This window comes from Pituophis catenifer, unplaced genomic scaffold (assembly GCF_029215685.1).
Source record: "Pituophis catenifer annectens isolate HBS135680 unplaced genomic scaffold, rPitCat1.0.hap2 SCAF_2, whole genome shotgun sequence".
NCBI classification, from domain to species: Eukaryota; Metazoa; Chordata; class Lepidosauria; order Squamata; family Colubridae; genus Pituophis; species Pituophis catenifer.
In genome coordinates, this window is record NW_027256882.1 from 208,707,839 (window position 1) to 209,250,264 (window position 542,426).

Genomic DNA, 542,426 nt, shown 5'->3' on the forward strand with positions numbered 1-542,426 from the left:
TAGAGTCAAGCTAGATTTTTGTAGTAATTTATGAGCCTTTGTGTCATGCGCTTACAAGATCCCCAGAGAATGAGAAAAAGCAAAATATGTACGTCAAGATGGGGGAAAAAATAGCAAAGTTTTAGTGGCTAGGGCAAACAGAGGATTTTTTCCTATATCCAAGAAAAGTTAGGATTCTTTGACATTAAAAGTTACAGCAGATGAATATAAATATTTGTACTGGCAGACTATGATAGGTCTAGAAAAATTAGTCACGTTCCTGTTACAGACATGATAAAAATAAAATAGATGAATTCTGGCTCTTTCAATTAATAATGCTTCTGTAAAGTAACTGGCAAGTCAGTTGGGGATATCATTTTACTTTACAGCAGGCAATTAAACTGTTTGCTGTGACTGGCTTTCTCTAGCACAAACTTGATTATAAGGACCCCATGGGATTATACACTGCTATTGAATAGGATGTTGGAAAGTACTTAATCAAAAGACTGAGCCAGGACCTTTAATTCTGGGTGTGAGAGATCAACAAAGTTTGGAGAGGCTGCTGATTGTGAACAGTTCCTACATCCTATGAACTACAAATTGCAGTATGCTGGCTTGATAATTTCTTGTGCGATATGGCAGAGAAGTACTCCCTCTAAGTGGGAAATTCCACATCACTTGTCAGGGCTGATAAAAAGAGCCATGTAAATTATAAAGGGCAATTTTTATGGGAAGCATTATATGATTTATAAGCTCTCGTGGTGGTGGTGGGGAATGTTGAGCCTATTAAGGTCGCTAGAGGTTACAGAGGCAATAAAGTCACTTACACACACACATGCTTGCACACTTCAAATGAACTCTTTCACAGTTTCCTTCTACTACAATGTTTCTAATATAATTTCCATCAGGTTTTGCCAACAGAACTGAGTGTCGGCGCATGGGAGCTGTAATTCAAACCACGTGGAAATCTCAAGCACAGTGTCTTTCAATATGATTCTATCCAAATACTTTGGACTTCAATCCCATTGTCCACTGAAAGCTAGTATGACACAAAGCACCCAGACGGCTTGGTTGAGTACATATGTTCCGCACATGTCCTTCTCCAGAATTTTAATTACACATGATGTGAGATCTGATATAGTGGGTAATAGTCCAGAGATCACTAAACAAGCTGCTACTTTTGGTCAAAGATGCAGAAAAATATATTCAAAAGGAAGATCATAATTGTGAGTGATATTCATGCTGATATAATGACACCAAAACAATTCAGATACATGTCTGATGTTAGTTAATGTTGGGATTTGCAATATGATGTACAATGTTTTAAAATCGGAAATACTAAAGGAGACTTTTAAAAAGTGGAGCCAGAAGTTAGTAACTACAGTAGCAACATACAGGTAGTCCTTGACTTACAGCAGTTCATTTAGTGACCATTCAAAGTTACAACAGCACTGAAAAAAAGAACTTATGACCAATTTTCACACTTATGACCATTGCAGCATCGCCATGGTCATGTGACCAAAACTCAGAGGCTTGGCAACTGACTCATATTTAGGACAGTTGCTGTGTCCCAAGGTCATGTGATCACCTTTTGCAACTTTTTGATAAGCAAAGTCAATGGGGAAGCCAGATTCACTGAACAACCATGTTACTAACTTAATAACTGCATGAATCATTTAACAACTATGGCAAGAAAGGTCAAATGGGGCAAACCTAACAAACATCTCATTTAACAACAGAAATTTTGGGCTCAGTTGTGGTTGTAAATTGAGGACTATCTGTAGTTAGCAATAATGTCTGTTTCTGTGGATAATCTATGTCTAAAAGATGTTAATGAAGGAATGATGGATGCGGGTCAGATTTTATCTGACAAGACAGAGAAAGTACTGAAAGTGGAAATGACAGCCCAAGAGAATTATTTGGAAAAGGCATTTTACTGGATATACAAAAGAAACTGGCCGAAGTTTTCAAAATTTAAAAAGAAATTCAAAAATGATCTGGAAAATGTTTTCTTAATGGATGTATAAAAGAGGCTTGTTAAAGCCTTGAAGAAATCCATGCAATGGGTTGAACAACAATTGAAGAGAAATACAATCCAAGTTCAAATGAAAATAATTCCACCATTTTGCAGCTTTGAAGTTGATTATAAGGCGGGATGAATGAATCTCTCTTTTGCAGTCTTTTGGATTAATTTTAGTAAAGTTTAGCCACTATAGCTGTTTCACTACACATTACACCTGACTTTTCTGCAGATTTAATATGAGAAAGAAAGAAAGAAAAACAAAAAAAGTATCAATTCACCACCAAAATTTCAATTGAATACAAGTGGAATCAAATCTACACTTTGAAGAACCAAATTTATTTGCCTGAATAAAACTTGTTTGGTTTTCCCCCAAAAATCTTTATATCTCAATGTCAGCGTTCTGAGTAATGCATCCAAAGAAATCAGAACCCCAAGGCAGGATCATTCCTCAGAGAACATGTTTATTGGACACATCATATCAGTACAGCCAGTGGAAACCAACTCTAAATGTTTCCCGTAGTTACCATGTAATTAAAAGAACAAAAGTTTCCCTCCCCACGGGTCACAGGTCACATTGTCCAATCAAAGCAGTTGGTGGTCTCTCTCGATCACTTCAACCTCCTCCTATTGGGATGACCTTGATTCCCACGGGAGAGCTCTTTATTTTGTCTACAAGATGGTCTAACTATTTCTCACTCATCCTCCCCACCCCCCACAGTGCATGGCAACTATGAAGCAGCACAAGATGGCCTCAGCCAGCTTCGATTCAGAGTTGCCACTCAAATTCTGTCTGCCTTATCTATGACAACATTCATAAACATTCATAAAAGAGATGGACCATTCAAAAATGTGAAAAATAAATAAATCTTGATCTGTTTCTTTCAAATCCATGCAAAATGATCCCCATCTGAATAGCAGTTTTCAGCCTGTACTGTTCCAAGCATTTTATCATAACTAATACCAGAGAAGAACCTAGTTCTGTCAGGACAGCATATAATTAAAAAATCTCACAGCAGGCTTCAAAACTGTCAAGGCAGCAGCCACAGCAGTGCCTGTGAAACAAGAGCATGAACAAGCCATCTGCAAATTGTGAAGCTTGCCATGTGTCACACATTTTGAGATACGTTCTTATTTTGGTTAGAAGACACAATTTTGACTAGACTCCAGAGTAAGTCTATCTACATTTTTCCTTCGTATTGTAGAATTACTTCTCTGTGATACTTGCAGCGAATGGCACATCTCTTCTTCTTCTTCTTCCTTAAACAAAAGAAATATTCTTTAATATTGTCACTGCTGGGATTGATAGCTATTTCAGGAACACTGAAAATAGGGAGGGACTAGACAATGAGTTAAATTAATCCTTTTTTGAGCCCAGTCTTTTGCCCTTTCTATAAAGTAGCTATTTATAAAAATTGGAAAATAAATTCATTAATTAGTGATTAACAGAAACCAGTTTAATATAGCGGTCAAGGTACTGGCCTAGAGACCAGGAGACTGTGACTTCTAGTCCCACTTTAGGCATGAAAGCCTGCTGGGTAACCTTGGGGCAGTCATTCACCTCAGTCCAACACATCTCACAGGGTTGTTGTGTGAGAAAAGTAGGAGGAGGAAGAAGTATTATGTATGCCTTGAGTTATTTATAAAAATAATAAAGGCAGGATAAAAATCAAATAAATAAAAAAAAACTATTGAACCCAGGTGGAAATGTATAGATACATTGCAATCTGTATTTCTGTGTCCAGATTAATTTCTGGGTCCTGGATAATTTATTTTAAATTGTAATGTGTAATAATATGAATATTATGTAATGTGTAATAATATGAATAATATGAAAATACAGGCAATCTTTATAACCAGGGTTGTTTCCCCAATCTGGGAGCCAGATTGTTTGCGGGTGTTTAGGGTAGGCTCCAGAGGTGGGTTTCAGCAGGTTCTGGCCAGTTCTGGAGAACCGGTAGTGGAAATTTTGAGTAGTTCAGAGAACTGGTAGTAAAAATTCTGACTGGCCCTGCCCCCATCTATTCTCTGCCTCCCAATTCTCAGCTGATCAGGAGGAAATGGGGATTTTGCAGTAACCGTCCCCTGGATTGGGGTGGGAATGGAGATTTTACAGTATCCTTCCCCTGGATTTGGGTGGGAATGGAGGTTTTACAGTATCCTTCCCCTCGAGTGGGGTGGGAATGGAAATTTTACAGTATCTTTTCCCTACCATGCCCACCAAGCCATGCCATGCCTACCAATCGATACCCACAGAACCGGTAGTAAAAAAATTTGAAACCCACCACTGGTAGGCTCCTGTTTACGGTGAAACAAAGGTTTTCTGTGACTTTCCTCCACATGTCAGTTTTGTTTTACCTTATTCTGTGTACTGTTCCTTTTATATTTTATTGTGTTTTTAGATTTTTGCAGCCACTTAAACTGAAGACAAATTAAATTCTTATTTATGCCAACTTTTTAAGAATTGTGTTAGTGCATTTAAAGCTTTGCCATTTTACCCTTCTTTCTTTTTTTGCTGTGCTTTATTAAGCTTCTCTTGTGTTAAAGCCTTGCTAATGATTTTGCCATGCCATTTTTGTTTGCACTATTGATTATTTATACGTCATGTCTTTTAATTTGTCAGACTAGTTCCCGGTACTACAACATTAGTTATACAGCACACAGAATTATAGAGTTAAAAGAATGACAATCATTATGTGATTTTAGAAAATGTACCGTGCAGGTATAATTAACGTTACAGTTGATATGACCAGTGGTGATAAAGCAACTTGGTTGAATAGTTTTTCATTTAACAAGTAGCAGACTCCTGATGATTCTAGCGGCTACATCTCTCCACATCTTCCAATCTTGCACTACTTTGAATTTTTCTATGTTCTGGCTGATGTCAACTTTGATGGTGTCCCTCCACTATGTTATTTGATGGCTTGGTTTCCCTTTACTTCTGGACTTTGAACATTGCAACAAATGTGATGAAAAGATTATCTAGAGCAGTGGTGGAATTCAAATTTTTTTACTACCAATTCTGTAGGCGTGGTGTGACTTGGTGGGTGTGGTGTGGCTTGCTGGCCATGGCTTGCTGGCCATGGCAGGTGAAGGATACTGCAAAACCTCCATTCCCACCCCACTCCAGGGGAAGGATACTGCAAAATCTCCATTCCCACCCCACTCTGGGACCAGTCAGAGGTGGTATTTGCCGGTTCTCCGAACTACTCAAAATTTCCACTACTGGTTCTCCAGAACCTGTCAGAACCTGCTGAATAGCACCCCTGACCTAGAACACTATTTCTCAACCTTGGCCCCTTTGACATGTATGTGTCAGATGTAAATGCCTCATTCTCTAATGTGTAAATAGTATATGAATGGGGTATCAGGGGTTAACTTATTCTTCACTTCTTAATGTATTCATAATTCACCACTCCCACTTATAGCTCCACCCATTGTATATATAAGGAGCCACCTACACCCTTTTCCTCGCTTCTATCTGTGAATATTCAGTGAATATAGAATGCCTATTGTAAATAAAAGGAAGTATATTTAAACCTTTAACTCTCACTAATCTTATTGAGTCTGATCCTGAAAATATTGCAACAAGCTGGTAGCAGAGGATGGTTAATTGACTCAATAAAAACTTAAAAATGTCTAAGAAAGATAGGCCCAACACCAGAGCCTACAGCAAAGAAATGGAAACAGAACAAGAAATAATCAACGAATCCACAAACGGAATTTCGAGAGAATCCGAAGAATACACCACTGAAGACGAAGAAATAATAGACGAAAATGATGACCAGGAGGAAATCGAAATAGAGAATAACGAACTCAGGTCAGAGATATTAAAACTATTAAAAAGCCAGAAGAATGATGAAAGCCTCATCGCGAACCTCCAAGAAATGCTGAAGAACAGCGGAGCAGCGAGAGAGAAAAACATCACTAATGAGAAGTCTAAAGACCCAAAAATAGTGAGTGATATGACTGCAGAGAAAGTCACTACGAAGAAGAAAAACAGTGATCCCGCGCGAAATTTTGAATGGCAGCCATCTTGGTTTCAACAGGCCTCCAAGGTGAGCGAAGCAGAGCCAATCAAAATGACCAATTCAAAATTTCTGGCGCGAAAAACGTTATCAGACAACGAAAATGAAAAAGAAGATTCGAACTCCTCAGAAGAATCAGAATCAGAAAGTGAAGATGACTCAACAAAATCCCAAATAAAATCAGCAATGAAAACACTTCTTGCTGCATTTGGGCCAAAACTAAAAATTACCAAAGAGCCACCGAAGAAGCAAGCGAGCAAGCCGATACCTCAAGACCTGCCCGCTCCCATCCTGACTTCGAAAGCGACGACGCCCGAACCCAGAGAGCCTTGTCGATTCCGCCCTACACCACAGACCGAAGCAAGTGCCAACGCTCCCAAAAGAAAAAGGAGAGCAGCCGCCGTTGTCAGAACTCCCAAGGTCGAACCAGAGACCGACTCGTCTGAAGCAGAGCAGAGCGAGCGAGCCGCAATAGAGAGAACCTTCCACGACGACTCCAAAGAAGAAATGGACAACACGCATGCGCGAAACTACGCAGACGGTCCGGGAAGACATGAACTGGCGAGAGAACCACGCAGACTCGTTGCGAGCATCCCCATGCCGTTTTGCAATTTTCTACACTTGCGAGACCACGGACTGCCCCAGGTCGTAAGTAATGGACAAAATAATGTCGGAAATTTACCCAGTGACTTCCCAAAACTAAGGGTTGATGGCATTAATTTGCAAGAATGGTATCAACAACTCCAGGTTGTCTTTATGAAAGAAAATTTACTATTTTTTATCACTAGTCCCCCAAAAAGACCTTGGACTTTAAAAATAGATTGTTTACACCATAGAGCATTTTTCTTAATAATATCTAGTGTGTCTCCTGCAATGTATCATAGCATCAAACCTAATCTGACTGTTTCAGAAATTATTCAATGCATGTTTAATTTGTTTCACAGCGATAGTGTGGCTACCACCACAAGAATGTCTAAGGATTTCTTTTCATCTAGAGTGAAACCAGGGGTTTCCATAAGTGAGCATTTAATATCTTTAAACAAAATAAGAGCTGAGCTGCATTTGAGGGGGGAGGTGATTTCAGACCAAACAATGAAAAGTGTTATTATCAACTCACTTGATTCATCATGGGACAGTTTTATGTCACATTTAGACACTATCAATCTAGGATATTTATCCATAGAAAGTCTATCCAATAAATTGATAGCAGAAGACAATTCAAGAAGAAATCGTTCTAGCAATCACACAGAACACAAACCTTATAGGAAAGTAGCTTTCCAAGAAAAATATAATGAAACATTTAAATGTCACAATTGTGGATCCAGGGAACACAATAGAAGAGATTGTCCCAAAATTTCAAAGGAAAGACATAGGTCAGAATATAGGAACAAATACAATTATAGACAGTCTTCCATAGATAGACATAGATATAGAAGCCCACCAAATTACAAAGAGAATAGAGGGGGCAGAGATAATTCAAAGGATAGAAAATCTGGTTCACTGAATGGATTAAATAAACAAGACAACACTAAATTACAGCAAAATGAGAACAATAATTGGCTTATTGATTCTGGAGCAACTAATCACACCACTAATAACAAAAATATATTATCTTCATTTACAGAAGATAAATTTGTAATAAAGGTAGCTAACCAAGAAAAGGTTCAAGTATTAGGCAGAGGAAATGTAACCTTGCCTGGTCTAGGAAAAATAGAGGGGGTATTGTTAATACCTGAAATACCTCATAATATACTAAGTGCCATAAAACTAAGTAGAGATTCTGACATTAATATAGTTTTCTCAAAGGGAAAAGCGACTTTGGAGAAGAATAAAATAAACATAGGCACTGTGATGATTAAAGGAGGCCTACCTTATCTGATAACAAAGGAAAAATGGTTGCATAACATTGATTCAAATATGGAAGATTGTATTGAAGTAGATGATGAAAATATTAGCAACAGTGACAATGATGAATGTAAAATATCTCATGATCACGCAGATGCACACAATGAAAAAAAACCAAAAATAGGTAAACCAATTCATGATGAGTGTGCTCACATCTTACATAGGAAGTTAGGACATGCCAGTTTTCCTGTAGTACAAAAAATGACTGAACACGCAGAAGGTGTCAAAATAAAAAATTGTGAAAACTATTTGGAATGCTCAGTATGTAAATCTACAAAACTAAAAACTAGTCCCAGGCCAAGAAAATCTACTAGATCAACTAACAAAATTTTTGACTTAGTACACATGGACTTAGTTGGCCCATTAACTCCATCAATCACCTATAGAAAACGTTACTTCCTGACAATAGTAGACGATTATAGCCGTTATGGGTTTGTTTATACATTAAAACACAAAGATGAAACCTTTCAAAAATTTAAGGAATTTTACAAACGCATAGAAACACAACACAATATCAGAATAAAACAAATTATGACAGATAGAGGATGTGAATTCATGTCTAAAGAATTCTCCCAATGGTTAAAGGATAGAGGAATGCTACATTACACGTCTAGTCCATTTTCTGCGTTTCAGAACGGGATTGTAGAGAGAAAGAATTCCACATTACAAACCATGATTAGATGCACATTGGAGGATGCTGGCTTAAGCAAACAATTTTGGTCAGAAGCCTTACATTATTCAAATTACACACAAAATAGAACCTGGTCCAGTATTGTAAATAAGACACCATATGAAGTAATGTATAATAGGAAACCAAAATTAGCACACATGCACATATTTGGAGTCACTGCAGACGTACACATACCTAAACAGTTGAGAAGAAAGGGAGAAAACGTATCCAGAAGACTCAGATTTATGGGATATGAAACTGGCACCAAAGGGTACAGATTCATTGATAATAATAACAAATTTATAGTTTCCAGAACAGCTGTGTTCCATGAACAGGCCAACTGGTCTAAATTACATCTTAATGAAATATTTCCAAATAAATGTAAAGATACAAAATCTCATGAGAAAGGGACCATAGAAAAACAGAATATCAACAAATATAAGAGCAAAACCAAAACTTGGACAAATAGCCAACACAAAATAAAGACAGACACACTAACAAAAAAAGAAGCAAGATATTTGCATGATAACAATAGCAAACCTGAAAGAGTCATTAGGAACAATAGAAATCAAATGCCAAATAAATACAGAGACTACATAATGCATATGAATGGTGAGCCAATAACGCCTAATACTTATGAGGAAGTGTTAAAACTCCCTCGTGAAGAAAAAGAAAAATGGGAATTAGCTATGAAAAAAGAGATGGAAAGTTTACAAGGATTAAATGTATTTACACCTGCAATTGCGCCTAAAGATAAAACAATTATTGGTACCAGGTGGATATATAAAATTAAGAACTTAGAAGGAGGCAATACTCTATATAAAGCTAGATTAGTTGCACAAGGTTATGCACAGAAATATCCGGAGGACTATACTGACACGTATTCCCCCACTGTAAGAACAGAGAGTGTCAAAACAGCTCTAGTGGTAGCATCAGCACTCAATCTTGATGTATTTCAATATGACATACAGACTGCGTATCTACACGCAAAACTAGATAAGGAAATATACGTAAGAGCACCTCACAGTCAATACACCAACAAAAATGAAATTTGGCTGTTGAACAAAAGTTTATACGGATTAAAACAATCTGGTAAAAGATGGTATGATTGTTTAGTAAAAGTACTTAAGACCATGGATTTCAACGCTACCACTGCTGATAACTGTTTCTTTGTCAAAAAGGGTGATGATTACATTGAATTTGTGTTGATTTATGTAGATGACATTTTATATATAGGAAAACACAAAGAGAGAAGAGAAACTTTTGTAAATAAGTTAAATGAACATTTCTCGTTGAAATCTCTAGGTAAAGTGAACAAATATCTTGGTGTTCAAATTAATAAGACTAGGAGGGGATTCAAACTTACTCAGAGAGATAAGATTATAGAACTTTTAAATAAATGCAATTTAAACAATGCCAAACCCTGTGATACTCCTATGCAAACTGATTTTCTTAGAAATACTGATGAGTCTTCACCTGAATTCAAGGATAACACGTTTTATAGATCAATCATAGGTTCACTTCTTTATATATCTAATTGGACTAGACCAGATATCGCCTTACCACTCAATTTATTATCCAGACACGTCAGCAAACCAACAATGTATCACTGGGAAGCTGTTAAAAGAATTTTAAGATATCTGAAAAGTACACTAGATTTTTGCTTAGTATTAGAACCTAGTGATAATAAAGAACCAAAGCTTGCATGTTATGCAGATGCGGACTGGGCTGGAGACACATCATGCAGAAAAAGTACATCTGGTTATATTTTTCTCTTAAATGACTGTCCAGTTTACTGGTATACTGGTAAACAAGAACTAGTAGCCACTTCAACGACAGAAGCGGAATAAGTTTGTTTATCCAAAGCTGCAAATAATCTTGTATGGTTTAATGATTTAATTTCAGATGTTTGGAAAAAACCTGCTTTGCCTTTTGTTATGCATGAAGACAATAAAGCAGCCATTGAAATATCTAGATCTGATGCCATTGGACAAAGGTCCAGGCATATAGATATAAAATTTAAACATGTGAGACAATTATCTCAGGATGGATTTATTAAAGCAGTGCATTGTGATACTTCAGAACAATTAGCTGACATATTGACAAAGCCTTTACCTTCTAAGCAACACAAATATTTAACATCTAAATTGTATGTCTTGTATTGTCCTGAATCTGAATGTAATTGGTGTTGTATAACGAATCGGCATTTAGAGGGGGATTTGTCAGATGTAAATGCCTCATTCTCTAATGTGTAAATAGTATATGAATGGGGTATCAGGGGTTAACTTATTCTTCACTTCTTAATGTATTCATAATTCACCACTCCCACTTATAGCTCCACCCATTGTATATATAAGGAGCCACCTACACCCTTTTCCTCGCTTCTATCTGTGAATATTCAGTGAATATAGAATGCCTATTGTAAATAAAAGGAAGTATATTTAAACCTTTAACTCTCACTAATCTTATTGAGTCTGATCCTGAAAATATTGCAACAGTATGCACTTCTACTGGGAGTCAAGTCCACATGTCTTCAGGCAACCAAGTTGAGAAACACTGGTGCTGAGCACCAGTTTGCTGATTGTGATCTAATCTACTTGCTTCTCAATGGTATCCAATGTGTAGATTATTTACTTCTTCTCAGTGTTGCAATGGAAATATTCTGTTTGCTTCTTCCCCTTTGTTGCTTCAAAGAGAATGTCATTTTCCTCAGTAATTCCTGCACAGAAGAAAAAAGAACATTCAAACATATACATACTTGGGAAAGCAATAAAAATGTCAGGTGGTTTAAAACAAGAGTTCAAAACAGCATTATATTATTTATGAAGGTTATTAGGCTAAACCACTTTAGAAGAAATACACAGGGCAGGATTTACGTATAAAAACAACCTCAAAATGGATAAGTATAATAAAAGGAAAAGGAAAAGAAAATAAGTGAAAATTAAATTATACATAGAATAAAACGACCATATTATTCAAACATCTTTTTTATTACTCTTTTATTGAAAAGATTAATTCAAATGTTGACAAGCAACATATGTCAAAGGCTCAATATTGCAAATCCACTTTAGCTTTCTACTTTTACTGTTGGATCGTCTTTTAGTCAATCCCATGCTTTGAAAATCCAGTTCTTAATGCCTTGATCCATTTTAGATACTGGGGATTTAGCCATGAAAAGCATACCCATTGCTAACATAAAGCAATTTATCCATAATCCTCGAAGCATTTTCTATTTAGGGAAAATAGTTGTAACAAAGTTATATTAGCAGATTTTTTTATTAAGAATATGTTGCAAAAATGTCGGCATGCTAGATTATATTGCACAGTAATATCATGCAAATATTGGAAAAATGTACATGAAAATATTTATGGAATTTGATGCAGAACTTCTAAAATGTCAACTGGCGACACCCAGGGGGAGACCCTTCTCTGTGGGGGCACCAGCTCTCTGGAATGAGCTCCCCTTCGTCTTAGCCCCAACCTGCGTACCTTTCGCCGTGCCCTGAAGACCCTTCTGTTCCAGCAAGCTGGACTGGCCTAATAGGAATTTTATAAGGAGTGTAGGTGTGTTTTAATTTTTGAGCCAAATTCTATATATTTGATTTTAATTAGTTTTAAATTTTGTAAATCTATGTGTTTTAATATGGCTGTACACCACCCTGAGTTCTTCGGGAGAAGGGCAGTATAGAAGTCTAATTATAAATAAATAAATAAATAAATAAATAAATAAATAAATAAATAAATAAATAAATAAATAAATAAATAAATAAATAAATATGTTTATGTTGCGATGGACTATAATTAATGGATTTTATTTTTTCAAAATGAGACAGAGAAACTAAAATACAAATATCCATCCTAGTCACAACTTTAGGCTTGCCACCAAGTATTTTTATTGCACTTATTTGTTGCATTTTATCTTGCCATTTTAAAACGCCGTTTCCTCATTTTATCCTCAAGATACCGCTATAATATTGACAGAGTAAAAGTGACTGACCCAAAATCACCCCATGAGCTTCATGATTTGAATTTTACATATGAAAACACCTTGTGATTGGCACTGACAGCTGGGCCTTAGTATTCAAAGCAACAAAATGAATTTTCAAGATCACTCAACACACACTCCCTGCTGTCATCATACCAAGCATAAACTTCATTCAAAATCCCTTCCTTACTCATTTTGCTTTTTTTTATTCAGAGCTTCTTCCCTCAAATTTTGCCCACACATGTCTGAGACTCCCTTTGACCTCCACAAGTATATTTGCAGCCAAGTACTAGCATTGTGTGAGCATTATTGAAACACAGTAATAATAATAGGTGAACCCTTCTGGCATTCTCTGTTTTGCTTATCATATTATCAAAACATGGCTTCGCTGTAGGGTGCAGCTGTGGAATGGTCAGATCTCTGAAAGCAAGCCAACAAAAATACACAGTGCTGAAATGGAGATGGAGCAAGGACTATAAATTGCAAAGGACATGAGATATTAAAATATTGACATATTCCAAGGCAATCATTCCCACAATGAACAGGCCAGGGAAGAAGGTCTTCTTGTGTAGTTGGTTTCATAAGCTCAATTTACAGACACCATGGCTCAGGCCCCAGGAGGTAGAGATGAACCTAGAGTTTCAAAGATTTAGAAATTCATTTTTTTTTCTCCCTATGTGTTATAATTCTGTGCTTTCAAGGGCTTTATTTCTAACCTCAGCTGGCTGAGAAGGGTCACTGAAGGAACTCTCACAGCCCATTACATGTAAAGGCTTAATCAGGCTGCATTTGATCCTTGTCTCTCACTGAGAAATTGACACTCATCCAGAGAAGAAAAAGCAGTTAGACCCCTAGAAACCATGTGCTTTTTGGAATATTAAAAAGATATTTAAGGCAGGGGTGGGATTCAGCTGGTTCAGACCAGTTCGGGCGAACCGATAGTTACGGCCAGTGGCATAAGGCACACACGCGCAAGTGAAGCTATCCCATCCTATACAATGGCCGTGTTTTTGACGCAGCACACATGTGTGCATGCACGCTCACATATTTGATTCTGAGCAAACCGGTTGTTAAATTATATGAAGCCCACCTCTGATTTAAGGGAAAGCAAAATGGAAGATAAGAAAGGCCTTTTTGAAGAAGATGGAATGTGACTGGACTGAACATTAAGATATTCTCCAGATATGTGATCTTCAATTCCCAATTAACATGGTCTTGTTGAGAATTCTAAAACTACATCTGAAGATAGCCTAGGAGGAGAAAATTTGCTCAGTGGGTATGACTTGAATCAATGCATAGAAATTCAGGGCAGCAGCTTTTAGATGAGCAAAAGGGAAAGATTCCTAATCCTGGGACTTGTGCAACAATGGAAAAGATTGCCTGAGCTTTTCTCCACTTGAGGTATTTAAGCAAAATGTGGATAATGCTTCTACTGCATTGAGCAATCAAGAACTCTGTATAACTCCATTGTTTTCATCTCTAACTCCTATAAACTTTTTCAGTGTGACCAATGTTAAAGTATGTGAAAATAATAGTCCAAGATACGTAGGAGACACCAAGTAATTTATTTCTGATGTAGATGATTTCTAAAATCTTTCCAGATCAATTATTTCTCATTTCCAAGACTTTTCTTGATAAAATGCACTAATAGCACAAAACCAGTATGGAGAAAGGGGTTTCAAAACCATTTACTTTTCCTCTAGAAAAGAATTTCTTCCTCAGGTGTTTTCTTTCTCATACAACTGACATCTCTTAAAGAGTCCAGATGTACAAAGAGCTTTGTTTTTGTGGAGGAAAATGAATTATTCTTCCCTGTCAATTTCCCACTTGAAAATCATTCTGAAAATGCATTATTCAGACTTAGGACCTCTGCAGATTGATTAAAGGTAATGATTGATCTATATGCAGATATCTCCGCAAGGCTCAATACTATGTATTGATCTCTTGATGAGTTTCCAATCTTTGATTAAAGCAGTTTCCTAGCATTTCATTTAATTCTGAGTTTCACACTGTTTTTCCTCCTCCTAGTTTTTGGCAGATTGAAATAAGTTTTGACTGTATACAGTGGTGGGATTCAAGTAATTTAACAACCGGTTCTCTGCCCTAATAATTTCTCCCAACAACCAGTTTGCCAAACTGCTCAGAAAGTTAACAACCAGTTCTCCTGAAGTGGTGCAAACTGGCTGAATCCCACCACTGACTGTATATGATTTTACATGATGCTTTTGTAGACATATTTGGTAGCTTCTAAGTTTGGACAAATAACTTAAAGGCTGGTGCCTCTACATCAGTTTGAATGACCAATAGGAAGAATAAAATCCATTTCAAAATCTTGATTAAAAGAGAATTTCCTTTAAAAGATACAATTATAAAATTTAAAGTATGAAAAGCAGTGTTTTTCTAACTAAAGCCTAGCATGAAGAATATTGCATTTTAAAATAGAATGACTCTAGCGAGGTAAATAAATTAAATGATTGACAAGAATGAAAAGGTCTCCATGAAAATTCCACTAGATAATAGAATCCTGTCTTTGTGTCTTGGTAGTTGTGCTTATTGTTGTATGTGTATTTTTTACATTGACCCATTTCTGGCATTTCTCCTGATACAGCAATATCCATGTATAAAATAAACCAGGAAGATGCATAACTCTGTGCCCCAAGGAAATGAGATGCAATATGAGATAGAACATGGAGAACAGAAGAGGCTGTGACCAAAAAAAGAGTGTACATAAAAAACATTACTTGCATATAACAGCAGTAGATGCAATCTACTCTGCATCTTAGTGATGCAGAGATTTCTTAGTGACTTTCGTTAAAGTATTGGGCTAGAGGTCAGATAAAGACAGGAGAAGACAGGAGAGATACAGATTGAGGGGTCTACAAACATTCTCCTTTACCAAAATACAGATTCTCAATCAAGAAATTTTATCTGTTAACCTCCCTCACTGGATTGTGAAAAGATTCAGATGGGAAGTACTACCTGTGATGTATTGAATTCCTTCATGAAAATACAAATATAGATTGAATCAATGATTTTATTCTTCCTCCTCCTCCCCTCCCTCACTGTAACAACTACTACCACTACTACTACTTCTTCTTCTTCTTCTTCTTCTTCTTCTTCTTCTTCTTCTTCTTCTTCTTCTTCTTCTTCTTCTTCTTCTTCTTCTTCTTCTTCTTCTTCTTCTTCATAAAGTCGTGTCTGACCCATCGCGACCCCATGGACAACATTCCTCGAGGCCTTGCTGTCCTTTACCATCCCCCGGAGACCATTTAAGATCACGCCTACTACTTTGGTGACTCCATCCAGCCACCTTATGTTGTCCCCTTCTTCTTTTGCCTCAATCATTCCCAGCATTAGGCTCTTCTCCAGTGAGTCCTTCCTTCTCAATAGGTGGCCAAAGTACTTGAGTTTCATCTTTAGGATCTGGCCTTCTAAAGAGCAGTCAGGGTTGATCTCCTCTAGGACTGACTGGTTTGATCGCCTTGCAGTCCAAGGGACTCGCAGGAGTCTTCTCCAGCACCATAGTTCAAAGCCTCAATTCTTTGGCGCTCAGCTTCATTATGGTCCAACTTTCACAGCCATACATTGCAACTGGGAAAATCATAGCTTTGACTATACACGCTTTTCAGAGGTGGTATTCAGCAGGTTCTGACCAGTTCTGGAGAACCTGTAGCGGAAATTTTGAGTAGTCCAGAGAACCAGTAAATACCACCACTGGCCCCGCCCCATCTATTCTCTGCCTCCCGAGTCCCAGATGATCGGGAGGAAATGGAGATTTTGCAGTAACCTTCCCCTGCCACGCCCATCAAGCCACGGCCACCAAGCCATGCCATGCCCACAGAACCGGTAGTAAAAAAATTGAATCCCACCACTGGCACTTTTGTTGGCAGGGTGATGTCTCTGCTTTTTAATATGCTATCTAGATTTGCCATAGCTTTCCTCCCCATGAGCAAACGTCTTTTAATTTCTTGGCTATCGTTCCCATCTACGGCGATCTTGGAGCCCAGGAAAATAAACTCTGTCACTACTTCCGTTTCTTCCCCATCTATTTGCCAGGAATTGAGAGGGCCAGATGCCATGATCTTAGTTTTCTTAATGTTGCGTTTCAAGCCAACTTTTGCACTCTCCTTCTTCACCTGCGTCAAGAGGCTCTTTAGTTCCTCTTCACTTTCTGCCATTAGAGTGGTATCATCTGCATATCTGAGATTATTGATATTTCTCCTGGCAATCTTAATTCCAATTTTTGATTCATTTAGCCCTGCCTTTCTCATGATGTACTCTGCATATAAGTTAAATAGGCAGGGCAATAGTATACAACCTTGCCAAACTCCTTTCTCAATTTTGAACCAATTAGTGGTTCCATGTCCAGTTCTCACTGCTGCTTCTTGACCCGCATATAGGTTTCTCATGAGGCAAATAAGATGGTCTGGTACTCCCATCTCTTTAAGAACTTGCCACAATTTGTTGTGATCCACACAATCAAAGGCTTTAGCATAATCAATGAAGCAGAAGTAGATGTTTTTCTGGAAGTCCCTAGCTTTCTCCATGATCCAGCGTATGTTGGCAATTTGATCTCTAGTTCCTCTGCCTCTTCGAACTCTTGCCTGTACTTCTGGTAGTTCTCAGTCCACATATTGCTGGAGCAGTGGTGAAATCCAAATTTTTTACTATCAGTTCTGTGGGTGTGGCTTGGTTGGTGTGGTGTGGCTTGGTGGGTGTGGCTTGATCGGCATGCCAGGGGAAGGATAAGGCAAAATCTCCATTCCCACCCCACTCTGGGGAAGGATACTGCAAAATCTCCATTCTCACTCCACTCTGGGGCCAGCTAGAGGTGGTATTTGCCGGTTCTCTGAACTACTCAAAATTTCCGCTACCGGTTCTCCGAATTGCTCAAAATTTCCACTACCAGTTCTCCAGAACCTGTCAGAACCTGCTGAATTTCACCCCTGTGCTGGAGCCTAGCTTGTAGGATTTTGAGCATAACTTTGCTAGCATGTGAAATGAGTGCAATGGTGCAGTAGTTTGAACATTCTTTAGCATTGCCCTTCTTTGGAATTGGAATGTAAACTGACCTTTTCCAATCCTGTGGCCACTGTTGAGTTTTTCAAATTTGCTGGCAAATTGAGTGTAGCACTTTTACTGCATCGTCTTTTAAGATTTTGAATAGATCAGTTGGAAAACTGCTACCTCCACTAGCTTCATTGTTGCTCAGACTTCCTAAGGCCCATTTGATTTCACATTCCAGGATGACTGGCTCGAGGTCAGTGACCACCCCATCGTGGGTATCAGGGATGTTAAGATCGTTCTTGTATAGTTCTTCTGTGTAGTTTTGCCACCTCTTCTTAATCTCTTCTGTCTCTGTTAGGTCCCTGCCATTTTGGTCCTTTATCATGCCCATCTTTGCATGAAACATTCCCTTCATATCTCCAATTTTCTTGAAGAGATCTCTGGTCTTTCCTATTCTATTGTTTTCTTCTATTTCTTTGCACTGTTCATTTAAGAAGGCATTCTTATCTCTTCTAGCTATACTCTGGAATTCTGCATTCAATTGGGTGTATCTTTCTCTTTCTCCCTTGCCTTTCACTTACCTTCTTTCCTCAGCTATTTGGTACTGTCCATGGGGTTTTCATGGCAAAGATACTGGAGTGGGTTGCCATTTCCTTCTCCAGTGGATCATCTTTTGTCAGAGCTCTCTGCTATGACCTGTCCGTCTTGGGTGGCCTTGCACGGCATAGCTCATAGCTTCATTGAGCTACGGAAGTGATCCATGAAAGGGTCACTGTAACTAGTAGCTATGAATAAAATTAGCATGTTACCAGAATTCTAAAAAATATATAGGAAAAGTAAGGAGCCAGGGAACATTAAGTAAAAAAAAACAAAACAATTTCTGTCTCATTTGGAACTAGCAGTCTAATGAATTGGAATGGTAGAGGATCCTAGATTAAAACACACATACACACACTTCCCACAGCATATAATTAAGACATTTGCTGCCACAAGATGATGGTGAAGGGTATGGTTTTAAGAGGGGATTGTCAAATAAATTAACAGAAGATAGCACTGTTCATTGTTCTTATCTGTGATAGCAGAAGTTCCAGGTTTAAACACAGTTAACTACTGAATGTTAACTACTGAGGTATATAGCATGGAATTGGACTCTTCATTATGTTCCTGGACTTAAATATAGATCCTTAAATTAGATAGCCATTGAAGGAGAGAAATAAAGCACTGAAATAGTGTTATTATTAGGTCGGTTAGAAAGTAAATTATGCATTAGTACAAGATTGCAAAAAAAAAAAATCCCTCTCATACTGGCTTGCTTTTTTTATAATCTATATCTTTGTGTATTTTAGTAAAGTATGTTAGAATATTATAGAAGCCTAAATATAATAGTAATGTATTCCAAAGAATACAGTAACTGCTCTAGGTTACATTGCTTTCCCAAAGAAACTCAATTAATTTTGTAAAAGAAATCTGGCATGGTTTTCCTTTTAGGAACAATTCTCTGCCAAAACAGAATATGTTGGCGCACAGATGGGCATACAGCTCATGGAGTCTCCTAACGTCTGGCTAGAAATATTTATTGATTCAAATTGCATATAAAAATGTATATATTTAGGAAACTCACATATAACCCACTCTCCTTGTTTCTTAAGGGAAACTATATGCAAAAATACATATACATATACAGTACATATACATATAGTTTCTTGTACAGAATGCATATATTAGGGAAATTTGTGATGATTGGGTTTTTTTTAAATGCTAATTTGAAAATAATAACTATGCAATAGAGAAATCCCTGAATGCATGCCAGACAAACATATTGATTTCCTCGTCTCCCAAGTTCAACACAAGCTGTTGACCCTTTACAGTATTTGAAATTTAAATCCACTGTAAGTATTGCTTATTTATAGATGAGTTACAGTATAGGAAAATTTGCATTCATTCTCCTGCTTCACTAGTATATGCTACATTTTTCCTTCCAATGCATTAAATCAAGGGTGGGCGATATACATTGAGACTCTAAAAGCAGCCTCAGATTGCTTTTCCAAAGTTCTTCTTCAAAATTTTTGAGGAAGAAAATTATGGCATAAAATGAAGTTGGGAAAAAAAAAAAACAAGAGGGAGGGAGGGAGAGAGAAATCTTTTGGATTCTTATGATTCAAAGTTTGAAGAGGAGAACCTGGTTCAAGAGGCTGCTAAATGCCAGGGGTAATAAGTGTGACTCATTGCAGCAGTGCAAACTAAAGAGGGCTGAGCATAGAGCATGTCACAGCTCCTTGAAAAGAGGGGAAGTTAATTTCTCTAGTTAAGCAAAGTCAGGGACTCTGGCTATACATGCACATGCTCCAAATCAGGGGTGAAATGCTACCAGTTCGCACCGGTTCAGGTGAACCGGTAGTTTATTTATTTATTTATTTGTTTGTTTGTTTGTTTGTTCAACTTGTATGCTGCCTTCCTCCGAAGACTCAAGGTGGCTTACAATGCATTTAAAAGCCATATATAAAAACATTAAAAATTAAAACATTAAAAACAATTAAAACCCATTCACACCATTCATGGCCGGTTAAAAAGCTACCTGTTCGGGCAAACCGTTATTTCTGACGATCAGCTGTGCCACGTGGTTTATATTAGCTAGAAAACAGGAAATCCTGCTTTCTAGTGAATCTAAATCGCGCGGCACAACTGTTCCCACCCCCGCTATTCTACTTACCTTGTCAAGCCTTCTTTTTCAACGCGAAGCATGCGTTTGGTGCACTCTGCACATTGACATGCACTGCGCATGCATGGCAGCGTGCTTTTGGTATGCACTGTGCATGCACACTCGCACAGCGTGCTTTTGGTGCACACCATACATGGCAGGCAGCTAACCAGTGGCAATCCGTGGAGGATTTCACCACTGTTCCAAACCCTCTTTGTGTTAGAGCCAACTCTCCTGTCTCTGGACCTTTACTCCCATGATGGGCTCTCTATACATACTGTGTGTTGCTACTGTTTTTAAAAGAGTGCATGTGTATGTCTGTGTGCTTCGTCATTTATTCATGTCAGAAGCATCACAATTAAAATAAGGCATATGACATAAAATTTAAAATATAAAATTCAAGATTAAAATATGTACAAGTTAAACAGATCTTGCCCAGAAACTAGCAACATTAATTGCATTCTGTCATGCTGCCATGCGGTCCTCAAATATACACTGATCAGGTATATACATACCCTGTTTCCCCCAAAATAAGACATCCCCTGATAATAAGACCAATCGGGCTTTTGAGCGCATGGCAATAAGGCCACACACTTATTTCAGGGTTCAAAAAAATATAAGTCAGAATCTTATTGTCGGGGAAAGATGGTATGTGTTGTTATCTGCAGGTCACCACAATCGCAAAGGGCAGAAGCCACCAGGTTCTGTCTTATGTGTTTGTATCTGTATATAGAAATACATACTTTCTCTGTCACATAGATACTCTAGCTCTCTGTGTCTTAAAAAACCAACTTCACTACAAAGATGGCATGCTAGAGAGCAAAGCACCAACCTCTCACATTTATTTACGGGAATGTCTGCAGGCCTCAGAAAGGTCTGAATGGGATAGCAGAGATCCTAACCTTTGATTTAATGCAAATTCTGCAAGTGGCCATGAAATCATTTTAGGATGCTCTAAAAATTTCCCAGCAGTCTGACTCCAAAATGTTGCCCATATCTCACCTGAATTTGGAGGGGGGGGGAGGCAGCCATGTTTTCTGGTCCATAAGAGTACTGGATTCTTATTATGTGGAAAAATTAGCTGCTAAATGCTCAGCTCTACACCCATATAGCAGCCTTACATAATTTCGTTTGATTTTAGCAAATTGGGACCATAGATTGGATGAAAAAAGTTAGGTTTTTAAGCTTGTCTGGAGCATTGATAGCCCCAAATAACATAGCAAACTATGCCTAATTTCACTGCAATCTTTTTATGTTGTTGGATGTGGTTAGGACAGGAAAGCCTAACAAACTGGTTGTATGATAGACAACTACCCAGCCATACAGGGGAAGGGAGAGAGAGAAAGAGGGAGATGCACATATATATCCCGTTTTGCCACATGCCATTATTACGTTGAAAAGAAACCCTGGTCTAATTCTTTACTCGTTTGCTTGCTCTGCATTGCCTCGTCAGACACTTGGGCCAGTGAAAACAGAATGGAGGAGGGAATTTTATACTGTCATTACTCTAACAACTTGCTATGCCAATAAACAACAGAACGGCAGCCAAAACCCATAGTTGCATGCCCTTGAAATTTATTGTTCATTGTCATAAGCGCCTTCCCTTCCTTAGCTTGTTTCCATGGTGATGCATCCAACCAAGGCTGATTTAGCAAGGCTGATAACTGACCTGTTCCCTTTTTGTTTAGGCATTCAGGTGAGCATCGTGCATATCTAATGAGAACTCACAAATGAAGCACCATTTGGTTTCTGTTATACAATTCAAGAAAGAGATGGGTTGATGTTGTTTGTTTTCTTTTTTTTTCCTCCATACCAATTTGGGGTCTCCTGCATATAAATAGTTTGCACTTTTCTGAAGCTCTATCATTAATTTTTATATTTATATTTATATTTATATTTATATTTATATTTATATTTATATTTATATTTATATTTATATTTTATTCAATTTGTATACCGCCCTTCTCCTAGTGGACTCAGGGTGGTGCACAGCCAGAACTAAAACACATACCAATACAAAATTTAAAAATTATTAAAAGAATTACATACTTTGGCCCAAATTTAAAACAATTCAAATTAAAACCCATTGACAAATTAAAAGCTAAAAAACTAAAAAACTAAAAAAAGGGGGAGGTCACGCCAGCCCTGCTTGATGGAAAAGAAAAGTTTTCAGGGCACGGCGAAAGACCCGGAGATCCGATATCCTTCATATCTCCGGGGGCAAATCGTTCCAGAGGGCAGGAGCTGCCACAGAGAAGGCCCTCCCCCTGGGGGTCGCCAGCCGACATTGTCTGGCTGACGGCACCCTGAGGAGTCCCTCTCTGTGGGAGCATACTGGTCGGTGGGAGGCTATCGGCAGCAGAAGGCGGTCCCGCAAATACCCAGGTTCTATGCCATGGAGCGCTTTAAAGGTGGTAACCAACACCTTGAAGCACACCCGGAAGACCACTGGAAGCCAATGCAGCTCACGCAGGAGAGGTGTCACATGGGAGCACCCCCTCGCTCCCATAATCCCCCGCACAGCCGCATTCTGCACCAGTTGGAGCCTCCGGGTGCTCCTCAAGGGGAGCCCCATGTAGCCCCATGTAATTAATTTGATACTGTATTTTTTTGCTGCTGTAACAGCCATTATCTCTGCCAACACCATTTTTTAACAGCAGTGACAGCTCAGTCTTTGGAGTACTATAACCCCAGCCCTGCTACAGGGCTGGGTCATAGGTACTGCAGATTCTTCAGAAGCAATGACCACAACAATATGAGTATTTAAGGCTTTATTGCAAAGGAAATATAATAAAATAATATAATCCCATCACATGAAACAGCAATCCAAGAACATATAGGAACGTAAAGAATATAACAACAGAAGCAGAGGTGGGTTGCTGGGGGTTCGCAGGGGTTCGGGAGAACCTGTAGCTAAGATTCTGTGCAGTTTGGAGAACCCCCAAATCCCACGCTTGGCTGGTCCCGCCCACTCCACCCCACCCCTCCCAGGAGTCCCCACGCGGCCTGTTTTGGATGCAGGTAAGTGCAGGGCATGCGCGGAGGCTCAGGGAGGGAGAAAAATGGGAAGTTCAGGAAGGCTGGAAACGAGCCCATTTCCAGCCTCTAGAGGGACTCTGGAACCTGGGAGACTGTTTTCACTCTCCCGGAGGCTTGAGGAAAGCCTCCGGAGCCCGGGGAGGGCAAAAATGCCCCCCCCGACATGGTGCAGGAGGCCAACTAGCCACGCCCACCCTGGCCACGCCCACCCAGCAACTGGGCAGAGAACTCATTGCTAACATTTTTGAAGCCCACCCCTGAACACAAGGCAGCAATCAAAGAAGTTGAATACAAGCCAGAAATTAAAAATACTCAAGGATACGTCAAGACAAAGAAAGAAAGTTCTTATTGTCCTTCTACCGCTCAGAAAACCCCAGAGAGATTAAGGTGGATGGACCCCTTGAAAGCCAGCAAAGATGCACCACCTTCCAGTTAGGTCTGCATCAAAAGTTCATCCTGTGTGGGGGATTGTCCAGTTTATAAACCCTAATTAAGCACACCTGCTTTTCAATCGTCTCATCTCACTGAATTTTCCAAGGACAAAGAGGACAAGCCTATCATATCTTGGAATGCTTTGTCATTCTGCCAAGAGTGAAACCCTCAAGGATAAAGGCTGAGGATTCCTGCCAAGATCCCTGAGGTCAACATCAATGCTAAGGAGGAAACCATTTCATTTTCCCCCCAAATTTAATTGGATTGAAGATGAGAAAGATCATCCTACTCTACACAAGTGTCTCACCAATTTAACCCTTTAATGAGTAAATTAAATGCCTGCGTAATTCTGCTTCACATATGGAATCGTTATATGAAAATATAGAATCAAAAAGAATTCTATGTATCATCCACCCATGAGAAAGAGGTACTCACCACTATACGATTCCTCCTTGCTAACTTTCTAGTGTCACCAGCAACACTACAATACTCAAATTCAAGTTATTTAGGGGTTGTGTTATAAGGTGGGAAAAATAACTTGGAAGAGATTACATAAATTGGGATATGTTAGGTGTCCGCAATAAAGAAAAGCAACTATTGTGTGATGAGGAATAAAAATTACCCTCATCACAAAAATTCACTATTATTTTTGTTCCAACTATTGAAATGTTTTTATTTTTCTAGAGCAACACATAAAATCTTAAATCAAAAGACAGTGTATAGAATCTTACATTAAAAAAAATTAAAAATCTTATAATGCTGGTCTGACCGACATAAATGCGTACACCAATAGCTGTTGCACAGCTATGCTTTTCTGTGACTGAATAATAGGCTGGCATCATCAAGGTGAAATGGAATAATGTCAAATTTAGGTACCGTCCAGTTCTCTCAGAGCTAAAAATTCATCCTAATAAGGTACTGAAAGTTTTGATTTCATTGTGCTGAATATAAGCCAGCACAATGAATTATGCACAATGATTAAGGCACCCAGACTAGAATCTGGGAGACCATCAGTGGTGGGTTTCTACCAGTTTGCCCAGGTTTGGGTGAGCCGGTAGCGGCGATGGTGAGCTAAGAGTGAACCGGTTCGCTCTGACTGTCAGCTGGGCCCTCCTGCCTGCCCCTGCGTTATACCTACCTATATTCGGGCATTTTTTAGCCCACCTGAAAGGCTGTTCCAAAACACAAGTTTGAGTGTGTGTGCGAGCAAAGCGAGCACGTGTGTGTGAAGCGTGTGTGTGAAGCGAACCGGTGGTAATACCGGTTGAAACACACCACTGGAGACCATGAGTTCTCTAATCTAGGAAATCTTACTATCTCCAACTGGAATTTTATTATGGCCTTTTTTACCATTAAACTGGAGGAAGAGAAGGAAGGGAAGGGAAAAGCATAAGAACTACTACCACTCTGGGGTTACAAGGTCAACTTGAAGGCTGATAGTATGTGATGTTCCTGGTTTTTTGCCATAATCCTAATTTCTAATCTTGGCTTCTAATTTGTCCTTGATTGCTTTATTCTTTGATGCTCAGCATGTTCTCTCCTCTTTCCTCCTTTGTCTTGATTCTTAGTTTCATATTGCTGGCTGGTAACCTCCCAGCCTTGAAAATCCATAGAGTTAAATAGATACACTACATTGAAGGCAAAAGGTGAAGACGACAGCAGGGGATAAGATGGTTAAATAGTGTCATTGACACAGTGGGCATAAATTTGGGCAGACTCTGGGAGACAGTGGAGGACAGGGGGGACTGGTGTGCTATGATCCATGAGGTCAACAAATAGTCGGGCAGCAACCAAACAACAAGTACTATAAAGGAATGTGTGTGTGTGAAGTTTCCGAAAGATGCCCTAATTAATTCATGAGCCACGAGCCAAACTGTTTTGCAAAATCTGTTGCAAAATATCTGTTTCATAGGCTTCCCTCCCTGGGATTCTCTAATAAAAGAAAAGTAGTACTGTTGCATTCACTATTTCCCGAACTCAAGCACTCTTGACTTCTCTTTGGTGACAAGATGGCTTGGCTGTTATGCACTTATCCCCTTCACATTATTGAGAAAGACAAGAACAAAGGCCAGCAGAAAGGATAGTTATTGAGAGTTCTGGTGAAGTGATGATGAAATAACGTGACAACCAAGGAGGGGTTAAGATAACAGCTTGTAACCTTTTAGAGCCAAGTAGGTCTCTTCTGAATTTTAAAAGCATGATTTCTCATTTCCTTGATAAGTTCCTCTTTTCAACAGTTTGCTCTAATATGGCTTTCACAAGTCATACACCATTTAGTAGGATGAGTGATTCTTTCAGATTGTTACTCAACAGTCAACACTTTATTTAAAAAGATATAATACTTTGTGCAGTTGTGCTAAGAAAGAAAACACGCTAAGAAAAAGATCCCTTCATCACATTCATCTAATGAAATGACTTGAGTTGGTTATTCTAAGGACACTCAAGGGAATTTTTTTCAGTATATTTTATATAAATAAAATGTTATCTTAAAAAAAATAATAACTTAGCATAGCTGGAAAGTTAGAGTGACATAAATGTGGCCAGCTCAAAATGTATGAGAACATGTCCACAAACATTACTTACATAAAGAAAAATTACAAAGTAGACACAAAGATTGGTTGATAGAGAGCTTAACCTATTCAACGTATTGTTTTAAGGGGGGGGGTGTATGAGAGAGAGGGGGGGAGAGCAAGAGCGAATAATTTATGCTAAAGAGAAAATTTACTCCAAAGTTATGTTGACAGAGTTGAGCAGAATTGGGGATTTTTCTTTTGAGGTCTGGCTGAAACTTGGCATAGGAACATACTTTTCCCTATTTTGTGCAGTTTTATCTATCAGATTTGAACCTAAGAAGCAGTATTTATGTGTGCACATATGCCCTTGAGTCATTCTTGCCTGCTGGCAATTATATAAGCAAACCCATGTAGTTTTCTTGGTATTTTCCAGAAGTGGTTTGCCCTTGCCTTCTTTTCTGAGGCTGATAGAGAATGACTGGCTTCAAGCTGATAAGGCTGGACTAGAACTCAGGGTTTCCTGGCTTCTAGTCTCATGCCTTTAATCACTACAGTGGATGTCTGAGAGCAGTATAGGATGGAGTAAACTTTATATGAGAAATCCTGAAGAATGAATGAAATATCAAATAATTTGTGGAGGGCAATTACTCCTATTTTCCAAAAGGGATGTTAAGATTTTAACCTTCCTAAAATCAAGCAGAGGGTGCAAACTGACAATGTTTTAATCTGGATTCTTTTGCTAAACCATAGGTTGGACTTTGAGGAATTTCTGCTTCGGTGATTCTCTAATTGAATACCATGAATAATCTAGAATTGATCCATGAAGTGATGTGGTCTGGAGAGAGTTGAGCATTTGTTTGTTTCTGTATTTAAAGGATTTGTATAACCACCCATCTTATATAACATCACCCAGGATAACTCACAAGAGTAATAAAAGAAAACAAAATAATAAAAAGCATAAAAGCCAACAAACAGGACATATTTGGAGTATCCTGGATCCCAGCCTCATAGCAACCAGAGCCTTAGGGAAAAGCCAAGTCTCTACAGCTTTTTAGAAGGTCATGAGGGTAGGGGCCTGCCAGATCTCAGGGGAAATCAGGGACCAAAAAGATTGAGGAGAAAATGAAGCAAACTGTTACTTCCAAGGAAAGAACCTCATTTGCTCTCTCCAGAAGTAATTACAAGAGGAAATAACTGTAAGGCTAGTTAAAGAAAAGGAGCAGGAAGACTAAGCCTTAAGGCAGAGGTCTTCAAACTTGGCAGCTTTGAGACTTGTGGACTTCAGCTCCCAGAATTCTCCAGCCAGCATAGCTGGGTGGTTGAAGTCCACAAGTCTCAAAGCTGCCAAGTTTAAAGACCTCTGCGTTAAGGCTTTAAAGCAGAGGTGAGGAAAGATGGCCACTTCCTTATGACTTTATGGACTTCAACTCCCAGAACTCCCCTGGCTGGTTCAGGAATTCTGGGATTTGAAGTCCACAGGTCAAAATAAAAGGGCCATCGTTCCCCACCCTTGCTTTAAAGGAAAGGAAAGGAGAACTTGGGGAAGAGGTCTGGGTGGGGGGGGGAGGAAGAGAGGCAGGATCTTGCAGAAAGAAGGCCAAATAAAATGGATCTTAGTAACCATTTTCTATTTTTTTTAAAAAAAAAATGAGTATTTCTATCAAATACTCAGATTGATTCATTATCTGTCATCAAGTATTTAGAAAAATCAAACTTCCAGAAGCCAGAGGGGATCCTGATTCTCAGGAACAGCAGAATTAGCTAAAATGTCAGCATAAATGAAACCTGTTTCAGGCTCTGGAAACAGTGGAGAAAAAAAGGCAGCCAGTGTTAAAAGAGGCCTCTGTAAACACAAGAAAGAGTTACTGTAGCTGGTTTAATTTTCTTCAGGAGGCCCCGTTGAGGAGGGACTACTTTGATTTACTTCAGACAGGAGACCTTATTATCGCAATGGTGAGCAGGACTGCAGCTTTGGGATGTGTCAGAAAGCTGTAAATTATCAAATGGCAGAGATCTAACGATAGGATTGTAAAATATCTTTCTGAAAGGTGGTTTGAACTTTGGATGGATCACAGAGGTTGGCTTGATGCGTTATTACAAGTCCAGAGCTGAAGTGTTGAAATATCCCAAATGTGAGTAGGGTAGAAAGTTAATTCAACTTTCAAAATCCAGTGGCACATCACCTCTTGAAATAAGGGCATCTGTTGATTACTATTTATAATTCTAAATTCCTCTTTGAGAATGATTTATCTAAAGAGATTTCTTCTACAATTTCTGGAAATACTTGCTTAAATAGGCAAATAATTAGGCAATTATTATTTAATGATATTTAGCTTGTGTCAATTGGAGATCACTTCATTCGGAATTCTCAGCGAAAATAAGAGCATTTTGTTTTGATTCTTCAAATACTGTAAAGTATTTATTTCTTTGATTGTAACAGGATAACAGAATAACAGAGTTGGAAGAGATCTTGGCGGTCTTCTAATTCAACCCCCTACTTAAGCAGGAGATACTATACCATTTCAGTCCAAACTCTTCTTTAAAACCTCTAGTGTTGGAGCATTCACAACTTCTGGAGGCAAGTTGTTCCACTGGTTAATTGTTTAACTGTCAGGAAATTTCTCCTTAGTTCTAAGTTGCTTCTCTCCTTGATTAGTTTCCACCCATTGCTTCTTGTCCTGCCTTCAGGTGCTTTGGAGAATAGGTTGATCCCCTCTTCTTTGTGTCAGCCCCTGAGATATTGGAACATTGCTATCATATCATCCCTAGTTCTTCTTTTCATTAAGCTAAATATACCCAATTCCTGCCCCCCCCCCAATTATAACTCAGGAAAATAAAGCACCCTCTAGTGACATTGTGATGAAAATTGGAGAGGGTTCACATGATAGATCAAAGCAATTAAAATCCAGACTCAATTGCTTACCACACCAAGTAAATAAATATGGTCTTGTGTGACCAATAGTCTACAAACATTTGGAACACACAAAGAATGGTTTCTGCCCAAGAATATTATTTGTTGCACCATACTTATTCTTCAGCCTCTTTTCCTTGATACTTTTCTATTATGTAATCCTGAATAGCTGCTCAGTGCATCAGTAAGACAGAGGAGCTCTGATTTTGGTATAATTTTAAAACAAAGTCAAAAAATAGATTGTTACTTGGCAATAGCAATAGCAGTAGCATTTAGGTTTGTGTATCTCCCTATACTGCTTTACAATACTCTCTGGGCGGTTTACAATTTAGAGCATTATTTGCATATTGTCCCCAGCAATCTGGCTCTTCATTTTACCGACCTCGGAAGGATGGAAGGCTGAATGAGGATCGAACTCCAGGCTGTGGGCAGAGTTTGCCTGCAATACTGCATTTTAACTATTATATATATTTATTAAATTTATATGCCGCCCCTCTCCGTGGAGACTATTGCGCCACCAGGGCTCCAAACCAGCAAAGCAATTACACTCTTTACAGCATTATTTTATGGGCATTAGAATAGGATGCCCTGGAATCCCAAAATATTGTATTTTTCTGCTTCCACAGATGTAGAGAAAGTTTCAATTTTGAATCAAGAAATTACATTCTTCTACTTGATGTAGAAAAGGCATGAAGGGGGGAGGGGGCTTGGTGAAGTTGGCAATCCCCCAGACACTCAGCTCCTTCATACTTCTTCAGCTATGGGGTACATTTATATCAGATCTTACTGTTTAGTGTAGGAATTTACATGTACACATATGCCAACACATCAGTGATGGGTTCTTCCCAGTTCGGTGACGATATGACGTCACCGAACTGGTTCTGCCCCCCCCGCCCCCTGCGTTATTCTTACCTTTTATTTGACCCCACCCCCAATCTATTGCTGCCTCCTGAGTCCCAGTTGATCAGCTAGAAGGAAAAAAACTGTTTAAACTCTTGCCGCGGGGCTTCAAAGGGCCGCCCTACAGCTGATCAGTGTTAAAAGGCAGTATGGTGGTAGACCGGTGCCTCCAAAAACAAGTGAGTAGACTGGTGCCTGAAAAAATAAATGGGTAGACCGGTACAGCTCTGCAAGCAGTTAAAAGCCTGGTAGACCAGTACCTCTGCTAAATCCTAAAGAATTGTCACATGACCATCAAGCCATGCCCACAAAATAAGCCACACCCACAGAACCGGTAGTAAAAAATTTTTAGAACCCATCCCTGCAACACATGCACATAAAACAAACACGTTTCTTCTGCTTTGCCAATACGTTGTTGTCCAGGACAACATAGCTATGTGACAGCATCCTACCATTGAGATGTTCCAACTAATGCTTAGGTATGCTCTAGTATTTTCCTTTGTATCTTTTATGTTGACACTATTTTTATTCTTGATGGTAACTACATAAAAAAAACCATACCTCAGGCTACTCTGATTCTTGTACTGTTTGGTATACATTTCTCCCCTTCACTGGTACCTCAAGATAGTTAATAAATCAAAACTATACAAAGACACTGCTGTTCACAAAGCCAAACAGAGCAGGCCTGTTAAAACAAGGTGCAAAATCCACCAGGGACTGCTAATTTATGTAGTCCTTTCCTGAATAAACATTGGTGCCACCAGAGTACATTTTGGATGGTGAAATAAATGCAGTGGTTGATCGCATCTTGAAGTAGGTGAAAAAAATGAGGCAGATTTGAGGTGATCATGTTCTAGTTTGAAGGAGATACTCATGGTATGATGCAAGAGGTAAAAAGTTTTAACCTGAACAAGAAGACAAATCACTTAGAAGCCCATTGGACTTTTAAAACACTGCATCGAGTTTTACCTCATGAGGTTTAAAAGCATATATCTATCTCAGCAATGAAAGTTGCCACAATATACATTGATCCGTTCTTTTCAGAGCTGCTATATTATGACATAGTCACACAGTCCATTTGCACTCATTCAGAAATTTGCATCAGTTGTCACACACCCTTGTGTTCTTTGGACAGACATCTCTCTTTGACAGCGCAGCTAATTAAATCCCGATAATTTAATTCTTTCAACTATGATGTAGAAGAAATAATCTGGTGGTTCCTCCTTGAAAAAACATTTGCATGGTCCTCTTCCCTCAACCATGGAGCTCTCTGATTGACACCAGATAATTTATATTTAAAAGCATCAGTTCTAACATAGCTATTCAGTGTCTCATCTCTTCCATTTTCCATGAAGAAAACTTCATATTTACTTTCATATCCCTTTTCATTGTTGTTTGTTGTTAGTTGCGAAGTCGTGTCCGACCCATCGCGACCCCATGGACAACGTTCCTCCAGGACTTCCTGTCCTCTACCATCCTCTGGAGTCCATTTAAGCTCACGCCAACTGCTTCAGTGACTCCATCCAGCCATTTCATTCTCTGCCGTCCCTTTCTTCTTTTGCCCTCAATCTTTCCCAGCATTAGGCTCTTCTCCAGTGAGTCCTTCCTTCTGATTAGTTGGCCAAAGTATTTCAGTTTCATCTTCAGGATCTGGCCTTCTAAAGAGCAGTCGGGGTTGATCTCCTCTAGGACTGACTGGTTTGATCGCCTTGCAGTCCAAGGGACTTGCAGGAGTCTTCTCCAGCACCATAGTTCAAAGGCCTCAATTCTTTGGCGCTCGGTCTTTCTTATGGTCCAACTTTCACAGCCTTCCATTGCAACTGGGAAAACCACCTTTTCATTAACCAATTGCAAATCCACAAGAGGCAGACTTGCTCAACCCAATAACTGCTTAGTTTGCCTAGAGTTTTTAATGGAAATATCCACTTGACCACTGCAGGGATTTTTTTCTAAATCAGAAACTAGTTTTAGGATTTCAGTTCTTTATAATAAGCAATATGGAAAAAACTAGAAATGAATGAAGGCAAATATACATGTCTCAGGACAATGTTGTAGAACTATAAATCATTGCTTTTCTCTCTCAACTCCAGGATGAGCTGCACAGCATCCAACCAGAGTTGAAAGATGGGAGACAATGTATGGAGGAATTAATGTGTCCCTTCCAAAATGCGTCCACGATGATTATTATCACACCAACATCGGCAGCCAACAATTGTGCAAAATAAGTTTACTTTCTTTAATGCACTTGTATCCACTCGCATTTCATTGTGAAGCTGAGGATGGCATAGATTCCCAAGTAGTCACCAGTAATACCATACAGCCTCAGTTATTTTAAATAACTAATGTGCAAGCCTTCAAGTAAACACAGGCTACAAGTCAAGAGTCCTGTGGTTTGGCATGCTCTTGACAAGGCAAGTGTTTTTGCAGTCCCCAGCAGACAACTGAGACAGGAATTTAGCCTCCAGGTGGTAGGCTAATTGTTTGTGGGGATGTACCATGGTGGGACATAAAATGTTGGCTTACAGCAACTTCAAGCAGGTTAAAATCACTAAGAAAAAAGCAGACTTTTCTGGAACAGAAAACGAAGGGTGAGCCAACTGAAGGATGAAAAATGATGGCATGAAAGTTAAGAATTGATAGCTGTAAGGCATTTGAGAGGCCCTGGGTTACTCAGGCTTGTACTTTGCAGAGTTTCAAAGTACCACTACTATCATTCTTTTCTCTCACTCACGGGAATTTCTCCACTTCTTTTTTGATGCCCAGGAGTGTGTGAACAGCTCAAGAGTAACTTATTGCTACTGTAGTTTCCTGCAAGTCCTCCGAGGTATTTATCAGTGAGTGGAGGAGAGGGGAGGGAGTGAAAACAGGGAAATCCTAATTTATGGGTTTAATCTATCCTACTGTGTTTTCCATGCTCACAGAGGGATTTGGAGCAGATATAAGTCATTCTATCAATTTTTCCACTGCTACAGACATGGTATACATCAGCTTGCCAGACCCTGATCTTTCTTTCTCTCTCTCTCTCTCTCTCTCTCTCTCTCACTCTCTCTTTCTCTCTCTCTCTTTCTTTCTCCTCTTGACCAGCATCACATTTTCCTTAGTTCCATCCACATGATAGGCAATATGGAAAACTGTCATTGATTCAACATCTCTGTGAACTTACACCTACACACAGCAACTTCTTCTTTTCTGCTATGTCTTCATGATGTTGTCTTACAGTGTCCCCAGCTCAGATCTGAGACAGTGTTAAATTATCCTTAGCTGTTTTAATGAAGTGTCTTCCCATTTAAGCAAGCAGGAAGCTGTGTGGACAATTTGACAGGCTTCAGCAGCCCTTATATGGCGACCCAAATGAGTGGGTCACATTGCCTATATTGGGCCTCTAAGGACCTACACCACTCACCTGTGGAACCTGGGACTCCCTTCTCTTACTGCTTAAGGTCCCACGTGTTTTGGGTTACCACAGCACCCAGGACTGCCTGGATTGCCAACATTAAGTGGTGCAGTCATAGGACATTACACTATAAGAGTGCATCACTTAGTGATGGCAATCTCAGTCGCAGCTGCAGTTGTAACTCAAGGACTACCTCTATGCCTTATCTCATCACTAAATCACTAACATTTCTCTAATATTTCAAGTCACTTAGATTAAAGCAATTTAGAAGTCACCGTAATTAATTAAAAACAAATAAATATACCACCCAAAACAGAAACACAGTAAAATAGCTAATGCAGCCTAAGAGAAATGATACAACTCTATATAATTTATATAGAACTGAGCTTTTCTTAGAGTAGCCTCTATCTATCCTATTAAGCTTTCCATTTGCATCGTGACAATTAGAAAAAAATACTTCTCTAGGGCATGTGATAACTACCAAGTGTTTATAAAAGATTGCGCTTTCCCCCTTGCTTATGCGAAAAACCATTCTGCTCTGTGAGAATGGCTAAAAGCACTTTGAATCAATTAACAAATATATAGACATCCTTTGGTTTCAACTGTTCAGAATAGTGCTGGATTTTTTTTATCGGCATGTTTCTAGATTGTGATTGGTAACAAATGTTGGGCATAGAAATTCACCTGACAAAGGCTGAACAAAATCTACTTTTAAAGCTAGAGTTGTAACCTCAGGCTACAGTTAAACTTACAGTAAGAGTTCATAAGAGAATGCAATGTGATGTGACCATAAGTGGATTGTGCATTGAATTTCTTATACAAAGAACTGTCAGGGCAACACATTAACTGTCAGGAATAAATGCCTTGCCTCTGACCCAGAGCTAGAGGCAGGGGGGCTGGGCAAGCCAACCCCCAAGGTCCACCCTAACCCAATAACCCCTCCTTACCTTAGCCACACCCAGGGGTTACTTAAGGGTCAGCCATACGGTCCTGCTGCAGTTCCAGCCTTGTACCTGTAATGATAAGATGCCTTGTTAATAAACTGTATCTGATCTGATGAATACTTGCTTGTGGAGTTATTGGGCACGATCCTTGAACACATTCAACAATATGGTAGCAGAGGATGGTTTAACAGCCCAATACTAATACTCTATAACATGCAAAGGACCACGACAGACAGGGTGAATACCAGGGCATTCACCAAGAAGATGGCAGAACGGCCTGCCCAACCCGAAGCCACGCAAGGAGAGGCACCCGAGACGAGCAGCCTACTCCACCACCCATGCACCCTGGCCAGATGCGACGAGGGGTGGAAGGAACACGAGAGCCCGAAAGGGGAAATGCACGACCTGAAAGGAAGACTTCTGAAACTGATAGATTCGTCTCAGAGCAACACCGACCTCATCGCGGAACTCCGGAGCCTGATCAAGGGCTGCGAAGCAGCGAGTGAGGAAGATGAAGACGAATCCGACTACAGCAACGAAGACACGGTAAGAGAGGACTGCCCCCATCAAAAACCCACCGAAAAGGCCGAAGGAAACTTCGTGCCCTTTTTGCGGTGGCCATCATGGGAGGTGACGTCACCAAAGATGGCCGACCAACCACCAATGGATTCCCGAGATTTAAATCTCATGGCGGGAATCAGGGCCTACTCCAAAGTAGCCACCCAAAACTACCGCGACAAACAAGAAAGCCCAAAGCCAAAACCTACAGGCCCGCCTACCGAGCCCGAGGTCAACAAAGCCATCGAACTAATCACCGCGGCCCTAGGGGACAAAATGAAGTTACCGGACATGCACCCCGGTGCCAGGGCAAAGCGCAAAGGGGACCCTAATGCGAGGAGGGCCAGCGCCGATACCCACCCAGGGGAGCAGATCACCACCGCGCAGGGCCAGGGCTACCCAGGACTCCCAAGGAGCCCTCCCATAGGAACGGGGCACCGAAGGCAATGGGACTACTCACCAGACCGACGACCGGGACCAGATCCATAGCCCACGGGGCCATCCGCAGGGAGGGGATGTCCATCGGCGGGCAGGGGACTCGGCCCGACACCAGGAGGCGACACCCACGCAAGGCCAGGCCATCCGGGACCGTTCGCGGCCCCAGCGGGACTTCCGACCTTCCCCGACAATCCTAACCGCTTCCCGAGGCTCCAAACGGCGACCCGCGATGATTTCGAGCAAGTGAGGCCGACCAAGGAAGAACCGAAGGCCCATCTGGAAGATTGGGGCCTTCACCCGGGAGCTGCAGAGACGAGCTCCTCACTCCACGGCGGCTGGGCAGGAATGAACCTCACGCATGCGCACTGCTTCCCGGCAAGAGAAACAGAGCGAGACATAGAGCTACACCGACGCAAGCACATAGAAGCAAGTCAGTTCAGACTTGCCACAGTCGTTCCTCTGCCTTATTGTGAGTATCCTTACGTGAGGAACCATGGACAGCGACACAATGTAAGTAATTTAACTTACAATTCAGAGACTTTGCCAGGTGACTTTCCCAAACTAAGGCTAGATGGGGAGAATTTCCTGGACTGAAATCAACAGCTCCAAGTCACCCTGCTGAAGAAAGACCTATTATCACTAGTCACTGACCCACCAGAAAAACCCTGGACTTTTGAATTAGATTGCACACACCATAAAGCTTACTGTATTGTTATTGCTAGCATTACCCCCAGCATTTACCCTAGCATTAGCCACCACTTGACTGCTCTAGAGGTAATACAGAGGATGCACAAACTATTCTACTGCCAAAGCGTAGCAAGCACCACTAGATTATCCAGAGAGTTCTATGCCACCAAACTTAAAGCAGGGACCCCAATGAGCGAGCATCTATTGTCCCTAAATGCCACCAGGGCCCAGCTGACACAAAGAGGGGAGGTCATAAGTGAGAGAACCATGATAAGCATTATTGTAAATTCCCTGGACTCCAGCTGGGACACCTTCATCACGCAGATAGACAACCTAGGGTCAGGGAAACTCTCACTGGAATTACTAACAAGCAAACTCATAGCTGAAGACAGCATCAGGAAAGACCGCTCATTAAGCCGCAGGGAACAAAGACCCAGCAGAAAGACTGAGCCACAGGGTAGGAGCCACAGTAACACAGGGTGCTACATATGTGGGTCAAAAAACCACTACAAAAGGGACTGCCCTAGAAACACAGGGGACAGGGACAGGTCACACCGAAGGGACAGACCAGAACAAAGGGCAAAATACACTAGCAGACACTCGCCAGAGGACAGACACAGGCGCAGGGACTCCCCTAGCCCCAGGGACAGGAGAAACCACAGGGACAGCTCCAGGGAAAGCCAGACTGGGTCACTGTATGGACTAGGAGACAAAGAACAACACAAAGGCCACGACAGGAAGGAAGGCACATAGCTACTGGACTCAGGAGCCACAAACCACACCACATATGACCGTAACTTACTAACCTCATTTACAGAAGAAAGTTTTATAATAAAAGTGGCTAACCAGAACAATGTGCAAGTGACAGGGAAAGGTAACGCATACGTGCCAGGGGTAGGAGTCATACAAGGGGTGCTATTAGTACCAAATATACCGTATAACATCCTTGCCACACTAAAACTAAGCAAGGACAACAATGTCGAGGTGACATTCAAAGAAGGAAAGGCACAGGTAACTAGAGGGGGCAAAGGCATAGGGAAAATAGTGATCAGTGGGGACCTGCCATTCCTCCACCCAGTCAGGGACATGAAGCCCAAGGTAAACAATCACCGGAAGGTAAAAACTGACAACACAGACAACACAAGTGAAGAAGTAGAGGGGGTTAGCAACACAAGTGGGGAAGTAGAGGGGGTTAGTCACACACACACCGCTGGTGACTCAAGTGAGCAGGGGACACCCAGGAAAGAAAAACCAGCGATAGGAAAGTTAATGCATGACAACTGTGCACACCTGTTACACAGAAGACTGGGACACATTAGCTTCCCTGTGGTGCAGAAAATGTTGGAATGCTCTGAAGGTGCAAAAATAAAGAATTGTGAGAACTATCTCGAGTGTTCTGTTTGTAAAAGCTCCAAATTAAAAACCAAACCCAGACCCAAAAAGTCAGTACGCACAACCAATTCGATCTTCCAACTCATACATATGGACCTAGTGGGGCCACTAAGGCCTTCCATCAAATACAGGAAGAGGTACTTCCTAACCATAGTGGATGATTTCAGCCGCTATGGCTTCGTGTACACCCTAAAACACAAGAACGAGGTATTCCAAAAATTTAAGGAGTTCTATGCAAGGATGGAGACACAACACAACACCAAGATCAGACAAATAATGACAGACAGGGGGTCTGAATTCTTGTCAAGCGACTTCTCGCAATGGCTGAAGACACACGGGATAGTCCACTACACGACTTCTCCGTTCTCCGCCTTTCAAAATGGCGTTGTAGAACGAAAAAACGGAACACTGCAGACTATGATGAGGTGCGCACTAGAGGATGCCGGTTTAGGGCAGCATTTCTGGTCAGAAGCACTCATTTATTCGAACTACGCTTTGAACAGGCTATGGTCCAGCGTACTGAATAAGACTCCATACGAGTTGATGTACCAAAGGAAACCACAGGTGTCACACTTACACATATTCGGGGTCACAGCAGATGTGCACATCCCCAAGCAATTGAGACATAAAGGAGACAGGGTATCCAGAAGGTTGAGGTTCATGGGGTATGAACCAGGGATGAAGGGATATAGATTCATAGTCAGCAACAACAGGTTCGTGATATCACGAACAGCTGTCTTCCACGAAAATACCAACTGGTCCAAGATACACCTCAACGAAGTATCCCTTAGCAAGGACGGACCAGGGGATGGCCAAAGGGAGATAAAGCACAACGCAGGAAAGGACACAGAGCAGGAAAGGGGCAAACCTAAGAGACAGAGAATACTAGTGAAGGAGTGGAAGGAGAACCACCCATGTATCAAAGTGGACTCACTCACAGAGAGAAGCTAGGTACATGCATGACACTGAGACACCCCCTGCCAGGCCAATCAGGGCAAACAGGGGCAAAGCGCCAGAAAGGTTAGGGGACTACGTGTTATCCCTCCACACTAACCAATTAACCCCCAACACATATGAGGATGTACTGAAATTACCAGATGGGGAAAGAGCAAAATGGGAACAAGCCATGGAAAGGGAGATGAACAGCCTGAGGGAACTAAACGTATACACTTCCTCTGAAGTCCCAGCAGGCAAAACGCCCATAGGCACCAGGTGGGTCTACAAAGTCAAAACACTAGAGGGAAACAAAGTCCTCTACAAGGCTAGACTGGTGGCTCAGGGGTTCGCCCAAAAATACCCTGATGACTACACTGAAACTTACTCCCCCACAGTCAGGGCCGAGAGCGTAAAATGTGCGTTGGTAATTGCATCACTACTTGGGCTAGAAGTGCACCAATTCGATGTGCAAACCGCTTATCTGCACACTGAGCTCGATAAGGAAATATACGTGAGAGCGCCACATAGCCAAAGCACCAGGAAGGGAGAAACCTGGGTCCTGAACAGAAGCTTGTATGGACTCAAACAATCAGGGAAACGCTGGTACGAATGCTTATCCAAGACACTGAAGTCCATGGGGTTCTCAGCCACCTCGGCCAACAACTGCTTCTTCACCAAGAAGTCAGGCAACTCTCTCGAATATGTCCTGATATACGTGGACGACATACTGTATATCGGTGACCAGGCTAGCAAATGCAATGACTTCGCCAATGAGCTGGGAAAACACTTTTCACTGAAAATATTGGGTAGGGTAGATAAATACTTGGGGGTGCAAATCACAAAAACGGACAAAGGTTTCCAACTATCACAGAAAGACAAAATTTTGGAACTGATACATAAATGCAATATGACAAACGCCAAAGGGTGTGAAACGCCAATGCAACCAGACTTCATAAAGGACATGTACAATGAGTCTGAGGCATTCGAAGACAACACATTATACAGATCAACCATAGGCTCTCTATTATACATTGCGAACTGGACAAGGCCCGACATCGCCCTACCAGTTAATTTGCTATCTCGACATGCAGGTAAACCCACTGTATACCACTGGGAAGCCATCAAAAGGGTATTGAGATATCTAAAACATAGCACTGATGCCTGCCTAGCACTAGAGCCCAAGAATACCACAACACCCACACTCACATGCTACGCAGATGCTGACTGGGCTGGGGACGTGAAAAGCAGGAAGAGCACGTCAGTTTATGTATTCTTCCTCAACAACAGCCCAGTACATTGGTACATGGGCAAACAGGACCTGGTAGCTACATCCACAACAGAGGCCGAATACATATGTTTGTCCAAAGCTGCCAACAACCTGGTCTGGTTTGATGACCTGCTCGCGGACATATGGGCCGAACCCAACTATCCAATTACCATACACAAAGACAATAAGGCCGCTGTGGAAATATCAAAGGCTGAAGCAGTTGGTCAAAGGTCGAGGCATATCGACATAAAGTACAAACACGTTAGGCAGTTCGCAAGCATAGGATTCATAAGAGTTATACATTGCAACACCGAAGAACAAACAGCGGACATTCTAACAAAACCATTGCAAAACAAACAGCACACATATCTAACATCAAAATTGGGTGTTCTCTTAAAAATGACACCTCAGGTATGCACCGCCCAAGAACACCTCGGCCAGGCATTTAGAGGGGGTTTTGTCAGGAATAAATGCCTTGCCTCTGACCCAGAGCTAGAGGCAGGGGGGCTGGGCAAGCCAACCCCCAAGGTCCACCCTAACCCAATAACCCCTCCTTACCTTAGCCACGCCTAGGGGGTACTTAAGGGTCAGCCATGCGGTCCTGCTGCAGTTCCAGCCTTGTACCTGTAATGATAAGATGCCTTGTTAATAAACTGTATCTGATCTGATGAATACTTGCTTGTGGAGTTATTGGGTGCGATCCTTGAACACATTCAACATTAACATTGCCTGTTACAGTTAAGTTCCCATGATTTTCCCCTAAGCCAAACATAGCTTTCCAAATGTTGCTGAACAATAATGTCTATCATCTCTCAGTATTTGCTAATTCATTCTACTTTTTAATGAAGATTTTTTCTCCCTTGGCAAAGATAAAACAAAACAAAACAAACAAACAAACAAACACCAGGGAATCCAAACATTAAATGAATTTGTTAGAAATCTCTATTTGGAGGGATGTTTTGCAAACTTAGATGTCATTCAAATGGCATCTAAATGGTGTTTTGTATTAAAACAAAAATTGCAGTAAAAACAAAAGTATATAGTATCAAACAATTAATGAGTATTATCTCTCTATCATCTTCCGCCAGCAGACGTGATTATGAAACAAGTGTTCTCTTTTCTGCTTGCACCCTGCTAGAAATGTGGCTTTACTCAAGCTTTATAATGTGGACAAACTGTTTGGATTGGAATTGTTTCTCTGCCCTGCTTCTTTCATATCTCCCTATGTTAAAATGTAGACATTTGTACTAGGTATGGGAATTTGATGTATAATTGTATAAACCATAAGATTAAGATTATATTAATAACAACCCAGCATTCTATGGTACATCTTTTGGCTTGATATTAGCATTTTAAAGTATTTGCAGTTAGTAAAAACTTTGGCACTAAATACCATGGGAAGTACAGCATTGCTGTTGAAAATGGAAGATCTTAATCATAGCTCTCCCCATACAATCTAATGAGATTAACTCCATCACATGATGAATGTCTCCATTGCATACTTTTTGCATTGAGACATGCAATCACGTAGATGAAAATAATAATAGAATATTGAAAATTACTCAGTATAAAGGTGCAATGGTTTAATGTTAGCAAAACCTTCTAATTTTGACCTCAAAAACAACAAGCCTTTCACTGGATTAGACTTCCATAATTATATTGGCATTGGAACTTCCAGACTTCAACCAGCACATTGGGAGCTTGTCCAGTTGGGAAGGCTGGACAAGACATAATCAGCTGTAACAATTCAATTCAATTCCAAAGAATAGAACAGAACAGAACAGAACAGAACAGAACAGAACAGAATAGAATTTTTTATTAGCCAAGTGTGATTGGATACACAAGGAATTTGTCTTTGGTGCATTCGCTCTCAGTGTACATACTGTAAAAGAAAAGATACGTTCATCAAGAATCATAAGGTACAACACTTAATGATAGTCATAGGATACAAATAAGCAATCAAATCATATTAGTAAACAGTCAATATAAATCGTAAGGATACAAGAAACAAAGTTACAGTCATACAGTCATAAGTGGAAGGAGATGGGTGATGGGAATGATGAGAACTGATAACTGAAGTCAATGATGTAGAATATGTCCAATGTTAATAATATAAATAGTATTAATCAAAATATAATTTTTTACATGATGCTTTATTGAAAATCTTACCAAGCTAGAAGCCAGGAGACTGTGAGTTGTAGTCTCCCACCTTAGGCATGAAACCTGACTGGGTGATTTGGAGACAGTAAATTCCAATCCACCTCACAGGATTGGTGCAGGGAAAATAGGAGGAGAAAGGAATATTGTATGTGTTCTTCACCTTGAGTTATTTATAAAAATAATAAAGGCAGGAAATGGTTGGCCAGCTGGCTGGCTGGCTGGCTGGCTGGTTGGCATCCATGGAGAGATGGATGGATGGATGCATAGATGATAGATAGATAGATAGATGGATGGATAGATAGATAGACAGACAGACAGACAGACAGACAGACAGACAGACAAACAGATAGATAAATTTCCTTGGTAAGGATCATAATTTTGGATTTAAATTGGCATATACTAATGTTAAAATATGCAATTATTCATATATATGAATAGGTTATGTTAGTTTAAATTACTGGATCTTGGTGTATTTATCAAGGAAATCATGTTACCAATCAGATTTTATTTACTGCTTTCAACAAAGATGAAGATATTATTTCGCTGATCAGATTAGATTGATTGCAGAGTGTATGGACTTAACATTTCCAGGATAAAGGCCTGTTTGATTCTTCCCAGTTCAAAGAGAAGAATCTAAGGGAGGAACACAGCTGCTCTTATTTCTGTTGGAAATCAAAAGACTGTCTCATGACTATCAAATAATTTGGGAAATTGCACAAAACTTAATAACTGCTGCTCCTGATCAGCTGATAGAGGAAATTAAATGTTGAAAAGAAATTATTGTTAAAGTTCAAGAAAATGAGCTGTTAATTTATTTATCAAATTTAGACAATGCCTATCTCGCTAGCCTAGTGACTCTGGACAGTTTACAAATACTACAAGAAATAAAACAATACAAGAGATAAAACCATATAAAACTGTTTGCTGTGTCATCCCTTGATTAAAGAATACGCAAGGCAACAAATATTTATCAAGCACACAAAATTCACGATGCTAGTATACTATTAGCAATGTAAGGTTCTGCATGCATTGTTAAACTTACTCTTGATGGAGTTTGAGAGACTAGACATGGGCTAAAACCTTGCAAAGGATGCTGACCACAAAAGCATTACTACACCATCCTTCTAACATGATGTGACAAAAATTGATCCTAAGAGCAGAGGTGCAGAGACCTGAGCACACAGAAGCTAAAAGTGATCATATCAAGAGTTTCATTCAGTGATGCGATACATTAGAAAGGCCCAGCATTGACACCTGGTCTGACTCAGTCACCAAAGGCTTAACACTACTTATTGCAGAACCTTCCCCCCCCCCGATTATTTTAAGAATTTATGGCAAGAACATGCAAACTTTTTAGGGTAAGGGCAATTGATGATCTTCGGGTGTCTGGGATTACACTTCAAAAGGTGGACAATTTTTTTAAAAAATGCTAAAAGTTGTCTCCACTAAAATGTAAATATAATTAAAATAGCTTTAAATAACAGTAACATGATTATTCTCTGAATATTAAATAAATTAGTCTTTCTAAAAGTTAGCCCAAAATGTCTCTTCTAACATGTAGAAGTTCTGTGTGTGTACATATATATTTCTATACCAAACCAAAGCACTGATGCCAAATGGAGAACGTATATTTCTGGCCCTCTCTCACATTTTTGAATAGCTGAAAATCTCTTGTAATCTCTATATTATGAGCAATAAAACCAACTCTGTTGAATTCCAAATACTTTCAGATACAAGTGGTTTTCCCCTTCGCTGATTCACTGTATTTGACTTTTTGCATAATTCACTTTTTCAATATTCACTGCATTGAATACTATGACTGAATGGTCTAATCACTTTTATAGGGCAGTGATGATTGCAAATTATAAGTGGAAAGCTGACCCAGAAAAGTACAAGAATCAGAAATCTCAAAAATTATCTCATTTAAACCTTTTCCTATGCAGAAAATCATTGGTTTCTTGCCAGCAATGTATACACTGGATAATGTAGTAGTTAAGAGTGCCATCTTTGATGTAAGAGATCAGGATTCAAATCCCATCTGGTAACCTACCTTACCAGTAAAGCTCCTTGGGCTAAGACACCTTAAACACTTCACCTGCCTACCTCAAATATGACAGTGATACAGTTAATCACATGTATTGGATACGGATATAAGTTCAGGAGTATAACTATTATCAGCCACCATGCAGCTGGATGACATCAAGCTGTATGCTAAGAGTGAATGAGACATTGTCTGACATGAATCCACAGTAAGGAAATTGAGATGTCATTTAATGAGCCTGGTGGCGCAGCAGACTAATCTACTGTTAACAGTAGTATTTAGCTTCCAGCTGCCTGCAATTACTGCGAGTTCAATTCTCACCAGCCTCAAGGTTGACTCAGCCTTCCATCCTTTCAAGGTAGGTAAAATGAGGACCCGGTTTGTGGGGGCAAAAAGCTGACTTTGTATAAAAAAGAACACCGCTGGGGGGGGGCAAAAAAGCCCTACTAAGCAGGTATATACAAAAGTATGAAGGCTATTGCTTAATGCATTGTAAGCCGCCCTGAGTCTCCAGAGAAGGGCGGCATATAAATCAAACTAATAATAATAAATAAATAAATAAATTTGGACTGGAGAAGTATGGTCAGATTGTCATCAAGACAGGGAAGGCAATTAAGATTGATAGGATGGAATTACCAGTGAGCCACATAACAGATATACAGACCAATTACAATAACTTTGTATCCCACAGTTACCTGGGGACCATGACGAGAAGGCAACGAAGTCAGCAAAACATAACTACTACCAAAGGTAAGACAGATCCTGAACAGCCAACTCATTGGGAAGAATAATATCCATGACATCAACATGTATTCCCTGCAAGTATTCAAATATCTTGCCAGTATAGAGAGCTGACAAAGGAAGCACATGGAAGCTGCCAGTGTGAAGACCCAGAATTCCTCACAATGCATGGAAGTTTCCACCCCAAGTCCAAACCTGGAGACTTACATGAACTGGAAAGAGAATGGGTGGGATCAATAGAATAAAACCCAGAGCATCCAGGAGTATATCAGCAAGATCAGGGGTAGGTTTCACTTACCTTTGCTACCGGTTCACACACAAGCATGAGCAAAGCAAGGCCTTGCACCACTTCTGCGCATGCGCAGATCATATTTGATGATGAGTGAGTGGGTGGAGCCTCCCGCCGCTGCTGCTACTGGTTTGCCTGAACCGGGGCAAACCGGTAGCAATCCACTACTGAGCAAGATGGCACCCAAAGATGAGCTGCTGAGAGAATGCCTGAGACAGTACAAACATGGGAGGAAGATCAAGTAGAGGACTTGCCATGGCAAGACAAGATCTTGCATGAAATGGACCATCAACAGATACTAAGGTGACAGACATTGGGAAATCCTACCAGTGACTGGAAATGGTGAGACTAAAAGACTGCACTGAGACATTGAACATGGCAGCACATGACAGGCACTAAACGCCAGATCCAGAGAAGTAGGAGTCTACCATACTAAACAGACCCAAGGTGCAGGCTAAGCTGAATGGTCTCAGAGACAGTCCAACACATTGTGGTAGGGTGTAAGATGCAGGGAGGAACAGCATATATTGAATGACACAACCAAGTAACTGGGATTTTTTACAGGAACATCTGCATAATATATGGGCTAGATCCAAGTCCAGATAGGAATTCCACCAAAGGTTGTGAAGAATAACAGGGTCTAAGATCCTGTGGGACTTTCAGATCCAGACAGACAAACAGGTATTGGCCAATCAACCAATACCAGAAGACAGCAGTGGTGACAGATGCAATGGTGCTAAATGACAGGAACATAAGGAAGAAGGAATATGAGAAATTGGAAAAGTACCAAGCCTAAAGGAAGAACTAGAAAGGATATGGAAAGTAAAGCCAAAGTGGTCCCGATGATAGTAGGAGCACTCCAGGCTCTGCCTTCTAAGTTGGAAGAGTGTCTCCAATGGATCCCAGGAATGACATTAGACCTCTCAGAAGAGTGCAGTGTTAGGAATAGATCATCTATTGTGCAGAACCCTCAAACTTCCAGGCCTCTAGTAGAGGACCTGAAATCGAAGAAGATAAATATCACTTATAGGAGTAAGAAGGGGATTTATATTTTTTTAAAAAATCCAAAGTGGTGCTGCAACAAATGATATTAATGCTAAAAAGACTAACTCCTTAACACTTTTTCTTACCACTGGTCCCTTACTTCTTTTTGTTTGTTTGCTTTTTCATCTGAAACTTAGCTAGGAGCTAGGAATGAATTAAAACAGAATATGTCATGGCCCAGATAATGACTTGGGCTTAAACTGTATGACTGAACTGGTTTTCACCCACAAAGAAAAATGCTGATGTTTTCATTGTTACAGAATAAGCAATAAACAGAATAAACAAGACGGAATTAAATATCCCACAAAATATGAATTTTTAAGACAAACTCAGTAGAATAAGAAAGAAAACCTTGATTGGTCCAATGAGTTTGTTACCACTACTTTAAATGTGTAGATTTAACACTTTGAATCCAATTATTTTTGGATATAATGTTATTTGCATAATAACCCTGTTGCCTACATTGAAACAAAACGGTGACTGAATTTCAAAGTGGTAATTGTCTCAAACTGATTTTTCTTTAAATGGTTTTAACTTTGGGAATTTAATTATATTTTCATGTGCCATCATGCTTAATCTCACTAAAATTAAATTAACATGACATCATATCAAATGCAATGTTTTTTCCCATGACTTTAGACTGGGAATCTACATTAATAAAGTCAGTAAACAAATACATTTTAAAGAAGTAATTCTGAATTATCTTTAACTACAGTTTACAGAAAGCATTAATGTGAGTTTGGCTGAATAAGCAGAGTCAACAGACGCCAGGGAAACATTTAGGTGATTTATAAAGTGGATTCCTACTTAACTTTCCCAGTGTTTAGAGAGCAGTTAGGAGTCCATATTGTTTATTACAGTCTGAATGGACTGCAAGGTCATCAGTGAAGGATGGATAATTTACCATCTAAAGAAGGGGTTTCAGGGCTCCGAAATTTGCTCCGAATTTTGTAAAAGCAAAAGCATTAAAATGGAAAACTTTTCCATCCCTGATATAAAAATAAGACAATAAAATTACACAAAGACACCCCAAGACCTATGTTAGACATCATCCCCCAAATGACTTTATCCTTAAGACCACTCAAATTAAAGTTACTCAACCGATTTCAGAATCCAACATGAAACAACTCAACTCATTATTCCAATTCCAATGTTACGAGGGTGTGAGAACTGTCTGAACTATCTATAACAGGGGTGTCAAACTCAAGGCCCGCGGGCTGAATCCGGACCTCAGTGTGCTTAGATCTGATCCGTGGGCCACCCTGGAAACAATGAAGGACCAGCCCATAGTGCCTCTGCCAGCAAAAATGGAGCATGGTAGGACCTCGCGCAGCCCTCCCAGGCTCTGTTTTCAGCCACGATGGCCTCCTGCAGCCCTCTGCCAGTAAAAACGGAGCCTCAACAAGTGACATTGAGCTGGCCACTCACCCCGGCCTCCCGAGGTCAAACACAACCCTGATGCAGCCCTCAATGACATCAGGTTTGACACTGTGATCTATAACTTCCATGGCTATCCATACTTTACAGTAGAAAAATCCCACGGGAGTAGTTTCCTCATAACACTTTTCCTTGAGATTTCATTAATCCATGGGAACCCAAAAAAGCTACAGGCTTCTAGAAAGATGCTTATGCAAGAAAAGACTGGACACACATTAGTCATTGCAACTTCAATGTAAGTACAGGTAGTCCTCAACTTACAACAGTTCACTTAGCAACCATTTAAAGTTACAACGGCACTGAAAAAAGTGAGTTATGACCATTTTTCACACTTATGACCGTTGCAACATCCCTATGGTCACATGATTTACATTCAGATGCTTGGCACCTGACTCACATTTATGATGGTTGCAATGTCCTGGGGTCATGTGATCACCTTTTGCAAACTTCTGACAAGCAAAGTCAATAGGGAAGCCAGATTCACTTATCAACCATGCTACTAATTTAACAACTGCAATATTTCACTTAACAAATGCAGCACAAAAAAGGCGTAAAAAGGGGCAAAACTCACTTAACACATTTCTCATTTAGCAACAAAATTTGGGGCTCAGTTGCAGCCGTAAATAGAGGGCTACTTGTAAATGTCTTATACCCCATCAATGAGAACTTTGGTAATATTTTTGATCTCCTTTGGAAAAGTAACAAAAGGAAATTTGTTTTCTACAAATGGAATGAGAACACAGCATAGAGAGCAGTTTGGCAATACAGGAGAAGACCTACGTCCTAGGTCCTAGGGAACTCTAGATGTAAGAACTCAGAATGTAGCTATTGTTGCATGTAGGGATAAAATACCGAACATAAACTCTACATGCAGTCTTGCACATTTGAACACAAATACAGTAAGGAAAAGTCCTTGAAGTATATATATAATATTTCTACATGCTCAACTGCCTTTTGTTGTTGTTAATTCAACTGAATGGAGACATGTAGCAAACCAGCATCCCAATCATAGGAGATTGCAAAATGCATTCAGTCAAGTCTGCTTTTCAGATCTTCATGGTGAACATATGAAGAAAGAGAAGACAGACACAAAATAAGGAATCTCAATTCAGTATTCATAGTAAAAGCCAGTCTAAGCAGCTGTTAGAGGTTCTCCTTGGATAAGAAAGGGAACAAGGTTGACAGCACAAAAAGAACTGTCAGGTTCCGGATTTCCATGGTGAGATAAGACTCCAAACCAGAAGTTACCTGTGTTTTAGCAATCTTTATCCTCAGCTCCGGCACGAACCAACAAACACCCGTGGTGAATGGTTTATTGTCATTGCTACCGCGCAGTGCTTCCCATCACCTTTTAAAGCTATCCGCCAATCCCATGACTCCACCCCATACTCCCCCCCAATGTTATTACATTCCGTCATCGTGGGTAAACAAAGCTCCGCCCCTCCCGATTGTCGAAACACTAAGGCATAGTCTTTAATATTAGAAGCCGCGTAGTTCTGGGTCCGCCTCTCAGCTGTGCAGCGGCAATAGCGTTGGAGCTGCTATAATGGAGGCGCCCTCAGCGGCAGCTATCTTATCCAAGGCTTCCACATCCCAGCAGCTACTGTGGCAATGGCAAGCAGGGTGGAATCAGCAACGATACACACCAGTGGTGGGTTCCAACCGGCTTTACTACTGGTTCTCTTCGTGCACGCGCTTTGCGCGTGATCGCAAACTTGCACTCTGCGCAAGCGTGTTAGATATTTGCCCAGCTGAGGTGCGGCAATCCACTCTGCTGCACCTATCAGCTGGGCTAAAAAAGAAGAAATATAGGTAGGAATAACGCGGGGACGGGGGGGAGGGCCCAGCTCCCGGACAAAGAGAACCGGTTCGGTTACGTCATATCGTCACTGCTACCGGCTCGCCCGAACCAGGAGGAACCCACCACTGGTACACACTCTGGACATGACAACTGGTAAGCGGGGTTTTCCCTCCCCCCACCCACCTGAATGACAACCACGACACTTTGAGGTTGACAAGAATTATACTTAGCATAACGTTTAAATTTGTGTACAAGCAAACCATTTTAATTTCATACTTCCCATTCATCCTCAAATAGGCAATGTGAATTCTTTTTTACTGGTATCATTATTACTATAGATTTATATAATACACAATACATTATGGAGTAGCAAGTCATAATATTCTCTTTTTGGCGTTTGCTTCCATTTAGCAAATGGAAAGCAGCCAAAAATAATTGAGGCAACCAGACAGCTAGAGTCTTACTCTACTTCTGTAAAAACAAAAAAAACCTTTCCTTTTTTTTTTGTACAGGGAGTGCCAAGAGCTGAAATTCCCATTTATAGCAAGCCAGGAACATTCACTTGCCCGAGTTCTTTTCAGCAATAATTGGCTTGAAAGCTTTCCTAAAGCACACATGCAGAACATTTCCTTTTAGACTCCATTTAAGGCTGGAAGTTTCCATTGCAGATAGGGGAGAGAGGAGATGTCTGTGGCAAAATAAGCACCACTTCATAAAATCTGCCTTATCACTTTTTGCAGAAAAAAACCCTGTCTTTTCTCCTTTTCGATGCCAATTCGGGGTGGGGGGGATAGCACACTCATCTGGATCCATGTATTCCTCACCTGACATTTATTAAATCCTGATCATTTCCCAGAGCTCTTCTTTCCTGCAAAAGTGGGGTCTATTTTCTATCTTATTTAATGGTGTCTAAGAATTTCTTTATAATATTGCTTTTGATCTTTTTAACTACTGAGATAAATTCTCCTTCTCCTCTTCCTCCAGAAGCACTACACACACACACACACACACACACACACACACACACACACACACACACAAATACACAGACACACCCCGTTGCTGAAACCTTCTGAACTGAAGAAACCTTGTAAGTTTCCAATGGATTTAATTTTTGCATGGGGAGCAATGAAATCCAAGATATTTACACAAATGCTTTACCTCACCTATGATAAACACCGATATGCCATACTATAGTCATGACTATTCAACCTCCTCCTCTGAAAAAGTAGAGTAAACCTCCTCCCTCCAACTTTTTTTTTAAAACGTTTTTTTATTAAAAGATTTTACATATATAGTAAGTACATTAAAAAAAAGATACAGTAAAACTGGAGGAGAGGAGAGACAAAGAAAAAGGAAAAAGGAAGAGAAAATAAAAGAACAGAAAACGTGAAAATAAATATAAAGAGATGGCTTCTGATCTTCCTCTTGGCAGTTATACATACAATTATAATCAAACCTCATTACATGATATAATTACATCATTTTTCTTTTCTTTTTCTTTTACATCATAATTCTCCTCTTTGTATAACCTAGTCTTTCTATTCATCAAGATCCTAAGTCACAAAATCATTTTCTTTTTTACACGAAAAGTCTATAAGGAGTCTTTGTCTCACCCCTATCAAATTGAACAGGAGTGATTGGGGCACAGCAATAGCTCCAGTAAGAGGAAAATCACAGCAGGCTCAGGCCTAGACGGTTTTTGCCTCATGTGGAGAGATGATTTAAGAGTTCAAATATCTGATAGACTTAAAACTTGCATATCTTCACACAGATCCAACTATTTTACCGTTATTAAGACATAAATGCTAACATAACAAATGAGTTTTTCACCAATGACAGTGGCCAATAATAGTGGTCATTGGAGCGCTCTTTCCAGTATAACCATTCTTCACTATTTTATTAGAAATAAAATTTCAGGCAACTCTGAAATTTAAAAGATTGCAGTCTAGAATGTTGGATAGAAATAATAGTCAAACTTCTTCTTTTTTATTGGCTAACTATATTGGCTGCTTTAAACCAAGGCTTTAATCAGAGAGAAATCCCAGCAGTTGTCAGAGAAATTGAAGATAGAGAATTTTTTTAAGTTTCTTTTTTAAAAACATTAAAATGGCAGGTAAACAATAGCAGTTCCTACCGTGTAGAAGCAATTATCTCACAGAAACTGGCTGGCTTGTTGAGTGTCTCTTAGCTCATTTCAGTAGCTGTCAGGAATATGGCATTAAATATAAGATCTTGCAACCCAATTGCCAACTTTCACATGTGTTCTCAGTTATTCCTATAGCAACTCACCTGTTTGTTTGGTTTGGGCTTAACATGAGGTAGGAACTTCACCAACTGTGGCTTACTCAACCAACCGCTAAGCCAAATTATAACTCAGTAGGATCTGGGAACCCATTCAACATGTAAACTAGCCCCTAGTAAATTAAGTTCCTGGAATGAGGAATTGCGACTGGAGATTTACTTCCTTTCTCCAGGAAGCGTCTGGAGAAAGGGTCAAGAAAGGGGAAATAGTAGTTGTAGCGCTGCAGTGCAATCAACGGCTCACTTCTTATATATGTGCATCAGTGGGAGACAGATGGACAAAGGGTCAGGACTTCCATTGGGTAGTTATCAGGGGTGGGCTCCTGGGGGTTCGGCAGGGTTCGGGTGATCCTCTAGCCAAGGATCTCTGGGGTTCGGCGAACCCCCAAATGCCACCCCTGGCTGGCCACACCCACCCACCCACCCCTCCCCTCCCAGGAGTCTGCACGTGGCCCATTCATCCTTCTAGGTAAGTGCAGGGGCCGCACGGAGGGTCTGGGAGGGCAAAAAACGGGCCTACCAGAGGTTCCAGAAGTCTGGACATGGGCCTGTTTCTGGCCTCTGGAAGGCCTCCAGACCCCAGGGGAAGCAGTTTTCACCCTCCCGGGGGCTCGAGGAAAGGCTCCGGAGCCTGGGGAGGGCAAAAAATGGCCCCCACCATGGCCGTGGCCGCCATGGCCACGCCCACCCAGCAACGGGACAGCGAACCCATTGCTAAAGGATCTGACGCTCTCCCCTGGTAGTTATGTAATGGAATGACCTGGGAAGACAGGACAGAGAGCTGCAGACCAAACAGCCATCATGTAAAAGATATCTCAGCCCACAGAGGGAGGAAGGGAAAGTGTGGGAAATATTTCAGGAGGTACCCTCCCTAGTTTTTTGGAGATTCAAAGGAAATGAGAGAAATACAGGTAATCCTCGACTTACGACCACAATTAAGCCCAAAGTTTCGGTTGCTAAGCGTGGCATTTGTTAAGTAAATTTTGCCCCATTTTCTTGCCACAGTGTTAAATGAATCTGGCTTCCCTACTGACTTTGCTTCTCAGGTGGTTGCAAAAGGGGTTCACATAGAATAGAATAGAATAGAATAGAATAGAATAGAATAGAATAGAATAGAATAGAATAGAATAGAATAGAATAGAATAGAATTCTTTATTGGCCAAGGGAGATTGGACACACAAGGAATGTGTCTTTGGTGCATATGCTCTCAGTGTACATAAAATAAAAGATACGTTCATCAAGAATCATAAGGTATAACACTTAATGATAGTCATAGAGTACAAATAAGCAATCAGGAAACAATATCAATATAAATTGTAAAGATACAAGCAACAAAATTACAATCATACAGTCATGACCCTGGAACATTGCAACGGTCATAAATACGAGTTAGTTGCCAAGCATCTGAATTTTGATCACATGACCGCATGACCACGGGGATGCTGCAACAGTTGTAAATATGAAAAACAGTCATAAGTCAGGTTTTTTTCAGTGCCATTGTAACTTTGAACGGTCACTAAATGAACTGCTGTAAATCGAGGACTACCTGTACTTTCAGACTTACAACATTCTGTTAATGTAACGTTACAATAGAGTTAGTACTCTTGGTTCTGCTTCTTGTCTGGACTACCTTGCAGGGCTAACAAGTTATGACTGCTATTTTGACTTTTTAAACACCCCATCTACCTAAAGATGTGACTACTAAGGTCATTTTTTTTTTCTGGGAAACAATGACTTTCAGTTATTAGTTAGAAAGAGTAAGAAACACATCCTTTTAAAGTAAAGACTTAAAATTGACATAAAATATTATGAGCTTAATATCACAAGGTATATTGTCTCGGGTATGTGGTAACATATGGAAAATATTCGGAGCCATAAACTATTCAGCTTACTAATCTCTCTCAAACATATAACTTTTTATGTAGCATCAGATACAAACTATAGCTTCTTAAAGGATTGATTAATCGACTGGCTAAAGGCATCAAGTCGATACTAACTCTTTAAAAGGCACAATTATATCAATTAGGCATCTCTCTGAGGTGCTGTAGCTCAAATGGAACGCCATGATTATGAAGGCTCCAAGGCTGACAGAACTGAAATCTGACTGTGCTACTTGAATAAACGCCCAGGCAAGAACCATGCACATCAAAACAACAACTCAAAACCGTGTGAATATACACCTAGTTTTCTGTTAGCAACAGTAATCAGGACTGGATTTTCTGTCTCTAAGTGAAGCAATCATAAAGTGCAATATCATGTGACCACATTGCTTAGAAATGGCAAAACCACTCCTCCCCACTGCCATTATTAAGCACGGATTGTGGGTGGTTAAAGTGAGTTACTGGTGGCTTGCAAGCAGGCTGGCAGGCAGGTTAAGGGGCTTCAGCTAGGTGGGTGAGGGAGCCTGAGTAGCTTGCGAGGTGTAGTACACATTCAGTTGGGCTGGATGGTGGCTGCTGGGCGGAAGAGAGTGTGAACGACTTACTGGAGTGACTTCCTTGCTGATTCCCCCCTTCCAGAGGTGGGTTTCAGCAGGTTCTGATCAGTTCTGGAGAACAAGTAGCAAAAATTTTGAGTAGTTTGGAGAACTGGTAAATACCACCTCTGACTGGCCCCGCCCCCATCTATACTCTGCCTCCCGAGTCCTAGCTGATCAGGAGGAAATGGGGATTTTGCAGTAACCTTCTCCTGGATTGGGGAGGGAATGGAGATTTTACAGTATCCTTCCCCTGCCATGCCCACGAAGCCACATCCACCAAGCCACATCACACCAACCAAGCTATGCCCACAGAACCGGTAGTAAAAAAATTGAAACCCACCACTGTCCCCTTGACTGTGCTTATTCAAGTTAATAGTGTCTTTATATAAATCAGGTGAGTATCAGTCACCAGGGAATAGGAATACATGTGGATACTAGCACGTTCATGCCTCGTTTATGGATTTTGGTTTGATTTAGCAAGATTCTTTAATTATGTCCCCAATATCAATGTATATATAACTATCACCGACTGAATACCTGCTGAAAGACACTTAGATCAGGTGACATTGCTGGAAGGAGGTTTTTTGTTTTTTTTAAAGAAAAAGAAGCAACCGAAGTTTGACTCATAGAGTGGTGATGAGATTCCATTCATGGAGCAGCTGCTTAATTTCTCAGATCGAGCAAGACAATTGATACTCAACTGGAAAGGGCAAATCACCTTTGTAGTAGCTCACAATTTAATCATCTCTATTACAGCATCGTGTACATTCAGTAAATGGCATTGTCTGTTACAAAGAAAGAAATGTTTATCTCTCCTAGATAAGGAGAGATAATGAATTATCTCTCATAATGAATTATGAGGAAGAGAGAATTCTACTGGATCACGCTGAATAATTAAAGCAACAAAACAAGTTCCCTTCTTATTTAATTTGTGCAGTACTGATTCACGAGTATGGGGGAGAGTGGAATTTAGTGTGCTCTTAGTACCATCTTTTAAAAAAACTCTTATCATCAACTTTAAGTTTACTCTGTAATTTCTGTCCTTGTTTTCAATATATCTGCTGCATGCCTTAAATTCTATTTCCAAGTCAGAAATTGCATTACAAGTAGTCTTTGGATTATGACGGCAGTTGGGACAGGAATTTCTCATGCTAAGCAACGTGGTCATAAAGTTCAATGTCATGTGACTGCATTGCCACATGACTGCATTGTCATGTGACTGCAATTTCAGCAGTTCTCGTTACTATAATCCAGGGAGGAATTCACATGACACGACATGGGAGGAGGTACTGAAGTCACGTCCTATGCAAGCAGGCTGGTCAGCAAGAGGTACAGTATATGTGCTACAGAGTGGTTGTGGGTGGCAACCGCAGATGGGCATCATGAAATACAGTCTGATGGGCAGATGCCACAGGTGGCACTTTTGAATACAGAATGTGGGCCAGTGGGCACTACTGAGTTATATCACCATCCTGCTAAGGGTCTCTCAGGAGAAAAGGCGGAGTCAGCAGAAATGACAAGTGGGAGCTAATTGCGGGAGCTACTTGTGACCTCCTGCTGGCTTCCCCATTGACTTTAGTTGTGGGAAGCCAGAGGGAAGGTTGCAAATGGCATTCATGTGATTGCAGGATACACCATTGTAATTGTGAACCAACTTCCCAGTGCCCAAATTGCAATTTCGATCGACAAGCTCAGTGTCTTAGCCACTGAGCAAAACATTCTAATTATTTACTAGCATGAAGGGTTTACAGTTCAGATCCTCCAGAAGCTTAAGGCTGCAGTCTTATAACTCTCTCTTCCAATTTTTCCATATAACAATAATCTTATAAAGTGAGTTGGGCTAGAGTTAATGGTCCAAAGTCACTCACTGAACACCTATGACCAGGGATGTGCTTGAATCTGGTTTCATCCTAGTTCAACACCTGAACTACAGTGGCAACTCTAGGGCCTGTGGTTGTCCCATCCAAAGCTACAGAAGTTCATTCAACAAAAGTGTTCTTTTTTCTTTAATTGGCCCTTAGACAGATAGTATTCAAAAAAATTAAGATTGTTGCTGACTTTTGTCATTTGATCCTATTTATTCTAGATGCATTGTCTAAAAGTTTGATAATCTTACCCAAAGTATCTGAATGCAGATGGTACCAAAAAGTGAAAGCCAACCATGTTTGAAAGATATTTCCAAAATTAGTTTATGCTGAATAGGAGGATTTCTCTATTGGATGATAGTTCTCAAGGCAAACACCAAAAAGTACATTTACTGAATAACTGAAGTCAAATTCATACCTCTTCATTGCAATAAATGCTGTTTCACTTTGAAATTTTTGCTGCTTTGAATTGAATTGCCTCCATATTTCCTTTCATAATTAAGTCTCCTTCAATGCCTGCTCTGTGCTACTCTGACTACAAAGAGCCTAATTGGTGGGGAATTAATGTATCTCATTTCATTGTTTACGTGTCAATTTTCGCTTTTTGTATTAAACTACATGGAATCGAGCATTGGAAACTAAAGCTAGAACCACCCTAAGCTTTGTTGAGTTGTTGCCAGTTACCATACTAGGTAAACTGTGATCTGATTTAAAAATAGTTAAATATATAAGATGCTTTACAAAATTGGATTAGATATTCATTGCCTTTGTGTTTCATAAAGTCCCCTGAGAAATATAGAGAATGACATATAGACTTGAATGTGCACTCTGATGATAGAAGAAATATTTTTGTAAATATTTTCACAAAACAAGAAAGAGAGAGACAGAGAGAGAAAGAAAGAAAGAAAGAAAGAAAGAAAGAAAGAAAGAAAGAAAGAAAGAAAGAAAGAAAGAAAGAAAGATTTTAGTGCTGATAGGAATGTACACTGGGCATGGGTCCAAAATTACTGAACCTGGATGGTCCCCAAATTCAGCACTACACATGTCTTTAAAAGGAAATAAATAGTTATTTTAAAAAATGTCCTGCATTTCATGCCTGGTTCGGAGCTGTCTCTTCCTGTCTGTTAGAGGAATATTAGAGACAAAGATCTTGGATGTAACTGCAATCTCTCTTATTTTTGCTTAAAGAAAAAAAAGATGCAATTGCTACTATCTTGAGATGTGTGCACGTGTGTTAGAAAGACTGTGTAGACTTAGCCAGTGTGAGAAAATGTATCCTCTGCCAAAATTAGAAATGTGGTTTTTACTCTGATTTATTCTGCACTAAGTATAACGTTTGAGCCTAGTTAGGGAGAGTCATTTAGAATCATGGCTTTGTGTCAGTTTATTGGAACAAACAGATTCTGCTTCCTGGTGGTACTGGACATAAGTGATAAAGAAATTGATAAAATTATTTGGAAGGTAAAATTATGGGGGGTAAAAACCCCATAACAGCCTATTTCTTCTGAAAAAACATGGCCAAGAATTATTGATGGTTTGAAAAGAGGTAGAAATGATGTGGATGAGGTACACATACCTTATGTCGTCCATGGTCTTTTCCTTCCAAATTGTAGGAAGAAATATCCTTCTGGGTTCTGCTCCAAGTGGGGAAAAAGACACTGGAAACATGGAGACTGCTTGGAAAGATGGTTTAATGGCACACAGGATCACATGGCTTGAGTTCCTGAACAGAAAAAAGGACAGATACACCGAGTCTCCAGGTTTTATGCTCTCTCTGGCTTTGAACTTCCTGGGGCCCAGAAAGAGTATCCTGATTGGTTGTCAGACTCCCAGGGGGTGGGGGTCTTAGCTAGCCCTGCTGGCTGATGTAATCTTCCCAGGTGCCATGTGGTGAGTTTCTGTCCTAGATGGGTCCCATTGTCTTGCAGATGAGGTCCATTGACAAAGATTGAGTTTCTGCCTCTGGCCCATTAACAAAAGGGTGGGGGCAAGAAGGTGGGAGCTGCTTTGTCTTTAAAACATGCTTCTCCATTTCTCATCCAGGGAAACATAATATTCTGCCTTTTTAATATTTCCCAAAATATTTCATTCTTCTAAGAAAGGGGTGGGTGCTAACTTCCTATAATAGGAAGGAAACTATTTTGTCAAAAGAGCACAATATGGGAGCCATGTAACAGAGTCACATGCAAGGGCTTTTCTTCATCACAATTATCCAATACAAAGCTCTGGATTACAGTCTATGCAGTCTTTGCAAAAAGTGCTGGCAGATTTTTTACATACATGATGAGCTGCTTAAAACTGGCTGTGGCTGCCTTGATTTTTGTTTCCTTCCCACCCTGCTGGCAAGAGAGGTGGAAGGAAAGAAAGAATCACTTCCTGCTTCACTCTTCCTGCTTCTATTAGTGGTTGGGTCTTTTTTCTGATCTCATGGATCAGATCACTCTGTAGGTCCAGAGAAAGTGGCACCAAGGGAGCCATTTTCCTCTTTCTTCTCCATGCTTCCTTCCCCATCCACCCCCACAACACACACATCTTTCCTGTCATTGTGGGTTGGCAAAAGAAGTGGGAAGTATGGGGTTTTTTTGTAGTCTCTTGTTTTGTCCAAGAGGCAATAGCCTTCATATCAATGGTTAAGAACCAGAGAAGAAGTGGACTTGCAGCTCCTCAGTTGCAAATCAGAGCACACAGACATCTATCCCTAAACTTTCCTTGTTAGGATTTGCCTCAGGCAATTGCTTAGCAGGTTTGCTCTAATGGAAGTTGGAATACAGGATGCTGGAAGTAAAACAAGAAAACCCAAGCACAAGCTGCATTTGCAGTGGGAGAGGTTTCCTGAGGAAACATCCTCCAGTTGTATTTCCCAGACTCATTTCTTAAAGCCCTGCCAGTCTGGAGTCAGTAGTTTTGCAAGCCCTAGGCATTATTCCTGTCAGAAGTTGTTGTGCCAGGTTTATAGAAGACAAAGGCTAATGGAACTGCTCTAGGCCAACGGGCCCTATTGCCTTGTTCTTCAGCCAAAATTTATGCAAGTGACTTTTTACATTGGGGGTGAGAGTAATTAGGTAACCGTTCACTCTTAACCAACCTCTTTGGCTGATGCACATTATGTAATGGGGGGGGGGGGACAGGCATTAAACAATTCACTATAACTGTGACCTCTTTTTCCCCCCTGGTGCCTCTGAGGTACTGTGGTAAAATTTGTGGCTTTGCACAATTACTTAAAGGATTTTTTAAAATGTTTGCAACTTTAGAGGAAATCAGATCTGCAGGATGGACATTAGCATATTGAGGCTGGTTTTTTAATCAGTATATACCAGAACACTTTTTAAATATAACACAACTGTGTATTCATATTCATTTGATATTTAAAAGCATATAGTTGAACAAGAATTTTAGTATAAGTTAAAAAAATTATTTAAATAATTAACATGTTGACAGGTACTTAGATCTAGCAAAATAGGTGGATTTTAGAGTATCATGAAGGGATAGCAAATCATTAGTTGTTTATGTGTGAAAATCTATCTATCTATCTATCTATCTATCTATCTATCTATCTATCTATCTATCTATCATCTATCATCTATCATTTGCCAAGGGAAAGAGGAAATGCTTCAGGATATTTTTTTTCTGCTCAGGTATCAAAATAATTTCATTGGTCTATATACATGAATCTCAAAATCAAATTGATGAGGACTAGTCTTTTACACATTTATATAAGATGTTCTAATGAGTTGAAAATGAAGAGTATCATAGCATGCCATTAAACTTAGAACAAATGATTCATAATCCTTTCCTAAAATAGCCATTCATCCTCTGTATTAAATCCTGGTCTGAACTAGGTAGGGATTGACTGCCCTTCTCACCCTTTAAATGTCGTTTCTTTATAAATGCTCAGATTCAGGAACAGTGCTGATGTTTTATTAGTGAGGGACCATTGATAAATGGGAAACCAGTTATATGCATGTAAATGTCTTATGTGTGGTTTTACATATATGTGTATATGCGCAGGAGAGAGAGATATCTAATTTTCAGTCATTCCCTGCTTTTCTGAACAGAATTTAACAAGCATTTCATAAGAATCAAACCGAACCAGCCAAGTATGACATTGTGAAGTACATTGCAGAATGGGTAATTTGGGAACATGGTATTTGAACCTGTGTCCTGTCTTCACAAAGTTTATTTCAGGCGAACATATCCTCCAAAAAGTTACATATGTGGCCATACTAGGTAAATCTTAGCAGATGGTAGCCTCTCTTAGAGAAGCAGAGTCAGGCCTTATCATGACTGTGATAGCTTCCTGAAGACATTTGATTTCCTTTCCTTTCCTTTGCTATGATGTAATGTGTAATGTAGTGAGGATTATCCTTCCATGAGTTTACGACAAAGCTTGCAGCCTGTCAATTCTGATCTTCAGAAGATGTGCAGAACTTTCTATCTATTTCTGAATCCTATTTCACACCTTGGTCCCACAAAGGCAGGACACAAACTAAGTAGTCCTTTTGCCCTGATGCAGCCCAGCTAATCACTCTTGATAGGCAGCTTAATCCTCTCTTAAAACCGTATAAGCTATACTGAAAAGGTGTAAAGTCCCCAGGATGGGGGTTACTGCATTCGTAGGTTATGAATCCTCCTTAGCCTTGGTAACAATTTCTGGCCTTTGAAGAAGGAAGTATCATTTGGCTGCCAGATTCAAATGAAAAGAAGTTTGGAGCTGTATAGAGAATACCTAGAACTGTGAGGAAATTGTGAAGGGAGATTTCAAGTATCAACAGAGGAAAACGTACATTCCAAAACAACATTCTGGCTCGCATGTTTTCTCAATTTTCAGCAAAAAGTCCATAAGGGGTTTCCACTCTTTTAAAAATGTTACTTATTGTTTTATTCCTTGATTCTCAAGCTTATTAAGGATTTTTTAAAGCAATAAAAGACAAATCTAAAAGAAAAAAGAGAAGGAAGAATAAGAAAAAGAAAAAGAAAGAAAGTGCAGAAAACAAGAAAGAAAAGTTTAAAAAGAACTAAGAGAACAAAAGTCAGAAAAATAAATGACTTCCGACTTTTATTTCAATAGAAATTAACAAATTTATTATCCAACCTCCTAAATGTTTGAAAATCCCTTCAGCCCTTGTTTAGTCCTTTTTAAATCATCAAATTCATAAAATATAACTTTTCTCTATTTTTAGTAAAAAATCCGCAAGAGGTTTCCACTCTTTTTAAAATGTTAGTTATTGTTTTATCCCTGACCAAACAGGTCAATGTCACCATTTCTGACAATTCTGATATCTTTCTAATCCATACCTCCACTCTTGCTATAATAACCTTGCTGCAGTTACCATATATAAATCATTTTTTCCTTTAATTGGCCATCAAGTTTATGTCTATAATGCTGGTATTTACTCTGCAAAAGATTTACTTAGCTGAATACCTGATCCATTTCCCCACTAAACATAGTGATGGAAATATGAAACCATTAAAATGAAATATACTTAAGTTAAATCATGCTAAAACAATCTGTTTCCGACAGCTTTGTCTATTGTGAGTCTTTTAAATGGCAAATTTGAAAATAATGCTATCATACACTATTGTATTTCAGAAGGCTGGTATTATATTGAAAAACATCCATCTTCTAGCTTGTATGTGCGCACACACATATTCACAACTACACACTCATTTGCTTCCCATTTCTATGCATTGATTTCTTCACCATACTTTGTTGAACAGGCCACAACTGGGTGAGTTTTTACATTGTACTAATTTATAAATCTTTAATAACTGTAATGGCTTAGTTCAGACATTTTAACCCAGAGTAAACAGGTCACATTATAGCTTAACATGACATACAGATCTAGTTACAGATACACCAATTTGTTAACTTTGCAATGGCTATGAAAGAGGGAGAATTTTCTCTAGATGAAGGAATCCATTTTCAACAGCGATTTTTATTTATTCATTCATTCATTCATTCATTCATTCATTCATTCATTCATTCATTCATTCATTCATTTATTTATTTTAACCACCAACTCAAAAAGGTGCTGAGTGGCTTGCAAGAGTTCAAAATATGCAATTAAAACAGCTATAAATGTAACAATAAAACATAACAGTTGGGACAAAAAACAGCTGTGAGTCAAAAATGCAAAAGAATTTCACTGATGTTTTAACACAATTTTTTCAAACAAGAGACTTAAGAATTCTCATCATGGTAAGACCGCACTTGAAATATTGCATCCAGTTTTGGTCACCACGATGTAAAAAAAGATGTTGAGACTAGAAAAAGTGCAGACTGGAGGCTAAACCATATAAAGAACGGTTGCTGGAATTGGGTATGTCTAGTTTGGACCTTTTGGACCTCAGGGACCACCAAATTCATAATTTTAAATCCCGTGGACCACTAATACGAATCCAGTGTGCTGGCTTGCTGAAGCACCTGGACTCCCAGTGACGGGATGGGGTCCTTCAGGCACTCTCTCTACTGTCTCTCTTTCTCTCTCTCTCTCTCCCCCCCCTCTCTCTCCCCCTCTTTCTCTCTCGTTCTCTCTTTCTCCCTCTCCCACTCATTCTCTCTCATTTTCTTTTTCTATCTCTCCCACTCACACTCTCTCATTCTCTGATTCCCTCTCTGTTTCTTTCTTTCTCTCTCTCATTCTTTCTTTCATTCTGTCTCTTTCTCTCTCTCATTCTCTCTCTCCCTCTCTCTCTCCCCCTTTCTCATTTTCTCCCTCTCTCTCATTCTCTCTTTCATTCTCTCTCTCTTTCTCATTCTCTCTCTCTCTCATTCTCTCTTTCATTCTCTCTCTCATTCTCTCTCTCTTTCGCTCTCCCACGCTCTCTCCCACTCTTTCTCATTCTCTCTCTCTCTCTCATTTTTTTTTAAAAATTTGATTTATATGCCGCCCTTCTCCAGAGACTCAGGGCAGCTTACAATGCGCTAAGCAATAGCCTTCATTCTTTTGTATATTTATACAAAGTCAGCTTATTGCCCCCACAACTGGGTCCTCAATTTACCTACCTTAGAAAGGATGGAAGGCTGAGTCAACCTTGAGCCTTGGCGAGATTCGAACCTGCAGTAATTGCAGGCATCTGGTCTTAATAACCAGCTTAATAACAGGGTGCCTTAGACCACTGTACTACCAAGGCTCTTTCTCTCTTTCATTCTCTCTCTCTCTCTCTCTCTCTCTCTCTCTCTCTCTCTCTCTCTCATTCTCTTTCTCTCTCTCATCTAATGGGCCAGCCAGTGTCTTGGGGATGAGAGGAAGTCAAGCATCTCTCTCGGGGAGATGCATGGAGCACCAACAAGGGCCGGCGAGATCCAGCAAGAGACGAAGCTTCGTTCCCGCTCTGGAATAGGGAGCGAATCTCCATCCCCCTGCACTCCCCTTGTTAGGCGAGGAGTGACTGGGGAGGGAGGGCGAGGGGCAGGGACACTGGTGGGTTCAGTTGACAGGAAGCTACAGCAGGATGAAGAAACAGCCCAGGATTCCTGCCACCAGTTGCTTTGGCCCACCTGCACCGCCACCCCCCTTGCACCATTACCTCATTCCGACCGGCGAGGGCTGCGCTGCAAAGTTGCAACCTTTGTTGCAACGAACCTCCCTCTACAGCAGAGATTTACAGCTCCACCATGAGCTGCCTGATCAGTCCCATATTCCAGAGCTCTAGTCACAGGACTAGCCATTGCTCATCCCAGAGCAGCTCCTCCATCCGGGTGTGCTGCGGACCACCAAAATTTTCTTACGGACCACCAGTGGTCCACAGATCACCAGTTGGTGACCACTGGTCTAGTTTAATGAAAAGAAGGACATGATAGCAGTGTTCCAATATCTCAGGGGTTGCCACAAAGAAGAGGGAGTCAAGCTATCCTCCAAAGCACCTGAAGGCAGGACAAGAAGCAATGGATTACAAGAAGTAATCAAGGAGAGGAGCAACCTAGAACTAAGGAGAAATTTCCTGATAGTTAGAACAATTAATCAGTGGAACAACTTGCCTCTAAAAGTTGTGAATGCTCCAACACTGGAAGTTTTTAAGAAGAGATTGGACAACCATTTGTCTGAAATGGTATAGGGTTTCTTGAGCAGTGGGATAGCAGGTTTCCTGAGGGGGAGGTTTCCTGAGCAGGGAGTTGGACTAGAAGACCTCCAAGGTCCCTTCCAACTCTGTTATTCTATTATCTGTATCATAATCACACTAAACACACTTGTTGATAATAGCCATTACCTGTAGAAATTTTCACTCTCTGTACCAACTACATTTCATTTCCTCTTAACTTTGCTTTTACCATATCATCCTTTTCACTCTCTTAATAAAATAAACCCCATTTTATTATATTTAATAATGAAAAATTATTTTTTATAAATGAAAAATGTAAGAAATTTTATAAATAAAGCAAAAAAGAAAAAAGAAGATGTGAAGAAAACATACAATGCTAAAGCAAATGTTGAAAAAAGGAGATTACATAGAAATATGTTTATAATGATGTCTTGTGTTGCTGCAGTTCGCAAGTCCTTTGAGATATAATTTAGGCACTTAGCAATCTTGCCTGAACTTGAAAAAGGCTAAACAACATTGAACCTGGTTGATACCTAAATAGGAAACTAAGAAATCCCAAGTGAGGAGTGAGGCAAAATGAGAAGTTGAACATAAAACCATACAGGAAGAAATCCTGGCAAATCACTGTGCCTATGTGCTAACCCTAACTAGGAGTCAAGTTTAAGGGAGTGTGTTGTTTTTTGCTTTATTTAAAAAACTATCCAGTTTTATTGATTCAGTTCAGATCTGAATTGTCTTCCCTAACTTTGATTTTCAAAAAAGCTTATTATACTTATTTATTATTTATAATGTATATTATTTATATATCTATTTTTCACATTTTTGAACCACCCATCTCGCCAAAAAGGGACTATAGGCTGTATACAATAAAACGTTAAAATATAAGCTTATTATATTTATTATAAGCAACCTGGAATTAAGGAGAAACATCCTAACAGTGAGGACAATTAAGCAGTGGAACAACTTGTCTTCAGAAGTTGTGGGTGCTTCATCACTGGAGGTTTTTAAGGAGACTGAACAGTCAACTTGTCTGAAATGGTATAGGGCCGTGATGGCGAACCTATGGCACGCGTGCCACAGGTGGCACACAGAGCCATATCTGTGGGCACGCGAGTGTTGCCCTAGCTCAGCTCCAGCACGCATACACACTCCAGCCAACTGATTTTCGGGCCTTCCAGGCCCACTGGAAGTCAGGAAACGGGCTGTTTCTGGCATCCGGAGGGCCTCCAGGAGAGTGGGGAAGGTCGTTTTTGCCCTCCCCAGGCTCCTAGAAAGCCTCTGGAGCCTGGGGAGGGCAAAAAAAACAGGCCTACTGGCCCACTGTGCCATCGCGTGCCAAAAGTGGAGGGAGCACGGGGGGGGGGGTTGCACGTACATGCATGGGGGTCAGGGCACATTGAATTATGGGTGTGGGCATGCACGCACATGATCCCCCCTCATCCTACCCCCACTTTTGACACACAATGGCAAAAAGGTTAGCCATCACTGGTATAGGGTCCCCTGTTTGAGCAGGGGGTTGGACTAGAAGACCTCCAAGATCCCTTCCAGTTCTATTCTGATTGATAAGAACAGCATTCAATTTCTTTAAAAAAAATAGAGTTTAGAAGGAGCAAGGATGATTAAACTCTGATAAAAAATCAGTTTAAAAGCCCAAGGGAGGGGTCTCAAGGTGCATACCAGCCTCACAGCTACATGCTCCTCTGGGTTCCCCACCTGAGGGCACAAAGCCATGTTTTAACTCCTTTTCGGAAGGTCAGGAGAGCTGGGGTGCCCATCTCACCTCTCAGGACAGAATATTTCCCAGGGCAGGAGTAATGGCAAAGAAGACTCTTTTCCTAGACCCTGCCAGTTGGAATTTTTTAACTTAAAGGAGATGCAACATTCCTACTTTTCCTGATCAGGTGGGACAGGCTGATGTAATGGAGCAATGATGATTCCATAGACAGCCTGACCCCATGCCATGTAGGGCTTTATGGGTCACAATCAACATCTTCAATTGGACCCAATAGCAAACTAGTACCTAATGCAGTTTGTGGAGCAAAGGTGTTACATGCACCTTTCCTTGAGCACCTGGAATTGCTTACGTGGCCACATTCTGCACCAGTTAAAGCTTCTGGATACTAGCCCCATGAAGAACATATAGCAATAATCCACACAGGAGATAATCAGGGCATGAATAATCAAACAGAGAGCTTCCCTATCTAGAAAAGAGTGTAACTGGTGCATAACATGAAGTTGAGGAAAGGCCCTTTTAGCTAGCCCTTCTAGCTCTTTTGAGAAGGAGCCATGAGTCCAGAAGGACCTCTAGGTTGCATTCCAGGTCTGCCTGGAATAATGCAACCCCATCCAAGACCAAAGATGATTAACTCCAGGATATAGAAGGGTCCACTCACAGCCACTCCGTCTTACCAAGGTTCAGTTGAAGTCTGTTGTTCCCTATCCAGGCTCCCACAGCCCCAAACACTGCAAAAGAATGTCCACATCATCACTCACTTCACTTACGACAGAGATATATAATTGGATATCATCAGCTATCTGGTGATACCTCACCCTGTGGCATCCCATAAAGGATCAAAGCTGGACCTCTCACTCCCTATTAACCAGGGATGAAATCCAGCAGGTTCTAACAGGTTCTGGAGAATCGGTAGCGGAAATTTTGAGTAGTTTGAAAAACCGGCAAATACCACCTCTGGCTGGCCCCAGAGTGGGGTGGGAATGGAGATTTTGCAATATCCTTCCCCCAGGAGGAGAGGGAATGGAGACTTTGCAATATCCTTCCCCTGCCACACCCACCAAGCCCATCCCACAGAAGCAGTAGGGAAAAATTTTGGATTTTACCCCTGCTATTAACACCAGTTGGAACTGGCCTCGGAGGACGGAAGTGAACCAGTACAAAAAGACACCCTCACCCCCAACTCCCTACCTCAGCAAAAAAAGGATATTATGGTGGATACCATTCAGCCTAATAAAAAAGTTTTATAATATAGAAGAGAGTTATTTAAAATTTAATAATTAAAACTAATAAAACTGATCAAAAAGGAAACAAAAACAAAAAACTCAAAGGGCAGACTTCATAGACAATTGAATCCTTTTCTGCTGTCAGTTTTGTATGTATTTATGTTCTATATGTATTTGAACATTTTTTTTCCAGTATTGTCAATGATTATTAAGATTTAGCAGGTTGAAAAACAAATTATTAAACATGTCTTGTTTGAAACTATTTTGGTACTGGATCATCAACATATATTCCTCAGGGATTGATTTGCCAGTAATCATGTTATAATCCTATAAAATATGTGTAACTTTCTATTATATTTTCCTGTGCATTTAAAGCATACTGATAGACTTAATTGATATCCATTGAATATTATTTGAGTTTCTAATAATATACTTGCCTTAACTGAGAAGCATTATACTGTTTCAACTCACTATACCAATGATTTTGCTTGTAATGTTAGATTTTATATATAAAGAGATAACTCTCTGGCAGGTTTGGCGCTCAGGAATAGACAAAAGAATTTGGAGCATTTAAAACAAAATCGAGTTTTAGAAAATTAATCATTTTAATCCATTTATTCTATCAAGCAATAATAAATGAATACTACCATGACTTAAGTTCTGCTTTGCGCTTAAATAGAAGTGAATCATTGATAATAGCCCATTTGAATAATTATTCCTAATTAATTAAATCCCCATGGATCAATGTGAAGTCAAGTAGCTTATTTTCAAAACATTTTTGTAACTATCAGCAATTATGAACAAAGCAGATGATCTATAAAAATGGATTTGTAATTCCTTTATTGCATAAAATATATTACATTCTTACTCTAATTGAACTATATTTCTGTTAGGATTGAACAGCAAACTTTTGTCATGATGGTTTATTTATTTATCACATAATTACTTCTTTTCATATTAAAACCTTTAATATTTCTTCTTCTTCTCGCAGCTATGAGAACATAGGGAAAGGTGCACATATATGCTGCTTTATTAATTTGAAAAAAAAAATCCATATGTGATCTACTGATGCTAATTATTCATTGTGCTGGTGATTATACCTGATCAATCATTTTAAGTGTCTTAATTTGGTTTGGAGATAATAAAAAGCTTACTTTTTTTTTTCCTAAGGAAAAAAATGATAAAAATGCTCAATTGATGTCCCACATACACAAGCTTCTTATAAAAGTCCTTGGTTTATAATTTGCCGGCTGCTGTGTCTTTGGATTGATAGAGTCAAATCTCTTTCTTTTACACAAATTTTAGGTGGCTGATCGGTGTCAGGTTTTGTTTTTGTTTTGTTTTGTTTTGTTTTGTTCTGTTCTGTTCTGTTCTGTTCTGTTCTGTTTTGCAGTTTAAGAAGCAGTACTGAGCTAAATTCTCTGTTCCTCGTCTCACCCCCTTCGGTGCCAAATACTTTCAATTTTTCTAATTCAAATATTTGTTTCTTATAGATGGACTAAATTTGTAGTTGCTTCTTTCATGACTATATCCTAGAAATGTCTTCTCTGATAAGGCTTGTTCTGGATTGTGCGTTTTAAGGATGGTGTCCAATATACCACTTCACTGTTAAGATTGTAACTATTCAGGTTGGGGTCCATAGCTCTTAAGAATAATTATAATTATTCAAAGGCTTAGAAATAATTAACAGATTATAAATACCTTTTGATACATAACTGACAGCCTTGGCTTCTGAAATAGGCCACCAAACTGAAGAAAGATTTGACAAGATATAAAATTTTATATAAATCTGAAATAGGAACTGGAACATCACCAGTTTTGAGGGATGAATTAGGTAAGCTCTCATTATTTGTTTCAATCAGAGTGGGGACTCTCTTTCAACATTAGAGCAAAGAGGCCTGAAGAAGTACATGATGGAGGAAGTAGACACACATCTACAGAATACTTCTCCATTATTTCACCCATGTTTATATTACTCAGTCTACACATAACATTCTTTGTCACCTAAACAAATGCATATGTGTTCATATATTTATTTTATTATCTGTCTGTCTGTCTGTCTGTCTGTCTGTTTGTCTGTCTGTCTGTCTGTCTCTAAATGATGTGCCTCATCTGATAAAAGAGTGTATTTCCTGGAGCCTATTCTGAAATTCTGAACTTTTCTGTAGTTTTAACTACTCTAGTAAGCCATTTTTTGTCTTAAGGAAGCCATTTGACCATTGCTGACGTTTTAATGAAGGGTATTTTGAGATGCATCCAAGGAAAATTAGGCTCATGGAGAGCGTTTGAAAACGAGGGTAAAATATTGTTCTGCCTCAGGTATTGATTCCCTGCCTTCTCCAAGAACAGAAGCAGATTGGTATGATTTGTATTTTACCAAAATCTGAGCAATGGGGCTATTCTGTCTACGTTACCGAAGGGCACCAAATTAATTAAGTGGGCCCACTGTAGATTGCATAGTACATACAGCGCTCTTTCTAACACAGGAGAATATATCAGGGCTTAGGGAAAGGAGTATGGAGACCTGAATAATATAGTCAAACGTGGGTGAGGTCCATAATAAGAGTTACTAATGCTTTGGCAATGGCAGAAGATGGCATGCCTCATGGCACATTGTCAGTACATTGTTGTCTATCAAAGATGACACTATAGTAGTGGCCCAGAACATGGGTTGGAATCTTCCTTTTGTTGCATTGTAGCACTGGGATGGGTGGCTGCGGCTATGGCTGTGTCTGCCCTTTGTCTTGCCTAAAGCAAACTGATTTTCTAGATTCCCTGTAGTCCTTTCAGAGATTGCACCATTCTCTACGTAATAGGCAAACAAACACCATGGCTATTTTTAATTTTTAAAACATGCCTAAATAGTGTTCATTTATGAAATGTAATTGAATTCCTGGTGGGGAGAGTAGGGTTTTTTTTTTTTAAAAAAAAACAGATGTTGACACTTAACAGCATCAATGAAGACTAAGTTACAGCCAGCCTGGAGTCTTGTGGAGGGCCCTCCTTTACCTCCAAATACAAACTTCTGATGCCAGATGAATCCCAGATGCACATTCCCGCCACTCAAACATATACAAAGAATTCTGTGTTTATTGTCACTGCAGGGCGATCTCAGCAGCAAGCCTCCAATGAACCTAGAAGGCTTCTTTTCAAGCCACCCCCACTCCTCAAAGTTGTAACTTATCTGGAAGAACTGATAGACAAATGGGACATTTAATTCAGAATATATTAAAAATCCTGGGGATAGTAGGACCCACGGTCATTAATCCAGGCCTTGAATTACTGCTTTGCTTGCAATCTTGTCAGTTTCCTTGCTACTTTATTGAAATAGGTTAACGTTACTTAGTCTTCCTTTCTACAAATGGCACAATTATTTTCTCCTTCCAGAAGGGCCGATCAGATAGAAAGGTTGATAAAACAGTAGCACTTTCTCTCTTTCTCCAAATAATGTATGCTTACAGATGATATCCTCCTCTATAAATTCTACCTTTTCATGGTAGAACTTTTTTGCGGGAGGAAAGCATGAAGGAATAAGACAAGACAACCATTCTTCTCGTTGCATTGTATGGCACTGAATGCTGGGCAGCAACAACAGGGACTGAAAGTTATCTCCTATGCCATGGAAATGTGAATGCCCCATTGGGTATCAGGCATCTCCCTTCTTGACCACATCACAAATGACACCATTCGGCAACATTTTGGTGTGGCACCAATTATACAGAAGATGGCTGGCTCTGCTGGTATGGACATGTCCTGAGAGCAGCACCTTCCACCGTTGCCAAAACTGCCTACCAACTAGAAGTCAATGGCTGGTGACCTCATGGGCACCCAAAATAGAGATGGCAAAACACGATCAACAAAGATATGCAAGCCGCAGGCACCCTGAAGATGCAGCTTACCATGCAAAGTGGTGCTCAATGATCCGAAAAGCAGACCCTGTACTTGCGGGAATATGCTAGGAAGAAGAAGAAAGCATGAAGGAATAAGAGCTTACCTGAAAATTTCCCACAGATAATATTCTAACAGGTTTATATTGGCCATTTCAAAAGCTCCAACAAAATGAAAGCTCTGGAGAGCCTTTTTTTGTTTCTAAAGCTCTTTTTTCTTCTTGTCTTTCCAGAGGAAAAAACAAACAAAAACTCAACTTTGAAGAATATACTTTGTTCTTTGTAGGATGGGGGGGCTGGGGGGGAATAGCATTTTTTCAGCCTGATGGACGAGAATGATCCATTACATTGTAGGGACAGAAATGTTATTCTGCTTCCAAGAGAAGAGGAAAGTAAAAGGAAGAAGCTGTTCTGCTGCCAAATTTAGAGTGAGAGACAGGTTTAGTAATCTTTGGATAATTTCTTTGCTCCATGAAGAAGTTCCTTGAAATGATTTCCCAACATCTCTACTAAAAAATAAACTACTGTATGTACACAACCTAAACCACATTATGGGTGCTTCCCTATGGCCATGGTAATGTACACTGATCCCATCTTTGAGTTAACACCAAAGTGTTTGATATTTGTGACAGATCTCATGGCTGAGCTTTAAAAATTTTGGACAGCAGTTGGTGGATTCCTCACTTCCTTTCTCTCTCTAACTAGCAATGCCTACCAAAGGGAAAAACAACCACCAATAATATGTGATAGATGAAAGGTTGGGAACTCCCACAGCTCCCTTTAGCTTCATCCAAGTCCTCTCCTACACCATGTTGGCCAGTCACCCAGATTTCATTTCATTCTCTTTTGCCATAGGACTGCCAATCTCCCAGGTCACACAGCATTTGAAACATGAGCAATTTTCCCTGAATTCCATGTCCCTTTCTAGTTTATTTGATGTATCTTCTAACAACAGTCTGTCATTGCTGAAAATGCATCACTTACTATATTATACTTGTTATCCAAGGGCTTTACTTAGAAAGTGAATTCAGTAGTCGGATCTCAGGATCATGACCAGAACTTGCTGGGTCTAGATTAGAGTTTACCACTAATCAGGAAACAGAGTCTGTTCAACATGTGGCTTGTGTTAATGACTAGCCATGTGTCTGACTTTAGAACCACTGTATGGGGGAAGCTGTAAAATTTTCTGCTGCTCAGCCATTTAGGTTTACACAGGGCACTTGGGATGAATAAGGTCACCATTAATATCAGATGATCTTGGTCAAAAGAACTCCCATCTTAATTGTTTCCAGCTTCAAATTGCTGTGTTGTGACAATGACAATTTTTGTTTCAGGTCTTGAGGTGCTCTACACTTTTTCATTTTCCCCTAGCCTCTCACTACATACTATACTATATATTGAATGCCAGATTTTAGAAATTCAAAGAACAAATGTTGGGGTGAGCTATCACACAGAGTGGGGGGGGAGGGAGATTGGAAGAGAGAGAGAGAGAGAGAGAGAGAGAGAGAGAGAGAGAGAGAGATAGATAGATAGATAGATAGATAGATAGATAGATAGATAGATAGATAGATAGATAGATAGATAAGAAAGAGGGAGGGAGGAAGAGGGAGATTGGTGTGTGTGTGCCCATTGTATATTTTCTATATTAGGCTTTGTTGTTCTTGAATTTAATAATTCAAGATAATACTTTTCTCTTTTCACAGTTTGGTAGGCTAGCTATCTAGTTAAAAACCCAGATTAAGGATTTTAAAAAAATTATTAGAAAAAAGGAAGAAGAGAGGATCTTGAAATTAACCTCTATCTAGTAATCTGAATACTGGTTTTCCTGCTGTGATGAGTGATACAGGTTATGTTTGCACAAACAGAAGCCCAAATTACAGTAGCTTTTAATCTAGCATACTGTGTGATACTGGCATACATATTTCATGATTTATTGTGACATGGAAATTGATCAAATTATGTTAATTTAATAAACCGTAGGTAAGCATGTGGCATGGACACAGATATTCTGGCTCTGGATTTTTTTGTTTTGTTTTTGGTTATGCACAACAGACCCTTTTAAAAAGAATACAGTACTCTCTGTGCTGTTAAAAATCGTAAAGAGCCAAATCAGAAAAACATTTCAAACATAAGCAATTTAATTTTTCTTTGTCATGGCTTCTTTTTGAAAACTGTACCCAAGTAGATTGACTTAGACTCAAAAGACAACAAAAACACTGGACCCAGGACAGGTAGCTTTTTATATCTCCCTATAAAGATTGAGAGATGTTTTATTTATCGCCGGCTGGCGACCCCCAGGGGGAGAGCCTTCTCTGTGGCAGCGCCTGCCCTCTGGAATGACCTGCCCCCTGAGATACGCACGATATCAGACCTCCGGACTTTTCGTCGGGCCCTGAAGACACACTTGTTCCATCTAGCTGGGCTGGCTTAATCCCACCCTCTTAGTTTTTAATCGAGTTTCGGTTTTAATTGGGTTGTTTTAAATTCGGGCCAAAATTATTTGTTTTTTTAAAATGTTTTTAAATTTTATATGCTATGTTTTATCCTGGCTGTACACCGCCCTGAGTCCCGCAGGAGAAGGGCGGTATAGAAATAAAATAAAATAAAATAAAATAAATAAAATAAAATAAAATAAAATAAAATAAAATAAAATAAAATAAAATAAAATAAAATAAAATAAAATAAAATAAAATAAAATAAAATAAAATAAAATAAAATAAAAAACATTTTGAAAAAAATAAGATATAAAAATGAAATGTGAAGTAAATCTATATGTGGGTCCTTTCTATTGTCTCTATCCCTCATTCTATTCAACTATTATTTCTTTGCTAGTTACTATTACTATAATAATTACTTATATGCTGTTAAGTTATACTGAAAATATTGCTATTATTATAGCAATATTTCCTCTATATCAGGGCTGTCAAACTCCTGGCCTACAAGCCAGATGCGTCACACACTGGCCATGCCAATGCCCGGTTTAGCAAAGGGGGGGGGGGTCATGATACATCATGTGACGACACCGTGATGATGTGCTTTAACACCGCTATACTATGCTTTATAAGTAACAATTCTAGTATTATTACAACATTTCCTGTTTATCATTGTTATACTACGAAGTATAGTATTACTAACAATGTTTTCCTCTTGCAAATCCTGTTCTCCCTACCTTAATTCCTCTTTCTCTTCTATTTTTCTTCTTTGTTAATGGACAGCATGTAGAGTAATTTGCTTAATGTGCCTCTATAGATCTTTTTCATTTGGACTATTTCCTTTGAAGGAAAAAGACCTTCTTTTATTCAGCTGCTTTTCTCTTTTTGCTGATGGCTGCAGAGCTTTTAAAATGGGTACCTCCCCCTCCTATCTCCTTCCACGTCTGTTTCAGGTGGCAGCTTTATTGGCTGAGGCTGGGTAAAATGCTCAGATGGGAAGACAGAAAGGCAGCACAGGAGCCTATTATTTTTCTAAACAGCCTGTTCTTCCACATATTTGAACACTGTAATTTGGTTATTAATATTTTTATGATTGGCAGAGTCATATAGTAATGTGGAGTCCTTGGTGCTCTCTGAGGCTGAATGTTTGCTTACAGACATTTCATTATCTGAGTAGGTAACATCATCAGTGCTAGTGAGTGTGGGGTTTGCTCCCTATTGTAACTAACCCTGCAGAGTAGACAACGAAGCATATTTCACAGCACCAATTCATAAGATTTAAACTCTTGATATTGTAAGAAACAAACACTTCTTTTTCTATATTAAAATCACTTCTGCTGACTACCAAGGACTCACAGTCATTTACTAAATTAAAATATTTGCACTGGGCCTGCTCTGTTTCATTGGTAGAAAAGTCCCTACCCAATTCTGTTACAGAAGACATTTTGTAAAACTGAACTGGAAATGATTGTATAGCTTAGTGATAGCAAGTGAACTCTTTCAAGATTGCAGATTCAGTTCAGATAAAGTAATGGTTTGATGCTGTACATGAACTTTTTATGTATAATGAAATACACTATTACAGATTTGGCTTGTTGGAAAGGTAGTTTCTTACTTTCCAGCATGCCTAGCTCTGACCTAAAAGCTGTAGATTTCACTGATAGCTGGCTAAGGTGATAATTTTCTTCTTGTATTTTGCAGCCAGTTGTTGTTTTAACCATTCAGTTTTGTCGAACTCTTGATAACTTTATAGGCAGGTGCTCTCTGTGCTACTCTGGCAGTCACAGCTTCTTTCAGTTGTTACAGCCAATGTGTCCCTATAATTCCTTCTGGGTTTTCGTTTTGCAACTGGCCTTACAGCTGAGGTTAGGATAAAAATGACATTGGTTAGTTAGTATACATATGATGATGAATTCTTGTTTGCCATCTGGAATTGATTTAAAACATTACAGGTAATCCTCAACTTACAACAGTTCGTTTAGTGACCATTCAAAGTTACAACGGCACTGACAAAAGTGACTTATGACTGTTTTTCACAGTTACGACCATTGAACCAGCTCATCATGATGACATGATCAAAATTCTGATGCTTGACAACTGATTCATATTTATGACGATTGCTGTGTCTCGGGGTTGCCTTTTGCAACCTTCTGACAAACAAAGTCAGTGAGGAAGCTAGATTCATTTGAACAACTTTATCACTAACATAACAATTGCAGGGATTCACTTAACTGTGGCAAAAGTTCATAAAATGAGATGAAACTCACTTAACAAATGTCTCACTTATCAATAGAAATGTTGGGCTCAATTGTTGTTGTAAGTGGAGGACTACCTGTATTATCTTCATTGAGAAAAAGAAAACCTGAATACATTTGTGTGTGTGTGTGTGTGTGTGTGTGTGTGTGTGTGTAAATTCATTCTGATAAAAATCACCAACTGAAATACTGCTGTTTGGCTTCTGTTCTTCGATTTGTGCTTTCAGTGCAATAGTTTATAGCAGACTGCCTTTGCACCATTTGTTGACTTGATTTATAAAACAGGCTGCTCCCAGGTCTCCAAATGTTTTTGCTAGAAATACCATATATGGTGAATGATGACTTCTGCCTCATGATAACTTCGAACAGGCCAATCTTTTTGCCTGTGTGTGTTGTAGCAGGGCAGCTTCCCGATAGCTATAAATAGAGCATCTTGGAAAAGGCAGCACTTGATACAGCTGGATGTTATCAGCAGATGTATGTCCTGTATCTTTGAGAGGAAATGTGACAAGCCTACCACTGCCTCATCGTTCTTCTTCCAGCACCATACAGTGCTTATTGGCAGACTAAACAAAATGGTACATAAAAAGGAATCAGCGCAAAGCAAAAGGAATAATTTATTTTTAATGTGTTTCTATAACTGAGAAAAAGGCTTTTTCTTTCCCACTGTATGAAATAAAAGTTTTGCACTTTGACTGTAGCCATTTGTGTAGATCACCTGAATAAAAATATTATAGTTAGAACCAAAGGTGCTTTTTCAAGAGGCAACTGGACTTTCTGGTTTTTCTTTGAAGATGTTTCGCTTCTCATCCAAGAAGCTTCTTCAACTCTTACTAGATGGTGGGGCATGAGCTGAAGAAGCTTCTTGGATGAGAAGCGAAACATCTTCAAAGAAAAACCAGAAAGTCCAGTTGCCTCTTGAAAAAGCACCTTTGTGACAACCATGACCTGGATTACAGACAATCTCAGTAAACATTATGGTTAGAAGTTTGATTGTTTTTGTAAAGGGGTATCAGTCTGCATTTGTTCATAGTTTTGGTAACTGCTGGTCTTTTTACCAGTGTGAGAAACAATATACAGTATTATTATGATTGTCATTGTTGTTGCTGTTGTTGTTGTATGGCATTGTTACATTATCCAGATCACAATGGTATTACAGAGTAGTAATTTGGCTGCCAATTTACCAGCTCTGCTGTAGGACAAGTCCGCACACTTCCCAAGGTGTACCACAGGAGGGCGAACCAGCTTCTCACCAACAAGAAATACAAGTGGCTTTTCCTGCACCATCATCCTAGGCCCCCTCCCTTCTCCAGAGCCTCCTTGTAAATGGGCACCGCCACCAGGAAGGTTCAGAGCCAACAGTAACCTGCCTGCCTGAACAGAACACCAGCTCGTCTCCCCGACAAAGTGGTACCTTTTTATCTACTCACATAGAACATGCTTTCGAACTGCTAGGTGGACAGAAGCTGAGGCGAGTGACAGGAGCTCATCCCAACATGCAGTGCTAGGGCTCAAATCATTGGAGCAGAGACCACCCCCAGTGTCATTAAGTCACTGAGCTACCACGCCTCTTAACACATGGTCAATTCATACGGATAGATTTCTCTGAATGAAGAATGATTTAAAATGCTTTCTAGAGTTTATTAAATTTTTACCCCTTTCTTCCTGCTTTTGCCTTGAAAAGAGTAAACATGGGCCAGGTAAATTACTCAGTTTTTATTGGCTTCGAGGAAGAAATTTCCAAAAATCTGCTTGGCGGATCTAATAATTCTAACATTTTACACAATGTAGAACAAGAATGAGAACAATGTAGAAAGAACACAAAAAGTTCCAAACTCCTTTCTTGAATAGAGCTTTTAAATTAGTCATTCATAATTTGGTGTCCTTTACATGCTTTGGATTACAACGTTCATCATTCTTAGAAAACAAGGCTGATGGCTAAAAAAAAATTGTAGGACCTGGAAGGCCCAATTTGGAACCGTCTGTGGTGAAGCTTGTGCCAATCTAATTTTGGCAGGAATGGTGTCCTAAAGAAGGAGATGTTGTCCCAAAGAAGGAGGTTGGGGTTGTTGGGGTTTAGGAAACTTATTATGCCATTAAGACCTGGCTGTTCCAGAAGATTTGGGGAATGATATGATAGCCCCCTTCTAAGATTTATGGATTTTTGATCCTTGGAATGTTATGATGAGAAAATATTTCAAACATACCACTACTCCTTTTTCCTACCCTTTTCCCCACAACAACTTTATGAGGTGAGTTGGACTGATTTCTAGGCCAGCACCTTAACCACTACACTAAACAGGTTCTCTCTTTTTTCCACTGTAAATCCAATATATAAGACATTTAGAACTGGTTGAAATAGCTTATGAGCTAAAGTAAATAAATAAATAAATCTACTTTAAATAATAAATAAATTAAGAAAATAATTTTAAAAAATGCATTGTTTTATTGCAGTTAATTTTACTACTATTGACTGAGGCTATTGGAGATCTTTTTGTATTATTTTTATATTGCTGTATAATACCAATATTTTAATACCAAAATATTCAGATTGGTATTATAGAAAAGTTTGCAATAAACAAATTGAATCTAGCCCCCCACAGATGGCTTTCCATGCTGCCATATACATGCACTGTATATGATAGTGTATCCCACTCTGAGGCCAGTATTAAAGTAGCTATTCACTCTGGGCATATTTATTTTGTTTTCTGGCAACATAATGGAACATGTATGTTTGTTTAATTACTCCATTACATAAACTGTGGTAAAGAATAATAGAATTTTTTTTAGCAGACTTGCCTGCAACTTCATGTATTATGGAAAAAGCAACAGCCATTGTGTAGTTTCTTTGTTTGGCTGTTTTCACATTCCTTGATACCCACTTGATGTGTGCTGCTAATGGTACACATGCTTCTTGGCCTACGAGTGTCTTTTCTGGCTTTAAATTTATGCTGCAGAATTTATTCCTGAGCCCAATCCAAAAACCAGCGATTTCTCAAATGCTGCCAAACATTTTTGGTGTAGATGCCCTATTTCCATGATGTATTCCAAAAATATCCAATTCCTTTCTGAGTAGACTTGTGAGACTATGCTATTGTTGGTCAACTCTTATGCCAAGTATGAGGTGGTTGAGAATTTTTTTTCTGTCATCAGCTCTTGCAACACTAAAGATCCTAAGAATCCTGGCCTCCTTCCCCTGGTCTGTTTCACTTGGTCCTTGAGCCTCAGAACTGCCCACATCTTGGCTAAGAACCATGTAACTGTTTGCTCTCTAGAAGGAAAGAAAAGCTCAAATCCTCTTGGGGAATGACCACAGAAACTCCAATTCATGAAGGCCGATACATGCAGTTGGTACAAAGCTGAAGCTCCCTTTTAATTGTGTGTTTCATTTAACATTCCCTACTTAAATCTTTGTTTCATCTCAACTAAAATGCTAGTTATTTTGGGCCTTCAAATATCTGTGATCTCAGCCTGCCAGAAACCCTAGCGTGGGCACTTCACATGGCAAAGGACTTTGCTAACATTGAGCCTCTGTCTGGTCATTGTGGGAAATCTTTTATTTTTCCTTCTTCTGCTCCAGTCTCAATTTCTTGGAACTGTTTTTAAGGATTGCTTGTTCCTATTTATTCTCTGTGGTGGGGTAGAGTTTGTCTCCTTTTAGTGGTTTTTCCATACAACAATGCCTCCCACCACTAAAGTTTTCAGTTCTGTGGTAGAGCATATTTTTGCCTCAGTTAATTTATTTCTGACAGTTTGCTCTTATTTAGTTCCTCTTTTTTTTTAACATTCACTTGTAGATGAAAACAATTGTTCCCATATCTATTGATGCAATAACCAAAGAGCTGAATTACGTGTACGACAGATTCTAGGCAATCAATCAATAAATCAATCAATCAATTAACTCACTCAGGAATATTTTATGGGGGGGGGAAATACCCACTGAAATTCTAGACTGCTTTACATTAAATTTCACTGCAGGCCTTTCTCTTTACTTACTGAGGAAAGGTCATCTAAATTGTATAATATGCCATAAATATTTTTTTGGACAGCGCTAATGAAAGTCATATGAAATGAATGAGAAATAAGCACAAGATGAAGAGAAAGATGAAAATCACTTTGCTTTTTACTAATCAGTTGCCATACTTGTGAATCAGTTTGTGATCAATGAAGCGCTTATTTTGATTTAATCCCAATTTTAATGTACAATATTAAAAGTTCAATCTAGAAATATGTGGAAACCCAGAAGTTTGGTCTAAAATTCTTTCTAGGTTGTTTTCTTTCTCTCCCAACATAACTAGAAGGATTTAATTTTGGTGGCTTGAAGTGCAGCAACAAATTATACAACCAGAGGATAGAAGTCCCATATCCCCCTGTGTGTTCTCCTTATAATATACAGGAGTGAAAATATTTTGTATTTTGTATGTATTTTTGGTACATAACCAAAACATGGCTGCCTTTTCAAAATAACTACCTTAAGTGATCACCTTACACAGTCTGAAGATAGGACTGGTCATGATGTTTAATGATAATGAGTCTTCAACTATTTCAAAGCATATAGCAATAGCACTTAAACTTATATACTGCTTCATAGTGCTTTACAGCCCTCTCTAAATCTGGCTGTAGCTGAAGCTGGCTCAGGAATTCTGGGAGTTGAAGTCCATAGGTTGTAAAAGGGCCATAGTTGCCCATCCCTGCTCTAAGCAGTTTAAAGAGTCAGCATATTGCCCCCAACAATCTGGGTCCTCATTTTACCGACCGTGGAAGGATGGAAGGCTGAGTCAACCTTGAGCCTGGTGAGATTCGATCTACCAAACTACTAGCAGCCGGTGATCAGCAGAAGTAGCCTGCAGCACTCTAACAACTGCACCTATGCTGCTCAGTATATAAAAACAATATTGGGGTGCTATTATTTGTTTGATAATTTATATTTTCTTTTGTAAAATATTTGTTTTACTTCTATTCCACTTTCTCTTAAAAGGAATACTAAAGCAAGGTACAATAAAATAAAATATGCCTTAACAGGATAGTATTTATTAATACATAGACCCTGGATTTTCCCTTTCTCACCATTTATTGGCTACTTTGTGGACCAGTTGGGCCCTTCTAATTGGCATTATCCAGTAAATTTCATATATTCCTATGTACTTTAATTTCCAAAATCTCCTTGTACAGCTAATCCTTGATTTATAACCATTTGTTTAACAACTGTTCGACATTACAATTGTATTGAAAAAAGTTATTTACAACCAGTCCTCATACATGAGCTCTGCAGCACAGTCCCCCACAGTCCGTCCCCCCCACAGTCACAACCTGAACTTGAAGCTTAAAGCAGGTAGAACAGTTCTAAGGCCAGTAATCAAGACACAAATGACTTATTAGCTCATAGGTGGGCAGAAATCTGATCAGATGCTACAAATCAGGCCCTTGCAGATATGAGTGATCTGCAGTTCTAATATTCTGATTTCATCTAGCAACAAATAAAAAGTTTTTCCTTGCCGCATGCTGAAGCAAAAGCTCCATGTAGTTCTTCCTTCCATTTTACGATAATCCCATGAGCAATTAGCAAAGGGTAAAATGGCACAACAGCAAACCATAAACAGACCTTCCCCATTTGTTAGTCAGCTATGGATCACTGGAATATTGTTTTGTGTGTCTGTAGTCTTTGAGACATTTTTATAAAAACTTCCTTTTGTAAAAGCTTTGCGTTACTTAGATTCCCAGCTAAAACATATGGAAGTCATCAAAATTTTATAAATATCTTTGTAAGGAATGCAGAGCTCCAGAATTATGTGGAATAAATCTCTAATATGGACTTTTTTTTATAAAATGGGCAAATCATAAGATAAATGAAAAATCACAAAGCTATTGTGATTTCTATGGCTCAATAATATGTATATATTTTTATATACATATTATATAAAATATGTATATGTGTGTGTGTGTGTGTGTGTGTGTATATATATATATATATATATATATATATATATATATATATATATATATATATATATATACATACATACATACATACATACATTTTCTTATCTGTTTTTTTCTAATTTTATATTATTAGAAACCTTTCTTAGCCTTCTTGACCAAATTGTCCATATAGGAATTAAGTTCTAAAAAGTGATCAGAATTACTAAGTTATTTGTTATATTGTCATTAGAAAAAAGAAGAAATGATTTCCAGGGAAAACTTTTTGAAAATGTGTTAACTTCTGCATATAAAATCAGAAGGCACCTATTCAGTTAAGAACCTTCTATTAAAAGTTGATTATGAGCAGCATTTTTCCCCTAGTGGCTTTTCATTTGATAACAAAAATTGATTTCCCTGAGCAGTCAAATAATCCTAATGCGCTTTCTAAGCACACTGATAAGCTCTGCCAGGAATAGACTGACAGAATAGAAATGAAAAATGCAATGGCATTTCTTACTTTTATTATGATTTTTCTTTGTCCAACTGCAAAATATCCTTGCTATGGAGTTGAATGAGAGGAGAATATGTCCAGGCCAAAAATTCCTTGCAGTTCACTTGCCCTTCATTGTTGACTTGCAATTTTTATACAGTATTTTTATTATATATTACATTTCTGTAAAAAATGCTAAATTCTAAAATATATTTTCATTTTAGTGTGAAAAGACATTATTTTTTCAAAAGTAAAAATTTTCAAATAAAACATTTCAAATTACGCTCACATAGAGAGTACGCTCACATAGACAGGGGCTCCTCAGGGTGCCGTTGGCCAAACAGTGTCAACTGGCGGCCCCCAGGGGGAGAGCCTTCTCTGTGGGGGCACCTGCTATGGAATGAGCTCCCCCCAGAGATACGGAGGATCCTGGATTTACGCACTTTCCGCTGTGCCCTCAAGACTTATTTGTTTCAACAGGCTGGCCTGGCCTAACCTCCCTTTTTAATTGTAATTTTTAAAATTGGTTTTAAAACAGTAGGGGTGTTTTAAATTGTTTTGGGCCAAATTATTTAATGGGTTTTTATATTGTCTTTTAAATTTTGTAATTTGTGTGTTTTATCTCTCTGGCTGTTCACCGCCCTGAGTCCTTCAGGAGTAGGGTGGTATATAAATCTAATAAAATGAAATGAAATTTTAAATTCAATATTATTGCTTTGAATCTTCTTGTCATATTATTAGTTTAGGAAAAACAACCTTAAGCCATAGAATAGTATTTTATATATGATTCTGTTTTCTCCTTGCAAACCAGGCAAGGGACAGATAGTCATGGAGAAAATCTTATCTATGTGGTTGCTAAGAGTCAACACTGACTTCATGGCACATAAACAGATTGTGAACATTTATTTGCAATTCCATTGCATTTTTATTTGAAAATATTTTGTAAAATGAGAAATACAATTTAAAATTATAAAGCGATGCCCAAAAAATTGTTTCGAGTTGTGTTAATGAGTGTTTTTGTGAAGTTTACCTCAGACTTCTAACTTGGGAATCATCCTGGACTCACAACTACATCTGGAACAGCAGAGAAAGTCATAGCCAGAGGACCTTAATCCCGGTTAATTTGATACTCTGTGAACCATAGAAACTCTGGTGACAAATCATGCACCCATCTCCTCATAATTAGACTATTTTTAGATGCTGTAGAGTAGAATGCCTCCAAATACACATTGTTATGATTCTTTGACATTTTCACTGGATTTATATCTGATATATTGTAGTCCTCACTTAACCACCATAATTGGGACCAACAATTCCATCACTAAGTGGTGTGGACAACAAACAAGACATCATATGACCATAACTTGTGATTTTACTGCTACTCTTTCCATTGACTTAGCCTGTTGGAAGCCACTATGAAATACACAAATGGTAATCATGTAACTGTCAGACACTGTGATGGTGGTAAATGTTGCAAGTCCTCAAATGTTGATTACACGACTGTAGGGACTATCATCACAGAGAGGACTCAACATATATGTTTTCAATGTAACTTTGAACAGTCGCTAAACAAGACAGTTGTAAAGTGGAGTATATCTATAGGTATTTGTGTGTGTGTGTGTGTGTGTGTGTGTATCTGTGTTTTAATCCTGTTGTTAACTATCCACTTGGATACATTCCTATAAAAAATATACATTTTTCTCTGATTATACAAGGCTGAATAGAATATGGGACATTTTATTAGCTGAAAAATTAGATTGGCATAAGAAATTAAAGTATATTTGGAGAAATATGACATCCCTTTATTTTACTTAAATAAGTAAATAAGCAGCAGAATCTGAAGAGTCCTTAATTTATGTTAAGATATATTTTATATTTTGTTCCTATTTGGTAGCAGAAAATCGGTAGCTTTTCACAAAGTAAAATGGTTGAACTTGTAAGCGTATGCAGACCAGATTGGTGTTGACTGTCGGTGTAATATTAGAGTGGCTTTTTAAGTTACATAAAAATGTTACCAGCTGGATGCACAAATGGCTTGTAAATCCTTCAGGCAGTGCTTTCTGTAGAGGCTGAATCCATTCTTAGAATTATCCTCAACATCGGGATGTCTTTTGAAGCAGATGCCTTTCAAAGCATACCTTCTGTGACTGAGCAAAATTGTAAACTGTGTAAGAATGTTTTTACTGCCTTTCAAACTTCGTCAGGGATTTGTCGTTTTTAAAAAAGTGATGAAAGTGAAATACTTAGCATTCAAGATTATTTAAAATTTATCTGTGGTCATTTATAACACTTCTCAGTGGCTAGATTAGATCAACAATGACAAACAAAAAAAGAGGTTCTAATAAATTTGCAGACATTTTAAGGAATATAATGAATTATAACATTTTAAGGAATATAATGAAGATTTTAGCATAAATCCACCCCACTCCAGGGGAAGGATATTGCAAAATCTCCATTCCCACTCCACTCTGGGGCCGCCAGAGATGGTATTTGCCGGTTCTCTGAACTACTCAAAATTTCCACTATCGATTCTCCAGAACCTGCTGAATAGCACCCCTGATTTTAAGGCGGGGGGGGGGATGAAAATAGCATTCAAAAACAGAGTCTTCTTGAAAGCACATAAAATGAGAATCATTTCAGTGATTTTTTTCTAATCCCATTTTATCACTTGGAAATCTCCACAAATGAAACTGAATTTGTAACTTCTTAAAACAAACGATAGGGTAATAGCTATAGCTGGATCCTGCTTTTTTGAGAACTTCCTTGAAAGTAATAATAGAATACTGGAACTCAAGATCAAGATTACAGCTCATATTTTTGGTGAATGAATTATCCAATCCATCTCAGCCCAGCAGGCAAATAAACAGGAATGAAACCCTGTTCTATTTCTGACAAGGTAGCCCGCAGAGTTTGAAATTTAAAGATACAGTATCTGTGCTGTTTCTATGAGGGGTTGCCATAAAATATGCTGTAATCTTTACCAGGGGTATGCTATGCATTCCCCAAAGGATTTCTAACACCAAGGAACACTTGAGAGCGCTTAAGTCTGCTCAGGCGTTACCATATAAGGCTTTTTAGTTCCAGCATGGAAGAATGGCAACCACTCCAAGTATCAGTCATCTGGGAATAGATGACAGCAGTGACTGGCTTGCTTTCTGAGGGCCAGATGCATTATATCTGCCTGCAACAACTATACTTTTAGCTCCCATCTAAGAATGTGTTTGTATGGTATCCTGGATTTCCTTTTCATAATATGATCACATAATATTCTGACTATAGATAAGTTCTTGGGGCTTTGTTGTTGCTGTTGTTGTTTACATTTATGTAAATTTTGAGTATTCCTGGCCTCTATGCACACAATCTGAACATATGGACCATCCCACATACACACACCACATGATAAAACATGAAACGTGGGTTTATAAATCACACAAGTGAATGCAGAATCACCATACTACATTATTCCAATGTGTAAATTCGGCAATATACAGTACTGGGGGGAAAAGGTATATTTACGAGTTGAAATCCAAGGGGAAATTAAGTGGAAACTAAATATCAGGCTGTATTGCCCAGAAGTCTCATTCTAGGAGTTGTCCAATGCATCTGGAGAAACTTATTATAGACATTTTGGAAGAAGATTGTGTCATCTCAAGACTCATGTGGACACCTGCACTTGTATCTAACACCAACATTTAAAAGTTATATTTTCTTTGCAGAGTTGTGAATACTTCAGTTGCAATAAGATAGCCAAATTTGTTTATTCTATCGTGTTTGTTGACTTCTTCCTGTAATATATAGTGCATTTTTGTCCAAAAAGCACAGAAAGTCCTTTTTGTTTGTTGTGTCTTTTGAGCAAAGCATTCAAGAGTTCCAATTCCGTAGGTAGTTGTTTTCTATAATAGATGTAAAGGTTATATATCTTCTTATTGTATGCATTATTTCCATTTCTCAAGTAATAGCTGATAATAATGTGTGTGTATAGATATAGTATATGTTTATAGTACTATGGTATGTTGCCAGGCTTTAAAGCATATTGAATAAAATGTTGGTTCTACAAACCATGACTATATTACACTTTTTACAAATGAGATTTCATAGTGTGGTTCCACATTAATGTAACATCTCATTAGATAGCCCAACTCAATTATTTAAAGATTCCAGCCAGAAAAATGGGGATAGGACCAGCACCTTGGACATTAACGAAAGTCCTGATTCTCTGAAGAGCTAACTCTGATCCTATAACTTCAAGTTATGATGGTCCCCCTCAAAGGGTACTTACGAACTGGTTTCAAATTTCTGAGCTCCCTCTCTGCAGTCACGTGACCAGGGGTGAAATGCTCCAGGTTTGGACCGGATCACCCGATCGGGTAGCGAGGGCGGCGGGTGGTTCGGAGAACCGGTAGCAAAAATCCCTGCCCCCCCCATGCCCAGGTGAGCCATGCGATCTTCAGAGGCTTTCTTTTAATTTTTAAAAGCACTTTTTCTACAAACTCTTCAGCCAAAAAAATGCTTTTAAAAGTAAAAAAAAAAAAGCCTCTGATGATCGTGCGGCTCAGCTGGGATCGTCAGAGGCTTTTAAAAGCATTTTTTTTACAATCTCTTCGGCCGAAGAGATTGTAGAAAAAATGGTTTTAAAAGTTTTTTTAAAAAAAGTTGGCCACGCCCACTCATTACCACCACCACCAAGCTACGCCCACAGAATCAGTAGTAACAAATTTTACATTTCATCATTGAACGTGACCATAATTTTAGAATGTTTTTGGTAAAAACTAGCATTTATTTGTGTTTTGGCAAAACTGCTTCATAGTGAACAATGAATTCATTATGGAACTTACTGTGGATTCGCTTAACAACCAAGTTGATTGCCTTAATGACCGCTGCCAAAAAGGTCACAAAATTGTTGCAGCCCTTTCTGGATCGCGACACCTTGCGCACAGTTACTCACGCCCTTGTCACCTCCCGACTGGACTACTGCAATGCTCTCTACATGGGGCTCCCCTTGAAAAGCACCCGGAGGCTCCAACTGGTCCAGAATGCGGCTGCGCGGGTGGTTATGGGCGCAACTCATTGTGCCCACGTGACACCCCTCCTGCGCAAGCTGGACTGGCTCCCAGTGGTCTTCCGGGTGCGATTCAAGGTGTTGGTTACCACCTTTAAAGCGCTCCGTGGCATTGGACCTGGATACCTTCGAGACCGTCTTCTGCCACCAGTAGCCTCCCACCGGCCAGTTCGCTCCCACAGAGAGGGTCTCCTCAGGGTGCCATCGGCCAAATTATATCGGCTGGCGACACCCAGGGGGAGGGCCTTCTCTGTCGGAGCCCCTGCCCTTTGGAATGAACTGCCCCCAGAAATTCGTAAAATCTCTGATCTCCGTGTATTTCGCTGTGCCCTCAAAACCTTGTTGTTTTGCCAGGCTGGGCTATCAATGTAAAGACTTTAATTGGTTTTAAATATGGGATTTTAAATTTGAGGTTTTATAATTGGGCCTATCATTTAATAATTTTAATTATTTTTAAATTTTGTCTGTGTTTGTGCTTTTAATCAGGCTGTACACCCCAAGAAGGGTGGTATAGAAATAAAATAAAATAAAATAAAATAAAATAAAATAAAATAAAATAAAATAAAATAAAATAAATAAATAAAATCAAGTCAATCAAGTGCTTTACAACTGTCACAACTTATGACCATAATAGGCAGGCTCTATTATGGTTGTAAATTGAAGACTACTATATTGGGAATTGTTTAGTTTCTCAATCAGACTCAAAGCATTGGACTTCTCAATTTTTGTTTTGTTTTAATGTTTTTTTAAATGTCTTGTTGATTAATTCTTTTCTAATATTAGCTTAAAACTATTGCATTCACTCTTTTCCTCTGTTTTTTACAACATATGTATACTAAAAACAATTTAAAACTGTTTAAACATATTCTGAAAACAGTTTTAGAATTACTTTAAAATTACTAAAATTAGCACAGATTTAGCCTCTTGGGTTCCACCTTAGTCTCATTTTTCTGCCAGATATTTCCTATATCAATATTTGATCTTTGTGAATTCCAATAGATCCTGCCATGATCTGCATCTGTAAGAGACTATAGGATCAGAATGTTTGGATTTTGTGTATTTCTGAATTTCACAATTTGGTTCATTGCATCAAAATGCATTAATCTGTATATTTCACCATAAAAATGTTTAGTGCGGTTATATTTAGACCAACTATGAAAATAAGTACATTTCTAAGAAAGTTATTTTAAAAAATATATACAGTATGTACAGTCACATTTTTGTGGATAAGGGACATTCATGAAGCAATAAACAAGGCTATTAATAACAAATACATGCAAATATATGGTTTTGAAATACTGGTAGATTATATTATCCAGGCTTAATGTATACATACGTTTGGGTTGAAGACTAAGATAGCCTTATTTAGATTATGCAGTCTTTTAAAAATATAGACAAGGCATTTGCTTCCAAATGAGGCATTCATCCATATACAGGTAATCCTCAACTTACGACCACAATTGAGCCCCAAAATTCTGTTGTTAAGTAAGTGAATTTTGTCCCATTTTGCAACCTTTCTTGCCTCAGTTGTTAAATGAATCACTGCAGTTGTGAAGTTATTGGCACAGTTGTTAAGTGAATCTGACTACCCCGTTGACTTTGCTTGTCCAAAGGTTGCAAAAGGTGATCACAAGACCCCAGGACACTGCAACCGTCATAAATATGAGCCAGTTGCCAGGTGCCCAAAGTTTGATCACATTACCTCAGGGACAATACAACGGTCGCAAGTGTGAAAAATGGTCATAAGTCACTTTTTTCAATGCCGTTGTAACTTTGAATGGTCACTAAATGAACTATTGTAAGTCGAGTACTACTTGTATTAACTCATCTACATTGACAGTCTAGGAAGACTGCCTTGAAATAATATATAGAAAGCAATGCTAGTGTGTTACAAATGCTTTTCATTCAGTCAACCTTCACATTTTCTTTCAGTAGGTTTTTTTCTTACCAAACTAGATACAATAAAGATGAAGAACATATGTCCTTCTAGATGTTGCTAATTATCTTTCCCAGCAGTTGCTGCTGTCATGAATCAGGCTGAAGAGTTGGACACTATTTTCTAACTCTTCTCCCTTCCATTGTTACATTTTTTCCTACTGGCAGTTAGGTCTTTTTTTTGGAGTTTCTAATAGTTGGAACATAGTAGCTTCAAGGAAAGTAGGGTCAAAGATAGGATTCAACTTTTTTTATTCTAGTAAAACTGTGGTTTAAACTGCTTTTAAATGATGATGATTAATACAATTTGGTACCAAGCCAAGACTTGCATTCAGATGATTCTAGTTAAACAATCTTTAACAGTGAAAGGGACTGGATCATCATTAAGCAGCTTGGAGCTTGTTTAGTAGCTTGGAGGCACATGCAGTATTCTTCCTTACACATTCCTCCCTCACTAGCCTCCCAAATTAGGTTGCCCATTTGGTATATAAAATTGTAGGTACTCAAACATTTCTAATTTTATCTCTGGTCTAAACAAGCTGTTACTTGTTCTCTGGCATGAAAACAGAATATTTTCTGCATTGTTGTTTGAAGTATCAGTTGTGTAATGGATCGCCCAATGTCTTGTTTGTTTAGTTAAAAGATAAAATTCCCTAAACTGTTAAAATGTCATATTGTATGCTTATTAGTAAAATCTTGTTTTCTCAACTGGATGTTGAAGATCTCAAGCAGGTCTCATTTTAGGTTGTATCAAATTATTATTCAGCAGGTTGTTCATTTTTTTTTTTTTTGTTATAGTATGTAACATTTAGAAGGAGTATATCAGTATATCAGATACATTATTTGAAGGTGACCCTACTCCAGTCTGTCATATATAAATCTGATGGCCAAGGATTTGGAACAACAGCCCAGCATTTGCATCAATCATGTCAAATGATGTGTGTGGAAAGTGCATTATTTCTCAATTCTGCAGCATGTCCCAAAGGTGCTTTTTCAAGAGGCAACTGGACCTTCCTGCTTTTTTCTCTGAAGACGTTTCACTTCTCATCTGAGAAGCTTCTTCAGCTCCGACTGACTCCCCAAACAAAACAACCACTTCATAAATACATGGCACAACATAAGAGAACAAACTCACCAGGACAAGATTCAGCAGTCCATCTGTATTTAAAGGACAAAGGTCACTCTTTTGAAGACAGCAAAGTCCACATTTTGGACAGAGAGGACCTCTGGTTTGAAAGAGGGGTCAAAGAGGCCATCTATGTCAAAATTGAACAGCTCTTTCTTCAGAGAGGAGGGATGCAACATCATCTACCTCCAGTCTACAACACAGTCCTTTCAGCAGTTCCAAGAAGGCTCCACACCCATTTCACTACTCAGGTGACCCTGAGGACACTGATAAATTTCAAAGTAGCCTATCAACTCTCTAAAAGAATGCAAATGACCAGCAAGGAATACAAATCCTTCCATTCCCCACCATCCAGTCAGAGCTGAAGAAGCTTCTTGGATGAGAAGTGAAACGTCTTCAAAGAAAAATAAGAAAGTCCAGCTGCCTCTTTAAAAAAGTACCTTTGGGACAACCATGACCTGGATGACTGAGAATCTCCATAGACAACTCTGCAGCACGTTATAGAAATGGGAGCGTATTTTCATCAGAAAAATCCATCTCAAACAGAAACATCTGCAGATCTTTTTAGCTGGAATGGGGCATCTGCCTTGGTTCATGAGGCAGTTTCAATCCATCCTGACTACATGTCAGCAGGCTGATATGTGACTGTATGGATCCAATTTAACTTGCCCCACATTGGAATGTACTTCTTCCAGTTAAGAAATAATTCAAAGGAAATACAGCAAAACATTCCATGTTTGCAGAACACCTTTATGTAGTTAAAGGACATGCACTTAATATTTAAATTACATTTTATCACTATCTGAGATTAGAATAAGAGAATTCAAGAAAATAATTGGGAATTGTATTATGTTATATGAATTTAAATATAGGGGTATTGAAGTAAGATTGATATTTAATTGACTTTTTTTCTTTATTGAATATGTTTAACTGTTGAAATGTATTATTTGGAATAGTTGATAAAAGAATTATTGGTGAGTAGAATAAGAGAATTTAAGGAAATAATTGGGGATTGTATTATGTTCTGTGAATTTAAATTTAGGGGTTCAAATTTTAAGGAGGGAAAAGAAAAAAGGAATTATACTAGCATGAGGCATTAAGATGAAGGGTAATATTGGTTTTTTAAATTTAGAGAAAATAAAAGATATGAGAAAAATTGAATATATAAAATTGTTGTGAACAAAAATCTGTACAAATTTAAAACCGGGCCAATATTCTGTTCAGAAAAGATGCATTGTGTGTTTGTTTGTGTGATTTAAAAAATAAAAAAAACTTTACAAAGAAAAAATAAATAAATTACATTTTATTGGAAACAATTTAACATAATGTTTAATGTCTATCTCGTTGTCTGGTGCTATTCACATATGCAAGTTAGGGGTACTGGGTAGTTTAAAGTGTTTAGGATTCAGTCTTAGAAAATAAAACAATAGGATGTTCCCATCAATTATCACTTTGAGTATCACATATCTGCTTTATTTTCCAAAATGGAAGTCTATCTGAAACTTCTGGTTTTGATTTATTTATACATCAACTGGTTATAGAATCAGTTTAGCCTAGCAGTTAAGACACCAGGCTACAGGAGTTTGAGCTCTGCCTTTGGCCTGAAGCCAGCTGAGTGATTTGGGGTTGGTCCCTCTCTTTCAACCCCAGGAAGAAGGCAATGACAAACCACTTCTGAAATTTTACAGGGACTAGTCCAGGCAGTCTGCATGAGTCAGCACTGATTTGAAGGCATTAAACAAATGGTTATACTGTTCCTGCATAAACACGTGTATATGTGATATTTACTAAATTCATCCTTTTTCTAGAGTTAAGCTGGCCCATGTAATACACCAGGTCAAGCATAAAGCTAACCAAGCTTGTCATGTAAGTTCAAATGCAGCCAATGTGTTGTCACTGGTCCTGGTTAAGCCCATTGTGCAAAACTAGCCACAGCATGGCAGTCCAACGAAACTGATTTCCAATGGCACAGATTGCCTGAACATTCCCGCTAATGCGGGATCTCACTCTGATTAGCTGAATTACAGAAATTCATCCGAGTTGCTGTAGAAGGTTTTCCGTGCGAGTATATTCTCTTATTAGAAGCCTTTATGGAGATCTAGTTCAGAAGTCGTGAGGTTCAATAGGTACTCGGAGCATCAAACCAATTTCTCCGCACTCAGAAGCTGCATCTTTTCCTCACTACCACCACCACCCCCCATGCCTCTTCTCTTTTAGGACATCTTGACTGATGAAGAGATCTGGAGGCCTTGAAAGCCTACTGATTCTTCTATTTTTCTTTTTCTCTGAGAGTTGCATTAAGACAAGAGCCTGCCTTAAGAGAGGGAAATGTTGGGAAGGCTCCTTCACAGTTCTCCTCTATGTCTTTCCTGTGCAAGAATGCCTTGCCCAATGAACATTTTGTAGACCAAGCAAAATATTACAGGGGAAGACTACGGCTTCCCTGTCATCCTTTCTCTACAGGTTAAAAGTTGTGCGGAACAAATCTCTGGACGTACTAAAGCAGGATGGGAAGGTAAACTTCCCTTATTCAAGTATTCAGGTAATTGACTTACAATAGTTCATTTAGTGACCATTCAGTTAGAACTGCACTGAAAAAAGGTGATTTATGACTATTTTTCAGAGTTATGACCTTTGCAGCATCCCCATTATCATTTGATTAAAATTCAGATGCTTGGCAACCGGTTCCCATTTATGACCCGCTGCTGTGTCCCGAGGTCATGTCCCTTTTGCGACTTTCTGACAAGCAAGGTCAACAGGGAAGCGAGATTCACTTAAGAAGCGGGTTCCTCACTTAACCACTGCAGCCACTCACTTTAACAACCGTGGCACGAAAGGTGGTAAAATGGGGGCCAAACTCACTTAAGAAATGTCTCAGTGAACAACAGAAATGTTGGACTCGACTGTGGTCGTAAGTCGAGGACTACCTGTACTTTACCGCAGGTTCGCCTCCTTTACCGTAAACACAAAGCAAAGGGCAGAGAGCCGCAGAGGAGCATGACGGGCCGGGCTCCTGACGCTTAGTGAAAGGAAACACCCGGGAAGCTCCGGGGCAGCGCTTCGTTCTTCTTTTTTTTCTCCTCAGGGAGAGCCCCACGCAGATAGCGGCGGCACAGCCGCCAGGCGGAGGGAAATACCCTCTTCTCTGCTCCCCGCGTCGGACTGCGCCGTCGCCGCGCCTCTCCGCCGCGCCCTCCCGCCCGCGTCTTTTCGGGCAGGTTTTCATTACTACAGACGCCGCCGACGTCCAGCCTCCTTGGTGTAAGCTAGAGCGCTCCAGAGGAGGAGCGAGCTCTGTGAAACGTCAAGGCGGAGAGGAGAGAAAAGGGGGTGGGAAAATATATATATATATATATATATATAATTTTTTTTAAAAAAGATTGCAGTCCTGGACCGCGCTGCGTTGGGATGGCAGTGCTGTAGTGTGACAGCAGCGGCGGCGCCCAGACGCAGCGATGAAATGTAGCTAACAGCAGCCCTGCAGCTGGGAAGCAGGCGGGCACCAGGCCGGTTTGAAATGCGCTGACTTCCCGAGCTGTGGCGGTGTTTTTGTTTTTTTCCCCCCGACCAGAATCCATCCGGCTTGACTTTTTCCACTCGGCGGCATTCAATAACTCGAAAGCGCGATTCCCTCGTTGCTTGCCGGGTCTCTCTGCGGTTTGCTGCATCCTCCGCGCGCCCAGGATGGCGGAGGCTGAACTGCACAAGGAAAGGCTGCAAGCGATTGCAGTAAGTCTGCTTCGGCTTGTTTGGTTTTTATTGTTATTATTTTTTTCTCTCGGTTCTTATGTCTGAACGTGGGGAAATCCAGAGCCTTGAAGGGTTGCTCCGCATTCCCTCACAAGAGGTGGACGGATGGCTTTTTTTTTCTTTTTTTACTCACCTCGCCCCCCCCTTCCCCTCCTACCCATCGTAAAATGCGCCCTGGTGAAGTTGTGCTGAGTTTGCCCTTTCATTTTTTTGCATTGGCTTCATTGCTTTGTAAAGAGCAAATGGGCTGCCTTTGGCCGTGCAGCGACCGAGTTGTAGTGGGTTTGCATGTGACTGAAGTGAATAGGAGATAGATAGAATAGATAGGATAGATAGATAGATAGATAGATAGATAGATAGATAGATAGATAGATAGATAGATAGATAGATAGATAGATAGATAGATAGATAGATAGATAGATCTATCTATGTACAAATTACTAGTTTACAAAATCTAGATCGGTAATTGCATCAACTAAATAGAAGCATAAAGAATGCATTCTCTTTTAAGGGCAGATGCACTAACAATCTGCAGTGGTTTGCTACAGATAGTAACAGTTGGCTGCTGCTTTGTGAATTGAGACAAAGTCAAGTACATAGTGTTGGTGATCCGTTTGCAATGCCAAAGCTAAAAACTCAGCAGCTTACATACAATTTGTAAGGCTTTAGTAATCGATTTGCAGTGCTGTTTATTCAGAGGTGAGTTCCCTTAATTCCCTCAGGTAAGCATGTGCTATTGCTGCCTTGACTGATTTCCTCTGACTTTGAATGGTAACTTCAGCAGCACCTGAAGTCCTTATCTGGGTTTTGGAAATTAAGTAGGGTTGGACCAGGATACTATTTTGATGTGAAACTATTGGGAAATACTGAGGTTGTGGATTGGACTGGGAAGTCAAAAATAATCCTGGAAGTAGGCAGTGGTAAACTACTTGTATATTGTTGCCAAGAAGCCTGTATGGACAAGCCATAAAATTGTCTTGTGTTGAACTTGACTCAAGGGAGATTTTCCCTTCCCTGTTTATTTTAATAGTTTCTATTTAAAAAATAGGTAAAACGAATATCTGCCTATGTAGGAGTTCCAAGGACAGACCCGGAACCCCTACATCAGCTTACACAACTGTTAAACAGAGAGAGAAAGAGAGGGAGAGGGAGAGGGAGAGGGAGATTGAAGAATACCATAAATAGGAATTCAGTAGACCAGCTAGCATTGTAATCTTTGTTATGATCACCAAGAAGGACTTGGAGGATGATAATATTGAGAGAGACATACTATATTCTTGATTTTAAAAGGGCTTATAAATCCATTCACCATCTTAAAAGTTTATCTGAACACTTTTAATCATATAAACTCCATTATAAGCCACACCCTTTATTCAAACGTCTTGGGCATAAAAATTGGCAGTTGAATAATGCCAGTTTTGTTTGATATTTAATGTGAGCCAGATATTTGATTTTCTATCAAATATGTAATTAATGGGAGGAGGAGAGGAGGAGGAGGAATAGAAACACTAAAAAGAATTTTTGGACTAGTCTTTGTTCTTCTGCATGCATTTTTCACTCGCCCTGGGAAACTTCAGATAAATATAAATTAATTAAAATATACAGGAAGTTTTATTTGACATTTAAAATCTGCGGAACCGATTTGAATATTATATATTATTAGAACTGATAGTGAATGTATTAGGCATATTGATACTGTTCTCTGATTTGAATTTAGAGTTCTTCTATATTCTGATTTCTCCATCCCCCACCCTGTTTGATCTCTTTGTCTAAAAATATTTTTGGAGAAAGTTTTACGTTTGTTAAGTTGACTGCAATAAGCCCAAGAGGTGGTTGTGTGTTTCTGCTCTTCTCCTCTGACCTTGTTCTTGAGGTAGCTCATGCTGTCCATCAGTAGCATGGATGCTTTGCTCTCCACTTTGTAAGGCCGATGTGCTTGAGCTGGATTTTATACAAGCAGATGTCTGTACATTACAAGTTTTTTCCCCCCACATGGTTTGCCGTTATCTCCTTCTTAGGACTGAAAGGGAGGGACTGGCTCATCCAGCCAGTCCCTGGATGGATGAGCCAGTCCCTCCATCCAGCTGTGGTCATCCAGCTGTGCCTAAGGTAGAACTGGAACTCAAAGACTCCCAGTTTCTAACCTGATCACCACCACACCAGACTGACTCTCTACAACCAAATGGGTCTTGCTTTTTCATCTACTCATTACATATCTTCACTGTTTTATTCCAGGCTCTTTCATACTTGGCACACCATAATGCTCTTTATCGTCTGCTAAAGTGAAGTGGAGTGGAATGGAATGGAATAGAAAATACAATACAATACAATACAAACTTTATTGTCACTTTAAATGTACACTAATCGGCATACATGAAAATGAAATTTTGTTGCATTCAGCTCTCCACTTCACACTTCGTTTTGCTCAATGTGATTTCTTTTACTGCTTCTATAATTTCACTGACTATTTTACTCTTACTGGTTTTTGACTAATAAATAAATAAACAAAGCATAATCCATGCTAACATATCTTTTTAACGACTCAAGAATGAGTGGGTAGCATTGACTCAAAAATAAAGTTAGCCCTCAATTTACAACCATTCATTTAATGACCATTCAAAGTTACAATGGCACTGAAAAAAGTGACATTCGGGTCTCGCACTTAGAACCATCATAGCATCCCCACAGTAATGTAATCAAAATCTGGGCTCTTGGCAGCCAGCATATATTTACAATTATTGCAATGTCCTGGGGTCATGTGATCACCATTTGTGACCTTCCTAGCTGGCTTCTGACCAGGAAAGTCAGTGGGGGAAGCCGAATTTGCTTAACAACCACATGTCTCAACAACTTGCATGATTTGCTTACAATTGTGGCAAAAAAGGTTGCAAAATTGGGCATGACTCATTTAATAACTGCCTTGCTTAACAACTGAAATTCTGGTCTCAATTATGATCGTAAGTTGAGGACTACCTGTAGAGAGATGTTTTTCCCCACATTTCTTTAGAAATTACATTTTAATTATTAAAGGCCAGATTGATGTTGAATAGAAATGAGTGTGAGGTGAGCTGTTATTAATTTGGATGTGCAGTTAATATTAGAATATGAAGCTTCAAGATTAGGTTGCCTTGTTGCAATCACCTGCCATGTTTCAGTGGTCATTTGTTCATTTGAGATAGATGTTGCACGTATGACTTGCCCCTCTATAATTCCTGCTTCAGTAAGGACCTAAAATCCCTACAGAATTGTGCACTATTCAGTTGAGTAGGTTTATAATCAATCTGAACATTGTGACAAGGTTCAAGGAATCAAGGTAAGTAGAACATTTTTAAACTATTTAAAATTAAATTTCTAAATCTTAAAATTCTAACATCAGTTCTCTTCCTATTGTATTTCTGGAGTAGATAAGAACTTTTAAATTTTCATATACATTATGCCTAAGAAATGCAGAACTAGAATAGAATTCTTAAACTTTCTTCCCTTCATCAAATAAAATACATAGAATGCCGTAACATCATATCTTTCACTTAGACTTAGACAGACAATTTGGTGTAGTGGTTAAGACAACCAGGAGACTCTGAATTCTAGTCCCACTAAGTGTAAAATCAGCTGAGTGACTTCGGGCTAACCCCATTCTCAATCCTAGGAAGAAGATAATGGCAAGTCACTTCGGAAATCTTGCAGGGACTTGTCCAGGAAGTTGCCAAGAATCAACATTGACTCAAAGTGCCCTCCCCCAAACAAACAAAAAATGAACTTATTTTTTATTGAGTGTTGCAGCCATACTGTTGGTTGGGACTAATAACCAATAACCTGCTATGTCCTTGTTGACTCCACTCAAAGGGTAGCATATGATCTGCAAAGCCATATCTGATTCTGATTGGATATTTGGAAAGTTGGGCCATAATTACTTAGACTTAGGCTGTAGTTATTTGACTAAAAGCAGTTCGTGTGATGTCACTTTTCTTCATTAAGGAAAACAAGGATACGATTACAGATAATCCTTGATTTATGACCACAGTTGTGACCAGAATTTCCATTGTTAAGTAAGGTGGTTGTTTAGTGAGCCCTGTTTCATTTCACTAGTTTTCTTGCTGTGGTTGTTAAGCGAATCGTTCAAGTTAAGAGAATCGTGTAGTTGTTAGGTGAATCAGATTTCCCCCGTTGACTTTGCTTTTTGGAAGTTGGCTGGGAAAGTTGCAAATGGATGCAACCTGTTGCATCCTGGAATCACATCAATTGATCCCAGGATATGACAACTGTCGTAAATATGTACCAGTTGCCAAGCTTTCAAATTTTGATCATGTGACCATGGGGATGGTGCAGTGGTCATAAGCGCAAGTACTGGTCATAAGTCACTTCAGTGCTGTTGTAACTTTGAATGCTTGTAAGTTGAGGACTACCTGTATAGAACATTCTTCCTGAGCTTAACTTTCCTTATTCAAGGAAGTTATCTGGTAAATTAAAAGGAACTGTTCTAGACTAGTGTTTTTCAAAGTTGCAGCTTTAAAGTGAGTGGACTATGGCTGGGGAATTCTGGGAACTGAAATCCAAGCATCTTAAAATTGCCAAGCTCTTGGTCTAGAGCAGTGTTTCCCATCTTTAAGATGTGTGTACTTGAATTTCCAGAATTCTCTAGCCTTCTGGAGAACAGAATTCTGTTGGCTGATAATTCTGGGAGTTGAAGTTCACACATGTTGAAGTTGCCAAGATTGAGAAATGCTGCTCTAGAGTTTTCCTTTGGGGATAAATAGCAAAGCACCTTCTGGAGCAGGGGTCTCCAATCTTGGCAACTTGAAGTCTTGTGGACTTCAACTCCCAGAGTTCCTCAGCCAGCTTTGTTTTGCTGGCTGAGGAACTCTGGGAGTTGAAGTCCACAAGTTTTCAAGTTGCCAAGGTTGGAAACCCCTGTACTGGACTGATTCATTTTGTGTATGTGTCTTTACTGACAGTCCTATATTATTTGATATTTTACGCTTGGTGTCTGTCTGTCTCTCTCTCTGATTTGTTTGCAACTCATCATGCCTCATGAACTGCATGAATTATCTCAGTAACTGTAATGCAAAATACATCAGCAAAGCTAAAAAGCACATTTCATTTGGAGTAAAAATTAAACATTAATGATTTCCCACAGGTAAAACATATGATTAGTGTTTCCTAGTTATAAATGAAGACATTTATTTCATTTTCAATAAAGTTTTGTTTTTCCAGGACAAGTTTCTTTGTACTTTTGCATCTGTTTATTATTTTTAAAAAATCTCATAAAACACATTTCCCTAATAAACACATTTTTCCAAGGTATTGCTTACTATTCTATGCTTGGTTTGCAAGCCTTGCCCATTGTGTGTGTGAGTAAAGAAACTGAAAAATAGTTCATCCTAATTTGTCTATTAATCAGGTTAAGGTGATTTGTGTTAATTAAAAACTTTTTGTCTCCATCCATATTTCTGATCATTTATAAAAGCATTCATATTCTACTTTTCATTTGTAAAGGCTCCCAGATAAGCTTATTGATAAATAAAAAAATAATATCCTTTTCTTTAAATTATAATCTAAAAGAGATGATCTAAAAGGACAAAAATAGTGTGTGGGAAAAATAAAAATGCAGGTGCCAGTATTAGATGTTCTGCTATTAATTTGATCACATATAAAGTTGTAGTATGAGAGATAATTTGATGTAGTGGTTATCCAGCTATCTGCTGGATAGCTCAGCAGACTAATGCATTGTAATTTAACTCCAGCTGTCTGCAATTAGTAAATTCGAATCTTGCCAGGCTCAAGGTTGACTCAGCCTTCCATCCTTTCTAAGGTAGGTAAATTGAGGACCCAGTTTGTGGGGGCAATAAGCTGACTTTGTAAAAATATACAAAAGTATGAAGGCTATTGCTTAACGCATTGTAAGCCGTCCTGAGTCTCCGGAGAAGGGTGGCATATAAATCAAATTAAAAAAAAAAAAAAAAAGCATGCTGGCCTAGAAACCAGGAGACTGTGAATTCTAGTTCTGCTTTATGCATGAAAACCATGCATGGTATGTTTGTCACCTTGAATTGACCAGTATAGTCAAAAAGGCAGAATAAAATCATGATGATGTTGATATGGAAATGGCTATAGTAGAATCTGGTAATTTTTGATCATCTTACCAGTATTAACTGGAATGATAAAAAATAAAAATAGAAACCCAACATTACCCATTTCTTTCTTGGTTAATTCTATGCAAGTCTTTCTAGATTCTTTCTGATTTCATGAACACAGATTTTATATAAGCATACCTTGTTTTATTGCATGGTGCTTTATTGTGCTTCACAGATGTTGCATTTTATTTCTTTTTACAAATAGAAAGTTTGTGGCAACCCTCATCAAGCAAGTCTATTGGCGCCATTTTTCCAACAGCACTTGCTCATTTTGTGTCTCTGTTCCACAATTTAGTAATTGTTGCAATATTTCAAACTCTTTCAGTACTATTAATCAGATGATTATTAGCATTTTTATCAATAAAGTCTTTTTAATTAAGATATGTACATTGTTGTATACATAACTTTTATATGCGCTAGGAAACAAAAGAAAAATTATGTGACATGCTTTATTGCAGTACGGGTAGTCCTTGACTTACAATTGTAATTAACCTGCAATTTTGGTTGTAGGTTGTGGTGACTGTAAAGTCGGTGACCACTTTACAATCACGTGACCACGCCTGATTTTATAACCTTTCTTGCAACGATCATTAAGTGAATACAATGGTGATTGCTGTGGTCATTAAGCAAACCCCTTGTTTCCTATGGGGCATTTTTTTGCTGGAAAAAAGAACTAAATGCCCATTTCTGGAAAAACAGTGTAAATTGCAATCCCTTGACTGCAGGACACTCCAAACAGCCATAAATGTGTGCCAATTGCCCAAAAAATGATCACATGACCTCAGGGGAGTGGAAATTGAACTTCAAATCTCTTTCATAAGTTCCTTTTGGGGGGTGGTCACTCATAACTTTGAATGATCGCTAAGCAACCAGTCATAAATCAAGGACTACCTCTATTTACTTTATTGTGGTGGCTTGGAACTGAAGTTAAAATATCTCTGAAATACATCTGTATTGTAACACTTACCTATTATGGTTCTTTCTCTAGAACTTCCATCTGGTTCCTGTGATCATTTTGGCCTAGTTACAGGGTGGGCTCTTCAATCGCTGTTCCTTCTCCGTGAAAGCAGAGGCCAGGACATTTCAAAAATGAAAAAGAGTGCCTTTTTAACTAGTTCACAGATGATGTTTCTAGATCTTTGGAAATCTAGAAGTGTGTGATCCATTACTTTGAACAATTTCCTGCTTCTCATGTTTAATTTCTGACCCCCATGTCACAGACAAGTTTATTTTTGCCTCGTGACAATTTAGAATTTCCTTGTCTAAAATAAATAAAAGGCCTTTTGTGTTTGAGCTTTGAAGGAGCAGCTAATGTAGTCTGTCAAAGCTTTCCTTTGAGGTTGGCTAAGAAGGGAATGTGAATATCCTTTGCCTTTTTGGCAAGTGTCTTTGCATGCTTTTAAATATATTTGTTTGATAGAGCTGATCAGATTATTTAATACAAATATGGCTACAGATGGGACACTGTTACTGTTATGAGAGGCCTCATATCGATTTCTTGCCTGAGAAGGCCAAAATGCTAAGAAAAAAATACACTCTCAATTTCTGATTGGCTCCTGTCTCTATTTGAGACTGTCATCTCTGTTACGATTGTCAATTAAACTGAGACAATCTTTTAAGAGATGCATATTCATAAGAGGGAAAGTCACTTTAGCCAGTTCTAACTGCCCTTCTGAATGGTTAAATTTAGCTTGGGAAGGAAAGTACAAAGTAGGAATAATCAGTTTCATGGCACTTTTTCCAACATTTTACTTCTATGTGCCTGTCAGAATAAAAATCATTCTGATTAGAACATGTATGTGATGTGTCGCTTCTTATTCAAACTTTATTTTTGTACAAATAATCCTTTTCCTCGAAATCTCATAGTACAGTCCTAATTCAAATGACCAATCCAATGTTCTGTAATCAAAATCAAGTTAGAAACCAGGTAAAAAAACTGATAAAAACATACATTATAACCTCACGGGTGAGTGTCAGTTTAGTTTACCTTTTGTTCTTTGAGTGATCTACTTCTGAAATCAAACCACAGGTACTTAAATAGAGTGGCTGGTTGTTTTGAATTGTAGCCTGAGCTCTTCTGTGATTAAAACTGTTGAAGAATGTATGTCAGGGGATAGACCAAGTAAATTATACATTTTTGTATATACCTTTATTCAGGATCACTCCAGCTACATATTACAGGGCTTATTTATATTACCTGGATGGAATACTACATTTTCAAGACAAGGGCATCTACAGGGTTTTTTTTACTGTGTAAGTTGCATGATTTTCTGGTTTTAGGGAAGAAACAATTTAGGCTTTGCAACTAAAATGTGGTTTGACCACCATGAATTGGCATCCCAATTTGGCCGTTCTTCATCTTATATATTGGAGTTAATAACCTTTACTGCCAGTTATAGGAACTAGACTTTCTAAGGCAGGGGTGTCAAACTCGATTTCATTTAGGGCCTCATCAGGGTTTGTTTCACCTGGGGGGGCATGGCCAGGTCAACATCACTCATGTCAGGGGTGCCTGTGGTGGCCTGAGCATTATGCCAGCAAAAACGGGCTCCCAAGCTCTGTTTTCGGCTGTGACGGCCTCCTGTAACCCTCTGCCAGCAAAAATGTAGCTTAGGAGAGCCACTCGCAGTCCTCCCAAGCTCCATTTTTGCTGGCAGAGGCACCACGGGTTGGTCCTTTGCTGTTTCCTGGGCATCCCCACGGACCAGATCTAAGCACCCCGCAGGCTGGATCCAGCTGCCGGGCCTTAAGTTTGACACCCCTGAGATAGATAGAAGATGGATGGATGGATGGATGGATGGATGGATGGATGGATGGATGGATGGATGGATGGATGGATTGGTGGATGGATGGATGGATGGATGGATGGATGGATGGATGGATGGGAGGACAATTAACTAGTGGAAAGGCTTGCCACTAGAAGTTGTGGCTGTCCCATCACTGTAGGTTTTTAAGAAGAGACTGGACAGCCACTTGACTGAAATGGTATAGGGTCTTCTGCTTGGGCAGGGGGCCTGGATTAAAAGACCTCCAAGGTCCCTTCCGTTATTCTGTAATTCTGTAAGAGTCTCCCACTCAAGCAGGGAGATGGACTAAAAGACCTCCGAGATCCCTTCCAACTCTGTTATCCTATGATTCTGGAAGGCTGTCCTGTTCGAGCAGGGGGTTGGACTAGATGACCTCCAAGGTCCCTTCCAACTCTATGCTATGCTTCGACACACACACCAAGCCAAAACGTTCCCCTGTGGCAGCATTGGCAAGCCAAAAAGCAGAATTATTGGGGGACCCTCAACTTCTTTCCTTGCTTCAGATCGTGGTCCTCTGTGGCCCCCTGAAAGAGAACCAGGAAGCAGGTCAGACAGGAAGTGGTGGCTTCCCAGGGCAGAGTAAGAAGAGACAGGATAGTCAGTTCTCCAAAATGGTCTAGGCCGGGTCTCCTGCTTGAGCAGAGGGTTGGACTAGAGCAGGATTTCATTGAGGGCCACATCAGGGTTGTGTTTGACTTCGGGGGGGGGGGCAGGGTGGCTTTGGCTATTTCAATGTCACTCATGTCAGGGGCGCCTGTGGTGGCCTGAGCACTCTGCCAACGAAAACGGGCTCCCGAGTTCCATTTTCGGCTGTGACGGCCTCCTGCAGCCCTCTGGCAACAAAAATGGAGCTTGGGAGAGCTGCACGCGGCCCTCCCTAGATCCGTTTTTGCTGGCAGAGGCACTGCGGGCCAATCCTTTACTGTTTCCAGGGTGGCCCCCCAGTCCAGATCTAAGTACCCAGCAGGCTGAAGCTTGACACCCCTGTTCTAGGGCATCCAATTCATTATGCTTTAATTTCCATGATCAGAAAATAAGGAAGGAAATTCAGAACAAAGTCACTGCCAGTTGCAAAAAACATGGCAGTCATTACTTTGTTCCTGACACCTGTATAAAATCACCATATTCTAATCTCCCTTTTACCATAGACCAGTCTTTCTCAATCTTGGCAATATGAAGATGTGTAGACTTAAACTTTCAAAATTGCCTAACCAGCTAGCTGGCGAATTCTGGGAGTTGAAGTCCACATATCTTCGTCTGCATATGCCAAGGTTAAGAAACGTGAATAGATCAAAGGAGACAGACTCCATGGACACTTGTAAGCAGATTCTCCTGGTTTAAGACTTTGCAGGAGAGGCAACCTTAGGGGGGAAATGAGTACTACATTTGCTTTTTTAGTGATTTATTAGTGCCATACTTCAACCTAGTAGAAAAGGCCAGGAGACAAAATAAATTTTATTTTAAATTAATCTGCAACCTAAATTAACTATTAAATATGAGATTTATCAAGCATCTAATAATGTTCCAATGTTCTAACAATTTTAAAATTACAATGTGGGGACAGCTTTTAGAGAGCGTCCAGGAGCATCCTCAAGATTTGCAATGCTACCCAAGAACTTAGATTGTACTGTCTTGTATATTCAGGCTATCACCCTGGCTCTCTGCCATTTATTTTTGAGCAGTGTTGAGAAATATGATCACCAAATGTTCTTGGTTTTTAATTCCCATTAGAATGAGCCAACAAGTAAGCAAGAGCTGTTAGATTTTGTAGTCTAGTGACAGATGGAGAACTCCACCACAGCATTAGACAATTCGCGTGATTCACCCAATCACCATGAAAATAATTCTTTTATTGACGTTTTTTAGTTATTCCACTTCTCCTAATTAATATTTATTAATGTCTAAAGAAGACAGTTCAAACAACTGAAATTTCTTAGAGAAATAGTTTTGTCAGAAATGACACACAGTTAAAGATTTCACAAACTATTCAAAGATATTAGAAATATCTGTGAATAATTTTAGAATAAAGTCAGTTCAGTTTTGTTTTTGTCTTTTGATGTTTATCCTGTATCATAGTAGCCTGCTTCTGAAAGAAAATCAACTATTCTTGCTGGGTAAGCTTTATTTGTTTTCTGGACAATAAAAGGCATTCACTGTGGCTATTGCAGATTTAGTAAAAGCTTTCTAATTTTATTACAGTTATTTTTAATAACTGTATATGCTATGTACATATAGTCATTCAATAAGATCACTGGATTCCTTATCTACTAGCAATCTGAACAGAAGGACAGATTAGATGAATTTTAATTTATTTGGTATAATAATGACTTTTATTATGGTGTGCTTGTTACTCTGCTAAAGATTTGGAAAAGAAATATTTTGTGAGATGTGAGAGTTCTTGTAAATAAAATACTTTATAAAAGTATTGGCCCATAAGTAAGCTTGCCCTTGCTTCTAATCTAGAGCCAAGATTATTATATTTTCTTAATCGGTCACCATTTCATATACATGCAGTAGATAAAAACTGAAATAACAGTTTAAGTATGGGCTGCATTCAGACACAATCTAAACTATGGTTTAATGTTATATACACAAATTTTGGCTAGTGTGTTTCCCCTACCATGACTATGTTCAGTGACTCATGAGAAGGCTGATCTGATCTGAGTTCACCGTTATTTGAAATCTAAAACAAAATATTTAATATTGTTAATCATGGATATAGTTTGGAGCACGGGTGTCAAACTTGATCGCATCACAGGCTGGATTGTGATGTATCACGATGTTTTTTGCCTTTCTGGAGCCAGGGTGGGCGTTGCCTGAGCATGACGTATCCGGCCCATGGGCTGCCAGTTTGACAGGCCAGATTTAGAGCAAGGGTGGGCAACTGTGGCCCCTTAATGGACTTCAACCCCCAGAATTCCTGAGCCAGCCATCTGGACACCTGAGGAAATTGCAGCACTAGCATGTAATTATACTTATTTATTAAATCCAAATGCAGCCAGAACACATCTTATAGCTTTGACAAAATATTTTATTAAAGGATACTGAATAGATTAATTTACGAATCTGAAAATTTTGGGAGAAAATGGATGAAAAATTTCTAACATTTCTTTTTTTAAAATATGTATTTATTCATTTCTTATTAATATATTGGACACAGTGTGACCATCCTGGCGTCATCTCCGCCATACACACTAAAATATAAAACAAATATCATATATATTCATCAAACATTACTAATTATATATAATTATTCTACCCAATGTACTCAGTTATATTTACATATATTACATCACATTTCGGGTTTACAAATCCTGGTTATTTCCTGTTCCAACTCCCACCTCTTAGTTCCATGCATTGGTAAAATCTATTCCGTATATCATGATATTCTGTCTCTCCTTTATTTTTTAATTCTAACGTTAATTTATCCATTTCTGCGCAAACCAATATTTTCTTTATTATCTCCCTTTTCTAAAGGTATACTTTCATTTTTCTATTGTTGGGCGTATACCATTCTCGCTGCCATTATGATGTGTAATATTAAATATGTTGACACTTTACTATGTAAAAATTTCTAACATTTCTCTTTTCTCTTCATTTTTAAATTTCATTTGTCTGCATCCATTTAATTTTTTTTTAAGTTCGTGAGAAAATATATTCACTGAATGTATTTTTGACTAATGTATCCATGATTCTAATACAAATTTATTTTCTCTAAATGTCACTACTTTTCCTTTAATAATGCCACTGTTGTGGACATTTGTTATGGCCAGGTAAAGTTAGAAGAATTGTGTGAATAATAACAGTTGCTATTTTCCCATGAGTTCAAAGGTGTGAAATTAAACAAGTTTGTATTAAAATGTGAATAGAGCAAATGTTTTCCCATCTCGAGCAAAGGAAAACTTCTGCATGGTGGAGCTAAAGGGAAAAAAATAAACATAACTTCATTTTTGAGATCAGGTGTACTGTATCTTAATAAGTAACATTCTCTTTTCCACTCCTCTTCATGTATGCTGATTTCTTCCATCATGTGTTTTTTATTTGATGATTTACTGTTATTTGTAATAAACATTTAGCATGTAAAAATTGCTTATAAAATTTCGTTTCACTAGGAAGCATGTGGGCCAAATTCTTTTGTCCTGCAGGCATTCTGGATGTCTGTGTTTGGAACTGAAATTCTTGATATCTGAGTGACCAAATAGTTGGTCCATTGGCCACGATTCCATTGGGCTACTTGAAATTGCATTGGCTTCAAATGGATGACAATCACTTGCATTTTGCCTGATATTTTGGCTTGTGTCACAGAAGGGCACAGCTGTAAAGCAGCTGGATTTCATTTATATTTGAGAACAAGACTCCATTGTCTGTCTCTAATATGATTTGCCCTTCCTTTCTCCTCCATTCCTCACTTATTCCATCCCCCCCCCACACACACACACACACTTTACATGTTGGCTGCTTACAAGAAAAGTAGCTATGGAAAAAGAAGCTCACACTTTGAAGCCTAAAATCTACATGGCATTAACATCTGTCAGGAAGAGTGCTGGATTCAAGGCTGTTTTCTTTGGCTGATATAAAACTGGAGCAGAAATTTTAGTTCTTTTGGTTATGTGTCCAAGAACTCCTGGCTTACAAACTAGTATAATTGAGACTTGAGCCTTTTCCATATGTTCTATATATTAAGGAGATAGGGGGGTGATAGATTTTACTCTTCTGGCAAATATCATAAACATGTTTACATGTTGCGCAGAGGGAGAAAATACCATGGCCTTCCAGATATTGCTTGACTAAATTTCTTACCAATGATTGTTGGGCCTAAGGTTCCTCACTTGACACACTGAAGAGATTTGTATATGTGCTTATCCATATTGCTCCTCCTCAATATAATGACCATAATCATTACATAATCATGTTACACTCTTCCTGCGGGACCTCCATTGGCTACCAGTGGCCCTCCGGGTGAGATTCAAGGTGCTGGTAATCACCTATAAAGCCCTACATGGCTTAGGCCCGGGGTATTTGGCGGATCATCTGCGGCCAGTGACAGCTCCCCATCGCCCAGTGCGTTCCCACAGGGAGGGCCTCCTTGGGGTACCGTCGGCCAGACAATGTCGGCTGGCGACCCCTAGGGAGTGGGCCTTCTCTGTGGGCACACCTACCCTGTGGAATCAGCTCCCCCTGGGGCTCCGGGTGGCCCCTGACCTTCGCTCTTTCCGCCATGGCCTTAAAACATGGCTATTTCGCCTGGCTGGCTTGGACTGAAGGGGTTTTAGAGGAGATTTTAATGGTCTTTATAGTTTTATTGGGTATTTTTTTTAAAAAATTGAACTTTGTGTGTTTTATTGTTGTGAGCCGCCCTGAGTCCTTTCGGAGATAGGGCGGCATATAAGTCCAAATAATAAATAAATAATAAATAAATAATAGAGCCCAATTTTTTGTTGCTAAGCAAGACATTTGTTAAGTGAATTTTATGATTGTTAAATGTATCACTGCAGTTGTTAAATTAGTGATACAGTTGTTAAGTACATCTGGCTTCCCTATTGATTTTGTTTGTCAGAAGGTTGCAAAAGGTGATCATATATAACTCTGGGACACTGCAACCATCATAAATATGAGCCAGTTGCCAAGTGTCTGAATTTTGACCATGGGGATGTTGAAACAGTCATAAGTGTGAAAAATTGTCATAAGTCACTTTTTCAATGCCGTAACTTTATTTATTTATTATTCGTATTTCTATGCCTCCCACTCTCCGAGGACTCTGGGCGGCTTACAAGAAAGACAGTATACTAAATAGCATATTGCCTCCAACAATCTGGGTCTTCATTTTACCCACCTTGGAAGGATGGAAGGCTGAGTCAACCTTGAGCTGGTGAGATTTGATCTGCTGATCTGCTGAACTAGCAGTCAGCTGAAGTAGCTACAGTAAGCACTCTAACCACTGCGCCACCTCGGCTCTTTGAACAGTCACTAAACAAACTCTTGTAAGCCGAGGACTATCTAAAAAGACAAGCAAGAGCATGAGCAAGATACGCCTGAGGACTGGGAAGTAAAAAAACACATCACAGAAGAAGAGAATGGCAAGCTATAAAAACAACATGTCCTTGAAGTTACTTGCAGTCAGTTTGAAGGAGATGTTACCTTATTTATTATATAAAATAAAATATAAAATAAAATATTTGCAAAGCCTCTGTGTAGGCCCTGCCCCATGAAGTTGTCCATTTCTGGCTCTCAGATTTCTGTCCTGAAGCACTTCAGGCAAATCAGTAGCCTTAATTTGTAAGAGAAGGAGGCGAAGAGGATCTTCTAGTTTTTATACAAAGGACTCCCAAAATACTTAATGCAAAATAAAATTGACATAATATAAATTCTAGTATTTCCCATATATTCAACAGACTTTTCCTCAGATTAAGCTTGGTTAGGATACTGTAAATAAGAACATTACAAGAACAGGCCCCACAGAACTCAATAGAGGTGAACTGTGATACATGTCATCCCATTACACAATATTCTACTTCAAGTCATTTAAAAAGAAATAAGGTCTACCCATGAGGAGGGGTAAAAGCAGCTCTAAGTACTCTATGTTGGTTTCCGCTTCCTACATAAACTTATGTCATCTCTGTAATCTTGAATGTACCTTGTCTGAAATTATAAAAAAAGGCTGCATTGTTTGCCTCCTAAATTGGGAAGGTGTCATTTGGGGACAAAGTAAATGGGCAGAGCTATTGTGTTAATTCCATTTCCATTTCTAGAATGTAGAATTCAGAAACATGGGGAAAATGTCAGTGTGTGAGAGTTCATGAATTGGGATAGACATGGTAACAGGTCAGCCAATGGGGACTGTTTGGTGACCCAGATGGCTCAGAGACTGGGCGTGGCTTAGGTTCACTGATCTGTATATATATGAGTGCCTCTATTATATTGCTTCTGTGATTATTGCTTCTGGATTCTGAGTTCTGGTTCTGGCTTCTGCTGTATGGTATTGTATATAAAGAAGTTTCTTAACGCATTGTAAGCCGCCCTGAGTCTCCGGAAAAGGGCGTCATATAAATCGAACCAATAAATAAATAAATAAATAAATTCTTATATAAATGAATCCTGCCGAATTGTTTACTTGTGTGCTGGTTGGATTGCTGCAAACTCTGACAGAAAATTTATTGATTGCAATGGATAAAACATTGAACGAATAAATGTCTGGGATATTAAGTTTTCATTTTATGAGGAGACTGCATGGATTTAGAAAAGATTCTGATCCTGACCCTACAAAATTTGGGTAACTGGAGAGAGGAATTGGTTAACAGCAGGGTGGATTTGATTTAAATCGAGTTGATTTAAATCACAATTTAAATCATGATTTAAATCACTAGTAAAAAGGCTTGATTTAAATCAACTCAATTTAAATCGTAATTTTTAAAGAGCAGCTGTCATCTCTGCTACTCCTTTGACCCACTGTTGACTCACCGATAGTCCCAGTGTTGCAGAATATACAGTCTCATGCTACATAACTAAGCTCCATTTCATGCTGAATAAACTAAATAATTTATGTATCTTAAATAGAAAACTATCTTACGATAGATTTTTTTTTATTGAAAAAGTTTTCAAATACAATTTTTTTCCCACATTTTTCTCCCCCCCTCCTCCCTAACCCCCCCTCACCACCCATCCCCCCGTGACTTCTTCACAACAAAAACCTAGTTCATAACAGATTATATAATATTTTACCATCCCCTTACTCCCTCCTCTAAATACTGACCCTTACTTACTAATAATATTATTAATATTATTACTTCCCCCTTTTACCATACATTTCAAAATATCATTCTACTATAACATTGCATAATAACTTCTAATTTAACATAATAATATTATTATAATTCCCAATTTAACAATAATCTGCCCTTTTTCTCCTCCCCCATACTTATATCTGTATATTAATACAACCTTCCACTTTAAAACTATATAATAAATCCTGCTTTAACATTTAATCTTTTGTGTATATTAATATAACATTTCAAAGCAGCCTTCCCCATAAATCCTAATTTAGCATTTATTCAGCTCCATCCATTTGCTCCACTCCCATAAATATATCATTTAAGCATCCCTTTTCTTAAACTAAACAATCAGTAAACTAACCTATCTCCACCCACTTTCCTACAAAATTGCCATACACAACAATTCTTAATATCTTTAATCTACTGCCCACCCTACTAAAAAAAATATTCCGTTATATAGAAAAAATCAATAACTTTAAGTTTATAATCCATATAATATCTTCTTTGATGTCTTTCCACTAGATTGTTGAGTACATCATCCATATTAGGGTAACATAGCATCCTAGTTGCAACAGATTGTTCAAAATCCTCAGTTAGATAGATTTTTACTCCAAAAGTTTTTTATTAAAATAAATTCGATAAAAATCAAAAAAATCCAATTTAAATCAAGAAACTCCGATTTAAATAAAAAAAAAATCTGATTTTTTTTTAAAAAAAATCATTGATTTTTATCCACCCTGGTTAACAGAATGAGGGCCAATGCAATTCCTAGAGTTTTAGCCTTTATAGTTCAGTGGCGAAAGATTCTGGGAATGGTGATGAAAAGCATAACTTTAAAATTAAAGAGAAGAATATTTTAGTTGCCCCTTGGTGGGTGGTATGACAGGCAAAATAATTCCTTCAAATAATTGCAGTGGGTTAGGGAACGAGAGCAGTCAGTATAAAGGACCAGCTTGTACCGCAGTGTAAAAAAAACCCAAAACCTTGTCTTGTAATTGAGTCAGCAGTAATAATAAAATAATCCCTACCTGTGGCCAAACCTTATATGGAGCCAACTGCTTTGATGTTTTGCTCCTGGACAATGATTACAAGTATTCATGCCTGCCAAAATCATAAATCTTTTTGCTAAATAAAGCAAAAGCTGACTTCTCTGTGAATAATTTTACTCTAGTTGTTAAAAATGTTATAACAATCTATCATTAATTACTGGGTGTGCTGCAGAAGTAATGGAGTGGCCCAAGGAAATAGCTTTGAGAAACGGAACAAAAAGCCACTTCCAACATGATAGATAAAAGAAACCTGAGTCTAGGGTAGAACTGTAAAGTGAGAAAACATTCAGACAAGATTCCCCCTAGATCTCATGAGCACAATATGAACTACATCAAGGGTGAGTTCTACTTACCTTTACTACTGGTTCACAACGGGGCCGCACGCATATATATGTGTGCATATATGTGTGTGTGTGTGTGTGTGTGTGTGTGTACACTTTTGAGAACAGGCAACAGCATTTCATTTTTAATGTGTGCTAGAGTGCCCACAGGAAAAAAATGACAATAAAGGTTATCTATCTATCTATCTATCTATCTCTCTATCTATCTATCTATCTATCCATCCATCCATCCATCCATCCATCCGCCTCTGTGACTTTGATTTCCTAGTCTATCTTGAAGGGCTGCCCTAAATGGTTAAAATGTAATCCACGCTTCTAACTTCAGAAAGATGTGGAATTGACTTCACAAGGAGTGATCTATTTGGTGCAATTAGATGTCAGTTATCATGTGATCTTTCTCCACTACTGACTAGATGTGCTACCAACAATCCTTGAGTCAGCAGGAGATACACTGGCATGAAGTTTGCACGGCTTTCTGCAAAGAGCATAGTTTATCTATTTTAAAGTAAGATTGGTCAGTTCTCAATGTTATATTACCCCGAAATCCTCAGTTCAGTGACTTGGTTCACCAATTATGGTAAACCATAATGTATTTTATTCTTTTAACTTATCACGATATGTGAACTCAGCCAAGGGAAGAGTTGATTTAATCAGAGATTTATTTTCAATGACAAAGTATGGCAAGATTTAGTTGTCCAAAGTAAGAGGGACCACTAAGTTTTACCTTTATTCATTAAGCAAAACCTGGGTTCACTTTAAGGCAACCCATTGTGTTGTGGGGAGTGGAGTTTAGATAATGATAATAATAGTGATAGTGGTGATGATGATTGATTTAAATTGTATAAATCTGTGACTGATTTAAATTGTATAGGTCTTTAGAGAAAGAACTACTTTTTGTAGTGTAAGTAACAATGACTTCCTTCTTCATTGTTTCATATTCATTGTTTTCAGAAACTGCATTAGACGAGAATTATATGTATATTCCTCTGGACAAAGGCTATGCTTTTTTGTTTAATTCAATCATTAACTCTCATAGAAGTTGCCAAAACAGCTTCTCCCAACCTCCAGAAATCCCAAAATTCCCAGCCAGTATATACAATAGCCATTCATATACTGGTATTCTCAGCGTAGGACCACAAGTGAATCCAACATTTAGATTACTAAGCAAGGCAGTTGTTAAATGAGTCACACCTGATCTTATCACCTTTTTTGCCAAGTAAATGTGACTTAACTTTGGTTATCCGAAGCTGGATGGGAAGGTTGCAGATGGCAATCACGTGACCCTAGGACATTGTAAACATTGTAAACACATGCTGGTTGCCAAGCACTTGAATTTTGATCACGTGATTGAGATGCTGCAACCTTTGTGTGAGGACTGGTTGTAAGTCACTTATTTCAATGCCGTTGTAACTTTGAACAGTCACTAAACAAATGATTGTAACTCAAGGACTGCTTGTATGGAACTCTGGATTTTAATTTTAAAAGATACAGCTTTAATCTGAAGATCATAATGCTGGGGAAGATTGGTCTAAGATGGGTTTAGTTGAATAATATATACTAGGGACTTAGCTTTTTGACTTTCTTTGATTCACAGAGTCCCTTCCACTTGTTGAGCAAGGCTCTGCTAATACGTTGTCATTTCAAATTGAGAACATTCATTATCTTGGCCACACTATGACAGGGCATTTGATATGGCTTTAAATTCATTCAGGAATTGACGAGAGACTTTTAAAAATTAATCACTAGTAGTGCTTCCTACCTGATATGCAGCCAGGGACTTCACTGACTGGTGGATGAGGAGTTCACTTCACTTCTGTTCTGGTAATAGTTAGAGACTAAGCCTTTCTGGCAGGGCTGAGATAGACGTGCCTAAGACACTGAAAAGGGGCAGCTTTTTCCTTTGTGCCCTTCAGAAGTTTTGGATTCCTAGAATCCCCAATGAGGTTTTGGAGGCACCAGGTTGGAGGAAGACATGGGGAGGACTATATCAGATAGATATGCTCTCTCTTGGACCAATAATGCTTCTGATGGTTCCAGTGAGAGACATTAATGCTGTAATATTATGCACATTTATATTTGAGATTGTATTGCTGCTGACATAATTCCTTGACCTCTTCCTGAAGCCAGTGTATATTTGGAACCTTAGCAACAGATAAGAAATAGCAAATTTTGGACTAGTATTACCACCCTATTGGAAGTACCCTGTTTCCCCGAAAATAAGACCCAACTGGAAAATAAGTCCTAGAATAAGTCCTAGCATGATTTTTCAGGATGCTCGTAATATAAGACCTACCCCCAAAATAAGTCCCAGTTAAGATTATCAGCCAGATGGGTGTATTTAGTAACGTATTTCCCAAAAAATAAGACCTAACCAGAAAATAAACCCTAATGCTTCTTTTGGAGCAAAAATTAATATAAGATCCGGTCTTCTTTTGGGGAAATATGGTAGACCTTTTTTCCTAGCTTGTTATATCATTGTTCTTCCATCTATTTCGTTTGAGACATTTTGCTAGTAAGATCTGGGTATTGTAATTCCCAGCCATTCAGGCTGTGCTGTAGAGAAGCTGGACTTTGGTGACCATAGTGTAAAAAACAAAAGCCTCTGTATCCTCCTTAAATCTAATAGATCTGCCTTTTCGGTTGATGCAGACACTGGTTTGAAGAAGAAAAGGATATGATAAAACTTAGTTTGATCTGGTAGGAAAGTCATTCATAGCCAAGTCTTAAAAGTATTTGGGTTGGACATCAAAGCTTTCTTGGTCTTCACCCAACTTCTAGTGGGGAGAATTACATGAAAAGGAACATTGCCTTCCAAAAGGCTCTAGCAATAAAGTACATAAAATGGGATTAAAGAGTAGGCATGCTCCAAACATTTTCCATGCCTCTTCTGTTACCTCATACATGTTGAATTAATTTGCCAGAGGGGGAGGGATACATTGTGAGATATTTCTTGGACTGGAAACTATGGTGTTTACAGCATTTAAGGAGTTTCATTAGTCTGTGAGATAGAGATCGTTTAAAGTGTCACATTATTCATTCATAGGTCTACCAAGTCCTATTTTTGCATAAACCTGTACATTGAAAAAAGTACATACATGTACATGCCTCTTTAAATGTTTCATTGATAATATTATGAGCAAGGAATTGTACTGCCAGATTCAGAGTGCTGAACTGAAGTGCTATCAACCCCTCCTTGAGTTAACAGAAAACTATATTTGGCATGAAAACTGTTGTGCCCATGGACAATATCTGCCTATTTTGCATAGATTCTCTATTAAAAAAAATAATGTTGAACACTAAAATTAATCATTATTATTGATGGACTAGGGCAGGGGTGGGCAAATATGGCCCCTTTATGACCTGTGGACTTCAACTCCCAGAATTCCTGAGCCAGCTTGGCTGTCTCAGGAATTCTGGGAGTTGAAGTCCACAGGTTGTAAAAGGGCCACAGTTGCCCACCCCTGGACTAGGGTATTTGCTATGGCTACAATGTTCTATGATTTTTGACTCTCCAGAAAAAATGAGAAGCTGAAGCAGAACACTGTAAAATAGGAGTCATCAACATAACAGGTTGGAACAACAACTACCACCAAGTGGTACTAGCAGTTACCCAACCAAAATGAAATTTCATAAAAAATTTAAGTGGTTGAAATCTCATAAGATCACCACATCCTCAGTGTTTTAGTGAGATCCGACCCCTTTAGAAAAGCAAACTTAAGAGGAGCACCCAGGACCTATGCAGTTGGACAAGCCCAGGTCTAAAAAAAAAATCTGCTTCCTATGTCTTGAGGTCCCTACAGAGACTGCGCCCTTCACATGCTGAAGTCCTCAGAGCAGGCAAGGTGAGATCTGCTCTAGGGGATAGATAAAATTATCTTATTTTGTTATCATCCTTATTTTTGTCTTCTTTTCTAATGGCTTTGAGATTTTAAAAGAAAATTACAAAGATTCATATGAATGTGTTCATGCAGCTTTCTCCTAGTGCTCAGTTTTGGAGCAATTTCCTTTAGCATAATTCTGCTATATTATTTTCATCAGTTCATACATTCGTTTCATGCATATTTTTTCGTAAACATGTCACAAAAATTGTGCAAGCATTCAAAGGCTCACTAAAATGGCTGTATTCATGCAACAGGCTGCGGTTGCACCTTCACAACATGCAAATTATTTAGTTTGAGCATAGCTTTTTGTGAGTTTCCATGTTGTATGAAGGACGACGTGATGGCTCAGCAATTAAAATGCTGGGCTTGTCAGCTGAAAAGTCAGCAGCCCAGGTTCAAGACCCAAGCACCACATGACAGAGTGAAATCCTGTCCTTGTCCCAATTCCTGCCAATTTAGCAGTTTGAAAGCATGCAAATGTGAATAGATAAATAGGTACCACTTCAGTGGGAAGGTAACAGCGCTCCATGACATCATGCTGGCCACATGACCATAGAAATATCTTTGGACAGTACTGACTCAATGGCCTTGAAATGGAAATGAGCACTGCCCACTATAGGTGGCAATAACTAGCGGAGTAAAATCCACAAGGACTCCTTTACGTTGTATGAATCCAATTCTGTCAGAGTATGAATTTTCATAAACTGGAATAGATCAGCCAATGAATAGGCATAGCAACTAAGGCAGCCAATGAGGGCTGTTTGGGAGCTGAGACAGACTAGAGCCAGGGCGTGTCTTAATCTGCAGCTTCTGAGTCTGTGCAGAAGCTCTGAAACAGAAACTAAACAAGTCTGGACTTGCTTGCCTGCTCTGTGCTCAGATTTAAAATGAAACTGAACTAGTCTGCCACTGGAACTGAAAGCAATCTCTCCTCTGCCTGTGAATCTACTGTTGGCATTGTAAACCTACTTCATGTATTATTGTGTATATAAAGAAGTTAATGAATCCTCTGCATCAGTCTGCCTGTGTATGCTTTCTGGATTTGATTTTTGCAACGAACTGACAAATTCTTAGGAGTTAAGAAACAAATGAATTATGTGAATCCACGAAATGGGTTCATTCAGTAACAAGGTTAAATGCAGCAATTGTGGTTTCCTCTCATCTAATCTAAGGTGGTTAGGAGAGTTACAGTACTGAGGTATTTTTTCCTAGATTTTTTTCTTGCATCCTATGTGGAATTCAATGCACGACACCACCCCTTGATTGGTGCATAGGCTATGTATCAAGGTGGAATGTACACCATTTGATTGGGGCTCTACCAACCTTCCAGAGGCCTGGATTACATGAAATGAGATCTGGAACGACCAGGAGGTTGGTCATCTCTTTGCCTTGCCAACTATGCTAATATTATCTACTCATCTTGTCACTGCCCCACCAGAATGCCTGAAGCTTCAGAACATCAGCTGAGACATAGGCATGGTCGGCCTCTCAGAGTGAACTCTGAGAAATCCTTTCCATGTGCCACATTCCACCCTTCAATGTTGGCAGCAAGGAGTGAATTTACTCCCCACTGAGGCAAAGCATTTCAGATAGTAAAGGACTCAGCAGTTGCTTTCAGACTGTACAGTAAACAAGCCAAAGTTATCCTTTAGGTGTGACAGGCCAGGCAAGGATAAGGCATTGGTTTTGGCCAATTTCATATAAGTGCTTTAATCTGTATTATAAGATATTTGAGGCAGTGATCAACAGAAGTTTGTGTTTGCTAGTCTCTACTGACTACTGTCAAAACTGAACTGTGTACTAATATATCTAACAGGACTGTGAGGCATGTTGGAGTCGGATACAGAAAGGTACTTTTGGAACATCCAGGACTATGCATTATGATTTTTTAAAAATAAAGAATGAAAGCAGTACAGAAAGGGAAGGGGAAGGGGAAGGGGAAGGGGAAGGAAAGGAAAGGAAAGGAAAGGAAAGGAAAGGAAGGGAGGGAGGGAGGGAGGGAGGGAGGGAGGGAGGGAGGGAGAGAGAGAGAGAGAGAGAGAGAGACCATTCTAATATAGTACTTAATTGGAACAAATTTTAAAGATAATCATATCTGCTTGGTATTTTAATAAGTATTAATAACATTAAGGCAGAAATTATAGGAGCTGATAAGAATTACCAATCAAAATAACAACAAATTTGTTGCAATATTTTCAGGATCAGACTCAATAAAGATAATAGAAGTTAGAGATTTAAATATATCTCTTTTTATTCATAATAGGCATTCTATATTCGCTGAATATTCAAGATAGAAGCAAGGAAAATGGGGAGGATGGCTCCTTTTATATACAAGGGGTGGAGCCAGGAATGGGAGTGGTAAATTATGAATACATTAAAGTCCAAAGAATAAGTTAACCCCTGATGTTCCATATATACATTATTTACACATTAGAGAATAAGGCATTTACATCTGACAAATCCCCCTCTAAATGCCGGTTCGTTATACAACACCAGTTACATTCAGATTCAGGACAATATAATACATATAATTTAGAAGTTAAATATTTGTGTTGTTTAGAAGGTAAGGGTTTTGTTAATATGTCAGCTAATTGTTCAGAAGTATCACAATGTATTGCTTTGATGAATCCGTCTTGAGATAGTTGTCTCACGTGCTTAAATTTTATATCAATATGCCTGGACCTTTGTCCAATTGCATCGGATCTAGATATTTCAATGGCCGCTTTATTGTCTTCATGCATAATAAATGGTAAAGTAGGTTTCTTCCAAACATCTGTGATCAAATCATTGAACCATACAAGGTTATTTGCAGCTTTAGACAAGCAAACATATTCCGCTTCTGTGGTAGAAGTGGCTACCAGTTCTTGTTTACCAGTATACCAGTAAACTGGACAATCGTTCAATAGAAAAACATAACCAGAGGTACTCTTTCTGCATGATGTATCACCAGCCCAATCTGCATCAGCATAACAATTAATTTTTGGTTCTTTGTCATTATTGGGTTCCAATATTAAACAAAAATCTAATGTACTTTTTAGATATCTTAAAATTCTTTTGACAGCTTCCCAATGATACAAGGTTGGTTTGCTAACATATCTTGACAATAAATTGAGAGGTAATGCAATATCTGGCCTAGTCCAATTAGATATATAAAGGAGTGAACCTATAACTGATCTGTAAAATGTGTTGTCTTTAAACTCAGGGGAAGATTCATCATTGTTTCTAAGAAAATCAGTTTGCATAGGTGTGTCACATGTTTTGGCATTATTTAAGTTACATTTGTTTAGGAGTTCAATGATTTTATCTTTCTGAGTAAGTTTGAATCCCCTTTTTGTTTTGTTAATTTGTACACCAAGGTATTTATTCACTCTACCTAGTGATTTCAATGAGAAGTGTTCGTTTAACTTATTTACAAAGATTTCCCTGCTCTCTTTATGCTTTCCAATATATAAAATATCATCCACATAAATTAATACAAATTCAATATGATCATTACTCTTTTTTACAAAGAAACAGTTATCAGCAGTGGTGGCGTTGAAATCCATGGTCTTTAGTACTTTTACCAAACAATCGTACCATCTTTTGCCAGATTGCTTCAATCCGTACAGACTCTTATTTAATAACCAAATTTCGTTCTTATTAGTGTATTGACTGTGTGGTGCTCTTACATATATTTCCTTATCTAATTTCGCATGTAAGTATGCAGTCTGTATGTCGTATTGAAACACGTCTAGATTGAGTGCAGATGCTACTACAAGAGCTGTTTTGACACTCTCTGTTCTCACTGTGGGTGAATATGTGTCAGTATAGTCTTCTGGATATTTTTGTGCATAACCTTGTGCAACTAGTCTGGCCTTGTATAAGGTATTACCTCCTTCTAAATTCTTAATTTTATAAATCCACCTGGTACCTATAATTGTTTTATCCTTAGGTGCGATCGCAGGTGTGAATACATTTAATCCTTGTAAACTTTTCATTTCTTTTTCCATAGCTAGTTCCCATTTTTCTCTTTCTTCACGGGGAAGTTTCAATACTTCCTCATATGTATTAGGTGTTATTTGTTCTCCATCCATATGCATAATATAATCTTTGTATTTATTTGGTATTTGGTTTCTATTATTTCTAATATTTCTTTCAGGTTTGCTATGGTTGTCATGCAAATATCTGGCTTCCTTTTTTGTTAATGTGTCTGTCTTTATTTTATGCTGACTATTTGTCCAAGTTTTGGTTTTGTTCTTACTTTTGTTAATATTTTGATTTTCTGTTGTTCCTTCCTCGTAAGATATATTATCTTTGCTTTTATTAGGAAAAATTTCATTAAGGTGCAACTTAGACCAATTGGCCTGCTCATGAAACACAGCTGTTCTGGATACTATAAATTTGTTATTATTATCAATGAATCTGTACCCTTTGGTTCCAGTTTCGTATCCCATGAATCTTAGTCTCCTGGATACGTTTTCTCCCTTTCTCCTCAATTGTTTAGGTATGTGCACGTCTGCAGTAACTCCAAATATGTGCATGTGTGCTAATTTAGGTTTTCTATTGTACATCACCTCATATGGTGTCTTATTCACAATACTGGACCATGTTCTATTTTGAGTGTAATTTGAATAATGTAAGGCTTCTGACCAAAATTGTTTGCCTAAACCAGCATCCTCTAATGTGCATCTAATCATGGTTTGTAGTGTGGAGTTCTTTCTCTCTGCAATCCCATTTTGAAATGCAGAAAATGGATTGGACGTGAAATGTAGCATCCCTCTATCCTTTAACCATTGGGAGAATTCTTTAGACATGAATTCACATCCCCTATCTGTCATAATTTGTTTTATTCTGATATTATGTTGTGTTTCTATGCGTTTGTAGAATTCCTTAAATTTCTGAAAGGTTTCATCCTTGTGCTTTAATGTGTAAACAAAACCATAGCGACTGTAATCATCCACTATTGTTAGGAAGTAACGTTTTCTATAGGTAATTGATGGAGTTAATGGGCCAACTAAGTCCATATGTACCAAATCAAAAATATTGTTAGTTGATCTGTTAGATTTTTTTGGTCTGGGACTGGTTTTTAGTTTGGTGGATTTACATACTGAGCATTCTAAATAATTTTCACAATTTTTTATTTTTACACCTTCTGCGTGTTCAGTCATTTTTTGTACTACAGGAAAGCTTGCATGTCCTAACTTCCTATGTAAGATGTGAGCACACTCATCATGAATTGGTTTACCTATTTTTGGTTTCTTCTCATTGTGTGTATTTTTGTTATCATGAGTTATTTTACATTCATCATTGTCACTGTTACTGACATTTTCATCATCTGCTTCAATACAATCTTCCATATTTGAATCAATGTTATGTAACCATCTTTCTTTGGTTATCAGATAGGGTAGACCCCCTTTTATCATCACAGTGCCTACATTTGTTTTGTTCTTTTCTATTGTTGCTTTCCCCTTTGAGAAAACTATATTGATGTCAGATTCTCTGCTTAGTTTTATAGCACTTAGTATGTTGTGAGGTATTTCTGGGATTAATAATACCCCCTCTATTTTCCCTAAACCAGGCAAGGTCACATTTCCTCTGCCTAATACTTGAACCTTTTCTTGATTAGCTACCTTTATCACAAACTTATCTTCTGTAAATGAAGATAATATACTTTTGTTGTTAGTGGTGTGATTTGTTGCACCAGAATCAATAAGCCAATTATTGTTCTCATCTTGTTGTGTTTTGGTGCTGTCTTGTTTATTTAGCCCATTTAGTGACCCAGGTTTTCTCTCTTTTGAATTTTCTCTACCCCCTCTACTTTCTCTGTAATTTGGTGGACTTCTATATTTGTGTCTATCTGTGGAAGATTGTCTGTAATTGTATTTGCTCCTATATTCTGGCCTATGTCTCTCCCTTGGGACTTTGGGACAGTCTCTTCTACTGTGTTCCCTGGATCCACAATTGTGGCATCTAAAGGCCTCATTATATTTATCTTGAAAGACTACTTTCCTAAAAGATTTGTGTTCTGTTTGGTTACTGGAACGATTTTTTCTTGAATTGTCTTCTGCTATCAATTTGTTAGATAGACTTTCTATTGATAAATATCCCAAATTAATGGTATCTAAGTGTGACATAAAGCTATCCCATGATGGATCAAGTGAATTGATAATAACACTTTTCATAGTTTGATCTGAAATCACTTCCCCCCTCAATTGCAGCTCAGCTCTTATTTTGTTTAGATTTATCAAATGTTCACTTATAGAAACCCCTGGTTTCACTCTAGAAGAAAAGAAATCCTTAGACATTCTTGTGGTTGTGGCTACGCTATCGCTGTGAAATAGATTAAACATGCATTGAATTATTTCTGATACAGTTAGGTTTGGTTTGATGCTATGATACATTGCAGGAGACACGCTAGATATTGTCAGAAAAAATGCTCTATGGTGTAAGCAATCTATTTTTAAAGTCCAAGGTCTTCTTGGGGGACTGGTGATAAAAAACATTAGGTTTTCTTTCATAAAGGCAACCTGAAGTTGCTGATACCACTCTTGCAAATTAATGCCATCAATTCTAAGTTTTGGAAAATCGCTAGGTAAGTCCCCAGTATTATTATCCCCACTACTTACAACGGAGGGTAGTCCATGGTCTCGTAAGTGTTGAAAGTCACAGGATGGAGTGGGTATGCTGTGCATTAGTCTGAGTGGTTTTTCTTCATCATAATGTCTTCTGTAGTTCTCTGAATGCATCTGCGCATGTGCATAGTTTGTATTTCTGTTGAAGTTGTCATAGGGAGCCTCTGTCGCTGCAGTTTCTTCGTAAGGTTCTTCCTCCGACGATTCGGTCTCCATTTCTATCTTGATCTTCTTGCCGATGGCTGATGCTTGCTTCTTTTCGCCAAAGCCGCTCCGCTTGAAGCTCTCCACCTCCGGAACCGTCTGCGGTGTGGGAAAAAAACTGCAGGGTCCTCTGGGCTCAGGTGTCGTCATCCTTTCTGTACGAGTTGAATTGGATATGTTCTGGTTTTTCTTTTTGCTTGCTTGTCTTTTTACTTTTAGGTCATTGGCTTCCGTTGATTTTTTCGCCATTTTTAAATTTGGATCAGAAGTTCTAAATAGTTGTTTCTTTATCGCTTCAACTTTCAGTTCAATAGATGTTTCTTTTGTGTCCGTGTTTGATCCTTCTGAAGAATAAAGGTTTTCTTTACTATTTTTTGTACTGTTTGATTCTTTTCGCGCCAGAGATTTTGAATGGTGTATCGTGATTGGCTCTGCTTTGCTTGTCTCAGTGGCCGGTTGAAGACAAGATGGCTGCCATTCGAAATTTTGAGCGGGATCTCTGTTCTTTCTTCTCGTTATTTTCTCTTTTATAGATGGGTTGCTCACCGTCTTTGTTTCTTTGAATTCAGCTGTCTCGATGCTATTTTCTCTCGCTGCTTCGTTTTCTTTCAAGAAGTTTTGAAGGTTCGCGATGAGATCGTAGTCATCCTTTTGTATTTTTATTATTCTCAGTATCTCTGATCTGAGATCGTTGCTTTCTATTTCTTTCTTATACATGTTTATTTTATTGAGTCAATTAACCATCCTCTGCTACCAGCTTGTTGCAATATTTTCAGGATCAGACTCAATAAAGATAATAGAAGTTAGAGATTTAAATATATCTCTTTTTATTCATAATAGGCATTCTATATTCGCTGAATATTCAAGATAGAAGCAAGGAAAATGGGGAGGATGGCTCCTTTTATATACAAGGGGTGGAGCCAGGAATGGGAGTGGTAAATTATGAATACATTAAAGTCCAAAGAATAAGTTAACCCCTGATGTTCCATATATACATTATTTACACATTAGAGAATAAGGCATTTACATCTGACAAAATTAACATGAATTTTTAACTAATCCAAAGCAGTCCATTTTACCTTATTATGAAGCTATCACCAATCCACATCTTTCTTCTTTCTTTCTTTCTTTCTTTCTTTCTTTCTTATTTATTTATTTATTTATTTATTTATTTATTTATTTATTTATTTATTTATTTATTTATTTATTTGCAATTTTTTGCAATTTATAGAATCCTGGGTTCAATACTCAGTGTTTTACTCATTATCTCCAATTCTTTTTGGGAACATCTGAAATAAAAAAAATAATTCTTAGTAAAAACATCTCATTATTAATCCCATTTTATGACACAGCTTTAGCTTTCATCCTCTTTCTTTCCTCTATAAATCTTCTCGAAAAATGGTTCTGAATTGTAATGCATACTTAAGAAACTCTAAAATCTTTAATTTGAAAGTAAAATAGGAAATGGCCTTCAAACTAATCTTGAGACTCCTGCTTTTTTTCTAGAAAATGATGTTGTAAAAATCTAATGTTGGACATTGTCCAGGGAGGAAACTATTCCTCCATTTTGAAATAGCTTTTATGAATAATGAAACTATATGGGGCAATGGGAATTTTTAGTGTTACCAAGATGTGTTTTATTTATTTATTTTTATTTATTTATTAAATTTGTATGCTGCCCATCTCGCTATCAAATGACCCTGAGTGGCTTACAACACCATAAATAACAAAATCAAACAATTACAGGATTAAAGCATATGGCATTAAAAGTTAAAATAACAAAATTAGTATTAAAGTAGATAAAAAGAACCAATACATAGACATGTTGGAGGTTGGATCTTCTACTAATCTACAAGCCACGTAGCTAAGTGGTGAGTTCGGTTTCCAGTTTCCAACAGCCTGGAAGCAGAAGCTGTGGGTACTTATTGCCAACTTAAATCGTAAAAGATTTTTTTCAATAGAAGCTTTTGATGAAATCTTGAAGTTTAAGGGAAATTTTAAATTTTAATAGAAAGTTGGTACAGGATATTATTGTTAGATAGCAGCTTCTCTACTTTCCCCTGATGAATGTAATATATATATTGCATTCTATGAGACCAGCTCCAATATTTTATTTTTGGTTGATAAGAGTAGTAAAAGAAATGGAATGACAGTTTTTCAATGTATTGATGAGATTGAGAAATGCCTCACTATATAATAAATGATTTCAGTATTTAAAAAATAGCTAGGAGAAAATGTTTTGCAATTTTCACCCCCTCACCTTAGTGATTAATATCATCATATTTTGTGGAGGTAGAGGGAAGAAGCTACTAATACAATCTTCATCAAATGATAATTGCCTTATATTGCAAGGCAGAAAAATATTTCTCTTCCTCTGGATTTAGACCATTTGTAGCATTTTTCACAGACATTTATAGCATTATACACAATAATTCTTTCCTGCTCTGTTTATAGATACCTACGTGACTTTCTCCTTGCAAACAGTAAACAGCCATTACATTGTAAGCCTTTTCATTGCTAGAACATCCTTTTTCAGTCTGCCCTATTAGGAATTTGGGGCCTGTAACTACTGTTGGCCTTGCTATGTTTACGGTAAGAGTTCTTCAGAACAGGAATGTGGGAAAATGTAAACATGGCAATTGCCATTAATGACCAACTGTGAGAAACATAAGGCAGCTAGTCCATTTTTCAAAGCGGAATGAATAAAAAGAATTAGATTTGAATAAGAAGGATACATATATTTAGTATCCGGTGCCATTCATTGATTGCCACCTATAATGACTAGCATTCTTGAATTACAATAAAGATCTAGTGTTTGCCGTATTGTTTCAAGATTCCAAAAAGCTTCAGACAAGTTTGTGAAAGGATGGAGAGATGTTTAACCAGTGAAAGACGAAGCAAAAAGCAAATGAAAAAAAGAGGGAAACTGCCACCTCCACAATACCTTCCCATACTCCACAACTATAAATTTCCAAGTATTTCGTTCCTGAAGATTTTTATTTCTGGTGCCTAGGAATTATAAATAGTTTCTCAAGACTGAATAAAACTCCCAAAGCACTTTGCAATAGTGGATCTTTCAATTGTCTTTTTCTTTGGCCTCATGAGTGTTACTACTTGTCTTGCCTCCTTTGCTTCTGTAATTTGTTTTGCATAGCCACCCATCATTTGTCTTCAAATTCAAACTGCCATAATTTACACCACAAAAACAAAACAGGAATCAAGAGTATCTAATCCACCTGGTACAACTCTATAGCAAAGAATCTCCCCACCCCTATTGTCACTGTAAGGTTGCTCCTTGCTGTTGCTAATTGGCAAGATTTTAGATTACATCAGGGTATTAACCTTACTTCATCTCTTGCATTGACCTGTATAAAACATCTGTATTTCTTTATATCTTATGTCTCTAGCCAGAGATTCACAAATTGAGGCCTAGCTTGATTGCCAGGCAGCGGTGTTTCTTAGTAGTCAGTGACAATTAAGTTCTTCACTACTGTTTACTGAGATGCCAAAATAAGACACTTCTTCACTACCCCATCATGTCCACTTTTTGGTTCCTCAGTCCTCCATGGCACTTCAAAGAGGATGATGAGAACACAGAACAACTACAGGTGGCAAAACATTCTCTGACCTGCATTTTGAACAAAAGAGGAATGTAATAATTTCATTGTCCCTCCTCCATCCACATCTTTGCTTCACCCTGTGCCAGGAATCTCTCCAGAAGTTTCTTTGAGGGGGAGCTGAAAAGCTGTCAGGCGACTTTTCTTATTAAAAGAGAGGGAAGAAGGACTGAGGCAAGAAAAAAACAGATTTTTCAATAGCTTCAGTAAAGAGATTAAAGAAAAAAGCATTTTTAACTGTGGTTTCAGAAACAGTATTGTGGCATGCGTGCCATAGATTCACCATCACGGAGCTAGTGTTATAGGGTTGTAGAGCTCCAGAAATGCTTTCTAACTACATAGATTCCCCATATAGAAGTACATCAAGTTTGATCTTTTCTTTCCACTATTCAAGAGGGAACTGTACATTTGTTATGTGGAACAACTTTTCTCATCCAGCCTTTGATATTAAAGCTCAACAAGAAGTACAGCTTGGCATTATTTTCAAGTAATGCTTCCTTGCAGGTATACAGCCTTTAAAAATGTACGTCGGTGGCTTTGCCTCCTGGTCATTAGAATTTCCAGATATCACTGGCAATCTAGGATCTAAATCCTGGGCAATTAGCAATCAGTTTTCACAATTAATAGTTTTATACACAGTTCTTTCTGTCTTTCCCTGCAATTTTCAGTGTTTCAAGGAACAAGAGTTAAGATGGAGAAAGCATATAGTGCCATAGTGCTGATATCACACAGCTAGCATACTCCGGTAGTGAGGGAGACCAGCCAAAAATTTTATAAAGATGTTACATCATAACATAATAGTCTTCTTATAATACTGCACTAAATAGCAGTAAGAGACAATATAAGTAGTTCTAGACTTACTACCACAATTGAGTCCAAAATTTCTGTTGCTAAGCGAGACAGTTGTTTAGTGAGTTTTGCCCCATTTTTCAACATGTCTTGCTACAGTTAAGTGAACCACTGAAATTGTTAACTTAGTAAACTGATAGTTAAGTGAATCTGGCTTCCCCATTGACTTTGCTTGTCAGAAGTTTCAAAAGATGATCACATGATGCCGGGACACTGTAATCATCATAAATACAAACCAGTTGCCAAGCATCCAAATTTTGATCACATGACTATGGGGCTAGAGAGTGCAACGGGTCGTAAGTGTGAAAAATGGTCAGTGCTGTTGTCACTGTTGTTACAATGCTGTTGTAACTTTGAACAGTCACTAAACAAAAGGTAACTCGAGGACTACCTGTAAAAAATCTTTATAGCCCTAACTCTAATAAAGATAACTATAAATATATATTACAAACTTACTTTAAAAAGGACAAAAATTATACTTAGAAGATGGAGAGGTCTGTTCAGCTCAGCTCAGTGGTGGGTTGCCCCCAGTTCGGACCGGTTCACAAGAACCGGTAGTAAAGCCAATGGGAGGCCCCACTCACTGCCCCAGATGTCATCATCGGCGATCTGCGCGCGCGATCCCGTTGCGAACCGGTAGTAAAGATAAGTAGAACCCACCCTTGGCTCAGCTGTACTTCTGGTATAAAGAAGGAGGAGAATTCCTTTATGTCAAATAAAATGGTTAATTGGCCTTGTGCTTGTTAGCCCATGAAAGTTGTGCATCTGTCCAAAACCAATGAGTGTGCTTCCATTCCAGTTTTGCTGCTGGACAGGACTTAACCTTTTGCTCATTACACAAAAGTTGTAATTGTAAAAGCTATTCCAAGATATGAAACCTTTCAAGATTTAGAATTACTCTGTGCTCCAAAAATCCACAAAAGCTCCCATGTGGTTTTCATGGTACAACTTTTATTAATTTTGATCTCAAAAAGGGCCACACTTTGTAAATAACATGTTGTATTGCAGCTCATGAAGTTCATTAAGGTCCGGTTTGGGAAACTAAACCATATGGTGCTTTTTTTTCCTTTTAAGTAGGAGAGTGACTTTTCAATTAAGCAACATACATTTGGGCACATCAGGGGGAGTGAAATGTTTTACCAAGAATGTGCAATTAAGCATTTTAAAGCTAATGCTATTTTGCTTGTCTCAATGGTGTAAGTAATGCTAGTGATGCTTGGGAAAATGGGTACAGATTCTCAGCTTCTTAATAGCTGCTTAATTTTATACCTATGCATTGAAGTCCCATGTCTTTTGGAAACTTTTGTATACAATGTCCCATCATGTTAGGTTTAATGTCTTTGTGCACCCACAGAGGAATTATGGGTAAAGATGTACCTTTCTGCTCCATCTAATAGAGCAGTTCGTCCCGTAGAATCTCTTGAGCTGAAGATATGGCAAAACTCCTCACAGCTTAAATACTTAGTAGCCACACTGCTAAATACAGGAAGTCCTTGACTTATGACTACAATTGAGCCCAAAATTTATGTTGCTAAGTGAAGCATTTGTTAAATGAGTTTTTCCCCCATTTTATGACCTTTCTTGCCACAATTGTGGCAAAGTGAATCATTGCAGTATTAAGTTAGTAATACTGTTGTTAAGTGAATCTTGCTCCCCCATTGACTTTGCTTGTCAGAAGGTCACAAAAGCTGATCACATGACCCCGGGACACTGCAACCATCATAAATATGAATCAGTTGCCAAGCATCTGAGTTTTGATCACGTGACCATGGTTGTAAGTGTGAAAAATGATCATAAGTCACTTCTTTCAGTGCCATTGTAACTTTGAATGGTCACTAAATGAACGGTTGTAAGTCGAAGACTATCTGTACAAGTGGGTGGAGATTATAAACCAAAAGATCTGCTGTGCATTTAATTGATTGTTCTTGTTCTAGTCCCATGTTTTCTACTTCATAGAAACATATGCTAGTTTTCCTCTTTGCTCTTCACAAGGATTGAGTTTGAGGTCTTTTAATACAAAACATACATTGTTTTCTATTAAATTTTATGTTTCCTCTCCACTTCTTAATATTGGCAAACCAGGGTTAAATATGTGGTTGGAATAGGCTCCCTTGACAAATCACACATTGCATAATTTGGATTTCTTGGTTTTTGGCTTAGCACGGTGTATGGACTTTGTATTTTTTAAACTATAGTTCATAAACAATATTTTATGTGTAAACCAAGGCATTAGCAAACAATGCTAAAAAAGACCTCTATATTTTAGGTCCTCTATATTTTAATCAAGCCAGCCACTGACTGCCATATTGATTTTCTAGAACAAAAAAACCCAAAAATGTTAGCTAACTAGTCTGAACAGCAGACAAAGAAAAAAAGGAAAATATAGATACAGGAGGCAGCCTTTATCCCTAGAGAAGATAGTACATTGGAGTCTCTTAAACCCAATGGTGATTGAAAAATTAGAAGAATCTATTTTAAATATCTGTCTCAACAAATAGCAGTCCCGGCTTATCTTGCTTGCTTCACAAACAAATAGAATCAGATCTGGTTCATATTTGGATGGGACACCACAAGGAAATTCTGCATCTGTAAACTAGATTAGGAAAAATAATTTCAGCAAAAGGTAATTGCAAACCACTCCCGTACTGTCGCCATAAAAACATTGTGAATGTGTCCAAACACTCATCTGCAATTAAGCATGATCCGAAGGAGAATTTACTCACCAGTATTGGTTAGAACCGTGATGGCGAACCTATGGCACGGGTGCCACAGGTGGCACGCGGAGCCATATTGGTGGGCACTCAAGTGTTGCCCTAGCTCAGCTCCAGAGCGCATGCGCGCATTGGCCCAACTGATTTTCAGGCCTTCCGGTCCCACCGGAAGTTGGAAAACTAGCTCTTTTTGGCCTCCAGAAGGCTTCCGGGGGGACGGGGAAGGCTGTTTTTGCCCTCCCCAGGCTCCTAGAAAGCCTCTGGAGTCTGGGGAGGGGGAAAAACGGGCCTACTGGGCCTACCGTGCCATCGCGTGCCAAAAGCAGGGGAAAGTGTGGGGAGGTCACGTGCGCATGCGCGGGAGGGCGGGGCGCATTGAATTATGGATGTGGGCACCCATACCTGCGACCCCCCACGCTCCCCACGCTTTTGGCACGTGACGGCAAAAAGGTTAGCCATCACTGGGTTAGAATGTCTGGGCTCTTTGCAAGGCAGAGAGAAGCTGTTCAGAGAAAATACTTTTTCTATTAGCAAATGTAAAGATTTATGGAAAAAGAAAGATACGGAGTAACAATTCTTTCCCCCTTAACTGGATGATGAAGCTTGAGGTGTGTAGCCCTTTAGGTGGCTCTGTTAATCCATAAGGTTCTATGGAAGAAGGAAGTGAGAACACAAGTGTTCTTTATATTCAAAAAAGATCATTTTTGCGTACAAGAGCATAGATGAGTGGGAAGAAGAGAGGCAATTTGCAAGCAGCATAGCACCCAGGATTCTCCCTCCATGGCTGTGCCGCCTCCTCTGTTAATAATGGCTTGTCGTCACCTCCTTCGGATGCTCTCTGCCAAGATTGCAACATCTATTGTGTTCTGTTTACAAGTCACAGATGATGCTTGGAGGAGGCACAATCTGCAGTATAAGGAGCATCCCAGTGCCAGCCTTCATTGTGTAGTAAGGAGGATCGATCCTTCTTTCCCATTCCGCTGCTCTTCTCAATTACAAAAAGAATAGGAAAGCCTCAAATGATCAGGGGTGAAGTAGAAAAGCTGAGCGAGTGAAGACAGTCACTTAAGGAAAACAGGACAAAACAAAACACAATTTGGGGCTTAGAAAGAAGACGTCGCAGCTTTCAGCTTGTTCTATTCCTTGCGAGGGTTTTTAATTTCATTTTTTACAAACTAGATATCAGAACAAATTTTAAAAGAATAAAGGGAAATAGTAATATATTATGCCAGTATAAATTTATAAAAATATAAAATAGATAATGCAGATTTTCAAAAGCTAAATTTAAACAGTAAAGTATAGGTGGATAGTTAGCAAATCAAAACTATCGTGGTACTAATATATTCTTTTAATGCATCATTAAAAGTTTAAAATACTGCAAGGGATTTAATATGCATTTTCTAATCAAAACAAGATTGATTAGATGTATTAAACTTTAATATCTTGGTTTACACAGTTGGAGTCATTCAAAAGGAAAAAGAGAGAGAGAGATGATTAAGTTAATTAAGTTATTATTTTAAAAAATGAATTAAATAGTTAAGGCAATAAAACATAAACCCTGAATTTTCAGTATGGCACAATTCTGTGTATTAAAATGTAGGGTGGTCTAAAAATTGTTTCCAAATAGAATTGAATTCCAGATTTACTTGCAATTTACTTTTTAAATCTGAAGTTATTCTAGGCATTGAGACATACTCCCACAATTTCATTAGCCATTCTTCCATAGAGGGGATCAAATAACTTTTTCAATGAAAAGCATACAAAATCCTTGCAGCGGTTAACATATAATTAATCATAGAAGAGCACTATGTAGTAAGAAATGTGAAAAATCTTAATGTTACCCTGTTCCATTTATTGCTATCCTGTTAACAATAAAATATTGGAATCTATCCAACTGAGCAAGTTTCTTGGTGGTATCTTCATCAAAAAAGTAGGCATTCATATGGAAGCAAAAAAGAAGTCTGAGCTTATTCTTTTGCTATATTTATCGAGAACCTTCTATAAGTTGCTTTCTATTTCATAATCTCTTAACATTATTTATTTCTCAAACAGAGGTTGGATTCAAATAATTTAACAATCTGTTGTCTGCTCTAATGACTGGCTGGGTAGGCGTGCCCGGTGGGCATGTGACTGGGTGGGCATGGCCAACTCGATATCACTCATCACACCTGGCCCCACCTTCCGGCCACTCGCCTCTAAGACCTCAACAAGATACAATTTCCCTCTCTATTTATTTACTACTACTGAACATTCAAAATACACTATTTAATCCTATGTATATATGCCATATATGTACATACACATTACATAGTATAATGTGTATAGGCACACAAAAAGATACATTAGGTACTATATATATATATAAAAAAAATTTAAATTTTGGGCCAAATTTATATAGATTTTAATTGTTTTAATATTTGTATTTCATGTTTTTAATTCTGGCTGTGCACCGCCCTGAGTCCTCAGGGAGAAGGGCGGTATATAAATTGAAAATAAATAAATAAATAAAATAAATAAAATATACTGCATGTGTATGTACACACACACAGCTCTTCTAAAACTATACACATTCAACCCAGAGTCCACTTTCTGCCATACATTTTACTATAACTTCTGTACATTAGAACATTACACACGTTTTCAGATTTACTTCCCTAGCCTGCACATGACCATTAGAGCCAGGGGATGTCATGGGCATTGCCAGGGAACTCGGGCAATGAAGGGAGTGTCAGCCTGCGGCGGCAGTGAGCATCCAAAAGCGCATGGCTGGGGCCTACACAGCCGTCTTCCCCCTCACCTTAATAAGGATAAGGATAACGATAATTATTTTTCTATACCGCCTCTCTCCCGAAGGACTCGGGGCGGTGTACAGCCAGGTAAAAACACAATACAAATAACACAATTTAGATTTTAAAAATTATTAAAAATATTACATTTAAGGCCAATTAACTAAAAAACCCAAAAATTTAAGAATTCCAAATTTAAAACTCAATTTATGAAGCTAGCCCTGCCTGTCGGAAGAGCAGGGTCTTAAGAGCACAGCGGAAAACTCGGAGGTCAGAGATCTTATGTATGTCCAGGGGCAGTTCATTCCAAAGGGCAGGGGCTCCCACAGAGAAGGCTGTCCCCCTGAATGTCGCCAGCCGACATAATTTGGCCGACGGCACCCTGAGGAGTCCCTCTCTGTGGGAGCGAACTGGACAGTGGGAGGCTATCGGTGGCAGAAGACGGTCTCGTAGGTACCCAGGTCCTGAGCCATGGAGCGCTTTAAAGGTGGTAACCAACACCTTGAATCGCCCCCGGAAGACCACTGGGAGCCAGTGCAGCTCACGCAGGAAAGGTGTTACATGGGTGCAATGGGTTGCACCCATAATTACCCGCGCGGCTGCATTCTGGACCAGTTGGAGCCTCCGAATGCTCTTCAAGGGGAGCCCCATGTAGAGAACATTACAGTAGTCCAGCCGGGAGGTAACAAGGGCGTGAGTGACTGTGCGCAAGGCGTCCCGGTCCAGAAAGGGACGCAACTGGTGAACCAGGCAAACCTGCTAAAAAACCCCCCTGGCCACGGCCGTCATATGCTCTTCTAAAGATAACCGTGCATCCAGGAGGACGCCCAGATTGTGAGCCCTCTCTGTGGGGGGTAGAGATTCACCCCCTATAGACAGCAATGGCATCAGCTGACTATACCAGGACGCGGGTAGCCACAGCCACTCAGTCTTGGAAGGGTTGAGTCTGAGCCTATTTCTCCCCATCCAGACCCGTACGGCACCCAGGCAGTGGGACATCACGTCAAGGGCATCATTGGGGTGGCCTGGGGTGGAGATGTACAGCTGAGTGTCATCAGCGTACTGATGTACCCTCACCTCAGAACCACAGATGATCTCGCCCAGCGGCTTCACATAAATGTTGAACAGAAGAGGCGAGAGGACCGACCCTTGCGGCACCCCCCAAGCGAGGCGCCTCGAGGTCGACCTCTGCCCCCCTGCCAACACAAACTGCGAGTGATTGGAGAGGAAGGAGGAGAACCACCACAGCACGGTGCCTCCTATTCCTAACCCCCTCAACCGCTGCAGCGTGATACCATGGTCGATGGTATCAAAAGCCGCTGAGAGATCTAATAGGACCAGAACAGAGGAGCAACCTCTGTCCCGAGCCCTCCAGAGATCATCCACCAATGCGACCAATGCCGTTTCCGTGCTGTACCCCTGTCTGAAGCCCGACTGGTAAAGGTCCAGATAGACAGCTTCATCCAGGTACTGGGGAAGCTGTCGTGCCACCACGCTCTCAACAACCTTCGCCACAAAACGAAGGTTGGAAACCGGATGGTAGTTGGCTAATTCAGCCGGGTCCAGGGAGGGCTTCTTGAGGAGGGGCCTCACCATCGCCTCCTTCAAGGCGGCAGGAAAGATCCCCTCACTCAGAGAAGCATTTATAATCCCCTGGAGCCAGCCTCATGTTATCTCTTGGGAGACCAGTTTCAACCAGGAGGGACACGGATCCAATAAACATGTGGCAGCACTAAGCCTTCCCAGAATCCTGTCCACGTCCTCGGGAGCCACAGGATCAAACTCTTCCCAGATAATGTTCTCAAGACCTACCCCCATCTCCTCCCCTGGACTCACCCAGTCGGAGTCCAAGCCTTCCCGAATCTGAGCGACTTTATCATGCAGGAACTGCACAAACTCCTCAGCTCGACTCTGCAAGGGGTCTTCCCGCGCTCCCCCCCCCCAAAGAAGGGAACGGGTCACCCTAAACAGAGCAGCTGGGTGGTTCTCTGCAGATGCGATAAGAGCAGAAAAATAGTTAAATTTTGCCACTTTTATCGCCACTAGGTAGGTCTTGATATAAGACCTCACCAGTGTTTGGTTGGAATCAGATTGACTAGTCCTCCAGACACTCTCTAGGCGTCTTTAATGAAGCTGATGTCCTCATACTAGCAGAAGCACTGCCAACACATGTTGAGGCCATAGTTGCCAACCATGCCAGTTGGAGGACACACGGCTGTGAGAGGAAGAGAGGCCGAGTGAACCGGATCCAGACACTTCCCGGTTCCCCTCATCCCAGAAGCACCAACCTTGCCCTCTCTGCTAGCAGCTGCCCCTTCTTCCTCTCCCTCCCTGCTGCAGGTCAATCCTGTGTTCCCTGCTGCTGCCGTTCCAGAGGGCGGGGAGATGGCTGGGAGGCCAGGCATTCCCACAACCTGACTGGGGAGGTGGGTGGGAGACGGGCGATCCGGGTGGGGCAATCTCACAGCCCCTGGCCGCCCCCATCTGCTGGCAGCCACAGCAGGCAAGTCTGGGGGGGGGACAAGATGTGGGCTGGGGGAGGGGGCCAAGGAGCAGTGGCTCAATCTGGCTTGTCTTCCTCTCTGCCACCAGCTACAGCAGGAAGGAAAGGGCAGGGCAGGTGGAGATCAGGCACCCAGCCGCCAGGAAAGCCGAATTGCTGCCCAGCCCAGAGCTGCCAGTGGGAGTGGGCAAGGTGAGGTGGGGCCTGCGGAGCGCATCTGGCTTTACGTTTTCAGACCTTTCTTTCTAAAACTGCTCAAGAAGGGGGGGAGGAAGTCCCCCACCCAGCCCCTTTGTCCCTGTACATGACAGCAAATTACCAGGCGAGTGGCAAAGGCAGGCAGGCAAAGGCAGGCAAGCGGGGAAGGAGCCGGAAAGCAGCTGGGGCACAGGCATAGTGTTGTAGGCGGGGGGTGAAGGCAGGCAAGCAGGGAAGGAACCAGAGAGCAGTTGGGTCGCGGGCGTGAGTCTAGGCTACCTACCAGGTACCAGCAAAGGCTGGCGAGCAAGGCAAGCGGGCAGCCAAAGCAGACTAAGGCGAGAAAAGGAGTGGCTGTAAGAGGTGGGCGGGGTGGTGAGGGGTGAGCGGGGCAGGGCCAGCCAGTGATGGGATTTGCCGGTTCTCTGAACTGGCAGAATGTTAACAATTGGTTTGCCCAAACCGGCTGAATCCCACCTCTGGTATCAACCCAAATTCATCTTTGCCTTCCCCCTTCTATGAAAGTGATGAAACCATTAGGATGGGATGGGATGGGATGGGATGGAGCTGGAAGGGACCTTGGAGGACTTGTAGTCCAGCCCAAGCAGGAGAATCTATACCATTTCAGATAAGTGGCTGACTGTAATCTCTTTTTAAAACGCTCTAGTGATGGAATGCCCACCAATTCTGTAGGCAAGATGTTCCACTAGTCCTCACTATTGTCCTCACTATTAGGAAGTTTCTCCTTAATTCCTGGTTGCTTCTCTCTTTGATTAGTTTCCAACCTTTGTTTCTTGCCCTACCCTCTGCTGCTTTGGAGAATAATTTGATCCCCTCTTCTTTGTGTCAGCCCCTCAAATACTGGAATACTGCTATCATGTCACCCCTAATTCTTATTTTCTTTAGACTAGCCAAACCCAAATCCTGCAGCCATTTTTCATATGTTTTAGTCTCCAGGCCTTTGATCATTTTAGTTGCTCTTCTCTGAACTTTTTCCAAAGTCTCAACATCTTTTTTGTAGTATGGTGACCAAAATTGGTTGCAGTATTCTAGGTTTTGCTATGAATTTATAAAGCGGTATTAATACTTCATGTTATCTTGATTCTGTGCCTCTGTTTAGACAACCCAGGATTGTATTAACTTTTTTGGTGGTGGCAGCAGCTGCACACTAAGAAAATATAATCCCTTCTGAAATCCATGCTAGGCAACTAATATGACATTGAAATTTTGAAGCTGCTAGTCCATTTCGTTCTTTTCAATCTTGAAAGTTGTTGAATTTTATCCTTGGCTTTTTATTTGCCAGATATAATTCATTGTTTGTTTGTGCCAGTCATTTAATATCTTATTCCTAATAAAAACTAGAATTGTTTGAAATTTAAAAAAAAAGTCTAAGTAAAACATTCATTTTAACTGCTACAATTCTTCCTAAACAAGAGAGATTTAATTTGGGGAAGAAAGGCAATGTGAGTTGAAGCTGGATTTTTCATTCCCCCCCACCCCATGTTTCTGAGGTATCATATTTTTCCCATTTCTTTTATTCTATTAAGTCTGCTCCAGAACTGTCAGCAAGATTGTGTTGTGCATCTGCCCCAAATGAGCTCTCTGTCACCACAGTACTTAATATTTATTATCTTGATTAGGATAGTGTTTTATATGAGGAAAAAAATGTGAGGTAGTTTTTTTTTTTTCCATATAATGACAGATGAGGGAAGAGGAATATTTTATAGGGTGTGTGTGTTTGCCTGAATGTCTTTAAATGAGCCAGTGATAGAAAAGACTGTCAGTCTCTTGAATTAGCTGTTTTAAATTTGCGATCTGCAAATTTAATAGTAAAATGAAAGTAGTTATGAGGGGGAGGGACCAGTGCCTTATTTAAAGGTAGAAGGTTTCCTGAATTCACCATCTGTAATTATAATTTGTGCTTGTCAGCAGAATACCATATGTTGTAATTTTCTTTTCTGCTGTGTCCTTGGATTCATTTCACATTAGCATCCACAAGTCAATCCCTCCCTCGTCCCAAGTACAAACTGTAATATCATGAAGCTGCTTTCAAGGGTAAGGAGGACGTGGGATGGATGGTCCCCCACTGATAAAGGACAGGGTCAGTGCCCTTATCAGGTTCTGATTGGCAGGGAGCTTTGTAAGCAAAATTTGCTAACTTGCTTAAAAACACTTTCAAGTCTTTGGGTTAATAATGCAAAATATTGAAGAACAAGCAGAACTCAGAAGATATTGGTGTGAGTGACTTGTAGGTGTGCCCAGATCTCCTTTCTAATTGCGTTGCAAGCTAAGGCCTACAAATGGCTTCTGAACAGATTTTAGCAGTGTGATGGATGTTGTATTCCAGGGAATGAGGGATTTAGGCCGGTCTTGATTACAAGATATCTGTAGCATTCAGCCATGAGGTGAGGTCAGTTTGCCATATTCCTTTCAATTTCACAACTGATTGGCAAAGTAAATATAATGGAACTGACTCTGTTTATATAGCTAAACTGCTTTTAGAGCTAGATGTATGAAGCCAAGTGATTGCCTATTGATTTCTAGGCCAATTTCAGAATGGGAGAGATTATTATTATCTGGATCAGAACTTGACTAAGCATCTTCTTTGTTGCCAACCCTCCATCCGTACATGTTACCCTTGAAAGCTAATTCTTACTTATAACAAAGAGGCTTTTCTTGGCACTGGCATCTCTAATCAAGATATGCTGTAGTAATACACCATATAGTGTTATGAATTCTATGAATAGGATTTTTTTTTTATCTTTGTTGCTCAATCGATCAAAACGTTATTATAGTCATAGACCAGCATAAGAAGGGTAAAATATGAGCCATAATTTTACAAACTGAAAGTATAAAATGAACAAAGTTTTAAAAAATGTTTTAAAAAGGTATACTAACAAAAATCTAAAATAAACCCTGTACTATATGGCTAAATAAATCTTCGGTGCTCTTAAGAAACTATAGGTGCCACAGGATGTCACATAAGTGAAAAATGAGGGTGAACACTCTTCAGGCTTATAGTTTGTTTTGTTTTTATAAGAGATTTAGGTAAACATGCATTGCAAATTAAAGAAGAGGGGATCTCTGGGATTGTGTAATCCACTTTCTTTTTCAGCAATATTTTTAAGGAGGGGGTTGTTGCTAGTTTTAGAATACAGCAGATAATATCTGTCTTTTGCCCAGTTTTATGGTATTATGATGAACAAAATGGCTGACATCATAAACCACAGTCATTAATGTGAACTGTTGCTTTGGTAATATAACAATGCCACAGGCTGATGCAGCATCTGGAAGAGAAAAATAAAATAGAAATCAACTTTTCGTGCACTAATTTCTATATCTATAAACTGACCACTGGGGGGAAATAGATGTAGACTAGGGGTGAAATGCTCCCGGTAGTGATGGCGGCAGATAGTTCAGAAAAGTGGTAACAAAAATCCCTGCCCCCCCCCAATGCCCAGCTGAGCCGTGCAATCATCAGAGGCTTTTAAAAAAAAAATTAAAAGCATTTTTTCTACAACTTCTTCGGCTAAAAAAATGTTTTTAAAAGAAAAAAAGTCTCTGACGATCAGGCAACTCAGCTGGGATCGTCAGAGGCTTTTAAAAGACAAAAAAACCCCAGAGATTGTAGAAAAAAATGCTTTTAAAAGCCTCTGACCATCCCAGCTGAGTTGCCTGATCATCAGAGGCTTTTAAAAGCATTTTTTTTACAACCTCTTTGGCTGAAGAGGTTGTAGCAAAAAATGATTTTAAAAGTAAAAGTAAAAAAAAAAAAGTTGGCCACGCCCACCCAGTCACATTACCCCCCATCAAGCCACGCCCACAGAACAGGTAGTAATAAATTTTACATTTCACCACTGGTGTAGACATAATTGGCAAAGAGACTCGGTACTTATTAACACTTTTCTTATTTAACACAGTTTGCAAATTTTCTATGTGGTATATTTCCTATTGATTAGATTGGTATCCTGGATTTTCATCTCTTCTTAATTCTTCCAATTCAGTTCTCTTTTTCTGTTCTGACTTTTGATTTGTGTGAGTCAGGTACTTTATTGTGTTGCTCTGTCTGGAGAAGAGCACTCTTGGCTGTAAGTACTTTAGACTGAATTAACTCAGGCTTTTAAATTAGCATATTATTTTCTAAATAAGCCTTTCTCTTTTTTTACTTTCATACAAGCACCAGCCTGAAGAATACTTTCTTACAAATATTAAAGTACAGGTACTCCTCAAGTTACGATCACAATTGAGCCCATGATTTATGTTGCTAAGTGAAAGATTTGTGAAGTGAATTTGCCCCATTTTACAATTGTTTTTGCCACAGTTGTGAAGTGAATCATTGCATTTGTTAAGTTAATAACATGGTTGTTAAGTGAATCTGGCTTCTCCATTGACTTTGCTTGTTGGAAGGTTGCAAAAACTGATCACATGATCCCAGGACACTGCAACCGTCATAAATATGAGTCAGTTACCAAGAATCTGAATTTTGATCATGACCATGGGGATGCTGCAATAGTCGTAAGTGTGAAAAACGGTCATAAATCACTTGTTTCAGTGCCGTTCTAACTTTGAATGGTCACTAAATGAACTGTTGTAAGTAGAGGACTAACTGTACTCAGTAGTGTTTCTCTCCTCATGCATTCTTTCTACGTATACAAAATGCCATATACATGATATAGATTTATAGCTATATAATACTATCTGCTATCCAGGGGTGCTATTCAGCAGGTTCTGACAGGTTCTGGAGAACTGGTAGCGGAAATTTTGAGTAGTTCGGAGAACTGGCAAACACCACCTCTGGCTGGCCCCAGAGTGGGGAGGGAATAGGGATTTTGCAGTATCCTTTCCCTGCCACGCCCACTAAGCCACACCACGCCCACCAAGTCACACCACACCACACCCACCAAGCCACGCCCACAGAACCTGTAGTAAAAAAAATTGAATTCCACCACTGCTGCTATCCAATAAAAATACACCAGCAGTCACTATGGGCTTATGTGTGTCCATTGGAATAAGTATTAACACAATAATTCTCACCATGATACTGGGATTTTGGGAAATATGTATACCTGATCCAATGATGTAATGTTAGTCTTTTTTCCATATATCCATGAGACTACTAGCAATCTAGCCTGAATGTAAATGCGGTTTTAGTGACAGGAGATTGCTTAATCTTACTAACTATTATATGAGAAAAGGAATATAATATGTCTCAGAATGGCAGAAAACTGAAATCTGGCAATAGGAACAGATGGTTCCTTTCCTTTCACCAACAAGAGCAGGGAGTTTCTTGCAGCAGCTCTGAACCATGTAGGGAGCCAAGGAGTTGATTGGCATTTTGGAAGAAGATTAAGCTGCTGTTGTTGTTGTGGATGTCATGATAGCTATTTAATATCTTTGTATACCACTTCCCGTTATTACCAATCTTGAAGGAGTCTATAATCAGCAATTAAAATATGAAGTACTGTACAAATAATGCGTGTAAAAAAACCATACAAAACAACAATGAAAGTAAAGAGAAAAGCCTACTTACAGAAAGAGAAAGCCTGTAATGAAAAGGTTAAACTTCACACAAAAAATAATGTCAGAGAGAAGGTATTCCTACACAATAGTCTTTTTTCTATTTTTTGGCACACATAATATTGCATGAATTTCATGACCAACTCATTTTGTAGATGTGTTCACAAGACACAGAAATTGGAAGATAGTAACTATAGCAGAACTAAATAATAGTGCTCTGCAAAACAATTAAAGATTTTCTCCAAAACAGAGCTAAATACTATAACTAAGAATGTGCAACTGTTGATAAATACTTGTTCCTATTCCATTCAGTTTAATAGCTATAGCACTTAGCCTTATATAACAATTTACAGTGCTTTACAACCCTCTTTAAGTGGTTTACATATTGCCCCCAACAATCTGGTTTCTCATTTTACCAGCCTCAGAAGGATGGGAGGCTGAGTCAATCTTGAGCTGGTCAGGATCGAACTGCTGGCAGTGGGCAGAATTCGAAAACACATTTATACAATTTACTGCTGCCATGTCTATCCTCAATGAATCATATCTCATCAAGGTTAACCCTGAACACTTGTCCACGACTGTGAGCCCTTTAAGGTAGGCAAGATCAGAAAACAGGCACATTAAAGACTTGGAACGTACTTTAATATAATGTGGCTGAATCTTGAAAGCCAGTCAAAGCCTCTCCACTTCAACTTATTTTTTACAAAATCAAAGGTGAATTGTTTTGAGTTTCTTTCTCACATCTGCTTACCCAGAATTCAAGTATCTGTTCTCTAATGGCTCTCTGAGTCAAACCTACATTTCATCATAGATAGGTGTAAATAGATCTCCCCCTCCCAAACCTTTAGTGTTTTGAATCTGGCTTGCTTGCTGTGATTTGTGATCCGATTAGACTTGATTTGCCTATGGCTGCCAAGATCATAGCTACTTTTTAAGGTAGTGTTATGGAAATCCCATGATAAAATCCTATTTTCCCAGTAAATTGCTTCTACATAACTTACTATATTTTGGGAAACATGGTAAGAAGATTATGCAATCTCTCCTGCAATTTACTCCTTTTTTATTTTGTCCAATTAGTTGGGCTGAACAATAGTGACCAGCCCACGGACATCAAGTGAATTCTGTGGTGGTTTTGAGAGTTGACTTAGTTGATCTCCCTAATCACTTCCATATGACTGGCTAGTTAGTTGCCCAAGTTTTCTGTTTTTGGAATTAAATTGTTTTAATTACCGGTTAATTACCTGGATGTTACAGTGTGATGAATTTGCAACATCACTAAGAACTGACAGCTGATCAGAATTGACAATCACTAAGCAAGCAGAGATGTTTCAGCCAATCAGTATTCAATATTTATTTATTTATTTATTTATTTATTTATTTATTTATTTATTTATTTATTGTCATATTTATATGCCGCCCTTCTCCCGAGGGACTAGGGGCGGTTCACAGAATAAAACAACCCAACAATAAATAGAATTAAAATGTTAAAATCTGATTTAAAAACCCCAAATCCCCCAAATTAAAATGCATTATGCATTTTATTAAGAAAACACATTATTTATTAAGAAACTGTATATATCCCCCCAATTCACTTGCGGTGACTCCAGGCAGTTTACAGAAATATAACCCCAGATTCAAAACCCTATAAACCTCTATCCCTCTGGCAACAAGAATCACTTGATGGGTTGTATATCACCCTGGGCTCGCCAGACCCACTGGCAAAACCAGTGAAAGAACATTAAGGTGGAGGCCAATCTTATCTCTGCAGTGAATATGTTCCACAGGAAGGGAGCCACCACGGAGAAGGCCCTTCTTCTTGGTCCCAGTAGATGGACCTCCTTAAGAGAAGGGAACTATATTTTATCCTGCTTCTCTGCTTTGGTGGGTGGGGTAGATATAGCTGGAAAGATGACCCTTGAGTTCCTGTGCCCCTCATACCACCACATCAGTTTTAAGGCAAAAAAAGAAAGAAATCCTCCCTCCCACTAAGATAAACTAAAATTGAAAGTGATTCATTTGCTTATACTGGTATATCAGTTGGCACAACCATTCTGGATATTGTCCCCTTTATTCAGTCCTGCTAACCTATCATTATCCTTGCAGACCAAGAATAGGGGCAGTCAGCAGAAAACTATATCAGCATGAAATCTGTCCCCATTGCCAATCCCTTTCCTATCTCCCCCGTGCAAGTTCTGACTTATTGCCAATGAGGCTGTCCTGATTATGCATGATAAACAAAATGATTGGTTGATTCTTCTGGCTTGACAGTCCTCCCTCTTCTGCATGTCATTAGCCACTGGAAGAAATACCCATCAGTCACATTGCTGCAGCTGGAATGGGATGGATCGGACTGCAGGGCTCTGTCCATCACCTCCAAGTTTCTTTCTGTGCTGTTCTTTCTCTTCCTCCTCCACCCCCTTTCTTGTAATCCATGCTGAATGAAAATGTAAAATAACCTCCATGTAAATCAAAATCACAAAGGGAACTGAGTCACAGGCAGCACTTACCGTATTTAGGATTTCTCTCTTCTACTTTTCTCTATGTAGGCAACAGCTGCCAACTTCTAGACCTCTCCATGCTCTGGGGGTTGGGAGCACTGGCATTTCCATAATTTGCAGTTTCTGTCTTGCACTAAACTGGTATAGGTTGTAGATATAATACTACTGGCTGAGCAGGGTTTTTTGTGATTGCATATTTCTGAGAAACCAGTGGCTTGATGCTGTTGCATGGAGCTCTTTTGAGAGGCCATACAGGTAGTCCTTGACTTACAACAGTTCGCTTAGTAACAGTTCAAAGTAATAGCGCCACTGAAAAAAGTGACATGACCATTTTTCACACTTATGACTGTTGCAGCATCTCCATGGTCACACAATTTATATTTGGATGCTTAACAACTGACTCATATTTATGACAGTTGAAGTGTTCCAGAATCATGTTGATAATCTTTGCAACCTTCTTTCAAACAAAGTCAATGGGGAAACCAGATTTACTTAACAAACATGTTACTAATTTAACAACTGCAGTGATTCACTTAGCAAGTGGGGCAAGAAAAGTCGTAAAATAGGGCAAAACTCACTTAACAAATTTCTCACTTAGCAACATAAATTTTGGGTTCAATTCTGGTCGTAAAGTGAGGACTACCTGTAGTGGAATAGCAGGAGGATGGGTTGACCAGGGAGCAGCAGCTGTTAATATTGATTAGTTAATAAACCAATCAAGGAGAGAAGCAACGTAGAACTAAGGAGAAATTTCCTGACAGTTAGAACAATTAATCAGTGGAACAACTTCACTCCAGAAATTGTGAATGCTCCAACACTGGAAGTTTTAAAGAAGAGATTGGGCAACTGTTTGTCTGAAGTGGTATAGGGTTTCCTGCCTGAGCAGGGGTGGGGTTGGACTAGAAGACCTCCAAGGTCCCTTCCAACTCTGTTGTTCTGTTTAAATGCACCCATCGGCACAATAGGCACTGCTCTGATACCATCCTTGGCTTGGAACCCAATTTTGCCTTCAAAATAAAATACAACAGATGTTACCCACTTTGTTGTTGCTACCAGATACTGTTGACTAAAAGAGGAAAATGCTACCTTAAGACTGAATGTAAGGATATCTAAGAAAGACTGAAATATGTCTTGCATGTGGGCTGGGAGCCCAGACAACACTGTGGGATCATGGCAGGAAAAATAAGCTGTTGGGGAATGTTTGTGTTGCATTTAGGTATAGATTAAAGGAGAAGAAAAGAAGAAAATAGATGAATAAAGGCGATAGTGAAGATACTGGCTTTATGGAAAGCCAAACCTTATCCTTCCCAAATTATTCAAACTGAGATAATAATTGATCCAGGGATAGAATGCCCTGTAAGTTAATCTTACCCTTATACTGATTTTATCTTATATGTATCTCTACACTATTACTAGCCCTACTTTGCTCTGCATGCATGTTACATTTTGTAGGAGATGCAAGGCACAAGGGTTAGGATTTGTGCCTTTAACTAGGTTGTTAAGCTTTGTGCCTGCTGTGTCTCCCCCCCCTTCCCCCGGGACTCTGCTCTTCGTTGCCATTCCCATAGCTGAACTTGAGAAGACCCATCTTTCTCCTCCTGAGTGAACAAGACATTAGTCCTTAGCTGACATGCTATTTTTGTGAAGATGCTGTTTGTGTGAGGTAGGTGACAAGCTGGCACGGGTGGATCAGGTGGCTTCTCTAACCGAAGGGCTTGGCTTGCACATCCACTCGTATGAAAAAAAACACATTTGAAAACCTTTGCTTCTCCAGTGACAGACAATTTCTCTTCTGCTGCTTTTTGTCTTTGCTAAGGAAAAAAGGAAAAGGCAGACGGAAATAGAAGGGAAGAGACAACAGCTCGAGGACCAGATTCTTCAGCTGCAGCATTTCAAGGTAAGGGCTGATCCTGGATTGACCAGAGCTCTTATGTTTTTAGACATGCAAATCACACATTTGGGTAGCTGGGAAGAACCTGTTCCGACATGAAGCAGTCTGCATTGCTGGAGTCTGTGTCTGCTCTAGCTAATCAAATCCTTACCGGGTCTCTCTTCTGTGTGCGATTCTCTGTTAAAATACCATGTTATTGAAAAGGATGGAGCAAAACAGATGAGGGAAGGGGGAGGGCATATACAGCAGGCACCAGAATTTGGCTACCGGTTTAACAATTTACAACATATCCCTTGAATTGGAACGGATGTGGATTTGGGTGTGTTCACTGCATTGCTTAAATGGTTCTTTTCCCAGCTATGCAACCACAGAGGCTGCTTTTGTGTGCTTAATTATGGTAGTACTTGATCTCTATGGTTGTGTAATGGGGTGTGCGTATGTGTGCAGGTGTGCCTAAAACCGCAGAGCTATTCAAGGGGTATATGCAGTCCATACAGTGAAGATTGGACCTAATCTGCATTTATACATTAAGGGATTCCCAGTTGAAAACTTGAGATTGTATGCAAAGAACTGTATATTGATACTGTATATACTGTGAAATATTGTATATAGGTACATAGGACAGATTAATCCAGGACTACCATATCTGAACTACAGAATGTTGGGCAACCAACAGTTTTCTATATCTCTTTGCTTCCATCTAGTGATTATCTGGAATTTTGCATCCCTAATATGAATTGATGTATTTATCTATAGATGTAACTAGTTTGTATTTACTAACTTGGATACTGCTGAAAGTCAGATGCATGTTGAATAAGATCACGATCCATGGTAGTGCAACTGATTTTCAAGCAGGACATCCCGGGTTTATGCTCCAGTACCTTATGTGGAAAGGAATAGATGGCAGCTTAAAACAAAGATTCTTCTCAAAAAGCTGGCTGCTAGGCTAAACCTATTTTGGGGGAGTTTTAGATGTTTCTAATCATCTTTTATTCTACAAATCTTTCTCTTCTAAACAAATTGTTCCTAATATAACAGTTTAAAATTCTGGATATTTTAGCCTGGTCAGTGCCAGAAAATCCTTCACTAGCACTTCTGAGCTTTTCCGCTGAAGCAGAGGGAGATGACTAATAGATTAGATTACATGTATACTTAGGTATAGTGGAGGACTTGTACCATTGATGCCTTGTATTCTACAATCTGGTTATTGGGCATAAACCTACCCCCACAGTGTGAGGCTATGTAATACAGATAACTTTCCCCTGTGTATTTTTATGCAATCTGTGTCTGTAGGAGGGACAGGTGTCAAAATAAAGTAGTTGGAAATTGTTGGAAATAACGGCCACTTGTACTTCAGCCTAGAGCTGCTGAGACAACATTTGGAATTTCTGGGCATTTTCTAGTTTTTCTAGAAGAAACATACCTTCTTTGAATGGTATTTTCCCCCATGTAGTCTTATTTTGGGGGCAGCAACTAATTTTTACCCCTCCCCTCATGTCATTCTATCTGAGGGATTGTGAAGTGCAAAAAATGGTGTGGTGCTGGCCTCCCAGCACAGTTGCTGCTTCTGCCATTTGCACTGGTATTTCTCCAAGCAGCTGGGGTAATATTGCTTATGCAGGATCACAGTGGTTGAGACAAGCCATGTGTTTCGTCAATAAAATTTCCTGTCACCATGAGGGAATTATGTTCTTGTTCAGAGATTGCAGCCACCTGTGCTAGACTTTTTAAAAGATCAGATCACGTTTTAATAGGAAAAGCAGTGTTGAATGCTTGTTTAAAAACAGCCTTCCCTAATTGTTAACCTCCAGATATGTTGGACTTGATTTCTATAATCCCACAGCCAGGTTGGAGAATCAAAAGAGAATAGATTAAAATGCTTTTATTTATTTGTTTTCCAAGTCAGCCAGGTGGTGCCATTTGAAAGCTCTTATTCAAGGACAGGACAAATTTCAGGAAACTCTTTTAACTCTTAGCTAACACAGATCAGTGTTGGGCTATGCAGTGCTACAGATCAGGGTGGATAAAAATCAATGATTTTTTTAAAAAAATCAAAAAAATAAGATTTTTTTTATTTAAATCGGATTTTTTTTATTTAAATCGGATTTTTTTTATTTTTATCGAATTTATTTTAATAAAAAACTTTTGAGGTAAAAATCTATTGTAAGATAGTTTTCTATTTAAGATACATAAATAATTTAGTTTATTCAGCATGAAATGGAGCTTAGTTATGTAGCATGAGGCTGTATATTCTACAACACTGGAACTATCGGTGAGTCAGCAGTGGGTCAAAGAAGTAGCAGAGATGACAGTTGCTCTTTAAAAATTATGATTTAAATCGAATTGATTTAAATCAAGCCTTTTTACTAGTGATTTAAATCATGATTTAAATTGTGATTTAAATCAACTCGATTTAAATCAAATCCACCCTGCTACAGATTCAAAGTTTTTTTTTTTAAAAAAAGTGTTTTTGAGCATACAGATACTCGTCTCCATTTAAAGCACCTATATCCAGGATGGTGTGGCTGTCAGCATGATCCTGAGCAGGGGTGAAATGCTCCCAGTTCGGACTGGATCACCCGATTCAGTAGCGATGGAGGCGGATGGTTCGGAGAACCAGTAGCAAAAATCCCTGCCCCCCCCCCCCATTGCCCAGCTGAGCCACACAATCATCAGAGGCTTTTTTTATATTTTTAAAAGCGTTTTTTCTACAACCTCTTTGGCCAAAAAAATGCTTTTAAAAGTAAAAAAAAAAAAAAAAGCCTCTGCTGATCAGGCAAGTCAGCTGGGATCGTCAGAGGCTTTAAAAAAAAAGAAAGCCTCTGCCAATCAGGCAAGTCAGCTGGGATCGTCAGAAGCTTTAAAAGCATTTTTTTTACAACCTCTTCAGCCGAAGAGGTTGTAGAAAAAATGGTTTTAAAAGTAAAGAAAAAAAAAAAGTTGGCCATGCCCACTCAGTCATATTACCCCCACCACCACCAAGCCACGCCCACAGAACCGGTAGTAACAAATTTTACCACTGATCCTGAGTAAAGAAACATTGTGTTTAAAGAGTTTGCAGACTATGTGCCTACCCACATAGACACTCCAAAAACCCTTTCTGTTTTTAAGACCAAAATACTTCACAGTCACAATTGGTGATAAACTGCGCAGGGGCATGATGTGCTTGGCCTGTTAGTGATTGGACCAATACCCAATTCATGCACCATGATCCTGCCTCTGATGATTAGAAATCCTTGAAATGCTTGAAAGTGACTTGAGAAAGGTATAGAATTCCCTCACTGGTACCTTTCAGATGTATTGGACTTCAAGCCTTGTAATTTCTAATCCAGATGACCAAAGGCAATGCAATGCAAGGAATTACAGCACATAAAAATTGAGGGAAAATTAGTGTACATAATTCTCTGCCATATCTACTAAATTAGAGTGTACAGAGTTGTTTCTGAAACAGTGAAAAAGTTTACAAAACCAGTTTATCAAAGCTGGTAGTGAGCTACTTCACTACTCGTCTTTCAGTAATAATTCTTCCTTCAAATTCAATTTCTAAAAGTTTGGAAAGATTTATCCAATTTTCTCCTTTGAAAAAGGTGGGAGTAAACTAATACAAATTATTGTTTGGACATTATGATTTAAATGTTCATTTTTCAAAATAATAAAAAAATTCTAAAAGTTTGACAGTCACTGTGGGAATATTTGTACCTATATATTAACAGTCCTATGTATTAGCTATTTACTCCCTTTAAAAATTAAAACGGAGTCAGATATCTCAACTAGTTCTGGATCTCTGTGGATGCTGATATATATAACATTTATATGTTGCATACATAATCTCTATGTATCAAACTGTTTCTTTCATAGTGCAGAATAGAAGAAATATTACCTGGTATCCTACTTCCCATCTCTATTTTGCTGCTTTAACCAAAGGCCTCTGGGATTGTTCAGCATTGTTTCCAGGAACTCTGGAAATGTAGATATAGATAGCTATATAAATAATACAAAGTCTTTATTTTAGTCCATTTGTACCACCCAACTCCTAATTATTCTAGAAAAATTCTTATCTTTTTCTCCCTGCTTTTGCTTGCTATTTATCCCAGTTTGCCACCAAATAGTTTTCATATTTGCTGATGTTTATATAAGTCTCAGGCAATATTTCATACAGTAATAGGGTTGGAAATGGTGGTCTTCTAATTCAACCCCCATGCCCAGAACAGGATTCTTCCTATTATCCTAGATAAATGGTTATCATCAGGGGTGAAATCCAGCAGGTTCTGACAGGTTCTGGAGAACTGGTAGCGGAAATTTTGAGCAGTTTGGAGAACTGGCAAATACCACCTCTGGCTGGCCCCAGAGTGGGGTGGGAATGGAGATTTTGCAATATCCTTCCCCCAGGAGTGGGATGGAAATGGAGATTTTGCAGTATCCTTCTCCTGCCACACCCACCAAGCCACGCCCACAGAACCGATAGTAAAAAAAATTGGATTTCACCACTGGTTATCACCTTTGATATGATGTGGCAGGCTGTTCCACTCTTTAATTGTGCTCAGTCAGAAAATTCTTCCTTCCTTCAAGTTTGAATTTCCCTCTGTAAAGCTTTCTCAGGTTTCTACCAACTGGTTTTTATCTTACCCTTGGATGCTACAGAAAATAAATCTTCTGCCTTTTGACATCCCTTCATGTATTGGAAGTTTGCTGTCATATCTCCTTTCAGCCTTCTCTTCTTTAGCAATAGCACTTAGCACTTGGACTTATACCACTTCACAGTGCTTTACAGCCCTCTCTAAACAATTTACATGGTCAGCATATTGCCCCCAACAATCTGGGTCTTCATTTTAACGACCTCGGAAAGATGGAAGGCTGAGTCAACCTCTTGAGCTGGTGAGAATCGAACTGCTGGCAGTGGGCAGAATTAGCCTGTAATACTGCATTCTAGCCATTGCACCACCTTTAGACTAAATCTACCAAGGCTCTTTAGACTAAGCATACTAAATTCCTTTAACCATTCTTGGTATGATTTGACTTTCATGCCCCTTTCCTTCTTGATCATTCTTCTTTGCATGCTTTCTTGTTCCTCAGTGTCCTTTTTTGTATTATGTTTTGTATTGTACTGTAGGGTACAGTATTTTAGGTGTGGGACTGTCCAATGCAACGTAAGACTGGTACTTCCTCTTATCTTGTCACTTGGTTGATGTAGTCCCAAACTTATTGGATTTCTTCTGCCCATAGCAGCCTGACTTCTCTTCTTACTGGGATACTGGGTGAAAGACCTTCTCTAGAGGACTGTTAAGTTTTCCTCTAGGGAAAATGCATTAAACTGATCACACAGCTTCACTGACAGTGAACTTGGTCCTCCAAGTTACATGCTGCTAGCCTTTCTCTTCCAAAGCTGTTTTTTTCTGGAATAATGTCTTCTTTTCAATGTTGTTTTTTGAGACATTCTTCTGCCTTGTCCAAACTGATCTTTCCTAAATCTCTGTGTGGCCTGATTGGCCTTCAGCCCCTCCAATAACACAGTGAGTTAGGACTTGGTCCAGTGGAGTTGGAGTCCTCCTCAGGTAGAAACACAAATACAGCACAAATCTTGCTGGTCACCAAAGTAGATGGAGGGGGTTACCTGTGTGATGATGATTATGCAGATCCAAGCATCTTTTCCTCATCTGGAAGGACAAAATGTTAAAGTCTCCTATATACTGAGGCAAGGAGAAGGGGGAAAAGAAAAAGAGGCAGAAAATGGATTTAAATTTTCACACGCTGTTAGTCTTTTGGTTCTTTTGCTTAGGGCGTTGTGCACACTGGTCACACTTTGTGCACTTTTTTGCAAGCTAAATTAAATGGTGTATATTTGCTCTGGTGTGAATGTAGCAGTTGACTAATAGTGTGCTGGGTGCAAAACATACAAGAAATTATCTGTGTAGATTTTCCATCAAAAGAGTCATAGACCCAGCAAGGCACCAGGATAAAATTCTTAGCATCCAGAGCACCCCAGACCATCCCATGTAGATGTAGATGTAGATGTAGATGTAGATGTAGATGTAGATGTAGATGTATACACACACACATACACATACACATATATAGATATACATATACATATACATATACATATACATATACATATACATATACATATACATATACATATACATATACATACATACATACATACATACATACATACTAGGAATCACAGCCCGCTTATCATGGATACTCATTAGGAATAGCATCTTAAATGAAGAGCATTTGGGGGTTTTAGGTTACAACATAGGATAAGATTTTGGAAATAGCAATGATACTGAGATTAGAAAATCTCATGCTTGAAGATGGGAAAGAATAAAGTTTTTTAGCAGCTAAAGAATAAAGTTTTTTATTTGAAAGCTAGACCTTTAGGAGATTTTGGTTATGCCACATCCAGAGAAAATCTGGAAGTTGAAAAAGGATGTATTAAAGTCTGAAATACCGTAATTCTGAAGTTGAACTCTTCACCCTACGAATTGATTCAAAATTGTGCTTCAGGAAAGGAGACATGCAACAAGCTAAAGCAATGAAAACATGCTCAAGTATGAACAGTAACCAGAGAACTCATAAATCTGAAATTATAAGGGATTAGAAATCTAAAGCAACACGTGTAAGATTATCGCTTTGTTCATAAGATACTAAAACAACAAACAATCAGGGCCATCTTAACAGCATTATGGGCTCTGGACGAAGCAGTGTACTGGAGCCCCTACGACAACTACTCACAGGAATAAAAATGTAAATGGTCGATAAAATTAAACATATATTTATTTTATTGGCACTTCCAACAAAATTGGTGTTGAAACATTAAAAACATTAAAAACATATTGTTGTGCAGCAACAAATAATCAACATGATAAACATTTGAACAATACACGAGGCTTGAAAAACACAATAATACTCAGTAAGCCATACAGTTGCTGTATTTATATGATACGAGGTGCATTGAAGGGTTAACATACACAGATTATGATGGGGCTCCTATGCTCATGGGTCCCACGGGCAAATTTTTTTTTTTTTTTTAATTTAATTTAATTTGTATACTGCCCTTCTCCCAAAAGGGACTCAGGGTGGTGAACAGCCAAAATTAAAATACATACAATACAAAAGTTAAGATAATTAAAAGAGATTAAATCATGCCCATCAGGCCCATGTGCCCTGCAAACAATGTGACCCTTTCTGAAAATTTCGAGGAACTGCTTTAAGTTCCCTACCAGAAAAGTATAAATGGAGTTCATCAGAGTTCATTATAATGGAAGTATACCAACATGATTTGAACAATGCAACTAAGAGAATTCTCTAAAGCAGATAAAGGGAGAAACGTAACCTGTCATTAATGTATTAGAAAGAGACATATCAAAACAGAATGAAGACTTCACAGAGCTAAAGCCTGTACAACACACACACAGAGATAATAAGTCTAAATGTCTTAAAAGAGAAGGCCAATATGCATAGGGATTGCAAAACAATGAGGTACAGCAAGAAAAGTTAATTTAGCAAATGGAATGTTGATATATGGAAAGGGCAGTGTTGAATTGAAATGTCTGATAAATCATAATGAAAGCAAGAATAGAATGTTTCAAGAAACATATACCTGAATTGGACACAGATTACATATATTAAACAAAATGGTTGTAAAATTATGTTTAAAATAAACTTTGCATTGTTACAAAAGACCATCAAGTAATATTGAAAGCACAAATGAAGCTAATTTGCTGGAAATTATACAGCCTAAGGCAAGTAGAGTAATGGGATGGATGCATAAGGATAATTCTGCAGAATGACATTTGGACACAGAGATGAGTTTCTTATTAAGAAAATAAAAGCTAAGAGCTTAAAAAGTGAATCGAATATTTGTCCTTTGGAGAAACAAAGGAAAGCCACATATGATTTTTGTTTAAAAACAAAAGGAAAAAGGAAAGATTTTTCTAGCTTAAAATAAGCCAGCCAGATATTGGAATCTGTTTTTTAAAGATGTTTGTAGTCCAGTGTCAGTCAGAACCATTTTCCAACAGTTTTTTTTATCAGAAAAGATTCAAACAAAACTTCATATGAGTTATGAAACCTAACGGTATTTGAATTCAAGGTTTATGCTTCAGACCCTTTAAAAAAAGGAATAAACAACATTGGAGAACCTAAGTAGGAATAATGCTGGGCTGATGAATTGAACAAAAGTTTACAACATTTTGAACTTAAAATCTGGAAAAGTAACCATTGCTCTGTTGCTCATTTTAAAGAAGAAGGCATAACTCCCAATGAACTAAAATATTTAGATACTAGCAGGGGTGAAATGTAAAATTTGTTACTACCGGTTCTGTGGGTGTGGCTTGATGGGGGGGTAATGTGACTGGGTGGGTCTGGCCAACTTTTTTTTTTTTTTTAACTTTTCAAAGCATTTTTTCTAATGCTTTGAAAAGCCTCTGCCGATCAGGCAACTCGGCTGGGATCGTCAGAGACTTTTCAAAGCATTTTTTTACCACCTCTTCAGTCAAGAGGTTGCAGAAAAAAATGCTTTGAAAAGCCTCTGACGATCCCAGCTGAGCCACATGATCATCAGAGGCTTTTTTTTTTTACTTTTAAAAGTATTTTTTCGTCGGAAGAGGTTGTAGAAAAAATGCTTTTAAAAGTTAAAAAAAAAGCCTCTGATGATCGTGCGGCTCAGCTGGGCATGGTGGGGGGGCCGCAGGGATTTTTGCTACCGGTTCTCCGAACCACCCGCCACCATCGCTACCGGATCAGGCGATCCGGTCCGAACTGGGAGCATTTCACCCCTGGATACTAGTGCAATCAGCACAAGCTTGTCAATAGCACCTAGATCTACTCTGGATACTCAAAGAAGAAAGCAAAATACAACAACAATAACTCTACACAGTCACACATCACAGTCACTACTGAAAATGACTGAATGCAGAGAAGAATGAAAAAGATGGAAAGAGGCTTGGAAGCCAAATCATACCCAAGAGTGGTTAAAGGAACTTGGTATGTTTAGTGTAAAGAGCCGTGGTGGCGCAGTGGCTAGAATGCAGTATTACAGGCTAATTCTACCAACTGCCAACAGTTCAAATCTCACCAGGCTCAAGGTTGACTCGGCCTTCCATCCTTCAGAGGTTGGTAAAATGAGGACCCAGATTATTGGGGTCAATATGCTGACCCTCTAAACCAGGGATGTCAAACTCAATTTCATTGAGAGCCACATCAGGATTGTATTTGACCTCAGAGGGCCAGGGTGGGCGTGGCCAGCTTGACATCACTCGTGTAGGGGGCACCTGTGGTGGCCCGAGCACTCTGCCAGCCAAAATGGGCTCCCAAGCTCCATTTTCGGCTGCATCGGCCCCCTGCAACCCTCTGCCAGCAAAAACAGAGTTCAGGAGAGCTGCCCGCAGCCCTCCCGAGCTCCGTTTTCATTGGCAGAGGCACCGCGGGCCAGTCCTTCGCTGTTTCCAGAGCAGCCCCGCAGGCCAGATATAAGCACCCCACGAGCCGGATCCAGCCCCCAGGCCTTGAGTTTGACACCCCAGCTCTAAACCGTTTAGATAGGGCTGTAAAGCACTATGAAGCGGTATATAAGTCTACATGCTAAGTGCTATTGCTAAAGAAGAGAAGGCTGAAGGAAGATATGACAGCAATCTTCCAATACGTGAAGAGATGTCACACGGCAGAGGATTAATTTTCTGTACATGGCATACCAGCAACTGGGCCATGGAAACAAGTGAAATCCCATCCACAGGCTGCAGGCAGCATGCAAAACCAAGCCCCCTCCAGTCTGCAAAAAACTCTTTCTCCATGGAACCAGTCCAGTGGTGGGTTTCAAAATTTTTTACTACCGGTTCTGTGGGTGTGGTTTGGTGGGTGTGGCATGGCTTGGTGGGCATGGCAGGGGAAGAATACTGTAAAATCTCCATTCTCTCCCCACTCCAAGGGAAGGTTACTGCAAAATCCCCATTTTCTCCCAAAAACTGGGACTCGGGAGGCAGAGAATAGATGGGGCGGGACCAGTCAGAAGTGGTATTTACCGGTTCTCCTAACTACTCAAAATTTCCGCTACCAGTTCTCCAGAATTGGTCAGAACCTGCTGAAACCCACCTCTGAACCAGTCCCTGGTGCCCAAAAGGTTGGGGGCCACTGAGCTAAACCACAGAAATGTAGGGAACCTGAATTACCAAGCATAAGTAAATGGGTTTTCAGAATTAAGCATTATTCTTGTGAAATGTAGAATGCCATAAATCTAGTTTAGTAGCGAAGCACTACAGTACACACAAAGATATAGTGAGGATTACAATGAAGTTTTTCTGCTGGTGGTTTAACGTGCAAATATCAGAATTCTACTAAGCATAGCAGCATCTAAGAAAATACATGTGAAACACTTAGATATTAAGATAACTTTTCTGCATGGTGATTTGAAAAAGGAGATTTTTATACACCAGCCACCAGGTTTTGTAAAGTCAGCAGAAGAAACACTGTAAATTACAAAAATCTATATATGGACTAAAGCAAGCATTCAAAGCATGGTCTGATAAAGAAAATCAAGTTTACTAAAACAGAGACTTTAAGCAGGGAAATACCGATTGATATTTATATACAAGAATCAAAAATGGAAGATAAATGTACAGTACAATCTTTGTCATGCTGATGATTGAATTGTACAGTATATTTAGGGTACAAAAGCGATACTTAGTTTTGAGACAGTGACAATATAAATAAAGAAGTAAAACAACTTGGGGATATTAACCTCTATCTTGGAATGGAAATAAAAAGGACAAAGGTAGAGGGTTCTTGCTCAGTCAAACCAAACAATAATAGATCTAATAAAGTTTCTAGACTTTGGTGAGGCAAAACAGTCATGGTCAGTCCTATAAGGTAGGCCAGGTAGAAAAACAGACATCACATAGATTTTGAGAATTATATTTTATTATTGCAAGATATAATAATAAAATCTTAAAAGCCTGACAAAGTTTCTCTCTGCCCCGTTTTATGCTAAACAAAATCAAGGTGGGGATTATTTTGAATTTCTTTCTCATAGTTCCTTCTATTGCTGGGTTGTGTAATCTCTTCTTAAGTCCCTCCTTAGCAGATCATTCCTTTCTTTCCCCATAATGGCTCTTTCATATCTTCTCCAAGGTCAGCTCTGTGTATCTTTACTGTACAGCCATGCAAGTTCAGTACCCAAATGAAGAGAAAAACTAACGTTAAATTGGCAAATAATGAGCAATATAAGGGAGTTGGGGAAAAGCTGATATATTGCAATTGTCCTGACCTGGCCAGCTCTGACCTGGCCAGAGCAATTGGACTGCTAATTATAAAATAGAAAGAACAGTCTGACAACACAAGAGGACTAAGGTAAAGGTAAAGGTTCCCCTCGCACATATGTGCTAGTCGTTCCCGACTCTAGGGGGCGGTGCTCATCTCTGTTTCAAAGCCGAAGAGCCAGTGCCAGTGGTGGGTTGCCCCCGGTTCGCACCGGTTCTGTAGAACCGATAGTAAAACCAGCGGGAGGCTCCGCCCACCAACCCCGACGTCACAAAAATGCTTCTGCGCATGCGCAGAAGAGCGTCCGCTCTTTAGTATCATACTGCCGACCTTTTGGTCGACAAGCTCAGTGTCTTAGCCACTGAGCCACCACGCCCCTACAAGGACTAGATAGCAGTAAATGATGGAACTGGTTGCCGCAAATGAATTATGGATTTTAATTTAAAACTGCCTATGACTAATAATCCAAAATATATGGAATATATATAGGTTTCAACTGGATTGGAAATAAATCTGATAGGAAATCAATGTAGAACAGATATTCTTAATCCAGGGATGGGGAACCATGACCGTTTTATGATTTGTGGAATTCAAGTCCCAGAATTCCTGAGCCAGCATGGCTGGAGTTGAAGTCCACAAGTCATAAAGGGGCTATAGATCCCCATCTCTGCTGAGTTTAATTCTTTATGTGATGTGGTGAGAAGCCAAGCATTGTAGCTCTGTCATCTAGAGATGCTGAATGCTGCACTGTCAGACTCCAAAAACCTAAAAGGACACACTGAATTTATTTTGTGCAATTTCCTTTATTGTTCCTCACCTACAGACCGAAGTCTCGCCCAAACTAAACTACTTGCTTTATTAAAGACACAAAAACTCTTTAAGAATTCCTAAGGAGGAGCTGCCTTGACTCTCTTCCTCCCAACCAAAACTAATCTAATCTAAACTTTGCTGTCTCTGGGTCCTCTGGAGTGCAGCCCCTCCCTCCTGGGAATTCAGACTGCATTCCACCATAACTTTGGAAGAAGCATACAAAGTACTTGTATGGCTGCACAAACTATTGCTACATTTGCAAATAAAAAGAACCAAACGTTAGTGTGAAGTAATTCATGGCAGTTTAACTGCTATGCATATCAGTTATATTGCACAATTTGATCACAAAGCTAAAGAGAAGAAAAATGTTGGAATGCTTCATGTACACCATTTTTTCCCCTTTCATGGTGCAGAATAGAGAAAGTGTAATCTGGTGTCCTACTTTTCATCTCTGTCATTCAGGCATTGTGTATATACAAAAGCATAAAGCTGCAGTAACCAAAGGCTACTCCCTTTGGGATTAATTACCCATAATATTGTTTCTAGTGACTCTGGAAATCTTTAGATATAGCTAGATATACAGGTAATGTGAATTTTCCCCTGTTCTTGGGGTTTTTTTTTGTTGTTCTCTTTGCTTTCGACTAGGAATGTGCAGGATGCAAACTAAATTGAAAATTGGAGACAATAATTTTAAACCCTATAAGCCTTAGCTACTTTATGCAGATTGTATAGTAATAGTAATATAGGTAGTCCTCGACTTATGATCACAATTAAGCCCAAAATTTCTGTTGCTAACCAAGAGAGTTGTTAAGTGAGTTTTGCCCCATTTTATGATTTTTTTTGTCACAGTTGTTAAGTGAATCAATGCAGTTGTTAAGTTAGTATCACGGTTGTTAAGTGAACCTAGCTTCCCCATTGGCTTTGCTTGTTAGGAGGTTGCAAAAGTTGATCACATGATCTCTGGGACACTGCAGTCATCATAAATATGACTCAGTGGCCAAGCATCTGGATTTGAATCATTTGACATGGAGATGCTGCAACAATCGTAAGTGTGAAAAATAGTCATAAGTCATTTTTTAAAAAACTGTTGTAACTTTGAATAGTCACTAAATGAACTGTTGTAAATTAAGGACTGCCTGTAGTGTACAGAGAGCTAATTTTAAGGGTGGCTTAGCTGTTTAACCGATGAAGTCATCAAAGTAAATAAACAAAAACCATGTGATGCTGACATCATCAGGTCATGACCCTAAACAGATACATGGCCTTAAACCAATGTGCTCTTGGAGTCATAAATTCACGGCCTCAATCAGATATGTATTGAAGCTAATCCTATCAAGAAAACTGTGACAGTCAAGTCAATCCATGATTAGTTTAAGCCCAAACTGATCCCTAATCCCATATAGATTCAAATAGAAATAAAATAAAAAATGAACAGAACCCTAGGCTGGGCTGTATTTTGGAAGCAAACCCTATTTGTGCATTGTGAAATAAATAATAGACGAATGGCGCTTTAGAATAGAATAGAATAGAATTTTTAATGGCCAAGTGTGACTGGACACACAAGGAATTTGTCTTGGTGCATATGCTCTTAGTGTACAAAAAATAAAAGATACGTTCATCAAGAATCATAAAGTACAACACTTAATGAAAGTCATAAGTTACAAATAAACAATCAGGAAACAATATCAATATAAATCTAGAGGATACAAGCAACAAGGTTACAGTCATACAGTCATAAGTGGGAGGAGATGGGTGATAGGAACGATGAGAAGATTAATAGTAGTGCAGGCTTAGTAAATAGTTTGACAGTGTTGAGGGAATTATTTGTTTAGCAGAGTGATGGCGTTCGGGAAAAAACTGTCTTGTGTCTAGTTGTTCTGGTGTGCAGTGCTCCATAGTGGTGTTTTGAGGGTAGGAGTTGAAACAGTATATGTCTAGGATGTGAGGGGTCTGTAAATATTTTCACAGCCCTCTTTTTGACTCGTGCAGTATACAGGTCCTCAGTGGAAGGCAGGTTCATAGCAATTGTTAATTTTAATGTTAATTGTTAATTTTGGGGGAATTCTTAAAGTCAGCATCTTAAATACAGGTCAAGGAGCACTTTTTAAACCCACAGTCTGCATTGCCCCCTTTTCTAACATATTTTATTTCCATAAGAGTTTTTAAAATCTCTCCCTTGAATAAGGATTTTTTTAAAAAAAAACATACTAGCCCTAATGTGGCACTTAATTTAATTTCGCCCTAATCCTTTGAAAAAAGGTACAATTTGCAAATTTCATCCTGAAAAAGCATATGCACATGTACTCACACACATTTGCAAATTTAACTGGTAATACAAATATACAAATAAACAGGCCTTAATAAAGTTTTATTCCCTCAGCAAACTAGGAACATTTAACCAGTAAAGCAAAGTCTCACAGATATACCCACCCCAACCTAGCAACAAGCAGTGATACATCTTATCCAGACATATCAGAACTATGATTCTAGGCATGTGCAAAGTAGGTCATGTGACCAACTGGCAAGGGGCAGAGTAGGGTGGAACTGGTATGTTCAGACATGTCTGGGCAGGTGATGCATGGAAATTCATCAGTTAAAGTCCATTTTGCTTTTGAAAAACAAAGGTCCGCTGTCTGAAGGTATTTCTATTCTACAAAATACTGTGGGGGAGTGCAAACTCAATGGCTCAATAGCATATAGAAATCAAACCTTCATAATCCATAATCCTGAACGTGTTCATTTCTCTCAAGTATAGTCGGAACATGGCTCCATATTTCATAGAATATGTACACAAGCTTTAAATAACTGAGTTGTTGCAAAGGCTGGAGTTATTGCATACATCAGGACACACATGGAGACACTTATTATAAAATCTCAAGTTAGCTTATATGAAGTCCATCCTAATTTTATTCAGTCACAAGCCTTACGTTGAGACAGAATGATTCCCAGTAAGATCTAATATGAAATAAACTTTGAACCTCCCTTGTTCAGGCCTGACAATCATTATTATTGCTTAACCAATCCTAATAGCAAGTTGTTTTTGTGATTCTATAATATCCATCAATATTTTTACATTACTATGGATTTCAAGAGCTGTTTTGTTGAACAATGTACACAATACATTATGTATTATAAACTAAGTGAGCGCCTGTAACTGCCTCATCTCTTAGCACAATACAATGAGTTTCTGATGCTGGATAAAATAAAAATGTATTTCTGTAGTTCCAGAGGATTTCACCCAAGCAACTATGAAATCCAAATACATATTTTTTTTCTTGATCCCACATCATAAACGCGAAGAACATTCAAGATAATGTTCAACCCCATTTCCTATGTGCATTTTATATTGCAAGCTGTTGTGTCATCTGTTGATTTTGTTTTGTCATTCTTGCCAAGCAAGCTGAGTTAAAGCTGTCTAGGAGACTCTTTTGTGTAATGGTCTCACAAGATCAAATTCCCACCATTACTGTCAGCATGAAAGGATGCATTTGTGCATCTTGCTTATTATGTTCAGGAACATTGTGATCATTGAGGTATGGGGAGGACAAAGAACTAAATGCCATTAGGTCAGATGTATTGCAGATCTAATTTGGCATGGCTGCTCTAATTTTAATGGCCCTTTGCCCATTCACATCACGGGTAGAGAGACATTTCATACTGTATTTGGCAGCCAAGCTTTTTGGCATGATAAACATACAAAGCACGAGGAGGAAAATAATGCCTCCCCAACACAAAGCAGATGTATGCCAGAGATCTGTAGCAAATGGTGTCACCTTTTCTTCACCTTTATCTACTCACTTTGGGAGCATCTACATTGCCTCCTAAAAGTTACTCCAGAACTAAAGTCCTCCATAGATTTTGGCTAGAGATATACTGTATTAAATTATTGAAATCAGGTCAATGGCGAAAAGCAACCACTATCTGAAACCTAGTGATATTTTGCCGAAAACAGTGATTACCTGACACACAAAGATAGAAACATATCACCTTTTAAAAATTTATGGATTTTTATAGACCATGATCTTTAGGCTTTTTTAAAAGTGGTTCGATGCTAATGAATTCTTCTGTGCATATGTATGTGTACTCGATTATTCTTGTTCAGCTGGAAGAAGATAATGCTCTCATTTCCTTTTTTTCAAAGAAGAAAAACTCTGTTGTCATCAGTGAGGTGCAGTATGCTTATACGTAGCTTTGTCAGGAGATGGTTGAGGAATATCTGCGAGTGTCCTGCCTTTCATTCCACAAACATCTGTGCTCTGCCATCTGCCTGCCTTCCCACATGTCAGTGAAATTCCAATGTGAGGGAATTCCTCCTTAGTTTTTCCCTCTCCTGGCCAGGATATGTAGGCACTGAGAAAGAGTGTCAAGTGATGGGAAGCTGAAAAACAACAACAAAAATAATGTAAGTGCTAAGAATAACAAAGAGAAACATTAAAATGAAGTTGAAAGATATTAAGGAACAACTTAAGAATGAGATTAAGAAAGAGAGACCTCTTTCCCAGAGGAAGAAAAATTTGGGGAAACGGGAGGATGAAACAGGAGGACGGAATCCAGTACAATAAGCAAGAAACCTGCTGAACGCAGCTTGGTGCTCTGCATCTTTTACTTGCACTTTTAGAAGGTTTCTGAGTTGCTTATAACATGGAAAGAAGGTAGGAAGGGAAAAACTATGAACCTGATTGTTTCATAGAAGCCTTCAGGTAGGTCTTCCTTCTTTTTTATACAATCTCACATTACTGGGCTTTTGTGATTTTCTTTGATCTGTGCCTCATACTAGAGGCCTCAAGACACCCCCGCCTTGAAGAGGGGGGTGGGGGTGTCATATATTTTTAACATCATCACTCTGAAGAAACTTTTGGACATGCGTGTGATGTCTATAATTACTTCATTGAATTAATATGAGAGTGGTTAATATAACTTATATTTAATACGCTTGATGGCATCAATTTGTTAAGACTCTGAGAGCTTTAAAATGTGCCGCATTAGCCAAATGTTGGTCCTGTGGTGCTAGCAATTATCAAGTAGTTCCTATCTCTTTTTCTTGCAGTATGCATTATTTCAGGAAAGAATTTGTGTGCATGTGTGCTTATCCATTAAAAATAATATAGCAACGTAACTAAAAACTGAAAACCCCAAAAATCTGAAAGCATATAATTATTTATTTGATACCATTTTTTTTTTCACACCCATTGTCTTCAGAGCACCGTGGTAATTACTGATCACAAGTTAAACATAAAAAAAAAAACCTGCAATTTTAAACAAAGCCTTCATGACATTAAAATACAAAGGAGATTCAATGATTATATTTAAATGGCTACTGAAAATGTAAAGTACTTAAAATAGAGTGTTTGAAAAAAGGTTAAACTGAAATGCAGGAAAAAAATAAAATAAAAATGGCTTCCCCAGCTGTTGGAACACCACAAAGAAATTGGCACCAATTTCCTGTGCAAGTCAGCCAGATACCAACTGCAACCACTGAAAAGGTCTTTCATTAGTCCCACTAAATATAATCAGCATTTCTTTGGGGGTCGCTGGCACATACAGGAAGATTAGTACAGGAGAAGCCCAAAATAGTCCTGCAACAAAAATGACCCCAACTGCAAGATTAAAAAAAAAATCAATCTACAAGAGATGCACAGTTGTATTAAAACTGCATTATCTTCACATTTTTAAAATATTAAATTGTGCGTGGCTGTTTTACTTTTTTAAAATAATATCACTGAATTGTCATGATTGACGTTTTTGTCTCCAAGAGACTGGATATCATTAAATAACATATTCCACCATTGTTCCTCCTTTTTTTAAAAAAAAAGCTTTCAAGTCAATCTTGACCCTTGGGAGTGACTGGACAAGATTCCCTTGTAGGCTTCTTGGCAAGATTTTTGGAACTAGCTTGCCTTCTTCTCCTTCTCCTTCTCCTCCTTCCTCCCCTCTCCTCCTCTTCCTCCTTCCCAAGGAAAAGAAAAAGGAGAAGAAAAAGAGACTGACTTAGACTTTAAAACTCCCAGTCTCCTATTGGTGCCTTTAACCACTACGTCACACTGGTTTTCTATATCATTGTTTCCAGACCTTAGCAATTTTAAGATGTAGGGACATCTGGGGAATCCTGGAATTGAAGTCCATAGATCTTAACATTGCTGAAGTTCAGAAACACTGTTCTATACCATTGCCTAAAAGGGGCTGCTGATCTTAATTAAACCAGAGAAAAGCTGCAATAGGTCACACATATTAGCAATAGGGTCAAAATACTTTGGCCTATGCGGTGCTTTCATGCAGATTGGGGAAATAAAAAGATCCCAAATGGTTTCACTGACTTATTTTTCATCTTTTCGAGGCAAAAAAAATCTGTGCTTACTGTTGAATCGAGAGGTGGCTCTAGTTCTTTAATATGTGAGGAGAAGGCAATATATTTCAGAGCAGGTTTTATTTTGCATTGGTTCAGCTAAATTAAGAACAGTGAGCTGTGTGATGTGCTTCAAGTTTATGTTATGTTTATGTTTATTATATTTGTATACTGCCCTTCTCCCGAAGGACTCAGGGCGGTGAACAGCCAGCAGATAAAATACAGAAAAAATAAAAATTAAAACAATATTAAAAACCAATTAAATTAATTTGGCCCTCAGTTAAAACACCCCCATATTAAAACCCATAATTTAGCAATTTAAAATTAAAACAATTTAAAAAGTATGGTCAGGTCAGCCCGGCTTGATGAAACAAAAATGTCTTTAAGGCACGGCGGAAAGTGTGCAGATCCGGAATCCGCCGTATCGTTCCAAAGAGTAGGTGCCCCCACAGAGAAGGCTCTCCCCCTGGGGGCCGCCAGCCGACATTGTTTAGCCGACGGCACCCTGAGGAGCCCCTCTCTGTGGGAGCGTACTGGTCGGTGGGAGGCTACTGGTGGCAGAAGGCGGTCTCATAAATACCCGGGTCCTAAGCCATGGAGCGCTCTAAAGGTGATAACCAATACCTTGAAGCGCACCCGGAAGATCACTGGGAGCCAGTGCAGCTCCCAGTGAATATCTTTCCATATATGTTTGCCACTGTTACAGCAAAAATTGGTTGGGAGTGAGCAAAATGCCTCCTTCCAAGGAGCTAAATTGCTTCTGATCTGCGCCTTTTGATTTCACAATAGTATCATCAGAATATTCCCATTTCTCTTGGTGATTCATTTCCATCATTTCCTGTACTTTTTCAGGCTCTGGGAAAGAATTTACACTAACCCAGTGGGAACGGACATGCACATTCCCAAAATAGCTGAAGGAGATCTTCATCCTTCTACTCCTGACCTAGTTGAGTTTTTTTTAAAGAGGAAAAATGGTCCAAATCTGTGCTTATTAACAGAATAATGAACAGGAGAAGATTAACCAGTTGTCTTGAGTATATGCTAGAATTGGGGATGTTGCAGAATAGAGAAAGGAAAGAAGGATCCTCTTCCTTGCCCAAAGATGCGTCCTTCCTGGCCCATTTCTCAATTCATTGTGAGAGCCCACAGCGGTAATGTCTTGCTATGAGGGACAGGAGATATGAATTATAATAGCTTGCCTATGCCATAAAAATTGCTCAACAAGCATTTAATTAAAAAAAAAAACGAGCAGAAGAGGTGTTGAAAAATTCTTTTAAAAGGTTCCATTGCAACTTAATTTGCCTCTGGTTAACAAAATGTGAAGCGGTGGAGAGCTTAGTATTCAAATCCTACTATCTGCCTATGCCAGGTCAACCTCCAGATACATTATCTGTTGCTGCTTCCTCCTGGGAGTTAGGCCATGCAGTCATTTTCTGGTACCAGAGAGATTATAATAGCTAGGCCTGTTCCATGTGGCCTTGTTTTTGCCAGGGGAAGCCATAGCCAATTAGCTTTCTAGCACTGCTTCTGTTAGATATTCTGTAAACAACAGCAGCTGGTGGGTAGATCTGGATGGAAATCAATACCCAAAATGATCTCCAAAATGTAAACTCTTATCTATTGAGAGGGTATATGCATTCATTCCTGGACGGATTAGATTTTGTTTCATTACAGGAATCCTTAAGCAGCTACTACCTTCATGTCTATGCTGTTGGCTGATACAGTTTGTTAACACTTCTTTAGATAACAGTAGCATGAATCCAAAAATGCTCTTTCTATAGTAGAAAATGTCTTCCCATTATTATTCAACTAAGTGAAATTCACAAACTGTTTTCCATGTTTGAGGTCTTGCATACTTGTTTCCATAGAACTGTTTGTTTCTTTGTGGGATTTCACTTCCTAATGGACTTCGTCATGCTAGATAACATGGTGTTGTGGTTAGAGTATTAAGCTGGGCCTGAGAAATCCATGTTCAGATTCCTGCCTGCGCTGAACCTCATGAGTGACAGTTGTTCATGGAGTTCTTATAAGAATAAAATAGGATAGAAGTAGAGAGTATGTGGCCTTCAGAAAAGCTGGGTTATGAATGCAACAAATACTGTATACATTTTTAATATATTTGTTTTTAATACTCTAACAGTAGATCCTAGAATATGGATTATAAATGCCAGCAAATAAAACTTTCTTTTTAAAATGTTAAATGCAATGTGTGAAAAGCTGGCATTGTATAGAATGCCTAGGAATCTATAGAATGTGTGACTTTTTACACAAAGTATGAAATGCCTGTGTTATTTTAATATACTATATACTTTCCCTAGACGTTGTATATAATACCTAGGCATTATGCAGAATGGCAAGAACTCTTCAGGCAAAGTATAAAAAGAGTCATGACCTAACCCTAACCGTACCCTAACCCTTTATTGAAAAGATGTATATGAAAATGAAAGAAGAAATGCAAAATAAAATACAGGGCTTTCTTATTGAAAAGAAAGAGGTAAAGACCAGTATTGGAAATGTGTGAAATATTAAGCGTTTCATACCTTGCCGTCCCATATTTGGCATTCTATAGATTTCCTAGGCATTTTATAAAATGCCTAATTTCACACATTGACAATAACAAAATTATTTTAAATTAGCTATGCTTGGAGGTCTACTCCAGCAGGAAACCGTTTTGTGTCTTTGTTGTTAGCACCACTTTTCCAATAAGGAATGTTTTTCACATTCTGTCATTAAGATTTGCTTTCCAATACTGTAAGTAATTTGAACTGGTCTTTCTGGGGAAGAGATAAACTGAGATAAACAAACAAAAAAGTATACATAGAAAATGGAAAGAGGGTCAGATCAGAAAAGAAAGTAAGCAGCACAAACCTGAAAGTAAAATGCTAGCAGTTAATAAAATCTTTTTTTTTTTAATTCAATATTCTTCTTCCAACAAAAAAATGCACCAGGACTTTGTGAAATACAGGTTAAACAGCCAGGACCGAAGCTTGTGATTGAAAACTTTACTTTCTAGGACAAAATGAATTTCATCTTAAAGTGCTGAAGGATTAGCTGATTATCTGTCCCAAACATTGTGTGGAGAACCGATGAAATACCAGAGACTTGGGCAAATGTTTCTCTATCTTTAAAAAAAGAGAAAAGGAAGATTCAGCACACCAACCTCTCAATCTGATATTAATATGTGGGAAGATTCTAGAGCAAATAATAGTGAAATAGTGCTGTAAAAATCTTGGAAATAATTACCAAAGTCAGCATGGATTTGTTGACAACAAATCTCGCCAGATTTATAATAATTTTGTTTTTTATCTAGCAAGTTCTTTCATAGATTGTAGAAATGCCATAAACGTATGCATTTTTACCTCAGTAAAGCATTTATGGAAAATCTGCATCATGTGCTAATTAGCAAGCTAAGTAAATGTGGTTCTGACAATTAAGTTCATCCATAGCTTGAAAAATGTTTTCAGAGAGGGTTCATTAATAGTTCCTCATCAAACTGGAAAAAACTATCAAACAGGTCACCACAAGGATTAGTCTCAGTTCTTCTATTCTGATATTCCATTAATGATTTAAATGAAGAAGCTGAGGGGAAGCTTATAGAATTTTCAGATTATACAAAATTAAGTAGGATAATTGATTTCACAGAAGTTAGAAGTAATACTCAAAACCACCTTGATAGTTTGGGAGGAAAGGACTAAAATTACAATAATGAAGTTTAAACAAGAATAAGGTCAGATTTCCCCATTTAAAAAATAAAAATAAAATTTAGTGCAAGTATAGAATAGAGGATAGTTCATTTCATAATAATGCTTGTGAAAAAACAACCCTCAAATAATATAGTTCATTCTAAACGAATAAAACCAAACGGTAACCAACTAAACACAGGGCAACTAGCCAAGGGACAACTTGCCACAGGACAATTCAATATAGGATAACTCAATGCAAAAAAACTGTGCTCTAGACCCATTCTTCTCTTGATATTATTAGGATGACTATCTGCCTCTTCCTTCTTTCTTAGCTTTATTAAAATCATTAGCACATGATTCTGATCCCTAGGAGAACCTGCGCCGCTTGGGAAAACTGCCTAGGCAGAGGCTGGGAGAACTGGAGCTGGCTGTGCTGACATTATGGGCCATGGTTGTAGCAGTGTCTGTTTAATTAAACCAGGCTTGGGTCTTCTGTTCTCATTTCCAAAACTGGCCCAGCTTACGGGAGGCGAAAGTTCTGCCAGCCCGCACTCCTCCTCCAAAGGCTTCCTCACCTTATTCTAAAGAAACAATTATTTTTCCTCACAATTAATGTGCATTGTTAATCAGCCGTGACTCTGGCCTCCAATAAAGTTATGATAATTTTCATTGGCCTACTTGTGTTTATTATGCTGCTAGATATTTAATGACATAGCACCCACTAAGTATTTGTCATGTGGAAAATATAACAAATGCTTGAAGAGTTACCTGTAGGATATTATGAGAAATATCTCTATAAGAGAAATGTATATTTCTTGTACAGAAAAAAGCAAAGTTAGATAAGGAATGCAAATATGTTATTAAATAGAAAAGATGCAAATGAATAACAAGTTTGATTATCTTGTTCTTGCAAATTAGTGACAGGTTATTTCAAAAACTCTGAATTTAGATTTGTTCATTAAAACTTAATATGTAGGAGGTTTTTTGTTTGTTGGGTTCCTTTGAGCCAATATTGACTCCTGATGATAGCCTGGACTGATTCCTGCAGTTTTCTTGACATGATTTCAGAACAATTGCCTCTTTCCTAGGGCTGATAGAAAGTGTATGGCTCAGTCATGTTTGAGATGCAACTAGAACTCACATTTCCCCAGATAGTTGCCTGGTTCCTTAACAACTACATGAAACTGGCTCTATAATAAGTAGCTAGTGCGGCAGATTAGGTTATTTCTTGTGTGTTGGATACCTCACAGTATCAAAGAGGAGTCAGTTATGATTGCTTTGTTGCTGGAAATGTAAACCATTATCGTACACGATTAGGACTTGTCTCATAATTGTTGTAGCTTGGGTCAAAATCCATAGATATGTTAACAAGGCTGCAGACTAAGGTCACCCGTGTTCATTCTATTACTTCTCCAGTATTTGGACTCTAACCAAGCATAAATCTTTCATGTATGGAGAGTAGCCAGAAAGAATTTCATAAAACATTGGATAGATAAATTCATTTCATTTTAACATTGGCTTTACATTTTTTACATTTTTTTACAAATTTGAACATGTACAGTATATGTCTTTTTGTAAGCTAGAGCCAATGGAATGGATGGCATAAGTTTTATAAAGAAACATTTACAACTAATTTGGGCCAATAGATTGCCAGTATGTACCATTTGTCAGGAATTGTTCTTACTTCTTTGGAATGCTTTCCATTAATTGCATCATTTTCAGGCATAGTTGTTTTTACACAATTTCATGCATAGGTTTCATTTCATTCTTTATATCTAATCATGCCAGTTTGCTTGTTTAAAAATTACTTCATAGCTGGATGTGCTAGTTCTCTTTTGATGTAATTCTTTCCCTTTCCCTTTAAAAGTCTTCAGCTTAGTTCAGAATTTCTATCCTTGAGTTGTTGATTCATTTTATCTGTTTGTCTTCTGACTGTTGCAAATTAAAACTATTTCGGGACATAAAATCAACAGCCCTTTTGTTCATAAATTAGATGTGACACCTTGGCTGAGCAGGGATCTAGATTAGTCTCTTAAGGGAGTCATGAATTAGTCTAATGCTGAAAGCACTAACCGGTAGCTTTAAGAAGGGTTATTAAATATTTAGGAGCAGAATTCTTCTAATGTCACTTCTAATATCTTGTGTGCTTTTTTCCCCCTTTCTTTCTTTCTTCTGTTATCTCTCACTCAGTCAAAAGCTCTTCGGGAAAAATGGCTAATGCAGGGAATTCCTGCAAGTTCTCCGGCCGAGGAAGAAGCCAGGAAGAGACAGTCAGAAGAAGATGAGCTGAAAGTGAAAAAGCTTGAAGGCAACATCCATAGGTAGGTCCCACATCTTTTGTTTTTTTTACCTTGGATAAATGAATGAGGCCCATTTTTTGCCCTCTTGTAAACTATACTGTCAGTGTAATGCAAAACAAAACAGTGTGATGTAAAAACAAAAATGCTTGGAAATTAAAAACAACAAAGTCAAGGTTAGTGACTTACTGACATTATCTATGAATAAACTAATGATTTCATTGGGGGATGGTTAAAAAATAAGTATGATATAACTTTTATTAATTACATTTATAACCTGTGGTCTCCAGGAGTTGTTGAACTGCAACTCACATCAGCTCTTGAAATGCAGGATAGCTTGAAAAACAGTGCATGCTGCCGAACTTGTATGAATTGGCTAGTAATCTGTTTGTTGGAAAAAAGCACTCTCATTAGCTGAAGATCAAGAAGAAAATGCATAAATAACTCATACCTGATGTAAAATAGGAATTCTGGCTGGACTTTGAATAGGCCTAAAGGTACAAATATATATTGCTTGAAAGTAAAATCAGAGGGGTTTACATTTGAAGATATTTTTATAGGATTTCAGTGAAAATGAGAACTTATGACTTATGAGCATGCTCAGAAAGACTCTTACCTTGTTTTCATATTATTGTTCCATATTATGGTTACTCAGAAAATTGTATCTCCGTATCATTCATTATATGAATCCCTTTTTGAGAAAAATATCCAAGGTGTGGCAAAATCACAGCAATCTGAACAGAGCATTATTGTAAATGCTACGTGATCTAGATTCTAGAACCAAGTCATGTAAACTTTTATCTGTATGTTAAAGAAGATATAAACTGCAAAAGTGAACTAAGATGAAATCTCCCATGAGTTGAGATCAATCCCTGTTAATTATGTGGACATAATTTATCTTGATGACTAGATAAAAGTAATTTGCCACTGCTTTCTTCTAGAGTTATTTTTTAATCATATCGGTGTAGTTTGGAGCTTTGAGATTTTTTGATGGCCTCTGGTCCAAATATAAATTGATTGATGGTTTATGTGCCATGAGTTTGTTTTCTACTCTTAGTACATAGATTTTGTCCATAATAAGCTTTCTCCAACTAGGTCCTTCAGATCCTCAGTGGTACCCCATTAACTCCATCCTTCTTGCTGCTGCTTCTCTGTGTTACTTTTTTCTAGGCATTATAGACTTCAAATACCACTTTATTAATTCAGATATTAATCAAATTCAAACCTTCCTAGCCTTAGAGATCAGCCAAGGTTGCTACGTGCTGCCACTCTTTATGAACTAAATGCATATTGTTTTATTTCTAGTTAAAACAAACTCTTCACAAATAATAACTAAAGGAACCTGCAGAAGAAGAAAAAAGACAGATTTTAAAAAATTGAAAAATGGCTCTTTAAAGGCATATCAGGACCTCAAAATTCAACTGCCAACCCACTCGGCTAAATGAGGAAACTTGTCTTCTCTTACATTAGACCTGCAAAATATCTTTAAACTAGCCAAAAAAAGAGAGATTAGCATTGAAATCTAAGGAAGAAACACAAAAGAAGAAGAATCCAGAATAAAGAACTGCTTGCAGGAGTTAAAATAAAGCGTAAAATCTCCCATTTTTAGGCAGAAATTTGGTCCCTATAGAATAAAAAGATACTTGAGGAATGAATAAAAACAGAGAGCAATAGAACAGCAAGGCCACAGAAATACATCAAAGTACAAGAAACATAAAAGAGAAAAAAACTGCACAAAAAATGGCCTGAAAAATGAGCAGGAAACAACAAACCCATTGCAGTTCTTGGCACACAAAATAAAACATTAACAGTAGAATCAGAAAGGTAAAGTACTGTTCTTGCTATACCCTTCCTAACTAACAAAGCAAAATGCTTTTAGGATCAGGAAAGTCAACATCTGGCCATGTCTTTGATGCTTTAATTGAGTCCCTCTATCTTTCTTTTAAGCAATAATATATTCAATTTGATTTCTATATCTAGTCACGTCCATATATAGAGGCTTAATTTTGATTGTTTGAAGACTACATTAGTTATGAAGAAGTTCCTGGAGTAGCAGAAATGGATAAATTGGTCCCCTGCTGAATTTGGATTTTTAAAACCGTACAATCCAACTACATTTTCTCTCCTTTTTTTCCATACAATTTTTTATTTTTATTTCTCATAAACATATTTAAGTGTACAGTCTCTTATCCATCATTAATCATTGACCATTTTATCCTTTAACTTTCATTTTTATTTGTTCGGGGTTGCTCTTTTACCATTTCCTCTTCTTTGTTTTACCACAACCTTTCCTCTTCTTCTTCCCTCCTCTTTCTTCTTCTGTCCTTTTCTACTTTCATCATTCCTCCTCTCCTCCCCTTCTACTTCCCCTCCCCCACTCCTCTATTCTTCCTCCCTTTCTAACCCTCTCTCCTACTCTTCTTTCCCCTCCCTTTTCTTCCTCTCCTTTTCCCTCTCTTCTATCCCTTTCTCTCCTTTCCTCTCTTCTCCCCTCCTTCTCTCTCTCTGTTCCTCTCTCCTTTCCCATTCCTTTCTTGTATCCATTTTCAACTTAATCTAGAATGGTATTCGAGCAGCCCCGATTTTCTATTTATATATACTGTATCTTCATTTCAAATTCTTTTTTGTTTAATAATTACATCTGTTTTATCATTCATGTATACTTTTATAGTAAGACTTTTCCTCTTCCCCCCTCCCCCTTTTCCATTTACCTAGGCGTCATCTGAGTTTCTATTCTTTTTATTGTCTTTTCTCTTCCTTGTCTTTTCCCTATCCACTTCCTCTCTCTATCTTTATTTATGTTTCTTTTCTAACCAATCATAAAAACTTCCCCATGTCTTGAAATACATCGATTCCTCTTTATCTTTTATTCTCAGTGTTAATCTATTCATTTCTGCACATTCTAAAATTTTCTTTATTATCTCTCCTTCCAACGGGATTTTGTCTGCTTTCCAGTTTTTTGCAAAAAAAAAAAAAAATTGCAAAAAACTACATTTTCTCTTTTGTGTTTCCAACTTCAGCATTCCAGTCTCCAATCCCAAATAGCATGTTCTATCAATTTCAAATTGAATTTGATCGTAGATGCAGATGCTTGTTTTAACTGGGCATGTGGGATGACCCCCCCACGTCTTGGAAAAATACTGCTCAGAGTATGTTCTTTGCTCATCCCTCCCATAAATACCCTCCGCTCCACTACGATGAGGCAGTACAGCAGGACTTGGGGAGGGACATACTGGGGCTACCATCTTGTTTTTTCCTAGAATACCTTCTTAAGAATTGTGCTACAACACAACATGGGATTGTTCCAGAGACGCTGTAGGGGAGAAATGCCAGCTGCGATGCTGGCTATTCTTTCCACACATAATTCCCCTGGAATAATGCCATAGAGCGAATGGAAAATATTCCAGACTTGGCAAGAAAAGCAAATAGCAGTATTATTAGAAGAGTTAAGTTTTAAAATATGAGTGAAATTCCTCTGTGAAAGACTGTAGAACAAGAACAGGACAAGAAAAGTTTAGTTAATGAAGCTAGAGTTTTGGTTTTCTAATCAAGATATTATAGAAGACATACTAAAATTTACAAATAATGGCACTGAAAGAGCCTGATTTTGAAGCAAGCATCCAGGGTGATCCTCTGGAAATGGTATATTACCAAAATGTTTTCCCTGTGAATTTGTTAAGTCCAGAGGGAGAGCCCTTTAAAACACCAATCATTTACAATCCTATAATATTTAGAGCATATGAATAATAAAATAAAGTTGGTTCAGTACTGATATTTGACAAAGTCCTACCAGGACACAAAGAACTTACATAAACAAATAATGCACTATATTCCCAAAGCCTATGTGTTTTATAAATGCTGACATTTTTATTGTGTGGGACAAGAATTGAATAAGGAAAACTGAATTTGTCATTCAGAGAATTTTGGATTTTTTTTTTTTTAACCAAGTTGTTAACTCCCATGTCTGGAGAAAGATTGTTTGGATGACTAAATATAGTATGAAGGAAAACTAATAGTTTCACTCCTCTAGGATCAAGGTATATAGTACTTGATTCCAATAATTAGTTGTAAGATACATGATGACTGTATTTGCAAGCATAGCTCACTAAGTTTTGGCTGAAGAATTGAATTGTTTCTTCATTATCAATTTTTTGTTGGGGAAAAAAAAAAGAAATGAACTTGTGATTTTTGGATTCGATGATTAGGAAGGATAGATTATGGAAAGAAGAAAATTATGATGAACCTTAGAGACAGTAAAACATAAACCAGTGTTAATAACCAGTGTTATTAAGACAATCAGAAGAAACTTCTTTGTGACATTCTTTTTTCCCCTTTTAGTTTTTCACTTATTATTTTTCTTTATCCTTACTTTCAACTTAAAATATATACACTGCTTTTAAACTATTAAAAAGCTTAATAAAATTATTTTAAAAAAATAATTGAATTGTTTCTACTAAAACATTTTCTTCAATGCGATATGATAGACAACTAGAGTTTTATTTATAGTACAATTGTTTTGGTGGATCTGAAAGAAATTACTTAATGCAACAGTTATATGAATGAGTCTTGGTTTTGAATGAATGAGTGGGTTGACAGCTCTAAATTGCATTTTGATTTAAAAAAAAACAGGAGCTTTGTTATGTGATGATGCAAACACTAAATGACCTGGGACAAATGAATTCCAAAAACTCTAAGAAACCCAGCATGGTTGACCAGGCCTGAGCTAGGCAATTATCTGATATTCATAGAATGTATGAATCTCAATTTAAAATAGAAGTAGAGATCTGCCGCCAGTATGTTGAGTTGCAAATTCTAATGTACATGCTGGATTTAAACCTCTTACCTACTTCTACCTAGTATGATGGATGGATTTTTTTTTTTACACAATACAGAATAATACTAAATGGGAAAACTGTGGTTTATATTGAACTTTCCTTAAACACTTTTGTTTTCGATGGTGTATTTGCTGTAATGCCAGTTTATCTCCTGGGATTATCTTCCCCATAAAATGGTTTGTTATTTTGTGGAATAATGTAGAAAATTGGGAGTTTACCTCTTAAACTTCCTTCACAGTACTTTAAAATCATGTCCAATCTGCAGGTTTTTTACAATATGGAAATTCCTCAAATTCTATTTAATTTGAATGTACAGCATTGGAAAGCTTTATATTTTAAGTACATGTAAAGTACTTAAGTATGAATTACTATGTTTGAAGTGATGATGGGGATTTGTATGCAGCTATAAAACATTAAGTGTTACTGATACATAGGAATTTTAGAATACACACTTGGTACTATAACAAAATGTGGCAAATATGTTTACTTAGTAACTAAATTGGCAGTAACTCTCTGTACCTGGTGTAACACCAGATCTTATTTCTAGTTCATGGGTAAGAATTAGTCCTTACTCTATTCAAAAACTTAAGGTTCATTCAGCTTTTAAAGTGTTCATATAATGAAAAAGTTTAGTGAGTTTCATTAATATTTTTTTCATACTCCACATTTCTGTGTTCAGTTTTCCCCGATAAAAATATTTTGAAATATAATTCTTAATGTGAGAACTACATTACAGAATTGGGGAAAATATATAAATCAAAGAGGAGTTGTATTCCAATCCATTTATTTGTCCACAAAGTGCAAGTTAGCTAATATTATTTAAACACAATATAAAAAACCAAATTAAATATTTGTCCCGCTGAAATGACAGCTGCACAACCATTGTGTACCCATAGTTTGGATAAGATGTATCCAATAATAGATACAATATAGATACAATAAAATATCTATATGACAGCTTCATGCTTTCCTCCCAGTGACCAGTTGCAAGAAGCTATCTTATTCTGGCTTGCAATGCACCATGCAGTATATTCAGGGGTGAAATCCAGCAGGTTCTGACAGGTTCTGGAGAAGCGGTAGCAGAAATTTTGAGTAGTTTGGAGAACCGGTAGCAGAAATCTTTTTTTTTTTAATTGAAAAAGTTTTACAAATACATTTTCTCCCCAATTTCCCCCCCCCAACCCTCCCTAACCCCCTCTAGCCCTCCCCTCCCCCCAGGACTTCCACAAAATATAATCCAAATCAAAATCACATTTCATAAAACTTGAACCCCTCCACCCCCTGTATATTTTTCACATCTTCACAAAGTTCAATTATTCTATCCCTATATAATACTTTCAGTTAAAAGCTATCTGATATTTCCTAGTTTGATATTTATTCTGCAGATAGTCTATCCACTTTTTCCACTCCCATACATAAGTCTCTTGTGTCCGATCTTTTAAATATGCTGAAATCTTCGCCATCTCTGCAAAACTGGTCATCTTCAAAGTCCATTCTTCAATAGTGGGCATAGCTTCATTTTTCCAATATTGACCTATCAGTAATCTCGCTGCTGTTATCATATACAACCAGTAGCAGAAATCTTGAGAACGGCAAATACCACCTCTGGCTGGCCCCAGTTGGGTGGGAATGAAAATTTTGCAGTATCCTTCCCCTGGAGTGGGATGGGAATGGAGATTTTGCAGTATCCTTCCCCTGCCATGCCCACCAAGCCACACCATGCCCGCCAAGCCACACCCACAGAACCGGTTGTAAAAAAATTTGAATTTCATCACTGAGTATATTCCAGTGTTAAAAGTCAAGCTGCTTCTGTTGGAGAAAGTATAATGAAGTCAAGGAAGGTTAAAAATGGTGATCATGTGACCATGAGACTTGTTTGACTGTCATAAATTGGGTGCCAGTCGCCAAGTGCCTTGAATTGCAATCATGTGACTGCAGGTCCACTGCGACAGCCATAACATCAGGTACTTTCTGGACAAAGTCTCCTTGTTCAGTGCCATTATAACTTCAAACAATTGCTGAACAAGTAGTTGCAAAATGAGGACTACCTTTAATAGAATTGTTTGAATGTTGTGGGATTTAACACAGCCCAGATACTTCACATATGTTTATATCATTAATGTTACAAAAAAATTTGTATCAGAGGAGAATTACAACTGAATCTGTTCATATGTCCAGGCAGTACACAATTACTGATTTCAAGATATGCAACCTATGACCAAAACATTTTAGAATTAGTTAGACATGGAGAGTCATTCCATTGCAACTGTATGAGCTGCCAGAGTTAAGGGCTTTATTAAATATATAAGTATTAAAAGTCTAATTGATTTAACAGCATTTAAGCTTCTACTGATATCCATGAAGTTTATAAGTCATGACTGCTATTGTAATGCTTATCATGAATAATAGATATAAGGTGTTTGGGGTATTTTTAATTGATCAAAATTTACTTTGATTAAGTTGCAACAATTGGGTTAATTACTTCTGACTTCCAATAGAGTTGGAATTATTGCAAGCACAGTCTTACATTATTTAAATTTCCATTTAATTCATTTATCACAACAGTAGATTTGTGTTCTGCAGATACTAATTGAGTTTCTACTCATTTGAGGCAAACAGCGGGGAATAAATAAACCCTTCTCTTCCCTTCCCCCCCCATCTCTCTCTCCCTCTCCCCATTGCTCTTCTATAGATAATCCTACTTCTAAGTCATGCAGGTTAAGTCATTATTTGCTACTTAAATGCATGTTTTGCAATACTTAATTTTGTGTTTGTTAACATCTGATCTTTAAAAAGATGCTAACTCATTTGAAGAAGACAAATCCTATACTGAAATTTCTTTAAGGCCTGCTGAATTACAAGTAGAACTTGGAGGAATCTTCCATTTATTGGCTTTGAATGTTTCATACTGATTATCTGACAAAACCTGATCAGCCCTTTTAAACTCTTGTTCTTTGAAGTTCTTAAACTCGGTACTGAATAGGAATCGTCATAAATGCTGCTTAATAAACTGTTTCTCTGGCTGAAGCTGATTTTTGAAATGGGCAAAACAAATGCAACCCCTTTGTTCACCAAGACTATGCTTAAACTTTGGTCAGTTGTAAGACGTCAGCAGTTTACTTGGACTCAATGTTGATGCCAACCCTTGGGCTTATTTTAGAAAAGTGGCTCAACATGGAAACTACTATTCAATTTTTGCATCATTGGGGCCCAAGAAAAACTGCAGTTTTGAGAACCCCTCATATGTACAGTATAGCCAAGACTGAGCAAGCCACTTGTAGCCCAATGTTCATATGTTGCAACCTTCCAGATAGATAGCAAACCCTGGCAACTGGGAAAATTAGGAGGATGTTTAGTGCCTGTTTACCATCACATTTAGCTTAGTAAGCCACTAATTCTGTAGTCCCCCTTTTCAAAGTAATATGTTTTTATAGACCTTTAAACATGTGCCAAAAAGTGCAGTTATCTTATACATTTTAGTAACTAAGTACAAATAGTATTTACCACATGCATAGTTGTGGATGACGCCAGTGGAAAAAAGGATCAAGTGTCTCATTGACTAGAATATGGTTACACTGAACACAATGGAGCCCTACAGAGATGCATAACGCAGGGTGTCCATAGCTGTACAACAGGACCGGGGGGTTATTGCAGAACGCAGCCTCTTGCAGAACATGTAATGCATAAAGAAAACACAGAGTCTGCACAATACCCACTATTTGTGCCAATGAATGAAGAGTCCTTATGTAGTACTTTGCTCAGGCGAAGTAGAGAATCATTTCCCCAGAACGTGCATAGTGCAAAAATAACAACCGTGGGGAGGGAGGGAGTCTAGGGAGCACAAACAATCACCCTCATTCATGCCCAGGAAGGGGAAATCCACACATTCTCTGTGATATCATTGTTTCCATTTGTTTATTTATTGTTCTCATACATTAACAAATTCATATTGCTGCTGAATTTAGTAAGTCTAATAGAATTGGCTTGATTTGTGAAACGTTTGTGAGGGCAAATCTTTATAGATAGCTTGGGACGCTCTGAAATATTAGATTAACTTCAGCAAGAAAGAAAACACTGTGGAAAATTGGTTGCCCAGGGTTATACCAGTACTGCTGGGAAAGTCTTAGCAAGTAGAATTTCTAACGATACAGAAAATTCTGTGTATGTTTGAGCAAAGAGCCGTTAAATCCCAAGTCCGACTTTGCATGGAACAGATCAAATGCACATAGCAGTCTTGGTGGTAGAGCTGTGTGCAGTGCCTTGTTCCTTTTGAAAGCCATGCTCAGAACAAATCAGAGCAAATCATTCATTCATCCGACATATATCCCACCTTCCCTCCAAAATCTGATCACAGCATACATATTGCTCCCCCCTTTATTTTTCCTTGGATCAGCTAAGAGTGATCTAGTGAACTTCTGTAACCGTGGATTGGAATCTTGTCTTTCTGGTTCTAGCTCATCATGTTAACTACTCGACATAGATAGAATAGAATAGAAGTCTTTATCGGCCAAGTGTGATTGGACACACAAGGAATTTGTCTTGGTGCATACGCTCTCGGTGTACATAAAAGAAAAGATACATTTGTCAAGAATCATAAGATACAACACTTAATGATAGTCATAGGCAATAAGCAATCAAATCATATTAGGAAACAGTCAATATAAATCGTAAGGATACCAGCAACAAGATTACAGTCGTACAGTCATAAGTGGGAGGAGATGGGTGATAGGAACGATGAGAAGATTAATAGTAATGCAGATTTAATAAATATAAACATATTTATATAAATAATAAACATGTCGGAGAAGGATGCTGGACTGTATGTGCCATGGATTATCAACCCAACTATTATTCTTATACCTCCACAATATTCAGCATTCAGCTGGCATCTCAAATCATAACTAAGATGCAAATCTGATGACCTCTTTGTGTCATAAAAATGAGGTTCAGGATTACAAGAAAAGGATATAGCTTTAAAAATAGGGACATAACCTACCTTTTTAATTGCTTGTAGCTTTCATTCAAATTTCTTTCTTCTTAAAAAAACATCCTAACGGTTGTGAACCTGTATTCAAAACATGTCCTATGCTATAAAGAGCTAAAGTAAACAGAAATAAATGTGAATGCTGAAGAGATAAATAGGTGGATAATACAAAAAAAGAAAACAGTTTTTATTGCAACTTTTCTCTCTTTTTTTGCTGCAAATGCAAATAAGCGGCAGGATTTTCCAAAGCTGTTATGCAAAAAATGTTTCTAATAGGAAGACTGGCTGATAATGGTTTTCAGCTTAGGTTCTATTTTTTTCCCCTGATATTTTATTTTTGCATCATTTTTCAGCTGCTCAGAATCTGTGTGGAATTCAGTGGCATATAAATTACAGAAATATTTTTTTGAATGAGTAATATCTGTGCATTCTTCTGCAAATTAATCTGGAGATTAATTAAATAAAAAAATTAGTAAGCAAGGATGAAAGACTCGTGAATGCACATCTCAAAATAATAGCCTGGAGACAGGCTGATATATTTATTTCTACTTTTTCTTTTCTTTTCTTTTTTACCAAATCTAGTTCAATCAAGTATGAAGCTATCAGTCTGAGCCATGTCCAAGATTCAGATTAAAAAGAACAATAAGTAAAAGCTAGGCTGACTATGGTGTGGCAGTCCCATTCTTTTATCTTACATACATTATTTCTTCCTGTCTTAAGTAATTCTGTATTCTATGCCTACTTAATAAAATTAAACATTAAATTAAAAATTTAAAAATTTAAAAAAATAAAAAACATTTAAATTAATAAAAAAACAATTGCTACCAACTTGCCTTCCATTGAGGACCTGTATACTGCACGAGTCAAAAAGAGGGCTGTGAAAATATTTACAGACCTCTCACATCCTGGACATAAACTGTTTCAACTCCTACCCTCAAAATGACACTATAGAGCACTGCACACCAGAACAACTAGACACAAGAACAGTTTTTTCCCCGAATGCCATCACTCTGCTAAATAAATAATTCCCTCAACACTGTCAAACTATTTACTAAGTCTGCACTACTATTAATCTTCTCATCATTCCCATCACCCATCTCCTTCCACTTATGACTGTATGACTGTAACTTTGTTGCTTGTATCCTTACAATTTATATTGATATTGTTTCCTAATTGCTTATTTGTATCCTATGACTATCATTAAGTGTTGTACCTTATGATTCTTGATGAACGTATCTTTTCTTTTATGTACACTGAGTGCATATGCACCAAGACAAATTCCTTGTGTGTCCAATCACACTTGGCCAATAAAAATTTCTATTCTGTTCTATTCTAAATTAGAGATTCCCTTTGTAGTCATATGGCGTAATTGTACCATTGCTAACAGCAATATTCTAGCAAAAGCTAGTGGAAATACAAAGTTTCTTACTTTAAGCTTATACAGCGGTACCTCGGTACGCGTCCTTAATTGGTTCCCATGTTTCAAGAAAAGATATTCTTCATGGTCATGCATTTTGGCACACAATGTGATCTCTTTGAGTTGCAAAGATCACTGCCTTTTAAATACATTTACTGTTTTGTACTAATTCCTTGAATTCTTTTTAAAATTTGAATGTACCACATTTCTATCCTTACTTTTTAATTCTTTAATTTCTGCCGGTGTTCCAAACCAAAATTTCTGCTTCAAGTTAAAATTATTTTCAGAATGATATCTTCATATGAAGTTCTGTTAAAAGGGACCTTCAGCTGAACAATAGCAGTTCCGTGGTATAGATATAGGATGGATAAGAATGTGAAATATATACATATATATCTATTGAAGTTCATAGATATATATGTGAACAAGTTTTATCTATGCGTAGAGACATAGATACGGAAATTTGTCTAGTACACATATAAGTACTCTCTTCCAAAATTAGAAAACTATTTGGTTGGCTTGTGCTGATATTTCTTGGCTCAAAATTCACTGGCAGCAAAGCTGATATCTGAGTGTAATAGATATGAGTTGCCCACCTCTAGGGCTACAAAATGGTATCAAGTCTGAGATTAAAAATGCACTAAACAATCTTCTTCCTCCCTCGGATTAGATGAGGTAGAAATTCAAGTGTGTTAATAGATGGCTTAACTGTCCTCTTAAGTCAATGACTAACTGGCTTCCCAGGAATAATTTCAGAATGGCATGTAAATGTGTGAACTTGAATTCTCTGGCTTCTTACAGTGAAGCCTGAACAGAGTTCAGGGAGGCTCAGTGGACACCTTCTGCAGCTGCCTGTAAAAAATATTTTTCTAAATTTAGGAAGGCTGTTCCATTCCAGGTGTGGCAGCTTGTAAATAATTGCTTGTGAATTATCACAAACATCAAAAGGCCAGCTGCTTCAACAATGCTTCAAAGGACATTTGTAGGACTGAAAATTATACATTTCTCTTTTGCTAGTTTTTCATAACTTTCTTGATTATCACCTTGGCTATTAAAAGGACTGTATGTGTGAAATGGGCCTATGACAATTTGCCATGGCCAACTTGCCACAGTCAACTCATCGCAGGACAATTCGCTGTGAGACAAGAGTTACATTAATATCAGAGAAATGGTGGAATAGAATCATGTTTAAAAAGGATGCAAAAGGAGAGACAGAATGAAATGTGAATGACAAAAATTAAAATATTTTTTTGTTTATTTTAAATAATTGAATTGAATTGTTAAATTGTCCCATGGCGAGTTGTCCCGCAGCAAGTTGGCCGTGGTGAGTTGGCTGCAGCAAGTTGTCCCAGTCCAGTGTGAAACAATTCTATGAAGCATAGAAAAATGGACTGCACTTTCAGGTTCAATCTCCAAAAGGTGGTTCAGTGCAGAGGTGGGTTTCAGCAGGTTCTGACCAGTTCTGGAGAACCGGTAGTGAAAATTTTGAGTAGTTCGGAGAACCGGTAAATACCACCTCTGACTGGCCCCGCCCCCATCTATTCTCTGCCTCCCGAGTCCCAGCTGATGGGGAGGAAATTGCAGTAAACTTCCCCTGGATTGGAGAGGGAATGGAGATTTTACAGTATCCTTCCCCTGCCACACCCACCAAGCCATGCCCACAGAACCGGTAGTAAAAAAATATGAAACCCACCACTGGTTCAGTGCACACAAGAATGCAAACATAACTTACTCTGCAACATCTTAAAAGCAACCACATATGTTCCCAGAATTCTACAGCAGCTGTTATATGAATCTGGGGAAAGATGTGACTGCTTTAAAGTGTTAAAGATAGTTGCTACATATGCATGCCCACATTGAGACTGAATATAAATAGTCCTCAACTAATGATCATAACTGAGCCCAGCATTTCTGTTGCTAAACAATAAGTGAATTTTACAACCTTTTCTTTAACCACAGTTGTTAAGTGAATCAATTTAACCGTTGATTTTTCAACTTTTAAATTAGTAACAAGATTGTTAAATTAATCTGGCTTCCCCATTGACTTTGCTTGTCAGAGGGCTGCAAAAGGTGATCACATGACCCAGGGACACTGCTACTGTCATTAATATGAGTCAGTTGCCAAGAGTCTGGATTTTGATCATGTGAATACGGGGCTACTGCAACAGTCGTACGTGTGGAACACAGTCACAAGTCACTTTTTTCAGTGCCATTGTAACTTCAAATGGTCACTAAGCAAACTGTTATAAGTTGAAGACTATCTGTATGAGCTCTTCATGGCTGAGTTTACACTACATAGTATGCAGAACATACTTTTGCATTACTTTCTGTCTTCCTCATCTATGGAACTTTGCTTTGGGTGTATGTGTATGTAATGTATGTGCCTTTGAGTCAGGGTTAGTTCATGGCAATTATGTAGGCAGTCCCTGTGGTTTTCTTGGAAAGAAAAGTGGTTTGCCATTGCCTTCTTCCTGGAGCTGAGAGAGAGGGACTGGCCCATAGTCACCCAGCTGGCTTCATATCTAAAGTGGGACTAGAACTCACAGTCTGTCAGTTCTACTCTGATACTTTGACCACCGTACCAACTGCACTATACCTGGCTCTCTGATGGATCCTTATTAACTTGTCTTTCACATACTTGTTACACTGTGCTCATATATTCAGCTGTTATATGATCAAATGAATCCTCCAATGCATAGTTTTATAAGTGAAGGAGGAGAATGGTAGGTAGTATTCCAATTGGTCAATATGTTCAATATGTTATAGTTGCAGTACACACTACATCAGACACATTTCTTGGATTTAAGTGCAGCTTCAGTTCTACACACACACAGGGAAAGGAAAAATGACCAGAGGTAAAAGCACATATTGCTTGTCAAGTGCTATGAAAGCGAAACATTTTCCATATAGAATCAAGTGTGATTTTTAATCATATGTATCTGGATTTGCTCTGTTTTTATAATTACAAAAGCCAATTCACCTTACTTCTTTATTCATGTGATCTTATAGATAATTCACATATCTGAGTTTGTTTTTATATTAAAGATGGGACGAATATTGCTCTTAAGTTATATGTTACAATCAACACCAGTTATCTTTTCCTGGATGAATGTAAACAGTAAACAGATTGGAAATATATTAGTTAAGAAAGTTGTAGATATATATATATCTTACATGAACAAAAGTTGAACTAGACAGACTCCAAATTTTTTACAACTCTGATCTTAGGTAGCCTGAGGACTTCAGCCAGGCTACAATCATTTGTCTCATTGGCCCTGAGATTTCAGGTATGATAAGCATATGCTAAGTACCTTGGAGCAAATTTTGAATAGAATGGATGTACTCACTCATAGATACAGCTTTTTTATGGTCTCTCATATCATGGTGTATATAAATTGGAAAGCAGGTCTTTAGTCTAAAAACTGAAAGATGTAGCAGGAAGAACCGATGCTATCTCAGACAGTGGTGGATAGGACAAGGAGTATGGCTGTTTGATGCTATGGGTTAGAAATGCCTCCAGTGCAGTAATTCAGAAATGGCAGTTTTGATGTGGAGAGGAAGAGTATAGTTTGCAATCATGACATTTATAATTTTTCGAGTTTGTAATGAATGCCGTTGTTACTCAATACATGATAAGATGCAAAAAAAGCTCTAGCTTTTTTTCCCCCTCCTTTATCTCTCAACCTTTTTTCTGTACATTTCTCTACCCAACTTGAAGGTCACTCAGAAGCACTAATTAACAGTGCCTTCTGAGATGCATATTTGCTTTTGCATGTAATCACTAGAATATTCCCCGTTTCAATAAGCCCCCTCTGGAACTGAAGCAGATGCTCAAAGGAGCACAAATACCACGTATTTCTTTTCATATACAAATCCCATTTCATGTGTGCATTATCAAGTAAATCAAATTTATTCTCAGGTGTTAACAGCAAAGCTAGGAAAATGATGTGTTACAATCAGTATTGAAATACATAATCACTATAATTACATTTAAGCTTTGCAGAGCACAATCAAAGCTGTACTTGGTGAGTTCTGTGGTGTTTACCCTCCCTCCCCCAATGTGCAGTTGTACACTATATAGATGTTGCAAACTTTGAAATCAAAACATTTTGAAATCAGAAGGTATAATCTAGATTCTAGAGTGTCCTACATGCATACGTATGAGTGTGCATGATATAATCAACATTTTATGGGGGCTTCTGATTAAGTTTTGGAGAGGTGTTAATACTGTTATACAATTTGCTGAAACATGTAATTGAGACTGTGTAGAAGATTTTATTGAGCCAACATTTACAGTTTTCTGTTTCACCCCGTCCTCCTCCTGACCTCCCTGTGTTTAGCCAGGAGATCAAAAATTAAGGCTATGCTTGTATTCACTTGAATGAAACTCTCTCGGAGAAAGAAGATTGGGATAAAAATGTATGCATCCAATAAGCATAAGGAATATGGTCAGCATGTATTGTATAATCTGCCATCTATATGGTTTTAAAAGAGCTGAAACCACTTTGGATATATTGGTTTCTATAAATCAGAGGGGCTATTGTTGTAGTCATGGGGCTGATTCAGTGAATCTGAAGAATGTCAAAGAGTCAGAACCTCAAGCCAAGTGAGCTCAGAAGGTGTCAGAAATTGAAACAGTGAAACAAGTGAAACAGACTCACTGGTATCTTGTTCAAGATCAAGCTTTAGAATCATAACAATTCTAATTGTTGTGATTTAAGTTTAAGATACTGGAGGATGGATCTATGGATAAACAAGTGTCTTTAATTCAAAACATACATCATGTTAATGGTTTACATCCATCTGTACCTGTTAATTTAATTGGAGAAAGCAGATCTGGGGATCAGTAGAGAGCTTTTTCTTTCTTAAAAATTCATGTTTGGGGCAAAATTGAAGATAAATTTTAAGTCAATCCCAATGTGTAAATAATAGGAATCAGGATCTTACCTGCTTCCTCAAATCAATCGATTTTTTTTCAATATCAACTCCAAATTACATAGTTAATATAATATGTGTTTTTATTTTTTAAACTGTTAAAATGGATTTATATTTTTTAAGTGAAGATTAAGGGCTAGTACTTTAGTCTGCAATATACCAGCTTCCTATATTATTATTGATATTATTAAAGTTAGGTAGGCAGAGAACCTGATGGGCAGCAAGGCAGGAAATCCTGGTATAGTACGTTAACCACTAATAATAATAAATCAAACTCAACTATCAGTAAAGCCTTCTAGAAGCTAGGTTTTCATCTGACTTATTTTGAGCAAAAACTACTAGGAAAAGAAGTCAAGTCTTTATGAAGGTTTTTCCTTATCTTCACAGTATAACTTTCCTGATGACTTTCAGAATGACTGGGTAATATTGGAAACAGCATTCTGCAGCATCTTGCTAAACATTTGGTACAATCTGGGCTGTGGTGTCGGAAAATTCATCTGGAAGAAGTTCATTTTGATCCATTACTGCATGAGGAAATAAAAATGGGCTAGAGAACTCAGCCCAACTCAGAAGGGAGGGAAGAAAAAAAAAATCTGAACATCACTGAAGTCCTCTGACAGAATAGGCAATTGTGTATCTTCCTCTCCCTTGTACTTTTGCAAACCAAGGGAGCATTGTAGGTGTGTGCATCCAACTCCCTCTGCTGCTGCTTCCTTTGAATTGCTTCAAAATGACATTCTTTCAGTCTTCTTCCTGGTTTCACTGGGTTTATTTATTTGCTATATGTATATCTCTTCTTTCCTCTCAACGTACAGAGCACTCCATTCTCCAATAACGAAACATCAGAATCAATGTGTTCCAGGATTTCAAGCAATGCATTGCATTCAGTCAACTCCCCACAGGTTTCCAAGTTTTATTCTATTTCATTTTTAACCAATGATTCTTCAAGAAAAAAATATTTGCATTTGTTTTCCCCTACATTTCACTCATGCAGACTTTATATTTATAGTGTTTGTGTATATGTGTGGTGTGTGCTTGATTAATTTTTTTTTTCTATTAAACATTTCCAATAAAAAGATACGCTCAGTTTTCATGATTTCATGGAGAGGTTGGTGTTGTTTTCTTGGAACAGTACAGAAGGTGAATTGCTGTTGCTTTCTAAGAAGCTTTTTCATCTTCCCAGTGCAGTTTCTGCTATGACATTTTCTGAAATTCTCCATCGAAGAACTAATTAGTTTCAGTCCTGCTTAGCATTTTCAAAATCAGCCAAAGTCAATTGTAGGATAAACCTTATGGCTGCTTTGAAAATGTAATTATATCTAATACAAGTACAGGTAATCCTCAACTTATGACCACAGTTGAGCCCAAAATTTCTGTTGTTAAGTGAGACATTTGTTAAAGTGAATTTTGCCCCATCTTACAACCGTTCTTGCCATAGTTGTTAAGTGAATCACTGCAGTTGTTAAGTTACTAACCCGGTTGTTAAGTGAATTTTGCTACCCCATTGACTTTCCTTGTCAGAAGGTTGCAAAAAGTGATCACATGACCCTGGGACACTACAACTGTCATAAATATGAATCAGTTGCCAAGCACCTGAATTTTGATCACACGATCGTGGGGATGCTGCAAAGGTCATAACTCTGGAAAATGGTCATAAGTCACTTTTTTCAATGCCATTGTAAATTTGAACGGTCACTAAATGAACTGTTGTAAATCGAGGACTACCCACAGTCCTTGCTTAATAACCACAATTGGGACCAGAATCTTGGTAATTGAGCCAAGTAGTTGTTATGTGAGATGTTCAGATAACTGCGTCACTCAATGACTAGGTTGCAACATTCCCAGTTGCAGAAACTATTCTCCCAGTTGCAAAAACTATCTCATAGGTTGGTAAATGAACATGTCAGTCATTTACCTTGCCCACTTCTTCCTCAGCTTATACATTAAATCTCGCCACTATGCAGACTGTCTTTTATTGCCTTTAATTTTCATCTCACAAGATGCTGGAAGACCAGATAAAAACAGAATCCAAGCAACCACTAGGTGGCAGCAAATCAGTAAGGAAGAATTCAGCTGTTTTCTGGCCTCTGTTGGTTGTATGGATTTTTACAACACACCTAGCTGTGTTGATGAGAAGATCAGACAGAAGATCAAACAGAAAGTGAGTGTACCAAGGGATGGAAGTGAACTTTTTAAAAAGTCCAAATTGCCAGACATTACCTCAATGTCTAGCATTAGGCTATATGGCACTTTTTCAGTCTTTCACAGTTTGGCAGCTCTCTTGCTATGTTTGGACTACAACTCCCAGCCATCATGGAGGAATGGTGGCTATGAATTTTGTGATATATGATCCCAAACCATTTGAGGGGGGGCATCAGTTTGGGATATAGTGATATAACATTATATAGTAAGTATTTCCTTTCAGTAGTCCAAAATCTCTCTGCCTTTGGCTTAGTGGACAAACGATGTCTAACAATACTACGTATAGTGGCACGTATTTCTGTTAGCAGTTTTTGTTCCATGCTTGAATTTGTAAATGTCTAATGCCTGTATATTTCCAATTACCTGATTCCTCTTCCAAAATAAAAAAAAAATGCAAAATCCTAACCCTCCTTTACCTTTTTCTCTTCTGTACATGTTTCATCTTTATTTATCAAATTTCTACCCCACCTATCTCACCTAAGTAACTCTTGGCAATCAATTTACTGGAGTTTTTTTTGTTTTTGTTTTGTTTTGTTTTGTTTTTCTGAGAGGCAGCTAGCAGTACTATACAGTATTCCAAGTCAGTGCGCCAAAAATATATGCATTGTGAGAATGTAAAAGCCACTTTACTCAATAGTTAAGATACCAGGCTGGGAACTGGGAGATGGTGAGTTCTAGTCCTGCCTTAGGCATGAAGGCTGCTGGGTGATCTTGGGCCAGGCACTCTCTCTCAGCTCTAGGAAAGAGGCAAGGGCAGACCATTGCTGAAATCTTGCCAAGAAAACCGCAGGGACTTGTCCAGACAAACACCAGGAGTCAATACTGAGTTGAAAGTACACACATACCACACACTTGTTGGAACCTTGAAAGTTTTGTTTCTAATCACTTTCCTAAGGATCACTTAAAAGTGTAGTTACATAGTTTTACCTAGTTTTTTCAAGTCAGTATTTCATTTTTTACACTATAGAACAAACATTATGTAATAAACACAATAGAAACGTAAAGGAAAATGTTTAATAGCCCATTGGTGGTGTGTTACAACCACCATTTGATACAGACATAACATAAAGATGCTTGGATGTTACCCCATTATGTGGTCCCAAGATACACATTCAGAATGTGTCTGAGGAATTGCGCCACATGAAGTTAAGCAGGATAGTTTTTCTGCTCCTTCTCTCATGGTATAAAGTACTGTACGTGCATTTTAATCCCCACTTCATTGCTGTTAAAATAAAAAGAGCTGAACATTTTCAGTCCAGTTCATGATGATAGTTTTTTGTTTCTTCCTAGCTTTTTTTTTTTCCCCTGCAAGTACAGGGTCCATTTTTTCCAGATCCACTGAGTGCTGATTTATTAATTATGGCAGGAATTGACTGACAGGCTTGTTGCCCAGGCCTGATTTTAAGGGTTGAGAAAGAGTGACCGGCCCAAAGCTACCCAGCTGGCTTTAATGCCTTAGATGGGACTAGATCAGGGGTGAAATTCATCAGGTTCTAACAGGTTCTGGAGAACCAGTAGCGGAAATCTTGAGTAGTTCGGAGAACCGGCAAATACCACCTCTGGCTGGCCCTAGAGTGGGGTGGGAATGGAGACTTTGCAATATCCTTTCCCCAGGAGTGGGGAGGGAATGGAGATTTTGCAGTATCCTTTCCCTGCCACGCCCACCAAGCCATGCCTACAAAGCCACACCCACAGAACCAGTAGGGAAAAATTTTGAATTTCACCCCTGGACTAGATTCAGTGTCTCTTGATTTCTAGCCTGGTGCCTTACCTTACTAGACCAAACTGGCTATACGTTGGTGATAGGATTTTAATTTTTAAATAAGGTTGGTCTCTTACTGAAAAAGTTGTCCATGCTTGTTTTAGTGTAGCTTATTCTGTGAGACTGTTTCATGGTTGATATGAAATCTTTGTTATGGTAGTTAATTAGTTCCTATATGTGTGTTTTCTCTATCGGTGTTATACTACAGTTAACCATTTCCAGAGTACTTTTATAAATATAAATGCACATTAGGCTTTTTCTCAGTTACTGTACCTAACAGCCTTGGGTAATTGGATTGGGAAACGTATGCTGCATGCAGAGTATTGGTTTTCCATTTGTAAACCCGGCACCCTGCTTGTGGACTACCCAGAGGGAAACAGGATGCTTGGATTGCTTAATTCTTTGGTAACAGGACTCATTTTTTATGCTCTCAATACCTTTAGCTCAAAGGCAGAACTTGAATTGCTTATTGACTCGAAAAATGCAGGGGGCTTCTCTAAGGTAAAGCCTAAAAGGTAAGAAAGCAATCTACTGAAATATTGGGGAAAATTGTTAAAAGGATCTTAACTGAGGAGCAGTGGTGGTGGGGGCTTAGTAGTGAGTCTAAGCAGAGCGCTTGAAGTAACACACAGTTCCAGAGCTTTGAAGCAACACAAGACAGAGTCCTTTCCTGTGTACCCAGTAAACTGACCTCAGAAAGTGAGAATATCCATCTGTCTGTGCACCTTTGTGCATATGTACTTAATTCATTGGGGGAAATTCCCAGATACCACGTGTAAGATTTTTCCTTGAAGAGTTCAGTCCTGTGGCTCACTATTGGTAGATGAGTATTGAACATAGTTGTCTGAATCTGCTTTTCATGTGTAGGAGAAAGAAAGAAAGAAACTAACAATGCTTAGCTGGTAGTGGGGAATGTGAAGAATTAAATCTGTGTAGGCTGGCAAGCTGCAGATCATGGGCTAGCAAGCTGTTTGTCGCACAGAATTTTCCATTGGCAGACAGCTGTTGAAGTCTTGCTAGCTTAGCCACCTGTCAGACAGTTCAAGCACACTTTTTTTTTTTAATTAGATTCATAGTCTGTTGTGTAAGCCAGCTATTGTGGATTTTTTTTCCAATTATGTGTGTAGAATCAGTGAGACAACATTGGCTTTGATAATGTAATCACACTGGTTCTTCTGGTGGCCTTGTGCAGCAATTTAGCATCGTTCCTAATTTATAAAACTTTTCTACAGGAATACAGTAGCCGATAGTAGCCACTGCAAAAGCAAAAATCCAGGTGCAGAGAGGTTGATGTTGTCCAAAGTGGCAGACTTCTGCCCTGCTCCAGTGAAACTGTGGAACAAAGTGACTTCTTCGAATTGCGTATACTTTGTGTAAGCTTCCCTTTGAAAGGAAAAATACTAGTCAGAATTCTTGTGCTGTCATGTTAATCTTTTTCCTAATTATTCAGAGACATGTTGCTGTTTTATTATTGCAATTCCAGTCCTGATTGCTGCTAAGAAATTCTGACAAGTTGGCCCTCCCCAGCAGTCTTTCCCAATTGAAATCTATGTTCTACATAACACAGAATTAGCACTCTTAGAAGAGGCCTCTAAGGAACAGACATGACAAGCAATGTGGCAAGTACCAGACAAGCATTTATCAGGCAGAAACCCCTGTGGAAGCCAGATGTCCAGACTCTCTGCAGTTCAAGCCTATCCAGACTGGCAGTGCCCTGCAGTCAGAGTGGAGAGGAATGCCCACAGCAACCTGGAGTGGCCAATAGGAGCTGGGCCAATCCCAGTCCCTGCCCGTATCATCAACCACATGGTCAGAGAGAAAGAAGAATCCGATTATTATAATATATGGGATTTATTTTATCAATGGTTAGAGAATAAATATGAAAGTAATGGATAGTAAAGTTAAATAAATTAAGAAGAGAAATGTTATGATAATAGATATGTTAAGTATTAAGTTTTAATAGTAAACTAAGAGATATAAATAATGAATATGGTGGTAAGCTTTAACTGTTATGACACAAAAAAAATATACCCAGACGTCACACTGTTTAATAAATGATGGAATGTTTTGTATTAAAAGAAAATAAAAACAAAACAAAACCACATGGTTAGTGAATTATGCTGAATCATATCCAAGGGAAAAAATTTATGTTGTGAGAAGAGACCAAACACTACCTTAAAACTGGAGGTAAGGAGAATTTTAAGTTGCCTCAGTATGGGATGGGAGTAATCTACATTATGAAGAAATAGTAGAAAAAAGTAGTTGCTGGGGCATGTTTGTGCCATAGTTAGGGGCAAGCAAGGAAAAGCCCTAAATCTGTCTGGCAAAATTGAAAAAGATACAGGTAGTCCTCGATTTACAACAGTTCACTTAGTGACCGTTCAAACTTACGACAGCACTGAAAAAAGTGACATGATCATTTTTTACACTTACGACCATTGTAGCGTGGTCCCCATGGTCACGTGATTTACATTTGGCTGCTTGACAACTGGTTACTATTTATAACGGTTGCAATTTCCTGGGGTCACGTGATCCCTTTTTATTATCTTCTGACAAGCAAAGTCAATGGGGAAGACAGATTCACTTAACAACCGTGGTCCTAATTTAAGAACTGCAGTGATTCACTTAACAAACGTGGCAAGAAAAGTCATACAATGGGGAAAAACTCACTTAGCAAATGTCTCACTTTGCAACGTAAATGTTGGACTCAATTGTGGTCATAAGTCGAGGACTACCTGTACTCTATTCTTATTTCCTGCTCTGAATGCATCCCTTTTCACCGTTTCGTTTGTCATTAAGTTTCCTGGTTGAGCACTTGTACAACTTTTCCGTGCAACGTTCGATTTGGTCACTCTCAGCACACAAAGTACTAAAGGAGTTGAAGTGCCAGTCAAACCGTTTCCTGTGTTGTTCAGTCATTTGTGCCTAGTGATTTTTAATGTGGTTTCATGCAAAGCTCTGACTCTTGCCAAGCATACTGGAATTTCCTTTTCAATTCTGTATGCATGTGTCGGTGTGTATTTAGAAAGCCACCTTGGCATACTTTTTTATTTGGATATAATTTTGGTCCATTAATTCACAACTCCTTGATCTACATTCAAATTCGTAGTGTTTTAGCTATGTTTTGCTAAGAAATATATTTATGTAGATGCCTAAATAGGTGCTTTATAGTCCTAGGGTGCGAATTAAAATATTCATTTTCACCCAGGGGTGAAATCCATCAGGTTCTGACAGGTTCTGGAGAACTGGTAGCAGAGATTTTGAGCAGTTCAGAGAACCAGTAGCAGAAATTTCGAGTAGTTTGGAGAACCAGCCACCTCTGACTGGCCCCAAAGTGGGGTGGGAATGGAGATTTTGCAATATCCTTCCCCTGCCACGCCCACCAAGCCATGCCCACCAAGCCACACCACACCCACCAAACCACTCCCACAGAACCGGTAGTAAAAAAAAAATTGGATTTCACCATTGTTTTCACCTGGTTCTCATTCAGAGAAATAGAGCAGCCCCTTGAACAAAAGGAATACTTCCTCTGACTTTGAAGACAAACTGATCAGAATAAGCCACATTCAACTTCTGAAACAATTCTATATGTCTAGGAAAGGAATTCCCCATTTCATCTTTCTATGTAAAGTGTGCTCGTTTATTTTGTATGGCTTATTTTGATCCCTCACCCTTCTTAAAACAATGACTCCTTTCAGTGTATTTTCCAACAATTTAATTCATTATATTTTAGCTATGTCTGGAGCAAAACAAATAAGCAAAACAGTAGACAGAAAGCAGTAAAATAAAATGAACAACAGATTATTTTGTTTATGTCATGTTATTTATAAGTAACAATTATTGGTCAAATAATTATAGATTAAATATTCAGGTTCATTACTATTATGAATACAGCACATCTGACTTTTAATGATGCTTGCTATAATATAAGTGACCACTAGATGCCCTTCTGCATTATACTAAAAGAAATAGGGGAGGGGATGGTGTTAATTCAGTAATTAAAATTACCGTAAGATGGTGATAATTTCCTAACTTTTCTGACAATTTCTGTAAGCATTGTTTGGATTCACCAAATACTATATCTCCATGCCAAAGGGATCAGGTAGTATGCTTAGGAAAACCCCATCAATAATTTAGAATCCGGGTTATTACTTCTAGTTGCAGAACAGGGTAACAAAAACTACATGTAAAATCATAGAGATCTAATAAGCTATCTTCTATTTAACCTAGCTAAATATGCTTTTTCAATAATTTGGGATATAGTATTCAGTATTTAGGAGACAGCAGCTGATGCCTTTTAATGATTAATAGTTATTGGTCTGAGATATGTACCCTTCTGGAACATATATATTTTGTTTAAACATATATTAAGGAAAACGTTTTAATATAGCCATAAAAGAGGATATAACTGCATTTGCTTTGAAGAGGACTGCTGCTGCTTTGAAAAGCATTGCTTCACATTTATTCTGAATATTTCAAAATGAATAGATGCCACAAAAAATTAGTAAATATCCAGCATTCTTTCCTCAGGAGACCAACCAAAAATTTTCTTTTGCTCAGGAAAAAAACGAAAAATATTATAACCATGATATCTATTTTTTTAATCTGTGAGGCCTACTTCTCATATAAAGCCTCCCAGCCTTTAGGAAAGCCCTGAAGACACAGTTATATTGCTGTGCCTGGAAAAACTGAATGTGATGGGGAGCCCTTACAGTGGTTACGTTCAGGTGATGTAAGGATGGTTTCTGCTGCTATCATGATTTTTTGTTTTAAATAGAGTACGACTGGTTTTTATATGTTTATATTTTGGTTTTTAACTTGCTTTTATTGGATTTATTTCTTCACTTAGATGAGATAGGTAATCATACAAATTGAAATAACTTTATACCAAAAACACCCATTTGGAAGAATGGATTTGCTTAATGACTTCATGGCTTGCTTAACAACTACAGTGACTCGCTTTAGGACTGTCATAAAACAGTCATAAAATCAAATCAGGTCACATGATGACTTACTTAATGATCTCAGCAGCTTTCAACCAAACTTAAGGGCTCAATTGCCGTTAAATGAGGACCACCTGTAATAATAATAACCATGTTGCAGTATCTGGATACTACAGAGTAGAAGGGAATGAACGGCGGGGGGGGGGGATCACTAAATAAAAAGACCTACAAACAGAAGTAGAATAACTTGGCAAAGAATTTATTGTATCATTCTTTAAATTTCTGAGACAGCTTAAATATCCTACAGTCATCCATGGAGGCAATATGGAGGCAATATATAATACCATCTCATCAGTTAACAGTGGCTGCATAAACAGTGGCTGCATTTTTTTCTAATACTATAGCAGATATCAAGGAAAGGGGGAGAAGATAGCAATAGCAATAGCACTTAGACTTATATAATGCTCCATAGTGCTTTACAGTGTCAGCATATTGCCCCCAACAATCTGGGTCCTCATTTTACTGACCTTGGAAGGAGGAAAGGCTGAGTCAGCCTGAGTCAAGATCAAACTTGTAGCTGTGGGAAGAGTTAGCCTGCAATAGTGCATTTAACCACTGTGCCATCATGGCTCCTATTCTGTTCAGTTCTTTTTTTCATACATGGCCGCTCATTTATTTTTCCCAAACCAATATATATGCTACAAAACTCTTATTCACGGTATTCTTTAAAATGTTATCTTGCTATTCTCCAGTCAAACAATGTATATATTCAAAGAAAGATGGATGTATATCAATAAAAATAATTACAGTAGCATATTATTTAGTGGGCTTTTTTAAAAAACATGATCAGTGAAATATGTTCAGTTTGATGGGTCAGACTACACTGACTCATAGTGCACCATATAAATTGTGTTGGCTTCTTGATCCATTTCTGCTTCTTCTGCAAGAACAAAAACAATGGAAACTATTTACCTTTAGTGAATTTACAGTCAATCAAAATGCTTGTTTCAATGTTGTGTAGTGCTCTCATAAAAAAAGGGATAGGGAACTTTGACATTTATACAGTAGCCTTCCTGGAGTTTGCAAGGGAGTGATAAGTATTGTATGATTCATCCATTTGAGCTGTAATCCCTTTCAGTTGTTTGTCAAGGGTCTGAATTGCTATATTACTGTCTCCCTAACCTCTGCCCCTTAGTCTGAAGCAGACCAGAAGCTTGGTCATTAAAGAAAATTCCCTTTGTTGAAACTGTCCCACTGTTGGGAGGGCAAGAGTTTTACCCAAGTTGATCAAATTCTGGTTGTTTAGACAGAAAGTTGTCAGATGGCTTTTTGTGAAAACCCTGAACATGAAACCACCCCCAAAAATTCCTTTTTACTTCCCACTCCATTTTGTCCTCTGGTGAAATGCTCTTGACTTGTTAAGGTTTGTAAACCATCTGGGATGAAACATTTGTGACTCAATTTGTATTATGGCTTTTGTTGATGTGAGCAGCATATTATAAATTTCACTTTGGGGTCTGTTTCCTGTTTGAAATTACAGCTGTGTGTAGCTTCTGACTAAACTGGCTTTAAAATAGTACAGGTAATCCTTTTTTAGTGACTGCCTCATTTAACAACCATTCTCAGTTACAATGGTGATGAACAAGTAACCTTATAGCCAATCTTTCCATTTACAACCTTCAGGAGTCTGTAAAGCCTAGGAAAGCTGAAGTACAATCATAAACACAGTTACAGATTCACTTGGTTGCTTTGTTTAGCAACTGAGTTGCCAGTCCCAATTATGGTTACTAAACAAAGATTACCTATATAATCTTTATTTTTTTAGTTCATTTAACAACTTGGGTCAAATGCTGACAGTTCTCTTAATTGTGTTTAGGAAATCAGGCAAGATGTATGACAGTGACCCTTCCTCCTTGTCTTCCTCCTCTCCTATTTTCTTTTCAGAACTAATCACAGTGAACATCAGATACTGGTATGTGAATTGTTTTAAATACTAACTAGCACAAACTTGCAAGCTAGAATTTGAAAATTCAGATCATAAGTACTTATTGTTCATTTAGTTTTAGATGAAGTTGAATATAACTTAGGTCTAATTTTAGCCAATATTAGTTGAATTTAGATCCCTTCGAAGATAGTGCAATTTTGATTAATTATGATTAACTTTTCATGTTGATTCTACTGCAATGTACATACAATAGAAGTAAATTTGGAGGGATCCTACGTGTAATTTATTTTCTGCCATTCCTTTGCTTCCTTATCACATGGTGGCGGAACATCAGAATGTGGAATTTGAGGCACCCAAAGTATGAGTAAAATGTGCAAGTTGTTGCAAGTGGAAGAGATAGATATATGTTAGCATTTTCAGTGAATTTTTAGACTTCTCCTGCTTGGACATTCTCTTTATATGGGATCACAGGAAGTAAATGCTTACAATATTGTCTTTGTGTAACAAAGCTGAAGAAACTTTGGCCCTTAAGTTGTTATTGATATATAATTTCTAAGATTCTTTCCCTTAAAATATTGTATTCATTCATTAATATATGAAGGCCTACATGCCCCAAGACCTAAGGTGTAATTGTTTCAGAGTTTTAAACAATTAGGGTTAGTCTTTTTGTTTGCAATAACTTGATGCATCATTAATTTTGCATTTATCGGAAGTATCAGATCCCAAGATCCATTTTAAGTTAGCAAAAGATGGAGCAGAGAGGATATAAGGCAGAACAGCTTCTATCAGTTCAGAATTGAAGTCTTATGTCACAGCTCTATAAACAAAAATCAAAAGCAGTTCTACTGATAAGATTGTGAATTCATTCATCTTTTAACTACCACTTTCATTTCACCTTTGGGCTGCAGAAACCAATATCCGAGATCCTTCTGTGATTCATTTATGGTTGCTAATCTATTTTCTCAGAACTGCAGCATAAATTAGATCAAAGCAGAAGCTAAGATTTTTTTTCAGTTTCGCTTCACCCAAATTCTCCTTAGAAAAGGTAAGGGCGGCAACTCACCAGATCTGGTAAATCACTCTCACTTGAGAAAAATTCATGAAAACAATGGCAGGAAACGCTGAAGGGTGGAAACAATCCATGGAGCACAAAATCCACAAATCAAGAAGCTTCCTGATTGGCTTGATTTGCAAGGGACAAGAGCACTTGGAAAAAGCCTTGAAATATTGTTCCACATGGCTGAAATGTTTTTTTCATTACAGAGAATTTGTCACATGCTACCTTTGTAATTAAAAAAAAAAACTCTTGCTTGTACAAACAGAAATGCTTAAGGGGAAAAAATCAAGCTGGCGGAAAGGAGGCAGGATACTGCTGTTGATACTTCAGACTGTCATCTAAAACTGATGGTTTTAAACATCATATGATGGAGAGAAATCCATCCTTGTCTTGGCGTTTTTCCTCTCCCTGTTTACTTCTCTAGTTGCAGTTTGCCTCGTGTTTCTGAATGGGCATTATATTTTCTTGTTTGACCAGTAAAAACTTCATTCCAGCAGCTAGTATTTCTATTTTTCATTATACCTTTGCTCCTTTCATAGCTTATTAGAATGTACCATCTATTATATAGGCATCTATAAGAAGATACCTTCCAGTTCTATTGGAATGCTACTCTGAGAACTCCCTAGAATTTCTGTGTGTAATAATTTTAATTTTCTTCTAAGATATTTCTCATCACGTTCAATGTGTATTGTGTATTGCTTTGGATTCTTTCATATTATTTCCCCAAGTGTTGGTATTTTTTGGCTCAAAAGTTGATCAATATATTAAAAATTACATCAAAACACTTTATATTAGGGCTACCATACTACCATATGGACTTGGAAGTATATCCTATTGAATAGTGCAACTTACTTTAGAGTAAACATACATAGGATGGGCTGCATATTCTACAATTTTTGCCATTATTTGCATTCCATTGACTCTGACCTTTGTGAGCATATGCTTAAATGACTTAACAAACTCAGAGAAGCAAACATATATGGCTTTATGGTGATTGTAGAATCCAAGGGGAACTTGTAAAAGGGGATGTATTTGATTATTGATCTTATAATGAAATCTACCACAGCTTCTTAAATATGCATGATCTCAAAATTTATGGGTTATAGTCAGTGGTGGGTTTCAAAATTTTTACTACCGGTTCTGTGGGTGTGGCTTGGTAGGCGTGACATGGCTTGGTGGGCATGGCTTGGTAGGCATGACAGAGGAAGGATAATGTAAAATCTCCATTCCCACCCTACTCCAGGAGAAGGATACTCTAAAATCTCCATTCCCTCTCCAATCCAGGTGAAGGATACTGCAAAATCCCCATTTCCTACCGATCAGCTGTGATGTGGGAGGCAGAGAATAGATGGGGGCGTGGCCAGTCAGAATTTTCACTACCGGTTCTCCGAACTACTCAAAATTTCCGCTACTGGTTCTCCAGAACTGGTCAGAACCTGCTGAAACCCACCTCTGGTTATAGTTGAATATTTCCTATCAAATCCATTATCTTTGTCAGGCGTGACATGTGAAATTGGAGCAATCCAACCCATCAAAACTTACCTGCATATATACTATGTGAATCCCAGTTTAGAAGCAGATTTATTTCTGTGCTATTTCTGTTGTTGCAAACGCTAAGAAAGACTTTGGACCTTACAGATGATTTGTTTGAACTCTGATTTGTTTGGAACTATGGCTACTGCAGATGAAAAGGACCATAGAGACCTTCCGATGCAGTAGAAAAATTAATGGGCTGTCTTTTGATAAATTAGAGTTTTCTGAGTAGTTGTCCCCATCGTGATAGCCATTTTGTAAAAACTAGCTACATCCATGGGCGCGATCACGAGATGTCCTGAAAATGTTGATACCCATCAAAAATGATACTATTTCCTATACATGTATTAAATCTGTATCATAGAACCTGCTGTAGCTAAATCAACAGACAATACTGGGGCTCTGGGTACAGAACTGCATTATTTATAATGCTATTGTACACAATAGGTACTTTTCAGGAAGAATAATATTTATACCCAGACTGTTTATATTCGTAAACCTGTTCTTGAGGATAGGGTTGGGCCACAAGGACAGACAAAAAGTCGTCCACTGAAACTCCCATGTTATACTGGAGCATAAGTAAACAAACAAATTAGGAAAATCTTTCAAAGCAGGGAAGGATTGAATTTTGCAATTGACTTGAATAAATGCATTGCAATTGGGAATTATCTCTTTAAAATCAATATATCTCTATCTCCATCTATCTACAATATATATTAAGATACCTCACATACTGTTGGCTTCAGTATACTTTCTCCCATGTTGCAAAGTGTCTATAAATATCTGTCCTTAGTACCTAAGAGAATATTTTAAATTAGAGTTACTCAGGTTTGTGCTATAGGTAATCATTTCAGCTATCATTTCAGCTGAACCAGTAACCAGTTTATGGGCAGGAATGAAACAAAAGCCAAGATTAGGGTTAAGTTACTTGTCTGGATCACTAATTTTTTTAAACAGGTTTTATTAATTTATAATATAGCATACAAAGTAAATACAAAAGTAATCAATAGACAAAATAGGGAAGAGAAAAGTGAGGGCAAGAAAAGGGGGGAAAGAAGGAAAGGCATTGACTTCTGACTTCATTTGGTGCAGTAGAATAAGGCATTAACATCAAACCTCAACTTTTTACTTCTACGTAATAGTTTAAACTAGCCATTTCTATAACAACAAATTAGTAAAACCCAAAATCAAAGTTTGATTTTTTTTCCACCTCAAGCACAAAGTCCAGAAGCGATTTCCAAGTAGAAATAAAAGTATTTGTATTTTTTTTTCTTTGACCAAAGCAGTCAACTTAGCCATCTCTGCTAATTCTTATCAATTTTTGCAGCCATTCCTCCATTGTGGGGATTGAGGTGTTTGGATCATTAATTGATCATCTTAATTATGAGCTAGTTGCCATGCACCCAAATTGTGGTTACAGATCCAGGACAATGCAATGGCTATGACGTCAAGAACCAGACATAGGTGTTGTGGTCCACCAGCGGCCTGTGGAGCTGGCAGCAGAGTGGGACAGTGAGGAGGTTGCGGAGGAACATGGGCCAGTCCTGGAGTCTGGGGAAGGCTCGGACGAGGGCTCTGCATCAGAGGCAGAGAAAGGGCCATCTGGGAGGTACATGCTGCCTCCCGAGCCTCCAGAGTCGGACCTCAGCGAGGCAGAGGAACAGGGGAAGCCTGTTCCCAGTGCACGCATGCGCAGAGCTGCCAGAAGGCAAGAACAGTTACAACAAAAGGGACGACTCCGGTCTTGGAGATGATTGGCCCCTCCCATAAAACTTAAAAGAGGCGCAAAGGTAGGTGGGCCTTTGCAGGAAGCAACGTTGTTAATTATGTTCAGTTTAAAGTCTGAAACTCTGTTTGATTCTGGACTCCGTGTGGCTTTGCTAATTAGGTCTTTGGCAGCGTGTCAAGGGAAATAAAGATGGGTGATTATCGGCCTTATCCCAAAGGACTCTTTAAAACTATTTGGGACTTACCTATGAATGAACAGAATTCACAGCTGTTGCAATAAAAGAGGTTTTTGGGACTACTCGTGTGTTTTACTGACTCAGGAAGCCTAGGTCAGAACAATAGGTTCCCTGCCAACATAACTTATAATGGTCACTGAATGAGTGGTGATTAACTGAGGACTACCCGTACTGAAATAATTGGGTATTAGAACTGACAATCAAAGTGGCACAGGGTACCACTTTCCTGAATTTTGGAGGGACAGGACCTCAGATAGAAGGATCTCATGTGAGACAGGAGGTGGGTGAAATACAGATTTTAGGGAAGCTCTGAATCTTAGCCTTAGGAAAACATCAAGTGGTCAAAGTGGAAAATTTATTAATACCGTATTTCCCTGAAAATAAGACCCTGTCTTATATTCTTTTGAACCCCAAAATAAGCACTTGGCCTTATTTTTGGGGAGGTCTTATTATTTTGGGGCATGTGGCAGAAACCAGAGGAAATGGCAGGGACCGGCTGTGCATGCGTTTAAATATTTTTGGGAAGGGCTTATTTTCAGGGGGGCTTATTTTAGCGCATGTGCTCAAAAGCCCGATTGGGCTTATTATCAGGGGATGTCTTATTTTTGGGGAAACAGGGTATGCAGTAGTGTTTCTCAACCTGTGGTCCGCAGACCCCTGGGAGGCCATAATGGCATCTCGGGGTCCACAAAATCTTAAAGAAATGTTATGATTTAAATCTTGAGTTAAGTCTTGGTGGTCCATGACCATGGTCTGTGGCCACAAAAGGTATTTAGAAGGGGTTCATGGGGAAGAAAAGGTTGAGAATATATAGAATGTCCCAAAATCATGCCCCATACATTAATTTATTACATAAATTACATTGTGCTCAAGTTAATTGCCATTTTGCATTTGATGTATGATCTTTGAATATTTGTAAATATAATAATATTTTCCCTGAAAAAGTTAAACATATTGTATATTTAGAGCAAGAAAAGGCAGGGAATAATAAATTAGATATGTTGCAATATCTAAGGTCTCACAGAGAGAGAGAGATGAAAAAGAGATGAATTTCCAGAGATGAAGAATTTGGGAATGGCAAAAAAAAAAAAAAAGCAGTGGCCTCTTCAGAAATACCAGTAGTCCTCGACTTACGATTGCGGTTATTGAGCAAAGCATTTGTTAAATGAGACACACACATGACCACTTCGCTGAACTACCACATTCTCAGCTCTCCCAGTTGGGATCATTAAGCAGAGGACCAGGGAAAGGACCCTCTCTCTGTCCAACCATGCCTGGGTCCATTTACCTTTGCCTTTATTGGTAGCTGCAGGAACACCAGGCAATGTGAGGCACAGCCTTCCTACCAAGATCACCTCACAGCATCTTGCCAACAGGCTCCGTTCTCACAGTTATCAGAATGCTCCTTCTCCAAATCATGCATGAGAACGATGGTATTGACTAGCCTTTTTAGCCTAGGAAGATATAGTTAGAAAGGTTTCTAGCCTCAGAACAATGTCATTCAATAGTCTTCTAGCCCTAGGAAGCAAGTGAATCTTCAGGATTTGAGGTCTTTTTATGAATCCCACCAAGGAGTCTCCCTTCCCTGAATGTAGGGGAGGGAAAATCTTTCACCACACTGCAGGAACTTACCTCAAATCCTGTGTCCCTTCCATTTGCAACCTTCCTTGCTGGCTTCTCCATTGACTTTCTGGCAAAGCCAGCAGAGAAAATTGCAAATGGAGATCCCTTGGCAACTGGTCATAAATGTGAGTCAATTGCCAAACATCTGAAATGCAGTAATGTGATGGAGGTTAGAACTGCCTTTTAGGCCTGTTGGAAGTGCTTTATGGGTTGTAAAGTGCCTTTTCCAAGGCTGTTGTGACTTTGAATGCTTATTAAATTTATTTATTTTTATTTATTTATTTATTTATTTATTTATTTATTATATTTCTATACCGCCTTTCTCCCGTAGGACTCAAGGCAGTGTACAGTCAAGAAAAATATAGATACACAAACATCATAAAATTGCTAATTAAAATTATTACTTAGTTTGGTCAATCAAATAAAACCCAGAATTAGATAACATTTAAAAAATCATTCACATGTTCGTATGTTTAGCCCTGCCTGTTGGAACATCAGGGTCTTGAGGGCACGGCGGAAAGCATGGAGATCAGGGATATTCCGTATCTCCAGGGGCAGTTCATTCCAAAGGGTTGGAGCCCCCACAGAGAAGGCCCTCCCCCTGGGAGTCGCCAGTCAACATAATTTGACTGACGGAACCCTGAGTAGTCCCTCCCTGTGAGAACGAACTGGTCGGTGGGAGGCTATTGGTGGCAAAAGATGGTCTCGTAGGTACCCAGGTCCTAAGCCATGGAGCGCTTTAAAGGTGATAACTAACACCTTGAATCGCACCCGGAAGACCACCGGGAGCCAGTGCAGCTCGCGTAGGAGAGGTGTTACATGGGCGTAATGAGCTGCGCCCATAATCACCCGCGCGGCTACGTTCTGGACCAGTTGGAGCCTCCGGGTGCTTTTCAAGGGGAGCCCCATGTAGAGAGCATTACAGTAGTCCATACGGGAGGTAACTAGGGCATGAGTGACCGTGCGCAAGGCGTCCCGATCCAGAAAGGGACGCAACTGGCGGATCAGGAGAACCTGATAAAAGGCACCCCTGGCCACGGCTGTCAAATGATCTTCTAAAGATAACCGTGAATCCAGGAGGACACCCAAGTTGCGGGCCCTCTCTGTGGGGAGCAAGATCTCATCCCCTATTGTCAGTGATGGTACTAGCTGACTATACCGGGACGCCGGAAGCCACAGCCACTCAGTCTTGGAGGGATTGAGTCTGAGCTTGTTTCTCCCCATCCAGATCTGCACGGCCTCCAGGCAACGGGACATCACAGCAAGGGCATCATTGGGGTGGTCTGGGGTGGAGATGTATAGCTGTGTGTCATCAGCATACTGATGAACACTCACCCCAAAACCAAATAACTGGTCTTAAATCAAGGATTACCTGTATCCCTGGCGGTTAATAAAAATATACTTTAATTTTGAAGGAAAAACAAAATATATTAAAAAGGACCACCCAACAGAGAGGGTTCCCAACAATAACTTGAATAGATTTAGTCCTGTCCAGTCAAAGATTAACTGTAACAGAAAGTTATGTTATAGTCCATTGTCTACTTTGAACTATGTTGGAATAAGATTTTTCCCGGAGAAGCTGTCCCCTACAGTTCAGTGGTTGATTACTTGGAGCAGTCAGAAAAATTGATCCAGCAATTCCTGACACCAGTGATGCTTTATTTCTAGGCATATGCATATATTAATCCCTAGGGATCTCATTTGTTTGGCCATTGCTATGAAATAAATGTCAGATGGAGTTCTGAACACAAATAATGAAAAATAATTAACTGTGGGAAAGCTGAAAAGAACATCCTTCAATATGGACATGGAAAAATGCTGATGTTCTCAACAAGAAACTGTTGACTTATTTAGAATTTGGAATTCAAACATACAAGCTTCTGCTACACAACATCCCAAACCTAACAACTGTTAATGAGAAACCCAAATTCTGGATAGTGGACATTTGCAGAACTTGGAGACAGCAGAATAGAAGAGAAAGAACTAAAGAAAATCACAAAATGCAAAGACCTGCAAATAAAAGTAAAACAACTGTGGCAAAAGAAGGCAAAGGTTAATACCAATAATAACAGGCCCTTTGGATGCAGTCCCAAAACACCACTTGAACACCATTGGCATTGATAAAATCACCATCAGTCAATTGCAAAAGGCAGCTTTACTTGAAACAGTTTACATCTTGTGATGATACCTTTAACACTATCAAACATCTGCCTTTCCCCTATTTGATAGAAGGACAAAAATGCCAAATCCAGTCTAAACATCTGGCTGACTGTATGACGAACCATCATAATAATCATTGATTGCCCCCAGACTTCATATAGCAACTATGAATTGTTAAAAACATGTAAAACTAGAAAACAACTCAAAGCAAAAAGAAAAAGAAAAAAGAACAAGGCTGGCAGAGAGAACAAATCCAGATGGGAACAAAGAAAATGAAGAAAAGAATGCTTAAATCACAGTCAAATAAATAAATAACCTAATAATAAAAATAAACACTAAAAAGAATGGGTACACAAAATCCCTTATTGGCAGAAGCATGAAAATATGTAAGGCATATGGTTCTGGAGACAGAACCAGCAACACACAGCTGGAAGGCTTTGGCTTTTCTCCTATTTAAATTCACCTTTTTTGCAACACCAGTCTAGCACTCTGAAAAGTGTACTGATGCATTGCTTTATCTCTCTGTGTCTGCTTCTCCCCTTGGCAACAATTTGATTTCCTCTTCTGGTAGGGGAAAAAAGAGAATGCTTCAGCCTCAAGCGTTAAGCAGGCATGATGTAATAATTTGGGAGCTTCCTGGATTGTGCAAAATCAAATATATTTTTAAAAACTAAGAATCAGAATCATTCTGGGATAACTGCCTTCTGCAAGCTTATTTGAATGAAGAGAAAAGATGGCACATATAGCATTTTTCTAAAGCAAGAAAAAAGAAAAGTTAAGATGATGTCATCACAGTTCTACTTTACTTCAAGCAAATGCATTTTCTAGCCCTATTGGGAAGTCCCTATTGGGAAGTCCTTTAAAAGTCTGGGAAGTCCCTTCTTCTGCTTTCTGTCAGCTTCTGGGCCAAACTGGCCCAATATGAAGTAGTCCACATGCCTTAAAGTTGCCAAGGTTGAGATATCCTATTCTAAGCGCAGTTTATCATGTGCTTACTGAGTAGCAACTGCATTTTGGACAAGTCATCACACTGAGGTGTCCCTTAATGATAATAGCTCCCACAAAGATTCGGCTACAATCTTGCCTATATGGTGTCTACCAGTTCTTGCTCAACATTTCAGCACAGGTGGTTCAACTATTTCTTCCATGGGGGGAGGATTTAAAGTGTGAAAGTCATGATCGAGCTGTTCATACGTTTCCCTTGCAAAGGAATAAAAATGATCATGCTCTTTTTAATCTTAACAAGATTTTGCATCCAGCACAAAACTCACTCAGCGTCACTTCTGGATTACATTTTGAATGCCAGCTACAACCCACATCTTACATATTTTAATGATTTATCAAAAACTGCACTTTTCCAATTTGTTATTGGGTTCGTTAATGTAGGCATAACTTGGTAGCCAGTGCTCTGCAGTATTGTTTCTTTGTTTATAATTATTAGACATCCAACTCCACTGGACTCTGGACAATGTACAAACTAAAAAATAAAAGCAAAAGCAGCTAAAACATTAAATCAAATGGATACCCCAGACTAAAAATAATATTAGTAGTGGAAACAAATATAGTTAGGATTTGAGTCTCAGCCTATGAAAGTATTTTTAGGAGTAAATAACTGAAAACAATGAAATCTATATCCAAGAAAATTCTTAGAATTACGGCAAAATCAAAATGAAACCACTCCCTCATGGCTAAATGAGTACTTTCCACTAGTTCTTAAGATAGCCTCAAATTATAACAGCATAACATTTGCTGTCCTACTGGCCATTTCTATTCTGCTGTTGACATGATGCCAAATATATTTGTACTTATTTACAGTGTAGAGGGCACATTAAAGTCAGGATTCGTGTATTCTCCGGCTTCCCACCACCCTACCCCTTTCCCCCTAAATGACACCAGCCAGCCAGCCAGAAACCTTCAATCATTAGATTGTAGAACTGAGGTTGGAAGAAGAATTTCAGCAGGAGCTCAAGTGATATAAACTGGCTTTGGGCTCTGTTTGGACAGAAGTTTATTACTATTCCAGAATAGCATTACTGGAATACTATACTAATATTAGCTGATTATCAAGAACCCTTTGAACACGCTGGCATAAAACACTTGTGCCAAACCAGAGCTGATAGTTTGTTCCTTTTGCACTTGGGTTTATGTTGGAAGAACACTAAATCAACATTCAAAAGCAGCCTGAATTAGAGTGGACAGACTTTGTGAGTTGTGCCATGAAGCAGCAGAGAGTGAATTTATGTCTCTCTTCCACTCAGGCCTGAGGAGAGGGGGGTGCAGCCGGTACATCGTTCCAGGGCCCATGGAAATTGTCCCCCTCAGAACGGGTTCGCAATTTGGGTGTCCTCCTAGACTCACAGCTAAGATTAGAGCAACATCTAGCAGCTGTGGTTAGGGGGACCTTTGCACAGGTTCGCCTGGTGCACCAATTGCGACCCTACTTGGATCAGGAGGCTCTCCTCACAGTCACTCATGCCCTTGTCACTTCATGGTTAGATTATTGCAACACACTCTACATGGGGCTACCCTTGAAGAGTGTTCGGAGACTACAGTTGGTTCAGAATGCAGCTGCGCGATCTATCATGGGTGCACCTAGATTCACCCACATTACACCAATTCTCTGCGAGCTGCACTGGCTCCCTATTGGTCTCCGGACACAATTCAAGGTGTTGGTTATTACCTTTAAAGCCCTACATGGCTCAGGGCCAGGCTATCTTCGAGACCACCTTCTACCGCATAGCACCCAGCGACCGGTAAGATCCCACAAAGTTGGTCTCCTCCGGGTCCCGTCAGCTAAACAATGCCGGCTGCCGGGCCCACGGGGGAGGGACTTCTCTGTGGCTGTCCCAGCTCTCTGGAACCAGTTACCTCCTGAGGTCCGGACTATCCCCGCTCTATTGGCCTTCCGGAAAGCGGTGAAGACCTGACTTTTCCGGCAGGCCTGGGGCCGTTGATCTCGCTGTTCAATCTTGCGAGATCCGGTCATGGATGGTGTGCATGTGTTTTTAATGTTTTTAAAATGCTTTTATAATGTTTTTTTTAAAAAAAATATTATGTCACTGTTTGTATTATTTCTGTTGTGAGCCGCCCAGAGTCCCTTGGGAGTTGGGCGGCATAGAAATATGATTAATTAAATTAAATTCATACTCTATACTTTGTGTGTATATCAAAACCACCTTGCAGCCTTGTTTGACATAACCTTTATTAATCTGAAACTCAGTGAACAATTATTTATGTAATTTATTGAATTTTAATTTCATTACTTATTTATTTAAGTTTGCAAGTTTAGTTTCATTTCATTTATGAATATATTTTATATTTCATTTCACTTTATGAAATGAGGTGAGGGGGCCCAAATTAGTCTTGTTCCAGCACTTAATAATCCTCTCGGCGACCCTGCTTCCACTTCTCCTTGCAGTCCTCTCCAGCTGCCAGCAATGAGCAGCTGCTGTTGGGGCTGATCCCAGTCTCCACATTAGGAAACTGCTTGGAGACCGGACAGGTATAGGGAGAGAGCCTGATTTGAAGAAACAAATTCTTCCACTACTAAGAGTAAAATGCCCCTGGAAGACGGTGCCCATGAAACAGGGGGAGGGGGCGTAGGCACACCAACTTAATAGCAGCCAATACTTCAAATCCTTAGGCAAACAACTGAGTGTGGCACTCACCAAGTGGTTTCTAAAGGGGATCGTGTTTAATCCATGAGAAAACTGCCACATCTTGTCTGCTTAAGGGAAGAAATGTTACTTTAACATCAGAACCGCTAAGGCTGACTTTAAGATGTGTGAAATACCACTTGAGAGTGAGTTGAAAATAATGTCATGTGGACACAAGAGAAAAAAGATGCTGCTAGGCCATGTTCATGCTGGGTTAGGTACAAATACAGGTCATCCTGTCCTTGTACAGGATGAATTGAACCTGGAATTACAGCCATAAGTCATGCTGGTCATTAAGTGGGTCATCACATGACCAACCCGATTTTATGACATTTTCTGAGGCAGTTGTTAAGCGAATGCAGAAGTAAATGCCGCTTTCCAGGAAAAAGACATAAATTGACTGTGACTGTGGGATGCTGCAAATGGCCGTAAATGTGGGGCGGTTGCTGAGTGCCAAAAATGTGATGGGGGAGAGCCTGGCTATTGGGACTTCAAAACCAGGCCATAAGTATCTTTAGGTTGAGTTTGAATAGTCCCTAAGCCATTGGTTGTTAGTTGAGGACTTTCCTGCAAGGAAATGCCTTCAGTTACAGATAATGAGATTGGCACATGGACAAATACCAATTATTCTGACCCATCTCCTGCAACAGCTTTCAAGGGCTTTCCAATAATTCTTTGAGCTCATCCATTGGCCTTGTTTACCCTGCTACTTCTCTGGACATTGCAAAACATGCTATTTTTTCTACTCTGTTTTCAAGTCTAATCACATGCCCAAAGACCATGAATTTTTGCTTGTTGATCATTGCCTCAGAAGAACAGTCAGCCTTTGTTTAATCCAGAACTGATGGGTTCCTCTTGCAGTACCATCGTACTTTAATAACCATCTCCAAATACATCATTCTTTTTTTATTCTCTCTCAGTATCCAACTTTACCACTCATATATTATCACTGGAAAGATCATTGCTTTAATTTGCCTTTAATATGTCTATTTCCTTAAGAACATGTCTATGTTTCTCATTGTTCTTTTCCTAAGATTAATTACCGTATTTTTCTGTGTATAAGACACACTTCCCCCCCCAAAAAAAAACTGGGTGGAAATGTCCATGTGTCTTATACAGCGAATGTTGCCGAAGTCCCACCCAACCACCAGCCCCCACCCTTCAACCTCTGCCTCCCAGCAATTTACCTCCTTGCAGCAAACAGCAAACAGCCTGGCCAGCTTCAGCCCAGCCTCGTTTAGTACAAGCAGCTGATTGGCGGTTGGATCAGCCTCCCAGAATACCGCCTATCAGCTGCAGGGATCACCACCACCCATCGCTGCTTCGGCCTCCACGTGCCCCATTTTCGGCCTCTGTGTGTCCTGTTCTTGGCCCATTCCAGGCAGCAGGGATAGGTGGCAACAGCGATTCCCACCTCCTGGAACCGCTGATAGGCAGTATTAAAATAAATGAATGGGCAATTATAATCGTGGTTTGGTAAAGAACCTAGGCTTTATAGCTCTGTGAGAGAGGCTAACAGAAAATTTAGCTTTAATATAGCTAAAACTCCCTTGATTATATAACATCGCTTTAAGACATCATATTAAAATTCTGCACAACAGATTTAATATTTTTGGCAGGGGGGTCCAGAAATATTGCTAATGAAAATACAAATGATTGTTTGAATTTAGCACCTCAGAACACATGCATGACATTTTCACAATGGGAAATATATTTATATATATACATATTTCATTATTTTCCATGTCAGTTTTTAAACTGGAGTAGAAATGGTTGATTATGACAAGCACTCATCCTGTATTACATATGCTGAAGGGATAGTGCTTTGCAGTTCATCCATTTAAAGGGGGAATCCAGCTTTTTCCAATAATTGTTTGAAGGGCTTGGAATATACTGTTGATGTCTTCCCTTACTTCTCTTTTGCTGTTCCTCCAGGACAGTAGGAACAGATATGGATCTAATAGGCCAGAGGTCTTCAAACTTGGCAGCTTTATTCTGGGAGTTGAAGTCCACAAGTCTTAAAGCTGCCAAGTTTGGGGACCCCTGTAATAGGCAAAGAAAAGGATGCAGCAAAGAGTAGCATCAACAAAATCTTATTTCTGTTTTCATATACTTGTGTTATTTTTCTGTTAATGTTCAGTTTCAATTATATTTTTATGAGCCTAAGCACTGTACCTAAAATCTACATCTGTGGGCAAAACTTAACAGTACTAGCAGCTTTCGTTGTCCATTTGTAATCAAAATTTCTCTCCCGGCCCCTAAAATAGCAAGAATTGGAAATGACACTGAATTAAAAATGATCACTGAGGAAAGGATTACACATCCCACTTTCTCTACTTCCATCACTGCATTTTCGTGTGTCCTCAGACAACTGTGTTTCTGTTTTCAATGGAGTGTGTAAACACCAGGAAATTGAGCACAGCTGAGTAGCATCCCATGAAATGAAGCAAACGTATTCTTAAGTCTATTTTTTAAAAGAAGCATCTGTGTGAAATGCATGCATTATATTTCGAACTCATTGTGTACCCCTTTACCCTGCGGATTGAATCCTTATTGTTATGTCTGGTTTGAAGTACGATTGGTATATTGCGATTCTAGGCTGATATTGTGACCTCAGCAAGTGGCTGCTTAGACTATCAAGGAATTCCAGGGCTACAGTATATACACACAAGTCTGGAAAGTCAAAACCATCTTTCATTTGACTGCCAAGAAAACTGTTGCTGTGTCATTAGGAGTTGAGCACAACATTAAGGAGATTTTTTTTAAAAGCTAGACATGACAAAAGAATCATGAGCTGTGCCAGCACTCAACACATTTCATGACTGTGGTCTACCGAAGGTGCCTTCTGTCCTAATTTCAAACATTCACTCTAAACAGCCACCCACTTAATTGTGCCGAGAAGGGCTTCCCCACGGTTATGTACAAAAACAAGCTTCATAATTGCCACTCTGTTTCACTGCAGATGCAGAATTCCTCTACTCAAAGGGCTGCCTTCTGTTTTACATTCCTGGCGTATGCCAAAGGCACATGGTGCAGATTCCATGAAATTTATTTCTACATGCTGCTCCTCTTTACGCTAGTTATGGTACACATAACAAACAAAAACGCTCAGTGTTTAAAGCCCAACAGATCTTTTCCTCCCCCATCCCCATCATAGAGGTAAGAATCTATGAGTGATAGTAAATTATAGATAGTATACTGTATATTCCTGCCCACCTAGCAGTTAAAAGCATGCAAATGTGATAAATAAATAGGTACCACTTCAGTGGGAAGGTAACATTGTACTAGGCCACACAACCACGGAAGTGTCTTCAGACAATGCTGACTCCCTCGGCGAAGAAACAGAGATGAACAGCACCCCCTAGAGCAGTGTTGGTGAACGTTTTTGGCACTGAGTGCTGAAACAGGAGCATGCGGGGAGTGCCGGAAGCCAGAAGAGCAGCTCCCCGACGCGCGTGGGCGGAAGCACCAGAAACCAGAAGAGCGGCTCCCTGGTGCGCATGCGGTTTCCCCTGGTCTTCCAGTTTCTGGCGTGCATGCATGCACGAAGACCAGCTGGCCGGCGCGCATGCACATTCCAGAAACCGGAAGAGCAATGGGCAACAGCTGAGAGAGTTACAAATCATACTATGCATTATATTTGCAGAAAGTAAAATTCTGAATTAACCCACAAACTGGTAAGACTCAATCTTTATCCAAATCTTTACAAAACACAGGATGGGAAAAAAAAGGAGTAGGAGATGACCCTGAGGGAGGCTGAGCTCAAGGGAGGGGTCAAACACGTTATCAGTCATGAGTCCTTCATGCCCACAAGGGATCTAAGTCCAGTCTACCTTGAATTCCTTTCTATTCTTAACTCCCGCTAATTTCTCATGACCGTTAGTAGTTCAGATCCTTGTAGAGAGCTTAATCTTACAATAAACCTTAATACACATTTGAATTGCCTGGATCTCCTGATTTCCCTGGTACTTAACAGCCAATGCCAGAAAGGGCGAAAGGGAAAAAGCTCAAGACTTTGATACCCACTCACCCTTCAGGCCTCTAGGAAAGTATGAAGGATCCAAGGCTTGAAAAGAAAATATTGTAAACTAAACAGCTAGGTTGGAAGAAATTGGAAATCAAAATATAGTTATCACCCTTTTTTAATGAACCTTTCAATACAGAATTCCAGTGAAAAGAGTTTCCGTTAATTCCAAGTGATGGAATGTTCTAAGAAATTAGGAAACAAATTTATGTTATAAAGTCATTCCTTTTTAAAAAAAAATCTAGATTTTTAAATTTTATTAATTAAATTTATATACTGCCCATCTCGTTATTAAACAAACTTGAGATAGTTAATTCTTGGAATAAGTACCGGTTTCATAGATATATATCTTTCTTTTCATATAACAGTGCTCTACATCAGATGTCATTTCTAGAATCTGGTTGCCGTGAAAATTAATCCTTCTTACATGCTTTGTTAGTTTGCTCTATCAAAATGTATGTATGCTATAAATTTCATCAGATGTATAAATATTATCCGAAGAAACATCTAAACATCCTTAACGGCAGTGTTGGAGGAACAGTAAAACAAGAAAAAGAAAAAAAATGTAGAAAGGGCAGCTAACACTAATGAGCAAAATAGGTGATACTTGTTAAACTATGGCATGGACATTTTAGTTTTAATCAGTAGATTAACACACATGATATGATAAATATATTCAATATGTGTTTTATCCTTGCAAAAGTGTTACACAGTTCAGATTCTTCACAATAAAATTGGTCTGACTGGAATGAGGAAATTTCTTAGAGGGACCACATCCTGGCTCTGTTCCCTCCACATAATTAGCCTGGTTACCAGGTGATCTAGTAACCTAGTCAGATCTCTTGGTCAATGATTTTAGTAGCGTCTACAAGAGTGGATGGGACTTGTGACCTTAACCAGTATTATAAAGATTCAGGGGTTTCAGAACACTGGTAGGGAATTTTGTACTGGAGGTTGTAATAGCTTTTCCGGCAGTAGTGGGTTGCACTTACCTTCACTACCGGTTCGGAACCGGGACTGCATGTGTGCGCAGAACCTTCTGCTCATGCCCAGAGCATCTGTGATAATGTCTGGGCGAGTGGGCAGAGCCTCCTGCTGCTGCTACTATCAGTTCGCCCAAACCGGGGTAAACTGGTAGAAACCCACCACTGTTTTCCTGCTGCTCTATAACTCTATAACTCTTTTTCTTGGAGAACTGATTGGGGAAGGGCCTTGAATGTAAAAAACCCAGAACTGTTTAGGGTAAAACTGTCCCTTCTTAATCTCCCAGATAATTGGGAATAGCTATTTCCTTATTCACAGTGACCCTGTTGTGTTCTCTCAAATAAACCTACATAATTGTCGGGATAAAATGGTGATCAGAGAAAACTCTTTATTGAGTAAATGTGGGAGTGAAATATAATAAAAAGGTAACATATTGTAATTATCCAGAATATCTGCAAACCAGAATAGATTAATCCAAAGGAATTGCTGTATATCAGTTCAAAAGCAGGTTTTGTTTACATTTTGAGTTGAAATATAGATTACAGTGTACTTAGAATAAACTTATTTTACTGATTTTCTTGTTAATATTCTTATTTCCAAAGTAATAAGAACTGGTATCCATAACTGGTATCAATGATTCCTTTCCTTTCTCCCTTTTTTCTTTCCTTTCCTTCCCTTCCTATTTTGGGAGGAAAATCTGCAAAAGAAAAACTTGCTCTTCCTGGTACGAAATACTCCTGGTCCAGGTTAGGACACCTTTAGTTGAAAGTGAATTAAAATGAGAGAATTGCATCGTAACCTAATCAATAATCCTCACTTTATTTATTCAATTGCCAATAATTATATTGATAATTTGATATTAAAGAAAATAACGGGATGCATTTGCATATATAGATAACATCTTGCAACTAAGCCAAATGTATGCCTTCTTGACTGGACATATCTTTCCAGATGAATAAATTTTTCTGTAATATATTTTCCAGATTAGAACAAGAAATAGGAAAGCTTGAATGTGAAGAATCCCAAATATCTGCCAAAGAACAGATCATCTTAGAAAAACTAAAGGAGACAGAAAAATCTTTTGAGGACTTACAAAAGGTAAGCTGAAAAACAAAATCCAAACAACTTGCTCTTAAGAGAAAACTTTTCTTTCCAACTACATACAAATAGAGATAGGTATAATGGAGAAACTCCACATAAGAATGGGGTCAGACTAAGATCAGATAAGTCAATAGAAAAGTAAGCTTTATTTGTTTATTAAATTTGATTCCTGCCTTTAACACTAATTCATAGCTGTATAGAGTAGCCAGATATTTAAGTTAACCATGAGAAGGTTTTGCCTTCAATATATGGGATGCATTGAAATGATAACAATGTCATTACAACACAAAATGAGATTTAGTGGCTGGATACTTACTCAAAAGCAAGTCTTACAGTGGTCAGTGCAGTTAAATACCTTCCCACAGGCAAGTATCTACAGCAACCTCCCTAATTTCAAATCCATTCCTACTATTGCTACATTAACTGGGAAGATGGGCCCTGCATTTGAAATATATCTAGGGCAGGGATGTCAAACTCACATCGTCACGGCGGCATCATGTGATGTATCGGGACTTTTTCCCCCTTCGCTAAAACAGGAGTGGGCATGGCCAGTGCGTGACACATCCGGCCTGTGGCCCGGGAGTTTGACAGCCCTGATCTAGGGGGTGCCAGTGATGCTGGCTTATTGGTCCTGCAGGTTAAGAGTGATGAAAAAAATAAATCACTACATAAGTGGAAGTAGAATGGCTTATATATTTAAATATTACAGAATGCTATCTAGTTTAACTTGAAAAATTAAGATTAAATATTCTAAAGTTCTTGTTTGGTATTAAAATTGTTTACAGAGATTATTATTATAATCCAGAACCATCAAATGGAGATTTATTCTGCAAAAATCCTTATGTGTAACTACCAAGATACTTCAGAGATTCCAAGTGGCCCCATGTATAAAATTATTCATGATACCATCATTGATTTATGCATTCACTGAAGAGTTTGTTTTTTCCAAATAAGCTGTTGGAATGCTGAACATATTTAGGCAAAAGAAGAAATTGAAATTTGAACTTTTGCAGTTAGCAATAAAGAAATTCATCATATCCTAGAACATTGTTAAATCAAGTGTTCTCTTTCAATAATTCTTGCTGCTTTGTGAAACTTCTTCCTTTTTCCAAGTCAGATAAAGTCATGGGACATTACCTACATCAAATTCAAATTGATTCAATCAATTTTTATTTATTCTGGTCCTCAACCAGAATGTCTTCCAGAATGGCTCACTTTACAGTTAGAAACTACAAAAGTAAAATCTTATAATTTTAAAAGGCACCATTGAAGAAAGAAAATCAATAGAGAGAGGACAAAACAAAATTTATGCACCAGCTTCTTCTATCACTAAATTCTTACAATATCTGGTTAGATAGAAATTGTTCAGGAACAATGGAGTCAAAAGAAACTTTTCTCTCAGCAACGTCAGTGAAATGACCCTGCTTCCTATCCCTGCTCTGACAGAATGAAGCTACACTTCATTTAGTACTTAATTAAGATACTTAAAATGCAATTTACAGTGCGCTGTGTTGGGGGAGGTCATTTTAGGCAGATTTGAAAGCAATGAACTTGATCTGAATTCAGCACAGGTTCTGTAGTTCCCATAGTAATAATCCACAAATTACATTGATTTCACAGCAGGATCCACATGCATGGCTCTATTCTGAAAGAAAGTTGAAATATTCATCCTGCCCAACAGGAGCATAAATCGTTCTTTCTCTCAAAGAAACGTCCATTTTAAAATTAAGGCCATGTAAGACAATGCTGTTGGGTTGCTGACCATATTTAGGCAAAAGAAGAAAACAGAATTGGGCTAAATGGATAGCATAAAGGTTAATTAATTAATTAATTAATTATTACAAAGAACATTTATGAATTCTAAAGAAGCATTGGCACCTTTCATCGCCAGAATTAAAGAAGAGGAACATGTAAATTAAATTACAAAATGAATATAACATACATCTGGGTCTGATTACATACTCAGCTTGCAAATTCCTTCACACTGCACACAACACATGTTTCAAGCAGTAGAAGAGAATGTTTGTAGCTCAGGATTGAACTGTGGCGTCCTTAGTGCTCTCTGAGCTTGGTTGTTTTCTTGCAGACATTCCATTACCTGATTAAGTAACATCATCAGTGCACCGCCAGTCAGGTAATGAAATGTCTGCAAGAAAACAACCAAGCTCAGAGAGCACTAAGGACTCCATATGCTTCAACCTGGCATGTGCATGCTATTTATCAGGAGGTTGCCATTTCTATTTCTGAGAACTATGGACTCCTCAGCAGTCTTACAACAGCTTCTTTCTGATATGTCTGATAAACAGCAGTGGTGGGATTCAGCCAGTTCGCACCACTTCAGGTTGTTAACTTTCTGAGCAGTTTAGCAAACTGTTTGTTAGAAGAAATCATTAGGGCAGAGAACCAGTGGTGAAATCTAAAATTTGTTACTACCGGTTCTGTGGGCGTGGCTTGATGGGGGGGGAATGTGACTGGGTGGGTGTGGCCAATTTTTTTTTTTTAATTTTAAAACCATTTTTTCTACAACCTCTTTGGCAAAGAGGTTGTAAAAAAATGCTTTCAAAAGGCTCTGACGATCCCAGCTGAGTTGCCTGATCGGCAGAGACTTTTTCTTTTAAATTCCTCTGACGATCAGGCAACTCAGCCTGGATCGTCAGAGGCATTTAAAAGAAAAAAAGGGGTTTTTTTTCTTTTAAAAGCCTTTGACAATCCCAGCTGAGCCATGCGATCATCAGAGGCTTTTTTTTTTTTTTTACTTTTAAAAGCATTTTTTCGGCCGAAGAGGTTGTAGAAAAAATGCTTTTAAAAGTAAAAAAAAAGCCTCTGATGATTGTGCGGCTCAACTAGGCATGGGGGGGGGCAGGGATTTTTGCTACCGGTTCTCCGAACCACCCGCCTCCATTGCTACCGGATCAGACGATCCAGTCCAAACCGGGAGCATTTCACCCCTGCAGAGAACCGATTGTTAAATTACTTGAATCCCACCACTGATAAATAGTGATGCTTGGTTATTTGAAAGCATATTTGGTTCACCTTGCAGAGCTGTATTGCTATATTGCTGACTGTAGAGACAAGAAAGACGTTATAATTGGGGAACAGGTCCTCTTGTGTATATGTCCATCCATGCTGGATGAGGAAAAAAGAAGAGTCTGTTTCTCACAGCCAAGTCTGGAAAGAAACCGATCTACCAGTCATGATACAAGATTAGCCCAAGCCAACACGGACAATGGATAATGGAAAATATAATCCAAAATAATTGTAGAATGGATATTAGCCTTTTTAAATATGTGCTTTGCTTCCTAGTAGCACTGTTTCCTTCCATCCTAAATGGAGAGGGATAGAAGGCTTTATTTTCTTACTCAGTGGGAATGGAACATCTCACAGCATTGGGGAAATGAATGGGTCATGTACTTGCAAGTAAGAACAGGAACAAAGTATTGAATAAAAACATCAATGGAAGAATTGAGCATGAATATAGTTGAGCAAGAGAAAACGTATGCATGAATTATATTCAAATGTAAGACTAATCCCCACCTGTGATCAGTTCCAAATGCCCTCTCCTTAAGAGTGGCATTCTGCCTATTCCTAATTTTTAGGTCTACTGTAAATAATATTAATATGCTATGTGCCAAGCACTTTGAACACTAATATTATATAAAACTAATTGATTCCAATGCTTTTGTTATTTCAGAGTTTCTCACACCAAGATGGAGGTAAGTGGTTTGGTTTACTTTTTATACTTGATTTTTTTTCTTTTCTTTTATGGACATCTTTTTTTTATGTATATTTTTTCTTTTATGTACATCGAGAGCATATGCACCAAGACAACTTCCTTGTGAGTCCAATCACACTTGGCCAATAAAGAATTCTATTCTATTCTATTCTATTCTATTCTATTCTATTCTATTCTATTCTATTCTATTCTATTCTATTCTATTCTATTCTATTCTAATTCTAATTCTATTCCATTCCATTCCATTCCATTCCATTCCATTCCATTGATATCTGTAACTATATGAGCATTTTATTTACTACTATACTACTTTTTAACACATACAGTACATACTGTACATATATAAATACACACACACACACACACACACACACACACATATACATACATACATACATACATACACATATACATACATATTGGTCCCTTTCAGATGTATTGGGCTCCAGCCTTCAGAACTCCAGGCCAGCATGGAATTGATATTGTAACTTGTAAGACTCCAGAGTTCTGAATTTACAAAGACGCCATGGTGCTCTATAACACATTTCTGCTGAGGTGCAAGTTAGGCTGTTAGTCATTAAAAACAGCATGAGTTTCATCTCTTGAAAGGAGGATAAAAAGTTATCTGTACATCTCCAAATGGGTAAATCACAACCGAGTTCTAAAACTAGAGGAGGCTTGTTTAAAATAGCAAAGAACAAACTGCTTGCCAAAAAATGAGAGACATCATCACTCAACACATTGCTGTTATCAATTACTATTCAATAATGTGCTACGCCCAGACATGTACCCTGAATTATGTCAGCTTTTATGGGAACAGTTTATTGGTTATACCATAATATATAAACCCTTTTTAATTTGCATACTGAAACAGCAATAATAATGATATAACAACAATACAGCCTAGGTGCAATTGAATCTTACAAATCATAGAGTTGCTTGAATATCCTTTTAATGATACTAGCATAAATTGAATTGCCCAGAGGTCATCTTGCATATAGGTAGTTCTTGACCTATGACCACAATTGAGTCCAAAATTTCTGTTGCTAAGCAAGACAGTTGTTAATTTGCCCCATTTTACGACCTTGTCACAATTATTAAGTGAATCATTGCAGTTGTTAAGTTAGTAACACAGTTGTTAAGTAAATCTGGCTTTCCCAATGACTTTGCTTGTTAGAAGTTTGCAAAAGGTGATCACATGTCCCAGGGACACTGCAGCTGTCATAAATATGAACCAATTGCCAAGCATCCAAATTTTGATCACCTGACCATGGGGATCCTGCAAAATGTTCATAAGTCACTTTTTCAGCATCACTGTAAATTTGAACAATCACTGAACAAACTGTTGTAAATTGAGGACTACCTGTATATTGTTTTAAGAAAGAAAATTAATAACACAATAAATAGGCTCCTCTCCTAGAACTTCAGCACATTATCTATTCTGCCTGCCAGTTATTAATGAATTGTTTCTTCTATAACTAACTCCTTTAAGGCAATTTAAAAATAATATCCCAAATTTAAAGATTCGCAAAAGACTCTCATGCAGACACCCCAGCATTTTTACAAGGAGGTTTGTCTGCTACACCAGAGTAAAATCAGTAGTCTCTGTTATCATTATTTACATAGATTACATTCAGAGTTATGCCCTGCAGCAAACTTGCAAAGTGAAAGTATGAAAGAGCATCATTTGTATGGAAAGAGGAGCAATAAAATGAGAACTAGTCTAAACCGGAGATGTAGCAAAAGGCCATGGAGTCTTAGGATCAAGTTAATCATCTCCACCTGCGCTATCGGTGGCATGCCTGTTTGTTGTGGAGATTCTGGAAATTGTTGTTTTAACCATTCAGTCATGTCCAACTTTATATGCTTTTTTTATGCGTTTGCTTTTTTGGATACATCATCCTTTAATAAATTTGTCTGGAATGTATTTGTTATAATCAGTTTAAATTGCCCTCTTCTATTAATAGCTGGTGGCATAGCATTTAATTTTTTTCCTTTAAAACTCAATTAATTCCATCAGAAAAAAATGAAGACCTTTTAAAGTGGCCATACAGACATCTTATTTAGATATTGGGATGAACTGAATTGTACATGGTGTATAGAGTGTATATGGTGACAGTTCAGAATCTAAAAATCAGTGAAGAAAAAAGGGAATGCAACCATTTTGATATAGCCATGATTTAAAGGGAATTACTCAACTATGTGTGCTGCAGATAAAGAATCATGGATTCCTTGGTCAAATGGGAAGAGTCCCCTTTTAAAATCAGCATCCCCACTATCACATTCTTTAAAATAGCATGGAGCTGCTATCAAGCTTAGTGCCCGTTATGAGCAAAATTGTGAAGGACTAGCCCTCCTCCCCAATTGCCCCTTCCATCACCCCATATAGCTGAGGATTTATGTGAAAAACCAAGGCAGTTTTTCAGCAGCCCTATTTTTGCAGGGCCACTTGAGGGCTTATCTGTATCAGCAGCAGAAATAGAAGACTAATCTTGTGTTGATCTTTTCTTCTTCAAATGACATGGTTAACTAAAGCATTCAGTTTAAGGTTAAAATTGTTATTGACTAGGTTATATGATTTACTAGTCTTCCCCTCATGACCCAGTAATATGTGTTGGGCTGAGCTGATGGGGTCATTTAGATGATCTTTGCTGGCTACTGCCCCATCTCTACACCCAATTCAAAATGCTTAATCTCAAATGTAAACACCTTTAATCTTCCTACTGCCAAATGATGCCAGCTAACCATTAAGAGCAGCCTTAAAAATCCTGCTCTGCCTTAGCAATATATAAAGTTAGGAAAATGACAAGTTTCACCTTTTCTATAGTGCCATTCTATCTTTGAAACTGATTACCCATATAGCAGAAGCAAGAAAACTCTGACAAACAAGCTAGATTCAAACTGCACTTCTTATTCTGATGCAAACACAAAAAGATGTACCAAAAACTTTCTAGTTACAAACATCTGTTTGCTTCTAAACATAACATTCAACTATGGTTATCTTAACTTGCAAATGTACCAACAGTCTCTGTTCAGAAATGTTCAAATTATATTATTTACTGTATTGATTTATAATGTTGCTCAATAAACATTTAACCTGTATGATAGTTCACACCTTTATTAATCCACACCTTGAATATAATACCATGTTTCCCCAAAAATAAGACCTTGTCTTATATTTTTTTGAACCCTGAAATAAGTGCTTGGCCTTATTTTCGGGGAGGTCTTATTATTTTGGGGCGCATGGAGCAAGATGGGGCTCCTCTTGCCATCTTATCTGATTTCCAGCTCTGTGTTTAAATATTTTCGGGGAGGGGTTATTTTCGGGGGAAGGCTTATTTTAGCGCATGCGCTTAAAAGCCCGATTGGTCTTATTATCAGGGGATGTCTTATTTTCAGAGAAACAGGATAAATAAACATTAGCTTTTATGCCCTTGGAAAGAAAACACCCCATAAGAACCCCCTCCCATTGTAGCATTTACTTGAGCAAATATATTGTACAGAGCACCTTGCTGTTTTTCCATGTTTTACAAGGCAAATTACTGTTTGATCTATTTCATTTTCAGAGGTCATTGACTTGCTGACATGTGGAACCTCCTGACATGGTTTCACACCCATATCACTAAAAAAGTCTTAGTCATCAGGTCTTTCTCTCTCCCGCCTCAGCTAGACTATTGAATGGCAATCAAAGCACACTGATTCTGCATTTTGCTGCTTTAATTCAGTTATCTGGCACAAAGCTTCTGATGTCTATTGTTTGGGATAATAAGTAGGGACACTGCTGCCTAAGCAATGAAGCCTCTGGGGTCTTATTTAACTGTATTTCCCATTCTTTGATAACTAGATGCAGTAAATTACATTTACTCCCAGATCCCTGAACTCCCAACTCTCTATTCACAAGCAACAGAGGCTGTTCCTGGGAAAGACAGAACAAGCAGGGTAACTGGTAAGTCTCAATAGAATTTGGTTTATTCTTTCAACAAGTCTGATCTTTTAAAAAAGGAAAAGAAAAAACATGTTGAGTTATCTGGAACTAACAACCAGCTGTATTTTATAGAATAGGGAAATAACAGCTAGCTAATGATTTGGCAGACACCACACCTAAACTTAAAGAGGCTTGTTGCATTTGTTCATAGGTTGAATGAGCTATTACAGAATTGTTTTGATTTGTTTTTCACAGTTGTTAATAGGCAGACAATAGAAAACCTAATATTGTGGTTTATCTGTTTAAAGATAAAAGCAGTAAGAGTATTTATGTTCACAAAGTTTTTGTCAAAAATTAATTCTAACTTTAAAGCAAATTAACATACTTAATCATGTTAACTGTTGCCTAATTTACTAATGACTTCAATTTTATTTCTCACTCATTCGCTCAGAATTAAATTTAAATTCAGTGGCACTTATTCTCATATATCAGTCTACATTTCATTGGTTTCAATTATTTTTAATGATTTGTTTGTAAAAAGCAGCATTTGCATTAAATATTTCTCCCCTTATAAACACTTAGATGGGGGGGACATTCTTTAAATTTGATGAAGTCATTTGAAATTGTTATTTATACATTCTCCATTTAGTGACCCCAGAAGCTGTTCTTTCCTCATTGGAAATACATTTGAGATAGAGGACCCAAATATATTTGTCTTAAGAGTGATTGCATATTTGAAAGTGTTGAAAATTAAAAGCGAACCAACCTCTCTACTAACAAATAGAATTGAGGAAGGGTCCCATTCTCATGAAGCCTAAGTAGAATACTATTTAGTTACATAAGTTAATAAACACAACTGTGGGTTGACAACCATATAAGCAAATCCAAACGTTTTCTGAACCATACACCACTTGAATGAGCCCAGATTCACAAAGATTGGGGCTTTCAAATGCACCTGTCAGTTTAGCAAATCGGGTATGAATATATTATTAAATATGTTTTTCAATATGAGAAGCACAGTGTTTACAAATATGTAACTGTTCAAACCCCCCCCCCAAAAAAAATCCCATAAGGCCTTATTGGTATTCCATTATATATATTTATTTTTAGAGAGATTCTTATAATTAATCCTCATAGGATGAAATATGGACTAAGGGACTTCAATGCTATTGTTTTTATGGGGGCCACCTTCAAGGAACATCTCAATTGTGTGCTTGTGCAATGAACTGTTATTTTTCTTTTCCGCCTGTATATTGTGCCTGGATCCCATCTTATTTTTTGTTTGTTGTGGTTTGTCATATATTATGTTTGTTCTGCCCACTGTCAGTTGGAATCAGGCAGTGCCCCAATTTACATACATAAATATATGATATCCCATTAAGCCAAGATGCTAAGTACCAAAAGTACTATTTACTCTCTTCATTCCCAGTATTAAAAGTATAATAGTAACACAGAAAATAACATTTATCTTCTCTTTTATGCCACTCAAAAATTTGAGTGCTAAAGATGGCATAATTCTCCTTCACAGAACTCAAGAGGAGAGCCAAGTACTCAGATAAAAAGGCAATCCAAAATGGCTTCCTGCTTACTTTACCCCACAGGAATATTTCATGATGTACTACCATTCCAAAAATTATACAAAGGAAAATAAGTCATATTTTCCTCGCATTATCTCCAAAGCTTAGATATAAGTGTGCCCAGCAAGCTTCAGATAGACGAGATCTCTGTATAAAACTGCTACTGTTGAAGGATCCTTGGTTCTCTCTGAACTTGATTGTTTTCTTGAAGACATTTCATTACCCAAATTAGATAACATTATCAGTGCCATCTGCCAGAAAACCACCAAGCTCAGACAGCACCAAGGACCCTTCATGTCAACCCTGAGCTACAAATATTCTCCTTTATTGGTACTATTCTTTGTGTTCGCTTTAGCTTAAAAAGACCCTGCAAACGTATAGGCCAGTGATGGCGAACCTTTTTGGCACTGAGTGCCCAAACCAGGACATGTGCATGTGGGTGCACGCGCCAGAGTGCTGGAAACCTGAAGACGAGCTGGTCTTTGGGTTTCCGGCGCTCTGGCGCGTGCGAAGACCAACACATGTACCAGAAATCAGAAGAGCAGCTGGCGACGGTGTGCGTGCCCACAGAGAGGGCTCTGTGTGCCACCTCTGGCATGCGTACTATAGGTTTGCCATCACGGTTATAGGCCCTTATTAGAGTTTTTCCCTACGAGTATATGCTTGCTTGTTTGGCTATATAGTTCGTCTGTGAGTGAGTGAGTGAGTGAGTGAACAATACTCATATTAGTTATCTTTGTGATATATAGATGACAGGCCTAAAAATATGTAGCATGAATTAAGCCCTATTGAACTCAGTGGGTTTCCTGAGTTGAACATACAGTAATTACAGTATGTTCAATTACATGCATTACAGTAATAGGATAACAACATTAGTATTTGGAATATGATTGTTGTGTATAAAATATGTAAATATTTAAAATAAATAAAACATTCAAATGATCAAGTGACTCAGAGTACATTATATCAACAAAATCCACATAATGAAGCTCTGGTCTCCACAATGCAAAGTCTGTTTTTTTTATAATCAGCTGTTGAAAACAAGCAACAGTGGACATCTGCCTTTGTCATTAGATTTAGAGTTGTTTATGCTGATTGGCAGGTTGCAATCCACCAAGACATCTGGAAGTACAAAGTTATATACATCTGCATTAGAATTTTGGTGTGATATAGCAAAACAATTTACAGAGGCAGGCAGACCACTTTCTACACAGATCAGGAAAGCGACAAAACATCAGTAGATTATTTGGGAGCCGGGAGGGGAACATTTGGTTGATATCTGTAATATCTCTGTAAACCTCCTTCCAGTTGCTTCTGTTACCTTTATCAAGGTCTTCGTTTTTTTCCCCAATACATTACTTAAGCATTAATACTATTATATTATACTAATAATACTATTAATTAATGGTATTTTCTGATTAAGAGTTCAGTTGAAAATTTGAGACCAATTAATAGCTTTTAAAAGACAGCAGTTTGAGGGATTACCATCAACTGACTGTTGATATCCCTGTATTACATGGAAAATGTATTGACTAAAAACTTGCATGAAATGTTACATGCATGGGCCAAAATCTGAAAAATTACAAGATTTTGCCTATAACTGAGAAATTTATAGATAAGATTGATTGTGGTGTTAATTTTAAACTGTTCCCTTCCACATTCCTCCCAGTAAAGTTTCTATATACTTTGGGCTAAGTATTGCCATCATTTGATGCACATGGTAATAAGAAGTAACTTGCACGTGTGAATGACCCATCACAAATGGAGGTAGTCCTTTACTTACAACCACAATTGAGCCCAAAGTTTCTCTTGCTATGCGAGACAGTTGCTAAGTGAAATTTTTCCCATTTTACTACCTTTCTTGCCACATTTGTTAACTGAACCACTGCAGTTGTAAAATTAGTAACACGGTTGCTAAATGAATCTGGCTTCCCCATTGACTTTGCTTGTCAGAAGGTCGCAAAAGGTTATCACATGATCCTGGGACACTGCAACCGTCATAAATATGAGTCAGTTGCCATGAATTTTGATCATGTAATTCTGGATATGCTGCAATGTCTGTCAGCGTGAAAAATGGTCATGTCACTTTTTTCATTGATGGTCTAACTTCAAAAAGTCACTAAATGAACTGTTGTAAGTTGAGGACTATCTGTATATCATCACAGAGAAGGACAACAGAATAACAATACTTTCCAAGAGTTTTTGAAGGCTTTTTTCTAGTTACTACATGCGTTATGATCGCATCTACTGTATTGCAGAGCTTTATGTAGTCATTCAGTGAGAAATTAAATGGCATGTGCATCGATGAAGCAGACCACACTGAGATGAGAAAGTAGAAGATTATGGCCTATATAATAATAAATTTATTTACGGTCACAGATCAAAATGCAAGCATAGCTACAGAAAAACATAGGAAAAAGAACATCACGAACAGCCGGCCACCGGAAGCCCCGGCCGAGAGGCACCACAGCGCTCTCCTCTAATGGTTACGGCTCTTAGAAAAAAATTTGAGACCTGAGAGGTAGTGTATGAGGAGCCATCCCCTAAACAATACAAGGCCAAATCACTATCATTGGGCCCACAGAAATCTGTCTCTAAGAGAGACATCAAATTAGTCCTGGCTACGTTGTACATGGGGCAGTGTAAAAGGACATGCTCCACAGTCTCAACCTCCGCTCTACCACAGGGACATGGGATTATGGCCTATATATTGATCAATAGCACTAAAAGGCTTAATTAAAACTCTACTATTCCTGGATTTTCCATTTCTGCTTTTTCTGTTTCCTCTAAGCATTGATGTTGCTTTTAAAGCTAGGTGAATTGGAGTAAATGTGAAACCCAAGATGCTTAAAAAAAAAAAAAATAGATGATAAAGAAGTTCCCTCCCTTCTGGAGAGGCCTGGGGTGGGAAAAGTAACCGAAACTTAAGTGGAAGTATTTCTAAGGGGAACAATAGAAGCCCCAGGGAGTCAATATAGGTACTCTGCTCAGTTTTGTTAAATTGCACAAAAATAAACAATTCAGGAAGGTTTGCATTATTTTCTGTACTTGCATCTCTTGTTTGTTTGTTTGTTTGTTTGTTTGTTTGTTTGTTTGTTTGTTTCTACTGGTGATGGGATAAGAACCTATAAATAACACTGAAACTTTCACCACTGAAAAGTTCACTTGAACTGCTCTTCTTGCTTCTGAGAGTGTGCTAGGGTACAATAATCCCTCACTTTCAAGCATATCTTTGCTACCAAGAAGACTAAACAATTGCTTTGTTAATTACAGCCCTATTTCTTGGAAAACTGACTTCTTTAATTCCACATTCTGTGGCATTTCTATAGACTTGCAGAATCAATGCCTATGTTCAACTTTAATAATGATGCATTATTAATAATGATGCATTATCAGGGTATTTTTATTTCCTGTCCCTTCCTCTTGGTGATGCTGTATATTGTGGATGTAACATACAGCTTCTAAGTTGTGCAGAAACTCCCCCGAAGTAGAAATTCAAGTGATTTTTTTTTTTACTGTGCTTCACTAATTGGCCAGTATAAGAGGAATTCTCCAGGTTGTTAAATATCCCCATGTAACATTTAGTGTTATATGTCCTATTTCCCTGGTGTGGGCAATCAGAATTTGGACAATGACCATATTTACTATGTGAACTAATTCAATAACATAGGCATTATGGTAGACCTGCTTGTTTGTCACCCCCCTATTACAGAAAATATTAGAAAGTTATCCATTCACTAGAAAAGGTCTGTCTAGTACTAGTTGCATCAACCTTTGTTAAGATAACAACTGCTTGACTTCACAGTTTGCATCTCTAACATAGGCTGCTTGGCATTTTAGGTCACAGCTTCTTTGGGTATATAGTTGTCTGCTTGTCTGTTTGGCAATTAACCATTCACATGCTTCTTGCTGTTGTAACAAACACTTCCTCTCTTGTTTCCATTCAAGCTTTGTACAGCATGGAAATTAATGTGGAGAAAGACAAACAAACTGGAGAGACCAAGATTCTCTCTACGTCCCCCATTGGCCCCGAGGCTGCCCGTCAGAGAGGAATCAAAGTCTATGATGATGGTACCAAAGTAGTCTATGAGATGCATTCTGGAGGCACGGTGGTAGAAAACGGAGTACATAAATTAAGCTCAAAGGACGTAGATGAACTTATTCAGAAAGCAGGGCAATCAAGCATAAAAGGAGGGGCTATATCAATAGTGGATGGAAACCTCAGCCACATGAAGGAACAAATTCTTTTTAAGGAAGCAAAACTAGAGATGGTGCACAAATCCGGCAAAAGACTTTCCGGGAACCCTCCACACCAAGCAAAACTTTCTGGGGATGAAATCCCAGAAGCCAGTTCAGATCACCCAGTAACAATGATATTTATGGGTTATCAAAATATTGATGATGAAGATGAGACCAAAAAGGTATTGGGCTATGATGAGACAATCAAGGCCGAACTGGTCCTTATTGACGAAGATGATGAAAAATCATTACGTGAGAAGACAGTGACTGATGTGTCGACCATGGATGGAAATGCTGCTGAGTTAGTTTCTGGGAGGCCCTTGTCAGACACAACAGAGCCCTCGTCACCAGAGGGAAAAGAAGAAAGTTTACCAATGGAAAAAGTCCCAGGTACAGAAAAGAAAAAGCGCTGTCAGTGCTGTATTGTCATGTGACCATCTTCCTTCCTTCCTTCCTCCTCCTCCTTCTTCTTCCGAGCAGCTCGTGCTCCATCACTCCCTTAGACCTCACTGTATTTTTCTAACTGCAGTACTGTGAACTGGAAGTGACTGCCTCCATTGCCTTGCAGTTGGTTTGCTCTGATTTTTCTAACTTGTCAAGGGAGATGAGTACAGACTTCTCACCAAATGCACTCTTTTAGGATTATTTTTAGAGGGTGAGAACAAAAACAGTGAACAAAGTGCTGTTCTATTTGAAAAATATCTATATCAATATAAATATATAATATATGAATATGCATAGTTGAGTATGTGTAATATGCATATTTATGTATTGCATATATTTATTAGACTTATAAATGTATATGAAGAATTTTACTTTATATAACTAGCAGGTATGATCAACCTCCAAGGTTTTACAGGATTCCTAAGTTTCACATATATGTGAGCCTTAAACTGCATTTTAATGTTGTACGTTTTTTAAGAAACAGGTTTTATTTTTTACTGGGGTAAGGGAAAGACATTTGATCATGTTGTTTGAGATCCTAATATTTGAATTTTTCTTCCCCAAAGAAAGACTTTGTTCTAATTTGGGAAGCTGTTTAGTAAGACTTTTTCCCATATAAGCCCCAATAAAACTGGTCTTGTGGACAATGTACAATGGGATCAACCCAACTAGCATCATGTTGACTGGAACCTTCATTTGTTTTGCTCAAGTTTCTGATGGGCTCTTCTACAAGGGTCATTGAAAGGAATGCATTTTGCACAGTCTCCGTGCTTAGCGTTCCCATATAGTTGGCTTCAATGAGGCTTGTATGCATGCAAGTGTGGATCAGAATTCAGTTGTGACATATTTTGCAACACTGAAAGCACCACACTGATTTCACTACTGACTGGTATTGCTAAAAATAATTGAATAGTTGCCTAGGGAACTTGGAGTGATGATTTAGGATTTTGTTATCATTGTTTTATTTTGGCCTTATTTAAATCTTGTAGTTTTCAGTATTGTGCTTATGTCCCATCTCCCTACAGTCAAACTAAAATGAGTATGTCATGAAAATGGGTCCAGAATTGCCAGGATTAAATTATTGTCACTGATTTTACTTGTTTGCCTTTCAGTAACAGTGCCTACTTATGTATATGGTCTGCTTGTCGGAACTGTGATATGTAAAAGATGATTTTGTGGTTTATATAAAATATGTATCCATAATGATTGTCTTATGATCTAAATTTCCCAAAAAGAAAAAAGAAGAGAGCCACTTTTTCTCAAGAATAGAAGGCCCCAGTTCTCAAAGTCTCTTTAGAGGTTGTTATATTTGCCTCCCAGAGAATAAAAAAATCAAAGTAGAAAAGCTAGCATTTTTGTAATAGGTAAGCATCATATGAACTATCATCATCTTCCAGTGTCTCCTTCAGATAAAGTAAAAAAGCCCAGTGAGAATCTTAGCCTCATATTAGCATCACCAGAATCACTTTCTATGTCCTTCTGCTTGAGTGTTTGGTTACTAAGGGCTCATCCAATGTGCTATGTTCCCATTCTTGACAATACAAAAAGGACAGCACCCACAACATAGTTCATACCAAATGGCAATTAAGCCAGTAGTATTGCTGCCCTCTGAGAAAATAATGTGGATTACTTTTAGGTTAGTGATTGGCTCTTCAAAGGCTGGGAAAAAAACAGTTCTATAATACCTGTTCTGTAAATTCTAAGGAGGATAAAGAGAATTAATTACATTTTTCTCCAGGTAAAAGTTACTTCCACAAGCAGTAAGTTTGAAGTGACACCCGCCACCCCCATGCCTGCTTCTTATCCTCCTTGCCAGCTCTCACCCTCATTTGTTTGCATTGCTCACGGCACCTCATTCCCCCCATTAGAGAATTGCCTCTTTCAAGATGGCAAAATAGGCTTCAATAGTGTGTTGTTATTCAAAGCTTCTGCCACTAGGTTTGTCCTCTAACCTTTGCACAGGAGTCTGCCAAAACCAAGACTGTGACAACTCATGGGATAAATGACAGGTCTGCATCCCAAATTAGATTGCACTCGCAGGAGAAGGATGTGATTCTACTCTTTTCAGGAAACCTCAGCCCTACAAAATAAAAATGCATTGGGCAAGGCATTGCTGGTGCAACTGCGGGGGTGGGTGGGGGGAAGCAGAGTCTGCCCTCATGCACAACAAAATAACAATCCCTCTGTAGTGAATCTTTGATAAAAACAAAAACAAAATCCACTGCCTACAATTATTGCTGTCAAAAAGCCAGCACAGTAAATCATAGATGGACGTGTTTTCAAAACTTGATGGTATTTCCTAAACATCTTTATTTCTGTTTTGCAGTAGCAATATTTATTTCCTCAAAGACCTGCATTCAGTTTAACATGCAATCAATATTCCCATGTCCAAACCTACCCCCCAAAAGAAAAATATGTGCCATGACAGTGAGGTATGGTCTCTCTCTGTCAACCACAACAAAAAAGGCCAAACGGATGCCTAGCCAGCCAGCCAGATGGGAGAAAGGAGCCCTTCAGTCTCTAGCAGTTGCCAAACTCCAAAGGCTCCTCCTCCATGTTTAAGTGAATGTGTACGTGGGAGGCTTAAGACTAAGATAGCAGACAAAATACTTCCTTCAGGCACCTTAGATCAGCTTCAACCAGACTAAGTAATGGGCTCATAACAAGATGGAGGATTTACTGTGAGGACATGTCCTCAGCAAATGGTTAGTGGGGCATCCTTGCATCGAGATGTAGATGAGCTCTAAGTGTTAAGAGTAGGAAATTATGATTGACCACAAGAAATACAAATGTCTTGCAAAACAGTCTTTGCTTAAAGTTCATCAAATTAGTTTTCATGTTCATCTTGTAAAAAGGTTCTGCACATTATAAGTACCCATATAATTTAAACATTGCTTCTTTATTTGCTTTGTCTCATTACGCCTACTGAAACTTTGAGATATTTTTACCCAGGATTGTCCCCAAGAAGAAATGAAAAACACAGTTTCAGGGTAACAAGTGATTTCCTTTTGCCTTCTCAGTGTCAGCTGAGTATACAGCCATTATCTGACTATGAAATATATTCTAATCATGAGTAAAAGTATCTCAAAGCTATGATCAAAAAATCTGTAGTCCTTCAGGGATTGCTGGCCTCCAGTTTTCATCAGCCCCATCGGCATCTCCTATCACATCAAATTCGAGAATAAATGGATATAGCCACAGTTGTACTATTCCTGCTCTTAATGCTACAACCCGCATGCCAGGTTCTTTGGAAACGCAACCTTCCCATTTCATCAAGAGCACTATCTGGTCATTCACTTCTCTCCAGAGGGAAATGAGCAGGAGAGTGCTGAAGCCTCTCTTTTGGGGAAGATTTAAGTAGGCTCATTGTCTCAAGCAAGTATTTCAGTAAAGTTATGGTAAAACATGCTAATTTATTTTTTCCAGTCTGTGTGCTCTTCCACATCTCTCATTTGAAGCCTTCTGTGGTTGAGTTCTGAGATGCTTTTCCTAATTTTTAATACCTAGTTGGTATGACCCACCTCCAAATTTTTAGGGGTTCCATTAGCATCTGAAATAGAAATTTTGGATTATAAGGTTATAAGAGGCCTCACTGAGGGGTTTGTTTGTTTTTTTCTTAAAGTGTCAAACAGAAAGAGGCATAGGCCGATAGAAAATAATGATTCCTTGGTAACAGGAAGCCTTCCAATGATCTGGGTCCTATTGGTATCTTCTGACAATTAGCTGTATCCATAAAATTTACAATAGAAGTGAAGATTTCTAGTGGTATCAAAATAATTTCAACTAAGGAAGAATTTCATGAATCCTATAGAAACGTACTAAACCAGCATTAATCTTGCTGGAGAAAGAGGTTGTCTCCTAATGTGTATCTATTTTCTCTCAGGTGGTGCTTTATTGTATTAACTCTTAAGTTTTAAATGTCATGTTGAACAACAATTTTCCTCTGAGCTCTTTTCTTTCTGTGCCATTAAGAAAGATATCCCTGCCTGGTAACTTTTCAAGTGAGGAATACCAACAATCTCCAGTGAGTTTTGAAAAACCAAATCTCAATCTTAAATCCATTTATTTGGAATTAATGTTGAACTTGAGTTCAGTTGAACATACTTCTGTACAAGCATGTCAGAATCATAGACTTAAAAAGACAGATCAGTCCACCAAAAGATAAATTCTCTCATTAAAACATTTTCCATTAAAAAATTGTTTTAAAGCCACTTTAAGGTCCTTGTTTAGTGACTATAGTTGTGACCAGCAACTTAGTCATTCAGTGAAGCTGTCACTGTGTGAAACTGCAAATCCGCTTATGATCTTAATTCAGTTTTTTGTTTGCTTTACAGACCTGCAAACTAAACTAAATGAAGCAATTGCTAAATAAGGACCACCTGTACTACATCATAAAATAAAACAAATCAGACAAACTAATAAAAATAAACTTAAATTTGCACAATTAATGGTAATGTAATACTACACATTTCTATAAATAAATTAAGAAAATTAGAGGAATAACATTACTTTTCCACAAGGAAACAGTCACAGACCAATTAATATTTTCTTACAGAGCCCTATATTTGACAATACATTAATAATGGTTATTATTTCATTATTATTTATTTTTATATTCATTTGATTGGCAATCTCAATTTTTGCAATATTACTATATTTAATCTTCCTTTGTGCAATATCATTCACCTAATCTTTCAAGTTATTCAATAAACATTTGGTGAAAATTTGAAAAAAGTGATAATCATCTACAACTCCTGTTAACATTTTTGCTAGGTAATAGAGGGCAGAGGAAAGGTTTAAAGGTTAGAAGTAGAGCACAAATGTAGCACTTTTTCTGATTGAGCAAAATACTTTTGATTTTCGATTATCTTTAGTAAATTGTCAGCATTCCACACGCATTCATACATACCATGAAAGTTAAAGTAAAATTCACATATAATCTAAAATGGAGATTATCTTATTGTTGAATGCTTATTTCCTCTCAAGTACAACAAACTGCTGAATAAAACAGTACTGATTCTAATGCCTTTAAACAAATATATATTTCACTGATATCAACAAATGTCTTGAGCAACACGTCCCTGATTAATTTTTTTCCAAAGATTTTTAGGACAACCTCTTGACTTTTATTATTATTGACTGGCTTTTCCTCATGATCCCGAATTCAAGTCCAGCTAACCATCCATCAGGAAAAAAATACACCTGCCTTCAATCCTAATGATTTCAACAGGAATGAACATTATAATGTTCATTATGCCTAATGAAACCTACAATCCAGAACAATTAAAATATAAAACATTACACAGAGATGAACAGATAATTCAAACTTCTACAAGGATCCAGCCAGCTTTATACACCTGGGGCCTGCATATGGTCAGTACTGAAACCCTAACTGTAGTCCCAATAAATTTGGAAGATGTTAAGATAGGAAAGGCCAATCTGAGGAGCTGGCGTTAAAATTCAAAGTCAATAATGTTTTGAAAATATATTTGGAGGCCGTCTTCACCTAAATATGATTAAAGCAAACCAAATGGGAACTAGAAACAATCAGATTACACTATATATATATTTTCTAAGGATTGGCACATTCTAGATTACATGTGTATCATTTTAATAATGCTCCACAACTCTACCAATTTCCTCTAAATAAGTATGGGAATTGTAGGGTTGTGTCCACAGTTGCATTCAAAAATGCTAGGTTTCAATTGCAGGTCTCTGGACGACTCAATATATCCTTTCAGGGGGAAAAATGTTTTTTAAAAAATTTTCCAGGATTGTATCTTTGCAATTCCAGCACAGAGAAATATTTTAAACAATAAATACAAAAGGCAAGGTCTAGATTCTTGACAGTTTGGCACAATGACTATTTAGCCTTAATTTTTGTAATTAAATATTAAAAAATGCAAAGGGGAAAAAAATCTTTTCAGTGTGTTTTCCTAAAATACAAGTAATCTGTGCATTTTAAAAAATCTTTTCTATTTTCAATCTTTTTGCAAATTTACCTTAGTTTTCATGAAGACTCTTTTTCTTGGTAACATCAGGCCATCTTTTTCTGAATATAAAAAACATAAAATGCCACCAATATACTGGCCAAGTATCCGCTTTCAAGTAAAGAAAAAACAAAGCAGAAAGAAAAGAATCACAGGGCTGTTTCTCATTTAGTTGTCTGTGGCTGATGTACTGTATTGCATATGTTTACACAATTCTTCCATTTTTGCCTTTGTGACACTTGCTAACGAATCACAAAACTAGATACAATGTGCCATTGGACAGATTGCCTTAGATTTCCCCTCTTTATTTTAATGTTATTTCTTTCCCTAAATTTCCACCTTCTCTCTTACCAAAATCCAGGCAGCATTCCAAGCTGTGTAAGCACAACGTTCTCTTTCCGTCTCCCTCTCTCTCTCTCTCTCTCTCTCTCTCTCTCTCTCTCTCTCTCTCTCTCTCTCTCTCTCTCTTTTTTTTTGAGATCCATAAAGACAGCAGTTTTTCTCAGAAAGGAAATGGCATGATATACTGTAGCAACTGGGAATCTTGGTCCAGAATATGTAAGAAAGAGAAATGGTATACCACATACATAAGATGTTTATTGGGAATATTATTGCATGATCATGCAATGTGATAGCTGTTCTGTCTTACACTGAATAGAGGTATTCATGCTGTTGACGGCTGATATTCTGTATGAAATGACGAGATATTCATCACTCTTGATACTGGGTGTAAAAGTGTGATAATAGATCTCTTCCTGCTAGGATATATTGCTCGAGTTGAACACTGAGTATTTATCCTCATAGCAAGATTGACTGATTATTAGATAAGTGTATACTGTACTAAATAAAACAGCTGGGAGAAGTATAATTTAACAAACAGAAAGAGATTTTTAAAAAAAAAAAAAAAAACCCTCCAGCATGAAAGGGCATGAAAACTATTTTTCACAGTGTTGTAAGGTTACTTAAGGTTGAGATGTTACAAAACAGATTTAAAAAGTGGTTTTGTGGCTCTGGCTGTTCAGCCTGGTAACTTTGGGCTATGTACGCCTTCAACAATTATACATCATTAACATAAATCTTGAGAAATGGGTTTTTGTTTCTACATTATTGTAGAATCCTCTCAAAATCGATTCTATTCAATTCACACCTGAAATAATTCCTCATATTGTTCCCTTCCCAGTGAACTTTGTTTCTGGTCTTGAATCCTGGGTGGAGGAAAACAAACAGTTGTAAGGGAAAGATTCACAAGCCTCAGCAAACTGAAGGGAGTTATTCAGTGTTGTTGCCTAAGAATTTAGATGAAACGATTATACCAGTGAAAAACAAAACATGAACAGCCTTAAATTAGCCTCAAGCATTGTTTTCCACAAATATGATTTTTCTTAGAGATGTAGTGGGAAATAACATATCTTGCCCCCTTTCTAAAAAACTTGATTCATAACTTTGTTAAGACATTCTCTCCTCAGAGAATCCCCCCTATAGAGATTACGTAATAAATCACAGGGTAGCACAGTATCTTCTGGCCTTCTTTCTTCCATGCGTATTGCAAGTTTTATTGCAGGTAGACATCCCATATGATCAGCGGTTCCAGCCTACCCATTAACAGACCCTAGATGTTCACACGCATCATGTGGATATTAGATTGTACCACAGGGAGAGGGTTAGATAATGCTGCCCAACTCGGCCCTGTGCATTATACTTTTCTTTTTAGAGTACATGCTTGACAACAACTAGACTATTTGAATTTGAGACTGTAACTTAAATTGGGGGGTCCCCAACCCCGGCCCATGGCCTGTTCAAAACTGGCCCACAGAAAAGGTTTGCAAGTGCAGGTCCACTTGAGCGAGTTGCACGCACACGCTCACCCACTGCTTGTGTGGAACCATCCCCCGCCTCCCGGTCCGCAAAGCTGGATAGGTTGGGGACCGCTGACTTAAACGATTCAACAGCATCCATCAGTAGGGCACAAGAGAAAGGTCCCTCACCTTCGCTGTTAAACCTAATCACAATTCCTACTTAATCAGAATTTGGAATTAAGACTTAAAATGTGCACACTTAAGAGTGTAATGTATGAATTAGTCCCTAAGTGGTTTTTACACAGCTCCAGAGTCTCAAGAAATGTGTACATTCATATATCACTGTTTTAAGTGGCAAAGTTCAAAGTAGAAAGCTACAATGTCAGCAGTCAATACCAAACCTATTTAAATAGATGTAAGCCCCATGTGTTTAGGATTGAACCACTCGGTCCAATTCTGTTTATTCAGAAAAAGGTACTTACAGGTAGTTTTCGACTTACGACCACGATTGAGCCCAAAATTTCTATTGCTAAGCGAGACAGTCGTTAAGTGAGTTTTGCACCATTTTATGACCTTTCTTGCCACAAGTTGTTAAGTGAATCACTGCAGTTGTTAAGTTAGTAACAAGGTTGTTAAGTGAACCTGACTTCCCCATTGACTTTGTTTGTCAGAAGGCTGCAAAAGGTGATCACATGACTCCAGGACACTGCAACTGTCATAAATAAGAACCAGTTGCCAAGCATCCGAATTTTGATCATGTGACTGTGGGGATGCTACAACGATCATGTGAAAAATGGTCATACATCACTTTTTTTCAGTGCTGTTTTAACTGTGAATGGTCATTAAAGAAACTGTTATAAGTCGAGGACTACCTATGATTTTAATGGGTCTGTTTTCAAATCCGTATACATACTTACCTATTTAGTGTAAGTGTACATATTTAGATTTAGTGAGTCCCATTCCTGAGTGGATATGCATAAAATTTCAGCTGATTCTTTGTACTTTTACTCAGAAAGAGGTGCCATTAAATGTGAGTGTTGTGCAGAAAAAAAGCTGTATCTTTTAACCAAGGTGGTGGTAGATAGTATTGTTTATAGGCCCAAGCGAAAAAGAAGCCCCTATAAAAATGGCTACTGCTGAAACTTTTTCTGAACAATGAGCAAAATGCCATGTTAAACGCCAACCCTGAAAGATTTTTCCGTGTGCCGTATATAATTGAATGCTTCACAAAGAAAGGCTCAAGAAAATATTGTGTAAAATACAGCTTTCTGGCAAATGTAGATTGGGCTGAGATGGGGTTTTTTTGTTTTGTTTTATTTTGTTTCTTTTTCATGCTTACCTTCTTGGTGAACAAATGTATATAAGATTCCCATCTGGAGAAGAGAAAAAGAACAACTGTAAACTGTTGTGCTAAAGTACTGGATTAGAATTGCTGAAAATATCTGCTGTCGTCCATTGTAACCTGAAGTGTACTTTTGAGATTGTATATGCTTGGGGGGGTGGAGGGGGGGGAATTTTCAGATTAAAAATAAAAAAGACACAGACCAAAAAAATGAAAACAAAACACTGCCAGCAACAGCCAGCCGTAACTGTGGCTATTTTCTGGGGTTCCTCCCCCCCCTTTTCTCTGTGTATAGTATTAAAAGAAAATAAAGCTGCCTTTTCACTGCATTTTGCACCTGTGTCTTTGTCCTCTTTTTTTTTTCTCTCTGTAATTCTCACTCTTTCTGTAATCTCGGGGAAGTTTTGCATCCACATAATTTCACCCCTTTCACTAAAATATTAAAGTACTAATCCACACAGCCTCTCTCTTTTTCTGCTACTTTATATTTCTGTTCATCTGGAACGACTCTCCGTGCTCTCACTCTGCATGAAATGCCATTCAGTTGCTCTTGCCACAGCACCCGTTAGGGAACAAGTACCAAAAGATGACCATGCCTCCAAAACGGGAGAGCATTTCCTCACAGAATTTCTTTGAGATCGATACTCCTGATGTTGCTGAAGTCTTCTACCTAAAACATGAGAAAGTGGCCACAACCGTAAGATAGAAATAACTGATTTGGAAACAGGGTTTTTATTAAAGGATAAAATGGTGGCAGGCTATAGTAAGGCTCCCAGGTAAAAGGGGAGACTATTAAATCTGACAAACTGCATTGCTTTCAGGATTATTTTATTCTAGCACAACCTGCAGCAGGATTGACAGAGCAGAAGGCTTCTCCCTACCTTTGATTAAAGGAGAGGAATTCCAAAATCCAAGGGACTGGGACAGTGCTGAAATCCAATTTTTTTTACCGGTTCTGTGGGTGTGGCTTGATGGGCGTGGTGTGGCTTGGTGGGGGTGGCTTGGTAGGTGTGGCAGGGGACGAATACTGCAAAATCCCCATTCCCTCCCCACTCCTGGGGGAAGGATATTGCAAAATCCCCATTTCCTCCCCACTTCAGGGGACGGATGCTGCAGAATCTCCATTCCCACCCCACTCGGGGGCCAGCCAGAGGTGGTATTTGCCAGTTCTCCGAACTGCTCAAACTTTCCACTACCGGTTCTCCAGAACCTGTCAGACTTGCTGGATTTCATCCCTGGACTAGGAGGAAAAACTTCAACCCTCCCTAGCTACTATAGGTGTGATGGTCCTGATTTGAACTACGATCCTGCATACAGGTAGTCCTCAATTTACAACTACAATTGAGCCCAAAATGTCCATTGCTAAGCAAGACAGTTGTTAAAGAAAGAACTTTGACCCATTTAATAACCTTTCTTGTCACCGTTGTTAAATGAATCATTGCACGTGTTGAGTGAATTTGGTTTCCCCATTAACTTTGCTCATTAGAAGGTCACAAGAGGGGATCATACTACTCCAAGACACATCATAAATGTGAGTCAGTTGTCAAGCATCCAAATGAAAATCACGTAACCATGAGGATGCTGCAATGGTCATAAGTATGAAAAATGGTCATAAATTGGTTTTTTCAGTGCTGTTGTAACTTTGAATGGTCACTGAACTGTTGTAAATCGAGGATTACCTCAATTAGTCACATGCCAGTAGAAGCTACTTCTAATCACTGGTCCTATAAAATTGATAAGTATAGTGAATTTGTGCTGAACTGTCTTAAGAAGAAAACCCAAAGCAAGCAAATGCAGAAACAGAAAAGTTAGGATCACTAGGTATAGTTCTGTCTTCATTTTGAGAGCTATGAATTGCCTATGAAGAGACCTACAGACAAAGGAAACCAATTGACATTTAGTAACTCCCCAAAACGTTCAATGTTTACTTAAAGAAGTATTGGGGAGCTATGGGTCACATGGAGATGAAACCATTAAGAAGATCCAGTGGTTCAAAATACGCTTCTTCCTCTTCCACAATTTAAAATTAGATGTTGGTCCCTTAAGGCAAATAAACAGAATGGAACAGTGAACATAAAAGGAGAAAATAGGACTGCTAAGATTTACTTCCCATAGGCCTTTAATTGTTCTTAAAAAAACAAAACCCTTTGATAAGAACAGTAAACAAAGCAGAAGAATGGAGTCACAAATACCTTCTCTGATGTGGAGCCGATAAAACCAGGTACACATTTTCAGGTTAATTGTTCCTCAATTGCTGGATACAAGGGGCCTTAATTGTAGCATTTATAGCCATTGTAAAACTAAGAAATTCAAGGGAAAGGAACCTTTTAATGATGTGGATTTTTTTTAAAAAAAGCAAAGTAAGGCAAGGCAGGCTCAGGTGTGCCTTTGGGAGGCCCTTAGTTGCCTACTTAAAAACCTTCTGGGGTGCCTAAATTAGGAAAGAAAACAATGGGCAAAACGGGTCCATGATTTGAGCAGGAAACTCAGGTGGCATTTTATCTTTTGCATTATGGGCACATGAAAAATGATTTACTCCAAATACAGACCAAAGAAGGAATTCTAGAAAATAATTTCATAGTTTACATTTCTAAATACACAAAATTTGCAAGAAGATAAATTATAGGGAGGATGCTTAAAATTTCCATAACTTACTTACTTGCAGGACCACTTGCCAGATTGCCTTTCCCGATGTTATCTATGTTTTTCAAAACCAAAGCATGTAAAATAGAATTGCTGGGAGAGTGGAATAGGCAAATTTATATCCAATCAATAGTATTTTTCATGTAAAGTAATATGAGAACAGAACATTATAGGTTACTCATTATAGGGGCAGGTTTGACTGGATAGGTTACAAGCCATGAAGCTATTTTGCAAATGGTATTTTTCAAAAAGGGAAAAAGCACAGTTAATAGGAACCAACATTTATTTACAGTCCAAGACCAAACACAATAAAAGACCAGTATAATAACTATAAAAGGAATACCCTTTGCTACCTTTAGTTAATGACAGATGAAGAGTGATCTCTGGATAATATTCCCATTCACCTTCTGAAATTATGTATTGTCCATAATTGTGTAATTCCCTCAAGAATCCGTTTTAACAGTATACAAAGTTTGATTCTGGTTTTACAATCTACTTTATGCAAGGCTAGATCAAATATATTATCAGACTTTAAATGAGCCAGAGAAGATGTTCCACTCTAATTTTCTCATCCACACATGTCCTTAGCCAAATCTTAGATTGATGTTTAAGTAGTCTTCTCATTCCCACTTCCCATAATGCTGAGATGAACATATACACTGGGTTCTTGGAAAATATGGTTATTATATGGGCTGCCCGCCAAGAATGAAAAAAGGTAGGTTGGAGCTAAAATCTCCAGATGTAATCTATGCGTTGAAAATCCCATTCTTAATACTGATATAAAGTCAGTAAAGCCAGATCTGATTACTTCATTATTTCCATCATAGAAAATGCATATCCGTTACAGTATTTTGGTGTATCTAGCCACATAGGTAAACTAGAAAGATAAACTTCATAAATCATAGGAATTTGAATGTGATTTGAATTTGAGACAACTGAGTCACTGAAAAGGATTCAACCACCACTATAAATATGGAAGAATTTGAAATTTTACATATTTTTATTGACATAATATGTATCCTGCCCAATTTAACAAATTCTTAGCAAGTATTTATACAGATAGTCCTCAACTTACAACCAAAACTGAACCCAAAATTTCGGTTTCTAAGTGGAACATTTGTTAAATGAGTTTTGCCCCATTTTACAACTTGTCTTGTCACAATTGTTAAGTGAATAACTGCAGTTGTTAAATTAGTAACATGGTTGTTAAGTGAATCTGGCTTCCCCATTGACTTGGCTTGTCAGAAGATTGCAAAAAGTGATCACATGACCTGGAACACTGTAACCTTCATAAATATGAACCAGTTGCCAATCCAAATTCTGATCATGTGACCATGGGAATGCTGCAATGTCATAAGTGTGAAAACTGGTCATAAGTCATTTTTTTCAGTGCCACTCAATTTCATACTAAACACTAATCACTAGTCACTAAACAAACTATTGTAAGTTGAGAATTACTGTACCTGTATTAGCTAGGCTTTGGAAAAGTCAATTTTAGCTACTAATAAAAAAAAAACAATTCAATATATTTATTTTCTCTGGCAAGATTTTGTGACATGCTATGGTGTTAGAGAATTGTTCATTATTTTTATTTTTTCCTAAAATAGATTTAGCAATCTGCTAGATATTTTATTTAATTGTGACACAGACAATTTCTCCCTTTTTTACTTCTTTGTTTTAAATCTTCTTTCTGCTTTTAAATTTTTTTGTCTATAAAAATTAAAATATTTAAGTAAAAAATAAAATATTCAAATATATATACATACACATATACACGTATCCAGCTGATTGTGGCTTATTCAACAAACCACGGTTAAGCCATGCCACAGCCCAATCCAGGAACCTACTCATCCTCTTGATAATTCCCTTTTTAAACACTGAAGAAATATTTGAGGCTTTCTAGCATTGATCAGGAATTTGTGAAAATTGAAAGGCTCTCATTCCAGAAATGGAAAGCCTAACTTAAGAAGGAAATAAAAAAGAATCACCAACTGTCTCAGAAAAGATATTACCAAAAAAGGACCATTTGAGGTAAATCTGTAAATCAACATATTGAAACTTTATTCTAGGACATCCTGAGAACCTACACAACAGATCACCAAGATTTTGGTGGCATCTCCAGAGAGATACCCAAAAACTTGTGAATTTACAGCCTAGCAAAAATAAGTAAATTGCTCATTAAATCAGGTTCCACTCATTTTCAATTTCTCAATAATCAGTTGTTCACATAAAAATGGGAAAAACTGCTCATCCTTAACTTCTGTTGTTGCTTCATTTTTAATACAGCAACCCAAAATTTAGTTACCTTATGGATGACAGAAGGTCAGTACCTCATCAAAGGCTGATGAATGAACTTAGCAGTCATAGAATAGGAAAACCTAGCTATTTGTAAACATAAATACATATTGGGCCAAAAATTATTTTGGTGTCATAGTGATCGCTTAATGAGATGTCAAATCAGCATAGAAAAACCACATTCGGAACTAAAACTGCTAACATTATACTTATAACCATTATAAGTATAATGGTTATAAGTTATAACTTATAACTTATAACCATTCATTTAACAACCTTTCAAATTTACATTGGCATTGAAAAAAAACTTATAACTGATTCTTGCACTTATGACCATTGCAGTATCCCCATTATTATGTGATCTAAATTCTGGTGCTTGGCAATCAGCATGTATTTTCAATGGTTGCAGAATTGCAGGATGATGTGATTGACATTTGTGACCTTCCCAGCTGACTTCTGACAAGCAAAGTCAATAGGCCAGGCTTAATTTGCCTAATAACAAGCAAAGTCAATAGGCCAGGCTTAATTTGCCTAATAACCAGGCTTAATTTGCCTAATCCGGTTCGGACCGGATTGCCTCATCTGGTAGCGATGGCAGTGGGTGGTTTGGAGAACCGGTAGCAGAAATCCCTGCCCGCCCCCATGCCCAGCTGAGCCGTGCAATCATCAGAGGCTTTTTTTTTACTTTTAAAAGCATTTTTTTCTACTTCTTTTTCCCAGCTGAAAAAAAAACCACTTTTTTCCCAGCTGAGTTGCCTGATCGTCAGAGCCTTTTAAAAGAATTTTTCAACCAAAGAGGTTATAGAAAAAATGCTTTTAAAAGTAAAGAAAAAAAAAAGTTGGCCACGCCCACCTAGTCACATTACCCCGCCCCACAAAGCCACACCCACAGAACCAGTAGTAACAAATTTTACATTTCACCACTGCTAATAACCCCATGGTTCACTTAACAATCGTCTTGCTTAGCAACAGAAATTTGATCCCGTAATTCAAGGACAACCTGTAATGCCCTGACAAAAGTCTACAGTTCATTCACAGATGAAAAACCAAATAAAATTGATTGATTGATATAATACAGCTGTAAAAAGTGCAGACGAGGACAATCAAAACTATCAGAAACCTCTGGCACCATTTGTTGTGTAGAAAGATTTTTTGAAACTCTTAGGGAAACATGATGAAGATGAAGACTGTTATGCATGTCAGGGAGAAGTTTTTCTCTTGTTCTCAAAACAAGGTTATAAAGCTGATTGAATGGAAATTTACATTTATTTACAACAGATTCCCCCCCAAAAAGCACTTCTTCACAGGATGCTTAATTTATAGAATTCAGATGATGGCTACCAACTTGGATGACTTTAAAAAGGGATGGAATAGGTTTGTGAAGACCAAGCCTATCAACAGCTATTGGTGTTGAAAACTCATTGTTATTTGTAGGTTGCAGAAGAACAATGGTGACCTGGGAGAAGGGGGAGAATATTCCTTTCTTCTTATGGCAATGAGTGTCTTCTGACTATAAAGCCCTTAACTATGAGCCCTCCACAAGGAAATTAGCTAGAGAGGGTCTCATCTGAAGGTCAGTAGTTCAGTGTATAACAACATTTACACAAACTGACAAAAAATAACTCAAATGGCTTACTCAATCCTGAGGAAAGCCAGAACAACTACAGGTAGTCCTCGATTTACGACCACAATTGAGCTCAAAATTTCTGTTGCTAAGCGAAACATTTGTTAAGTGAGTTTTGTCCGATTTTATGATCTTTCTTGCTACAATTATTAAATGAATCACTGCAGTTGTTAAGTTAGTCACAGGGTTGTTAAGTGAATCTGGTTTCCCTGTTGATTTTGCTGGTCAGGTCACAAGAGGGCATCACATGACTTTGAAACACTGCAACCATCAGAAATATGAGTCAATTGCCCAGCATCCAAATGTTGATCTCGTGCTGCAATGCTGCAATGGTTGTAAGTGTGAAAATGGTCACAACTCACTTTTTTCCAATGCCGTTGTAACTTTGAACGGTCACTAAATGAAATGTAAGTCAAGGACTACCTGTATAGAGAATTCACTGTTTTCCTATTAAACCAGAAATATTGTTAAAATGTATTTACAGCATTACCAATAAAAATGAAAGCACTGAATCCATAATTATAATAATTACAATAGAGATATTGGCAAATGCCATTTTAAAAAATCTAGCCCATGAGAATATAATGCGGCCTTTCATGTAGTAGAAGAAAGACGAGTATCTGATGTATATAATCCATCAGTTACCAAAGAATGACTGGGCGGCATTGAAGTGCCTTCTAAGTGTTTAGACCCATATATTTGCTGTGTGATCTTGGAACGTTTTATCATTCTTGACATGATGCTTTCAAAGGAAGAGTCATTATGGGGACATGAGGTTATGTTTAAATATAGTTCTTTCATTCTAAGCTGATCTACAGTCAAAGCTGTTGCTCAGAGTATCCACGTGTGTGTGGACTCGGAAGCAACACCCATTGTGGTCATTATTTCCCAGGAAAAGATGTATAGAATTGTAGCCTTTAAAAACAGAGCATTTGTAGATGACTCTGGCATTAAAAAAAAAAAAAAAGGAAAATAGCATTTAATATGAGTAAGATGTTTTTGAACTGACTGTCAAAATAAATAGATGCCTTAAGGTTGAAAAGAAGAATTATTGGAATCATTCCAATAGATTTGTTTCCTTCCTGTGTCTTGAGGGAATGGTTTTAAATGAAAAAGTGTTTTGCACATGTTGCTAAGTGATTGACTGAAATAAAGCCTTCTGAATACAGCACACTAAGTACATGTGGCTGGTTTAAAATGAGAGACCATAGTATTGCTATTGTTCATTCTTCTGGAAATTTCCAATTTTGAAAAATTCATCTGACTGGACATTATAGGCTATAGCTATGGTGAACATATTTTCTTAAAAAAAAATAAAGGACAAACTGGCAAAAAGAAGGCAAATCTAACAGATGTTCATAAGAACAACATTATGTTTCTTTTTCAGTTTTTATTGCCCACACCCTAAACTGTAGGCATAACACTTAAACAGGAAAATGTGTAAAAATGAATGCCTCCTCACCGAGATGGACACCATTAAACCATAGTGGAATTGTTTCGTTTTCCTCTCTTTACAAAATACTATGTAGGAAAAGAAACAACCCCCCCAAAATCTTGTTTCAGAGTCAGGGATAATATAAAAGGTTTTTTTTCTTGATTCCTCACAAACAATGGAAATCCACCCACAACATCAACAACCCTCTTGTTACAGGTTCAAAATGGGATAAACCCTGGCAGAAGAGGCAACTCTTTACCTGCCAGAACAACTCGGACAATTGTTCTCAGTTGGCTTTATCAACCTATTATTGTTGTTGTCTGGGCCACAAAACAGAAGTGGCTTACTTTTTGAGATTGTTTTGGCTTTCCCTAACGTACGCCCCTGGTGGTTTTCTTATCTAAATACCTAAATATTTAGCCAATGTTTTCTGACAACTGCCCAAAATTCCTGTCAGCCAATGTTTTCTGACAACTGCCCAAAAGAATATTGCAAGCAATGTTGGCAAGATTGAAGAATTCCCTAAGCTGTTATCAGATTGGTAGGGAGTCAATTCTAGTACCATTCCCATGGTTTGGACTTTGTTTTCCATCCACTCCTCCTAGGAAAGAGACTGCGAGAGGGATGTTTGTTTTATTTTTTATTTATTTATCCATTTTTGAAGCTGCCCGACTTCTTAGTGACTCTGGGCAGCTTACAAATGAGAAAGAGTACATAAAAAAAAAATCATGGCTGACTGGAAGAACAATACAACCTGCTATAAAATCAAACATAATTAAACACCCTATGCCAAAGCCTGAAAGAACAGCCAGTTTTTTTAGTGATTGCCTAATCACTAAATCGTAGGGGTAGAAATCTCTCATGTTGTTCCAGAAGGCAAGCACTACAAGAAAGAAGGGACACTTCTTCCATCCCATAAGATGACACTGTTCAATCAAGGAGACCAGAGGGCACTACTCTGATTGATTGCACCATGGTAAGTGGTGCCTCAAGTAGCCCAGCCCTATGCCATAAAGTGCTTTTACGGAGATAACCAGCCCAGAAGTAAATAGTGCAGCTCACAAAGCAGTGAGCCATGTGAACCTAACTTGATGCTTCCACTCCTGTCCACAATGCCACATTCTAGATCAGCTGTAGCTTCCAGATGGTTTTTAGGAAGAACCCCATGTAGACAACTTACAAGTATCCATTTGTGAAGTGACTAGTGTACGAATGACTACCTGGTCTAGGAAATGGTGTAACTGGAGCACTGGATATACCTCTGCAAAGATCCTATGGTCAGTTCCCACCTGCTTTTCAAGCAAGAGCTGTGAGTCGAAGACGAACCCCAAATTGCATACAAATCTTGAATGCAGAAATGCAGTCCCACTGAGAACTGATGATGGAATATCTGAGGGATCTAAATAAACACAGCCACTCAGTCCTGTCATGATTGACCATCTAGTATGTCCCCATCCAGAACCACTCAGGTTCCAGATATTGGACCAGGATTTTGACAGCATGATTGCCGGGGGGCGGGGGGGGGAGTGGGGGGGGTGAAATGTGCACAATTGGGTTTGATAAATACATTGTTGATCACTAGCCCCAAAGCAAAGAATGATCTCGTCTAGTGGTTCCATGCAGGTGTAAGAACTATAGCCCATTAAACACAATGGGAAAGAGCATCAAGTATCTGCTGCATCTCATAACTGTAATCCAAAATCTTTGAAAATTACCTGTTTGTTTAACATTTGTGGGAGACAAAATAAATACAGTGCACCCTTAATAGTTGAAAGTGTTTGCGCAAAAGTTGTTCCCAGTTGCTTCAGATATGACTGTCAGGAGTCCTGGTAATAAATTGGGGTCTTCCTATATGCACATGCACACAGTCCAACCACTTTAGTATTCTGAACAACTGGCCTGTTATGTGACTGCTTAAAGAAAAGACATGGATCATCCACATGCATGCCCTGAATGTAAAAGCAAAATGATGTACAACGGTTCTGGGCTTCAGGGAAACAATCTTTCTAATGGCCCTTTCTAACCACTTGATGACTTGAAGCAGGTTTATGAGAGACACTCAAGGCTATGACAACAGACATTATTTCTTGGGTATGTTTGAAGTCACTACTAAATTGCAAAACGGTTTCCTTGGCAACCTCTTTTCTTTCACTCTGGTGACTCCTTCTTCAGGAAGAATGAGTAACTCTGTAGAGTACTATATGAGCTAACCTGCTATTGTTGATAGCTTTCATACAAGCAATAGCTGCAATCAATATCTTTGATCCATAAAGCAGGGATTATTGTTACATACTTATTCAGGAGGATACTAGTCAAATAACATTAAGATGTTTCGTTGTAATATAAGCGGTCGTGTAGGGCTTCCAACTGAATGTTCATAAATAGTTTCTCAGGGATCTCACCAGCAGCCCTCTGAGGTCAGAACTAAACACCCATACAACCAGTGATAGACATCAGGGGTGATTATATAAATAATAAGAGCCATTTTGGTGTGGTGGTTAAGGCGCTGGAATAGAATTCTAGGCCTTCATTAAGCACAGCCAGCTAGGTGATTTGACATGAATCTCTCTCTCTCTCTCTCTCTCAGCACAACCCATCTCACAGGATTGTTGTGGGGATCATAAGACAGGAGTATTGCATATGTTTGCAGACTTGAGAGATATAGATAGATAGATGATAGATAGATAGATAGATGATAGATAGATAGATAGATAGATAGGTAGATAGATAGGTAGGTAGATACGTACGTACGTACGTACGTACGTACGTACGTACGTACGTACGTACATACATACATACATACATAGATGATAGAATAAAAATCTAATAAGAATTGGTCTGCAGATTTCATAATCCAAAACTCATTCTCTATGCACCATAATAACTTGGTTGGTATTTATATTGCCCTTATTTAATTGCAGTTTTCTTTAACGTAATTCAGTGGATGGCTTACCAAACTGAACTCATCCCAGTGTCCAGTCATAGTATCTGTTTTTCAAAAATAGTATAGATAACCCAATTGTGAACAAAACTTCCCATGTTTGGAGAGATATAAAATACACATACATGTTTATCCATTTTTTTTAATTAAATTCAACAAACTGAATCTAGTAGATTCAGAAAAATAAGAAAGAAAGAGTAACTGAAATTAGGTTCATCCAGTTAAGCTGAATGATACAAGTTCAGGGTGAAACATTTGACCAATAGGAGGTGACTATGCTTGACTTTCCTAAGGCCCTTTAGCCAAACACCATCCATCTTGTTGAGGCACTGTGCTGACATGATCGGTCTTGCCGTGGCACTTGATGTCCTGCCATGAGCCTCCTTCAGCATCTCTAGGAGAAGCAGTGACAGAAGACTATTGAAGTGATGGGAAAGAATCTCAAAAAGGAACTCAGAGCCATGTTTAGTGGTGGGACAGTTTTGCTTTGCTCTTTAGAGGTATAGCAGCTTGACACAAAGTTTTGCATAATCCTGTAAAATACAGGTAGTCCTCGACTTGCAACAGTTCATTTAGTGACCAAAGTTATAACGGTACTGAAAAAAGTGACAACCTGTGCAGCATCCCCATGGTCAGGTAATCAAAATTCAGACGCTTGACTCATATTTATGACGGATTGCAGTGTCCTGTGATCGCCTTTTGCAACCTTCTGACAAGCAAAGTCAATGGAGAAGCCACATTCACTTAATAACGGTCTCATCAACTTAACAACCGCAGTGATACACTTAACAACAGTGGGGAAAAAAGGTTGTAAAATGGGACAAAATTCAGAAAACAAATGTCTCACTTAGCAACAGACATTTTGGGCTCAATTGTGGTCGTAAATTGAGGACTACCAGTATTTCTCCACTCCATTCTTGCACCAGTTTTGCTGTGAGGTATATTACAAGAGGTAGTCAATCAGTATGGATGGCTTTGAGAGAAGATTGGAGAAATAATGTGAAGATAAAGCTATCAATGGGCATAATAGCCACATATTTCCCTTAGTACCATATATTTCCTTTTGAAGTATTAAGCTTGTCAGGACCAGTTGCTAAGGTAACAGAAAGGTGCTATTTTGTTTGTATCTTGCCTATATAAGCATCTGATTGGTCACCCTGGCAGAAAGATGCTGAGTTAGAGAGACTGTCTTCATCCAGCTCAGCAAGTCTTAGGTTTCATTTGATTCAAGAAATATTCATATAACAAAATCCTGCAAAATCATTTAATTTTACTCTCACCAGGTTCCATTTTTTTAGTTTAAGCATTGAATTTCAAATTAAGGAGCCTACCTCAGCTGCTAGGCTGAAAAGCAGCATATAGTTGGCTTTACTTCCATTTCATTAAAGGCCTTCGACACTCAGGACATCTCCATCAACAGTCTCTAGCTATTGAGTTAGAAACTGCTTTGCCCATCTGCCAAAGTAATGCTTCTCCGGTTGGGGCTTCATTTTCCGAAACAGAAAATCAAATACTTTGAAAAGCATCAACCTTAAATATGGAACCCCTTTCTTTCATTCCTGTTGGGCAAGAAAGGAGGGATCTGTGACTGAATTTATACACATAGCTAAGCCAGATATAATGGCCTGATTTCCACACAGTATTCTGTCATTATTTATAAGAGACATAATCAGAGCTGTATGTGCAGGAATATCTAATGTTTGTTTGGAGATTTTTTTGGTGATAAAATCATCTCTCCATGGCCTACAATTTCTCTCACTTCCATTACATCTCAAAAGAAGCTGTTGTGAAGGAATTTCTTCAGCTGAACCTTCCCTCCCCCCCTCCGTCCTTCCTTCTTTCCTTTCTTTCTTCCTTCCTTCCTCTATGTGACCACTCTTTCTAAAGGGGAGCCCAAAGGTAATTTGTGCCTAACTGTAGACAGTACTGGGAAGATGAATCACTGGCCTGCCCCAGCAGAAAAGAGCTTATTATGTTCCTGAATCAGTACATTATTAAGATAACAGGATATTTGAATTCTTACCATGATGCACATTTTCAAATAATTGCCAAATAAAATAAAGTTTCTTTGGGGATAAGTTTGATGTCCAGTCAGTTCATGGAGTTGTCCATGTAGTTTTCTTGACAATAGCTATCTTTCTGGGATATATTTTCAAGTTCTCCTGTCTATTCTCAATACCTTAGAAGTCTCTTATCAAAGTACTAATTTAGTCAGAAGCACCTTAATTTCAAAATCTAGACACGGTCAACTGGCTGGAGTCCAACTGCTAGCACTGATAGCTGATAGTGAAGCTGAGAAAGTATTATCCATTCTTTCTTGTTTTTAACCATCTCTCCAAATCCTGGTTGGTTGGTTGGATGGTTGGTTGGTTGGTTGGTTGGTTGGTTGGTTGGTTGGTTGGTTGTTTCTGCTACGTTATTAATAAAATGCACACCTATGTCTCTTGATGTACATTGTTATTTATTTAAAGTATTTCTAGTTGCATTTCAAGGCAAAATAAAGCTTTGCCTGATGAAAGGGGTGATTAGAAGCATGTGGTTAAATCTAGTGAGCTTCCTGTCTTAACCAATAGCTAAACTTCCTTTGGCTGCTCTCAGTTTCTTGAAGTAAATTATTTCAGAAAACAGACCCTGCAAGGATTATTGGAATTCTACTCTATTGTTATAGGATATAATAACTTGGAAACCTATCAGAGTTTCCGTCTGTCCTCTCTTATCCCAAACAAAATCAAAGTGTCCTCTTGAGTTTCTTTTTTTTACCCCTTCCTCTTTCTCAGAACTGAATTTTTATTTACTTTGCAGTTCTTGTATTCCTCCTTCAAGGCTATATCCCTATAGGCATGCAGCCCTGGACAACTAGTAATGCAGCCCCACAAGATTGTAAACATTAATATTATTATGTGATTTATATAGATTAACTATATTATATATATTTATATGCGGTCCAAGACAATTCTTCATTCAATGTGATCAAAGCAAGCCAAAAAAAGTTGGACCACCCGTGCTATATCCGTTCTTTGCGATATCTCCATTCTCCTCTACGTCAAGACCTAGCCAGATGAAATCCACCCAGTTTCTCTGCCCTCCCTTTGCCTTTGAGCTGAGAGACTTCAGTGTTGTTTCTATTCTGTACCCTCTCCCTAATTGTTGCTGTCTATCAGCCGTCTAAAGTACTGCTCACAGCTGAAATCCTTAATGAGTCAAAGGAAACCAGTGGGTCAGCAATGCGCTCAATGTCAGGGAATCGAGGGAGGATCTAAAGATGTTCAGCTACAGACTGCTGATAGCAGCCTGAGGAGGCCTTATGCCTTGCTGAATAAACCATACAAAAGATAAATGAAATTAGCATGAGCAACATGGACCAGTGCTCATTTTGCCTGCAGTTTTGAATGTAGCGGGCTTGAAATTTTAATGGCACGTGCTGGAATACCCAGAGGTTTTAAAAAGTTGCTTAGCCTGACTTGGCATTCTTTACCCTTCTGGTACACACAGTTGGTGTTCAGATATTAACATGTCTTCTAGGCCCAAATTATTAGACATATAAAACATGTAAGAAATAATAACAATGTCCTACCTGTCAATAGCTACTTCAGCTTCAACCACCTAAGTCTGACCTAAGCGTAGTACACAAAATTATCTGCTACGTCCTACCTGTCAATGACTACTTCAGCTTCAACCACAATAATACACGAGTGCACAATAGATACAAATTTAAGGTAAACCCCTCCAAACTCGATTGCAGAAAATACGACCTCAGCAACAGAGTGGAATGTACTACCTGACTCTGTGGTTACATCCCCAAACCCCCACAACTTTAACCTTAGACTGTCTATTGTTGACCTCATCCCATTCCTAAGAAGTCTGTAAGGGGTGTGCATAAGCGCACCAACGTGCCTACCGTCCCTGTCCTACTGTCCCCATTTATTCGTATCCATTTCCTGTATTCATAATCATGTTTATACTTATATCTGTTATCCTCTACATGCTTGACAAAATCAATCAATCAATCAATAATGATGGCTTGGCCTATGACCCAGATGGCACATTGATTTGGTTTACAGAATTATAGGAGGAAAAGCACCACAATAATAGCAGTAACTGAGGCTTCTGCAAATCTAATATTGTAACACTAAAAATCTCTTATTTTTGTCACCTGATCAATAAATATGACCAACAGAATATGGAAATTGACCATCCCTCATGGGATGCTTATTCTTTATTTGGAACATTTAAGTTATTTCAGCGGCCTGTTTTTGCTCCCAGGAGGCTGCAGTGAGGCCAAGTGCTGCCTGTCACACCCCATGGCCACGCCCACCATGGCCACACCCACCCAGCTGGTTATTAAGGCAGAGAACCAGTTGTTAAATTATTTGAATCCCACCACTGGTACTGGGGCACAGTTTGAGACATCCCTTATATTTGGTCATGTTGGGGGGGGGCTTCTGGGAGGAGTTGTAGTGCAGCACCCTCCTGAAGATTATTCCCCACCCCCTTTTGTTTAGCTTTTTAAAATAGGTCTCAACTGCCACAGTGCAAATCTCTGGCAGATTTCAGATTTCCTTGGATGAAAGAAACAGACTTACTGCTCTTTTACAAGCCAAAATTCTTGTGGTTAAGCTAAACTAGTGTAGCATTTGAATCCAAGCTGTTGTTGTTGTTGTATTTGTTGTTGTTGTTATTCATACAATCAGCCACATGTTCAGACTGGGTTTGGCATTTTTGTCTACCTATTGAATCCTTACCAAGGACCTGGAATAGGCAAATCAGGATGTTTGACGGTGTTACAGATGTTGTTGTTGTTATCATTATTATTATTTCTGTTGTTGCTACTATTAAATTATTGTTATTATTCAAATTGGAACAGCTTTTCTTAAATCTCCACTACTGATTTTAGTCGTAATATATGGTAAGTAATATTATTAACTAGGGCTGTGCAATACTTCAGAGTCAGATGAAAAAAGATGCTGAAGAGCATGTGGAAGTTGGAAAATAACCTGTTGCAAGTTTTTAAGGTAGCTCTGTTTCCTGTAGTTATAGGGCCGCTGAGGAAAGAATTGTGTGATCATTGAAAAAGATGCAGTCGCTTTAAAGACTTGCAAAGAGTTATTATATATTCCCACTCCCCTGTGCTTCATTCAAAACATCTTTCTGGAATCAAATTCAAAGCACTACAGTACACAGTCATCATTTAGAAAGGATTTAATTAATTTATTTTAGTTTTGACTGAATTTACATAAAACTATTAAATCCATTACATTCAATTTATATTACACAATTTATTTTGCCATATCCTAACTCATTTATTTGTTCGCGCAAAACCCTAGAATGTCCTGTGACCTGTGGATAGAACTTTTTTTTAAAAAAAAATGCTATATTTTTTCACAGAGGCAGAGAGATTTGTCATGTGGTCTGAAAATACCAATGAAAGCCCTCAGGTGAAAGCAACAGCTTTGGTGAGTGATATGATTTTACGCATCAGCCTATGCATGTGTTTATCCAAATAATTGGTTGCTGTTGGTATTCTGTGAGATTATTTTTATTCTGTACTTTGGTCTAAAATAGAGTTATGATTGGGACTTTGAACAGGCAAAAATAAGAGACTGCTCGTGAATCATGTTTTATATCAAGGGTTCCCAACACTCGGGCTGTGGCCTACTACTCGGCCATGGCCTGTTCAAAACCAGGCTGAGAGGAAATGGCAAGTACGCATGCATAAAGCACTGCTCACACGAGCGAACACTTGCACTTACACGTGACGCTCCATTCGCTCGAGTGTGCCGCTCACACAAGTGGAGCTAAGCGTGCCCATATGCACCTGCCACTCACACACACATGCACACCCACGCCGGACCAGGTCACCAAGCTAGAAAGGTTGGGGACCGCTGTTTTATATGGTTGCTTTCCTCTTTAATCTATCCAATTTGTTCAAGAGATGAGTGAGTTTCAACTGAAACTTCTAAAATGTTATCCAATTTATCACCGAGGCTCAGCAATAAAATGCAGATCTTCAAACGCTTAACCCTCAATTAACTCTTGGTTTCACTTGGCAAAAGACTTGCATATACAACTTGACTAGTCAGTTGGGTTGAGATAGGCAGCTATAGAAATTGAATAAATATATAATAAATAAAATAGCTTTGAATTTTAATTCAAAGTCCAAAAGGAGAAGGGCGGTATAGAAATCTGATTAAATAAATAAATAAATAAATAAATAAATAAATAAATAAATAAATAAATAAATAATGAAGGCAGAAACAAAGACTTAAACACAACTGTTGGCTGGTCTTTTGATAATCTTGATAGTTTTTATATTTCAATTAATCTTCTTCTACGGTGTTCTACTTGTGACTAAGATCCTTCCATAGTTATGAATCTGCTTTGATATTTTTCTTGCTTAAATTTTTAAGTCTTTTTAGTGGTGATTTGATGACTTGATTCTATTTTTATTTATTTATTTTTCACATTTTTTCATTCTCCTATCCCCTTCAGAGAGGGATGCTTGGTGGTGTATAACAAAATGTCGAAATATATAAAACAGCATATATGAATTAATTTTTTTCAAAAAATTTAGAATTTAAAAAGAGGCAATGATGATTGAACCCTGTAAAAAAATTAGTTTAAAAAACAAAGGAGGGCTCTTAGGGCTCCAACCAGCCCCACAGCTGTGTGTTCCTCTGGGCTCCCCATTCAAGGCTGCAGAACCATGTTTTACTCCTTTTTGGAAGACCAGGAGCATGGGGTCCTGCCTCACCTGTGGGGGAAGAGCATTATATAGGGCAGGGACCAGGGGTGCTATTCAGCAAGGTCTGACAAGTTCTGAAGAACTGGTAGCAGAAATTTTGAGTAGTTCAGAGAACCAGCAAATACCATCTCTGGCTGGCCCCAGAGTGGGGTGGGAATGGAGATTTGCAATATCCTTCCCCCAGGAGTGGGGTGGGAATGGGGATTTTGCAGTATCCCTCCCCTGCCATGCCCACCAAGCCACGCTCACCAAGCCATGCCATGCCCATCAAGCCACGCCCACAGAACCAGTAGTAAAAAAAATTGAATTCCACCACTGGCAGGGACAATGGCAGAGACTGCTCTCTTCCTAGACCCCACCAGTTGGAATTCTTTAATTGACAGATCTGTAACATACCTTCCCTCCCTGACCAGGTGGGATAGCCCAAGGTAATGGAACAATTTTATTGTTAAAATTACTATTTTAACATAGGAACTGTGTCATACAATGTCTTACATTATTATCCTCATTGGGTCTTACTTTAATGCCCTCTGCGTCCTGTTTTCCCATCTTTCGTATATCTATATCAACAGCAAAAGAAGATGTTTAGGTTTTTCTGTAGATAGTGTAAGGACTTCTCAGCTGTCCAGATATTGCTGAACTCTGTCCAGAAGTTGCTGAACAGTGAATGACGGAGAAAATCAACTCTTCGTTTTCTCCATCATTCACAGTGCTGTCTGGATATACTGAGAATTGGAGATCAACCACATCTTTCCCCACCTTACCTGTATATTTATTCCTGAAAGAAGCTTCCACTGAACTTGGTGATAGCCAAATCTTTAAGTTCTTAAGGCAAAAAATGTCCATGAATAATCTTGGGATGATAGTCAGAAGATGACTGGTATCTTTACACTGCATTCCATTAATAAGCAGATTACAAGGTCCCTCTGCTCTTCTTAAAAGGTCATTGAGTTCTTTCATAAAGGCAGTTGACAAAAGGAAGGATTTCAGTTACTATTACTTAGCTGCTCAATCCCCTCATGTATATTTAGATTTGCGCCATTTCATTTTTAAGCTTCTAGCAATAGTCCAGCTTCCATTTCTGAAAGACTGCATGAGCTGAAGTACAAAGAAGAAAGGATTAAAATATTGTAATGGTTTAATAACTTCATCTGTTTTGACTTCTCAGATAGGATGTATATTAATTTATATTTTGGCATTGGTGCTTGCCAATCCTCCATTTGATTGCAAGAAACTAAACTAATTTTATTTGTGTGTTTACTGATCTTTCAGTTCCAGTAAAAAAATCAAATCTGTTTCTGAGAAAGATCAGAAGAAATGGGAAAGGTGCAGATAAAACATTCTTATATATAGATACCATATGATTATTTCCTGCATTCCAACATATTTCCTCCATTCCAAATACTTTATACATATGTAAGACACATTGCTTTAGTCTAGTCTTCCTCAATCTGGTATTCTGCAGTTGTTGGGATTGCAACTATTTAAAATCCCTGTCAGCAATGGGGGCCCATGATCTCAAAACATGTGGAAGATATTAAGTTGGTAAAACTGCTGCAATTCATCCATTTTACAGGGCTGGCAGTTTAGGTTTTTTGAATTAAGGGCAGTCACTCTCCCCAGTCACTGATCTTCAGGTTTTGTAAAATTCAGAGTCCTGTAAAAGTTAGTATAATCATTAGGCATAATTTTAGCAGTCATAAACTGTAATGGTGATAGTACCTGCACATTGAATGCTAGATTAGATAAATTCATATTAAAAGGATATGTATTTCCCATGAAGGTTTCAGCAGGCTCATTGCCAATGAAAGCAAAAGGAATATATTACTTTTGTTCTTATAAAAGATACTTCTCACTAAAAACATGGAAATTAATATTTCACACAGTATTATCAATCAATCCTACAGTCTGCTGCCTATTTATTTTGTCATTGCCTAAATAAATAAATAATCATGATGTAGAGCAGAGATTGAAACAACTGAATGCAATTCAGAGCTAAATGCAATTTTTTGAACAGCTGTGGTTTTGCCTGAAATAGTTCAACTGTCCTCAAACTATTGCACATCCCTAATATCAAATACATGACTGGGGAGTCATTGCGTTAACTACACCACATTTTAATTATGTTTAAATGTAAACAAAGCAACATCAAATCTGCATTGTTTATGTCTGCAAAGCAATGTTCATTAAGATCTCCAAAAAAATTGAAGTTGCATTACATTCTGCATAAGCAAACTGATGTTAAGATTTGATTTTTAAAAAATACAATAATGTAAATTTTCCTTATGAATATAAGAACAAATATATTAAAAATTATAATGTATAGAAATCTTTATTTTCACCAGTGAAGTGTGAGGGCTTGCTTGCTTTTTAAGAAACTGAGTACAAGCTCTTTAAAGAGCCCTGGTGGCACAGTGGTTAGAATGCAGTATTGCAGGCTAACTCTGCCTACAGCATAGAGTTCGATTCTGACTATGGGGTGGTATATAAACTAAGTGCTATTAGTAGAATAGAATAGAATAGAATAGAATAGAATAGAATAGAATAGCTTTATTTGGCCAAGTGTGATTACACACACAAGGAATTTGTCTCAATACATAAGCTTCAGTGTATCATAATAATGATACCAATAAGAGAAGGTAGTAGAAAAGATGAGAAGGATAATAATTATTGCTATTGCTAAAGCACTCTGAGGTGAGAACTGGAGATTTCTGGAGGAGAAGCTAGTTACTAAATTAAGGGGAAATGAGCCTAAGTGAAAACTGGGTCTTATTCCATAAGGCTGACTTTGTTTGCTCAGAACCTTATTTTACTATTTTCTTTGTGTAAAAGTGGGAGTGTACCTGGAGAGGTGAGATGTCTCTACTGGGGAAGGTAGGGGGAATGAAAATGCCTAAATCCAGATGATTAATGGTCAGGAATAGCAAGAGATTAAGAGAAGATATCTGAAAGGACATATATATTTGCAGGCTATTTTCCTATCTAGTCTCTCTTCCCTCAAATATATGACACCAATGTTTTGATCAAGAATGAAGAAGCCAACCTATCAGTTTGCCAGGTCAGGATGCCATCAGACCAATGCATAGGGAAGAAAATACCTTAATTTAGTTTTTCCTTGGGATATAAGAAGGAGGTTCAGATACTGAGATGAGGTACTATTATCTTGATGTCATGGTACTCAGCATCTGATGAAACATGCTCTCATAGCATCATCTAGCTTCTGCAGGTATGGAGGACCCATTATGATAATTTTTTTTCTGAAGACTTATGAATGCTTGATACTTTGGCAGAATTCAAAGAGTATTTGTTTATTTAATAAATAGGCCACCTGATGCCCAAAATACAACTGATTGAAAGAGTAAAATACCAAACCAAAAACAATCAGACCATAACAAAGCAAAACCAAAAGGAGCATCCACAATCACCGTGTCCCCACAGCCTGGAAGATCAACCAGGTCTTCAGTAATTTCGTGAGCAACATAAGAATGGCAGCCATATGAATATCTTGATGAATTTTTGGAATGGGGAAGCAGAACAGCCCATGTCACAATCACTCCAAGTGCCATACTAACACTGAAGAGCCTAAGCTTCTCTCTGGTTCCTGGGAGAGCTCCAGGCAATGAAACAAGTCAGGAGACATCAGGAACGCTAATAGTTCAAGTCTCACCAGGGAGTTGTCAGTCATATCTATTGTGTGATATTGAGGGCTGATAAGAAGGCTTATTGTGTGGCCTCCAGCATGGTTTTTTAAGATAGGCAAGGCCTTGCTGTCATCTGCCCTGAAATACCCAGTCCTGAAGTCCTTAAATTCAAATAGATTTATTTCAAAGATAAAATGTAATTTAAATAGATTTGTAACAGCACCACTCCCTCAATCAAAAAGACAGGTCTTCATAAAAAAAGTATTTAAATTCATGCTAGGGGCCAAGTCTTAAACACTGAAAAATGAGAAGGTTTTCTTTTCTTTTTTAAATTTTTATTGATGCTTTAAGGAAAGCATTGTGACAGAGGCATCCAGCTCCCTGTCTTTCTTCTGAATAGCCTTTGGTGAAAGGGGTTTCACTCAGTTCATGCACTCTAGTATGCCACAGGGAAAATGTTCAAATATGTATTTTTGATTGAAGTCTAAGACACTGATCATGTTATAGCTAAAGAGGACATGCTATAAACCATAACTGACTTAAGCTTTCACAGCTGTTGCTTGAAATTCTCTTAATGCCCAGTGGATTTTTCTCCTTCAAAAACTAGTAAGTGAAATATGATTGTATTTTATACTGTATGTTGGCTTTCCCTTAAGGGAATATATACAAAAGACTACTAAATATCGTAACTCCTTTTTTATTGAATGTAAGAATGTAGATTTCTTCCTTTCAAAAATAGGCTGCAGTCCTGTATGTAATTTTGTGAACGTAAGCTTCATTGACTCAGCAGGATTTCCTTTGCAGTCATGTAAAGTATAGAACCACTTCTGACAATGAAAATGTATGATTTATCTAAGCTGAACCATGCCATATCATATGTGCAATGTATATTATTTTGTATTCTACATTCACCATAGCCTATACTAGTATAGTGGTTAAAGTACTGAATTGAGCACCCAAAGTAATTATTGGTCAGTCTTTTTTTCTCAGTCCAAATAATTTCATGAAGGAGCTAAATTGGCGATAAAATTTGGAGATCCTAATTTGGAACTTTGAGGTCTTAAAAAGGCAGAATATAAATACAATCAACCAAGACCACATTACGCATTTCTTAGTATCACTGCCTTTAGGCAGATGTTCTTTTGGAAACAGCTGTATTCCCAGCACCAATTGATTTCATCAGATAATTTCATCATCACAGTTTTCATACATCTAGCTATGCCAAGATATAATTTACTCAGCCATAACTGATCAAACCATGGCAGAAAAATGATGGCTAGTGAAAACTGAAGCCTCAGTTTTATTCCGTCATATAGCTCTCTGAAGCTATCTGTAGAAATATCTGTACTGGTCTTTTAAGGTACATTATCAAATAACCATATAATGTTTGCTTCCAAACCCTTATAGTATCAATCCACCTTTCTGCCCAATTGCTTTTGGTTCATTCATTGTATGTGTTCATATTACTACTATTATGCATTGCAAAAGAAAACATGTTTCATCAATTGACATCTACAAATGAGCGACTGCCAAATAATTTTTTCCAGATAGGTACCAATAACATAACTGCAATTGCTTTGGTCCTTGCATGGAACAGATAGCAATAGTGTTTAGCATTTAGGCTTATATACTGCCCTATAGCACTTTACAGCACTCTGTGGGGGCTTTACAATGTAGAAGTATTTGCATATTGCCTCCAATTATCTGGGTCCTCATTTTACCAACCTCGGAAAGATGGAAGGCTGAATCAACCTTGAGCCAGTCAGAATTGAACTCCAAGGTGTAGGCAGAGTTTGCCTGCAATACTGCAATTTTAACCACAGCACCACCATGGCTCTTATACATTTCTCTATGAAATGAATATTTAAATATTTGAATTCTAGCGAACATAAAAATATAAGAAGAACCTTGTTGGGTCACTGAAAAGCTATACAATCAATAGCATCATGTTTCTCATGGTGGAAAATGGATGTTTATGATTCCCAAGTACTGCTAAAGACAACAGCTTTTTTCAGTTGTTCCTGCACAATAATTATAAAACATTTTCTCCAGGAGGATCTGTCCCAATCTGATCCTCGTCAGGGCTGTAATTAAGTCCGCTCACCTTGCTGCTAGTTGTTATCCTCTTTTTACTTTGAACTTTCCCAACATTCACTGAAAAATCATCTGCAGAAATCCAAAATAAATATTTTCCCATTATTTTGGGGAAAGAAAACAATGTTTATTCCCTGATGTTTTCTGTGTATGTATACATCTCAATCACAAACTTATTTAAATGTCTATTTCAATTTTTTTTTCTTCTCGGGACCATGGGATACCAATTTCTAGTATAATGGGGTCAAATTATTTTAGTTTTGTTGTTGTTGTTGTTGTTGTTGTTTGTTGTTGTACGGAAGATACGTCTACTTTCAGGTTCCTTTGGTTGACTTTTTCTTGAACCCTCAGTCTTATAACTTTTGTTTTTGAGACAGTTGTTATTATACCAGTTTGGCATACCAAAAGAATTCTAAAACATTTGAGGGTTTGCTCCAGTACGTATCATTCTGTTCTTGCTTATACTGAAGTTCATTTGCCATTTTTGTAAACCATCCATGTAATATGGATGGCAGATAGAATTCAATATAATTGAGTTCAAAACCATGTAGGAGGAAACCCACAGGATAGAGCTGCCTTTGACTTGATAACTTTAAAGAAGAAACATGAATGCTTTGGCTTAACAAAATATCAGCAACAGAGGAAAGGGGCCAGATCTTGGTCACTCCTATTATTATAAACACCAGCTGCTCTTTTGCCTCCAGTGGCTTCTAGAGGGACCAGCTGCCCAACGGAGGCACCTGGCAGAAAGGATACCACCTGTTCACCCATTTTGGAAAGGGCTGTTTCTTTTTCCTTATAGTTTGGGGACACATGGATTTGTAACAAGTGGAATTGTTATTATCCTTACTTATTCTTACAAGGCAGAGACAAGCAACATAAAGTGGAAATAAATAGGCAAGTTGTATGATTAAAAGCCCTTCATTGTGTTCTGTATCACTCGCTAGTTGTACTACTTTGGCCTACAGGTAGAAGATACTGTAGTATGTGTATATTCCCCTCTTTATATATGTTTTTTTAACCCATACACATGAAAATAAATCCACTAGAAGAAATACAAATCTAGAGTTTTTATTGATCTGCTAATTATGGATTAAAAAGAAAGGTATTTTTAAAAAAGGACAAGGGGTCACTGGAAAAATGTGAAGTCCTTTACCAATACTCTAGAACAGTTTAATTTTCTTTGTAAAATTGCTACTCTATGCATACTTCTTTTCAACTAAACCTAGCAGGATTACCTTTAGGACAGCACGATAAATATTATGGGTGGCAAGTAAACATTCCCTATAGAAAACCCAAAAGTTTCTACAGAACCTATTTAGCCTACTTATAGAATTAGTTTGTTCTTTCTTTATTACCATATCTATAGTCTGCCTCTAATATTGTATATTACTGCATTATAATGTAAATGTGAATTGTGAACTTCACATTTTCTTTAGCTCTACTGTGTGACAGATTCATTAGAATTTCATGGAGCACACAAAGAATGAATGACTAATATATTTCTGCAAATCCTAGTGTTCCTTTTTGCAAATTCCCAGCTGAGAACTATTTCAGAAGAAAAGACTAAAAGGAGGGAAAACTTCCATTTTCCATTGCAAGTTAATAAATGAAACCATCTAGATTAAAAAGCATCCATTCTCCTTGAGTAATAAAAGTTTAAAGAAGTAGTTTATTAATGTAGTTGTTTTCCTGGATCAGTCAGGTTCAGATATATGAAGAAGCTCACAGTATAATATAAATATAAAGGAACTGGCATGCTCCTTGGATTCAAAACAGCTGGCATTTCTGCATATGAAATTTCACTAACTGACATATAGCTGTATTATTCTATAACTTTCATTAATTGACTAATCATAAAGGAAGCATGTTAGCTATAGTAACCAGCACTGTGTTTGCATATGATCCCCTGAGGTTTAACACTGGGTGGGCTGTAATGAAGGTTTAATTATTTCATTTTTGGTTAGACACCTTTAAGTTATATGAAAGTTATATAGTTGTCAGGTTTCTAATATGACAGCTATTTTGAATTTGAAAGACCACAGAAAACTTAACATCTCATTAAACAGCCATGCAGGTAAAGGTTGGCTCCATGCACACTAATTAACGTTTGTACCAGGCATATCATGTGAACAGGGTCTGTATCACATTTCTATCAAACGTCTGGTAATAAATCTGGATTGGAAGCAGTTAATCCAAAGAGCAAGCCTGTCAAAGCTCTGGCTAGTAAAATTTATTAAGAAGAGGGTTAAATCAGGAAAAGCAATAGGAAGCTCTAATCTAAATCTCGATTATAAAAGCAATTTTCTGGTTTGTGCCACTAGTTAGCTCAATGTAGCTTCATGTATCAGCAAGAGAACCTAAGCCCAAGCCTTAATGTCTTTGCTTTTGGCAAGTCATAGCTTATTTAATAAACCATGACTAAATGAGTCATGATTTGACATAATCAGTCGGAAACCAGTCAAAATGTTTATATCTCAGCATCTCGGTGTTTGCCTTCTAACTTGGGGGTACATGTTCTTTGGATATGAATCTGTAGTAAAGAGATTGTCAATCATTGCATTGATTTAAGGCTAGTTGAAGCAGTCTTTTCCTTGTGTTTTAGCCACTTTAGTATCTGAAAGCAGGAGGTATGACACTAAAAACCTAACAGGTGCTTCAGACCACTTTTGTTGCACTATTGCGGTTATTTTAAAATGCGAGTTACAGTACAGGCAACGTACAGGTTGTATTAATATGTAACGCTTGATTTCCTTGGTGGTTTATTAATAGTTTCCCATCTAATTAGTATTAATTGAATGCATCCTAAGTATAGGAAATAGGAAAATTGGAACACCAAAATGTTATGCTGTATGCACCAAAAATAGCCTTATCCATATATTAATGGAAAGAGAAGTAACTCTATTAAATTTGCAACAGTTAAGCAGCTCCCTTTTAATATTCATCTATGTAATTAAGCTGCTGTTCCTGGTTTTAAAAAAGAGTACTATTCTATAACATGCAAAGATTCCTTCCAGTTGGCCTCAGTTCCTCTGACCTCCTTGACCCATCCACACAGTTTTTTGGCAACAATATAAAAGTGGTTTGCACTGCTTCTCTCTGGATTGTTCTTTTTTTAATTCTCAGTCTGCTCTATTGCATTAGTTTTCCTTGGATGTCTAAGCAGGCCTGATCTTGTTTAACTTTCAAATCCAGAAAAGGATAGCCAGATGCTGCCACATATGGAGACATTGCATTAACAAAAGTTATGTTACATTCAGCGTAATGGTCTTTTATACATTTGTCATCTATAAACTTCAGTGAATGGGTTTAACAATAAGGAGTACAAAAGTCTGAATGCAATCTATTGCAATCTTTTATTGCAATTTTCTGCAATAAAAGGATAAGAATCCCTTTGATCAATGATGGGATTCCAAACAAGAACTTAAAATTTCAGACCCAGAGTTCTCCATATAAATGTTTAGGACAGGGTCAGAGATTAATGCAATTAAGCTTGAAATGAGGGCATTTGCAATAACAATTTTGTAATTTCTTCATTTTAACAACACATGAGAATCCCATTACTAAAGGACATGTAAAACCCAACTCAGAATTATCACTTGCAGAAGAAAAATTGGACACAATGACTCCTGTGATTGCCATTGAGGAATATTAGGGCAATGTCTCAATATAGCCTACAAAATAAAATTAGCTGTGAACTAAAATATTTTGAGAACGTTCTTAGGAAAATTGTTTTGGTATGAAGAGATTCATATGAGTCACTTCAATCCATGTGCAATAAAGACTAAAAGCAGAGTTAATGACTTGGAAGGACTTGAAAAGATTTAATCAACTTCTTGTTGTTTTGTCTGAGTGTTTTTGTGGTCAGAATACCCTTCACTATCATATTTTCATTTTTTTTTCTAGAGAATGGCAGTTTTGCAATAGTCTCTTCCCACTCCCTGAAATATTTGTAACCCAAATTCTTCTCTTTTGACTCAATACTGCTTATACCAAACTAGGATAAAGACTGAATACTGTATGTCTATCAGTCAGATGTTCTCAATAATGACACCCACACAGAGCTAATGCCTCTCAAGGCTTCCCTTCCTATCTTATAAAGAATTCGGCTGGAGGGTAAGAAACTTTTTCCTCCTTTCATTTTAAAGTATTTCCAGATTGATCAAGATTGTTGGTTTAAAGGAGCTAAGTTTTTTATTGATCAACTTGCATTATTGTTATTATAGATATGTTGGGATTAATGCTCCTAAAACTGATAATAGATATGTGAGGCAGGATGTCCATGACGCATAATCCATTGGGAAGTTTTCCTAGCAAGAGCTCTTACAATCAAACCAGATTCACTCTGATATGTCAAAGTTCAGTTCTGATTCTTCCTCAGCTCCCATTCATTTCAATTGCATCATTTAATTAAATAAATAGAAGTGCCATTGGATTGTTCATGTTCAATAGCAAAATATTCTGGGCTGGCCCAACAGTGAGGTTCAGGAATAGCCTTCCAATCTGGTGACCTTAGATTGGTTAGTCTATAACTGCAGTAACAACTGAGCTGGCAATATATGAACTTTACTAAAACATTCCTTGTAATAGCTGGGGGGGAAACCAATTAAAAATAAAGTTGTCCCTTAAGACATAAGCATGACCTTATATTGTATACTAATTCCTGTTTTCTCTGTCCCATTTGTGGTTTTTAAAGTAATCTATCATCTATCTATCTATCTATCTATCTATCTATCTATCTATCTATCTATCTATCTATCTATCACAGTTCTAGGCTGCATAAACAGAGGGATATAATCAATATCATGTGAAAATACCACTTTATAATGTCTTAGTAAGGCCGCAGTTGGAATACTGCATCCAGTTTTGGTCATCACGATGTAAAAAAGATATTGAGACTCTAGAAAGAGTGCAGAGAAGAGCAACAAAGATGATTATGGGACTGGAGGCTAAAACATATGAAGAATGGCTGCAGGAGCTGGGTATGTCTAGGTTAATGAAAACAAGGACTAGGGGTGACCTGATAACAGTGTTCCAATATCTCAGGGGCTGCCACAAAGAAGAGGGAGTCAAGTTATTCTCCAAAGCACCTGAAGGCAGGACAAGAAGCAATGGGTGGAAACTAATCAAGGAGAGAAGCAACCTAGAACTAAGGAGAAATTTCCTGACAGTTGGAACAATTAATCAGTGGAACAACTTGCCTCCAGAAGTTGTGAATGCTCCAACACTGGAAATTTTTAAGAAGATATTGGATAACCATTTGTTTGAAGTGGTATAAGGTTTCCTGCCTAAGCAGGGGGTTAGACTAGATGACCTCCAAAGTCCCTTCCAACTCTGTTATTGTTCTTTCTTTCTTTCTTTCTTTCTTTCTTTCTTTCTTTCTTTCTTTCTTTCTTCTATCATCTATCTATCATCTATATCTATTGTCTATTGTCTGTCTGTCTATCTATCTATCTATCTATCTATCTATCTATCTATCTATCTATCTATCTATCTATCTATCTATCTTGCTTCAAAAGACAAAACTTAAACACGAAATTGTAGCTGAATAGTCCTACATAATTTAGCTTTTTCCAAGCTGGAGATTTCCAAAGGCTTTGAAATGCAACTTCTGTCATTCTCTGCCAGGGTAAACTGATGTGCTGAGGAGGCTGGGAATGATGGGATTTCCCTACATTTCTTGTGGGCAGAAGGTGGACCCATATGTTTCTTTGAAAACACCTCCCAGTATTTATTAGGGTGACCTCTCTCCCCAGAAGAAAGGTGAGCGCTGTTTAACAATCCCGTCAGCTAAATCCCATCGAGTCAAAGGAACCAGTCAATGGGGCTAGGATGAAACCTGGGCCACCAAGGGCCCTTTTTTTGTGCCCGTTCCCCTACTAGGGCGGGCCAAGCAGCCGCTCTTTTAGCGGCTCTGGAATGGTGTTAAGGTAACCCGAAGAGGCAGCCTCTTTTCAACTCCCCCGCCCCCTTTTTAAACGCGTCCTGCCGGGCGGCGACAGGGACGCGGACAGCAAAAACGGCGCCCCGTTCCTCTCCGTTTATTTTATTTTGTGTTCAATCGGTAGCAAGAGGCGCGAGCCTTCTGGGGCGGCAGGAAAAGGAGCCGAGGAGCGGCAGCAACGTCGCAAGCGAGCCGAAAAGGGGGGAAAAAAAGAAAAGCAAAAAAAAAAAAAATTAAAATAAAATAAAAGCAAGCTTTCCAGCCGGCTTTCGGTGTGGCGCGTCAATCCCGACCCACCGCCTCCTTCCCCTCGCAGACAGGGGTGAACTGCCGCGCTGCACCACCACTTCCCAAAACAGATTTCCAGACTTGGAAGCAGCCCGCCACGAAAGGAGGAGGAGAAGGAGGAGGAGGAAGCGAAGGCGAGCGCCGGCTGCTCCTGCTGCTGTTTCGCGCTCTCCGCCCCCTTCCCGCGCCTTGACGCAGAGCTAGAGAGAGCGGAGAAAGGAACCGCGCCGTCCGGCTGAGAACCCAAAGGGGAAAGCGGGAGAGTGGCGGCGGCTGGAGAAACCAAAGGCGGAGACCGAGGTAGCTAATCTTCTCCCCCTCCCCTCACACACACACACACACACACACACAAACAACTCCACTCCCCCCTCCCCTTCCTTACTCCAACCTTGGCGCCAAGGGCACCGTTTCTCTCTTCCTTTATAGGGCGGGCTATAGTTGCGGGGCGAGAGGGGGCGTTTGTCCCGCACCGTTGCCCCCATCTTCTAATGCGGGGCGGCGGCAGGCGCTGTTCTTGTGTGTGTGTTTGTGTGTCGCGGGTGCGAGAGCGCTGCTTTGCCGAGAAAGAAAGAGAGGGAAGTCGCCGCTGGGGGATAGTGGGGGGGAAGCAGAGGGCTGTTCTCCCACATCTGCTTTTTAAGGCCGTCCCTTCCCTCCTTCCTTCGCAGCTTTACGTCAAAAGGAAAAGCGTTTCGGAGTGGGCTTCTTTTCTTGGGGGAGGGGGGTGGGGAGCTGCTCGAGGCGTGTTTCGGAGTGCCTCAAAGAAGGGGGTGTTTTATCCGCCGGTCCCGATTGCAAGCGCGCCGCAGGATCTTTTCCCTGCCCGGTTGTGTGCCCAGCCTGTCTGATTATAACGTGTGTATTTGAATGCGGTCATTCTATGTAGACCTACTCGGAAGGAACTCCCTCCGCTTTCGGGTCCAGTCAGTGGGGCTGATTTCCGAGGAATTGTGTGGAGGGTTGTAGCTTAAAAAACAAAACAAGGCTGGCTTTGCGTGCCCAAGAATCCAAGACGCTTTGCTTGGAGTAATCGCCACCCAAAAAAAAAAATGCATGGCCCTAAGCTTTGCCTGTGATAAGGAAAGTAAAGGGGCCATGTTACTTGGCTGGATGATGTAAAGGTAAATGGAATACAAAACAGCAAACCGGTATAAATATTAGGAACAGGCTCTCCCCCTCCTACCCTGCGTTAACCTTGAATGCCTGCAAAAGTGGCTTTAAACTGCGTGTGGGAGCCTTCTAGTGGGCTTTTTGCGGAGGATTTAGGCTCAGATGTGGGGTGGGGAGATCGGTAGAGATAATTCGGTGTTAGATGGGACTGTAAAGCTGTGAATCAAACAAGTGTAAAGATGTGGCTAATCCACTGTATTAGTAAATACAGCCTTTTCCAGTAAATGCGGATTTGCCTAGTTCATACAGAATGGCCCATAATGGAAGGCTGTGTGTGCGTGTGTGTTTTGGAGTCTTAGGAAGGTGAGCGAATGGTAGAATTTTGATATGAGAAGCAAAGAGCGAAAATTGAATTGGTCTTCAGCCTTAGACTTTGGAAGAGAGAACGCTGCAGGAATATCAAAAGAGTTGTAAGCGCAATAGGTCATCTCTCTGCATGTGAAGGAGAAAGCGAAATGAAGGACAGAAACAGAAAGAAGGAACCATTTCCTTCTGATATTTGAACCGATACTAGTATATTTGGGTGAGAAAATATGAATAAGTTCATAATAAGTTATGCAGGGATTAAAATGGAAAGGTATTATTAAACATTGGAAAGTTATTTTTCCAGGGTTTTTTTATCTTGCATGGTTACATGGTTTTCATTTCTTAACATCATCATTTCTTATTTCTTTTCTTTAAGCAAAATATAACACACAACCCCTGTTCTTCCAGTACAACCCTGTTAAATATTGTTAACAGGGTTCAAATTGTTAAGAAAGTCAGTTTTCCTTTTATATTCATTTCAAAAAGATAGAAAAAATTGCAGGTGAGACTTGTTACATATGGGTACCTGCATCCTACATTGAGGGTAATTCTTGAGAATGGAGAAGCAGAAGATACATTACATCTTCTCTTCTCAGGTTTTGCTTTTTAGAAATTGTCTTTTTCCCCAAACAGTATTTTCCATACGCAAATATTTCAAACCCTTAGAAGGGGGGAACCAATAGGAAGGTCATCTGAAGCCTAGAAATGGGAGAGAGGAAGGGAGAAAGATGATGGATGTACCCAATTTTTTACTCTGAACCATTGCTTCATTAAGGAAACAAACAGGGCTTTCATTTCACAGCATAGTTATCAAGCCTTTTTCTCAATATGTTTTGTTCTTGGGTTTTAGAAAGCATATTAACTGCCGACCAAATGGGAAGCCTCACAGATATCTCCAAATTCTATTGTTTGAATGCATATCTGGCAAATCCAAAAATGATTTTATTATAACTTTCATATATTTCTGTACAACAAACTCTACCAGACTTTGAAAATTCTTGTTGCTAACAAATTCAGCTTTACAAAAATGTAAAGCTTTTCATTTTTGCTTTGTTGCCATTGAATTCTGCCATGTAATATGTGTACTTCTTACGGGTGGTCCTTGACTTAGAACCATTCATTTAGCGACTGTTCGAAGTTGCAACAACACTGAAAAAAGTGACTGGTCCTTTCACTTACCACCATCACAGCATCTCCATAGTCACATGATCAAAATTTGGATCTTAAGCAACCACCGTGTGTTTATCATGGTTGCAGCATCCTAGGGTCAGGTGGACACAGTTTTGTGACCACCTCAGCCAGCTTCCAAAAAGCAAATTCAATGAGGAAACCCAGATTTGCTTTAAATGAGTGTGTGATTCACTTAATAACCAAGGCAAAAAAAAGTCACAAAATTGGGCACGACTCACTTAACAATCGCCTTGCTTAGCAATGAAAATTCTGACCCTATTTGTTGGGTCAGTAAATCGAGAATTATCTGTAAACCTCTTCAGGTCACATATGTGGGTAGAGTATTGTAAGTGTAATAATTCACAAAAATCAAAAGTGTCAACTTTGTAACCTCAGGGAATTGAGTTAAGAAATTTAAATAGGTGCTTAAATTTTGCGGTATGAGTGTTGGAGAGAGTGAAATATATTCACAGTGGTCATGCGCTGATATCTGACTGGCATTGTATACAAATAATTTCTAAATGAGTTGTAGATGCTTTTTTTAAAGATACTCCCTATCAGAACAAGATACCAAGGGTATCAATGGTTTTTTTTAATGATACACTTAATTGAATAATTGTACTTCCAGAAGTTTAGGCAGAAACGGCTTCATAGTGAGAAGGGAATGAATGGATATATAAAAGATTGTTCAATGGTAGGATAAGAGATTGTTGCCTCTATATTGGAAAATTTATTTAGCGTTTGACATTGTGATTCAATACAATCAGGACTCTAGCATTATCTCAGTGCTTGGTCATATGGGTTGGTATTCATCCCTGGTGAATGTTCTACAGAGGCTTTTCTGTGCTGTTTATTTCACTTTCACACTGTATTGTACTGACTATACAATGCTAATTCTACAGAAGCATTTGCTTTGTTGCTCAGCGAATCTGTTTGGGGGCAGCGGCATAATCTTCAAAATGTTAAATTGGTCTCGTAAAACTAAATTGCTGCTGCATTGATGATGTCATTCTATAACATACCCTGAAAGCAAGTCAGCGTATTATAATTTTTTGCACTTTCTCAGGATTTTATTGAATTTTGATATTCAGAAAAATAGTATAAACTTAGGACAATATTTTATGACAGTAGTTAGGATGCCTTTAGCCAAAGAAAGAAAAAAATTGAGAAAACAGCACAGTTTACCATAAATGTGTCCTTTCTTTCAACACTCTTAGATTTTTCACATTCCTTATTATAAATAAGAAGCTGTTATTATTTTCGGAGACATGAATAAATTATTTATGTAATAAACCTGACAGGCAATTTACTACTTGCACTCAAAGTTATCAAACTGGGTGTTAACTGTACTGTTGAGGCTGTAGAGAGAATTAAACTTCAGGGGGTTATCCTGCTTATTTTATCCTGAAAAAAATATTATTTATTTCATTATTATTTATTTAGGATTCTTTTCTAGGCTGCCCGACTCAAAAAATAAATAAATACTGGACTGGTTACAATATTTAAAATATAGTTTTAAAAATGTGATTAGTAAACCATAACAAACCTAAATCTTATTGAAAACATTACTTTGTTTTTATTTATAATGTATATTTTTTTTTAAAAAAAGCAGAAGTTGCAATAAAATGTAATGCATGGGACAAATACTATAAACCTCTATCTATCTATCTATCTATCTATCTATCTATCTATCTATCTATCTATCTATCTATTTATCTATCTATCTAATTTATTCACCATCCATCTCACCTGAGTGAATCTGTGTACCTTACAACAAAAAACATACAGTGGTGTAAAAAACATAATTCATAATTTAAAAAGAGAGTTTAAAACAGAATTAAAGCAAAGTTAAAAATTAACACGTTAGAGGCTAAAGAAGTGGAGGGAGCACCCTCAAGCCACCAATCATCCCCAGGATTGCATTTCATTCCTAGACCCGCATGCCATTGGAAGGCCAGAAGAGGGGGGGCTACCACATCTCTGGGGATATGATGTTACAAAGGGGCAGGGGCAATGTCAGAGAAAGCTCTTCCTAGATTATACCGGTCAAAATTCTTTAACTGGTGGGATCCACAGCATATCTCTCCTTCTTGGCTGGGTGGGATGGATTGATGTAATTGGGAGAAGACAGTTCCTTAGGTAACCTGCTCCCGTGCCAGGAAGGATAATGATTTTAAAAGCCTGTTTGAATGAAAATGGCTTCATGTGACTCTCTGAAACATTGATATTGGAAAAATTGAAAGGGAACAGGTAAGGCAATCCTCTTCTACTTTAGTAGCTACTTTTGCTTAAGTGGTAATGGGAAAACCCAAAGCAGGGCCTATGAGAAGGCCAATTAATATGAACAAAGGTAATCCTTGTAGAATTTTAGGATACTTTTAGGGTTTTTAGGACATTTTTCCTCCCATCTAGGTTAGACTTTGTTTCCCCTTAATCTTCAGTTAGTATAATCATTGGTTGATTTAGTGTTTTCAAAGAGAGAACCATGACTTTGATCTGTATTCACCAATAGAGTGGGAATCAATATAGTTCTGGTGAGATATGACCCATATGCCAGTTTTGATTAATTTTGGTCAGCAAGGCCGAAATTTATCTTCACTTGACAGTGGTGCTTAGCCCAGCCTGTCTCACATAGTAATTGAAGAAGATCTCAGCATATATCGTTTTGAGCTTCTAGATGTAATCCAGGTTATAAATGTAACAATAAATATTACTGGCTGATCAGAAAGCATCATTGGCAAATAGAACTGAATATTTTAGAATGACTGATCGTGTAGCATTGTTGATATTTTCCTCTTGTGGATGGATAAATGTAAATTCCATAGAACCTGGTAGGACTTTCTTCTGAGTAAACATAGTAAGATCTGGCTCCAATATTTTTGCTTTGTAATTCCTATTGCAACAATGTGACTATAACTATAATGATGTATCAAATTATGCCAATTTCTTATATTGTTCTCATGAAGAAAGAAATATATCACAATTAAGAAAGTATTCCGTTTCCATATTTTACACTTCCTAATTTGCTGCTGAAGTATTTTTTTAAAAAATTCCAAAAGAAGCAGGTGTAAAATAATGGCTCAGGACAGAACCAGTGATATTATGCAAGCTTTGAGCTCTATGCTAGAATGACCTGCACTTAAACCTGCAAATCTATAATTGAATGAGGTAAGATTAGGGTTCTAATAGTCTGAAAGAAAAAGCAGAGTTTTCTTTACGGTATCTAATTAGAAAACCTGTGATCCATTGGGTCATCATTTCAGAGATCTTTCCTTACCAAAATAGAGAAAAATGACCACAGATAGACAAAAGAGTGCTAGGAACAGGAGTGACTTCTGATTTCCTAGCCAGCTTCCCCATTGACTTTTCTTATGGGAATCTGGCAGGGAACATTGGAAATGACACTCATAGCTGTAGCAGTGAAGTAGCAATAACTTTACCAAATGTCAGTCCTACTGGAGTCATGGGCCCTGGAGTTTAAATGGATTATGTGGGTATCCCAGTTGAGGTATGTTGATTGAAAAATTGTTGCCCTGTCATGTGCCCAAACGAGCACTACTGCATATGTTAATGGGGGAAGGTCTCCTTCACTATAAACAACAAACAAATATGGAAACAAAACAGTAAAATTAGAGGGATGGTGAGGAACAACATAAAACATTATTTTTATGTTTTTAAAATTCATTTGAATACACAGGACTTAGCTGAAAATACATTTCTCTTACTGTAGGTTTAGCTTTGTGCTATATTTTAAGCATCTTTCTGATTGTTCTTTTAAACCAGTCAGGTACTTTTAAGAAAATTAACCACATATATGGCTTGGCATATTAAATAGCAGGTATAAGCTCTACAAGTTCATAGGCTTCAGCAAGTATGAACTATTTCACTTTCAAGCATGTAATTTTGAATGCAATTGAAGATAAAATTAGTATGTCTTGATTATGGCTTCCTTCTGGTATATGGTACTGGGGTGGGGGTAAGGTGAACTGATAGAAAGTGTTGAGTACTATGTGAAGATAAACAGGACTACCACAGAAATACAAATCAAGGAATCTGAACCAACTAGCTTACATGGATAGAAAGGATAAGAAAGGATGGCATGATAATTTATACTGAGAAGAAAGAATACAGAAAACTTCATATGTTCTAAAGTTGCTTAAGAGTAAATAATCTGCAGTCTCCTTGATTTCTGTAGCCACTTATGCAAGTTACAAAGCAAGAATCACTTGTGTTTCTCCAAGAACCTAAGGGGTAGAAAGAGAAGAACAAAGGGGAAAAAATGAGAGAGAAAGAGAGAGTGGGGGGGGGATAGTAAAAATCTTAATGTTGGTTCTGAACTTGACATGCTGTTCCTGATCATTCCTTCATAGAACCTGGCATCAGAGTTTAAGCTAAGTTTACAAAACAGCTTTAGTCATACTGTACAATCTTGGATGTAATTGAAATAGAATAGAATAGAATAGAATAGAATAGAATAGAATAGAATAGAATAGAGGAGAGGAGAGGAGAGGAGAGGAGAGGAGAGGAGAGGAGAGGAGAAGAGAAGAGAAGAGAAGAGAAGAGAAGAGAAGAGAAGAGAAGAGAAGAGAAGAGAAGAGAAGAGAAGAGAAGAGAAGAGAAGAGAAGAGAACAACAGAACAGAACAGATCAACAAAGTTGGAAGGGACCATGGAGGTCATCTAGTCTAACCCCCTGCTTAGGCAGGAAACCTTATACCACTTCAAACAAATGGTTATCCAATATCTTCTTAAAAATTTCCAGTGTTGGAGCATTCACAACTTCTGGAGGCAAGTTGTTCCACTGATTAATTGTTCTGTCAGGAAATTCCTCCTTAGTTCTAGGTTGCTTCTCTCCTTGATTAGTTTCCATCCATTGCTTTTTGTCCTGCCTTCAGGTGCGTTGGAGAATAGCTTGACTCCCTCTTCTTTGTGGCAGCCCCTTAGATATTGGAAAACTGCTATCATGTCACCCCTAGTTCTTTTTTTCATTAACCTAGACCAATGATGGCTAACCTTTTCCAGACCAAGTGCCCAAAGTGGGCATGTGTGCTCATGTGCATGCACGTGCCCGAACTCCCAAAATGCAATGCATGTGCTGGCCCCGTGTGTGCACATGGCCCCCTGCATGTGCCCTGCCCCCCTGCGCATGCGCACGTGCCCCCCGCACGCCCCAATCTTCACCCAAGTACCAATCAAAGAAGCCTTGACAGTTATCCAAAACAAATATAACCCCCCCAAGCACATCTTAGATCTGACCAACCACTGCCTATCCAACACATACTTCATCTATAATGGACAGAAATACAAACAAACAGAAGGAGCACCCATGGGATCACCCCTCTCACCTGTCATTGCCAACCTCTATATGGAATACTTTGAAACCCAAGCTCTAGAAAAATCCGATCACAAACCCAAACTCTGGCTCAGATATGTGGACGACACCTTCATAATCTGGCCACATGGGAAAGAAAAACTGGACAACTTCCTCACACACCTCAACAGCCTACACCCCAAAATACAGTTCACCATGGAAACAGAAGTGAACAACCAACTTCCCTTCCTGGATGTCTTAGTCTACAGAAAATCCAATGGCTCCCTAGGACACACTATATACCAGAAGAAAACACACACAAACCGCTATCTGCACGCACTCTCACACCACCACCCTGCCCAGATCAACTCTGTAGCCAAGACACTCATTTCCAGAACAAAACGCTTAGCTGACGAACAACACCTAAAAACCGAACTACACACCCTCACTAACGTACTCACATCCAATGGATTCCAAAGAAATAAGATCACCAACCTAATCCAAAAAGAAACCCCCACTAAAATCCAAGACAGAGAACAAGAAAACGGCAAAGCCCTCCTCCCATACATAAAAGGCACCACAGACAGAATAAGCAAAATCCTCCACAAACATAACATCAAGACAGCATTCTGCACAAACCGAAAAATATCCACCATTCTAAGGAACCCCAAAGACAAAATTGAGTTAGAAAATCAAGGAGTATATGAAATCCCATGCACCGCCTGCCCCACCACATACATCGGACAAACCAACAGACGAATAAGTGCACGCATAGAAGAACACAAGAACTCAGTCAGAAAAGAGGAACCAACTTCTTCCCTGGTCCAACACCTTAAAGCCACAGGACATGATATTGACTTTAAAAAGACCAGAACTATCGCCAAAACTGAACACTTTAACAACAGAATAATCAGAGAAGCCATTGAGATAGAAAAACGCCCACACAGCATGAACAAACGAGACGATACCTCCCGCCTACCAGCCATTTGGAAACCCGCCCTTATTGACAAACGAGTCCCTAACACGACGAATGACACCAGACCCACACTCACGAGTGCCACACCTGATGTCACCACCACACATCCACGCAGAAAGCAGACTCAAACCCACACTGATAATGAGCCACGACCAAGGACCAGAAGCCAGACCGCAGCTGCATCATTAGCCACTTTAAACCCCTCCAATCCATACATGAAGCAGACTGACACCCACCATGAAGAGCTCGCACGGCCACAAACACGAAGCCAAACAACAACAACGCAGCTCACCAGCTCAAATCCCCCTGCAACTCAGACTAAGCTGAGCACAACCAAGCCCCCACCCAAACAGAACACAACCCCAGCCAATCAGAGCACAGCCAAGCCCCTAACCAATCAGAACACACCTCCACCCAATCAGAACACAGCCAAGTTCCCACCCAATCAGCTCACACCTCCACTAGCAGTTAAAAGGAAGAGACAGCTGCGATCTCACATTGCTCCTGGAAGCACGAAGCCGAGAACACCAGCCTGAAGATGACGAATGAGACTTCGTCGAAACGTCGCCAAGACACTTCCAATTTTACGTGGGAGAAGACCCGAATAACCAAAGACCTATATATATATATATATATATATATATATATATATATATATATATATATATATATATATATATAATCTCTTTAGCCAGGTTCTTCCTACGTAAACCAAGATTTTTATGCAGTCCTAGTTCAGTGAAATCCCAATCCACTAGTTTCTAGGCTTTTTTTCCAGCAGCCAGCAAGCTCCCTGCTGCCCATTGTGAGACTAAGGAGACTAAGATAGATCTATTTCGGACTTATAAGCCGTCATCAGTTAGCCACACCTTCATCCCATGTATCCTCCCTGCAAAGGTACAGTATTTGTTTTCTTGGTTTACGTAGGAAGAACCTGGCTAAAGAGAAATACACATAAAGATCTATGAAAAGAAAAAGAAAAGAAAAGAAAAGAAATACTGTACCTTTACAGGGAGGTCCGAAAGAAAACATATATATATGAATGAATGAAATAGCCTTATGAAATAGTTTGTTCTTTACATACAGTAGTTTATACACTGCTCAAACAACTAAAGGGAACACGAAACTACTGTATGTAACGAACAAAGTATTTCATAAGGCTATTTCATTCATTCAGATCTCGAATGTCTTCTGCTTGTGTTTCCTTTATTTTTTTGAGCAGTGTGTGTATGTGTATATATATATATATATATATATGTGCAAGTCTTGGCGTATTCGGGTCTTTTCCCGTGTAAGATTGAGGGTATCTTGGCGACATTTCGACGAGGTCCCACTCGTCATCTTCAAGCTGGTGCCTTCGGCCTCGTGCCTGTGCTAGCAAACCGTGATTGGAACTGCCATCTCTCTATAAATACTGGTGGGGAGGTGTGGGGTGCTGGCTTTGTTGCTGTGAGTGGGTTGGTTGCCTGTGTTGTTACATCTTGATTGGTTGATGGAGTTGATGTTTGCAGATTAGTCGGCTGTTTCATAACATCCTGTGTGGGTGAGGTCCTTGATGTGTGCCCATTAGTCTTTTGTGTTGTAACGATGGGCACAGTCTCCCAATGGGCAGCAGAGTGCTTGCTGACTGCCAGAAAAAAAAAAGCCTAGAAACTAGTGAATTGTGATTTCACTGAACTAGGGCTGCATAAAAATCTTGGTTTACGTAGGAAGAACCTGGCTAAAGAGAAATACACATAAAGCCTACGAAAAGGAAAGAAAACACACACACACACACATACACATATTCCTATACATTCATATATAGGCACCAAACAGAGCAATGGAGGATATATTTTGTTACTACTGTTTCTATGCGTAATTTTTTGAGAGAGACACAGGAGCAGTAGGAGGGAAAGCGGTTCTAGAAACTACTACTTATAGGTGTTTGCTGTTGTAGAATATATAATTCTTAGTTTAATTTTCCTATGCATAAGACTCTTCTTTCATTAAACAGTTAAAAACATTCTAGAAAACAAATTAGTAAGAGAGGGGTAGTGTTGCTATAAGTCCCCAAAACAATAGTAAGTGTGCATTGTACAGCAATGTGTAAAAAAATCAAAGCTGTTTGGGAAGGTGAGAAGAAAGGAATTTCCTCCTCCACCCTTGCTGTTGCTAAATTGTAATCTAATATTGCTGGAAAGGCGGAAGGGAGGAGTTAATAGAGAGGTTGCACTTATCCTCAGAATGTACTTTGTGTGCTCATTCTGAAGGTCTTTAAGGCAACAGGTCTTACCAAAGTGTCACAGCTGATGGAAAAGCTATTTGAATGAAGGGAGGGGCATAGGGGACTAGGCCAGGGATTGAATAACTTGAGCATTTAGTGCTGTGAATTTTAGAGTCTTCCAAGCAATTTTGGAGTGTTTGGCCACTTATTTCATGGTTCAGTGCCAATTAAAATCGCAGTTCACTCATATGTCCATAAAAAGCTACATCTCAAAAGAGATACCAGAAGCATTGGTTCACCATATGGGGGAATAAAAATTAATGCAAATATGAAATCTCATGTGATTGTCCAAAATTTCATGTAATACTTCTGAATGATACCGTATGCTTTTAACTGGACATAGGAGCCCTCCGGCAACCAAAGCAGTAATCTCAAAATATAGTCAATACATTGATGTGGCTACGTTGACAAGTTTGGGAACCTAAGAGAAAAGTATTGTAAACATGAAAATATGAAGAGAAATTATTTCCTTATTGTTGCCAAGAAAAGTATGTAGACATACCCATTTGGTCACCAGACTCAAAGGCGTCTTTATCTTGTATTCAGCTGAAAGCTTCCTTAAGTAGGACATCCTTATCTGCTCTTAAAAATAGCAGATGCAGATTTGACTTGCAGTCTACTGCTGCATTTGTTATAGAGGTGTGTCCAGAATTTCTCCCCTCTACCACACATGGAAATATCATCCAGTTTCTCCGCATTCCTGCCAACACATTGGTGAGATATTGCTGTAAGTACTACCTAACAGTATCAGTTTGAGATACAATCTATACATAAAATTTTTTGAATATTGTTTGATATTTTCTATGACTGTTCCATGTAGTTTCTCATGGCATTTTAAAGCAATTTTAGCTGGGTTAAGTTTGTTTCCTACTATATTACCTTTAAATAATAAAGGCAGGTGATACATATAAATAAATAAAGCAATTTGTCAATATTTGATTTGTAATCCTTAGGCTGTAGGTACATGTCTTATAGAATACTTATGGCTTGTTAGGACAAGCTAGCTAATGCGTTGTTAACATGCTACAAAAAGATTGCATATCTGTGTACAAAAATAAAGTTGCCTAAAATATCTGGTTCTACATATGCATCACATTAGCATAAAGAAAAATATCTGAACCTGTAGCTATTATAATATAGGATGAACTTGAGTACTGAAATATATATCTTGCCTTTCCTTTAAGAGCTCAATACAGCATTCAGATCAAAAGATAGGCATACGTTTTGCTATTATTATTAGATTGGGTAATATTTTGATATGTCATTTGTAATTTACCATTGTGTAACATATAATTATATTGTGTAACATATAATTGTGTAACATGTAATTACCATCTAGCTGTTTCGATCAAATCATGATATATTGGATTGACATAGCATTATTTGACTAACCATGAGTATTGTGCTTCTTTCCCATCCCTACTGAAAACTTTTGGATTAATCTCTAGCTACAAATCAGGCTATCAGTTTTACCATTATTATCAAGTACTAGCTGAATACCTGTGCTCCGCTATGAAACTATGTGATCGGGCTTGATAAATCAGCACTTATAGCTTGAAAATTAATGAGTAGTTACTATCGGCTTCTCCTCTCCCCTTCTCTCCATCAGCCTTGCCCCACAGAAGCCTATCCTATCCCCTTCTCTCCCTCAGGATTGCCCCACAGAAGCCTCCCCTATCCTATCCCCTGCTTGCTGCTGTGAAACTCAAACTCAAACTCAAACTCCTCTCCTCTGCTTGTTTTTACATTTGGAACAGATTTCTTTTCAGGTGGGGAGGGGGAGTAGAACTCCTTAGCATCAGAGCATGTTAATAATAATATAGGAAATACCAATGCTCTGATGGTCATTTCGAAAAATCGTTTCTTATTGAGCACCTAGAAGCCAAGAGGAACATACGTGGCAAATTTCAAGTTTGTGGGCTTTACGGTTCTGGAGATTTTGTGATGATGTGTGAGTGGTATTTCGCTTTTATATATATAGATTGGTAGTCCTCTGATTACAACTGTAGTTGGCTCAGGATTGCCATCACTAAGCAATGACATCACATGATTGCAACATTTAATGATAATAACCCAGACAGTTCCAGTTATCATAATTCAAAATGCAGGTAGTCCTTGACTTACGACCACAATTGAGCCCAATATTTCTGTTGCTAAGTGAGACAGTTGTTAAGCGAGTTTTGCCCCATTTTATGACCTTTCTTGCCACAGTTGTTAAATGAATCACTGCAGTTGTTAAGTTAGAACCACGGTTGTTAAGTGAATCTGGCTTCCCTATTGATTTTGCTTGTCAGAAGGTCACAAAAGGTGATCACATGACCCGGGAGACAGCAACCATCATAAATATGAATCAGTTGCCTGGCATCTGAATTTTGAACATATGATCATGGCAACGGTGCAATGGTCATAAGTGTGAAAATGGCCATGTCACTTTTTTCAGTGTCTTAACTCCAAATGGTCAATAAATGAATATGGATATGGATATGTAAGTGTATATGGCTCATTAAGCAGGAAGTGGATGGAGTCCCAGGTAAGGAGTATAGCGTTGCAGCAGGATTGTGTAGCAGACCCAGCACAGGCTGTGTGCAAATTTGGGGTGGAGGATGCTGCAATGTGGTACAAGTGGCACAAGTGTCAGGAAGGCCGGGGGAAGAGCAAGAAGTGTGTAAGCACAAGGAGGCCCAGGAAGGAGATCACTAGTGGGTATGTACATGTGTATGAGTGCAAGAAGGCCGAAGAAAGAGAATGTGGGTGCGTGCAAGCATGTGTGCAAGCCCAGGGTGGCTGGGAAGAAGAGTGCAGGGTGCATGTGAGCAAAAGGGGAAAGGAGGGCATAATGCGTGCGAGGGTTCGTAAATGTGAATTTACCCAAATTCTGTTCATATGATCACCAGATGTTACTTTGTGTAACAGAACATTTGCAAGAAAACAACCAAGTTCAAAGAGCACTAAGGACTCCATAATTTGACCAAACTATGTATATTCTCTTCTAGTAGTAAAGGTTTTTATGTTTAGCTGTTAAGAAAGGCAAATTAATTTAACTGTATTATGCAATCAGGCTATCCTATAGAAAACTGTGGTTGTGTTCTCATTCCTGAGATGATAAACCAGCTAAAGTTTATAAAGTTGTAAAGCTGTATTACATCCGCTTCTGTGTCAAGTCTTGAAATTACGTTGACACATCAGATATCACATCAGAGCTCTGTAACCTTCAAATCAGTTGAACTCATTGCATTCATATTTCTGCTTCTCTTATTGCAATAAGAAATAGTGGCAGTAAGGAGAGTTTTTCTTTTCAATATAGGTTACTAATCCCTTAAGTCTTCTTAATGGAAAAATCACTTGGCTATAATTAAATCTCACAGCCCCTGGACATAAAGAAAAAAACAAGTCATAACCACAAGGGAATACAATTAAAAGATTCCATTCCTAACTTATTAAAATAAACAGTGCAGCATGGTTTTGTTCAGATGTGGGAATGTGTGACATATTAAACCTACACTTCCTTAGTTTGGGTGGGATAACCTTTTACGGATGCAGCATTAATGAATTTTTTTGGGTGGTAGAGGGAAGGAACCAAATTAGAGGAAATGTTAGAATTTCCTTAGAGTGTCCTGGATAATGATGACAGGAAACTGTTGTTTTAAATGGCTGGAGTGCCTCATGTAACCTCTTTGACACAGATCCTTGCAGGAAAGCTTGAAAACATTTTATATTACAACAGCACTGCTATTCTAAATCTGACATTAAGAGAAAAACAACTGTTTATTCACTGTTTACATGTTATTATATCAAGCCATGGTTTGTTTTAACTGCTTTAGTGAATAAGTTATAAGGATTAAGTTCACATAATATTCAAAACCAGGTTGGCTGGTTGGTTTTGTGGAAATCTGAGTAATGGAAGTTCACAATTTTCTGTACAAAATAGTTAAATTCATGTTAAATATTTTTATAGCAGCTTCAGCACAGTTCTACCATTTGGTACAGTATATCTAACCTAATCTAAGATGGTGCACATGTTATAGGGCGTGTCAAATTTTTCCACTTTCAATTTCCAAACATTGGGGGGGGGGTGCTCAAAAGTTGTGACATGCCTTGGGGATTGTAAAGATATTTTTGGTTACTTTAATATAATTTAGATGCGCTTGGTAAGTACGGTAATTACATAAATATAACTTAACATTTTGTTTCATTTATAATTTATTCTAAGCAAACATTGCTGTGTCCTCCCAGAAAAGGTAGTTCTTTTACAGCACTCACCACGAATGTTTTTAATTGGTCTAGACATTCTCTGAATGCAGGGTCACATGTTCTACAATTGACTTTAGATTCTGTAGATAGGAGTGTCAAACTGGCAGCCCACAGGCCAGATGCGTCACGCGCAGGCCACGCCCACCCCAGCGAAAGCAAAAACGTCGTGATACGTCACGTGACATCAACGTGATGCATCGAGTTTGAAACCCATGGTATAGAAGATCCAATTTTTTGCTATTGAAAAGTTAGTCTTTGAATGAAATGAATCATCAACTTAAATTCTATGACTCTGATTTGATGACAGGGCTGACTCAGATAGTGAACCATCCCAGGAGAAATAACTATGTGGCCTAGCAATGTGCAGTCATAAACTCTCTGGTCAGATGGGATATGATACTCCCTCCCACCCCCAGTTCCCACAAAGATGACTCGGAGGCTGTCACTTGCTACTTTTCTTTTTTTAAACCTATTCAAACCATTGTGGACATTTATGGACATTGTTGGGAGGATGCTAATCCATCTTCATTCCTTTCTTCCACTCCCCATGTAGCCAAAGGGGGTAAAAAGTAAAAGGAAAGGGGAAACTGCATTCCAAGAAGAGCTTCTTTTGGAGAGGCTGCATTTCTTTGTGCTGGTAAGAGGAAGGGAAGATCAATTCTCTTCCTGTTTGTGTGATATGGCTGACTTAAGTTAGTTTAGCCTCAAGCTTGGGGTTGCTTAGCCCTGAAACTAATCCTCCTTTCTTCTCAGACTCGAATAACACATTAACCTTCCCTTTTGATCCAGTTAAATTTGCTGTGCAAACACAACCAAAATTTGGAGCAGCAACACTTTAAATGAGGACTACTGGTAGTTTATAGCATGGAACTCTGTAACATATTGTTTTTATGCAGCCTTCAACTTCAGCTCCTGTTGTTTGATCTGGACATTCTTAAAGTTATTTTGTGTGGTACAGCCTTTAATTTCTACTGCAGGAAAGGGTCATGAGAGAGTATATCTAGGAAATGCTGTTTCCTTTCCTGTACGGGAGATTAAAATGCAACTGGGTTTCTCATTCTTTTAAAGTTTTGATTTGTTGCTGTTAAACTGGTTGAATTAGTAACACCACCCCAGCTTTCCTTGAATCTATACCAAAAATGATTTATTGTAGCCTTCTTAGCTTCAGAATGTAGTGTGCCAGGTGTGAATTTCCCATACTCTGCTAGGAAGATTCTAATGGAACATTTAGAAAGCATTGTTTTTTTGTCAAGTTTTAGAATACTGCTGACAGTATAACAAAAGCCTTAAGCTAGAATAACTACTAGTCTGAATAATTATACAGTAGCTTCTGTGATGTTGGGAGGACACACTCTCTCTTTCTCTCCCTGGAAATTGAATTGCTCTTGAAATAAATAGTTGCAGAAGTGAATGTTACGTCTTAGGTTTGCTGCTTTACAAAACAAAATAAAAGTAATATAAACACCTGGCTGCAATCATGCCATTTTCTATAATCTTTAGATACATAGGAAGCTTAGCTTTCCAAATCACCTTTTTTCTATCTAGAGTCTCTAGACCTTTTATATACTGTAGAAATGCCAGAGACCTCACTTGAGACTTCCTTCATGCAAATCATGTGCTCTAATTTCATGTATGTAAGTATGATCAGGATCATAGCATGATTTCAATCTTATATCGGGTGAGATTTATTGTGCCCCCCCCCCAAAAAAGCTTATAAGCATTACAGCTGTATAATACTTTGGAATTGATCCTATAAAGGTTCCTTTAGAACATGTATATTTAAGAGTCTAAAAGCGTGTCACCATTTATAAGTAAAAGGATGCTACCTAAAGAAAGCTTTCCTTGTTGGAGTTGCAACTGTATGCACCTTATAGATTTACCTTGGTTCAATGGTATTTTGACCAAATAATGGGATTTTTGTCAAATTTTTGAACTGAATATAAAAAGTGAATGAGACATTTAATCTATATAATTTGAGAACACATTTATAAAACATTCATCTACAACTTTTCACACCTATTTCATTTGCAGTAAAATTCATCTGATAAGTAATAGATGATTTCTTAAGGGCTGCAAATCAGCATTTTAAAACTTAAATTGTGAATATAGCAAGCAAGCATATTGCGGAAACTGGCCAATATGGTAGATTTGCTGCCACGTGCAAAGTTACTGCAGAGAAGCAGGGAAGAAATGACATCTCATGTTTCACTTTAAATCCTTGGATTTTTGGAAGTTAAATGACCATAAAGGGAATGGCCTTCTGTGTCCGATTGGGCCATTACAATGGGTTGTGAAAGCCCTGATTTAATTGCCACATGGCTGGAAGGACTGTAATAGAGCAATTATTATAATAACTGTGTCTGCCTCCCATGGTCCACCCCTCCCAAGATGTAACAAATGCCTACCTAACTAGGAAGCTGTTAGGGAAATTATTCCATTCCTGGATTCCCAGTTAATCCCTGTAATACTCCTATCCATGAAAAGACTCCTTATCTTAAATCACAATCTTTGGCTGCAGCAGCAGCAGCTGTTGTCAGCCCTAATTGAGATTGCTGGCAGAGCAGGACCAAAAGATTTGCATGGCTGCAATGCTTGGAAACGTGATTTAAAGTTACAGCCTCCTCTCTGGCATCCTACAACATATTCCTGATTCCTGCATAATTTCTAGCCTGAGGATGTTGCCTGTCCCTAATACAGTTTTGTTTTCTGTATGCACAACTCTGCATCTTACACCATAACAACTTTAATTATAATGAATGTTGTCGTTTTAACTAAAGTTAATTTTTCTTAAGAGACCCAGTTTGGTGTAGTGACTAAGGGATTAGGCTAGAAACTGGAAGACCATGAATTCTAATCCTGCCTTAGGTCCAAAGCCAATTGGGTGACTTTGGGCCAATCAACCTCTCAACCCCAAGAAGGAGGCAATGGCAAACCACTTCCCAAAAAACTTCCCAAGAAAATTGCAGGGACTTGTCCAGTCAAGCCACTGGCTCAAAGGCACCACCCCCTCCTCTTTGTTATTAGTGCTTGCAACGGCTGTTTGCTACAGGCTGAAGTATCCCTGGGAAAATTTTACACCATTTGCCTCTGCTTAAGTGCTTGTTAAAAACACATTACAGCAACTGCCATTCTTTATGAACAAGCGGCTGTGGATGCTGGGAGTCCTGAGCAGACCTGCAAGATACTATATTGAGAAAACTAGTATATAGCTGCTGTGATATAAGTGAACCTTGAAAGAGGTAATGTAAAATAAATTACCTGCTCATAAACTAAGAGAGCTATAGTCAAAAATTTCCCAATATTCTTATGACAGTTTCTGTGAACATTATGAAACGTACCTTTTTAGCTTTTAACTTACAAATATGGAGATGATAAAGTGTAAAAATACCTGTATTTTAAGTGTGCTAAGAGAAACATAGGGAACTCTCCCTGATCATGTTTTATATACATCATAAAAGTCTAGATCTGGTTTAACTTTTAGTCAGTCTGGAATTTTGAAAATGAATAAACAGAATTGCCCTTCTTTTTTTCTTGCACTGCTACTTGCTTTAAAAAGTGGGCTGCAGGTATTTGGTTCAACCCAGAGAAACTGGTAACTCTATCCAGGTCACACAGTAGCACAAGCTGGTGCTTAATCATTCATTTATTAGTGCTAAGGTTATTGTGCCTGAAAGACAAATGGCAAGAAATGGTGTCACTCTGTCTCAATGGACCCCACTGAAGATGAATTGGACAAGGGTAATCTGTCTTTCTTGAATTTATCATATGTCTACTTAGAACTGAAACTCTGGCAGCTGTTTTACTCTCAGCATGGAAGTTATAGTTTTTGATTTCCTACAATTCTCTTTTAACAATTGATGTTTTTAAACATATAGATAATTAATATTAATTGGCAAAACAAAGTCCCATCTACAATCATAGCCATGTTCATTGTGCTGTCTATAATAAGTATTTATTATGGCATGGCTGAAAAATGAGTTCTCAATATAAACTTTATAATTTTTCTTGTCTTTGGCTTTCTACTGGAATGCTGCTACAATGACTGTGTCAAAACTTTTAACTGTGTTAAAGGTCTGGGTATATGTCTTCTGTTCAGAGATTTCAGACACAGTAGTCTTCAGATGTTTCTTCCATACAGACATACTAATATAGTGTGGGGGGAAATGATTCTTAAATACTGCCATTTCTACTCGTGTAGTGAGTAAACACTATGTGCCTCTTCATAGTCTATGTAAAATGCTTGGTTTTATATAAGGTTTGTTTAAAGCTCATTGTTGTTTCATGTGTGTAAGGTCATATAATAGTTACAAGAATATGGTTCCCATATTGTATTAAGGTCAGTAAGGCAGAATGGTAGGTTAGAGCTTCTCCTACTCTCTTCAGGGCCAGTTTTTGCTTCCAGCACATTTGCATAAATTTTGGGTTAGCAGTGAAAACAATTTGTTGCTTTCCTGGTCAGCAGCTGGTTTTCCTGGTTGGCTATTTTGAACTAAAGGCTAAAATTCCAAAAGTTCCTTTCACTGTCTAGTTTCAGTCCTACTGCACCTGCATTTGAGGTTTTAAATTTTGTTTTTGCTTCTTTATCAATCTGGAAGCTAAGGAAACCTTTGAAGGTAAAATTTGGCCTGGGGACACCAGCTCTTGGGCAATAGTTTGATGACTGTAGAAATACTCCATAGGTATTCCAAGTTTTTATCCTGTTGAATACTTCTCCCAGAGGTCTCTTATACAAATTGTAGTTGTTGGTGCTCTTTAAAACATTTTTATAAGGATAAGCCTCGGGAGAGGGAAGTAGAGTACTGAAAATATTGGTCCAGAAAAGTTAAATTACAAACTGGAAAAAAATGTGTTCTTTAGAGCTGAATATTTTTAATAGGCTTCTTCATATTATACTTTTCTCCAGTATATTCTGAAGGGAGCTAATTCTTTTCTTTGATCCTAAAAGGAAAATGGACAAAGCTACATCACTTCGTTTTTTCTAAGGAATCCAACATGTTTTTCCCCTCTTCGTTTTCATTCACAATGGCTGTTAATAATAAAACTATGTTTTAGCTCTGCCAGGATAAGACACAATGAACATTGAACTCAGAGGTTTCCAACTCTCTGGTTCATTCATAGCTAAAACATTTGAAGCCTCTCATTATTATACAGTGTAATTTCCCACCTACCTTGTGGTCATCTGCATTGTGAGTACTCTGCTGCTTATATCCTAACTCATTCCGTTTAGCACTGCCACTGAGTATGACAGGATCTATTGTCCATTACAGGGAGCAAATATACAGTGAAAATGTTACTGTGAATGATGTTCTGTAAACCATGCTGGACCATAAAAGATAATTATGCTGTGTTTAATGTTTCTTGAGCTAGTGCAGTGTGAAATGGTTGCTCCTATTTTCATAATGATAATAGGGGTAAAATTCCCTTGAACTAAACTGTTCATCTGGTGATTATATAGATGGCTCCATGCAATCTTTTTAGCAATAATACAGAAGTGATCTGCTATAGTCTTTTTCAGGGTTTGTTTTTACTTCTCAGTTTAACCTATAATCTTAGGATTTCCAGGTCCCATTCCAAGTAACTAACCAGGTCTGATCCTACTTAACTTTTTGACATGTAGAGTTGGCTAGATGCTGCAACTCGTTGCAAGTCATAGAAATTTGCTGAGTATTTTTAAAAATGCTTTATCCAGTATCTAGATCATTCTTTTTTATTACAGCACCATCATACATTGATTGGATTCCAGGTGGTTTCATTACAGAATTCCTGTATTTAAAAATTGTTTACTTGTTTCCTGAGGTACTGGGCTTGTCCAGGTGAAATAAAATCTTATCTAGTACTCATAAACAAAAGGAAATAATAAATTGATGAAGACTAAGGCAATTCCAACAGTTAACTGTTGGTCAGGTAAGACCAATAGACTTCCACATTTTAAAGCTGAAACAAACCGTATATATCTGGGCTCACACAATACATAGACTAAAGGTGGTTTGTTTGGTTTTAACAAAGATTAAAAAATGTTATAATAGTACAACATTGGAAAAACACCTTAGAAAAGTGTTTTAAAATGTGTTTTTAAAGCAAATTCTAACTTTAATATCGGTGGTCTAATTAATAGATATATAAATAAAAAGTAGTTTTGAAAGACTATTATTTTAGGAGATCAATTTCCTAGTATTTTAATAACTCTCTGGCACCGCTGAATTTTTATATCAAGACTAAGACGAACTCAGTTTGCTCACATCCTGTTTTCTAAATTACCAGATTTGTCTGGTGAGTTGTAAATTCTCATTTAAAAAGGGATTATAAGTAAAACAACATCATGTGAATTATAAATAATAAAAATGTGCATTTTCCCTTTTAACATCAGTTGTTTGTAGCTTAAGACAGGAAGTGGAAAGGGAAAGGCTCTGCCTTAGTGAACTACCCAGTTGTTGATAAGGTCTTGTTCTGTATGACTTCATACATTCCTTCAGAGAAATGAGGTTGAAAGAGCTACCCTTGTACACAGCTGTTGTGAAGATTGTTTGGCGAATTGCCCTTCCTTTCCTCTTTTTTTTAAAACAAGGCTGGATGCTCATGTGCCTGAGAAGTTCTAATTAGTATTTATAGAATTTTTTCTATATAGTGTGTATAGAAGGTTTTTTTCTATATAAAGTTCACTAGTATTTATAGAATTTTTTCTATATAGTGTTTATAGAAGTTTTTCTATATAAAATTATTTTACTTTTTCTTCACATGGGTTTTTTATTGTAATTTCATTTATTATTGGTATTTTTTTTGAAAGCTGGATATAAATGAATTTGAACTATGTTTGAATTAACTGTGCTTATATTTTTAAGTTAATTATGTTTTAAAGATGAGACAGGAATAGGTAAAGTCAATTATATGGATGGTTAAAGCTTCTTGTAAAGGAGTCTAAATGGATTGATACAATCATGTACTGTGTTGCTTGTCAGAATCTTGTGAATTTTCTTTCCTACATCAGAACAAAACACTAATAATATATATTTTCATGAATTTAGCGTTATATAACATTGCTTATTTCCAATGAAATTAAAAATACTTGCTTCTTTTGTAGCGGCAAGTTATGAATATAAATAGGAGTAGTTTAGGAATGTCATATAAACAATTTTATATATACCCCACATGGAACATTATAAATTGATATAGTTTCCTTACAGCTGTTTCTGCATTCCTAAATTGTTTGTCTTGTGATGGTAGCATTCAAGATCAGCAAATCCTCAGGAAAATGCAATTTTAAAAAAAACAAAACAGTATGTGAAGAGCCACATTTTGAAGTCTATCTTTCCTCCTTTTTATATTCTAATTTATTCAGAATCATTATTTGCAGTTTTCTGTAATGAGACACATAACGGGAGGATTTAGTTAATCTCCTGGGTTCTGTGAAGTTGAAAAGAAAGAAGTGAACTGTATGAAGATATATGTTTGTTTGTTTATCTTTCTGTTCATCAAACTAGATTCAATGGTATGAATACAGTTATGTTTGCTCCATTTTAGCTATGATTTGCCTATATAACACAATTTGGCATTCAAATTGAAAACTTTTTAAATAAATTATTTAAGAACAGTGCTAATATAATGGTAACCTAATTATGATTAATAAGGTAGAAGAATGGACAATAAACTTTTTTTTTTTTTATACAAATTTTTTATGTAGCTTTCAGGCTACATAAAAAAGCTTTTAAGTGTATACTAGGAGTGATGAAAGGCATTAGATTACATAATAGAAATTTGTAGTGTCATAAGACTGCCTTTTGGATTGGAATTTTCTTATGAACGCATGAGTTTTTACAGGTAGTCCTCAAACTTTAGTGACTGTTCCAAGATACAACAGTACTGAAAAAACTGACTTATGACTATTTTTCATACTTACGACCATTGCAAGCATCCCCATGGTCACCTGATTAAAATTTGGATGCCTGGCACTGCCTCATATTTATGACGGTTGCAGTGTCCTGGGGCCATGTGATCACTTTGCAACCGTCTGACAAGCAAAGTCAGTGGGGAAGCCAGTTAACAACTGTATTACTAACTTAACAACTGCAGTGATTCAATTAACAACTGTAGCAAGGAAAGTTATAAAATGAGGCAAGACTCACTTAACAACAGAAATTGTCGGTTCAATTGTGATCATAAGTCAAGGACTACTTATATTTTACAGTGGCACCTTTTATATTTGCACTCATTGACTTTGTAATTCAGTAATTATTTGGCAGGCAATTAGGTTAGGTTAGACAATTAAATTAGATCAGCTGAATCCAGTTTTCTAAATACCTTTGATGTGTTGAGCTTGTCATTCTCACATTATATGTTGGTTTTGTTCGCTGGAAATTTGGAGAGAATGAAGTCCCAACATATGAAGCATGCCAGATGACAGAAAGGTGACTTAGCTTACTTCTATTTAGCATCCTTTTCTTAATATTACTATGGTTTGTGGTATGCATGTAGAGATAATGATTTCCTTTTGCCTTAAAAAAGAGGGTGGGTGAGTCAAGATATTGCAACAGCTGCATGTTCCTTTGGATGAATAACAAAAATGGGAAGCATTTCAGACTCTTCATTCCATGCATAACAATGCTTGCAGATGGGAATGGCCAGCAAAGTCAGAGAATTTTTCCTACCATTAGTACTTATGTAAGCTTCCACTTCATCTCAGTAAAGCATAACTAGGTGACCCACAGTGTAAGGTACTATATCTTTGGACAGCTTTTTGACCACTTTTAAAGGGAAAGACACACAGCTTTGTACCTTTGCTGTAATCAGTATGTTTCTGATCCATGAAGTTGCTTATTGCCTAGTCATCGCTTTAAGTTGACATTGCAGCCATGTAGTCATAGAACTCATGAAGAAAAAAATATAATTAATTGCAGCATTTTGCCATTCAGGCAAAAATTCTTTAGAAGGTGGCAGATGCACAAATTAACATAAAGTATTCTTTAAGCTTAAGGCCATATCAGTGGATATTGCTAGCTTATCAAATTATTTCCTTACAAAATCATCTTTGGAAAAGCAAACTTGCACTTTGTTATTTCAGCTGATGCTTGGTACACATAAGAAATCATGGGGCAAACAAGCATCACATGAATTTGCTGTGAGCTGAGCAGCCGTTTTTAAGCAAGGCTGAACAAGAATTATGTGTGTATAGCATTTGTGCTTGCAATACAGTATTAGGAATCATATTAGGAACTATTTAGGCCCTTCGCAATATATTTAAGGAGGCTTTCTGATGTTATTCTATAATTGGTTTGACTGCCGAGCAAAAATATAGTTCTGGCTTTTGCCAGAATTATGTTAGGTGTTATTTTTAGTGGTGGTTTTATTGTACACTTTATTTTTCTTCTATTACTGTACTTCTATTTTTATTGTAAAGTTGCTCTGGGAAAATTTTCTTGAAGGGCAGGATATAAATAACAAGAATAATGTTTGTTTACTTTTGGCAAGTTCAGGAAATTTATCCAGTTGCAGATACTTTCTATTATGACCAAACATTCCTGTTCACAGAAGGTTTAGAGTGCAAAGATGGTTGGGAACAATAACCATTGAATTCTGAGTGAGTTATTTCTGAAAAATATATAAAGCTGTACATGTAACTTACCATATTTTTTGGAGTATAAGACGCACCAAAGTATAAGACGCACCTACCTTTTTTGGTGAGGAAAAGAAGAAAAAGAAATCTCCCTCTGCCTAATTTTGCCTCGTTACAGCAAACAGCCTGCTTTACTTTCATTTTCAGCATAGCTTGATTAGCACAAGGAAAAAAAAATCTGCTCCAGTAATGTACCTCTTTGCAGCAAGCAGCAGAGCCCTGCGCAAAACAGCTGAGAGCAAATCAGCTGAGAGTTGGGAGGCCGATCCAATTAAGTTGTGCTAATTAGGCTGTGCTGAGGCTGAAAGGAGCTGTTTTTTCTTGCTGTTTGCTTGCAAGGAGGTAACTGCTGCAAGGCAGAGGCCAAAGGGTGGGAGCCAGTGGGTGGGCGGGGCTACATTCAGTGTATAAGACGCACCTAAATTTTCACCCCATTTTAGGGGGGGGGGAAAGGTGCGTCTTATACTCCGAAAAATATGTTATGTTCTGTCCTGTCCTGTTTTCCAGTCCCCTAAACTGTAGAATCTCAGCTACATGGCTAGTTTTGGATGTAATTATTTTGGTTGCATAGTGGTTAAGACGTTGGGTTTGTCAACTGGAAGGTTGGCAGTTTGAGACTCAAGTATCATGTGATAGAGTGAGCTCCCACTCTTGCCTCATCTCCTGCCCACCTAGCAGTCCGAAACCTGAATTCAAAGCTGTTTAGCAAATTTCACAGGCAGCCTAACCTTAATATTAAATTTCCAATCGGCTTCACTTTTCAAAGAAAATCTTTGAAATATTTTCATAGAGCCAAAATTAGCTAAAGAATCTATGGCAACATTGTTCCACTGCACACCTGACTTAATCAAATACACAGAGATTGAAACATCCAGAATTATGCATCTTATTAACCTCTGCCTAATCACATACATTTGATGGACAAACATACCAAACTTATTAGAAGAAAAAACAGGAATCATCTACAATGTACAGTGTAAAGACTGCAACAGCCACTATGTAGGACAAACAGGCAGAAGACTAACAGAACACACCCATGAACACCAACTAGTACCCAAAAAACTTGATGAAAAATTTTAATTTCACAACATATGGACAGACTTAACCATAGTTTCAACTGGGAAACTGTGATATCCTAGACCAGGCATCCCCAAACTATGGCCCGTGGGCCGGATACGGCCCACTGACACAATGTACCTGGCTCACTCAGTGGTGGGATTCAGCCCTGCCCTCCCCACTCCCATTCACTCCTCGCATGGCTGGCTTTTCCTGGCTGATGTGGGCCTGGGGAAGAGGTGCCTCTCCTGCTGAGGCTGCCAGAGGGCGTAGGGGATGGCCAGGGACTGGCAGCAGGGACTCGGCAGCTGGCCCTTCAAGAAATAGGCATGGTGGCGGCAGCACTTGCATTAGCAGCAGGCAGAGGGGTGGAAGTGGGTGAGGCACGTGATGTGGATCATGCGCCTGCTTCATCCCATGTGGCTGAGACAAGGCATGTGGTTGCTCGACACATCCAGCCCGTGGGACTGCATTCCTCTCCCCTGTTCTCTGCCTTTGGCTACTGCTCCCACTGTGGGTGAAGACAAGGTGAGGAGGGTGTGGGGCTGCTGTTGCCTACTCCCTCCCATCTCTTTTGGCTTGCAGTTGGCGATCAGGTCATTGCTGGTCATCTCCTTGGCTCCCTTGTGAGTCTTGCCCTTGGCCTGTGCATGAAGGGTGTTCCCCTCATGCACCCAACTGCAGCAGTGGGTGCACGAGAGGGGCACTTTGCCTGCAGGAAATGGGGGAAAGTGCGGCATTTCCCCATCTGCTACCAAACCGAACACACAGCGCCTGGTCGGACTTCCATCAAGTGTTGCGGGGGGCAGGGTAGGAAGCGGTGCCCACCCTAAGGCTGGAAGAAGAGGGCCCTTGAGCCCCAGCCACCAGTTTGGGTAGCATCCTGCCGACTCGCCCGCTTACATGGAAGGAAGCCTGGCTACTCATGAACTACGCCTTCCCGGAATTTGGCTGCCACCCTCCCTCTCCGGGGGCGGAGACGGCTGTCCTCCTTCAGGAGTGGGCAGCCAAGCAGAAGGACAGGCAGCCAGGAGAAGCTGAGCAGATGAAGGCGGGGAGAAGGCAGTGGCTGTTGCAGCGCTCACTCCCTACCTCGCTTGCTTCTCACCAGCCCCACTTTGCCAACAGGCACACGAGCTTGGAACGGAGATGCGGTGGGGTAGCTGCAAGGCAGAAGGCTGCCTTCAGTCCAGGGAAGGGACTGCAGGAGGAGCTGCATCACTCAGGCACCACCCCAAAAGCGCTGTAGAGCTTGTGCAGGTCCATTAGGCCACTGCCGTCACCAAGGCAAAGTCTCCAGCTAGAAAGGCTGATTAGAAGTGGTAAAAACACAGCCATTTCCAGCAGGCAAAAGGTGGCCCCTGCGAGCGGGGAAACCTCGATCCCCATCAGCGCTATGGCCGCCCAAGTCCAGTTGGGATTGTGTTCCTCACCCCCATCTCTGCTGGGCCTGGGCTCCGATGGGGATCTGGCTTTCCATACTCGAGGTGACCACAGCCTAATGGACCTGCACAAACTGCTGACAGCCTCGGTGGTGCGTGAGGGGAACGTGCCTTTCTAACTGGTCTCTTCGCCTCCTTTGCGCTGTATAGGTCTGCCAAGTGGCGGCGGAGTTGCCACCCAGGAGCTTCAAGGGTTGGAGACCCTCCGATGATGTGCCTCCTTCACCAGGGCTGTTCGGCAGGGAGAGCAGAACCCCACCCTGTCCTGTGAGGCAGCAGCCCCACAGCACTTTCGGGGCACTGCCTGAGTGACTCAGTTTCTTCAGACGGAGCCCCGAGGCTGCAGCCCCCCCCCCGCCGCACCTGCATTCCAAGCTCGTGCACCTGTTGGCAAAGTGGGGCTGGTGACACGTGAGCGAGCTAGGGAGTGGGCACAGCAACAGCTGCTGCCTTCTCTCCTTGCCACTTGCTGCCCGTCCTTCTCCCACTCGGCTGCCCGCTCATGAAGAAGGACAGCCATCTCCGCCACTGGAGAGGGAGGCAGCAAGGGCTGGCTGGGGCTCTCTCACCACATCCACTCCAAACAATCCCTGCCCAGATGTGCGGGTTTGGCACGTACGGAGGAAGCTCTGGCCAGTGAGATTCGAAAAGCAGATTGAGACTGCTGTGATGCGAATGGAATGGAATTCAGCAAGGTTTCTCTTCCCCACCCGCATTTGCTCTTCTAGGAGACTTTTCTTTCCTGACAGAGAGATGAGAGAGAGCTAGAGAATGGAATGGAATGGAATAAAACACTCTCAGGAGGAAAACAAATTAAAGTTTAATTTGTGTGTATTATTTAATGGTCTGTTAATTGGCAAAATGGACTGCTAAATTGGCCATGCCCACCAAGCCACGTCCACCCAGTCACATGGCCACCCAGCAATGCCCACCTAGCCAGTCCGCCCCCCCCCCCGAGGGACCCTGAAGTGGCCCCCTGTTCAAAAAGTTTGAGGATCCCTGTCCTAGACCAAGCCAAGTCTAAAAACATTAGGGAATTTCTAGAAGCCTGTTACAAATCAACCAACAATAGACACACAGACATAAACAATATCTACATACTGTGCAAATGAGACAATCAACAACCAAAAAGGGAACAAAAAGACCAAACATATCCCTACCAGCAATAAACATTCAGATGTTAATTAAGACCAAGATCAACATCAATCAACACCAAGATCAACCAACAATCAACAACAATACTCCAATCAAGGAACTGCCATACAAGCTAACAGTAAACAGCCCAATCAAAGAACCACTAAGACCACTTCCACCAACACTGGCTGGACCAGCCACTAGAAGATAAATTTGAGAGCAAACCCCACTCCCTACTTGCACTGATGATGTTACCTAGTTTGGGTAATGAAATGTCTGCAAGAAAACAACCAAGTTCAGAAAGCACTAAGGACCTCTCAAAGAAAATATCCTGCCTGCTTTGATATCCTCTCTATATAATGAATGTACATCAAACTCTTTACTCACACCACTCTTTTGACTAAAGTAAGCCTCTACAAACATATACATGTATTGAATCTCTTAACATCTGATATCATTTCAGAATTATTAGAAATATTCAAGCAAAAGCATACAGTATTAATTGAAAATGTGAAGGTGAGGGAGGCGGTCTTTGCCCATTCTCATTGCCATAATTGACTCTCTGCGCATGCTCGAAGATGGCGGTGTTGGTTTAGCTCCCGGTCTGATGATGGGGGTTATTTGGTCTTTTCGGGGGGTGTAGGGTCGCTAAATCCATCGTCAACCCCGAGCCCCAGCGAGGAGAGCCCCTGCCTAACCTGGGGAGGATTTTTACTCCCTCCGTGACATCGTGGTTGGAGCGAGGGGCTAGTGGTTTGGGAGAGGCCCTGGAGAGTGCTGAGGACGCCGAGGACGCCGCGGAACGCCACAAAATTGATAGCAGCGGCGGTGGCGACGCTGTGGAACCACCCTGGGCGCTGCGGAACTGCCTGGAGCCCCGCGAGGTTATGGCGGCGATGAGGGTGCCGAAAAACAGCTGAGGGCGCCGAGAAGGCAATGGCAGTGATGGCGGCGGCAGCAGCGGTAACGGCGGTAGCAGCGATGGTGGGAGCAGCTTGGTGTGGCCGCAGAGAGTCATCTGGCTGCGGTCTTTGTTTTCCATCAAAGAAGAGGGGTTGGAGGGGGGTGGCGGCTCCGGCGGTAGTGCGAACGGCCGTGGGGCGATGCCTCCCCTCCCCCCCACACTCAAAGCAGCAGATCCAAGGCGGTGCTGGCAGTGGAGGCCAGTTGGCGGCGCTGGTTGCCCCCCCCAGATGCATCTGTTATGGTGCTGGGGTGGGGGGGGTGACACTGGCACCGGTGATGGCGTCTGCCACAGAATGCTGCAATGGTAGTCTGCTGAGAGTGAAGAGGAGAAGCTGAGGTGAGGAGGCCTGGACTTATAGATCGGCACAGGAAGAGATGTTATCCTCCTCTGGGGATACTGTTTCCCCCCTCCCTCTCCCCCACCCCCCCCTTTTTTATGGGGGGAGGGGTTTATGAACTGCTACACTCTGGACACTTTGAACCCCCCCCACCATGTTCCACTCACGCCCTCGCTGGCAGGAGAGACTGAGCACCATTTGAAAGAACTGAGGGATTTTCTGTATCCCAACGGGGAGGATAGAACACTGTTCCTGTTAATTCTTGTAACGGGACCGGCCGTCGTGAGAGGATGGTTGGCTATTAGCCTCCGTTGGAGAAAAAGAACATTGGACCTTCTCCCTGTCATGAGAGGACAGTGGAGTCCAGCTCTATAAATAAATGGACATTGTGTGACCTTTATGCTCAGTTATTCCTTTGGACTATGATAGACTCCCAGACTGGCCTTTCTTTCCCATCTTTGGTTCGGTTGATGCTCCAAAAAGCCGACCTTCTCGCGCTGCGAGACTCCCCCCTCTCGCAGGCCTGGCCATCCACATTATCGAGGGCCTATCTTGATGACGGGCTTTGGAACCCCGAGAGATGGCATGTAGCGAAGAGGGGGTTGAGGGGTTTTTTAGCTAAATTTTTAAAGAAAATGTTAAGGGGACCCGGGAGGGAGGGAGGGGGTTGTAAAAGCGGACCTGGGGGGGTCCAGATAATGACTGAGCGAGATGATGGGTCGATTAGTTGCGGCAGGAGGGTCGTGAAAGGAAATTTAACCGGGGAGCAGGGGGACGACAGGAAGGGCTGTGAAATTGAAATAATGAGTGGGAGGGGCAGGTATGGTGGACGCAGGGGGTCATATCAAGTCTCGGGCGTGCGCATACGCTGTTTACGAGCGATTGCGCACTCCGGCCCCCAATGCGTGACTCGTGTCCTGGGTTGTGTAGAGTCTCAGGCCCAGGGTCTGCGGCTGATGTTGTGTAATGCCAGGTCGGTGGTTAATAAAGCCTCCCTCATTTGTGATCTTATTTTGGAGGGGAGTGCGGACCTGGCAGGTATTACGGAGACCTGGTTGGGCCAGGAGGGGGGGTCCCCCTCGTTGAGATGTGCCCACCAGGTTTCCGTGCATTTCATCAGCCAAGGGCCCAGGGGAGGGGTGGGGGAGTGGCAGTGATTATTAGGGAAAGTCTTTGTCCGAGGGAGACCACTGTTCCTCAGATAGCCGGATGTGAGTCCCTTTGTGTGAAGTGGGGCTGTGGGGTGCAGATGGGTTTGCTGACTATGTACCTGGCTCCCTGCCACGTGGCAGCGACCCTGCCCGAGCTACTCGACGTCATTGCCGGGGTGGCAGTTGATACCCCCAGACATATCGTCATGGGGGATTTCAACCTTCCATCCGCGGGTGAGGCGTCAGAGGTGGCTCGGGAGTTCATGGCTTCCATGACGGCCATAGACCTGACCCAGTTAGTTCAAGGCTCAACTCACATAGGGGGAAACAATCTGGACTTGATTTTTGTCTCTGGTCAGTGGTTGAATGATCTTGGTAGAGGGGACCTAGATATTAAACCCTTGTCATGGACAGATCATTCGCTCCTCCAACTAGACTTTCCTACCGCCTTCCCCCGCCGCAGGGAGACGGAACCAACTAGATGGTTCCGTCCCAGGCGCCTGATGGACCCCGAAAGGTTCCTGACGGAGCTTGGGCCGTTCCCTGAGACCCTAACACACGACTCGACTGAAGAGCTGGTGGCCGCCTGGGAGAGGGCGGCCGCTGGAGCTTTGGACCGCGTCGTGCCTTTGCGGCCTCTGACCCGATGCCGTTCTCAATTGGCTCCTTGGTTCTCTGAGGAGCTGAGAGAGATGAAGCGTCGGAAAAGACGCCTAGAGAGCATTTGGAGGACTAGTCAATCCGATTCCGACCGGACACAGGTGAGGTCTTATATCAAGACCTACCTAGTGGCGATAAAAGCGGCAAAATCTAACCATTTTTCCGCTCTTATCGCATCTGCAGAGAACCGCCCAGCCGCCTTGTTTAGGGTGACCCACTCCCTTCTTCGGGGGGGAGTGCGGGAAGATCCCTTGCAGGGTCGTGCTGAGGATTTTGTGCAATTCCTGCACGATAAAGTCGCTCGGATTCGGGATGGCTTGGACTCCGACTGGATGAGTCCACGGGAGGAGACGAGGGCAGGTCTTGAGAATGTTATCTGGGAGGAGTTTGATCCTGTGACTCCCGAGGATGTGGACAGGGTTCTGGGTAAGATTAGTGCCGCCACGTGTTTATTGGACCCGTGTCCCTCCTGGTTGGTGCTGGCCTCCCGGGAGGTTACACGAGGCTGGCTCCAGGGGATTATAAGTGCTTCTCTGAGTGAGGGTGCCTTTCCTGCTGCCTTGAAAGAGGCGGTAGTGAGGCCCCTCCTCAAGAAGCCTTCCCTGGACCCGGCTGAATTAGCCAACTATCGTCCAGTCTCCAACCTCCGTTTTGTGGCGAAGGTTGTTGAGAGCGTGGTGGCACGACAACTTCCCTGGCACCTGGATGAAGCTATCTATCTGGACCCGTACCAGTCGGGCTTCAGGCAGGGGTACAGCACAGAAACGGCATTGGTCGCATTGGTGGATGATCTCTGGAGGGCTCGGGACAGGGGTTGCTCCTCTGTCCTAGTCCTATTAGACCTCTCAGCGGCTTTTGATACCATCGACCATGGTATCATGCTGCAGCGGTTGAGAGGGTTAGGAATAGGGGGCACCGTTCTGCGGTGGTTCTCCTCCTTCCTCTCCGACTGCTCGCAGTTTGTGTTGGCAGGGGGACAGAGGTCGACCTCGAGGCATCTTGCATGGGAAGTGCCGCAAGGGTCGGTCCTCTCGCCCCTCCTGTTCAACATTTATGTGAAGCCGCTGGGTGAGATCATCCGTGGTTTTGGGGTGAAGTGTCATCTGTACGCTGATGATACTCAGCTGTACATCTCCACCCCAGACCACCCCAACGATGCCCTTGATGTGATGTCCCACTGCCTGGAGGCCGTGCGGGCCTGGATGGGGAGGAACAGGCTCAGACTCAACCCCTCCAAGACCGAGTGGCTGTGGCTTCCGGTGCCCCGATATAGTCAGCAGGTGCCATCGCTGACTATTGGGGGTGAATCTTTGCCCCCCACAGAGAGGGCTCACAATCTGGGTGTCCTCCTGGACGCACGGCTGTCTTTAGAAGAGCATATGACGGCCATGGCCAGGGGGGCCTTTTATCAGGTTCGTCTGATTCGCCAGTTGCAGCCCTTTCTGGATCGGGACGCCTTGCGCACGGTCACTCACGCCCTTGTCACCTCCCGGCTGGACTATTGTAATGCTCTCTACATGGGGCTCCCCTTGAAGAGCACTCGGAGGCTCCAACTGGTCCAGAATGCGGCCGTGCGGGTGGTTATGGGTGCAACTCATTGCGCCTACGTGACACCCCTCCTGCGCGAGCTGCACTGGCTCCCAGTGGTCTTCCGGGTGCGATTCAAGGTGTTGGTTACCACCTTTAAAGCGCTCCATGGCATAGGACCCGGGTACCTTCGAGACAGACTTCTGCCACCAATAGCCTCCCACCGACCAGTCCGCTCCCACAGAGAGGGTCTCCTCAGGGTGCCATCGGCCAAGTTATGTCGGCTGGCGACACCCAGGGGGAGAGCCTTCTCTGTGGGAGCCCCAGCCCTGTGGAATGAACTGCCCCCGGAAATACGTAAGATCTCCGACCTCCGGGTGTTTCGCTGCACACTAAAGACCCTGTTGTTCCGCCAGGCCGGGCTATTAACATAACGATTTTAAATTGGAGTATTTTAAATTTCTGGGATTTTAATTGGAGCCTAATTATTTAATGATTTTAAATTTTAATTGTTGTTTTGTTCTGTGTTTTTAATAGGCTGTACACCGCCCTGAGTCCTTCGGGAGAAGGGCGGTATAGAAATAAAATTATTATTATTATTATTATTATTATTATTATTATTATTATTATTATTATTATTATTATTATTATTATTATTATTATTATTATTATTATTATTATTATTATTATATGAAGCACGGGCCAGAAGATTTTTGTTGTTCTAGGATCAAAAGTTGTTATAATTCAGAGGATAGAAGACTGGTTGAATTATATTTTTGCACTCTGATGTTGAGAGAAAGTACTAACTGGATTATTATTTGATTTACTTGCCAAAAGTGAACATGATCACATAGCTATCATACTCTCAAAAAACTCTGGCAGGCATAGAGTGAGAAACTGATGCCTTTTTTTCAGCCGAAATGTTATGGTGGGCCTTGTTGCTGCTTCCATTGTCTGTCACTTTGTATGGTTTCCTCTGAGTCCTCATGTGCTACAGATTCTTGGACTTTAGCCCTATGTTCCATCTTACCCGTAGCACTGAAAGGACGGTAGGATAAAATAATTATAAATACTTGCATGTGCTTATTTATATAAGATTTTGGGGCACTAATTCTGCATGGTCTCAACCCACTCCTGAGCTCTGATTGCTTGAGCAGTATCAATACATTAAACCACCTATATGCAGTTTTATGCTGCTAGACTAGAACACATAACTTTTTCTTCCTGCATGCAGTAAAATAGTTGTTGCTTTAGATATTCTTTCTTGAGTCGAGGGAAAACAGCAGAGTTCCTTTTCTTGGAGTCTACAATAATTTCCTCTTCTAAATATTTAATTTCCTCCTTCATCTGATCAAACATTTCCTCTGATTTAGCATTAACTGGGATTAATATAAAGCTTTATGAAAACTATTGTTGCTGCATACATATATCCTATTTAATAATAAGTTTGTTAATAAATATTTTAAGAGTATTCACACTGGGTACTCCATAGTACAGTTAAATTGGTGTGAAGACTGGGGAGACTCATTTATAAAGATTCTTCAGAGAAGATAGTTTGAGATCACCAGTGATAATAATGTTTATGTCTGTATGCTCTCTGGGAATAAATGAATAAAGTAAATTGGATTTTAAAAACCTGTTATATTGCTTCCTGAAGATTGTTTTTAACCTCAGTAATTGTTTTTTTTTAAAATGTTGAGATTGCCCTGTCAAATAAAGAAACTCAACATTTGAGTGTTCCAATAAGATCACAATTCTTAGACTACGCTGCCTCTCTTTTTCTACATTACTACCAAGGTTTATCTTCTAGTTTTTATTAGCTAGAGATTTATGCCGCCTTATAAATTTTACTTTTAAGACTAGAAAGATTGGATCCTTTATTAAAGTTTGTTGAAGGAAACTATTTAATGCATGAAAACTGGGCAGTGTCAGACAGATCACAGTTGATTTAATTAACTTGGCTAAGTTAAAAAAAATATAATGGAAATTTATTTGCTTAACCCCATGCCAAAATGGTAGAGAGAACGATGAATACGCAAGTCAGACATTTGCTGCACAAATGATGGCTTATTGCAACTAGCCATACTGTTCGTCATCAAAACCACAGCGTCAGGAAACCGGAGTGTGAAGGGTTGTCATCCTATTTTTCAGTAATTGAATTTGAGCTAAGCTCATCCCAGAAAAAAGCCTCTTAGTGAATTATTTATTCAGTGCCTCTGAGTGTAAATGTGATGCTTGTTACTCCTGCTTGTAACTGAGGCACAAGAGGCTGTAGAGAAACATAACTTCAAAATTTATCCCATGATTAGTATTCCCAGTCATCTACAAAGCAGAGATTTTGTATGTCTTTCATCATTTGTTATACCTAGTAAAATTGCCAAAGATGTTTAGATACACAACACCATGGCAAATTCTCCGCCTGGCAATGGAATGAGATTTAAGGGTAAAATGTTAATTTTCTCTTAATCTTGTTTGTTTGTTTGTTTGTTTTTTTAAGATTAATTTGAAATGTTGACATGTAACTTTTGGGGATAGCGGTTTTAAAAAATTGGTTCAATGGAAACAATTTTTTCCTATGTGCTTCTATATTAGACAGTTTTAGATGTAAAATAAATAAAATAAAAATGAACAAATATAAATAAAATACATAAAATAAACAAATGAAAATAAAATAATTAAAATAACTGCAGACGTACTTATTTTAAACTTGAAAATACATGTGTAGATGTGAAATTGTTCCTTTCAATTTCAAAAGAAATAAATGAAAAAAAGGGAGGAATTGTGTAGTAGCACATCTGAATATTGGACACTTGCGCATTGCAATTGAGAGCTAAGCATCACATTAACTGCATCCTCAAGTTTATTGTTATTTTATTCTAGCATGACCACTGGGAATCTAACTCCTCCTCTGGTTTGCATAACTTCACCCCATTCAATCTGTGCCCAATCCATTCAGAGTTTTGTCTTTGGTTCACAAAGGCCAGAAGCTTGTTCTCCCAAAATAAGCACACTCTCTTAATCTTTTGTGAACAGCATACCAATAAGTGAGCAAGGTTGAAATGGGTTGTGAACAGGATCAGTGCCAGCATTCAGAAGGTCCAGAGTCACTTCACATGTGTTTTCTCCCTTATAGACACATTCTTCTTTCTCTCTCTCTCCCCCTCCCCACCCTCTCTTTATATATAGTAATCTTGTTTCTTGGGTATACAAGCAGGCAAGCACCATCCACCTATTTATCTTTATAAACTCATCCATTGATCTTCGCACATAAGCAAGTGCATATGTAGCATTCATCCATTATTCATTTTCTTTGTTTAGCTGACTCATCCTTCCATTCTTTTGATAAATCTATTGTCTTCCAAATGGATACATAGCTTGAATATAGTTGAAAATCAAATTCTCCCCAGAATATTACTCATCCCGATTCTTCATCTTGATATATTTTCCTCATGTTTATTTTACATCCGCCATCTCATGCATTGGCTCATATACAAGTCCCTGCTCTTTTTCTTTTAGCTTTTTAGAAAGGAAGGAGGCAGCAGCCATTTAATTCATTACTTTATCAATTTCTTGCTCTGCTGCTTCTCTAAAACACTGTTTTGGATGAGGAAAGAATGGAGATCGCTCTATGCAGGTGCTGGCTGTAGACATGGATCTTGTGAAAAAGTCTCCTGAGCCACCATTTTAAGGCTTAGGCTACGTTGAGGGAGATGTTGGGTTTACCCATTGCACTAAACAATGATGTTTTTGTTTTTAGGTTATCATATTAAATAAACCCATCTTTTTTTGGATTATAACCATGGCTTATATCTTAATATGATTTCCTATTCCTTTATTAAATAAACCATGATTAAACCATAGCTTGATATGATGTGTGAACCTGCTAAAACCAGGTTGGATTCTCTGCAAGGAAGAGCTTCAGTTTACAAAGGAGATGTAGCTTCCTTTGTCAAGATGATAGTATGCTACTTACTTTGGCAGGATGCATTGTATATCATACTCCAGTCCTAGATTGGTACTTGAAGTAATAAAGCAACTTCTGAATATGCACAGAGAAACTTTTTCTAGTTACTGGAACTACTGAGAAAGATAAAGCAATACAGTCATTCCTGTCTTAAAAGCAAGAAGGCCACATTCACAAACAGTTTGGAAGATATTCTCTCCCATTTGAAGATTTGCACTATTCTTGAACTTCACATAGTGGCTTTTAAGAAAGCAAACCATTCTTGTCCCTTTGGGTTTTTTTTCTAGCGGTGTTCTCTGTGGCTAGCACATCCATGTTCTTTTCCTCCTCCTGCAGCCAACTCCGGTCTGAAATAATCAAAGAGACAGGAACCTCATATAGCTGCTGGTTGATTTTGAATAGAATGAAGAGGGCTGTTGAAACCAAATATTGGTACGGATTATGGGCCAAGGAGAAAAGCAAGAAGCACTCAGAAGGATGGGGGTTGAGGGAAGAGGAACGGGAAGAGCATGCTTTGTCAAGAGCTAATGTATAAGCTGAAATGTTCTGCATATTAAAATGCACAGAAAGGTGAAATTAATGCTATATATGAAGTCTAACATTTGACTAAATAATCTGTTCTGGTTTAACATACAAATCTGAGATAAAGACAGATTTAGGAATGGATGTTGTTCTTAATATGTTAATTAATATATGTATGTTAATGCATTGTTAGAGTTTGCACAGCACAACATACAGTACCTTACAAATTTACTTAATCTCACACACACACACACACACACACACACACACACACCCATTTGTCTCTTAAGCTTCTTGATGAATGAATTTCAGCCCAGTTAATAAACATAGATGTGCAAAATATATACAGAGAATCAGTTCTATATGTATCTATTGATATAATTAATATAATAAGGGAAATACCATATTATTTTCACCATTGTCTGGCCTTCAGTTATAGTTTCTTTAAGCACCTTCTTTAAAGAAACAATAAGCTACTCTTTTGAAAGCCTACATCTGGAAGGATGATTCTCTTTTCTTTTTTAAAGTAGACTATAATAGTTAAATATATAAATCAAGGGATTTTTTTGGGATCTGTGAAATCTCTTTTCTTTGCAGTACGCTTCCTACCCGGAATTCTCCAAAGTGGGAATATAATTCTATCAAATCATATTAATTCACAGTAGCTGAGCATTAAGTAAAGTGTCAATGTCTGTAGCAAAGAGTTAAATGTTTTAAAATTTCTGATCAATGTATTGACAAGCTGTAAATTTTAGAAGCATACAAGTTATGGTTGATAAATATATTAACCATATACTCAGGTAGATTTCAGTGTTTATAGAAAAAAATCTTGCTGCATGAAACATGTTTTGCTGAATATTAGATCAATAGCTGCAAGATTGCAAATAAAATATTGCAACAATACCAAGACTTTATACTGTCCCGAGTTTCCATGAAGAAATAATCTTGATTAATTAGTTCCAGAATTGATCACGGGTTTTGAACTCATACTTCTTTTTCTTTTTTCTTTTTTAGTTCTAGTTCTTCTAGTTTAAAACAAAATAAGCTACTCATAAATAAGCCCTCAGATAGTTGAATGCTACCATGAGGAATCCAAATGTTTTAAATTTAATTTAGGATTAGTTTGTTTTTTAAATGCTCTGGAATAGCAAGAATAGGGTCTATTTCAATTATGCAACAGGCACTATACAACAAGTAAACAAGGCCCTATGTGCATATTTTGCACCCATAAACCACCCATGAAATGGAAGAAACTTGGAGCAGTTCTTCAGCTTGAGGGAAAATATGAATTTCAGTTCTTTAGCTTGAAAATTATATTAAGGCTCTCCAAATACCGGTAGGTTGATATTATTGTAAAATAAAAATACCCTGCCTCTCTCAAAATCTAGGTTTATAACCCACAGATGAGGGGCCTGAGGCCTCAGAACCACAAGCATCACAGCCTTGGAGTTCTGCCTGTAGAAAAGTGGCAAATTTGGGTCACATAGTTTTGCATGCTATTGAAGTAGGAAATTGTAGGGTAAAGTCTTAAGAAAGAGGTAGCCCCTCCCCCAAAGAAACTCTGAAGTTCTCTTCTAAGAGGGAAAATGTAGCAAATCCTGATTTCACCCACTTTATCCTATCACCCTGCCTACTGCTTTGCTTTCATCCAAAGTGTAATCCCTGACTAAAAATGAGAAGACTGGAGAGAGAAAAAAGTTTTTAGAAATCGGGAGGGACATTTTTGCCTCAGGTCTCCCCTCCTTTTGAAAAAAAGACAGAACTTTTTCTGGGACACCGTTCCCCCCCCCCCCCCCAAAATATTGAAAAAAGTACAGTGTTTTCCCAGGTTTAATTTTTTCTGGAAATCTTACATTATTATTTGTGTTTATTTTAATCATATGCAAATTATTTTCAGAGATGTTTAATTATACGTAGTGGGGTTTATTAGCAAACAACTATGGGATATTATTCATTTATCATACAGATTCTTCCATCTTATTTTAGAATGTTTCTTTTACACTATTCTTTTTTTTAAACAAACAATTATGGGATTGAATAGCACATTTATTTGTAGCCGTTTTGTTAATAAACTAAGCAGGTTTTGCTGCAGTGATTTTAAAAACACCCTGATCTATATTTTAAGGAAAGGAATTTGGCATATTTTTCTATCATTGCATAATTCAGTGGGTTAGCTACATGGTAAACACTTGGCATCTTTTGAGACCAGAAACATTTGTTTTAGTTTATAAAATCAGATTATAGACACACAGTTTTAGAACTTTCTTTGTTGTTATATATGTTTCTAGTAAACTAACCAAAGAAAAATCTAGTTGGATAGTTTTTCTATGTCATTAAAATATAGTTTCCATAATAAAATTTAATTTCAGTTATCTTATTTATTGAACATTTGACCTTTTTTTCCCTTCCTTTTATTTTACAAGGGCAATGATGAGGTTTTTCCTTTTCCTGTTTATACAAACTATTTGCTTGTTTCCTGCCTGCCTGCATTATTTTTATAAATAATTCAAGGTGGCAAACATACCTAATACTCTTTCCTCCTCTTATTTTCCCCATAATAACAAGATGAGATGAGATGGGCTGAGAGAGAGCATGTGTTGTAGGTGTCATACTTTTCCTGTCCTGTTGTTTTTTCATTATTTCGTGGCCGGTTGTAAATTGAGGGGATATACCAGTCCAGTATCTGTTTTTTTAAAAAAAAATATAAAATATGCTATGTTAGATGGCCTAGGCATTGCTATTTGAACATAGACCTTTTTAACATTTATATTTTATTGTGTTTTTACTAATTTAGGTGAAATTTTAATATGTATTGTTAGTCCATATATGATATGCCATATCCTAAATAAATTTGTAATTTCAGCAGAATATTTGAAAATAGTAGTTATAGACTTATTTGTAATCTATAAGTACTGATCTGTCCCTTTGTTTATCCCAAAACATTAAGAGCCAACATGTTAATATGGTCACCCATGCAAATATTAGAAGGCAAACAAAAGAATATACATGTCTAGTTGTGTAATGATTACATTCAACAGTTCATTGGCATCTTTCAGTCTCAAGAGACTATGGTATCGTGCTCTGGAAAGAGGTCCTAAAACAGCATCTAGTGTGACTAAAAAGGCCAATTCCAGAGTGGCAATCCTTTCCACAGTGAGGGCAGATACATTCTGTCCCCTGCCCAGCCCCCAGATTTCACTGCTTCCTGGACTGCCTCTTTGCCTCAGCCTGCCGAACAAGTGTCTCTTCGAATTGGAGAAAGCCATGTTGCATCTTTAGCCTCCAAGGTGAACAATCGGAGGTCAAAACTTTCCAGTTGTTAATGTCCATTCCCAGGGCCTTTAGGTCCCTCTTGCAGATATCCTTATATCGCAGCTGTGGTCTCCCTCTGAGGTGCTTTCCCTGCACTAATTCTCCATACAGGAGATCTTTCGGAATCCGACCATCAGCCATTCTCATGACATATCCCAGCCAGCATAGACGTCGCTGTTTCAATAGTGTATACATGCTAGAAATTCCAGCATGTTCCAAGACTGTGCTATTTGGAACTTTGTCCTGCCAGGTGATGCCAAGAATTTGTCGGAGACAGCGCATATGAAAGGTATTCAACTTTCTCTCCTGCTGTGTGTAGAGGGTCCAAGACTAACTGCAATAGAGTATGCTCTATAGACCTGGATCTTTGTATGTTCCGTCAGCTTCTTATTAAGCCATACTCTCTACGTTCAACAGTAGCAGCAACCAAATTGGTTAAAAGAAATGTAACTGTCCTGTATCCAGCAGAATTGTGCACAAAAGAATATTACGAAGAGGCCCTATCTTAAAATACAATAAAAACTGAAGAGTGCAATTCTAAAGCAATTCAAAAGGCAATAAAGTAGGCAGATTTGTTTTGTGCCAAACAACCATTTTAGCCTGACCTTGCAAAAGATCCCTAAATTGAGCATCAGCATAGAAGTCTCTCGCCTTTTATATATGAAACATAGTTTTGAGAACAGTCTTTCCAGCTGATAACAGTTTCATACATTTCCACATGTTAAACATCCTAACTACTTCCTGTCTTTATGAAACAATTGAAAATGCTTTTTACCTTTATTTTTGCTACATTTTTCAAGATTACTGCTTTGACCATAATTTGTCTCCTAATGAAGGAAATATATTTCTTATAGATGGCAATAAACTTTTTCCTTGTTTTTTCAGTGTTTAGGTAAAGATACTGATCATTGGATGGTAAAGCAAACACCAATGTATGCAAAGCTTTCCCACATTGCACTGGAGACAGATCTCTCTCCCCACCAGTTTATAAATGAGCTCTTCAGCTGACCTACAGAAAGCTATTAAGGGGTCACAGTTTGTTTTCTATACAAAGGGAATTCACAGCCTGATGTTTAGGAGATATTTGGGGAAACAACAGGCATCTGCAAATTCCTCAGCTAGCCTGGGAAAAGAACAGCTAGATCACCAATTCACAGAAACACAGTTAGTTACAAAAGATAAATTGGATTCTGAAGGGAAAATAATCCATTACAGAATTACTGTAACCATACCCCACTCTCTTTCAAAAGATCTGGTTAAAGGAAACTGAGAATCTTGTTGACAGCTGAATCAACTACCAAAAGCTTGATAACTGCTAGTACCTTGTCTTGGGTCCTGAAACCTACTACTAAAACCAGTTATAATAATTGGAGAGATGAAAAGGGCATGGTTACTTAAGAACAGAGCCAGATTAAGACCAACTAATACCCTAAACACAACCTAACAATGATGTCCTTCAATGGAAGTGAAAGTCTCAAGCCATGAGATGGAAACAAAAGTGATGTCTGACATCTTCAAACCAAACTTTTAAAGTATAGTCACTCACTATACAAAAGCATTTTTTTAACAATGCGGATTAAAGTTGAATATGGCAGATAAGGATAACACAAAACTCTATTAAAATTGAGTGTGGTAATGAAAGAGTTAAGGACTTGATTATACAGGTAGTCCTCAACTTACTACTGGTAGTTTAGCAACCAGTTTTTAGTTTTTAATGGTTATTAATTGTTTAGTTTTAATTTGTTAATGGGTTTTAATTCGCACTGTTTTAATTCGGGCCAAAGTATATAATTCTTTTAATTAATTTTAAATTTTGTATTGTTATGTATTTTAGTTTTGGCTGTGCACCGCCCTGAGTCCACTAGGAGAAGGGCGGTATATAAATTGAATAAATAATAATAATAATAATAATAATAACCATTCAGAGATCTTATGGACCTACCTGGGATACTCACAACCCAGATTCAAAGTTCGCCCCCTTTGAGGTCACATGATTGCACTTTGGATGCTCAGCAACTGACCTCATTTGCAGCGTCCCACAGTCACATGATTTCATTTTACAATGATTTTGCCAAAGCCTGGCATTTATTTGTGGGGGGTTTTTTGGGGAAACCAACTCATAGTGATCCATGAGTTGGTTTTATGACCATTCCTTTCAGATGTGATTATGGTATTGTCATCAACTGTATCAGGAGACCATGAGGCAATCAAGCTGGAGAACGCAGATCTAAAAATTAAGAACTGAGAACCAATATAAATTAATATGCTTAGACCAGTCTTCAGCTTGATGAGTGGCTCTGATGTGCATTTCAGGTCCATCATTCATCAAGACAACACACATTGGCAGAAGGCTTCAGGGTTCTGAGTGATGTAATTTATGATAGTCTGACAATCTTGGAGGGCACTAAGTTGAGAAGGTGGAATTAAATTGTATGGGGCTTGCTTTGATAATGCTAACATTGCAAGCAACCTTAAACAATGCAAAATATAATACATGTATGTAGATTTGCCCCTCTATACATGTGACAAAAGAGCAGCAATGAAGCCCAGCTCTAAAGGAAACAGAGAAGAGAAGGCAGAAACTTGGAGACCAGAAATAAATGAATTATTTGTGGAAAAGCTGTATTCAATAGACAACTCTCTGCTCCCTCCCACGGACATTGTAGCAATTAACATTTTAGTGGGAGAAACTCATTGGCTCTAAAATGAATATTTTGATTTTTTTTTTAATTTAACCCCAATGGACAATAATAATAATTATGTAGGGCATGAAAATTATACTCAGTATGGTTTTGATTAAAAATGGATCCCCACCCAGTTAATTTTTTTTTATTGTTCTCTGATCTCATCTGATACTTTATTTTAGAAACTAAAATGTTGTGAAACTTAGTGTTGTTTGCAAAATGCCGTCATGTCATCATTTAGGACATATAGATACTCAACAAAATGGTTTAACACAATCAGAAAGTGGCAATATGGAAAGGCAAATGTAAATATAAAATTAATTGTGGAGTTCAGTCCTTTTTAAAAAAAGATGTATTCAGTTATAGGAGTAATCATAAAATTATTCTTAAGTAATACTTAATATTTATTTGTAAGTATTCTTAAGTAATATGAAAGATTGATGTTCTTTTTTTTGTTTGTTTTAGTGTAAATTTTATTTTAGTGTAATTAGTTATCTGGAGATTATGTATATTAATCATATATGATGAGTGTCATTTCACAATTTATAAACTACTCCAATGAAGAATTGGTCTTCACTGTATTGACTTCTAGACATAATTTTACATATTTTAAAGTTATATGGATTAATGATACTCTACCCAAAAGCATAAACAATAAGCCTAGAAGTATGTGTGTGTGTATCATTGATCTTGCAGCTTTGCCCTTTCAAAACCTTAACATTTAAGTTTTTTTGGTACTTTTGTTTCTTTTTTTTGTGGTTACCAAGTGGAAAGGTTATGTTGCTTCACATAGCAGCAATAGTGTCCCACATGAGATGCATAAAATAATGGCAGTGTCACAGTGGTTCAGGCTAAACATTCCCACTGTGCTGCACTATAGACGTAGCTGACATTTGCTTTCTAATATCCCATTGTATGAATGGGTTGAGAGTGGGGAGAAAGCTTCTGCTCATTTGCTTTCGGGCCCTTTTGCTAAACCAGCCTACTGACATCACCATCCCATAAGGAAACAGGGTAGGAATTTGATTTTGATGGACTAAAAAAAGAAGCTTTTGTAGCGGGAAAGGGATACATACCTCTACTTCAAAGATTAAATGAGAAATAAGGTAAGCTTTTTTCCTCTTCTTCAAGGAATTTTATTAAAATCAAAACGGGAAGAGTGAAGTTTCGTAGAATTTGTGTCTTCTCTGTTGCAAATTGTGCTTCGTGTGTGGAAACTTTAATGATTTTTTTAAACAATTTAACCTCTTACAGAATTTTCCCCTGAGCTTCCTCAAAATCACTCTTAAGTGACATGTCACGAGTGAAGAAAATATACCACATCAGCACAGTATAGGCCATAGTATGTTTTTTTTTAAGGTTTATCCCCTAAATGGTTACAGTTCTGTTCCTGAACATCCTACAAGAACCTCATTCTTTTGCTGCAATGCAGCATAATATGCTTCAAGTTAACTATAGAACCATGTGGCTTTTTCTGTCTTTTCAAAAGACGTAAAACAAAAGCATCTATGTTTGCTTGAAATTCCTTGTGTAAGCTTAACCACTTAGTTTTCGCAGCCATTTCTTTATATGTTTCCCCACACTTTGTTGCCCTACTGTGCTATTTAAAACAGTCTCCTTTTTAACCAGCTGTTGATTTAACAAGTTAAATGCAATAAGCCCCTTCTTTTGTCTTGTAGCATTTTTATACATAAGCAACAATTACCTTGAATTGTTTCTTACCACGGTCTAGATATGAGCATTTCTAACTGTGCTTAGCAAATATCTCTGTATGGGACTCTGTCTAATCTAATTGTTTTAACTAGAATAATATTGTCTGTGCATTATTTTGCTGAAGTGGTTTGTATTTCATTAAAATTATCCAGTCTTTCTTTGCTTTCCTATGCTGAAGACTTTGTAGTTGGCCATAGGGAATAAGTGCAGGGGGGAAAAAATCCTGATTTCAAGTTGTACTATTAAGTGGGTTTCAAACTATCTTATCAAGTTTTTAAAAGAGTTGTGTTTTGGGTTGTTATTGTGTCTTTGTCATTTACCAAAATCTTTTCCATCTGAGACAAATTGATAAAAAATGTTCATCAGCTAAATAACCTCATACTCCAAATATGTGTATAGAGCTTCACTGGTAGCTTTTTCAACAGGAAATGGAAAATCCATGAGTATTTGTGGGAAAATAAAGGAACGGGTTAGACAGAAGAAGGGAACGCCTTATTCATTAGAATTCCTTTCATTCATTTTACCCATCCAAGGATGGGAGGAATAGTTACTTAATAATGCCTCCACTAAATTGAATGGTGAGGAAAATGGATAGCTAATTGTTAAGCTATATAATGAGAAAGCATTGTGAATCACCCATAATTTATAATGCTAATTGATCTTGTATATTTGTCATATACTGTAGCCCATATATGCCAATAGCATGCCAAAAAAATTGCCAGCATCCTTACATTACTTGAAAGAAGAAAATGTAGTTTCCCTTTTATGAACTAGTTTCATCTATTGGACTGAACAACACAAGTTGGGATTTAAAGAGACTCATAACTTATTCTGACTTGTCAACAGCCCACCACCCACATTGTCAAAAAATTTGAAAACTATGGTGATATTCAGAGTACTGATATGAGTTGTACCATTTTTAAAAAAAAATTCAGAAAGAAAAGTAGTAATCCCACTGGTCACATGTAAATCCTTTATCATGCATGGAGTAATTTCTGAGACCAGGGTATTTCTTTTCACTCATAATAGATATACTCTTATTTTATTGATGTTTAGAATGAGGCTAGGTAGTGGCTTTATGAAAACCTGTTAAGGCTTGAATTTTCCAGAGCACTTTGAGGACATGATTATTTACCATCACTATTCTGTTGTGCTCTTTTATTTTTATCTCTGGTTTAAACTTTACCAGCTATTTTTGTTTTAGTTATAAGTTAACTTTATACTACTTTATTTTTTATTATACTTCTTTCTACCAAACACTAGCAATTCTGCCTTACAGAATTTCAGTTGCAGTTGATTTATGACTATCCATTACAAATATTAGCCCACACAGCTGTTTAATCCTTTCATCTTCCACATCCTTATTTTATCCATATAAATATGATGCAATCCATCAGTACAAATGTAAACTCCCTATAATAATCAAATGCACAAATATTTGATATTGTTAAAACAGTTCCATAATGCAACTTACAAGTAGTTCTTGATTTACAACCACAATTGGGGCCAGAATTTCCATCACTAAGTGATGCAGTCATAAAACACGATGTCACTTGACCACATTGCTTAGTGACAATTATCCAACATTCCCCGCTATCATTGTTGACATAATTCGGCTAATAGTTAGACGAGGATCACCTCAATCCAAGCCATTCTGGGTTTGGTCTCTCCCAACACCAAACCTCAGTAAAGTTAGCAACTGCCTCTTCTTCAACTTCCTCTGGCTATTTCCCTCCCCGCTCCCCATCTCTTTCCTTTTGGCCACCCTGTGTCCTGTCTTGCGGGTCACAAGCTCCCCAGACTACAGAACTCGGGGGCTGCTTGCCACACAGCAATTCAGGCGGTCTTGGCACACCATAGCTCTTGAGCTACAGCATGAAGCTGCAATCATTCCTAGAAGCCTTATCTGAGATAAGAGCATAGATGATGGGAGGATAGACCGATCAAGGGAGTTGAAGCATTCCTATGGTGTTGAGTGTGGCAAGCTGCCAAATGCCCAAATTTTGGTCATTTTTGGGAAGCGTGTAAGGGGCCGTGAATCAGGGAGCGGTCATAAGTCCCTTTATTCAGTGCTGTACTAAATATATTTTTGAAATATCTGTTCTTTATTTTCTGGATTTCTTCAGTTTCATTTTTCTTCCTCTCTCCCAGCCATATTTTGGTAAAAAGAAAGCACCAGAGTTTCAGCAATTATTTTCATTAGCTTCTTGTACATCTCATGAAAACATATGTTTAATTACAAGGACTGTTATAATGCTAATAATGGCATACATTTCAGCAATTATGTAATGTCATACTGCATGCCCCGATTGTAGGTAATTAGGACTATATGTGAGATATATATCATGAGCATGCTATTTTGTGATTTTCTTTGGTAGCAGCTTTCCATCGTTACTTTTGAAGCCTTTGCCCTTTGTGTGCTGAAAATAGAAATTGTGAAAAAAACTGACATCAGATTTTAATAAGCAAATAAAATCAATCATGTCAATAAACAAGGTTAGGTAGCAACATCTGCTGTTCTTTAGTAGGTCATTTTATGCTGAAACAATGATAATGATGTGGATTGTATTTTCTCTATGCTTAGGAAGTGTTTTGTTTTCCCTGCCTTCAGGAGAGTCTAAACTACTGAAAATTAATTTTAGAAATTAATAATTTTGTGAACAAAAATTAAATACTTGTTCATAGTTTCGTTTCTTCAAATATTATGGCCTTCCAATATGCAGACATTTACAAGCCTATGTTCGGATTCCAGTAACAGTTTGGGTTGGATACAATTAGAGGAGGCGGGGGACTAAATTATAGAATTATCTGGCATCTTTCTCGAATTTTTTATATAAAAATTTCTTCCAGCTTCTTCTGGATTAACAGTCATCTAGGCATGCATGACCTCAAATAGGTTTTCCCGTAAACCAGACATTGGCAGAGCAGCGTTGTGACCCAGTTTAAAATAATGTTAAGAATTACTTTAACAATTGCCAGTAACTTTTTAGCTTGCCTAATCTCATGACGTGTTTCCACAAAACCTCTGGGTAAAACTGCCAGATTTTCTGAAATTTTTATTATCTGAGAATTGCCAACCCAGTCTTCGTCCATTATTTGAAAGCAAATTTTGAAGGGGGGTTGTAAACTATATTTAGGACAAAATTCTAATTAACCGTAACTTTCTTTGTTCATTATGCCTTGTCTCCTCAGATATAACTCAAATGATACAGAGTTCCTGGAAACTATAATGGCTTGGCTTGCATGGAAGATGAACATGCAAAGGCTTTTTTCTTATGCACGCATTAATGCTGAATGAAATATAATAACTATTATTAGATTTGTTTAGCTACAACAGGAGACAGGGTTTGTCAGATGATTGACATACATCAGTGAGTCCTCACAAACTAATAATGTGTGCCTAATAATTGCCTGCCTATTTCTTTCAGCTGCTTCTCCTCTGGTATGTGGTGAGTGATCAGTCCATGCAGTATATTAGTTGATGGATTCTGGAGTCTAGCTGTTCATGAATTTCTTGAAGGCATAGCCTTCATAGTCAATTATACTATACCCGTGATGGCGAACCTATGGCACGCGTGCCATAGGTGGCACGCCAGCTCAGCTCTGAGGCGCATGTGCGCGCCGGCCAGCTGATTTTCGAGCCTTCTGGGCCCACCAGAAGTAGGGAAACAGGCTGTTTCCTGCCTCTGGGGGGGTGGGGAAGGCCCATTTTTCTTTCTTACCTGGCTCCAGATCCTCTCTGTGTATCTGGGAACGGCGAAAACAGCCTTTCCCACTCCCTTGGAGGCCCTACGGAGGCTGAAAGGGCCCATTTCCCCACTCCCGGTGGGACAGGAAGTGACATTTTTTCCTGTCCCCAGCCTCCAGAGACTCCTAGAGAGGCTTCTACAGACTCCTAGAGAGGCTCCTAGAGACTCCTAGAGAGGTTCTGGAGGCTGGGGACAGCAAAAAAATGTCACTTCCTGTCCCACCGGGAGTTGGGAAATGGACCCTTTCAGCCTCTGTAGGGCCTCCAAGGGAGTGGGAAAGGCTGTTTTCGCTGTTCCCAGATACACAGAGAGGATTTGGAACCAGATAAGAAAGAAAAACGGGCCTACCAGGCCATCATGTGCCAGGAGCGAGGGGGAGGGGGTTGCACACACATGCGCGTGGGCACGTACGCGCGCGACCCTCCCCTGCCCCCCCCTCCTGGCACGCGATGGCAAAAAGGTTACCATCACTGTACTATACTATTCATGTTTATGTTTTAACTTGCACAATAAATAATTTTGAAATTGAAGTATATGTGATCAAAAGCAGAACTCATTTTTATGAAATTACCTATATCAATCAGAAATATATTTGAGAAGAAATGTAGAGAGTAATTTTAGACAGTAATTCCATAATCAAACAATTTTTAGATCTCTCCGTTAACTTTTGCTATGATATATTCCACCTGCCTTCTTCCCCCCCTCCTCCCCCCCCCAGCTTGCTATTTGTTCTTGTCTTAAATTGGTGTGATGTTTAATTCTGCATAAACAACAGTCTGATGGCATTATTGCCTGGAGATTGAACTGATGTTTCAAAATCTATACGGATATATAAGAGATGTGAATGTTTAAATGAAAGCAAATTTGCAGTACTACAGTACATATCCAGGAAATGTTAGCAAGGGTATTAAGGGGAGTATTACATGTTTTGAAATGCTGCCATTGAATATCAGAAATATGGACGCATTTTTTAAGAATATGAACTTGTATCCCCATGATATACAGTTGCTTGGTGGCACAAATATGGGGTTTAATAGTAAGCATTATTTAAATGGCAGAGGCTTGCAGTTATATACCATAAATACTGAATTAGCTGTTAAGAGTTATACTTTCAAATCACAAATGCTAACACTAAGAAGCAGGAACTTTCAGCTTTGAAAATTTGCTTTATGTTCTGTAAAAGCAATCAAAGGAACTGTAACTGAGTTAATGGACAAAAATAAATAATACTTCTGTAAATCAGCATCAAGAAAACATTTTATAGGCCTATTTTTTAATTTAAAATTGCCAGCATCTAGTAATAAATATCTATTATATTAGTCAATTAGCATTCAATATATTTAATGATCTATAGAAATATTTGTAATTATTCTCATTGTAGTCCAGTCAAATCTTTAAGATTTTTTTCCCCCTGCTAGTCCTTTATAAAGAAACAGATCAAAGCTCTAATCAGCTTGTGATTGAAGATGACTTCTTTTACAGGTAGTTCTCGACTTACAACAGTTCATTTAGTGACCATTTGAAGTTACGACAGCAGTGAAAAAAGTGACTGTTTTTCATACTTACGACCGATGTAGCATCCCCATGGTCATATGAATAAAATTCGGATACTTGGCAATGGTTGTAGTATCTCAGAGTCATGTGACCATTTTTTTGCGACCTTCTCACAAGCAAAGTCAATGGGGAAGCTAGGTTCACTTAACAACTGTATTACTAATTTAACAATTACAGTGATTCACTTAACAAATGTGGCAAGAAAATTCGTAAAATGGGGCAAAACTCACTTAAGTTTTTCACTCAACAACATAAATTTTGGGCTCAATTGTCATAAACTGAGGACTACTTATATTGCAAGGCCTAACTCGTTTAATTTTTGACAGCATATATTCAGTCAGAAATGCAAAATCAAAATCAAAATGCTTTAGGGTAGGCTTTCCCCACTATTGTTGAAAGAATTGATCTGTGAGCAAGAAAACGTTGCACTCTAGGAGAGGCTAGTAGATGTTAACAATGAAAGCATGGAATCTTCCCCACAATTACTGTAAAGAAACCATAGTTCCTGTTCTAGGCCAGGAAAGTACCTTGAATATCTTAATCTCCTTAAGCATCTTCTTGAAACCAGGAGATTTATTTTAAAAGTATTTCTCTTGACTGCTTGTTCCTTTATTGTTGATGGTTGATCTAAAAGGCAGAAGCTACCTACTGTTCTGGAGAGATAGTGTGATGGAATGTTGTGGGCCAGATTCTTGGGTGAGAGCGTGTGCATTCCAGAGGAACAAAAGGCCTCTCAGGTGAAATAGTTTGTGTAAGAGAAAGAGGATGAAGACAGTCCCGCCATGATAGTTCTCAGAGTATATACTTGATGTAGGTAGTAGAGTGCTTCAACTTGGCAAGATTCTGTCTATAGGTGTGAAACAAAAAATAAATCTAGTTTGAAGGATCACCATGTATCTTTCTTGGTTTGGGGGGGGGGGGGGGAGGTGCTAACAGATAGGGAAAAACTGCAGAGCATGGTTTCTGGAATTCTGTCCTGCATTTTTAACAGCAGCTTCTCTCTGGTTCATGTGAGTGAGGAGGGAAATAAAAATAGCGTGGTGAACAACATTTCAAACCATTACTGCTTCTACTGGGATACATTGGGGGAAATGTTGTGGAATTCTTATCTTTGCAACTACTGGCCTGATCTGGCCCATTTTCACACTCAAACTTTCTTTTGCTGGTTTCTCTCCCCCTGTGGAATTTTTCTCACTCTGTTCAATTTTTGGAGCGTTACTTCTCAAATCTACAAAGAATACCACTTACCTGTACATAACTTGTTTCCAACATTCCTCTGGATTTGAAAGAATATAAACGCTTATAAAAAGAGCAGCATATCAGTCATTAGAGCTTATCTTGGAAATAAATGAAAATTTAATATTGGTGAATTAACACGAAACTGAGGCAATGAAAACCACATTAAAAAGTTTTTAAGATTTATGTTTCTGGACAAATGTCTTCCTTGTTCCACAGTGCAGGGTAGTTTTGAATTATAGAAAGAAGGAAAAAAATAATGTGTGTATAGTGTGCGTTAGGGAATGATGTGTATTGATGTGGAGATGTATTGTCTGTTCCACTGAATATGTTTGACTCCAACATTCCTGAACCTGATATCCTCTATATGTGTTGGAATTACATCTCTCAAAATTTCTAACCAGCCCCAACATTTGCAGAAGGCATCAATTTAAGGAAGACTCTGCTTGAGTATGAAATCTTCAAATAAATGTAGATTGCTTTTTCAGTTCTTAATTAAATGCAAACAACAGTCACTACATATACATGAAAGTTTTGGTGAGAAAACAAGCAATTGCAAATTACAATTAGTAGTTATCAGAATGAGCATAGATAGGAGATACTTAGAGTGGTGATTAATTTGCTGAGTTTCTGTTGTGGCAGTCCCAATCATTAAAATGAGGCTTTATTTGTCACATGAAAAAAAAGTGTTAGATAAAATTTGTTTTTTAATATGATGTAGAAATATTTTTGGTATCATGTATTAGAAAAAAATGTTTACACAGGTTCCAATGATTGATTTCTGTTCTTCTGTTTCCATTTCAGAAATCGGATACATGCTATGGAGATGACATAAAGTTAAGAGAAGAGAAAGACCACTATAGTGCCAATTTTTTGGAGTCTGCTAGTAATTGCACAACAGAACAAGACAAAATGGAAATCGAAGCCCTTGTTTCAGAACATAGAGACAGCATAGTCGGGACCTCAACATGTGCAACAGACAATCAAAGTCACTTACTTTCAACAATTGCCAGTCACAATGGATTGAAAGAACGGCATGAATCTTTGGACAGTGAGGTTGCTAAAGAGATCAGATATCTTGATGAGGTGCTAGAAGCAAATTGTGATTCTGCTCCTGATAACCCCTTTAATGGGATGACTTCCTCTTCTCCTGAGAGAAGCGTATTTGTTGCTGTGGATGGTTCTAGTCCATCTGTTCATATTACTAATGATTTCCCAGCACCCAGTGATGAGCATAATGGTGTTAAAGTCAGAGGACAAACACTTCCAACCCTAGAGCACAGTGGAATTAATAATACAGCATCTGGGAAGCTAAAACCAAATGGCCATTTTGTAGAGATATTGCAAGAGGAACCCTGCGACACTTTGAAAGTGCCAGTGAGCCCATGCTCTTCCACAAGCTCAAGGTCTTCCAAGGATGGAGAGTTAACATTAGCTACCATTAAGAAAGAAGCCAAGTTTGAGCTTAGAGCATTTCAGGAAGACAAAAAGCCATCTAAGCTTTTTGAGGAAGACGATCCAGGAGAGAATTACAGAGTACGTAAAGTGAGGCCTTCCGATGAAATAATAGAATTGGAAAAAGAGAGACGAGAGCTCATCCGAAGCCAGGCTGTCAAGAAAAATCCAGAAATAGCTACAAAGTGGTGGAATCCACCCCAAGAGAAAACATTAGAGGAACAGCTGGCTGAAGAACACTTGGCGTCTCACAAGAAGTACAAAGAACGCAAACAAAAACAACAGCAACAGCAACCACCACCATCAATGCCTGTAAAGCATGCCTCCTATTCCTATGCACCGTCAGATTCAGCTGATAAAAATCAAAAACTTGATATTGTCACAGAACAAATAGATTTTTCAGCTGCTCGGAAACAATTTCAGTTAATGGAAAATTCAGATCAGCAAAACAATCCAGCTGCCCTGAAGCGATCAGGGACCCCTAAAATGTTCACTATCCAACCATTCTATAAACCAATAGGTCCGTCCCAAATGGACCGGCGAACAACCTCTGTTACAAAACCTGTGACTGTATATGGACAAGCTGGTAATAATGGGGTAGCTACTACAAATACTGAGAAGCTGTCTTTCATCTCAGACGACAGCATTAGTCAGAATATCTCTGGTGGTCCTACAGGACCGGCTCCTTATGGCGACTCTACAAAGTGTGTTCAGGCCATCAAGATATGGTCAGATGATGATGAATTCACAAGTGCCAAAGCAGTCCTTACAGTGGTAAAGGATGATGAACAGAGTGTATTAGATCAGTTCTCAAAATCAATCAGTGTTTCTTCTCCTCCAGAAGAACTAGACTCTGGTTTAGATGAATTGTCTGTCAGATCACAGGATACAACTGTTTTGGAAACTCTTTCCAATGATTTTAGCATGGATAATATCAGTGACAGTGGTGCCTCTAATGAAACAATGAATCCCCTTCAAGAAAATTCCCTCACTGATTTCTCCTTGCCCCAGACTCCACAAGCTAACACACCTTCTGAATGTCAAGATGTTCCAAAGTCACTTAGTGAGCACGGTTTTTATTCTCCTTCTTCACCACTAGTCAACTCTGCGCTCACTGAAGAGCAGTTGGAATATCAGGCTGATCTCCTGGTTCAAACTGCTATTCAACAAGCCATCACTGAGCAGGCTAATAAAATGAATTATCAGCAAGCAAAGGATATCATGGGCCAATCTAATGGGCAGGAACAAGAAGAGCTGAACAGGGCACCATATTCTGAGAACCGGCATGGTTCAACGTTTCAGCCACCTCAGGTGTCATCTCCTATGCAAGAGAAACGTGATACAACACCAAAGACAACTTCAGCTCAAGATTCTGCACTCAGGGAAAAGCAGCCATCTCCTGTTGCTTACACCACCCAAGTCGTCAATGTGGAAGAAGTCAAGCCAGAAGTCAGCTATTTTAGCAAATATTCAGAAGCAGCTGAGCTTAGAAGCACAGCTTCCATTCTGGCTATGCAAGAAACAGAGGTGACAGTAGGGCCTTTTAAATTAAGATCAAAAAAGCAGAGGACTTTGTCCATGATAGAAGAAGAAATACGTGCAGCCCAACAGAGAGAGGAGGAACTAAAAAGACAAAGACAAGATATGCATCTAACACAGAACCCTGTCATAAAGAGTGTGCCTCCACCATCCACCCAATCTGCATCTTACAAAACTGCACCAGGTAAGAACTTGGCATTGAATGTTTTCTTCGCCAAAGAAATAGTTGTTTTTAGATTATTCAGGTACAAATCCTGTTGTTTCAGAACCTCTTTAACAAGTATTAATAAATGATGTATTGGATCAGATTGATAGTAGCACCCTTGTTCACCCAAAATGTTCATCAGCTGGGCATGAAAACAACTGTTGTAATCTCCAGCATCTAATTTAGAATTAGAATTAAAATTAGAATTCTTTATTGGCCAAGTGTGATTGGACACACAATGAATTTGTCTCTGGTGAATAAGCTCTCTGTGTACATACAAACAACAAAGGGATAGGTCATAGATCATAAATCATAGTTACTATTATTAATCATAAGATACAAACAACAAGTGATAAATCATAAGATACCAATAGGGAAGATGAGAAAAGATGAGAAATGAGAAGATGAGAAAGATGAGACAATGAGAAGGATAATAGCAATATAGTCTACTACATCTTTAGACCTAAGACGCTGCTGTGAGAATTAGGTGTGTGTTCAGCAGAGTGATGGCACAGGGGAAAAATATCTTTGCATATTTTGGCATGCAATGTCCTATAGCAATTTCCTGAGGGGACAAGTTGAAACAGTTTATGTCCAGGATGTGAGGGGTCCATAGATATTTTCTCAGCTCTTTTTCTGGTTCATGAAGTATACAGATCCTCAATGGAATGCAAGCTGGTTGTAATTGTTTTTTCTGCAGCCCTAACTATCGTTGAAGTCTGTACTTATGTGTGTATATTCTATGGTATTCTGTGTCTGACCTTGTAGATGCCATTTATTTATTGTGACTAATAATAGTTTTGTTATCAGACCACTTTTGTGCTTCTTGTGGCATTTTAGAGAAATTGAGGTGGGAGGGTATTGCTTGCCCTATAACTATTAACCAGTTTTATTAAATGACTCTGAATCTGTATGTGGATTTTACAAAAATGCTTCGAAAGTTCAAATATAGAATGTCCTACATTATTCAAACTTTAACTAAATAGAGCCATTGTGCAAGCCCTCACAAGGATAGCTATTTTGGAAATAAATTTTACGGACAGCTACAAAAAGAAATGGGAATTTTCATTGGAACTAAGGCAATATTTATTGGCTAGATAGATCAAATTTGGTAGATCAAATTTTATAGCAAAACAAAAACAAAATTACCATATTTTACATTTTGAGATTTGTTTTTGCAGAATTACCATCCATCTTCAGTCTCATTGAAGTCTGAATGTAGGTTTGTTCAGTAGAATATATTGAATAGTATGTGGGTGTGTACACGTATGTCCATTTTATTGTTGTTACGTATGTCATACAATGTACTTCACATACGAATGATAATACATTTATGGTAAAAAGTAGAGCAGTTGGCAGCACAATGATAGATTTGTGGGACTAGGAGACAATGGAAATTTGTTCTAGCAAAATGCTGCACATCAAAAAATGTAGAATGTAAGTTTTAATGTGTAACTGGAGAAATGTTAAATGTCAAGCCTATTAATATTCATATTCAGTATGAAGCCTGCAGTCAAGTAGGTTAGAGACAGTCAGTGGTTATGGGGAATGGGCGGGGCACAGCTGTCTATTGCAACCAAAATATAAAACACATCTTGAGTGATTTTTGAAATGCCTAAAATGAACTAAGTTTTATATTCCGTAAAAGTAACCTTTGCGCATTGAAGATTATGCTTTTCATAAGCATTACACTCTGAGTCCAAAAACTGTCTTAAACTCACAGTGTCCCAAGTGATCTACAAGGCAACCTCTCAGAGTTCCCCAAGAAAGGAATTTTAGAGAGTCAGCCTTCTGTACAGGTTTACAACAATTCATTTAGTGACTGTTTGAAGTTACAACAGCACTGAAAAAAATGACTTATGACCATTGTTCACACTTAAGACCGTTGCAGCATCCCCATGGTCACATGATTTATATTCGTATGCCTGACAACTGACTCACATTTATGATGGTTGTGGTGTCCCAGGGTCAGGTCATCACCTTGTGCAACCGTCTGATAAGCAAAGTCAATGGGGAAATCAGATTTACTTAACAACCATGTTACTAATTTAACAACTGCAGTGAATTCAGTTAACAAATGTGACAAGAAAAGTTGTAAAACGGGCCAAAACTCATTTAACAAATTTCTCATTTAGCAACATAAATTTTGGGCTCAATTATGGTTGTAAGTTGAGGACTACTTATAGTGTGTAGCTAGATAGTTAGCCAATAGGAATGACGAAATTGCAAACAGTCTTATCTGGCAGTCTTATGCTACAAGTAAGGAGACACAGTAGGGTAGAACATATAAATGCACACTATTTATGGGACGTAAGTAATTGTCTGACTTTGCATATATTTTTACTTTCTATTCCAAGGTATTGCTCAATTTTGTTGACACTAGTGAGATTTGAATGTATTTAATCTTAATTTTGTTTCTTTCCCATGCAACACATAATAAATGAAACAGAAAAGTAGTGATATGGCTCCATGACCATCAGCTATGAGGCATGGGAAGTTCCCTAATTACATGATTTTGAAGCTAATATCATCTGCTAGAAGAATTCTTCAGAAACAGGAACTGCAAGTATTTGCTTTGCAAACAATCTCAGTTCCGGTTCCAAATAAATTGGCTGCATTTTAATCACAGCAGTTCTGGGAAAGCAGCTGGATTCATCTTCACTAAGCTTGTGCTACTATTGTTCCATAGAACAAATAAATATTCTCAGTGTGTCTCACAAAATCTGAGGGGGAAAACCCAGAACATTGGTTAATAAATTACCACATTTTTATTTATCAGTAGATTAAACAAGGGCACATTTTTATATTACTTTGCTAGGATTTGAATGTGTAGCTGAGTCAGTATTTCCCAATTTACAAGAGGATTTTACTGCATAGATGATTTTTGGACATCCTGAAAAACTGCACTTTAAGGGTGGATGCTGATAAATATCAATACACAATTAGAAAGGAAGTTTGGATTGTTCATACACCCAGATACAGGAAGATCACAGCGATCTACGTAAAATATGACATAAAAAAGGAAAACAGATGAAGAAATATGATGATGATGTTGCATCTATGTGTTATAACCACAAAGCTCTCTGTTGGGAGAGCTTATAGAAAAAAGAAAGGATCCTGCATTGCTTCTATAAGATGTATATATGTGTTAGAGGCCAAATGACTCCTGATATGTAGCCTATTTACAAATTTCTTTGACATTCTTATTCAGAGACCTGAACCTGGAAATCTAAATATATTTAACAATAGATTATTGACTTCTCACTGAAACTAGGCTCTCCTTTAATATTTGGGAAACATAAGTCTACCAAGCAGATAATATATTTCAAAATCAGCCCTTCTGATTTGATTTATTTCATTTAGACAGAAACATTCAAAGAAAAACAGGCAAAATAGAGATAAGGTCTGATATGCGAAGGTTAATAACAACTCTGAATTTTCCATGAAAGTCCCATAATAAACAAGACTAATTTTATGCTAAAAGACCATCTGGAAGCAACCAGAGAATTGTCACTTTCCCCCCTTTTTTTTAAAGAATTGTATGTTCAGTATCTACCACTTCCCACTAGAACTAAATCAAGCGTTATAGCCAATCATGTTTTATTTAAAGTCATGTCAAGCTGTATTTACCTTACTGAACTGTGAATTTATAATCCTATTATAAGCAGAAGCTTTTCTTCAAAGTTACAAGCAGTAAAGACATTGTTTATAGTAATAGCCCATTTATAGCAATAATACAAGTGTGGGGGAATGAGAATGTTGATCTGGAAATGAGGCTGGGAAAGATTAACTTTCTCTCTTTAAGCCTAGAGTCTTTTTAGTTCTCTCTTGTCCACCACTCCAAAAACTTTCCTGGTCTCATAGTGCAAATCTTATTCAGGCCATCTTCCCTTACAATTGGTCTTCCTGTGATTTCCTTTCTTGACTTTTACTGAAATTCTCTTTAAGGTTTATATGAAGCTGCTATGAAAAGTATCTTTTCTAGTTCCTTGGTTTATAAACATGTACTCCCCATCTTTATGGGGAGAAATAAATCAATTTTTGAAAAGGATGGGGAAAAGTAATATCTCTGTGTGTCTAAACTAATTGAAATAAATTAGTTTTGCCTAATTAATAGGAATTTAATATCTGTAGATAACTAATAAGATACTAACTTTTTAGTACTCATCCCAGTTACCTTTATGTAAGCCAGTTGCATGCTTGTCCACTTCTGATGTCGATCATAATATTTTTTCAGAAGTTTAAATGTGTCCATGAGAAATCTAATAATAGATTTTATCTTAAACTGGGCCAATTCTAGTTAGCTAGAACTTAACATAAACAAAATTGAGTATCAGCTGAGGGCCAGGTCTCTCCACATCTTCCAGTCTTGCATTATTTCAAAAGATGTGGAAAGACCTGGCCCATAGAATCACCAAGAGTAACATCAAGTATCAAGCCTGCTATAAAAACAGTGAACGGGAATGTGTACGTATCGGTATCACTAAACATTTATAGAATCCCGTTTCAAGAGGAACTCTGAATTTCAAGCTTTGACATTAGTGGTAAGAAGGACTGCCTGATGAAGAACAATATGTAGCTCAAACATATTGGATATTTTAGACTCATTTTTACATCAATACTTGACAGTTTTGTTTACTTTTTTTTTTAATTTCCCAATGCTTGAGTATCACTGTCCTGTTGGACCACAGATTTATATTATACTCTTCATGCTATCACAGCCACATATCCTTGCCACTTAATGTTTGCGTTTAAGAGAGCAGTACTTTGTTCTGCACAGGTCTTTCCACAATTTTCAGTGTGGTATAAAGCCATCCATCTGTACCAGATGTCTCATCTGTGAACACTAGGAAGTTTCTTACAGGATATGACTGATGCTTCATGGCAGCTGCAGCTTTCTCTCATCCTGCTTTTATGACACTGTTAATATTAATGAATAAGCAGTTGCTTCAGAAAGACAGAAAGCAGGTTGCTGCTTTCTCTTTTGCTTTTGCTTTTGCTCAGGCGTGTGTGTGTGTGTGTGTGTGTGTGTGTGTGTGTGTCCGTCCCTGTGTTGTGATCACTGTCTCTGAGGCAAGACCCTTATGCCCTTGAACGCAATGAGAATTCCTCCAAATTAGGGGGGGAAATAGAATACACGCCCTGAATTACTTCCTGACAAAATGTCATGTAATTTTGTGGACATACCCATGTGGTTTTCTTGGCAACAGAGTGAATGTGGTTTACCACTGTTTTCCTCTGCAGTATTTTTACAACTACCCACTCCAGCCTACATGCCAAGACGATTTTGTATTTAAAACTTAAATAGAAGTTAAAAAGCAAACGATATGAGTTGCTGCTTGGAATTTCAAATAGTTGAACTGCTTCTGCAGAAGCCCATCAGAATTCATATGGTATGTGTTTGTAGACACAGAAACTATATATTGCATATATTATAGTCATAGGCTATTCCTATTATGACATTCCAGGTACAGTATATATTGTATAAAACTTTTTATAAGTTTATCACATAAATTTTAATTCTTATAAATTCCATAAAAGGAGGAAGAGAAGAAAGAAATCAAAATAAGGACTCCCTGGACAAACATTTTACATGACTGTCAACTGGAGACAATTAAATGAGAAAATGTAGTGACCGTAACATTATATATGCAGAAAATAAGCCAATTCACTCCCATTCTAGCTTAAAACTATTTTACTTTGCTTGCTCAGATTCCTACAAAGTTATTTTGTTAAATAAAGTTAGCTGCCATTTCAAATCCCACTTGAATAGAGTGATATAAAAATCTGGATTAAAAAAAAAAAAGTAATACAAATATGAATTTCTCCTTTTTCCTCTGGAGATCAGGATGGCTCTGACCCTGCTGGCATTTCATAAATTCTTAAAAGACCTGGAGCTCTGTGTCCGGAACTGAGACCCCAAGTGTGCGCAGGGACCTGTTTCTCAGATATTTTAGCAATTATGAGATATGATTTATTCTAAATTTAATTTTTACTTATTTTTTTTTCTGTTTCTACTTCTTTTCAGTTAAAACCTGTATTAAAATTGGGATCAATAATGGATTGAAATCAAACTCATCTTACTGTATGTTTGTATATATGTACATATAATACACATAATATATGTATATAGAATAATGGAAATTAGTCAATAGGTGAAGTTTATGTACTGTATATGTAAATTTGTTTCTTGATTGAGAGCAACTTGTATGTTTTAAATGTTTTTTTTAATAATAAAGTTTTGTTTAAAAAAAAAAAAAGAAATCAAACCTAGAAAAGTAAAATAAATAAATAGATACTGTGCAAGAGCATTTTTTAAAAAATATATAATTTGGAAATATATTTATTTTAGGTGATACAATTACAGTATCTCTAAGAATTTTAGGTACCCAAATATTAATTTGGCTTACATGGGCTTATCCACAAGTATATACAATAGTATTTTTTAAAATACGCTACCTGCAGGCAAGCCAATTGTGAAAATTAAAACATACAAAAATTTCAAGGGTTGGCTTACCTGCATTTTTCATGATATTTTGTTTCAAAATTCAAGGGTCTGCTCATTTGGAGATGAGCTCATTGATGAGTATATATGGGATATATATATATATAATTTAATTTAAACATCAACTTTTTAAGAAATCTGCATTGAATATTGAAAATGATCTTTGGCTAGAAAAAAACTGAAATTATTTTAGAATTCTTTAATGTGGTTCAAAAAAAATTTAAAAAAATGAAAATTGATGAAGAAATACTTATAATGAAGGATTGATTAAATCTGAAAAACAAGTTATGTCAATTGATATGTCACTTTCATAGGCAAAATATTTCGGACATTTCATAGGTGCCTTGCTCCATCCAGTGGTTGGGCTAGGCATGTAAGGCAATTCTTTTTTTACTATACATTGTGCTTCTATGTTGGTGTAAGATGCCTATTCCATATTAAGCATGTTAAAACAATGAGCAAACATGGATTCTTGTTTTACCAAGACTACCAGATCAGATCTCAAATAATCCAGATATCTAGTAGAAAACTTTGCTGCCGCATAATGATCCAGATTTATGCAACCCAGATCCGGGACCTCTTTATTTTCCTAGACATGTCACTTTTCTATTTCTTCTCAAATTAAGAACAGTGAACAAGTAGTTCTCGATTTACAACCACAATTGAACCCAAAATTTCTGTTGCTAGGTGAGACATTTGTTAAGTGAATTTGGAATTACTATCTTTCTTGCTGCAGTTGACACAATACACCGCAGTAAAGTTACTAATATGATTGTTAAGTGAATCTGGCTTCCCCATTGACTTTGCTTGTCAGAAGGTCGCAAAATGTAATCACATGACCCCAGGACACAGTAACAGTCATAAATATGAGTCAGTTGCCAAACCTCTGACATTTGATTATGTGACCATGGAGATGGTATAAAGGTCGTAAGTGTGAGAAATGGTCATAAATCACTTTTTCAGTGCAGTTGTAACTCTGAATGGTCACTAAATGAACTGTTGTAAGTCTAGGACTACCTGTATCAGTAATCTCGGAACCAATGTCCTTGATTTCAAGCAGAAAATACCATTGCATTTTCAATATACAATACACTGTATTTGCATTGTGGATTTTGTAACATGGCTATGGATTAAAGGCATTTAGTATTTAATAACTCGGAAGCAACCTGTTTTTCATTATTGCTTCCTCTATAGCAGGGGTGTCAAACTCATGTCATCACGGCAGCATCATGTGACGTATTGGAACTTTTTTCCCTTTAAACCGGGCGTGGGCGTGGCCAGCGCGTGACGCATCCGGCTTGCAGGCTGGGAGTTTGACAGCCCTGCTCTATAGTTTTCTGCTTTATTTTGTAAAATTAGAATGGAATCGAGGATCTCTACAAATTATGACACAGCTAAATCTATATTCAGATAATGCAGCTTTAGCATCTGTAAGAACTTGCTCAGTCAGACATAAGTCCCCTAGTCTTGCATTTTTTATAATTGAATATTGACCAGCGAAAACCCCCATTGGAATTCTTGCAGTAAATACTAGCTAGTCACAAGTGGTTTTTTTAATCTTAAATTTCTTCTTATACTGTAAAGATGTCTGAATTGTACATTTTACTTTTAAAGGACAATTATTAATTATTTAATGGTGACATTCTAGTTTTAAAAAAATTAAGATCAAAGCCGTCTCATCTCTGCTTTTCAAGAGGTACAATATATCTCAGGTATTAAGGGATCAGTTGTTGGACACATGTCTATCAACGAGCCTTGATAGTACAAGGGTTTAGTGCACCCTGTTATTAACACAGCTGCCTGCAATTTCTGCTGGTTCGAATCTCTCCAAGGCTCAAGGTTGACTCAGCCTTCCATCCTTTCTAAGGTAGGTGAAATGAGGACCCAGTTTGTGGGGGCAATAAGCTGACTTTGTATAAAATATACAAAAGAATGAAGGCTATTGCTTAAAGCATTGTAAGCCGCCCTGAGTCTCCGGAGAAGGGCGGCATATAAATCAAATTAAAAAAAAAAAAAAAACCAAACTATTCATCCATCTGTGAATGCAGGTTCTGATAATCTTGCAGGAGTAGCCGACCCCTGCATTTATGTGTCTCAGTAACTATATATACCTCCTGGTTGGTATAGTGCAGGCAACAGTATATTGGTGTGGAAAGTGATTCCTAAATTAAAGAGTGTGGTTTCAACAGTATGAATACAGGTAATCCTCGACTTACAACAGTTCATTTAGTGACTGTTCAAAATTACCACAGCACTGAAAAAAATATTTTTGGTACCTCTCATCTCAATTCAATCTATAGATTTTGCCCAGGGTTTCTGCAAGTACAGTGAAAACTAAGTTTTACTCCACGCATGCCCATAGTACAGGTAGCCCTCAATTTACGACCACAATTGAGCCCAAAATTTCTCTCTAAGTGAGGCATTTGTTAAGCGAGTTTTGCCCCATTTTACAACCTTTCTTGCCACAGTTGGTAAGTGAATCACTGCAGTTGTTAAGTTAGTAACTTGGTTGTTAAGTGAATTTGGCTTCCCCATTGACTTTGCTTGTCAAAAGGTTGCAAAAGGGGATCACATGACCTTGGAACACATGGTCATAAGTATGAACCATTTGCCAAACTCTTAATTTTGATCACATGATCATGTGGTTGTAACTGTGAAAGATAGTCATTAAAAATGGACTCATGCAATTGCGATATGTATGTGTGTTTGTGTGTGTGTGTATTATATATATATATATATAATACACACACACACACACACACACACACACACATAACTAGAGCTAGTATATATATTTTTCTGCTTTAGTAGAATATTGGCTGACTGACTAACTGATTGATTATGTGCCATCAAATCAGTGTCGATTCTTAACTGACCACATAAATAGATTTGCTCCAGGAGGATTAGTTGAATATTTACTAAAGAAAGGAAAATGGGCTAAGAAAGGTTATAACCTGCAAATAGTAGTAAAAAGGCATTAGTATGTGATATATTGTGAGAAATCACTGTCAAAAGAAGTGATGCTATTCAGAATAGCCCATGGCTGTGGGGAATTTTCTGGTTTGTGTTGTTTTAACCTAACTAACAATTCCTTGAAAGTAAAACCACTACAGTGTGCAAGATGTAAGGGATCTGGCAAAATGAGCTACAAAACAAACCTCAGTAATCTATGAAATTGGCTTACTTTGTGGCTACAGGTTGGTTGCAAATCTGGATGTAGATTTTCTAGCTCTTCTGGCTGCCATTGGGTCTTTTCAGTAATTGTTTCCAGAAGAGTGTAAGGCTAAATTCTGTCCTTTCACATACAGATTTTGTCCTCCAAGAAGTCAAAAGGGAGGAGAATTGTGAGGAAAACAAGTTGTTGGAGGAGTGAGAACATGTTGGTAAGATAGAAACATAGAAGGAATGCAAGGGGCAGCCTCGACACTCTCCTTTCTTAGTACATTTTATGAAAACTGCTATGGCAATGCAACCAATATGTTTCTTTTTATTAAGACAATAACTGTTGTGGCCTGCCAGCAGCCTGCGCGGATCATGGCTGATTCCGATGAAGAGGAGGCTGGTGTGATGTCGCGCCAGCAGCCTGCACAGCCAGTGCTCACGTCGGACAGCGAGGAGGCTGAAGAGGATGTGGTGCCAGAGGCAGAGACTCAACCAGGGCCTTCAGAACCTCCAGAGGCTCCTTCCAGTGGAGAGAGCGAAGTGGAGGAGCCTCTCCTCAATGCTCGGGCACGCAGGGCTGCCAAAAGGCAGGAGTGGCTACTCAGGAGGAGGAAGTCTACTCGAGAGTAGGGCTTGAGGATAATTGGCCACTCCCTTAGCCTATTTAAGTCCCATGCAAATAGTGAGTTCTTGCTGGAAACAACTTGTATTATTATCAGAGTATTTTGGTTTATCATATCTTGTTTTCTGGGCTGGTTGCCAACCTTTGCCGGTCTTGTTTATTCTTGTTACTTAATTAATTTGATAAAGACCATTGGTGTGTGTCAATATCCTCGGAAATCCGGAGCTGGGGCAGAACAATAACTTTCTTGAGGATAGTAACCACAGATGGCAGGGGGATAACTTAAGGCTTGCTAATTTTGAATATTCATGCTTATATCATCTATTACCTAGGCATGATTATAATTTTCTCCTCCTTTCTTAGAATTAATAAATATGACTACATTCTTCTGTCGGTAGGCATTCTTCCCACTATTTTCTGAAGGGAAATTCCTCCAGTATACACTGAATAAATAACAGCTGCAGCTGTTTGATTATTGGAATTTGGTCCTGCATTTGATTCCAAATGTCCATTAATTCTTTCATATAAAATCTGTTCATCCTATATAGAAGCCAGAGGAGTATGGCTATAATTATTCTCCACAAAATGTGTGCTACCTGATTCCTGGTTAGTTTTTGCTATACAAATCTGGACCAGTTATCAGTTTTTAATAATGTTTAGTAAGTTTCATCCATAGAGTGTAAAACTTTACATCGTGGTAATGTGACTTTTCTATTTGGCTCAAAAAAGCAATAAATTAGCTAAAGCCATGTCAAATATTTTGTTTTCAGAATAAATTGCCTACTTATTCTGAGTAGAGCTGCTACATCTCTGACCTCTAGTGGTAATAGTAATTTTTGTTCCTTGACTGAAATGTCCAGGGTTTTTTTTGCATAGTGCATGCCTAGAAAGGACATTGTTTTAATGATTTTAACACAAAACAGTTTATGTCCATAGCTGTTTTTATGGGAATATAGAAATATAGTTATGTATTTTCTTGTTGATGATAATTAAAGAGATCATCACTTAGAAAAGTAGGAAAGGAGAACATGTCTTTCCTCCTGTATTTCAGAATTAAACATTAATCAGAATCATTATTTTAAATATATGTTGGGGTGATTTTTTATGTTGACAGTTTAATCAAACAAAGAAATATATTTGAGCCTTGAAATAATGTAATTTCGAGTTTTATAGTGTTGGTATCAGATGAAGAAATCAGATGCATTGATGATCAGATTTCAGTTTACCTTTAATATGTAGATACAGGTATTTAGTTTTGGCCTACTGGGACACTCTAAGCCTAGCAAAGGCATTCAGATTCCTTGATCCAAATATTAATTCAGATGACAGGGGGGTGGCGCAGTAGTTAGAATGCAGTATTGCAGGCTCACTCTGCCCACAGTCTGGAGTTCGATCCTGACCGGCTCAAGGTTGATTCAATTTTCCAGTCTTCCAAGGTGGATAAGATGAGGACCCAGATTGTTGGGGGCAATATGCTGACATTGTAAACAACCCAGAGAGTGCTGTAAAGCGTTATGGAGCACAGAAGCAGTATATAAGTCTAAGTGCTACTACTATTATTTCCTGAACCATTTATATGGAAAAATGTGACTCCCTGGTTACAACAGCTTCATTGGCTACTAATCTATTTGGGGGCATAAATCAAAGTGCTGATTGTGACTGTTGGATCAAACTTTTTTGACAGATTACTTTGTTCTGCATGAAACTATCTTCATTTGAGGGAAGCCTTTATGTACCATCACTTCAATAGCACATTAGATAAGATAGTGAGAAAGTGCATTTAGATAAACTTATTGTTGAAGTTAAGGATTTAGTCAGAAAAGTTGCTCATTTTTTCTTTGTATAGTTAATTGTTTGGCTGATGAGCTTTTGAATTTACTTCTACTTGTTAATGCCTTAAACTGGCACTGTTTCTATAGAATTAAAGGTAAAGACTTCTTGGATGTCAAACAATTGCTGATTGTATGGAAATATACATGTAGCTTTCTTGGCAACAGTGTGCAAGTGGCCTGCCTTTGCCTTTTACTGGGATTTATTTTTTTACCAGTCTAGCCTATAGCCCTGGAATTTGCTGGTCTTTCACCCAAATGCTGCCCAGGTTTGACTCTGTGTAACATGCATCAAATTGTAATTTGAGAAGACTGACCTTCACCGGTGTTTCTCAGAGGATATGGTTAATATGGACAACCTTATCAATAGGATTTTTTTAAAAATCAGTATGTATGAGAGAGTAACAAACTATAGAGTGACTTCTTCTTACGCGCCTTCTGCTCTTTTGCTTTTAGTCTACTAAAATCAGGAAGCAGTGAAGCATCTTAAAGGAGAACAGAAATGCAGCCCTGAATCTATACTATACAGGTAGTCCTCAGCTTATGGCCACAATTGGGTTCAGAATTTCCATTGTTAAGCAAGGCCGTTGTTATATGAGTTTATGACCTTTCTGCCATGGTTGTTAAGCAAATCACTACAGTTGTAAAGTGAATCACAGGGTTATTAAGCGAATCCGGCTTTTCCCATTGATTTTGTTTATCGGAAGCCAGGTGGGAAGGTTGCAAATGGCAATCACCATGACCCCAGGATGCTGCAACTGTCATGAATACCGGCCTGATCAACCAAGTGCCAGAATTTTGATCATGCAATAGTTGTAAGTGTAAGAATTGGTTGTAAGTCCCTTTTTTTTTTCCAGTGCCGTTGATCACTAAACAGTGATTATAAGTCAAGGACTTATCTGTAGTCGGATCTAAAAACATCCCTGCAGTAATTCCCTTGAAAGAACACATGTGTGTATACTCATACATTCATATACACATGTACATCCTTTTTTTAGTTGCTATAATTACTGGCTCCAGTTTGAAAATCTGTAGGCAAAAAAAAAAAATTTTTTTTAACTTGATCCTTTTTAAGATGCATCAAGCTTTCTTATCCGTAATAACCTCTGTAGCCTACCCTGCTTAAATGCTCCTTTGTTTGGGAAGTTAGGCATATGCTTTCAGACTCTCTTTTCAAATCTGTTGCCTAGAGAAGGAAATTTTGATTGGGTCTTTACAGGTAAAATAGAGAAGATCAAACCACCTCCATCTCCAACTGGTGAAGGTCCCCCCTCGCATCCCAGCTCCGCATCAGATGAATCTGGAGGATCCCAAAGAGCCAAGAACCTGATGCAGACGCTTATGGAAGACTATGAAAGTCACAAAACCAAAAGGCGGGAGAGGATGGATGAGAACAGTGTAAGCATATTCTGTTTCTCCCTTGCCATTTCTTCCACATATAACACTTAAGGAGGAAACAATCCTTAAACTTTTTTATAAATTGCCTTCGGAGAATTCGGTGCACAAAGGCAATAAGCAAAAAGAGTGGAGGAAAATTGAAGGGGGGGGAATCAGTTCCTTTTAAAGGGCGCGTGTGTGGGTTTTGCATACGAGACTGCCCAGATTGCTAAGAGCAGAATACCAGAAGCAAACAGAACATCCTTTCTGTAGCAACTCTCTACAAATGGTGAGGGAGACATTGATGGGGAAAGGCTAGTGAAGAGTAAGAGGTGGAAGTCCATACTCGTAGAAACATCGACTCCAAAATGAGTTTTGTTTCCCATGGATTGGGTGGATACTGGATAGATGTAGATGTATTGAGCTGCATTGTGAAAACTTTGATCTCTCTTTCTCTTGTGAACATTTCTTTAACTGAGATTAAGGAAGGCTGGAAAATATTTGGTACAATCAGAAACTATAGACTTACCAAGCTAGCAGTAATGGGAAATATATCTGGAAATGAGTTTTTCCATAAAGCTTTTTGAGGAGAAAAATGCCTAATTCTAACACAATCAATTTAGCCTTCCCTAAAAATTGGAGGGCCAATGTTAATCTAAGTCCCAGGGGAATAAAATTCCAAAGGGAAGGCATCCCATCACAAAAGGCCTTCTTCCTAGGTCTTGTCAGATGACATTCCTTAATAGCCAGGAGGATGCCTTGCCTTCTGAATCTGATTAGCTGGGTAGATGTATTTGAACAGAGGTGGTCCACAAATATCCCAGGCCCATGCCATGTAGGACTTTGTAGGTCATTACTAAAATCTTGAAGGGACTCGGTGGCTCAGTGGCTAAGACGCTGAGCTTATCGATCAAAAGGTTGGCAGTTCAGTGGTTCGAATCCCTAGTGCTGCATAACAGGGTGAGCTCCCGTTACTTGTCCCAGCTTCTACCAACCTAGCAGTTCGAAAAATGCAAGTAGAAAAATAGGGACCACCTTTGGTGGGAAGGTAACAGTGTTCTGTGCACTTTTGGCGTTTAGTCATGCCGTCCACATGACCACGGAGACATCTTCGGACAGCACTGGCTCTTCGGCTTTGAAATGGAAATGAGCACCACCCCCTAGAGACGGGAATGACTAGCACATGTGCAAGGGGAACCTTTATCTTTACCTTTTTACTAACATCTTTAATTGCACTTTGAAGCACCCTGATAGCCAGTGCAGCATGCAGAGCAGAGATGTAAAAACTCGCATAACTACATTTTGCACCAGCTGTAGCTTCTAAGTACTCCTCAACGACAGGCCCATGTAGAGAATTTTACAGTAACCCATTTGGGAGGTAACCAGGGTGTGAGAGAGAGGCTCATACTGCCATGTTCCTTGTAATCACTCATTTGCAAATGAGGCTGAAGTGAGTCCTGAGGAAGCCAGTTCTAAGGCTACTACAGCTCCTCTATTTATGTCCCTTTGTTTTTCTAAGGTTCTTACCATGTTTAGAAACACTCTGGACCCAGACATTTTATTGTCTAATTCTATTCAGAATCCTCATCTCCTACTGATATAATCCTTAGAGTACCCTGTTATCATTGCTATAAGGGCAATGATCTAATAAGTAGATAAAAACCTTCTTTAAAAACCCCACCTGCCATCATGGGTCCTTTTTCTCTATTAGACAATTACACATTGATTCCTCTATAGCCTCTCTGAGCTAAACCATTAAGTGTCCTTTGACCCCTGCTGAAGATTTGAAGTACACCTTAGAAGCAAAATCCATGCTAGGTCACCACCAAGAGCTTGCTTTCCTATCGTTCTTTGCTGAATGACAGCTGAGGTTATGGATCTACTCTTCCATTTTGAGATTATGACTCAAGGAAGAATGATCCTCTGTCCTGTCAATCCACAAACACCAATCTCATCTGTACGTTATAAGCAAGAAACTCTTCAATATGTATAAGTCACAGCAACCAGGGCAAAGAGGAAATCAGTTACACTCTTACCCTGTTTCCCCAAAAATAAGACATCCCCTGATAATAAACCCAATCGGGCTTTTGAGCACATGCACTCAAATAAGCCTCCCCTGAAAATAAGCCCTCCCCGAAAATATTTAAACACAGAGCTGGAAATCAGGTAAGACAGCAAGAGGAGCCCCATTTTGCTCCACGTGCCCCAAAATAATAAGACCTCCCCGAAAATAAGGCCAAGTGCTTATTTCGGGGTTCAAAAAAATATAAGACAGGGTCTTACTTTTGGAGAAACACTGTAATTTTTCTGGTGGCCATTTGTGAATTCACACAACTTGATATTTGGTTTCTCATGACATCAGGCTACTTCTCAAAACTTTGCTATACAAGTAGACCTTGGGTTATGACAGCAATTGGGACCCCCACATTCAGCGCCATCACAAATTTAAACAGCACCTACATGAGTGATTGTAACCCAAGGACTGCCTGTATTGTAAAGAAAAAGAGATGAGAAAGAGAGATTTATTTATATGTAGTCATATTTCATATTTCTTAATGGCTCATCTCCCTTGGAGAGGGACTCGAGCAGTGATCATACGTGATTCATGGAGAGAGCCAACATTTGTCTAAGCTATAGAAAATTCTAAATGGGGGCTCTGTGCAGGCACAAAACTCATATGTATAAATTCACAGAGGACCACTTCAGTGGTCTTTAATTAAAGGTAAGTAACCAGTTCTTTTTTATTGGCAAAGTACTGTCCATTTCAAATATCTCCATTTGTTAAAGGGAAAGATTTTTGTTATCTAAGAGAACCAGTAAAGTCTTAACGTCGTAAGATTTGGGAAATCCTTAATTTGTAATAGAAGTATTATATAGATAAGTAGACAGAGTTGCAAATAACACGCAGCTTATGCTGCTGTTCTTAAATTGCCTATTTTGCTTAGCAAGTTAACAGGTAAAAACTGCCTTAATGAGAAATTCAGAGATAGGTACCCATTTTCAGTTCATTTATAAGCATCATTCTCTTTCTCTGTTCTTTGCGCACTAATGAGAGTCTTTTCTCTTTCTGCTAGTACAACTATAAATTACTGTCTAACAAGGTTACTTCTGAGGTACTTTTCAAATGTTTGCCCTTTTAAGCACTTTGTTTATACATTTATTTATTTATTATTTTTCTTCTTCTTTTGCATGAGACTTTTGAGAGTTTTTGCATGCTGCTATAGTTTGCTTCCCGCTGCTATTTGTTGGAGGAATATTTGAAATTAGAAGCCATCATTTTTTCCCCCTGATTTCCCTACACCTAGACTATCAGTTGGATGACACCTCACACTGCTTTTGGGAATTCCCGCTAAATCCATAGGCTTACACCTTGGATAGCCACCAGATTATCTTTCTCCAGTTGCTTCTGCCCACCTGGTAAGTTTGGGCAGGGCTGATATGCTTCAGGTCCAACCCGTAAAATGGTGCCATCTGACGGCCCTTTTCCATTGCTGTTCAGGAACAGCATTCCTCTAAAATCTAACAGGTTTTTGTGGTTTCTCTGACATCTTACAGCCATTGTATTGTTATCTGGTTGCTTTGTCTTTGTTGGTGTTGTTTTAACTTTATTATCTATCCTTTGCAAATTTCCTAAATTCATAGTTGCGTTGATCTATACACCAATTAAATAAGTAAGATTAAATCTCTCGAAATTATATTCCAACAATGGAATGGAATTTGAAAAGAATCAAAATCAGACTTTTCACAAAACTTACATGAGAAATGGTATCTATCTGCCATTTTAGAGTTCCTTCTTAAGGGAGCACAAAAAGAGAGGATTGTACAGGTAGTCCTCAATTTACGACCACAATTGAGCCTAAAATTTCTGTTGCTAAGTGAGACATTTGTTAAGTGAGTTTTGCCCCCATTTTACGACTTTTCTTGCCACAGTTAAGTGAGTCACTGCAGTTCTTAAGTTAGTGACACGGTTGTTAAGCGAATCTGGCTTCCCCATTGACTTTGCTTGTCAGAAGGTCGCAAAAGGGGATCACATGACCCCAGGACACTGCAACCATCATAAATAGGAGTCAGTTGCCAAGCATCTGAGCTTTGATCACATGACCGTGCGGATGCTGTAACAGTTGTAAGTGTGAAAAATGGTCATAAATCACTTTATTCTGTGCTGTTACAACATTGAACGGTCACTAAACAAACTGTTGTAAGTCGAGGACTACCTGTATATAGAAACACTTTCCGGACTTGATTTACAGATTGATTTTGTAACATGGATGTCTTCCCTATGATCAGCCCATAATCCCCAATGATGTTATTAAAGAGTTATGCTTCTTGGCAAACAGTTCTGAAACCTGAGTTCAAGCCCTGCTGTAGGTATCATGCTAACTAATGGCACCTCCCTAATTTATCATTCTGGGTGTGTTGGAACAGCAATTTCCTGAATCTCCAAGCAGTGTGGCTAACGGCGATTCAGGGATTTCAATCCCAATACACCTGAAAGACACAATCCTATTCTATAACTGAAATATCACATTATTGATTCGTTATCTTAATTAGGCCCACTATAGCATTTTTTCCCCTCAGTCTGCCTTCCCTGGCAGCTGATTTCAACAAAAATCTTATGTTTTCATGTTAGATGTCCTCAGCGTACCAGGATCCTCTGTGGGTTTTTTTGCCAAATAAATGCCTACATGTGACTTTGTGGCTTAGAAGATAGAGAGGAAAATTAGAAGTTTTTTTAAAAAATTACAGACAACCTTTAATGATTTAAAAAAAAAAAAAAAACACCAAGGAAGCCAGCAAGCATTGCACTTTGTGGAAGAGGACATTATTTTGAGTGTGTAAATATAGAAGTCTCAAACAGTAGGTAGGATCATTATCAACATACATGTTGACTCATTGTATGTGTGATACTAGATGGAACTTCTAAGATCACGGAGAGGGGTATTGATTTTCTATGAGAGTTGATTGCAACAAAAAGTTTTGCCAGCAATGTTCTTGATCACAGTTCTATGTGCTCTTCTGCTTCAAGGTCTAGCAAAAGATGTAGATCTGGTTCAGAGAAGATTGGAGACATGATAAGCTAGATGGCATAGAATAGGAAACAGCAGCTGTGCCATATTAACTGAACACCTGTATGTTGTAGTTTATACTGTACATATCTACTCCAAAATAAATCCCATAGATTGGAGTTGGGTTTACTGCCGGCAAATGGGGCTCAGAATTAGAGCTTGAAATATCTTGTTAACCTTTGCTATATAAGTACTGTAAAAGACATTTAAAGGGAAGGGGGATTGGAAATCCAACACACACACACACACACACACACACACACACACACACACACACACCAAAGAGCAACCCATTTTATCTCAGGATAATAAATTAGGCTTACAGGTCAACATTCCCCTGAGAACATAAAATAGCATATTTAGTGTACTCTTTTTTTCTCTCTCATGGCAACAACCCAGGTTTCCTTTTGTTGGGCTAGCTAGGAAATAGTGACTGTACTCTATCATGTATGTATATTTTTACTTGGGAGCTCATAAGCTACATCCTCATCCCACTGTTTCTCTGTCTGATTCTGTATAAAGAGAGTGTCAATGATGAAAGAGTAAGAAACAGCCCAATACATTTAAAGAAAGGCAATAGAGGTTGTGTATAGACCAATCAAATATGTGTCTATGTAAAAGTGCTTAGCAGTGCTGATATTCCTTTAGCTTGTTCCAAGATTTGCTGTCTTACCAGCAATACTAAGAGCCTTGGTAGTACAGTGGTCTAAGGCACCCTGTTATTAAGCTGGTTATTAAGACCAGATGCCTGCAATTACTGCAGGTTCGAATCTCGCCAAGGCTCAAGGTTGACTCAGCCTTCCATCCTTTCTAAGGTAGGTAAATTGAGGACCCATACAAAGCTGACTTTGTATAAATATACAAAAGAATGAAGGCTATTGCTTAGCACATTGTAAGCCGCCCTGAGTCTCCGGAGAAGGGCGGCATATAAATCAAATTAAAAAAAAAAAAATTACAAAGTCAGTCAGTCTACAACACATTGTATAAATAACAGGGTTGAAGAACTAGCCGAAACTTCTCTATGAATTCATGTAACCAGCTCACTCTCTTTATAGTTCCAGAATTCTAGAGACCTTCGCAGAAAAAAATTGTTCTTGCCTACATTTTAAGAGTTTTGCCACTCTTTCCCTCCTGCTTCATTTTTCTAGGGGAACAAAATAGGAAAAATGCAGTGCGGTCACAGTGCTGATAGAAAAGAATATTAGTAGCTGTTTTCTAAAATATTTCTTGTAGCTGTTTCATTACCAAACTTGGTAACATCATCAGTGCCTTCTGCAAGAAAACCACCAAGCTCAGAGAGCCCCAGGGACCTCACAGTTGCAGTGCCCTTTGAACTGACAGCACTGGGAGCATATACCTGGAAGTGAATTTCCTCACCAGGAATTCATGATCAAAATATTCTGCTTCATTCACTCCCTTCTATGATGTATCTGTGCAATACTTTTACTACTTCTCCTCCTCAGTTGGAAATTCAGTGTGAGACATCAGTAGCGGTGTTATTATTTTTCTACTTATTTTACCCACCCACCCCCAAGTGCACTCAACAATGTGACTAAGTTACTCCCTTGGGTTCTCATGTAGCTGTGAATATATTTAACCTGTCTAAAATGATTTTTGTCTGTGATTTCTACATAGGATTTAGTTTAAATCTGAACAAGTTTACCTCCCTTTGGTGAAACATATTTTATCAATCCTTGTGTTATGCAAGTCATTTTGTACCACCAACCTGTCATAACTTTTCAACTGTATCCTAAACCCACACAAATATTTCAGAGGCTCTAACCTGTTCCTTGGATTAATTGAATAGGTTCTTTGGCAATTTTTTTCAATAATTCTGGTTTAAACTCTCTTGCAACTTAATAAACAGTCTTCCTGAAGTGGCCCTCTCAATCCTATCCATGTCAGTCATACGGAGATGGAGATTCTGTGTTATAAGATACAGTACATGTGCCAAAAGTATATACTAAATACCCAAGTCACTTCTGTAATGCAACTCTGCTTGAGATATACAGCAGAAAGGTGGAGATTAATAGCACTAGGAAATTTTCATCTCTCATCTAAAGTGCACACAGGTATCATAGTTAATTCAGTCTTTCTCCGCAGCTATTGAATGTGATTATTGCCATTGTTTGCAAAATTGATTTACATAAGCACTTGGGAGGCTTGGAATGAGTGGCTCAGAGAGAAGAAAATAAGGGGGAAAGTCCATAGTATTGGTTAGATTTTTGGATGTAGTTTTCTATTGAACAGGCCATAGCAACTGTACTGCCACATGTCTTTTCCGCTCAGATTATGCTTCACCAGCTATTTTTATGTTTTCTCTGCATGTGATGTTTTCATTGATGTGCTTAAATTTAAGCATCACAGCTGGATGTTTTGCAAGCACTGTTTCAGTTAAGCGTTTAATTTTGTTTTGGCTGCAGCTACGCTGATTTTTTTCTCTCTCTCTATGAGTGGAAAAAATGCAAAAGGTGGTGAGGTATGCCATTGGAAACATTTGAATTGCATATAACTTTTCATTGGCTGTCTTTTTAGTTTGTCTATAATGGACGAGGGCAACACAATAAATGATGTTTTCTTTCTTTTCCTCCTCTCCCTTCCCAGGTCCTTGAGGCTACTAGAGTTAATCGTCGGAAGAGTGCGCTAGCATTGCGGTGGGAAGCTGGCATATATGCTAACCGGGAAGAAAATGAATAGACTTTTTGGCAAAATCTCAGAACCTTTTTTTTTATTGCAGAGACCAGAAAACCAAATAAGAGGGAGGGGGGAGTTTTAATTTTTTAAAAAAGCTACAGCATTTTAATTTGGTATTTATTACAAACATACAAGTCTCTGCAATACATATTAGAGCAGGATCAGTTCATATATATTACATGCATACATGCACAAACACAACGCAGAATTGTAATAAGACATGCATCTGCTGTCCTCTCTGAAGAAACTGAAGAAGCAGACAATAGTTGTGGAGTTGTCATCATCACTAGTTAGAAGAAACCGCAGCAGGGATCATCCAAGTGAATATATTTCCGAGTGAGTAGAATTGAAACATGTGTCCTTCACAATGTCTGCTTCACTTATGTTTGGAACAGGAAGAATCTGGATTATATACCTTTTGACCACAAGATGGCACTTCTGGATATGAACAATTTCAACTTTCTTCGAGCTTGGGTTTTACAACACATAAGTGGCATTTCTAAGGGGCCTATTATTCTGTTATATCCTAGGTATAACATGGGGGGGGGCTTTGATTTTTGCTATTTTGAAAGAATAGAGGTTCTTGGAGTCTACATAACTGTTTCTTTTTAAAGAGGCTGTTAATTTGCAAATGTGAATGTACAATCCATATATTTAGCCATAAATGCAATGTATTGTTTTTACTAATACTTTGGAAAGTATGGAGAGATGGCAAACGGTTTATGTTTTTCTTGTATGTGTTATTGGGTGTTGTTGCAAACTTGCCATCCTGTTGTGTTTTTTTTTTTCATAATCAGTATGCTTCATACAATTCTTTAATATTGCTGCACATTCTATAGATAGGTTAGAAGATCTAGAAAGAAATGCCAAACCAGAATATCTTAATTCTAGTGGTTTGTATGCTTGCAGTTATGAGGTTGACCTCAATGTGTATTTGTATTATCATTTGTGCTTAATAGGCTACAAGTATTAGATACCGAAAGAGGGAATATATAATAAAATCAATAAGGAACAATCACACTGAGTTAGGAAGGTAATCAGAGGTTTGAAAATGTTTTGAGTATTTTTTACTAAAGCAATAATTGATATTCAGCAGATTGATAAATAGAAGAATATGAAAGAAAAATAGTTATATCTTTAACTATATTTATACTATATAAATGTCTTATCTTAGTATTATTAAAGCATGAGGAGGAATGTTTTGCATTTCCAGAAAGTGAAAGTTGTAGAAGGTAGCAGAGAGAGGAATCAGAGACAAAGATTGGGGCCAAAGGATTATTTTTGCTGTTCCAATTGTGTTTTCAAAACTAAAAAATAATGGAGCATCTTTAGTTGAAGTGTAGATTGCGAACTCACAACAAAGGAATCAGAGATGTGTGAGCGCAATTTCTGTATGTGTAAATTGGAAAAACAGGATCGTAGAGATTTGGTTGTACAGATTTATTTTCTCCAAAGCTGTTTGTCAGCTCTAGGGGTATAAACATTTTTTCTTTTTCTTTTTTTCTTTTTTTATGAAAGGGATCTAATATGGCACTAATCCACTGCAGTATTTGTAATAACAAAGCTGACCCAATATGGTATTTGCATGAGTTACTATTTCAAAACGTATTGAACAGTTTTATAATCTGATATTTAGAAAAGAAAAATGGTATTTATTCTTGCCAGAGTATTAAGAGCTGCCAGAATATTCTTTGTTCAGGGAATGCAGTGGAGTATTGGAAATCCATAATTTCTAAACTAGAGTAGATAATATTTTAGGCATTGGAAAGAATGTTATATGAATCTTAAAAATAAAATTACCATTGCCTATTTTTAAAGGAAAAACCAACAAGCAGTCATGTATACATTTCACTTTCCAAATGTTTCATATTGTGAGCAGAATTTTTGTATATTTCTGGTATTTGAATTTAGAAGACAAGGAACATACTTAATTTTTTCCCCAACTATTAGAGGTACAAATTAGGGTGATCACACAGCCTTGGAGAGAATCTTGTCTTTGTTGGGCACAAAAAAAAAATGTAGAAAGGTTGAGAGATCAAGTGATCCTGCTTATATGTACCACAATCTTCAGAATTTCTAATCCAAATCTCCCAGCCATGTGTTTTGATCTTCTATGGCCAGCAATAACATTTGGACTTGCATGTATGTAATAATTGCTTTCATCTGCCATAGCTGAAACAGGAGAGATTTTTATTTGCATGCATATCTTCCATTGCTAGCTTACAAACCAAGTTAGCATCTTACTCAATTTACTATAAATCCATGGGCAGATGTAACGGATCTACGGTAGTATCTGCAGATTTTGAAACGCCAAATACCAATTCTACAGTTGGAATATGTTTTATATAAATAATTCCCATTTGATTCTGTTTAAAATTTTCTAAAAGTTTGGGATGCAATCTGGCCAGATTTTAGCATTCCCATTGATTTCCATAGGAGCACTTGGGATTTAAATGTACTTAATTTATCCATTTTATTTGCTAAGCAAGGTCAGAGTTTATAATGAAGCATAGGAAAGAATAATTCAAGGCATATATATGAGTTGAAATAGGTATGTGAAGAAAAGAGGCGGGCACAGTAACCAAGAAAACGAAAGAGTAGGAGGCTGTCCGAATCAAAACACTGGCCAGCAAAGGCCCATTAATATCTTCAGTATTTTGTTTTTGAGCCCTGAGCACAAACTGCCTATACAGTCGAGCTGACTTGTATGTGTATGTGTGTGTATGTGTTTTAACTCCTGAAGTATATATTCTTTAAAATGAGGTGAACATTCTCAGGTTTATGAAGAATTATTAGTCCTAGACATGCAATACGCTCTGTTAAGATCAAAAACGAACGAGGAGAATAAACGTAACCACCTCTACTTCATTACAACTCTTTTGCAAAAGTGTGGTTTTATAGTGAAAAAAATAAAACCAAAGACAATTATTTGCTTGGAACTGAGTAAATTTCCCCCCCCCCTTTTTTTTTTTTTTGGTTTGTTGTCAACTTAGCATGAAGGACAAAAGAGTTGTTCAGGAAATCCCCATTTTCTACATATATAAATAAAAATGACTTCACAAGTGTCTTTCGGTTGTCTCAGTTTCTTTTTCCCTTTGCAACAGCCACAGTGAATTCAGCATCTGGCATTGGAGGGAGGGGGAGGCTTGGTAAAAGGAGAAAAAAGAGGCTTACTATGCTGTTTCCTTTAGATTTTAGTTCTGATGACTTACAATTCTGAACTGCTGCGAGCGGGCATGCCCTTTTTCAAAGATTTAAGGAATTTCTATGCCATTTTCAGGAAAATATATCACAATCTTTTCACATTGTAACAGCTTCTTCATGAAGATGCATGAAGCATGAAGAATTAACAAGAAACAAAAACAGTTCTCTCAAGTTCTTCCACTCTCTATGGTTTGGATAAAAGTCAAAAATTATGCACCAACACACTCTCTGTTACGTTGGAATTTATTGTTGCGAGGTAATAATGCCACTTGCTCAAAATCTAAACAGCCCCAAAAGATACCTGGCCTCAGTCTGCCAGAGCTGATCTGCAAGCTTAATTTATAAGGACCTTGCAAGCCATACTTTTTTTTTTTTTTTTGGTGGCTACTTGACCAACTCAAAGTGCAATTTAAGCACTGTTAATTAGCAATTAAATTCAATGAACTTTACTCTTTATTTTGACTTGGAAGTGTGGAATGAGGAAATGAGCCACCTCCTTCAGTGATGTAAGTATGGCTTCTAAAATATTGGGTTCCAAATGCCTAAATCCAAAGCTTTAATCTGCTGCTTTTTGAATAAATGAGGCATGTAAACATAATGTGCCTGTAAAGGCAGCATATTACAATAGTCATTAGGAAATGAAATTACAAAAGCAGAAGTAGAAAAAGAATAACGCTCCTGGAGGATAATCCTTTGCTCCTGTTCACAGAGATTTGGTGAAAAGAGTAATTTCAAATGGCTTGATAATACTCTATTACTGTCATCTTGTGTAGCCTTTAAGAACAGTCAGTGTTTCTGTTTTGGATTTATTTGGATTTGTTTTAGAAATATTCTCCAGTGAGCCAGCATACATGCTAATGAAAGATCCTGTCTAAACAGTTTCTGTCCGAGTCCGTGTTCTAACCTGGACTTGGTCATCTATCTCTTCTGGAAACAATTATTTTGCTCTCTAGCTTTAATTTTAATCTGGACATTCAGTCAAGAGGGCACAAAATGATTTACTCATTGTCCTTGCCTTCTTTTAATCAGAAATGAAAACAATCTGGACAGATTCCTTTGAGGCTTCGTAATACTTTTTTCTTTGTTTCTTTAACTGATTGGGAGCAATCCAGAGTTTGTTATAAAATGGGTGGCTGTATAAATATTTTAAATAAATAACTGGCTTTATAAACCACTCAAAAGTTCTGAGTCGCATGCATGCCAACCACTATAAATTAGATTAAAAGCAATAAACTTTACAATAAAACAGTACCCTCCATTCATGAAAATTAATGAGGCACAGCAATGTAGAGCCAAAGATTCTAATCCTTTCAACCAACATCAAGGAGAACAAGCTTCTCTTGGTTGATGGAGCAGATCATCCCATTCCATAGTCTGACAGATGTCCTAAAAATCAGGATGTGCGGGGTGGGGGGGCAGCATTCAGCTATTTGGGGGAATGCTGTACCCTCTTGGGACAGTGCCTGCATGACTCCCAGCAAGCGGCTGTCCCTGAAAAAAGTAATACAGAGCAAGACTTCCCTACTAGATCTTACTGAATGGCCAGATAGTTCTGGAAGAAGATGGCTCTGCAGATCCCCACACCTGAGCCATGACAGGCTTCATAAAAGACAAGCAGAACCTTAAATTACACCTGAAAACCAACTGGCAACCAGTGCAACTCTCAAAGTGGTAGATGTACAAACTGAGAGGTGCCTCATCCCCTTACACACACCAAAATAGGAGTGATCAGGAATTCCATTTGGATTCATTAGATTTCTGTATGATTTCTGAACCAGTTCCTGCTCCTGAGTGGGAATGGAAGACTATCAACTATCAGAAATATGAGATGTAGAAGAGACATATAAAGAGGTTCAACGGTATTTTTAAAAATTAATTTGAAACTATTCCAAGGATCTCTTCCCTTCAGAAAGACACATTGCACAATGAGATATATAGAGGACCAAACAACGACATCATACACTGATAATGTGTCTTGTTAGCCATAATTTGTGTTTTCTTGGTGAGATTCTTCACAGAAGATATATTTTTTTTAATGGATCCAACCATTATTCCTCCCCATTTGATACCCTGAATTAAGGGACTACAAGGTTGTAAAAAAGGAGGGTTTTATTGATACAGGCTCATCCTCCTGGTTAGTCCTTACGTAGGTTCCTTAAATACATGGGCATACAGTAGCTGTCTTTCAAAAGATCTGCTTTTTTTACAATACTGAAAAAAAGCTGCACAGAAAGTCAACTTGAACTAGGAAAGAAAGACAGGTTTTGCTAGTTGTGTGCTGCTGTTTCAGTCAGCATGGTATGCATTACAGGTTTTCTCCTGCTTCTGCCAAGAAGAGGATTCGTGTGGCTGTTCTCTACCATTTTTAATCCTGTTGTAGCAGTGATCCTATTTTGCCTGCCCCAGGGGTGTCACTCAAGGCTCGGGAGCCCATTTTCGCTGGCAGAGCACTTGGACCACCCTGGCCATGCCCGCCCCAGCCCCCCAAGGTCAAACATAACCCTGATGTGGCCCTCAATGAAATCGAGTTTGACTCCACTTGCCTACCCCATGGACTACTTATGCATGCCGATACCCACAATCCCTTGCTATCCGCACTGCCATTCTTCTGCAACAGTGGCCAAGGACTGAGCCAGAAGAGGATTGATTACTTCCTTCTTTACCCTGCACATGTTTCCATACTTGGTAGCCTGACTGACACGTCACAGGTGGGGAGGAAGGGCTTGGGTTGAAGCAGGTGGAAGCCAACTGATTCCAGGGTATTTTGGTCAGAAATAGCCCAATGACAAGTTGCAGTTCTAGGCAAAAAGCACTTTCACTCCCGTGAATGTTTAATTAGGCAACTTATTTTAAGAAGTATCTGATCCTTTCTGAACTTCTGTTCTTGATTCTCTAATAAAAGCTGTCAGTTGTAACTTGATTTAGATTTTATTTTATAACTCTAAAAAGCCACCTGAGTCTAGACTAGACTGTGAATAGGCTTACACAGTGTGCTTGGCAAACATATTTGCTTGATTTAAACCAAGGTTACTGGAAACTATTTTTTTTTTAAAAAAAGGATCTGTCTGTCCTCTAAAGATGCGAAATATCTGAAAATTTCCCTGTGAGCGCTCAAGTAATTAATAATATTTCATTGTATTCTGGAATGCACAACAGCTCTCTTGTAACACACACTATTTTAGGATTCAAAATCCTTTTACTCACCCTTCTGGTAAAGTTCATTCCCAAATGTGATTTGGGAACCGCTTCTCTATCAACATATGTAGGTTGTAATAGATTTCTCTAATCCACAGCCTTTGTTCTGATTGCAAAACCAAATATGGGTTGAAAGCACAGCTGCTTGAAAGGAAGATGTTAATCGGCAAAGAAAGTATCATTGAAATGTTGGTCTGGGGTTTTCCCTTCCCTATTGCTGATTTGGCAAGAGCTTTAAATATTTTAAGGAAGCAGAATTGAAAACGGCATTTAAAAGAAACACTAAAAAGCATCAGCTCTCTAAACAGAGATGAAAAATCCCCTATCAGTTGCAGTGTTCCCGATCTCGAGAAAAAGAAATCACTACCTTTTCCAGGAAACAACTTTGATGAAATATAATGCCGTTTTTTCTGACTGGAAGCACAGAAACCCAAAGTCCTCTGATCCAGAGAAAACACTGAACTAGACCAGTGATGGCGAACCTTTTAGACACCGAGTGCCCAAACTGCGCACGTGTGCATGCTGAAACAGAAAGGTGTGCATGCGCACGTGCGAACGTACGCATGTGCAGCAGAGACCCGAAGACCAGCTGGCCGGTAGGAGGCGGGGCATCCCAACACCGACAACGCTGCAAGAGGTAAGTTCTTTTTCTTTCGTGAGCTTCTATTTCTTCATTTGCAGGGAAACAAGCTCACGAAAGAAACGCCACGGAGATCTGACCTGGGGCAGTGCCGCACATGCCAGCAGAGAGGGCTCTGCGTGCCACCTCTGGCACGTGTGCCATAGGTTCGATATCACAGAACTAGACTGTCATGCTGTTCCCACTTAATCCTATATACTGAACGGTGTCCAATTTAGAGAAGAGAGTTCTCATATGGCCTTTTCTGTACAGGGAGGTGAATGGTTGTGCAAGATTGCAGCCGAAACCAAGTATGTACAAGTCTGATGATTTGTGATTTCTATAGCCCCCTCATCTGTCTGCCACCTTTGAAATGTTCCGTCAGAGGGTCAAATTTGCACTGTTAAAGAAATTTGCACTTTACAGAAAAAAAGTGACCTGTGATCGTTTTTCACACTTACAACCATTGCAGCATTCCCGTGGACACATCATCATAATTAAGTCACTTGGCAACTGGTTCATATTTATGGCGGTTGCAGAGTCCCAGGATCATATGATCCCGTTTTACGACCTGACAAGCAAAGTCAATGGGAAAACCAGATTCACTTAACAATCATGTTACTAACTTAACAACTGCAGTGATTCACTTGACAACGGTGGCAAGAAAGGTTATAAAATGGGGCAAAATTCACTTCACAAATGTCTCGCTTGGCAACAAAAATTTTGGCCCTCAATTGTGGCGTAAGTCGAGGACTACTTACATTATGGTGATGAACTGAGACAAAAAAATGGTTACTCATTGTAACAAGGTGTGGCAGAAGCCTTGTTTTGCTGATCTACCTGTGAGCAGTTTCGGTAGTAAAGCTGGCAGGGAACATTTTTTTAACCCATCACTGAGGCCTTCTGTTTACTGACCGGTTTTCTTTCTCAGACATAGAAAAGGACTAATATTTACTTAGCTAGCCTACCCATCAACCCTTTTACACACCGTCTTTCACACTAAGAGTGCCATGCTGGGTGGCTGGGATTAAGAGGCTCCTGCTGTCTTTTAAATTTTCAGTTGTTCCTCTTAGCTTTGTTTTCATCTGGTTTTTAACTTGTTTTTAACTATAGTTTTTATATCACTTTACTGTTTTATCATAAATCATCCAGAGACACATAATTGTCATGGGCAAGTTTGTTAGAGATAGGTAGATAGAGAGATGACAGATGATAAATTGGATAGGTACCCTGTTTCCCCGAAAACAAGATCCTGTTTTATATTTTTTTGAACCCTGAAATAAGCGCTTGGCCTTATTGCCATGCACTCAAAAGCCTGATTGGTTTTATTATCAGGGGATGTCTTATTTTGGGGGAAACAGGGTAAATAGATAGGATAGATAGATACAGTTGTGCTCATAAGTTTACATACCCTGGCAGAATTTATTATTTCCTGGCCATTTTTCAGAGAATATGAATGATAACACGAAAACCTTTCTTTCACTTATGGTTAGTGTTTGGCTGAAGCCATTTATTATAATCAACTGTGTTTACTCTTTTTCAATCATAATGACAACAGAAACTACCCAAATGACCTTGATCAAAAGTTTACATACCCTGGTGATTGTGACCTGATAACATGCACACAGGTTGACACAAAGGGGTTTGAATGGCTGTTAAAGGTAACCATCCTCACCTGTGATCTGTTTGCATGTAATTAGTGTGTGTGTATAAAAGGTCAATGAGTTTCTGGCCTCCTGACAGACCTTTGCATCCTTCATCCAGTGCTGCACTGACATTTCTGGATTCTGAGTCATGGGGAAAGCAAAAGAATTGTCAAAGGATCTGCGGGAAAAAGTAGTTGAACTGTATAAAACAGGAAAGGAATTGCGAATGCCAATCAGCAGTGTTCAAACTCTAATCAAGAAGTGGAAAATGAGGGGTTCTGTTGAAACCAAACATGGTCAGGTAGACCAACTAAACTTTCAGCCACAACTGCCAGGAAAATTGTTCAGGATGCAAAGAAAAACCCACAAATAACGTCAGGTGAAATACAGGACTCTCTGAAAAAAATGTGGTGTGGCTGTTGCAAGATGCACAATAAGGAGGCACTTGAAGAAAGATGGGCTGCATGGTTGAGTTGCCAGAAGAAAGCCATTACTACGCAAATGCCACAAAGAATCCCGCTTACAATATGCCAAACAGCACAGAGACAAGCCTCAAACCTTCTGGCACAAAGTCATTTGGAGTGATGAGACCAAAATTGAACTTTTCGGCCACAACCATAAACGCTACATTTGGAGAGGAGTCAACAAGGCCTATGATGAAAAGTACACCATTCCTACTGTGAAACATGGAGGTGGATCGCTGATGTTTTGGGGATGTATGAGCTACAAAGGCACAGGAAATTTGGTCAGAATTGATGGCACAATGAATGCAGTATGTTATCAAAAGGTACTGGAGTACAATTTGCATTCATCAGCCCGGAAACTGCGCATGGGACGTACTTGGACATTCCAACATGGCAATGATCCTAAACACAAGGCCAAGTCCACCTGTCATTGGCTACAGCAGAATGAAGTGAAGGTTCTGGAGTGGCCATCTCAGTCTCCTGACCTCAATATCATTGAGCCACTCTGGGGACATCTCAAACGTGCAGTTCATGCAAGACAGCCCAAGAATTTACAGGACCTGGAGGCCTTTTGCCAGGAAGAATGGGCAGCTTTACCATCTGAGAAGATAAAGAGCCTCATCCACACATACCACAAAAAAATTCAAGCTGTCATTGATGTTAAAGGAGGCAATACACCGTATTAAGAACAGGGGTATGTAAACTTGTGATCAGGGTCATTTGGGTAGTTTCTGTTGTCATTATGATTGAAAAAGAGTAAACACACTTGATTGATAATAAATGGCTTCAGCCAAACACTAACCATGAGTAAAAGAAAAGGTTTCATGTTATCATTCATATTTTCTGAAAAATGGCCAATAAATCATAAATTCTGCCAGGGTATGTAAATTTATGAGCACAACTGTAGATAGATGATAGATAGATAAATAGATAGATAGATAGATAGATAGATAGATAGATAGGTAGGTAGATAGATAGATAGATAGATAGATAGATAGATAGATAGATAGATAGATATTGATTGATAGACTAAATAAGTAAATACAGTATAGTCTGTCTTTTTTGACAACACACACTGTCAAATTCACATGCTGCTTTGCATGCCTCCCACAACTCTTACCAACATCATAAAATTCACCTTATTACACCTCTCTTCTCCCTCAGAGTTTGAGAAGTATTGTCAAGAAAAAGATTGAAAAAGATGGCAGCCTCAAAACTGCCAGAATTGTCTCTTGCCAACGCTCTGAATAGAAAGCTGAACTTCTATTAGCTGGGGGGGGGGGGCGGGGAGAGAAGCATTTATAGACATACACGCCCGCATGAGCACACCAACAAAAACTTCAGTCTAGTGTAATATTTTGGGTCACTCGAACACACTGGCCAAACTTCTTTCACTTCCTAAAATCAGGTTTGAGAAATTTCTCAACTCAGATCATGTGATTTCTTGAAGGCACACGGAAGAGTCAGCTCATTGGGGCATGCTGCCTGTTCCCAGTGCCTGCTAAGACAATCGGAGCTTGATAGAAAGAGGGAGGGAAGAAGAAACAAAGAAACCTGTTTGAAGAGGCAGAGAGAGGAAATCCCTTCTTTGCTTTTGCCTTCAATGTTGTAAGCAAGCTTTTATTTTCAGGTTAGAAGGACTGGGTTGGCTCCCGGCCTCCTTCTCTCCTTTTCCTCAGAGAAATTAAGCCACTGTCTCCCAGTGACCACAACTGCTGACACAATGACGACCTGGATTGAACCTCTTGTTGCTGGTGCTCAGCTTGCCAGCGCTTTCTACGACACAGGACTGTTGCTGGTGGTGAAGAACTACTACAACCAGACCAATTCTTCTTCAGCGCATTCCAGCGAGGAGGCTCAGCAAAAAGCGATCTCTGACTTTTACATCATCTACCATCTTGTTGATGGGTTAACCCCACTGTTATCAGCTTATGGCCTGGCTCGGCTGGGGGACCGGATAAATCGGAAGATCAGCATTTGCGTGCCTTTGTCTGGCTACTTACTCTCCCGCTGCCTTCTGCTCCTTTTGATCTTGTTGGCTTGGCCAATTGAGGTGATGTACGGGGCTGCTGTGTTGCACGGCTTGACTGGAGGATTCACCACGTATTGGGCCAGCATCATGGCCCTGGCCTCCCAGGGTTCATCTAAGAGCAGAAGATCCCTGCGTCTCATCCGCATTGAGCTCATCTATGGCATTGCTGGTTTTGTGGGAAGCATTGCTTCGGGACACCTCTTTGTTACCTTCCATCTCCGTTATCAGCATGGCATAGTGCTAATTTCCTGTAGTGTTGCCTTATATGCCTTGTGTGTCATCTACGGTCTATTTGTCCTCCAAGTCCCCAAACCTGGAGTTTGTGACCCAGCCGCTTCCACCCATGTGGTCCAGCCTGACAACAATTTGGTTGATGATGAGAATTTACTGTTCCATAGATCCGAGAGTTCCTCCCATCTGGGACCTGCCAAATCCATTATTGCCCTGCTCTTTGTGGGGGCCATCCTATATGACTTGGCTGTAGTTGGATCAATGAATGTGCTGTCACTCTTCTTCCTGAAGAAGCCGCTGAGCTGGGGACCAGAATATGTTGGCTATGCCAATGCTGCTGGCCATTTGATCTTCATTACCAGCTTCCTAGGAGTCTTTGTGTTTTCCAAGTTTCTAAGAGACACCACCATGATCATGATCGGGATTGTGTCCTTCTCAGCTGGCATCCTTATTATGGCCTTTGTGCGATGGACATTCCTCTTTTACATTGGTGAGTCAGAGCCTTTTCATGCACCTCGCATTCATTCAAGCAGCATTCTTTTGTTTCATTTCATGAAAGATTTATTACTCTTCTTTTATACTGACCTTTAGAAAATTTAAACTGTAACCTTATTCTAATTTATTTGGAAGTAAACCCAATATACCTTGCTTTTGAATAGGTCTCTATAACAGGGGTCCCCAACCAAGGGTGAAATCCAGCAGGTTCTGACAGGTTCTGGAGAACCGGTAGCAGAAATTTTGAGTAGTTTGGAGAACGGGCAAATATCACTTCTGTCTGGCCCCAGAGTGGAGTGGGAATGGAGATTTTGCAGTATCCTTCCCCCAGGAGTGGGGAGGGAAAGGGGATTTTGCAGTATCCTTCCCCTGCCATGCCCACCAAGCCACACCACGCCCACCAAGCCACTCCCACAGAACCGGTGGTAAAAAAATTTGGATTTCACCACTGTCCCCAACCCCCGGTCTGCGGACAGCTACCAGTCTGTGGCCTGTTGGAAACCGGGCCGTGCAAGTGGCAGGAGAGGGAACAAAGCTCAATATGCACATTTGTGGGATTAAGTTGCACACATGAAACTATCCCCTCCCCACTACCGCCACCCTCCACTGCCGCTGCTGGTCCCAAGAGCTGGAAAGTTTGGGAATTGCTGCTCTATAAGGCTGCACAGATGTGACTCCCATTGCACTTCCACATAGGATCTGTAAGGTCATCAACTGAAGCAGCTTTATAAATGCTCTAAAGTAAAGGTAAAGGTTCCCCTCGCACATATGTGCTAGTCGTTCCTGACTCTAGGGGGCGGAGCTCATCTCCGTTTCAAAGCCGAAGAGCCAGCGTTGTTCGAAGACGTCTCCGTAGTCATGTGGCCGGCATGACAAAACACCAAAGGCACACGGAACACTGTTACCTTTCCACCAAAGGTGGTCCCTATTTTTCTACTTGCATTTTTTACGTGCTTTCGAACTGCTAGGTTTTTTGTTTTTTTTTTTTGCTTTAATTTATATGCCGCCCTTCTCCGGAGACTCAGGGCGGCTTACAATGCGTTAAGCAATAGCCTTCATACTTTTGTATATTTATACAAAGTCAGGTTATTGCCCCCACAATCTGGGTCCTCATTTCACCTACCTTAGAAAGGATGGAAGGCTGAGTCAACCTTGAGCCTGGTGAGATTCAAACTTGCAGTAATTGCAAGCAGCAGTTGTTAATAACAGTGCTTAGTCCACTGTACTACAGGCTCTTTATAGGTTGGCAGAAGCTGGGACAAGTAACGGGAGCTCACCCCGTTACGCAGCACTAGGGATTCGAACTGCTGAACTGCTGACCTTTTGATCGACAAGCTCAGCATCTTAGCCACTGAGCCACTGTGTCCCTATAAATGCTCTATAGATGCACAAATATCAAATTCTTCAGCAATCAAAACCATTCTTCTGATATTTATAATATATTATGCAATTGCATAGGGTGCTATACTGCATAATTTATTTAACTTCTCCTAAACCTTAGGAGAGGGAAGGGTCACACATCTCTGAAACCTCATCTTTCATAATTGTCGGTTCTCTATGGTCTTAGCCTTTTCTGTGGCTTTTTTAACCACACATTGTCTGCACACTTCCAAGCCTATTTTTATAACAATGGAAGAGCACAAAACCTGTGGAAGGTTGTTGTCTCCTCAGATGAAAATTAAATTTCTCAAAAAGCTAAATTCTCTCCTGAAGACCATATTCTGCATAATCTCAGCGTTCCCAAAGCCGCCTGGATATGCAGTTGAAAGGGGTGAAAGACAAAATTGACAGATGCTTTAACTCTCAGAATAGGAATCGCACATTAGAAGGGCTTCAAAGGACAGAATAAAATATACTACAGATAGTCCTCGAGTTACAATCATTAGTTTAGTGACCATTTAAAATTACAGTCGCACTGAAAGAAAGTGACTTATGACCATTTTTCACACTTACGATTGTAGCATTCGCACAGTCACGAGTTCAAAATTTGGACGCTTGGCAACTAACTCATATTTATGACGGTTGCAGTGTCCCTTGCCACCTTCTGACAAGCAACGTCAATGGGGAAGCCAAATTCACTTAACAATCGTGTGACTAATTGAACAACTGCAGTGATCCACTTAACAACTGTGGCAAGAAAGGTCGCAAAAGGAGGCAAAACCCACTTAAGAACTGTCTTGCTTAGCAATGGAAATTTTAGGCTTAATTGTGGTCGTAAGCCGAGGACTACCTTTAAATCAATTCGTCTAGTTTTGAATCTGCACATTTAAAAATAAAATCCCTGCAAGGTGCCTACATGTATGTGTTTAAATGTGTGTGTGTGTGTGTCTCAAAAAGCCAGAATTAATAAACCTTCTTAATTCCATCGATCTTAAATGGTATGGCAGCATCCTGTTTGTAATATTAGGCCATCCATTGCAGCTCTCTCCTTCCTCTGACTCCTCCAGAACAAGGAGACCTTGTCCATCTCTGCTGTCACTTAAATCCAGGGGTGAAATTCAGCAGGTTCTGACAGGTTCTGGAGAACCGGTAGCAGAAATTTTGAGTTGTTTGGAGAACCAGCAAATACCACCAGAGTGGGGAGGGAATGGGGATTTTGAAGTATCCTTCCCCTGGAGTGGGGTGGGAATTAAGATTTTGCAGTATCCTTCCCCTGTCATGCCCACCAAGCCACACCACCCCCACCAAGCCACGCCCACAGAACCGGTAGTAAAAAAATTTGAATTCCACCACTGCTTAAATCCCTGATAGAATGGGGGATGCAAGGGCAGATTTTTCTCTCTGGCTCACTCAGATGCTTAGTGCTGCTCTCTGACAGCAGTTTTCAGACCCCTTTCCAGAACATAAGCACTGCCTTTGATATTTCATAGAGCATCGTCTAGTCACTAGGGGGTTCCCACCCGAGGGTGCTCGATATTCCAGGGGGTGCGAAAACTTGGGTTTAGAAGTTTCCAAATTATAGTGTGTGTGCATAATTATATGCATATAATTATATATTTTTGTAAGGGGTGCGAGAATATATCAGAAGCTTTCCAAGGGTGCGGGGTATAAAAAAGGTTGAGAATCCTAGTGGAGAACATCCATTGCTTCTCATTTCATAGGCTAAAGCTAAATCATTGTTATTATAGCTGTTATTGTTACTCTTCACCTGCATTACATCTGGAGATTATAATATACTTCAGAGAGGTTGGCTTTTAGAGTCCTATGTTCAGGCTTATCTGACAAATTGATTTCTCACTGTCTTAAGAATGCAACTCTCCTCATCGTTTGTCCAACAAACAAGACAAAGTTGAGGAAAACAGCCTTAGTTGCCAGCCATGCCAAAACATGAAGCTGAGGCTTCCCATTTGTCCTTTTAAAAACAGCTACAGCCTGATCTTCCTTAAAAAGGTTGGGCGTTTGACCTGACCATTCTGCATTCTGCTCTGTTTCAGCTCGTGCTGTGATGCTCTTTGCCCTCATTCCCTTGCCAACTATCAGATCTTTGTTATCCAAACACGTTGAAGCCTCAACCTACGGTAAGAAACAGTTCTGTGTTTATGTCTTTGGAAAACATTAACTTTCAGAATAAGCTGACTTGAGTTTATTCCTATCAGTTGACTTGGTGTCATAGAAATATGCAGTAACCCCAGTAAGATGAGTCAGAACCAAATTCCTACACTTACCTGTAAGACTATGCTATGAGTATCAATGCCTTAGGCTTTGATTAAAGCTTTCAGGTGTCGGAAGCACATACTTTCCTTCCATAGTTTAGAAAAAATGTTGTGGGTGATTCCACATTGTCTGATTTACAAGGAGGGCTGATTTGAAAGCACCCTTAGAAAAAGGTCTTTTTCGGACAGAGGCTTATGAAGGCGCTCCCACATAACACCGCTCCTGCGTGAGCTGCACTGGCTCCCAGTGGTCTTCCGAGTGCACTTCAAGGTGTTGGTTACCACCTTTAAAGCGCTCCATGGCATAGGACCTAGTTATCTTCGAGACTGCCTGCTGCTACCGACAACCTCCCATCGACCCGCTCCCTCGGGGTGCCATTAGCCAAACAATGTAGGCTGGTGACCCCCAGGGGGAGGGCCTTCTCTGTGGGGGCACCTACTCTATGGAACCAGCTGCCCCCAGAGATAAGGAAAATCCAAGACCTTGGTGCCTTCCGCCGTGCCCTTAAAACTTTCTTTTTTCAGCAAGACAGGCTGGCTTAACATATTTTTAAAATATTTTTAATTGGTTTGTCATTTTAAACTGGGGCCAAATTAATATATATTCTTTTAATTGTTCTTAATGTTTGAATTGTATGTTTTTATCTGGCTGTACACCGCCCTGAGTCCCTCGGGAGAAGGTGCGGTATATAAATTCGAAATAAAATAAAATAAATAAAATGAAAAGTAGCAGCCGTAACTTTAAGCTTCCATTTTAAATTTCACACAATGTCATTGAATCTTCTGGGCCACTGAAGGGATATGTTAAAATACAGTTTGTAGCTGCCCAGCACAAAAATTCTAGTACATGTACCAATTTTGGATTCTGCCAGACTGTTGGGAGTCCAACAGTGACCCACTGCCACCAGTCTAGACTTTCTGGAGGCATTTCATTTGCCTACACATGATAGAAACAAGAAGTTGGAGAAATAGCCTATAGGGCAATCTTTTTCCAGAAGAATAACCCATGGAAATATATAATCAACTTGGGTTTGGGCTACAGTTAGTTGGTCATTCAAAGCTCTGGTATTTTTGATAAATCCAGAAACCCAAATCATCTCCGAAATAAAGCCACAATATCTTTAATTAATTGTGAGTTATTTAAACTCACTGAGTCAGGTTGAACCAACCTAGAAGAAAGGGCTATCTCACTTTTTTGACTTCACAACCTAGATCTGAGAATCAAGGAAAAGCACTGCTTTGAGGGACAGGGGTTTGAAATGGAGACAGCAAGGATTGGACAAGAGTTGCTAAGCCTCTCCCCACCCTCTATCAGTGACTCTTAGCCCAAATTGTCCTCCAGAGTTTTGTTTATAGTGTATTAACATCACATTTCAAAAGTCAGAAAATAATGACTTTCCAAATGCCATAAAAGGGAGCAGAATGTTGTCTGAGATAGTGCTATACACCCGTTAATCCTACATCAGAATTTTAAACCTGTTATAGCTCCAAGTTCCAATTCAAAGGAGGTTCCACTTGCTAGGCTCTTCCATTATGTAATATTCACTCTTGAAATCAACATAATTATTGCCTACATTATAATTGCCTACAGAATTAGTTTCTAGCACTAATCTGCTGTTGCTTGTCCTATTAATAGTAAGCAACCACAACATTCTGGCAGCAACAGCCTGTTTACAGAATGACAAACATTAAAACTGGTTCAAGAACTTCAGAAATGATTATATAAGGCGTTTATGCAATAAATGCTGGATTTTATCTATTTCTCTGTAACCGAAGCAATCCAGCAGGTGCCTTTTAACTTTTCACAAGTTGAAATTAAAACGTTGTTCTCAAGCCGTTACTACATTGTAATTACATTTTTTTAAAAAAACAGATTAGTTATGAATATTGTAAGTGATCTGGTTTCTGGTAGAAATATGCTCTATGTTCTTTTTCATTCAATCTTATATCTGCTTTCTTTTTTCCCCTAGGAAAAGTGTTTGTCCTTCTGCAGCTGTCACTGGTGATCACTGGAGTTGTGACATCAACAGCCTATAATAAAATTTACCAACACACCCTGGACTGGTTCAGTGGATTCTGCTTCCTTCTGTCATGTGCCATTGGTTGTCTAAGTCTTATTCCTATCAGGTAAAGTAAACTGAGGGCAAACTGAACTTTTCAAAGACAAACCTGATTTTCCTTATCTGTATATCCCTAGATTCCTAAGATTTGTTCAAGGATCTAGGTCCAAGCCAAAGATTTTTCAAATTCCTGAAGCAGGAGGCTGGCATTACATTATGATGAACCCACAACCATGCCTCCTAGGAGATCATAATTTACTGCTCCTGTATTTTTTAAATTAGGTATTATAGAACCCTTGCAGAGGAAGAAGAGCTGAGCAAAATTCATGTGTTATCTAAGAGCTGAGAACCCCGAGTTGCCATCTCTCCAGATTTCCATATATGTTCAAGAAGATGGCAATATTTGTGTTATTCTGGACTCCATACTGCTAATGCTCTCACTGAAATCAGGTTGAAGTATGGCCCGAGGAACCATCAGACTAACCTTTGCACAAAAACTACTTTTCTTTAGGAATGTCCACAAAAGTTAGCCCCTTTTTTGATGTATTTGTTTCTGGTGGGTTGTGCTTTACTTGTGAAGTTTTGTACCTCAGACATTTTACTGAAATACTAGTAATACAAGATTGATTTTGAGAAAGCGGGTCTGTGGAAATTCTCAATCATCCAGGTCATGATTGTCTCAAAGGTGCTTTTTCAAAAAAGACAACTGGACTTCCTTGATTTTTTTTTCTTGAAAACATTTCACTTCTCATCCAAGATAAGAGCTAAAGAAGCTTTTGGATGAGACGCAAATCTTTTTCAAGAAAAAAAACCCCAATAAAGTCCAGTTGGCTTCTGGAAAAATACCTTTGAGAAGGCAGGGTTTGTTTTTTTTTCTCCGTCTCCAGGAGCAAAACAACTTGAGGTAGCCTTGGGTCAGCTGCCAAAAAAGAGGATTGTCCAACTTCAAGGAAGTAAAATGTTGGGTATTTCAGAAATGTAGGTGAGGCCGTTCAACCGTGGAAGTTAATTCACTTTCTCCATCTAATTTCCTTTTCTACCCCTTGCAGTTTTGTAGCCTACAAGCAATGGACACAATCTGATTTAGCAGAGAGATTAGCCAACCGAAAACAACCATCGGCTTCAGAAGCAGATATACGGAACAAGTTGGAGCAACCAGACAGACTGACTACATGAAAGACAGCCTTGTTACTAATTATGCCATTAGGGACATTTAGTTTAGGAACCAGTTTCCTGTACTCTTTCATGTACAAATAGGCTGTTGAAACAGCATAAGGAAAGCAACTGAAAACCATGTATGGAATAAGAGGCATGTGGTTTCTGAGTGCTGCTGCTTTGGAACCACATTTCATAGCAATCTCCCTATTCTACAATCAGGATATGTTTGTTCACCTACCCCCTTTCCATCTACAATCCTTCTAGCAAATAGTCTCCTTATTCAGGTTTTAAAGCAAAATATCCTTCCCTGGGAATCCTCAGAAACACCCATTCCCCATATTTTTTATTTTTTATTTTAAATTTGATTTATATGCCGCCCTTCTCCGGAGACTCAGGGCAGCTTACAGTGCGTTAAGCAATAGCCTTCATACTTTTGTATATTTTATACAAAGTCAGCTTATTGCCCCCACAAACTGGGTCCTCAATTTACCTACCTTAGAAGGCTGAGTCAACCTTGAGGCTGGCAAGATTCGAACTTACTTTAATTGCAGACAGCTGGTGTTAAATTACAGTGCCTTGTCTGCAGAGCTATCCAGGCTCTGCATATTTAGTCTGATTTTCCCCGTAGTTGGACTAGATGGCCTCCCAACTCACAGGATCCTTGTTCCTTAAATCTCAGTGCAATATCCAATTTTGGGGTGATGGGTTAGAAGGCTATAATCAATGACATTTGCACTCCAGTGTTTCAGTGCTCCCGGTGGCTACCTCAAAGGCTCATGTCTTCAAGACAAGACAGTGAAGCTAGAAAGACAATGAGCAGATTTCCTAGCTAAGAAATGAAATAAAGCATGAGATAGACAATGTAATACTTAGGGCAGAACCCTCAACACCTGTCTAATCACACACCAAGATCCATACACCACTAGACGTTATTTTGTTATTTTTAACATAATAATAAATGAATGGGAAGTTTGCATATTGCATAACAAAGTGACAATCTTTAGAAGCATCTTTAGCTATAAGGCAGCCTCTGGACCTCTTCTAAGTATTTGCTGAAAAGAAAAATGGTGAGCAACTGCAATCCAGCCATTTGTTTGGACATGTGCACTCCTACTCAGACAAGAAAAGTTGGATGAAACATAGCACGCTGAGGGGGAGTCTAGGATAACTCGCTGCGGCTAGCTCACCCACAGCCATCTCGCCACTGCCAACTCACCATTGCCAACTAACCACTGCTAAGTTGCTGCTAACTCCACACAGCCAACTCATCATGGGGATAACTCACTGTGGGCAGCTGGAGAGCCAGGTGGGAGAGGGAGTGAGTAAATGGGCAGAGCACAGAGCACATCAAGATGTTTGGCAGCGAGGCAGTGATGACCAGGGACTTTCCATTTTCACACCCTGCCATTCCCGCTGCTGCCCCTGCCCACACCTGGAAGTGAAGCTGCTGTTGTTGCCGCTACACCGGACATCGAGCCCTACACGGTGGCATTGGTGGCAGCTCCACACCCAGCATGGGGGCAGCAGCACCAGCAGCTCTGCGCCCAGCATGGCAGCAGCATCAGCCTGTGAGGTGGGTTGAGCCGAGAGAGAGTGACTGGCCCCAAATCACCCAGCCAGTTTCTATGCCTAAAGTGAGATTAGAACTCCCAGTCTCCTGGCTACTTACTGGGAGCAAGCCTAAAGTCAAATTCCTGGGATTTCAGCATGTCAGACCATCTCAATCTATATCTATTTGCTCAGGAGTGAACTTTGCTGAATACCATTTGTCTTATTTCTGATTAAACCTCCACAGAAGACCTTGTGGATTGATTAAACAGAGATGTTGATTTTTAAAGGTATCATTTGCCTCTTGCAGGTCTGTGCTAAAAAATAGTTTTGAGAAATTTGGAGGTGTTGTTTCACAGAGAAATCCTTGGGGGGAGGGCAAGTGAAAAGACTGATTGCCCACTACTGATCCCCATTTACTACTGTGGAAACACACCTTTTCTTCCTTCCAGATAACAATAGTTCCTTGGCATTTTTTCCTATTTTCTTTCTGCTGGATCCAATACAAAAGAAAATAATCTCTTGGCCCATAGAATCGTCAATAGTTGGACATGACTGAATGGATATCATCATCATCATCATCATCATCACAAAAATAATATTTAGAATTAGACTTTGTTACATTTATATTTTTAAAAAGCAATGTCTAAGACATCATTTTGTTGGAGATGTAATAAAGATAATGTTTCTTTAAAACATGTTCTTACTATGTTCTATACTTAACATGTTTTGGGAGAAAGTAGTAGACTGTACAAATATGACTGTACAGCAAAAACTAAAATTGTCTTGAACTATATACCTAGTACATGGAACCTAACAATGTACATGGATTTTTTATGGCCTTACTATGGTTAAAAGACTGATTTTGCAACATTGCAAAGATAAATGTACAGGTAGTCATGATCTCAATGGAGCATGCCCATTATAGTCATATATTGTAGCCGTCATGTCATGTAACTGACATGATTTCATAATCCTTTTTGCTACACTTGTTAAGCGAATGTAAAGCTGTAAAGCAAACCATGGTTGTTAAACTGTAGGTAAGTGCCTGGATAGCTCTGCAGACTAAAGTACTGTAATTTAACACCAGCTGTCTGCAATTAAAGTAAGTTACTAAAGTAAGTAGGCTCAAGGTTGACTCAGCCTTCCATCCTTTCTAAGGTAGGTAAATTGAGGACCCAGTTGTGGGAGCAATAAGCCGACTTTGTATAAAAAAAATATATACAAAAGTATGAAGGCTATTGCTTAACGCACTGTAAGCCGCCCTGAGTCTCCGGAGAAGGGCGGCATATAAATCAAATTTAAAAAAAAAAAAAAGGGAACACCACAACTGATAACCAGTTATTTCCTATGGGTGCAGTTTTGCCAAAAACTGGAAGTGCCGCTTTTCAACAAAACCATCATAAAACATAGCCACATGGTTGTGGGATGCTGCAAATGACTGTTAAAGCAGCCATGTTGCTGAGCACCTGAAATTTGGTCATGTGACTGTAGAGGGGCCCCAACTGTTGGAACTTTGAATTTCAGTTGTAAGTCCTCTTTTTCAGGTTGCTCATAACATTGAAGGGACTGGTCATAAATCAAGGTCTACCTACATGGCCCCGTTCATTCAATAAATTAAAGAGCTATTACACTTGCCACCTATGAACATATTGCCTAAAGTTAGAGATTTTCTAAGGATACGTATAATCAAATATGGAACTCATTTGTACAGTAAGTTAAAAAGAATAGTTATATAATAATGGTTTGAGTAAGGTGGCCATTCTTTCATTTTCAGAGCTCTAAAGCTGCTGGAGATTGCTAATGTGTGTTCCCCTCACGAGAAGCAAATATCTGGAACACTTGTGGGCAATCTCCCGTCCTGTCTTTGTCCAGAGAGATTCAAAGAGCCAATCTATTTACTGGCTCTTCATCCTTTGCTGTGTTCATCGACTCTGCTTTCTATGAAGCAACCTTCAGTCCACCATGTCTTCCTCTGAAAGGTGCATCTATAATTTCCAAAGCATAAGAACTGTATATGCTTCTTATGTAATGGCTAATAAAGCAGCAATTTAATGACTAATCTATCCTTATTTATACATTAAGTTTATATCTTGCCTCCATCCAAACTTTCCAAACTTTAATCAAGGATAAAAATAAAATAGATGTAGATGAAGGTGGACTTTAAACTGATCAAGAAATGTTGATGGCTTATACAAACACTTGCCAAATAAATAAAACAAAATCACTAAATGTTTTAGAAGCAGTAATTTGGACTCAGGATTGGAGGATATCCAGGCAGAAATGCCTCATCCTTGTAAGAATAAACGTGGAGCTAAATTATTTGAGTCACTTTTTCATACCTCCTCCCAGCCATGGGCCAGCAAAAAAAAATATTATTTTTTAATTTACATTTATTTTTACACAGAATAAAAGACAAAAGGAAAAAGGAAAGAAAGAAAAAGTGCAAGAAATGAAAAAAGAGAAGGAAAATAAAGATAAGAAATATGAAAGCAACACTGAGGGCCCAGCAGATACACCACTTACTGAGGCATCTTCATACTATTTTTATGATATAAGTGGGGAAGAAAGTTCCTTTAGCTCTTTACTCTTTACTTTACTCAAAAAGCAACTATATTAACTAAACAATATTTATGAACTTTTTTTAAAAAAATCCCAAGGTAATAAGAAAAGGAATAATTCCCAGGTTGCTAAGGTAACGGTGACATGACTTCCATTGTGACACCTGCCTTTGCTGGTTCATTTATTAACTGGAGGCCTTTTGTGAGTTGTGAGACGGCTGCATTTCTTTCCTGTTTTGTTGGCGGCACTCATATTTGCTCTGTTTTGGGTAAAGAACTGTTTGTATTTAGAGGAGAGAAGATATTACTATGGCAAACAGGTGATACAGCTTTGAAAAGCTCTATGAAAAATACAGAAGCCATAATCACCAACTAGCCCTTAAACTCTTTTTTTTTTTTTTAAATCCTGTTCTCAATTAAAAAAGTGCATTTGTGGGAGAGGCAGAGGGTAAAGTAGAGAGAAAAATATCAAATCTAAGTCATTTGGGGTAATATTCACAGGGTCTGATACTGGGATGTCGTGTGTGTGTGCACGCACATGCTTTTGTGTTACATTGCTTGGTGGATGATTTTATTGGCCTGTGAATTTTCTCCTGATTTGTACTAGGACCAAAGAACAATACTTCTTTCTCCTAGACCACTTCTTGAAGGGAAAGAAGAATAAACCCTAACATTCAGAAATGTAAGTACAATATTTTAACGTTCTGTGTGTATATCTCATGGTATGTGTGACCATCTATCCTCTTGTACAAAAGAGAGACTTCCATTTGACAAGTTATCAGGTATAAAGCAGTGGTGGCATTCAGCCGGTTCCATCCGGTTCGGGCAAACCGGTAGCAGCGGCAGGAGGCTCTGCACACTCACCCAAACATCATCATGTCCCGTTTTTGATCCTCTGCGCATGCACGAAAGGTCCTGCGCATGCACGGAAGAGGCGCTTGCGAGTGAAGTGAGTGTGCGCGCGCGCTCACATTTGCGAACTGGTAGCGAAGGTAAGTGAATACCATCCCTGATACAAAGCCAGTGATAAACAAAAATGGAAGAAAAAGGGTTGATTTTTCCCATCAGAATTTAGAAGCATGAACCACTTAGCAACATAAATTTGAGGGAGGAGGGTCAGTTGTTGTCGTATGTTGAAAACTAACTGTACTGCGAACTGACTAGTATTGAATAATGGCTGTCCTCTGCCAGAATGTACACAATATCAACAAAGTGAATTTCAAATCACCTTCTTCCATTCCATCTTATTGCAGCAGTGTCGTCAATAGAAAATACACCCCTCCTACAGACATTGGTTTCTTACAGCAAAGTCCACAAAGTCTTGTGGCCCCTGGAAAAATGCTACTGATCATAAATTTAATTAATTGGGTGAGTCTGCATAAACAAGGGAGTTGCTCCCCTCTGGGCTGCCAAAAGTCAACTTCTAGATTGCAGCAAATAATTAGCATTTATTCATAGTCATCTAGCAGTCATGTTGAGCTATGCAGCCCAGATATAACATGGAGGAGGGCCACAAAGATGCCACCAGTTTTTGTATCATAACAGATTGCAGCTTTTTTTTCCGGAGTCGTTGAGTGACAATGAGTTATGAAATTTGGAAGGTGGGGAGGTGGGATTTCAGTTTTCAGATTTCAGATTTACAGTTCAGTAACAGTATTGTTACTGTTTGAAACTGTATTTATTTTACCTAGTTACTTGTTTAATCCATTTACATAGTGGCCCATCTCGCAACAGCAAGCCTGGGTCACATATAAAATTCAAAGAGCCATAAAGAACAAGCCACTAGTGATCACAAAAGACAATAATAATAAACATATATGGAATAACAAGTAGGGTAACCCCAACAGTTCCCATAACAATTGTAGCATAACAATCCATCTCAATTGTAGCAGAACAATCCATTTATCAACAATTGTTGATAAATCAGTATTTCAAAAGGATAAACCAGGGGTGGGTTCTAAAAATTTTTATTACCAGTTCTGTGGGCGTGGTTTATTTTGTGGGTGTGGCTTGGAGGTCATGTGACTGGATGGGCATGGCTAGCTGGTCATGTGACCGGGTGGCCATGGCTATGTGTATAGGGACTACTCAGAGGGCTGAAAAAAGTCATTTCTGACAGGTCCTCACACTTTTGACTGGTCCTCACACTTATGACCATCCTCACATTTATGCCCGTGCAGCATTTTTAACAATCATGTCACTCATTTCACAACTGCTTCTCTTCACCATGGTGACAAGATAGGGCAAAAAATGTAAATTGTAAGGACAGTCGTAAGTTCAAGGACTGGTCAAAAGTGTGAGGACCAGTCAAAAATAATTTTTTCAGCCCTCTGAGTAGTCCATATGCATAAAAGGACTACCCAGAGTGCTGAAAAAAGTGATTTTTGACAGGTCTTCGTACTTTTGACCGGCCCTCGCACGTATCGTTTATGCCCATTGTAGCATTCTTAACAACCGTGTCACTCATTTCACAACTGCTTCTCTTCACCATAGTGACAAGATAGGGCGAAAAACGTAAAATGTGAGGACAGTCGTAAGTTCAAGGACTGGTCAAAAGTGCAAGGACCATTTAAAAATAACTTTTTCAGCCCTCTGAGTAATCCATATGCACAAAAGGATACAGCAATAGAGAGGGATGAAGGAAGGAGAAGAGAGATGGAAGAAAGAAGGAGAGAGAGGGAAGGAAGAGAAGGGAGGAAGGAAGGGAAGGGAAATTAGATTAGGAGTGAGGGTAAGAGAGGGAGGAAGAGAGGAGGAGAAGAAGAAAGGAAGAGGAAGTAGGGAGGAGAAGAAGAGGGGGAGGAAGAGAAAGTAAGAAGGAAAGAAAAGAGAGAGGTGGTAGGTTTGAGGAGAAAGATTGCTGTACAATAAAAAAGATGAAAGGGAAGAAAGGCAACCCCAAATAAATATAAAGATATTAAGATAAAGAATGAATTGTTAAACTTTAAAGAATAAAAGAGAACAAATATGAATAAATAGCAATAATTAGAAACACACATACAAACATACAATGTATTTTCTTTGAACAGAGTATTTGGCCGGTTCACAAATTTAAACAGTGTTTAGTCATTTCAATTAAATTTACAATTTCTATATTTTCTTTTTGCCATATTTATTCCTCATCTATTTTTTTAAAAAACCAATATTACCCTTCATCCTCATCTCTAATCTTAATCAAATTCAATTTTTCCCTTCTATTCTATATTATACCCCTTCCCATTGTCATCTATTTTTATATCCATCCTCACATTGGTTAATTATGTAATTATGTAATACAGTTGTTTAATACAAATTCAACATTTTAATATAAATCAATTAGTTATATAACTACATTTTTGTATATTAATCAATATGAACATGAATATTCCAATTATTTCCATGCAATCCAATTTCTTACAAATCAATTAATTATATTTACCAATAATAATAAACCAAATAATTTCCTCCATATATTCCTCCAAACCACAACTTAACCATTTCTGCTTTCAACACAATATACAATTAATAGTATCTCAATTATTACAATTCCCTAGTTAAATAGAGCTTTTTTTCTTTTGTGTTTTAAAATCTTGAACTCTCCTCTTTTGCCCTAAATTTCCCATTGTTTGCACCTACCTTTTTTGGTGAGCAAAAAGAAAAAGTAATCTCTCCCTGCCTCATTTTGTCACGTTGCAGCATAGCCTGCTTTACTTTCAGTTTCGTTTTTTCCTAGCATAGCTACTCATTTGTTTTCTTTTAACACTGATTAGCTGTAGGGCGGACCTTTGAAGCCCTGCGGCAAGAGTTTAAACAGTTTTTTCCCCTTTAGCCATCAGCTGGGACTCAGGTGGCAGCAATAGATTGGGAGTGGGGCCAAATAAAGGGTAAGAATAACACGGGTGGGTGGGTGGAGGGGCGAGGGGGGGAACCAGTTCGGTAATATCATATCGTCATCACTACCAGCTCTCGGGAACCAGTGCAAACCGGGAGCAACCCACCACTGGGATAAACCCTAACAAAGCAAGTCCTTAAAACAAAATGAAATTTTATTTCATTTGAAATATTAGCAATAGCACTTAGACTTATATACCGTTTCACATCCTTGTCTTAACGGTTTACAGAATCAGCATATTGCCCCAACAATCTGGGTCCTCATTTTATGACCTCGGAAAAATGGATGACTCAGTCAACCCCTTGAGCCGGTGAGAATTGAACTGCTGGGAGTTAGCAGAGGTAGCCTGCAGTACTGCATTCTAACGACTGTGCCACCCACAGCCATTGAATCAAACCCCCCCTCAATAAAACAACTGAATCAAACCCCCAATGCTTGCATGCTGAATGAGCTCAGTTTCTGATCATATTAACAGCTGGGTAAGAAATAGTGATTTTGGAGCAGAGTATAGAAAGGATAGATTGGAGAATTTTTGTCCAAGAGAAATAAAAGTTCTTTAATAAATTGCAACGCGCAAGAGGCCCATGAAAGTTTGAGATAGTTCAGACTGCTGATAGCACGTCCAAGAGGGCATTGCTAAAACCTCCCTTTCTCATTATCTGCTCAGGCTAGAAAGGCTTCGGATCCTCATTCAAAATAAGAATGCCAATGTGGAAGCCACAGAAGAGGGGAACAACTGCAGCCCGGACCGACGGACCGCCACTTCTTCAGTTTCCGCCTCTCAAGGCGGCCAACCCATGGGAAGCCGTCAGAGGTCACCAGCAAGAGGCCTCGAGAAATCGCCAGCAAGATCCCGGGCGTTTCACTTTTGTCGAGCAAGCAGGGACAATTCAATCAGTGATGGGGAAAAAGTTAGAACATTCTGGACCTGCTGCAGTAATTGTAAAATCAGTCCCCAGGGTTTCAAACCGCAGGCAGAAAAGCAACAAATCAAACCGTGTCCCAAAAGTGACCGGATAGAGAATTATTCCAAGCAAGCCAACTCATTCGCGATCAGCGTCGCCACAGAGAGCACAAATACGAGGCGATCTGATACCACAAGTAAGGGGAGCCTAAGGTATAAGGGGGAAAGCGAACAGTAGGTAAAGGGAGCTGAACCCAAAGCTTATTTGGGAAAATGAAGACAATCCTAAATTTTCCGAATTTCTATTGGCTCAAGTAAATGGAATTTTAGAGACCACCTCTGAGAACGGGGTGGGCGACACACTACTAGTCAGCTAGTTAGCAGATGTTGAGGCAAGGACAAAATTAGGCCTACTTTATTGTTATATTGTCTTGAAGGGTCCTTGGAGCTCTGGACATCACCAGCACAGATGATGTTACCTAGTTTAGGTCTATAAGAAAACAACCAAGCTCAGAGAGCACCAAGGACCCTTCATTTCAACCTTGCATTACTGATATTCTCCTCTTATCACTATACTGTCTTTTTTTTTTTTAAGTTAGTGTCTACTAGAATGTCTATGGAGATTCTCAGTCATCCAGGTCATGGTTGTCTCAAAGGTGCTTTTTTTCTAGAGGCAACTGGACTTTCTTGTTTTTCTTTGGAGACATTTCATTTCTCATCCAAGAAGCTTCTTCAGCTCTGACTGGATAGTGGGGAATGTAAGGATTTATATTTCTTGCAGACAGCTGGTCATTTGCATTCTTTCAAGGAGTCATTGAGGCCACTTTGAGATTTATCGGTGCCCTCAGGATCACCTGAGTAGCGAAATGGGTGTGGAGCCTTCTTGAAACTTCTGAAAGGACTGTGTTGTAGACTGGAGATAGATGATGTCGTATCCTTCCCCCTCTGTTGAGAAAGGGCTGTCCAATTTTGACATAGATGGCCTCTTTGACCCTTCTTTCAAACCAGCAGTCCTCTCTGTCCAAATTGTGGACTTTGCTGTCTTCAAAAGTGTGATCTTTGTCTTTCAAATGCAGATGGACTGCTGAATCTTGTCATGATGGGTTTGTTCTCTTATGTTGTGCCATGCATTTATGGTTGTTTTGTTTCCCCAATGTACAGATCTGCATATGTCTCACTGCATTGTACTGTATATACTACATACCACGTTGCTCAATTTGTGTCTGGGTATTTCATCTTTGGGGTGGACAAGCTTCTGCCTTAGTGTATTCTTTGGTTTAAAGTGTGTACATATGTTGTATGTCCACCTCCTGTTGTATGAAGAATCTCCTGAGCTTTTCAAATATTCTTGCAACATATGGAATGACAATATTGTTTCATTTATTGTTCTCTTGTGTTATGATCAAGCTCCAGCTGAGTCTTTTTTTAGGATTTGATGAAGGCCTGGTTGGGATAGTCACACGTTCTGAGGGCTTTCTTGATGGGTTTTAGTTCTTTTTCTCCCCATCTTTGCTGGGATATGGCATCATCTATCTCCAGTCTATAACACCATCCTTTCAGCCACTCCACACCCATTTGCACTACTCAGGTAACTCTGAGGACACAGATAAACCTCCTAGTGGCCTTAATGACTCTCTAAAAGAATGCAAATGACCAGCTGTCTGCAAGAAATATAAATCCTTCCATTCCCCACCATCCAGCCAGAGCTGAAGAAGCTTCTTGGATGAGAAGTGAAACATCTTCAAAGAAAGAGAGTCCAGTTATCTCTTGGAAAAGTACCTTTGGGTGTCTACCAGAGGTTAACCAACTTCTCCCAACGTCATAACAAAACAAATTGCATAACCATTTAAAGAGAGGCAAGGTAAGAACTAAGAGCTAAGATTTTGTCTTCCAAATGCCACAATTTCCTTGCTGAGCCATCGCCCGATTCTCTTGCTGTATCTTTTCCACAGTTTCAACAGCAGACACTGTGGATTCCACATGCCTATCCTTCATATCGGCTGAATCGGAGCAACCCAGCCACCTGTTGGATGTGGAAGCTATTGTAACCCTCATGGAATATGCTCACAGAGAAGACAAGGTATAGCTTCTGTATTGCTCCTGAGGGAAGCAACCGATCTTTAAAGAAGAAATCTTGACAGCTACATGTACTGTGGCTGTCACTTGGCTTCCAGGTGCAACCTAAGGTGCTAGGTATCACCTCTAAAGTCTCATACAGTTTAAAATCCAGGAATCTGTGAGACTGTCTGCTCCAGGTAGATTCTACCTGTCTGATTTGGTCTAAGACATATTCTGGGATCCTGTCCACAAAGTGATACAGTGGAGGGGGTTTCTATGGAATGATTCCTTTTCTTTGGAACAGCTCCTCTTCCCTCTCTCTCCTGCAAAGCTAGGATGGATGCTTTGAAGTTATTTGGAGAACTAGTTAAAACTAAAAGGCTGTGCTTTTGCACAAGATTTGGGGTGGAGTGTATGTATGATGTTTTTCTTAGTAAATGAGAAAAGGATGCTGTATAGCTATTAGGTTATTTGGATATTTATTCATATGTTAATCATATCTGTGTGATATTACACAAACAAACACATGCACTTTAAAAACAAACTAGAAATGAAATTACATAGAACGCAAACTAATTAATTTCCACACTCCAATCAATGTCAATTAATCTTAATTAAATATCTTCTATTAATAACTATGTTTTCATTAAGCTTCTTTTTCTTAACTCACGATCCATATTCTTAGTTTTTTCTGTATTCAGCATATATTTCCCTATCTTAAAAGTATGGTTGTGATGGTATAAATGTCTGTATATACAGTAGTTATTATGCATCCTAGCCCAAACAAATAAAAAAATGGATCCCTCCCCCAAAGCACATTAAACACTAGATCCGTGATGGTGAACCTATGGTATGCGTGCCACAGCTGGCACACAGAGCCCTTTCTGCGGGCACGTGAGCCGTCGCCCAGTTCAGCTCCATCGCGCATTTGCCTCCCAGCTGATTTTTGGGATGCGCGGGGCACATGTGGAAGACATGTGTGCATGTGCAAGGGGGATTGTGCATGCATGCGTGGGGGTGGGGGAGCACGGGGAGAGCTGTGCTGCCCCCCACGGCCCATTTTTTGGGCCCAAGAGGCTGCAGGGAGGCCTGCTAGGCCCAAAACGGGGCAGGGGGCAGAGCATGCCCCCTACAGCCCATTTTTAGGCCCAGGAGGCTGCAGGGGGGTCACGTGCATGTGCAGGGGGAGCAGGGGGGGTTATGCCCACATGCGCAGAGGGGATGCATTGCATTATTGATGCCAGCACGCATGTGTACTGTCACGCACACATTTGCTTGCTTTCGGCACACAACGAAAAGAAGGTTAGCCATCGCTGCACTAGATAATCTAATGTGAAAGGGAAGACTCAGCCACCCTCTTTTCTTTTCCCTGTGGGAAAATTCAGTATTATATTTCCCCATGTAGAGTTGGGGGGGGGAAGATTAATCAACATCAGAGATGTCCAACCTTGGCAACTTTTAAGACCAGTGGACTTCAACTCCCAGAATTCCTTAGCCGGCCTGTTGAAATCCACAAGTCTTAGTTGCCAAAATTGGACACATCTGCTCTGCATCAGCTAAGCTTCATTTTTCCTGTGGTAACTTGTCCCTCCCATAAGAGGAAACTGGTGGAATATTACAATCACAATCTGGAATCAAAGGAAATGACCAAATGTTCTTTATTTAGTCCTCCAACTGAAACCTCTCTGGTTGGAAGTTTCAGAAACTTTTTGTGAAATAAATTAAAGAGCCAGTGAAAAAACCCCATTCTCTCAAAAGTCTTATTTTCCTTTTGTGCTACTTTTTAAACTGCAAGCCTGAGAATAGAGTCTACTTTGGCATTTGATTCATTTGTTCGCCTGCATACTATTTTTAAAATCCCACTGATGATTAATAACAATCAAATAGTGAAATGATACTTGTGTTAATAACTTTAATTATTAACAATTGCAGCAGTTCCTGGATAACCACGAAGAAAACATCAGTTTCCTCCGTGCCATTTCTGCAAGTTGCGTAGCTGCACAGAAATGTGGCCAAGACACACTGGATCTTCCATATACAAAAAATCAGTTGACTGAGGCACTAGTGGTGAGTGAGAGCTGACCCCAACCAGAGCCAATGAGAAGGTGGCTACCAAATAGTGGAAAGTAAGCCTTGGATTTTCAAGGTAGAATTAACAGGGGGAAGCAGCTGAATCCTGTTTGCGGAATTCAGATGTGTGCCACCAAATCAAGATCTAAGAGAAACAGCTCAAGTTTTCCTGGCTGTTCTAATCAAGGAATGGTGGAAGTAAACAGAACAGAAAAATGGAGGCAACTAATTAGCCATAAACCATGGCAAGGTTCTTAGACCCGTTGTGCCTTTGGCAAAATAGAATCCAAGCTGGACAGGTAGATTAATAACTAATTATTTATGCATAAGTAAAAAAAAGGTCTTCACAGATATAAGGTGGGATGCGCTTTAAAAGGGAAATAATCACTTTATACCCAGTTCAAACATATTTGTGTTCTTCGATTGGCTTGATAACATTCGAGTCATCAAGCCTCTAGTGAGCCTGTTCAGTGGCTATATATGTACCATGGAACAGTTCATAGCATCCCTTGATAATCTTAGCATGATCTTGTTCATTCCTAATTGCACATACAGGAGGGGTGTTTGCCACATTATAATGAGTTTTCAGGTTATTAAAGTTCAGTTTTTTGCACAGGCTTTGCATCTGGCTGTTCTGAACCCGGTTTTTATCAACATCCATATTCCACATGGGAAATTTGCTTACTACTAGAAACATTGATCAAAAGCGTCTATGGAGATTCTCAGTCGTACAGGTCATGGTTGTCCCAAAAGTGCTTTTTTCAAGAGGCAATTGGATCCAAGAAGCTTGGATGGTATATAAGCAGGAGTATAAATCCTTCCATCCCCCACCATCCGGTCAGAGCCGAAGAAGGTTCTTGGATCCAGTTGCCTCTTGAAAAAGCACCTTTGGGATTAATCAAAAGTCCTTCTTGATACTGAAAACTACTACTCAAAGAGGGCCCCTCATTCCCCACTCTGATGCTAAAGGGCGAAAGTAAATGAGCTCCTTTAGCCTCAAACCTAGACCACAAGACTATCAGAGGACAAGAAGCCTGACCGAGCAGCATGCAAATACTCTTCCTCCCTTGACATTTTTCCTCCATCTCTTTCAGATGGTGATGGAGACATTGCCTAGCCACTCCGTCCCGTCTTTCATTCTCTCCTGTTCTATGCTTGCTGTCTACAACCTGAGGTAATTGCTACCTACCCAAAAATTGCTTTTGTGCTAGTTCTACAGCTGGGGGTTTGTTTCTTTATAAAGTCAAATTTGGGGGAAATGGTAGCTCCAGTTAGCAGCATTTGGGACCCTTGTCATTTTAGGAACAAACTTGGATGCTCAATGTCAAACATACATATTCCACTGCATGCTGTTCTTCTCTTCAATACTGCATAAACTATCTCTCTCCCTACCTCCTACCACCTGTGCTCTCTAAACCCTCAATCTTTGCTCTGCTAGCAAATATAAGGACTTCTTTGGTTGATTCTGCCACTTAGAGGTTGATGACACTCAGATATTTTCACCTTCATTTTTTTACTTGTACATTAATTGTCACACTGTCGCTTTTTCTGATGACAAATGTTATAGTTAAAATGCATTAAATCAAAGTCATTGAAAGCTGCCCAGTAACAATAACCTGCTTTTGGTTCTCCTTTACAAACAGGAAGTCTTAGAATGATTCCCCTTCCTTTCCTTTTTATATCCTGATCTACAGTAGCTCTTGCTCTACAGACACACATGGAGGGGGGGAGGTTGTCTATTTCTATTAAATAAGGCATCCAAACCCTGTTTCCCATTACATAATGAATGCCTTCTCTCTTTATTTTACCAGCAAAATGAAGCCCCCACTTGCTTCTGAGCTAGAAACAGGTATTTTACGACTGGCTCTTCACGGTATATTCAGCATGGAAACGCAAACAACCGACCCTCATAGTGTGGTAAATTGGGATTAAATTTTGCTGGTTTGGGGGCAAATATGGTGTGCTTTTTAAGCTCATGTCATTAAGTGATATTCCATACTGAAGACTGTGCTGTAGAAATGTATGTGCCAGAAATCAGTAAGGGAGGAGTAGATGCTATCTTCTTTTTCTAAATTCACATCTTATAATTCACATTATTATCACAAATTCACATAATAGATATTCATGCACTCGCATTCATGTGAGTGCATAAAACACATAAGCCAATGGATAATAATCAGTGGTGAAACCAATTTTTTTTACCACCAGTTCTGTGGGCGTGGCTTGGTGGGCATGGTGTGATGTGGTATAGCGTGGCGTGGTGTGGCTTGGTGGGGGTGACAGGGGAAGGATACTGCAAAATCTCCATTCCCACCCCACTATGGGGCCAGCCAGAGGTGATGTTTGCCGGTTCTCCAAACTATTCAAAATTTCCGCTACTGGTTCTCCAGAACCTATCAGAATCTGCTGAATTTCACCCCTGATAATACTTTGTGTATCCAATGAAATGGAGATGAGAACTTACGTTGTAATAAATTTACTCCTCTTTAGACAGCTGGTTTATAATGAAGTTAGAGAATTCCACCTTGAGAGATCAGCCTACAGAACTTTCTTCCTTTACAGGCGCTCTACAGATCATCCTTTGATACCATGGACATGATGCTGAAGGGCCTGCTGTCTGAGGCACCTACCATCAATCATCTCCTATTTATATTAGAGGTGAGAGGCTAAAGACAAGATGGTGGTGGGATTCTCTCAAGGTTAGTATGAGTGGGAGAGGTTGAAATGGAACTTCACATATCTTAACCCATACAACCTGAAGCTTATAGGTTTCTTCCGGTTCCCCAAAATTTCTTCAATGACCTCTATATATTTAAAATGGTAGGTTAACATTTCGAATATATTGTTTCAGAGCTGCAAACAAATTCTCAGGAATGAAAAGATGTCTCAAGCCTTTTCACCCCATAAACCCTCAACAAGCCCACTCCTTATTTTGAGCTGTTTTTTCCCCCTACTTTAAAGGTTTTGATTGTCCCATCTTTGAATTTCTATCCTGTCCACTTTTGACAATTATAACATCATTGGCCTAATCTAAAGCAGTCAGTACCCAGTAGCAAAAATAAATTTTAAAAAATGGTCAAGTTCAAGAAATGGAGCTACAAGGGTCAAGACTCTTGTGTGGCCATAGATATCGATAAAAGTTGGATGTTATCTGGATGAAGATATGATAGGCCAATCTTTTTCTGACTTCCTATTTCCTTCCACAGCACGTCAATTTCTGGATTCGTTCACAAGACCCCCAAGAGAGGTTCAGAGCCATTAATTGCAGCATCTCCTTGCTTCGCCATGTGAACCAGCAATCAAATTTTGAGGTAGGTAATGATTTGGACTTTGAGATACTAAGCATATTAAAAGAATGCACCAATCTCCCATTTCCTATTTATAAAACTTTGATCCTAACTAAAATTAAAACTCACCGGGAACTTTCCTTCAGAAAAAAATAGTTTTCCCATTGGTGGGAAAAGAAGAGCCTCAAATTGAAAGGAGATTTTTCTATGGCATTAGGTCAGGAGTCAGCAACCCGTGGCTCTGGAGCCACATGTGGCTCTTTCATCCCTTGCTATAGCTCCCTGTCGCTCAAAATATGCATCACAACTGCCAATGTGCGACACCCACTGACTCAATCATGGATAAATCCAAGAAAAGAAAAGTTTCAGAAGAAAACAGAATCTTTAATTCAACTATATATGCTAGTTTTGTGGTTCCTCAGGAAATAGTCAGGCACAGGAAGAATTTTGTGGCTCCTGGTGTTTTCTTTTCTGTGGGAAATGGGTCCAAATGGTTCTCTGAGTGTTTAAGGTTGCCGACCCCTGCATTAGGTGATCGTATCAGTTTGGAGTTTTAAGAGTTGAAATTCAACTCTTATGAGAACCACCAGTTTGAAAGAAGCTGTTCTATGTAACGTTGCAGTATTCCAAGAAGATTATAATGGAAGATAGACCTTTTCATATATTTTTTTTATCTACTTCTCCACTGGATGCTGATATTCCCAACTGAATAATTCTTTTGAAATATTTTTTTATTACTATTGGAGGCATACCTAATCCTCCTGTCCCCTCTTTTCTCCATAGCAATCTCATGAAGTGAGTTAGACTGAGAGAGTGACTGCCCAAAGTCACCAGTTGGCTTTCATGCCTACTAGAACTCACAGTCTCCTAGTTTCTAAGCCAACACCTATACTATACCAATCTGATTCTCTTCCTTAAACTAGATTGCTCTTTCAGGCTGAACAGTAAATTGCTTTGCACTGCCACTCTTGAAGGGAATCAGTGTTTTCAGTCGGATTTGCACAATCATGCATAAGTGCAGTGAAAGCTTGCAAGGTGTTGGTGCTTTTGCACAAGATCTTGGGAGTTTTCACTTTCTTTCAAGATGTAAGTGATGGGGTAGTGTGGATTTCTGGCTATTTAGGTCGTACTACACCGTCAGTGTGAAAAATGGTTGTAAGTTAATTTTTTCAGTGCCGTTGTACGTGCGAATATTCACTAAGTGAACTGTTGTAAGTCGAGGGCTACCTGTACAGTATCTAAAGCCTATTTAAGTCTTACATCCATCATCCCCTCCAAAATACAGTATCCTTTTGGATAGTTTCTCATTCCAGAAATCAGGGGACTACTTCACACTGATGCAGAGGTCCTTCCTTAGCTGTAGATCATTTAAAGGAGAGTTGTTTTTTTTTAATGAAATGAAGAGCTAACACAAAACATAAAGAGAAGACTCCTTCTCTTTTCCTTCCTTCCTTCCTAGAAATCTGGGAAACTACCTGGTTTGGGACACCAGGTAGCACAATTTGCAGTTTGTATCACAGATTCAGTGGAAGAGGTGAGCTACCAAGCCAGAGATGCCATTAACTGCCTTTACCAGCTCGTCCTGAATGATATGGGTAAGTGAAGCCTGCTTAGCAGACAATGGATGATCCCAAAGAGCTCATTTATACCTTCTTAGATAGCAGAAGCTCCCAAACTGGGAGTGAGGAGCATGAAAAAACTTTCAGGAGGGGCATGAAGGTGTGAAACCTTTAAAGAAATCACAGGATTTTAAAAAACCAAACACCAAATGATACTATGAATATCTAATGGACTAGGAAAAATCATTTGAGGTGTGGGGGATGATGAAAAGGAAGAAAAAAAGGGCTACCAATCTTGGTGGGGTAAAGCTGGAAGACTGGGGCTGCGGCAAGGCTGATAGGAAGATACATAGTGGACTACACGGAAGATGGTGGTGGAAGATGTCGTATTTTTTTGCACCTTCAAAACAATGTGTGGATTTAGCAGATATCCTGAAAAGGGAGGCAAAGGGAGGTATAAGGAAAATTTGGGAATGACAGTGGTGAGCGATGCTCCAATTTTACTCCAGCAACAGCTGAAGGACCACAATCTGACGGTCCCAATTTCAGAGCATTTTTCAAAGTGTGTTTTTAGAGATTGCAGGAGTAGCTATGGATCATCTGAACTCTACTGGCCCGATCTGTCTGTATTCTATGTGAGGCGAGAGGACAAATGTTTCTTATCTTACCACAGCTGCATTTTTAGAAACTCTGATGCTAATGCTGAAATCCAGTTCATCAGTCACATTTTCTCCTCCTTGGCTGGAGGAGTGAGTGACTCTCATTCTGTTTTTGGCTTTATTTGTATGGATCCCTTATGGTCAGCACTTATAGTACTTCATATCTTTCATATTCATTTTTCTTCCAGAAAAGTGGCTCAGTTAGCAAAGAATCAGCAGCCAATTGAAAGCTGCAATTGCGTGGTATTATTTCTTTCTTTCTTTCTTTCTTTCTTTCTTTCTTTCTTTCTTTCTTTCTTTCTTTCTTTCTTTCTTTCTCTTTCTTTCTTTCTTCCTTCCTTCCTTCCTTCTTTCTCTTTCTTCTCTTCCTTCCTTTCTTTCTTTCCTCTGCCTCTCTGTCTCTATCTCTCTCTTTCTTTTTATTTTAAAATGCACGTCCCTTCAGCATGAAGCATCCTCAACATATTAGGTCTTACTTTTAAATAAATAAGAAATAGGATATATTCCCCTCAACCCTCTTGCAGAATTGTTTCACAACTCTGGCTTTATATTACAGCCAGAATTAGATGGAAATGTTTCAGAGAAGGTCCCCTTGGAAGAAAAATTCAGTTGCAAGTCCATGCGTGATACAAAAAGATCCAGAAAGCTAGCCAGCTGTACAATTGCAAAGGCTCATCATGCAGGGTGGAATGGGAAGTAGGCCTCTGTTGTCTCCTTTTTAGGATTCAGCACAACGGAGGCCGGAGAGTTATGGTGCCAGGAAACAGAAGACAAGAAGATGCTGGCTTATCTTGATGCCTGCAGGGTGGGTGAGGTAAGACCAGCTTTCTTTGGGGATGTGAAATATGCCAATAGGCCAAGAAGGATCATGCAAATCCTTTGTAACAGGGATCTCCAACCTTGGCAACTTTAAATGCGTGGACTTTAGCAAAGCTGGCTAAGGAACTCTGGGAGTTGAAGTCCACAAGTCTTAAAGTTGCCAAGGTTAGAGACCCCTGTTTGTAGAACAGCAATCCTGCTACTCATTACAGGTAGTCTTCGACTTACAACAGTTCATTTAGTGACTGTTCAAAGTTAGAACAGCACTGAACAAAGTGAGTTATGGCCATTTTTCACAGTTACCATCTTTGTAGCATTCCCCATGATCATGTGATAAAAATTCAGATGTCTGGCAACTGGTTCATACTTATGACCGTTGCTGTGTCCCAAGACAACACTGGCTATACAAGTCCAGATTTGAGGATATCAGCTGACTCTGAAAAATTTGGTTTTATAGAGAAACAATGGCAAATACTTTCGGGTGGTTGGGAAAGAAAAATTTAAAATTCTCTGTTTGGCTTTAGTTTTAATTCTAAGTTATATGGAAGAGAAATGGGCATCACAATTAACTCTAGGTGCTAAAATATCATCGTTAAATAAAAGCTTTTAAATCATGTTATGTGGCCCGCCCATTTGTACTGCAACCCCCAAACTTATGGCACTTGGGCAAAGGGAAGTTATGCACACCAGTCCGAAATAGTTTGCATTGTTTTAAATCTCCATTAGACTTTTTAAAACAAATCCATTGAATAACATTCCTACCATGCTTGGATAGTAACATGACCACGTGTTGGTTCCAGATATTCAGGAACATCTTCACAGAGGGTCAGGCGAGAGCTTTTCTGCAGACCTCCTTGCTGGCCATGTATGATCCCTTGATGAGGATAAGTCAGGCTGGAATCCTTCTCGTCTATTCCCTCTTGGGGAAGACAGCAGAATTAATGCGGGAATCGGTAAGCTACTTGATTTGATTTATACATGAGGAAGTCACAGGGCCTCATTCCTCACCCCAGTACAAATAGGCATTGAATGAAATCAGTCCTGGTGGAGCGGAAAAGGACGATGAGAGTCTCTACAGAAGTCAAGTAGTAGCATTGCAAATATTTTAGGTTTCATCAGCACCATTCACCTAAGGAGTCTGAAGCACGTACAGGCCAATAAAATAACCAAATATATTCATATAAGGGCAGTACATTCAATAGGCCAAACAAAGGGCAACAAAACAGCACACAACTTTTTGAATTATCCAGAACTCTTAATCAAGTGGAAAACTGAATAAAGGGAAGGAAAGGACTATTGGTTGATACTGAAACTAGGCAGGCTTTCAGCCCCCTAAGAAGAGGTAACCTGATGCCTTCCAGATAACATTGGGCTGTAGTCAGTGATGGGTTTCAAAAAATTTTACTACCGGTTCTATGGGCGTGGCTTGGTGGGTGTGGCATTGCTTTGTGGGTGTGGCTTGATGGGCATGGCAGGGGAAGGTTACTGCAAAATCCCCATTTCCTCCCGATCAGCTGGGACTTGGGAGGCAAGAGAATAGATGGGGGCAGGGCCAGTCAGCATTTTTACTACCGGTTCTCCAAACTACTCAAAATTTCTGCTACCAGTTCTCCAGAAATGGTCAGAACCTGCTGAAACCCACCTCTGGCTGTACTACAATTCTCATTAGTCAGCATGGCCTTGGTCAAGGATAAAAGGAGTTGCAGTCTAAAACAAGAATCTTATTTTTAAGGAACTTGTAAGAGGAAACCATGAGAGGTCTGTTTCTGCCAATATAGAAATGGGAAGGAAGGAAGGAAGGAAGGAAGGAAGGAAGGAAGGAAGGAAGGAAGGAAGGAAGGAAGGAAGGATGGATTTAACCACTGCTAGATATTACACTATAGTCCCCAATAATGTCACTATTCCTACTGTTGGAAGAAATGTCCATCTGGGTTCAATTCCAAGTGGGGAGAAAGACATTGGAAACATGGAGACTGCTTGGAAGGATGGTTTAATGGTGAACAGGACCACATGGGTTTGAAGTCCTAGGTAGCTGAACACATGGAGGAGATATATATATATATACCCTTTCTTGGGCCTTAGAACTTCCTGTTCCTGTGTAAGGGAAGGTATCTCATTGGTTGCTGTAGGAGTCATGTGCAAATCCTAGGAGTTTGTCTGAGAGAAGTCTGGTTGAACTTCTTTGATGTAATGTCCCTAGGTGATTTCGCAATGCAGTGAGCCCTGCTGTTAGATGGGTAGTGGGCTAATCCTATCATGTCCCGAGGGCCATGTCTTAATCCCATCACCCTGGAGCTGAAGGAGGGGGGGGTCAGGGAGCTGTTTTGTCTTTAAAGCATGTTTCTCCTTTTCTCATCCAGGGAAATATAATATTCTGTCTTCTTAATATTTTCTAGTATATTTCATTATTCTAAGAGGGGTGGGTGTTAACTTTCTTCACTACTAAAAATGAAAATATTTATGAAAATATAAAATTGGCTGTTACTCTCAGGCTCCTCTCAGTCCTCTCAGAAAAGGGCAACATTTCTTCTGTACCAATATTTTCTAGTATGACAAACAGAGCAAAACCAATGTTTTTTAAACTAGCACACCTGGAGCCAGCTGTACTGCTAATTATTTTAAAAAGGAAGTGCAGATGAGAAGATTTCATAGCAATTGTGGAAAATGTTAGCAGCAATGATTCAATAAAAAAGGCGCAGTTAAATGTGCAAGAAACTTGGGGCTAGGGTGGGGCAGGCCAGAGAGTCCAGCACTTCATCAAGAATCCTTGCTCGCTCTCTCTAGATACAAAGATTCTGTGCAAGTATATACAAATGCATATGTATTATTATAGCCAATGAAAGCATAGGGGGAAAAGTGAAGTCATGACACCCGTCCTTGTCCCACAATGTCTGATCCTTTGTTTTGGGGTTGGGCTTCCGCTCCCCGCATCTCCAGGCAGAAGACGTGGAGAAGGAGATCTACAAGCAACTTCACCAGCTTCGGATTCTCCGAGAGGTGCCCGAAGCATTGCAAAACTTTCTCCCAAATTAAGGTAAGGCTGCTGGGCAAATGGCAGGGCTATGGCACAAGCTTTCTGAACAGAAGAAGATCCCACCAGAGTTAGACAAGAAAGGTCTGGATTCACTCCTCTTTATTGATATATTAAATCATTTTGCACTCAGTTTAAAGAATTTTGACTCAGAAAACTTTTACATTCCCTTCCATAATTATCTTATTTTATTACTTATTAATAGAGTGCTGCTGTTACTCTATAACAGCGGCTTGGCAGCCCAGCCTGGCGCGGGGAGGGCATGTGAGTGCCAGGCACATGCAAGTGTGCAGAGCTCTGTTTGTGTGAGCAGTGTGCAAGCGCCCTCCAGTCACACAAATGGAGCTTCACACGCAAGTGGAGGGTGCTCGCACTCACACGTGAAGCTCCGCTCAAGTGCGAAGCTCCACTTCTGCAAGCAGAGGGCACTTGCGTTCACACATGAAGCTTCATTCACGCAAATGGAGCTTTGCATGTGTGTGTGCTTGCTCACCATTTGTATAAGTGAAGCTTTGCACACAGGCTTGTCCATTTCTCCCGCAGCCCTGTTTCAAACAGACCATGCCCTGGCTGCAGTCTGGGAGTTGGGGACCCCTGAGGTGGGGGAGGATTAGGTTGTCTGCTGCAAAGTCATAGTACTAAAACTGGTTAACGAGTATACATTGTAAAAGATAAATACCTTTTATTTGTTCTCAACCATCACTTCTATATTTTCTGAAGGTAAATCTGTAGTTGAGCTCTTGACTCTCAAGAAAAGCAAGCAATTCACACCTCTTTCTTTCTTTCTTTCTTTCTTTCTTTCTTTCTTTCTTTCTTTCATTCATTCATTCTTTCTTTCATTCATTCATTTTGCTGGAGAGAAAGTGCCTTCAAAGGAGTAGGATCTATGGACCAATCATGAGATGTAACTATGTCTTCTGTTTCTTTGGTCAAATCTTGACTATTTGCAGTCTCTTGGAAGATTTAAAAACCTCAGTAATTTTTCATTGTTTTTGTTGTGAATTACGTAATACAGTTTCCTTTCTTGAAGGTTGCAAAAAAAAGTGGTTCAGAATCTCTACAAGAGATTATGTATTATGTTTAATAAATTATAACACTCTGTTAGTTTAGCATAGAGAGAAGCAGGCTAATTAGGTGACAGATATATGATCCAGCAACAGTTACTAATTCTTAGAAGTGTCCCAGTCTTTAATTGGAAGTTTTCAAGAGTACCTGAATATTTAGCACAGTGATGTTACCTTCTGAGTTCTGTTGGGTTGACTGTCTTTATTCTCTTCTTACTGAACAGCCTGTAATCCAGGGAGATCCAACCTTGGCAACTTTTAAGACTTGTGGACTTTAAATGACTGGCTGGGGAATTCTGGGAGTTGAAGTCCACAGGTCATAAAGCTGACAAGATTGGACACCCCTGCTTTAATACTACCTTTGATATGAAATTGGTCCCAATAATAATCCCAATAACTAAATAATGTTGATAATTATTCTCAAAGGAGCTATTTAGAAGGCTTGATTTCTCATATCACTATCTTATTCAGATATGGGCCACTGCCAGTCAATCTCGTGAAGCATGGAGATCTAATAATAGTTGTTTTCTACCTTTCTCAGTTTGGACTACAACTTCCATCACTAAGGGGGGGAGAGGGAGGAGGAGGAGGAGGAGGAGGAGGAGGAGGAGGAGGAGGAGGAGGAGAAGAAGAAGAAGAAGAAGAAGAAGAAGAAGAAGAAGAAGAAGAAGAAGAAGAAGAAGAAGAAGAAGAAGAAGAAGAAGAAGAAGAAATAGATGATGATGAATAAGCTATAGCTCATCTCCTTCTTCCTTTTCCAAGTCACTTCCTATACTAATTAGAAATTCTAGCAACTGTAGTGTCAAAATATTGAGCCACAGCTTGTAGAAGGCTGGTATTCAATTATTAACCGTCAGAAGGACATGATCATTTGTTGATTTTACCAATACGATAAAAGCAGTTCTTTCTGATAGAGTTTAATTTCTTCTAAATGCCACCTTTATATTTAACATCCATGCAGTAATGTTCCCTATGTATAATTTATCTAACCTGAATAAGTTCCCCTTCTTTTTTTTTAATTCAGGTGCCATACTCCTGAGGACTGAAAGAATGAAACACTTAAGAAAGGAGGACAAGAATAGCAGGAGAGAAAGATTTTCAGTCTGGTTTCAACTGTTTCCTGTTGTAGTTTAACTTGTTTCCTCCTCCCATCCCGAATAGTGAGAAGCCATTTTTTTCTCCCTAGGACCCTTGAAGAACCTATAGATTGTTTGCACCCAGAACTAATTTTGTGCTGAATCACAGAGTAGCATTCAATATAACTGGCACTTAAAAGCACCAGGCAGCATATGTCTAGGTATGGTGTCACCAGGGGAGCAGTGAATGATGCACGCCATATCGGTGCATCGTTCAATGACTCCAAGGGCCACAACCAAATTTCTTTGTATTATTATTATTATTATTTCATTAAGCAAGCAAGGTGATTTCTGATTAAATTACTGTATATATTTTTGTGAAGGTTTATGTTTATGTGAGATCTTACCCTTATTTATTTCTTACCCTTACTTTTGAATCAACTCCTGGAGACAAAGATTCCAGGGTTTATGGCATTTCATAAATCCTTTTTACTTATAGATTGAGAAGGTATTACAAGGATGCAATCACCCAGAAAGAGGTCATAACAAGTACAATGTGACTCCTACATTACCAGCCAGCTGCAAAAACACAGAACTGCTTTCCGCTGCTGTTCTACTTAACTTGCTCTCGTTTCTGTTACCCTTGGCATCTATTAATATGAGCAAAGGAATTTCTGCAAACAACTTCTGGCTGTTCTAAATATTTATAGTCTGCAGTATTTGCCCACAGCCCATAATCAATTGCCCATAGATTACTTTTCATTCTTAGTTGAAAATTAAGAGTCACAGAGAGAAATGTAAAGGTTTAAGCTCTCAGCATGGTGCATGCCCAGCTTTGTCCTCTGAAAATGGTTAGAGGCATCTTTTCTTTAAGGTGTGTGTGAGATGAGGTGGGCCTCCCTTTCCTCTGAAGCAGAGGTAGGAAATTATGACCCCTTTACGATTTGTGGACTTCAACTCCCAGAATTCTTGAGCCAATATAAAAGGGCCATAGTTCCCCACCCCTGCTCTAAAGCAATGAGAAATAATTAATAGCTTTATTATAGGACTTGTTTGACATTATTGGATTAAAAGTGAAAGTCCCAGCTAAGAATGATTTAAGACTTTTTCACTCATGGCCTATGAATGTTTTGAAGACAATGTCATGGAAAGATAGCCAATCCCCTCTCCCCATTTTAGCAGACATATTGGTTATCCATTGAGGTGCTTGTGAGGAAAGGCCTTCAATATATGTTTTAAGGAGTAGCTGTGAAACTCTGACTGGAATCTATAAAGGTTGTTAAGAGATTGTTTCATTTATGATTACCTCCCCTCCCCCCCCCAATTACTGTTGGGGACAAATGAAAGACCAACAAAATATTGTCTATATTTTAATGTCATGTTTTAGTTCACAGCTAATTTTTTTAAATATTCTCATTAGATAGCATTTGATCAAGTTTAACATTTCCTCAAATGTTGCAAGTGTGAAACATTCTCACAAATTCTATCAATTGAAAATTTACATAGCTGCCTAGAGTCACTATACGGGAGTTGGGTGACTATATGTTCCTCCTTGAGTATTAAGCTGATTAGATTGGATCATAATCAGTTTATATATGAGCCCGGTAAAAGATTTCTCCATCTAGCAAGCAAGATTGTCCTAACTGAGTTAATTCAATCCTTTAAAATAGTATTTCTCAAAGTTGGCAACTTTAAGACACGTAGACTTCAACTCTCAGAATTCCCTAATCGACATGCTGGCTGGGCAATTATAGGAGATGAAGTCCACAGGTTTTGAAGTTGCCAACTTTGAGAAATACTGTTTTAAAATCTTGATAGAAATTTTCCTTACTGCAAGCCATAAGCATAAGAGAGTTGCAGGTGGTATACAAACCTGGCCTCTCATTCATTAAAAACAAAATGGTGGGCAAGCAACTGGCATAGTTATTTGCTATTTGAATTGTCAGAGGCAAACATAAATCAAGACACTTTATACAATGTTCTATCCTTAAAACCACATAATTCAGTGTGCTTATTTCATGATCAAAATCTAATTCTTCACTGGAACATCAAAAGCTCTTACTTATTTCCTCATTAGAACAGCCAAATAAACTGATCTTTAAGGAAGTACTGTAGACACATACCAAAACATGGAAAACTCCTTCAGGGGAATTCCATTACCCTTAAGAGGCTCCAAAAATAGATTAATAAAACAAGGAGTTACTTATTGAAAAACCATAAATGTCTGAGGTCGTTGAGCAAGTTGAATCCACATCACAAGAAAAATAATGGGGCAATCAGTAATTCCTAGTGATTACCATCACAACTTCTGCAGAGTTCCCAAACTATCTATCTGTAGCTCACTCTTGAAAGTGATCCTAAATAAATATGTTTGGATAAACAAAAATACTACACTCTAGCAGAGCCCCAGTTTGACGACTCCAGCAAATGCTGAGCTGTAGAATTTAGTTTACTGGAGATTCAATGTAAGTTGTTTTTCCTTCAGAATATTATCCCAAACCATGGGTTTGTCAGCCCCGGAGGCCATTTTTTTCTTTGGATCTTCAGGGCTGCCATACTTGGAGAATGGGCATCAGGGGTGAAATGCTACAGGTTCGGAATGGTTCAGGCGAACCAGTAGTAAAAAGTACTACTAGTTCGGGCAAACCGGTATTTCTGACGATCAGCTGAGTGACGATCAACTGTGGTGTGTGATTTATATTAGCTAGAATCATCGGATTTCCTGCTTTCTAGCTAATCTAAATCACATGGCACAGCAGATTCCCCCCCCCTCGCTGTTCTACTTACCTTTGCAGACTCGGAAGGCTTCAAAATGTTCCTTTTTTAGCTGCCTCAGGCTCAGTAGCAGACTCACAGAACTGGTAGCAGACTACCAGAGACTTCAGAGACCTGGTAGCAGACTTCAGAGGATTTCACCCCTGATGGACATGCTGTGGGAACTGGGAGGGTGGTTGGATGGTAACGGGATGCGTTGTATATCCATAACAACAACAACATTCTTTCACTGGAAGTCAAGGACGTTCAACCTGCACCTAGTGACTGGGAAACTACTCCAGTTAGGATGGTGACTTGATTAGACCATATGATGGACATGTGGGTGCAGGGGAAGGGGCTTTGACTTTCCTTTGAGTGGGGAAAACCTGGGAGACTTTAGATTCGGGTTTTCCCAGATGTGCCAATATGACATCTTCAATAAAATGGAACTTTGAGGAAGTGCCTGCCTCAGAGTCTTTCTTGGTTGGGAGTGCTACTTGGAACCCTGACAGGTTCTTTCTTAAGTGGACAGCGAGCAACATATTTTAATTTTGCTTCTTGGTCAGATATATTTCTGATATACTGCTTATGAAATATCTTTAATTTGGTTTATTTTAAATAAAGGATTATGTTGTAGCTAAATGGATATAATCTAAAAACGTAAGTCTTGACTTAGTCATTTCTAGACGTTGCTCAAAATGTATGACACCTATCCTATTACTGGGTGAGTCTAAAAGGATGGCTTATGTTCTTCGCAACATAATTGTTGGTGATCATTTTGTCTACGATTTTATCATTTTGGGTAGTTCAGAGGTCTCTTTGTCAGGTTCCGTAAAGTATGGGGAAAAAACCCTCAGCACGCAAAAGCAGGAACCAAGTTTGTTTACCCTGATATCGTTACTAACTGACCACCTTAAAGTGTTACAGAAAAGAATCTTTGTTGGAGCTGACGCTCCGTGCTCCCCATCACCCTTTAAGCAGCATACAGCTCCAGCCCAGTGCAATCACTCAATTATCCGATTAACCCGTATCCTCCCTCTCCCTCCCCAATCCATCGCAAGCCACTTCAGTTGTTCCGGCTGCTCCATCTTTCCTTAAAGTGATAAGGTTGATAAACTGCTTCAGTGCATGCCCCTGAAGTCATCTAGCATGCGGCTGGGGAGTCGAAGTGAGAGGCATGCCTCGGAGCTGACGACCCAGCAGAGCAGGCACACAGGGTCGTCTGCAAAAGCGTGCAGCAGCGGAACGGCGATCCCCACACGAATGGCAGCCCCAAGTACCATCGCAGGGCTGGAGCTGACATCTCTTCTTTGATAAACTATGGATCAGCTGGCCCCATCTAAACTTAAAAAGGATTCTCCATTACTAGTTTTAAGCAGTAATCTTGCTTTGGGGCATCTAGACAACTAAAATTGTCACAAACCCATACTCCTTAATTATCATAAAAGCACCTGGTAAACTGACCTCGTGCTCAGAGGAATGAATAAATAAAATGCATTTTTAATTTCCTACAAAAGATACTCCAAGATAATCCTATTTATACCATGACGTAACTGGTAGAAAATGCAGTGTGCCTTTAGAAGTTACTAAAATGGTACATTTAGCTAACAGATATTCTGATTAAGTAATATTTCTGGCAGAACTGCAGGGATTCCTGCTAAATAAGCTGACTTTTAACGATCCTCCATATTCTGCAAAACCAAGAGGAAAGAACAAGGAGATTGTATCTAAGTTAAAACAGAAAACCCAGTTAATCTCTCTCTAAGCATTCTCTCTGTAATGAATCTTGAATATGTTCTGAGAACCCAAAATCTCATTCAAATAAGTATAGGTACTTGTTTAGGTAGGATAACTGTATTAGTTTTTAGAATTCTACACATCTTGACCTAAATATCTGCAAGAAAGAAGCAATGGTGAAATATGGTAAAAACCATACTTGAATTCAATACAGGGTTAAGTATGAAAGACTGAAGTTCTATTGAAACAACTTGTGTTTTATCATTTTTCTGTCATCATGATTTTTATTGAATATCTATGTCTGCTGATTTCTCTCCCCTCCTCCCCTCTAATATTTTACTTTTCCAATGAAGTCTTTATATTTATTGAATTGGTTCACTTTGGTTTAACAAAGCAATATCTCATAAAAACATTTTTGCATAGAAAACTGCATGACAGACTAACTCTCAGGTTGAGTCAGACTTCAGGTTTGTTAAGTGATGTACAACTAAGGTTGGGGCAGGGAAATCCAAAGCACTTTCTTTTCAATTGTTGTAGCCAAGACCTGGCCCACTTACAGCAACCAAGCCATTTTGAAGATATAACAAAATTTTATTAGCATGCAAAGAATAAAACAGGGTACACTGGGTTCCCAACAAAACATTGGCAACTTGGTTGACCTTTTACCTGTAACACCACATTATGTTCCTAAAGCTGGTCTGAAAGGAAAAATCCTGAGTAGAATGGCTAAAATCCCCCTAATTGAACATCTAGCATCTGGCACTGCCTTGGTGGTGTTCCCATCCTATACCTGTGTTCTGTTCCCCAGGCCTCTGGCTCCACTGGGAACAGGCAGATAAACTCTAGCAAACAGGTTTTCATGCAGATTATATTTATTTGGGAAGCCTTCAGAAACCATAGACTTACAATCATGGTGAGTCAAGGTTAGGTTCATCCAAGTATTTCACAATCTATCCCATTTCCTAGTGTAAAATGATGGTAGTTCTGTCCCCCTGTTCAGAAAGCATGCCTCTCTCTTCTGTGGTAATTCAAAATGGACGGGTCTTTGTTCTGCACCCAGGCAGAAAGCCTCAGTGGCCAATCAGACATACAGATATGGTCACATGTCATGGACTACATTTCCCATAATGCAATCTCTCTATCTACATCTCCCACAATGCAATATTTTAAGGAGACAGCTCTTAATCCTTAAGGTAACTAATTCACTATGACTCACTATCTGTAACAGCACAAGCTGTATTTCTAATCATAAGAAGTATTGATACAGAAATTGTGACAGCCTTGAGAAACAACATGATCCAGACTTAGGCAAGAAGTATACGTTTTTTTCTGGAGCAAATAAATCACTTAATAATAAAACAGAAATGCATAAAATTTTTGATAACTGTTTAGGTGATAAAGTATGTGTCGAAAATAGTACCTTAATCTAATTCTTTTATCAATTACTCTCATTAGTTTTTTGAGGAATTCACTATGTGCTCTCAAACTGTTATTCTTAGAATCACATGTGAACCATGCCAGTCCCATGTTTTGAACAAGAAGTCCTTACAGTTCATTATTATTTTAAAGCCATTGTGATCCTAACCTGTGTTTTCAACATAAGATTTAGTCTGAGTTCCTGGTAAATATGAAAATAGCAACACCATAATAACAGATGGCAAGTCTGGAGAAATGGGAAACAAAGCACAAACTGCCTAGTTTGACTTGACTCTGAAAGTATATGGAAGCCCTGCTCCCCCCCCCTTTTTTTTTTTTTTTTTTTAACAAAGGAGAGTGCAAACGATTGGGAAAGGTTTAATCTTTCCTTATATTTTTCCAGTTTATTTTTATTTTCAAAGGCATTGTTCATGTGTATTGTTTTCTGACCGTGGCTCCTTCATTTTTCTACCACTGAAAAATACCACTCCCTCAGAAGCAGTGTTCTTCAATGTGTCTGTTTTTCTTCTTGGTTGTTTTCTTTGAAACTAAGAATGATTTTAATGTATTAAATGTCTTCAATTCCTTCCCTCTCAATATGGTTACAATACTGTGGGACATCAGGGGAACACCAAAGAAAGCTGAATTAAACTTTCTGTCTTTTGCACAGCTTTCAAAAATGCTATGTCAATGAAGGTCATTTTTGTTTTCCTTTTCAAGACTATTTCCTTTAAAACAGAACAGAAACTAGTCATTATCTGACATTTCAAGTTCCCAACCAGTTATTCTTAATAGTGTTTCAGGCATCTTCATTGGGCAATAGATACAGATAGCAGATGTAACAATAGAAATCTAGAAAAGACCTTTCCCATGGGTTTAAAATTCAACAATAAAGCCAATTCTTCAGATTCATCCGATTTAATCCCACAATTGTAAATGGACTCAAATCTAAACACAGTGACTGGATTAGTAAAACAGTAGCAGGTTGGCAGCACTATTCCTCACGAAAAATATACTGACTAGGTTCAAATATCCATGTAACATAAGTCATAAACAATATATATATATATATAACATTTTAACTTAGTTTAATGTAGTCCAATCTCTGCATGGGAAGAGACAGCATAAAAACAACGAACGAAAACTACATCCATTTCAACAATTCCACTGAAACTTAATTAAAAGTTAGAATCGCTAACACAGCATTATAAAGTTAAAACACTAAAATATATTTAAATTCTTAATATTAACACTATAGGCCGGTGATGCTCAACCTCAACAGCTTTAAGACGCCTGGACTTCAACTCCCAGAATTCCCCACATGATTCAACTCCACAAACGAAGCCCTTCGGGCGTCACGCTCCCTATTTTTAAGTCATCAGCTTTCTTGAGACCAATAGGAAGAGACGGCACGCGGCGCACTCGTATGACGCCACAAGAAAGCGAGGAGCTCGCGCACTCATTGGGAAATCCGGTCCGGAGGGAAGATTCTAAACGGGGAGACGGCAGGAGAGTCCATCTGGGCAGGTGGAGGGAGGGGGGGAAGAATCTACCACGAAGTGAGAAGTGGACAATGGCTCAGCAGCATAGACGGTGAGGATGGGCATTGCAGCCGTCATGTATTTTTACTAAAGTGGCATTTGTATTATTTTTCATTATCTCTACCCCCCCCCAATCTTTATTTGGGTATTTTTAAAAGCCCATCGGGCTAAAAGGAAAGGAAGACCCAGTCACGTCTGCTCCAGCGCATAGAAGATGGAGGGTTTGGGGTGTTTTTTTAAAAAAAGGAGAAAAGAGGGCTGGCATTTGCAAAAAATGCCAGCCACGGAGGAATAGATTAATTTAGATCAAGCGCTTTGAAAACCCTTGCAGATTGATGTTGCACCCTTAAAGGAATCTGGGATTCTGCCTCTGCAAAAGATGGCAAGCGTCCTTTTGGATTTAAAAAAAATTAACGAATTGTTTTTATCATTCTCAAATAAATTGGAATAATAAAAATAATAATTTTTTAAAAATTAATTGTTTTGTTATTCTAATAAATGGAGCCGTTTCTTTCCCTTCCTTTTTCAGCATCCATCTATCTATCTATCTATCTATCTATCTAACTATCTATCTATCTATCTATCTATCTATCATATATAAGATAACAGGTTAAAGTAAAAACATAATTTGAATACATGAAAAGAGTAAGAGTAAGAGTAAAAAGAAATATTAGGACAGGGACGGAAGGCATGTTGGTGCGCTTATGCACACATTGACTGAGATGTACAGATAGTCCTTGACTTTCGACCACAATTGAGCCCAAAATTTCTGTTGCTAAGTGAAACTTTAATTAAATGAGTTTTGCTCCGTTTCACAACATTTCTTGCCATAGTTGTTAAATGAATCACTGCAGTTGTTAAGTAAATCTGGTTTCCACATTGATTTTGCTTGTCAGAAGGACTAAAGGGGGTTGCATGATCTCGGGACATTGCGACCGTCATAAATACGAAACATTTGCCAAGTGTCTGAATTTTGATCATGTGACCATAGGGATCCTGCGATGGTCATAAATGTGAAAAAATGGTCATAAGTCACTTTTTGCAGTGCCATTGTAAGTTTGAATGGTCACTAAATGAACTGTTGTAAGTCGAGGACTACCTGTATTCAAATAGGATTCCTAGGTAGGCTTCTGAGTTATTGAATCCCCGAGTGACAGAATGAAAAAGAAAAAAAATCCTGATGGCTTTTTATTGACTTGTAAATATGCTAGTAATACCTTTGACTTGAAGATTTTATAACAAACTGCCATTTCGGAGCTGTGCCTTTGTTTACTATTGTTTAGCTTAATTGTATTTATTTTTATTTCTTTTAGAATAATGACAAAAAAGCAAAACAAAACACAAAGATAATTATGATAAAATAGCATACATTGTCAAAGAAAAGCTTTAAAAATGGAAAAATACAGCAAAGGAAAATGTATATCATTTTAACACTAAATAATTGCAATTCTATATATACTCATCTAAAGCTATTATTATTCAAGACCTATATGTTTCTAATACATTTATATAAGTAGAATTTTTTAACTTAATGTATTTTGCATAAGTGAGTCCCATGTTTCATTATATTTATCTATACAAAATCTATATCTATAGGCAGTCTATCCATAGGGGGCAAGTACAATCAGGTCTACTTTGGTAATGAACATCTGCGAGAAAACAACCAAGCTCAGAGAGCACCAAGGACCCCACAGTTCAACCCTGAGCTACAAATATTCTTATCCATTGAGTGAAAGGAGCCATACATTTATCTTTTCAATGCTGTGGTATCAGTGTGATACTTTAGCATAAATAAAGGATAATGTTCTGTCTCAGACCTTTGAGTTCGCAGCATATCTAGCTTATTTAGTATCCTATGACTATCACTGAGTGTTGCATCTTATGATTTATGATGATTGTATTTATGATTATGATCATGATTTACCACTTTTGCTATTAATATGCCACCTACATATTCCCGTGTTTAACATGTAAGTAAATGTTGGTTCATGACGAATTTAAAAAGAAAGCCCCTGTAAGCCCATGAGATAAATAGGAATAAAATCAAATTAATATCTAATTTTCTTCGTGCAACACTTAAATGTAGCTAGCTTCTGCAATTTGAGGCATCATGAATCTTTGATAAATGCCTCCGTCTTATTTTGAAATCAGGCCATGAGACATTAATATTGCAGAATAATCCTAATTTGAAGGGGAATGTGGGGAATGCCTGACCCCAGAGGGATCAATAGTTTAAATCAATTGATTCATAGTAGTTATTTTAATAGAGTCTACATTCTGACATGATTTACCTTTAGCATCTCCTTGGCAGTGTATACTGTTAAGTAATGTGTATCAGTGTCAGGGCTACCTGGAATTTTATTATCTCTAAGAGATTCTTCAAAGTGAAACCAGCAGTACAATATATGAAACTCAAAAATAGGATGAAGATTAGTGTTAGCAATATTAAATGTGGAATGAAGGCTTGATTATCCAAATGGAAAATCAGTGGGTCCATGTTTGTGCCATCTTGCTGAGAACTCTTTCTCAGTTATAGAATGACCCATTGATGAATGTATAGACTTAATGCTAACATATAGTTAATTATATGTTTATTATATTTGTAATTTCACACAACTTCTGATTTGGCCCAAAAGACATGACTGGTTAAGTTCCGTGTTTCTTATAAAATAGATGACAAACTACTAAGCCTGGATATTTGGAGCTCCAAGTGGCTTAATGTCAGCCCTCAAAGTAGTCCACACCAGGAAATCAAAATCAAGAATTCTATTTTTATTGTAAAGTTAGAGTAACAGAATCTTGCAAGTCTGAAAGTGGATCTTCCCTTCCCTACCCTTATGTTCCACAGAAACATTACTACTTTGGATTCAGATTTCTTTTATCATGGTGTTCTCTAGGCCAGAGGTCCCCAAACTCTGGACCGCAGCCCACTACCAGCCCACGGCCTGTTTGGAATTGGGCTGCACAAGTTGCAGGTGAACGTGTGCATGCACACAAAATTACTCTTGCGTGAATGGTGGCCACTTGTGCCTGTGTGCGAAGCTCCCCTCGCATGAGTGGTGACTATTTGCACTCGCAGATGAAGCTCCCTCCATACGAGCGGTGTGCGTACACGTCCACCACTCGCAAGGAACTATCCCCTCTCCCCCAATAGGCCATCAAGCCAGAAAGGTTGAGGACCACTGACCTAGGCTCTGGTTCTTCCTTCTGTCTCCCAAGGTTCTTCTCATAACCCATTACTCTTAACAATCAGTGAAAATATTTACATTCAGCTAAGAAAAATGTGGCAAAGCTACTGGAATTTTATTTATTAAAAGTACAGATATAATAATTAGTGCAAATGCATTTCAAATAGAACACCTGTCCAATCTGAAGAGAGGAGAGATATCTATTAAATCTGGCTGTTACTTTATGTATGAATAAATTGCCAAACAAATGTCCAAGCTAATTCAATAAACAGTGAGTCCATTACCCAGGACAAAATCTATTAAGAAATTCAGATTTTCTTCATTGCAGTTGAAGTTTGTAAACTCAACAAACGAATTTCTTATGTCTCTTGAAGCAAATATAAAACTCATGCCCATGATTTATTTAAGGCTAAATGTGTGCTCAGTTTACTAATTCCAACATTTGTTTATTTTTTTCTGGATTATACTTCATTAATCACTGACCTTATCTGAAAACAAACCCTGAGTTTATTTTAGCCATTTACTTTTGTCTTAATATAATAGGAAATCATGGTGTATGTATGCTATAGAATAGTGATGTTTTTCAAAATATTCTTCGAAACCAGGAACTTTCTAAGAAAGCAAATTTCCATATTATGGCATATTAATAATTATAGAGTTGCATGCCTTCATGATTAAATATAAACTTGTGTCCATTGTTATAGAGCTTGGTGTAAATACAAATTGTAGCTGCTTTGCAGAAATTTAAGGGGGAAACAAAGAAGATGACATCAAACCCTTCTGGACAAGGTAAAAGTTAATTCTTAAAATAATGTCTTATTTCTCTGTGGCTATTGCAGACAGGATGTTTTTTCCCTGAGGTTCTGTGTGGATTAACATTCAAACAAACAAACACTCAGCTTCATACCAAAACTATATATGTAGCATTAATATACAGGTAGTCCTTGATTTATAACAGTTATTTAATGACTTTTTGAAGTTACAATGGCACTGAAAAAAATGACTTATGACCATTTTTCACATTTATGACCGCTGCAGCATTCCCATGGTCACCTGATTTACATTTGGGCGCTTGACAACTGATTCACATTTATGACGGTTGCAATATCCTGTGGTCATGTGATCATGAGTGAATCTTTGGCCTGGAGTAGTGTGTGTGTGTGTATATATATATATGTTTACATTTCATTTAATTTTTTCTTATTTGAACCAGAGATACAGTACATAACCTTTTGCAACCTTCTGACAAGCAAAGTCAATGGGGAAACCAGATTCACTTAACAACCATGTTGCTAATTTAATAACTGCAATGGTTCACTTAACAAATGTGGCAGGAAAAGTCATAAAATGGCAACACTCACTTAACAAATTTCTCACCAACATAAATTTTGGGCTCAATTGTGGTCGTAAGTTGAGAACAAGCTGTACTGTGATAGGAATGAACAATTAGTAGGAATTTCTTGGAGTCCCTTTCTTTGAGATCCCTAGGATCACTCCCGTTTAAATTACACCAAAAATTGATATATGATTTTAGTGATTTGATTTAGACTCCAGGCTGACTGAGTGTCTCACAACATAAACAATACTGAATAAAAATACAATAGAAAATAGAAAAGTTAGAGAACAAGATAGCAACTCTGGTCAAGACATCAAAACTCATACAGCCTTATTCAAGAAGGGGTCCCAACCACCTTAGCTAGGATCTGGGAGAACATCCAGGTCTCTGAAGCCCTTCAGAACAGCACCCTAACACAGATATCGCCCAGTGGTGAAAATTTGTTACTATCGCTTAGTGGGGGGTAATGTGACTGGGTGGATGTGGCCAATTTTTTTTTAACTTTTAAAACCATTTTTCCTACAACCTCTTCAGCGAAGAGGTTGTAAAACAATGCTTTCAAAAGATTCTGACAATCCCAGCTGAGTTGCCAGATCGCCAGAGGCATTTTTTCTTTTAAATGCCTCTGACGATCAGGCAACTCAGCTGGGATCGTCAGAGGCTTTTAAAAGAAAAAAGCCTCTGCCCATCAGGCAACTCAGCTTGGATCATCAGAGGCATTTAAAAGAAAAAAAGCCTCTGCCCATCAGGCAACTCAGCTTGGATCTTCAGAGGCTCTTAAAAGCATTTTTTCTACAACCTCTGAAGAGAAAAAAAAAAGTGTTATTTAATTTGATAAGAAAATCCTACAGTCCTAGAACTATTTTCGTACAAATTTTCTGAACATATGAATTGACTTTTACCTTTCACCTTCGCTGTTGTAAATTAAGTGAAGTTAATTTTCTTTATTATGCATTGAATATATTATACGTAGGGTTTTTTATTGGAATGATTTATAGGCAGTTTCTGCTGCAACAAAATTATATAGCAGCACATTTATTTTCTAAATTTTTTTGTACAATGTCCTTTAAAATTGACTCATTAAGTTATCTGACCTTATTACAGAGCTTTCAAATTGGTCTTTACGAAGAGATAGTTCTCTTGGGGAAAGTTTTCAGACACAGTTTTATTTATCATTTAAATCACTGTTCCAAAGCCTTAAAATAACCAAAGGGCATCCATTAGTCTATAAGTATGGATTTCTCCAAAGACTCCCTATTCATAAATCATTCTGTATCACATGCTTCTCTCTATGCCACTGTCGTTGTTAAAGGCAAGTAAAATACTACAGTTTAATAATTCAAAAGAACTTTAATGAGTAAAATGAATTTTCTTTAATTATTACCGAACATTATGGGACAATATGTCCATAGAAAGTGAAAGATAATTGGCTTGTTGATTGCAATTCTAAAAAGCACAATTAAACCATTATAAAAGGTATAGTCTCTCTCTAGGGTTGCATTGCTGAGAAACTCCGTGCTCAGGTGTTCACAACAGAGGGACATAATGTTGTAGTGCAGATACAATTCTGAAAATGATTCCTAAGAGCAACCAAACTCAAACTTCTTTTGTGTTTCGTTTTATTAAGAAGCTACCCTGATAATAAGACCTCCCCTGATAATAAGCCCAATTGAGCGCATGGCAATAAGGCCAAGCGCTTATTTCAGGGTTCAGCAAAAAAATATAAGACAGGGTCTTATTTTCGGGAAAACACTCCTTACTTTAATGGTATAAGTAAAGAGAGGAGAAAAGGGGTAACAGGTAGTCCTTGACTTACGACCAATCGCTTAAGGACCATTCGAAGTGACATTTGTCATGAGAACATAAAAAAAAAAAGATATCTCAGCCCTAGGGAATGTAGAAATCCAAAGAAAGAGAAACTGAAAACTGTTACAGGCAGTTCTAAACTTACGACAGTTCATTCAGTGAACGTTCAAAGTTACAACAGCACTGAAAAATGTGACTTACGACCATTTTTCACAGTTACGATCTCTGCGGTATCCCCATTGTCACATGATCAAAATTCAGGTGCTTGGCAAATGGTTCATATTTATGATGGCTGCAGTGTCCCAAAGTCACGTGATCACCTTTGTTAACATTGACAAGCAAAATCAATGGGGAAAGCCAGATTCAGTTAACAACTAAGTTACTATCTTAGCAAGTGCAGTGATTCACTTAACAACTCTGGCAAGAAAGGTGGTAAAATGGGGCAAAACTCACTTAACAAATGTCTCACTTGGCGACAGAAATTCTGGGTTCAATTGTGGTCGTAAGTAGAGGACTACCTGTACTCCTTAATTGGGTTAGATACAGGTAGTCCTCCACTTATGACCATTCATGTAACTACCGTTGAAGGTTACTGTTAATGGTGCTGAAAAAAAGTGACTTATGATCCTACTTTCCACAGACAAACATCACAGCATCCCCAAAATCATGTGATCAAAATTTGGGCATTTGGTAACCTCCATGTATTTACGACATTTGCAGACTCTTGGGATCAGGTGATCATTTTTTGGGACCTTTCCAGGGGGCTTCTGACAAGCAAAGCCAATGAGGAAAGCTGGATTCATTGAATGACTTTGTGATTCCCTTAACTACCATGGCAAAAAAGGTGTAAAATCAGTCACAACCCACTTAAACGCATCGCTTAGTGATGGATGTTCTGGTCCCAATTGTAGTCATAAGTCAAGGACTGCCTGTAATAAATACAGGTAGTCCTCAACTGACAACAGTTCATTTAGTGACCGTTTGAAGTTACAATGGCAAGGAAAAAAGTGACTTATGACCGTTTTTCACAGTTTCAACCTTTCCAGCATCCCCATGATCATGTGACCAAAATTCAAATGCATGGCAACTGGTTCGTATTTATGATCGTTGCTGTGTCTCAGGTTCATGTGATCACCTTTTGTGACATTCTGACAAGCAAATTCAATGGGGAAGCGAGATTCATTTAACAACCAGGTTATTAACTTAATAACTGCAATGATTCACTTAACAAAAGTGGCAAGAAAAGTCATAAAATTGGGCAAAACTCACTTAACAAATGTCTCACTTAGCAACCTAAACTCTGGGCTCAATCTAGGACTACCGGTAAGTATTGTGGATGTTTGCTTTCAAGAGGAATATCTTCATTTTTCTTTCTGAAAGATCACTTTGGAAAAGTTTTAAGACAGCCAAGTTTATTGATACCATACCATTTTGACATTTACATTCCTCTATTTTTTTCCCCCAGGCTTTCAGAATAAAAACAGGGTTGCAATCTTGGCTGAGCTAGACAAGGAGAAGAGAAAACTTCTGATGCAAAATCAGTCTTCTACTAATCACCCTGGAGCCAAGTAGGTTATGCTCAAAATCTTGTCTCTGGACCACATGCTCATAGGTTCTGATCATAGCGGTAAATAGGGACAAATAACCACACACACACACACACACACACACACACACACACACACACACACACCCCAGTGGTGGGTTGCTCCCGGTTCGCACCGATTCGCAAGAACAAGTAGTAAAAATTTGTAGTAGTTCAGAGAACCGGTAATAACGTTGGCTGGCCATGCCCCCGAACCGGTCCCCAGCCTGGTCGCTGCTTGCTTACCCCACCCACCTCATCAGAGGGTTTTTATTTTTTTACTTTTAAAAGCATTTTTTCTACAACCTCTTCCGCTGAAAAAATGCTTTTAAAAGTAAAAAAAAAACCCCTCTGATGATCGTGCGGCTCAGCTGGGATCGTGAGAGACTTCTAAAAGCATTTTTTTCTGCAACCTCTTCAGCCAAAGAGGCTGTAGGAAAAAAAAATGCCTTTAAAAGCCTCTGGCGATCCCAGCTGAGTTGCCTGATCGTCAGAGGCTTCTAAAAGCATTGTTTTTTCTGCAACCTCTGAAGGTTGTAGAAAAAATGCTTTTAAAAGTAAAAAAAAAAAAAAAAAAAAAAAAAGTTGGCCACGTCCACCCAGTCACATTACCCCCACCAAGCCATGCCCACAAAATAAGCCATGCCCACAGAACCGGTAGTAAAAAATTTTAGAACCCTCCCCTGACACACACATATATACCGCACTGTAACAATTGGGAGCAGACTGCTTCTTGCAAGCCTCTAAATGTATACTTGCCTTGTACAGGTAGTTCTCGACTTACAACAGTTCGCTTAGTGACTGAAGTTACAACGGCACTGAAAAAAAGTGATTTATGACCATTGCAGCATCCCCATGGTCACCTGATTTACATTCGGATGCTTGACAACTGGCTCACATTGATAACGGTTGCAGTATCCCAGGGTCATGCGATCACCTTTTGCAACCTTCTGAGAAACAAAGTCAATCAGGAAACCAGATTCACTAAACAACCAGGTTAATAATTCAATAACTGCAGTGATTCACTTAACAAATATGGCAAGGATAGTCATAAAATGGGACAAAACTCACTTAACCAATTTCTCATTTAGCAACATAAATTTTGGGCTCCATTGTGCTCAGAGGTTGAGGACCACCTGTATATTCCAATTCTCATCTTTGTCCTTTCCAACAGAGGAGGAAAATATTTGAAACATTTTGAAATTTCAGTTTTTATATTTGAGTGCATACACACACACACACACACACACACACACACGTGTATATATACACAAAGATATATACATACACAATTTACAAAACACCCAGTTTCACCTCACAGAAGTGATCAGAAATAACCTATGCATTAAACTCTGTCCTAAATAATGATTAAGGTACATCTTGGATATGTTTTGTGGCAGAAAATTTGCATATAAAAGTCTTACATATTTCTTTTCAAACCAAGATTGCAAAGTATGTCAAGTATTTTATATGCAAATTTTCCCCAGATTGAAAAGTAAGTAGGATCTACTTGGAAGTAGTTAGGGAACAGGAGTTGCTAGGGGCCTTGAAGTACGTTAATGAGGTTCAGGTATTGTAACCGAATTTTGAAAGCCTGTCAATTCTCTCAGCTTTAACTTATACAAGTAGGCAACCATAATTGGGGTCAGAATTTCTGTTGCTAAGCAAGATAGTTGTTAACGTTAGTCACACCCAATTTTTCTACCTTTTTTGTCATGGTTGTTTAAGTGAATCACATACCGTATTTTTCAGAGTATAAGACCCACCTTTTTCCGCTAAAAGGGGGTGAAAATTTAGGTTTATCTTATACACCGAATATAGCCCTGCCCACCCACTGGCCCCCACCCTTTGGCCTCTGCCTCCCAGCAGTTACCTCCTTGCAAGCAAACAGCAAGAAAAAACAGCTCCTTTCAGCTTCAGCACAGTCTAATTAGCACAAGTTGATTGTATCGGTCTCCCGACTCTCAGCTGATTTGCTCTCAGCTGTTTTGCGCAGGGCTCTGCTGCTTGCTGCAAAGAGGTAAATTGCTGGAGCAGATTTTTTTTTTCCTTGTGCAAATCAAGCTATGCTGAAAACAAAAATGAAAGTAAAGCAGGCTGTTTGCTGTTTGCTGCAACGAGGCAAAATTGCTCAGAGGCAGAGGGAGATTTTTTTTCTTCTTCTTTTCTTCACCAAAAAAGGTAGGTGTGTTTTATAATCCGAAAAATACGGTAGTCATTTAGTGAATCCGGCTTCTTCCTTTGACTTTGCTTGTCAGAAGCCAGCTAAGAAAGTAGCAAATGACAATCCCATAACCGCAGGATGCTTGCAAATCAGCTTTCATAAATATGTCCTGGTTGCCAGAGCACTCAAAATTTGATTATGTGAACTTTAGGGATGCTGCAACGATCATAAGTGTGAGATTCCGTTGTAAATTTTTCAGTGCTGTTGTAACTTCAAACCGTCAATAAATGAATTGTTGTAAATAGAGGATTACCTGTACCTAACCCAATCAAGGAGGAGTTGTTTTCAATTTCTGCCTTCTACATTTGTAGAATTGAGATATCCTTTTTTCTTTTTTTTAATGGCTCCACATTTTCCTGACATTGCTTATACACATGACAACATAAGTAAAAACTGAGGGTTTGGAGCACCAGTTTATCAAACTTTTATGAAAGAATCTCAATATTGTTAATCTAGGACTATGATGGTGAACCTATGGCACGTGTGCCATATCTGTGGGCACGCGAGCGTTGCCCTAGCTCAGCTCCAGCACACATGTGTGTGCCGGACAGTTGATTTATGGGCCTTTCAGGCCCACCGGATGCCAGGAAACGGGCCATTTCCGGCCTCTGGAGGGCCTCCGGGGGAGGAGGGGAGGCTGTTTTCGCTCTCCTCAGGCTCCTAGAAAGCCTCTGGAGCCTGGGGAGGGCAAAAAGCAGGCCTACTGGGCCCATTGTGCCATTGCGTGCCAAAAGCAGGAGGAGCACAGGGGGGGTCATGCATGCATGCACAGGGGTGGGGTGCATTGAATTATGGGTGTGGGCACGCACACGCGCGACTCCTGCACTTTCCCCCACTTTTGGCACGCGACGGCAAAAAGGTTAGCCATCACTGATCTAGGACCTGTCAGAACTATGTTCTTCAGTTATATGGTGTCTGTTTTTGTCTAATGCTTCTCATAAGGACAAAATCCAAATTGGGAACTGTGTTCTTACAAAGTAGGAAAAAATGAAGCTGTTGTAAAACAGGTTTTTTTTAAAAAAAAAATCTTCCTTTTTCTTGTGTAATGTGTTTAACGTCTTGATGAAACATGCTGCATTGGATTGGATTTCTGAACTTTGAATTTTGACCCAAATATATTCTGTTTCTCAGAGGACTAACTACAAAAGTAGCTCATAATTGAAAGATTTTTTATTTTTTTAAAAAAATCTTGGTTAACTATCCAGTTTTCAGAATAAGTGGAGCAGGGTTGTTAGTCTGCAATCTGGTTATTCTGTTAATTGTCCTTAGTGAACACAAGTACTTTGGGTTGTCTTTCTCTGGACCTTTTCCCATAAAAAATGGGAAAAGAATGGTATAGCCTTTCTTTGCTTACTCTCTGTGGTGTTGAACTTTATCATGATAATATTAAGTGGCTCAGAGGGGAAACAAAAAGCAACACTTAAATAGTTTGTCTTCCTTTATGGCACGTCTAAACTAAAGTAAAACTAAAATTTAATAGGATTGTTACTATAGTTGCATGTTTCTGCTCTGAAACATATCAACAAGATATGTTACAAAGAGGCCTTGCTGGGACCCTATCTCAAGGGGAAAATCTTTTCCTGTAGTTCTGCAGCCACTCTACCAAATATACGAATTCCCCAACATGAGCAGAAATGGGCAGATTTACAAAAGAATTGCAAGAGAAGGACAATACCAATTACTATTTAGTCTGGCAAAGGTGGTATTCCTGGTTAGAGGGAAAGATAGGACCAATAAATAATACTTTTTGTCAATCTAACCAAGAAACACAGACAATTATGTAAGAGGCAAAATAGAATGATGGTGTAGATAAATACCTAGAAGGATTTCTAGAAAGTTATAAAATGTAGTTGATATTTTCATAAAAAAGAAACCTTGGATATGTATAAATGTCTAAATAAGTAGACATTTAAAATAGATACGTGTAGATAAAAATAGACGAAATAGAAAACAACCACCGATGCAACAGCTTTGAGAAGTCAGTCAGTGGACTGAATTAGTGTTGGTCTGTTTTTTCTTTTGTATTGTCTTAATGTACCCATGTTTGTATGTATTTTTGTTTTGTGTTTTTGTTTAACTTATAAAACCTTAATAAAAAAACTATTAAAAAAAAAAAAGAATTCCCCAACATGAAGTCCATGGGCTGCTGGTTAATGCCGTTGTTTTATTCAGGTACTTTATTCAGGCAAGACACTGGGTGGCACTGTGAGAAAGGAAAAACATGCAACATAGGGGAGAGGATCTATTCTCCCACATGTCTTCTAGCCGACTTGTTTTTGATTTATAGCCAGACATTGTTCTTCTTTATGTTTGAGCTTGAATGCCATTAGCGGAGCAAGTCTTTCCAGAGCAGAACAGACCATCCCATTTGACTTTGTGGTTCTGAGCACGTTAGATTTCTCTTCAAATCTTCTCTTTTTAAAAAAGGAACATCCATGAAAGTTTTGACTCTGGGATACCTACCACAGACCTTTGCATTGATCCTGTGCTCTTTCTCATCTCCACTGCCTTGGTGTGATGTGGCTCTTTCCCCCCTTCTGTTATTTACAGCATCTCTTTGGCCAGGTCCTCCCTTAACAAGGATTTTCGGGATCACGCCGAGCAGCAGCACATAGCAGCACAGCAGAAAGCTGCTTTACAGGTATGTTCTCCTGGTCAATGCTGAGCTAAAGGCTTGCACAGCTTCATAGAGGTCAGTGGTTTTGGTGGTGAAGGACAGATAAAATTTAAGGGGGGAATATTCCTACATTTCTCTTAATGATAGTCTCTTCCATTGAGATTCTTCTTCCATTGGGAATTACTGGAGGCTGTCTAACAAGACCTGTAACCAATTTGGGATGTTAACCCCAATCTTCTGAGGTTCATATTCACTTTTCAGTCTTTTGCACTCAGCCGACCTTCAGACATTTATTGCAATTCCTGTTTCAGTTTCTCTGAAATGATTGCGTGATCATCTTTTTAAAAATGGTATACCAGCATTTAGTCTAAGTGCTGTGTCTGTACTTGGGCACAATGTCCTTGGTAATGCTCCAACCATAGAAATAATGCTCAGCTCAGGTGTGTGCACTTGCCTGTGCCCATCCAGAAGAAACAAACAGGCCAAAACAGTTGTGGTAGAATCCACATGAGCTTAAGAATAAAATCACACTGTGCTCATTCTGTGCCTTGGAAAGTATGGGCTACATTCAATATTTCATGATGCATTTCTGATTGTGAATCAAAAATTCCCCTTCTCTCTCTCACAGTCCTGCTATGTGCACCACAGAACTGCAAAAAGTTAATCTTCCACAGCAGATTTCAGAGAGGAAGATAAGGGAAAATACACAAAAGAGAGAATCAGATTTTGCAACAATGCATTTTGGAAAATGGGCACAATTGAATTATTGTTAGGAATAAAAATTAATGTTCCTCACAAAAGCTTAAAGCAGGCAAGTCCAATCCACGGGTGCCAAGCTACATTGTGGACCTCGACAGGGAGTAATGTGAGCCCACAAGATAATAAAAAGATATAAGAAAGAAAGTTTGTTGTTTATATACATTAACTATATTATATATTTTATATGTAGCCCAAGAAAATGACTCTTCATTCAGTGCGGCCCAGGCAAACCAAAAGTTGGACAATCGTGGCTTGGAAACTGCTTAAATACAAAATGAATGCTCTTGATACGATTTTGGTGCTGAAATAAGAGACGGGATTATGTCTGCTCATTCTGTGTCACGCTATTTTTTTTATTTTAGATGAGCACATGTGTATCTGCTGGAGATCAGCTGGAATTCAAGCTACAGTATATTGGGAGCCTGTCTCAGTCCAAATGCTCCTAAAGAATTTCATTAGCAAGTAGACAAACGGCCTTTGAGGAAAATCCTTGTCAGATTTAAATGTCCAATTCTGACTTTTACTAGGCCTTGGCTGACTTTTATATCAAAATGATATAAAATTGTGTGTTGGGCACTGAAGTTTATAGCTGAATCATTTTGAAACTGTTTAGTGGGCATCTTTAGCTGGGATGGCAATGGTGATGGGATTTGCTTTTATTTGCCTCGTGTATAATTTTCAAACAGGTGTATCTATTCCTTTTTCAGCACGCTCATGCACATTCTTCAGGATATTTTATAACACAAGACTCAGCCTTTGGGAATCTTATTCTTCCTGTATTACCACGGCTAGATGTAGAGTAAGAGAAAATTCATGAAACAGAAAATACCTGGATTCATCTAAGCTGCTTTTTCAACTTTCAGGCAATCATTTGTGAGAAGAAGAACTGAAAACTGTTCAAAACGGTTTTGATTTTGAATTCCTGGTATTTTGTTTTTGAGAGACAACATAAAATGTATTCTGGAAATTCCCTGCTTTTATTTTCCTATTACATATGTATTGGCATTTATAAAGAACTTGTTTTCATTTTCTAACACACATGAATAAGGCTTTAAATCAGAAAATTGAGGAGGGAGGGAAATACAGTGTCTCCGTAACAGAAAGATCTATAACTCTTACTACCCATTTGTTAAATCGATTATACATTTTACTGGTGAGAATAGTTCTTAATACCGTAAAGAGTAGAATGTTGGGGTTTACAAATTCAATGAGAAATAACCATATGCATGGGACAAATGTATCAAATAAATTTAATATTTAACATAAATGGTTAGTTGAACTCTTTTCAAAGGCTTCCATCATAAAACAGAATCACCTGGAAAAATAAACAATCGCAACAGAAAGACAGGTGCAAAAAGAATATACGATTCCCCAAACCAAGATGATTTCATTTCATGAGGTTTTGATACTGTGATCGCCAGGGACTTTCTAAAAGATTAAATTGAAAGTACATATTTTAAGACAAGATTCATCTAATTGTATGTAACTGGTGGTTGGCAGTGTCTCATTTGTGCGAGTCTCATAGCCAGAATCTGGCATTTGTCTCCTTCCTTTTTCTTCCACGAAGGAAAACTTCATGCACAAACAAGATTGAGACTTCCAAGCGGACAGATGGTCTTAGCAGTTGGAGCAAATGCTACCTGCTGAATTCCTGCTTATCGTGTAGCTCTTAAGAAAAAAAACCACACACTAAAGCATACACTGGAGATAAATGGCATCATTCTGGTGTAGTTTTCTGTTTTATCATGAACATTTGTTTGTTATACACAAAGTTAGGACTACATTTATCTTATCCAGCTTCTTGGCTTTTCAGCATCTCCTCTTCTGGATGTGCTGCCAGCAATGGACAACAGCGATCAGAAGTAGATTCATGGGAGACAAGGGACAGATGTGCTATTATTGAAGCGCCTTCTGTTTCCTCAGCTATAAGCAGAAACAACCGCTACCAAAAATGTTGATTAACAGGCACGCTCAAGTGAATGTGCGACCGTTCTTAGGCTAGTAGCATACATTTGTACACCAAGGATTCCTAAATGTTTTGCCATCACCTCTCCCTTTAGTGTAATCTTAATATACACACCTCCAAATCAACAAGGAAAACAATACAATGAAATGTTGGGAAAGGTGGGCTTATTGTAACAATGTAACTAGAAAGTTCTTCACACCTGCCTTGGAGTCTGCATCTCCCCAAGAAAGGTGCAATTTACAGTTTGGGAAACCCTGATGTACAAACTGGGTAGTTAATAATATCTCGGAAGCCTCACCAGTTTCACAGAATAAGCCAGCCAGACTAAGAATTTGACAGAATTTTATCATTCTTTGGCATGGGAATTTTGACGAAAGTCTCTTCCCAAGAAATCCCATTGTAATTTGTTGAGAGCATTTATACTTCCTGTTCTTGAGATTTCTAATACCAAATATTTCAGTACTCTTGAATAAGGACAGTCCCAATTATAATTTGTGATGTTTCCTTCCTCAAATTATTGTATGGTTCTTCTTGATGTTTCTTGTTAGTGCAGATGATGGAGAAAACTGCCTAAAGAGTGCCTAGATGTAGCCACCTAAACTCACTCTGACTGAGGCAGCATACAGTTCAATGAATGAATGACTACACAGTATTACAGTGGATATAAAAGGCCAAACACGCTTTTTAAAATGCCAGGTTTCAATAATAATCGTACTATTTGTAAAAGTGATCCAGTCAATGTTTATTACAAGTTAGTACATAAAGTGGATATAGAAAGTCTACACCTTTGTTAAAATGCCAGGTTTTTGAGATGTAAAAAAATCAGACCAAAATAAATCACTTCAGAATTATTTCTACCTTTTTTCCAAAGTGTGTTTTTTTCTCCGGGGGGGATGCCTGTCAGCTTTGGAAGCCATATTAGGCCGGAAGCTTCCAAGCTGCTATCTTTTCATGTGTGGGAAAGTAGCTGTACAATATAAGCTGTACAATTCAATGGAAAAACAAACTGAAATATTTAAGGTGGGAAAATTGCAGTAAAAATGCATATCCAGGCACAGAATTTTAGGTAGGAAACTGATGGGAAAATTTGCAGCTGAATGGATGTTCCTTGGAATGCAAAATTACTAGAAGGCCAAATCTGTACTGTAAAAAACACTGATACGTTAAAGGCAAAAAAATAACTTTGGGTGAAGGGAAGTTCTTGGCTAGCTGGCAGCTCTTCTAGAATGTGACTTTTGCAGGAGAAATAATTCTTAAAGATTCACCACTTTGATCCGAGGAAGAGGGTGATTAAGAAATATGAAATATAATTAAATACTTGACTTACACCCAACATTACTGTTGCTAAACGAGACAGTTCTTAAATGAGTTTTATCCCATTTTACAACATTCCTTGCCACGGTTGTTAATGAATCACTGCAGTTGTTAGTAACATGGTTGTTAAGTGAATCTGGCTTCCCCATTGACTTTGCTTGTCAGAAGATTACAAAAGGTAATCACGTGACCCCAGGATACTGCAACCATCATAAATATGAGTCAGTTGCCAAGCATCTGGATTTTGATCATGTGACCATGCGGGTGATGCAATAGTGTGAAAAGCAGTGCCGTTGTACCTTTGGTCACTAAATGAACTGTAAATCGAGGACTACCTGTAAACAAATTTAAATGTTCTTTTTTTCATTGAAAAGCCTTTTCAATGAAAAAAAGTTCCCTCCATCTAAGATTGGCTGATCCCAGAGATCCACTTTGGTGACTGTAACCTGCTTATTGAATATTCTCTTCAACTATCTCTTTCATTTCCCCAGGCATTCTGCTCCTGAGTCTGTGAGCTGTTTTTAAATGATAAATGTTAAACCTTTATTCAGCTTTTAGTTTGCTCTGCTCCTCTTTTCCATTTTCTATTAATCTTTTAATCACGCTCCTTCTGATAGTTGTCTTGCAAGTTTGGGTCTGGTGGCTCAGCAGACTGATAGCATTGTGATTAACACCAGCTGTCTGCAATTACTGTAAGTTCGAATCTCACCAGGCTCAAGGTTGACTCAGCCTTCCATCCTTTCTAAGGTAGGTAAATTGAGGACCCAGACTGGGGGCAATAAGCTGATTTTGTATAAAATATACAAAAGTATGAAGGCTATTGCTTAATGCATTGTAAGCCGCCCTGAGTCTCCGGAGAAGGGCGGCATATAAATCAAATTTAAAAAAAAAGTTTAAAATAAAATAAATGGAGGAAAGACTTTTTATGTATCACCCATCTTTCTTTGTACACTGAGAGTTTATGTACCGAAGATAAATTCTTTGTGTCCACACTTGACCAATAAAGAATTCTATTCCTATTTTATTCCTATTCTATTCTATTATTCTATTCTATTCTATTCTATTCTATTCTATTCTATTCTATTCTATTCTATTCTATTCTATTCTATTCTATTCTATTCTATCCTATCCTATTCTATTCTATCCTATCCTATCCTATCCTATCCTATTCCTTATTCCTATTCCTATTCCTATTTCTTTTCCTATTCCTATTCTATTATTCTATTCTATTTCTGTTTTTTTTGGGGGGGGGGTATCTGTCCTTTCATTTGCTGGGTACCCAGTACAAGGTGGAAGGAGGTACCTCAAAAAAAACAAAAACAACCCAAGATAAAAGTGTTGCTTCTTGCTTTGAAGCCACGTATCCTCAAGAATTTGGAACTCTTATTGTAGACATTGTCTCATAATTTTCAACAATTGGATAAGAACAAATCTGAATCTCTTAGTTCCCTTTCCATCTCCCCGGTATTTTGACCTTATCTTTCTCTTTTTACTCTGCTTTCTGTGCTTGTGAAATAATCAAATAATCAATCCACCGGAGTAATTTTGATCAATAACAACAACAACAAAAGCTCCCAGTCTTTCCATCACATACAGTAGTAGATTGAAAATACACTATTTCCTTGGGGAAATCTTAGCAGATGCTGAGCAGAAAAAAACACTTAATGACATGTCAATATACTGAACAGCTTCATTATACGCTGAAAATAGATGGATGAGATGTACAATCCTTGAAAAAAGACAACACACATTTTCTACTTTAATAGAAAATGATTCTATTAAAGACACCTCTATTAGTCCCTGCAAAACTGGAGGAATTACCTGATTTTTTTTTTTTAAATTAAAGAATGAATAAATCAAAGGGAAGTTAATACAATGTTTAGGCAAGTGCTAGCTAGCCTCAATTTCTCTATGTAACTCAGCTACTTTTACAAATAAAAGTATGAAGGAGCTGTAGCCAGTGAGTCAATTTATTATAGTCTTAGACCAAGGGTGTTAAACTCGCATCACAGCATTGTCACATGACGTATCGCAACTTTTTTTCCCCCTTTGCTAAACTGGCACGGAAAGAGCACAGAAGTGGAGAGGAGAGACAATAAAGTGGGTGTAGAAAGTAAACAGAAAGATTATAGCGTTGTCTATCCAACTGCTTCGTATTGATCCAAATTGTGCATCCCTTTCATCTTGGTGATTACCACTTTTGGGGCTTCTTTGAGAGTGATCACTTATTCCAAGAGATATAAAATATAAGTAGACCTCAACTTACAACAGTTTGCTTAGTGATCGTTCAAAGTTACAACGGCACTAAAAAAAGTGACTTATGACTGTTTGCCACACTTACAACCATTGCAGCATCCCTGTTGGTGAGTACTGACCAGGTCATCGGAATCACAATTACTGAGGCGAATTGCGTTCCACAGGTAACGTTTAATGTACATGCAACGATTCAACTGACAGGCATAATAACAACGAAAACCTCGGCTTGACAGCCCTTATATACTAGCTGTCAAACGGCTAACCAATCATGAAACAGAACGTTACTTCTCTTTCCACTAGGGGGCCGGCTCCTGGAGCAGACTCAATACATTACACCTGTGATCACATGATTTACATTTGGATGCTTAGCAACTAACTCGTATTTATGACAGTTGCAGTATCCTGGAGTCATGTGATCCCCTTTTGCAAACTTCTGACCAGCAAAGTCAATGGGGAAACCAGATTCACTTAACAACTTCAGTGATTCACTTACTAACTTAACAGCTGTGGCAAGAAAGGTCGTAAAAGGGGGCAAAACTCACAACAATTTTTTCACTTAGCAACATAAATTGTGGGCTCAGATGTGGTCTTAGTTGAGGGCTACCTGTATATTGGATTCCTTACTGCTAAGTTTTAAAGAAGCGATGAAAGTCTTACAGTTCTATGTTGCTTTTAATTGAGAAGATGAGCACACATTCAGTTGTTTGTTAATTGAATGAATTTGTTCTACTGGGCCTTACATGATATGTTTCCATCTGTAATGAGATTTGGATGCATCTAACATTTTTAGTTTTATATATGAGAGGCTGTATCCTAAAAGGATGTAATAACTCATGTAGTACAGCTTTGACTACATGAACTCACAGCTGGTTTAATGACCAAACTCCAAAAGTGCTTGTTAATAGCTCCAGTTTAGAATAGAATGGAATGGAATGGAATGGAATAGAATGGAGTGGAATGGAATGGAATGGAACGGAATGGAACAGAATAGAATTCTTTATTGGCCAAGTGTGATTGGACACACAAGGAATTTGTCTTTGGTGTATATGCTCTCAGTGTACATAAGGAGAATAAAATACATTCATCGAGAATAAAAAGATACAACACTTAGTGATAGTCAAGGTTACTAATAAGCGATCAAATGGTACTAGGAAACAAAAACAATATAAAGTGAAAGATACAAGCAATATGTTTATACTAATAAGTGGGAAGAGATAGATACTAGTAAGGAAGAGAATAATAATAATAATAATACAGGCTCAGTAAATTATTTGATAGTGTTGTGGGAATTAGTTGTTAAGCAGAGTGATGGCAGTCAGGAAAAAACTGTCCTTGTGTCTAGTTGTTCTGGTGTGCAGTGCCTTATAGCATCGTTTTGAGGGTAGAAGTTGAAACAATTTATGTCGAGGATGCGAGGGGTCTGTAAATATTTTCACAGCCCTCTTTTTGACTCGTGCAATATACAGTACAGGTCCTCAATGGAAGGCAGGTTGGTAGCAATTATTTTTTCTGCAGTTCTAATTATCCATTGAAGTCTGTGTTTGTCTTGTTGGTTGCAAAGCCAAACCAGACAGTTATGGAGGTGCAGATGACAGATGACAGTTTGGAGCGGAACATCTATCTGGGAGGCTTCATTGCTCTGCGCTGAGCACTGTGCTTGGTTGAGGCGATGCATAGTGAAACCAAGTCCCATGAAGAACAATTAAACATTAAAGAATCTGAACAAATTCAGCCTAAAGAAGGGAGTTCTATGGAGAGATATGATAACAATCTTCAAATATCAAGTTTTGTCACAAAGAAAGGGGAGCAGACTGATTCTCTTTTGCGCCAGAGAGTAAGACAAGAGCCAACAAGTTAAAAATACAAGTCAGTTCTTAAGAATAAAGCAAGTCACTGGAGGAGCTTTCTGACTATGAGCTATCAGCCAGGGGAACAGGAGGACCTTCAGAGTGGCAAGTTCTCATTTATTAGAAATATTTAAATGAAGGCTGGATGGTCATCTCTCAGAAATGCTGTGGTAGATTCTGCACTGAGCAGGCACTTGGTGCAGAGGCTTCAAATAGATCACTGATAGTAAAGGTTTTGGGCTTGGCATGTCAAAAATTCAGAAAATGCCTTCCTTAACTCTTCTGGCATCTCCCCCTCTCTCCCCGCTCTCCCGTTCCCTCCCTCCCTGCCCCCCCATCACACACACATACACCAGACAAAAGAGAAGCAATCCGTATCAAAGAGTGATAATTTATTATTTAATAAATAAGTACTTATATAATTGTGAATATTTTTCGTAATGTCTAGCCAAGGCAGCTCCAGGTTGCATGAAGCCTGGAAAATTCAGAAAATGCTCTTGCAAGGCCTTGCAATCTCTGAAAAAAAGGGAGGAAGTACCCCCCCATTCTCGCAAGAGCCAGACACTGTGTAAGAGCAGGGCCCTCTCTCGTGACTACCAGAGGGTCTGTGACTACCAGGGGGTCTGTATCAGGGGTGGGTTCTACTTACCTTTACTACCCGTTTGCAATGGCGCGCGCAAGAGCGAAGCAAAGCGAGTGCTCATCTGCGCATGCGCAGAAGCGTTTTGATGACATCATGGTCAGTGGGCGGAGCCTCCCGCCGGTTTTACTACCGGTTCTATAGAACCGGTGCGAACCGGGAGCAACTCACCAGTGGTATGTATGCTTGGCATGTCACTGAAAATTGACATGGCATGTGACATATGTGTCATTGGTTTGCCAACACTGGACCAGATTAACTCTAAGGTCATTTCCAACACTACTTTTCTATACAGTTCCTCCAGGCTTCTTTTATCAGTTTTTGTAGCCTACCTATCTTAAAACTAAAAACTTTGCTCTTAGCAACGAAGTAATTTATTTACATTCGAATCTTCTGAGAAAATTTTCTTGGCATAAGTACCAGCCTAAGGAAAAAAAATGCTTTTAAAATACTCCTATAAACAATTGAAAAAATGCAGTCTTTTGTGGTGACAAAAGGTAGAGTTGATCTTACTGGGTTCATTTTTCAGATGTTTACTGCATACATTTTATTTGAATGTATTCATGCCCCATTAAAAGGAAGGTGTCTACATCGCTTACCAAAAAAAATCATTACAATATTTTAATTTACAATGTAGAATCTGCTTAAGGCAAACAGTGCAATGCATAACAAAACAGAGCACACCATAGCATCAGATGAATATATAGAGCCTAAAAGCAAACATTTAAAGCGCTGCTCAAGAGAGCAATTATCCCAATGCCATGTTCTCTGGCAAAATTGTGCCATTAGTGGACTGTGGCTATCTGAAAGGTCATTAGCTATTTCACTCAGTTTCATTCAACAAGCACCTTATGCAAAAGATAGGAAGATACATATAGGAGAAGATGGACTTTCTGCTACGCTCTTCCCAACTCATTTCAGTTTTAGAGATTAATATCAGCATTTGAAATGGGCCCATCAGCCTCAGAACCATACAGGTACTCCTTGACTTACAACATAATTGAGCCTGCCCATTATGTCCGTAAGTTATAATGGTCATAACATGGGATGGTCACAATATCAACCTGATTTTACTTTGCTTTTTTTATCTTTCTTTCTTTCTTTCTTTCTTTCTTTCTTTCTTTCTTTTTTTCTTTCTTTCTCTTTCTTTCTTTTTTTGCAGACATAAGGTGGCAACTGACACACAGCATCACGAGGCAGGTATGACTTCAGTTTTTGTAGGCATTTGAGCTTTCATGTTAGAAAAAAAAGTGAGTCTCTCAAGTGTCTAGAGAATTCTTACGGTTGTTACCAAGATGACAGTGTGTTCTGTGCAAGCTTTGATATATTGCTGAATTTTAGCAATTTTCCTATGAAGCAGTTCTTGAAAGCTGCATTTCTTCCTGTTAGCTGCCCACTTCTACCACGCCACTGCTGGCAATTTTGGCAGCCAGAAGATGCTTCTGTGTATGAGCAGCACATGTGCAGAAGCTCTTTTGTGTTAACTGCAACTGAAGGTCAAACCTCTGAAGCATTGTGAAGCACTTCACAAGCATAAATCCCATGCTTGGTTGCCTCATGGAAGAGAAATGTTTTGCCTCTGTGTCATACATCCTTTGCTGAAGCAAATCCAGACATCTTGCAGAGCCATTGTAGAAATATTTCAGAATTAGACTATTTTGGTACAAAATTCACTGAAGTCTAAAGTACAGTTTCTTCAACACCACAGAAATGTTACTGCTCCAGTAAGCATTAATTTATTCATTTTAAAATTGTTTTCGAACGCGGTTCTTTGATTTCTTCTTCTTCCTTTTCACTGATGCTGTTTTCCTTCTTCTGATCTATTTGCTGTCATATTGGTTTCAGGCAGTCAAAGTTAATATACTCCTGGGTTTGCATAATACACACTGCTTAGTGTAAATTGTGCGATCTTCCTGTTTGACAGCTTGCCTGCTTTCAAAATCCCCCAAATGACAGCTCCTGTAAATAATTATTAACAGTGAATTACAAACTGCATCCTGCCGCCCTATCATAAATATGTCAGCTTTCAAAACAGGGAAAAAGCTTTTACAAGGAATGGAGCCTGCATTTTGATTCACTGCCAGCTCTCACCTAGCTGGGATATAATTCATTATTTACTAGCTAACACTATCTTTTTGAACTATCCAAGAACTGTTTTGATGCAGAAATGTAATGTTGTCCCTTTGAAGTCTTGCCTATCCTCTCAACAGGTAGCAACATTTCACCAGTTCAATTAATCTCCGAAGCTAAGCAGGGTCAGCCATAGTTAGTAATGGTATGGGGGACTGGTAGGGAATACTGGAGTTGTGGGTTAAATTGTTGAAGTGAAAAAAAAACCACCCTGGAAGAAGGCAATGGTAAGCCACATCTGTAACAGTGTGAACATATGTGGGTGGGTGCAGCAGATGTGGTATTCAGCAGGTTCTGACCAGTTCTGGAGAACTGGTAGCGGAAATTTTGAGTAGTTCGGAGAACTGGTAAATATCACCTCTGACTGGCCCTGTCCCTATCTATTCTCTGTCTCCCAGCTGATTGGCAGGAAATGGGGATTTTGCAGTAACCTTTTGCAGTAACCTTCCCCTGGAGTGGGGAGGGAATGGAGATTTTACAGTATCCTTCCCCTGGAGTGGGATGGGAATGGAGATTTTACAATATCCTTCCCCTGCCACGCCCACCAAGCATGCCACGCCCACCAAGCATGCCACGCCCACCAAGCCACGCCCACATAGCCGACAGTAAAAACAATTGAATCCCACCACTGGGGTGCAGCCACCAGGAACTGAGATTGACTTGAGAGTATTTTAGTTAAGAAAAGGCAGGAAAGTAACCTTTCTCAATCTGTTGCTCTGCAGGTGTGTTGACAAACAACTCTGATCATTGAGAGTTGAAGGTTCATTGTCTGAGCTTGTGGGTTGGTTTCTGGACATTTCATTACCAGGCTCAGTAACATCTTCAGCAGAGTTTAGGGGATGCCAGTGTCAGTGTTCTTCTGTTTTATATGGGCTTCAGGTGTGGGTGTGTCTAGGGAGGGTCTTGTGATGGGTCTTGTGATGGATCAGGTGTGAGTCATCAGTGAGAGTCTTGTGAGGGTCTTGTGATAGGGAGATTATATGAGGTCAGGGCCATTGGGAGGTGAACTGCTGGTGGGGGTGGGGGTTCTATGGGTTGATTGAGGGTCGGTGATGTCTGTGGTTGGCTGGGTGATTGATTTGGATTCTAAGGGGTTCTTAGGCTGGTTGTAGATCAATGGGTCTGTTGATGGAATTGCTTGTGGAGTGCCATGCTTTGATGAACTCACAAGCGTGGTGGGTGGAGACCCTCCAAGACCCTCCCTTGACACACCCATACCTTAGCCCAGTGATGGCTAACCTTTTTGCCATTGCGTGCCAAAAGCAGGGGGGAGCATGGGGGGGTCGAGCGTGCATGTGCCCACACCCATAATTCAATGCGCCCCACCCCCGTGCATGCACACACGCGACCCCTCTGTGCGACCCCGCTTTTGGCACTTGATGGTCCGGTGGGCCTGGTAGGCCCATTTTTTGCCCTCCCCAGGCTCCAGAGGCTTTCTAGGAGACTGGGGAGGGCAAAAACAGCCTTCCCCACTCCCCCGGAGGCCCTCTGGAGGCCAGAAACGGCCTGTTTCCCAACTTCCAGAAAGGCCCAAAAGTCAGCTGGCCAGCGCACAATGCGGGCTGGAGCTGAGCTAGGGCAATGCTCGCGTGCCCACAGATATGGCTCCACTTTGCCATCACCGCCCTAGCCCTTATAAACAGAAGAACACTGACACTGACATCCCCTAAACTTTGCTGAAGATGTTACCTAGCCTGGTAATGAAACATTCAGAAACCAACCCACAAACGTGGAGAATAAACCTTCATCCTCATCCTACCCCCGAGCTACAGATATTCTCCACTATTGCAAACTCTGAACATTCCCAGGGAATGTATAGAAAGTATTTTAAAAATGATAGAATACCAAGGACCCCTCAGTAGAAAAACCATTTTTGTCTGTTCCCTTAACTGCAACAGTTCCTGGAATAATAAAAATCCTCTTACATTCACTCCACAATAGAAGAATAAAAGTATTTTCTGCCTCCCAGTGTTTTTAGTAAATGATCTGGCCATTTAATTTGTCTGAGGATAAAGTAGCCCAGCCATCAAAATGCCATTATTTCCTATACATGTCTTTCTTTTGAAAACTACGGTGATGTGAAATTTGTGGCACTTAAGTGTTTGTTGCAACAGGTGAAATACTTATATGTTACCCTCTTCTATGTATATATGTTTATATACAGGGCTGTAGTATTTCCTTTGTGCTCAGAGACTGGAAGGTAGAGTGAGACATAACTAACCAGGAGAAGCAACCTAGGGATTGTGAAGCTGACTTGAAACAAAACTGGAAGATCAACAATGCTGCTCAAGTTATTTTTTGGAATCTGTCAGAATATTTTTCATTCAGGCAGATGAAAATAAGACAAAGTAACTGTTTTGAGAACAGGGAAATGATCTACCGCAAGCCCCCAGGAATAGAATTTCTCTTTCTAGGAAAAACATAGGCCTATTGCAAAAAAGATTGTTACATGTTCTTGGAAAAAGTCCTGGTCACCAAATGCATGATAAAAGGCTGCCGTTGCTCTATCGATGCAATGGAAGAACTTGTCTAGCTATGCCCAACGCATAGGGGTCACACAAGGTCAGGGAGATGTGGCTGGAAAGAGAGAGGGAAATGCAAGAGATGATGGACAGATTAAAAACCATCAAAAGCTGCAATTGATCCAGAATGCAACAGTGCATGGGATTATAGGCACACCTCAGTACTGATAGCCAAATCTGACCCTCGGTTCTGCCTTGGTTTACCTTTTCAAAAAAGCAACTGAGTCAGAAGATCATTTAAAAGCAATTTATTAGAGCACTCTGATAAAGTGGGATCTCCCTATGAAAAGGCACATCTTACATTCCCTTTTTTCCATTCCCCACCAGTCCATCAGACCTGGAGAAGCTTCTTGAGTGAGAAGCGAAACATCTTCAAAGAAAAACCAGAAAGTCCAGTTGCCTCCTAATAAAGGCACCTTTGCGACAACCATGAGCTGGATGACTGAGAATCTCCATAGACATTCCCTTTTATAGTTAAGACATCAAAGAAAATGCAAGAGAAAAGGTGATTGGACAGGACATTCCACTTTGCATAGGCAATCAGTTACATGGAGTCTAATATGTTACATATTTGCATCCCATATTACCTCACGTGTTCATTAAAATGAAATGTGGCGACAGAAGGGGCATAAATTTTAGGAGGTTAATAAGGAAAATGTTGTCTGGAATTCAGGAGACAAACAAGATGCCAATTAGCACTAGCGAGCTCTCTCTCTTACCAGGAGATATTGTCCAGAAAAGATATCAATCAGTTCATACAGCAATAGGATAAAAAGTTTTCCTACATTCCAGTCTATGATGATTTGATAAACAGTTATCACTATTTTAAAAGAGAGAAAAATAAGTCTAATTAAAATACAAAGTTAACTATGTTAGTTAACAATATTACAAATAGTAATAGCGCTTAGACTTACCCTGTTTCCCCCAAAATAAGACATCCCCTGATAATAAGCCCAATCAGGCTTTTGAATGCATGGCAAAAAGGCCAAGCGTTTATTTCAGGGTTCAAAAAAATGTAAGACAGGGTCTTATTTTCGGGAAAACACGGTATATACTGCTTCATAGTGTTTTACAGCCCTCTCTAAGCAGTTTACAGTTAGCATATTGCCCCAACAATCTGGGTCCTCATTTTAACTGACCTCAGAAGGATGGAAGGCTGAGTCAACCTTGAACCGGTGAGAATCAAACTGCTGGCAGTTGGCAAAATTAGCCTGCAATAATGCATTTTAACCACTGTGCTCAAATCCATGCCATGTGCCCCTCCGTACAAATCAGTGGTGGGGTTCAATTTTTTTTACTACCAGTTCTGTGGGCGTGGCTTGGTAGATGTGGCATGGCTTGGTAGGCATGGCTTGGTGGGTGTGGTAGGGGAAGGATACTGTAAAATCTCCATTCCTTCCCCACTCCAGGGGAAAGTTACTGCAAAATCCCCATTTCTTCCCGATCAGCTGGGATTCGGGAGGCAGAGAATAGATGGCGCCGGTGGAATCAGAGGTGGTATTTATCGGTTCTCCGAACAACTCAAAATTTCCGCTACTGGTTCTCCAGAACTGGTCAGAACCTGCTGAATATCACCTCTGGTACAAATCTGTTAGAGTGGCCATTCTATAGGCCCTTTCTCCAAATAATGTCACCTGCTGGAGTCCAGGAGGCATGCATTCTCTGTCACACCATCTATCCTATGGAACATAATTCCCTGAGGTGGTTTCAGTGTCCAGATCCTACTGGCCTATCACACAACCTTGAATACCAGATTCGTTTTCCTAGCACTGGGATAAAATATCAAATGAACCTCTTGATTGGATTATAGAGTTTGGCTTAGAGTTATCCTTTTATTTAATTATTCTGGTTCTGGTTCTAAATGTTCATTGTGCTTTCTTTTTAATACTTACTTTCTGTTTCTAGTTAGTTGAAAGCTGCCCCAAACTGCTTTTTGAGGAAGGAGGGAAGGGAGGGAGGGAGGGAGGGGGAGAGGAGAGGAGAGAGGGAAGAGATCTTAAGAATGGTTTTTGCCTATTTTTACCTATAGAGCCCAAATAAGGCCCTACTAGGTTCAGATCAATCAGGTGGTTAGTGACTGATTTTAAAGGTCACAGAAACAAATTACACTGGGGGAATATTTCATAGCTTTCAGTAAAATTTTAAACACAGCAATATTTTTTATGTGTCATGGTCTCTGGCATTTTCAGATATGGAGTAATTTATAGCCAGACTGGATTGATGTCCTTTGGAAAATATGACTTAGGTCAAAAGAATGATTCCCTCCTCCAAAACGTGAGAGGGGCAAAAAGATATTGAATTCCAGCTGAAAAAAATCTGGCATACAATTGAATCCATATGTTTCCCACTAGCAATAATGCATTTTCAACTAATCTAATTGTAGATGATACAATGACTTCCTTTGAGAGCCAGAATAAAAATCCACACATTTTCTTATAAATTGCAGCCTACAGACTACACTAAACTTTTGCAAGCATGCTTCCAGTTGCAAAGTAAGATTTTCAGTTCCCCTTTCTCTTCAAAAATAGGGCTTCCCCAACTTTCTATGCAGGGAGGATAGGAAATTTGTTCTACTGAGAATGAATAAGCAGTCTTTTCAGACTTCAGGACTGGCTCAGTTGTCTGGACAGAGTTCAGAAGTATAACACATATAGATGGACGTCTTCCCGCAGTCTGGACTCACCCATGCTACTCAAACATTAATTTAACTTCAATTTAATTAGTTTGCTGTATCTCCTGTAAACTCAACCAATTGTATTTATTCAGCAATTCATGATTATGCAAATTGTGGGGTAGTGTGGATAAATTTAGTTGCTTATATGTGTGAACCAAACACGATTACTCATGCGAGATTTCCACTGAGACTCCGTCCCGTGAGGCAGTCAGGAATCAGCACACAAGGCCCTCAAGAAAGAGGTTTCTACAAGGCCACCCAAAGCTGTTGCCATTTAAAATGAGCAACACGTAGATGGATCGATAGGATGTCTCCTTACAAGAAAGATTCTTAGTCATCTGAACTACCGAGTAAGAAAATGAAATTTTGTACCCTTTCCAATTCTCCTTGCTGAATAGCTGATCCATGAGTTTCCAAAGTTTTTATGGGCTGTGTATCCATATTATCAGTTGTGGAACCAAACTAAATAATTACAAAAATTACAGGGTTCTTAGGATGAGATGCCCACTGAAAGACTGATTTCACATGTATCTCATCCTCAGCTGAAAAGAGGAAGGTTATGGTTTTGAGATGTTAATCTGGCCCTTGTTCCTTTTTTTGCTTGCCGCTAGCTTAAAATCTCATGTCCGGAAAGTTTTGTCAAATATAATTGATTAGTGTGATATCTTGCTGTGATTTTTACATAAATTTGCACAGGTAATTTGAGTACAAGAGTAAACAAGAGTAAAGAGGTTAAAATAAGCAAAATTCACTGGCAGTCAAAAGCCTTTTGGTAGGCAAAACAGGAATAAGAAACAAAAGATACGATAGGACAGAACAGAACATGATAGGATAGGATAGGATTCTTTATTGGCCAAGTGTGATTGGACACACAGTCTTGTCTCCTGTGCATAAGCTGTCAGTGTACATACAAGCAACAAAGTGAGAGACTTTTAGATTTTTTAAAAAATGAAATATTTTTCCTATCTTTTACTTGTTAAATAGCTTGAGGGTCTTTTTGATTATATTTAAAATTGAATAAATTCTACTGAGATTATGCACACATCATTTCAAGTGTATGTGTGTGTGTGTGTGTGAGTGAGAGAGAGAGAGAGAGAGAAAGTGTCATGAGAGATTGCGGATCTCTTTTATCAGTCCACACGATACACAATCACTACTCAGATGAAATAATGCTATGTATAAATCATGATGAGTAACAGAGTTGTTCAAAATTAAACAACTCTAGGACTTGGTTCCAAAATTTCTTGCCTGCCAGAAGAGGAGTGTATTTGCTCAGCGGAATTTTTTTAAAAACTTTTTTTTTCCTTTTAGAATATCTGAATTCCACGCACGTTGCAGTTATATAAACCCTTATCTATTTCAAAAGCACACTGGCCACAAGCAGTTTTGAAGAAGGACTGGTGTCAAGATTTAAAGGGACTGCAGCATATTCAGCTTTAGAAAAGGGTCACCCCAAGTAGGGGTGTTCCCCACCCCTTCGTTTCTCCTCTCTCCCGACCCACAGAAAAGTCCTTCGTTCCCGTATGCCGGGTCCATTCAGATCCTTCCCAAGTCAGCAACTGCCATCTTCTCTGAACTGGATCAAGGCACGAAGGAGGCGATGAGGTAAGACACTGAGCATGTCGATCAGAAAGGTTGGCAGTTCGGCGGTTCAAATCCCTAGTACAGGTCTCCTGCGCGAGTAGGGGGTTGGACTAGATGACCTCCGAGGTCCCTTCCAACTCTGTTACTGTTAATCCTCCTGCTGCAAACGATAATGGGACAGACAAGGTCGGCTTTGGCAGATGTCATCAGGATGTAGAGGAGTGTGCAGTCAAACTATGCGACTGCCCAGGGAATTGGTGGCTCCAGCAGCTCAGCTGACATCCAACTATATTGTCCAGGCTTTGCTGCCCAAGCCAGATTCTTCTCTCCTGCCTCTTAGGCTAGAGGAATAATTAAAAGCAGAAGCTCTGAGTCCCTTGCCTTTGGTTGTGAACGCAGTGTTATGAAATTAATTTTAATTAATTTTCACTTTATAAATATATGACATTGGGAATTAATAAGATGTGGATTATTGCATGTTGCACCCTGATGAATGGTGATAATACACAGATGAACCGCAGATATCCAGGGGGGAAATTTTTGGATGATAGGAATGAATGACTAGGAAAAAGACTAGAATGGATATGATGGTGACAGCTTGCTAAATTTATTTTATTTATTTTATTGGTTCGATTTATATGCCGCCCTTCTCCGGAGACTCAGGGTGGCTTACAATGCGTTAAGCAATAGCCTTCATACTTTTGTGTATACCTGCTTAGTAGGGCTTTCGGCCCCCCCAAGCGGTGTTCTTTTTTTTTTTAATACAAAGTCAGCTTATTGCCTCCACAATCCGGGTCCTCATTTTACCTACCTCGAAAGGATGGAAGGCTGAGTCAACCTTGAGCCTGATGAGATTTGAACTCGCAGTAATTGCAGGCAGCTGGCAGCTAAGTGCTACTTAATAGTACTTTAGTCCGCTGCACCACCAAGGCTCCAAATTGGTCCACTGCACCAATTTGGGAAAGAAGAATATCCTTTGCTCACTTTGTTATAGAGGAGTAAAACGTTGGTATCCCCCACTGTCCTGTTTCTGTTCAAGGCACTATTTAAAGTACCGGGTTGAAAGAATTAGCTGGTGTCATCACCATTGCCTGGGGGATGCTCAGGGAGCTCCTTTCATATCCCTGTCAAAGAGCTGGAGAGAATGACGGGAGCTCACCCTGCCACGCAGTAGCACTTGGGTCTCGAACGCAGGCTTGCTAACTTCCAACCCAGAGTTCTAACCATGTGAGCCCCTGCGCTCCTAAGTATTGGTATGTCAGGAGAAACATAAAAAGTAAACTGAGTGCAACAGGGATGGGGCACTCAAGAAATGTATGTAGTAGAACAGAAAACATAAGATAAAGAGAACATGGATGTTTAATCAATGCAGATTAAATACAAAAGTCACTGACCAGTACAGCTAAAAAAAGCATGAAGAAAGAACGAGAGGGAAGAGTGATGAATTGGAAGAATGGGAAAGTCATACTTGGACGGAATTGGTGAGATCCTCAAAAAAGAGATGGGTATCGTAGGCGTAGCCACTTTCTTTGCCAGACTATGTATGTAGGGTTTACAGATAGTCCTCAACATATGACCACAATTGATACTGGAAATTTTGTTACTAAGTGATGCATTTGTTAAGTGAGTTGTGCCTGATTTTACAAACTAGTTTACTACAGCTGTTAAGCAAACCTCCATGCTCTCTACATGGGGCTCCCCTTGAGGAGCACCCGGAGGCTCCAACTGGTGCAGAATGCGGCCGCGCGGGGGATTATGGGAGCCAGGGGGCACTCCCATAATGCGTGAGCTGCATTGGCTTCCAGTTGTCTTCCGGGTGCGCTTCAAGGTGTTGGTTACCATCTTTAAAGCGCTCCATGGCATAGGACCTGGGTATTTGCAGGACCGCCTTCTGCCGCCAATAGCCTCCCACCGACCAGTACGCGCCCACAGAGAGGGACTCCTCAGGGTGCCGTCAGCCAGGCAATGTCGACTGGCGACCCCCAGGGGGAGGGCCTTCTCTGTGGCAGCTCCTGCCCTCTGGAACGATTTGCCCCCGGAGATACGAAGGATATCGGATCTCCGGGTCTTTCGCCGTGCCCTGAAAACTTTTCTTTTCCATCAAGCAGGGCTGGCGTGAAACCCCCCCCCCTTTTTTTTAGTCTTTTTAGTTTTTTAGTTTTAAATTGAACTGTTTTAAATTGGACCAGTTATATAATTCTTTTAACAATTTTAAATTTTGTATCTGCATGTGTTTTAGCTCTGGCTGTTCACCGCCCTGAGTCCACTAGGAGAAGGGCGGTATACAAATTGAAATAAATAAATAAATAAATAAAATAAATAAATAATTGTTGGGAAAGTCCAGCTTCCCTGTTGATTTGCTTGTCAAAAGTCCCCTGGGAAGGTCGTAAATGTGATCACATGACCCTGGGTCGCAGCATCTTTCATAAATGCATGTCGGTTGCCAAGCACCTCAATTCTGATCATGTGACCGCAAGGATGCTGCAAGTGTGATAAGTGCAAGGCCCAGTTGTAAGTCACTTTTTCCAGCACAATTGTAACTTTGAACAGTCATTAAACAAATGGTCATAAGTTGAGGGCTACATATATTGCAATGATGCATAGTAGACAAGCAGGAAAACATTCTGAATATGGAAAAAGAGTCTCTGAAGGAGAAAGTTGAGATGTCCTTGTTCTAGTTTCATACAAGCAAAAACTGATTAGCCCACATTAACTCAACTGCAATGTATAGCAAATTCATTTTCAAGACTTGTGTTCCATGTGCTAGATTTGAAGAATCAATATTTAAAGTGTTAGACTTTCTTTTTTTAAAAAAATCTATCCTAATTTCTTGAAACTTAGTGAACTAAAAATAGCTGATCAATTCTTGCTTATTTTGATAATTCAAGTAATTATCTCTAGTAGCAATTACAGCTCTTGAATGTGTTAGAAACCTATTTGCATTTTACAGTATAAGACTGAACAGACAGAAGCATTTATGATTCACAGGAACCCTGCTTTTAAAATGTAGTCTGCAAAAAGAAAAAAGACACTTCTGTTTTAAGAGATAATCACTTTTAATTAAAAAAGTACCACAGTCTATATTTTGTAGAAAATGTAGTTCTTAGGTTAATGCTTGGTCTATCCGCCACATTATTCTAGCTTCCCAGAATTGCTTCATAAAGTAAAACAATAGAAAAAAAATTTGAACAGGACTATTGCCTATTCTCCACAGAACACTACAAATGAAAGGAGAGCTGGAATTAAGTTGGATCTTCTGTAGGTTGCAAATTAATGAAAGATCATTTACTTAATTAGAAAATATTACATCTCTGCAAACACCTTAAAGCCCTCAACACACTCTGGTCTCATTTAAGCCTAATGTGTATCTGTATCTAGATCTTGATTTATATGGATGTAACTGGTATTAATTCCAGTTTAGATGAATCTGTATTCCAGTTTAGATGAATCTGTAAAGTCATTTTCCAAATATGATGGAAACTGACTGGTTGAAAACTGCTTAACTGTAGGAGGAATGGCAGAGCCTGGGGGAGGAGTCAAAAGAGGAATCAGCCTAGAGTCTCTATAGTCTCACAAGCAGTCTAAATCCAACCCCTCTTGAATTCCATTAACCCTTATCTGAGATCAAAATAATACTAACTATTAGCTGTTAGTTGACCTGTGCATAGGCATGTGCAACGGTTCAGTTTAATTGGAATTTAACATGCAGCCCTGGTCTGACATTAACCTAGTGTCAAAATAGTTTAAAATAGCTGTGTATAATATAAAATCTTCATTAAAGCAATGACTATGAATTCTTAGTATGTTCTTTAATACATGCCTGAATTCATTTTGCAATCCCTAACAAAACTCTGTCTTCAAAGTGAATTTATAAGTCTAATTCTAGCAAAGACTTCATGTTACTGTATATCGAACAGAGCTAAAAAGACATATTTGTATGGAAAAGGAAGGGGCAGATAAAGATCTTAGATTATACTTCCAATACTCATGTTCTCCTATCATAATGTTTTCCATAATTTAACTGCAAGTGTAATTGATACTGATATATCAACGTTTCTGACTATTGAGATTTTGATGACTTATGACTGGTGGCTAAAGAAGTTCTCAAAAGTACTGATGATCTTAGTTGTTGGAGTGTTTTTACTATATATCACAGGGTAGTGATTTACTTATAAATAATATACTTAAGCAAAGGCTTCTCCATTGATGTTAAACAAGGATGTTAAACAATGTTCAACAAACATATTAAAGGAAAAATCAGCAACTGTACTATTTCTAATTGCCAGTTGGATATATAGAATTTCAGCATATAAATGGAAATATCCTCTTTTTTCCACTCTGTACAACTGGTGTTATAGATTCAGACAGAAAGAATAGAAGGCTTTGGACCAAGCCAGAAGTGATGTTAATTGAGTAGATGCAATTAATATGGTCATATTTTTCTTAGGTTAAATCATAGTTATGGGCAGGAATTGAACAGAATGAAGGGCATAAGTAGGGGAAGTATATACAAGTAGTCCTCGACTTACGATAGATCACTTAGTGAGCATTTGAAGTTACAACAGATTTCTTCAGGGCCACCTACAACCCAGTTCCGGAGTTCTTATGGCCACTCCCTCCCCACCTCATGTGATCACATTTCAGGCACTTGGCAACTGGCCCACATTTGCAGCATCCCATGTTCACATGACCATGTTTTACAACATTTTTGCTGAAAACTAGCATTTATTTCTTGTTTTCAGCAACACTGGCCCATAGTGAAACCATTGGTCCATTTAATTACTTCAGTGGTTGCTTAACAGCCGCTAGAAAAAAATTTGTAGGATCAGGTCAGTCATGTGGGTGACCCATTTTATGATCATCACAACTTATGACCATGATGGACTGGCTCGTAAGTTGAGGACTACCTATAAGCCCTTATTTCTGTTGTAATCTTCATCCTATTTATATGAAGAGGAAAGTCTTTGCTGTACCCTCTGTATGGGGGTGTGTGTCTTCCTATGGTATAGAAAAGGTGGCTCCAGGGTGATTTTTATTTGGATCAAAATGAGGGAAAGGTTCAGTTCTCTTCCCCACTGAAGTACTCACAGCAGTGGTGGGTTGCCCCCGGTTCAGACCGGTTCCATAGAACCGGTAGTAAAACCGGCGGGAGGCTCTGCCCACTGACTCTGATGTCATCAGAAGTGATCTGCGCATGCGAACCCGTTGCGAACTGGTAGTAACCCTGACTCACAGGGATTAGTCATAACTACCCAGCATGTGGAAATGCTATGCATTATTGTCATGAAACCCATATTTAGCAATAACAATAGCATTTAGGCTTATATACTGCTTCACAGTGCTTTACAGACCTCTCTAAGTGGTTTCCCGAGTCAGCATATTGTCCCCAACAATCTGGGTCCTCATTTTACCGACCTTAGAAGGATAGAAGGTTGAGTAAACTTTGAGCAGGTGAGAATCGAACTGCTTGCAGTTGGCAGAATTAGCATGCAATACTGAATTCTAACCAGGGGTGAAATCCAGCAGGTTCTGACAGGTTCTGAAGAACCGGTAGTGGAAATTTTGAGTAGTTCAGAGAACCGGCAAATGCCACCTCTGACTGACCCCAGAGTGAGGAGGGAATAGAGATTTTGCAATATCCTTCCCCCAGGAGTGGGGAGGGAATGGGGATTTTGCAGTATCCTTCTACTGGAGTGGGGTGGGAATGGAGATTTTGCAGTATCCTTCCCCGCTACGCCCACCACGCCCACAGAACTGGTAGTAAAAAAATTGGATTTCACCACTGGTTCTAACCACTGTGCCACCATGGCTCTTAACCATAATTTAGCTCAACCATCACTGGTAAGAGTGAAGCGAACCAAGCTTGCGGGAGACCTGAGTGAAGGAGACAAAAGTGAAGTTTTCACACTGATCAAGCTTGATCTTTTTCGCTAGTTTGGGGACAATCCCTCTTAGCGAGCGCAACCCCATCCTCCGTTCTTCATACCAAATATTGTCCTCAGCTACGGTGTCCTTCCGAGCAGTCAGGTAGAAAGGAGACCTGGTTTCCATCTGGGACAGGGGACGGTGGATATACATGTACTTGTATAAGAGGCAGTAGGGACACAGCTTCTGCCCTTTGGCATGCTCGTGGTATATCTGGCCGTGACACACTTGACTCAAGACCATTCCTTTCTCTCGTTTCGCATTATCTGTCCGTGCGAAAAAGGGCCGATTCTGTGTATCCTTCAGGAGCTCAATGCCACCATACATTAAGTCAGCATGTTCCTGCAACGTTCTCATATTCAGGTACTGGCTGTTATATTTTACAACAGTGGATAGTAAAGCTAGTGGACTTCCATCCCCCAAGCATCCAATCCTCCACATTTCTTCTTCATCGTAAAGGGAGAAGTAGACGATGTTGCGAGAGCGAGTGCCTGACATCCCAGCCTTGCTTAGCACCCTCAGCTTCTCTTTGAGCTTCTTGGTAGACGAGTTGAAGCTTCCACTTGTGATGGAGAAACCAATGCCAGCGTTCTTCAGTATCCGGTCTAATCCCCGACGGATGGCATGAAGCGATGTGGCCAGAAAATCAGAACCATCTGTTTTCTTCACCGTGACATAGAAATCCTCCAGGAGTTCATTGAGTTTCACTGCTGGAATCTGGGTCATAAGAATTGAGAAGATATAAATTAAATTTCACGGGTTATTTCCTTCCCTATAATTTTGTTTGAGGTACTCATTTTGGATTGGATTGAAAGTTCCACAAATATATTATGCTTCTGACAAATGAGCCAGTTACTTGCTTCTCCTTCTCCTCAACTGTGGGGCTAATCTAAGACTGTTCATTGTCTTAAGCAAAGGATACACAATTGAGTCCAAAATTTATATTGCTAATTGAGAAATGGGTTAAGTCAATTTTGCCTCATTTTATGTTCTTACCACATTTGTTAAGTGAATCACTGCAATGGTTAAATTAGTAACATGGTTGTTAAGTGAATCTGGCTTCTCCATTGACTTTGTTGGTCAGACGATTGAAAACCCTGGCACACTGCAACCGTCATAAATGTGAGTCAGTTGTCAAGCATACGAATGTAAATCACATGACCATGGGGATGCTGCAATGGTCATATGTGTGAAAAACAATCATAAGTCACTTTTTTTCAGGGCTGTTGTAACTTCAAATGGTCACTAAGTGAACTGTTGTAAGTTGAGGATTACCTGTAATGGTATTATCTTTCATTCTGCAATGGTTACAGGAAATGTCTTTCGTTGCCATAATGGAGGATGTGCCAGCTATGTCACTCACATAAAATACAAAATCTTATTTGTTGATTCAAGTGGCTAGATTGTTGGGAGCAATATGTTGAGTCTGTAAATCGCTAAGAGAGGGCTGTAAAGCGGTATATAAGTCTAAATGCTTTTGCTATCTTTTTTCCCCTCTAAAAATGGGGCTAGCTGTACTCCTACACTTGCAAGCCTATTACATTTGGATTGGTACATGTTCACTCAAATCTGAACTCAAGATAACATGTCTAGTTCCTACAGAATGCGTTTCCATTTTGTCTGCTTTTGCATTCTCAAACAGCAAAAATATGTGATTTTTAGCAAGCCATTACCAGGCTCTCACACTGATGGGCAGTTTTCAGTTTGATAGGCAACCAAATACTGAGGCACATAGACCTCTACTCCAATTATTATACATTTGATACATAGGATTCTTCTATTTTTCAACCACCATCCCTCTTGTTACCATAGATTTTTCTATATTTATATTGCTTCATTTCTCTTTATTTAAATTACTTTTCTTCTTCCTCTTACACCAAAATTCTCTTGATGTAATACACAACAAATTCAATGTGATTGTTAAAAATAAAATAAAATCATTCATCAACAACAGTGGCCTAAGTCATCTTTGTTCTGCATGCCATTTTTTTCTCCAGCACACTAGCTTCTTTGTGGTACCCAGAGCACCAAACAGGCACAAGGTATGCATTAAATTGGCCATTTCTTTAAAATGTAATAATGGCAGGAATTGTGTGAGAAGATCCTCAGCAGGACAAATGAGGAACTTAATTCTGCTCTTTCTGGATCTCAGAAAAATTCTAAAGCTTGCAATGGTCTTTAAGAAAAGTTCCCCTCTGTGCTCGTTCAAATATCATATTCAAGGAGGAATTTTATTTTCTATCTGAGTCAGGAAAGGATTATGCATCCTCTTGACACCTGCTGTAACCTGATAATTATTAGCTTATTGCATAAATATTATGTAACCGTGCAGCTGATGTTATTTGTATTTTCACAGACTCACATGTCAGCTGTAAACTTGCAAGTGTACTTGATCTCATGTATTATGTGATTTGGTTTGGAAAACACACACACACAAGCACACATATACCACAGATATACATACATACATACTTGCATGGACTTTATATTGTGATGGTTGCATATCACACATCCAGTGCAGAAACCAATTTTCCTGCCTTTCTACTTGGATCATCTTACAGCCGCTGTAAAACTCATAATTAAAATGAAAATTCTAAATGAGTTACAATGAAGGACTGGCAAAACCAGGAGGAAAGCTTAAATGACACTGCCTTTGATACAGAGAAAGTTGCTAGGGACCTTTTCTTTGCGACCCCTTCATCGCAAGATTAATTTCAGCTATCTTCTCTCACATCTGCACATCAGACTTTATTAAGCTGCAAGGAGGCACGGGCTCAGTGCCAGACATATTGTGACAAAAGGATCTAAGGGGAGTCGGAGAGACAGATCTGAATAGCAGTAGTTTGAAACGTTAAAATCGTCTGGTAAGATTATTTGATGATTGGAACAAAGCACACATTTTGCAGAATGCCGACAGGTTCTGAGGCGAAGTTTTTAATCAATCCTTTACATTTCTGAAATAGATGTGTTGATGTTTACCATAATTTGGTTGCTATTTTGAGGACATCCAGTGATTTATTTCTAACGCGTGTAGCATCACATACCTCTTCGTAACTATAAGAGAAATGTGTAGAGCTTAAAGCATCATGCATGCAACAGTAAAAGAGACTGCGGCAGCTTTATTATAAATAGGTTTAATAGATGGTTAGAGATGGTTATGCTGCTCAGAGTCCTTTTCCATGAGATGGGCAGCCATATAAATTGGATAAATAAATAGGTTGGTTTCTGGAAAAGTGTGATAACTCCACACTCACTTTCGTGGCTGCATCGAAAGTTTTGACTCTCCATCTCTCTGAGCAGCTCCCAAAGTCCCCAACTCAAAACTGTCCTGAAAGGACAGGAAGGAGAAGACGAAAATATATTATATTATATTATATTATATTATATTATATTATATTATATTATATTATATTATATTATATTATATTATATTATATTATATTATATTATATTATATTATATTATATTATTATATTATATTATATTATATTATATTATATTATAACATTACATTACATTACATTACATTACATTACATTATATTTAAAATCTGTATTTCTATTCGTATACAAATTATATTTTATAATATAGGAGAATACATAAAGGTCAGGGTTGAACTCGAGTCCTTGGTACTCTTCAGCAGCCAACACCTAGATATGCAGGGATTAACACCAGACAAATAATCAAGCAGAAAATAATACCCCAATAAAACCACACCAGCACTAACACTAGCAGGACAAGCTACTGTATATAAATAATGAGCAAATCCCATGCTTAACTGCACTTATGATGTTACCTAGTTGGCTATTGAAATGTCTGCAAGCAAACAATCAAGCTCAGGAACTACCAAGGACTCTACAGATTTCATATCAGAGGTGGGTTTCAGCAGGTTCTGACCAGTTCTGGAGAACTGCTAGCAGAAACTTTGAGCAGTTCGGAGAACCGGTAGTAAAAATTGTGACTGGCCCCGCCCCCATCTATTCTCTACCTCCCAAGTCTCAGCTGATCGGGAGGGAATAGAGATTTTACAGTATCCTTCCTCTAGACTGGGATGGAAATGGAGATTTTACAGTATCCTTCCCCTGCCACATCCACCAAGCCACACCCACCAAGTCATGCCACGCCCACCAAGCCACACCCACAGAACCGGTAGTAAAAATTTTTGAAACTCACCACTGTTTCATATGTATATTCAACATATCTATGACAGATTATTCAGTTTCATAATTTTTTTAAAAAAAATATTTTCTTGTGTATGTCTCTTTATCCTTTATTTTTCTTTTACTCTTTATCTCTATCTCTAATTTTCACCTGTTCCTTTGACTTAATAAAGTTGAAGTAATCTGGGTGAAATAATAACTTCATTTGTTATCTCCTACAATAACAGCTATGACTGGCTTGAGTACAGAAAATATCATTTTGAGATGTGTCAAACAATCTTCTAGAAAAAAATTCTAAATATCGAACAGATTAGGTGAATAAATTAGTAAAGGTAAAGGTAAAGGTTCTCCTCGCACATATGTGCTAGTCGTTCCCAACTCTAGGGGGCGGTGCTCATCTCCGTTTCAAAGCCGAAGAGCCAGTGCTGTCCAAAGACGTCTCTGTGGTCATGTGGCCGGCATGACTAAACGCCAAAGGCACACAGAACACTGTTACCTTCCCACCAAAGATGGTCTCTATTTTTCTATTTGCATTTTTTACGTGCTTTCAAACTGCTAGGTTGGCTGCTGGGACAAGTAACAGGAGCTCACCCCATTACATGGCACTAGGGATTCGAACCACTGAACTGCTGACCTTTCAATCGACAAGCTCAGCATTTTAGCCACTGAGCCACCACATCCCTACCTGGATTAGATTAGAAAATCATCATCAAAATATACTGGGCTTTACCTGGATTAATCTTCTGTAACCAGGAGATCTCACCCACACACAAACCAAACATACTCTGAATTTCTATTGAACATGACCAATGATTATGTTAGCTCAGAGTTACAGAAGCCAAAATCCAACATTCTGAAATCTGTAGGATGAGAAAAAACGTAGCCTAAGACTCCTTTTAGATTGGGGTGGGAAACTATGGCCCTTTTATGACATAAACTTCAACTTCCAGTATTCTTGAGGCAGCCATGCTGGCTCAAGAATTCTGGGAGTTGAAGTCTACTAGTTATAAAGGGGCCATAGTTTTCCACCTCTGGTTTAGATGATTAAGATCACCACTTTAAACTGATCTCAGAAACACACTGGAAATGAATACAGTTTGTTAAGGATATTGGTGTTGTGTTACCAACCAGCAGAGTAAATGCACAAGGAAACGTTGCTGAGAGCAATGAATAAGAGTTATGCAAACTGGTTTATCAAAAGTTTACTTTATAGTAGAAAAACAGTCTCATAGTCTTTAAACAAATTCCAAGTCTTTGCCAGTAAATCAGTCCAGTAGTTACAGAATCTTCTTACCCAACAAACAGTAGTTGGTTAGAATAACAAACTCGCTCTGGTTCACAAACCACGATGGTTGCAGATCCATCAAATGATGATTAGCAGAATGTTAGCAACTCCTCTCAATGGTAGCTTATCATATCAGCTCCATACACAATGGCAGCATATCATAGCAGCAACTGAATACGTTACAATACCTTGCTTAAATACTCTCACAACCAGTCATTACCTAATTACAGCATGACTCAGCATTAAAGCCTTAAAGTTACACAATAGATATTCCTATTAAAGGCACAAAACACATATATTGCCTGGACAACTAGTTAGGCTCAAACCATATCCTAACACAGTTGTTACAACACTGGAATAATATTTTTACTACCTGACCTTAACCTAGCCATTCCGCCAAGGTAATCTTAAAATCCAGGTAATCTTAATCATGGCCCTCACCTTTGTAATGTCCATGTAATCTTTCAGGCCTTTTGTCATGCACCAATATCGCCACACATTCAGAGCATACAAAGTCGCTTTAGTTGTATTTGGGCTTGCAGCACTGATACAAAGGTACTTCAGGTCATCGTAAAAATTGAAGATGGGGAATTTATTCAGCTTTGTTGAATAGGCTGGAAAACAAGAGAAAATGCAGTTTGAAATTCATGTCCATTACTTCAGTTATCGGTCTAATTACACCTGTTCTGGCAAGAATAAAAGACACATGCTTATAATTTAGGAGTAATCAAGTCCCTGGTGAAATCAATCATAAACAAACTAGCAAGCAAGCAAATAAACAAAACTCCTGTTAATTTTAAAGGAGCAGATTTGCATCCTCCAGGAGCCAAAGCAGGAATCTCACCCTCAATTAAACAAACATTTAATGTATTAGTGCAGGTCATAATGACAAGATGTAAAATTCCAGGCACGACAATCCTTACAGGTAAAATAACATGCTAATTCATTGCATTGCAGCCTGAAGGCAGGGGAGGGAATCTATAACCAAACTAAAAATACGTTGGCTATTTATTTTTAACATTTAACATTTGTCTTATTAGAACATAATACAGCAATGTACTGTAAAGTATTGTGCAAGCCATAGTATTCCCTGTGATGCTCTATGGAAGCAACTTTTGCACTTTGAAGAATCATGATAGGAAGACTATTGATGCCTTTGAACTTTGGTGTTGGATTCCTGAGAATATTGTGGACAGCCGAGAAAACAAATCAATGGATAATCAAACACATCAAGCCAGAAGTTCTCACTCAAGTCACAAATAACTAGGCTTCAATCATCCTACTTCAGACACATTATGCTAAGGCCAACCTCTCTGAGAAAGGATATAATGCTGGGAAAGGGAGAAGGAAAGAGAAGAACCAGCAACAAAGTGGATGGACTCAGTTACAATAGTGAGGAACGCACTGTTGGAAGACCTGAAAGAACAGGTTAGGGACAGATTGTCATGGCAATCTGGTTGTTAGGAGTTAACTTCTTGGTGGGACATAATCATCAGTTATCAATGTACTAGATAGGATTGTGATTTTGGCAACCACTGCTGCTGAGCCACTCCAAAATTATCAGAATGGGACAACTTGTTGCAGCCAATTCGCCATGACCAACTCACTATAGCTAACTAGCTGTAGCCAACTCACTGCGGGCAACTCGCCATGGGACAACTCGCCACAGGACAATTCAACAATTCAATTATTTAAAATACTTTTTCAAATATTTTAATTTTTTGTCATTCACATTTCATTTTGTCCCTCTTTTGGCATCCTTTCTTTAATGATTCTATTCCACCCTTTTTTCAATATTACTGTGACTCTTGTCCCATGGCAAGTTGTCCTATGGCAAGTTGACCATAGCAAATTGGCCATGGTGAGTTGGCCATGGTGAGTTGTCCTAGAGCCCAAATTAGAGCAAGGCTCTCTTTGAACAGATGCCCAGGTGCTGGAGAAACTCTGGTTCCTTAAAGATTATTCTATGCATTAATAGATATACAAATCCCTGTGCATGAATTATCTTTTGGGAAGAATTCTCAGAGGAAGAAGTTAGAGATGCTCCAAGGTTGAGGTGCTGCAATTCAGAGTTTACTGTTTTACCAATTACCTCAACCTGTAGAAGCAAAAAAGGCTGGAATGTGTATGCTTTAAAAATTAGCTGAAAATTCCATTTTCCTCAGCAGGTACTATGTAGCTAATTTTAGCTGATCTCAAAAAAACTAAGCAGGATAGAACCTAGATAATAATTGGATAAGTCACCCCTAAAAATCCTAGCGTGTTTGGTAGATCAGGACATTACAAGAAGAAGAAAGCAATGACACAAACTTTGTTATTGCCAAGAAAACTGCATCGACATCTGTCCACGCAGTTGATAGAGCTGAGCTTACCTTGAGGGGAAATTTACCGTTATATTTTTGTATTAAAAAGCTAGATGAAAATATATTTTAACAAAATACATCTGTAAACCATAAGTCCATGTATCAGATATTATTTCCTGCCAACTATATGCATGTGCACATATCTTTTTTTTCCTATTTCAGAGAGGAACCCTCCCTCCAAGGGTTAGTGAACCTACATGATTAGTGAGGGGCATCTGTTTTGTAGGTAATTCATTCTGTAGGACAAGTTGATGGCAACACTAGGAGAAACAAGCGGTAGGTCTTGTTGTAACTTGATAAAGGCAAATTATGCGGAATCTGGTTTCTTTAGCCAGATCAGCTCAGATAAATATTTGTTCCCTACATGGTGAACAATTGAATAGATCCAGGCACATAATTAATAAACAGCTTTACCATCAACACCCACTATTCCCTGGGTCGATAGCTGTGCCCACATTTACTTATATGGGTGCACATTATGTATGTATCAATATACAGTACATTGACAAGAATATATTCTGTGTGTCTCTAAATATTCATCTCTGCTTGTCAATATACTGTACATTGATGCTCATACTGGTTAGAAAACAGTACATTGGCTTTAAGGGAACCAGCAGCCATCAACTTGACTTCTCTAATTATAGCAATATAGCGCTGATGATGTTACCTATTTTAGCAATGAAATGTCTGCAAGAAAATCACCAAGTTCAGAGATCACCATAGAGTCCACGATAGCACTTCAAAAACTGGACCGAAGGGGGAACAAAAAGGGAAGGAACATTCTTCCCTCATAATTCCTACTTTCTGGACTGGTTTCTAGAATGTTGAAATCTCAACTACAAGCAAGCTAACATTTAAACATGCTCAAATCCCAAAACTGCAGGTGCCTGATCTTTGGCTCACCATCACAATGTGTGGGTGGGGGAGAGATAAAAAAATGAATAAAAGAAAGTAATATTGCAATGTGCAGATAAGACTGGAAAGTAATATTGGATCCAGCAAAGGTATCGGTTTCAAACAAGAAAGTCCCTTGATGTGTATTCTACTTGTAACACTAATTCTATTGTATATGTGTTGTTATGTTCTGTCACCTTTTAGCTAAGAAGGTACTTCTCTAGCTACGCCAAGAATACTTAGGGAAAGCAGCTTATTGTGTTGCATTGTTCATTAAGCATGCTTTATGCATCCCTAGGGTGAGTGTTGGAAGCAGAGAAAGTCTTTGGGAACGTCATACGCACCTGCTATGCATTTGGATAACAAATCCACAAGAATAACAGATCCCTTACCGCTATCTTTGTGGTTAAAATGAAGCATGCTTGTCAATAGCTTTTTTTTCCCTCCCAGACTTGAGCTCCCAAGAAATCTGGGTTCATCATCCTAGATTCAAACAGATTTTTTTGAAATGCAGGCTAAAGTGACACAATGTGGATTTCTGCAGTGCTTTGATTCTGATTTGTATCAGGAGGGGTACCATGGAAGGACTCTTAGAAAATTGCTTTCTTGGTCAGTAGGGAGAGAGCAACGAAGAAGGTATTGCTTGAATTGCAGTAACCAGGATGTTAGTCTTTCTATTTAATGATCAAGACAGCATTTCAGGGGTCTTTGTCATTATTATTTTTTTTAAAAAAATTAATAACTTATTCTTGGTTTTTATTACAAATTCTCATAAAATCATCAGTACACTGGAGACTACAAAAAGCCAGTGGCAACAGAAGATGAATGTGTCTTGATTTTATTGATCAATGAATTATTACAAGGTTAGCTGAGAGAGAGCCAGAGAGCACAAAGCATTCCTTATGTAGCAGTATACCAGCCAACATTGGCTCATTCATTCATTCATTCATTCATTCATTCATTCATTCATTCATTCAATTTCTATAGTCTCCCATCTCACTCAATGACTCTGGGCAGTTTGCAATTTAAAAAAAAATATTGTAATCAAAATATTAAAAACATTTGCAAACAATAAAAACATCCAAAATAAATATACTGTATTTTTTGGACTATAGAACACACCTTCCCCCCTCCCCCAAAAAGGCTGAAAATTTGGGTGCGTCTTGTACTCCAAATGTAGCTTTTTTGAAGCTTTTTTTCAGCCTTAATGAGGAGCTAGCGAGTGAAGCAAAGATCTCCATGCTTTTCCTGTTCCCTCCGACTCTCAGCTGTGCTTTAAAAGCTTTTTATCCAGCCCTAACGAGAACTAGCGAGTGAAGCAATCTCTGTGCTTTGTCTGCTTTTCTCATTGCTGCTCCCTCTCAGCTGTGCTTTAGAAGCTGTTTTTTATCCCCAAGCAGGGAATTAAAAGCGCGTGCGCACTCAAAACCAACAAACTAATGTGCTGAAGCTGATCAGACTAAGGACACTAGCCAGATGAATACCTGGTAGGCAGATTTTTTTCCCTATTTTCCTCCCCAAAAACTAAGCTGTGTCTTATACTCCAGTTTGTCTTATACTCCAAAAAGTATATAGCAGCCAAGATACTTGGCCAGTTAGCAATATAGAAGGGTCCACACCCAATTTTACAGTTTGTCATTCTTTTGAACTCAGTGCTTGCTTAGTCCATGAAGGATTCCAAGATATCTTGATATGTCAACAATTGCCAATTTTAAGTCTAAGTTTCATGAAATGGAGATGCAAGTGTCACCTACCATCTGTTGAAAGCTCCAGTATTAAAATTAAAAGCTGGAATGTCATTGCTGCTGCCTGACCTTTCATTCTCACTTTTGGCCCTGCTTATCCAATCATCTTTCTACTCTAAATTTATGAAGGAGAGAACTAAGCACCATCTATAGTTCATCCTACTCTTCTGTCTTTTTCACCAAGGTTATTTAAAGGGCTTTCAATTGCATATCCAGGTAAAATGATTACAAATAATTTTTTAAAAGAGAATAGAGAGCTTGAAAGTGATTCTTAGAGCCCAGGTGAGCAAATTCATCATGCACACAGTTTACCTATTATTAGTCAGCCCTGCTATATGGAGATATATGTGTATTTCTGGTGAAATTATAATGAGAATAATTTCTGTATTTGAATCTATAAACATAAATCAAGCTATACACATTTTATGCAAATCTGTGTCTCCTTTAAAAAATGAATTACATAGCATGGAATCATAACTATAAATGAATTGGCCCAGCATCTTCTAGTGAAAATTACAATGAAACAAATCATATAACAAGAAAAAATAAGACAAGAATAGCACGGTTCATAAAGATAAGTACAAAATGTAATCGAGACATAGGATATATTCAGTGGCTTCTACTAGTAATAGCAACAACTACACAATTCACAACTTTCCTAGATATTTTTATAAATTAATCTTGCAATAGCTGATCTATAATTGCTGGTTGGGATTGATTTGAAAATTTGCTGACAATGGCACAAGGAACTTAAGGTGTCAGATATACGATAAAGGGCAGTTTAATAGCATGAATCACAGATACAGATTCAATATTTAAATGCAAAAGAAGTCCTGCTAAGAGATATTATTGTAATGTTCTATTATCACTATTGAGGGTAAGTTATTTATTCATGAATGTAAATGTCTTTCTATGTGGAGTGTGAAGGATATTTTGAAAATATTTGCCATAGCTGATAAACATTGTTATGTTTATTAGGTACAGTGGTACCTTGGTACTTAACTGCTTTGAAACTCATCGAATTTGATACTCAATGCATTTTGACTTGAAAATTTTGTCCTAGCACCATGTTTCCCCAAAAATAAGACCCTGTCTTATATTTTTTTGAACCCTGAAATAAGCACTTGGCCTTATTGCCATGCGCTCAAAAGCCTGATTGGGCTTATTATGAGGGGATGTCTTATTTTGGGGAAAACAGGGTATTCTTTGGTTGTTTGGTACTCAACGCACAAGCTAAAACTTGTTGATGTTGGCTGCCTTGTGACCCACTATATAATTCCTTCTCAGAAAAGAATTATTTGTTTTTGTTTTTGGTACTCATCGCGCCTTCTGGAACCAGTTAATGTTGAATACTGAACTACCAGTGTATTTATCATATCTAGCAAATATGAAACTTTGGAGATTGCAAAATCTTATTAGTTTGTTTATTCGTGACTGAAGCATCACATACTGTACAACATAAAATTTAAAATTTAAAATACAAGATTCAAATAAGTACAAATTAAACAGATCTCTGATTTTGGCAAGGCATTACAGAAGACAAAAAAATGTAGAGAGAAAATGTAAATGGAAGTTAAAGGTTTTTAACACTACATTCTACAATATCATTAATTTGCTTGTTTGTTTAAACTTCATGTTTCAAAGTCAGAGGTGTCAAACTCGATTTCATTGAGGGCCGCATTAGGGTTGTGTTTGACCTCGGAGGGCCAGGGGGGAACGTAGGGCGTGGGCATGGCCATGGTGGGTATGACATGGAACTCAGGTTGGGGGCACCTGTGGTGACCAAGTGCTAAGGCAGAACTTTCCTGAGACCCTCCCTCACTCTCATTATACCCACGGAGAGGGTTCGCAAATTGGGTGTCCTCCTGGACTCACGGCTGTCTTTAGAAGAGCACATGACGGCCGTGGCCAGGGGGACTTTTTATCAGGTCTGCCTGATTCGCCAGTTGCGTCCCTTTCTGGATCGGGACTCGTTAAATACGGTCACTCATGCTCTCGTTACTTCCCGCTTAGACTACTGCAATGCTCTCTACATGGGGCTCCCCTTGAGGAGCACCCGGAGGCTCCAGCTGGTCCAGAATGCGTCCGTGGGGGTGGTTATGGGAGCGACGTGGCGTTCCCATGTGACCCCCCCTCTGCGCGAGCTGCACTGGCTCCCGGTGGTCTTCCGGGTGCGCTTCAAGGTTTTGGTTACCACTTTAGAGCGCTCCATGGCATCGGACCGGGGTATCTACGAGACCGCCTTCTGCTACCAATAGCCTCTCACCGACCAGTATGCTCCCATAGAGAGGGCTCCTCAGGGTGCCGTCGGCCAAACAGTGTTGACTGGCGGCCCCCAGGGGGAGAGCCTTCTCTGTGGGGACACCTACCATCTGGAACGAGCTCCCCCCAGAGATACGGAAGATCCCGGACCTGCGCACGTTTCGCCGTGCTCTCAAAACTTTTCTATTTCAGCAAGCTGGCCTGGCCTAACTCCCATCTTTTAAATTTTTAAAATTTTTTAATTTGTGATTTTATAAATTGGGTGTTTTAATCTGTGTTTCAGCCGAAATATTTAATAATTTTAAGGGATTTTTTAAATATTTGTATTATCTGTATTTTATCTTGGCTGTTCACCGCCCTGAGTCCTTCGGGAGTAGGGCGGTATAGAAATTTGATTAATAAAATAATAAAATAAAATAAATAATCTCCTTCCTTCCTTCCTTCCTTCCTTCCTTCCTTCCTTCCTTCCTTCCTTCCTTCCTTCCTTCCTTCCTTCCTTCCTTCTGTAGGTAACATGCAATGCTGCACCACTGTCCAAAGTCCACAGGAGTCGTCTGTCGTACTCTGGTTGAGGTTGTGGATCATTGGTTAAAGCCAATGTGGCGAGTGGAGTTTGTGGATCATGCCGGGGACCACGACGACCTCCCTCCCTCCCTTCCATCCTTCCTTCCCTCCCTCCTTCCTTTCCTTCCTTCCTTCTCTTCTCTTCTTTTTCTTTCCCTCTTCTTTCCCTTTTTTCTTCCTTCCCCCTCTTTCCTTCTTTTTCCTTCCTTGCTCTCTTCCCCTCTTACCTTCTTTTTCTGCCTTTCCTCTTTCCCTTTCTCCTTTCCTGTCCCTTCTTGGATGCTCAAATGCAAAAGGGGAAACATTTCTCCTTTTGTTTTGTTTTTAGTTTGTTTTTTTTTATTGCAAAAGTTTTACAATTACATTTTCACCCCTTTCCCTCCCCCCTCAGCCCACCCCAAACTTCCCTACCTCCCTAGCCCTCCCTAACCCTCCCCTCCCCCTGGACTTCCACACAATATACTCATATCAGGTAAAAAAAACCCCTTAGTATAAAACTTATATAAAACTTGAACCCCTCCCTCCCCCTCATAATTTTTTTTTCCATCTTCATTACATTGAAATATTTCTATCTTAAAATATCATTTTCAAATAAAAGCTATTTGATACTTCCTAGTTTGATATTTGTTCTGAACATAATCTATCCACTTTTTCCATTCCCATTCATAAGTCTCTTGTGAACAGTCTTTTAAAAATGCTGAAATCTTCGCCATCTCTGCAAAACTGGCCATCTTCAGAATCCATTCCTCAATCGTGGGCAAAACTTCATTCTTCCAATATTTACCTATCAATAGTCTCGCAGCTGTTATCATGTACAATATCAACTTTGTTTCACCCAAAGTAAAACCCTTAACTATACCCAATAAGAACAATTGTGGAGAAAATTGAATTTTTTTCTTCAAAAAAATTTAGTTTGTTTTGATAGCCCTCTGTCAGAAAAAACATGCGGCCCACCTGAGCTCCATTTTCACTAGCAGAGGCACTGCGGGCCAGTCCTTTGTTGTTTCCAGGCTGGCCCCGCAGACCAGATCTAAGTACCCTGTGGGCCAGATCGGACCCTCGGGCCTTGAGTTTGACATCCCTGTTCTAGATGGTCCATCTCCTTCAAGGAGTGGAGTGTGTTGACAGAAATCAGATTATATTTTGCCTTGCACATTTTTTTTAAAAGTATATTCATTAAATTAGAGATTCCTGAGAAAGTTCTGAGTGTAACCCAAAACCATCACAGCACAGGGTAAAACATGAAAGCCAGTCTAGTAAAATCATTTTCAGAACTCTAAAGTTCTGAATGGCCTTGATATTTCCTTGTATTTTGGTAGGAAAGAAAAATTGCAGAGACATCTCAGTTGAATTGAGTATTCGATGCAGAGGAGCTTCTTTCTGTTGCATCATGGAAGCTTGCAACAAACTGGATAGGGCTGTAACTAGGTTTAAAAGCTGGACATCAAAGTGCAATGTTCTAGATCTTGCAACAAATGAAATGGGAATCACCAGAGGCTACAGTGCTTTGGTACTACAGAATCTGCCACTCTTCAGCCATGAAAACCGGCATTTGTATAGTTTTACATTTTAAATTTGTATAATTTTAACATTTTAATTGCTTTTCTATTTATCTTGTTATGGTCTGAAAGCCCCCCCCCCCTTCCCCCAGTCCCCAAGGCTGCCTTACCGGAAAGATGAACAGCATAGAAATTTAACAAACAAATAAATCATATAAAATTTCTTCTGTTTTCTTTTCTGCTCTATGTCATAGGTTGGCTCAAAATATATCAAGGGTATATTTTCTCTATTATAATTGTTGCTGCTCTCTCCCCCCGTTTACAGTCTGTCAAAGATTCTACTGCAGTGTTATTAACAGTGTCTGCTTAGGATTCTTTAATTTTCTCAATATTTCATCTCGTTCACAATTTGGCAGTGCTTCAGAGAAGTTAATCAGCCCTGCTTCCTGACCTTCATACATAATTTTTCTCTCGTGGTTATCTCAGGTGTTCATTTAAACTACTCTTTGTCAAGGGCAGGGCTGAGGTCTCTGCGATGATTTGATTCAACATTTTACTTTTGTGGCTTAAAGGAATCATCACTTCAGTTTGAATGTGTAAGTTGAAAAATCAGCAGGTTTTGCACTCCGTAATATGATTTGGAAAATACCCCAAGGATGGTTCCTTTTGAGCGGGGTACCAGCAATTCTGGAATGTCAACAGAATTCTCTATTTCACCAGGTAATCAAGAAGTTGATACTGATCCTGAGAATTTGACTTAGAGAAAGAATAATGGCCCTGTCAGTATTCTAATAACTCTTATTTGTAATCATCCGTAAAGAGGCCTTGTTACTTTGAAGGCTCTCGTTCTTGATTTCCCTCTATCTTTTTTACTTCACAACAATGAAGATTTTCTACATCAGGGTTCCCCAACCTTTCCGGGGGCAGGGAAGAAAGAGGGGATGATTATGTGGGAGGGGCAAATGCATGTGTGCAAGTGGGGCTGCGAGAGCCCACAACGAGGGTCCCGTGAGTGGGGCCGCGAGCTCCCACTCATGTGAGAGGGGCTGTGTGAGAGGGGCTGTGTGCAGAGGCATGCGCTCCAGCTGTCTCATGCGGCCCAGTGGTGAGTAGCCTGTAGCTGTAGCCTGGTAGTAAGCTGCGGACCACAGATTGGTGATCCCTGTTCTATGTGGTATATATTCCTCTCTGTGGTATACTTATGGGACTTGGAATTTAAGCATTTGTCTAGACCAGGTTTAGCCTGCTTCTTCTTAACATCAATATTTTGTGCTTCCTCAATAATTTCTAGAGTTATATAGGGTATTTTGGGGGAAATACCTTGCAAGTTTTTTTTAAGGCATCCACATTGTTGTTTACTGTTGTTAAATATTCAGAAATGGGAAATACTTTTTGTGGACCTTGCCTAGGTATAAAATCCATGACACGGTCCTTTGTGATGTTTTCATCATGAATCTCCTTTGCAGAAATTGGAAATGCAGGAGTGCGGGTGGAAGCCGGGAGTGGCCGCAGTCTCAAGGGGAGGAATTGTAATATCATTTTGATACAGTAGTGCAGTCCACCTTTACCTAAATGGAGGAAGAGAGTTCTAGCAGTTATGGTTTCTCTATTTTTATTTGGGAGTCCAAATATTTTATCAGTTCAAGATGTAAAGATGGCTTGTTTATTTCTTCTATCTTTAATTTGATTTAGCATTTCTTGTGCTAAGACATCAACCATTTTTGTGCGTTTTGATGGCTTTGCATTGACCTAAATATTCTCTTAGGGGCCCTGATGAATCAATGAGGTTTTTTAATGCCCTTTGTTCACTACATGATTATTTAATATTCTGCACAGATCTATGAAACTCAGGTTTTTGTCACATTATTTAGGTCGGATTCATTTGAAGGAATTTTCATTAGATACAAATGAGCTCAAGATGCACGGACCTTATGCACGGTCACTCATGCCCTCTTTACTTCCCGCCTGGACTACTATAATGCTCTCTACATGGGGCTCCCCTTGAAGAGCACCCGGAGGCTCCAACTGGTCCAGAACGCAGCCGCGCGGGTGATTATGAGGGCGACATGGCACTCCCATGTAACACCTCTCCTGCGTGAGCTGCACTGGCTTCCGGTGGTCTTCCGGATGCGCTTCAAGGTATTGGTTCTCATCTTTAAAGTGCTCCATGGCTTAGGGCCTGGGTATCTACGAGACCACCTTCTGCCACTGATGACCTCCCACCGGCCAATACGCTTCCACAGAGAGGGTCTCCTCAGGGTGCCGTTGGTCAAGCAATGTTGACTGGGCGACCCCCAGGAGGAGAGCCTTCTCTGTGGGGGCACCCGCCCTCTGGAATGAGCTACCCCCAGGGATATGACTGATCCCGGACCGCCGTACTTTCCGTTGGGCTCTGAAGGCTTTTCTATTTCAGCAAGCAGGGCTGGCTTAAAATTTTTAATTGGTTAATTTTATGGGTAAGGGGTTTTAAATTGGGGAAGCCAAATTGATTTAATTATTTTTAAATTATTTTAATTTTCATATTGTATGTATTTTAATCCTGGCTGTTCACCGCCCTGAGTCCTTCAGGAGAAGGGCGTTATAAAAATTTAATAAATGAAATGAAATGAAAATGAAGATTAAGGTGCAAATTTATCCAACATATTTTAAGACTGCTTACATATGGTACCTTGAAACAATCAGTAACACACAACAGGTGTCAACATTGTACATCCAGAGAAATCAATCACTTCGAAAAAAAATATCATGTCCATCATTTTTTAATAGAACCATGGGAGAAAAAAAAAACGAGTTGGAAAAAAAAGTCATCATTAGCCAATACAAAATAAAAATGTCTTACAAAATATTCAAACATACAAGCTACATTTTGCTTACAAGAATCACATCATTGTCTGTATAAAGATTGATACACGTTTTAAAATCATTTCATGGAATACAGCTCTTCCCTGTTTTTTTTAATAAATTGCACACACTTTGTATTGGGGTGTCAAAGAGGTGCAGGTACATGAAGGAAGGAAATTCCCCAAAGCAAACATGGCAAACATTTTCTTTAGTGTGTGAAGATTTATTTTGTTGCTCTTTCCAGTCCTCTTGCTTTTATTTTTTGCAAGACTAGCAAATTGCCATTCAGTCCCAATCTAATGACCCCGATTTGTTTAGCAGTAGGAAATTAACAAAGGAAATTGTGAGAGGCTATGCATACTTTTTTTTTAAGCATGTGTGCTATATTCACATTAGGGAGCTATAATTAAATCACAACTTCCCACAATAGGCTAGTAGGTTAAAATGCAATCTTCCCCGCTTTTTATATTCTCCTGATGGGAAGGTTGAAGTCCAAAAAATCTGGAGCCTGCCAACTTGAGAAAGCTCTTAATGATCAAAATGTGATTAATTATAACATTTACATCTGGTAATTGCCAGTAAACACCTGGTAATTCCCAAAAAAATATGTTTTCCCAAACCTTCTCTGCTATACCTGTAACAATTTAAAAATGGCCACTGCATCAACAAAGACTGACATTTCATGAGGTTCTGTTCTTTAACCATGTATTGGGTGAATGTTCTCTCTCTCTCTCTCTCTCTCTCTCTCCTTCCCTCCCTCCCCCCCCCTCCCCCCTCCCTGTGTTTGTGTGTTTTAATTTAGGCTGCTCCCATTTTGCATAACCAAACACAAGTGGCAGCAAAATCCATTAAGCTTACTGTTCTTCACTAGCAATGTTATAATTCTGAAGCTGTTAAGTACTTCCAAATCTTCCTGTCTTCTAGCAAGTCTGCCATTGTCCATCCTACTCAGTTTAGTTTGTTCTAAATGACAATACATTATGTATCTCTGCAGGGTCCTAAACAGTGAGCTTGATCATAGCAATTTGGTTTGACAAAGCGGCATTCTTGGCGTACAATGCTACCGATCCCTAGCATAAAGGTACCCTATAATAATACGTTGAGAAAATAGTTTAGCGAAACATTAGGAACTGTTATTGCGAAGTACACTCTTGGGAGTATCTCCTGATTAAGATTCCATTAAAATTGTATTTTTCTGAGGAGCTAAATATTCTCTACAGCACTTTCTTCCAAATTAAATACTTATCATTTATTTTCTGGGTTCTGTAAAACGAAATAGGCTATGAATTTAAAGCTAACTTTGCATGATTGACTCAAACCACCAACATATTAACCATCTGCCATTTTACTGTATAAAGGGTGGGGAATAGAGATACCTCTTTCTCTCTCTTTTCTTCCACCATTAACTATGGGGTGGAACAGCCAAACTCGGGTACACAGGAGAAATTAGGGGTCCTAAAAATTCTAAAAGATTCTTCTCCACACTGATCACTCATCTCCACCATACTGCAGCCAAATGGGATGCCACTGTGGTTTCTTGACATATCAAGTGTACGTCACTGATAAAGCATCTACATTAGTAGGTCTTTCTCTTCATAAACCTAAGCATCTGCCATAGCACAAGAAATTCTTCTACTCCTCTTAATATCTCTGTTCCATTTTATAGGAAGGTTAGAGTGGCACGGTAAATATACATAAGATTGTACTGCAAAAGTGTTATTTCAATTATTTGTAGGAAAAATAAGCATTTGTGTCCAGAATAGTAATTATACATACTTCATGCTCTTTGACTGCCTGTGTTGGGCAGCACACCCTAAAGGTTTGGCACAATGTGTCTAATATAACATATTATTTTCCTTCTAAAGAGGCACTCATATGGGCATTAAAATATTAATTTTGTGGAACTGTGAATTTCCACAACCTCCCAGTAAACAACACTATTCCCACCCATCTTCCTCCACTAAAGCTACAATAGATGTGTATAGCAGCAATGGTTAATGATCCATCCTACAAATATCACAAATGCACCTATGAAGCATGCATATTTAACAGGAACACCACTGGATTACGCAATGCATAGAATTGTTATTGTTAATATTCCCTTCTCTCAAAATGTCACTGCTTTTTAAAAAAAAAATGTTGAAGGTATCTTTAGAGCAGAGAACTGCTAGGAAGAACTGGACCAGCTAACTCCCGTATTTTTAATGCTCACACGTTTTTCAGTGATCCATAGGGTTAAAATTGCCCTTACATTGTCTCCATAATAAATTGCTTTGAAATAATTTATTTAGGCAGAGCTGGGATAATACTTTAATTACCCAAAGTAAATTAATATCCGTGCAGAATACTTTTTATAATCAGACGTTTTTCTGTTAACATGAATAGAAATACAGGAGGAAAAAAATCTAATACCCTTGATTGAATTTTGGTATGGTCACAAATAGATAAATGGCTTTGGTGCATAGATTTGTTCCCTGAACAACTAGCTGCCTGTCCTTGGATAAGAAAATACAACAATACAATGTATTAACTCAGTTTTAGAACTAATTTATTAAGGGAGCATTTGTATTGTCTGATGCAAAATTAATCTGTAATTAAGAACTATGATTATTTCCTAAAAGTTCTCCTGTTCACAAAGTAGGAGGATCCAACATACATAGATGAATATCTACAGAGGTTCCACAGTTTTGTATAAAGGAGGCCAATTAGTTTTAAAAAACTCTACATGATTACTTGATGCCCCCAGATATCCACTAAACTTTGAGTATCTCTTTCCTGTCATCTAGTGGTTTTTTGGACTTCTGCAGCCTATAAAAGATACTGTACCCTTTATACTTGCCTATCTTTCATTGCTAGATGTTTTCGTCATCACAAATTTACATAGGCCGCATCTAAGTAATGTTAAATAGAGCACTTAGAAATTCCCACCAAAAAATATTAATAGGTTTGCAGGCTTTTCAACCTCTCCTGAAATCTGTGCATTTTCCCTAGCAGTTGGATGTATAGATGTTACTAGATAATAATGTTTGCTCTTACATTGCGCGATACCTCTTCTGATGATTCTCTAAGGCTAGCAATACAATACTTAAATGCATAAAAGCAGTTCAAGATTTTCCATTTGTGAATTTCTAAGCTATTTCAGGTACTGACCAGTATAAAGCCGCCTATGTTCATTTGCTTTTATCTACAAGATTCAGTAGAAACCCTGCCATTTGTCAGTCTTGCCAACATCCTTCAATTAACCTCAGTGTTAAGCAATACATAAAGTGGTGTCACAAACGAATAAGGCCAAGCAATTACACTTGTCAGCAAGGCATGATGTGGGGACAATTAAAGGAAAGAGGCTGCTCACTGGATCAGGAGTTTGTAATTGACTAGCAAGTTTTAAGCAAAGGTTAAATTCTCAGTCTGGTCCCTATTATAAGTCTGTGCTAGTCTGTAAACAATTTAGAATGGTTTGATTCTATCTTGTGCCTTCTGATTTTTTTTTTCAAAAAAAGCTAGAAAGGTGATATACAACTGTTCATGGACATTTTAATTAATACTCTTTTAGCTAGTACAGGTAGTCCTCAGTTAACAGCTATTCATTCAGCAACCATTTGAATTTACGACAGTGCTGGAGGAAGAGACTTACAACTGGTCCTTGAACTTGAATCCATTCCCTGTCCATCCACTGTGTCTTTACAGACACTACATCCAGATTGTAATTACAATGGCCACAGTGCCCTGCAGTCACGTGATCATGATTTATGACTTTCATTACCAGCTTCTGACAAGTGAAATGAATGGGGAAACCAGCAGGAAGTTGTGAATGTGCATGTGATGTCACACTGCAGAGATTTGCCTAGTGACTGCAACTAGAAGTGCCAAAACTATGTCATAGATCAGCGCAGTCATGCAACATCACAATTTACTACTGCATCCCTTAGTGATGGAGTTCCCTAGTTCAATCACCATTGTTAACTGAGAACTACCTATATTCATAAACTTCCCACTTCTTTCAGTGAAACCACTACTTAAGGGATAGAGGGTCATTAAGAAATATGAGACTCACATTTTAAAGGACAACTGACCAAAATGTACAATCACAGGTTTTTTCTACATTGCTGAGTTGAAGTGCTATCTAGCCATCTTGTAAAAAAACCCCAAACTCAACCGACACGAAATTTGCAGGTCCAGTTGCATCTGTTTACAGTCATAGTCACCTGACTTCCTTCCAAAATAAAGCAATTACAACCCAGCCTATATTATACAGCTAAATTCTCCTTGGACTTTGTTGGAATAGAAGGGAAGATTAACTGCAATGTAGCAAAAGATTATTTAAACCTGCCTCACTCGGGGGACCTTTCCAAAGTACTGATTTTTTTTCTTCATCCATTCTCTTGTAGACTTGCTGATATGTTTAGGATCATTATCTTACTGGAAGATGTTGATGTGCTTCAGACGATGGAGAGATAGACTTATGGTATATTTTTCAGTGATCAAAAGCAGAATTCATGCTTCCTTCAATAATGCTAAGTCATCCAGGTACTGAGACAGAAGAGCATCTTTAAACCATGACACTACCAACTTCATGAAGTTGTTATTCTAGCATTTAGCAATTGGTTCCTAAATTATTTAAAGAGCCTTTCTATCGGCACCATTCCAGGCCACTTCCATCAGCTTCCTCTTCCTTCCCCGTACTTTTCATTCCAGCTAGTTATTCAATCATCAGCAAGCATGACCATTAAACTACAATGGTCAACAGGAATGAAAACAAGTCAGGGAGAAGAAAAACCTGACGGAATCAGACTTGTGGCACAGCTGCTGGAACGGCTCCATCTTCTCCAGCTAACTTCAAGAGATCCGTAGCTAAGTTAGCTTCTTTTCCTTCATTCCCATTACTTTTGTCCGATGTATGTAATTTAATGGGGATAATGCCTTTTTAAAATTAATAATATGTAAGTCACTTTAGATGCCTTTCTGGCTGAAGACAAGTATAAATTGCTGTGAATAAGTAATTACTTTACAGGAGAAGAAAGGGAAGGTTAGTGTGCAAGGAAGGAGCTGCTACAGGAAGATTCATTTCTTGTCAGATAAATGCTAGCAGAAATTAGGAATGCATAATTTGAAATAAGATTTGTTTATCACCATGAAAGAGGATTCATAGGCAGAACAAGACACATCCTCCCAGTTTGTCTAAGCGAAAGCAACACTTTGAATTTAACTACATTATTCTCTTATGAAGAGTGGACAGATGACATTCACTTGTCCCCAGGACCTGTTTAACATATTTTATTGCATAAAATAGGCAGCAAATGCCAGTTCCCAGCAACCCACTAATCAAGTGTTTAATATCCGCAACTCTTCTTCTACTTTAATGCCTAAAATGGATGGGTGGGAGGAAATCTACAAGAGCTTTACCTGCTCCCTGGCTTTAAAGTATTGCCCCAATTCTCTATGATACAATTATATTACAAGTCCATATTTTTATAAACAAATCAGTAAGTGCTTTTCTCTTGCCTCTATCAAGAAATGTTTCATGGTGACCCACTGTGGAACCCTGACAATATGGCGGTATTTCTATAGCCCTCTTTGAGAAAAAAAAGGGCAAAGACTAGACAAGCTGTTTCTTTTCTTTTGCATCAAAGATTCATCAATTCCAATCTTTCTTTTGGCTGCCATCTAGTAATTGTCTGGATGTTTGCAATCCACGTCTATTAGTACAACTACTGATCTTCCAGATTTTTCCTTCCCTTGAGACAGGGCCTTGAGACAGAGCCTTGAGACAGCTGCTCTGCAATTTCTTACCTATTCTCCTGCACAGCTACCTTGCCATCCGATCCACAATTACACAATGTACACATGAAGTATGGATATTGCAGTTATTGATAATTAATTGTGGAATTATCCCAATTGTGGAGCTCCACCATTGTGGAGGGCTCACAATCCAGTAGAGTTAAGCAATCTTAAATCAGCCAGTGTCAGACTATTTTTGATTGTAGTTATTCAATGCAACAAATTAAAATGTAGTCCAATGTTCAAAAACATGTTTAAAACACACAGAAATGAAGTGGCTAAATAGAAAATACTAAAAGACAAGCCTTCCAAAATTAACAGTCTTCCTACTTGCCATGATATTTCTTTTGCGTATTAATTAATAGTATTTTTATTTTTAAACAACTGCTATTTTGTTAGCATTTTTCTTTTTCTTAGCTGGCATAACTGACATTCAGGGACCTAAATCGTAAACAGAAAACACTGCAATAAATAGCAACTTTTTTTTATTCTTTTCCTTCTCCATAGCCTCATCAACACAATTTTTTTTTAAAAAAAAAATCTAGCTTAACTACAAAAAGAACTAAACAAAGTAGAAAAATATTCCTGTCTTCATTCTCTCACAAACCAAATTCATGCCACTTTTAAAAGGCTTGAGAATTTGAGGATGATTCTACTTTTAAAAATGAAGATGGGGCACTTTTCAAAGGCAATGAAAGCAAATGCCTGAAAGCAATGCCGAATGGTATAGAGGCAATTCCAAAAATTTGCCCTTATTCATGATGCCTTCAAAGAACTTCACATAACATATCAACATCATAACTTTTAATCGTCTCCATATCTATTCAGTCATAGGGAGGGTTTATTGGGGCTTTTAATAAAGAATTATCAATATTGTCTTACATTATAATTTGCATCTTGCTTCGGAAAGAAGTGACAGTTAATCAAATTTCACACTGACTAAAGTTTAAAATGTGGGTAATGCTAAAATTCGGGATGGCCTGAAAATTATTTTCCAGTTTTATAATCAGCCATTAAATTAGCACCCCATAAATATGCTTCTTTATTCACCATCAGCATTAAGAAATACTATATAAATTAGTCTAAGCTATTTCTATTCACATATTCATAAAAAGAAATATATATATATTTATATATGTAATAAGTATATATAAATGTTTTGATAATGGGATTTAACACTGGAGAAAGGCGAGTCCGATGAGAACTATAGGATCACAGACAATGCATGTTAACGGACACCAAAGCTTCAAGCACCTCATGGTCACACTGAGCGTCCTTTCAAGCTGTATCCGAAGAAGAGTCATAAGATGCAGACACTATGAAGTTGCCAGTGCTAGAATGGCTTGCTACAGACTGAGCAGCCTGTTGGCTTAGGTTGTTGCAGATTAGCACCAGCTGGTTACTCTGGGCTTCCGAGAGGGTGCTGCAGCTCTGGTACACACTGAAGTTGGTCTTCCTTCCGGGAATATTCCCTTTCTCACACATAGTCTTAACCATCTTGGCTAGTTTGTTCTTACCTAGGGCCTGACAATTGTACCAGTGTAATGCAGCTAGATTAACAACTGGCTTAATGGATAAGTAGAAAGGGGCATCCTCGTACCGCATCGCGGGCGGACGCCTTTGCGCATATTCCTTGTAATCTTGCACAGGGCAAGTCTGTGGAGCGTGCTGAGTTGCATACACTCTGGAATCTGTGCCTGTCCTCTTAATCTTGGCATTCCCATCACTGCCATCTTGGCCCATCCATTCCAAGTATTCTAAGCCGGTCTCTGTCACCCGAAGTCTAATGTCCCCCCATTTGAGAGTTGACCCGTGGAAGCCAGTACAATGGCCAAAGGCCTTTGTGTTGTTGAGCCAGACAAGGTTCAGCAACCCCTCGGGATTATATCGGCTTAGCAGGCCCCTTTTGCGGAGAATCAGCTCATCGGCAAAAGTAAGCTTCATTGATTTGTGGGGCTTGTTGCCTTTGCCTTTGCACCTCAGTTCCATCTGCTTCTGCTTCAGTGCTTCTTGGGACCTCTTGAATTCCTTGTCTCGGGTGATGCTGTATCCATATCGATGCTCTTTGAGATACCGCTCCAGCCCACATTGGTAGTTGGCCAAGCTGTTTGGCTCATATTCTGAACCATCCTTCTGCCGAGCATCGACAAAAAAGGATGCTAGGTAAGCATCTAGTTCTTTGCAAGGAATAATGTAGATCTCCCTGGTTTCTGAAGGATATTTAGAGATGAGAAACTCTCTGAAGTTTCGGAGAGCTGTCTGGGTACTGCGAATAGTTTTCTCATTTTGCTCTCTAAGTTCGGCAGCTCTCTCATCTTGGTCTGGGAGAAGCAAAAGAAGTGATATGTGAGAACAAACTCATGGGATGCATAATGTTTCTCAAATTATGTTTTTCCTTAAAACAAAATGAAAATCAATTAATGTTCACAAAGATGGCAAAGTTGTTATTCATTACATACCTGTCAAGCACGGACAGCCAACTTCTGTTTCACAAATGATGTTACTAAAGATATGAAAAAAAACTTAATATATATATATTCTTCAACTCACTGGCACACATTTAATTTACAGAGATTTGTAGGGAGAAAAAACTGAGATTTAGATTGGTCTACATTTTGGAAGAATCTAGAAAATAGAAAATATTTTACATCGATTCCACTGTTGAATGGAAAGGTCCAATTAAGAAAACAATACTGAATAATTTCATTTGTGAAATCAGAGGCTGTACTGGTTCCATGTTTATATACTTTAATAATTATTATATATTTATAATTAAACACTTTATAACATGCTAAATAAGCTGATAGTTTGGGTATTAAAACATATTAATGTAATGTGTTAATTTACAAACAACTCACATTCTTTAAGCAAGTCTAGGACAGTGCACAGTTTGTACAAAGAACAAAACTGTAAGCAATTCATCTCCTCAGAGACTGAGCTGCCATGTTGGGTGCTCTTGACTCATGATCTATTGAGAAAAGCTTTCTGTCTGATAACAAACAATTTACAAGTAAGAAGTCGCTTTGAAGACTGAAAATTTAAAAAGATGTGATATCTTTCTCTTTAGAGTCCTAGAAAAACTGTCTAAAGGCTGCCCACATAGATCAGATTTGTGTTCAATTTCTAATAAACACTGCAAAAGATCCCAGAGCATTTACTAGTTCAGAGTAATTGACCATATTCATCTCTGTGAGAAAAGATGTTTTTATCTATTGATTTTAATATCCTTAAATGAGATATATGGACTCTCCAAATACTAGTTAAGTGCACTGTCACATATGGCTGCCATTAGCAAGTTAAGGAATCAATTTTCAGGGAAACTAGGGGCTTATCAGTTATTCATTCATATTCCATTCTACCTTTCATTGGTTTAAGATAAAAGAGCAAACAATTAATCAATGTCAATATCAAAACAAATAAGCAGACCTATTTATCGTAATTTTAAAAAAATGCGCTCCTCAGTTTTCCTGTTTAGTTAAGCATCCCTTCATCAGCCAACTGATTCATAGAGTTTCTGTGCCTATTGCCAGATACATTAATTATAGGAGTACAATTAAATAAAATTAAATAGTTCTATGCCTACAGATATGGACAGAGATCAAGATGTGCCAACAGAGGACAGAGATCAAGATGTGCCAACAGAGGAGGAGGAGGAGGACTGAACAGCTTGCCTCCTGGAGTTGTGGGTGTTGATGGAATAAGGACTCCAATCTGAGCAGGGGTTGGATTAGAAGACCTCCAAGGTCCCTTCCAGCCCTATGATTCTATTCTTCTTTCAATTTATTTCCCATTTGATTCCTGAAAGTTACAGTGTGAAAAAATGCGTACCTAGCCTTGAAAAGGAGGAAGGGAGCAATGAAACATTAAATGGGGAGGGGAGATGATTCAGAAAGTAGAATGCATAAGAAAGAAACTCAAAATAATCCTGACTTAAATTTAGCTATAAGATGGGACAAAGAGAAATTTGCTATAAGATGGGACAGAGAGAAATTCTGGCAGGCTTTTTAGATTCAGTTCTTCTACTTTGCAACAAAAAAAAGGGGGGGGGGCATTCTTACAATCTCTGCTACTTCAGTTTCTTGACCTTGGTTCTCTTAAAGGACCGACAAGCTATTAGTTTATAGACAGAAACCTCAATGAATACTATTGCCAATTTCAGAATGTAGGAGGCAGCTTCTTTTCTCATCTGCCAGATAATTTATTTATTTATTTATTTATTTATTAATCAAATTTCTATACCGCCTTACTCCCAAAGGACTCAGGGCGGTGAACAGCCAAGATAAAATACAGATAATACAAATATTTAAAAAATCCCTTAAAATTATTAAATATTTCAGCCGAAACACAGATTAAAACACCCAATTTATAAAATCACAAATTAAAAAATTTAAAAAATTTAAAAGATGGGAGTTAGGCCAGGCCAGCTTGCTGAAATAGAAAAGTTTTGAGAGCACGGCGAAACGTGCACAGGTCTGGGATCTTCCGTATCTCTGGGGGGAGCTCGTTCCAGATGGTAGATGCCCCCACAGAGAAGGCTCTCCCCCTGGGGGCCGCCAGTCGACTCTGTTTGGCCGACGGCACCCTGAGGAGCCCCTCTCTATGGGAGCGTACTGGTCTGTGAGAGGCTATTGGTAGCAGAAGGCGGTCTCGTAGATACCCTGGTCTGATGCCATGGAGCGCTCTAAAGGTGGTAACCAAAACCTTGAAGCGCACCCGGAAGACCACTGGGAGCCAGTGCAGCTCGTGCAGGAGGGGGGTCACATGGGAGCGCCATGTCGCTCCCATAACTACCCGCGCGGCCGCATTCTGGATCAGCTGGAGCCTCCGGGTGCTCCTCAAGGGGAGCCCCATGTAGAGAGCATTGCAGTAGTCCAAGCGGGAAGTAACGAGAGCATGAGTGACCGTATTTAACGAGTCCCGACCCAGAAAGGGACGCAACTGGCGAATCAGGCGGACCTGATAAAATTCAGTTCTTTTTAAAATTTAAAAAAGGAACAGTCATTGTATCCCCATAAAAGTGTCTTTTTTTTTTCTCCTCTCTTCCGTGTAATCAGATGATTTATGCCCTATTTTAACCAATATTTTATAGAGGGGAATTCCAGGCACTGTTAGAACAATTTATCTAAACAATGCTGGCTTTGAGATATTATTGTGATGTCTTTGTATTCACATCTCACACAGACAAGTATATATTTTTTTATTTTTTATTTTAATTTTGATTTATATGCCGCCCTTCTCCGGAGACTCAGGGCGGCTTACAATGTGCTCAGCAATAGCCTTCATCCTTTTGTATATTTATACAAAGTCAGCTTATTGCCCCCACAACTGGGTCCTCAATTTACCTACCTTAGAAAGGATGGAAGGCTGAGTCAACCTTGAGCCTTGGCGAGATTCGAACCTGCAGTAATTGCAGGCAGCTGGTCTTAATAACCAGCTTAATAACAGGGTGCCTTAGACCACTGTACTACCAAGGCTCTTATTTGGATCTAAACTGGATCAATAATTTTAGGACTGTAAGTGTTTTTGCTGGGACTTAGATTTATTGAGTTGTTCTTCATTTAATTTTCAAAAGGGTGGTAATGTCAGATAACTGAACTATTATTTCTAGTATTTTTCCTGAATAACAGCTTGGGGAACAGATTTCCCAAGATGGACAGGCCTGACTTTAAAAACCTGGAATATTAAGTTTTTCCCTTTTCAAAAGGACTAGACCTAGGACTTATCCACTGTGGCATCAATCCCCAGTGGTTGCCATTAAATAAAGTATTCAAGTCTTAAAACAGTGTGTGATATCAGTGATAAACTGGATGAAGAAGAATAAAATTATAGTTAACAGAGCTTTTTATATTTATATTTATTTGTATCCCACCTTTACTATTTTTACAAATAATTCAAGGCAGTGAACATATGCAACACACTTTCCTCCTCTTATTTTCCACACAACAACAACCCTGTGAGGTGAGGTGAGTTGAGAGAGAATGACTGGCCCGAAATCACCCAGCTGGCTTTCATGTCTAAGGCAGGATTTGAACTCCACCATAGCCTGTTGCCTTAACCACTAGCCCAAACTGGCTCTATTAACTAATATTAATTGACCATTAATTAATGAACGATGAATATATTAATAATTAATGTATTAACATTTAATACAACTGGCTGATAAAACAGCTTAAAAACTTGCTTTTAAACTATTTATGAAAATATATAAACTACTTCTAGTTCCAAGTTTGTTTTTCTTAAACTAATTTCTCCTTCACCTCCTCCTTTTTTATTTCTTTTCTTAAGGCTTCCATATCTGGGCTGTGAAAATCCTGATGAGCATTAGATAGGAGCAAACACTAGTTCATTGCTGCTGTCGAATAAATAATGAATTAATTTTTCAATTTTTTTCAATAATCAATCAATTTTCCTCCATTAAAAGTTAATCAGCATATGCTATTCTGGCAATAACAACAGCACTGATATATAACCATAGAAGCAGCGGTGAAATCCCCTGCTCAGATGGTTAAAAAAAAAGGGATGTAATGACGTCCCAGTGGGTGGGCGGAGCATCCCACTGCCAGCGCTACCGGTTCGGCGAGCTAGATACAACCGGGAGGATTTCACTGCTGCATAGAAGCATTTCAAATAACTCATTATTTACTTTAATTTTAGACTTTTACCTAAGCTAGTCACACTTGCTGGTTGTCAAATTAGTTATATATTAGTTATATTTTTGTTTTCACCAATGCTTCTACCAATATCAAGGCAAAGAGTGAGAACATTATGAATTGCTTTATATATCATGCCAAGTCATGGTTATAATTTTGCCTTTTGGATAGCCACAGTCAGTAAGTCGACACAATGTAAAACCTGATTTATACATGGCAACGGCTTGTTTGTACATAGTAATACATCACATTATGACATAGCATATGAAATTCCAAATAACAGCAAGCCAGGATTAAAAACAAGCCAGGATTCCTAAACACGTTTTACATGTTCACCTGTGATTTATAACCAGATTAGATATGGTTTCTTTCCTGGGGTTGGGCCATACCCCAAACGACTATTAAACTAAGCACATTAATGTTCCTGCATATGCAAATCCAGTTATTGCATTCGAAACTAGGCAGAGCCATTACAGTGGTTTCTTCTGGCAGTCTGATTCTCTCACTTGACTGACAGCAGGAAGATGAGGGATACACATAAAATTGTGGAATGCAAGGCAAGTAGGTCAAAAGGAAAAAAAAGTTCTTTTCTCTGCTTTATTGCAGTTAACTTCCTTCTCTTTGTGAAATGTTGACAGGGGTGCAATTTACGTGTCATCTGTTTTGACTAGACATCAGATGTAATGTTGATCACTGTGACAAGGATTAAATGTTTTCTCAAATAAAGTCAGCCAGCGCAATGCATTATTATCCGGGGGTATGACTAAAATAGCTGTAGGAGTTTGTCCTATATTCACTCTAAAACAAGCTCTCAGTACCGTTATGGGTTCCGGTTTTACACACTGACTTTTCTTAAGCCACATCTGTGTTCGAAATAGTATCCTCCATGAGAATGCATCTTCTCTGCGTTTGGGTGGAGATGCACACAGAGCTACAGGGCTTAGTATAAACATAGAGAAAATTACTATGTGTTTACTTGCAAAGGAATCCTATTATAGTCTGAATACAGGTAGTCCTTGACTTATGACCACAATGGAGCCCACAATTTCTCTTGCCAAGCGAGACAGTCATTAAGTGAGTTTTGCCCCATTTTACGACATCCTTCTTGCCACGCTTATTAAGTGAATCACTACAATTTAAGTTAGTAACTTAAAAGTTGGAAAGTGATTAAAGTTCACTGAAAGGACTAACTACCAAGTAAGCAACCATAGAAATATTTCTACAGCCAATACAATTAGAATAAATTAATACAGAAAATAATAGGCCTGCTAATTAAAAGTATCTTTCCCTGTACTTCATTAAGGAATAATAGCTAACTAGCGATGCGCATTATATTGCAATACTATATATTTACATAAAGATGTAAGTCCTATTGAACTAAACTCCTGAGATATGTGCATAGTATTACACGTTTCTTCTGGTAATATTATCATTCTTGTTGCATAAGAGATGGAGAACTATTTATATAGCAACTTGATTATCATGTACAATGAGTTGTTCATGATCATTTACAAATATGACTTAAACAAATTGAAAAACCTCATATGGGTTGATACTAACATGAGTTTCTTTACTTAGTCTACTTACAGTATATAGCCACCAATCTCAGCACATGATTCTAGGCATCTAACAACAATTTTAAACAAGAACATTCACACAAATAAATGAAATAACAAAAATTATGAATTCAATAGTATGCCAAGGATTGATTCAGAACTCAAAAATATACAAACCGTCATATATATCAAGCTCATTACACATTCTGGACTTAGGCTTAGATGAACAGCCAGGACTTTTAAGATTTTTACCGAAGGCCAACAGGATTGGGGCTATGTAAGTCATAGGTGGAATGTTCCTTATATATGGTGGGCACCATGACAGAGCTGGCTGACTTTTGGTTTCCACTAGATAACACTGCTTCTTAAAAGGAGCCTAAATCTAGATCCTACTCCCATATTGTTCGTCCTCTTGGTTTTTAGTCTCTACTTAACTCCTATTAATTTTAATTGTATTTATTAAGGTGACCAATCATCCTCCTTTAGGGAGGACAGTCCATATTTTGTAAGTTCTGTCCTCTCTCGAAAAGTGTCCTCCTACATGTCCTCCTTTTTGATATTTGAAGACTAATCTGTAAATCTCCATATTCTCCATATTCGATCAATGCCAATCCGTTGCGTGTGATGTGATGTATTTGTATTTGACATGACGATTCATCAAGGCTTGTACAATGCGGCGAGATGCAATTATGAGACACTCCGGACAGGATAATTGTTTTGATAGAGTGCGCCACGTGCAAGAGTGTGCCGCGTGCAAGTGGCTTTGTTTACTTCTTACCAAAACACGACACGGCACACACATACGCATTAGACTCATTGTTGCAATGAATAAAATGTTTCTTTTATTTACAATTTTTTTTTCTTCAATTTATTTGTGTCCTCCTTCTCATTGTAAAAAAGTTGGTCACCTTATATTTATTCTTTTATCATTTTGTAAGCTCCCTGGAGCTGTTTCAACAGGAAATGGGAGGTATATAAATGTAATTTAAAATGGATAAAATGAAGCATGTCCACCCTGTGAAAAAACAATTCAGACAGACTGTCCCATAAGTAGCCGGGTCCTATGTCATGAAGAGCTTTCTAGCTAATAACCAGCACCATAAATTGTATCTGGAAGCTCACCAAAAGCCAGTGTAGCTAATGGAACAGTAGTGTTATGGGCATACCATAGCATGTCCAATTTTGTCCAATATAGTATGTAATCATTTGTAAAATCAATATGTTTTAATTTTAAGGAAACATTTGCTCACACAAAGAAGCATAGCCTACAAATTTGGTCAATACAAACATAATTGTACCATATCATTTGAGTGAATATAATTTTGTGCTTCAGCACCTAGGCCTCCAGAATGTCAGTACATCAGTGTATTTTATACACATCCAGCAATTATTTTGTAGCTGTTCACATCATCAGAATTTTGACTGACAATGTACCATTCCAAACAGGGTCCTGTTTAGACATTAGTGTGAAATGTGCTAAACAGTCATCACATCTTTATAGAAGGGCTTGTCACAACATAAATCAAATGTTATATCTTCTTATTCTTGTTTAGTAAAGATGAATGACGCATCTGCAGTGAGGATATTATATCTTTTATGAATTAAAGATCTCTTGTAACTAGGAAACCATTGAATCTTCTTGCAAAAAAAATCCAGGTTGTTTATCAGGAACTTCAGTTCTCCAGGTAATGCACCTGCATAGAGACACATTTTTAAATCTTGAAGAGTTAAGACCGATTTTTAGTCAAGAAGCGCATGCTTCTAAGATGCTCCAATTTTTTTTCTTTCAGTTTCCTACTTCAAAATTCTTACAAAATAAATATGTGCGGATTTTTATGAATGCACAGATGACCACTGAGAAAAAGTTACAGTTTTAATTGGTCTCCATGCATCATAAATGGGCTATCTGCTGTGAATGGGCAAACACTCACCAACAACAAAGGGATAAATCAGATAAATGAAATCCAAAGGTGCTTTTTCCAAAGGCAATTGGACTTTCTTTGTTTTCCTTTCAAGACGTTTCACTTCTTGAAGACGTTATGAAGTGAACTGAAGAAGCTGAAGAAGCTGCTTGGATGAGAAGTGAAACGTTTTCAAAGAAAAATAAAGAAAGTCCAGTTTTGAAAAAAGCACCTTTGGGACAACTATGATCAGAATGACTGAGAATCTCCATAGATAGATAAATGAAGCATTATCTTGGTCTTCAACACTGAGATGGTAATGCTGAATTATTATGGATAATTGAGATTATATGGCTCCTCTCCAAACACATCTAGGATCTGAAAGCCCTGACAAAAAGGCTCTTGAGGAGGAGCTTGGTTGAGTAGAAGAATACCATGATCTCCTTCTACTCTCATATTAGAAGTTTTACGAAGACATAGGAAGAGGTAAATATTTTAGTTACTAAATTTATAAATTTGTGAGGGGGCTGGGTTTTTTTTGTTGTTTTTTTTTTGATCTAAATAATTTATTTTAAAAAGTTACTGAAATTGGCAAAACTGAGTCACACAAACCATCTCATAAGCCCAAGCTCTGTGAATGTCATGGGAGTGCAGCATTTTTCTCAAGAGGCATTGTAGCAGGATAAAAAAAACTAGGAAGAATAATTGCTTATGTCAGATAAAAATGTTCCAATTTCTTGAAGTTTTTGTCAGGATTCAACTAAGGTCAACTTTTCCTATACAGTCTACAACAAGGACCGACCTTCCCAATGACTATACAGATTACATCTATTCAGCTGAATTTTGCCACATAATAAATATCGTTTTACCTCAATGGATCCTTTCTTACACATATCTGCTGTTTCATAAAGCAATTAAATTTTATTTACCCTTTTTGTTTTATTTTAATGGATTTTAATTGTTTTATTTTATAATATTGGGAGTCCATGTGGTTAAATAGACCTAACATAAGCCCTAGAATGGCTTATAATAATATAATAGAATTTCTATAATAGAATTTTTCAGGCTGCTCGTAATATAAGCCTTACCCCAAAAATAAGCCCCCGTTAAGATTGTCAGCCAGATGAAACTAAAATAATAGTAAAAAAATATGACTACAAGACAAAAAGAAGTGCTAGAAAGATTAACGGGATTTGAAATAGTTAAAAAGGTTAAATATTTGGGAGTATGTATCACAGCTTTAAATGTGAAATTATATAAAAATAATTATGAATTGTTGTGGCAAAAGGTACAAAAAGAGATTGAAAGAAATAACTGGAATAAATTACAGTTGTCCCTGTTAGGAAGAATTGCAGCGGTGAAAATGAATATCCTGCCAAAATTTTTATTCTTGTTTCAAATGATACCAATACTTAAGAAAGATGCGAACTTGAACGAATGGCAGAAAGGTATTAATAAATTTATTTGGGCAAGGAAAAGACCAAGAGTAAAGCTTAAGATAATGCAAGATGTACGTGAAAGAGGAGGTCTTAAAATGCCTAATTTGAGATTATATTATGATGCAGCTGTTTTATCAACAATTAGTGACTGGTTTAATCTAGCGGAAGATAAAATGTTGAATATTGAGGGATATGATTTATTATATGGATGGCATGCGTATCTCTTGTATGATAAAAAGGTGGATAATGTTTTTAAAACTCACATATTAAGGAATGCTCTGTTGCGTGTCTGGAGAAAATATCAATATAAATTAAATCATAAGGTACCTATATGGGCAATACCCAGACATGCGATAGAAAATATAAGTGTGGAACAGAAACAAGATAGGACTACATATAAGGAACTTCTTATAATGGAAGGGAATATATTGCAATTAAAGTCTTTAAATGTATTAAGAGAAGAAAAGATAGCCCAGACTTGGTTTCAGTTCGGACAGTTACATGCGAGATGGAAAGAGGATCAGAAAATTGGTATCAAATTGGTATCAAAAAGAGCCTTGGTAGTACAGTGGTCTAAAGCACCCTGTTATTAACACCAGCTGCCTGCAATTACTGCAGGTTCGAATCTCGCCAGGCTCAAGGTTGACTCAGCCTTCCATCCTTTCTAAGGTAGGTAAATTGAGGACCCAGTTGTGGGGGCAATAAGCTGACTTTGTATAAATATACAAAAGTATGAAGGCTATTGCTTAGCGCATTGTAAGCCGCCCTGAGTCTCCAGAGAAGGGCGGCATATAAATCAAATAAAAAAAAAAAAAAAAGAAAATTGGTATCATAAAAACTGATGAAAATTTGGTAAAACAAATTAGAGATCAAGGTCAATCGCATATAAAAAGGTTATATAATGCATTGATAGAAATAGATTCAGAAACTGAATTAGTTAAAGATTGTATGATAAAATGGGCACAGAATATCCAGGGACCAGTAATGATGGAAACTTGGGAAAAAAATTGAGTTAGAAATGTGAAATTTACACAAGCACAAAACTTGAGAGAAAATTTTTATAAAATGCTTCATCTAGATCCTAAAAAACTAGCATGTATGTATCCGAACCAACAACCTAAGTGTTGGAGATGTGATTGTGATGATGCAACTTATTATCATATATGGTGGGTGTGTAAAAAAGTTAAAGCTTTCTGGATAAAAATATGGTGGATTATTCAGAAGATTTTTAAGAAAAAGATAAGTTTCACCCCACAGTTATTTTTGCTGGGTATTATCTCAGACTGTACTGTTATTGAAACTAACTTGATGTTAAATTTAATAACGGCAGCAAGACTGTTAGTGGCGCAATATTGGAAGAAAGATTTACCTACTATAGAAGAATGGAAATTAAAAGTATCGAATTTAGCAGAAATGTCGAAAATCTCAGCATATTGGAAAGACCAATCACAAGAAAGATATATTGTGGACTGGAGAAGATGGATTGATTATATTCAAAACAAATATGGGACTAAAAAGTTTCAAATAGTATATGAAGGAATATTTGGATTTAAGAAGATATGTTATTACTTAGCTACGTAAATAGGGAGTTAAAGTGAAAAAGGGATGAAAAGAGTTTATAGATAGTTAGCATATGTTAGATGCTAAATGAAATACCCAGTATTTCGCTCTGGGAAGTTGAGGGGGGGGAAGGGGGAGGGGAGGGAGGGTTAATGGGAAGGGAGGTGGGGCTCAAAACTTGGTTAAAATGTTTGTAAAAACTTTTCAATAAAAAAAAATAAAGATTGTCAGCCAGATGAACACATTTAGTACTGTATTTCCTTGAAAAAAAGACCTAACCAGAAAATAAGCCCTAATGCATCTTTTGGAGCAAAAATAATATAAGACCCAGTTTTATTTTGGGAAAAATAAGGTAGTTCTGGTTTATTGTAAGAACCCTGACATAAATGGAATGGAATATTCTTTATAGGCGAAGTGTGATTGGACACACAAGGAATTTATCTCTGGTGCATAAACTCTCAGTGTACATAGAAACAACAAAGTGATAAATCATAGATTATAAATCATAAATTACAATCATAAATCATAAGATACAAAAAACAAGTGATAAATCATAAGATACTAATACAAGAAGGTAGTAAGAAAGATGAGAAGATGAAAAGATAATAGAATATTTTTTAAAAATAGAATAGAATGGAAAATAGAAATAGAGCTTAAAATAAAGATTTCTAAATACATTGATAATTAGAAGCAGGATTAAGGCAAAACTACAACTGAAAAATGGATTATGTCAAATTTCTTCAACCACAAACAGGCAATCCTCGACTTACAATCACAATTGAGCCTAAAATTTATGTTGCTAAGTGAGAAATTTGTTAAGTGAGTTTTGCTCCATTTTATAACTTTTCTGGCCATATTGGTAAACTGAATCACTGCAGTTGATAAGTTAGTAACATGGTTGTTAAATGAATCTGTCTTTCCCATTGACTTTGCTTCTCAGAAGGTTGCAGGACACTGCAACCGTCATAAATGTGAGTCAGTTGTCAAGCATCCGAATAGAAATCATGTGACCATGGGGATGCTGCAACGGTCATAAGTGTGAAAAATGGTCATAAGTCACTTTTTTCAGTGCTCTTGTAACTTCGAACGGTCACTAAATGAACTGTTGTAAATTGAGGACTACCTATATTGGTAGATAGCTTTGTTGCGGTTGTTTATGCAACAAAAGAAGTTAATTTGGTTAGGAAGAGCTAGACTGAAGGAAGGAGCTTTTTAACCATTTTTGTCTTGCTTTTATTTTCACTGAAATACTTCTCTGACCCGCCTCATTTTCCACTTCTAAGAGCAAAAGTAGAAGAAGAGAAATTTTATGGAAAAACAGCAACATAAAAAAACGTCTTCCTACCACAAGGCAGCAGCAGGTTTTGTCTCCAAACCTTTATTTTATGAATGCAAACAAACAAAAACAAGTAAAGAAATTGGGGGAGAACAAAGAAAAAGGAAATTAAGATGACCTCACTTTCCACTGATTTATGACAAAACGAATTCCCCTTGCCCAAACCCCTATTAGAATCATTTCTAATATGAGAGATGACCTGGGAAATGATTGAATGACCCTACATTAAATTCAAGGGGATCATTAATCTCTCATGAACAAAGCCTTCCCAGATTACAACCAAATTAAGACCAGATTTCTGTAGCTAAGCGAGAAATTTCTTAAATGAGTTTTGCCCCGTTTTACGACCTTTCTTGCATAGTTGTTAAGTGAATCGCTGCTGCTGTTCACTTAGTAACACAATTTTTAAGTGAATCTGGTTTTCCCATTGACTTTGCTCATCAGACGGTCCCAAAAGGTGATCACATGACCCAGGGATACTGCAACTATCATAAATGTGAGTCAGTTGCCAAGCCTTGGAATTTTGATTGTGACCACAGGCATCCTGCAATGGTCGTAAATGTGAAAAATGGTCGTAAGTCCCTTTTTTCAGTGCTATTGGAACTTTGAACAGTCACTAAAGAGATTGTTGTTAAGTCAAGGACTACCTGTATTGTAAACGGAGATGTATGCGAGCACTGACCTCTGGTATGGAGGGTGTCAAACTCAATTTCATTGAGGGCCTCATCAGGATGGTGTTTCACCTTGGGGAGGCAAGAGTGGGCATGGCCAGCTCAACATCACTCATATTGGTGGTGCCTGTGGTGGCCCGAGTGCTCTGCCAACATAAATGGGCTCCCGAGCTGTTTTCGGCTGCAATGGCCTCCTGCAACCCATTGCCAGGAAAATGGCACTCGGGAGGGCCACCTGTGGCCCTCCCGAGCGTTGTTTTCACTGGCAGAGGTACTGCGGGCCGGTCCTTCACTGTTTCCAGGGCGGCACTGTGAGCCAGATCTAAGCACCCTGTGGACCGGATGAGGCCCACGGGCTTTGAGTTTGTTGTGGCCCGTACATGGCCTGTACAGCTAGTAGCTGATTCAGACAGCGAGGAGGCTGGTGTGGTGCTGCGCCAGCAGCCTGTGCAGCTGGCACTCGAGTCGGACAATGAGGAGGCTGGAGAAGATGTGGTGCCAGAGGCGGGGATTCAGACAGGGCCTTCAGAATCTCCAGAAGCTCCCTTAAGTGAAGAGGATGAAGAGGAAGAGCCTCTTCTCGATGCACGGGCGCGCAGAGCTGCCAAAAGGCAGGAGTGGCTCCTCAGGATGTCTCCTCAAGAGTAAGGCTTGGGGCTAATTGGCCACTCCATTAGCCTATTTAAGGAGGAACGCCGACTGAAGCAATTTGCAGGGAACAACTTAGTTCACATATCTTTGTGTCTTGTCTTGCTTATCAGCTTTCTGCAAATTGCTTCTGGGCATTCTGCCAACCATAGTAAGTTTTCAGTTATTATTCTTTGAATTCTTGGCGGCTGTTAATGCAATTAATTAACAGCCGTTGTTGTAAAAGACTGGTTTATTCAGTAAATTAAGGTTTGAACAGACTTTGTGTGTGCTGTGTTCTTTGGGGTCCGTAGCTGGGGCAGAACAGAGTTTGACAACCCTGAACTATCACATCTAGTTTGATTCCAATTGCAACATCTCGGCTTTTGCACGTTGTCATTGGAGGCAAACAGAAAAACAAAGAAATGAAACATCATATGCAATAAATATTTTATTACATTAATCATAATAAGTTGTGCTGTAGTCTAACTGGTGAATAATCTTAAATCAACTTTAGAATGCAATTGTAATTTTAGGCTTAGCAGCATGAAGCTGCAAGGCAGTAATTAACCCAGTAAATCACATTCTGGAGTTTTCTATGGAACTTGACAGGACTCAGATGATATATTACTTATTAAGAAAGACGTATACAGTCCTTAGACTGTAAATACTTTTTTTTTTTTAAAAAAAGATCGTATTGCCAAATGCAATAAATCACAGATGCCCTTTTCTAATTTATCTGTTATATCCACAGGAATATAAATATATAATGTGCAGTGAGCTATTGCTGCCAGCTTCTCACAGTGCACAGAATACCATATGAACTTCCCAGGGAACTTCAATTCTCACCTCTTAGAGAAGATAAAAGCTACAAAACATTGCTATTATTGAATTTGTGTCCGTCTATCCGTCCCCTGTTCCCCTCCATTTATGCTATTTTATCAGATCAAATCACTGGCTTTTCAATGCATTGCCTTTCTCTTCAACACAATTATCTAAGGTTATTTAAGGCTTAGAAAGTCCAGTAGGAACAGAAAAACATAACAAAGAGTGTTCTATTAAAGAATGTGGACCCTGATCCTCTAAAACAGGGGTCCCCAATCCCCAATCCCCAATCCCAAATCTGTGAACCAGCACCAGTCTGCAGCCTGCCAGCAACCGGGCCACACAAACAAGCGAAGCCCCATCAACAGGATGCAGGCAGCATGGAAAACCACAGGTCTTCCTAGGTCACAACAGTCCCTGCGATCTACAGAAAAACCTTTCTCCATGGAACTGATCCCTGGAGCCCAAAAGGTTGGGTGCCAATGCTCTAAAATAAACTATTGGAACTGAGATGGAATCTGAGAAAAATTTGAGAATCATTCCAGATGAGGAATGGTTCCATTCCATTTATGTTGCATTGATAAGTTTCTCAAATGTTGGACAGAACGTTGGATCATAGAAGAATGTAGACCAGTGTTTCTCAACCGTGGCAACTTGAAGACATGTGGACTTTGACTCTCAGAATTCTGGGATTCTCAGAATTCTGGGAGTTGAAGTCCACATGTCTTAAAGTTGCCAGAGCTGAGAAACACTGCTGCAGATCAATCCAGTAAATTCTTCCTTTATTTATGCAAATCTATCTTGCTTTGCCTTCTAACACCTCAAGGCAGCTCACAATCAAAATCATAAAGTGCATGTATAGGAATAAACCATTGGGTTAATTTCTGACTCTTCAATTGAATGCTGCCACTATGGAGTGTAATCTGTGCAGAGGAAAAAGCATCTATTTGAAGAGCTCTCTAGCTGAAGTGCTAAGCTATTAGTTCTAGGACTGCTACAACAACAAAATCCTGCTGATATTTTTCATGTATTTCTTTGAACTGAAGAAAATAAATTAAAACCTTACTATATACCGTACTTTTCGGAGTATAAGACGCACTTCCCCCCCCAAAAGAGGGTGGAAATGTTGGTGCATCTTATACATTGAATACAGCCATTTTTGGCCTCCCGAAGCCCCGCCCCTCGCTTCCCGTTTTTTGCAAAAACAGAGTGCGCAGAAGCTTTGGGAGGCCTACAGAGTGCTCCTGGGGGCTGGGGAGGGCAAAAACTTTTTCTTGCTTACCTCTTCAAAATCTTGATGTATCTTATACACCGGTGCATCTTATAGTCTGAAAAATACGGTAAGTAGTCTGGTTTGCCTATGATTTGCCATCTTTTGATACAAAGTGATGCACATTCATATTTTAGTTAATGAGCAAAATTGGGACTCTTAATGCATTTCCCCAAAGCTCGAATCAAATTAAGTGAGTTATACAGGACCAATCCCACAGAGAAAAAAAGGTTGGGAAACAGGATGATTATCTGCATTACAGAAGCAAAAGGAAATAGAAAGTTTGCACAGAAACCCAACTGAAGATTGGGGTTGGATGAGAAGCGAAGCAAAATGTTTTCACGGGAAAAAAACAAAGGAACTCCAGTTGCCTTTTGAAAAAGCACCTTTGTGGCAGCCATGATCTGGATGACTGAAAATCTCCAGAGACATTTGCAGAGAAACATGTCTAGCAACAATATCCTAAACTATGAGACAAGGGAAGGATTTAATTTACATATTTGAGAAACAATATCAATAAAGTGTTCTGTCTCTGTTTCTACTTTGTGAGGAACTTAAGGTAATTCACAAAACTTTAAAAGACAGCAGAACATATATTCATCTATGTACAACAGGGGTGTCAAACTCAATTTCATTGAGGGCCAGATCAGGGTTGTGTTTGACTTGGGGGGGCAGGCATGACCAGCTCTATGTCACTCATCAAGACTCTGTTTTCGGCCCCGACAGCCTTCTGCAACCCTCTGCCAGCAAAAACAGAGCTCGGGGAGGCCACGTGCGGCCCACCATGGCTCTGTTTTTGCTGGCAGAGGCACCGTGGGCCAGTCCTTCGCTGTTCCCAGGGTGGGCTCGCAGCCAGATCTAAGGACCCTGCGGGCCGCATCCAGGCCCCAAGCCTTGTATTTGACAACCCTGATGTACAATATGGAAATCCCAGCACATATTTTCTTTCTCAATACATACTGTTGTTATTCAGGGTTTACTAACAGCGACATAAATAAGTACACAGTGGGAATGGAGGAGAAACAGGTGACAATATCTGATAGAACATAAAGCTAAGATTGAATGGACTTTTTAATTGGTTTTTCAAAGTGGGAATGTGAGAAATACTATTTATTGCAAAAAGAAAAAACACCCAACAATATGTAATCTGGAACACAACTGCAAAAAATGCTTCTATCTGTTCTGTAAAGAATTTCACTACTTTCATATCCAAAGTGTATATCTTAATGTCAGTCATTATAATCTCACAAAACAGAGCCAGTACCCCTCTATTACCTTGCAAATAACTTTATTATTTTTAACTCTGTCTGTAACTTAGGAAATCATTGTTATTGATTAACTTGATCTGTACTGTAGTCCATCCCTTGCCAAGGAGTCAAATTAGAAAATGTCATAGCAATAATGGTGGTTGTTTGGGATGTTAATTCATTATTAACAGTTCACTTTTAGAAATGTCCAGAAGCATTCAGAATTAATTTATGGAATAATTGGGACAATACTGTACGTTTTAGAAGCATGAGAAGCTTGAATCTTCCACTGTATCAAAGGTTCATCTTCAAGATTTGCTTATTGTCTTGTGAATCTTTTTTTAAGGGATGTCACCTCCATCTCATCCCCAATTCATTGCTGAGATAGCCTGCAGCAGGTGTTCAGAGTTCTAAATTATATTTTGCCTCTTCTCTTAATGCATGTTTTACGGTATGAACACGCTACAAAATCTCAATGACCCATCCAAGGATGATGCTGTCAGGGACAGTGAACTGCCCAGGTGCTACTGATCACCTAAGTCTGTTAGGGGCACATTCTTTCTCCTATCTGGTTGCTGGACAATGTGACACTGTTGCCATTTTGACTTGGCTGCCCAAGAGAATATGCATCTGGCTTCCAAGCCCTCTCCTGATTTTGTTTTGTTTTCTAATGGGAATATTGATTTCCTGGGCAATTGCATACATTGCAACAGAAGTCAATATGCTGACTAAGCCCCTACTACCTGTTTTACAGAACTACTGTGTTAAATTCCTATATTTGAAACACGGGTCTATTGATCTCCGAGAACATCATTGCATCTCAAAATTGAGCTGACCACTGGTTCTTCCAATAGGTGTATAGCAATCTTTTGATTGATTTGATGGCTACAAATTTTATTGCTCTGGATGGGGAAGAATAATGCAACATTTCATATATTCTGCAGAGTACTACCTCACCCTGCAGCAGGTCATACAGATGTTGCTTTATCACAAAATGACTCTGGGATCATTTTTTTTTTCCTTTTGAAAAGCTACAGTTATGTTTTAGCATTGATCTGTCAACAAGCATGATTTTTAGGAAAATGGATATATTTCTAGCTATTCTTACAGGACTTCAGTATTCAGCCTTGGAAGGTGGAGGAAATCTGCAAGCACTGAATGAAGAGTAAGAGACAGCAAAGAGAGAGAAAGAACTTTGTTGGAGCATGTTACACAATACAACAACATGATGTGTTTGTTCTCTAAGCTACTCCATGATTTGGCTTCTTGGAAATATATTTTTCAGTCTGATGCAACCTGCAAGAAATAGGAACTGTTGGCTGCCAAATATTCTGTAACACAGAGAAGGAGAAAAGCTATAATATATTTCAGGTTTTATTGTACTGCAACTTGTAACACTATACAGGGAGCCTAATCTTTTCTGTCAGCCTAGAGTGCATTTCAAATAAAGGTTTAATTTGATTTTTTTTCTCATTATTTCTTGTTATTTGCCTGAACACTAATTTTCTCTTTATTACCAAAAAGAAAAAAAAATCAATCTCTCTTCTCCATTCCAAACAGTATAATCATATTAAATTTGGCTCACCAGAAGAGCTAGGCTGAATGACTGCCAGTTCTCTAAACTTGTTATTACATACACAAGAGAGACTCAGTGCAAACGTGATTCATTCAAAACAGTTTAATTGTTCATTTGAACACATCTCTCTGGGTATGACATTGGGGATCCCTCCAAAACCTGGTTTAGCAAAGAACTAAGGATTTTCATTTTTTTTAAAGAAAGAGTTTCCAGACAATCTTATATAAAGTAAAATAACTCTTACATGTTAGATCAACCTGCATAATTACATCCAGAATAATTTAGATTAGTTAGTTAGTTAGTTAGTTAGTTAGTTAGTTATTAAATTTATTTATTAAATTTGTTTGCTGCCTATCTTGTCACAGACAATTTTGAGCAGCTTACAACATTAAATATTATATTTAGGGGAGGGACTTCTGTGCTACTTAATTTAAGATTTATAGCCTGTCCTGTTCCCAAGTGCTCCAGATCAATAATCCACTTTTTATTTCAAATAAATAAATAAATTACTGATACCCAAAAGAATGAAGCAACCCTTCATAATACATATGATTTATAAATGGACCTGTTTTAACAGCGTATATGTGAGGAATCTGTGAGTCTCAAGATATGGCCACCTCAAAGCAGCTCTAGTCAGATAACCAATTGTGAGAAATGTCAGGAAGAGCAATTCAGTAATACCTGAATTATAAATCTAAATACAGGTAATCCTCATTTTGCAACTACCTCAGACAGCCATTGCAACCATGATGAAAAGGTGACTTTACAACCGATCTCACATTTATGAATATTACAGGTCTGTAAACCTGAAGTAAGATTGGAAGCACCGTTGCAGTTTCACTTAGTGACCCTATCACTTAATGACTGAGTTGCTGGTCCTGACTGTGATTACTAAATGAGGACCACTTGTACTATGCCTGATGCAAATAGATGATTTGTATGCAGTAGAAAACAAAGCTCTTGCATCTTTATTCATGTATAGAATAAAAAAATGTCAGTAGATGTAACTTTTATTCTTGTGCAATCACACCTACAAATATTCCAAATATGACAAAACAAGTACATACAAACAGGATAAAATCTGATGGCAGAAGACCCTCTCAGAGTAACACAGCATGCTTTGCTAAAGATATATTGAAATATTGCATTTTGCCATTGAAAGAATTCCTTCAAAACAACCCATTTAAATAATACACATTTTCATCTCTAAATTTCAATTGAGTTTAAAGTTATCTGAGAATTGGTAGAACTTAGAATTACCTAAGTCTCTGGCTAATTCACCAGTTATGTTTATTATATGGGATATTTTTAAAAAACCAGACCTATGTACAAAGAGTAAAATTGTGTATAATAATTGTTTTTGCAGACATAGCTTTCTTCATAAATTAACGTAATACATCTAAGAGACAAGCCTTTTGAAAGATACCAATTTTTGTTCTATTCACTGCCTCTGGTTAATAAAAAACATAAAGCTCAAAGACTAGAAGCGTATTTATTTCCTTGACATTTATAAAAAAAACCACTAGGAACAAATTTTAAATATATATTGAAGTTTAATAGATATTTTATGTGTATTTTTATGTCTACTGAGATAATTAAAGTTATAAAACCGATAGTGAATTTTTATTTCCAGCATTAAAAGGTTTCTAATGGATGTTGGCTACCTGAACTTTTATTTTAGACAAATTTTCTTGTTCCACTGAAGGATTCCAAATGCTACATAAAAAGTAAACATTCAATGTTTTCAATGGATCACATTTTCTTCAACAGTTTCTCAATGTTTGAGTTGGAGGTATCCAAAGCAAAAACTTTAAGTGAAGATTCTGTTTTATAAATAATTAAAATGGTTATTGTCCACAGGGATTTTACATTTTGCAACTAATGGTTTCTATGTGACAAGAGCCCCACTTATAAGATTCAGTTTTTAAATATACCAATTTAAAATAAATATTAAACTTTAAAAAATTCAAATGAATCAGATTGCAATGTTAAAATAAAAACCTCCACCAGTTTCTACTCCCTGACCCTCAGAATAAAATCAAAATAAGAATCTAGGAAAAAGAGATTCATTACAGATTATCACAAAGCATTAATAGTATCCTACTATTGATACTACATCTTGTGCTGACAGATAACTTTGCCCAATGGCTTCATGAAGATATGAAAAAGACGAAGGAAGAAACTGGAGTCCTAAGGCAAAGCAAAGGTCTTCAGACCAGGTCACTCGCCCCCAACACTAACTAGAACAATGGAGAACAGTGTAAAGCTGCCAATCCTTGATAGACTAAACCAGAAGGATATTGTACTCAACAGTATTAAAGCCAAGAGTGGTCAAGAAAAGTTAGGGTGGATGTATCACCTCATCCCAACCCCACTAGAGGTCATCAGTATGTGACCAAAGCTGTCTCAATACTATATTCTGGTCTGAAATCTGATTGGAAGGATTCGAATAATCTGTTTGTTTAGGACATGGAGGCCAATCACCTTCTCTATAACGTTCCAGAATAGTGTAATGACTCCCCAGGATGCCTCCCCAGTTATCTCTCCAGATGTCGGAGGAAGATGAACCAGTTCCAGGCACATCTGGAGGAGAGTTGGTCAATGGATCCAAGCTGTATGAGAGGGATTTGGTTCAAACGCAATTGCAGCAGGACAGCCCTGAGGCTTCAGGTAAGGAAAACACACAGCTGCAGCCAGTCGGTAATGAGGAAGAGGAACTGCCTTCTGCACCTGATCCAAGAACACGCAGGGCAGAGAAAAGGCAGGAGCAGAGAAGGTTAGCCAGATTATTTGTGAGGACAAAGCCTTGCCCTTCTTGATGAGCTGCACCAGAAGCTGGCTCTTTAGCACAGCAGACAGATGGAGGCGATGCTGGGAACAACATGTTCGTTTTCTAGCTGTGTATTTTCTGGTCGTTGTAATTCTTGTCTTGCTTTGGATTGATACCATTCCTTGAATTTTGCCTGGTGGGTTTATTTTGATTGGGAAACTTTCAAGTGTTCTGTGGACTAGCATTGGTCTGCTTGTGGCTGGACTTAATTGGGACAGTTCTGGGTTTGTGGTGAAGGGAGTTGTGGGGGAATAGCAATAAATCCACTAAACCATAGGTGGGTGGGTGTGTATATGTGTGTGTGTGAGAGAGAGGGAGGGAGGGAGGGAGGGAGGGAGGGAGAGAGAGAGAGAGAGAGAGAAATAGGGGCAGGGACTGAATGAGAAAGGAGTGGAGGACTGGTTCTTTCAGAACAGTGGAACTACCCCTCTTTTAGCTATATTTGCTATAACTTGGAGAAGCATCCTTATCCAATGCAATTACAGCAGTCTTTCTGGAATGCATGTAAAACTCCTGCCATTTAATTTGCTATCTTTGCTGGGTCTTTCCAGAGAGTTCCGTGTCGCTTTCCACTTGTAACTTCTTTTCCCACTGCTTCTTTCATAGGTTTTGCTTTCAGCAGTTCTTATACAGAAGTGCAGAATAACTGAGGAATGGCCTTCTCTGAAGGCACTGAATGTGCTCTTTTTGTCATATTTATGATACCACACTACTTCTTTTCCTCGTAAACATCCCCCAAAAGATAGAGGGAGAATCAGAATGATTTCACATGTATAGCTGCTTTATCCATTCATGCATATACAGTATATTCATCTGTTCATTTAACCTTCTCACTTCTCCCACTCCCTGCCCCCTGCCACCATTATCATTCTATCATTTGTTTGGCTTTCAGTCACCATTTATTTTTTGTCCTATCAGAAGAGTCTTGCCACCTCTTGAATAGTAAACGCCAGTTTGACCTAATGGTTAAAGCACCAGGTAAGAAAGCAGGAGACTGTGAGTTCAAGTCCTGCCTTAGTCATGAAAGCCAACTTTGGGCTAGTTACTCTTGTCTCCACCCAACCCATGTCACAGGGTTGTGGTTGTGGGGAAAATAGAAGAGAAAGGAGTATTTTTACTGCCTTGAATTATTCATTAAAAAATAAAATAAAGGTGGGATAAAAATAAATAAAATGTTCATGTGATATTTTTTCTAACTGAAAGACCCCTGAATTAGTTATTAGAGAAGGAATTTGTTATCTACTCTAAACTTCAAAGAAAGTTAAATTTGTGCAAGGTATTTTGCTCAGGCCAAGCTGCTCTAGAACAGGCAATGCAAGGTTTAAAAAGTAAGGGAGCAGGGCAGGCTAATCACATCTAAATCAACCGCACACACACACCCCAAAAAAAACCTAAAAAGCCTCCACCGAAATTATATTTTAACTTGGATAACTTGTATATTTTGGATGATGCAAATGCAGAAATGGCTGCTGTTACCTTGAACAGAAATGCCACTGTTTCTTAGTGAGATAGACAATGATCCATTGAATATTTTCCTTGCTCGTTTTGCATCTCCTGAGTGGTGATCAGCAACTCTTGCTGTTCTCCTTTTGTGTGGTTCTTATCAATGGATCAAACATGAACTACCCAGAATTTGAATTACAGGACCACTTCAGGCAAAAGACTGCCCTGTGGAAGCTAGAGTACGTTAAGTAGTATGTCGATCTGCTTACCCTTCTCTGCTGGGGGAAAACTTCCCATCAACATTCTTGTTTTTAACTTCCAAGAAAGCCCACCGAGAAAGAAGAAACGTGTTATACTATGATTTAGTATCATTCATTGACAGAATTTTATGACAAAAGTGATAAAGTGGTGGGTTTCAAACATTTTTACTACCGGTTCTGTGGATGCGGCTTGGTGGGTGTGGCATGGCTTGGTGGGTGTGGCAAGGGAAGGATACTGTAAAATCTCCATTCCCTCCCCACTCCAGGGTAAGATTACTACAAAATCCCCATTTCCTCCCGATCAGCTGGAACTCGGGAGGCAGAGAATAGATGGGGGTGGGGCCAGTCAGAGATGGTATTTACCAGTTCTCCGAACTACTCAAAATTTCTGCTACCGGTTCTCCCGAACTGGTCAGAACCTGCTGAAACCCACCTCTGTATTGCAGGCTAATTCTGCCCACTGCCAGGAGTTCAATCCTAACCGGCTCAAAGTTGACTCAGCCTTCCATCCTTCCAAGGTCGGTAAAATGAGGATCTTGAGATTATTGGGGCCAATATGCTGACTCTGTGAACAGCTTAGAGAGGGCTGTAAAGCACTATGAAGTAGTCTACAAGTCTAAGTGCTATTGCTATGTGACTATTTATCTTGCCTCCAAATCACACTGATTCTTGATAAGTTATTGTTTCCTTATGGTCTCAAGTTTTCAATAGGAATGGTATTCCTACTACTACCATCACCACCAGTAACCAATTCACGGTTGTACACATTGAATAAAAAAAATTAACTTCTGGAAAGAATATCATGATTTTTAAAAAAAATGCATCAAGCAAATAATCATTAGAAAGATTTGAAATGTTGATACCTGCTATTGTCTGTGCCACCGGCTCAGTGACTGTGCTGGGAGCAGTGCTTGGCTGCTGCTGGCTAGAGCTAACCTCCGGCTCCGTGCTAACAGAAGGAGACAATGCTACATCATTGGAAACTTGATTTGGGCCAGGCTGGAGAAGATCTTCAGAGGCTGATAGCTCTTCTTGCCCAGGGAGCTGCAAGGCTGATAAAGGAATGCTGATAGGTTTGCCAGAATTAGAGGTGCTGGCAGGCACCTGGAGGGCCACCTGAGGATTTACGGTTGGAATGTTACCAGGCCTTCTGCTTGAGGAAGGCAGATTGAGTTTGGGAGGTTTCTGGGTCACTGGCCTTGATGTAACTTGTGAAGAAGCTGAAACGTTCTGTAAATCAAAGTCAGCACTGAGGGAAGGAGATGAGTGAGAAGTTAGCTTAGATGCCACAGGATAGGAGGTTCCACCTTTAGGTTTTGACATGTGCGTCAAGGACAATGCAGGGCCATCAATGCCACCAGTGATTTCGGCATTCGCCACGATGTAATAATCCTCGGGGAGTTCTTGCTTTATTTTTTTGGCTAAAACATCATTGCTGCTTCCATCAATGACCTGAGACTGAGAGTCCAAATGTAATGAAGAAGATGGGCCAGGCCTTTTAAGGGAATTTGTCTGAGATCTTTGACGATGAGGTTCAAAATCGCTATCTTCGTCGGTCACCGAGGACTCACAGACCATGTCAAAAAGATTAGATTCATCTTCGTATTCCTCCACTGTTTCGTCCAGTTCAGAAGGCTCACTGCAGTAGGAGAAATCGCAGGAATCTCTGGTTCTGTTACAGTCCAACTTTGCTTTTCCTGACCTCCCTGGATAGCGTTCCACTGGGCTGGCTTGGGGGTCTGAAGGCATGCCGATTATGCTGGGGCTATCGGAGTTGAAACTTCTGTTATCCTGGAAACAAACTCTTTCCTGTGAGCCAGCCCTACAAGTAGCTGTCAGTGGCCAGTGATAGGCATGGCCTGCACTACAGCCCCACATAGCTGTCAGGTTGCCATGGGAACCCTCTGAAAGTAGGTGTTTTAAATTTGGAATGAGGCTGCAAATAGTACCATGACTGTGGGCCCAACTGACAAGCTTGGAAAGGTTTTCGGAAGATGTATGGAGGCAGTCTTCCATGGTGCATCACTCAATAACTTTGTTCCTTGAAAAGAAAAAAGGGGGAAAAATGTATTAGAACCAAAGTCTGTACTTAAACTAGAATACATATTCCACAAAATACGGGTAGTCCTTGACTTACAGTAGTTCATTGTAAGTTCGAAGTTACAATGGAACTGAAAAAGTGAATTATGACCATTTTTCACACGATCATTGCAACCTCCCCATGGTCACATGATCAAAATTCAGGCGCTTGGCAACTGACTCATATTTATGATGGTTGTAGTGTCCCGGGGTCATGCGATCACCTTTTGTCATCTTCTGACAAGCAAAATCAATGGGGAAGCCAGATTCACTTAACAATCGTGTTACTACCTTAACTGTAGTGATTCAGTTAACAACTGTGGCAAGAAAAGTCGTAAAATGGGGCAAAACTCACTTAACAAATGTTTCACTTAGCAAAAGAAATTTTGGCCTCAATTGTGGTCATAAGTCAAGGACTACCTTTATGAATAATTTAATCAATAGAAGATATTTCCCTACATTCCCTGCATAACACAAGCAAAGACAAAATGATAAATAAATAACCAATCATTTCAACCTAGTTCACAGAGGTTATAGAAGATCAGTTTTAGACTATAGAACATTTTGAAGTAACAAATATATAATCTTCTTAATTGTTGTCACATAAGAATGCTATCATTGGAGTGGTGCAGAGGCCTAGAGGTGGAGCTCTCGCCTCACAATCTGGAGGCTGTGAGTTCGATCCTAGGTAGTAGCAGATATTTCTCTCTCTGGGCACAATGAGAAAATATCTGCAGTGAACTCTGCATTGGCGACAGGAAAGGCATCTGGCCAGTAAACACTCAGCTCTATTCAGTTGCCCCAACTCCACCCCATGCAAAGGATTATAGGGTCATTAAAAAACCAAAAAGAAAAAAAGAAGAAGAATGCTATCATTTGTTCTTTTGAAAGGGGGGAACTATTGTATGTCTAGGAACTTAGCTTTTTTGTTGTTTTTGCATGACTGAAAAGAACAGAATGAATGAAGAATCAAAATAATAATCACTTATAGTGAAGAGGTTAAATCTAAGGTACATGAACATTCTTTGGTCAAAACCCAAAGCCTCAATAAACAGGCCTGAAACCTTGGTCAAGGTTAAATATTTTCTTTATGCCAGTAAGGAGTTGCTGAGATGACAGAGAGTATTTTTATCTGAAAAGAGCAGACTGACCCAGACAGATGCATCCTGTTGCTGACTTCTGCATTTCACCCCAAATGTCATATATAACGTGTGCTATGTATAATTATACCCCAATATATTCATGTGATTTCCTCTTTCTTGTTATCTATTACTAAATGTCTGGACTAGGCATCTTTCGTTTCCTCTAAGACCAAATATGTCTTAATGTAACCTAGACACTGTATACGTAGTCTAAAAGTATAAAAGCAACACCTCTGTACACCCTTCGGGGTTCAGACAATTTGCTGTGTTAACTGCTGTTTGAACCTTTATGCATAAATAAACCTTTCCTGCATTGAAGTGCTTGGTCTGGTCCCGTGATTTTCCTACAACAAATGGCGACTCCGCCGGGACTCTAGACTGAGGAAATATTTTGCTGAGGGCCGTTCAACCCTTCAGGCCCTCGGGGCAGCCGCTCCTGAACATCCTCCAGGGCCCGCGGGAGTTCCAGACTTCCGGGAGGCGGCAGCAACTTCCCTGTGAGGCTGACGGTGCTGTGAGCGAGTCCAAGAACCCTGCGGTGTAGGAAAGGAGGTGTGAATGGTTCCTGGCCAGGACGAGTGAAGTGAAGACACCTCAGGCGAGTATATGTAAGAGATTGTTACCTGTCTCATTTGAAGACAGAAGAGGGGACTTGATCCCTCCCCTGGACTCGGGACGGTTGTCCTAAAGAAGTCCCTGTGAGGTAATTGTGTGGAGTGGTTAAGTCATCGCATTTCTCGTCAGTGGCCGTGAGTTCCGGGGCTGCGAGTCGGTGACAGTGTGTTAGGATGGGGGGGAATACCCAGAGCGTGCCCAACACACTGTTGGCATGCATGTTGAAAGGTTTCGACAGCTATTTTAAGAACCCCTCATATCCCAAAATGAAAAAAGAACGTTTGAAGTATCTGTGCACCACTGTGTGGCCCAATATGGGAACTGGGTGGCCCCCAGAGGGTTCGTTTAAGGAAGAAGTAGCAGATGACCTGTGGGGAGTTATAGCAGGGGACCAAGAGAAGTACCCAGATCAGTTTCCATACATTGACCAGTGGGTAAATGCGCTGACAGAAAAGGCAGAGGATTTGTTGCAATGCCAGGCAGAAATGGTGCGACTCTGTGTTGCTAGACCAAAGATGAAATGTTGCAGGAAAAGTGCTGTGAAGGAAGGGAGAGATAGATACATGAAAACACCATGTCGGGCACAAAAGATCTTAGTTGATGAGGAAGAAAATTTCCCTACTGCGCCGCCGTTACCGCCATATCAGCCGCCCGCTGGGGGGGCTGCATATCAGCCACCCGCCGGGGGTGCTGTTGTGGGGGGTGCTATTGGGGGTGCTGCAGGAGGAGGCACGCAGGACGATGGAGTAGGAAGAGATGATACGGGGAGAGGCCCGAAGGTGAAAACAAGCCCGTCGGTGGAGGAAAGTGATCAGAGTGAGGTGGAAGGAGAAGAGGCTCGGGGAGCTGCTGGGGGTGTAGTAGAAGGAGTACAGACCCGCGCGGCAAAGGCTGCTGCTTTAGCGGAGGCAGAGGCAAGGGCTAGAGCTGCGGGGGCAGAGTTTAAATTTAAATAGACAAAGGAGACATGTGGATACATCTCTCATAGGGAAAGTTAAAGTTGGTGGCAATCAACCTACGTGGGGAGAGGAGAATGGCCTGCAGAACGAATTATACAAGTTTATGGACCAGCAACCTGGGCAGAGGATGGTTTGTATGGCTATCGAACACCTATATATATCCTGAACAGGTTGATTCGTTTACAGGCTGTGGTTGAGATAATCACCAACGAGACAGTAAAAGGCCTAACCCAATTAGCTAGGGAAAGTGTGAAGTCAAGAACTTATATAATGCAAAATAGACTGGCTTTAGATTATTTGCTTGCTAAGGAGGGTGGAGTGTGTGGAAAATTTAATCTAACCAATTGTTGTATTGAAATAGATGAAAGTGGTAAGGTCATAAAGGAAATCACAGATAAGATGGTTAAGATAGCTCATGTACCTGTACAAACTTGGAAAGGATTAAATCTGAGAGATATGTTTTCCGGGTGGTGGCCAAAACTACCTGGATTGCAAGCAATTGTAGGTTTAATTGGACTAATAGCTGCAGGTTGTGTTATACTCCCATGTATTTTACCCATTTTTGTCAAAACTATTTCTAACAGTCTGTCCTTATTGGTGGAGAGAAGAGCAACGGCTCAGGTGATGGCCATGTGGGCCTATCAAGAACTCCAACCTAGTCAACCTGGAGAACCAGAGTACGTGACTCTTCTGGATATGTCAGATGAGTCACGAAGGGGGGAGTGAAGAGGTTAAATCTAAGGTACATGAACATTCTTTGGTCAAAACCCAAAGCCTCAATAAACAGGCCTGAAACCTTGGTCAAGGTTAAATATTTTCTTTATGCCAGTAAGGAGTTGCTGAGATGACAGAGAGTATTTTTATCTGAAAAGAGCAGACTGACCCAGACAGATGCATCCTGTTGCTGACTTCTGCATTTCACCCCAAATGTCATATATAACGTGTGCTATGTATAATTATACCCCAATATATTCATGTGATTTCCTCTTTCTTGTTATCTATTACTAAATGTCTGGACTAGGCATCTTTCGTTTCCTCTAAGACCAAATATGTCTTAATGCAACCTAGACACTGTATACGTAGTCTAAAAGTATAAAAGCAACACCTCTGTACACACTTCGGGGTTCAGACAATTTGCTGTGTTAACTGCTGTTTGAACCTTTATGCATAAATAAACCTTTCCTGCATTGAAGTGCTTGGTCTGGTCCCGTGATTTTCCTACAACAAAATGGAGAAACAGTGTAGAAAAAGCATCCTAATATCTGCCAGACTAATCCTTTTTCATGCCATAACTGAGATGGAGATCTGATTGATGGAGGCAAGGTTTTGTTATAGCTGCACCTCAATTGTTGGGCACTCTCTGCCTTAGGACAGTAAGCCAGAAGTTTCTCTGATAGTTTTAAGAATTTCTTAGAGCTTATCTGCACTGTAACTGACTAGAAACTGCACTGTTTCTGGAGGAAAGAAATGAATTTCACATGAAGTCACATTCTCATCCCAGATGTTGTAACAGCAAAAAGGTTGTACCTCTTGTGTCAGCGTTCCAGAAAAAAACCCAACTCCAAGTAAAGACTCAGAAGCAAGCATTTTCCAAAGTTCTCTTTACTAGAATAGGAAAACTGGCACATCTGGGGAACCCCGAATCTGAAAAGCCCAGGTTTTCCTTCAGTAAGTCAAAGCTCCCAAAACCATCCCCTTTTCCACCCAGTCGGTCACATGCTCCAATCAACATCCGATCCAGCCCCCTGACCACTCCTTCTCCAGATGCTGGATCGCCCTGACCTTGACCGACAGGAAGAATGCTATTATGTTTACTAACCCCCTCTCCTAAATTCCCCCTCCTACTTTCCCACACATGAGAAGGTGGCAGCATTGGAGCTTCCAGCCTAATATGGCTTCCAAAGCTGACATCTTGCTTTAAAAACCAAAAGATTACTAGTTCAAAACCTACCAGAATTTTTTTTAATGATTCTGGTTATTATTTTTCTTTCTAGAGTTCCAAATGTTCTCTGGGCTTTAAAAAAAAAAAAAAGACCATTAGCGCACACTTTTCCCAGTCAGGTCCCAAATAAACCCAGTAACATAAGGGCTATTTGTTTGCTAGGAATGAATCCCTACCATGTCAGGTGACCAGAAAAATACGTTAATATTAAACAAATTAGTTGCCCATCTATCAAACAAGCTCTGGTGAGTAAAGAAAAGAAGAAGAAACACCTAATTCACCAACAACTAAAAGAAAACTTATAACTAAATCAGAATAGCAACCAGTAAAACTCATCCACACCCATGTCAGAGCCCCATTAACATACTGGCCCCAAAGCATAGAGGAATAACCAGATCTTCATGGCCTTCTGGAAAGCCAAAAAGAGCTGTCTGTATCTCAGGGAAAGGCTCTTCCAGAAGGCAAATGTCATGACAAATAAGGCATTTTTCTTAGGGCCAATAGAGCCAAGGGCACACTCACTCCATCTAATCTGGTGTGACATTCAGAAACCATTGGTGAAAAGTCACCTACCCCACAAGTAACCAATCCCATGGTTTGTAGGGCTTTAAAAATGAGAATCGGTACTTTGAATTTCACTTATAATCTACCAAGAGCCAGTTCAATTCACATAACAGCGATCTCACGTGGGCATACAGTAAAGCAAGGGTGGGGAACTATGGTCCTTTATGAATGGTAGACTTCAACTCCAGAATTCTTGACTCAGCTATACTGGCTCAAGAATTCTGGGAGCTGAAGTCCACCAGTCATAAAGGGGTATAACAGTGGTGAAATTCAATTTTTTTACTACTGGTTCTGTGGACGTGGCTTGGTAGGTGTGGCTTAGTGGATGTGGCTTGGTGGATGTGGCAAGGGAAAGATACTGCAAAATCCCCATTCCCTCCCCACTCCTGGGGGAAGAATATTGCAAAATCTCCATTCCCACCCCACTCTGGGGCCGGCCAGCCTGGCACTTGCCGGTTCTCCAAACTACTCAAAATTTCCGCTATCAGTTCTCCAGAACCTATCAGAACTTGCTGAATTTCACTCCTGGGGTATAGTTTCCCACCTCTGGACTAAAGCATCTAATAATGCACATGCTATTATTTTCTGGATCAAATAAAGCTTCTAAATGCTCTGCTAAGCAGGCACATTACACATTAGCAATAGTTCAGTCAGGAGGTGAGGCATGAGTAGTTGTAAGCAGGGTGGATTTGATTTAAATCAAACTGATTTAAATCATTATTTAAATCACGATTTAAATCACTAGTCAGTAAGGCTTGATTTAAATCATAGTTTTCTACATAAAGACTAATTCTTGCTGGTATAACTTTAATATCCAAGTAGATGAAGATTTTTAGTATAACAACTTTTCATATTAGTTTTTTTATCCCCAGTTTAATAGGTTAATCATTCGTATTTGGACAACTTTTCTGTTGTACTCAGGAAGGAGAAAAATAATCATTACCTTAATAACAATTTAAATAGATTTATTCAACTGAAACAATAACATTACAGCATATGTTATTTGCTTAAACAAACATCCATGTTTGTTAACTAATTTGGTTAAACAAAATATATATATTTTAAGAAACTTAGACTGTCAGCCCAGCCTACACATGAAAAACTTAAATACTGTCCTCTGTAGCTCACTCATCATCTTCATCTTCTTCTTTGTTCATAATCTGGAAAAGAAAAACAAGCTTTCCTGCTTTATCGGGTCCCAAACGATTTCTCAATTTAGAATGAATGAGTCCAAAGGGAGAGAATATTCTTTCAACGCCTGCAGAAATAGCTACTGCTGTTAAAAGTGAAATCATTACTTGACCAGTCTCTAAATCCAAGTGCTTTTAACTGACTTCCACCAGTTCACTGGTGTGACTTTCTTTAAAATATCTTCAGCAAACATATATTTCTTGAATGGTTCCACCTTAGCTTTGAAGTTTATTATAGTTGGCATTACAGATGGATGATTGCTGGATACCCATGTCATAGCTAACTCCTCTTCCTCAGCACTTAAGTTTTGACCCTGATACTGGATATTGACAATATTTGCCAAAAAATGAGCTGGAGACAGTACTTGTCCCATTCATTTTTTTAATGCTTGTAATTTAATTCTGTCCATGTGTAGTTCTGTTTTTAAGTGTTTACTCAGTTCCTTCCAAATTTCAACAGCATCAGCAATAAAACAGCTATTTTTCTATATTTTGTTTAAAGCTTCAGAGATGGGTTTCAGGATGCTCAGCATATGTTCAACATTTCTCTTAAGCCCAATGTTGAGGATTTTGTGCCATCTATTTGATCTCGATTTTCTTCACAAACTGTCATCAGAATAGGCCAGTTCTTGATATACTGCTCAAAACAGTCCACCACAGAGTTCCATCTAACATCTTGTGGGAGCGTTAGCTTGGTTCCACCCATCCTTTTCAGAGGATTCTGCTGCAGCAAAATGATTGTTACGGAAGTATTTAGCAATTTCAACAACATTAGTCTTTATTTCTGGAACACTTAAGTCTTTGTCTAAGAGGTACAGCAAATGAGCACTGCAACCATATGTTATTAGCTTTGTATTCCCTTCCTGCTCTTCTAAATTTCTTCTCATCTTGGATACATTTGCAGCATTGTCTGTGACCAAACTGCGTACTAGACATTTGAATTTTTGTTCACATGTTATTATAGCTTTTACTGCCACTTCTTGTAAGTATTCTGCTGTGTGTGCATTTCCTGACGTATCAATTGTTTCTGCAAGGAAGACTTTCCCTTCTTCTGTTGTTATACAAGCACATACAATAGGATCATTGTGGACATTACTCCACCCATCAATACTTAGGTTAACATTTCTACCCTCCAGAGCTGTTGCACATTGCTCCATTTCTCTGTCATACACTTTATCCAGCAGTTTCCCTGCAACATCTGCTCTGCTGGGTGGACTGTATCCTGGTCTCAGTGACTGAACCATATTAATGAAATGTGGGTTCTCAGTCAGACGGAAAGAAGAGTTCGTTGCATAAACAAACTGGGCAATTTTTTCATAAATTAACTCTTTTTCTAATCTGCTAGTTTTTATCACAAATTTATCTATGATGGTTCCAGGAGGGAAGGGTTTTTTCTTTCTTTTAGGTGATAGTGCTATGTGGCTGTGGGTGTCTGATGATGATGATGCTAATGAAGCACTATCCTGGATGGATAACTCTGAAACTGTAGAACAGGAGGATGGTGATCTTGAAGGTGGATAGTTTCCAGAATCCATGAATTCCCCTAAACAAAAAAGTCAATGCTGTTATTTTATTGTTTATACAATTTCTGCTTATTGTACACAGCACTGCCCCAAAAGGAATATTTGCTTTTCTTCATAACTGTACCAAATGACAGTAACATGCAGTAATAATAAGAAATATAATTTTGCTCAAACATGACAGTTCAAGGCAGTCTTTAGAAATATGATTCAATAAAAATGTTTACCAACCTGAACAACCTGCCTGTTCAAATGTATTTCTTTGGTCATCTTCATCACAGCACTTCTCATGATGTTGCCTCATTCGGGCCACAAGGCCTTGCATTTCTTTGTTGCAGTGTTTGCAGTTTGCATGCATGCCTGCCTTACCGATAGGTAAAGGAACTTCATTAAAATATTGCCAAACTGGGTCTCTTTTACGGCCTGCTGCCATTATAGGTTTTTTCCTCCAAGGAAAGAATGTGATAAACCTCAGTTCATACACACAAAAAGATCCAAAGACTTGTCTGTCTGTGGCTGTGCAGTATTGTGCTCAGAAAGTTTCACTTTCATTTTGTACTGCTTGTCTGCTTGCCCCTTCCTCCTCACATTTAGTTTCACTTTCTTCTTGTGCAGATCTATTCCACTCCAAACAATCAGAAAAATATTGTTTCTATTCTATTCACTGAACTTCTTGAAATTTAGTACTGAAGGGGTTGATTCTGTATTCATAGGTTTGTAGAACAATAGGATTAAGGTCTTTTTCTCAACTCTGTTCATGTTATAACATTTTTGCTGTGAAGAAGAGGCATGTGATGTCTGCTGAGTCAAATTCAGTTTTGAGAACTGCAAAAGTAAACCAAGCATCTGTGATAATATCTTGTAGGCAGAGAAACTGCCCAATAATCTTACAAAAACCTCTGGAAGAGCATGACATTGTGAATGGATTAATGGAATTTATTTACCAAAAAAATTAAACATATACAGCCTTATTCTACATAATTAAAAAACTAATCTTTATTTCATGATGGAATAATCTTTGGATGGTAATATATTTTCCTCAAAAAGCATTTTATTTAAAAAAATCCGATTTAAATTAAAAAAAATCCGATTTAAATTAAAAAAATCTGATTTAAATAAAAAAAATCCGATTTAAATAAAAAAAATCCGTTTTTTTAAAAAAAATTTTTTAAAAATCATTGATTTTTATCCACCCTGGTTGTAAGCAGTTTCTCCTGATATTGGAATGAATGCAACTATTGTACAAGATTTAGTTGTGAAAAGGTCTTCATGGCTACAGCTTCCACTTGCTTCTTGAGCAGTAGCCATGAGTACAGAAGGACTTCAAGTCTGCACAATAATAATGCCTGGGAGAGAGTTCCTCCATCCAGAGTTAATAATGTAAAATCACTAGATTCAGGGGATGTGAGAGATGTTGCTATAGAAGGGAAGTTGAGGTGGTAAACTACAGTGAAAAGGCAGATTCCCAGGAAGGAAGGAGCAAATTCCAGAAAAGAGAAGGGACACAAGGCAGCATAGCCTGGATCAGGATAGGAGACAGAAGAAAAGAGCAAGAATAGCTAGAATCTCCCAGAGTATATTAGTTAGGCTGGGAATAATAAGGGTTTATCCTAGCAAGATTCTGTCTGCTATGGATAAACAAACAAAGAACTGAACTCTGGATGAATTGTTACATGTCGTTCTTGGGCTTAGCCTGGTGGGGGCCCTAAAACCTGGAACTACTGAGTCTTTTCAGAAATAAGCCCTACTCAGACTCACATAGCTGCCAAGCACTGGAAAAACACCTTGAGGCCATCACAAGGGCAGCCTTGGGGAGAAATGAATACCTAAATATTATCAGTATACTGGGGATATTTAAACCCGTCCTGCCAGATGCCTTTGTCCAATAGTTTCATTTAGATGTTAAAGAGGATCAGAAACAAAGGTGAACTTTGGGGGCTAGAGCTAGACTCCCCCCCCTCCACATCAATACTGCCTGGACCTGACCACAGAAAGAAAAGAAGAATTATTAAGGAACCGTGCTTCCTCCCAATTCCAATACTCTCAGCGGAGCCAGAAGGATATGATGACTGATTATATTGAAAGACTCCCAAGAGATCAAGGAGGACCACAACAGAAATGGAGACTGAAGAATTAATCCATAAGCATGATCAGTGCCATGTGGCTACTATATTCTAGCCTGAAACCTGACTGCAATGGCCCCCGCTATCCACTGCCTCTGGAACCCATTAAAGCTGCAAACCTACCACCTTCTCAATAATCTTAACCTCAGCAAGTGAATGCTGGACATAAGTTGTCCAGTAGCGTTGAGTTAATGGAATATCAGCTGAGGAAAGGGAAACCATCAATTCCTTCAAGGCAGGCTAAAACACCATGCATCATTTCTTGAATCCAGTTACATATCACTTCTTAGGAGGACCTGACCAATGGGATGGACATAAACCTAACAAACAGATGGTAGAAGTCAGAGTCCCAAGGACTCTGTCAACTTGCTTGGGAATCACAAGATTGAACTCAGTCCACATAATTGGCAAAACTGAGCCTCAATCACCTACAGTGGATCAGCATTGTTAAGGTCAACTCTGAATGAATCCAAAAGATTTTATCTAACAGATATTCAACAAAATTCTCACAATGACTCTGCAATTATTCATCCAATCTCTCCTTACCCGAAGGTCCTGCATTACCTGAAAGAAAGTTGCCAGACAGCTGTTCATGGATGCAAAAAAGGCAGAGAAATATGTACATTTTACCACCCTTATCACCAAAAGGAAGTCCTTAATATAGGCTCTTACCTGTGTCAGTTGGACTTGCTCTTCATCTTCCTCCTTTAGGTGTTTCTTATGCTACTTCATTTCCTGGTGTTTTTCTGAAAACCAAGGGGCCTTCTAAAACCCTCACGCATAGAGAATCCACATAGGTACAAACTAATCCAAAGACATCATTGCTTATTTGTTCCAAGCAACGATTAAGGACTCAGTCAAACTATACACTAAAACTTCAGAAACTACCTAGGTTTCCTGTGGATCCCACTGGGTCCACCACGTGCCTGGGATAGACCAGTCCAATAAATCCCCTTCTTTGCATTGGAGAGCAGCCCTGGAGAACTCCAAAGCAGGGGACCATCTATCCATGGCAATGGGTTGAGGTCAACATCCCCCAACTTTAAATCATGTTAATCACTGCTTCAAGACAAACCAGATCTAGTGTGTCATCTCTCCCCTGCTCCACCTCTCCCAGGCAATTTGGGCCTCCAGGAACCTGAAATGTTTGCCATGATGGTCATGAACTCCTGAACCAGGGGTGAAATGCTCCCGGTTCGGACCGGCTCGGGCGAGTAGGTAGCGATGGCGGCGGGCAGTTCGGAGAACCGGTAGCAAAAATCCCTGCCCCCCCCCCCATGCCCAGCTGAGCCACACGATCATCAGAGGCTTTTTTTCTTTTAAATGCCTCTGATGATCCAAGCTCTGATGATCCAAACTCTGACAATCCAAGCTCTGACGATCCCAGCTGAGTTGCCTACCAATCAGACAACTCAGCTGGGATCGTCAGAGCCTTTTGAAAACATTTTTTAAAATGGTTTTACATATAAAAAATGGTTTTAAAAGTAAAAAAAAAATAATTGGCCATGCCCACCCAGTCACATTACCCCCCCAAGCCACGCCCACAGAACCGGTAGTAACAAATTTTAGTTTTCACCACTGTTCTGAACCACTTACAACTTAGGATCAAGCAAAGGGAGGCCTGAGGAACTCCACTGCCAGAAGCTTCTATTTATATGACAACAGTTATAACGTTTGTGCTATTATAGCACTCACAGCTAAAGTAGTTCCAAAATATATCAGAAAGAAACAAAATTTTGCTAAAGCTGCATATTTTAATAAAGAGGCTTTTACCCTGCAGTGGATTGATTTGGGCTGGTAATGTTTAACAACAGTAAGAATTAGCTGTCTATGCATACCCACATGTGCTCTCTCTCTCCCCTCCCCCTCCCCCTCTCTCTCACAGACACAAAGCTGTCTCTATGAAAACGTCTCAATCCAGACAGTATTTTGACAAACATTCAAGGCAGGATAAGCATAGGACAGGAGCAGCTGAAACAGGAAGTGTGCATATTGTACACCTTATAGTGCAGGAGTCCCCAATGCCTAGGCCGCAGACCGGTCCCAGTCTGTGGCCTGTTGGGAACCAGGCCATGCAAGTGGTGGGAGAACGTGCAAAGCTTTATTTGCGTATGCACGGGATTATGTCGCAGGTGTGAAAACATCCCCTCTCCCCCCACCTCGTGCTGTTGCTGCTGCCAGTCCATGGTTGAGGACCGCTGTTATAGAGGAAATCATTCTTCCCGCAAGAGATGTAGATCTTATCAGAAGTTTTATCTTAGTGAGTTTCATTACTTAAAAGGTATACTCCTTTTAAAAATATTTTTTGCATTTCAGTATATTTGCTTTAGATTGTTTTAACTTATTGTTAGCAAATCTATATATATAAAAGCGAAACCACTCACGCCGTAATCACAAAATCTCCAGAACCGTAAAGCCTACAAACTTGATATTTGCCACATATGTTCCTCTTGGCTTCTAGGTGCTCACTAATAAAGGATTTTTCAAAAGGACCATCAGAGCATTAGTATTTCCTATATTATGATTAACACGCTGTGATGCTAAGGAGTTCTACTCCCCCTCTCCAACTGAAAAGAAATCTGTTCCACGTTTTGATGCCAAGGAGTTCTACTCTCCCTCCCCAACTCAAAAGAAATCTGTTCCAAATGCAAAACACAACCAGAGGACAGGAGTTTCACTTTCAGTTTTACTTTCACAGCAGCAAGCAGCTTTACTACAGAACAGTTGAGCTAAGCCACGCCCAGCCTCCTTCCTATCGTCTTCTTGCTCACACAACAAATACTGTTTGAGTTTCCATACACCCCTCAACTTTTTCATACACTGATAGGATGCTAGCCAGATGAATACTGATGGATGCTGCGGGCTGGGACATTCTACTCCCCCTCCCCCTCTGTTCCAACTGCCAGTTGCATTATATTAACACATTCTGATGCTATGGAGTACATTCTACATTAGGTTTCAGGCTGTAAGTGTCAATTTATCAAGCCCGAACACATAGTTTCATAGCAAACCACAGGCATCCAGCTAGTATAGATATATAAAACATGTTCCAAAGACTGAACCATTCAACCTCAACTGAAAGAAATTTCCCAGATGGCTGTAGTGCAAACCCTGTGACCTCCACAGGAATCTTAACCATACACAAATCTCCTTTTTTCACATACACCCTTCATAATAAGATAAGCTCATTAAAAAAAAGATAATCACTTTGGTTTGTAGGAATGTCATAGTCCATTAGCACAACGTGTCTAGAAATCTGTGGGATCGATCTCTTGTAACTCCTAATGAAAAACTCCTAAGAGCTATTTCTATGGTCGTTATTCATATACTGAGCTAGATGGACTAATAATCTGATTTATTATAATGCAGCTTCAGACATTTATCATTATTAGCTTGCTGAAATAGTCTCTATTGAAGCTCCCCTTTTCCATTTGCCAGACTCCTGGCTGCATATTATTTAATATACTCTGCTCTTGTGAAAATTCATTCCTCTTCCTGTTCATCTGTATTGACTATTGTATACAGAGTAAGAACTATTTGCTTTATCCATACCTGCTTTGCTTGTATTTATAAGTCCTCAACTTATGACCATAATTGAGCCCAAAATATCTGTTGCTAAGAGAAACATTTGTTAACTGAATTTTGCTCAATTGCCATGGTTAGTTGATCACATGACCATGGGGCTGCCGAAACAGTCATAAGTATGAAAAACAGTCATAAGTCACTTTTTTCAGTGCCATTGTAACTTTGAACGGACACTAAATGAACTACTGTAAGTCGAAAACTACCTGTACAACCCAAGTCTCATTGCAGATTAGTGTTTTAAAAAACAATGCTTGTTTTAAATTGCATTCAAATGCATTCTCAGAAAGAAACTTTCTATTTCTAGAACTCTTATTAAGAAATTCTTTAGGAATATAGTTTCCCCAGCAGTTAATCTAATAAATAGTGAACAATGTTTCCTTTCTTGACTATTATTTTAATTAAGGCCTGGAGTTTTCATTTGCTTAATCCTTAGCATGGTGCCACATTTTTTTTCTACCATTATTCTGCTAGAGCTGGCAAATGTTCAGGAGAAGTCTGCTTTGCCAAGTATGAAATGGCATACTTCAGCTATGACTGCCTGCAGAACAGGTGCTGAACAGACTGCAAACAGATTGGCTGATTAAACGCCTTCCGCTATCTGGGGCACCACAAAACACATTTTCTCTGAAAATGTATTAGTTCAGTGCTGGACCATGGATAGATACAAATACAGATGCTTTATAATTCTTTGCTAGGACCATCTCCCATCTACTCAGTCAGATCCTCTGTTGGTGCATATTAACAATCTTGCAGTAAAATAAATGAAAAACAAAACAAAGCAAATTGCATTCTTTTATCTCCTAGGATTCAGTCCCATGATTTAATGGACTGACCGAAGAATTTCTTAAATCAAGCACAAAGGCGACTGCTTGTAGCAGCATGAGGTCTCTTTATCTGTTGTAGTGCCCTCAAAAGGACAAGGTGGGATTCAGCAGGTTCTGACCAGTTCTGGAGAATCGGTAGCGGAAATTTTGAGTAGTTCGGAGAATCGGTAAATACCACCTCTGACTGCCCCTCCCGCCATCTATTCTCTGCCTCCCGAGTCCCAGCTGATCGGGAGGAAATTGGGATTTTGCAGTAACCTTCCGCTGGAGTGGGATGGAAATGGAGATTTTACAGTATCCTTCCGCTGAAGTGGGGTGGAAATGGAGATTTTACAGTATCCGTCCCCTACCACACCCACCAAGCCACACCCACCAAGCCATGCCATGCCCACCAAGCCACGCCCACAGAACCGGTAGTAAAAAAATTTGAATCCCACCACTGAAGCCAACACATCATGAAATCCCCTATATTAGGGGTCCCCAACCCTGTTGGTCCATGGACCAACACTGGTCTGCGGCATGCCAGAAACCAGGCCACACAAACAAGTTAAGCCCCATCCACGGGATGCAGGCGGCATACAAAACTAAACCCCCTCTGGTCCATGGAAAAACCTCTCTCTCCATGGAATTGGTCCCTAGCGCCCAAAAGTTTGGAGGCTGCTACCCTATATCACAACCATCTCTGTTGCAGTCACATTTATCTTTAAGTGTGAAAACAATAGTCCAGATATTTCTGAGATTCTTTTACCAACTAACTAACAAATAAAAGGAGCCATTTATACAGATGCAGAATTAGGTTACACTAGGGCTAATCAGCAGATACATTTTTAAGCATGGAATACTCACAGAAAGTAGTTGGCACAGGTCGTCTTTGATTTACAACTCTAATGGAACCAGCCCAACATAGTCATAAGTCGTGAGGATAGTAAATCAGGTCACCCGCATTACTGACCCAATATTATCTCTTCTGCGGCACTCATTAAGCAAATGTTGCAGTTGTTGAGTGAAACAATGGTTCACTATGGGCCAGTTTTGATGAAAACTGACGATAAATGCTGGTTTTCAGGAAACCTATAATAAAACGTAATCACCTGATTGTGAGATACTACAAACAGCTGTAAATGCAGGCCAGTTGCCAAGTGCCCAAGATGTGGTCATGGAGTTTATGGGGCATTGTAACTTGTTCCATATGCTGTTGTAACTTCAAAACCATTTTGCAAATAACCCCAAGGGAGGCCTGTGCTAATGGTCACTAAGCAATAAGTCATAAATCAAGGACTATCTATAACTTAAGCATTTATATCTAATTAGAAACAATGTAAGCATAACAAAAACTTGTAACTTTAAACTGCAGAGGTTCATTATTGTTGAACCTTTCTGGATTAAGTTCATTCTAGCTTCATATACATTGGCCTTTAAATTGGGAAGAACATACTTAGATACTTAACTAAACAATGAAAGGCACTATGATATCACAATATTAGTACATTAAAAACTATATATAAGTTGTATCTAATGTGATTAAAAATTATTTGCGTATGCTTTTCATGAGAAATGCAGTGGGCAAAAATATATTTCAGATGGAATGACTGCTACTACTAAACTATTTTTCATCAACAAAAGAAGCAAAGTAGACAAACCATAAATATCCATGACAATTGTGCAGAAACTCAACTAGATTTCTTTTATGAATGCCTCCACTTTTATCTTATCCTTCACAAAGATATCACAATGATTTACCTAGTATTTTAGATGCTTGGCAACTGGTTCATATTTATGTTAAAATTAAAATTCCAGTATTTTAGGAATTTCTCCAAGTAATTCTATCCTAGCCCATGACTATTTTTATTCTCAGGATCTAACGAAGGAGAATGCATAATCCTCAAACCTTAAAATTCCTTTCAAGTGAAGAACTTTAGTACAGATAGTCTTTGACTTATGACCACAATTGAGCCCAAAATTTCTGTTGTTAAGTGAGACATTAGTTAAGTTAGCTTTGTCCCATTTTACGACCTTTTTTGGCACAGTTGTTAAGTGAATCGCTGCAGCTGTTAAGTTAGTAACATGGTTTTTAAGTGAATCTGGCTTCCGCATTGACTTTGCTTGTCAGAAAGTTGCAAAAGATGATCACATGACCCCAGGGCACAGCAATGATCATACACATGAAGCAGTTGCCAAGCATCTGAATTTTTATCATGTGACCAGGGGGATGCTGCAAAGGTCATAACTGTGAAAAATGGTCATAAGTCACTTTTTTTCAGTGCCATTGTAACTTTGAATGGTCACTAAATAAACTGTTGTAAATCGAGGACTAACTGTACATACCAACATCTCTTAGATAAACTGGTAAAAATATGAAACTACTGGATTGATCAAAATTGATAAAAGCCATTTCTTCTGACTGCCCTTATCCCCAGAAGAGTTCCATTGCAGTTCAGGCCATGTACCCTAAGCTCTGCCAGACGCTGGACCTGTGTGCAATTATCCATGGCTATATCCATGTTTTTGGCCAAATTATTCCTTACATTAAGATATGAAAAGCACAATTTCACATTCTGTATGACCCCAAAACATTATCATAATTCTATGAGCCGCAATGGAGCAGTGGTTAGAATGCAGTACTGCAGGCTACTTCTGCTGACTGCTGGCTGCTGGCTGCCTGCAATTTGGCAGATCGAATCTCGCCAGGCTCAAGGTTGACTCAGTCTTCCATCCTTCCGAGGTGGGTAAAATGAGGAGCCAAATTGTTGGGGGCAATATACTGACTCTGTAAACCACTTAGAGAGGGGCTGATAAAGTACTGTGAAGCGGCATATAAGTCTAAGTGCTATTGTTATTGCTATAATTCTACCGTACTCTGGATTCAGATGGCATGGTATTTATTTCCTAAATAAATACTCCTAAAATTTCAGTTGTGGAACTATGATAGTAGTAGATAGTGGTACGTATACAATAATTGAACTTTTTCACAGCTAAAGCTATGTATCATTAAACATTAGGAGAAGGGGAAGTAAGTATGAACTACCTATTGCTTGCCCATTCCTTTAATATTACCACTACCACACTAATCACAAGAATAATTTTCCTAGTTCAAACTGTGCGCCTAGATCAGTGATGGCTAACCTTTTTGCCATTGCGTGCCAGGAGAGGGGGGCGGGGAAGGGTCGTGCGCGCACGTGCCCACGTACATGCGTGCGCAACCCCCTCCACCACCACCCCGCTCCTGGCACATGATGGCCTGGTAGGCCCATTTTTCTTTCTTACCTGGTTCCAGATCCTCTCTATGTATCTGGGAACGGTGAAAACAGCCTTTCCCACTCCCTTGGAGGCCCTACGGAGGCTGAAAGGGCCCATTTCCTAACTCTCGGTGGGACAGGAAGTGACATTTTTTGCTGTCCCCAGCCTCCAGAACCTCTCTAGGAGTCTCTAGGAGCCTCTCTAGGAGTCTCTAGAAGCCTCTCTAGGAATCTCTGGAAGCTGGGGACAGGAAAAAAACGTCACTTCCTGTCCCACCGGGAGCCTTCCCCAGCCTGTTTCCCTACTTCTGGTGGGCCCAGAAGGCCCGAAAATCAGCTGGCCGGTGCGCACATGCGCCCCAGAGCTGAGCTGGCGTGCCCACTAATATGGCTCTGCGTGCCACCTGTGGCACGCGTGCCATAGGTTCGCCATCACAGGCCTAGATAGTCAAATGTAGTACCAGGAAAGAGAATGAAATGTTAAATTTGTAAAGATAAACATTATTTTAAAAGATGTACTGTGAAGTTACAAAGATGCACAAGGAGAAAACTTACCAAAATATAGGCAGAAAAGCTAAAGTTGATTGGGGGTCTGAACTTGGACGTGTTCAGGTGTAAACAAGAGTTTTATCCACAAGGCCAGCCATTTATCTATCTAAAGAAAAAAGAGAGAGGAATAAAAGAAATGGTGTAAGATTATTAATCCCACATACATTTTGATATCTATTGCTTGTGAAAAATCTATTTTTGATATCATAAAAGGGTATCTGTATTTCCATAAGAAACAACACATAGGCCAAAAGGTGTTGTTTGCTGCATTGCTTGGTGAAACACTTTCTACTTGTATGCACAATCAGAAAGGGTTTTTTTTTTACTCTGCCTTTAATATTTTTTTATAAGTAAGTAAAGGTGGCAAATATACCTAATACTCCTTATTTCTTTTATTTTCCCCACAAAAACAACCAGTGAGGTGAGTTGGGCCGAGAGTGTGTGACTGTCCCAAAGTCTCCCAACCAGCTTTCATGCCTAAGGGAGGCCTAGAACTCACAGTCTCCTGTTTCTAGCTGGTACCTTAATCATTAGATCACTAGTTTTTTTTAGAGATGCTAATTCAAGCATTATTACTGACTGTTAGCGATTCTTGCTTGCACAATCAGGAAATCAAGGACATTTATCGCCTCAAATGTTTAGAATTCTCTTAGGCCATCGCTTGCCTACAGTAAACTCCAACCCCTTCAATTTTAATAAAGTGCCTATAGGTCTATTCACACTATTTTAATTCGTATATTGTTCTTTATTTTGATATTATTTTTGGAAGAAATCTGCCATTTTTGTTTACCTACGTTTACACTAATTTAAAAACCAAAAGACATTCTGCAGTGCATATGGGGGAAAAAGATAGTTGTAAACATATTAAGGTAGTAATAACAACAAGCCGATTTGGGAATGTTGTGATTTTATGTTGGGTGTGTAGACCATTTCCCCCCTCCTCCCATTTTAGATCATTAAGAAGTATATGAATATGATAAAAAAAAGTTATTGCATAGTACATGACAAAGTAAATACATTTGAATTATGGAATGCTTTGCATAAATATGGTGCTGCAGGTTGGTTATTGGGTGACGTAGAAAGAAAACACGTGTCAGATTAAAAGCAAAGACAGAATTAAGTAATATGCATAGTAAATTTACGCCTAAAAGTGAAAAACTGTGGGTGGCTTCCCCCTTTGAGTTTAAGAATAGCTAAACAGGAAAATAATACTACATGAGCAAAAAGATTAATCCTAGGGAATGAATCTATGACACACTTAAGCTAGTTCATTTTAAAAAGGAGATATTTCTATAACAATATTGAAAGTAATGACGTATTAATGTATGGCTCTAAAACCCAGACATTTAAAAAGAACAAAGCGAACAAGATAGGCTCCTTCAAATTACAGATTTGGAGACGGTCACTAAAAGGTCATGGACTTCAACAACCCAATTAATCAGCCCCGGATTAAAGGAATTGACTGTTTCCTTGAAGTGATGATCAGTCAAGCACAATCCTTTGGGCACGTGATATGAAAAGTTGAGAGACTGGAAAAGAAAAACGATGTTTGGCAAAGCTAAGGAAAGAAAATTAAAGGGCGACAATGGATGAGATGGATGATGAATTCAAAGAAGAGGTAGGGTTGTTGCTTAGGATATGTCAAGCCGTCAAGCATTTACCAATGCAGTCATCAGGAGACAAGTTCTACGTGATGGCATTTAACTAAGTGTATTGTGCAAACACAGCTACTGCTAAGATCATATATCATATTAATCACAATGCAGTTTATTTTTAGTTTAGGACATTGTACAAACATAGCCAATGTAATTTGTAAGCCATGATTTATGACAGTGTATTATATGAACCATTCCAATAGTTTATTCAGTAACAGTTAAAAAATGCCTTGGGATAATGGTATTAACCCATGCAGTATTTATTTATTTAACAGATTTTTATTCCTTTCTTTAGCTCAAAAGATTCTCAGTGCTAATCTACTCCCTGTGGGAAGGTTTACGCTCAAAGTTCAAAGCACAATTACTAATTCTTAAAAGTTACCATTCTTATCACTAGCATTTTTAATTTGAAGAAAAAATATTTACAAAAGGAAAAGGAAGAAAAGATTGTCCAAACGTTATTTATTTTAAATATTTATGACATTTGTATAGCACCATGTAAGATGAAGCTTTGGGGAAAGATTACAATAAGTAAACAGAAAACCAATTTAATACAAAAGGCTGTGCGGAATCAAAAACAAGATTAATGCAACAAAAATAAAAACTCACAGCAACCGCAGAATAACTTGAAAACTGAGAGATCTCAAATGAATTATTTAATTTATTTAAAAAGTGTGGGTGAACATTTCCTGCTGCCCAGGGATCACATATGAGGTATCTTGCTGAGTGAGTAGGCTGTTCCATGAGTACAATTAATGAACCCCCCCCCCATGTAATTTCATTGAATAATAATCATGAGGTGGGGCCTCTGGAAAAATGCCCATAATGTTCAGATAGATAGATATGAATTGGCACTATTATACTCTGGGCCTTTGTTTATTGGTTTTTATGTATTTTATTATTTTTATACTAAAACTTCCAGGAAACTTTTTTTATCGAATCAGGCAGTAAACACAATAAATAAATAAAATATAGAAATATAGACAGCTTTCAGACAAACTAGTACTAAGCAATTTAGGACTTTTAAGATTAAAAACCAACATTTTAAAGTGGACTCAATTACACACAGGGAACCAACATTTGTAATCTGTTGGCCATAGTTTGAATCAATAGCAAACTGATATTAGAGCAGTACTGCAAACATGTGATTATAATAATCTAAATGAAATGTTATCAGAGTGTCCGTAATTTCAACCAGGTGACTCCATCCAAATGAATCAGCTACTAATATATTAGGTGAACCTGATAAAAGACAACAGAGGTCACTAAAGCTTTTAATGATAGCAATGAATCAGATCAGAAATCTGATTCTTTGCAATCTAGAAGCAGCAAAACAGTCAATTCATACTGATGAAGCCCCAAGAATATCTGCACAGTCTTGAGTTACATTTTCTTTTTGTTCATATCTTTTAGAGGTCCCCAACCTATGGGCTACGGCAAACTATTGGTCCGTAGTCTATTTGCCTATTCAAAACGGGACTGCGTGAGTGGCTGGCTGGTACACGCATGTCCATCCCCATTCCCATGAGTGTCGCAGGCGCTCAGGGCCACACTCGCATGAGTGTTGCAGGAGCTCGCAGCCCCACTTGTGTGGAGTATCGCAAGCTCTCGACCTCATTCACGCATGCACACATGCGCACAGACACACACCTGCTCCACCCACAAAACCATCCCCTCTTTCCCCCTTTCCCCCCCACTCTGGACCACCAACCTGGAAAGGTTGGGGAACTCTGTCTTAGCATATCAAGACTGGAGTATATAAATTTTTCAGGCTAAGGGACATAGTTGACCTTAACATGACAAGCCACAGACCATACTTCAATTGTTGTTCAGTCACTAAATTGTGTCTGACTTTGTGACCCCATAGACCACAGATTGCCAAGCCTCCCTGTCCTATACCATCTCACAGAGTTTGCCCTAATTCATGTTCATTGTGTCAATGACACAGTGATGAAATCTGAACCAGTTTGCCACTTGTTTGCTGGCTGCGCATGCGCAGTACATGCCAAACACATGCTGTGTGCACATGCATGCCCAGTATGCACCAAACATATCCTTCGCACAGAAAAAGGAGGCTTGGGAAGGTAAGTAGAACAGCGAGGGGTGGGGAAACAGCTGTGGTGTGATTTAGATTCATTAGAAAGCAGGATTTCCTGCTTTCTAGCGATTTTAAATTGCGCGGCACAGCTGATCGTCAAAAATACCACTTCGTAGGAACCGGTAGTTTTTCACCACTGCGATGACACTATCAAACCATCTCATTCATTGCCATCCCATTCTCCTTTTGCTTTCTACCTTTTCCAACATCAAGGGTTTTTCCAAAGAATCCTCTCTTCTCATTTGGTGGCCAAAGTATTTGAGCTTCAAGTTCAGTATCTCTCCTTCCAAAGAACAATCAAGGTTGATTTCCTTTAGGACTGACTGATTTGATCTCCTCGCCATCCAAGAGACTGTCAAGTGTCTTCTCCAACATCACAATTTGAAGGCATCATTTCTTTGGTGCTCAGCGTTCCTTACAGTTCAACTCTCACTGCTATATGGTTTTTTTCTTTTTACGACCCTTTAATTCCTTTATTTGGGATGGAGTCGGGGCAACTGAATGGAACTGAGCGTTTATTGTCCTTTCCTGATGCCTACATGGAGTTCACAGCAGATATTTTCTGTTTATGCCCTGATAGAGAAACATCTGCCCCTGTCTAGATTTGAACTTTCAACCTTCCAAGTGGGAAGCCAGTGTCTTCACCTCTAGGCCACCGTGCCACTCTCTCACAGCCCATACATTACTCCTGGGAAAACTATAACTTTGACTATTCAGAGTCAGCAAGGTGATGTCTCTGTACTTCAGTGGTTGGGGTCAAAATTAAGTTCAAGTACATGCTTTTAACTTCTATGAAACGGAACAAAAAGTAAAAAAAAAAGGGCAGGGAACATACTGGCAAGAAAGGCCATCACTCACTGGTAATAGTATATGGTAGAAAAATCTTGGGAACCTGTCCTCTTGTAGAATCTGAACAGAATGGTAATTTAGCCACACAGATTGCATCTGCAACTGTATGTAGTATGGTTGTGTATTGTGTATTAAGGGAATACAAAAAGGTTGACCAAAATAACAGTTTTTTATAGGCCTGGCTAAATTAAATAATTGAAAAAAATCTGAGATTGGCACTGCTTTCAAAGAAACTTAATTCATTGCATTCACTTCTCTCATTCCAGTTTTCTTTCAGTAAAACGGGTTTTGCAAGTTTCCAATAATTATACAGTTATCTACAGATCCTACCTCGAGTGTAACAATAAGATGAGTGTATAATATGAATATTTCCTCCTTTTAAACAGGCTACAAGAAAATTAAGGCTGCCGATTCAATAGCTCTGCTTCTGGAACATCTGTCCCTATCAGCCACCAACATTGCTCTCCTTAGCAATGTTTCTGGCAACACATATGATTATACTAACTGTGTCAAAAAAAACCCACATTGTTTTGTTCTTGGGAATAGCTTAGTAATAAGTGTTTCCATCAAAAAAGGGTTGAATGGATTTTCTTTAGTCTGGTGCCGTGATGGCGAACCTATGGCATGCGTGCCACAACTAGCACGCACAGCCCTCTCTGCGGGCACACGAGCCGCAGAGAGCCACAAATCTAGGGTAACTAAATTCTAAGCATATATAGACTTCCCCAAATGCTGTTTATTTTTCTGCCTTTGGCAAAAAAGCTAATTTTGCTATTTTCCCCCCAATTAAAATGTACTATTTAATTTTTTTTCAGACTGGGAGATGGTGTCTCACCTATAGTATTAATGTCCATTGTACACCCAATGGCAATCAAATATGATACTTTCAGTTGTTAATCACTCTTAATTGTAATTGTGACCAGGAAGCTATTATAGTTCTTCTGGATAATTCCTCCTCAGAAACCTCTAAGAAGGTTATAAAGATTTTTTTAAATTAAAAATTAAAACTATTAGAAGCTTTAATTGCTCCTCTGATATTAGTGTTAGTCATTAAATGATTTAGAATTTTCTCATATTTTTTTAGATTCCTTTTTATAATTATTGAATTACTGCCCTTTTTCTTTTGTTTGATATTAGACCAGGGATCTCCAGCCGTAGCAACTTTAGACTTCTGGACTTCAACTCCTAGAATTCCCCAGCCAGCACTTAATAAATTTTGATGGATTGACTGAGAAGTTCAATTGTATCCAGAATAATCCATTCAGGTTTAAGAAATAGAATAAAGCAATAGGAGCTTAAATTCTGCCTTTGTATAGCACAGATCTGCACAACACATGGACTTCCAAGCAGCTTTGTATGGCCCACCATTTTTAAAAAAGTAGTAAATTTAGAGACAGAATTGTCACTACTTCCACCACTCCAGTATCCACAGAACAAGTGGATTGGCACTTCTCATAATTGCGGCCCACATAAAAAATTAATTTATCAATATGGCCTTTTCTCCTCAACAAGTTGTACAGGCCTGGTATACAATTTAGAAAACAGGTAGCCCTCACTTACCCATTGCCTTGCTCAGCAACCATTCAGAGCTGCAACAGTGCTGAAAAAGTAGGCTTATGACCAGTCTTAGAACTTGTGGCTATCGCAGCATCTCCCTCAGTCACCAAATCATGATTTGGGTGCTTCAAAACTGGTGTGCATTTATGATGGCCACAGAATCCCACAGTCATATGATCATTATCACAACTGGCTTCCAACAAGCAACATCAATTGGAAAGCCATGGTCATATAATGTTGCACTTAACGACCAACAGGTATTTGCTTAATGACTGAAGCAGAATCATTTTGTAAGTCCAGCACAGTCATGTGACGTTTCACTTAACAACCACACTGGTTAGGTCGGCTGCTCACAATTGAGATTGAGAGGACTCCCTGTTACATCTTTTCTGCTTCTGACATCAAGATAGAGAATATCTGGTTGCATGCAGATCATAGTGTTACAGGATACCATAGATACAACAATACAATAAATAATAGATAACCAATCTATGAAAATAGCCATATCTATAGCTGTTTACTTGAGGCTTAAAGCACATGTAACACTGTATCTCGAGCTGCATGGAATTGATTTACCTAAACATAACTGAAGAGTGAATTAAATTTCTCAGGAGTAATGCAATTAAATGTGATGGCTGTTTATCTGGAAGAGCCTTTTTAGTTTCCTTTCCCCTAAATGCCTGGACAATGTAAAAGCAACAGAATATGCCATCTATTCAAATATTTTCCAGTAAACCAGGGGGTTGGATCAGACGACTGTATATGGAAATTAGCCCAGTGTTTATCTTTTCAAATCTCCTGAAAATCCTATCCAAAGCCTATTTCTCTATTAATATATATCATAGCGGGATTTATGCTGCTTTGACACCATATGAAACTCTGCGCAGTGCAATTATGAGTGTGGAGGAAATGATATTGTTGCAACTGCTTTCAGAATTTACTGTACATTTTCACGGCTTGAATGCATAATTAAGGACAGAGTAGAGCCACACTTGAATAAAATGCCACACGACAAGGTAACACTCATCCTATTTCTGGAACGAGTTGAGCATTGTGTTAATGATCATTCAGAGCAGTTTGAAAATGTAAGTTCAATTATCCAAGCATAAAGCCTGTTACACTAGCATTTAAATCTTACAATCAGTACATTATATGGACATAAGAAGAGGCTTGCTGAGATTTGTTGGATTACAACTCCTTTCTTCCCTGAGATTATTTCCAACAGAAACCAAACGGAGTCTCACAAATAAGACATAATGGCAGTAACTCTCGTCTGCGGTTGTTTCCAGCAATTAGTATTCAAAGACACGCTGTTTTAAATTCTGGGGAATAGTATATATTTCCAAAGTTCAGCTAATTTCCTTTTAAAGCCTTGTAAATTAGAAGCTATTATATCTTCTGGCAGGGAATTCCATAGCTGAATTATGCATAATGCATTTTTCTATCTATCTCCGAACATTTACCTTCGTTATATGATCTCAATTCCAGTATTAAAACAGAGGTAATAAAAGCTTTTTTATGTATGTTTCTTCCATGATACATAAAATACATACATGCCTTTTATTCCCTTCTACCAATCATCTTTTTTCCCAAACTAAAGGCCAAACTGTGTATCATCATAATTATTAGGGGTGATTCTCACTTTTTTCTGGTGAAGTAAAGTCACTGTACATAAGAAGGGTCTCCCCAGCAGCATCATTTCCCAAATTAAGTGCTCTGAAAAGGAAGAAGAAAATGCTTCTAGGAATGCCAACAGATACGCACATATAGGAGTGTTGTGGTCCGCCAGCAGCCTGCGGAGCTGGCAGCAGAGTCAGACAGTGATGAGGCTGAGGAAGAGCATGGGCCAGTCCTGGAGGCTGGGGAAGGCCCGGATGAGGGCTCAGAGGCAGAAATGGGCCAGGGCCATCGGGGAGTGATGTGTGGACTTCGGAGCCTCCAGAGGCTGACAGAAGAGAGGCAGAGGAACAGGAGGAGCCTGTTCCTAGTGCACGTATGAGAAGAGCTGCCAGAAGGCAGGAGCAGCTAAAGCAGAGAGGACGACTCAGGAGTAGGGCCAAGAGATGATTGGCCTCTTCCATAAGGCTTAAAAGACCAGCAACGGCTCTTGGCCTCTTTGCCGGAAAATAACTGTTGAAAGAATTGTTTCTTGTTTGTTTGTTTTTTTTTTAATTTGATTTATATGCCGCCCTTCTCCGGAGACTCAGGGCGGCTTACAATGCGTTAAGCAATAGCCTTCATACTTTTGTATATTTATACAAAGTCAGCTTATTGCCCCCACAAACTGGGTCCTCATTTCACCTACCTTAGAAAGGATGGAAGGCTGAGTCAACCTTGAGCCTGGTAAGATTCGAACCTGCAGTAATTGCAGGCAGCTGTGTTAATAACAGGGTGCATTAAACCACTGTACTACCAAGGCTCCATTGTTTGGCTGTAGTTATTTCTTCTGTTCCTGAATTGTTGCCAAGAAAGCCTTTGGCAGTTTGCCTAATTATCCCAAGGTCAGAGATAAACTTAAGACTGGTGTTTTAAGGACTTTGTTTTTATTTCATTTAGAATACGCTGAGAATGAGTTAATTCTCAGCTGTTTTAATAAAATCTGTTTGTTTTTTTGAACTGTTTGCATTTAATATCAACTATGTGGCCTGGGTCACAACAAGGAGGAGTCTTTTTAGAACAGAAGATGCTACAGAATTAGATTTCAATTTCCATGTTTTCCATTTAGTAGCCCTCTTCCAAAAGAGGGTCCCATGTACAGGTAGTCCTCGACTTACAACAGTTCATTTAGTGACCATTCGAAGTTACATTACTGAAAAAAATGACTTATGACTATTTTTCACACTTATGACGATCACAGCATTCACAGAATGGTCATGTGATTTACATTCGGATGCTTGGCAACTGATTCATGTTTATGACGGTGGCAGTGCCCCAGGATAACGTGACACCCCTTTTGCAACCTTCTAACAAGCAAAGTCAATGGGGAAACCAGATTCACTTAACAACCGTGTTACTAATTTAACAACGGCAGTGATTCACTTAACAAATGTGACAAGAAAAGCCGTAAAATGGGGCAAAACTCAATTAATAAATGTCTCGCTTAGCAACATAAATTTTGGGGTCAATTGTGGTCATAAGTTGAGGACTACCTGTATTTACTTTAGAGTATAAATTGACAAAAAGATCAAGTTGAAGTCTTCTAATTAGGTATGCTAAAAGCCCAAAATATGTCCTGAGGGTCTTTCATTTACAACCACAATTTGGATCGGAATTTCAGCTGCTAAGCAAGTCAATTGTGAAGTGAGTCGTCATGTGACCAGATCCAATTTTATGACCATTTTTCCCACAGTCATTAAGTGAATCGCGTGGCTCTTAAGCAAATCTGGCTTTCCCCATTGACTTTCCATGTTGAAAGCCAGCTGGAAAAGTCACAAATTGTGATCATTGACTGCAAGATGTTTCACCACCATCGTAACTATGAACCGTTGTTAAATGAATGGACAAAAATCAAGGCCTGCCTGTAGGAGAAATATGGAAACAAATACGAGCAATCTAAAAACTCAGATGCTCACATGTTAAGTTTCAGTTCCAAAGGAGATATTTTGCCCCAAATTACGGGAACATTAAAATTTCTGAATCTCTCATTTTAGCAATAAGGAAGAATATAAAATAACATTAAGAAACACACTACACGTGCGCGCGCACACACACACACACACACACACACACACACACAAGTCTTCCCAGATTGATGTTATTGGCAATAGCCATGCTGGCTAGAAATTGTAACCCTATATCACTTCAAACTGTTAGCAAGAAATTCAAGAATGCCATAGTCAAAACTGTATTTAAAAGCCAATTCTAAACTCCAGTAAACAGAAACTATCATTGTACAATAAAAATTACAGAGAATGGAGAAAGTTTTCACCAAATTCCTCAATCCAAAATGAGTTAGTAACTCAAGTAAACATTTTCAGTGAGTGGCTGCCGGCTAGTTAGAGATACAAAATTTTAGAATCACAGGGCTGGAAGGGACTTTGGAGGTCTTCTAATCTAATCCAACCCTCTGCCCATGACAGGAGACTCCATTGCATCTAGGACAAATAGCTGTCCAATCTTTTGTTTCCTTTCTACCTATCAAAGGAAGTTCAGGGCTGCAGGAACCCGAATGACAAAAAAATGACAGCCAAAAGTTTGCTATGTCTTTTTCTGCTTTATTTTTATCCTGCCTTTATTATTTTCATAAATAAGTCACGGTGATGAACATATCTTTCTCCTCCTATTTTCCTCACAGCAACAATCCTGTGAGGTGGGTTGGGCTGAGAGAGAGAGAGAGAGAGAGAGTCACTGGCCCATGGTTACACAGCTGGCTTTTAGGGCTAAGGTAGGACTTGAACTCATGGTCTCCCATTCTCTAGTCTGGTGCCTTGACCACTAGACAAAACTGTCTCTTTTTCTTCTATCTAATTTTCTTCTCTCTTCTATCTCATTCAGTTTATTCTGGTAGCCCTAGGGAAGCTCACCATTACTCTCCTAGCCCCCAAATTAGGCACTTTCTGAGCAAGGACTCCACATTTTCCAAATAGTAACTTTTAACCCAATCAGTGTGCCTACATGCTGTCAGAGCGACTGGTAAGCAAATCTTAATGGATTTAATGGGTTAAGAATGTTTGGGAATGGAAGGGTTCTGTCATTAAAAAAAAAGGACACGGATTTTAGAATGGTTTTAATAACCCTATTTGCCTGTCTACTCCCATTAACTGAAAAGTCTGGTCTTCTGGTTTTTGGCACACATGCACACGCGAAGACCAGCTGGCCGGTATGCATGTGCATGCTGGAAACTGGAAGAGTAGCCGCCCGGTGCACATGCGCACTGGGTGGCTGCCCTTCCGGTCTCCAGCATGTGCATGCACACGCTCCTGTTTCGGCACTCGGTGCTTAAAAGATTCACCAACACTGCCCTAGGGTTTTTTTTTCACCGGTCTATACGAAGTCCGACTTTTCAGTTAATGGAAGTAGACAGGCAAACACAGCCAGCTGGGAAGACCAGCTGGCCGGCATGCCGGAACCCGGAAGAGCAACGGGCGACGGCTCTGCGTGCCACTTCCGGCATGCGTGCTATAGGTTCGCCATCACAGCTCTAGGCATTACATACCAATCAGAGAACAATACCAACTATTACTGACTTCTTAAACAAGCAATCTGCTTAATAATCACACAGAAGCTATAACACACTCTTTATATTATTATATAAAGTTTCTTTTTGTTTTAATCAGAAACCAAAGAAAACAGATTTTATGCATTCTAAAAAAAAAACCTACGTACAATACTTGCAAACAACATGATGTACTTATTAAAGCAGGTGCAGCTTGCTTAAAAGGACCAATTAAAGAGTAACACATTTCGTGTAAATTAAGGTTATGTTTAATAACAACCTTGTCTATAAATTATCTATTTCTGTGCACAGTAACACTGTACTTCTTCCATACATACCGGTAAGTAATTCAAAAACCTCACGTTTGGCATAATGGAGTATTTTTCATGCCAGTGGAATCTCATTTTCATATACTTCTATGCCAGACAGTTTTTTTCTGATTATATCCAGAAGGTGACCAATCTTAATTTTCAGCAGATTAGCATATTAGGATGCTTCAATTGCTTACTTAATAAGATACTCGGCTGCAAAATATTTGGATGAGTTGGAAATTGCTTACAGATTTTTGACAGGAAGGAAATGCAACATGACTCATGGGCATCTTTTAATCAGCTTAAAATTAGAAACATGCACATGTTTCATGCACAAGATACAACAAATTATTTTTCTGGTTTGAAAAAGGTACCAAGTGTTCAGAAGCCACACTTTTTCTGAATTGGTATGGATACATGAACAAATATGATTTCCACCAACTTCATTTCCTAAAAACTATAGAGTTAACTCTTGGCAAACAGGATGTTTGTTATCCAATTTGATTCAGGACAAGCTGTAGATCTAGCATGCATGAATGCTGCCTGGAGATTGGAAGGCATTTGGCGAACCCAATTCCATTCAATGTCCAATTCAGAACCAAGTCAGTCCATACTACACTGTACAAAATGTGCCAGTGCATAAAACTGCAACAATACAATATCACCTTTGCCAAGTATTTTAGAATACAATCAATATTAAATGTTTGTAGAAAGTGTTTGGAACCGGAAACAATCCAGAGATTTTGCTACTTCCATTACTGAACCTGATGAGCTGAAGCATCACATTATGTTATGGTTTATACATATTATATAATTTATTATATGAATAAAACACAATTAGGCTGGATTTGATTGATCTTCGGTTTGCAAAATACGCTAAGCTTCAAGCAAACCACATTTTGCAGATCTCCACAATGCCTCCTTAACTCAAACGTACATCTTCCTGACCATGCTTAGCCACCATGCAAGACCTGGAAGTGTTTAGCTCCTTGAAGGAGCAGTGGACATATAGAGGGAGGGTGACCAAACTGAATCTGGAACACTCTTGGCCACTTCAGTTCTGATTACTACTGATCTCTATTGAATCTCTAGTAACATATCAGATCTGCATGATAACATTAGATTGCTCACCCCACCTTATTTATTTATTTATTTATTTATTTATTTATTTATTTATTTATTTATTTATTTATTTATTTATTTATTTATTTATTTATTTATTAAATTTTTATACCGCCCTTCTCCCGAAGGACTCAGGGCGGTGAACAGCCAGGGTTAAAATACATACAGTATGAAAATTAAAATAATTTAAAAAATAATTAAATCCAATTTGGCTTCCCAATTTTAAAACCCCTTACCCATAAAATTAATCAATTAAAATCTTAAGCCAGCCCGGCTCGCTGAAACAAGAAAGTCTTCAGAGACCAGCGGAAAGTACGGAGGTTTGGGATCAGTTGTATCCCTGGGGGTAGCTCGTTCCAGAGGGCGGGTGCCCCCACAGAGAAGGCTCTCCCCCTGGGGGTCGCCAGTCGACATTGCTTGACCGACGGCACCCTGAGGAGACCCTCTCTGTGGGAGCGGATTGGCCAGTGGGAGGTTATCGGTGGCAGAAGGTGGTCTCGTAGATATCCAGGCCCTAAGCCATGGAGCGCTTTAAAGGTGAGAACCAAAACCTTGAAGTGCACCCGGAAGACCACCGGAAGCCAGTGCAGCTCGCGCAGGAGAGGTATTACATGGGAGTGCCATTCGCCCCTATAATCACCCGCACGGCTGCATTCTGGACCAGTTGGAGCCTCCGGGTGCTCCTCAAGAGGAGCCCCATGTAGAGAGCATTACAGTAGTCCAGGCGGGAAGTAACGAGGGCATGAGTGACCATGCATAAGGAGTCCCGATCCAGAAAGGGGCGTAACTGGCATATCAGGCGAACCATACTGTGAGTGCTTTAATTTTGCAGTTGTTAGCAATTTACCCTAGGCTGAAATAGCTTTTGCCCTCCAAACAGAACAAGAGGAATCTGAAAATTAACAATTGTTGCTATAAAAAAAAAATAAGGAAAGAAGCCCTACCTTAAAGTACTGCTTGCGACTTGTTCACTCAATTTGAGTTTTGAAAAAAAAAACTTGATACAGCTCAAGTGATGACAGATTGAGGGATAGAAGGAAGAGTCTAATAATGGGAGAAAAACTTTTGCAGCCAAACCCGCCCCATTCCTATGGCTGCATTATGTTGACAAGTCCCTCACCCCCCATCTCTTGGGGTGGGGAGACAGTATTCATATTGCTTCTTGTGTGCTGCACACAAATCAGCAGGAAAACCCCATCCAGGAGTGGCTTGGAATAGATGAAATAGGGAAAAATAGAAAATATTAAGAGAAGCAGGAAATTTCACTCTGGTGTAGTCTGTCTGCTCAAGTACGGGTGCGTAGTATTTTAATTTAACAATGAAGAAAATTTATTACCTTGGGGCAGACATGGTGAAATTTGAAAATATACTTATTCCCAAAATAAATCAAGGACAAAATTGGGACACTTTCGACCACATGAATCCTGATTTATGAAAAATAGCAGAGTGGTAGACTATGATTTCAAGAAGTAAGGATTTTCTTGACTGGAAAGCTAAAAGAAAAACAAAGCATAATTTAGAAACACTAAGAATGCCTCCCACCGACCAGTACGCTCCCACAGAGAGGTACTCCTCAGGGTGCCGTCAGCCAGGCAATGTCGGCTGGCGACCCCCAGGGGGAGGGCCTTCTCTGTGGCAGCTCCTGCCCTCTGGAACGATTTGCCCCCGGAGATACGAAGGATATCGGATCTCCGGGTCTTTCGCCGTGCCCTAAAAATTTTTCTTTTCCATCAAGCAGGGCTGGCATGAAACCCCCCCCCCCCACTTTTTTTTTTTTTTTAGCTTTTTTAGCTTTTTAAATTGTCAATGGGCTTTAGTTTGAATGTTTTAAATTTTGGGGCCAAAGTCATGAAATTCTTTTAAAAATTTTAAATTTTGTATTGGTATGTGTTTTAGTTTTGGCTGTGCACCGCCCTGAGTCCACTAGGAGAAGGGTGGTATACAAATTGAATAAAATAAATAAATAAATAAATAAATAAATAAAAGATTGAGGAGAATACAGACCCTTTTACAAGGTCTAGAGAAACTTAAAAAGAGCAGAGGAAGTACTTAGAAGATAAGTAGCTTTTTAAAAAGAGTATTAATATAAACAGAAATGGCTGCTAGACTTTAAACAAGTCTACCTTAATAATGGAATGTGAAGGACAGAGTACAGGTAGTTCTCGATTTACAACAGTTCATTTAGTGACTGTTCAAAGTTAAAAGGGCAATGAAAAGAGTGACTTATGACCATTTTTCACACTTACAATCATTGCAACATCCCCATGGTCACGTGATCAAAATTCAGACACTTTGCAACTGATTTGTATTTGTGACGGTTGCTGTGTCCCAGGGTCACGTGATCACCTTCTGCGACCTTCTGACAAGCAAAGTCAATAGGGAAGACAGATTCACTTAACAACCATATGACTAACTTAACAACTGCAGTGATTCACTTAACAACTATGGCAAGAAAAGTTGTAAAATGGGACAAATTCACTTAACAAATGTTTCACTTAGCAACATAAATGTTGGGCTCAATTGTGATCGTAACTAGAGGCCTACCTGTATTCATTAAAAAGAAACTAAATTGAGAAGCTATTATTGATTAAACAAGAGTTCCTAAAGCAGAAACATACACAAACAAAAATGAAACGCCAACATCAGCCAAATATTGAATATTTACAGATTTCAAAGGAACAATGTAGGCTCAGGAGACTGAAGAAAAACAGATACAGTTTCAGACAAACTGGAGCTGAATTTATTCAACATCAGCATAAAAAGAAAATGCTGTAGTTTTAAAGTTTGCATAACTATTGCCAGAACTTTTGCCACCTATGTCCCTGAGAAAGCTCAACACGCTTTTTGTGTCAGTTTTTGAAATAATTGGTAAATAATGGACATTGAGAGAACAATTGTTCATGAAATCACTGCAAACTGAGTTGAAAGTATCTTGTGAGATCTGTGATGATCTTTCTGAAGAATAGGCTGTTTCAGCCATTTCTCCATGGCTGACTGGGGAATTCTGAGAGTTGAAGCCCAGACATCTTAAAGTTGCCAAGGTTGAGAAACACTGGGCCGTTGTTTTATATAATGTTTTTAGACGAACAGTACATAAAGGTTTTTAAGTGGAGCAATTTATTTTTCGGGAAAATGTATTCCAAACCAGTAAAAAAAATTTACTACTGGTTCTGTGGGCGTAGCATGGCTTGGTGGATGTGGCTTGGTGGACATGGCAGGGGAAGGATACTATAAAATCTCCATTCCCACCGCACTCCAGGGAAAGGATACTGCAAAATCCCCATTTCCTCCCGATCAGCTAGGACTCAGGAGGCAGAGAATTGATGGGGGCGGGGCCAGTCAGAAGTGGTATTTACCAGTTCTCCGAACTACTCAAAATTTCTGCTACCGGTTCTCCAGGTCAGAACCTGCTGAATACCACTTATGGCCCAAACCAAGAAAGTCATTTTGTACCTAGTAAAACTATTAAAAGAATGCTTAGATGGGGCCATTAATATAGTTTATATATTAATAAAAACAATACATTTGGATCAAGTTCATTTTCAATTACTCTCTACTCTAAAGATAAAAATAAATAAAATATAAAAAATAGAGAGGCAGACACAGAAACGAGAGCAGTTGAGATACTTAATAAGCACTATATTGAAATATTTATATTATTTATTTTATTTTATAAAATTGATAGGCTGTCCATGTTACCTCAAAGTAATTCTGTAAAAAGGTAGTTAATACTTTTCATATAAATAAAAATAAAAAAAGGATTACTATTCAGTTTGATTTGAAAGATCTGTGTAAAACAAAGGGGAAAGAAACTCTTTTTTTGTTAAAACACAGAAAGGTCAGAATAAATTCATAAGCAAAATAATGCAGAGGTAGCATGTTACATTTGTGGCAAAGACTGGCTGATATTTCCAGAAGCGAGCAAATTATGAAAAACCAAAATATTTTTTTTTTAAATCCAAGAAAAAGGCAAAATAGAAAAACGCATATGTGGTTTTATCATCATTAACTATGATGTGTTAAATGGAAAGAGACCCTGTTGGTATACCAACCTTTTTGGGAGTGGCAGACCTTCTTTGAAATATTTTAAGTTCATAATTAGTAGACAGAAAAAATATTGCCACTAACCAATAAGCAATTATGGAAGGACAACTGAAACTGTCCTGGAGTTAAGAGACAAATATGATAAAACTAAAACTATTAATTGACTGCCATACAGCACTGGAAGGTTACAATTGATTTACAAAAGGAATAGACCAGGAGAAAGGAGGGAGAGGGGGCTTGCACTGTATCTAAAGAAAAAAACACATTTGTACAGAAATTCAGTAATCAAAACATGGAAATCCTGTTGAAAATATGTGTGTAAGAATAAAAGGAGAAAGACAGAAGGGATATACAGTTGTCAGCGTTTATTATAGATCACTTGGACAGCCAAAGATACAGATGGGGCCTTTCTACATTAGTCTTTCAAACAGGCATGCAATAGTGATAATAGGAGATTTCAATTATCTTGACATCTGCTGGGAATCTAACTCTGCCAAAAGTCAAAGGTCCAACAAATCCTTCTGTGCTGATACTGACAACTTCATTTGTCAGAAGGTAGGGGGAAAAACAAAACAAGGGGGCCTGTTATTTAGGATCAAACCTCACCACAGAGAATAATCAGTTGCAGAATTTAAAGTAACTGATCATGTAATGACTGAATCCATGACATAAAGAGGACGGAGCAACACCAAAGAATTAGTCCTGCACAATGGGGCTAATTTTGATTGAGGCAAAGAGAGATCAGACCCAATGGAGAAAAATATTTGAGGAGGAGGAGGAGAAATCCTATACAATGAGATATTGAATGCACAATCTCAAACAACCCCGCCACAAGGAAAAATGTGAGAAATCTAGAGTACTGAAGAGAAGAAGGGTTATGCACAGCAAGCAAAAGAAAGAGAACATGATGAAAGAAGAATTAAAGGTAATCGTCAGAAATTGTAAGAAATGTGATAAAGAGGCTATAGCTCGGAATGAATTAAGTTTGTGAGCTACCAAAAACAATGAAAAACTGTTCTTTAGGTACATTAGAAATAAAAGGAAAGCTAGAGTAGGTGAGGTGTAAGGAGAAAGCAGTGAAGCAATCATGAGTGACAGTAGAAACACAGAATTTCCAAACTTCTATTTTGCTTGGTTCTCTCTCTGAAGGAAAATAGAGCTCTAACTGGTAATTATTATGCTACTGAAGAAATGAGGGGACTGTAGCTTGAGATAGACAAGGAGAAGGTAAGAGAGAACTTAGTTAATTCAGAGTCAGATGGCTTTCATCCCAACTAGCATAGATTATTATTGAACTGCTCTCAGTAATCTTTGAGAACTCCTTGAGGTGGAAGAGAATATTTGTAGCTCAGGGTTGAATTGTGGGCTCCTTGATACCCTCTGAGCTTGGTCATTTTCTTACAGACGTTTCATTACCAAATTAGGTAACATCATCAGTGCACTGATGATGTTACCTAGTTTGGTAATGAAACATCTGTAAGAAAATGACCAAGTTCAAAGGGCACCAAAGACCCCACAACTCTGGAGGACTAAACTCCTAATAGTCTAGATAAGAGCAGATGTCATCATCCCTATCTTCAAAAAGGGGGATAGGGAAGATACAGAAAACTTCAGATCTGTTGAGCATCACAAGCAATGCTTTTCTGTTGAAGCCCCCATGTTGTGAAAGACCCTCCCTGTTTGGATCAGATCAGCCCCCTCATTTTTGGCCTTCCAGAAATTGTTAAATACAGGGACATTCTGGAGAGTCTTTAAGGAATAAATGGTCAGTGTTGCTATTTCTTTATATGCAGATGAATTTGAATATAAATTGATGCTGTACGAAAGCAACACTTTTGGATTCTTCAGTTACTATCAAAGATCTCTAGCAAACTTGTAGAAATTGTACAGTTATATGGAAACACTCTTGGTAAACCATACTTTGGAATAACTCTAATATTATACCTATTAGTAACAAGGATCCAAATGAAGTAAATAAAAATTTAGGGGGTTTTATTGTTCAAAACTTAGTAATTCCTAGAAATTATTACCATGAGGAAAATATCCTGACTATTCAATAAGAGCACTTCCATTATATTACTTTACCAAGACAAAACTATCCTTAAATTTGTGGGGAGCAATCAATGTGGTTAAAAAATGAATATTGCAAGAGAGACAATAGATTGAGAGAAATGCCTATGCAGATTCCATTTAAGTATTTTAAACTGTCTATTCAGTCTAAAGTACAAGCTATCATGACCTCCTATTGGATGATTTCTTTGCTGCTGTGCCCTTTATCTTTCTGTACCACCAGTCATTTTTTTTCCTATGGATGAGTCTTTCTAGACCTACATACACAGATATATATGCACTTGCATACATACATATATACATATATAGATGTAGGATATGATCAGGCTGAGCTCAAGGGTCAAAGGCATCATCAGTCATGAGTCCCTGGATGTCCACAAAAGATCTAAGTCCAGTCCACCTTGAATTCCTTCTACTCTTATGTCCCGCTATTTTCTCTTGACTATTAGTAGTTCAGATTCTTGTGGAGAGCTTAAGCTTGCAATACGTCTTTATACTCATTTGAACTGCCTGAATCTCCTGATTTTCCCAACACTTGACAATATACATACACACACACACACACACACATATTCAAATGTATATACAAATAGTAAATGTTATTTACAAAGTAGAAGCATGAAAATGGAGATATAACCGGCTTTTAAAAAGAATTATTAACTCGCCCCATAGCAGTAATTTATTTATTAAATTATTTTTATAAATAAACAGCAAAAAGCTAACAAAAAATGTATTTGCTAAACAGAGAAAAGGTTGCCAGACTGAAGCCCAGCGAGAATGTAGCTTTTGGATTCTTTCTGAAGTTGGTAGATTTCCCCATTTGCTTTTTTTTTTTTACTTAATCCAGAGTTTTTCCACTTTACTGATTTTTAATTAGAAGAGTTTTACTCCTGACTCTGAAATTGCCCATTATTTATTGATAAGTAATTAAGGAAATGTTTACGGTAAGGACAATCAACTAGGTTTTCTTTACAATCAAATTACAGCTATCATATCTTACACTAATAAATCAATGATTAAGGTTCATAAATATTCTTATTATTTTAAAATAAGATTGATTTAACAAAATATATTTTCATGTTTATTGGACAGCTCAGAATTTTTTATTAATTTGGCTGTCAACATTATGTAAAAAGACTGGTTACTTAGGCAGATGATATGGGCCGTTCATTTTTTAACATCCTTAATAAATTAATATGTTCACTAATTATAGCAGATCCACCACCATCATATGGTCTAACAAAACTATTCTATGTATTTCCGTTTATTAAAATTTGATTTTATTTATTTCTTAAGAGATTGATTTCTCTTTCAAAAGGAAGAGGGAATATTGGAACCATCATTCAAATGCCTTTATCCTATAAGGTTAGGAGATTGCATTATAGATATTATTTCATTATTTCCATTTTATGTTTTACTTTCCAGAAGAATAGTTCAGGTTATAATAAGGTTCCTAATGTCTATGACACACTGTGATGCCACATGCAGCAGCAGTACTAAGGGGCTATGGTTTTTAGATCCAGTAGCATAAAATTAAAATACATGAATGGACAAAATGTAGTGTATATGTTTGTACCTTTATATGAAATATTGCCAGCTGCAAATGACCAGAAGCATTTTTTGAGTTCAAAGCACAGAAGTGTTTATTATCGTAAGATAATTGTGATAATAATCTCTTGACAAGAATTTGGTCAACTAGCGGTCAAAGATTGGAGTCAATGAAATTCACAAGCAGCTAGAATTGGGTGTCCTGTGGCTGCACAATGACTCCAAACTTATGACACGTTTAACCTCGCCTTCCAGCTCAGCCCACTCATCTACCAATTCTAAAATAGATTGCACATTTTATATTACTTTACTTTAATATTTATTTTTTCATTTCAATGGAGTTATATGGTCACTTCTCTAATATACAATAAGCCTGAGTGGGGGACAATAAAACATAACATCAAAACAGTTCTTAGCAATTCAAAACAAGACTTCCCTCCACATGAACTTTTACATTGACCAGGTTCCAGTCTCACTTTAGCCAATGCTTACAGGAACAGACAACTCTTTAATGCCTTCTGGAAGTACAGAAGGATATGGGGCTGCTGCCTTTCAGTGAGGAGTATTCCATACAATACTCTCATTCAGTGTGCCCCTCAGTATCCAAGTATTCTCCTCTGTGAAAGGTTCCCATTTTTCAAAAATAATTTCTCTTTGAATTATCTTTAACAGCATATGGATGAACAGTCATATAACCAGACCTAATATGCCGTTCAAGATACAATTATTAAACAAGACAATATACAAAGTTGCTAGCAGATTAAGAATCTTATTAAGGAGTCGGTGTAGTATATTTGTTACCAAGGTAACAAATACAGTATGATTGTTGACGTACAAATGAGTTTATTAAGTAATGCTGATTTTCATATACTAGCCTCCTACATACACAGATGCACTTAAAAAAAAAGGATCAAGGCAATTATAAGCAGTTGTTGCTCCAAAGTTGACACTAAAAAACAACTGAGTGTAGTCTACCTAATTAGCAGCTTTACTAACATGATATCTTACAGATATGTTAGGACTACAATTCTCAGACAAGGAACTTTTACAACAAATTGGATGGTTACAGACATCAGTTTTGGAAAGGTTTCCATTTAATGTAAAGCCCTTAAAGTCCCACTGATATCAATAGCTAGCTATACGCAATATCTATTAGGCCTAACTAAAAGTGTAAAAACGTTCAGATTTTCTCTGAAAATAGGCAATATACTTCAAAGGCAATTTTTATTTATTTTGATTTTATTTATTTGTATCCCACCTTTATTATTTTTACAAATAACTCAAGGAGGCAAACATATCCAATATACCTCCCTCTAACAAATTTTCCCGCAACAACAGCCTCATGAGCTGAGTTGGGCTGAGAGAGAATAACTGGCCCAAAGTCATCCAGCGGGTTTTCATGGCTAAGACCAGAGGTCTTCAAACTTGGCAGCTTTTAAGACTTGTGGACTTCAACTCCCAGAATTCTCCAGCCAGCATAGCTTTAAAATATTCTTCCCATGGACTAATACAATAATGTTTGCTTTTTGTGATTAAACTAAAAGACTGGTTAAAAAGTTTAACTTTGGTTGAGGTGAATCCATAATTTTTGTATATTTGGCACTGTCCTTTGGAAAGCCCTGTCCTAGATCTTTAGAAGTGTCAATTTAATAACAGTTTGCAAAGGGAAGGGAACAACTACTGTATACTAAATCCTATGACTATTTTGCTTGAATTTATGTGTTTGTATATTTAATAAATTCAAACAGTATGGAAAGATGCTACAACCAATTAATATCTTAAATACATATCTCTGTATCTAATGGAGATTTTCAGTCATCCAGGTAATGGTTGTCCCAAAGGTGCTTTTTCAAGAGGCAACTGGACACTAAAAAATGCAAATGACCAGCTGTCATTAAATCCTTTCATTATCTACCACCCAGTCAGAACTGAAGAAGCTTCTTGGATAAGAAGTGAAATGTCTTCAAAGAAAAACTAGAAAGTCTAGTTGCCTCTTGAAAAAGCACCTTTGGGATCCCTGCATGTGTTTAATAACAATAATCCATCTAAAAAACTTAGTGATACTACTTTGCCCCTTTAATCTGTCCCCGCAATTCACTTGTTGGAATAAGAGGTAATGTAGGTAATGGTTTTAAAGGAAAGGGCATTAGAGAAATAGTGGTAGCGCTAACATTAATAGGTCTAATATCAGTGGAGATTAGCTAGGCAACCTTTCAACATGTACACAAGGAACATAGGCAATACACCGTATTGCCCCAGTTATCTGCAACAGCTAAACTATTGCAAACCTCAAAATAAAAAATATTTGTATCAGAAATGGGATTCCATCTAGCAATAGCAATTGCAGTTAGATTTATATACCGCTTCACAGTCCTTTACAGCCCTCTCTAAGTGGTTTACAGAGAAAGCATATTGCCCCCAACAATCTGTGTCCTCATTTTACTGTCCTTGGAAGGACAGAAGTCTGAGTCAACTTTGAACTGATCAGGATCAAACTGCTGGCAGTGGGCAGAGTTAGCCTGTAATACAGCATTCTAATCACTGTGCCACCACCATAATGGTACCATTATGCCCACTATTTTTGCAGAATACTGAACAAATAAAACCAAATGCGAATATGTCGATGCAAATTTGCAAACACAGATATTACAGGCACACTTCAGGGAGGAAAGTAGGACATATTTAGCCACATAATAGGAGAGCCTTCATGTAATAAATTCAGTTTTATTGCTGTGTGATGAATAAAACAACTGTCAAAAACTGTATCCTGTCTTAGACTACTATGGTTAAAAAAGATATGCTAAGGCATCAGATTTCTATCACTTAATTAAGATTCATTGCATTACTCCTTTGAAGAATCCAATTAAAGTAACATCAAGAGGAATTTTATAGCAAACCTTAACAAAGTACGTTTGATCGTAACCACAAATAAAATGGAAGCAAAGCCAAGTAATCCTTTCAATAACACATGGCAATGTATTTAAAAGCAATGTTGTACACATAATGATGTTAAAATGACCCAAAGTGCTTATACAAGCAAATATGCACTTATGACAAAAACCTGAATAGTAATTTAAAGGATGTAAGACAGCCACCCCAAATTAAGTGAGAATTAATGCACTTTTTACTTATTTTTAAATCTTAACTGTAAAAGTCTCATAAACTATTTAATATAACTCAAGAACTAATCTAACTTCTTTTGATTGATGAAACCTTTGTGAAATGAAAAGCTCTGCAAATCTTCGTATTGGTCAATGATATAATCAAAATCAGTATCTTATATCCTACATTTGTCTGGGAAATAAGCCTGTCGGTAGGGTAGAACTATAGTGTAATAAGTAATAAGTAGGGTTTCAAATAGAAAATATAGAAATAGAATGTATGTCTGGTGCATAGAATCTCACTGAGATATTATCAGCATTAGAATAGTTGCCCCCAATTCTTCCAATCTCATACTGCATGAACTTGAAGAACATTTTCAAGTAGTTTTATACTATTATCCTGTCCTTCCTATATGAAGTTCAGTAGCAACAGCAGTATCACTTAGACTTATATACCACTTCATCATGCTTTACAGCCCTCTCTAAGTGGTTTATAGAGTCAGCATATTGCCCCAACAATCTGGGTCCTCATTTTACCGACCTCGGAAGGATGGAAGGCTGAGTCAACCTTGAGCCTGTCAGGATCAAACTCCTGGCTGTGGGCAGAGTTAGCCTGCAATACTGCATTCTAACCACTGTGCCACCATGGATCAATAGAAGGTCATGTTTAATACAGAAAATTGTCTAAGGTTGGTAAATCTTAGATATAGTAACTGTCCAAGATCATCTAATTAATTTTATGAGAATTGGAACATAGGCCTTTTTGCTGTAATCTAACATTCAATGAGGAATAGTTTTGCGGATTTTATTAAGGCACACCTCTGTATTAAAGACTTGGAAATTGGCCAATAAAGATGCAGAGCGATTCAGGAACTTAACAGACCTAGTTAGTTCAGCATCTCTTCTGGGTAAATCATTATAAAGCAGTATAAAAGATAACATCATTAAACATAAAGAAGGACAGATCTTATTGAAAAAGAGCCAACGGATTCATTAAGGCTAACTCTCCTTTTACCTGGAGGCTTATTCAGGGTTTTTTTTTTTTTTAGCATCACTAGAAGGGCCTGACAATTTACTCCTTGTCCCCATCTTCTTGGCTTTGTTCCAGGCTATAATTCATGCTATTTTATCCTGTTATCCATGCTGAGAAACATTAGCTAGTCATAAAATAGTAAAGAGAATCTGAACAGTAATGTTGATACCAGCAGTCTTACTAGTGCCACAGCAAGATCTGGGTAATGCCAAGAATTTCTTCTGTGGAAAGTTTCTAAAACTTTCTAGATTAAATCGTGTAACGTTGTTAAAACAAATTATTTACTGAAATTTGTGAACCCAATCTTCAGATCTTCACTGCTTTGCTAATTGATTACCAGCCATAATTTAAGCTGTTGGTACAAATTTTTAAAATCTCAAACAATGTAGGGTTTATCTATCTAGGACCATGATGTTGTGACCCTGACTCCCGAGCCTGTCCTAACAGAGGAAGAGCACTCAGAAGGTAATGGGAAGAACTGACAAGGCCCTCCCTCTCCAGGACCCTCCTCCCTGGCAATGCCTCAGGTTCCATCCGAAGGCCAAGAGGAACAGCCTGGGATATGCCAGGAGGAAAGCATATCGGAACAACAACAGATAGGGAGCGAGGATGATGAATCCTGGCTTGATCCCAGGCAGCGTCGGAGGGAGAAGCGTGCGCAGCAACGAAAGAGGTGTGGGAGGGCCAGAGATTGAGCTGAGTCATTGAGCAACACCCCACAAGGAATAAAAGTGGGTGTGATTGCTCTTCAGGCTTTGTGACGGTCAAAGTTAAAAACCTGAGAGTCATATCGCGTTACCTGAAATCTGGCTTGTACATATTTGGATTGGACCTTGGCTAACTCTTGCTTCGTGGATTACTTTTTTGCTACTGGACCGGACTGAGGATAAACTCTCTCTCGCTTACTGTGAGTGAAAATTGACTTGGCAGACATTTCGCAGTTTACTGCCAAAACTCTTATCTGCAAGGGATTCTAGTCTGATTGCATAATAAAACCTTGGCAGGCGTGCCTGGTTGTGTGTTTGCCTGTGTAGGGAAGGGGGGACAGAACACGTGATGGCGAACCTATGGCACGTGTGCCGGAAGTGGCACGCAGAGCCATCTCTCAGGGCATGCAAACCATTGCTCTTCCGGGTTCCAGGGTGCTGGCCAGCTGGTTTTCATGTGTGCGGGAGCGCCAGAAACGGAAGACCAGCCGCCCGGTGCTCTTCTGGTTTTCGGAATGTGCATGCAGCCACCTGGTGTTCCGGTTTCTGGTGTGTGTGAAGACCAGCTGGCCGGTGTGCATGCATGTGCCAGAAACCGGAAAATCGTCTTTCCAGCGCGTACATGCGCCCGGGTGGCTGCTCTTCTGGTTTCTGGCACACACATGTGCACACGCTCCAGTTTCAGCACTTGGTGCCAAAAAGGTTTGCCAACACTGATCTAGGTTATTGTCTTTTCTGAATGAAACTATTAACATTCGGAGGCAAGATCCTTTTCATGGTGTCCACTGGTTGTCAAAACCTTGTCTTTCTGGTATATGGAAGAAAGTCTTATCCTGCACGTTGCTTCCAGACTATGCAATTGACCTTACTGGAACTCATTTAGCCTCTGCTTTCTTAATATTTATAAAATCTGCACAGAGGCATTTAGTTGACTTTTAACTATTAGTTGATTAGCTAATTAATTCTAATGTTTTTTAACTTTTTATATTGCTTTCGGTATTTTATTTTGTCAGTCAGTGAAAAGCAAAGTGTAAATCATCTAAGATAATATTTCAGGGTGTCAGCCAACAAGTGTGTTTGACAAACAAACTTTTAGATGATTTTGAGAAACTCCCTTACCAAAACTTTTTCAGCAAAGTTAGCAATCTTTGGATAAGAGAAGAAGTCATGTTACTGCTGAGTTTTAAAACAGGAAGCAGGGATCCATTAAAAAAAAAAATATCTCCCGATAAACTGTTTCATTGAAAGGGCATAAACAATGGGATCTGCCAAGGACCTATCAGGAAAAGTTTTCTCAAATGATCTGAAATAACTGATGAACATTGACAGAACCACATGTGCGGATGACACCAAATTTTTTAGAGTAGATGAAATAAAAACTATAACAAGAGCTTTACTTTAACTATGCTATATTGGGAAAGAACCATTAAAATGGCAAATGAATGAAATGTAAGTACCCTATGAACAGATAGGGTGTAAGCTAGGTATTGCCACACACAAAATACTGTATACAAGTCCAGTTATGCCTCAAATGAGAATACTGAAGATCTGAGAAAAAGTGGATAGAAAATTGATAACCCCAAAATACAATGATAGTACAATGTTCTGTAAGAAAAAATGAAATATTTATTGAGTGGTTATCACAAATATATAATATATAGGAGTGAAAAGATGTCTATAAATTAAACTTGGTATGGAAGAAAGTAAATAGGCTATTTCTATAATATGAACATCTGGACTCACTTGGTAAAGCTGAATGTGAAATTCAGATCAAAGTATTTGCTAATGGCCATACATAGACTAGAAAATATATTGATTCATGGGCTATTAAAAATTGCTATATACAAAAGCTATATTTAATATGCCTCGGGGTTTCTCAATTGTTGAGTAATCAACAATTGAGTAATAATACAAGTAATCCTCAATTTACAACAGTTCATTTAGTGACTGTTCTAAGTTACAATATCACTGAAAAAAGTGACTTATGACCATTTTTCACACTTATGACCATTGCAGCATCCCCATGGTCAAGTGATTAAGATTTGGATCCTTGGCAACTTGTTCATATTTATGACATTTCAAGTGATCATGTGATCACTTTTTGCAAGTTTCTGACAAGCAAGGCCAATGGGGAAGCCAGATTGTGTTACTACCTTAATAACGAAAAGTAATTCACTTAACAAATGTGGCATAAAAAGCATAAAATGGGGCAAAGTTCACTTAACTACTGTCTCTCTCAGTAACATACATTTTGGGCTCAATTGAGCTTTAAGTCAAAGACTACCTGTATGGGCTGGAAGTTGTAACTGAACTCTTGTCCAGCTTTTGGGCTTACTGTAGGTATATGGATGATTGCTAAACACAAACCATTGTTATAGATGCATATTTGGTTTGATTCAGCATGAATCTTATATTAATATAGGTTTATGTGACACCTATGAACAAGCATTAAATAGCACATAGGATTGTAATCCAATAGACCCAACAGAACTACCACCGAGATGTAAATAAGAATGTTTTTTTTTTACTTTTTAATAAGGTACTATATTTATAGCAATATTTAACCCAGATAATACCATAATTTATATAAATATCAATAGAAAAAATGGAAACATTAGCTGACACACCTTATTATAATTAATTCATCAACACAATAATAGCTTCACTTAATAGAATGTATGATGGATGCTCAATGCAGTGTGGGAGAAAAAAGATGACTTCAGAGTTAATGAATGTGACTGGAATATGCAGATCCTGAATATGAAATAATGAAAATTCTGCTCATAGGCTCTCTTAATAAACCGTATGGGAATCTAAACTATCCTACTGAAGACAATGCAATTGCCATTATACAAACTGCTGTTCTGCAAGTCTTTATTAACAGTAGGGGGGAAAAAAGGAACAAGAATTTTGGGATAAAGAATCCTATTTTGGAATCACGTCTCTGTAATAGAGGTTTCCATGCTTACCGTGACTTGAATTTCACCTTTAATTCATTCTGAAAAAACAATTAGCATTTCTGCATTCTTGAGGGATGAATGCAAATACTGCTACTGTGCACCTTTCCTTTTTGTTGCCAGAAAAGCAGGTAAAAGATTTAACTTCTTTTCAAGTTGCTGGATCTCTGTCTACATACGAATCACCAGAAATAAAGGCACTGAATTCAATACAATCAATTGGATTGAAGTAAGCATGAACAGAATATCAGTTTAAACAATTTGGAGGGCTGTAATGAATGAATATGACTACCAGACATTAGTTCCTGTGCACAAGATTACCAGACAATAAATACTTCCCCCTTCTCCTTTTTTTTCTTTTCTATGGTTAAAAACAATAATTGTTGAACTTGTTGTGTAAGAATTTGCAAGCAGCTAGAGGAATTTACCCTCCTTTCTAAACTCTGACAACTCAGATCCTTCACTTAACAAAGCAGAAAGCTTTTCCTTGTAACTTTCTCCCCCCACCCCAATTGTTTTTCTTCCTCTCATTGTCTTTCCTTTTAAAGTCACACTAAAGAAAAACTTTTTTGCTGAGTAAAATTCCAGGAATCAGACACAGGGTCTCGTGTTTCATTGCAAAAACTGTCATAGAAAGAAAAGAGGGAAGGTCTATCCAACTATCTTCCTGCTTGTTGTCCCAGCATACAATACAATATTTTTCCATCTGCCCTGAAAGGCATCCAAAAAATTTAGTCCTAAAATCATTTACCTGGGTAAGAGTTTCAATAAACTCAATGGGACTCTCTGTGGGCCACTGTCCGTGGGATGGGGCTCTTTGGAACTAATGTTAAAATGCCTGCCCTGCCACTCCATATATACAGTAGTATAGTGCCATATATGTATATATAGTGCCTTGGCTTGAGACACACGCTATATTAGTTGTATATACACCTTGTTACAGGTACACCTGTGCCTAGACATCCTAAGCCTCTTTCTTACTTCCCACATGAAGCAACTAGTGTATGTATCCTTCTTGGGCATATACCAACCTCTCTGTTCAACCAAGTCATCCTTTTTTTTATGACCCCAAACACCCTTCCTTCTATTTCCTCACCCACAAGCAGACGGGCAGGTCCAAATTCAGCCCTACCCTCTTTTTCAACAGGCATCAACTCGCATATCTTTGAATCAGCACCACCACAAAAGATGCCTCCCTTTCTTCAATCAGCTTGTCTTCCAATCCAGTCAGAGGAAGGAAGGAAATAAGGATGGGAGAAGAGGGGGGGGGGAAAGGGCTGCAGCTCATTCCTTTCATGCTCTAATAAACTTACATACGCAGGGACACACAGAGAGACACACACAAGCAAAACAAACTCTGTTTTAAAAAAAAGTATTCACTAAGTCTGAGGTGCAGCTCTGAAAGCTTCTTCCACTGGTCCTTCTGCAGGAGAAAGTGTTGGGGTTTCTTTCACCCCCCCCAAAAAAGGGGGGGAGCCTCTTACCTATGTTCCCTCCATCCATTCTGTAACTGCCCTATTTCTCTTCCTTTCCTAGTCTCCAAAGGATGAAGACAGTTGCCTCCACTCGCAAGCGATTTCATCCCGTCTTGCAAGACCTGCCTTCCCACCCACTCACGCACCCCCCCCACCCCACGAGAGCCAGGTTTGCTTTCTTATCCAGGGGTCCTAAGTCCCCAGAAGCTGCTGCCCACTCCCCCGTCTCCCACCCGGGGGTTCCCCAAGACCTTCGCCACCCCGACCTCCGGCTCCCCACAGGACTGAGATCCACCTACCTGCACGTGCCTGTCCATAGGAATGTGATGTGTGTCCCCGCGTGATATTTGAGGGAGGGACGGGGAAGGGGGGGAGGAGGAGGAGAAAAGAGGAGACCGTGGTCTATTGGCGATATTGCATGGCCAGCTTCTTATAAATCGGAGGTTGTTTAGGCTGGAAGGAAAAAGAGCGTTGTGTCTGGGCGAGACGAGCGCGGATTTCATCCCCGCTCATTGGCAGCTCCCCGCCTTTCTCCTCCTCCTCCTCCTCACTCCCCCCCCCCACTCCACCCGTGTGTTTGTGTGCGTGTTCGCCGACAGCTCCCCGCCTCCTTTTTCGGCGATATTATTAAACGCTGGGTGAGACACCGGGGAGAGAGCCCGTATCAGCTACCGGAAATCGAAGCCCTGGCCATAAATATACCACAGGAAGTACCACACGCACTCACACATCTCTCCCCCCCCCATTGTTACTTGCTTAGCCAGTCTTTGCCGCCACCTCCCACCGCCCCAACACACACACACACACACACACACACACACACACACACACACACACACACGATTAAGAAAGACACGAAAAAGGCTCCCTCGCCACTAGGAGATAGTCCTGGCGGGCCAGTGCCAAATTCACGTTAAGGAAAGGTTCCCGGGTCCAATGGAAGAGCAGAGGTGCGAACGCGTCAGATAATGCCCGATAATTTAAGAACGATATAATGCAACATCTGTAATAGAGATATCCCCCTGTAAAGGTATAGCCGGCAATATGACTCGAAAGAAAGAGAAGGAAGGAAAGGAAAGGAGGGGAGGGGAGGGGGAAGGAAGGAAGAGGAAGGAAGGAAGGAAGGAGAAAGAAAAAGGAAAGAAAGAAAGAAAGAAAAGGAAAGAAAAAGAAAGGAAGGAAGAAAGAGAAAGAAAAAGAAAAAGAAAGAAAAGTCTTAGATAGAAAGAAAGGAAAGAAAGAAAAGTCTTAGAAAAAAAGGAAGGAAGGGAGGAAGGAAGGAAAGAAAGAAAGAAAGAAAGAAAGAAAGAAAGAAAGAAAGAAAGAAAGAAAGAAAGAAAGAAAGAAAGAAAGAAAGAAAGAAGAAAGAAAGAAAAAAGAAAGAAAGAAAGAAAGAAAGAAAGAAAGAAAAAAGTCTTAGAAAAAAAGGAAGGAAGGAAGGAAGGAAGGAAGGAAGGAAGGAAAGAAAGAAAGAAAGAAAGAAAGAAAGAAAGAAAGAAAGAAAGAAAGAAAGAAAGAAAGAAAGAAAGAAAGAAAGAAAGAAAAGTCTTGGATAGGAAGACAGGGAGGGTATTTCAAAGCTTTTAAAGAAATTCACAGGAGGAAAAAGTGCTGGAAAGTGTGAGACTAAAAGCCCATTACAAGCGCTCACAACTGGCGTTTTTCTTAATAGACACCTTGAAGATTTCGGTGTTAAGAGTGTCTTCATCCAGACCGCTATTGAGGTCCCAGGTAAAGATGCAGATAATAAAGGTATTTAAATTGTTCACGCTACTTCGGGAAAAAAAGAGACACTCTCAAAATAGTCACATCCCTCTGCAAGCAGCGCATAATATAACGAGGTGCCCTCAATGTCATTTTAATAAGCATCACTTTCACGCACAAACGTGTACGTGTGCGCCTTTCTGGGCGTTTTGTTCGCGACCTCAATCAAACCCGGGATCTGAGTGCCTCTGCCTCAGATAATCTCCCCCCCCCCCCGCGTCTCTCCGTTTGCATTCGTCGACATTTGTTTCCTATGGGGTGCCTTTATTATTATTTTCCTCTCTCTCTCTCTCTCTCTCTCTCTCTCTCTCTCTCTCTCTCTCTCTCTCTCTCTCTCTTTTGCTGCTTTCTCTTTTTCCCAAAGATAATTCATAACCAAGCGAAATATCATCTCAGCTGTGCGCTGCGGTCACAGGTCTCCAGTTGGCGTCGGTTGGAGCTAAAAAAATAAAATAAAATTAGTAAGACGGTCACGGTGCAACCCTTCCTATTGTTTTGTGGCGAACAGATTCTGCCGCTTTTTCTCCTGCTTTTCCAGCCCAGCAAGAAAACGCAGAAAGAAGGGGTGGGGGGCGAGAAAGATGGAGGAGTCGGAGGGAGGATGGGACTCTCTTATTCAACGGCGAGGCAATAACAGCAGCTTATTAAATACAATGCCAAGCAAATGTCCGCCTGTGGAAGAGCAGCTGGAAAGCTTTCCAGCCCCTTGGAACCATCTGTATCCAGGAATAACAAAAGCGGGATATTTCTGAACGCAGTATGGATATCCTTCTATATCACAAGATATATTTATTTTATTTTTTTCAGGTTTGAAAACTAGAAAAGTGGGACAGAGGGGAGAGAGGCAGGGGATCTGGGGCAGTTTCCTCTTTGCTTAGTTATTTGTAGTGTGTAGATCATCAGGAGAAGGCAGTGCTTATTGGAGTGAATAGCAATTGCAGAAGAATATATCTCTTTCGCTCCTACCCATGTTAAGATGCCACTTGGAAAGAAAAGTACAGTTTGATGCCTGGATTGAAAAATAAAAATAGGATCTAGGTCACCCAAAAGGGGGAGGACAAAAGAGGACAGGCATTTCTAACAAAATTTGCAACTGCTGGGTTGCAAGAAGAAGAAAAAAAGGACATAGATTCAAAATTTGCATCTGCTGGTTTTCTATAGAGAGAATTTTGAGAGCAATACAGGAGGTGTATGTAATAATCATTGCCATTAAACAATAAGTCTTCAGAAGTTGTGGATGCTCCATCCCTGGAGGTTTTTAAGAAGAGATTGGATAGCTATTTGTCTGGAATGGTATAAGGTCGTCTGCAGGGGGTTGGACTAGAAGACCTCTAAAGTCCCTTCCAACTCTGTTATTCAGTTACCTTCTCAGTTTACTATGTAGCTAGCTAGACTATCAATGGCTTCTCTCCTTTTTCCTGGTTCTATTTAATTATCAGCTGTTCTTCCCAAAAGTTTGCTGTCCCTGTTGATGATCCATCCTCTGCTTTTCTTGCCTTTGTTTCAGTGCTCTTCAGTCACCTGAGTTCCCTCCAAGGCAGATGATAAGGTTGAATGGATTTTACACACTCTGAGGATGTCTTTGGAAGTGTTGAACTTGGGGGGGAAATCCCTATTTTAACTATGGCATACTTAAGGCTATATTATGGCTACTTCAGAGATCATCCACTCAGCGGTTATTTTTGGTAAGGAAAGAAAATATAAAATGTATAAGAAAATAAAAATACTATGAGTTTGTCACTTCTTTGAAAGTAATTTTTTACTTTTTTTTAAATTAATCCAAGTTTTATCATTAAGTTGGCAATAAGGCTACCCTGAGAGGCGATTATCCACCCTGTTGTATTTTTTACTACATGAACAAAGCTGCTTGTAAATTTTTTCATGTATTAAAATTCCAAAACTTTGGGTACTTGGCCTGGACTAAATGGGAGCATCATTTATAGTTCATTTGCAGGCAGGAAAATATCCTTATCCTGGACTCCAAACATTCACCTTAACCTCTGTCGTAGTATTACATTTCTTTGTGAATACCTTGATTCATAATCAAAGCTCAAGAAAGCCTCCTTGTGGGTCAGTATGCTGGCTGATTTGTTCAGTGAGAATTACAAACATAGTCCATATTCATGGGCTGTCTCAAATATAGAGCGTTCAGTCGTGCTAGTACCAAAATTTAAAAAGTTAGAAACATCTGGAAAACTTTCCCATTACTTAAATTTTGAGAAGACTGAACGCAGGGCCTTTGCCTTTATTCAAATTCTTCTTCTTGTTGTGTCATGTCTGTCATCGGACGTTGGAGATCATGTTGGCAATCCTATTTTTGTCAACAGCCATACGAAAAAGTGCTGCTGAGTTTTGTCCAAACCAGTCCCTTAGGTTTTGAAGCCATGATGTTCTTCTTCTGCCTGGGCCTAGTTTGCCTTCAATTTTTCCCTGGAGGATTAAGTGAAGGATGCTGTATTTTTCTGGGTGTCACATCACATGTCCAAAATAGACACTCTTATTCAAATAGACACTAAATATTCTCTCCATCTTCATGAATCCATTGGGATAAGTTTTCATTCCCAACAGAAATTGTTTAGAAGATGCAACGCTGAAAAGCAATTCTTGTTGGATTTAAACAACTCTCGCTTGCTGTCTGAAGAAGGTTGTATTGTGAGTCCTTAACATAACACCACTGTTGAAGTCCCAAAGCCCAGCTTCCTTTGGTACTTCCAGATGGAGGTCTTGAAGTACAGTATTATTAACCAAAAGATATTGCAGAGATATTTCTCTTTTTCTTTGTTTTCTTTGGAAAGAGCAGAGATGTAAGAGATAGTAAAAAAAGGCAGAAAGAATTAGAAATGGAAGTTGATATCATATGTCTTTGGAGATTCTCAGTCATCTAGGTCATGATTGTCCCAAAGGTGCTTTTTTTTCAAGAGGTAACTGGACTTTCTTGGTATCATATGGATTTCACCTAAAATGCTGGCAATAAGGCACTGCAATTATATAACAGAAGCCTTGTGTGCACAAGTTATTTCTATCCTTCGAAGCAAAGAGTAGGACATGTAATCACTATTCTGGCTATAACTGTAAGATTACTTGTCTAGAGGCTATTTTCTGTTCTTAAGAAAAGGACAAAGGTCTTTTACACACACACACACACACACACACACACACACACACACACACTTCGTTTTAAGTGATCTACAGATTGGATAATAAGCTCTATTCTATTAGTCTTCTAGATATACAAAATACTTCCTTTCTCTCAAATCTTCTCCTCTACAAAAACTCCTGCAGGCAAAGACATCCCATCACAGGGTGGGCCAAGCAGCATTTAACAAGCATGGGATCACAACAGGCATGGACGAAAAAACCAGCCTTCCTTTGTCATGGCCCTGAGAAAAATCTTGGTAAGAATTTGTGAGTAAATCCCAATTTTTTTATCTTAAATAAAATTAATGTGTTTATAGGAGGAATAAAATAACCTACTTTATGTTCCTACATAATAATTATTTCTTTCTTTATTATCCAATATTCTTTATTATTTTTATAAATAACTCAAGGCGGTGAATATACACAATACTCCTTCCTCTTCCTATTTTCTCCATAATGACAACCCTAGGTCACCCAGCTGGCTTTCATAGTTAAGGGAGGATTTGAACTCACTTTCTAGCCTGGTGCCTTAGCCACTAGATCAAACTGGCTGGCCCTGTCTTTAGATAGACAGAAGCATCCTCAGACCTGGTTTTAGAGACCAGCAAGAATAGGGTTACCAGTTAAAACTACAGGCAAGGAAGATACTGAATATTGAAAAGGAGGGCCAAAGGAGGGAAAAGGAAGACACACACAGTTGAAGTTTCTTGTCATCCATGATAAAAAATAATAGCAAAAATATACTTAGGCTTACATATATATGAACTTATTTTTCTGGCATCAGAAAAACTGATTTCTCAATCGCAATATTGTCCAAACATTTTTTTATTTTCAAGAAGGTATGCTAGTGATAATATAAAACCAAAGATGCCACTTTCATGTGATCTACAGACTCCAGTGATCATAGATTTGAAGGTCTGGATTGAAACCCACGGCTGGAATCAGGAAGTAAATTAAACAATGTAAATTTAAACTGTCAGGTCTATATTTGGATGAGGGGAAAGAAAGAAGCAGACAATTTACAAGACACAAACATTTAAATAACTGCTTTTATCAAAACAGTCTAAAATTAAAAAATGACACTGTATAAAACTGGACAATATAGCATTTAAGGCTATGTCCGCTGGATGGTGGACATGAGACAAAGAGGAGGACAGGTTCTCTTTTTCTTGGCCATTTAGTAACCCTAAGCAAGAAATGTCTTCATGGACTCTCCAGGAGTTCAGTGAACTACTGAACATCTTGAGCCCTTTAAATAAATCCATTATTTAGAGACCATTATCCAATCATCAGAGATGATTGAAAATTGTATTCCACTCCAACTGACTTCTACAGTTGTACAGAAGAAAGACCATCATCATGTTTTTAGCCTCAGGCAGAAGATGGCTAACTCTGAGAATTAGCAGGTATTACGTGTAACCTGGAGAGAAACTGATAACATGGGAAAGAAAGAAACTTGGAAGCTTCTGGAAAAATTGCCTGTGTGGAAATGTTTTGTGGGAAAGCAGCTTGGAGAGTGGATCTCCCCACCATCACGCAAGATGACTCTCATCAACCTGTCTGATAAAACCTTAGGTTGAATGTAGTTGCCTAAAAATATGTCAAGGGTAGATAAGAGTGCTTAGTAATAATTATCATGAAGAACAAGAAACTCATTTGAAATTACATTTTTTGCTAAGCTGGTGACAAGTAGATGGTTGAATGAAGTTATTAAATATGTACAGGAAAGCATTATTAATGGATTGAGAATACTGTATTAAATATGTAGGGATGTTTGAAACTACGCAACATTCGTTTGTACTGATTAACTCTTATTGCATTTTTCAACATACAGCTGTAACTCAGCAACATCTGTTCATTCCTTTTGAATAGCCTTCCCTGCAGTGAGACAATAGCTCTCTCCATAAATCTTTTTCATTCAGTTTTAACCCAAATCTATTATCCATCCATGTCTTTGGATTTTTATTCCACTGAGGGGACAAGTTCACAACTGTAATAGAATATTCTGTTATCATACTGAGATATACTGTGTAAAACATATTGATGATTAAAAAACAAAATAACTTCCCCATCTTCCACACAAATTTTCCCTTAGGTCCACATTGTCAGAATCAAATACAGGATTTTTTTAGGGGGAGGGAAGAGGTTATGGAAGTAACAAATCGTTTTCCACAAAAAGTGTAATAGCAGCCAATGATTGATTGTGGGAGAAAATTTTAGATTAGTGGCAAGCTATATACTTAGCATCAGGCCAGGGGTGAAATGCTCCCAGTTCGGACCGGATCACCCAATCCAGTAGCGATGGCGGGAGGTTCAGAGAACCGGTAGCAAAAATCCCTGCCCCCCCCCCCATGCCCAGCTGAGCCGCACGATCATCAGAGGCTGTTTTTTTTTACTTTTAAAAGCATTTTTTCTACAACCTCTTCAGCCAAAAAAATGCTTTTAAAAGTAAAAAAAAAAAAAAAAGCCTCTGATGATCGCACGGCTCAACTGGGATCGTCAGAGGCTTTCCAAAGCATTTTTTTCTGCAACCCCTTCGGCCGAAGAGGCTGTAGGGAAAAAAAATGCCTTTAAAGCCTCTGGTGATCCCAGCTGACTTGCCTGATTGTCAGAAGCTTCTAAAAGCATTTTTTTTCTGCAACCTCTTAAGGTTGTAGAAAAAAATGCTTTTAAAAGTTAAAAAAAAAAAGTTGGCCACGCCCAACCAGTCACATTTTCATTTTTTTCATTTAATTTTATTAAATTTGTATACCGCCCTACTCCCGAAGGACTCAGGGCGGTGAACAGGCACAAAATAAAACACATGAATACAAAAGTTAAAAAACATAATTAAAACCAAATTAAATAATTTTTGCCCGAGACAATTAAAATTCCCAATAATTTAAAATGAATTAAAATTTCAATTTAAAAATTTAAAAGAAGGGGAGAAAATTAGGCCAGGCTGGCCTGCTGGAATAGGAGTGTCTTCAAAGCACGGCGGAAAGTGCGCAGATCCGGGATCCTCCGTATCTCCAGGGGGAGCTCGTTCCAGATAGTAGGTGCCCCCACAGACAAGGCCTTCCCCCTAGGGGCCGCCAGTCGACATTGTTTGGCTGACAGCACCTGGAGGAGCCCCTCTCTATGAGAGCGTACCAGCCGGTGGGAGGCTGTTTGTGGTAGTAGGCGGTCCCGTAAGTAGCCAGGTCCTAAGCCATGGAGCGCTCTAAAGGTGGTAACCAAAACCTTGAAGCGCACCCGGAAGACCACCGGGAGCCAGTGCAGCTCGCGCAGGAGAGGTGTCACACGGGAACGCCATGTTGCTCCCATAACCACCCGCGCGGCCACACTCTGCGCCAGTTGGAGCCTCCGAGTGCTCCTCAAGGGGAGCCCCATGTAGAGAGCATTACAATAGTCCAGGCGGGAGGTGACGAGGGCATGAGTGACTGTGTGTAGGGAGTCCCAATCCAGAAAGGGACGCAACTGGCGAATCAGGCGAACCTGATGAAAGATCCTCCCAGTCACAGCCATCAAGTGCTCTTCTAAAGATAGCCGTGAATCCAGGAGGACGCCCAAGTTGCGAGCCCTCTCCGTGGAGGCCAGCGATTCGCCCCCAATAGTCAGCGATGGTGTCAGCTGACTATATCGGGACGTCGGAAACCACAGCCACTCGGTCTTGGATGGGTTGAGCCTAAGCCTGTTCCTCCCCATCCAGATCCGCACGGCCTCCAGACACCGAGACATCACTTCCAGGGCAACATTGGGGTGGTCCGGGGTGGAGATGTACAGCTGGGTGTCATCAGCATACTGATGGTACTTCACCCCGAAACCACGGATGATCTCGCCCAGCGGCTTTACATAAATGTTGAACAACCCCCACCACCAAGCCACGCCCACGAACCCGTAGTAACAAATGTTAGATTTCAGCCCTGCATCAGGCACCAAAGCGGTATTACTTAACACATTGTAAGCCGCCCTGAGTCTCCGGAGAAGGGCGGCATATAAATTAAAGCAAAAAAAAAAAGCAATAAAACAGTTCCATCAGGACTTTCTGAGGACTGGGAAGCTATTTAAAATTATTTTAGGATTTGGGCTTCAATTTTTGAGTCAGTGGCAGGAAGCCATCATTAATTGTTAGCAGCTGTAATCTGGAAATCATGACAAGGGGAATTGTGATTGCATAAATCACGTTGCCAGTCCTTCCATTAGATGAATCTCCTTAAACCTCTGGCCCTTAATAATGATGGAATTTGTTTGTTTGTTTATAAATTTTATATAGCTGCTTACTTGCTCACAGCAACTCTAATACACATCATTGCAATTATTCTGCAAGCTGGAATTGATTGGGGTTATAACTCAACACATTTGGGGAAGGTTGCTATGAAGAAAACCTCATCCTTTTGCAAGGTCATATAATGGATTTTTTCTCTCTCTCTCAGAAGGATGGCATTTATGTTAAGAGGCGGGGGTGGGTGGGAAACCTCCCTAAGATGAATATGTTTCATATCAGGTCACAGTCTTCTCAAACGGAATGTTAAATACTTAAAATTATGTTCAGGATAAAAGTGGGAAGGAAGGAAAAAGATGGGAGAGAGGAGAGAAAGAGGCGCTTTGGTGGTATTTACTGCACATACTTTGCATATCTATTGGGAAGAAATTTGCTGTTGTGTTTTTCTTTTTTAATTCACAACTTTTGCTGCCTTCCTAGTTTATTTCCGCAGGTGATTTTGAAAAGCATTTCTTAGAGAGAAAAAAATCACCTACATGGGTAATGGCAATATCAGGTAAAGTTGAATTGTAAATGTTGGGTAGACATAGGTTGGACAAAGGAATTCAACATCAGATTTGCATAATATATCTTTCCTAATTAAATGTTATCAACTGTATAACAATTTTTGGTCCCCTCCCTCTGCTGAAGGATATAAAGAGTTGGTAAGATTGCTGTTACATGCATATCAGTATCAATTTCAGTTTCTATCTCAAATATATAGTAGGAAAATCACACAAACTTTAACAGTTTTATATTTATCCATATTGTTTATATTATTATTTTTTAAATGCATGCTGTATATCTCCACTAAGGCCTATTAGTGCTCTGCCAAGAACATATATCTATAATTACTGTAGAGAGAGAAAGATATTATTTCTTCTGGATATGTTATGAGAAGCTACTAAATCTATTGACTACTATTTCCAGAATGCAGCTGCATGTTTGACTTTCTCCTCTTCTAAATTTTCCAATTTTGGAGTCTGACATACCCTGATTTTGGAGTTTCCTATTTCCTGAAAAGTGAACCACTATAACAGGAGCTCACTATTATAGCCTCCCTTGGGTAGGTTCAATGTGTCAATAAGGTATAATTTACAAGATTTCAATTCAGTTCATTTGACAAGATATAATATTCAACTGTAAATAGTCACATTCAAGTTGACTCCCCATTCAACTGAAGCTCAAAAAGGAAAATCTTGGGCTAATCTGAGTCTCAATGTAGCCGGTTTTCCAAGTTATTCTAAAGATAAAACAGAGGTGGTGTGATTGTATACCACATGCCTATTGACAAATTCATACATATCCCAGTGCTTCCCTTTGTCAGAGATACTGTACAGAGGGTTTAGTTTATTAAGAACAAAGCATGAGTGAACTTGGGAAAAGCCTAGGCAAAATTGAGAGTTCATATCAGGTAAAGGCAGGGATGAAATCCAGCAGGTTCTGACAGGTTCTGGAGAACTGGTAGCGGAAATTTTGAGTAGTTCAGAGAACTGGCAAATACCACCTCTGGCTGGCCCCAGAGTGGGGTGGGAATGGGGATTTTGCAGTATCCTTCCCTTGCCATGCCCACCAAGCCACACCAAGCTACACCCGCAGAACCAGTAGTAAAAAAAAATGGATTTCACCACTTGGTAAAGGTTTCCCTGATCAGTGGTGTCTGACTCTAGGGTCGTGCTAGGATGTTGTGCTCATCTCTGTTTCTAGGCCAAGGGAGCCAGCAATGTGTTTGAAGACATTTTCCATGGTCATGTGGCCAGCATAGCTATACACTAAAAATGCATGGAACACTGTTACCTTCCCACCAAAGTGGTACTTATTAATTTACTCACAGTTGCATGTTTTAAACTGCTAAGTGGGCATTAGCTGGAGCAGGAACAGCTCTTCCCATTGCGTGACACTTGGATTTCAAACCTGGGCTTCCAGCTTTCCATCTCCTTAGCAGCCTATGAGTAATCAGGAGCTACCCCGTAAATCTGAAGAAAGTCCAGAAAAATGAAGTACATGAACTCTTGCTTTAGATTTTTTATAGAGCGAGCAAAAAATCTAGCTAGAAAATTCATTATACTTTTTCTGTCTAGAGATTTATCAAGTCTACAATTCTTACTGTGCTGTACAAAATTAGAAAAACTGCAGATGTGTCCTCATCCTTGCAATCTATTCTTCGAGTTAAGCATAACAACATTATTTTATTTATAAACTTATCAGCTGTAATAAGTTGAACTCCCTGCAGCATGTTTTTCAGGATTCTGCTGGATAAATTCTTATTTGAAACAAACCATTCTGTGTTGGGTGAGAACATGCTATGTACTTCTTTAAATTTCTTTTAAAGTAAAATTATTTTCATCTACCTTTTTTTAAAAAAAACCTAAACATTGATCTGGTTTATTCCTTATGCGATTGGTCTGATCTTTCAAGAAAAGACAGAAACTTCTAACTGTCCACCTTTTAAATTACATTGCCAAGGTATTCCATTATTATACCAATTACTTCATTTCTCTTACATTTTCTACTTGTGAAACACCAGAACTGAAAGTCATCTTTTTCATAGACCAGAATTGGGGGGGGGGGGGAGGAATGCCAAATGAGGTGTTACTTGGAAGACAGGTGGAGGCAGAAGGAATTATTAGGCTTCAAAGCAGTAACCCTGAAGCAGAGAAGAGGACCAGATGTTAAAATCCAGAGGACTTCTGGGTAGAAGGCTTGAAAACTTCCAATATTTTACCTTATAGGATCAACCACTTTTCTGTAGGAGATGGGAGAAAAGGTATCTTCTGCTTTAAATTAATGGAAAAATGGAAATATGTCTATTCCATTTTCCCACAATTTAATATATAATATGTCTAACATTTCAGAATTATGATATTAATATCCTATGATATTAAACAGCAACTTTTTTCAGTGGTCCAAATTAACAAATAGCTGGAATGAGTTAGCAGTGACATCTGGTGTTAGCAATGGGTTTATGCAGCGATCTCTCCAAGGGAATGCATTATTTCTTCTTACAGAGAAGCGACTAGAGAGAATAAAATGGCGAAAAATTCACAAGCATTAAACTGAATAGTAAATGTTTATCCACTTTATTATAAGTAGTTGGTAAGGAGAAAAATAAAAGGTATATATTGTCCACATCTCAAAATACATTTTTCTTAAAACTTAAAAAAAAAACCCCAAAGGGATACCTCTTTGACGATGATGTCTTCAATTGTCTTCCTCTTCCAAGGAATGAATGATGTTTTCCATTGTTGATGGCTATACTTACTGTAGCTTTTCACTTTCTCTTATTTGAGCAGTTACAAGTTTATTTGTACAGGCTCACAACTCTGAAATCTATTTCTGTTTCATCGTAGAAAACTAATTCATGCAGTTTCGTTAGTGCTTCAATGAGCAGTTAACAAATAAAACAACTGTGAGAAAGAAAAGGCATTACTTTCCTGCCAAATGTTCCCCCCCTCACCTTCCCAGCCACTGGCTACAAAGCACGGCAATGAAAATCAGGTTCAGGTAACTTCAAAGGGTTAAATTCAGGTGGGACTGTAGTCCAAGCCATCCAAAGAGGGTCTGATTGGGATTATCTGTCATAAAAACATCCACAGAATTTTTTTTTTAATTCTCAAGTAAACAATATTGATAGACGCAAAGTTGATGTAATACTCTTAATTAGCTTAGTTAGCTTAGCTTACATAGTTCTGCTTTGTAGATCAGCCTTTCTCAAACTTTTTACCCTCAAAGTAAATTTCAACTCTCAGGGAACCTCTGCTTAACAATGATCGTATCTACAAGTCATGATACGTC

At 38.8% G+C, this 542,426-nt stretch overlaps 4 protein-coding genes across 8 annotated transcripts; 3 read left to right on the forward strand and 1 right to left on the reverse strand.

Moving 5' to 3' along the window:
- Positions 1-93,258: 93,258 nt before the first annotated feature.
- PALM2AKAP2 (PALM2 and AKAP2 fusion) lies at positions 93,259-346,874 on the forward strand. Of its 4 annotated transcripts, none has more exons than XM_070938551.1 (12): positions 93,259-93,298; positions 93,540-93,697; positions 145,007-145,087; positions 169,367-169,497; positions 214,481-214,595; positions 218,290-218,311; positions 222,176-222,277; positions 253,968-254,035; positions 320,160-322,533; positions 335,892-336,070; positions 339,124-339,162; positions 343,720-346,874. In XM_070938551.1, exons 2-12 carry the CDS (start codon positions 93,653-93,655, stop codon positions 343,810-343,812), a joined length of 3,249 nt encoding a protein of 1,082 aa, XP_070794652.1. In that variant the 5' UTR covers positions 93,259-93,298; positions 93,540-93,652; the 3' UTR covers positions 343,813-346,874. The 4 variants fall into 4 exon arrangements, with proteins under 4 accessions (XP_070794652.1, XP_070794655.1, XP_070794653.1 ...); XM_070938554.1 differs by lacking the exon at positions 93,259-93,298 and adding an exon at positions 227,782-228,462 and having other exon boundaries at positions 93,341-93,697; XM_070938552.1 differs by lacking the exons at positions 93,259-93,298; positions 339,124-339,162 and having other exon boundaries at positions 93,341-93,697.
- A 7,786-nt stretch (positions 346,875-354,660) lies between these two features.
- Positions 354,661-362,584, forward strand: SLC46A2 (solute carrier family 46 member 2). Its single transcript, XM_070935493.1, has 4 exons — positions 354,661-355,690; positions 359,130-359,213; positions 361,319-361,475; positions 362,458-362,584. Exons 1-4 carry the CDS (start codon positions 354,661-354,663, stop codon positions 362,582-362,584), a joined length of 1,398 nt encoding a protein of 465 aa, XP_070791594.1.
- A 31,873-nt stretch (positions 362,585-394,457) lies between these two features.
- Positions 394,458-409,303, forward strand: INIP (INTS3 and NABP interacting protein). 2 transcript variants are annotated; one of them, XM_070938557.1, is made up of 5 exons: positions 394,458-394,573; positions 398,414-398,498; positions 402,317-402,419; positions 407,211-407,301; positions 408,744-409,303. In XM_070938557.1, the coding sequence occupies exons 2-5, from the start codon at positions 398,474-398,476 to the stop codon at positions 408,837-408,839; spliced, it is 315 nt and encodes a 104-aa protein (XP_070794658.1). In that variant the 5' UTR covers positions 394,458-394,573; positions 398,414-398,473; the 3' UTR covers positions 408,840-409,303. The 2 variants fall into 2 exon arrangements, with proteins under 2 accessions (XP_070794658.1, XP_070794657.1); XM_070938556.1 differs by having other exon boundaries at positions 408,227-408,835.
- A 46,260-nt stretch (positions 409,304-455,563) lies between these two features.
- On the reverse strand, positions 455,564-481,492 carry KIAA1958 (KIAA1958 ortholog). The gene is made up of 2 exons (XM_070935495.1): positions 480,340-481,492; positions 455,564-456,606 (listed from the first exon to the last, which is right to left on the reverse strand). The coding sequence occupies exons 1-2, from the start codon at positions 481,490-481,492 to the stop codon at positions 455,564-455,566; spliced, it is 2,196 nt and encodes a 731-aa protein (XP_070791596.1).
- Between the last annotated feature and the right edge of the window lie 60,934 nt (positions 481,493-542,426).

Bases quoted from the DNA above. Each gene is read 5' to 3' on its own strand.
- PALM2AKAP2 (XM_070938554.1), top strand. From the start codon at position 93,653: ATGGCGGAGGCTGAACTGCACAAGGAAAGGCTGCAAGCGATTGCA. The intron at 145,088-169,366 runs GTAAGGGCTGAT...TCTCTCACTCAG, and splicing joins TTCAGCTGCAGCATTTCAAG to TCAAAAGCTCTTCGGGAAAA. The intron at 214,596-218,289 runs GTAAGCTGAAAA...TTGTTATTTCAG, and splicing joins CTTTTGAGGACTTACAAAAG to AGTTTCTCACACCAAGATGG.
- SLC46A2 (XM_070935493.1), top strand. From the start codon at position 354,661: ATGACGACCTGGATTGAACCTCTTGTTGCTGGTGCTCAGCTTGCCAGC. The intron at 355,691-359,129 runs GTGAGTCAGAGC...GCTCTGTTTCAG, and splicing joins GACATTCCTCTTTTACATTG to CTCGTGCTGTGATGCTCTTT. The intron at 359,214-361,318 runs GTAAGAAACAGT...TTTTTCCCCTAG, and splicing joins CGTTGAAGCCTCAACCTACG to GAAAAGTGTTTGTCCTTCTG.
- INIP (XM_070938556.1), top strand. From the start codon at position 398,474: ATGACATCAAACCCTTCTGGACAAG. The intron at 402,420-407,210 runs GTAGGTTATGCT...TGTTATTTACAG, and splicing joins ACTAATCACCCTGGAGCCAA to CATCTCTTTGGCCAGGTCCT. The intron at 407,302-408,226 runs GTATGTTCTCCT...TTTTATATGTAG, and splicing joins AGCAGAAAGCTGCTTTACAG to CCCAAGAAAATGACTCTTCA.
- KIAA1958 (XM_070935495.1), bottom strand. From the start codon at position 481,492: ATGGAAGACTGCCTCCATACATCTTCCGAAAACCTTTCCAAGCTTGTC. The intron at 456,607-480,339 runs GTATCAACATTT...TGCTTCTCCCAG, and splicing joins GGTGGCACAGACAATAGCAG to ACCAAGATGAGAGAGCTGCC.